Source organism: Heloderma suspectum, chromosome 4 (genome assembly GCF_057233095.1).
Source record: "Heloderma suspectum isolate Gila_16-S chromosome 4, 16-S_ref, whole genome shotgun sequence".
NCBI classification, from domain to species: domain Eukaryota; kingdom Metazoa; phylum Chordata; class Lepidosauria; order Squamata; family Helodermatidae; genus Heloderma; species Heloderma suspectum.
This window is the reverse complement of record NC_139461.1, coordinates 164,333,286-164,896,702: the sequence shown is the minus strand read 5'-3', so window position 1 is coordinate 164,896,702 and position 563,417 is coordinate 164,333,286. Positions and strand designations below refer to the sequence as shown.

The 563,417-nt window shown below is 44.9% G+C and overlaps 2 protein-coding genes and 1 long non-coding RNA gene across 15 annotated transcripts; 2 read left to right on the top strand and 1 right to left on the bottom strand.

The window, feature by feature from the left end:
• The first annotated feature begins 22,949 nt into the window (after nucleotides 1-22,949).
• Nucleotides 22,950-135,384, top strand: LMX1A (LIM homeobox transcription factor 1 alpha). Its single transcript, XM_084848173.1, has 8 exons — nucleotides 22,950-23,037; nucleotides 26,427-26,613; nucleotides 114,873-115,105; nucleotides 127,133-127,302; nucleotides 127,991-128,068; nucleotides 132,939-133,008; nucleotides 134,121-134,291; nucleotides 134,920-135,384. Exons 1-8 carry the CDS (start codon nucleotides 22,950-22,952, stop codon nucleotides 135,078-135,080), a joined length of 1,158 nt encoding a protein of 385 aa, XP_084704299.1. The 3' UTR covers nucleotides 135,081-135,384.
• Nucleotides 135,385-272,839: 137,455 nt separating this feature from the next.
• PBX1 (PBX homeobox 1) lies at nucleotides 272,840-544,862 on the bottom strand. 13 transcript variants are annotated; one of them, XM_084851050.1, is made up of 10 exons: nucleotides 390,333-391,321; nucleotides 371,534-378,891; nucleotides 337,200-342,107; nucleotides 336,854-337,030; nucleotides 327,527-327,771; nucleotides 318,422-318,612; nucleotides 316,080-316,215; nucleotides 302,404-302,563; nucleotides 292,889-293,001; nucleotides 276,073-291,677 (listed from the first exon to the last, which is right to left on the bottom strand). In XM_084851050.1, exons 4-10 carry the CDS (start codon nucleotides 336,927-336,929, stop codon nucleotides 291,456-291,458), a joined length of 1,143 nt encoding a protein of 380 aa, XP_084707176.1. In that variant the 5' UTR covers nucleotides 336,930-337,030; nucleotides 337,200-342,107; nucleotides 371,534-378,891; nucleotides 390,333-391,321; the 3' UTR covers nucleotides 276,073-291,455. The 13 variants fall into 13 exon arrangements, with proteins under 13 accessions (XP_084707168.1, XP_084707180.1, XP_084707176.1 ...); XM_084851051.1 differs by having other exon boundaries at nucleotides 371,534-371,641; XM_084851049.1 differs by having other exon boundaries at nucleotides 371,534-390,408; nucleotides 391,291-391,314.
• On the top strand, nucleotides 274,865-293,925 carry LOC146347663 (uncharacterized). The gene is made up of 2 exons (XR_014790352.1): nucleotides 274,865-275,150; nucleotides 292,807-293,925. It is a non-coding gene; the product is annotated as an uncharacterized LOC146347663 (long non-coding RNA).
• Nucleotides 544,863-563,417: the final 18,555 nt, after the last annotated feature.

The following is a 563,417-nucleotide window of genomic DNA, read 5'->3' as shown; positions in this document are numbered from 1 at the left end:
TGAAGGAAACAAACACTGGGTGTACGCATGTAACTATGCCCTGTAAGCTTTAACCACAATGTGCAACAAAATTTCTCAAGTACCTTTATGTGTCTTTGCATATCTACCAACAGAGTCAACTTGGGTTAATTTAACCCCTCTCTCAAGGGAACCTGGAAACTGCAATTCTGTGAGGAGGGATGGGGGCGGGTGCCTTGAACAGAGAGTTTGCAGTCTCATCGATTTACAGGTCCCAGAATTCTTTGTGGGAAGTCCTGCTAGTTCAAGTGGTATAAAATCCATATAGATTTCTAAGACAGGTAGGGGCTCCTAGGCACACAACGGTGAGCCATCTTTGACTCCTCCCTTTCCTTTTTCTCCCAATTTCAATAGATGCCAATTCTAAGGTTATAAAAACCTCTAGGATTCAGTATTGCTTTTTTTTTGCACCTACAGCTTGCAACTGGAAGTTCGTGGGATTTCCCTCCTCCTTCTCTCTTTCCAGCTTAGCTGCTTGGAAGCACAAGTTGCATCAGCTCCTGGGAAGCCAGTTGCCAAGAGCAACCCTAGGGACACCACAATAAGCAGCTATGCACACACAGACTGAACTGGGAAGGAGTTCAAGACTGCAGGAAGGCCCATTGGTGAATAGAAATTGAGGTCTGTAACTAAAAAGAAAAAAAAAAACCTGAGCAGGTTCAGGAATGCAGAGCTTCATTTGTTTCAAGTATCGCATCTGGATGCTCAAATGGTGGCGTTGTCTAGGAGTTTAAGAGCAGTGCCCTTTCCTGGGGAAGACCCAGAAAGGCCAAAATAATTCATGCTTTGATAGCTTCCAGCCTCTGCTACTATAATGCACTCTATATGGACTTCTCTTAAGAAGTGTCCAGAAACTTCAATTGTTCAAAATAAATACCATTTCCAAAGTCTGTTTGGGCTTGGCAGATATAACTCCATCACCTTCATTGGTTCTGGGCCCAATTAAAAGTGCTGGTGCTTATCATTAAAAGCTGGGATGGGGCACAGATGATGTTGGGCTGCAATCAGGGGCATCATTAGGGGGCACCTGGGCACAGGCCCTGGATCTTTTTTGAGCTGTGACCCAGATCTTTTGAGCTGTCCTAATTGCGTGTTTTTGTTTTTTTTTTTACATTTTCCCATTGACTTGCATTGGAAAACAGAAATGGCCATAACTTTTTTAGTTTGATAAATGATAAAATATATGACATTTGGAGACCTGGTAGCCCCCATGGTGTTGATTGAACCTGCCAAATTTGAGGCAGTTAGGTCTAGTGGCTTTTATGCTAGTCACAGGTAAATTTGCTATTTTCAAGAAAATCTGTCAAAAGTAAAGAGCTACAGTAAGGGCCAGAAATATCGGAACAAGGATAACTGTTTTGGCAGTTGGCCTCTATACACCACCACATTGAAGTTGAAAGGAAACACACCCAGATGGGAGCGAAGTCAGGACTTTCAGCTGTAATTCAAGGGGTCTGGCAAAAGTGGGGCACTAACCATTCAGGAAGTACAGCCAGTGGCATACACACACACCCATCCTTGGTGGCTCATAAGTAATGGAACGAATGGCTGACAAGCAGCTGCATGGCCAGGTGTGGCCTGTTTCCTGGGTGCCCCATGATCACTCAAGCAGATAAAAGGCCTGGAGGTGGTTCTGAGTGTTACATTTGCATTTGGCAGCTGTTCACTGGAACTCCCAACATGAGGTCCAAAGAGGTGTCCATGTGAGTGAAGGAGGCCATCATTAGGCTGAGGAAACAACATAAACCCATCAGAGAGATCGCAAAAACAGTGGGAGTGGCCAGTACAACAGTTTGGAACATCCTGAAAAAGAAGGAAGTAACTGGCAAGCTCAGCAACAGCAAAAGGCCTGGAAGACCATGGAAGACCACTAAAGTGGATGACCACAGAATTCTGCTCATGGTGAAGAGGAACCCTTTCACAACATCTAGCCAGGCCAAGAACGCTCTTGTGGAGGTAGTCATGTCATTGTCAACATCTACAGTCAAGAGACGGCTTTACAGAGGCTTCACAACAGGGTGCAAACCACTGGTAAAGCTCAAGAACAGACAGGCCAGATTAGCCTTTGCCAACAAACACCTAAAAAAGCCTGCCCAGTTCTGGAATAAGATTCTTTGGACTGATGAAACCAAGATTAACTTGTACCAGAATGATGGGAAGAGAAAAGTATGGAGAAGGAAAGGAACAGCTCATGATCCAAAGCATACCACATCATCTGTCAAACATGGTGGAGGCAGTGTTATGGCATGGGCATGTATGGCTGCCAGTGGAGCCGGGTCACTGGTGTTTATTGATGACCTGACTGCTGATAAAAGCAGCAGGATGAATTCTGAAGTGTACAGGGCTATACTTTCTGCTCAGATTCAGCTGAATGCTGCCAAACTCATAGGACGCCGCTTCATATTGCAGATGGATAATGACCCAAAACATACAGCAAAAGCTACCCAAGAGTTTCTGAAGGCAAAGAAGTGGGATGATCTTCAATGGCCAAGTCAGTCACCTGATCTCAGTCCAATAGAACATGCTTTTCACTTGCTGAAGACAAGACTGAAGGCAGAAAGACCCACAAACAAGCAGCAGCTGAAGGCAGCTGCAGTAAAGGCCTGGCAAAGCATCTCGAGGGAGGAAACTCAGCATTTGGTCATGTCCACGGGTTCCAGATTTCAGGCAGTCATTGACTGCAAAGGATTTTCATCCAGGTATTAAAGGCGATCCTTACGTTTGAAATGATGTTGGTTTGTTCCATTACTTATAAGCCATCAAGGATGGGTGTGTGTGCATGCCACTGGCTGTCCTTCCCGAATGGTTAGTGCCCCACTTTTGTCAAACCCCTTGAATTACAACTGAAAGACCTGACTTTGCTCCCATCTGGGTGTGTTTCCTTTCAACTTCGATGTGGTGGTGTACAGAGGCCAACTGCCAAAACAGTTATCCTTGTTCCAATATTTCTGGCCTTGACTGTATATATTTTTTTGTGCTTCCACATACATGCATGGAATTTGGGGACCTGGCAGCCCCTATAGAGATGGGTGAACCTGCCAAAGTTCAGACAGTGGCTTTTGTGCTAGCCATGCATAAAGTTTCCTTTTCTCAAAGACTAAAATAAAAAGTTAAAACTGTCAGGTCACCCAGGGGATTAGAGATCCTAATCAGAATGTGTTTAAGGTGACCACTATCCCTACTCTCTGGTGTAGGTTTTTTCTGTGGTGCAAAAAACCTCTCTCCCCATACATTTCTGCTCTTACATGCCCACTGTTCGGAGCTTGCTTGCAATGAAATTTGAAGAGGGAGAAGGAAGGGAAGAAAGAGCTTCATGTGAAATACTGCTATTTCATACAGCACCTGATTTTACTGCCTCAAAGTGGAAACTTTGGCTTCTGCAGAAGTTTAGTAGGTTCAGTACAGCAAAGGATCCAATTAGCCTCCACAAATTTCTTTCTCCTCCACCACTTTAATTTCTCCTAAATAGCTGTAGGACTCAAATTATTCCACAAGGACTGTTAGGACTATGTGGCGTCCTGATCAACGAACTGCTAAGGCGTCTAAACAGGTTCTACAGTTTTAAAAAAGCTAGAAAATGCCCTTTACCCCCTCACCTCATAAAGTTAATGTAAGTACATGCAATCCTTACAAATCCTCCATGGCCTCCTAAGTTCTTCTGAGGTACTGCCTCTCTGAAAGGAGCCACTTGGCTTAAGGAATTCTCTCTGCCCCACCACCCTGCATTTCCAATCACCATTCTTCTTTTCCTCTCCCCTCCCCTCCCCTCCCCTCCCCTCCCTTCCCCTCCCCTCCCCTCCCCTATCCTGTTCTTTCTTTCTTTCTTTCTTTCTTTCTTTCTTTCTTTCTCTTCTTTAATCCACCCAGAGCATATCTTGGGGAATTCTTAAAGAGAATTCTCTTCAGTGGGCAAGAGAAGTTCTGAACTGTATTTGACTTTATACAAACAAACAAGAGGGTTGGTTTTTCTCCTTCGCCTCACTCAAGACTTTGAGGAAAGTGGGTTCACATGGTTGCAGAGAAACAAACCTGGGGCTGTTTTGTTAGTAAGTTGCCATTATCCAGCAATAGGAAGGGCTGCAGCTCAGTGGCAGAGCACCTTCTTGGCATGCAGAAGGTCCCAGGTTCAATCCCCAGCATCTCCAGGTAGGGCTATGAAAGAATCCTGCCTGAAAACCTGGAGAGCCACTGCTGCCAGGCAGTGTCAACAATTCTGGGCTAGATGGACCCAGGGTCTGGCTCTGTATAAGGCAGCTTCCTGTGTTCCTATGAACAGAAAGCTTTAATTTAAAAAATAGGAGTTTTTGGTTTGTTTTTTAAGTGGAGAGGAGATAAATATTGCATAATTTATGCAATCCTATGCATGCCTACTGAGAAGTCCCATTATGTTTAATGAGGCTTACCCGCAGGAAAGTGTGCATAGGATTCCAGCATGAGTTCCTTTTGCAGGGAGGTTTGCACCTTGATGTTCTGTGTGTTTACTCAGAAATAAGTCCTGAGTTGTGAGCATGGTACTGCAGACTTAATACAGTGCCTACCCAATTCCATCTAATGAATTGACTACCCTTTCAGCCCAGTCCTATGGATGTTTTGTCATTTGTGTTTTGCTGGGTTTTTTTTATTTTGTATGCTTCAGTGGTGAGGGAAAGGCACCCAGTACATGCTCAGAGTTTCTGCATAACTTAGCCCTAGTTTTGAAAACAGACTCATTGGCTGAATCCTGGTGAAGTCTTGGCACGAATGAAGTTATAGGGAGGAAGATAGAATGAGAGCTTGTGCGCAACAAGGAGGAGATAGAGAGGAGTTACACAAAACAAGACATCTGTTTTTATGAAGAGTTGCTGGAGGATGGTAGGATGAGGAGCGATGGTTGCATAGAGGGGAATAGAATTGGTAGGTGGAGAATGTAAATGCTCAGTGATGAAAGAAAAGCATTCTGCATATGCTCAGGGGCACTCTCTATTTAAGAACATAAGAAGAGCCGTGCTGCATCAGACCAAGGTCCATCTAGTCCAGCATTCTGTTCACACAGTGACCAACCAGATGCCCATGGGAAACCCACAAGTAGGATATGAGTGCAATAGCTCCTTCCCACCCATGTTCCCCTGCTGCTAATATTGGTGAAATGTAAATAAACTCTAGTAATTCAATTCTAAATTTGCAGGCAAGTATATCCTTCAGAAACTTTGCAGGTTTCTTTCTTGCCTGGGGGACACCTCTAATGACCTCAGCATTTTCATACAAATTTACCCAAAAATTATTGGGGAAGGGGTGAAGGGAAAGCAAATCACTCCCTCCCAAATTGGAGAACTCCCCTTCCACATGAACTGCTGTACCTATCCTTCTGAAACGTTGCTGGTTTCTTACTTAGAGACAAGTCTAGGCTGTCTGCAATTTTCAGAACAATGGTCTACATGGAAAATAAGGAGAGAAGTATGTCCTCTTTTGCAGACCTCAAAATTTCAAGGCCACCCTTGCACAAAAACCCTTGTGGCTATCATTCTGAAATTTGGCAGACATGATCTCCTCTGATGGGGCAATGAATCCTGAAATTTTTATCCAATTCTTCCAAGGAATAAAAATGTTATTGGCAATTCCCTTTAAAAGAAAATCAAAATGCAAGCCCCGCACCCATTTTTCTGACATTGGGTAGGTGTAATCCCCTTCTAGGGGCTATTATGCCTGAAATTACCATCCAGTTCTGACCAAGAGAAAAAAGTTGCAGGGTTTTTTTTTATTTCCAATGGTGGTCAACAGGAAGCATAAAGACCCATTTTTCCAAACCTTGACTCAGGTTTGGTGCTGAGCTGAAATGGTCCAACTACAAATTGGCCCAAGCAGAAGCAGGATGTTTTCCAAAATGCTGAATCAGGGTCTGAGTTGAAGTGGGGTGGGAGGTCAGTGCACACTTCTTAGGTATGTATGCAATCTATACACATATACACACACACACACACACACACACACACATACACATACATACATACATACATATATATATATTAGAGGTGTGCTTAGACTCGGATTATATATGCGCAAATTTGTGTAATGGGCTTGTGCCCCATATCTTTTAAGAACCTAGCAATGCCCCTGCCTGCAACTCCCACCTTCCCTCACCATTGGCGATGGTGGCTAGAGCTGAAGGGAAGTGCAGCCCACCAATATCTGGAGGGCTAGATGGACCATCCGACATGGACTGGGACTCGAGTACCTTCAGGGCTGCCTTCTCCCCTTGGTTCTCCCTGGTGTGCTTTGCTCAACAGCGTCTCAGACTGCCAGCTGGGCCCATGGCCCAAAAATGTTGCCCGTCCCTGGTCTAATCAGAGCCTCCAATAACACCCCTCCAAATTGCACCCAACCGAAGTCTCAGCCAGCTCACCGACCTTCCCATGGATTTCCCCCTCACTATATACAAAGGAAATGTATCCTTCCCTCTGAATATGCACATCCAGTGGAAAACAGCAACAAGCTGTTCTGATTTGGAAGGATGTTGAGAAGAATTTCACTTCTGTCCTTCCCTAGAAGTTACACAGCTGATCTGATATACTATTACTAAGACCGCTTTGTGGGTCTGTTCAAAGTGACCACCACAGGAGTATGCTGGGACACACACTTTTTAATTTATTTACAGAATTTATATACTGCTCTATATTTAATAAGTTTCCCATGTGGTGAACAATAACATAAATAAATTAAAAAGAATAAAAATACAGGATTAAAATATTTAAAATCAAATTAGGCCAGGAAAGCCATGGCTGGTTAGTCAGGGAAGGCTGTTTAAAATGTCTTCAGGCCTCTCTCCAAATGGATGGCACTACAGTCTTGGCATATTAAGGTGGGCAGAGCTCTTCCCACAATCTTGGTGGTCAGAGAAGTGTGGCGTATAATGTCACTGGTTCGACCCATTTTCCCATGCCAAATTGACTTTATGAGGAAATCCAGATTTAAAAATGGGAAAGAAAATGTTATTGTGGCAGACCTGGGTGGATAAGATGATTTTTACCCTGGATCAATTATGGGGTGTCGATGATGAGTTTTGGCCATTTTCAGCTTTGTGAGGGCAATTTGATTTGCCTGCTATAGCGGAATGGCAGTATTTGCAGCTGAAACATTTGTTAGAATCTCGATCCGGTCCTGCTGCTTTCACTGCGTCAGAGCCCCCTTTACTATTGGAAACACATATTGAAGCTGATCTGGTGTATCGACTAAAGATTCATGTTTATAAATGCTTATTATCAGTGAATAAATATGATACCTGGGATCTTCATGTCCTGCTCTAGATCGAGTCTTGGCTGTTTGCAAGCAAGGACAGGAAGCGATGCAATAGAGTAGTCAAGTTGGCAGGCAAATGGTCGAGTGCACAGGTTTCAGTCCAAGGAGGTTTATGCTAAGGCAGGAGTGGTCAAAATCCAGGCAGAGGTCAGAACACTGGCAGTCGGGCAGGCAACAAGGATCAGGCAGCAGCAGGAGTAGTCAAGATAACAAGCAAGAGGTCAAACACAGTAAATCAGTCAGGTACGTTACGCAGTCCAGAAGCAGGGATGTTGAGCAGCCCAAAAGGTCAGGAAACAGAGCATCAGTCACAGGGCACGATTCAGGAGACAAGGTACACAGTAGAGGTTGGATGGACCAAGTTGTTCCAACACTGGCCGGGTTTCCAGAGACCAAAGCCAGCCAGACCCCACCCAGAGCTCAGTTGTAGCAGTCAGAGTTCCCTTTCCAGAACTACTCCTGAGGAGTCCCTTTCTCCTGAGGAGATATTTTCTGGAGGTGGGCACTCCCACGCACAGGAGCCCTGCTCTAGCCTGTTGCTTGAGGCGACGACGCTCCCGGGGGTCGGGGGTAGCTCAGCCTCTGCCTCCGAGACAGAGTCCCTTTCTCCTGACAGGGATGGCCCTGCAACCACCTCCCCTGAGGGCTCAGGCTCCTGTGGGTCTGGTGGGAGTTCCTGGTCTGGGGTATGCTGGGATTCTGGGGCCCCTAGCTCCTCCTCTGAGGAGGACTCCTCCAGATGGGGCATGCTACTTCAGCAGGAATGGAACAGGGAACTGGAATGTCCTATTTTGCCTAATCAATGGAGTGCCATTTTGGTGTCCGTATCTGATATGTCTATGGACCTCTGCTTACATGTTATTCAGCAACAACTTCTGTTTGGCGTCTATTGGACACCACGATGGCATTTGAATAAAGGTTTGTCTAACTTGGCTAATTGTTGGAAGTGTAATACAGTTAATGCTTTTATTGAAATGTTTTAGAAATGCCCAATAGTTGCCTCCTTTTGGGAGGAAGCTATCATACAGATAAACTTTGTATTGGAAAGCTCCTTAATATTTACTAATGTACATGTTCTCTTATATTATTTACTTGCTCCTTGGAATGTTAACACACAGTCAGCATAAATGGATTTTTCACACCCTCTTGACTGCTAAAAGGCTGATATTACAATACTGGAAGGATTGAAGACCTAACAACACTAGCGACATCTGAAAGAGTGGTATATGGGCGCCACTTGCGAATGGACTTATATTTGAATATTTGATCTTCTTTTACTGAAGTGAATGTGCAATCTATGCCTTTTTCTTTCTTTTTTAGAATGTTGTAATATTTGAAACTGAGGCCTTTAAAGCATGTAGTTACACCTGTATTTTTGTTTGTTTTGTTTTGTTTTGTTGAAACTCATAATAAAAAATTGTTTAAAAAATGTCTTCAGCAGGCACCAAAAACAACAGCATCAGTTCCTGCCTGATGTCAACAGTCAGGGACTTCCACAGAGAGGGAGCCAATACACTGAAGGCTGTACTTGGAGTGGACTCCAAATGGACTGCAGGTCCATGCAGAACCACCAGGAGTGCTTCATCTGATGACCTCAGTGACAGGGCAGGCTGGTGAGGGAGAAGGTGCTCTATCAAATATCCTGGTCCCATGTTGTTTAGGGCTTTATGCACCAATCACAAAACCTTAAACCTGGCCCAGTAGCAAATAGGCAGCCAGTGCAGTTTCCTTAACAGAGGGACGCCTCCTGACTACAGTCGAGCTGCTGCTTTCTGCTCTAGCTGCAGCTTCCAGACCAACCTTAAGGGCAGCCCTATAGAGCATGTTGCAGTAATCCAGTCTTGAGTTACCACAGTGGCCAAGCTATCCCTGTCCAGGAAAGGCTGTAGCTGGTATACCAGTCAAAGCTGGTAGAAGGCAGTCCAAGCTGCTGTGGCCACCTGTGCCTCCAATGACAGAGATGGATCCAGGAGTACCACCAGACTATGAAACTGACCTTTCAGAGGGAGTACAGCCCCATCCAGAACATGCAATAAGCCTATCTCCTGGACTTGGGAACCATTAACCCACAGGGCAGCCATCTTGCAAGGATTCCACTTCAGTTTATTGGCCCTCATCCATCCCTTCATCTAGGCATTGATCCAGGACGTGCACAGCCTCACCTGATTCAGGTATCACAGGCAGATAGAGCTGTATGTCATCCTCATGCTGATGGCACTTTGCTCCAAGTCCCCTAATGACTGCTCCCAGTGGCTTCATATAAATCTTAAACAACATTGGGGACAAAATGGTACCCTGTGAAACCCCATAGCTCAGTTGTCAAAGAGGTGAGGAATAGTTACCCAATCGTATTCTATTAAAGAGACCCCAAAGGTAAACTGGAACCATTGTGCCTCCAATGGTCAACCCATAGAGCTGGTCCAGGAGGATACCATGGTCGATGGTATGAAAAGCCGATGATAGAGTGAACAGAATTAACAGGGCCACATTCCCCCTGGTCCTCTATTAGGGCGACCAAGGCTGATTTGAAATGGATCTAGACAAAACCAGATTGAAATGGGTGTAGATAATCAGTATCCGCCAAGAGTGCCTGCAGTTGCCCCACCACGACCTTCTCAAGTACCTTCTGCAAGAAAGGGTATTCACAACTGGGCAGTAGCTGTCAAGTACCATTGGGTCCAAAGTGGGTTTCTTCAGGATTGACCACACTGCTGCCTCCTTCAAGCAGCAGGAATGATCCTTTGTATAAAGGCGCATTTACTACTCCAACCCAGTCATCCCCACCCCACCCCCTGGCTAGCCTTTTTAGCCAGGGAGGGCAAGGATTGAGAGGGCACGTGGTCAGTTGCATTGCTGCAAGCACCCTGTCCATGTCATCAGGCCACAACAACTGAAATTGAGTTCACGTGGATAGCATACTGTAATATAGGCTTCCACAGTATTGTCTTATGCTTGTATAGGCCCTGCTTGGACTCAAAGGAACTGACAACATCCATTAGGAATGCTTCATGCGCAATGCCCATAATTTCCACACTGGAAATGGTCCTTTAAGTTGCCTTTGCTCTCACAAAGAGCGTGGCCTTCTGCATACGGCATTCCTGTCCTTTTCCTGGCTCATACAAATCTTTTCTCCGTTCTGCTGTGCCCCCTCCAAGCCTATGTAAACCGGAGACAAACACATGGATCGTGTAATTGTCAGGGTCTAGCCCTTGCCCCAGTAGTCTCCTTGGGCAAGGAGCAGCAGCAGGGGGAGCCGCTCTCCCCCTCCGCCCCGCTTCGACGGAGGGGGAAGCCTGAGTAGCCTTGTCGATCAGCGCCTCACCGAGAGCCAGAAAGAGGTGGAGTCTCCAGCTCCTGCACAGGCTGCTGTTCTGAGCCAGACCACTGCTAAAGAAGCAGCTCCTTCAGGGCTTTCTGGCTGTGTGGGAGCCTGCTGGCTGCCAGGCTGGTACCTGTGTGCCTCTCCAGAACTGGGGAAACAGACAGTAACACGCTCAGTGGAGCTGGATCCTAGTAAGTGTGTTTCAGATGGCAGCGTTACGTGCCCCAGTGCATTACAGCAGTGGCACGGGGGGAAGCTGCCTTCACATGGCAGTATCCCATGGCGCCACTGAAACATTTGAGGGCCCAGCAGCATGTGCATGGTGCCAGCTGTGTGGGTCCTTAACACATACAGTCATCACCTGACTGGGAGTGGGGACAACTGTCTGGTGGGAAAGAACCACCCGTTTGGTCCTACTGGCCATCAAACTTTGTAGCCAGTGGAAGCTTGCAAAATCAGAGCCACCAGCCTCTACTGCTTGTAGCTCTGCCGTGGGACAAAGCCACAGGAAAGGGCACTTAAAGATGTAAGTAATATGAAACAAATCATTTAAATCTGAATTTTTGAATCAAAAAGACAGAAGACAGATAATAGGACCTTACTGAAGACTTGACTTGCAAGCGGACAGTGCAAACTAATTTCCAATAGAAGTTATGGGCAAGTGTATGGTGGGAATGCTTACAAGTGCAAGATTTTTGGACTAGAGCGTTTGTAAAATGTGAGAAACCTACTGCATTCTCCAATAAATCCAGAGTTTGGCTCTTTTGCACAACTTTGAACCAAATAGTCCACTGTAGTCTCGTAAGCTTTTGCTTTGACGTTTCTAGCAGTCAAAACTGTATGGGCAAGCAAACTGAAATGCCCAGTTTCACCCTCTTACAGAGACCAGATTTAATAAGATTTGGGAATGTATAAGGATGGGCTTCACCACACCAGGCTTTTTATCCCGCAATTTACCGGACTTCTGCTTCTGCATACTTTGTGGGATTTAAATCACTTCTTTACGCAGCTGTTTTTTCTTTGACTGCATAACATTTACACTGGTGGGTGGAGCCTGGCGGGACGTTATTGGATGTCCGCAGCACTGTAGGCCCGCTGGCGTAGCCCCTCCCACCCCACCTTTCCATGTCGACTTCCTTGCCTCCCCTTTTCACCTCCGCTCCAGTCCCTACCTCACTTTCTTCGGAGTAAAGGTGGCCACTGTGGACAATAGGCCTTCCTCGGGAGTGAGCCCCTTGCACTCAGCGAGACTTACTTCCGATCGAAGAGCTGCTAAGGCTGCTCGGCAGTCTCACAGCTATTTGGACAGAGAGCCCATTGAATTCAGTGGTGCCCCTTTCCTGCCGCTGCCTGTTTGCCCAGAAGCCAGCCTTGATCAGATCAGCAAGGGCTGCAGCCGAAGGGCTCCCCCCCAACCCCACGCGTGCAAGTCAGTATTGCCCTTGTAAAAGCAAGCAGTAACACTTTTCTCGTTTGAGTATACACTGGGAGAGGGGACTGAGTGGAAAGGGCTTGCACGCGCTCACGTTTGCCTATATCATGTAGGGCCCGCTGCTGCTCATCTTCTTAGCCATCCGTGAGGCGGGGAGCTGAGCACAGCTTGGCTTCACTTCACTTCACTCCTGTCCTGTCCCTCACATGCTGCCAGTTTGCTCGCTTGCTCCCGCCTTCCTGCCTTCCACCCCCCCAGCCGATTCCCCTGGAAGCCTGTAAGCAGCAACTGCAGAGCGGAGCAGAGTGAAGCCCCGGCTCCGACCCCATTATCAAGCACTGCTGGGCCCCCAAGGCAAGCGGTGGTGGAGGTGGGAGCAGGCGAGGAAGAGGGATGGGGGAAGGGGAGGCAATGCCACTCTAGCACACTTGGGGACTCCCGCCATGTTGTGCTCTGCAGGCAACCAATAGCAGAATGGCAAAGAGGCGCGGTGACGCTCCGGCCCCATTGCTGTCACTGCGTCGTCGTCATAACCACACCCTCAGCCCACAGCAGCGGGCTGTGCCACAGCAGAAGTACACAGGCAGGCAGGCGGCGGCAGTTTGATGGCGTGACCTGAAAAGGGTATTGCATTTTCCTCATACCTAAATATCACGGAATTTCATGGGGAAAACAGGGGGAAGGTGCAGGACAGCTGCTGCAGGACAATGACATCGCATATCGCACATGGGAAATACCATGAATGGAGAATGACAATCGCACAAAAAATGCCCGTGTGGAGAAGCCCTACGTCTAAATTCACTTCTAAAAATTAATGAAAATGGAAGTCTTCAGGATTCAGATAACTTTCTCACTATCTGGTTCTCACTTTCCCCCCAGTCTGGAGACAAACACCCAAAGAGTGAGAAATTAAGCTGGTGCAGTATGAATTTATCTTTTGTTTTCGATTTTGGCAAATATTTTGATTATATTTTTTCTTTTTTGTTTCATGTGGATATGTTATTTTGTTGTTTTTATTCTTGCACTATTTTCAATAAATGGTGGGTTGGATTCAGCTTTAGTCATACTTAGAGCAGACCCATTGAATCAGTAGGGCTTAAAGTAGTCATGACTAACTTAAGTCACACTGATTTCAATGGGTTTACTCCAAGTATAACGAAGTGTGGATCCAACCCATAGACCTAGTTTGCACAATCATGTAAAATAAGCCACCGTGGCTTGTTGCAGCTGCTGTGCGTGCCAGCTGGATTCCTTAATTACCTTCATTGGTGCAGCTTGCCATGTCTTCCAACCCCAGGCGGCATGGCTTGTTTGAAGTGGGCAGCAACCCTCAAATAATCAATGGACTGTTGTTATTTGAGGGTTGCTGCTGTCCCCCACTCCCCAAACAAGCCATGCTGCCCAGGTTCAGACAACACCACAAGCCGCTCCAGCGAGGGTAATTAGGGAAATTCAGCCAGTATGCAACCAGCCCATGTGGTGGCTGCAACAAGCCACAGCAGCCTGTTTCAGCTGCTGTCAGGGGCGTTATACACACACACACACGAGTCTAAGCACATGTTTAATATATATATATATGTGTGTGTGTGTGTATAGATTATATACATACATATATACATACGAAGTGTGCACTGACCCCCCGCCCAATTCAACTCAGACCCCAATTCACTGGATCTCTCACTGGAGACTTACAGTGTTTTGTAATAAGTACAAATATACAAGGTGAGCATACGTGGAGGCAGGGGTGTTGCTAGGGTCTTGAAAGATCCGGGGCACAGGCCCATAGCACAAATTTGCATACACATACACACACACATGAGTCTAAGCGCAAGTCTAATATGTGTGTGTGTGTGTGTGTGGTGCGTGCATGCAGTGTGCTTGCATGTGTGTATAGATTACATACATACATACATACATAAGAAGTGTGCACTCACCCCCCACCCCACTTCAACTCAAACCCTGATTCAGCATTTTACAGTTGTCCCTAAGTAAGAAACCTACAAAGTTTTTGAAGGATATACATGCATTCTAATTTAGAATTACTAGAATTTATTTACATTTCACCAATGTTAGCAGCAGGGGAACATGGGTGGGAATCTGCTATTGCACTCATGTCCTGCTTGTGGGTTTCCTATGGGCATCTGGTTGGCCACTGTGTGAACAGAATGCTGGACTAGATAGACCTTGGTCCGATGCAGCACGGCTCTTCTTATGTTATTAAATAGAGAGTGCCTCTGAGCATGTGCAGAATTTTTTCTTTCACCACTGAGCACTTACATTCTCCACCTACCAATTCTATTCCCCTCTATGCAACCATCGCTCCTCATCCTACCATCCTCCAGCAACTCTTCATAAAAACAGATGTCTTACTTCGTGCAACTCCTCTCTACCTCCTCCTTGTTATGCACAAGCTCCCACTGTATCTTCCTCCACATAACTTCATTTGTGCCAAGACTTCACCAGGATTCAGCCAATGAGTCTGTTTTCAAAACTAGGGCTAAGTTATTTTATTTATTTATTTATTTATTTAATTAATTAATTTCATTTCTATACTGCCCAATAGCCAAAGCTCTCTGGGTGGTTCACAAAAATAAAGTTATGCTCTAACTCTAAGAAATGTACTAAGTCAGAAACTCTAAGCGTGTACTAAGTGCTACAGTCCATGCAAAACAACAACAACCCCAAACCCACAAATGACAAAACATGCATAGGACTTAGCTGAAAGAGTAGTCAATTCATTAGATGGAATTGGGTAGGCACTGTATTAAGCCTGCAGTACCATGCTGACAACTCAGGACTTACTTCTGAGTAAACATGCAGAACATCAGGGGGCAAACCTCCCTGCAAAAGGAACTTGTGCTGGAATCCTATGCACACTTTCCTGCGGGTAAGCCTCATTAAATATAATGGGACTTCTCAGTAGGCATATATAAGATTGCATAAATTAGCAATATTCATCTCCCCTCCACTTAAAAAACCCCAAAACTCCTATTTTTTAAATTAAAGCTTTCTGTTCAGAGGAACATAGGTAGCTGCCTTATACTGAGTCAGACCCTGGGTCCAACTAGCCCAGAATTGTTGACACTGGCTGGCAGCAGCAGCTCTCCAAGGTTTCAGGCAGGATTCTTTCATAGCCCTACCCGGGGATGCTGGGGATTGAACCTGGGACCTGGCATGCCAACCATGTGCTCTACCACTGAGCTACAGCCCTTCCTATTGCTGGATAATGGCAACTGACTAACAAAACAGTCCCAGGTTTGTTTCTCTGCAACCATGTGCACCCACTCATCTCAAAGACTTGAGTGAGGAGAAGGAGAAAAACCAACCCCCTTGTTTGTTTGTATAAAGTCAAATACAGTTCAGAATGTCTCTTGCCTGCCAAAGAGAATTCTCTTTAAGAATTCCCCAAGATATGCTTGGGCTGGAATAAAGAAGAGAAAGAAAGAAAGAACAGGATAGGGGAGGGAAGAGGAAAAGAAGAATGGTGATTGGAAGTGTGGGTGTGGGTGGGGGGCAGAGAGAATTCCCTAAGCCAAGTGGCTCCTTTCAGAGAGGCAGTACCTCGGAAGAACTTAGGAGGCTGTGGAGGGTTTGTAGGGATTGTACGTACTTAAATGAACTTTATGAGGTGAGGTGGCTGAGGGCTTTTTCTAGCTTTTTTAAAACTGTAGAACATATTTAAAAGCCCCAGCATTTTCTCGATCATGACACCACATAGTCCTAACCCTCCCTTTGGGATTATTTCAGTCCTACAGCTATTTGGGAGAAATTAAAGTGGAGGGGGAGAAAGAAGTTTGTGGAGGCTGATTGGATCCTTTGCTGTACTGAAGCTACTAAACTTCTGCAGAAGCCAAAGGTTCCACTTCGGGGCAGTAAAATCAGGTGCTGTGTGAAATACCAGTATTTCACATGGAGCTCTTTCTCCCCTTCCTTCTCCCTCTTCAAAATTTCATTGCAGGCAAGCTCCCAACAGTGGGCATGTAAGAGCAGAAAAGAAAAGTAGGGGGAGAGAGGTTTTTTGCACCTAAAAAAACCCCGCTACACCAGATAGTAGGGATAGTGACCTCCTAATGGTCACCTTAAACACCTTCTGATTACGATCTCTAATCCCCTGGGTGACTTGACAGTTTTTACTTTTTTAGACTTTGAGAAAAGGAAAATTTACACATGGCTAGCCCAAAAGCCACTGGACCTAACTGTCTGAACTTTGGCAGGCTCAGTCATCTCTATAGGGGCTTCCAGGTCCCCAAATTCCATGCACATATGTGGAAGCACAGAAAAAATATAGCTCTTTGCTTTGACACATTTTCTTGAAAATAGCAAACTTTCCTTTGACTAGCACAAAAGCCACGGGTCCTAACTGCCTGAAATTGGGCAGGTTCCCTCAGCTCCATGGGGGCTGCCAGTTTTCCAAATTCCATACACTTATGTGGAAGAACAAAGAAATTATAGCTCTTCGTTTTGACACATTTTCTTGGAAAAAGCGAATTTTACCTGTGGCTAGCACAAAAGCCACAAGGCCCAACTGTCTGAAATTTGGCAGGCTCAGTCATCTCTATGGGGGCTGGCAAGTCCCCTAATTCCATGCATGTATGTGGAAGCACAAAAAAATATATAGCCTTTGTTTGACAGATTTTCTTGAAAACAGCAAATTTTACCTGTGACTAGCACAAAAGCCACTGGACCTAACTATCTGAAATCTGGCAGATTCGATCAGTTCCATGGAGGCTACCACGCCTCCAAATTGCATGTATTTATCATACAAACTAAAAAGGTTATGGCCATTTCTGTTTTCCACTGCAAGCCAATGGGAAAATGTTTTTAAAAAATGGCAATTAGGACAGCTCAAAAGATCCGGGACACAGCTCAGAAAAGATCCAGGGCCCGTGCTCAGGTGGACCCTCTATCAAGGATGCCCCTGGCTGCTGTATTGTGGGAACGGGCCATAATCTTTTTTAAAAAGTGGCTCTTACTGATGGTGTAATGTATAGATCGGCTCCTTCAGCTCCCACAAGGGGGCACCCAATGGCATGGCTTTCCCCAGGACTCCTGAGTCAGCAACAGTGGGCGTGCCTCAGGAGGCTGGCTGGCTGAGGAAACTGAAGCAGCAGCTGCTGCAACAATTCTGTAAAAATGACAGCCACCCCGCCAGGCTCAGGATGCAGCCTCTAAAACAGGAACGGGGAATGTGTGGCCCTCCCAACATTGGACTACAGCTGCCATCATCCCTTGTCACTGGCTGTGCTGGCCAAGCCTGGCGGGATTTGCAGTCCACCAACATCCACGCATCCCCCACCCTGCTCTAAAGCTGCCCATGGCAACAGAAGGTTGTGCATATGAAGCTGCCTTCCCTTGTACCAGATCATTGGTCCATCTAGCCCAGCACTGACTGGAAAGGCTGGCAGAGGATCTCTAAGATCTCAGAAAAGACCTCTGCCTAGCCTGGCTGCCTGAGATGCTTTAACCCCACGTGCCAAAGACCGGCTCAGGGACCCTTTGCATGCAAAGCCTGTGCTCTGCTACTGAGTGATGGCTTTTCCCCAGATCCTTGCCTGCTGCCCTGAACGCAACCATGGTTTGGTCAGAGCACACATGGTGATGAGGGAGTTTTTTTCACAGCAGTTTTGTCCCTCTGCTGTGAAAATGGCATCACTTGGTTGTGCCTCATGTGCAGTGCGTCTTACCAGCATGGGAGTGTAACGGAGGAACAGAGGGGAAGCCTGCACAACACGGCTGTTGTGTTTGGGAGCTTCTACTTCTATATCCATGTTTATCTATTTTTATTCATTTACATTTCTACACCACCCATCAACAAAACGTTATCCAAGTGGTTCAGAAATAAAAGTTAAAAACCATGCAGTATAAAAATACAGACACAAAACCCTAAACAGTTAAAACAGCATCTGAATAAATCCAGGAAACAGCAATTATGCAAACAACTTTGAAAGCACTAAAGCTAAAAAGCCTCAGGAAATAAAAACGTGTGTGTGCGCGCGTGTACACCCCCCCCCCCATGCTTTGGAGCAGGTGGGCTGCAAGCAACTTTGTTATGCAAAATGTGGGGCTGACTGCTGCAGAAACTGGCAGCTTCCCCCGCCCTCTGTAACATGTAGTATCACTTACCAGTGTGTTTTTACATCACTACGGTGTGCGCATCTCTGCCACTGGCAACAGCAACCAATGATGTGCAGCAGAAGCACACAACAGGATGCTGTTAGGAAGGCTCAGGCAAAGGGGCTTTTTGTCTTTCTACATTATAGAGGAGGCAAAGTCAACCTAGGCATGTCATTCCTCATGCCATCTGGTTCCATCTAAAGAAACAAAACAGCACAATCTACCACGTCTACTTGAGTTCAACCAGACTTACTCCAGATTAATGGGGACAAGACTGCAGCCACAGGTGTTTTGTGTGCGTGATGGAAGGAGGAGAGGGTGAACTCCACCAGCTCCATCCTGCAATTCTTCTTCCTTTGGAACCCTCCTCACCCAACAGCCCCCATGTGGCCCTTCCATACGACAAGGTTCATGGCATCTTTCGGGGTGGCACACCAGGAACCAGACAGTTGGGTTTGCTGGAAATGTGATACCTTATGACATGCAATGCAGAATACACTCAAGTGACATACTAATGCAGCTTTATTTTAACCATAAACACCAGTAATAGGTCAAGTTCTGTGTATTTCAGTTCTTGGTCTAAATATTTATCAGTCATAAGTCTGCAAAAGTGAGTTGTGACCAAGTCCCATTGAAGAGGATCTGGAATTGGTTATGAATGACTAACATTTGCAGGGTTGTGTTGTGCCTAAAATCTCCAGTGGCCAGAACATCAGACTATTTCTTGACTTCCTGAAACTCCTCTTTCCTGGCAAAACAGAGTGCATTTAAAATAAATTATGGCTGGTTTAAAATACAGCCAACATTCTAACTATTTCTCTTTCTCACTGGCAATAGTTACTATTTCTATGATGTGAACATAATGTAACATATGTTGTCATCTAGTGTATGACGTTTTGGAATATAAATAGATATCATGTTTGTAACAGTTGTATTTTCCACGTTTCAAAATAATAAAACAAACGAACCAGTTAGGTATTTTAAGCCCAACTATTTTACTTGGAAAGATTTAATCATGTTCTTAACTTCCCCACTGAAATCACCAGGATTTGAAAGAGCTTAAGGACGACTGGCTCTTGCCGGAAATAATCCTGCTGGGCGCTCCACGACGGAAAAGGGCGACTCCCCCAAACGGACCCCTCTCCGTCGCTCGTGTATCCCACCCGTTCAAACCTGCAGTTTAAGCATCCTACTCAGATCAGTTTTGGATTCATTTGAGGTTTGTCATCCAGGGCAGCGCAAGCAAACGGAAAAAGGTGGCGAACGAGGGAGCTGAAGTAATGCTGCTCAGACGAATCCCCATCTCTTTCACGTGTGCAGCCAGTTCATACGAACAGCGCGGGGTGGAGAGCGGAGTCGCTCCCCCCAGCCAACAAAGCGTGTCATTACAGCCGCATTCAGGGCGCCTGCAATCAGAACTACGGAAAGGGAGCCTGTCGCGCTTCCTTTCCCAGGTCTTTCGGGAAAAGGAAGCGCGAAGCCCGCCCTTGCACGCCTCCCAAGAACCACAGGGCCTCGCTTCCAGCGCCGCTCTGGCCCCGACTTGGTCAAAGCTCCCAGCAAACCAGGGATCTTTGCGCCGAAAGACTGAAGGCAAAAGGAGAAGGGGGCGGCAGAGGAGGGGACGGCTAGATAGCATCACCGATGCAATGGATATGGACTTGAGCGCGCAGGACAGGAAGGCCCGGCGTGCTGTGGCCCAGGGGGTCACGAAGAGTCGGGCACGACTGCACGACCGAACCACCACCCCACCCCTCTCCGCCCCGCCCCCCGCCGCCATAATCCTGGGCCAGCCCGACCCGCTCACAACGAGCGGAAGAACGGGAGGCCGCAATCCCCGCTGGCCCGCCCCCGCCATCCCAGCGGGCCATGGTCCCGCGCAAGCTGCGCTGAAATGAGCGGAGCTGCGAGGCCGCTATTCATCCATCCCTCGAGGGTGCCGCCAGGTGGGTCGGGGCCTCCACCTTTCCGCTCTGAAGAGGCTTCTGCCGCAGCAAGCGGACAACGTCGAGCCGCCAGGTTGAACGGGAGGAAAGCCGTGTCAGCTGACCGTCTCCCCCGAAGAATAAGCACCGCGCAGTGGAGGCCGGCGGGTCCGACTTCCGTGGGGGTGATTCCTTCCTGGGTTTCAGCCAGAACTCTGCGGAGCTGTCCAAGGTGCAGAACCCTACCCCGCAAATAGGTTCAGCGCCTTGGAGAGCTCCCTTAGAGTTCTGGCTGGTTCTAACTGAAACGCAGAGTGGATTTGCAGCCCCACCAAATCGGGCCCACCCGCCTCCCCCGGCACCGCTTCATCAACATAGGCTGTGCCAATGAAGAACACGCGCCGGTCCGGGCCTGAATGCAGGCCACGAATTGCCGGGCCGCGGCTGGGCGGGGGGCGGTACTGGCAGTATTTCGAACCGCTTGTCTGTCTTGGGATACCCCGGGGATGGCCTGAAGACTGGCTCCCGCGCGCGCACGCACCTTCGACGACTGCCGCTCACTTGGCCGTGCGAGTGAGCCGTCCTGGAACCTGACCCCACAGAGTTTCCTGCGCGGCGTCCCGGTGAAGCCTGGGCTGCCAGTCACGCCTTTCGGGGCGACGCCCTGCACGAGGAGACCGTCTCCCTGCCCCCGACGGCGCTTCCTCCCAGGCAAGTGTGCGCAGGCTTGCAGCCTTTCTGCTGCCAGGAGGCCCGCGAGCGACGCGAATTCAAGGGTGTCAGTGCTGCGGCGCTGTCCCGAACGTCCCGCCAAACCCAAGAGCTGCGGCTCCCAAACAAACCGCTTGGTCGCAGTGACCCCAACCGAACCATCGGAATAAGTCCATGAATGCAGCTACCCTATCATAAATGGCGGTCCCAGAAAGAAAATATTGGGGAAGGCGCAAAGGGGGCCGCGGGCATTCTTGTCCGCTTGCCAAGTGTCACGGGAGCGGGCGACCTGCGGAAAGTACTTTCCCTTCAAGTGCCCACCCGACTGCTGGCCTTGGAGCGCGCGGTAGGGCGGGGGAGCGTCCCCCCGCTCTGGCGCACCGTATGTTTGCAACTGTGCCGGGAAGCAACTTCGCTGGGATCATTGGGAATGACTCTTAAGTAAAAGGATCTGGAGTTCACCGTAGGAACTGGGTTGTTAGATTAGGGGTGATCATAGGCCAGGCGAGGTACTAGTAAACTCCAGTATATTCGAGCTGCTTTAGGCTTTAAAGCTTGTATATGCCTCGGGGCAGGGACCCGTCTCTTGCTTAAGGGCGCAATCGTATGCATGTTCAGACGATTGCGCCCTGAGTTACGCAGCTCCGTGTCCTAGATGGGCAGGTTTCCAAGACCGCGGTTCAGGCTGCACCTCTGCGTGTGTGCCAATGAGTGCGTTTAGCTGGGTGTCTGGTGTGGAGATAGTCGCAAACCGACGCCCTCCGGGCGGCACAAACACGTTCGTATTGCAGTCGACCTCGGCGTTGGCTTAACTGGGCTACGGATCGCAACCCAGGATAGGCTACGGCTGCTAGCTGATGCACACTTCTCCTGCAACCAGCTGGACTCACGAGTGAACACGCGGAGGATCAGGCTGTGGCGGTCGTAAAGCACTTTGCACCGCGAGCAGCAGAGTGGGGAACACCGGAGCGTTTCCTCCGCGCGTGGCTCCTGCCCTGCCCTGCCCTGCCCTGCCCTGCCCTGCCCGCCGCCGCGGTCGGATGCGTCAAGCTGGGGTGCGGGCAGCGGAAGGCCGGAGGCGGCGGCGGGGACGCCTCTCTGCCGGGCGCACCGGGAAACGGCGGCAACGGGCAGAAGTGCCCGGTGGCAACCCCGACCCGGCGAAGCCGCGCTGCTCCGCGTGGCCTCCCAGACGATCCGCCCCGCCGCGCGTGCGAAGGCCTTTCGGGCGAGGCAGGCTGCAGGCAGGACTGCCGCCTCCGCCTCCGCGGCCCGGCTCAGCGCGGGGCCTCGGTCTGCGGCCCTTCTGTCGCCGGCCGAGGTCCGCCGCTGGCCTGGCGCGCGGGCGCGCTCCCCCCGCCCCGCCCCGCCCCGCCCTCGCGCAGCTCGGGGTCGCCGGCGGGCGGGCGGGCGGGGCCTCGCGCGCGGGGAGGGAGCCGCGTCCTCGGCAGAGGGGCTCGCCCGGCGGGGGCGGAGGGCGGGGCAGAGCCGCGCAGCCCGGCCGGCTTTCCGGACATCCGCGCTGCTGGCCCGGCGTCGGGGAGCCCAGGATGGGGCGGCCGCCTCGCAGGGGCCGGCTGCCGCGCCGCGCGGGGCGCCCGGGGCAGCCGGCTGGCCCGCGCGCCTGACGCCGCCTCCCGGCTCCGCGCGCGGCCGAGGCTCCCGGCGGCTTTCGGGTCGGGGCGCCCAGTAGTCCTCGGCCGGCTCCAGCGACCAGGTGAGTGCCGCCCGAGCGGGGCTCGGGTCTGCGCCGGTCCGTCTTTTTTCCCCGGCGCCGTCGCCCGTGCGCCAGCCACGTGTTCGGATCCGACCGGAGCGGCGTGCGCCCTGGGCGCGCGGGGGAGGCAGGGAGCCGGGCTTCGCGAGGCGGGCAGCTCTCGCCCGGTGGCTTTTCGCCGGGTCCCGTCCCTCGCCCCCACGGCCCGGGCTTTGGCCGCGGGATCTCTGGACCAGGACTGGTGAGTTCCGAGAGGGCCCCGCTGGGCGGTAACTTGCGCCTGTTTTGGGAGCGGTAACAAGTGGGGCGGAGGGCGGCGGCTGACACTGCTTCGGGGGGTCCCGGCCGTGGGCGCCGGCTGACACCCCCGCTGGCATCCCTCTCTTTCCGCTCTTTCTAAGCTGTGCCTCAGCGCACCACCCCACCCACCCTCGGGCCATGTTGGACGGACCGAAAACGGAGGAGACCCTGCAGAACGCGCTGGAGCCCTCACCGCCGCGTCCGGCCTCCTTCTCCGCCCTGCTGGGTAAGTGCCAAAGGGCGCCGCGCTCAGCCCCTTCCCCGAGGGGGTCTCGCACCCCGGAGGTCCGACCCCGACGGCTGCGTGCGGCTTCTCAGCCGAGTCCCTGGAGCAGCCGGAGATTCCCTGCCGATCCCTCCGCCCGCCCTCGCTCTTACGCGAGCTGCTCGTTTGATCCCGGCGCGCAAGAGGAAAGTGCGCACTGTCAGCCCCTGGCCGCCCTTCCCGAACCCGAGACGCTTCAAAAACCGGGTCCTGAATAAGTCTCCGATGGGAGGGACCGACACCTTAGCAGAAAAACACAATGGAACCATTTTCTCTGGAATCGCCGAAGGAAATGAGTGTCCCAAACGCCTTGGCAAGGGAGGAAAAGGGAAAAAGAAAAGGCTGCGTGCGCGCGCGCCCCTGTGTGTGTGAGAGAGAGGTGGCGGTTGTTGTTGTTACAACAATAGTTAAGAAAGAAAATGTCAATATTTCACTGAAATCAGTATTTGTATATAAATAGATACGTGAGTCTGTTTACCTATCCAAGCCTACACATACATACGATACAGTAATAATTAGGAGGCAATATATATAGTACATACTAGTATCTATATAATGCATAGATCTGGATCGAATAATAATCGTTCTAGTAATAACATTTTTTGAAACAATGGCAGAAAAGTTATTTTCATTTCTTATACATGCCCACATTCTGTACTGTAATTATTACTATACCAGTATCTAAATATTTTATGAACTTAAAAAACAACACAGTTAAACAAAAGTTTATTGCACTGAAATTAATTAAAATAGTTTAAATCAAAGTATTTAAACATCAAAGTTTATACTGAGTTTTGGGCAAATCTACAATATAATTATGGCAGATAATGTAAGGCCCCAATCCAGATCTGCTTTGGCAAAGTACCACTTGCTGGATTGTAGTGGAATGCAGTTGTTTGTTATCAGTACCGCTGTGGTTTTCCATTAGAAACGCATGCCCTTCTGAATTCACATACCCTTCCTGGCACAAATGGCCACACCCCGGTAATTAGGCATAGGTACCTGCAGAAAATGGGTAGTACAAATGTCCTCTTTGGTGATTGTAATATGACCACAAAATCTAGCTAGGTATGAAAGATATATTCGGTATTTAAGAAAATGTCCAGATTTTTTGAAATATTTTCTTCCCTTCTGGCATGGAAAATCGTGGTTCTGTCCCACCCCCAACAATATTTCACCATAATTTTGGGAGATTTTGATAGTTTATTAGAAAGTCACCAAATTACCACGATCCTTGAACTTTAAATTTATTTCAAAGTGAAAACAAGGATAAAGACAAATGCTTTAAAAAAAGAGAAAAATGTTTCGTTTTGATCCCAAAGTGTTTCGTTTTTTGCTTCATTTTGCCACTAGTTGCTGCCTTTCACGCAAGCCCCCCCACACACACATTGCCCCCCACACACTGAATCCGGCTTTTCCTCAGGCGCAAAGGGGTTTTACCTTCACCAAAAGAACCGTGTTCATGGTTGTCTCAAATCCAAGCCCCTTTTTTAAACCCCTCGTTTGGTGACACTGCTACGAGATTGGTGGGTGAAACAAACAGACCCCTCTAAATCAAAAACATACTTTTACAACGGAACAATTGTAGACATGATGATGATGATATTCGAAAGCAGAGATCTCAGAAACAAACCATCCCGGTTTCAAGAAAACGGGATAAAATTGGGAAAGGCAAGAAAACGAGATTAAGATCTTGTGTTGTTGTAGGAAGAGGAGGGGAAGGGGAGTGGGAAGACGCCAGGTTGCAAGTATATGTTGGATGGGCAGATTCACACGTCAGTCTAGCAAACAAACCTTAACTGAAAGCATGCTCAACAGCACTCACACGACAGTACCACCAATTATTATTGCTATGATTAAGAGCTTGTCTGGTGCCATCGGTGCAGCCGGGGTGTTCAAGTTAGCAACTTGACACGTGGGAGGCCCCCGAAGAACGAAACAGGAGAGGCGACAGCAGCAGGGGTAAGGTGGGGAAGAGCGCGCCCCATCCGTGACAGGCCCTCGGGCTCGGTTACAGAAGTAGATGGCAGACGAGGGCGAGGCGGGCTCGTCGCGTTGCTAAGCCGAAGCCCTCGGGTGGCCATTTCCCCACCGTGGTGGTTCCTTGGAAGTAAGTCCCACGGATTCCGGCGTGGACCTCACTCCCAAAGGAAAGCCCGATCCGTTGCATATTTCCTCGCAAGGAGTTCCTCCCGCTGAGTGACAAGGAAGCTCCACCGAAGACCGCGGGGCTTCTTCCCGAGAGAACGTGCGTAGGTTCAGGCCGGGGGCCGCCACGTGCCCTTCAAGGAGTCGCAGGCGCATCGCTCGGGTCGAAACGAACAGATCTCGGAGGGCTGAGGGGCCTCGAACCAAGATCGCCTCGCGCGGGGGCGGGGGCTGCGTGCCTCGACCCGCCCGCCCCACTCGCGCTCCCGCTGCCCCGGTTGCGCCGACAGGTCTGAGCGGGGAGAGGCCCCGTGACACAGGGCTGGGGAGCGCGGGGCCCCTACAGACGCTGGACTCGGTGCAGGCCTGCGGCTCCGATTTCGGTGGAGCAGGAAATCCAGTCTGGGGCTCAGTCAGAACCAGCCAGAACTCTAAAGGACCTAAGTTGCCGAACCCTATCCCCCACATAGGTCCATTCTGGGTTTCAGTCAGGACGAGCCAGAATTCTAGAGGCGCTATCTAAGGTGCTGAACCCATTTGGGGGATAGGATTCAGCACTTTGGATGACTCCTTTAGAGGTCTGGCTGGTGCCCAAAATGGATTTATAGCCCCACCGAAATCGGAGCCACCAGCCCCCACTTGTTGGACTGCAACTCCCAGCATCCCTGGCTGTGCTGAAGAGGGCTGATGGGAGTTCTAGTGCAACCACACCTGGAGGCCCTGAAAACAGGCGGCTTTCTTCCCTGCGCTGGGGAGCCGGGCAAGGAAATGCTGCTCCAGGGTGGCTCAGTGATATCAGCGACGCCGCCAAGGTGCCGCGCCCGCAGGGCGCTTCGTAGAGTCCCGTAAGCAAAAGGGGGGGGGGGTCTGACGGACCGGGACGGGAGTCAGGACTCACTCCTCCGCGCCGACTCCGTCCCTCCACCGGAGATGTGCTTCCAAGCCCGGGAGCGCCGTCCGCGGGAAGCCCCCTGGCCGCGCAGAGCCCCGCTGAAATGACGCGCAGTTTGGGGCTGGGGGTGCCCGGCGGGTTGGGGCGAAAAGGGGCCCCCTTAACTGAAGCCGGCGGACACCGCGGGCCAGGCCCCCGGGGGAGCGCGCAGAGCGGGCTGCCGGCTTCCCCCGGGCGCCGCCGGCCGGGGCAGGAGGGCGGGCAGGGCCTGCTGCTGGCGGCCCTCTCACGCTCCTTGCCGCCCTTGCAGGGGGAGCGGCCCGGCCGCGCTCGGTGTGCGAAGGCTGCCGGGGCGTCATCGCGGAGCGCTTCCTGCTGCGCCTCAACGACCGCCTGTGGCACGAGCGCTGCGTGCGATGCGCCTCCTGCCAGGAAGCCCTGGAGAGCAGCTGCTTCTTCCGCGACCAGAAGCTCTACTGCCGCCGCCACTACGAGAAGTAAGTGAGGCGCGCGCCGCGCCGCGCCGCGCCGCGTTCGGGCTGGGCCAGCGCCGGGCGGGGCTGCGGCTCTCAAGCGGGGCCCGGAGCAAAGGCGAGGGTCCCGTGGAACGCCTGCCTCAGGGAGACTGCAGCCCTAAGCGCGCGTAGGCCGGCTGAGCAGAGTAGGGCCACGTTCGAGTCAACAAGCATCGGCTCGGGTAAGGCAGGCTCCAACCCTCGATTTACTCTCAGGGCAGTAATTGTAGGCACACCTGGGGGGCCAGAGCCCTTCAGGCAGTGTGATTAATTCCGAAGAAATATGCATAGGGTTGGCCGGCCGGCCAGTGTGCGTAGGGATGCAGCCTTAGACTTCAAGCGCTGCTTGCTAAGCAAGAAAATTCCTCACACACCCAAACAACTTCCAGTTGAACATGATAAAGTCCTGGGGAATCGTTGATTTAAGAGAAGAACAGGGTTTCTAGCTGTCATGGTTGGAGAGCCCCCATCCCATCTTGCTACTGAGACTGAAAATGGGGGTGGGGGTAACAACCCCCCAGGAGTGTGCATGCATGTGAGTCTGAATGAACCGCTTAATTAAGAGAGAAAGAGGAGGACTTCATTTTCACAGGAATGCAGTTGAGAATACAGGTATCACACTTGGTGGTCAGGCAGTTGTGGATGGCAGGGACCCCTGCCCCATGTGCAGACAGCAAACAGGCGTTTGCTTTTGTTGCATGTTACAGTCCACAAGCAGCTTCCCATTTCTATGTAGATGTGATAGGAAGCAACCCACACAGCTTTAGACAAGGGTGCAACCCTCAAAGGAAGGGGAAAGTTAAGAGGCTGCTACCCCTTAAGTTTTCCCAGCAGCTGAGGTACACTGCCTCTGACACTGGAGGTTCCATTTTCCTATCGTGGCCAATAGCTTATCATGGCTAATAGACAAATTATATATATTTGTCTAATCTCCTTTAAAGCCATCTGAGCTGGTGGCCGCCACCACATCTTGTGGCAACCAATTCTGTAAGGTGATTATGTACTGTGTGAACCCATGTGTGGTCACAGGGTTATTCTATGGAGTTAAGAAAGCCAGACTCTGGGACAAGATGGGACTTATTTTAACCTTAGGAAGAGAGATCTTCTGCCACTCCTGAATGGAGCCTTTTTGTCAGTCTGATCAAGCTTGATGAGGAGGAATTCAATCTCAGCCTGAAAGCAGGAATCCAGAGTGTAACTCCCAAAGACCCCAAAGTCACGTGGTTTCCAAACAGTTTGTCAGAGTTGCACCAATAACTGCCATCACCACCAGAAGGCATGCAAAGCCACACATTCCAGACACAGTACACCCCCACCATTGCACTCAGAGACAGAAGGATCAAGAAGTTATATGTCTACACTCTACACTGAAGTTAACAATTGCACCTTCTCCCCAGGAAACCCTGGGAAATATAGGGATCTCTAGCAGAAAATGCACTGTATTAACATCCTGCTGGTCGGTATGATTTTATGTGTATTTGCCATAGTTTTATACAATTTACATACTTGAAAGGGCTGCATGCTTTGTGAATTGACATTTATCTACCTACCTACCTGGTGTAAAATATTTGTGTCTATAAGCAACGCTATGTGTGCAGCAGAGGATTTAGCATCATTTGACTTGTTAAGGAATTCTGTGTAACTGAAAAGCTGGCATGCTCTTGGACCAAAAGATGTTGGATCAATAAAAGCTGATTATTTTGTGTCTGTCAACACGAGCTCATCTGCAGTGCCAGATTGCACAGAGACCTTGAGCAGGTGCTGGGAAATGTGGAGAGGGTTAAGAGCGCAGGGAAAGTTCACTCGTTTGAATGGCTGGCGTCTGTAACAGACAAGCACAATTGTTACCCAGGGACACTCTCTGGCCATGATATGTCCTTCAAATGCTGCATGGCAGATATAGACATTTCTGGCTGTGATAGCAGAAAGTGTGTGGGAAGAAGAAAGTTGGTGTGAATTTTGCATAATCAGACAAACCAAATAACTAGACATAATGACAATGTTGGTGAGCGTAATTACAACTTATTACAACACTATTATTCTTTTTGTCTGTTTTCCTTTGACTACAAGTTGCACTTTTACATTGACTGCAGTGCACACTTCCTGTGTTGTATGAGCAAAATGACTTCCCCCCCCCTCTTCGCATGCTTTTGGCAAAAGTGGTTCTCACTTTGTACTTTTTGGTTATTTTTTTTAGAATGATGACAAACTACGACTACTAGCCACAGTATAAACCTTCATATTTGCAATTATACCACTCTGCACCATTTGGCTGGCCCAAGACATTTTGGGGCTGGAGTAGAAAATTGACAGGGCTGGGGCACAGGCTGCTACCAGGAGGCTCTCCCGTAGGAGCTGAATGGTCACAAGCAAGAACACTACCCTTTCTGTGGGGCTTGTGCAGAAGAACTTCCTGGTGGGCTGTGCCTGACATTGGGACAAGTTGATAACAACAACTGCAACAACAATCTATTTGTTTTTAGTTAGGAAAATGGAAAGGGAATAATGTATAGTCTATATCTTTTTCTTATATATTCCACTTTAAGAAACAATCTAGTTCCTTATTAAACCCCATGCCGCAACAGACAGAAAGTTAGTTCCCAATGCACAGTTAATCCCCAACTATACAAAACATGTCCATCTGGACGGTAGAATACACTTTCAACAAATGCATGGCTGTGGCTGTGAAACAGTTATGGGGCCTCTTATCTTGGGTTGTTCTTTACCACTTGTAGAGAGGAGGGAGTGTGGGGGGTGATAAGAATGATAAGAATTCCATGCAAACCAGCAATAATCTGATTGACAAGGTTTATCCTGACTGAAGCTCCAGATCCCCATGGCACACAAAGAACTAGCTCTGAGACAACTGGCTCCAGAGGGTGGTCAGGGTGGGCATTTGCCAGGGCCCCTGCTGCTTCAGGAGGGCCACCATTTTTACTAGGCCTGGAGCAGCCAAAAGGGGCAGTGCAGCAGAGGTGTCTCCCAGTTTGTATGCCTCGCCTCTTCTGGGCAAAAAGGGATCATGGAGGGTGCCTGCTCAAGGGTCCCCCAAATCCAGACTGCGTGCCTTCATTGGTTTAAAATTGCTATATTAATCAGCTAGGGCTTTCATTGTGTAATTTTAATAAACAAGGGCACATTTTAATTAGTGAACTTGTTTATGTTTTGAGGCAAATTTGGTTTTGGCTTGTTACTGTAATAGGAAATGAAAAAGAAAATATGAAATAAGATGTACACACCCTTTAGCCATGAGTGGTAGCTTTTGTTTGTTAAATCTTAAATTACCTTATATTTCACTCAATATCTCAAATATTGAAACTTTGGTTATATGCTCAGGACTGTTCTTGTCAATGGAGGATCAGTTGGAAGGGGAAATTATAAGATGGATGGCGGTGTTCTGTTCCCTGGTAGAGAAAGGCAGACACCATCCAGAATATACAACTGAAACACCTTTTTTGGTGCACTGGATAAGTGCTAGGTTTTTTTTAATTAATCGAGTTTTTTAAACATATATTGGGCACAATCCAGAGAAAATTAAGCACACAGCAAGCACTTCAGTCCAGTTGATTTCAGTTCTGTGTGGGTAGCCATGCTAGTCTTCTGCAGCAAAAATAACAGTCTTGTGGCACCTTCAAAGATTTATTATGACATGAGCTTGCATAGGCAAGAGTCCACTTGTCAGATGCATGAAGTGTTATGTTCAATGAGTAGAATCTGTCTGTCTGTCTGTCTACAGACATAGAGAGAGGGAGAGAGAGAGAGAAATACAAGAGAGATCAGTAAGTCTGTAATATCTCCCCGCAGAGCTTGAATGTATGGATAGGGTGGCCCATCTGGTGAAGTAGACTCTGGTCCACAAGGCTGATACTACAAGAAATCTGTTAAGGTGCCAGAAGGCTCTGCTGTTTTTGTGGATTTCAGTGAGTCAGGGGCACTGTTCCCAGCTTATCTTCCATGTGTAAGCTGAGCTTGTGGGGCAGGGCAGGGGATTGCACTAGCTGGCCTCACCCCAACCTGTGCACATCAAGCCAAAGGTGAGAACAGGATCTATGGGCTATGTTTGCATTTGGGAACTGTGGTCATGCCAGGGTCCCCAAAACGAAGAGCAGGCCCAACACACATACACTTGTATGCATGGAGAGAAAGAGACACACAATACTGTGTGTCTCTTTCTCCCCATGCATACAAGTGTATGTGTTGGGCCTGCTCTTCGTTTTGGGGACCCTGGCATGACCACAGTTCCCAAATGGTATTTTAAATGGTGTTTTAGTGATGTGTTGAGGCTCGGCAGAAAACTACAGAATGAGATTTAATAGGGATCAATGCCAAGTTTTGCACCTACGAAAAAGAAACCAGATGCACAGTTACGAGATGGGGAATACTTGGCTCAACAATACTACAAGTGAGAAGGATCTTGGAATTGTTGTTGATCACAAGCGGAATATGAGCCAACAATGTGATGTGGCTGCAAAAAAAGGCAAATGCTATTTTGGGCTGCATTAATTGAAGTATAGCTTCCAAATCACGTGAAGTACTAGTTCCCCTCTACTCAGCTTCATCTTGAGTACTGTGTCCAGTTCTGGGTGCCACACTTTAAGAAGGATGCAGACAAACTGGAGGAGGTTCAGAGGAGGGCAACGAAGATGATCAGGGGACTGGAAACAAAGCCCTATGAAGAGAGACTGAAAGAACTGGGCATCTTTAGCCTTGAGAAGAGAAGACTGAGGGGAGATATGATAGTGCTCTTCAAGTACTTGTAAGATTGTCACAGAGAGGAAGGCCAGGATTTCTTCTTGATCATCCCAGAGTGCAGGACACGGAATAATGGGCTCAAGTTACAGGAAGCCAGAGTCCGGCTGAACATCAGGAAAAACTTCCTGACTGTTAGAGCAATATGACAATGGAACCCATTCCCTAGGGAGGTGGTGGGCTCTCCCACACTGGAGGCATTCAAGGTGAGGCTGGACAGCCACCTGTCAGGGATGCTCTGACTTGGATTCCTGCACTGAGCAGGGGGTTGGACTCAATGGTCTTATAGGCCCCTTCCAACCCTACTGTTCTATGATTCTATGTGTCTCCCATGGCAGGATGAAATTCTCCGAAACAGACCAAGAAGCAAACATTCTGGAGTCAAATGTTTCACTGCATGGTCACCTTCCCACCTGCAAAACATTTTTGTTAAGTTCAGCCCAATCCTTTGCTCGGACATAAGACCTTAGCACTGAGTTCAGTGGGAGTTACGCCCAGTAACTATGCACAAGATCGTGGCCAACTCAGTAGAACTTACTTCCAAGTAAACAAGAATAGGATTGGGTTGCACCACTGCCTGTCCATATCTCTGCATTCCAGTTTGGAAGTATATTTGTAATTAGGCAGACCAGTAATGTACTTAAATGTGCTGCTGTGATGTGATAACTCAGGCTTCAAACGACATGGGACATTAAGCATGTGTATCTTTGCACCTGACATTGTCTGTCTGTCTGTCTATCTGTCTGTCTGTCTGTCTTTCCTTCCCCTAAAGCATCCACCACAGCTGCAGACTCCAAAGGGAATCTGATGCTGGGGTGCAGATTAACTTTTTCTTCTCTGCTGGTTTTCTACTATCAAATTTATTTATTATTTATTCGTTTGATAGATTTATATACCACTTACCATATTACCAAATCTCTAAGTGATTTACAAAGAAAGATTTAAAAATTGCCTCTCACCTTATACTGCTCCTTGCACTGAAGATGGAAAGATATGGGTCTGGTACCCATTTCCTTTCCTCCATAGGGCCAAAAGCCATGTGTGTGCATGCATGTGCATGTGTGATTTGGAGGTGAAAAACCAGCAGAATAGGAGGTGTTAAGGTGCCCCTGCACTCCCGCATTAGTTTTGCATTGGAAATTGCACCCTGTGTGGCTGCTTTAGGCTTAAAAACAAAATGTCAGGGGGAGGGAAACTATACATGATTAACATCATGTGTAGTTTGAGTTTCTGGGCATTGGAAACCAGATGAAGCACAAGGAATGCTGATTTATGTCAGCTTTGCTTTTAATAATTGACACAGTTATATGGTTTAAATAACTTCACAGCAACTTGTTTCCACATTACTTTTTGCTTATAGGTTTGTTTTGTTCCATGAACCAGATTTGGTGGCAATTGCTTCAATGATAGGGGGCTATATTAAACTGTCTCCCCTGCCCACACAGAAACAGTACAAAGGTAAAGTGGGATAGCAGCTTCATTAGCACAAGAGAGATAGAGGAAGAATACCAGTAGGATTGAGATAAACAATTTATTATGAGTTGAAATTAATTTTACAGACCCACAGAATTAAATATTAAAGCAACTATTTCAGCACTAAGTATTAACTATTACAAATCCAGCCAAAATTAAGCTCTTTTCAGTCCCACTGATTTGCTTAACTGTCATATATATTGACTGAACAAAGATACTGGAAAATATTTAGAGTTGAGAATTGTGTGTGTGGCTGATCATTTATGCACCTGAAGACTGCAGAGATTCAGTAGCAGAAATTCTTTCTCTTCTTCATTTATTTTATATCCTGCCTTTCCACCAAAAATGGTGCTCAAAGTGGCTAACAATAATAAAATGCAGGTTAAAAACAAGATATTAATTAAAACATAACATAAAAACACAAAAATACAGCAGCAGAAGAAATAAGCAGAACCCAGTGAGTTAAAAAAAAAAACCCTTCAGCAACAGACCAGCTTACTCACGTATCAAAAGCCTGACTGAATAAAAATGTCTTTGCTTCTTCCTCCTTTCCTCTTCCTCCTCTTCTTCCACCTCTTCTCCAGACAAGGCTCTGCAGGCAATTGAAATTAGAGACATTAGGGAAATTGTAAGGATCACACACACTGCGATCTAGGGTATCAGCTCCCTCTGAGAAATTTGAGTTAAATCTCTCCTCACTTTGCTTGAGAGAGGCATATAAAATGTGTGAAGGAAGCCCGAATGGGACGTAGCATGGTTATTCATCCTCTGCTATTAAGAAACTAACTTTCAAAATTTCAGTAAATGAAAACTAAGGAAGAGGATATTGTAGAGTGAAATTTTGCAGACATTTGGCAAAGTATCAGAAATGTGAGTTTGAATTCTTGAACAAGTTTTGCCCTCCAAAAAATCCTTCTGAGTCACTATTGAGGGATAGTTCTAAAACTAAATTTTTTAATAAAATGACATTAAACATCATTTTGCAACATTTATACATGGTCTTTTCTCTGAAGCCCCTAAATTCCATAATTGGGAACATCAAAAAAGCATTTGAATAAACAGAACCAATTTTTTGAACATTTTCTTAAAACTCAGGTTAGTTGAATTTTCTCGAGTGTTTACTTCAAAAAATTGCTTCAGCTCTAGAATTTTTCCAAAAGAGTGGTGAAGTGGTAAGGGGGCCAGCCCAATACATTCTTGTACCTGAAAAAGCAGTTCAAATGTTACCATCCCCAAAGTGGGGGAAAACATGTGTGGGTACATGGCTTTTGGATTATGCTAGCTAGTGGTGAGCAAGTAGAACTGTACTTCCTCTCTATCCTACTTATAGTTCCTGTCATCTTCATAGTTCTACACCACCAGCTTTTTTTGATGAAGACTTTGGGCATTTTTGGAAGAGGGAATTCATTGCTTTCTTGATGTGATGAAATAGAAGTGTAGAGCAGTCACTGAACTGAATGGAAAGTTGGTTTTGTGGCTGGGTTGATTGCCTAGACTGCTATGAACCCTTTGGATCATTACTTTGGCGGGGAGTGACATTTTACCACCCTTTAACTGCACTCACAATTGTCACTTGAAACAGCTAACTCTTTGCCTGTTGGTAGGATTGCCACTGCATGCAATTCTTGCATCAAATACCTTGGCGAAACTGCTGTTCTACAGTCTTCAATGGGAAAACTGCCAAAGAAGTGGTTTGGGAAATGTAATCTGTTGTTTCATGATAGATTAATGATTCCATAACAGTGCCGTGACTTTGCCAGCATTGTTCTTTCAAACATCTATTTGCAACTCTTATGTTTTGCAGCATAAGAAATGAAGATGAGCAGGTCTGTGTTTCATCACTGTCAGTTTTTGTGTGACTGTGGATGAAGCTAGGTACCACCTTGGAGATCAAAATGACAGCTGTGGCTGCTTTTCCAAGAGCTGCATTTTACAAACCCACTCAAGATTCCATATCATACTGAAAAAAATAAAATAAAAACACAATAATAACATTCAGTAAGTAGCCATTTGCAGCTAAGGTTCCAAATGAAACACTCTGTTTCCAGAACCCTTGGAATATATATATATGTATGTATGTATGTATGTACTATATGTATGGGTGGATGCTGCCTCTCGAGATCTAGGTTCCAGTTTAGTCCACTACTGATTCAGTGTGGATTACCTTCTAAATTCTTTTATTCAGGCTGACAGACTTGAAAAGGAGAAACACAAGGAAGACATCAGTGACCAGCATTGACTGGACTGAAAGGAGGTAGCTTAAAGAGGTGTGTGTGTGTGTGTGGGGGGGAGATGGTAGATCAGGATCTATTAGTAGATCTTTGGGTGATTTGCCATAGACCCACAAGGGCAGCCCCTTCATGGATCACTGCCTTGCTGTGGCGAAGGGGCTTGCGTAACTCAGTGAAGCCATAAGCTATGCCGTGCAGGGCCACCCAAGACGGACAGGTCATGGCAGAGAGTGCTGACAAAATGTGGTCCACTGGAGAAGGAAATGGCAACCCACTCCAATATTCTTGCCAAGAAAACCCCATGGAACGTATCACATGGCTAAAAGAGATGACGCTGGAAGATGAGCCCCTCAGGTCGGAAGGTGTCCAATATACTACTGGGGAAGAGCAGAGGGAATTTCCAAGTAGCGCCAGAAAGAGTGAAGCGGCTGGGCCAAAGCCGAAAGGACACTCAGCTGTGGATGTGTCTGGTGGTGAAAAGAAAATCCGATGCTGTAAAGAACGATATTGTTTAGGAACCTGGAATGTCAGATCAATGAATCAAGGTAAGCTGGAGGTGGTCAAACATGAGATGGCAAGATTGAACATCGCCATCTTGGGAATCAGTGAACTCAAATGGACAGGCATGGGCAAATTTAATTCAGGTGACCATCATATCTACTATTGTGGGCAAGAATCCCTTAGAAGAAATGGAGTAGCACTCATAGTCAACAAAAGGGTGGGAAAAGCAGTACTGGGGTACAATCTCAAAAACGATAGAATGATCTCAGTACGAATCCAAGGCAAACCCTTCAACATCACAGTAATTCAAGTCTATGCCCCAACCACTGATGCCGAAGAAGCTGAGGTTGATCGGTTCTATGAAGACCTACAACACCTTCAAGAACTAACACCAAAAAAAGATGTCCTCTTCATCATAGGGGATTGGAATGCTAAAGTAGGAAGTCAAGAAATCACCGGGATAACAGGCAAGCATGGCCTTGGTGTACAAAATGAAGCAGGACAAAAGCTAATAGAGTTTTGCCAAGAGAACATGCTGATCATAGCAAACACTCTTTTCCAACAGCACAAGAGGCGACTCTACACATGGACATCACCAGATGGTCAATATCGAAATCAGATTGATTATGTCCTTTGCAGCCAAAGATGGAGAAGCTCTATACAGTCAGTCAAAACAAGACCTGGAGCTGACTGCGGCTCAGATCATGAGCTGCTTCTTGCAAAATTTCGGCTTAAATTGAAGAACGTAGGGAAAACCACTAAACCATTCAGGTATGACCTAAATCATATCCCTGATGAATATACAGTGGAGGTGAGGAATAGATTTCAGGGATTAGACCTGATAGACAGAGTGCCTGAGGAACTATGGACGGAGGTCCGTAACATTGTTCAGGAGGCAGCAACTCCATCCCAAAGAAAAAGAAATGCAAGAAAGCCAAGTGGCTGTCTGAGGAGCCTTTACAAGTAGCTGAGGAAAGAAGGGAAGCGAAAAGCAAGGGAGAAAGGGGAAGATATATCCAACTGAATGCAGAGTTCCAGAGAATAGCAAAGAGAGACAAGAAGGCCTTCTTAAATGAACAATGCAAAGAAATTGAGGAGACAACAGAATGGGAAAGACTAGAGATCTCTTCAAGAAAATCGGAGATCTCAAGGGAACGTTTTGTGCAAAGACGGGCATGATAAAGGACAAAGAAGGCAGGGACCTAACAGAAGCAGAGGAGATTAAGAAGAGGTGGCAAGAATACACAGAAGAACTATACAGGAAAGATCTGAATGTCCCTGATAGCCATGAGAGTGCGGTCACTGAACTTGAGCCGGACATCCTCGAGAGTGAAGTCAAGTGGGCCTTAGGAAGCATTAGTAACAACAAAGCTAGCGGAGATGACAGTATTCCAGCTGAGCTATTTAAAATCCTAAAAGATGATGCTGTTGAAGTGCTGCTCAATATGCCAACAAATTTGGAACACTCAACAACGGCCGCAAGACTGGAAAAGGTCAGTTTACATTCCAATTCCAAAGAAGGGCAATGCCAAAGAGTGTTCAAACTACCGCACAATTGCGCTCATTTCACATGCCAGCAAGGTGATGTTCAAAATCCTACAAGCTAGGCTTCAGCAGTATGTGAACCGAGAACTACCAGAAGTACAAGCTGGGTTTCGAAGAGGCAGAGGAACTAGAGATCAAATTGCCAGCATTTGCTGGATCATGGAGAAAGCAAGAGAATTCCAGAAAAACGTCTATTTCTGCTTCATTGACTACGCTAAAGCCTTTGATTGTGTGGATCACAAGAAACTGTGGCAAATTCTTAAAGTGATGGGAATACCAGACCACCTTACCTGTCTCCTGAGAAACCTGTACGAGGGTCAAGAAGCAACAGTAAGAACCAGACATGGAACAACGGATTGGTTCAAAATTGGGAAAGGAGTACAACAAGGCTGCATATTGTCGCCCTGCTTATTTAACTTGTATGCAGAGTACATCATGAGAAACGCCGGGTTGGATGAATCACAGATCGGAATTAAGATTGCCGGGAGAATTATCAACAACCTCCGATATGCAGATGATACCACCCTAATGGCAGAAAGCGAAGAGGATCTAAAGAGCCTCTTGCTGAGGGTGAAAGAGGAGAGTGCAAAAGCTGGTTTGAAACTCAACATTAAAAAAACTAAGATCGTGGCATCTGGCCCCATCACTTCCTGGCGTATAGAAGGGGAAGAAATGGAAGCTGTGACAGATTTTATTTTCTTGGGCTCCAAGATCACTGCAGACGGTGACTGTAGCCATGAAATTAAAAGACGCTTGCTCCTTGGGAGGAAAGCTATGGCCAACCTACACAGCATGGTAAGAAGCAGAGACATCACCTTGCCGACAAAGGTCCGTCTAATCAAAGCTATGTTTTTCCCAGTAGTAATGTATGGCTGTGAGAGCTGGACTATAAGGAAGGCTGAGCGCCGAAGAATTGATGCTTTCGAACTGTGGTGCTGGAGAAGACTCTTACGAGTCCCCTGGACTGCAAGGAGGTCAAATCAGTCAATCCTAAAGGAAATCAACCCTGAGTGCTCATTGGAAGGACAGATACTGAAGCAGAAGCTCAAATATTTTGGCCACCTAATGCGAAGAGAAAACTCTCTGGAAAAGACCCTGATGCTGGGAAAGACTGAAGTCAAAAGGAGAAGGGGACGGCAGAGGATGAGATGGCTAGATAGCATCACGGATGCAATGAATATGAACTTGAGCACGCTCCGGGAGAGAGCACAGGACAGGAAGGCCTGGCGTGCTATGGTCCATGGGGTCACGAAGAGTCGGACACGACTGAACAACAACACAAGGGCAGGGGTGTTGTTGAGAGGGCCCACCTGGGAACGGGCCCTGGATCTTCTTTGAGCTGTGCCCTGGATCTTATGAGCTGTCCTAACTAGGGATGTACGAATCCCTTACCTGGCTCCACGCAGGGGCATCCGTGGTCGGGGGGAGGTGCTCCGTCCCTCCCCCCGGAATCCTCCCTGGCTGGCTCCGCTCCACGGCAGCTCCATGGAGCCGCTGGGCAGGGCTGTCCGCAGCCGGAGTTCTGGCCGCAGCCAGGCTGCTGTGGCCACAAATGGCGGCCGTCATAGAGGCTGCCATTTGCATCCTGCCAGGCTGCCGTGATAGGCTACATAAGTATTTACGTAGCCTATCACGGTAAAGGCAGCCACGCAAATGCATTTGCGTGGCTGCCTTAACCGTGATAGGCTACGTAAATACTTACGTAAATACTTACGTAGCCTATCATGGAAAGAGCAGGGGCGCAAACAGCATAACGGCCGCCGTTTGCCTCCCTGCTCTTTGCCGTGATAGGCTACGTAAATACTTATGTAGCCTATCACGGCAGCCTGGCAGGACGCAAATGGCGGCCGCTACAACGGCTGCCATTTGCGGCTGCAGCAGCCGGCCAAGAGACCAGCCGCTGCTGGAGCCGCCACCAGAGCCCCAGGTAAGCTTCGTCCCGGGGGGATTCCGCGGGGTGGCGGGGGGGTGGGAGGCCGTTCTGCCATGGGTTTCGGGGGGCTGAATGCCAGTGCATTCGGCCTCACTGAAATCTGTGGAGGAATTCTCCACCATCCCTAGTCCTAACTGCCTTTTTTATTTACATTTTCCCATTGACTTGCATTGGAAAACAAAAACGGCCATAACTTTTTTAGTTTGTATGATAAGTACATGACATATGGAGGTTTGGAAGCCCCAATGAAGCTGATTGAACCTACCAAGTTCCAGGAGGTTAGGACCAGTGGCTTTTGTGAAAGTCCAGGTAAAATTTGCTATTTTCAAGTAAATCTGTCAAAGCAAAGAGCTATAATTTCTTTGTTCTTCCTAGGGATGTACGAATCCTCCTTACCTTTGTTTCACCAGGGTTTGGTCGGGGGGAGGAGGCAATCCATTCCGCCCCCCCCCCCCGGAATCCTCTTCAGCCAGCTCCTCTCCGCAGCAATTCCACGGAGCCGCCAGCCAGCTCCAAAGCCCCAGCAATATGGCCGCCATGACCATATCGCTGGGGTAGGTAGGGTGAGTCTCCGGATGCAAATGGCATCCGGGATGCCATTTGCAGCCATAAAGGCCTTAGTTTAAGGTTAATGCAGCCGTAAATGGCTGCATTTGCCTTAAACTAAGGCCTTTACGGTCGCAAATGGCGTCCTGGACACCATTTGCGTCCGTGGTTCTCATTAACATGATAGGCTACGCAAATATTTGTGTAGCCTATCACGTAAAAGCAGGGACATCTGCTCATGTTTCATTAACATGATAGGCTATGCAAATATTTGCATAGCCTATTACGTTAATGAAAACCACGGACACAAATGGCATCGAGGACACCATTTGCGTCTGTAAAGGCCTTAGTTTAAGGCAAATGCAGCCATTTACAGCAAATGGCATCCTCAGTCAATCTGCGCAGCCAGCAATACGGCCATGGTGGCCGTATCGCTGGGGCTTCGGAGCCGGCGGCAGGGAGGATCCACCAGCAAGGACTTCGCCCTGCAGGAGAAGGTAGGAGATCCGATCCTCCACGGACATCGGGGGATTCTTTCTGTTGAATCTGGCCTCATTGGGGTCCATGGAGGATTTCTCCAACATCCCTAGTTCATCCACATAAGTGTATGGAATTTGGAAACCTGGCAGCCCCCATGGAGTGGATGGAACCTGCCAAATTTGAGGCAGTTAGGTCCAGTGACTTTTGTGCTTGTCATAGGTAAAGTTAGCTTTTTTCAATAAAATGTGTCAAAGCAAAGAGGTATATATTTTTTTGTGCTTCCACATACGTGCATGGGATTTGGGGACCTGGTAACCCCTACAGAGATGACTGAACCTGCCAAAGTTCAGACAGTTAGGTCCAGTGGCTTTTGTACTAGCCATGCATAAAGTTTTTTTTCTTCAAAGTCTGAAACAAAAAGTAAAAACTGTCAAGCCACCCAAGGGATTAGAAATCCTAATCAGAAGGTGTTTAAGGCGACTGTTAGGAGGCCACTACCCCTAATCTCTGGTGTAGGGTTTTTTTGAAGTGCAAAAAACCTCTCTCCCCCTACTTTTCTTTCTGCTCTTACATGCCAACTGTTGGGAGCTTGCCTGCAATGAAATTTGAAGAGGGAGAAGGAAGGGAAGAAAGAGCTTCATGTGAAATACTGGTATTTCACACAGTACCTGATTTTACTGCCCCAAAGTGGAACCATTGGCTTCTGCAGAAGTTTAGTAGAGAATGTAAGTGCTCAGTGGTGAAAGAAAACATTCTGCACATGCTCAGAGGCACTCTATATGTAAGAACATAAGAAGAGCCATGCTGCATCAGACCAAGGTCTATCTAGTCCAGAATTCTTTTCACACAGTGGCCAACCAGATGCCTATAGAAAACCCACAAGCAGGGCATGAGTGCAATAGCACCTTCCCACCCATGTTCCCCTGCTGCTAACATTGGTGATATGTAAATAAATTCTAGTAATTCTAAATTAGAATGCATGTATATCCTTCAGAAACTTTGCAGGTTTTTTGCCTGGGGGACACCTCTAATGACCTCTACATTTTCATACAAATTTACCCAAAAACTATTGGGGAAGGGGTGAATGGAAGGGAAAGCAAATCGCTCCCTCCCCCAAATTGGAGAACCCCCCTTCCACATTAACTGCTGGACCTATCCTTCTGAAACTTTGCAGGTTTCTTACTTAGGGACACCTCTAGGCAGTCTGTAATTTTCAGAACAATGGTCCACAAGGAACATAGGGAGATAAGTATGTCCTCTTTTGGAGACCTCAAAATTTCAAGGCTACCCTTGCACAAAAGCCTTGTGGCTAGCATTCTGAAATTTGGCAGACATGATCTCCTCTGACGGGGCAATGAATCCTGAAATGTTTATCCAATTCTTCCAAGGAGTAAAAATGCTATTGGCAGTTCCCTTTAAAAGAAAATCAAAATATAAACCATGCACCTATTTTTCTGACATTGGGGAGGTGTAATCCCCTCTCAGAGGCTACTATGCCTGAAATTATCATCCAGTTCTGACCAAGAGAAAATAGTTACAGTTTTTTTCTAAGTTCCCATGGTAGTCAACAGGATGCATAAAGACCCATTTTTCCAAACCTTGACTCAGGTTTGGTGCTGAGCTGAAGTGATCTGACTACAAATTGGCCCGAGCAGAAGCGGGATGTTTTCCAAAATGCTGAATCGGGGTCTGCGTTGGGGTGGGGGGTCAATGCACACTTCTTATGTATGTATGTATGTATGTAATCTATACACACATGCAAGCACACTGCATGCGCGCGTGCACACACACACAGACGTGCACTTAGTATGTATGTAATCTATACACACGTGCAAGCGCACTGCATGCGCGCGCACATGCACACACACACACATATATGCTTATATATATGGGCTTGTGCCCCAGGTCTTTTAAGAACCTAGCAACGCCCCTGCACAAGGGGTTCTGGCTCTCCATTATTTTAACAACAATCACTACATTAAAATGACTTTCCCCACCTGAATTAGGTTGCTGAAGTGAAGAAAGCTTGAGGTAACCAGGAGTGGATTTTTGCATGGAAAAACTATGACTTCAGTTATGTTCCAGTACTAAAAACAAACTCCAAGGCTCAGAATATACTCAGAGGCACCCTGCTCTTTAATTTTAAGCGTACGCCTGGTTTGTGGGTCTGGGGTTCTAGTAAAAACAACAACCACCACCCAAGGTAGATCCGACAACCCTGAAGTCTGCCCACCTGTGGCTTAGGGAGCAATCCTGTCTAGATAGGTGGCCGCCTCTGAACTCGCCTGTCCAAAGCAGGGCAGGAGAAGCATGGAGGGGATCATTCCCTCTGTGCTTCTCCTGCCCTGCTTTTTCAGCTAGACAGCCGATTGTAGCTGTCTCGCCGCAGAAGGACGGAGTGAGGAAGGAGGCTGCTGTACAACACATAGGATGTGCCGTACAGGCAGTTACGCTCGCCCTGCCTGGGAATGCCCCCAGCCACGCCCCTCTCTGGCCGCTCCGTGCTCCTCTTGTAAGCACTGAGGACAGGGCTGTTCCATTTGACCAGAATCTGAAAGAAAATATATTTGCTGAAAATATATTTCAGTTATTTGGACTTCTAGTTTGTTTTATTTATTTGCAAATTTATACAGATTTAATCAAATAATAAATCCATTAATAAATTTCAAAAACATGATTGACCAAGATTTCTTTAATTGGGTGATGTTCTAACCACCCCCCCAATTAAAGTGAATGAAACAAATCAAACAGAATATTGAAGGCTGTCCTTTCCCAATACATCCAGCAACCTGATCATCCTAAGGGATTTGCTGAAGGATGCAGCTGCTCATCAGAAATAAGACCTTTTCCCTGTTGGGAGATGGGGTGGGGCCTCAGGAGGAAATTGGCGGACTGGATAGAGAACCTCTGTGGGGCGTATCTGGTTTGTGGGGTGGAAGACCTCTATGGGAAGCATAATCCCTCAGAGTACTGATAATAGGACATTGTTTTGCCTGCTGGCTGAAAAAGATTTGCTAATTCATATAATAGCAGAAATAACTAATTAACAAAAATAACCATCAAGATCAACTATACTACTGGATATGGATCAGCCTAACCAATTGTAAGAGATTCCACAAATAATATTTTCCATAATTATGGAAATGAAGGGCAAGGAAACAATCTTGAACCATATCTCTGTAACAGGGAACTCTATATTTTTAAGAAAATGAAAGAATTTGAAAGAAAGATCACCAAATGATGCACCATAAACCTTTTGTTTTTATTTAGGAATATGGCTTTGATCTATATCAATTAGTTCCTAGTTTAAAGCCTTCCTACAAACTTGGTCATTCAACACCTAGTAATGACCAAAGGTCCGGTCTGATACAGGAATGACTGAGTGAGATTCCTGGGCTAATCTTATATAGGAGGCTGTAGTTTCCCATTTCAGCCACAGTCCTATCTTTTTAGCCAATGGCTAGAGGACACCCCTGGAGATGTAAAATTCCCACAATTTTTGAAACCATAGGGGAAAATGTGCTGATCTTTTGTTGTTGGGAAATACATATAGCGTTTCCCCATAGTATGAGCATTTCTTAACAGTCTTTGTCTTACTGTATCACTGGGCCTCTGGTTCCATAGGCCATATGGGTGGGACTTTACCTGAAATGGGATGTTATAACCTCCAATATATGACTGGCCCAGAAATTTCTCTCAATCATTCAATCATTCCTATGTCAAGATTTGTGGAGAAAAAATGAAATAAATACAGTACTTATAGTGCAATCCTATCTGTGCCTATTCAGAAATATGCCCCATTGAGTTCAATGGGGCTTACTCCAGGTAAGTATGTATAGAATTGCAGTCATAGTTTCTTATAAGGCTTTAAATTTGCTTTACTACTTTAAGAATAGAATGTACCATGTCTAACTTAGAACATAGTATTGTACTGTTTGGTGTATTTCTGATAAATGCCTTTATATTAAAACGTATTTATTATTTAACATTTATGAAGTGCTTAAAATTTCAAAGTGCTGTAAAGGTATTAAAACTAATCCCGATCCAGCTAGGGGGCCCATTGAACATGGAGAAGTGGCTTCTGTACAAGTATCCCTTCCAACCTGAAAGTGGAACCACACACAAAATGAATGCTGAATTCATGGGGTTGTATCCAATGTTAGTCTAATTTAAGTCCTCTTCATTTCAGTGGGTCTACTCTAAGTAAGACTAACATTAAGAACATAAGAAGAGCCCTTCTGGATCAGACCAAGGGTCCATCTAGTCCAGCATTCTGTTCACACAGTGGCCAACTGGCTGTCAACCAGGAACCCACAAGCAGGGCATGAGCGCAACAGCACCCTCCCACTCATGCTCCCTAGCATCTGGTGTGCATAGGCTCACTGCCCCTGGTACTGGAGTTAGCACATAGCCATCAAGACTAGTAGCCATTGATAGCCTCTTCCTCCAGGAATTTGTCTAACCCCATTTTAAAGCCATCCAAATTGGTGGCCATCACTACATCTTGAGGTAGCGTATTCCATAGTTTACAAAGCCCTTCCTTTTACCTGTCCTGAATCTCCCACCAATCAGCTTCATAGGATAACCCTGGGTTCTAGTATTTTGAGAGAGGGAGAAAAAATGTCTCCACATTCTCCACACCATGCATAATTTTGTAGACCTCTATCATGTCTCCCCACACCCTCAACATTGGATATATTGTTCCTTCCTAGCCCAATCTGGCAACTAGGGCTGCATAAAGAACTACTGTGAAGGAAGGTCATGGGCTGGATTTAGTCCCCAATTCCCTCCTTTCTCCAAATAGAGGTTTGGTGCTGTTGCTGATTGCTTGATCAGGGTGATGTGTGCACATGCAGCTGGACTGAGGCAATGAAACTTTGTAATCCATTATTATAGATTCTATAAGGATTTCTTTTAGCATACAATTAATATTCCAGAGCTATCTGTGGAGGTTAGAAGTGGTAAGACGAACAAAACAAATGAAGATGCTTTATAGTCTGCAAGTTTTGAAAGTACTTTTCTAACATCAAGTCCTAAATGTGTTGTTTGGTAATCTTGACAAATGCCATGGCAATGCAACCATCATTAATATTACCTTTGAATATTGGATCTAATAACTTTGTAGCAATGTGAATTGGCTGGAACAATGTTATTTTAAAACACTGCTTTAAAAGTATTTTATTCATCATTTAAGTTATTGTGAAATAAAGAGATTTTGAAAGAGAAAATATTGCATACAAGTTGTTTTGGTTTTCAGTCCATGAATTTATTTGTAAGTTCCTTGGGAAAAAAGCAACCCCCACCCCACCCCAGTTTTCCGTTTTCTCCTCAAGTCTTCTCATCTCTAGATACCACTTGAATGGGAAATAGTTTCCAAAAATAAACAAATTCTCCTTTAATTCACTGCCCCAGTAAAATGTCCCTTCATTGATTATCAGGGCAATCCTGTGCATGTCTATGCAGAAACAAGTCCCACTGAATTCAAGGAGACTTACACCCAGGTAAGTGTGCACATGATTGCATCTCTAAGCAGAATGCTGTGGCCAGACTGTTGACTGGCACGTGTTAGGGGGAGCATGTGACTCCTTTGTTACAACAGCTTCACTGGCTTCCAGTCTATTTCCAGGGAGAATTCAAAATGCTGGTTATGACCTATGAAGCCCTCTACCAGGTGTCCTGAACATTTTTTGACCCATGGGCACTTTTGAGAATTTGATAAACTATTGTGAGCACCACCACAAAATGGTTCCCATGGTGGATGTGGCTAGTCACATAATAGCTGCCATGGGGTCCTGGCTAGTCAAAAGAAAGTAATTCACCCAAGAAACTGAGTACAAACAGAGGGAAGTCTGAACTCCAAAGCCAATACACATATTTGACCCCACAGAAGCACAATAAAATACCCATTTAGGTTGCAATCCTATGCATGCTTACATGGAGCTCAGTGGGAATTACTTCTGAGTAGACCTTCATGGGATTGCTCTGCTCATCCTATCCACACACATCCACACACACACACCCCTTTCCCCAGCTCCAAAAGGAAAGAAAATGTTTTCTCTACCTGGACCCCAGGCTGCCACTCCTCTTCTGCCATCAGTGTCCCTGCCTGGGAAGGTGCTGTTTGTGTGAATATGTGTGTAAAGACTGAGAGAAGGGGCTGGAAGGAAAAGAGTAAGGCTAGGGGCTGGGAGGGGGGGGGAAAGAGTGAGGCTAGGTGTGGGGTGGGGAAGAGCGAGGCAGACAGGTGGGGGAGAAAAACAGTGCGGCTGGAGAGCACGAAGGGGAAAGGTTTGTGTGGGCGGAAGAAGATTGGGCGGGGCCAGGATACAACTCTTTCCTTCTCTGCCTGTCCACTGAACAGCTGCTCAGCAGCAGGTTTGGGAAAAGGGTGGAGAATCAGGTGCCCTAAGTTTTAATGGAAAATAATTTTTTTGAAGGGGGCAGGGAGCGGAAAGCTTTGTTGGTGTCATTGGAGGTACCCACAGGTGCCACATTAGGGACCCCTGTCCTATCCTGCTTGGGACCAGGGTACCTGAAAGACCATCTTAGCAACATAGGAACATAGGAAGCTGCTTCGTATTGAATCAGACCCTGGGTTCATCTCGTCCAGTATCGTCGACACTGACTGGCAGCAGCGGCCCTCCAGGGTTTCAGGCAGGATTCTTTCCTAGCACTACCTGGAGGTGGCGAGGATTGAACCTGGGACCTTCTGAAGGCCAAGCAGGTGCTCTGCCACTGAGCTACGGCCCCTTCCTGAGCCATGCCTTCTCCCATACAAGCCTGCCCAGGTTTTAAGACGAGGGGAGGCCCTTGTCTCATTGCCACGGCCATCACAGCTATGTTTGGTGGGGATGCGAAAGGGGAGCTTTTTGGTGACTGTTGCCAGGCTTTGGACCTCTCTACCGAGGGAGGTTCGGCTGGCTCCCTATCTGTTGTTCTTGTGCTGACAGGCAAAGGCCTCTTTATTCAAGCAGTCCTTTGGTATGTAAGCTGGCCTGTTGGGTTCGGTGCTGTTTTTATTCTTTTATTGTATGTTTAAATTGTGTTTCTAAAATATTGTTCTGTGATTGTTTCAATTATGCTTTTATTTTAAATATTGTCTTAATTGTTACTAGCCACCTTGAGTGCCAGTTCCTGGTAGAAAAGTGGGGTATAAAATAAATAGATAAACAAATAGGGGCGCATTATAGGAGCTGTGTATTTCTGGCTGCTCCATGAATGATGCTCCATTCACAATTCAAAGGTGAATTAGCTTATTTTCTAGACTCTCTTGCTTGTTAGATGGGCTTACCACACATGGTAGCATGATAATAGAGAAACTGATGCCGGTGATGGTATAAATTACACTAGGAATGTGAATGAAACAGTGGGTGGATAATACATGAACAAAACAGAAAGCTATATGTGTGGAGATTGCTGAAGAAGTGGGATCTGGTGGAATTGGGCAGGCGGGGCGGCGGGGGAGGAACGAACCTAAATTTAATTCGAGACTGTCTAGCCAGCACAATCATATCCCACCATGCTAGAGTAATATTTAGCCAGACTGTTGTATTGCAATCAGATCCTAATGGGAAAAATAAGGCTGCAGTTCTATACACACGTATATGGGAGTAAGTCTCACTGAGCTCAGTGGCACTTACTTCTGGGGAGACATGCATATAATTGCTCTGTAAAAATGCAGTATAGGAGACAAGACACTTTGGTGTTTTGTTTCAATACATAGAAATGAGACTGCATTTCTAATTGTGTGCATATGTGGATTTAATCTATTCATGTTGTCTGGTTTGGATGTGTACATTTTTTGTTTTTATATACTTTTTAAAACCAAAGGTTATGAACTGTCCACACATTTGTATTGTTTTTCTTTGACAATTGGGAATTGTCATATTGGACAAGACTTGAATTTAATCTAGAGGCAGAAAGGCAAAGGGGGAAGAGGATCCAAAGAGAGGTGTGGTTAGAAAAAGAAGGGAAGGGTCAAATAGGGAGGGGTCAAAGAGAGAAAGGATATAGTTAGTGGAGGAAAGAGAGATGCCAATTGGGTGGTACCAGTGAGGGGGCACTGTTGTTCAAGGTCCCACAAAAACTTGGAGCTGGCCCTCTTTGGAGATGTGTGCTTCTAAATCCTACAGTTGAAGGGAACGTGAAATGGCTGTTCCTGCCCATGCTAAGGACTCTATTTTGGCAAGAGCAAATAATAGACTTGGCTCCTTGCCACGTACTTCACCTCAATTAGATTTGTCTAGCAATTATCATTTTATAGGAAAAAGCAGACGTGATGGATGTTTGGCAGCTTTAGAGTTGGGCTTTCTCCCATGGATGATCTGAGTAAGCCTTACTGAGGTAGACAAGCCAAATATACACATCAACTGTCCCTTGTTGCTAGGTGCAGAGCTCATCTTGGGGCAGGACATGACTGTCCAGTAGAGGCTGGCTCTCGATGTTATGGCAGTGAAATGCTGAGCACATGAAATGCTGAGCTAGAGTTAGCTTGAGGAAAGATGATCGAATTTTAAATTTATTTTTTTATTTTTTTGCAGTGTTGGAGGAGGTATGATAAAGGCATTGTTGCCTGGGATATGTGTGCACTCATCTCTGTATTGACTCAGGTCAAACAGCTTTTGTGGTGGGTTTTTTTGTGGGGGCGGGGGGTGTAGTGCTTCAGAGATTTGCAAAATGTTTTTAACTGGAGGCAAAAGGAATTTTGTATACCATGAGCAATGATGACTCTATTATACTACCTTCAATGCTCTGAAAAATTGTTGTCAGTTTAAGATTTTTATTGATTCAAACTTCTGCTATTGCTGACTTGCTCTGAAGACAGTTCAGCACAATTTTCTGTGCTTGCTGCAGTTCATCAGCATTATTTATTATTGGTAAAAGTGCCTGAAAAATATATGTATCATGGTAGTTAAAGTCCTGGTTCACAGATCAGTCATACCTGTAGTTCAAAGCCTGCCTCTCCCATGAACTCACTAAGTAGTCTTAGGCAAACCACTTATTCTGTCTCAGCTTCTTCATCTGCAATATGGGTATAATGTTACTGACCAGCCTTATGGGCTTGTTGTTAGGGTTACTGCGATAATGCTTGTGAACACTTGAATACACTACATAAGTGCTAAGTATTGTTTTGCACTTGCCCCATTTCCCCAGTGGCAGCATTATAGAGTTTAGTTTTAATTGGATGAGAGAGTGCACAAGAGATTTATAGTGTCTTTGTAATACTTCTGTGAAGGTTTGAGGCATACAGAGGCAAGGGGGGAAATGGACAGGCTTAGAATCATAGAATCATAGAATAGTAGGGTTGGAAGGGGCCTACAAGGCTATCGAGTCCCCGCCTGCTCAGTGCAGGAATCCAAGTCAGAGCATCCCTGACAGATGGCTGTCCAGCCTCATCTTGAAGGCCTCCAGTGTGGGAGAGCCCACCACCTCCCTAGGGAATGGGTTCCATTGTTGTATTGCTCTTTCAGTCAGGAAGTTTTTCCTGATGTTCAGCCGGAATCTGGCTTCCTGTAACTTGAGCCCATTATTCCATGTCCTGCACTCTGGGGTGATCAAGAAGAGATCCTGGCCTTCTTCTCTGTGACAACCTCTCAATTACTTGAAGAGTGCTATCCTATCTCCCCTCAGTCTTCTCTTCTCAAGGCTAAACATGCCCAGTTCTTTCAGTCTCTCTTCATAGGGCTTTGTTTCCAGTCCCCTGATCATCTTTGTTGCTGTCCTCTGAACCCTCTCCAGTTTGTCTGCATCCTTCTTAAAATGTGGTGCCCAGAACTGGACACAGTACTCCAAATGAGGCCTACCCAGTGCTGAGTAGAGGGGAACGAGTACTTCCCGGGATTTGGAAGCTATGCTTCTATTAATGCAGCCCAAAAGAGCATTTGCCTTTTTTGCAGCCACATCACATTGTTGGCTCATCTTCAGCTTGTGATCGACAACAATTCCAAGATCCTTCTCGCTTGTAGTGTGGTTAAGCCAAGTATCCCCCATCGTATAACTGTGCATTTGGTTTCTTTTTCCTAGGTGCAGAACTTGGCATTTATCCCTATTAAATGTCAGTCTGTTGTTTTCTGCCCAGCGCTCCAGTCTGTCCAGATCACTTTGAATTTTGTTTCTGTCTTCCAAAGTATTAGCTATCCCACCCAATTTTGTGTCATCTGCAAATTTGATCAACATTCCCTGCACCTCCTCCTCCAAGTCATTAATAAAAATGTTGAAGAGCACTGGGCCCAGGACTGAACCCTGCGGTACCCCACTCATTACCACTCCCCAGTTTGAGAAGGTCCCACTGATAAACACTCTTTGAGTCCAATTCTGTAGCCAACTGTGGATCCACCGGCTCGTTGTTTCATCTAGCCCACTTTGAGCTAGTTTGCTCATCAGGATATCATGGGGCACTTTGTCAAAAGCTTTGCTGAAGTCGAGGTATATGATGTCCACAGCATTCCCACGGTCCACAAGGGAGGTTACTTGATCAAAAAATGAGATCAGATTTGTCTGGCAGGACTTGTTTTTGACAAATCCATGTTGGCTTCAAGTAATCACGGTATTGTTTTCAAGGTGCTTCCAGATGGATTGCTTTATCATCTGCTCCAGAATTTTCCCAGGGATTGATGTCAGAATGACTGCTCTGTAGTTCCCAGGTTCCTCCTTTTTACCCTTTTTGAAGAGAGGGACAACATTAGCCCTCCTCCAGTCATCTGGCACTTCCCCCGTCCTCCATGATTTCTCAAAGAGAATAGACAGCGGTTCTGAGAGTTCTTCTGCCAGTTCTTAGAGGCTTGGAGGCCTGGAGTTTTCTGTTGGGAGGGGATAACCCTGAGAGGAGTCGTTTCATTTCTCCAGTTAAGTGTCAGTTTCATTTTTCCACTTAAGCTTCTTTTCTTCAGATTTGAAGCAGTACTTCTGGTTTTGAGGGAGGAGGGTACATAAAGAGTGTGAGAGAGCCAGTAAGAGCAGAGACAACCAGAGCCTGAAGTGAGAGCACAGTCTGAAGAGTGAGCAGGAAGAAGCAGCCTAGAAAAGTTTAAGGACAATTAGGGTAAAGAAACTTGCGTTATGCAACCTTTATTTTCTTTTAATGCCTTTTGTATTACTCAGCTCTATTGTGTGAATATCTTTAGTTGTGATTTGTGCAAGGGAGCTTCCAAGTGCACTGTATCCTATGTTATTCCAGTTTATCATACACACCCTTCCTGTCTGTGCTTTTGATCATGAGCAGCAACAGAATTTTGCAGAGCTGAACAGATGCCAGCCATCCTATAACCGTGGGCATCTTCTTGGGCAAGATTTTTTGTGCTTTGTGGATTATCTCATTGTTGTGGGAAAAACTGATATTGGCCTTTCTATAATATTGTATGAATACTTGTGATCTTTCAAGGTACTTCTTTATTAGTTTGAACTGTGATACCTACAGTTGAGTTCATCAAGCAGGTGCTAGGCCCTTGTCCCTTCACATTACAACCAACAGGCCAGTGAGCAGGAGAGGAAGAGGAAGTAAACTGTCACCATCACCATCTCTTCAAATAGGCTTTTAAAACACATTTGAAATTATATATATCCTCCTCTCTCCGTGTCTTTTATTCCTTGTGTGCCATGTCTTAAATTTAGCTTGAAAGCCTGAAAGAAGGGCCTGTCACGCTACTTAAATTTGTAAGCCATCCTGGGATCCTTTTCGGCTAAAGGGCGGGGTTTAAATAAAGAAACAAATTGTATGATGTGTCTGACAAAAGTGGGATCTGTATGTTGCTGGGCATTAATTCTCAGTTCAACACACCTACCTGTACTGAATTAAGCAATATTATTTTAGACCAGAAGGATCTCCTCAAATATAATGGAATTGTTGAATAATGTTTCAGTGACTATGGAAAAACAAACTAAAGGTGCAATGCTATGCACGTTTAGATAGAAAAAAGGCCTTCAACTCCCAGCATGCCCCAGTCAGCCATGTTGGCTGGGGCATGCTGGGAGTTGTAGGCCTTTTTTTTCTGGCTAAACATGCATAGGATTGTGCTCTAAGCTGATTTCACACTTCACTTAATAGATCAATCAATTAATGGATTACATTAAAATCACCATGCATAGTACTGAATCCTCAATATAGCTGCTATTTTGAGATATTGAAGCAAATGTGAGGCACATTTAATTAAATAATTTCTTGACTGACTTTCAGGGCAGAAGAAACCCTCCGAACAACAAGGTGCCACAACAGTAAAACAGATAATAAAAACCAATGTGGTAATAAGAAGAGTAAAACACAGTATAAATAGTAAAAACACAATAAAAACAGCACCAGCAGCAAGCATTCTAAAAAACAAGTGCCAGCATAAAATAAAACTTACAACAGGCAACTGCAGCTAGAATCCAGTCCAATAAAACATAATCAGCTGAAGGCCAGTGTAAAGTAGTACATTTTCAGGGCTTTCTTAAAAAGTCTGCAATGATGGCTTGGCGGACCGCCAATGGCAACTTATTCCAGAGGTATGGGGCCACTGCGGAAAAGGTCCTGTCTCATGTGGTCGCCTGCCTAAAGGGCAAATGAGATGGGCAAATGAGAAGGGCTTCTCTTGCTGATGTTAAAGAGCAGGCAGGCTGATATGGGTGAAGTCCTTCAAGTAATTTGGTTCCACACTGTTTAAGGCTTTAAAGGTCAAAAACAGCACTTTAAATTGGGCTCGGAAACACACCATTACCCAATGCAGCTGGTGCGATATCGGTGTTATATGAGCTAATCACTTTGTTCCCAACCAACACTTCGGTGGCCACATTCTTCACCAGTTGAAGTTTCTGGACTGTCTTCAAAGGCAGCCCCACATGCAGTGCATTACAGTAGTCCAGCTTGGACATCACTAGTGTATGAATAACATTTAACAAACAAAAGCTGGCACTCGTTGTTAAAAGGAAAGATCACTGTTATTTTTTTCTTTTTGATTCACTGTTGGCAGCAGCACACTGGAGCCAAAAAGCTGCACAATTAACAAGTGTGCCCATAATTTATAAACCTGCTAATTAAAATTTGACCTCAATTAAACTTGACTCCTGTCATTTAAACAACAAACACTTCAGTTTATTAATCCAGCAAGTAAAAGAATTAAAGCTTGCAGACTTATTAAAATGAGTTCATTTCTTCCTTTAAATTTTGAGAGATTCAAATAACTGTTGGTTATTATGTTTTCATAGAAATTCCTTCATTATTTCATCATTATTTGCTTTGGTGCAGCCTGAGATATTTTTGCAGTAGGCACAATCTAACCAAATCAATTCTGTAAAATTCCTGCTCTGTTCAGTCTGAAGATCATTGCAAACTGGTACTTCCATCATGCTCAGAAACAAAGTATCCTCTCCACTCCCCTCGCTCTTTTTTTGTTTTGCTTAGATCTCACCCTAAAGAAGAAATGTGGTGAGCGTGAAAGCTGGCACACTACTTTGTGAGTTTAAGTTGGTCAGTTCAACTTTTATTATAATATAAGAGGCTGATATTAAATCTTAAATGACAGGACTTAAAGCAGTGTTATGGTTGAATAGCAGGTTTCTTCACTTTGTTTTGGAGTTGAAAGAGCAGATTGCTAGATTGATGAGGAAAGAACGTTGCTCAGTATGCTAACCAATCCCTTGTCATGCTCTTCTGAGTGATATTTGGTGGGATCTGCTGTCTCATGTCAGCACACTGCTTTAAGACACAAATTCCTAGTCCTAGATGAGCATAACGTGTGTGCAGCTTGTCCCCAAGACACTCATTGTGCTCTCTTAGCCCTTCAACGCTTTGTATTGATTCTGCCCAGCTGCTGCCCTGTCATGGTTGGCGATGCAGTGTCTGCCCCACTCTTCCCCTGTGGGCTCTATTTCCTAATGCTGTTCTTAGGGAGATCTCTCTCTCTTGTTGACAGCGGAACAAATCCCTTTGAACAGAGCCATCATTCCTGTTCCCACTGGCCTCTCCCTCCTTCCTTCTCCATCACCCCCACTGATACCATGAAAATCTTCCCTGTATGTCTGTCCCCCTGGCATGGGCACACCCAGACTTACAGAAGAAGTGGGGTGATAAATCTTTTCAGTGGAGCAAAACTGGCTTCCAAAAGCAGTCAAGCCACTCTGGCCAAAGCTAGTCACTACTGCCTAATCAACAGAGGCATTCTAGGTATCACTTTTATTGTAATGTCTCTCCCTTGCTTTGGATAATTTTGAAGAAACGCATTTCCATGAGTTTTCTTTGTCATGAAAGAAAGCCAGGGTGCTTATTTTATGGCTGACGATTCACCGGCCATTAGAGCCAGACATGAGAGCTTGGACAGGGCTGGCCCAAGACATTTTGCTGCCTGAGACAGAGCAGCAAATGGTACCCCCCATCAACATGCACAGAACTGACTTTAAAGGAACGTCTTATTGCAGATCAGTAGACAGGGTGAACATAATCCACGTTACTGTGTCGCCTGCTTGGTCTTCCCATAGGGCCAAAGATATGAGTCCCCTAAACCCAAACTACTAAGGTGGGGCCAGGGAAGAATATTTGCTATAAGGTACAGTATATCCTTATACTCCCCCCAGCTTTGCTGCAGTTATCTATGAGGAATTGCTTGTGCAGCCTGATCCAGTCCATGGGGGTGGGGGGTCAGGTGGAATAGTGGTGGAAGGGCTGCTGCTATCATCACTCCCCCAGCATCCACCACCTGAGGTAGCTGCCTCACTTTGCCTAATGGTAGGGCTGGCACTGCTCTTGGAGCTGCGAGGTCTGGGTGGTTATCTGTTTATTGTGCACAGTCTCTAGACAGCGTTCCATTATGTGCTTCTGGTGCAGGGATATCCCGTTTTCCTAGCAATTAATATGGCATAGTTGGTACCTGGGAAAATGTGGTTCTTAAAGAGTATAATGGGTGCCAGTTAATATTACCCATGACAGTAGTGGAGACAGGCAACAGAACACCCAGGCCTGTGCCATTTTCTGATTTGTATTTTAATTTTTTGAAAGATGCTTTAGGGGCAGAGTGCTCTGCAACTGAACCACTTCAGTATGGGACCGTTTGCCATGATCTACGCAGGCAGAAGAATGTAGGCCAAAGTACATGTTACATGGGAGATCCATGATTAGGGTGGAAGAAAGGCATAATCAAAAAGAGGACAAAAGAGGGCACCAGTTTGCATGAATTTGCATATGCTAATTTATATGCACTGGTGCAATTTTAGAAATTATTATTATACTTTAAATAGAATTGCAGTACATCTCCCCCATAGTTGGGAAGATAGTGCCCAGGTGACCTGTGGGCCAGGTGCTGCTACTGTTGATGGGCACCTTCAAGGCCCAGCTCTTTCTTCTGATGGTTCTTTACCTTTAAACCAGACTTGGACCGGAGAGCCCTTCAAATAGAGGATGCCTTCCAAATAGAGGAAAGTTCTCCTGCAACTCTTTAAATAGAGGACTGCCCCTTTTAAAGTAGGACACATGGCCGCACTATGATTGTATATCTTTTTTCTTTTTCTTTTTTTTAAGAAGTAGGGCCTGGTGTGGAGGGATCAAGCTCCAAGAAAGTTGGGTGGTGATGGCAACATTTGCCAAGGATAGCAAAAGTCCTCCAACTGGGTCTGGCGGTAGAAATCCATTGGTAATAAAGAGATGGTAATAATATTTTTAAAAATACCAGTGGTATCAAGATTGGGGAAGCTGAAAAATTGAATCTGGGATGTAGAGGTAAGGAAACTGGAGAATGGGAATGCTGGGGTAATCAAGTTAGTAGCATTGATGACCTTGGGTATGATGGCGGCAGCAGATGGTTTAAAATATGGTATCCTTTGTGCCATGCAAAACCACACATAAAATTCAGCATATCATCAAGAGGTATATTAGCGCTGAGCTTGCTTTCTTTGCTTCTTTTTCTCTTGCATCTTCTTAAACTGACAACAAAGTGTATTTCATCATCACGTGCCCTGGAACTTCACACAGCCCCCTTAACTTTGCTAGAACTTTGCACTGATTTGCGTGACTGCAAAGCTACCGGACACCTCACTGATGTAACTTACTTTCTGGGTTTTTATTTTTATGGGGTGGGGGTGTTAGTCCACAATGCAGACCTGCTACAGTGACAGGGATCTAAGAGTATTCATCACTTGGAGGAAAAGTGAAAAGATTTAATTATTTATATCTTTTGACTTCTCCGCTGACAGTTAAAGAGCTAGGGGGTGGGATGTGAAATGTATGCATCCTTTTAAACAGCAACATGGACGTGGTGCATTGGTATGAAAACCATTAGAGGGTAAATCTAAGTAGATTTACTTAAGACAAGCTCAGGTAAATGATTTCTCCCTCCTCCCTTCATCCACAATAATTAGAAGCTTACGGGATGATCTCAATGGACCAGCTTAAAATTTTAATGACACTTAAAACGTTTATAGCTTTGACTATTAGAACCAGGCTTGTTTCACATCTGGCCCTGAGAATGTTAGTTAACCAGAAAAAAACAAAGAAAGTTTTTCTCAGACATGTGCACGCTATCTGCAGGGAAGTCAGAAATGCTTACTTGATTAGGGTTTGCATTATAAGGTCAGATAGTTCAACAAAGTAATGGGAGAGAAATTGGTCATCATAGTCCAGGAGATCTTAAGAATGCCCAATTCATTTCTGTGACACATAAGACGGATTTCTTCAAGTAGCACATTTGGGTCTAATGATATTCCCTTCTGTTTCATTTTTGTGGTAGTGATAGCATTTCTTCCAACATCTCAGAGATGAACATGGGGTGCTTGTATAATTGTGGCACCCCTATTCTCATTTCAAGGGCTAGCTCATGCATGTTGACTAATTCTGTTAATTGTAGATGGAGACGTGCATTCAAATAGGCACATCCTACTGAAAATAATACAGTGTTGACAGACACCTGTACTCGGGGGCACATTCCAGTGTGCATGCAGCCTCTGTTTCTCCTCCTCTGCCCTGTTTGCACATCTAGTTGTTGATTGTGCTCCCCCCCCCCCCCCGCACTCCAAGGTAACTTCAGATAAGCCAGATTCAGGATAACTGACAACAGCATCGACACCAGAAATCAAACCTGGTGGAGGATCATGGCATTCCTAGTTGCCAGTAACATGAGTCCCCCCAAATGTGGGCAAGGGCGACCCATAGAGCACAGCAGCAGCATGCCTAAAAGCACCTGGAACTCTGCCTGTCCTGCCTATTTTCCCTGTGGAGAATAGTGTGTAGAGAGAGACTGAGAGAGAGAGAGAGAGAGAGATTGGAATGGCAGCTGGCTGGGAATGGGGAGTTTAACCCTTTCCTCCCTCCTGCAGTCCTGATGAAAATCGCTCACCCTAAGCTGCTCTTTGTATGGGAGAAACACTTCTATTGGCACAGGTGGGGGATTGGCTAGCTTGGCCCTGAGAGGAAGAAAGGGGGGCAGGTAGTGACTGCTTACACGTTGAGCTGAGAAACAGTTGGAGGGGAACATCAACTCCTTCCCTGTTGCTTTTTCACCCATGGTGGGAAAGATACAGGGACTCCATATCTCCATAATTTTGAGCTGGAAAAGAACAAACAGGAAAAGGGTTAAGCAGCACACCCTTCTTCCACTCAGACCTGCAGCCTGTCCCAGGTTGCTTTGGGTTAAAGACAGCAGCAACTGGCTGGTGAGCATTAGCCTTCTTCTTCTCCACTGTGGCCCATGCTGTGGATTTCATAGCTCTGGGCAGCTCTCTGCATCCTTTTTTTCTTAAAGGTGGAGCAAGTACCGCATGCCTGTCTGAGTCCTGCAGAGCATTAGGCCCTGGGCCGCAGTCAGGTCCTGGACAGGAAATAGGTCCTGGGCAACTCTCTGCATCTTAAAAAAAAAAAAAGGTAGAGCAACTACCTCTCTGAGTTCAGCAGAGCATCAGGGCTTGCCACCCTAACCCAGGGTGGACCTCAGAGACTGCGGCAGAGCCAGCAGTGCTGGAGCAAGCACCCTTTGTATGCAGGCTTGGCTGAGAGGGAGCATGTTCTTACTCCTGAACTATGTAGATACTAAAGAAGTGCTACATGGAAGCCTTGCAGGCAAATTCTCATGGCTTTCTAACAACGGGGTGTACGTAAAAACCTCAAGTGGGCTTATAACATTTTTAATCTGCGACCTTCTTAGGGTTATCAGCATTGGCCTCCTACATATCACTCTCACACAAACAAGTAGAGACCATTGCTGTGGACAAATGCACAGATTAGACTTCTAAAACTCAGCTGGAACCTGGCTAGCATTCCCAAAGCTTGCAAAAACTACCCCCCCCCCGCGCGCAATTACTAAGACAAGGAGTGGGAAGAGCTCAGCTGTCTGTGTGAAGGAAATGGAGAAATCTGGATTTGTAGAGATAATCCCACTGGAATGTGACTGAGTGGGTGAAATTATTGGCAACTAAAACAACCCACCTTATCACCTCCCCTGTGCTCCTGTGGAGAGCCCTGGGTCTGTGTTAATAGCATAAAAAAGAGCAGGGCACAGCTTGCACCTGTAGTGGCCAAGAATTGCAGACATGGACTACAATAACACTTCTTCTTGCAGGGCACCAACACCGGGGCTCTTCCGTAGAGATTCTGCACACAAGATTACTGCCGTCAGTGAAGCAGAGAAGGGAGATAGGAAAGGGAGAAAGGAAAGGGAGGGAAACATTTCTGGGCTAATAATACTGAGCCTAATAATGCCTGCCTATTTGCATATTTTATTAAGTGAGGCTTATTTTGGTTTGTTATTCCCAGTGTCTATGGAGAACAAGGACAGAGGGTGATATGATGATAGGGAAGCACTATTCATTGGATAATGATGGCTATTAGCTTGCTAGGAGCTTACAACAGTGGGCATTTTTACTCCAGACACCACATCATGGACAGACTGCAGGGGCCTTAGGACTAAATGGCACACTATAATAAATGTGTTATTACATTTAACGTGACTGGTTTGGGGGCGGGGGCAGGGGCGGGGGGGTGTCACCAAGAATATTGTGTGTGGGGTGGGTGGGTAAAGAGTTAAACTCTTTCCTGTCTGCCATAGTCCCAATCCAGGTAGCGTGGCCCTTAGTATGGGAAACAAATAGAACAAATTTGAACTCTTAATACAGGAGGGAAATTATGACTTGATAGGTAACTGAAACTTGGTGGGATGACTCCCATGACTGGAATACAGCAATTGAAGGATATAACTTGTTCAAAAAGAACAGGAGGAACAGAAAGGGAGGTGGGGTTGCACTATATGTTAAAAATACATATCTCTGCACAGAAATACAGGAGGATGAGCTTGGTAGCCCCATCGACAGCATCTGGGTTAAAATAAATGGAACAAAGAATAAAAGGAACCTGGTGGTGGTCGGAGTCTACTACCAGCCACCCAACCAAGGAGAAGACGAGGATGAAACTTTTGAAAAGCAAATAGCCAATGTTTCAAGGAAGCATGATGTAGTAGTAATGGGGGGCTTCAATTTCTCCGATATTTGTTGGGAGACAAATTCTGCAAAACATGGCCCCTCCAAGAGATTCCTGACTTGTGTTGCTGATAATTTCCTCCTACAGAAAGTGGAGGAAGGAACTAGAGGATCGGCTATCCTTGACTTGATCCTAACCAACAGAGATGACTTAGTGGATAAAGTAGCCGTTATGGGAACTCTGGGGGAAAGTGACCATGTTATACTTGAGTTCATGGTTCTAAACGAAGCAAAAGCAGAGTGTAGCCAAACCTGTACCCTGGATTTTAGGAAATCTGATTTTAATAAACAATGATAACTAAGGTCCCATGGTAAGCGACTCTAACAAGGAAAGGAGTCCAAGATGGGTGGGAGTTTTTCAAAAAGGAAATTCTAAAGACACAATTACAAACAATTCCAACAAGAAAAAAAGGTGGAAGACAACAGAAGCAGCCAATGTGGCTTCACAAAAAGCTTAGCGATGACCTGAAAACAAAAAATACACATACAGGAAGTGGAAGGAAGGCCAAGCTACAAAGCAAAAGTACAGGCAGGTAGCACAGAATTACAGGGATGGCGTCAGGAAGGCTAAATCTGAGAACGAGCTGAAGTGAGGGATGGCGGAGAATTCCGCCACGGACCCCAATGAGGCCAGATTCTAAAGAATCCGCCCCGCTGCAGTCCGTGGCAAAACAGAGCACTTACCTCCGCCTCCCTCCGGAATCCTCTTCAGCTGGATCCTCCAAATATTTGCGTAGCTTATCGCGTGAAAAAGCAGGGACTCAAATGGCGTCCACTAGGCCATTTGTGGCCGTAAAAGTCTTAGTTTAAGCTAAATGCAACCATTTACGGCTGCATTTACCTTAAACTAAGATCTTTATGTCCACAAATGGCATACTGGATGTCATTTGCGTCCGCAGTCAATGCCCCTCAGCCAGCGATACAGCAATGGAGGCCGTATCGCTGGCGCTTCGGAGCAGGCCGGCGGCTTTGCAGAATCGCTGCAGAGCGGAGCTGGCTGGCCAGGATTCCGGGGGGAGGAATGGATTGCCTCCCCCCCACAGGCGGATTCCCTCTGGAGCAGCAGATAGGGAATCCGCCCATCCCTAGCTGAGGTTAGTGAGGGATGCTAAAAGCAATAAAAAGGCTTTCTTCAGATGTGTGCATAGTAAAACACAGAGGAAAGAAATGGTGGTTCAGCTATTAAATACGGATGGCAAAATGATAACAGATGACAAAGAAAAGGCAGAAGTGCTCAATCACTACTTTGGCTCAGTCTTCTCCCAAAAGAGGGTCTATGACCCCCCTGGCAAAGGCAAAGTACAGGCTGAAGGGGCAGGATTGCAGCTTGAGATCGATACACTATGGTCAAGGAACACCTAATTAGTTTGAATGAGTTCAGATCTCCAGGGCCAGATGAACTGCATCCTAAAGTAATAAAGGAACTGGCAGAAGAACTCTCAGAAGCACTGCCTATTATCTTTGAGCAATCATGGAGGACGTGTGAAGTGCCAGATGACTGGAGGAGGGCTAATGTTGTCCCTCTCTTCAAAAAGGGTAAAAAGGAGGAATCTGGGAACTACAGAGAAGTCAGTCTGACATCAATCCCTGGGGAAATTCTGGAGCAGATGATAAAGCAATCCATCTGGAAGCACCTTGAAAACAATGCAGTGATAACTCGAAGCCAAGATGGATTTGTCAAGAACAAATCCTGCCAGATGAATCTGATCTCATTTTCTGATCAAGTAACCTCCCTTGTGGACCGTGGGAATGCTGTGGACATAATATACCTAACCTTCAGCAAAGCTTTTGACAAAGTGCCCGATGATATCCTGATGAGCAAACTAGCTCAAAGTGAGCTAGATGAAACAATGATCCGGTGGATCCACAGTTGGCTACAGAATCGTACTCAAAGAGTGCTTATCAATGGGACCTTCGCAAACTGGGGAGAGGTAACGAGCGGGGTACCGCAGGGCTCAGTCCTGGGCCCAGTGCTCTTCAACATTTGTATTAATGATTTGGAGGAGGAGGTGCAGGGAATGCATATCAGATTTGCAGACACAAAATTGGGTGGGATAGCTAATACCCTGGAAGACAGAAACAAAATTCAAAGTGATCTTGATAGACTGGAGTGCTGGGCAGAAAACAACAGAATGACATTTAATAGGGATAAATGCCAAGTTCTGCACCTAGGAAAAGAAACCAAATGCACAGTTACAAGATGGGGGATACTTGGCTCAACAATCCTACAAGTGAGAAGGATCTTGGAATTGTTGTCAATCACAAGCTGAATATGAGCCAACAATGTGATGTGGCTGCCAAAAAGGCAAATGCTCTTTTGGGCTGCATTAATAGAAGTATAGCTTCCAAATCCTGGGAAGTACTAGTTCTCTACTCAGCACTGGTTAGGCCTCATCTGGAGTACTGTGTCCAGTTCTGGGCACCACACTTTAAGAAGGATGCAGACATACTGGAGAGGGTTCAGAGGGGGGCAACAAAGATGATCAGGGGATTGGAAACAAAGCCCTATGAAGAGAGACTGAAAGAACTGGGCATGTTTAGCCTTGAGAAGAGAAGACTGGGGGGAGATATCGTAGCGCTCTTCAAGTACTTGAAAGGTTGTCAGAGAGAGGAAGGCCAGGATCTCTTTTTGATCATCCCAGAGAATAATGGGCTCAAGTTACAGGAAGCCAGATTCTGGCTGAACATCAGGAAAAACATGACTGTCACAGCAATACGAGAATGGAACCAATTCCCTAGGGAGGTGGTGGGCTCTCCCACACTGGAGGCATTCAAGACGAGGCTGGACAGCCATCTGCCAGGGATGCTTTGACTTGGATTTCACATTGAGCAGGGGGTTGGGCTCGATGGTCTTACAGGCCCCCTCCAACCCTACTATTCTATGATTCTAGTTTCATCTATACATTTGGGGAGTGAGGCCCAATGGGATGATAACGGTCACAGAAGATTGGGGGAGGTGTGCAGAATGGAATAGGTGTGGAGGAGCTATGCAAGCGGGTAGGAAGAAGCACAGGCTGTAAAGGAGCCAGCTCCACTCCCGCTTTGCAGTAAAGTGCAGATCCAGGAACATGGAAGCCCCAGAATGGTGATGGCCTTTGAATCCTGAGAAATTGAGCATCATTAGGAAATGAGCCCCAGGCTGATGCAGATGCAGTAGGAGGCACAAGTCCTCTGCCTTTACAAGTTGGACAGAGCAGAGAATTTTTGTGATGCCACTTTTCTCACCGTACAATACTGTGACATGATAGATTGTGCCTGCTGGAGTTCTTCACCATGCCTAAAAAACATAGGAGTCCGTCCCTCCATTGTGTCTGATCTGCAGCCCTCATGGTTGTTGAGATACAGCCAAAAAGACAAAAGAGAGAAACAGACAGTTTAGGGGGAAATGTAGCGCAAATTTACTTTACTTTTTGAACTCATAAATATTAAGATTTCTTTCAAGGAACTAACATTTTTCACATTGGAGATCATTTCTTAATACGAACATCATATAACAATTGCAACATTCCCTTCAATTATAGTCTGGCATTTTCTGTGCTTATGAAAGTAAAATCCAAATTCTATTATTAATGTGCATATTAGTTGTGACAGTTCAGCTGGTGATATATTTCCAGTGTGATTCACATTGCTCAAAGAGCTGCTTATGGCTGGAACAGTATGCTGGATGTAGCCCTAAGAAGGCCTGCATTCAAGTCCTCCCCATAGACTCATAGTCTGGTGAGGTCTCGCCTCGGACAAGGTGATGTCACATCCTCTCAGTTTTTTATCTGTTAAATTGGAACAATATTAACTGATGTCAGTAACTGATGATGTGTAATGACCAGTGAGATAAGAAGGTACCATATTCTTCCTCACACTTCAGAAACACCAGCTTGTTTATAAATCTAGCTGTGCACCTACTTGGAGTAATTATCATTGAGTTCAGTGGAACTGAGTGAAGATACATGGACTGGATAATAAATAATGCCACTTTTTAGGACAAATATTTTCGGAATCTCCCTGCTGTCTTTGTTGATATTAACTCTACGACCAAAGTGATGCATTGCTGCCCTCCCTCCACTTCTCATTCTGGAGGTGCATGTTGTCTTTGTGGCAAGTATTAATTGCTTCCTGAATGTAAAATACATGAATAAAATAGTTTGTTTGGGAACAGGTTAGCCAGTTGCTGAATGCTTTGCTGCTGTTAATGCATTGTTGACCCTGAACCTTGTGAATGCAACAGAGCTCTCTCAACAAATTTACCAGAAGCCGTTTCAGCAAGAGGTGCCCACTGTAAATCCTTAAGTAATAATATGATGTATGGAAGTGGATTACATAATAGTTTTCTGTAAACCTTCTGGGCATGAATCCTTTCTGAGAACCTTTCAACTGCTATAAATGTGGCATTGTGCCCTTTTTGCCCTTGGTGGGCCCCAGAAACTCACAGTTCCTTTTATGCGCCAAATGGTTAGACTATGATTACTTTTAAATAGTGCAGTAACAACCTCAGAGCATTTTCAGAATATTTGAAACAAAGGCAGTATCTCTGCACTTTTCAAGCAGATAGTTAATTACTATTCCTCAAAATTATATCAATCCTGCAGTTATATCAATGCCTCCCCTCCCCACCCACCCCATTCTTTCCCACATTGCTTTTGTGGAAAATTCACTATAAGGAAATTTACATGGTGAGTTTGGTCAGATCAGATCAGAGTGAAGCTTTGACTACTACTGGCATTTGCTCTACCCTGATACAGTAAATACCAGATCTTACCACATGCAATTATATTATAGAACTCGAATGAATGTGCTCCCAAAAATTCTTCTCAGAATTCCCCTCTGAAAATGTTGGTGCCACATAGTCCCCAGATATTTTCCAAATGCTTAATTTTGGTAGCTATTCTCCAAATATATGACATATTAATTTAACATCTAATGATACTCAGTTTCAATACTTCAATAGTATTTGACATGTAATGGTTGTATATAACTGATAGTATATAATAGCAGACATGCAATTATATATTAGGGTGTGCATCAGATTCAGATATCCCAAGCTGAATCGGGCAGATACAGACAGATTTGTCCAAAGTGAAACAGAAGTCCTCCAAATTGCTCCAAACTGAAGAGGGGTCCTTCTGAAGCTTCATGAGCAATTCCAGCATAGGGGGAGATACACAGACACAGACAGTGTGTCTCCGAAAATGGGTGCATTCCCCCTTCCCAAGCTCTTCAAATAAGGAAAACACCAGGGTGGGGAGAGGATGGGGGAGGTATAGTTTTTATGACTGACAGCTTTCGCTTCTAACCAGGGAATACTTTTACCAGGGCTCCCCTTTTCACTTCCAACCACAGTTTCTTTTTGGAGGGATATAGAAGGAACTTATCACACATGGCTCCTGTGTTTTCACTGCATGTTGTGATGATGGCAGCAGAGGCAGCAACAGTGCTCAGGGCTTCCAGGAAGGGCTTTAGAGAGCCAGTGTGGTGCAGTGGCTGGAGTGCTGGACTGGGAGTCGGGAGATCCGGGTTCTAGTCCCCACTCGGCCATGGAAGCTCACTGGGTGACTTTGGGCCAGTCACAGACTCTCAGCCCAACCTACCTCACAGGGTTGTTGTTGTGAGGATAAAATGGAGGAAGGAGGAGGATCATGTACGCTGCCTTGAGTTCCTTGGAGGAAAAAAGGCAGGATATAAATGCAATAAATAAATAAATAAATAAATAAAATTTACTCCAGAGCCAGCACCCACTTGAGATTGATGTACCCACTGTTGCTGTTGGGTGGTGGCTGCTGGTGCTGGCACCAACTCCCCAGTCAGTTATGTGGAGTTCCCTCAGGTCCCCATAACATGAACAAGCACCTCCAGCACTTTTCCTTTAGCTTACAGAGAGGGGAGGGCACTACTTTCCTGCCAAAGCTGATGCTTGCCTGCAACTTATTAAAGGAGGCCATGAGCTCAAGGAGCATAGCTATGGGTCTTTGGGGGTGGGGGGCCTGGTCTTGCCACCTCTGCTGCCTCCTCTCCTACTGCTTAATATAAAGCCCAGTGATGAGGTAGCTTCTTGCTCTGAAACAAAGATCAAGAAGGACACACGCTCGCTGCCTGCAAAAATAAAGAGGGAGGGGGTGCTCTGATGGTTTTACAGGCAAGTAGGCTCTTATGGTTGCACCAAGCACTACTCAAACATTGTGTGCGTGTGTAAGGTCCAGTATATTTAAATAACATTTTCAAAATGCAAATGGCATGGTAAAATCACTTGCGGATGATTTGTGTATCGGACCTTAGGATTTGAACCTTATATGAATGAGATCTGAATGGATCCAAACATTGAAATACCTGGGCTGTTTTTGTTGGTTCATGCTTTGAAGAAGGTGAAAGGCAGTAGCATGGGTTAGAGGTTATTGGGGGTTTGCATAAGTTGTGATTTAATAAGCCAAATGTAGTCCACTGTCACCAGCCATGCATTATGGCCAGCCAGGTGGTTGGCAAAGCTCTTGTTCTTATGGTTCCTGGCAGCAAAAATAGGAAACTTATCATTGTCCTAGTGGACCGTGGTGGGCTGTGGTCAGCTCAGGGCAGGCCTTTAGCTAAAAGTGGTCACACAGTTGAGTGAGCTATGGCTTTTCAGCTGCATGCATTTTTGGATGAAACAGATGCTCTTGGTCCATCTTAATCTGGTTTCTAGATGGGTTTTAGGATGGATACTGCTTTGGTCCCCTTGATGTATAACCTGTACTGGAATAGAGATAGGGTGATTCTCTTGGTTCTCCTAGCACCTTTTGGTATCGTTGACTAGAGCTGAGCTGAACATTCAGGTTTTTGAACTTTTGGCTTAAAAATAGGGCAAAACGGGGAGCAGAAACCAGAGAGGGAGACGATTCCATGGTAGGGATTAAAACTGGAGAAACGTTCAAGGGAGCTCACTGGTGAGTGGTGGCATTTCTCCCTCTCTTTCTGCCTCCTCTTTATCAGCAGTAGTCAGCATGCTCTAGAATGATGCTATGTCCAAAGCCTATTTAGAAGTTCACTTTTAAAATTGTGTAGAGGGAGCTGGAGGATACGCAGCAGGGTTCCCAATTGTGTGGAGCTTTGTGATCTTGAATATGGTCATATATTTTCCTCTGCAAACCTTCCCCATCAACATGGGGAGGTTAGAAATGAAAGGGGTGCAAGTGGAGCATGCACCCTCAGCTTCTGCTGCAGTCTTAAAACTGAACATCTGAATAGGGCTCCTGAGAGGGAAAAGTGCAGCCACTGGATGCCATGAGGAGCGATGCTACAGTACCGGTGAGTTTGCTCTCTGAAAAGTTTCGCCCGCCCCGAATCACTGAAATGCCCCTCACGCTTCTTTCATGGCCCAGCAGCACTGCTAGCAGTTATGGTATCATTCTGGACAGCACTGGAGTGCAGCATGGTGGGGCACAGTGTGCAGTGGTTCTTCTGTTCCTGCCTGGCTGGTAGGTTCCAGAATGTGTTGTTGGATGACTAATGCTCTTTGTCATACAGGTTCTGTGAGGTTCCATTTTGTATCCCAATCTCTTTATCATCTAGATGAAACCACTGGCTGAGATCATCCAGTATTCCAAATATTCGTTTTCTTCTTTCCTTCAACACTGGGTGTAGTGTTGGGAATGCTTGCTTGCTTGAGGTCCATAATGGTCTGGATGAGAGGAATAAACTGAAGCTCAGTCTAGACAAGGAGATGCTGATGAGGGGGAGTCCTATCAACCTGAGGCACTCCTCTTTAGTTCACAGTTCGGGAGAGCTCCTCGATCTGGCACTACTGCAAGATGTGGGCATCTCTAGGGGCATCTCTACACCAGCCTAAAATCCTGCATTTAAAATGGGGCTTTTTGCCTCCTTTTTAAATGCAGGATCACAATGACTCCCTTTTTCATGTGCTTCCTTCCCCCTTCCATTCTCTTTCATTGATCTCGCTCCTCTTCTTGCCACTTTTCCTCTTTTCACGGAGGGAAAGGGGAACACAACAGGGTAATTTGATAGCTCATTATCTGTGATCTATTTAAAAACAGAACAAAGGGCATTTGCTGCAGGAGATACCCTGGAGGGTCACGGCATCATGTAAAGAGCCCGCAAACTTCCGTGAAGGAGCAATCTCAATTTCAGGATAAAAGCTCCATGTGAAGAAAGCCTAGGTGTTGTCGTGAGGATTTTTTTTACCAGTTCCAATGGTGTGCCAGCTGTGCCACTTTCTGTTGACAAGGGACCTGCCCAGATTCATGTGCATGTTGGTAATCTCTTGTCTATGATAATGTATTTAACATGGAGCTGTCCTCGGTGACAATTCAGAATTTTCAGCTAGTCTAGAATGTGACAAGATATGTTTTGTGAGTTCATGGCTAGCCTCAGAGATAATCTAAAGCCCATCTTCTGTGAACTTTGTTGATTACTAGCTTGCTTCCAGACTAAATTCAAGATGCTGGTTTTGAACTTTAGTGCCACAATCCTATGCATACTTTCCTGGGAGTAGCCTCATTGAGCATAATGGGACATTTCTGAGAAAAAATGTGCATAGGATTGGTCCAGGACATTTAAGAGAATACTTGATCCCATCTACATAACCCCCTTGAGTTATGATATTCTAGGAAAACTCTGGTTTGGGTGTCGCCACCATCTGAAGTAAGCATAACCTCTGCTAAAAACAGAGCTGCTGCTGGTGGCGGCGGCGGCGGCAGCACCACCTCTGCTGTGGAATTCCCTCCACAGGGGAAATTCACCAAGCCCAATTCATTGTGATTTCGAGGAGTTCTGTAAAGATGTTTTTATGCCACTAGAGTTTCTGAAAACTGAGTTTGTGTCTTATTTTAATAGCAGGAGAACTGCTGCTGTAGATTGGTGGTGAGTTTATGAATTGTTTTATGATGATTTTATTGTAAGCCACTTTGAGGACTCAAGGGCTGAAAAGCAGTCTAAGGGCGCAATCCTATGCATGTTTAGACCAAAAAAAGTCCTACAACTTCCAGCCTGCCGCAGCCAGCATGAGAGTTAGATTAAGTTAGATTCTGCCTTAGGGCTGTGGATTGGCCATCTGATAGCTTCTAGTCCTGTGATTTGAACATGGGACAGATCTATTTTTGCTCTACGCTGTCTTTTGACATCTTTTCGTTAACAAAATCCTTGGCAAGCCTGAAATATGTGCTAGCATTTCATCTCTGTCTTTGATACCCACTACGAGCACTACGAAGCTATTTCACAGAGGGGTGTTGCGTGTGGAGACATTTGCAGCCAGCAGAAAATACCTTGTGTTTGTTCACCAACTCTGATAGGTTGCTGCTGCTCTTTTTCTCTTTCTGGCTCAAAGAGCTGCTACAGAGCCCCTGCTGTCTGCACACTCCTGATGATGCTCTTCAGTTCTGGCTATTCCATACCAAACTGAGTGGATTGGATATGTGATGCAACAATGGTTATTAGGACAGGGAAGCTGTTAACATGTCCAAAAATGGAGATGAAAATTAGCGACCTGATAGAACAGGAATGTTCTTATGTTAGGGACAGCAGAATAGGATGCATCCAACATGTCCTTGAGAATGACTTGGTTTTTTCCTACCAGCATTTAGGTTTCCCAGGGGAACTCCTCCATTGCTTCTTCACCCTAGCATGCCTTTGTGGGTGCTTTCAAATGGAGAACTCCTTGCACTAACAATCAAAAGGCACTGTGTAGCTATTCCATCTTTTCTTCCTTAACAGATTATTTTCTGGTAAGAAAGAAGATGGAAGAAGCAATGGAATAACACGTGATAGCTACAAATTAAATATATTTTTGTCTGGAACCTGCTGTCTCCTCCCTGCCAATTATGTGAATGAGGCAGTGTGATTGCACAATAGAAGACTCATCTGGAAGTACCTGTGTAACCTGGGAGGCTGTGACATAGAAACACTCTAACCTAATTTAATTTGCTATAGGTCTGCAAATTTCAGCTGGTGAAATAGATTAATAGATTAATCAGCTAAATTTCAACTGATGAGAGTAAATTTTAATTGACAAAAAAAAATGTTGATCGGTGGGTCTGGGGGTTGTTTACTATTTGAAGCTATTTTGGCTATGGTATGTTAAGTGTACTACTGCAATGAAAAAGAAAACATTAAGCACAGCCTTGCCTTCTGACAATGATTAGTAGGTTAAAGGCACAATCCTATGCATGTTTAGACAGAAAAAAAGTCCTACAACTCCCAGTATACCCCAGCCAGCTATATTGGTTGGGGCATGCTGGGAGTTGTAGAACTTTTTTTTGTCTTAGGGATTGTGTCCTTAGTTCAGTAAATTATCTCACACTTTTTTTCAGTAGCTACAAAACACACTTATATTGAGATGTTTACAATATGCAGCTAAGCAAATTTAACATTAACCAATTACTGAGTTAAAATCCCACTAGACTTTCTGAAAAGTAAGAGCATCTCTACACCAGCCTAAAATCCTGCATTTAAAATGGGGCTTTCTGCTTCTGTTTTAAATGCAGGATCACAACGACTCCCTTTTTCACATGCTTCCTTTCCTCCCGCCCCCTTCCCCCTCCTTCTCCGATATGAACACTACAGGGTAATTTGATAGCTCATTATCTGTGATCTATTAAAAATGAAACAAAGGGCATTTAGTGCAGGAGACACCCTGGAGGGTCATGGCATCATGTAAAGGGCCCGCAAACTTCCGTGAAGGAGCAATCTCAATCGCAGGATAAAAGCTCCATGTGAAGAAAGCCCATGTTTGTTTCTTATTGATTCATCAATTAAAACATGTTTACTCAGTTGACAGCCTACAAATATCTCCCATTCCACTCTCTTAAGACTGAATATCTACAAAGACAAACAAGAGAACACAACAGAAATGCATTTCTTGCTCTTTTACTACATTTAAGGTGCAGTCATGTGCATGTTTAGACAGAAAAATTACTTTTCCTGTCTAAACATGCATTGGATTAGTGCTCTTAGGCTGCAGTCCTATCCCTACTTACATGGGAGTAAGCCTCATTTAACTGAATGGGCCTTACTTTAGCGTAGTTATTATATGGTTATACTATTAATTGTTTATATTTTCTGAGTGTTATATTTTCTTTTATATTTCTGAGCTAACCTTTGATCATATTTGTTTTCCCCCCTGCAAATTTGCAAAACTGGTTGTTGTTGATTTACATAGAGGCTGCTTCCAGCAGAGACTTCTGTTGTGCAATTGCCCTGCCTCATTCACTCTATTTTACCCAGGGTCCAGATATTGTTGTCTTCCATTTGTAGACCACCACCCCTCATTTTCCCCTTCATGGATCACTGCCTTGTTGTGGCGAAGGGGCTTGCATAACTCAGTGAAGCCATAAGCTATGCCGTGCAGGGCCACCCAAGACGGACAGGTCATGGCAGAGAGTTCTGACAAAATATGGTCCACTGGAGAAGGAAATGGCAACCCACTCCAGTATTCTTGCCAAGAAAACCCCATGGAACGTATCACAAGGCTAAAAGAGATGACGCCGGAAGATGAGCCCCTCGGGTCGGAAGGTGTCCAATATACTACTGGGGAAGAGCAGAGGGTATTTCCAAGTAGCGCCAGAAAGAGTGAAGCGGCTGGGCCAAAGCCGAAAGGACTCTCAGCTGTGGATGTGTCTGGTGGTGAAAAGAAAATCCAATGCTGTAAAGAACAATATTGTTTAGGAACCTGGAATGTCAGATCAATGAATCAAGGTAAGCTGAAGGTGGTCAAACATGAGATGGCAAGATTGAACATCGCCATCTTGGGAATCAGTGAACTCAAATGGACAGGCATGGGCAAATTTAATTCAGGTGACCATCATATCTACTATTGTGGGCAAGAATCCCTTAGAAGAAATGGAGTAGCACTCATAGTCAACAAAAGGGTGGGAAAAGCAGTACTGGGGTACAATCTCAAAAACGATAGAATGATCTCAGTACGAATCCAAGGCAAACCCTTCAACATCACAGTAATTCAAGTCTATGCCCCAACCACTGATGCCGAAGAAGCTGAGGTTGATCGGTTCTATGAAGACCTACAACACCTTCAAGAACTAACACCAAAAAAAGATGTCCTCTTCATCATAGGGGATTGGAATGCTAAAGTAGGAAGTCAAGAAATCACCGGGATAACAGGCAAGCATGGCCTTGGTGTACAAAATGAAGCAGGACAAAAGCTAATAGAGTTTTGCCAAGAGAACATGCTGATCATAGCAAACACTCTTTTCCAACAGCACAAGAGGCGACTCTACACATGGACATCACCAGATGGTCAATATCGAAATCAGATTGATTATGTCCTTTGCAGCCAAAGATGGAGAAGCTCTATACAGTCAGTCAAAACAAGACCTGGAGCTGACTGCGGCTCAGATCATGAGCTGCTTCTTGCAAAATTTCGGCTTAAATTGAAGAACGTAGGGAAAACCACTAAACCATTCAGGTATGACCTAAATCATATCCCTGATGAATATACAGTGGAGGTGAGGAATAGATTTCAGGGATTAGACCTGATAGACAGAGTGCCTGAGGAACTATGGACGGAGGTCCGTAACATTGTTCAGGAGGCAGCAACTCCATCCATCCCAAAGAAAAAGAAATGCAAGAAAGCCAAGTGGCTGTCTGATGAGGCTTTACAAGTAGCTGAGGAAAGAATGGAAGCGAAAAGCAAGGGAGAAAGGGGAAGATATATCCAACTGAATGCAGAGTTCCAGAGAATAGCAAGGAGAGACAAGAAGGCCTTCTTAAATTAACAATGCAAGGAAATCGAGGAAAACAACAGAATGGGAAAGACTAGAGATCTCTTCAAGAAAATTGGAGATCTCAAGGGAATGTTTTGTGCAAAGACGGGCATGATAAAGGACAAAGAAGGCAGGGACCTAACAGAAGCAGATGAGATTAAGAAGAGGTGGCAAGAATACACAGAAGAACTATACAGGAAAGATCTGAATGTCCCTGATAGCCATGAGAGTGCGGTCACTGAACTTGAGCCGGACATCCTCGAGAGTGAAGTCAAGTGGGCCTTAGGAAGCATTAGTAACAACAAAGCTAGTGGAGATGACAGTATTCCAGCTGAGCTATTTAAAATCCTAAAAGATGATGCTGTTAAAGTGCTGCATTCAATATGCCAACAAATTTGGAACACTCAACAACGGCCACAAGACTGGAAAAGGTCAGTTTACATTCCAATTCCAAAGAAGGGCAACGCCAAAGAGTGTTCAAACTACTGCACAATTGCGCTCATTTCACATGCCAGCAAGGTGATGTTCAAAATCCTACAAGCTAGGCTTCAGCAGTATGCGAACCGAGAACTACAGGAAGTACAAGGTGGGTTTCGAAGAGACAGAGGAACTAGAGATCAAATCGCCAGCATTTGCTGGATCATGGAGAAAGCAAGAGAATTCCAGAAAAACGTCTATTTCTGCTTCATTGACTACGCTAAAGCCTTTGATTGTGTGGATCACAACAAACTGTGGCAAATTCTTAAAGTGATGGAAGTACCAGACCACCTTACCTGTCTCCTGAGAAACCTGTACGAGGGTCAAGAAGCAACAGTAAGAACCAGACATGGAACAACCGAGTGGTTCAAAATTGGGAAAGGAGTACGACAAGGCTGCATATTGTCACCCTGCTTATTTAACTTATATGCAGAGTACATCATGAGAAATGCTGGGTTGGATGAATCAGAGGTCGGAATTAAGATTGCTGGGAGAATTATCAACAACCTCCGATATGCAGACGATACCACCCTAATGGCAGAAAGTGAAGAGGATCTAAAGAGCCTCTTGTTGAGGGTGAAAGAGGAGAGTGCAAAAGCTGGTTTGAAAGTCAGCATTAAAAAAACTAAGATCATGGCATCTGGCCCTTTCACTTCCTGGCATATAGAAGGGGAAGAAATGGAAGCAGTGACAGATTTTACTTTCTTGGGCTCCAAGATCACCGCAGATGGTGACTGTAGCCATGAAATTAAAAGACGCTTGCTCCTTGGGAGGAAAGCTATGGCCAACCTACACAGCATAGTAAGAAGCAGAGACATCACCTTGCCGACAAAGGTCCGTCTAATCAAAGCTATGGTTTTCCCAGTAATAATGTATAGGGGTGGATGAAACTCACTTACCTGTCCTCGAAGCTTTTCGCGGTGGGGGGGAGGCGCTTCGCTGCTCCCCCCGCGAAGTTCAGGCCGGGGGGGGAGGCTTCCTGCCTCGCCCGGCCGAAATTCAGGCCGGGGAGAAAGCACCTCGCCTGGCTGCGAACTCAAAAGTTTTTGTTTTTGTTTTTAAACGCCCCCGTGATAGGCTACATGACGATTAACGTAGCCTATCATGGCTAGATCTGCAAAGTCAGCCGTGATAGGCTACGTTAATCGTCACGTAGCCTATCACGGGTGACTTAAAAAAAAAAAAAAGCGCGTACGCAAATGGCGGCCCCCATAGGGAGCCGCCATTCCCGTTCCTTATTTGGTCGCTGTAGTCTACGTAAATCTTTACGTAGACTACAGCGACCAAATAAGGAACGGGAATGGCGGCTCCCTATGGGGGCCGCCATTATCCGTACGCGCTTTTTTTTTTTTTATGTATGGATGGAAATAGCATGTCCTGACAGTTAGAATGATATCTACTTTTCTGTGTTGAGGGCAGGGGTTGAGAAAAGCTTTGTCATGTGATCCCCCACCTGCATTCTGAAGTGGCACAGCCCAGACACGTCTGTCTGTCTGTCTATCTCTCTCTCTCTCTCTCTCTCTTTATTACATTTATATCCCACCTTTCTTCCATCATGAAACTCAAGGTGGCTACATGTGGTTCCCAGGTTGTCTCCCCTCCAAGCACTGACCAGACCCAAACCTGCTTAACTTCAGCAAGGTGACTGCCTCATGTGCCTTCAGACTATGCCATAGCTTTAGCAACTATGTCCCCAGGACTCCAGTGAGTCCACCTTTCTGGATGTGTCTGCATGAGTTATGGCAGAGACAAACCCCATTATGGTGTCTCAAATCATAGTTGAATATCTCACTTCCAAGTTAGTTGAAATCAGGGGACAACTTGTCCCACTGTGCTAGGCCATTTCAGAATGACTTGGTAGAAGATGTTGATATTCACAGGGACAGTGGAAGAAAGGCAGCAAATGGGACTCGTGCATAGCCTGTCAAATCACAAGGAGCTGAGAACATTTACATGAAGGTGTGTAGAGTTACAAGGGCTTTTGGTTTTTCTTTTGGAAAAGCTACTTGGCAGGTACTTATGAGTTCCAAATCTGGCTAAGATCAGCACGGTATGTTCCCAGCCAGTTATAGGGACCCACAGTTTGGAAAGAAATAGAGAATTTCAGAGTGGCTGCTCTGTAGCCACTGCTCCAACATTGCTTGCCTTAAAATCATGATCTGAATATTTTTGTGGCGTGGGCATGCATGCAATTTGTTAATGACGGGAGAATGAACAGCATCAACTCTGTCAATATCTGTGTGTATATACACACTTCCACTTTTGCATCAAGAAAGGTATTTTGTATTATGGAAACCAAACTTACCAGCCTTGGTCTTGAATAATGCACCTGTTTCTTCATCTATTTCAACAATAGCTCAGTTTCTACAACAGCATTTTTGAAATGTGTGCATTTTTCTTTGCACAATATTCAAGTGTGCACATTTCATCAGATACGTTTTTCTGTTCTGCAAAATGTATGTCAAGTCCAGAAATGTGTGGATTTCCAAACGTAAAATGCCTTCGGTCTACAGCCATTTACTGGAGAAATCTGTTTTTAAAGGCTCATCAGGTATTCTTCAATGAGAAGTTCAGTGATGGCAGACAGGATTTCCCCTGGATCTGCAGGAGAGTGTTGGGTGTGTTTTAGGGCACACTCGGTTCACTCAGGTCAACTCAGGTCCATTGGGCGTAGCCAGTGCCTTACATGGGCTGAGCGTGCACCCTAGAAGAACATTCCCCAGAATCCAGTGCAATGTGCTGAGTTGTCACAAAGATGCAAGGGTACCTCAACAGTTGTGTGGATTTGGAAAGTGTTCCCTGATGGTAGAATGTTTGGAAATGACTGGTCTACAGCAACGAATAGCCTGGTTTTTATAAACGTCCATCTTGACTCTAATACATATCTTGACTTTGTTATCCTGCTCCACAGGATGGATGACAACACTGTACTTTATTTTCATAGCTGCTCCCCCCCCCTTCTAACTCCTCTCTCCGGTTTTCTTCTTCCTCTTCCCCTGCTTTGACTTCATCTTGCTGAATATGTTAGCTGGACTACAAAAACGTTCAAGAAACAACCTTGGAACTGTAAATGGGAAGAAATAACAACTATTTGGTTACAATACTATGAATTTAAATTCTGTGCCAGATTTCCCATGTGTGTGGAATTGCCGAATACAGCAGGAAAAATGGAAACAGAACTATTGCAAAAGCAAGGGTTGTGTGGATGTGTGTTTTGCTTTATGTTCACTATTCATTATCCAGATCATATTCTTTCTGTCAGTCTTTAGTTATGTTATCTTAGCACTAATCATTTCCAAATGGTTCCATTGCTCCTAGAAATCTGAGCAAGTGCTAAATTTGGCCTGGTTGCTTAATAGTTAGAAAACCTACATTTGGGAATGTAGTATACAGGATTTGGGAATAGTATACAGGATATCAGGGAGCATCAGTTAATGTCACTTAAAAATAACAACCATACTTAATGAAGTTACAGATGAAAGGTGATTACCATACAGGACGAACAACAGCATGAAACAGTTGCCTTGGCATCTCTTCTCTTTCCTTGTTCCTTTTGCTTCTTGTTTATTTTTATTACTCCAAAAATAATACAGAATCAAGTATAACACTTAGTCAGCTTGAGCGCCATTTTTTGGTAGAAAGCAGGGTAGAAATAAAATAAATAAATAACACTAGAAAAAATAATATAAAAATAGTATCATGTTCTTGTTTGTTTTAGACTAGTGGAATATCCATCATTATAGGGGGTGTGCTAAGTGTGGAGAGAGAGCATATATATTGCACCGGCACTTGGGGATGCATTATAAAACACACACACACACACACACACACACCATGCGGTACATATCAGTGGAGACAGGGCCACTCACTGGTTGCATTCATATGTCGCAGTTTCTATCCTCCAGATTGGTATGGGTTTGTGTACTCCCTCCTCCTGCTCCCTTTTCTACTCCCCATGAACACTTGGCTTACTGGAATACTTCCTAGTTTGATCAAACCACTTTTTGCTGTTATGTCGAAGCAAGCCTCCCAAAATTGGGAGTGTAAACCAGGATGAAACCATGGTTTGCAATTCTGGTTTGGAGGGGTCACTCAAACAACAGCTTTCAAGTTCACTAGTAATGGTAATCTGTGTTAGGATTCCCTTTGCCCCTGCTGAAAACTTCAAAAGCCACATCAAAACACAGACAAAAAGGCTGCAATCCATGGCTCTTTAATCCACTTACTTCATTGGGTCATACAGATGCAAATTGTCAGTGACCCACAGTCTACAAAGGAAATGCCGTCAGGGAGTTCAAAGGAAAGCTACAAAAGTTGCCCACCGTTTGAAGAAAAGGCGGGCTACTATCCTAACTTGGGGTGGGGGGATCTCCCTCTCTCTTGTGAGGCCTCTAAGCGCAGCTGTTCTCGTTGGGCCAATCAGGCAGACCATCTAAAGCTCCGCCCCTGCCATCTCTCTCTTGGCTCTGCATCTGTGCCTAGTGTCTAAGAATTCAGGCTCTCCAAGCCCCACCTCTCCCTGTTCACTATCTCTCACAGGGGTGTGTGAAGAGAGGCCCTCTCCGTCCAGCTGGGCCTTTGAAGCCTGAGGAGTCTGTGTCTCCATCTCTGGACAAGCCTGGGAAACTTCCTCCCCCACACCTTGCAATTCTTCTTCAGAATCTGAGCTACTGTGCCACTCCCTGTGCTCACAGGCAACCCTGACAATCTGTAAACCAGAAGTATTCTATTAATACTTCCAATTTGAGGGGATGAAGAAAGGGAAGGGGAGAGGAGGGAATACATAAGCACAGGGCTTGTTTCTGAACTGCCAACCCATGGTTTGGACTGCAGGACTGGAAATGGGATGTTTGAATATAGCCTCTTCATAGGTAATGTGTTGGTTTTGCCTTCCATTGCTAAAAAGTAACCAGTTGCTTTCCTTGGTACGGTCAACTCATATAGAACATCTGCACAGGTTGGCTTCTGGCAGGCATTGTGTGGGTAGAGAGGGAGACCACCTACTCGACTTCTTGTTGTAAATTGGCCAGTTGTCATTTTCCTGACTAAGTCTGGGGGAAGTACTTTCCATTTACCTAGTGGCAGCTGCAACAATATTTAGAATGTTGCTTTTACCTCCTCTACCTCTAGAGACAAATTTAGTCATAGGGCTTTTTAACCTCCCAAGTACACCTTTGAATTATGCTGTGAGGTTTGACACTACTTGTACATATTTAGCAGTGTATTCCTATTCTTTCTTTTCTTTTTTTCAGTGACACGACTTTGGGGGTGTGCAATCAAAAGATGCTGTCACATTTCTCTCAGTGGGTACAGATAATTTCAAAACTGGCATATTTTATGGCTCATAACAGCCTGGAATATCCCTTCTATAAGTATAAAGTCATTTCATATTGCTGGTGCGCTGGCAATTTAGTTTGAACAAGGCTGTAGCAACACGTAGGTCTGATAGGTGATGCCAAATGCAATGGTAAAATCCGCAGATTCATTGCTCAATCTGTCTTGGCCCCTGTCACGGCTGCCTTATATTGAAACAGCCCATGGGTCCATCCAGCCCAGGACGGTCGGTTTGGCAGTGGCAGTGAGGTTTTTGGGCAGGGGCCTTTGCGTGAGATTGGACTTGGGACCTTATGCATGCAGAGTGTGTGCTCTGCTACCAAAGTATAATCCCAAAAGCTTTCGTGCTGCATTCCATAGTAATCTTGAGAAGAAATGATGGGTTTGATAATGCAAGGAAGATTCAGAAGTTGGTATCTTAGGGGCATTATACGACATATTTTAATCCTGAGATTAACTAAATCCATGTCTTAGGTTTGCTGTTTATCTTGAGTCCTTTGCAGATCACTGCATGGGCAGTGGGAAGTTTACCCAGCCTATATAACAGCCCTGCTGTTATGTATGTGATAACTTATTCCAGGGCAAAAAGCAGATTCTGACCTCCTCAGGAGGAGCTGCTGACTTTCTTTCAGTTTGATTGAATATGTAAACAGATCAAAGGCTGAATTTGAGTTCAGGAGTGGTTGCTCCAGGATAGCACACTCATGTAAACTGGCTCTGAGAATATCTTCTTGAGTGTATCGTTTACATGTGAAATGTGTATCATGAGGGCACATAGAAAAGCATACTTGGAGTTTGCTCCACTTTTATGGAACTCCCTTTGCTGAAAAATGTTCCGTCGCAAGCTGCTTTCATGTAAGGGTGTCTCAAGCACTCAGTCAGGGCGCTCTCAAATAAACACCCATACCCAGGGCTCGTGATGTTATGAGTGCAGTGTGCATGCACAACCTTCACCTCCCTTAAATTGGGGGCCATTTTGGCTGTGTTTCTGCATTTGTTTGTTTATTGTGTTTTTAAAAATGCTACCCTTTCTTCAAGGAACTCTGTGCAGCAGTGTGCTTGTTCCTGCCTTCTTTAGTCCTCATAGAAATCCTGTAAGAGAGAATGACTGAATTCACGTGTCACAGCAAGCCACTGCGCTTTACTCAACCCTCAGGGCCGTTGCGGTGTGTGCCAGCTGCCATTCTGAATCTGCAAGCCATGGCCAGTGGTTGCTGTGGCTTGTTGTGTCACGTGAATCTGGGTGGCGGGGTTGTGCGAGCATTAAACAACCCTTGCACAACCCATGGTCTGTTCAACCCTCACATAACCCCTGCTGCCCAGGTTTGCACAACGTGAGAAGCCGCAACAAACACCAGCTGGGGCTTACATATTCAGAATGGTGCCCACCATGTGCTGCAGTGCCCTGAGGGTTAATTAACTTATGGTGACTTGTTGTGACGTGTACACCGACCCATTTGCCTGCCTCATGTCATCCAGTTTTGCTTCCACATCCACGTGCAGACATGGAAGGATCATTTTTATTACTAGGTCACTTTTAAAAAATTATCTTTGCTTTCATTCCTGGGTTGCCTATTCATAGAAACCACAAATGTGTTTTCCACAAGCTGCAGTGAGGAATCAATTGTGTGCTTGCTTGCCTTGCTTTTTGTTCTGCTTTTTACTGCAAACCTTCCTCTAGCACTTGACTGCCTTTTCCAGCTTGGGCTAAGAGACTGGGAGGGGGCATTTCAGCTTCATTTAACACACTTTCAGTCACCAAGGTTCTCTTCACACCTGGCATTTTATTCTACTACAGAGTGTTCCTTTTGATTCCTGGTCCTTTCCAGGATTTAGACTGGTCCTGTATACAGGCATCTCTCATAGTGCGTCCCTCCGTTGTAGGGATGTACTAAAGTCACTTACCTTTTTGAAGGGTGACATTCATGGTGGGGGGGAGGCGCTCCGTCCCTACCCCCGAAATTCTGGCCGGGGGGGAGGTGCTCCGTCCCTCCCCCCCAAAATTATGGCCAGGGGGAGGCGCTCTGTCCCTCCCCCCCGAATCCTGGCCGGCCAGCTCCGCAAATGGCGGCGGCCGTAGCCACCGCCATTTGCGTCCCTGCAGTCAGCCGTGATAGGCTACGTAAATGTTTACGTAGCCTATCACGGCTGATTTAAAAGAAAGAAAAAAATGTGTACGCAAATGGCGGCGCCTATGGGCACCACCATTTGCATATGCGCTTTTAAAAAAAACAAACTAAAAACTTTAAAAAAATCTAAAGCTCCCGTGAAAACCAGTGATTAAAGAAGAACAATCCTGCTTAAAACAAATAGGGATGGGCAGATTCTCTACCTGCTGCTCTGGGGGGAATCTGCCCGCGGCGGGGAGGCAATCCGTTCCTCCCCCCAGAATCCTGGCCAGCTGGCTCCACTCTGCGGCAATTCCGTGGAGCTGCCGGCCGGCTCCGAAGCACCAGCGATACAGCCACCATTGCCGTATCGGTGGCTGAGGGGGACTGTCTCTGGATACAAATGGTGTCCAGTACGCCATTTGCAGCTGTAAAGGTCTTAGTTTAAGGTAAATGCATCCGTAAATGGCTGCATTTAGCTTAAACGAAGACCTTTACGGCCGCAAATGGCGTACTGGAGAAAGAAGTCTTGTTGTTTCTGGAAAGGGTGTAAGGAAAGAAGACTGTAGGGCCTGTCTGACACCTACAGAGTAGGAGACCCCTATCCCAACAACTTCTGGGTTGACCAACAACTTCTCAGTCAACCATAAAAGGTTTCTTTTCCAGCCCCCATTCCTGAAACTGGCTGATTCACTGGCTGGGGTACACAAACAACCACCACCAGGTGCACTAGGTATGCTTGTATGTGATCAACAGGAATTCTGTTTATTTAGTTGGAGGGCTGGATTTCATTCCCACTCCTGGATCTAGATCAGGAATGACAAACTGATGCTGAAAGTAGATGTAACATTTTACAGGTGAAGTCAGACATAATGCTTTAATTTTGGTGGAAGTCTTTTGAACGTACATTTGCTGCCCTGAAAACAAATGTCACAGAATGTAGTGAAAGTAGGGTTGGCGGAGAATTCCACCACGGATTTCCGTGAGGCTGAATGCACTGGCATTCGGCCCCCCGAAATCCGTGGCGGAACGGCCTGCCCCCCCGCCCCCCAATGATTCCCCCCGGGATGAAGCTTACCTGGGGCGGATGTTCCGGACGGTGGCAGCTCCGGCGGCGGCGGCAATGGCAATGGCTGGTCTTTCGACCGGCTGCCGCAGCCGCCATTTGCATTCTGGTCTTTGCCATGATAGGCTATGTATTTACGTAGCCTATCACGGCAAGCCAAGAAAAAGAAAAAAAAAACGGCATATGCAAATGGCAGCGGCTACAGCGGCTGCCATTTGCGTTCTCTATTTTTCACCGTTTTATCCTACATAAATATTTACATAGGCAATTACGGCTAAAAAAAAGGGAACCGCAAATAGCGTAGTGGGCGCTATTTGCGTTCTTTTCCCCCCCACCATTTTATCCTACGTAAATATTTACGTAGGCTTTTACGACAGAAAAAAAAAGAAACGCAAATAGCGCCCACTACGCTATATGCGGTTCCCTTTTTTTTCGCTGTAATTGCCTACATAAATACTTACGAGGGATAAAATGGCAAAAAATAGGGAACGCAAATGGCGGCCGCCGTAACCGCCGCCATTTGCGTACGCCATTTTGGGGGGGCATGCCGTGATAGGCTACGTAAATACTTACATAGCCTATCACGGCAGCCTGGAAGGATGCAAATGGCGGCCGCTGTAGCGGCCGCCATTTGTGTCCACAGCAGCCCGTCCGCGGCCAGAAGTCCTGCTGCAGACGGCCCTGGCTGGCTGCTCCGCGGAGCCACCACGGAGCAGAGCCGGCCGGGCAGGATTCCGGGGGGGGGGGACCGGATCACCTCCCCCCCCATCGAGGATTCCGGGGGGAGGGACGGAGCAACTCCTCCCCCCAGCGGATGCCCCGACCGGAACCAGGTAAGGGATTCATACATCCCTAAGTGAAAGGAAGTTCAAAGCACTTCCACCACACAGAGGGAGCAATCCTATGGCCGCTGGTCAGTGGCTAGACGGCCATAGGATACATTGGTTTCCGGGAACCGACCTCAGAGCCTGCGCTACGAGGTCGGTTCCCAGAGAACTGAACTTCCCCCAATCCTGTGCTGCCTCTCAGGCAGCTTGGAACGGCCCTATGCTCCACACTTGGAAGAGGAGCGCAGAGGGGTGAAAACGGGGCGTTCTGGGGGGCCGTTCCAGGGCGGGGAAGGTGGACATGCCAGTACGACACATCCTATGTGTCGTCCGGCAGCCACTTCCCCCACTCCGCCTTCCTGCGGCTAGATAGCCAAAATCAGCTGTCTAGCTGCAAATGCAGGGTCGCTGAAGTGCAGAGGGGACAATCCCCTCCGTGCTTCTCCTGCCCTGCATTGGATAGGCGGTTGCCTCCGAGTTCGGAGGAGGCTGCCTATCCCCATAGGATTGCGCCCTTAAAATGTTACATCTGTCTTCGCTGAGGCAATATTAACTGGCCGCTGTTAGCCTTCCCAAATCTTATTCAAGAGATAGTAAAAAGGTTCAGAAGGAAAAGAAAAATGATTTCAAGTTGTAGTAAATGTAATAAATGTAAAAATGTGAAAATTTATAAACGATGGGCTGCATCCAGATTTAGTCATACTTACTGAATCAATGGGATGTAAGTTAGTCATGATTTAATGGATCAATACTTAGAGTCAATGGGTTGACTCTAAGTATAACTAAGAGCCAAACTAAAGATTTGTCCAGTCACACATAGCAGAGGTATGCATGATAGGATTATTTAGATCGGCACCATGGCTCTCCAGGAGGAAGGATTTAACCTTTTCCCTGTCCCAATTCCATCACAACTTGCCACCCCCCCATGGGGGGGGGGTTAAAACCCCATGGGGGGTGAAAAAAGAAAAACCTTAATTGCAATCAATAGAGGCATTTTTTCCTTCTTTAACCCCCACAGGGTGTGTGTGGAATTTTGGGGTGAACATGGTTTGGCAGGGGGATCTTGAATCCCTCCTCCTGGAGCACCATGTCCAAATTGGGGTTACACACACTTATACTAAAGGTAATAATCCAATCATGCATACCTCTATGTGTGATTGGACAAATATTTAGTTTGGCCCTAAGTCTGAATACAGCCCAATATCCCTGTACACGTGTTCCACAATTCAGAAGCACTTCCTGTAAGATGGTGCTAACTTCATAATGGTGCGATGACCACCAGTGAGGTGTTGATATTCCCAGCCCTGGGCCCCTTGACTAGAAACAGTGGCCCCTGAGAATGCAGAAGTTGCCATCTCTGAACTAGATAATGCTCCTCTTCTTTTAAAAAATGTAGTCAAGAGAAGTACAGTAGGTCCAGTTATTTCCCTACATAAAGTTACGCGAACTAAGTAAAACAAGATATTTGCATTTGTGAAGGGACCATAAGATGAGCACTCAACATCTTTGATGTTGTCCAGGAAGAGGTTGCTAGGCAACTGCCAATGGCATCTTTTCTAGCCTTCTTCAGTTGAACTGAGTTGCCTTTGCCTTCATGCTGGATGTGTTTGTGAGCCTACTTTTCAGTGGCTTGCTCAAAGTTCATATTGCCATTCATACAGAACAGAAGACATTAAACAACTTTAGATTATTTAGCTAGCAGTTAATTGGTATGATCAATATTTGCCTTGCAAGTGCAATTGGGGGAAAGAAAGATTTAAGACACCCAGAAATTAGAGTGGTCTGTTGTGACAGATACTATGGAAAGCAAACCCTTTCTTTGCTGAGCAAATATTTAGAAAGCAGAAGCAATAAAATGAATAGGTATAGAGGCAATATCCCCTCTCTGTGTGCCAGTGAGAATAGCCTCTACATCTCATACAACAATAAATGGAAAAGATTGGATTTTCTGTAAGTATAAACTTGGGCAAACTCAGGTTGTGCTGCTGTGGCTTTGGTTATAAAATAAGGCTGCTAATACTCTGTGTGTGCATGCACGCACACACACACACACTTTTCAATAAAAATATTTTTACTGATCAATAAAAGTTGTGCCAGTGTTACTATCATACATAAGCAATGTTACTATCATCTCTCTCTCTCTCTCTCTCTCTCTCTCTCTCTCTCTCTTGTATGCTTTATTCTGAGCCTATTATTTGAGGCTTTCCAGAATTCTGGGTTTTAGGGCAAACAGCAGAGTGCTGACAGGGATAGAAATATGGATAAGTGACAATGCATGTAAGGAGGAAAGTGGATGAAGGAAGGAAAGATGGACGGACAGCTGTTTGGCATGGAAGCAATACTTCCTGAGCTTTTTGTAGAAATTGCCAATCTGGTCTCAGAAGCATCACAGCCACAAAAGCTGGAGAATTGCCTGCCTGCCTGCCTGCCTGCCTGCTTTGGTGTATTTCTGGCCTTTTGAATTTGGAGGCATAAACTATTATATTACAGATTTTTGTCATGATGTTTGCTTATAAACTACAGAGAACGTTTTTGATTGTGTCTCAGCAAAGGAGTGGAAACAGAAAAGGAAGTCTGCCAGGGTCAGGAAAGGCAGGTGCTACTGGGAACCAAGAGGAAAGCAAGGAGCCCATGAGAGGCACAGTGGGCTTTTGCTAAGGCAAGAGGCTGTTGCTGCCTGAAAAGTAGATAGCAGTTGTGCAGGAGACAGAGAACCAGTCCTGGCACAGGAGGTAGAGCTGGGTGGAGTTCTGCTACCAGGGAAAGAGTGCCTTCTGCTGATACCATGGATACGCCTGGGTAGCTCCTGGGGGATATTTGTTTATTTAAAACTTTTTATACCATCCTTGAATTAAACATTTTGAGGGTGGTTTACAATATGTCATGAAACCTTCTTCAGAAGCCCTCCTAAAGTGCCCCTAGCATCTGAGGTGAGGCAGGTGGCAACTAAGGTAAGGCACTTGGTGGTTGGGGCACCTCACTTATGGTGCTCTCCCTGGAGGCTTGCCTAGTTGCTGAAGAGGTTATTTTATTTTATTTCCGCCAAGATTGCTTTTAGGACTACGGCCTGTGGTTGTGTTATTGATTTATTGTTGTGTTACTGTTTTATGACATTGTAAACCACCCTCAAAATGTTTAATTCAAGGATGGTATAAAAAGTTTTAAATAAATACATATCATAGAATCTGATCTTTTGAGCCACCACTGCTACTACTGTTTCCCCCTTCCCTTGCCCCAAGACACCCGAAAAACTTACCTTGGAGCATGAGAAGATGGAAAGCAACAATGGTGGAGGCAGCTTGGGGTACTCTGGGACACTGGTAGAGCATCTTTTTCACTCTGTGGGCCTTTTCCTCAGCAGGAATTACAAACAGGGCATCATTTTCCCATTGAAGATGCTGGGCCATGTAGTCCCACAATCCCTGGTGGGGAGAGATGTTCTGCTGAGGGAGCACCCAAAGCTGCCACTGCCTCCACCACCTCTCTCCCCCTGCCTCCGTGCAAGTTTCTGGGCTTTGGGGCAGGGGGAAGTTTTGGGGCAGGCAGCAGGCACTTTGCAAACATTCACACTGAATGCTCACAAAGCTCTTGGAGAAAAACCTATGAGCTTTTTCTTGGAATGCTCACAAAAGCTTGGCTGTTTTCAGGGTGAGCAGAAGGATGCTCATGCATCCCTGGCAGCCAGGCTATTTCTACCTAGGAGGGGGCTCAGTTGGCATGCCAGTCATAATGGCTAGAAAGCATTCCAGGCCACCCAGGCCACTTGGGCCTCTAGTGAAAGAGATAAACCAATGAGCACCTCCAGAGCGTGACCCTGATCTTGTAGGAAAGCGGAACATCATCCAGAATACGCTGAACACTACTGCCCTTGACAGGTGAACCACCCACCATCCGTACCTCCATCTTGTTGAGACTGATCTTTAGTTTGTTAGTTCAGTAAGTGCCGTTATTGCTTCCAGGCAATGATTCAGCACTTCTGCTGTCTCACCTGAATCCAATGTAAAGGAGAGACAGAGCTGAGTATCAACTGCGTATTGATGACACCCAACAGCTCAGTGGTTTCATGCAGATGTTAATCACCATGGGGAGACAATGGACTGCATAGATGCCATGAGGTCAAGCAGAAGTCCCCCAGCACCACCTTCTGAAATTAGCCTTCCAAAGAGTAGCAGAACCATCAAAACAGCATCCCCTCACTCCCAAACTAGAGACCCTGTTCAGAAGGATACCATGGTTGGTGGTAATGAAAGCTACTGTGAGGTCCAGGAAAATGTGCGGGGTTGCAGTTGCCTTGTCTCTTTGTCAGTGCAGGGCACCCATCAGGGCACATCCTTTTCTGAAACCAGGTCTGAAACTCAGTTGAAATGGATCCAGATCCTGACTATCACTTTCATCCAAAAAATGCCTGTAGTAGCACAGCAACCACCCGCCCGAGCATCTTGCCCAAGACAGGGGTATTTGTGATTGGCCGATGGTTATTACAGTCCTCAGGGCCCAAGGAGAGTTTCTTCAGGAGTGGCATCTCAATCACCTCTTTCAAGGCAGTTGAAACTGCTCCCTCTCATAAAGAGGCATTGATCACTTTCTGGTCCCAGCTGGTCAGCTGTCTTCTGCTAGATGTCATAAGCCAAGGGGGGCAAGGGCTGAGAAAGTACATGATAGGGCACACACCTCCAAACATCTTGTCTTCCTCCTCAACCTGCTATAATTAACATTTATCCCATAACCCAGGACTGGACAGTGGTCTAGACCAGAATGCTGGACTAGCTGGACCCTTGGTCTCATCCAGCATGGCTCTTCTTATGTTCTTACCAGGAGTGGAGAGAAGGTAGATCTCCAGATGTTTTGGACTTCCAACTCCCAGAAGCCCCTGCCAGCATTGCCAATGGTCAGGAATGCTGTGAGTTGAAGTCCAAAACACTTTCTGCCCACCCCTGCTCTAGACATATCCATAGACACCAGTTCAGCGGCAGACTGACACTGGCATGTACACAATGCTGAGCCATATCATGCCCTTTTGGAGGGCTTCTCCTGAATGTCTAGTCTGCTGCTAATTCTGTCAGTAAAGAAGTTGCATGCATGCATATCCTAACAGAAAGACGACGGCATCCCTTTGTCAATGGAACACGTAAAAGCCATGTGTTTGCCACTCACAACTCCTTTCTGCTCTTATTCTCACTTCTGAACTCCAGACAGCATGCACTGCTAGCAACTCTTGCATCATTTATCACATAGAATATATTTATATGTGCAATAGATTTGTGATTGGAGAACTGTCTGTTTTCTTTGGATGAAAATCTACACAAAGTAAACACTAAAATAACACAGATAACAGAAAAAAGAAACACTGTATGGGTTGAAAAAAATATTCCTCTGTAACTAAGCACCACCCGAAGCATTCTTACTCAGAAGTGAGTTCAGTTGGACTTGCTTTTTAGTCAGTATGCATAGGATTACAGGAAGTTTCTGTTTTGCAGAACATTTTCCAGTCATTGTAGAGGATGTTTCTTTGACAATTGTTCTGCTGCTGAGCTGGACCATAAAGGGCATGTACGTATAGATCAGAGAGCACATGGTTGTATGAACGAAGAATGCTGCTATTAAGACACGCAGATCCACTGTCTAGTTGGGGTTCAGGAGATTCTCATCTGGCTTGTAACTGATACCACAACAGCTGTTTTTCATTCTATAAATGAGATTTTGAAAAGCAGTGGACTGCACGTTTCAGCTATTGTGTGTGTATGTTTTTAATGGAAGGATCAACAAAAATAATTTCCCACCTGCCACAGGGGATGAGCTGATAAATGAAAAGATGAAAGATTAGATCATGAAGTCAGAGTCTAACTGGAAATGGATAACTCCATTTGACAATCCCAGGCCTACTCCTGCAATTGTAAATCTGTCATAGTTAGCCTAAACAGCTGGTTTGCGCATTGACCTTATAGTTTACTCTGATTTCATGTTATATTACCTATCAATGGTATGGGAGCCAGTTCCTCCAGAAATTAACATAGCATGCCTTGTGCTAAATGGATATTGCCTTTGAGCTACTTATAATTATCTATGATAGGAGGCTATAGTTCAAAGAACCTGCGCCTTAAATTTTAAATACCTGTGAGTTTATTTATTTGCACACCTGTACAAAGAATGAGCATCTGCAAACATCCATGCAGAAGTATGGACAGCCTTTCTTTGCCCCACCCCAGGATACTGGTTTTCTGTTGTAATGATGAGAAATGTGGGTACTTGATTGAACCTGAGGAGGCAACATACAGTGTTGATCTGTCCTTATTTGCTGTTCCTTTGCTGATGTGGAGGATCAAGGATTGATACGCCCCGATACATCTATTTCCTACCAACCACTTTACCAATATATTTCAATTTAGTCATATATATCACACATATATTGGCCATGCTGGCTAGGGGATGATGGGAGTTATAGTCCAACACATCTGGAGGGTACCAGGTTGAGGACAGCTACTCTGTTGTGTTCTCATAGAATCATAGAATAGTAGGGTTGGAAGGGTCCTATAAGACCATTGAGTCCAACCCCCTGCTCAATGCAGGAATCCTAGTCAGAACATCCCTGACAAGTGGCTGTCCAACTTCATCTTGCCTCCAGTGTGGGAGAGCCCACTACCTCCCTAGGTAATTGGTTCCATTGTCAATTTGCTCTAACAGTCAGGAAGTTTCTCCTGATGTTCTGCCAGAATCTGGCTTCCTGCTGAACATCAGGAGAAACTTCTAAAGACTGCCTTCAGCAAGCAGCAGTAAAGGAGAAGTTGTTCCCTGAGACTTCCTGCCCTATCTTCCTGTTCCCTTTCCCAGCTTCTTTCCCCAGTGGAATCTCTACATCAATTCTGATACTCATGATACAGCCAAAGCAAATTTTACCATATGTTTCATAATAATAAGTTGATGATTATCAGACAGCAAAAAGCACAGTTTTGTCCATAGGAGACACATATGGATTATTTAAATAACCCAAGAAAAACTGTACCCTAAATCTTTCATGCAACGGACACTCTAAAAGATAGGTGAATTAGCAACAGACACAGATACACAAATGCAGTTGATTTTCTCAGTTGATGAGAAAAATCAGTCACATATGATTTCGGGGGGGGGGGAGCCAACACTTTTAGGAGAGAGCAGAAATGAATTAAAAGGGGGGGGAATACAGATGAGGCTGTTATCCTCCAAACATCCTGTTGTTGTTGTTCTTTTTTAACCTGCCATGTTTCCCCACCGCTTCGTCCATCTTTTTTCTTACCGGAAAGCAATCCCTTAAGGAGGAAAAGACAGAATAAGTGCACAAGGCCTTCAGAGTGTTAGCACTAGGGGTCCTCCATCTGGAAGCACCCATACGTACACTTTGTGGGAAGCATATTTGTCAGGAAAGGGTGGGTAGGCAGAATACGCTTGGTCTCCCGTGGCCTCACCTTTGGAGGAAAGAGGGTGTGTACATCACCTGGAATCCTTCTCCTTTGTCCCTGGCCACTCAGCAATGGCTAAAAAGGCATTGGGTAGTGAGTCTAATCGGCCATCTCATTCCTCCCTCTAAAGAAAGTAGAGCAAGCCGCAGAAGCATATAGAGCAGGGGTCCCCAACCCCTGGGCCGTGGACCAGTACCGGTCCGTGGCCTGTTAGGAACCGGGCCATGGGGGTCTGTGGGGGGGGGGCATCCCCCCCTCCCCCCCTGGAATCCTCACCGGCCCCAGCCGGCTCTGCTCTGCAGCGAGTCTGCAGAGCTGCCAGCCGGCTCTGGCCGCTGGCGGACTTCCGGCCGCTGGGACGCCATTTGAGTCCCTGTTCGTCAAGTAATAGGCTATGTAAATCTTTACGTAGCCTATTACTGCAAAGAACAGAGACGTAAATGGCGTAGTGGGCACCATTTGCGTCTGTGTTCTTTGCAGTAATAAGCTACGTAAAGATTTACGTAGTATATTACTTGAAGAACAGGGACACAAATGGCGTCGGCTATGCTGGATGCCATTTGCGTCCGCAGTCCAGGCGCAGCTACCCCCCCTGCCACCCCCCGAAATCCCTCTGGGACAGACCCGAACCAGCCCCTGCCAGGTAGGTTCCGTCCCGGGGGGATTTTGTGGGGTGGCGGGGGGGCAGTCCACAAAACCGGTCCCTGGTGCTAAAAAGGTTGGGGACCACTGATTTAGAGGACTCTTAGCCTTTTATGAAACATGCAGGACTGCTGGAGCCATGAATTATGGCCCTATTGCCATGACAACATTGCCAGTAACATTGCTGTGGCCCTCCCTGCTGCAGCCAGATGCCCCTGGCAGCCATTGCTCACTTCCTTGGAGTTCGGTGCAAAATTGCCAATGCACCCACTGTTCCCATCATCTGAGGGCTCTACCCCCAGAGAATATTTTTGTTTAGACAGTTTTTATGTAAACCTTTCATTTATTTATTACATTTTTAACCCATGCATCCTGAGAAGAGTTTGGGGCTGTGTGCAAAGTTGTCTGCTTTGTACATTTTCCTCAGAAACATGTGAGGCAGATTAGGCTGAGAGTTATCATCCTAAAGTCAGTCAGTGAACTTTATGTTTGGATGGACTTTTGAACCTAGGTCTCCTTTGGTGACATCCAACATACTAGCTACTTCACCACAGCAAACATTTCAGTTTTGAAGAATGAAGTTCTTTCAACCTCAGAGGTGAACTTTAAAATAGTGAAAACAAGAAAGAGTCCTGTGTCACCTTAAAGACTAACAAATATATTATGGCTTTTGTGAACTACAGTCCACTTCATCAGATGCATGGAGTCTTATGCTGAGTTGCGAGCATTTCATTTCCTTTGACCTCATAGAATCATAGAATTGTAGGGTTGGAAGGGGCCTATAAGACCATCGAGTCCCCCCTGCTCAGTGCAGGAATCCAAGTCAGAGCATCCCCAACAGACGGCTGTCCAGCCTCATCTTGAATGCCTCCAGTGTGGGAGAGCACACCACCTCCCTAGGTAATTGGTTCCATTGTCGTATTACTCTAACAGTCAGGAAGTTTTTCCTGATGTTCAGCCGGAATCTGGCTTCCTGTGACTTGAGCCTGTTATTCCATGTCCTGCCTCTGGGATGATGGAGAAGAGATCCTGGCCTTCTTCTCTGTGACAACCTTTCAAGTGCTTGAAGAGCGCTATCATATCTCCCCTCAGTCTTCTCAAGGTTATACATGCCCACTTCTTTCCGTCTCTGTTCATAGGGCTTTGTTTCCAGTCCCCTGATCATCTTCATTGCCCTCCTTTGAACATTTTCCAGTTTGTCTACATCCTTCTTAAAGTGTGGTGCCCAGAACTGGACACAGTACTCAAGATGAAGCCTACCCAGTGCTGAGTAGAGGGGAACTAGTACTTCCCAGGATTTGGAAGCTATGCTTCTATTAACGCAGCCCAAAATAGCATTTGCCTTTTTTGCAGCCACATCACATTGTTGGCTCATATTCAGCTTGTGATCGACAACAATTCCAAGATCCTTCTTCCTAGTAAATATTGTTGAGCCACGTATCGCCCATCTTGTAACTGTGCATTTGGTTTCTTTTTCCTAGGTGCAGAACTTGGCATTTATCCCTATTAAATTTCATTCTGTTTATGATTTCCCTTTGCACACACCCACCATTTGTATATACACATGTAACTCAGGGTAACACTTCAAGCATCTGATGAAGTGGAATGTAGTCCACAAAAGTTTATGCATAATAAATGTATTAGTCTTGAAGGTGTCACAAGACTCTGTGTTGTTTTTTGCTGAAACAGCCTAACACAGCTACCCCTCTGGATGTTTTTTTTTAAAGAGTGGTTCTCAATTCAAAGCACTTTTACTCAACTTTTCCCCAAGGGTGTGTTTCCAATTATTTTTAATGATATGTTTTTAATTTGTTAAAGCCATAGGATCTGGGCCAGACTGGCCATACAAACCCAGGTCTGGGTATAATTCCTGTCCAACTTCTTTTTCAAAACTGTCTAATCCAGATAATGGCACTGAAGGGTCCTTCATCCTCCTAAGTGGGCAACTTGTAAGATAGGTTCCCTCTAATCATAAAAGTTCCATTTAATCATAAATCTCAGCAGAAACAAAAGCTCAGAAGAAGAGCATTTCAAAGCTCTTGGGGATATGTTTACATCAGGACTTACTAAAAATGTATGTTGGACCCCCTCTGTAAGCTCTTGGTCCCCCCTCCCCAGGAGAGGGCATGTTTATGCTGTGCTGCATCTTGTTTGGGTGTCATTCTGACCTCTAGCTTCTTCCCTCTCCTTTCTGATATTAAATTGAACTGGTAATGCTATATTTTTTCAATTACATTTGTTTTCTTGGGGGCAGGCTTTCTTTTATTAAATTAAACTGGTGTGAAACTTGCTTCCTGATATGTGGAGCTGCATTAGGTAGGAAAAACACTGTTTGGATACAGTTTAGGGCCAGGTCAGCTCTTCAGTCTGAATTAAATGAGAAACGCTTTAGTGTGGTGAATGGAAATGAAGGGTATAATCCTTCCAGGAACTTCTCCTGCATGTCTCATTGAAATGAATGGGTCCGGTCTGTGCTTGCTTAACTCCAGCTTTTTTGAGTTTGGGCTTACATAAGAGAAGTTCACAGTGCATTGTGTCCACAATGGTGTACATCAAATAGTTCAATAAAATTAACAGACAGAGGCTAGAGACAGATAATAGCTTTTCAGAGAATTGTAGGTGATGTATGCACTCATTTCTTCACTCCCACAATCATTCTGGTAGGTTCTGTTTGACCATACATGCTAGTGAAACTGCCAAAATGAGTGTGTATACCACAGGCAATGATATAATAACACTGTCATCTCTCTTAAAAATCTATTGTCTGTCTTCAGCCAGTATGAGTGTGTATGTGTTTGTGTGTTGGGGGGCTTATAAATGTCAAGGTGTGTGTGTGTGTGTGTACCTAATAGTGGTAGTAGTGTCAATTTTTGTTTGTTACATTTTCTATATGCATTATTTCAAATCATAAGCAGGAAAATGTAATGTCAGATGAAGGGCTTAATTTTTATTGGGGCATTATCCATTGTCTTTTTCTGCATTGTGTCCATGCCAGTTCTACAGGGCATTTGGGCTAAGGGCTGAAATTATTGGAAATTGTGTTGCATTAATGGAGATTGTGCGTGCATGTGTAGTTCTTGCCCTAGGTTAAACTTGCCAGAGCATTGCACTCTGTTGGCAGAAATGGGCATGAATTTAGCCCAGGGAAGGACGCAGAAAAAAAGGGAGCAGGGAGCCACAGAATTCTCCAGTAAACCTGATTCTGCTGATAATACATTTTACAAAACATGCAGCGAAGTTGGCTCCTTTTGTCAAGGGGTTTGTTAAGCATTAGCTAAAGAATGCCATGGTCCAGCCTGCACGGTATGAAACCTAATTCTTCTCCTTTCTGGAGCCATGGCATGGGGTGTTTAATTTTTCTCTCTCGGTAGGGCTTCAGGCCCTCCGGTACTCCAGCTAAAAAACACTCATATTTTAGCAGGCTTAGCCCCAGCCCGGTTGCCAGGCAGTAAAGTGGACCCTTGTCCACCCTGAGGCCGGGGGGGGGGGGGGATGCAGAGGGAGAAAAGTGTTGTGCTAACAACTCCAAAATGGTCCCTCTTCAAACTGCTTGGTTGACAATGGTGATATTTTATTTACAGAAAGAAAACAACACAAAGATTTAAAGGATTGACCATGTCAAGCCTCAGAAATCTAAATATCAATTTTTTCTGTTGAAGAATGGATCAAACTTGAAACTATTTGCCCCATGAACTTGCTTAGAGAGGTTAAAAAGAGACCATTCTTTCATTCAGTAAAAATGACTAAACCTTACCAGCAATTCCACAGCCCCTCAGTCCATCTTGGCTCCACCAATTCTTAAATGAACACAGCCCCTTCAAAGGTCTGAAGTGTGTACAGTTAACATGTGCAAGTGGGGAAAGCAGGATTGTGGTGGGAGATTGTGGTTCTCCAACCTATGTGCATTCACTAGGCTGCCTGCACAGACCCAATGTGCATACAAACTGTATATCTGTAAGCTCTGTACACGTGGCCTGGGTCTCTGCAAAAAGTTTATTGCAGGTTCTTAACAATGCGTACAGAGCCTAGACACATCAGTACCATCAGTATACACATAGGCTATGAACATTTGCAGAGACTGTGCAATCTAGTGAAAGTGTGTAGGTTGGTGGCGAGGCCTGATGCTATGACCGTGCTCCCCACATACATTTAAAAAAATTATTTAATCCATGTATAGATCGCTTAACCATCTCTAAAAAAAGACATATTCAAGTGGTTTACAACATAATTAAAATACAAAAACTATTAAAGCATTTAAAATCACAAATACAGCACATCGCAGTTAACACATTTAAAACAAAACAAAAAATATACCACATCCTCAGTTAAAACATTTAAAATCAGAGAACTAACAATCAACAAACTGGGCAGCACAATCAGACAGGGGGAAGGCCCGGGTGAAAAGATAACGTTTTTAACTGCTGCCTGAAACATGCCACCGGTGGCACTGCGCAAATACCAGGGGGAGGGCATTCCACAACATGGGTGCCACCAGAGAGAAAGCCCGCTTCCAGGTTGCTGCCAGATGGCAGTCTGCAGGTACAACCTGCAAGGCCTCCTTCAGTGATCTCAGTGAACATACGGGTCTGTATCAGGGAAGGTAATCCACCAGGTAACGTGGTCCCAAGTTGTTCAGAGCTTTATATATCAGCAACAAAACCTTGTACTTGGCTTGGTAGCTAATAGGTAGCCGGTGCAGTTGCTTCGACACCAATGTACTTCCTGCACAGCCAGGCACCCCACTCCGCATTCTGGCCACTGTATTCTGCACCAGCTGCAGCTTCCAAACCAAGTGCAAGCGCAGCCTCATGTGGCTGGGGTGGGGCATGCTGGGAGCTGTAGGCCTTTTTTCTGTCTAAACGTGCATAGGATTGTGCATTAAGTAATCTAAATGTGAGATTGCCAGTGCATGGAGTACAGCAGCCAGGCTACATGGCCGTGTTGTATGCACTTTGAATATCTGAAGAGGGGTCTCTCCACTGCTAGCTTTCCACCCTTTACCCTGGCAGCTAGTTTTGAACTGGTGATGTAGAGCTCTTTCAGTAAGCCACCTGTCTAGTTTTATATGGGGCCGTGGTGGCTTAGTGGTTAAGACGCTGAACTTCAGACCTGAAGGTCGGCAGGACAGCAGTTCGAGACCCGAATGCTGCGTGACGGAGTGAGCTCCCGTCTTCAGTCCCAGCTTCTGCCAACCTAGCAGTTCGAAAGCAAGAATTGCAAGTAGATAAATAGGTACCGCTTCGGCGGGAAAGGTAACAGCGTTCCGTGCACCTCGGTGTTCAGTCATGCCGGCCACATGACCACGGAAGCGTCTTCGGACAGTGTGCATCAGGGCTATGGCATAGGAAGAAGGGGTCAGCCTTTTCCCCCTGGACTGATTTCCTATGCAAATCCTCCCCACCCCCACTGCTGCTATGTAGGGGGAAACATAGAGGCACTAGGGATGTTGTGGGCACCCGACTGGGTCCGGGAATTCATCGGGCTCCCCCTGCCCGTGACCCCTGCACTGCACCTGCTGAGACGCTGTCCTTGCTCACCCCCCACTCGCGCCCGCTCACACTCTCCAGGACTCACTGCAATCCCATTCGGTGTGCGCCCGCCATTTTTGCGCCATTGATTGCTACGTAAAACAGGAAGTCAAAAACATGTGCATGTTTAAATATGCACAGTTTGGAGCTGGGAAAGCTAAATAAGCACAATATTAGAGGGATTATACCTCTAATACTGCGCTTATTTAGCTTTCCCAGCTCCAAACTGCGCATATTTAAACATGCGCGTGTTTTTGATTTCCTATTTTACGTAGCAATCATAGGTGCGAAAATGGTGGGCGCTCACTGAACGGAATCGTGGTGAGCCCAGGGAACTCAACAAGCTCGTAGGTAGCCCAAGCGCGGGTTGGGGGGGTGCGAGTGGGGATGCCACTTCGGCGAGCGCCCGGAGAAACCGAGCTAGGGTGAGTTCTTACATCCCTAAGAGGCACACGTTGTGCCTGTATGTTTTCCTCTCAGCACCTAATATTTTGGGCAATTTGAATTGGGGAAGTGGTGTGGGTGCCAAGGGCTAAATACCTGCTCCTCCTGCATCATGGCCATAATCCAAACTAGGCCACCCTTTGTCTGCTTTTAGCCCCCAGAAATACACCAAAAATGTTTGGGAGATGCATTTGCACATCCCCAGTGTCACATCTATTTTGGACCTGGATGTGTATATTTTAAAGGAGGAATATATGGTACAGGGTTACAACATTATAGAGGATGTGGAAAAACTGGGAAAAGAGTTAACTTTATCTCTGTCTTTCATAATATTAGAACTTTCATTTGGCAATCATCAAATGAAATTGATTAGTGGTAGATTCAGGATGGACAAAAGAAAGTGCCTCTTCACACAGTGCACTTTTAACTTATGGAATTATTTGTCACAAGATGTGGTGATGGCCCAGGCTTAGATGGCTTTAAGAGAGGGTTAGACAGATTCATGGAGGAGGATAGGTCTATCACTGGCTCATAATAGTCATAATAACTCAATGGAACCTCCATGTTCAGGGGCAGTGTGCCACTGAATAACATTTGCTGGGATCACACAGCATGGGGAATCTGCTGCTCCTGCTTTCATATACTGCCTGTCTGGCTGCAAGCAGGGTGCTGGGGGGTTTCTCCATGAGCAATGTACTCTGAGCTGGGTGCATGTTGAGGCCGTTAGGGATACATGATGTCGTGGGCATCTAGCAGCCATCCTGGAGCTTATCATGGAAAAACTGGATTTTCTGAGCCTGCTTAAAGTCCGACTATTTTCCTTAAGTCAGGTTCTTGGCGGTATAGTTGTTGTGTGCCCCAACCCTGCATTGACTTTGGGTATGCTAGCCCTGCTCAGGGGTGTGCCTTTCACTGTGACCCCGGTCAAGGGTTGTTTGCTGTCCCTGTGTTTCCCAGCACAAACCAGTTAGTGTCTCCTCAGAAGTAACTCCCATTGTGGTCAATGAGGCTTGTCCTGTGAATGCGCACTTCAGAATTTACAGAGATCCCCCTCAATTGAAATGGCACAGTTTAAAGCGCAAATTCCCTAAATACTGTAAAGCATGATCTCAAGGCTCCGATTCTCTGTTGTTTGGTTTATTGCCTTAGGAAGTAACTATTTCACACCGTCATTATAGGGATCCTGCACAGAATCGGGTTAGAAAGGGGGCTGGTTTCCCATCCCTGTGTACTGTCCTCCCCACCGGTCTTTCCCAGCACAAGAATATGTGTGTCTACTCAGAAGTAATTTCCACTGTGCTGACTGAGGCTTGTCCCGAAAATGCACACTCCAGGGAGTCACTGAAATTCCCGTGAATTGAAATAATGCATCAATGCTGAAGCTTCGATTGATCCAGCACAGCAGCTAGAACACTGTGTTCCTCCTTTACTGATTGTTTAACGAAGTAAGTAATGCATGGGAGGGAAGAGAGAGGGAGAGAAGGAGATTGTTCGGCAGGGAGAACATTCTGTTATTTTAATGACTGTGGCTTTAAGAAAGTACTTAATGCAGGTGCAGGGAGGGGGGAGAGAGAGAAGGAGTGATTTTTATCGAGACAAAGGATGTTTCCTGTTTCCCTGTACAAACATATGTGTGTCTACTCAGAAGTAACTCCCATTGTAGTCAGTGAGGCTTGTTCCTGAAATGCAGGTACATCTGGAGCTTCAGGGGAAAGGAGAAGGGGGGGGGAGTCTGGGCGGGAGGGAAGCCTCTCTTATTGGTTGAGCAGCCTCTGCCAGTCAGATGACATTCACTCCAACTCCCATCCCCACCAGGAAGTATGTTCTGTAAAGTGATTTTTACTGGTGCAGAGCACTCTCTCGTGGAGCCCTGCAGGGACCAAAGTGTAGGAAAACTGATTCCTTTTAAAAAAAATCCAGTACTCCTCCATTTGCTTCTCCTTCCGTTGCCATGGAAACACCCCCTGGACTAGAAGGACCTTCTGCTGGGCTCTTCTTTTATATGAACAGGTGTCTGAGGTGTTGAGCAAGGTGTTGTGAAAATGCTGTCTGTAGTACTGGGTCTACGATGGCTCAGGCTGGATCTACATGTGGGAAAATGAGATAGGAATGAGGTGGCAGAATGCAGGGAATGGTAGAATGGACTGTACCACTTCAGACTACAGGAAGGGGACTCAAATTTGAATGCCCTTTCACATTAAAAAGAAACAAACAACTCCCTGCAAATAGACAACTAGCACATCCGTGATAGAATAATTGCTAATCAGTATCCTCATTGACAAGTTGTTCCACCTAAATGTATAGTTAAAAAAGAGGTCAGTATGAGAACGTTTAGGGATGTATGAAACACCTACCTGGCTCCACGCCAGGCAATCCACGGCGGGGGGGAGGCGCTCCATCCCTCCCCCTGGAATCCTCGACAGGGGGGGAGGCGCTCCATCCCTCCCCCCGGAATCCTGCCCGACCGGCTCCGCTCCATGGCCAAGCCACGGAGCCGCCGGCCGGCTCCAGCCACCCGCAGCCAGACATCTGGCCGCTGGGCAGTCGTGCAGGGATGCAAATGGCGGCTGTCGTAGCCGCCGCCATTTGCGTCCCTGTATTGAGCCGTGATAGGCTACGTAAATATTTACATAGCGACTGCCATTTGCGTATGCTGGGTCCCCCCCCCTTGCCGTGATAGGCTACGTAAGTATTTACGTAGCCTATCACGGCTATGAAGAGGAGGAAGCGAATGGCGGCCACAGGATGGCCGCCATTCGCACAGCAGCGCGGACGGGAGCAGGTAAGTGCTCTATTTCGCGCGCCTTTCGTGGGGTGGGGGCGGCAGGGACTTGGTCCCGCACGCCTTTCGTGGGGTGGGGGGGCGGGGGATTCGTTCTGCGACGGATTTCGGGGGGCCAAATGCACTGGCATTCGGCCTCACCGAGATCCGTCGCGGAATTCTCTGACATCCCTAGGAACGTTAAGTGTATAGATGCAGAGCTGCAAACCCAGCTGCCTCTGGAATATGATATAGTGAGACACAAATCTGATCGTGTGACCTCAAATCACTGGCTGAGCTATTGAGCAGTAACTACACCAGAAATAGTACTTCTTCCCCCCGCCCACCGGAATTAAAAAAGATACTATTACCCCAGGATAGGTTTCCACCAATAGCAAGGATGGAAGTGGGTTTTTTTTAGACAAGACTGGGTATTCAGAAATGTGGCTTCCCCACTCTGGAGTCCATTCTACCACTCAGGATTCTGTCACCTCCTGCTTTATGTTCACACATGTAACTCATCCCCAGTGGCTTGCCCAGGCTTGCCTCTTTGTAATGTGTGAAACGGCTCCTATGGACAGGGAGAGCCCAAGGCAGAGGAACCATCTCTTCTTAATCCCTGCACCCTGCAGGTGTATGTGTGTGTGTGTAGGGGGTGTGTATTGCAGCTCCCCCCTTTTTTGTATATGTTCATCCTTTTTCAAAATGTATCCCGTTGGTTTCAACTGAAATGAAAACAACAGAATTAACCAAAGGCAACAAAAGGCACAAAATATTCCTTAACAAAAAGCTATTAAACCAGAAGCTTAAGCCCTAGACAAATATTTGCCTGATCTCGTGTAGGGCAAAAGTGTGGACAGGGACTTGGGGGCACACCTAAGCCCCACCCCCAATGTCATCGCGCTCCTGGCTGGCGTTGAGCATGTCCTTGAATTGCGTGATTGAGAACCCTGCCTTACCTTAGTCTGTCTGATCATGGAATCTCCAGAACGCCCTTACAGAGCTTTATACAGACGTTCGTGCATCTAACTGACAGCCAGGAGCGTGGCAGCATTGTGTGTGTGTGTGTGTGGGGGGGGGAAATGCCCACTCACATCCCCCTCCACACTTTCACCCTGCACACGAGCAGGTGAGTGCCTGCATAAGGATAGAGTTAAGGAAAAACAAATAAATTAACATTAATATTTCACAGTATTAAGGCTATTAGGATTTGTATTAGTTGTGTGGTATTATTTGTAACTATTATATTACTTAAAGTAATATAGGATCCTGTACAGTGTTCTTTATTTGTTTTTCCTTAACTCTGTTTCTGGTTTATTAGGAAAATAACAACATCAGCTCCTGGGCTGGTGTAATTTTTCTTCCTTGTCAGGTGCATGGAGGGCTTTGGATCCTGCAGGTCCCAGGCTTCCCACCATCTGCCCCCACAGACCCCTTTTCACCCCATACCACCATTGGAGCAGTGATGGAGAAGAGTGAGGGCAGAGGAGTGTCCTGCCACTGCAATGAGGAGACCTCTGTCACTGGACCTGCCTCAGTCTTTGTGGGTGGAGACAGAGTTCCACAACAGCCCCTTGACAGCCTTCTCCAAGAGTTTAGGATTGTTCATTTAGGCCCAAAGTTCACATTACTTTAAAAGCATGGGCTAGCAGCTACATATTTTTTCTCTTTATTCTAGAGTAAGCGGAGGGGCCCCAATCCAGATTAGGACCCCAGTTTGCATAAGGTGTCCCCAGGAATTTTTCCAGGGCCAGACAAAGCTACACAGCAATTTAATTCGCATGCATGGTGCATACCACTACAACATACCAGTGCTCTTTCCTTGTGTGCGCTCTTTCTTGCTTAGCATCACATTCTATGACATTTAGAAGCCTACACAGAGTAGTAGAAGATCCTGGGAACTGAACAGCATACTACAGAAGAGTGTTATATCATAGAAGCATCATGGATGCCAACAAAACTTTATTTGGAGTGAGAGATAAAAACAACAACATTGTTATATATCCTGGTGGGGCAGGTACTGTGAGTTAGTTATTGTTTTGAACCCTTGGCAGCTCCTGTAGACTTCGGAGTAGCAGCAGTGGGTGGAGCTTCTGCTAACTTCTTCACTTCTGTGTGTGCTGAATAAAGAACAGTTGTGTTTGAGGACTGCTGATTCCTGCAGTCATTCCTACTACCAACACAACGCTTTGTGGCAATGAGGATGGGATCTTGAGAGCTATAGAGGCAGCACGTACTGTGAATCCATTCACACAGCTAACTGGTGAGCAGTCAGCTATACCCTCTTAAGAACTTGAACAACTCCTGGGGGGGTGGGGAAATCAAATTTAAAATGGCTGCTTTTGGACATATTGAAGAGTTCGATGTGGGTCAACCTGCTTCCTGGGATTCTCAGGGCTTCTTCACATGTCCCTGAAACATGGCAGGTTTTATCCTGCTATGTCCCTGAAACATGGCAGGTTTTATCCTGCTATTGAGATTGCTCACTCATGGAAGTTTGCAGGTCCTTTTCATGACATTGCCAACCTCCAGGGCACATCCAGAGGTATTTCCTGGTTATTCCATGTTAAATTAACAGAAGTATAGCTTCCAAATCACATGAAGTACTAGTTCCCCTCTACTCAACACTGATTAGGACTCATCTGGAGTACTGTGTCCAGTTCTGGGCACCACACTTTAAGAAGGATGCAGACAAACTGGAGAGGGTTCAGAGGAAGGCAACAAAGATGATCAAGGGACTGGAAACAAAGCCCTATGAAGAGAGACGGAAAGAACTGGGCATGTTTAGCCTTGAGAAGAGAAGACTGAGGGGAGATAGGATAGCGCTCTTCGAGTACTTGAGAGGTTGTCACAGAGAGGAAGGCCAGCATCTCTTCTCGATCATCCCAGAGAATAATGGGCTCAAGTTACAGGAAGCCAGATTCTGTCTGAACATCAGGAAAAACTTCCTGACTGTTAGAGCAATACGACAATGGAACCAATTACCTAGGGAGGTAGCGGGCTCTCCCACACTGGAGGCATTCAAGACGAGGCTAGACAGCCATCTGTCAGGGATGCTTTGACTTAGATTCCTGCATTGAGCAGGGGGTGGGACTCAATGGTCTTGTAGGCCCCTTCCAACCCTACTATTCTATGATTCTATGAATTGATCCAGAAATAATGAAGTATTAAAATACATCAGATTGTTCCACTATTAAAACAGCCACTAGATGGCGCAGTTTCATTGAGTTCTTGGAACCTTGAAAATTAAAAACTTCCCCTCTAAGCAATCATGTGATCACCATCTGGGAGCCCACTGTAAACGTGGAAAGGCTCCACAACAATGGGACTGCATATTTTTTCTTTAATGTAAAGGCAGCCTTTTGCAGAATGGCTTTCATTTTATCTTGAAGCAAATAAGATAGCTAATCATGAACAAAAGCAAGCTGAGCTGTTTGTGGGCCACAGACATTTGCCATAATAAGATCCCTCACTGCTCCTGCCTCACCCAAAACTAAGACATTTGATGAACTTTTAGGATTACTGAAGATACATTTCTCATCAAGTCCTTCAGTTATTGTGCAGAGATTTAAATTTCACAAATGAATGCAGCAACCTGTAATCTTTGGGGATTTTCTGGAGGATATGTCGAGGGATCGCTAGGGATATACAAATTGTGTACCTTCCGTGCCGCTTCACTTCCGCAGTTTGGGGCCAGTGCTCCGTTCCACCATTCACAAGCCCCCGGAATCCTCTTTTTTTTCTCCACTTCATTAATACACAATTGTGCTTTAAATCCTCATTTCGGGGGCAAGAAGAAAGGTTTAAAGCGGGGAGGGGGGGATGCTCCAGACACAGTGCTTTGATTTTTCGCTTCTTCTCTAAAGCAAAACAAAAGGGCTGGAAAGGCAAGGAGGAGACTGGCCAGAGTGGGAAACTTCAGCGGGGCAGAGGGGGCGAGGGAGTGGGGAATCGGAAACAGGAGGAGGTGGGAAAACAGACAGGATAAGCAGATCCAACCCACTCCAAAAAGGCTTCACCCAGCCATCAAGAGAGTAATGCGATTAGGGCTCCGTAGAAACAGTGCAGCCCGCCAGGGTACAATGATGATAGATCAGGTCCTTTAGGGACATGGAAACACGCATGAGAGAAAATAAGCTTGGGGAAACAGCACAACAAAGTTGGAAAAGAAGTGAAGGCGATAGTGTGGAAACACGCCCCGTGTTGTTATTCCAGATAAGGGTCATCAAACCATCTTGACCATGCTGCATCCAGCTCATCCAGGGATCGTTTTTCTGAAAGCATTGGCCAGAAGCTATGTCTGGTGGTCTGGTATTGATTCGGATATTGAAAAAACTGTAAATGTGCGTAGTACTTGTCAAGCCAGTAGGCACAATCCACCAAGGGCATCTATCCTTCCATGGGAAGTGACCAAGAACCCTTGGTCAAGAATCCATATTGATTTTGCAGCACCATTTCAAGGAAGAAACTTCTTGGTTGTGGTAGATTCTTATTCGAATTAGCTTGAATTAGCCTTAGTACCATCACAAACAGCCGCTGCAACAATCACAGCACTGTGCCACTTATTTGCAACCTATGGCTTGCCTGATACTGTAGTCTCAGACAATGGGACCGCTTTTACATCTGCTGAATTTAAATCATTTGCGGACAAGAACCTTATTCGGGCTGTCACCATTGCACCTCATCATCGCCAAGCAAATGACCAAGCTGAACGGATGGTGTAGACAACAAAAGATGCTCTGATGCGCATAGGGTGGGGAGGATGGGGGCCCTAACACACACACTGGCCAGAGAAAGCAGAAGGGGCGGAATAAGCCGAGAATGGGAGGGAGGGAACAGGCTCTCTAAATGATGATGGGGATGAGACTCCACCCAGTAGCCACCCAAATAATTTGCAGAAAACTGCGTTCAACCTGCCCAGAGCCCCAGGCCAGCTTTGGGATAATGCACATGTCCTCAGATGGAGCTGATTCGATTCCAGTAAAAAACTGCAGCAGAGTGGAGAGCGAACTAAGCCTATCACTGTGGATTCCCCCCAGGTCTGCCATTTCTGGTGACTGAGCAGACAAGGCCTGGGCACCAGGTCTACTAAGATAGGTAGATCCAGCCTCTGAGAAATTTGTATACCAGGTCTACCCCTCTGTTGTTTCTCAGTGGGTAGACCTCGGGTCCAGACAATGTCCTTCCACCCACAGCTGAAACCCTCAGTTCTTTCCATGATTCCCTTCACTCCTATAATGACCAAAGGCCATTACAGGGTTGAAGTGCATAGTTAATAGAGGGTGGGGGTGACCTGCTCAGCTTGCAGCCAACTGCTAGGTTCTGCGCTACAGGCAGTGCACAATGCATTCAGGTACCTTCACAAGAGGATTCTTTATCTCTACAATACATGAGAAAACACGGTGGAGCTGCATGGCACACAGTCTTGGCTCCAAGGCCAACACTAAGAGAGAGATGGGGAGAGGTGCTGCTTGGGCCTCCTGCAAGAGCTAACCTGTTCCAACCCATAATAAATGCCACCGCTGCTACAATCAATTTCACAGCCCCATCTGCAATTCCTTAAAACACCAACAGCACTGGACTACACTGCAGAATTGTCATACACTAACACCGCCCCCCCCGCCCCCACAAAATGAGAATAACAACACTGGACTATTTTGCAGGACTTGTGTAACCCACACTTTCTCAGCCACCACCCAGCCTCCTGCAATATGGGTATAATAATGATAAACTTTATCTGCACACGTTGTCAAGGTAATTTTTAAAATGTTTATAAGCTCAGAAAAAAATTATTAATGAGACGTGAGTTAGATCATGAACTCCTGTCTTTGTTGTTACCTTTTGTTTTTTGGTAGACACACTGCTGCCTAAACTCAGCCCACTAAACTCCTAGATTTCTAAATTGTTTTTTAGGAGGCTGCAATTACTTCCTAACAGGGAAAACCCCCAAAAGGCTTAACACACCCAGACAGTGGGTGAGTTAACCATTGCTGTGACTTCATTTGTTACCTAAAAATGCTAAAAGATGGGAGCTGGACAGTTTCTCACAAAAAAATGAATTGGCAGAATAGTGGCTGCACATTTTGCCTCATATCTTGGGTTCTACAAGGGCTAGAGACTTGCTTTTGTTTAAATGGAAGCTGGCAATCTGGGGATTATGGCTCACCCCCAAGGGGTTAATTGCCCCTCCTTGCCCCTTCCTGCAGATGCCCATGAATATGGATAACATTTAAATAGCTATCCTCACTGTGTGACAGCTAGCCATCTCTCCTTTTCCCTTATGTTCTCTTTCAGCATTTCCTCAGCCTTTGTGGTTTTAAGGAGCTTTTACATAGCAACATTAACAGTCCAATCCTATGCATGCTTACGGAGTGGGTGGGGTGGGGAATCCACAAAAAGCCAGTGTACGTAAGACGTGCATCTTCCCTTGTGATTCTGGGACTGCCAGGGATTGCCCTTACAAGCAACTCCCCCCACTTCCCAGATGGATGATGTTCCTGTGTTCTCCCCACACCTCCACTCATCTCATCTCATCTGTGGGCTGGAATACCACTTTAAATTAAAATGAACTTAGCCAGGGGCCCACACCAGGTGGAACAGGACAAGAAGTCACCAATTTGCACAATCATACTACTGCCTGTATGTAGTTAAAGCAGAGCCTTGCTGGACTGCAGCATGGGGAGCTTAAATGGAGGGAGAAGGATTTACAGCTGTGTTTCTGTAATGTTTCATGCTGTAAGGAAGTAATTAATGGGTGGGGGGAGAGAGAAAGAGAGTGCTTTTGTTGAGACACAGGAGGAAACCTCCCAGGATTTTATAGAAGGAGAAAGGCAGGGGGGAGGAGCCTGGATTGGGGGGGGGGCTCTCTTACTGGCTGAGCAGCCCCTGCCAGTCAGATGCCGTTCACTCCAACCCCCCACCCCCACCCAGAAGTATGTTCTATGAAGCGACTTATGCTGGTGCAGTGCACTCACTTGAGTCCTGTGTGGACCAAAGCACACCAAAGTTGATTCCTAGGAAAATCCGGATAATCCTTCATTCGCTTCTCCTTCTGTGTTGTGGAGAAACCCCCTAGGTCTACATTCTACCATTTGCATTGCAGCATTCTCGACTGAGCTTGGTGGAATCCGACCCTGCTTCCCCTGGGTTTAATTTCCTGGCCTCCCCTGGCTGGGCCTCACCTGTCCAGGTTGCAGGAACTGGAGAGTAGAGATAGACTGGGCAGGTGTGCACATAATGAGGTGCTGTTGCTGCTCTCAGAATGGAGCTGTTTTGGCACAGAGGAGCCTGTTGTGCTACTGCCTGCTGCTACCTCTCTGCCTTACGAGGAGGTGCTCCCACAATGCAGGTTAAACTTGAGGGCATCCCCCCCTCCCCTGTTTGATTCCCTGTCCTGTCCTATCCTGAGCCTTGCCTGTGAGGCTAGAAACTAAAAGCAGAGATAGATGGGGCAGGCGCAGCACAGCAGCCGCTGTTGCCGCTCTCGGAACGATGTCATGACTGGAAGCACGGGGGGGGGGGGCTAATTTCCATGACTAAACTGGTTAAACTCCCTTCTGTTCCTGAAGCTCATATCTTTTAATGGAATTTTAATTCTTTTAAAATACATTTTTTGACTTCAGAGGTTGAATATTGTCTGCTGAACCTTCCATTCTTCTTTCAAAGGAGGAAAAAAGAAACTCTGGCAAACACCAGGGGGCTGTCCTCACGAGCGATTTAGTGCGAAGTTAGAGCAGCTACAATTCCTTCACGGCAGATGGCGTTATCGCCAATCTGCTGCCAACCAGCTGTTTACCTCTTGAAAAGCCGCATTTCTGAAACTCCTTTAACTTAGACTTTTTTTAATGAAAGTGGCTCCCTAGCAGTTTTACCACAGTGTGCCATGTCCCCCCCCCACATTAAATCCTGGGTGTGCCTCTGTTACCTGGCAGTGACATGGTCAAGGGGGTGGTATGCCTCATTCCCTCTTGTTTCTCCAATTGAAGTAGTTTTTCTCATTGAGAAAATCCTCAGGAGCACAGCAGCGACCTCTCACATTACCGCAGTAGTGGGGACACTCAATCACCTTAGTAGCCTGCTTTTAATCTTTAACATATCCCCCCTTCTGTGCATGTTTACTCACAAGTAAGACATAAATCTTGCTCCCCTGCAGTGAAAGAGTTAAAGGCTAACTTTAGTAACTCACCCTAAAGTGCTTTTTCACTTCTCCGTTACTCGCTACTGCAAAGTTGTACTTCTTTGATGTTCTGTAGTTTCTCTGATGTAAAGTCATTTCTCCATTGTTATGTAAAGTGCCTTCTCTGTGTAAAGTGCCTTCTCCGCTTTATCGAAGTAATGATCTTGAGTTTTTCAGGAGCTTCTCATTGCATGCAGGGAGAAGGAGAAAGGGGGGGTTGGAAGCAATAGGCAAAAGTGCACACATGGGGGAAAATGGTGTGGGATGGGGAGCTCTCAGGATCCTTTAGATGCTACATTGGAGACCTGGGGATTTTGGGTTTCTTTAGGGAAATCTGCACACACGGGGAAAATTAGTAGCTCTCCATTCATAATGTAGTAGCAGCGGGGAGCCTGAACAGGGGCAGGAAAGAAGCCTCTCTCATTGGTTGAGCAGTCCCTGCCAGTTTGATGATGTTCAGTTCTACTCCCCCACCCATCCTGGAAGTATGTTCTTTTCAAGCACTGAAAACCAGATTTTAAAAGTACGGTGTACTTGGCTTATCTTGCTTTGTGTATTCCTGACAGACCAAAGCTGATTCCATGAAAATTCGGGTAATACTCCAATTCACTTCTCATTCCATTGTCATGAAGATTTTCTCCCCCCACTCCCTGGCTCTCCCCACTCCAATCTGGTGCCATCTCTACCCCTGCCTTTTAATTTAGTGGCTATGGAGCTGATGATATATCCTTTCAAAGGAGATCAAACAGACCAACCTCCAGTGACTTTTAGGTTGCGTGTCTGTGCATGTTCATCCCCCTGCAGCAAGACAAAAACTCCCATCTGTTGAATGCAGGACAGGCTATTGCTCAACTACTAGCAAATTTTGAAGTCAGATTCTAAGGCCAACATCTGAATTTTGTAACGTCAACATATTAAAACTTTTCATTTCAGCTTTGGTGGATAACAATCATAGTAAAGATATGTTTAGTACTAGTAAAGGTAGCAAGCACAGATGTGTTTCTATCTGCATCTAAAAACCCTCCTGCCCCCACTATGGGGATTGTTAAAGTATGTGAATATGGTATACACACATGTCCCACATTTTGTTGTGTGTGTGGCTCGTTCTCACAAATCCCTGGCTCCCACTGCTAATCTTTCCCACAACCCAAACCCAGGATTGTTGAAATGTATAAGGAGAAGTTCCACACCCTGTATTTTATTGGAGGTGTGGCTTAGCTCACAAGTCACTGGAGTCTTTGGTTGCTACTGGGAGGTAAATTTTGGATAAGAGGCATACCAGTGTCCAGCATTCAGACTCTTCTGTTCATAGCATGTCTTTGAACCACATCTATATCACATTGCAGCTGCCCAGTTGTTTATTTATCCCACTCAATTCCAGAACTCTGAGCTGACGACAGTAAATGTAAACGTCTATAATAGAAACCAAAATGAAATGGAACAGATTCCACCTTTCACCTCATCCATTTTTCTGCCTTTCCCCCATCCCTACCTATCCACGTCTGCCCTCATGTAGTCTCAGGGTCTGACAAGAAATTTCATGGCTTTCTCAGGATCTCTAGGGGAGGAGTAAAAACTCAGGGGCCACAATCAAAGAGTAGAAGTCAGGCTGTTTTCATCTTGATGTGATCTGCAATTGCGGCTTGGGACTAGGCTACCCGAAAGACCACTTCTCCCATGAGCCTGCCTGGGTTTTGAGGTCTTTGGGAGAGGCCCTTTTGGTACTTCAGAGGCACATTTTGTGGTGACACAAGAGAGGGCCTTCTCAGTGGCTGCTCCCAGGCTGTGGAACTCCCTGCCAAGGGAGAATAGGTTCGCTCCCTCTCTGTTGTCCTTCTGCTGGCAGGCAAAGGCATTTTTATTCAAGTAGGCCTGTGGTGAGTAAGAGGGCCTCTTAGGTCCAGTGCTGTTTTTATTCTGTTATTGTTGTATTTTTAGTTGTGTTATTTGTGTTATTAGTGTTTTAAGCAAGTTTTTATTTATCTATGATTGTAAGCTACTTTGAGTTCCATTTTCTTGGTAGAAAGATGAGGTACAAATCAAATCCATCCATCCATCGATAAATACCCACTTCTGAGATCTCTGTTCTGTAGAAACACCGTACCCTCTAAGCATCCTGATCTTTTCAGAATGCGGTTTGTCTCTGCCTCCCTCCCCCCTTTCCCCCTTCTTTTAAATTCAAAAAATGCATTATACATGTTTATGGCAAATAAAGCTATGGTATATGGAGATCATGGGGATCTCCCCCCCCCTCCCCAGTTTTGTCCATCCAGTGCTTATCACAGAACCCTTGCCTCCATGGCCTGTACAAGAGAGTTATGGGTCATTATTCAACTGTACACACAAATATCATGGTAACAGACAACAGTCTAGAAGCCCCTGCCAATCACACTCTCTCCTATTCTGTCATGTCAGAAAAATGTTCATTGTGAGAGCCAGTTCCACAAATCCCTTCTATTCTTTCAGTGCCATCTTTGCTGTGATCGCTTCATAAGAAATGCTCTGTGCAAAGGAAAGCCCATTAAGGAAGCCAAATTAACAACAGGTCTATTGTAATACCCTCAGTTGCTCAAGAAACCTTTATATTAGGTGTTAGGTTTGGTCACCTGTGGTCCCTGTCCTGTCAAATAGGTCATCTTTGTGAAGTCATTATTAATAAAGATTTTGCACTTATCCATGGGTAAGGGAGGGGAAAGAAATGCACTTTGAGTGGATGCAGTGCTTGGAGTGTTGATCTTTGTCTCCAGTGTTGCAAGGCCCTGGCTGCATGAAAGAGCATACATGTTTGGCTTGGTGCTCTCACTGCTCTCGTTGCTGGATCTCAATAGACGGTTGAAAAATAGGGCTCTTGGTAACAGCAGCAAGTGTTTGCAATTAGCTTCACCATATGGTGGATTTTGTTTTCTGCATCTTCTAGGCAGAATAAGAGCCAAATATCTGGCATAGCACAATATCCAGTGTGGTGTTAGCTCATCTTACAGAAACCACAGGCTTGTCAGAGTTAAGTGGTGATTCAGAAAGTCAGCAAAGGAATCTCCCATCCATCAGTGGGTCAAGATCCTTCTAATGTCTCCTGTTACTAGGCAGTGTCTATCACAGGATCTGACCTCCTCCCACTATCCCTGGCCAGAACTGCAAGATTATCTTTTCTTCCTCCCTGGCTGTATGTGGGATATGATGCGGTGTGCAGTGCCTGGAGGCTGTCTGCATTTTCACTGCTCCTTCACTCCTCCAACAACCTCTGGTGGTCCATTTCTCAGGGACAAGAAGCTTCCTTTCCCATAAACTTGGTTCCCTGTTGTTTTTTAATCAGTAATTTGTTAAGGATTTTACTTATCTATAACAATAAATAATAGAAACAAAGGACTAGAACAAAAACCTAATTTGGAAAAACAGATATACCATCTCTTGGGTGGTGCAGGCCTTGTCATCAGTTACTGGGAGTTGGGTGGAAATGCCCCCCAAATATTAGAATAACCTTTGGCAGCTTGTAGAATTCTAATACTTTGGGGTGTGGGGTACTATTATTGATGAGGCAACTGGGTTTTTTAAAAAAAATTCTCCCCACAAGAAAAATGTCATCATGTAACATCATTTCCATTGGGGCATTCTATTTAAAATTAAGAAAGAATACAGCTGTGTATCTCTGCCACTGCATGGAGTGGCAGCAAAGCATTTTTATTGTGGGGAAAAATTAAAGGGCCGATCAACATTAACCCGTGATCGCAATGAATTCAGTGTCCTGTCGGGTTAAATGCTCTCGCATTAAAACGTGATTATCCACATTCACTCACTTTCCCCGTTGCAGTGCTTCATTGAATGCACGAGTTCAGTTCACACTCGAGTGCTGTGCTGTTTTCCTGCTCTTAAAGACAGAGGCTCTCATTGGGGGATCAGAAACTCTTCCTGTTTCTGCTGATTCCACGCCCACCACGCTCACAGCTCTCGACGGCCCCATGTCATCTTCTGGCTACCGATCACATAGCTTCCTCAGCACTCAGTGTTTCCTCAGCAACAAGCAAAGGGCTGGATGTGCATGCGCTTGTCTGATCTCGGAAACTAAGCAGGGTCGGCCCCGGTCAGTAGTTAGATGGGCGACCGCCTGGGAATCAGGCTTCCTGCATTGAGCAGGGGGTTGTTCTATCCCTTCACATGAGACTAAGTTTTACCCCTCCTGTCTCCTGCTTCGGATTTTTTTTTTTTAATTAAGGCGTTATCTTCGAAGAATCGTGGCTTCTTGTTGCTTGTTGCTGAGGAAACATCGAGTGCTGAGGAAGCTATGTGATCAGTAGCTGGAAGACAACATGGGGCCGTCAAGAGCTGTGACTGGACAGGAGGGAAATACAAACACCGCCATATATGGACAGGCAGGGGAGGGGACTACAACCAGATACGGTAGCGAAGGCGGAAAATCAGAGCACATTAAGGGGAAATACCGGGATATCAGGGTATTGAAAGTGGGAGCACGGAAGCAGGAAATTCCGGTTCCAATTCGAGGCGGGTACTGCGTAGTGTGAAAGACGGGCGGTGAAACCTCATTGGAAGCAAAAAAACCCGTAAGTGTAGATCAGCCCAAAGAAATTCTCAATCACCTCAACAATAGTGGTAAGCCTCCTAAAAAGTATTAAGGTTGTAAAGGCCCTCCTGAGAGTTGCTGGAAATCTCCCCAGTTTTGCAGGATCAAATGGCCCCATGAACATGGTGTATGTCTGTGTGTGTGATTTTAGCTCCACGCTAATAATTATCAGGGAGAAAAGGGGCATCTAATAATTAAATGAAATTATTTCCCCTTTATTATAATTTGTGGATGTACTACAGATTTGGTCTTCCATTTTCAATCAGATAAATAGATGGATAACAAACACAATAGGAAAAAGTGGAAACGAGAATGGTGGGGATGGGGTAGGTTTCTTTGAGCAAGGAGCCAGATAAGTAAGTCACAGCAATTGTTAATTTGGGGCAATATTGTTGTATAGTCAAAGCACTCCAGAAAGGCATCCCATCTGCCATTAAAGTTGTCTAAGGTACTCCCTGTTCCTTCTTTCCTGATAGTGCAGCCACTGGGGAATAGTCTACCAACCTAGTTGTAAATCTGATCCTGAATGTACACTGTGTTGTTTTAGCCTGGTGTTTAGAGGCAGAGAGACAGGAATTGGAGCCATTAGACCTTAGATATGAGGTATATAGCTGTTGATGTTTAACAAAGCTATCCTAATTTTCACAAGAGCTGAGATCTTCTTTTCTGATCTAGAAGGTCCTGCAAGGGCTAGCAACCTACAGAATTAACCTATGATAAAGCTGTGATTTCTGTGACTAAGCAAGTCTAGCTCTTGCATAGCTTTGCCAGAAAGGTCGTTTATTAAATCTCAATAGAGGTTCAACTGACCAGGATGGAGGCAAACTTGGATGATACTGGAGAGATAAAATAGCTTAAAATGGCTGATTTTAACTAGTGGGACACTCATTAGCTGTCTTTTGGAGGAGAAACCCTAGCATTAGGCCTAGTTTACCCAAACGGCAAATGAGGTGTTTTTCTGTCTCTGTCATAATACTAGAACCTTGGGGTCATCCAATGAAGATGAATGGTGTGAGATTCAAGACAGAGAAAAGGAAGTACTTCTTTGCACAATGCATAGTAAAGCTATGAAATTTGCTGCCACAAAATGTAAAAACATGTTTAAAAGGCCCTCGACTGGGGCACTTTAAAGGGCTTAGAGAGATTAATGGAGAATGAGGCTATCAATAGCTACTAGTCATGATGGCTCTATATTACCTCCAATATGAGAAGCAGTATGTCTCTGATTACCCGGTGCTGGTAACGCAAGCGGGAAGGTGCTATTGCATTCATGTCCTGCTGTGGGCTTCCCATAGGCATCTGGTTGGTCATAGCATGAATGGAATGTTGTAGGGATGTACGAAATTGACTCACCGTTTTGTCCGGGGTCATTCACAGTGGCGGGGAGGCACTCTGTTGCTCCCTCCAAAATTCTCCCTGGCCGGCTCTGTGCCTCCCTGGCCGGGGCCACCCGCAGCCAGTCATCCAGCTGCTGGGCTGCGCAGGGACGCAAAGGACGGCTGCCGTAGCCGCCACTATTTGCATCCCTGTCTTTTGCCGTGATAGGCTACGTAAATATATACGTAGCCTATCACGGCAATAGGCAGGAACACAAATGGTGGCGGCTACAGCGGCCGCCATTTGCGTTCCTGTCTATTGCCATGATAGGCTACGTATAGATTTATGTAGCCTATCACAGCCTCCGCAGGGAGACGCAAATGGCGTTCCTGCGTTAGCCGTGATAGGCTACGTAAATACATAGCCTATCACGGCCATTCGAAAGGAGGCAAATGGTGGCCGCAGATGCGGCCGCCATTCAAGGAGCTCTGGAACGGCCGACAAAGGTAGGCTCCGTTCCGGGCCCATTTTGTGGGGTGGTGGGGCGGGCGGCTTCGTTCCGCCATGGATTCCGGGAGGCCGAATGTGCTGGCATTCGGCCTCCCTGGAATCTGTGGCGAAATTCTCCAACATCCCTAGAATGTTGGACTAGATGGGCCTTTGGTCTGATCCAGCAAGGCTGTTCTTAAGTTTTTACGTGGTAAAAAACTTCCAGAATAACTATAGCACTTCAGAGTTCAATGGGAATATTCCACGATTGAATGCAATCTCTGCACATACAAAATAGAACAGAAAAATGTCTGTACATACCTAAAATAGCATACTAGGAAAAGGTTGCAAATTGACTACGAAAAAAAAAAACCCTGGCTCAGGCAGGTGTGTGGTGGTGTTTTTAAAGCTCTGGGCCAATTGCCAGAACTTTTAGTGTAATAAACAGATATTTGGCCTGATTGCCAATAAATTATTTTGAGTAAAGGCAGGATATTTTGAGCAAAAGTCACCAGCATCAATACAACTTGATGTGCATGCTTAAACTGCGTGTTGAAGGCCTGCACGCTAAGGAATCAGGTTGCTGAGTTCACTCGCAGTTCACTATTTCACACGCTTCTGCATGTGAGCCTGAGGGTGCACGTGCGCGATTCCTCCTTGGGTGCCCCTGACAGCAGGTTTTGTGGGGCTAAGGGGGGCAGCAGGCAGGGTGCATGGGGCCAGAGCTGCCTGGTGGCATGGCAGCAGGCACTATTGGGGTGCCTCTCAGATGTCCTCCCCTGTGTGGCCCCAAGCCCTGACCTGTCTCATGCCCAGCGCAAATGCCAAACTTTTTGAAATAAAAGTTGGCAGTAGCAATAGTGTATCAGGAAGAGGACAAGCCATGCACTCTTCGCTGTGGCACACTTGTTTTGTATGTCCAAACAGTGTGTGGGAATATGCAGAAGCATTCAGTCACGTGATTCTCCTACCTGCAGTCTGAAGTGGTACAGTAAAGGCAACGTTTTACCACGTAGTTGTATGAACTATGCTTTACCTGAGGCCAGTGCAGGGCTGTGCCGGCTTGCAGCTTCCATATCTACTATAGGGTCCAAGAACCTCATCTGTTGGTAACCCACCCCACCCCATTACCACACTAAAGGCTGGTGGGGGTTTGACTGGGTGGGTCACATGTTGTGCAGGCCTGGGCTAGACTGAGGTCTTCCCGGGAAAGGTGGCTGGAATCCCAGCTGTACTGGACTGTAATTCAAGGACACAAAAACCAAGTAAAAAGAACATTCAAGCATTAAATTGGGGCAGTTTCAGTGACCCCAGTCCAGGGAACATCAAGCAGTGGCTGCTTTCCTTTGCCAGCACAAGATAGCCTTAACTCTGTGGTGTTAAAGCTAAAAGGAACAGAGGGAAGTCCCATAAACACTTGCTTGACGGAAGACCACAGTTCACGTTCCAACTTAACGCTTCTGCGTTGGGCCTTTTGCATGGCAGGCTCTTTGCAGTGAAGTGCAGCAACTGCTTTGAAGCAATTGCCCCCAGCGAGTTCGTCATGCGGGCCCAGAGAAGTGTGTACCACGTGGGCTGCTTCTGCTGTTGTGTCTGTGAGAAACCGCTTCAGAAGGGAGATGAATTTGTCCTGAAGGAGGGCCAGCTGCTGTGCAAGAGTGACTATGAGAAGGAGCGTGAACTGCTCAGCCTAGCAAGCCCAGCTGCATCTGATTCTGGTAAGGTAGTACAAAATGTTCGGTGTGCCACTGAAGAGGTGGCTGGTGGGTCTCTTGCTACTACCATGACATTTGAGGGTCAAGGTATAAATATTTCCCACCGATATCTTCCATAGCTAGATATTAGCTTTATGATAAAAAGCCTCCTTGGACTGCAAACATATGTATTATTAAGATTTTAAATTCATGCCATCCCAATGGTATGGGGGATGTAGTAACACTTAAAAAGCAATAGAACTAATAGAATAAAATACCCGTAACTTTTAAAAAATCTGTATCTGATTAAGATAACTCTGTATCTGATTAATCCATCAATTGTCCCAAACATTCCAGAAAATGTTCCAGCTTTGCCATAGTTCTCAACAGTAGTAAACTGATTGTATCACTGTAGACTGCAGAACTTGCATGACTGAATGCTCCTCCATTAAAAAAAACCCAGTACATAGAAAACTAGTATGTAAGGGAGAAGGGTCTTAGCTTACCCTCCTCCCTGACATTCTAGTTTTCGGTGTGCAGGGAATTGCTTTGTATGTGGGGAGCATTCAGTATTGTGAGCCCATATCTGCAGTCTGAAGTGAGACAGCCCAGAAACAGACTTATCACCTCAGTGAGAATTAGACCTCAAGTCTCTGTCCAATCTCCTCAGTTGAAGGGCAGTTACTCAGAGTACCTTACTGCACCCTAGATGCATAGCCCTGAATTACACAAAATGTAACTGAGGTTCAATTCACATATTCATTTTTGAGGTGGTAAAACCTACATATAGTTTAAAAACAGAGTTGCCCAGATACCAGGATATCTGGGCAACTTCTCCCTAGACCCTTGAAATGTTCACAAGGAGCCAGGTACTGTTCCACACCGGCTTCCTTCTTACAGTTGTTTCCTCCAGATACTGTTTGTTAATGCACATTTCAAGTTCACATTTGGACTGGCAGCAGTAGATCCCAGGTGCTTGGAGAGCAGAGTCATCACAGGATCAGCTCGTCCACAGATCTGGATCACATTGAAGACTGGTGTTTTGAAGACGCAAGAACAATATAAATGGTGTATATTGCAGGGTGAGCTCTGAATGGACTGATCTTTCTTCTGCATTAGAGACATCACAATAGTGTTTGGCTGTTCCTTGGATTATTGAATGGTCATATTCTTATGTTTTGCACAGGTTTGCACTGAAGGTGCTCCTTCTGTGAAGCAGCCTGCACAATATACAGCTTCATTAAGGCAAAGAAGGATAAGGTTTCTCTGAATGTTTCAGCATTTTCAAACCACTATGTTGCATAATTTTATGTGAAGATCAGTGATTTCGCATTTGAAATTGAGTGGATGCCATCTGGACCTGATGACTTAATTTGCCAATAAACCTTAACACTTAATCTTGTTACCTCAATTTGACTCAGCTATTCAGATATCCTCTGTGAAAAACTAGGTTAAGGAATAGGAATCTGTCCTAGATCTTCCACAATGAACACAGATGCAAATAATTCATTTAACTTCTCTACAATTTCTTTATCTTCTTTTAGTTTACCTTTCACTGGCTTGTCATCTAATGGTCTATCTGCCTCTAGGGCTAGTTTCCCACTTTGAATGTTTTTAAAGATATTTTAATTGATTGGCTGAATGTTTTTAGCAATAAACTCCTCAAATTCTTCTTCTTTTTTTGCTTGCCTTATTGGCAGTTTATTTACATGTGTTTAGTTAAAGTTTGTGCTCCTTTTTGTTCTCATTGGGGCAAGACTTCAGTTTTCTGATGGAAGCCTTCTTGCCTTTATATGACTTCATTGACTCCAGAAATCATGCGTCTTTGTCATGAACTAAACATGCTTTTAGAGTGGTGGGCGGCAGTATTGCAACCGAAACTCTCCCCACGACCTGAGTTCGATCCCAGCAGAAGCCGGGTCTCGGGTAGCCGGCTCAGGTTGACTCAGCCTTCCATCCTTCCGAGGTCAGTAAAATGAGTACCCAGCTTGCTGGGGGAAAAGTAGTCACGACTGGGGAAGGCAGTGGCAAACACCCTGCTAAAGTCTGCCAGGAAAATGCCAGCGCAAGCAGTGTTCCTCTAGGGGTCAGTAATGGCCCGGTGCTTGCACAGGAGGAACCTTTCCTTTCCTTTTGTTAAATCCATTCCATCTGTGTTTCATGGATTGTCAAGTGTCTTTCATTCTGTCATCTGCTCATTGACAGAACTGGATTTTTTTAACCAGTATTCTGTTCTATTTGCGCTAATTCACAGTAGTGATAATTCACACTTGTGGAAATGTGCAAATTAGTGCAAATCCTGCCCCCCAAGTGAAAAACCAGTCTGCAAATCCACGGAATCTGTGTGTCTCAGGAAAAGCTGGTCGGCTGCAGATTCCCCCAGACATCCCGATGGAAGGGTAGCTGAAGACAACAATTATTAGAACATCTCCTTTTGCTTCTCTGTGATTTCTTTCTCTATATCAAACTCACCCTCAGAATTTTTGCTCAGGGAGGACAGCAAAATCAAGAAATGGTCAAGGACTGCATGTCCAATTCAAGAGCCAGTGTGGTGTAGTGTCTAGAGCGTTGGGCTGGGAGTCGGGAGATCTGGGTTCTAATCCCCACTTAGCCATGGAAGCCCTCTGGGTGACTTGGGGACAGTGACAGTCTCTCAGCCCAACCTACCTCACAGGGTTGTTGTTGCGAGGATAAAATGGAGGAGAAGGAGGATTATGTACGCCGCCTTGGGTTCCTTAAGGAGGGAAAAAAAAGGTGGGATATAAATGTAAGGAAAAGATAAATAATAAAATAACCATTGAACAGAAAAGAAAAGGGAATTTCTAGTTAGCAAATGGTCCTTTAGTACCCTGGACAGATCACAGGGAACAGACTACTTATTTTGACAGGTTCTTAGATCCAGCTGAGCTCTTACATCCCTCTTTGGCCTCACTAACGTGCTCCCTTCCTGAGAAGTAGGCCTCTGGTCTGAAGCTTCTGGTCTGGAGCCTAGCACTCCACCATCTGTTTCCTGCCTAGTGCATTGTCTAGTGAGCATCGAGGAGCTCAAAGCCCTTGATGTTGAGGGTGCCAGGTCCTTGGGATAATCAGGCTCAGGGGTCCTGTCTCCATGGGTCTCTGGCTTGAGGAGCTTCTGGCTGTCAGATCTGGTGTCAGGGGCTAACTAGGTCCAGCTTACCTAGTCCACAAGGGCCCTCCTGGCTTTGTTGGCTCCACCCGCTCTGTGTCAGAGTCCTGGCTGCTATGGTTGTGGTTATGTGAAGTGAGAGAAGGAAAACAGGAATGAATCATAGAATAGTAGGGTTGGAAGGGGCCTACAAGACCATCGAGTCCAACCCCCTGCTCAATGAAGGAATTCAAGCCACAGCATCCCTGACAGATCCCAGCCTCGTCTTGAAGGCCTCCAGTGTGGGAAAGCCCACCACCTCCCCAGGTAATTGGTTCCATTATCGTATTGCTCTTACAGTCAGGAGGTTTTTCCTGATGTTCAGCCGGAATCTGGCTTCCTGTAACTTGAGCCCATTATTCCGTGTCCTGCACTCTGGGATGATCGAGAAGAGATCCTGGCCTTCCTCTCTGTGACAACCTTTCAAGTACTTGAAGAGTGCTATCCTATCTCCCCTCAGTCTTCTCTTCTCAAGATTAAACATGCCCAGTTCTTTCAGTCTCTCTTCATAGGGCTTTGTTTCAAGTCCCCTGATCATCTTTGTTGCCCTCCTCTGAACCCTCTCCAGCTATTCTGCATCCTTCTTAAAGTGCGGTGCCCAGAATTGGACACAATACTCCAGATGAGGCCTAACCAGTGCTGAGTAGAGGGGAACTAGAACTTCCCAGGATTTGGAAGTTATGCTTCTATTAATGCAGCCCAAAAGAGCATTTGCCTTTTTTGCAGCCACATCACATTGTTGGCTCATATTCAGCTTGTGATTGACAACAATTCCAAGATCCTTCTTGCTTGTAGTGTTGTTGAGCCACGTATCCCCCATCTTGCAACTGTGCATTTGGTTTCTTTTTCCTAGGTGCAGAACTTGGCATTTATCTCTATTAAATTTCATTCTGTTGTTTTCAGCCCAGCGCTCCAGTCTATCCAGATCACTTTGAATTTTGTTTCTGTCTTTCAAAGTATTATGTATCCTGCCCAATTCTGTGTCATCTGCAAATTTGGTCAGCATTCCCTGCACCTCCTCCCCCAAGTCATTAATAAAAATATTGAAGAGCACTGGGCCCAAGACTGAGCCCTGCGGTACCCTGTTCGTTACCTGTTCTGCTGTCAGACTGACTGGTCTGTAGTTCCCAGATTCCTCCTTTTTACCCTTTTTGAAGATAGGGACAACATTAGCCCTCCTCCAGTCATCTGGCACTTCACCCATCCTCCATGATTTCTGAAGCATAACAGACAGTGGTTCTGAGAGCTCTTCTGCCAGTTCCTTTATTACTCTAGGATGCAGTTCATCTGGCCCTGGAGATTTGAACTCATTCGAACTAATTAAGTGTTCCTTGACCATATGCCTATCAATCTCAAGCTGCAATCCTGCCCCTTCAGTCTGTACTTCGCCTTTGCCAGGGGGCTCATAGACCCTCTTTTGGGAGAAGACTGAGCCAAAGTAGGAATTGAGCACTTCTGCCTTTTCTGTCATCTGTTATCATTTTGCCATCCTTGTTTAATAGTTGAACCACCATTTCTTTCCGCTGTCTTTTACTATGCATGTATCTGAAGAAAGCCTTTTTGTTGCTTTTAGCATCCCTAGGGATGTACGAAAGTCACTTACCTTTCCACGGATTATGTTGATGGGGGGGGAGGCGTTCCGTCCCTCCCCCCGGAATCCTCGGGGGGGGGAGGCGATCTGTTCCTCCCCCCTGGAATCCTCCATGGCTGGCTGTGCTCCGCAGCAGTTCTGCGGAGCAGCCGGCCAGGCCCAGCCCAGCCCAGAGCCTTCCACAGCCGGATTTCCAGCCGCGGAGGGCTCGGGGAGGGGAATTGCGTACGCAAATGGCGGTGGCTACGGCCGCCACCATTTGCATTCCTTATTTTTGGCCGTCTTAGTCTACGTAAATATTTACGTAGACTATGACAGCGAAAATAAAGGGGAATGCAAATAGCGTAGCGGGCGCTATTTGCGTCCCTTTTTGATTCGCCATTTTAGCCTACGTAAATATTTATGTAGACTAAGACAGCCAAAAATAAGGAATGCAAATGGTGGTGGCTGTAGCCGCCATTTGCATACGCGGTTTTTTTGTTTTTTTTTTAAACCCAGCCATGATAGGCTACGTAAATCTTTACTTAGCCTATCACGTCATGTTTTTTTTTTTTTTACAAGGCAAGACTGCAAGTGGCGGCGGCGGCAGCCAGTCAGAAGACCAGGTACAGCCGCTGCTGCCCGGAAGATCTGCCCCAGGTAAGTCTCGTCCCCGGGGGGATCCGCAGGGGGTGGGGGGGCGGCGGGCCATTCCGCCACGGAGTTCGGGGGGCCGAATGCACTGGCATTCGGCCTCACCGAGATCCATGGCGGAATTCTCTGCCATCCCTAAGCATCCCTCTCTAACCTAAAGCTCATTCGCAGCTTAGGCTTCCTGATGCCATGCTTGCAATTCTGTGCTACTTGCCTGTACCCTTCCGTTGTTGCTTGGCCTTCCTTCCATTTCCTATATGTGTCCTTTTTTGTTTTCAGGTAATTTCTAAGCTTTTTGTGAAGCCACATTGGCTTCTTCTGTTGTCTTCCACCTTTTCTTCTTGTTGGAATTGTTTGTGATTGTGCCTTGAGAATTTCCTTTTTGAAAATCTCCCACCCATCTTGGACTCCTTTCATCGTTAGCGTCGCTTGCCATGGGACCTTACTGATCATTGTTCTGAGTTTATTAAAATCAGCTTTCCTAAAATCCAGGGTACGCGTTTGACTACACTCGGCTTTTGCTTCCTTTAGAACCAAGTACTCAAGTACAACATGGTCGCTTTCCCCCAGAGTTCCTGTAACTGCTACTTTACCTGCTAAGTCATCTCTATTGGTTAGGATCAAGTCAAGGATAGCTGATCCTCTAGTTCTTTCCTCTCCTTTCTGCAGTAGGAAGTTATCTGCCACACAAGTCAGGAATTTCCTGGAGGGGCCATGTTTTGCAGAATTTGTCTCCCAACAAATATCAGGGAAATTGAAGTCCCCCATTACTACTACAGCATGCTTCCTTGAAACACTGGCAATTTGCTTTTCAAAAGTTTCATCCTCGTCTTCTCCTTGGTTGGGTGGCCGGTAGTAGACTCCGGCCACCAGGTTCCTTTTATTCTTTGCTCCATTTATTTTGATCCAGATGCTCTCGATGGGGCTACCAAGCTCCTCCTCCTGTATTTCTGTGCAGAGATATATATTTTTCACATACAGTGCAACCCCACCTCCCTTCCTGTTCCTCCTGTTCTTTTTGAATGAGTTATATCCTTCAATTGCTGTATTCCAGTCATGAGAGTCATCCCACCAATAAAAATGTACATGTGCAGTAGCGGTTTGCGTCCTTCCTTTTTCTCTTTTGCCAGCTGCAAATTAAAGAGTGAGGCTCACAACCAACAAACCAAAAAGGAAGTTTGGCGATGTTGAAGCCATTTTCAAGGAAAGAGAGGATGTAGGAAGAACTTGACTCTCCGTTTCCCACCTTACAGCACGATTCTAGCTTTGGCAACGTCAATTTTGAGAGGGAGGTGATGGGAGAAAGTATTACCTACCAAAAACAAAATCAACAAAATGCTGCCATCTACTGGCAAATAGGTGGTTTTGTGACTGTCACAATAAAGTAATTGCATACGCAAAGGGGAAAGAACCATGTTTGAGGGAAGGAACACAGTTCTTTGCCCAGATAATTTTCCAGAAGTGGAAGCAGCAGCAGCATGTTCTTTGTGAATGAGACTAGGCTGTGTTCCATGTGGTGGCATAAAAGACCAAGACTGCATGTCCTTGCCTGTTTGAGCCTCAGGCTCCTTCTACTATTAGTAGCTTAATTGCATGTTTCTTCTATTGATTATTCGGGATATCACATTCACAACAAAGGTCCTTGAAACAATTCTGCCTAAAATTGTCTTGCCAGTTACCCCACATCTGCCATTTCATACAGTATGTATCCAGATCTGAGTATCCTGCCTGCAGGTTGTCAGTGTCTCAGAATCCATGGCTTCCATAACAGCTGGGCATGGGACCTCTATGACATATGTTCAGATGAAGGATTGCTATTATCCTTAGATGCTTGTAGAAAACAACAGAGGATGCCTGTCTCCATCATGCCCTGCTTCATGGAGGCCCACTGTTGGAGGCCAAATACTGGACTAGATAGAACTTTGGTCTGGTGCCACAGAATAATTCTTATGTTTCCAGGTAATATACTTTGGATTTTTGAAATAAGTCATGTAGTTCAAACTTGTTATCTTTACTCAGAAATGTTTCAGTGTGTTCGATGGAGTTTACTCAGAAGGAAGCTTGCAAAGAAGTGGGCTATTAAGCTCTCACATATCAAAGTACTGCGGTTCTAAACTAAAAGCACCACTTCCTTTTCAACATTGCAGTATAACCCCCAACATCTGATGGGGTGGCCCCCATTTGTTTTAAGCTGTCTTGAGAACTTATTTGACTAAATAGCAGATGAGTTTTAAAACAAAATAAATAAGGAGTCATCCATGTCTGCAAGGATGACCAGACCCTCCCCCATGACTTTTGATCTATTTTCCTGGGATGTGAGATTATTACATGTTCTTGGCCAGTTGGCATGTATTTTTAAAGCCCCCTTCAGAAATATGAGGGAGCAAGGAGCACAATACAAACTTAGGGCCACTTTATGAGAAAATGAAGATAAAGAGCAAAGCACTGGAAGCCATATGTTGCCTGTAATCTGCAAAGCCCTCAGTTCAATGACTCCCTCCCCTGAGCCCCAGTGGCCAAGCCTAAGTAAACAGGCGCCTGTGAAAGAGGAGACTTCTTTCCAATTAAAAGTGTACTAACATTTCTCCTTTCCCTAATTCCCTCAAACTAAAGAATTTCTTCATCTTCATGCATGAAACCAGTTCTTCATTGCTTTCCCCCTGTTGTGCCTTGGGGTTGCACAGAGGTCACTGCAGACAATATACACCGCCTGTAGTCCTTTCCCATGTGACATCAGGAGGAGTCTTAAAGATTAATTAATTCCTACCCTGTTCATGGAAGGCTTGAAAGGCAGAGTTAATTAAAAGCACTGCCACGTTAAAGCAGAATCAACTTTCGATCATTTGGAGGGATTTGGTGAGCAGGTGTTTGGGGTGGCGGGGCACTCTGCCACTTCCCTTTCATGGGATGGGATTCCCTCAGCCTCCTCTGAATTATTTCCCCCCTCCCTCAATCATTTCAAAGCTTTTCCTATTTCATTCTCCTATATAATCAGATACGGGAAATATTTCATCACCCAGATTCTCTGTGAAAGAGAAACAGGAACTCCTTGCAGTAATAAAATGCCATTTAGGGGCAAACACAGGATCAGGGAGGTGTTTGATTGCTCCAGCTAATAATCTGGCAGCACTATAGGTAATGAACTAGCAATAAGACTAGACCAAGCTCCAGAGTGGCACATGCAGCCAATGCTGAGCTCTGAACTCGCATAAGTACCCAACTGACTGGCCCCAAAGCACAACCTGGCAAATAGGCAAATGACAGTCTAGCCAAACTAACAGATGTTGATGTTGTCAGTATCTCAAAATTCAAATCAGGTATCAGGATTTGAAAACATCAATGGACTTCAACTTTTTAAAAATCAGAAATCCATTGCAACTTTAGCTCTTGATAGACCTGTTCTCCATAAGCACTTCAGAGTGGCTATAAAATGCTGAAAGGCTCAGAAAAATCTTAACTGTCTAAGAGTGGCTAGCCACTATGCAGCACTCAGGTTTCTTCATGGTACTCCAGTGTTATATTGATGTTTCCTGCAGAATAATGTTTAATTGACAGATGCATGTCCTTAAAAACCAATGTGCACATGCCTAGGAGTTCTGGCTGGACTGCTATTCCCTGTACCCATGCACACAGGTATTTAAGATCATACATCTGTCATTCACACTTTGAATATGGGTATCATTTATTAGATCTGTATCTGCTTTTTGACAGCAGTCCCCAAATTAGCTCACTACATTAAGAAAGTTCAGCAGCCCCATTAAGAACCTTGCACTTAAAACATTAATGTTTCCATGAGGAAATATACGGAGGAGTGGGGAGGGAAAGGAAAGGGGAACAGATTGGTATAAAGAAAAGAAGAAGAACAACAAACCTTCTCTACATGGAGAATGTTTTGTTTCTCTGAACATGGGGGAGGAGACCAGCACAAGAGGTAAAATAGTAAAAACCTATTTTACTTATTTCCTTGTTTCTGAATAACACGCATCCTATTTTCCAACTCTGAGCAATACAAACGATGAGAGCTAAGAACCTAACCGCTGTGCTGGGGGAGCAGTCCAGCTGATCTGGGCTCAGGCATGCGATGGCGGGAAACACTGGGAAGTTCGGTGGGAAACATTGGTGTACCTGTACCAAGCGTTATGGCCATATAAAGTGTGGTGATACTCTCACAACGCCATCCTGTACATTTCTACTCAGAGGTAAATTCCATTGAATTTGAATGGGGCTTACCACAGGTAAGTTGGTATAGGATTGCATCCTAAAGCTGCATTGAACTCAGAGGGACTTCCTTTGAGTAGACATGCCCAGGATTGCACGGTTAGTGAGGCCAAGTCTGAGCAGAAACTGTGTACCAGAATGTTAGGAATGTAGGAAGCTGCCTTAGATCAGATCAGACTATTGTCCATCTAACCCTGCATCGTCTGTTCTAATTGGCAGCAGCTCAGGCAAGGGTCTTTCATGTCACCTGCTAGTACTACCTGCTACTTTTAACTGGAGTTGCCAAGGATTGAACCAGAGACTTTCTGAATGCAGCGCATGTACCCTGCCACGGAGCTATGGCCCATCACCTTACACAGTCTTTTACAGATGAAACATAGGCATAGCCATTTAGACCTCATGTTACCTATAATTTACAAATGAATTATCTTGTCATATTCTGCACAATTGTAAGGTGTGTAGACAGGGTTACCAGGTCTCCAGTGTCCGAAAGCCTGTAATACAGAGGCAACATCTAGCCATGTCACAAGACTATCAACTCTTGAAAGACAAAAATCTGATACTGAGACAATCTAGTGGTAAAGGGGCAGAGCCAGACATAAAAAGGGCCGGGAAAACAATTGGGCAGGGAGAGGGACAAGCAAAACCCCAGCATTTTTTCTTCCCCTAAAGACCCTGGGAGAGGGGTGGAAGCTAAATCATGAAGACTGACAACAGCTCTAGCAACTTATGCTAACAAAATGTTAACAAGACATTCCCCAGTGGCATAGGCAGTGATGTGCCAGGCTGCTGGGACTACAAAAAGAGAGATTGCTGAGCTGTATTAGCGAAGGTGTCTGCAACAACATGTGGGGCTAGCTAGCCTTGCCCCCTCAAAGACCACTTGTATGCTGGCCATCCTTCCTGGCTGATGCACAAACATCTGAGTTTGAAGGGAGCCATTTTCTACAAGTGTAGGGTTTCTGACATCGGCACGGGAACCTTGGTGAGCCCCTCCTCATGTTCCAACTTGCCCCTTCATGTGTTCAAACTGAACACCCGAAAAGGGCTTTGGAGTTTATGCTAAATAGGCAACACACTTGGGGCGTGGTTGGAAAAGTACTTTCAGTTTAAAGTTGCAGGGTATATCTTTAGAACTAGGTCCAAACTAGGAGTCTGACAAATATTTTGTTCCTGCAACATGGAGCTGTTAATCTTGGGGAGCAATAAAAAATGGCATTTCCTACGTGCAGCCTGAACTGAGGCAGTTACTTCTATCACCTCAGGATTCTACCCCCTTAATTCTGCTTCATGCGCAGATCAGGCCTCTATTGCGTGTGTGCGCATGTGCATATACACATGTTAATGTAGAACATTTTACTAGAATGCTAACCTTGTCAAATTAGGATTATGTCATTTCAGATGTTCATTCATTTTTTTAGGTATTTATACCCTGCTTTTCAAGACGAAGGGTCTAGTCATAGTCATCGAGGCCCATCACGATAAGAGCTTCCACATCTCCCAAGTAGAATATCCTGGCCATTTGCACATTAGCATATGTTAATTCAATTATACGCATGCCAGTTGAAAATGCTCATTAATTGCTCATCAATAGGGATCTGGCTGCCATGATACCTGCTTTGATGACCTTGAGGTTAATTACTGAAATGCATTCTACATGGGCTGCTTTTGACCAGGTGTTTGTCCAGCTTTGCTGACCAGTTTTAGAGAGTTGTGATCTCTGGTACTCAGAAGTAGATTGGTATGTATGCCAGTGTGGGGAGTGCAATAGATAAATAATTCCACCCCCTAAGCCATGTTTTGTGTCTGGCTCTGTTTGGTAAACCTCAGTGTTCTATTAAAAAACAAAATAGATCCTGTTAAAGACATCATATAAAATGTACACATAATGACCAGCATTTGGTAACCAGTTGGTTTCTGAGCCCAATTCAGAGTGCTGGTGTTGACTTCTAAAGCTCTGAATAGTCTGGATCCAGGGTACCTAAAGGCCCTGCTTTGAGTGCTGACCCCCATCTGAGGTTCAGTAGGTGGAAACTAGGTCCATCCTTCGGAAATATGTCTGGCCATCTTGCTTCTGACTGTCAGGAGACCAGTCCCATTTAGGAAAGCATTTGTGCCATCGGGAGAAGATGGGTATAAATTTGTTTTAACTGGGTTTGATTTGAGCTTATAGACCCCCTGTTGACTGTTTTATTATGACTGAAATGGTTAGAGGTTTATGCCATTTCACTGTAAAAGTAAGAGCTCAGGTCTCCCTGCCTTTCTTCACTGTCATGGTTTCTCTCATCTAGACACTTCCACATACTTTCTGGTCCCATTTGTGTAAATTCTAAGGGGGGGGGAACAATTAAGCAGCTTCCTCTGAGTCAGAAGCTTTTACATACCTTTTAAGCAAAGGCTGCTTTGTAAATCACACTGCATGGGATTGTTTTCATCTTTTAAGGTAGAAGTGATGATGAAGAGAGCCTGCGCAAAATTGGAGAAAGCACTGGGAAAATGTCTGAGGAGATCAAGGATCACAAGCGGCCCAAGCGGCCTCGGACAATCCTTACGACGCAGCAGCGCCGGGCGTTCAAGGCATCATTTGAAGTGTCTTCTAAGCCATGCAGGAAGGTACAGTTTAACAGTCAGAAGAGACTGGAATCATGGATTTTAGAATTGTCCGAGGTGACCAGTTTATACCAGCTAAAATCTCATCGTATCACTTGGCCACACAGGGAATCCTGTTTTCATAATTCATGGCTATTGTGATCTGAAAGCTTTATAGATCTGGGCCTGCACTACTTTTAATCCACCAAGAGGAATGAAGCCTACCAGCCATGAACTATGGCTGCCTAGATGCTTAACCAGCAGTCCTAAACAGGCAGCAAAAAGAGGAGGTTTACTGAACCCTCAGTGGACCACTGTAGATGGTGATCCATATTTGTTGGTGGGCTGCAAATCGTGTAGGTTTGTCTGGTACTTCACCTACAAAGAAAATCTAAGGCATTGTGGGCTGTTTAGTTTAGAAAAAAAAGACAACTAAGATAAGCAGGGGCATGATAGAGATTTATAAAACCATGCTGCCTTTTATATTTTGAGATAAGTGCTTGAAATTTGAATGCTGAAGTTCAAAAGTATCCAGTTCTTAACATTTTGAATGTGGTGAGAAACCCAAGAATCAAGTGCAGAGTTTGAGATTTTGTGGCAGATGACAATATTGAATTTTGCTTCGTGGTTGAACCCTACACCTTTAGGATTTTGTTGATAATTTTTCCTCTGATTAAAGTAATAATTACATCTGTTCTGACATTTCACAAAGGTAAGAGAAACATTGGCAGCTGAGACAGGGCTCAGTGTCCGAGTTGTACAGGTCTGGTTCCAGAATCAAAGAGCTAAGGTAACAGCATTTCTCATTAAGTAACTTACTACTAACTTACTCAGTGACCTGGTTTGCACGACACGACAACTCACTGTGGCTTAATTTACATTCAGCAGGAGACAGCCCTCAAAGAACTCATGGCTTGTTTTAGGGGTATTTGAAGGTTGCCTAACCCTTAAACAACCCCTGCCTCCTGGGTTCACACGACACAAAATCAAATGACACCCGGAGGCACCCGGCACAACGAGACAGCCCCCACGGGTAAATTAACCCAGGGTGGGCTGTTGTGTCGTGAGAACCAGATCATTGTTAGACAGGAGGAGTAGCTATCTAAATAGCAATGTGGTTTTTTTCTAATTAAGCGCTTCCAATCTACACTTCTAATCTGAAAGAAATGTTAAACACTTTGTTTCATGTCATTTCATGGGTAGTAATGGGCAGTCATGCTTAAATAAATACACACTCAGCACAAAATAAATTATTGATTGCTTGTTAGATTTTGGGGGGGTGTTTTTTTTTGTTTCCAAATGGTGTCTCAGATGAATTAGACCTGTCCTTGCCCACCCATACAGCTGTGTTATGTCCACTGGTTGAAATGGAACATAGGATGAGTAATGCAATATCCTTGATTGTATGGAAACTCACTTGCAACTCTACTTGCAGCTTACAGCTGAAGACCAATGATTTATTAGTGTTAGGAGCCACCTGTCTGGAACCAGCTCAGGTCATTGTTTCAACTCACGTGGTTCTGTTTAACACATCATGCTGGAGTAATGTGGGATCCAGCCACAAGGAAGCAGGTGCCACCTTGTTCCAGTAACACTGCAATTCCTGTCCTAACATCCCTGACATGTGTTAGATGGGAAGGTGTCTTCTTAGGGGAGGGGGCACATTTAGAATTTTGGGAAATACTGGAAAGAACAGAAGATGCAAATCACAGCACATGTATTTATGCACAAAAATGTTTACAGATTTGTGAGTACTTGGAAATTATTAATGTTTATTTATTTAGAATATTTTTGGATTGCCTCTCCCCTCAATGAGCGCTTGAGGTGATGTACAATAAAAATACAATACAAAAACCTAAAACATATTTTAAAACTGAGGATTTATTATAAAAACAGAGAGCACCATTAAGTATTAAAAGCTCAGCAGAACAATATCATCTTCGTCAGCCGTCTAAATGATACTAGGGAGGAGGCTAGCCTAACCTCCCGGGAGATGGTGTTCCACAACTGAGTGCTGCTACACAAAAGGCCCTATTATGAGTGCCTGTCATCTCCAACTATCTAGGAGGTGGGATATGCAACAAGGCTTCAGATGATGAGTGCACATTTCTGGCATGCTCATAAGGGAGGAGGTGGTCTTTCAGATACCCTGGCCCCAAGCTGTTTAGGACTTTACAGGTAAGAGCCAACACCTTAAGATTGAACTTGGAAACTAATTAGAAACCAGTGCAGCTGTTTCAAGTCCAAAGTTATATGGGCCATTAAATGCATACCAGCCACTATGCTTTGCACTAGTTGAAGTTTCTGGACACTGCAAGGGCAGTCCCATGTAAAGTGCATTCCAGTAATCTAAATGTGAGGTGATTAAGGCATGGATCACTGTGGCCAGATCTACCTTCCCCAGGAAGGGATGCAGCTGGCACACAAACTGAAGGTGGGCAAAGGCACTTCTGGCCACCATCACCACCTGACCATCCAGGGGCCACACTGGATCCAAGAGCACTCCAAGCTGTGTACATGATCCTTCAGCATGCGTGGTAGCCCATCCAGAGCAGGTTGTACTCCCAATCCCAGGTTGACCTGTCTACTGACCAACAGGACCTCCATTATGTCTGGATTAAGTCTTTTTTTGTTCAATTCCACCCAGTTCAGCACTTTCACAGTCACCTTGGTATCAGTGGGAAAGGAGAGAGAGAGAGAGCTGGTGATACTGATGATCAGTATAGTGATGACATCCAGCCCCAAAACTGCAGATGACTTCTCCCAGCAGCTTCATGTATGTGTTAAATGGAATGGGAAACAAAATAGGGTCCTCAGAAACGCCACAGGCAAACCTGGCAAGGGGATGAGGAATTGTCCCCCAGCACCACCTTCTGCGAACACTCAGACAAGTGGGACTGGAACCATTACAACACAGTGCCTCCATATCCCATATCAACCAAGAGTCCCAGAAAGCTACCATGATTAATGGTATCAGATGCCTCTGAGAGGTCCAGCAGAACTAACAGGGATGCAATCCTGCTGTCTAGCTCCCAGGGTAGACCATCAACCAAAGCGACCAAGCTGGATGGAAAAGAATTCAGACAATCTGTTTCATTCACGAGAGCTTAAAGTTGTGAGACCACCACCCACTCCCAAGACCTTACTGTCAGGAAGTTGCCCCTGCCGCCTTCTGAAATCCTCAGGTAGCCAGAATCAACACGCAGACAATAGGGCTCTTTTCCAAGGCTTTATTCCCATTCAACCTAATGACGCTTACAGATGCTAATTGTTTGATCTTATGAATGAGACTTAAGAGAGCTGCCTACTTGGGGGTTCTAACCTTAGGAATCAGTTGATTTCCGTTTGGAGGGGAAGGCGGGAAACCTCTGTACTTATGGGCTAGGAGGAGAAAGTCCACCCTTTTCCCATGGGGCATCGGGGCGCCGCTGTTGCCGTCGCGCCAAGCGGGCTGAGCGCCTCCTCTCAGCGCCCGCCATCTCCCGCTTGATGCTGTGACGGCGCCTAGTGTCCAGAAACTGCTGTTGCACCTCCCATTCCCTGCCAGAGTCACTATCAGGGTCACTATCACTCTCAGGAATATGTACCAGGAGGGGCTTTCCCCCTGGCTGCTCCTCTGAACAGCGTGCGGGTTCTTCCATGGTTTCTATCTCTTCCTCAGAATAAGAACTGCTTTGGGGCTCTCTGGGCTCCGATCCAACCCTGACACTTACTCAAAAAAGGGAGATTTGAAACTGGCCGTTCATTGTTAAGATTGGTGGGAGCTAGTGAAGGCTTCTTCAATAGAAGTCTTATGAAAAATCTTTCAAGGAGGCATTAACAGTTTCCACCACCCAACTGGCCATCCCCCACCCCAGCAGCTCTTATAAGCCAGGATAGACATGGGTCTTTGAAGCATGTAGTTGGTCTTACCCCTCCAACCAGCTTGTCCATCTTCTCAGCTGAACAAACTTAATCTCATCCATCAAAATTGGACAAGGAGTTGCCTTATTAATCTCATTAGGGTCTGTATTCAATGTGGACTCCAAGCTGGCATGAATCTGAGCAAATTTGTTAGCAACATGTTTCACAAACGTGTCACAGCAGGCTTCCCACCCTGGGGAAGTAGTAGCCCTTAAACCACCAGAACTAACCCACTGGACAACATTGTGCTGACACAGTAGAGGCAGAGAAGAAGGACCTCTCTGCTGCCCTCACTGCCACAGAATAGGTTCTAAAATAGGCTCTAACCCTTGTTTAATCAGGTTTGGCCCACGTTTTTCTCCACCATAGCTCTAGTCTACCCACCCAGACTTCATTGCCGTAAGCTCCTCGGAAGACCCAAGAGCCGGGGCTCTCCATCCTGGGAGAGGACACTTGGGCATGATTGTGTGAATGGCCCTAGCCATCTCCTTACCCCACAGATCAGCCAGAGCTTTGACAGAATCACCAGCTCTAATGTCAGGAAACTCCTCCAGAGCATTTGGGAATTCCTCAGGATCCATTAGTCTCTGAGGGCAGACCAATTTAATAGGTCCCCCACCCTTAAGAGTCCCTGTGAATCTGAACCCTACCAGGAAGTGATCTGTCAGTGACAATGGGTTTTTTTGTTTTTCTCAAAAACACCTACCCACAGTTCACTTTCATCCTGACCAGCAAAAAGAAGATAATGTATGTGTCCTGCCACATGAGTAGGGCCAGATATTAATTGAGTCAGGCCCATAGTCGCCATGGAAACCATGGAATCCTGAGCTACTCTTAACAAGCGAGACTCTAAATAAAAAACCTCTGAGTGAGACTCAGCATGAATGGTGACGTCCCCCAGCACAATCAGCTTGGGGGACACCAGCACCACATCCAAGATGCTCAGGCATGGAGATGGTTGAGCAGTACACCAACAAAACCCCTTTCCTGTCTCACTGCCCTATCACCAGATCAAGCCACTCAAATCTCAGAGATTTCCAGACAGTTTACCTCAACGGGGGTAGACTCAATAATAGATCACTGTGACTCCACCCATCAGATCCATCATTCACCCACCCAGGTTTCAGTCACACATGCCAGATCAGCTTGTTCATCCAGGATTAAATCCTGAATTGCAACGCTCTTCCCATTAACTGACCTGGCATTAAGCAGCAGCACTTTATAACCTGATGGATCTCCTCTACAGCAGTCAGGAATGTGAAGGTTGCATGGGGAACTAGTAGGAGGAACAGCCACAAGACGTCTCCTCTCCCTCCCTCCTCCTCCACTGGCCTGTTGACCACCACCATACCTTCCTCTACCCAAAACAACCACAGTAAGCAGCACCCTTATTGCCACCTCCACCCCGACACATGCAGCTCTTTGGTGTGCTTGTAGCTGTGCTTTTAGCATTAGCTGTTCTTGTAGCATTAGAGGCAATTGTGGGTAGAGCAAAAGCTAAAATATCTGGAAAGAGGCGAAGTATCACTTTGATTTTGAAACTCCAAATCTGCACGTGGAGGGCTACATCTTAAGAAAACACTGAAATTTAGAAATCAGATTTAAACACTTCATACTAATAGTTCATTTTATCAGAATCACAAGAAATTGCTAAATTAGGCTTTGTTAATCTTCTGTGACATCATTCCCACCATTTAAACCCCCCACCAAGGAGAGGAATTGGCTTGTTCTAACCCTTTTCCCCCTTTTGGTAACAGATGAAGAAACTAGCAAGACGACAACAGCAGCAACAGCAAGATCAGCAAGGCACACAGAGGCTCTCTTCTGGTAGGTTTTGCCCCCAGCTCTCTTCTGTCATGGAAATGGTCCTTCACTCTCTCCTCTGAAATTCCTCCATCTTCAGCCAGGATTCTGAAAGTGGGAGGTGGGTTCTCTTCCAGGGGAGCCACCAGTAGTTGCTAGGCCAGAGGACTGAATGCATCCCTCACTCCCTTTCTTTCAAATTCTGCCTTGGGCTCCTTGCAAGAGGAAAAAAAGACAAGATGTAATAATAATAAGAAAATTCAAGTCTGATATATCCTTTATTGGGTCAGAAGGCATAATGTGGAAAGGAGGAGAAGGGAGCAGGACACATCAGGGCAATACTAGCAGCTGTTGGCCAGTGAAACAGTTCTCTTGCCATTTTTCTGTTTGCTTCCTTGGAATGCACTTAAAAATACACAATGAATCAGTGTGGCCCTCCTTCTCCGTCTTGTTAGTGATCTGAATTATCCCATGTCTCACTCAAGGCTCAGTTCTTGAGTGAGACGCTGAAGGTACTTATAGAATCATAGATCATAGAATAGTAGGGTTGGAAGGGGCCTACAAGGCCATCGAGTCCAACCCCCTGCTCAATGCAAGAGTCCAAGTAAGAGCATCCCTGACAGATGGCTGTCCAGCCTCACCTTGAATGCCTCCAGTGTGGGAGAGCCCACCCAATGGAATAATTGATCCCATTGCCATAGTGCTCTAATAGTCAGGAAGTTTTTCCTGATGTTCAGCTGGAATCTGGCTTCCTGTAACATGAGCCCATTGTTCCATGTCCTGTACTCTGGGACTTGTAATTGTTATGCTTGGAAAACAATAATTTCTTGACTTGGGGAGGCTGTCACAAGATCTAAGGACCATAATATTTCATTCACTTTACCTTTACACCAAGGGCCTCTCAGCTGCTATGTTGTACCTGAGAGGGCATATATCGATGTAGGACTGGGTGGGCGTGTCTGTCTTGAACTTGGAAGTAGGGGAGCTGGGAGAGCTCACAATGCATGGAACTGGATGTTCAAGAATGCGGGGGGGGGGGCATCAATAGAGAAGACAGAGAAGAACCCGTATGATGGTTCAGTTCCCAGGAAAGTGATCTTATGAATTCATGCTTTTGACTCTCCCATGTCTTCCAGCTCAGGCAAACAATGTCAACAACACTGGGCTTGAGGGAATCATGAGCTCATACGCCACCTTGCAACCACCCCAACAAATGTTGGTTATCGATCAAAGTGTCTACAGCTCAGATCCCTTCCGGCAAGGGCTCACTCCACCACAGATGCCAGGGGACCACATGCACCCTTATGGTAAGGACTGAAGATATGCATGTTGCATAATCTGAGAGAGCCAGAAATCGAGTCAAATTTTTAATCTCCCTTTCCCCTAAAAAACTATCTTTCTGTATGCCCCATTGAAGTGTTTGTGAACCACCCAGAGAGCTTCAGCTATGGGCAGTAGAGAAGTATAAGAAATGAAATGAAATGACTCAGTTGGACCAAGAAGAACACCTTAACAGTACCAACTTAGGATGGCAAGAACCCATGGAGAAGTACTCCTGGGAGTTTGCCCCAAACTGCTTGGAATTTCCTTTCTCTAAGGAGAGGAATTTTCAGAAGTCCCCTTAAGACAATATTTATGCTGGGATTGGGCAACCAGGCTTAACCTAGTGGACTGTGGGATTCTAAATATGTGTTATGGTTTCTCTGTTTCATTGATTCAAATTTTATGTGTGTTCATCCACTTTGGACCCCTGGGAGTGGCATGGTAGATGGCATAAATCAGAAGGAAGTGCTCATGTGCAAGCCACATTGAAATTGCACAGGAACACTACTGTGTACTTGAGCAGCTTCCATTCATTTCTGGGGTGCTTATATGTGAAAACTTCTACTGGACTGTGCCTCAGTTTGACTTTTTTTTTCTTCATCTGCCCTGAAGGTTCTGAGCCCCTTTTCTGTGAGATGGATAGTGATGACACCTCCCTCAGCAACCTGGGTGATTGTTTCTTAGCAACTGCAGAATCTGGGCCCTTACAACCAAGAATGGGAAACCCAATTGACCACCTGTACTCAATGCAGAGCTCCTACTTCACATCTTGAGGCATTTGAGGTCCTGAGCAGACCCAGTGTTGGGCTCATTGCAGATTTCAGCTAGAGAAAAGAAGAGGGAAGAAGACTACAATTAAATGTGATTGTTTGTTTCACCAGGAATCATAGTATAGCATGTGAAACCAGGAACTGACAATCATTTTATGTATTTGGAAATTGCTAACTTCATTTTCCATTTGGAAAGTCTATTGAAAACCAGGAACATTTGCGAGGAATATTTCAAAACTCTGTTCTCCATTTGTTAACCAATTTATAGAACGGATTAATAAATTTGAGTTTAACATTTTGAAATGTCAAAGAATGGAAAGAAAACCAAGACACATTTTTGTTGTGTTTTATCTGAAACTCTGTAATGCAAGTTGCAAGAAGTAATACTTTCGGTTTAGACTAGAACTGCAATAAATATTCCCCACTTTCAATTTTTGGTTTGAACTAGCAATTGTGAGTGAGTTGGAAATGTCTCCCGAAAAATATACTTTTCAAATATTCATCTTTTTTGCAGTCCTTTTTGGCACCATGGTTTCTCTTGGATGCTGCTTTGGTATTATTTTTCCCTTGGTTGCTGCTTCTTTCTCCTTCCTGGATTAGTCACATCAGTGAACCCATCAATCAGGGATCACATGGTGAATGGGATGACATCAGAATGTTATGAAGTCTATCAGACACAACGATGCCATTGAGGGCAAGTGAGAGTAACAGCAATTCAAACAAATAAGTGAGCATTTTTGCAAGGAGTGAGAAAAAAAATTGAAAATGGGAGGCATTTTTGACATTGCTGAAAATGTTTGCAAAGAAAATATGAATAGTTTGTTCATGCAGATGTAGAAAACTGGGAGCTCTTTAATTCTCCCACTTTAATGTATGAGATGACTGGCAAGAAGCAAGAATGGTTGTGTAGCAAAGTGTATGATTGAGTGAATGTACGTCGTGCATATAGGGTGTGTGCACTTGTAGAAACACACCCAGTATTGCACCAGGTTTATCCCTAATGACAGAAAAGTAATGTACAGCACAAAGAACTTTATTTTCTGTGTGAATCATATTTAAGGAATTGCTCGATGCACTTAAGTTATAGAATGAAAGAACTTGACTTGTTTTTATAAAATATCACATTTAGTTTGCAAAGACTGAGCAGCAGAGAGTAGTAGCAATCTCAGCTTTCAATTTTTGATGCTTTCAGTTTCCTCATTCAATTTCAAATGGAAATCCATGTCTGGAAATGTCAGGGTAACCAATGATTCCTTATGCATGCAATCAAGCTCTATTAAAGTTACGAACGCTGCCACTGAGTTCAGTGGGATTTTGGTTGCGCCCGCTCTATGGGAGAGAATTACCAGCAAGAGAAAGAGAGTGGGGTTTTATCATATACCATCAGCAAAAAAGTAGTTGGCCTTATAAATGCAGAAGAAATCATTCTTCTAAATGAATGCATATTTCAAAGGAATGGAAAGTCTGCCTTTAAAGTTTCTAATCTGACTTCAGAGCACATAGACTGTGTGAATTTCATGGCCTGTGAAGAGCTTAAGAAAGAATCCTGCTATTAGCAGTCACAAAGGGCTACATCTGACCCTGGACCACTATTCACCTAAAAAGGTTGACTCCTTCCAGATGCCAGAACTTCCATTATTGCTGGTGATTATACAATTTAAAAAAGAGGATGGATGGATTTGCAAAAGCCAAGCAGAATGTGAAAACCTGACCAAAAACACCTATGTATGTATCCAGTCCACAGTTCAAGAAAAGACTTCCAGTGGACTCCATAGGCCATGTGGACCATATGAAGACAGAAGATGCACCTCCAGGTGAGCTAGCCTAGCTCACTTTTCTGCCTCCTGAATAATGGAGTTTGCCAGTGTAACCAAGAACGCTACTATTTATCTGACCAGAGTGAAGGACACAACATATTTCTCTTTAGTGCTCTGAGACTGCCATCTCTCATCTGGCCCAAAGTATCTGAACACCTTAAAGGGATTGACTATGTGGGGACTGGGGAGTAGCCAGGCAGGTTCCTCTGACATAGAGCTGCAGTATTGCAGCCGACTGCCTTTCCTTTCTTGGACACCATGGCAGACAGAGGAGGGCTGACAGCTAGACTGAGAAGCTGAACCCATGTCCCCCTCTGTACTATGAGGCACAGAATTATTCTCCTCCATCTTACCCCCAAAACATGGTCATCCATGTGGGTCTAAAGCTGGAGATAGACAATATTTCAGAGTTGAAGACAGACTGAAAGCAGGATCACTACTTATGGTGTGTTGCACTCATTCCACTCTTTCCTCTGCTAAAACAGTTTTTGCAGGCTTATGTGTTCCCTTGGACTTTTTTGTCCAAAGTCAACAATGGGATGAAAGAAATACTGTAGGAAGTGAAGCCTCTCTTAGACTACTTTCAACTCTTAAAATCCAGTCTCCAGTCTCAAAGAAAGTACTTCACGACCTGCCATGGGTCGCTACGATAGCAATTTGTATAAATGGCTTTTTAACCAGGGCTGGGTGAATAACGCAGAGACAGGATTATCAGTGGCACTTACACACTGGGCTCTAGCAAGAGGAGGTGGAGGTCTCCATCATGTTCTGCTTATGAGCCTGAAGCCCTCATCAGTAGGCAGGTAGTCCACTGGCATGGCCAAGAATGGCAGAGTAATATAGGGGCCTCCGGGATGGTGGAGAGGTAGCAACTCTGTTACGCTTTGAACACATCAGGCCTATTAAAGGAAGTGGAGACAGCATGGATTCACACAACCATGTATTTCAACTGCAAGCTCTTGCATGATAGCCAGGCTATTCTGAAAATGACTATCTTTGATTGATCCTATTTATTGTTTGCAAGCTTTACCAGTCAAGAGACTGGGGACACTTGCATGCGATAAACTTATCATGTGGCAGCCACTGCATATATTCATCCTTACCATATTACATATAAATGTTTTGGGGTGAAATCCTGCTGACCCTGCATGTATAGAACAGTACATGGAGCTACCATATAAAAGGTGATGTAGCCCTTTCCTTCCCCACCAGATTCCTCTGAATTAGGCCACCACGGTGCCAGGCAAGCAGCATCTCAACAAGCCTGTACCAAGGTGAGGCCTTCCAAACTTCCCCTGGAAGCATCCAGCAGCTTTCCTTAAAAACAGGCAACGCCCAAAAGCAGCAGTAGAGCCCCACATGGGGCCATAAAGAAGAATGGCCAGCCGGATGCTCCCAAGGGGGGCATAAAAGGCCTCGCCAGGGCATGTACGTGGTTGGGCACAATGCCACAGGCCCAGCAGGACGAGTGTGACCTGGTCACTTGTATGGGGTGGCTCACTGTTCTACCCTTGTAGGGCCAGCAGAATTATGCCCTCAATGGGGGGGAAATCACTGTGAACAGTGTGAAAGCATACTGCTCTCACAAAAAGATCTCTTGTTCAGTAGTGGCATTTTTTGGAACCCTATAGAACGAGTTTGCAAACTTTTGTCCATGTAAAGACATATTTCCATGAATACTCTCTTCCCCTGCCATTTTTTTTTAATTCTTCTGGACAATTTTCTTCCCTTTAAAGCCTCTGCTGAGTTTCGCACAGACACAGTCTCATCATCCCTATTATAGTTTGTGTTGTATATTAATATTATGCTCTTTACTCATAAATTATGTAAAGAAAAAATGTTGAATGAAAAGTAGCTGTAATGCTTTAGGCTTGGGCTGTGTTAGATTATACACTGAATGTAAGAGAATGTGATAAATTTTTGGAACTGCCACATAGATGGAAGTGAGATTATGAGATTAAACGGGAAAAAAGATCGACCTACAGAATGACTGATCCATTGTGAGAATTTGTTGAAGAGGTGATGTGGAATAGTGGCTAAGAGTATAAGCCAAGGCGTCCTCAATTCAAATCTCACATAAGCCAGGAATTCTCTGCATGGATTTTAGCACCAAACTATGCATCACATCAACTGCATTATAGTACCTAATGACAGTGTAGCGTTAAGCAAAAATCGGGGGGGGGGGGGAGCAGCGGAGGCTTGGTGGCTCCAATGTCAGTGGGGCAGTGGATCTGCTCTGGGTTTCAATCAGACCCAGTCAGAGGTCTAAAAGAGCTATCCAAGGTGTGGCCACAATTTACATATAACTAAGTACTTCACTGCCACAATTTGTGTAAAATATGCTAATTAAGGCCGTAATTTGCCCAAGATAAGTAAATTGCCTATGAAATATATGTATCTCGCCATTTTTAAAGGGAAAATGTATGCCAAAATCCACAAGCTGGGCCGAGGGCTCTGGGAAAATCCATTGACCCCCAAGAGGGCTGGATTTCCCCACAACTGACATCCCCTGGAATGGACAAAGGCGGATTTCACACATCCGTAGTTGGTAAAAAAAACAACAACCCATTTTTGGTGCAGTGTAAGCATTCCTCCATTTTAGTCAGTCCACCCCTCACAACTCCACAGAGGAGGAGCATCAAGGGAAGGGAAGCAAATGGTTTGTTTCATGTGTGGGTAAACCCTCACTTTTCTGTGAAAATGCAAAGTCCCACATTTATCCAGTAGTGTATGTGGTGACGCCCCATAAGGGGAACCTGCATATTACATTTCATTGCATTTCTGCAAACTTTCAAGGAGTTAGAACCCTGCCTTTTTCTTTTTGTTAGACATGGGTGGAGAAAGGGGACCCGGCTGAGGACTGAAAATCCTCAGACGAAGCTGGGATGCCTGCCTGGCTATGCAGGAGGACTACTGGGGGGCGGGGGGATTACGTTGTGTAATTTGTCAGGTCATGTGATGGGGGGCAGTAGGCTATTTGCGAAATAACCTACTGTGCGTAGCTTCTAAGGCAGATGGGTTAATGTGATGTGTGAACAGGCTCAAAGGCATTTTACAGCTTGGCCAAAGTTACACTTTTTTTCTACTGTCAAGGAAAACTATTGGTTGATGCTGATACAGGAAACAAATCTTGATACTGGAAATGATTTCTGGAGCTGAATCCCACCTTATTTAGAGTTCTTGGTTGAAGAACTGAGAGCTGGAGAAACAGACAGGGAACTGATGAGGCCTGGAAACTAAGCCAGGAAGGGGAAGACCCACTTCCCTTCGAATTACCATAGTTTGAAATGCATCCCCCACCCCATCAGAAATCTTCTGAGCCTGCAGAACTCAAGATTCAGTCACCCTAAAGACCAATGAGGTTCCCATTCCCTCTGGTAGTTCACAAATGAGAACGGGGGCATACTTAAATACCTCTATCCTTATAGCACAGGTTGCTCCCATTACATGGTGCTGAGGGATGGATCTACTATCTGCAGTACTGATGTACTATACTTGTACAGAGTGAGAGTCTATTTAGAGTATAGCTTTTGGTTTACCCATGTTTTAGCTCATATGGAAAAGCTTATATAACAGTTTCATAACGTAACTTTACCATAAAATCTAATCACTATACTAATAACATAGAATTAGGAGTAGCAACAGAAGAAACTTACATGCTGCCATAACTCTCAACATATCAGTAGCAGATACAACTACAATAAGCAGTATTTTATACCACATCATTTCAAACACTTCTTGAATCCACTTGCCCTGTCAGCACTTTTCTTTCTGCCGTGGCCTCCCAGAGTTTGTACTCTGCAATTCGCTGAGACCATTTCAGGTCTGTTCAGAAAGCAAAAGAAACTCCCAAATCAGCTCCCAAATCCCAAAAGATCTTGCCCTGATGTAGAGGCTGGGCTATGCTGATTAAGCTAACAGGGAATGCTTTCTTGGAAGTGGTCTAGTCTCTGTACTAAGACCCCAAGGGCCAATTCCCCAGGTTTTTGAACAGCAGAGCCCACAGGAAGAGAAATAATATTTTTGGGAAAGCTCTGTATCCTCCACATGTTCTTTGTGAAGCTGAAAATATGGCCCCTTAAATAGTTGCCATGTAACAAGAGCGAAGCTCTTGAAAATCTGGCACTTCTTTCTCTGATGAACTTCATCTGCTGCTGCTTTCCCTGCAAAGGGGTGTCTTGCCTGTGTCTGTAAGGCTAGTGGTGTCTCCCTGCAGACACCTAGACATCACCTGTTGTGCTACCCCAGCCAAAGACAGGGAAGGGGAGGAGGGGGGTTTGACCCTGTCTCAGCTGTAACATTGAATAAACAAAGCCCCCATTATTCCTAGAAGCTGGGTAATAGCCAACAGGAGATCAGCTGAGATTACCTTTCAGGTAAGGATGCTGATTAGATGCTATTGAGAGGAAGGAACAAGCTTGCTCTGACCGATATTATGTTAATTAAGTTGCTTCCAGTAGAAGAGATTATGCAGCAACTTGGCAAGAGGTAGATGGAGATGAACCTGGAAACAGACTGGGCCAAAATCAACTGTTAAGATGGGTTGCCATTAGGATAGTTAATCATGAAACCGAAAGAGAGGAATGGTATGAAGAAGGGCTTCCCATTACATACCAAGTTAGCATGGGCAGAGCTAAACCAGAGGCCTTTCTGCTTACCTCGGGTCCATTCACTGAAAATGCCAGAGATCTTAACAGGTTAGCAGCAAAGCCTGAAAATGATGACATTATATACATATATTAAAGCTGTGTGATTTAAACCAAACCTTGTATTCCAGTTTGCAGAGCAGTAGCTATATTAGTCTGTTACAGCAAAAGCAAACAGAGAGACTGGTGGCACCTTAAAGGCTAACAAGTTTATTGTGGCCCAAGCTTTCATGGACACAGGCTGCTATCTTGCATCTGATGAAGGGGAACAGTGTCTATAAAAGCTTATGCCAGAATCATCTTGGAGAGTCTTGAGGTGCCTCAAGACTCTTTGTTGCTTTTATTTCAAGCCTCCACTTAGAAGTTCAAAACCTCAGAAATAGAACCTTAGCAGGACCATATCCTACATCCCACCCTGGTCAGGAGCTCTTCAGATTTCCTGCATGCTAACTCTACATTGTCACTGGCTGGCCTTTCTTGATCCTTTCACGTACATGTGTAGTATAAAAGACAGTCAAAGGCAAACAGCCATGTTCTTCACCCACACTGGGTCAGGCCTCCACTTTGGGACTCTGGTGCAGAAATTGTTTCGTTTGAGACATCTAGCTGATCTTAGCAGTACCCACTTCATAGTCACTCCAGCTGATTGTAGCTTTGCACGCTACAACATGAAGCATGTGAATTGGGCTAATCTGTCTAGGATTACTCATTTCTTGTTAACATACTGGTGACAAGAGATGATGTTCTAGACCTTACTATAAACAAATCACCAGATCCATATGGTAACCATTGGAGAGTTCTTAAGAAAAGTAAAATATGAAAATGCTGATCTTTTAGCAAAAGTATGTAACGTGTTCCAAGTAAATTGGTGAAAAATATTGTTAAAGATAAAATTATCTTTAAGTACATAAAAGTACATAAAAAGACAAGTTTTGCTGAAGGAGGATCAGCATGTAACTCCTGTCTCGCTAACCTTGTAGAGTTCTTTGAGATGTCAACAAGCATATGGATAAGGGTGATCTGGCAAATCTGTTTTCTTGGACTTCCAAAAGGCTTTTGACAAAGTCCCTCACCAAAGACTCCTGAGCAAACTTAGCAGTCATGGGATAAGAGGCCAGGCCCTCTTATGGCTCAGTAACTGGTTAAAGAACAGAATGAATAGGAATAAATGGACTGCTCTCTCCGTTGAGAAGTGTAAACAGTCCCCTAAGGATCTGCACTGGGACTTTTCAATGCGCTTTTTAACATGTTCATAAATGATCTGAAGTTGGGGGTGAGCAATGAGGTGGGCAAGCTTGTGGATGACACCAAATTATGTAAGGAGGTTAAAACAAAAAGGGAGAGCAAAGAGCTCCAAAAGGATTTCTCCAAATTGGGGGAATGGGCATTAAAATGGCAAATGCGGTTCAGCGTAAGCAATTGTATTGTTGGGGAACATGAGCAAGAGGGAGCAATTGTCCTCCTGGCCTGCTTGTGGGCTTCCTATAGACATCTGGTTGGCCACTATGGGAACAGAATGCTGGACTAGACAGGCCTTTGATCTGATCTAGCATGGTCCTGATTAAATTTAGATTAGATTTAGATTACTGTAGCATGCGCTATGTGAGGCTGCCTTTAAAGTGTGTTTAGAAGCTGCAACTGGTCCAGAACGGCCACCAGGGAGTTAACAGGGCTGAGCTACTCAGAGCATAGTACTCCACTTTTGCAGCAATGTTTATCTGATAATTTCTGGGACCAACTCAAGGTACTCGTCTTGATCTTTAAAGCCTTAAACTTTCCTGGGTGACCAGTATGAGAAAGTAGTTCTGGGTGACTTCTGTTCCACTCCATCCTATGACCCATGTTTTTCTGTAGCTACATTAATAAGGCACTCATGGGTGCCATGACACCCACGGGCACTTCCAACAGAGCCTGCAAAGCAGTCCCCAACATGGTGCCAGTGGGCACCTGGATTTTTTAAAGTTATTTTTCTTGTATTTTAAAATATCTTTACTGTACATGGATTTGTATGAAATGCATACAGTGTTCTAGCAATTATACATAGGCTTCAACAAAAGCAGACCAAATATCCAAATAAGTATCCATTTGAAGGTGGCATCTATATGCCACCCATTCAAATATTGAAAGCGCTGTAAGGTCCTCCATCCATTGCATTATAGGAGGTGTTTATCCTTCCTATGCTGTAATATCCATCTTTCAGCTGTCAAAAGGGCTCAGAGAATCCATTTGTGCTGACCATTTCTTAATTTCCATGAAGCAGGTAAATAAAAAGACTGTGTACATCAGTGAAAATTAAAGACTGTTCCAGTACAAAATCTACATGAAGCTGCTAGGGCAGCTCATCCAGAGGTTAAAACTGCAGTGTCACCAATGTGCAGGTGACATGCTGCTTTACCTCTCTTTTCCACCTAGAGTCCCAGGGAGGTGATGGACCTCCTGAATAAGTGTTTGAATGTGTTACTGGAGTGTATGAGGGAGAAGAAGCTGAAACTTAACCCAGGCAAAACAGGAGTTCTATGGGTTGAGCAATCAGCTAATCTAACTAGTGGTGTAGAATAGGTGTTCCTGACCTTTCTGGACCTGTGTGAACATTTGGAATTTGAGAAATTGCTATGGGCACCACCACAAAATGCCTGTCTACCTGTCACATCTATGAGTCTTAGGCTGCATCTTATTCAGCAAAAACATTTGTTTCCTGTCTATTGGACATTGCAACTTCTCTTTAATAAGGGGTTGTCTAATTGAGCTAATTGCTGGCTATGCAATACAAGTAAAACATTAATCATATGTTTTTGACAATGTCCAGTAGTTGCTTGTTTGGGGGAGGAAGGTTATTACACAGATTAATGTTGTATTGGAACAGTCTTTAATGTTCACTGATGTACACACTCTTTTAAATTTTTTACCTGCTTCATGGAAATTAACAAATGGTCATTGTAAATGGATTCTCTGCACCCTTTCGACAGCTAGAAGGCTGATATTACAACACTGGAAGGATAAACACTCACCTCCTATACTGCAGTGGATTGAGGACCTTACAACGCTTTCAATATTTGAGCGGGTGGCATATAGATACCACCTTCAAAAGGTACTTATTTGGATATTTGGTCCACTCTTGTTGAAGCCTATGTATAATTGCTAGAAGGTTATATGCATTTAGTACAAATCCATGTACATATGTTTAACAAATGTGAAAAAATTAAAATAACTACAACTTCCCGGCACCACGTTGGGGACCCCTTCGCAGGCACCACATTGGGGCCCCTGGGTGTAGAACCTCTCCTGAATGGGGTTGCAGTCCCCCCTGAAGTATCAAGTGTGCACCTTGGGGGTGCTTCTGGACCCATCACTATCTGGAGCAGCCCAGATGGGAGCAGTAGCTGGGAGTGCTTTTATCAGACTAGGCTTGTTTACCAGTTGCGGCCCTTTCTAGAGGGATTTCTGCAAAATGTGGCTGCCTTTTATTTCCATTCAAACCCCTTAACAGTTTAGGACCAGGTTAGATAAAGGACCACCTTCAGCCATATGGCCCTATTCGCATGATGAGATGTGCTTCAGAGACCCTGCTTATATGCCCACCTGTAAGTTACTCTATCGTGCACATAGGACAGGGCCTTTTCTATGGTGACTCCTCTGCACTGTACGCAAGAGAGTATTGTCAAGAGCCTGGCAGGATACAATAGTGGCCTGCCATGTTCTTGGCTATCAAGGGCTACTAGTCCTGATGGCTATATATTATCTCCAGTATCAGAGGCAGCATGCCTATGTACATCAGTTGCTGGGGAACATGACCAGGAGGATGCTATTGCACTAATGTCCTGGGCTTCCCACAGGCAGCTGTTTGGCCACTGTGTGAATAGAATGATGGACTAGTTGAACCCTTGGTCTGATCCGGCAGGGCTCTTCTTATGTCCTGATGTTCTTAACACCTTCCCTATGGAATTGAGCCTCTCCTCCAGTAGGCAACTTGCTTTGCTCGCCTCATCCACCTGAGAGTGCATACCCTGCTACTGCTGCTGTTCTACTCACTTGTCACTCACAAAATGTACTCTGTGCTGAGGGACAAGAAATCACCACCAATTTCCTGCTCCACTGAGCCTGCCCAGAAAGACATTTTAAAAAATAAAATACTGTGATTGGCTGGGAGTATCTCATTTCCTGCCCATTTCTTCCTCTGCTCTGGGGTGACCTGATACATTGTGGGGCACCCAATTTATGGCTATATGTGGCACCCAGGCAGATCAGCATTAGCAAATGAGCTGCCTGCCTGGTGCCTGTTTGTGCATCATTTTCTTCTGTTGTGCCTGTGTTAGCAGTACCTATTCTGCACACAGGAAAGTGCAGTGCCAGGCAGAGTGCCTTATCAGTAACTTCCGATCTCTAAGAGCTCTCCCCAGCCAGCAACTGTGCAGAGAAGCTCCTCACCTTATGCAAGCTCTCCCCTGAGCAGGGGCTGGTTCGGGAGAGAGATCAGAAATTACTAGTAAGGTACTCTGGCCAGCGCTGGGCAGCGCTGAACACACAGAAAGAGCGGAGGAAGGAGAAATGCTTTTAATGGGGGGGGGGCACACAAGCAGGGCTCTGCCCTCCCTGCCCATATTATACAATGACTCATGCTCATAACCAGGTCCCGCTCCGGGTCTAGTCACCAGATTGTGCCCTCTGTAGCTTTCCTATTGCTCATAGGTATTTTTCTCCCCTGACTATATTCCAATGTTGTATGACACTCTTTTTGTATTAATGTTTTGTATGCCAGCTTGGACCATTTTTATTGGAAAAACAACTAAAAACCCCCAATAAATAATATAACATCATACGTGATACTCATAGCTCAGCCGGGCCAATGTTTTTAGCTGACATTTTTCAGAGCACTATATCCTAGCCTTTCACCACACTGAACAATTACCATCAATCAAGTAATTATCACTTATTCCAGAATGCTTTTAAATGCAAACAGGCCTATTAAAGGAGATGGAGCTATCACTTAATTAATTGCTCCTGCAGTTTCACATCTGTTTCTTTGGATTCCTCTTCTTGAGTACCAGCTATCATACGGCCCCACTCACCTCAGGCCAGTACTCACAAGGAGCTGACACATGTTTATTGTGATGCCTGATTGATGTGGGATGGGTTTTTGTTGTTCAGTCGTTCACGACTCTTCGTGACCCCATGGACCATAGCACGCCAGGCCTTCCTCTCCTCCGCTCTCTCCCGGAGCGTGCTCAAGTTCATATTCATTGCATCGGTGATGCTATCTAGCCATCTCATCCTCTGCCGTCCCCTTCTCCTTTTGCCTTCAGTCTTTCCCAGCATCAGGGTCTTTTCCAGGGAGTTTTCTCTTCGCATTAGGTGGCCAAAATATTGGAGCTTCAGCTTCAGTATCTGTCCTTCCAATGAGCACTCAGGGTTGATTTCCTTTAGGATTGACTGATTTGACCTCCTTGCAGTCCAGGGGACTCGCAAGAGTCTTCTCCAGCACCACAGTTCGAAAGCATCAATTCTTCGGCGCTCAGCCTTCCTTATAGTCCAGCTCTCACAGCCATACATTACTACTGGGAAAACCATAGCTTTGATTAGACGGACCTTTGTCGGCAAGGTGATGTCTCTGCTTCTTACTATGCTGTCTAGGTTTGCCATAGCTTTCCTCCCAAGGAGCAAGCGTCTTTTAATTTCATGGCTACAGTCACCGTCTGCGGTGATCTTGGAGCCCAAGAAAGTAAAATCTGTCACTGCTTCCATTTCTTCCCCTTCTATATGCCAGGAAGTGATAGGGCCAGATGCCATGATCTTAGTTTTTTTTAATGTTGAGTTTCAAACCAGCTTTTGCACTCTCCTCTTTCACCCTCAACAAGAGGCTCTTTAGATCCTCTTCGCTTTCTGCCATTAGGGTGGTATCGTCTGCATATCGGAGGTTGTTGATTAGCCTTGTGATACGTTCCATGGGGTTTTCTTGGCAAGAATACTGGAGTGGGTTGCCATTTCCTTCTCCAGTGGACCATATTTTGTCAGAACTCTCTGCCATGACCTGTCCGTCTTGGGTGGCCCTACACGGCATAGCTTATGGCTTCACTGAGTTACACAAGCCCCTTCGCCACAACAAGGCAGTGATCCATGAAGTGGTGGGATGGGTAGTTGGATGCAAAGGCTACATATAGGTAGAGACAGAGGCGCCAGGATGTATCTAAACCAAATGGGCTCCCCAAGCAAGCAGTGTCTCTGGCACACCCTTGTTTAACTTTTGAATATTTTAATTTGTACTGCATTTGTAGTCTATTTCACAACTTTGAGTCATGACTTGCATGCATAGATTTGCACACATGGATCTGATCATAATCATGCACACACACATGCACTGTTTGTTGAATGGGCACCGATGTTAATTTTCCTGTGAATAATAATCTTTAAATTAGCTTTAAAACACTGCTGGCCATGTAAGTCAGTGTTACCAGCTTTACAAGTGAAGATTAACTGATTGTACTATTTGTTTCAGCTGTTGAATGGATAGTTGACCTGTGACAAGTGCCCCCCCCCCCGAATCCAGCACCCCAGTCCCCAGGTGGTCACCTGGGTCACCCACGCCTAAATCTAGTCCTGCAGAGGCTTGGTTCAGATATAATGGTAAACCATAATTTCCCATTAAGAAAATGTGCCACAGCAGGGCTCAGGTGTCCTCACCTGTTCTGCCTTCCTTTCCATTTTCATTTGCACACAAGGAGAGGACGCTTAAAGTTTTGCTTGAAATTTGGAACAAACCACACTTTTCTATTGCATCCAAATATGGGAAACAGTGGTAGTTAACAAACTAGGATCTGACATTATGGTTTGATAGTAATTTGTTGTAACTAACTCAACTGATGGGAAACAAGAGCCCTGCTCAGGCATTATGCCTAAGCAGGGAAGAGCAATGTGGGTACGGGGCATGGGGCCACGTGCACCAATCCTACCCCCAACATCCCCATCCTTGCTTGCTCCACCTTGATCTTGAGGTATTGAGCAGGAAAGTCTAAAGGGGGATTCTACATACATTAGTGTGAATGTGAGTAGAAGCTTCCACGTGATCAGAAACGGTATTATCAGGGTGTATTTGAGCAATGATTGTCTGTCTGTCTGTCTGTCTGTCTGTCTGTCTGTCTCTCTCTCTCTCTCACACACACACACACACCCATCAACATAAATACACACCTATCTTCTCTCAGGAGAGCTGGCAACTCTAAACGCCAACAATGCACAACCAAAAATGTGTTTGGCTCCCAAAAGGCCTCACAAAGCCCAGTGCGTGTTTAGACTGGGGACCAGGAGTCTCATTTCAGCCTGTCAGCCTTGGCCACCCCAGCTTAGCGGCTGCCTGACTGTGTGCACTAGCCAAACTTGCTCTGATAACATCATCCCAAATACAGGAGGAGCATTGTATGTTCGCAAGGATCCTGTTTCTTGGGAAAAGGTCAGTGGAGGCAGAGTGCAAAATGGCAAGAACAAAGCAACGGGTAAGTAAAGACAGCATTGGAAGAGAATGGGCTTGAAACTCTATATACCTCTTTTGTCACTTGTCCTTAAGGTGCTTCCTAACCATCTTGACCAATACCTAAGCATCAAAGTGATTTCAGAGAACGCTTTCTGGGTGGTTTCAGACTTCTGTTTGCAATAGGTTGATGCAACAGGCATGAAAGTTTGCTCATTTCTCTTAAGTGTACTCCCTCAATCTTTGGCTAGATTAGGTTTAGCACAAGGATAAGGGGATTGCTGTTAGCCTAAATATTATACAGAGTAGGGCCCAACCAAACTGGGGGATTTACTTTAGAGGATTATCCATGGCCTGATAATATTTAATAACTATGTTAAGGTTTAAGATTCGATCAAAGCAATAGAAGGTGGCCTTCCTTCATCATTTTTGAATGGTAGCCTTGCATCTGAATGCACCATTAGGGGGTAAGATTTCATAATTACTAGGGCTATCAACACATTTTGATCATCTGCATTTTAACTAATAAATCCAATAAATTCAATTAAATGTGCACATTATCAAAGAGTGGAAATCTGTGGCCATCTTGATGTTGTTGCACTCCAGCTTCCATCAGCCCCAGCCAGCCAGTGTTCACAAATGGAGCCCATCTAGCTGGATTGTGCTGCCAGGGCTGGGGCCAGGTCTTGAGTGTCATGGCCCAGGACTGTGAGCCCTCAGAGACTGAAGCCTCCAGGGACAGTGACTCTGGGGAGGCATCAGAACCAGTTCCTGGTCCTTCTGAAGTGGGCCCCACTGCCTTGGACTCCATGTCTTGTCCATGCCACCCCAGGAGGTGCCGCTGCCCTCTGGCTCTGAGGAGTGGACTTTGGACACCGCTAGTGAACAGGGAGACCCTGAAGAGCAATCGCCAGCTGGCTCTCCCCTCCTCCAAACTTCATTCCCCCAGAGAAGCCGATGACTGCAGGAAAAGGCTGCTGACGCCTTTAGCAGGCAGATGCAGCACCTGAGCAGGTGGCGTTTCCAGAAAGATTCTCCTGGCCTGACTATAAAAGCCCACCAGTTGCTCCCAGACTCTGCTGGAGTGACTCATTAGTTCTCTAGCTCAAGGACTGCTGATGAAGGTACCGAAACCCAACCGTAGTTCCAGAGGTGACCCAGTCATCTTGACCACATCACGCCTCCTTGCTTGAGCTGTCGCCCAGGACAAATTACAGATTTCCTGGTGGAGCATGACAGTGAGAGGCATTTGGATCTGGTGGACCTGTGGCATCTCCCTGCCTCTCCCTGACCCACCCATAGGCATACCCCCTCCCTCCCTCTTTGTTCTTGTCAGAGGTTGCAACAGTGACCTCGGAAGAGGAGCTGCAGTGGAGTTTTCCGCAGTGCCGAGGAGGAGAAGGGGGGTGAAAACTGAAACGTAGCCACCCTCTGAAGCTCTGAAACAGGTCTCAGGCTTAGGGGACAATATGCTGTGCTTCAGACTGCTTTGGGCAAGTGCTGCTTCACTTTGGAGGCGGTCCACATACCTGTAAGGTGGATTGCTTCACTTTGATATTTGGACCATCTGAAGCAGATATGCACCCTTGCCAAAGAGTGCTCTTACTACAAATACAAGTAGGAAGGATTAATGTTGAATGTGGCTCATCGTGTGTTTTGGTTTTTAATAGGAAATCCACCTATCTAAATATAGTAGACATGTTTGGACTATAGAAACATGTAGAGGACAGGTGTCTATGGGAACTCACTGGCAAAATTCAAATCATTGTACAGAAGAGCAAGAAAAAATTCCCCCGTCAGAGCCAAATCACCTGTTGTCTTTCATCACTGGTGGACTACTATTTGAAAATGTAGAACATTTTTGACTCTGCTCAAATGAACACAGGTGCCCTGGATTGGTTCCCCCCACAAATTCCCATCCACCTGCTGCGAAAGACTGACAGGCAGGCAGACAGATGCACTATTATACTGCCTGAACCAGCATTTCAAATGTATATTATTTATCAAAGGCATGGTTGTGTCACAAATGTTTGTGTAAAAAGTCAGTGTTCACATGAGAATTCAGAACTCTGGATTCCATTTTCTCTGGACAAAACACTTTTACATGGCCAAATCAATTTTACATGGCCAAATCAACCCCTTCTTGTTCGAAGGGGTTGGACAAATTGATGGAGGATAAGGCTATCGATGGCTACTAGTCATGGCGGCTATATTCTACCCCTGGTATCAGCGGTAGGCTGTAGCATGCCTCTGAATACCAGTCACTTGGGACCAACAGTGGGAGAGAGCTGTTGCCCTCAAGTCCTGCTTGTTGATTTCCCAAGAGGCATCTGGTTGGCCACTGGAGGAAACAGGATGAGGAATCAGGCCTTTAGATAGGTCCAAACCACCCTTGTACGCATGGGGCTCTTCAGAGCCTGCATACAAACATGTATTAGATTTTTTAAAAATGGATGTACAGCACCATCCTATATTTTATAAACAAATAAAATAAATTGTATAAAAAGTTATAATAAATATAATGCGTGAATAAATATAAGAAAGTCCCATTGAGTTCAGTGGGGCTTATTCCCAGGAAAGTGTGCATAGACTCTCAGCTTTAATTGAAAAAATATTTTTCTAATTTTTTAGTTTGTACTTTTTAAACACTAGGGAATCACAGGGTTAGATCTGAGCCTATTTATCCTTAGAGTATCCCCACTGAAATCAATTACTCACTGGTCCAATTGATTTCAATGGGTTTACAGTACGCATGACTAAGACTGGATCCAACCTATACTATATATATATACATCTTATAAGGATTTCTTTAAAAGGATTATGTATATTGAATTTCTGCCAGGACATTCACTTTATGGCTTCAGTTTCCTTCAGTTTCTATATGTACTCTAGGTGGGAAAAGAAACCTTGTAGGAATTAATGAAAATAACGTTTCAGATTAATTATCCAATATATAAGGCACCAGGGTTGGATCATGTGCATCTCAAACCAGGGTCTCTGACAACCAGGCCTTTGTGTCCTGCGTCATCAGCGCTCTGGTTCCTTGGCACATTATGGGTCTGTCATTCACACACATCATTTAGGCTGCTGCAGGACTGCCATGTATGAACATTATTAGCTGACCCCACAGGCCAGTCCTAGTTCACCAAGCCCTACTCCGAGCTTGCTACTCCGTCTGAGCAACTCTGAGTGTGAGGACAACACATACACATAATGTCACAAATCCCTTGGCCCCCTCTATCCTTAAGCACTCACACACACACAGATAGAGAGGCTTCAGTCTCACGCCTTTAATTCATTATTCATAGGTTCATTACAGATGCAAATCCTCGAAGACTCTCTGGCTACAAAGGAATGCCTCCAGGGGATTCAAATGGGATCACCGAAAGTTGCCCGCAGTTTGAAAGGGAGGCTATCTGGCTAGGCTAACGTAGGGAGGGAGGTCCCGCCCCTCGCGTGATGCTTCCCTGCATAGCATGCATCGCTAAGTGGGCTGACCATCTGAGCTCTGCCTCTGACGTTTCCCTCTGAGCTCTGCGTCTCCGCCTCACATCTCTTAGGTCACAGTCCTCAAGCCCCTCCTCCTCCTGCTCACTACTTCTCACAGAGGGGGGTAAGGAGGAAGCTTCATGCCCCGTCATCTGGAGTTGGTAACCTGAGAAGCATGCCTACCCAGATCTGAACTGGCTTGTGAAAATGCCTCCCCCAGTTCTGTTTGCTCCTCTTCTGAATCTGAGCTGCTAACTATCTCCCTGCTCTCAGAATCCTGACACGTAACTGCTCTCTTTTCCTATCTGCTACTTCAGTGTGACTCCAGCCTGACCTGATGTCCTGGCTCCTGCTGTCTTCTGGCCCGGTTTTGCTGCTTCACATCTTAGCCTCTGCTGGATCAGTTACGCTCCTGCTTCTCTGACCCTTCGGGTCCTGATCTGCCTTCTGTGTGAGTTGACTTGCCTGTTTTGGACCATGGCTTAGTTTCTGCCCCCACCCCCAACTGAAAGCCAGCTTCCTTGAGTTGTGGAACCCAACAGGCTGGAACAGGCCCTTTCTGAGTTGGGCATCCAGTTGCCTCTAATTCCTTTGACTGTAGATTATATCTGTTTTCCCACTTCGCTTATTGCCACAGGTCATATGCTGATCTGGAAACTCCTGCTGCTCATAGGAACATAGGAAGCTGCTTCGTATTGAATCAGGCCGTTGGTTCATCTCGTCCAGTATCGTTGACACTGACTGGCAGCAGCGGCTCTCCAGGGTTTCAGGCAGGATTCTTTCCTAGTCCTACCTGGAGATGCTGGGGGTTGAAGCTAGGACCTTCTGCAGGCAAAGCAGGTGCTCTACCCCTGACCTGTGGCACCTCCCTTCAAAAGGAATCCCTCAAATCACCTCTTCTGGCTAGGGCAGAGTGGGAATCGGCAAGACAAAATTCTGGAAAAGAGGGGCATCCACCTGTAAAGTGAAGAACTGAGTTCAAATCAAGAACAAAAAACCCGACAGAGCAACAGGCATATCCTTGATGTAGCTTGGCTATGTGACTTCTGACACCTTCCATTTTAATCCTTGTGGTGATCACAAGGCCACAATTAATATGACAGTGGGGACATAATTACAAAGATATGTGGAAGGGAACCCAGGCAAAGTAGCAGGCATCACTCCTTTTTGCCCTTTCCTTCTTGTGGCCTTTTCCAGTCCCTCCGCCCCCCTCTGGTTGCCTCTACTAAATTTATTTATTTATTTATTATAAATAAATAATAAATTAAAGCTCTCTGGGCGGTTCACAAAAACTAAAACCAAACAACACACAATAAAACAATTTAAAATATATAGAACATTAAAACCACAATATAACAATACAACCACAATAAAACCTAGCAGCAGTACAGGTGTTTAAAATACAGATTTAAAACAGCAAAGATAAAAATTTAGAAAGCTAAAATGCCTGGGAAAATAAAAAGGTCTTCACCTGGCGCCGAAAGGAGTACAATGTAGGCGCCAGGCGAACCTCACTAGGGAGCTCATTCCAGAGCCGGGGTGCCACAACAGAAAAAGCCCTCCTCCTAGTAGCCACCCGCCTCACTTCCTTTGGCAGGGGCTCACGGAGAAAGGCCACTGATGATGATCTTAAGGTCCGGGCAGGCACATATGGGAGGAGACGATCCTTCAGGTAACCTAGCCCCAAGCCGTTAAGGTCTTTGAATGTTAACACCAGCACTTTGAATCGGGCCCGGAAATGGACTGGCAGCCAGTGCAGCTGGAAAAGTACTGGCGTAATATGAGCTCGCAGGCCAGTCCCTGTTAACAATCTTGCTGCCCTATTTTGGACCAGCTGAAGTTTCCGGACCGTTTTCAAAGGCAGCCCCACGTATAACGCATTGCAGTAATCCAGACGAGAAGTTATCAGAGCATGGATAACTGTAGCTAGGCTATCTCTGTCCAGATAAGGGCATAGTTGGTATACCAACCTAAGCTGATAAAAAGTGCTCCGTGCCACTGAGTTCACCTGTGCCTCAAGTGACAGTTCTGGATCCAAGAGCACCCCCAAACTACGAACCTGATCCTTTAGGGGGAGTGCAACCCCCTCCAGAACAGGTTGAATATCACCTAGCCGGGCAGACGAACCACCCACTAACAGTACCTCCGTCTTGTCTGGATTGAGTTTCAGTTTATTAGCCCTCATCCAGTCCATTACCGTGCCCAGGCACTGGTTCAGAACAGCCACTGCCTCACCTGGTTTTGATGAAAAAGAGAGGTAGAGCTGGGTGTCATCCGCATATTGATGGCACCTCAGCCCACACCTCCGGATAACCTCCCCCAGCAGTTTCATGTAGATGTTAAACAGCATGGGGGATAAAATAGAGCCCTGTGGAACCCCATGGCACAATTGCCGTGGCACAGAGCAATAATCCCCCAGCACCACCTTCTGGAATCGGCCATCCAAGTAGGAGCGGAACCACTGTAGTGCAGTGCCTCCAACTCCCAACCCAGACAACCTATCCAGAAGGATACCATGGTCGATGGTATCGAAAGCCGCTGAGAGGTCCAGGAGAATCAACAGGGTCGCACTCCCCCTGTCCCTCTCCCGGCAGAGGTCATCCCACAGGGCGACCAAGGCAGTTTCCGTTCCAAAACCAGGCCTGAAGCCCAATTGAAATGGATCTAGATAATCCGTTTCATTCAAGAGTGCCTGGAGCTGTCCTACAACCACCTGCTCAAGCACCTTGCCCAGGAAGGGGATGTTGGCCACTGGCCTATAATTGTTAACATCCTCTGGGTCCAGGTTAGGCTTTTTCAGGAGTGGTCTAATTACTGCCTCTTTTAAAGCAGCAGGCACCACTCCCTCTCTCAAGGAGTACTAAACCAGCCTTAAACCTCCTTTTATCTCAAGTAACAACTTTTAGGTAGTGTGGAGGTTGCCTGTTAGATGTGGGGTGGGTATCTCAATAAGAAAAGAGACCACAACATTTAAAATAACAAAGTTTAAAGTTTCCTGAAGAAATTATTAATAGGAAAACATTTTTATCTCTAAATGAATAGACTCATAACACCACACACACAAATCATAAAATAGCCAGGGATATATGCATCCAGCTAACCTAACTAGACTGAATCCCTATTTTATCCAAGTCCCTTCCCAGCAACAATCTGGTTGAACCATTAGGCTGCTGGAGTTTGTTCTGGTTGCTACACTCCAAGTAAGATGGCAACACAGAGGAAACTGAGAAGGCCAACACCCCTAATAAATCACATCAATAAATAAATTGTGAAATTAACACTATCAAGGGTCTGGAAAAATCAAAAAGCAGAAAGACTAAAAGAATATGGTTTGCTAAGCTTAGAAAAGCAAGCTAAGAGGGAAAGATAGCAGGTTTCTGATCTCTAAATGGGTTCATGAAGAGGAAAAGAAATAAGCTGTTTTACAGAGCCACTGAAGGAGGGACAAAAAGCAATGGGTTCAAGCTGCAGTAGTTTTAGCATGGAGCTCAGGAACCTCTTTTCCACACTATAAGGCAGAAGGGCAAAGAAAGAAGGAGCCCAGAGAAGTCGTGGCACTTCCTTTTCCAGAGGTTTTCATGTAGCAACCACAATTCACTAGAATCTACAATGCAGTTATTTATTTTACTAATTTATGTCCTTTCTTTTCTGCCTTACTGCCTCAAGTGCCCAATGAAATGCCTGGTGAATGGCTGCAGCAGGAGATGTTTGTACAGAAAGGGAAGCAAAATCCATGGCTTCTTTGTGAAACTGCCTCAGAATCTCTTTCTTGCTTACTGCCATGAAGCTGCTTTGCCTGAACTGGGTTAGCCCGCCCTGATACATTTAAAAATATTTGATTTTATTGAACAGCAAAATGCTTTTGAAAAGCTTTGCTATTATCTTCCAACTTAAAAAAAAATCAAGTGCCTTTGAAGTGAGCTACCTGAATGAAACCTATGACCTCAGAGAGATGGCAGATAGACAGCAGAAACAAGCCTGCCTTTCAAAACCTGCCCACCAGGCCATCCAGGACACCCTTTACATGCCACCAATATAAGTCTGAGATGAAAGACATTCTGGGCAGCCTGCCTGACCCCACTGCCTCTGCTATCTTCACTTGATTGCACAGTGTTTTGCTTTGAACAATCCTTCACTGTCTGCCCCACGCAGGTGGATCTCTTGCCTTGGCACAGGGTGGGGAATACCATGCATAGTCAAAGTGCCTTGCTGTGGACTCCTGCCCTCTGGCAGCTCAGGCTAAGTCATACCTCACATTTTTCTGCAGCACATAAGGGAAGAGAGCTGGGCATGTACTGAAAGGATATAACTTGTTCAAAAAGAGCAGGAGGAACAGAAAGGGAGGTGGGGTTGCACTATATGTGAAAAATACATATCTCTGCACAGAAATACAGGAGGAGGATCTTGGTAGCCCCATCGAGAGCATCTGGGTCAAAATAAATGGAGCAAAGAATAAAAGGAACCTGGTGGTCGGAGTCTACTGCTGGCCACCCAATCAAGGAGAAGAGGATGAAACTTTTGAAAAGCAAATAGCCAATGTTTCAAGGAAGCATGATGTGACAGTAATGGCAGACTTCAATTTCCCTGATATTTGTTGGGAGGCAAATTCTGCAAAACATGGCCCCTCCAGGAAATTCCTGACTTGTGTGGCGGATCACTTCCTCCTACAGAAAGTAGAAGAAGGAACTAGAGGATCGGCTATCCTTGACTTGATCCTAACCAACACAGATGACTTAATGGGTAAAGCAGCAGTTACAGGAACTCTGGGGGAAAGTGACCATCTTATACTTGAGTTCATGGTTCTAAACGAAGCAAAAGCAGAGTCTAGCCAAACCTGTACCCTGGATTTTAGGAAATCTGATTTTAATAAACAGTGATAAGTAAGGTCCCATGGCAAGCGACTCTAACAAGAAAAGGAGTCTATTATCTTTGAGAAATCATGGAGGATGGGTGCAGTGCCAGATGACTGGAAGAGGGCTAATGTTGTCCCTCTCTTCAAAAAGGGTAAAAAGGAGGAACCTGGGAACTACAGACCAGTCAGTCTGACATCAATCCCTGGGGAAATTCTGGAGCAGATTATAAAGCAATCCATCTGTAAGCACCTTGAAAACAATGCAGTGATGACTCGAAGCCAAGATGGATTTGTCAAGAACAAATCCTGCCAGATGAATCTGTTCTCATTTTTTGATCAGGTCACCTCCCTTGTGGACTGTGGGAATGCTATGGACATAATATACCTCGACTTCAGCAAAGCTTTCAACGGGCCGATCTACATTGCGCCCGCCATCGCACTGAATTTGGTGTCCCGTCAGGTTAAATGCTCTCTCATTAAAACGTGATTATTCACACTCACCCATTTTCCCTGTTGTGAAGTTGTGAAGCTTCACAACTTCGAAGCTTCGAAGATCATGCCTGAATTAGAAAAAAAAACATCGCGGAGAAGCCCCGATTCTGCGAGGATAATGCCTTAATTTTTTAAAAAAACATCCGAAGCGGGGGATAGGAGGGGGTAAAACTTAGTCTCATATGAAGGGATACAACAACCCCCTGCTCAATGCAGGAAGCCTGATTCCCAGGCGGTCTCCCATCCAAGCACTGACCGGGACCAACCCTGCTTAGCTTCTGAGATCAGACAAGCACACAAACATCCAGCCCTTTGCTTGTTGCTGAGGAAACAGCGGCTGCTGAGGAAGCTATGCAATCGGTAGCCGGAAGAAGACATGGGGCCATCGAGAGCTGTGATTGGACAGGAGGGAAATACAAACACCGCCACATACGGACAGGCGGGGGAGGGGACTACGACTGGATATGGTAGCGAAAATGGAAAATCAAAGCACCTTAAGGGGAAATACTGGGATATTAGGGTATTGAAAGCGGGAGCACGGAAGTGGGAAGTTCCGGTTCCAAATTGAGGCGGCTACTGCATAGTGTGAAAGGCGGGCGGTAAAACCTCATTGGAAGCAAAAAAAGGCGGTAAGTATAGATCCAGCCAATAAAGTGCCCCATGATATCCTGATGAGCAAACTAGCTCAAAGTGGGCTAGATGAAACAATGATCTGGTGGAGTCACAGTTGGCTACAGAATCGGACTCAAAGAGTGTTTATCAATGGGATCTTCTCCAACTGGGGAGAGGTAACGAGTGGGGTACTGCAGGGCTCAGTCCTGGGCCCAGTGCTCTTCAACATTTTTATGAATGACTTGGAGGAGGAGGTGCAGGGAATGCTTCTCAGATTTGCAGATGACACAAAATTGGGTGGGATAGCTAATACTTTGGAAGACAGAAACAAAATTCAAAGTGATCTTGATAGACTGGAGAGCTGGGCAGAAAACAACACAATGACATTTAATAGCGATAAATGCCAAGTTCAGCACCTAGGAAAAAGAAACCAGATGCACAGTTACAAGATGGGCAATACGTGGCTCAACAACACTACAAGCGAGAAGGATCTTGGAATTGTTGTAGATCATAAGCTGAATATAAGCCAACAATGTGATCTGGCTGCAAAAAAGGCAAATGCTCTTTTGGGCTGCATTAATAGAAGCATAGCTTCCAAATCCCGGGAAGTACTAGTTCCCCTCTATTCTGCACTGGTTAGGCCTCATCTGGAGTAATGTGTCCAGTTCTGGGCACTGCACTTTAAGAAGGATGCAGACAAGCTGGAGAGGGTTCAGAGGAGGGCAACAAAGATGATCAGAGGACTGGAAACAAAGCCCTATGAAGAGAGACTGAAAGAACTGGGCATGTTTAGCCTTGAGAAGGGAAGACTGAGGGGAGATATGATAGTGCTCTTCAAGGACGTGAAAAGTTGTCACAGAGAGGAAGGCCAGGATCTCTTTTCAATCATCCCAGAGTGGAGGACACGGAATAATTGGCTCAAGTTACAGGAAGCCAGATTCTGGCTGAACATCAGGAAAAACATTGTGACTGTCACAGTAATACAACAATGGAACCCATTCCCTAGGGAGGTGATGGGCTCTCCCACACTGGAGGCATTCACGATGAGGCTGGACAGCCACCTGTCAGGGATGCTCTGACTTGGATTCCTGCATTGAGCAGGGGGTTGGACTCGATGGCCTTGTAGGCCCCTTCCAGGCCTACTATTCTATGATTCTATGAAAGGAACAGATAATTCTGGACAGGGAAGCTCAGTGAGAGGGACTTGTGAGAATCACAAAGCGGAGAGAAGCCTTGTCTATAGGAGGAATTTACTGTACACCAATACCAATCTGTAAGGAGCACTGGCTGCTCGACGGTTCTGCAGCACAAGCCTCATTAAAATGAACAGGTGACGCGTAAGACTATTTGAATGGATCAGGCTGCTCCCCCGATGTTTCACACATGAAAATAGTGACCGTCTTGTGTATTTGTGCTGTATTACTTTCCGCAATAAGGATAACTGCTTGAGCACCCACTCAGGCACCACTCCTGCACACACTTGTCCTATAATGTCTTATCTACAGTTCAAAGTGAACACTTACTATGGAATGTCAAATAGCAAGTTGCCTTAGTGTTCATGCATTTTCACTAATATACATGTGCACTAGAGAGGAGATGAATCCATCTCTCATTGAGAGATGTAGCTTTTAGAGGCCGGGTAGATGGGAACCCAATAAAGGTAATTCTAATAACCCAAACCAACAAACAGTCTGAGGTACTCCCATGTGCAAAGAGCATCTGTTCATACTCTTCTGAGGTGTTGCTATGACTTGGTTTTGGACATCTTCTACTAACCTGCATGTTTTTCATCAGATTCCACTAAGTAGGAGAGAGAACTAAAGGGCAAATTTCAAGAACTAATTCGTCACAGTTTTTCATTTCTGTAGGTATTGCGTGGAGCTCTCTGAGGGCATAGTCCTGTGGGGATGGGCATAAGCCTCCGAACTTGGGAGGCTCATTGCCATCCAATGCAGAGCGGGAGGAGCAGTGGAGGCAATCTTCGCCTCCGCATTCCCCCTGCTCTGCATTTTAGCTGGACAGGAGGTGGGGAGAAGGAGGCTGGGGAATGCTGGGACTGGATCATATCCCCATTTACTCAGTCCCCTCCCTGCCCATGGGAATGCCCCCTTTCTATCCTCTTCACCTTTGTGACCTTGGAGAGGCAGCCAGAGCTGTTCTCTCTGCGCTGGCTGCAAGGGGGGAAGGGGGTGGGGAGCTCGGACTCCTGGGTCTGAGGCTGAAGCACTGTCTCCAACCTCAGATCCAGGAATCCAAAGTATCCTATGCCCCCCCCCAGACACTGTCTAGGGGCTATAGGATCACTCTCTGAGAGAAAAAAGGAAACTATACTATACTACAGACTTAAACTATTTTAATAGTAATTCCTTCTTTCCAGGGATTTATTATTTTTTTTTTATTCATTTCATTTCATTTCATTTATTATTTTATTTATTTGATTCTTTATCTATTTTCTTTATTACATTTTTATACTGCCCAATAGCTGAAGTAATTTGGAATTGTAGTTCTGTGAGGGGTGCTTGGAATTTTCAGTATCCTCACCATACTATTATCCTCACTAGGGATGTCAGAGAATTCCGCCACGGATCTTGGTGAAGCTGAATGCCAGTGCATTCGGGGCCCCGAACTCCATGGCGGAACGGCATGCCCCCCCGCCCCCCACGGATCCCCCTGGGACGAGACTTACCTGGGGTGGATCTTCCGGGCGGCGGCGGCTCTGGCGGCGGCTTCGGCGGCGGCGACAGTGGCTGGTCTTCCAACCGGCTGCCACCGCCATTTGCATTCCTTCTTTTTGGCCGTCTGAATCTACGTAAATATTTACATAGACTATGACGGCAAAAATAAAGGGAAATGCAAATAGCGTAGTGGGCACTATTTGCGTCCCTTTTTGATTCGCCATTTTAGCCAACGTAAAGATTTACGTAGGCTAAAACGGCAAATCAAAAAGGGACGCAAATAGCGCCCGCTATGCTATTTGCGTTCCCCTTTATTTTCGCCATCATAGTCTACGTAAATATTTACGTAGATTCAGACGGCCAAAAATAAGGAATGCAAATGGCGGCGGCCGTAGCCGCCGCCATTTGCATATGCGTTTCCCCCCCCCCCGAGCCCTCTGCAGCCGGAAATCCAGCTGCGGACGGCTCTGGGCTGAGCTGGGCCTGGCCGGCTGCTCCACAGAGCTGCCGCGGAGCACAGCCAGCCATTGAGGATTCCGGGGGGGGGGAATGGATCGCCTCCCCCCCGTCCAGGATTCTGGGGGGAGGGACGGAATGCCTCCCCCCCACCATCAACATAATCCGCGAAAGGTAAGTCACTTTCGTACATCCCTAATCCTCACAATAGTAGAAGTTCAGCTAGAATATATACTGCAGGTCAGGAAAGGTAGCACCAAATCCAAGAGGCCACCGGCATGGTTAACAAGCAGCATCAAGGAAGCTATTAGAGAAAAGAAGGCTTCCTTCAGAAAATGGATGTCTTGCCCAAATGAGGAAAACAAAAGGGAGCACAAGCTTGCACAATGGAGATGCAAGCTGACAATAAGGGATGCAAAAAGGAAAAAAAAGAAAAATGTATTTTGAAGAGCATGTCAGTAATAACATCAAGGCCAACAGTAAAGAATGATTTAAATACATCAGAAGCAGAAAACCAGCTAGGGAAGCAGAGACAGTACGATTGTTGGATGACAACAGAGTTAAAGGTGTACTAAAGGAGGATAAGGAGGTTGCAGAGAAGCTGAATGGATTCCTTTCATCTATCTTCATTGCAGAAGATGTCGGGCAGATACCTGTGCTTGAACTGATGTTTTCAGGAAGGGTGTCTGAGGAACTGAGGCAAATAGTGGTGACGAGAGATGAAGTTCTTGACCTTATTGAAAACTCGAAAGCTAAGAAATCACCAGGTCCAGATGGCATCCATTCTAGAATTGTTAAAGAACTCAAATGTGAAATAGCTGATCTTCTAGCAAAAAAATGTGATGTGACCCTAAGGTCAGACTCTGTATGAGAGTGATCGACAGTGGCCAATGTAACACCAATTTTTGTTTGTTAAAGGGATCCAGCAAGCATGGGGAGAGTGTGGAATACAGGAAATCTGTTCCTGGTAAACTGGTGGAAAACATTATTACAGATAAAATCACCAGACACAGAACAGAGGTACAAAACGTGCGACCCAGCAGGCCACTACTAGGGCGGTTAAAACAAAAAGGGATTGCAAAGAGCTCCAGAAGGATCTCTCCAAACTGAAAGAAGGAAAGGAAAAGTTCCTCCTATGCAAGCACTGGGCCATTACTGACCCCTAGAGGGACACCGCTTGCGCTTGCATTTTCCTGGCAGACTGTAGCGGGGTGGCTTGCCATTGCCTTCTCCATGTGACTGCCTTTCCCCCAGCAAGCTGGGTGCTCATTTTACCAACCTCAGAAGGATGGAAGGCTGAGTCGACCTGAACCGGCTACCTGAGACCCGGCCTCCGCTGGGATCGAACTCAGGTCGTGGGGAGAGTTTCGGTTGCAATACTGCCGCCCACCACTCTGCGCCACACGAGGCTCAAACTGAAAGAAGAGGCATTAAAATGACAAATACAGTTCAGTGTAAGCAAGTGTAAAGTGATGCACATAGAGGCAAAAAATCCTAACTTCACATATATGCTGATGGGATCCAAGCTGGTGATGACTGACAAAGAAAGAGATCTTTGGGTCATGATGGACACCTCAGTGAAAATGTCGACCTGGTGCTGTGAAAAAGGCAAGTTCCATATTGGGCATAATTAGAAAAGGAACTGCCAATCGCATTCTGCCCTTATACAAGTTTATGGTGCAACCACACTTGGAATACTGTGAACTGCACATAAAAAAGGATATTGTAGAGCTGGGGACGGTACAGAAAAGGGCAACCACAGTGACTAAGGTGCTGCAGCAACTCTCCTATGAGGGAAGGTTACAACAGCTACAACTGTTTAGCTTAGAGAAAAGGTGAGCAAGGGGAGACATGATAGAGGTGTATGCACACTGTGGAGGAAGTGGATAGGGAGACATTTTTCCTCCTTCTGTCATAATACTAGAACATGCAGAATCAAATGAAGCTGAATGGTGGAAGATTCAGGACAGATAAAGGAGGCACTTCTTTATACAGCACATAGTTTGCCTATGGAATTCACTACTACAAGTTGTAGCAATGGCCATTAGCAGCTTTAAAAGGGGCTTAGACAAATTCATGGAGGGGAAGGCTATCAGTGGCTAGCAGTCCTCCTGGCTATATGCTATCCCCAGTATCAGAGGCAGTGAGAGGGTGCTGTTGCACTCATGTCCTACTTGTGGGCTTCCCACAAGCAACTGGCCACTGTGTGACCAGGTAGGCCTTTGGTCTGATTCAGAAGGATTCTCCTTATGTTCTTAGTTATAACCCCCCAGGATACTTTGCATCTGGCCATCCAACATGACAGCTGAACAGATCTAAAAATAATTTAAGTTTGTAATGTGGATGGGGCTTGAGAGTGAGCTCCCCTTTTGTGTCTGTAGCCAGAGGTGAGGTGCTGAGGTCTAGGATTAGGTTATCCTGTTTTTGCTGCAGAAATGAGATCACAGACAGATGTACAAGTTAGAGCTCCTTCACATGGAGCTTTTATCCTGCTATTGAGATTGCTCACTCATGGAAATTTGCAGGTCCTTTTCATGACGTCGTTAACCTCCAGGATACATCCAGAGTAGGGGTGTACGAAACACTTACCTTGTTCTGCTGGGGCCATCCACGGGGGGGGGGGAGGCACTCCGCCCCCCCCCAAGAATCCTCCCTGGCTGGCTCTGCTCTGCGGCGACTCCATGGAGCCACTGGCCGGGGCCGCCTGCAGCCAGACCTCCATCCGCTGCTGGGCTGCGGCCACCATTTGTGTCCCTGAGGTAGCCGTGATATGCTATGTATATATTTACGTAGCCTATCACGGCAAAAGGCAGGAACGCAAATGGTGGCTGCTACGCCATTTGTGTCCCTGCGTTAGCCGTGATAGGCGACGTATATATTTACATAGCCTATCACGGCAAAAGACAGGGACGCAAATGGCATCCCTGCGTTAGCCATGATAGGCTACATAGATACTTACGTAGCCTATCACGGCTTGGCAGGGACGCAAATGGCAGCTGGCGTAGCAGCTGCCATTTGTGGCTGCAGCCCGGCAGCGGTCAGAAGACGACCCGGAGCCACTGCTGCTGCTGCCGATGCCAGGTAGGCTCCGTCCCAGGGGGATTCTGTGGGGTGGCAGGGGGGGGGGTTGCCCTGTTCCGTCACAGACTCTGGGCGGCTGGATTCTAAAGAATCCAGCCTCACTGGAGTCCGTGACAGAATTCTCCAACATCCCTAATCCAGAGATATTTCCTGGTTATTTTGCTCCAAAAAGATCCGGAACTAATGAACCATTTTTTATAGTTGGAATGAAACGCAATTGAAACAGCCACTGGGTGGCGCTGTTTTATTGTGTTCTATGGAACCTTGAAAATTGAAAGCTTCCCCTCTCAGCAATCACATGGTCACTGTCTGGGAGCCCGCGATAAATGCAGAAAGGCTACAGAACGGTAGGACTGCGGGGGGTTTCTTTTGTGTAAAGGCAGCCGTAGAATGGATATGGGGTTTCCAAAGGAAGGAAGTATGAAAGAAACCACTTCCCTTGTGCATTAGGTAGCTTTTGAAAGGACATTACTTAGAGGAACTACAACTACTGCCTAACTTTGTTTTCTCTCAGTTCAGTTCTTCTCAACTCAACTAAGCACAGTCTAACCAGTTTTGGGCGTCTCCTTCCTACCACCCCGGAGCAAATACTAGACTATCCATGTCCAATCATTGGCTTCCATTAGTATCAAGAACATAACATGCTCTTTCTGTCACAACCCTCATCTCCACACACACACACACACACCCTTTTCCTTGCCAAGAAAAGTTTTGGTTTTCTCCCCTGCAATTAACAAAGAGGTGGCTGTTACACAGAACCTGCAATGAGACATTCTGGCTGGGTATATTCACGGCACATGAACAGATGATGGTACGGCAGGCAGTCCAGCCCTTTCAAGGGAATATGCTGTGGATTCCTTTAACACAATGTGACAACTAATATCTGACTGAACAATTTTAATTACTAAAGCAACACACACACACAGCCACATAGACACTCACATATAAAACAGTGTTAAACATGAGAACTGCCCAACACACACACACATTCATATAAAGATAGGACATATGCTCTCATACGTTCCTTTTCTTTAAAGAAATCTACTCTCCTTTGTCACATCCTAAGCCTCCAGCTACGGTTTGTTTTTAAAGTAAAGCTCTGTTCCTTACACCTTATCCTTCAAAGCCCATTAGGTCAATTAATTCTGCTGACTTCTCCTCCTTGGGAGGCTGCAACATAAACAGGAAATGTGCTCCATGATTTGTAGGTGTTTCCACAAGCACATTAGCACACTGCTAAATAGAACAATTATCATGAAGTCTTCCCATGGATATAGTGGATACTAACTTGGAGGATCCACAAATCACTCGATTTTCATCATGCCAAAGGGCAGCTGATTGCTCTCCTTGCTTGAGAAAACTGAGACAAATACTATTGCCAGCTTCCTAGGAGGAAAAATGGTATAGGATGCATTAACCGCTGGAAAGGAGGACTTCAGCCATGTGTCTTAGATACATGTCCACTCTATGGAAAGGACTCTTGGTGTGTCACCATGGGATTATGGCCTTTGTAGCTTGTTAGTTTACTTACTGACAAGAAGGGCCTCTCAGTGTTCTGTGTGGGTCAGGGGTTCCAATGAGGCGCCCACAGGCACCAGGCACCTGCGGGGACTCCCAACAGCCCCGTGAAGCTTTCTACTCCCTGTCCCCTTCAAAATTTTATTTTTAATTTTAAAAAAACCTTGAAAAACATTAGGGCACCAGGTTCTCTTTCCTGCTCCTGAAGCTGCCACTAATCAGCTGTTCAGCGGGCGGGAAGAGAAGAGTCGCCTCCTGGCCTCCCCAATCTTCTTCTGCCCACACAAACCATTCCCCTTTGCTGTCCCTCTAATTCTCCACTCACAGCCTCTAGCCTGGCTCTTTCTCTCCACCCGACCCCTTCCCTCGTTATTTCTCTCCCTCCCCTGTCCTTAGCTTTCTTCTTTCTCTCCCTTCCTAGCTCCTAGCCTTGCTCTTTCTCTCCCACTCACGCCTGTTTCTTTGCACTACCAGTCTCTAGCCTTGCTATTTCTCTCCCACCCCACTCTTTGCCTTGCTATTTCCTGATCCCTCCCAGCATCTAGCCTCGCGATTTCTCTCCCCACCTCTTTACCTTGCTGTTTCTCCGCCATCCCAGCCTTTAGTCTTGCTCTTTCTCTTCTCTCTACTCCTTTGCCTTGCTATTTCCCCCTTCCTCCCTGCCTCTAGCCGCGCTATTACCCCCTTCCTATTTAGCTCACTTTGGACTAGCCAGGTCCCCATGGCAGCCATTATGTGACTAGCCTCACCCTCCATGGGAGCCATTTTGTGGTGGTTCCCATGGTTATTCCTCAAATTTCCAAATGTGCTGATGAGTCCAAAAAAGCTGGGGATCCCTGATGCAGGCAAGGCAATACTAGTAATGGAGGAGAATGTAGTTTGGTACTCATTTTTAGGTAAATTGACCTAATTCACCCTTCCCAGACTAATATGAAGATTGAAACAGAGTTATCTTAGACTGCATGCTTCTTTGAATTTTGCAGTGCAGTTCTTGGCTCAAAGATTGCATACAAAAATGATATTTTTTAAAAATACATTTTTGCAAAAATGCAAATATGAAGGATTATTGTGTACACAAATGGGTATTTTAGGGAAAGTTGCATACAAAACTGTATATAAAATTAATGCAACTTTTAGTGCAGACTGATGTGGAAATTGTATGGAATGGACTTATGATACGAAACTAACACAGACTGGAAATAGCCTGATTCATCCATCCCTAGGCAATGTATCTTTCTTGACATTCCATCAATGCCCATTCATCATGTTTGTGTGGGAAGGAGACACCATCTGCACTTTAGTAAAACACGACACAAGGAGAATCGTACATACAATCACATCTAGTTTGCCTTTTTGTAGTGTTTTATCAATGGTCACATGTGCACTTGGTAATGTAAAGGGGGGAAATGTTGAAATAACTGAAAACTGTGGCAAATGTATGCACAATGCTGTATATAAAATGTGGGAATAAAAACCCCCCAGAACAATGGAGGATTCCTAATACACCAGTTTTACTTTGGAAATATGGCTAGGTAATTCTGAACTCCAAAATCCAGGAAGAAATCCATATGAGGAGAATTCTGGAGGCCTATCTAGATTTCACCAACTCTTTCTGTGGTTATAAATGTGTGGAATTTGTGGTCTGATTTATTTATTTATTTATTGCATTTATACCCCGCCTTTCTCCCTCTCGCAAGGAACTCAAGGCGGCTTACATTATCCTCCTCCTCACTGTTGTATCCTCACAACAACAACCCTGTGAGGTAGGTTGGGCTGAGAGTCTGTGACTGGCCCAAAGTCACCCAGTGAGCTTCCATGGCCAAGTGGGGACTAGAACCCAGATCTCCCGGCTCCCAGTCCGTCACTCTCACCACTACACTACACTGGCTCTCTGCATGATGATCTGCATTAGTGATTGTGAGTAATAAATCCTGAGACAGACTTTATTCGATATGGAGAGGAAAAGGGAGTGTGATGTTATGTATGCATCCTGCTCAGAGAAAAAGTCTAGGACACGTTCAAAACCAGGACTGCTATTCTCATTGTCCCACAGTCCAAAGAGTTTGTGATGCCAGGTGACATTTCTATATAGCTCTGTCCATGATGTAACTTGGGGGAGGAGGCTTTATTGAGGGAGAAACATGGTTAGTTGAATCCCTCTCTGATTCTTCTTGGGTTAATGGATCTTGATTTAATTTTCTCTATAGTTATATTTTGGAAATAATGGACAATCACTCAAAGTAGAAGCCTGCAACTAAATAACTGCCTGATTAGTTCAAAGAAATTTGGGAATCCAGCTCCCTCTCACATTGCGTCTTGGCTGTCCCTCTGCCTTCAGAATGCCAAGTCACAATACTGCAGTGACAAAGAGAAGGCACAGCTGACAGAACTACCCTTCAGTGGTTAGCTTTAACAACCACTTCACTTAACATCTGTTCTGGCTAAACTGGGGCCCATGTGCATGGGAGGTTTTCAACGATGGTGCTGTGGCTTAAAGTCATTAGGGACACATGATGTCATGGCCACTGTGCAGCCACCTGGAGTTTACCTGTGGGGAAGCTGCATTTTTGCAGAGTACTTTTACTCCATTGTTTTTATTTCGGCTCTCCTGCGGTTCAGCTGCTGTGTGCCCATCCCTCTGCTTCAATTTCAGTATGATTGGGGCATTCCTAGAGGTGTGTCTTTCACCCAGCCATGCCCTCAGTAACCTAGGCAACTAGAGTAACTTACCTGCCTTTCCAACATATCAAAGCCCTAAAGTGCTCTTTCCAGTCTTCAGAATTGCCCTGCACTTCCTTTTCGCTAGTGGGAGCAGTCTTAGTCATTTTGCACTTCTCTGATGTTTATTACTTCGCTTCGCCAATGTGTTAAATTGCTCCCTGATGCTGTGTAGCATTTAGCATTCCAGTTTTTAGCTCTGCTGTCTTAAATCTACTATTGAGTTTTAAATATCTACACAGCTGCTAGGTTTTACTCTGGTTGTATTTTTATTCTGTAGTTTTAATCTGTTATATTTTATATTGTATTTTTGTTGTGTTTTTAATTTTGTGAACCACTCAGAGAGCTGTGGCTATTGGGCAATATAAAAATAAATAAATAAATAAATAAATAAAGTTGCTTCTCTCAAGTTGTGTAAGAGCTTTATCTCAGTAGAGATCTGGAGAGGTCTTGGGATCACAGGAGCCTGTCATGTCAAGCAGGGAGAAAGTGCCCAAAGGAGAAAGGGGTGGTGGTGGAGGCTATAACTCTGAGCACTGGGGAAAAGGGGAGGAGAGGAATAACTTTGTGATAGTTTGCTGGAATGTGGTGAAATTGGGATGAGTGGGCTGCTCTTAGGGGGAGCCTTCAGATGTTGTACTGGAGAATCGAGGATTTTGGCTTCTTCATGCAAAAGGGCGGAGCCTGGACAGGGGTGGGAAACAAGCCTCTCTCATTGGTTGAGCAGCCCATGCCAGGTTGATGACGTTCAATTCTACTCCCCTTACCAGACCTGGAAGTATGTTCCTTTCAAGAGCTGTATGATCCATGAAAACCGGATTTTAAAGGTATGGTACACTCGGCTTTTCTTCCTCTGTGTGTCCCTGGTGGATCAAAGCTGATTCCATAAAAATCTGGATAATACTCCAAAGTGCTTCTCATTCCGTTGTCATGAAGATTCCCTCCTTGGTTAAAAGATACAATTATCAAGTGTATAGTCTCACAGAAGAAGAATCAGTATGGCTTCTGCAAGGGGAAGTCCTGCTTCACTAACTTCTTAGAGTTGTTTGAGAGTGTCACCAAGTGTGTGGATAGGAGTGATCTGGTAATTACAGTTTACTTGGACTCTGAAAAAACCTTTGACATAAAATATTCATCCAAGTCATTCATCAAATGCTGCTGAGTAGACCTAGCATATATGGGATAAGCAGACAACTCTTCTAAGGGATTGGTAACTGGTTAAAGAATACCAAGTAGAGGGTAGGAATAAGTAGAATGTTATCGAATGTCCTCATTCACACATCCACAAACTCACATGTATACACACGTGCCCAACAAACTCTGGTGTACATACAGCAGATCATGCCACTTTAACAAAATGGGTACATTAGCTCATGGACAAAGATTGTGAGGAAATAACAGAGTTTTATAAATATTTACAGAAAAGAGGTTAGATTAATATACCAACCCTGTAGCTCTAAACTATTTCTAGTAATAGAGAGAGAAAAAGATCCAATTAGAGTCCACCAATAAGGAGTGGGGTCGGTGCTTGGGAAATGGCATGATAGGGCTTGGGAAGGTATATGCAGCAAGGATTTCTTCAGGTTTTGATGGCATAAGGTGAGCTACCCAAGGGGCAGCTTGGATATGTTTCAAGAGATTTTAGGAGAAAGAGGAGCCAAATAAATTTCGCCTAGTGCATAGTATGGTTCCCTGCATATTGGTGGGGGTTAAGTAGGTGGCTCATGTGACACCAATATTGCACCAGCTGCACTTACTGCCAGTGTATTTATGAGCCCAGTTTAAAGTGCTGGTTTTAACCTTTAAAGCCTTAAATGGTTTGGGCCCAGGTTACTTGAAGGATCACCTTCTGAGGTCATCAACAGAGGCCCTTCTCACCTGCCCACCACCAAGGGTGGTTAGGCTGATGAGTACAAGGGAGGCAGCCTTCTCAGTGATGGCCCCACACTTCTGGAATCAGCTTCCATCAGGGGTTCATCAGGCCCCTTCTTTGCAGGTCTTCAGAAAAACTCTGAAGTCTTACCTGTTTTTGCTGGCCTATCTGTAGTTCTTGGGCTGATGGTTTTATTGGCAACTTGTGTTTTTATTGAATTTTGATTGTAAACCTTTTTTATTGAATTTTTTGAATATGTATTTATCGAATTTTATTTTATCTGTTTTGTATGGTTTTTATCTTGCATGCCACCTTGAGAGGGTTCTACCCTTAAAGACGGCCTAAAAACAATAATAAATAAATAAATAAATAAGAAATAGACCCAAAGAGGGTATATTTACCTTGTTTCCAAACAAGGGGGACCTCACTTCCTAGTTGGTCACAGATACTTGGAAACTCACAGTGGTACAGGGTATGCTCTGGTCTACAGGCTTTGGTAACAAATTCAAAATGTGGCAGACACCCACCCAGGTCTGATCCTATTAGGCCCTTGGTTTGCTAGCCTGTAGGTGAGCTGCATAAAGCAAATGGGAAGTAGTATGATAGGCTCCTTCGCTGTGAGGATTCAAATAGCTGACTTTCCATTCTGTTCCACCAGGCATGGGCCCCCGGCTGAGTTCGCTTTAATTTAAAGTGAACTAATTAGTGGTTTTCCAGCCCAAGGTGAAGCAAGGTAGAGGGAGAACACAGGAACATCACCCGTTTGGGAGGGGAGTGTTGCTTTGTAAGGACGATCCCTGCCGGTCCCAGAATCAACCATACACAAAACATACAGTTCAAGGAGAAATGTGCAATTCCAAAAGAAAATTGCTGTAGTTCAGAATTCAAGCCATGCAAAGGTGGTATTGTTAGCTGATGTAAAAAGTGGCTGATAACAATGTGAGAAGTAAAGTGAGTAGTGCAGGCTCCTCTAGAACCCTAAAACCTGGTCAAGCAGACTCATTTCTCCTCCCACTGCTAAAGGCACTCCTCACAGACTCCACTGCTACTCTCTAGAGTTACCTTCCCCAACCTGGTGCCCTTCAGATGTTTGGGACTTCAACTCCCATCAGCCCCAGCCAGCATAGCCAATGGCCCAGGATGCTGGGTTTGCAGTCCGAAACATCTGGGAGGCACCAGGTTGGAGAAGGCTGTTCTAAAGAATGTTCACAAATGCTTCCAAGATGAAGGAAATCATTCTAGGATGAGTCCTGTGAAGTTGTCAAAATTATGATAAGGGCAGTGATGTCATAAAATATACAATATGATATTCTCGGGACAGATGCTTTTAAATTCATAAATGATCTGGAGCTGTGAGATGGCTACTTTTGCAATCCAAAGCAGATTGTGAAGTGCTCCAAATGGATCTCTCCAAACAGGGTGAATGGGCAGCAAAATGGGAAGTTATTCTACAATCGTAAGCTAATTTCAGAACTGGTTTTTAACTAAGAGCACAAACCTATGCATGTTGAAACAGAAAAACATCCTACAACTCCCAGCATGCCCTGGCCAGCACTGGAGTTGTAGGATGTTTTTTCTGTCTAAACATGCAGCTCTAGGAACTGCAGTTTTGCAAAGGGTCTGGGAATGCCTAATAAAGGATTCTTGGTTCTTTCACCAAACTCTCACAATTACAAGGATTTTGAGAGAAGTCATGACATTTAAATCAGATTTAAATCTGTATTGTAGTAAATCCTAAATGCATTAACATGCAAGACTAAACACGTTCTCTCTCCCCATGTCCCAAACGTTTCCCACTCTACAGGTAACCTAGTTGTGGTACTGGCTTAAACTTCAGCTGAATATAGACGTGTGCATGTCTTTGACCAGGGAAGGGGAAAATTCTCCCCGAGGAATTGTGGCAGGCCAGGTGCAACAGAGGAATTCCTGCTTTGAGTTCAAAACAGAAAGTGAAAATTGATTACATGGCTGCTGCTGAAGAATTTCCAAATGTGGTGGTCTCAGCCATGTGGGGAGCTGGTCATTTGTAAGCTCCAGCCACATGATGAATGTATGGTTATGTATACTGAGCCAAATAAGGCTTGTTGCCACCTGCTTATAATTTTCATAGACTGGTCATATTTTAGGAGCTCTGTCCATGAGTTCAAAATAGGGAAAACTTCTTATCTAGTCTGAAGAACCGAAATGGCAATGTTGGAAAATAAGTGGCAATGAGTGACTGGTTTTCCAGGTCAACCCTGAATAATTAAAGTGACATCACAAGATACCCATTATTATTCTGTGGTTGCAATACACCCTGATAATGTCCTTCCTATTTTGCCCCACTGATGTACGGAAAGACTGGACTGTGCTTAATTTGTTGGATTCAAGGTGGCAACTGCACACTCTCTCACACTTGCGTGAATGTCTTGCTGCTCAGCTCACCCAGTGCCTATAGACCATCAGCTCTCCAAACAGCTAGAATCACCACATGGATTGTTTCTAGGCAAAGGTTATATAGTAAGTTGGTGGCTGGTTTTGCCTGCAGTAGCACCAAGCTGTTGCTCGTGTGATAGTACAGAAGAGACACATTAAACTGAGGTTCACCTGCTGGTATGTTTGACCAAAACTCCACTCTACGTGAGGGGGTGAGGCAGGCGGGGCTGGGATGGACAAGGGCTCAGCATGCCCCCCTTCTCCCCTGCCCATGTGGCACAGCAGCGGGGAGCTAATGAGAAGCAAGGTGTGAAGCAGGAGCCGCTCTTGCAATTACAGGCTCTGCAAACTGCCAAGCAGCAGAGTGTGGTCAGCAGAAGGGCTGCTGAGCTGGCAGCCCTGGCCTCTCTGAGGTAATAATGAGGTTATTACTGCCCTGCTGTTTGATGGCCCACATCAGCCTCTGCTTGCTCAGTTTTCTCAGTTCCTTCCAATATAGAGATGGGGTGACAGCAGCTCTCCCAGGAAGTTTGCAACTCCTCTTGACTTTGGCAGGAAACACCATCAATAGGTATGGTTACATGCTCCCTGCTTCCGAGTGGTGAGATATTTCAGGGGTGACGCTGCACTTTACCACGTGAGATGAGTTGTTATTATCATCCTCATCCAACACTTATAAAGTGCCTAACATTTTGTAAGCACAATACAGACCTTAAAAGAAATAGGCAGTCCTTGCCCACGGGCTCACCATCTAATAGATATGACACAAAAAGGAAAAAGGGGCCATGTTAGTTGTGCTGTGACATCACAGATATGACATCTTTCCTTGAGGCCAGGTCAGTGAGCAAGGAGAGTGAAGTTTCCTGTAGTAATATGACTGAAAACAACTGTGATTTTGCAAAATCCAGAAGGCACAAAGGTGTATACCGAAGGTGTATAGTACCACTGTGCAAGAGCTCAACAAAATGTACACCAGACAAAATATTTGTGTGTGTTTCTGCCAGCCATGCACTTGGTGAGAGTCTTTGACCCTCTGCCCTTGACAAGGAATTCAGGGGTTTCAACAGAAATCTCTACCAACCTGGAGAGCTCAGGGGCTGAACTTGTGACTTTATGCACATAAAATGTGTGACAGGCCCTCCCACAAACAGAAGCACTTGAGGCTGTCATCTTATGCCCATTTACGGGGGGTTAGACCCATTGAGCACAGTGAAACTTAGTTCAAAATAAACATGCATAAGGTTTTGCTATAACTTAAACAAAATCAGGCTGACTGGAAAAGTGACTAATTCCTGAAGTGGTGACTATATTTGTATAGATATAAACACTGCTCTCCAAGTGCATTGCTCCTGTGGTGTCCAGTGCTCCAAAGAGGTATTTTAAATTAATATAGTTGACTTTGTGATGTCTGCCAAATCTATGCTGCAGCCTTATACATACATACTTACCTGGGACTAAGCTCCACTGAAAACAAGAAGACTTACTTCTGACTAGACATGCATAGGATCATACCGTAAGGGTCTTTCTGCCCTAGTTCACTACCTATTCAGGAAATCTATAATGTGCATACGACTCACACCTGATCTATAATATCTGATCTGGCAACATATGGGAAATTAGCATACTTATGGCATACCATAATGGCAGTGTGCTGTCAATTGTACCAGTTCAAAGATGGGCAAATATCGACAGATCTATTTGTGGAGAAAAAAACCCATGCAAACAGACCAAACACCTGGCATGTTTGACTGGCACTTTGTGTATAGTATTGCCTCAGCTGGGCCTTCAGACTCTCACTGCATGTGTTTCAACCAGAAAATAATACACACCTGCAAGGTTTTACAATAAGTTATTTTGCATGTAAGAAATCAGAATTTGGGTGAACAAGCAGAAGTATACAACGCAGAGGAGTGGCTCCGCACTTTGAGTCTCAGGCAGGGCCTTCTCAGCTGTCTGATGGAGCCCCCTCAAGTTACCAGCACAGAACGTTCGCTAACTTGTTTAAAGGCTGAGATTGTCACTTTTCTTTTTCACAATAACAGCAAATAAAACTCCAGACCAGAAATGAGCAAGTTATGCCATATAGTCAGTACAGATTTACTGAGGCACTAATAACATCCATCTGGTCATATTCACCAAACTGCAGGTATTCATGGCCTTCATCACAATAATAAATGAAATTCCAAAATTTGCCCCCAAGTATATACAAATTCTTCACCCAGAAAATTCAGCTTATGCTCTGAGGTAAAAATTATTATGCAAATTTGCTCATGTTACATAAGCTTATTCAATCCGCATGCTTTGGAATGTATTTATTTTATTTTTTTTAGCAAGGAAGAATAGATCATTCAAGGCTGCAGTCTTAAATGCCCCATATTCCATTCCATGGAGTATGTTCCCGTATGTTCCATTTGATCTTTCAGGACTTGCTGGGCTGATGGCAATATCTTCTGTCCATATTTTGGCATGGCCCCATCCTCCCCACTTTGGAACAGTTTTGGGGACGGGAGGGTGCATCTCTGAACAGCTGGTCTATGTGTCACAGCTGATTAGAGTGGCAAGGAAGAGAGTGGGAAGGGATGACACTTCACTTATTGAGCCCTGCTGTCATGGGGCAGATGTGGAGTCCGACACATGTTCCCAAACCCTACGATGCCTCTAATTAATCACCTCAGCCACAAAGTCATGACAATCTCTCACCTAAAGTGAGAAGCGTCACAAAGCAGAGGAGCAGAAGGCAAGTCAGAGACTTGGACAGGAAAGTTGATCCAGGCTGGCTTTTGTCTCTCTCAACATGGAGCATTGTCCCTCCATCTGCCTGTGAGCTGAAGGAGGCTTAGCTTCATCAAGTCATTGCCACTCTCTCTTGTTTGTCTGTCTATCGAACTAGCTAAGCTGAGGCAGCAGTCAGGGCCTGCTCTGAAATGGCTATGGTGGTCTGGGGGCAAGATGGTTCCAACTTAGGGCAAATCACAACTAGAGAACCATGACAGGTCTAAAACCATGTGCCATAAAAAAGAAGAAAAAGAGCAAGGTGATAGAGTACAGTGCAAGGCTGAAGTCTTTCTTAGCAGCAAACCATTTTTCATTTTTCTGATCAGAGTTTCATATAATCTAGAGCCTGGGATTTAGTAGTGGTGATTCCTTCAGCACCAGTTGGCTGGCCTATTGTGATGTCATCGGATGAACATTGAGTTGAAGAGCATGAACATGTTAGCAACATACAAATGGTGTCTTTCTCATGTATACACATGTGCATACACCTTGTATATCTCTCATGCCCCTATACTACCAGCTACACATGCATCTCTCCCCTCACCCCCAGGCAGCATGACACAATTCATAGCAGCTTTGTACATGCTGATAAAACACTGCATATCATATCTCACAGAATGTCAATTATTAGCTTTGTGTGATTAGGTTATTTTCTCTGTACTGGTTTTGGCTTCGGTATATTTGGTTTTTAGTGTATGTTGTGATTATATTTTATGTTTTCTATGTTTTAATTGTTTTAAATGTGTGTGTCACCCAGAGAACCAAAGTTATTGGACAACTTGCAAATATAACAAAGAATTAAATAAATACCAGGTGAACACATATACTCTGCATATTCTTTGACACTGAAAGTTTGAGAATGACACAGAAATAACCTGGGGGAAGGAGGGTGTTCTCCATAGCCCCCCCCCCACCCAGCCCCAATGCTGATGTCTCCAAGAGATTCTGTTCACTATTTTCAGCCCCACAAGCCCTTCCCTGCCACTCCTCCAACATTAAAGTCTGGCAAATGAGCTAAAAATATAGCCTTCTGTCTAGCTCCTTTATGTAAGAAAGCAAAAACTCCATTTTATGATTTGTTCATTATCTTCCCTCCCAGATCTATCCCTCATCCACCCTTGTTTAAAACTGAAAGTAGCCTGCAAGTTTCAGCAGATGACCAGGAAGATGGAAGGGATCTGTTTAACCATTTCCCTTCTGTTTCCATTTACATGGTTGTAGGGGTTTCACCTGTGGGAGAAAAGATTCAGATACTCATATCTTTTCCTACATTTGCTGAAAAGCATTGCCCCTGCCATTCACCACTGAAACTTGGAAGTGTCAGAAACTGTTTTGTTAAAAAAAAAAGAACACAAATGTGAACAGTGAAAGGAGGCTGTGTGTACATATAGTTGGACCATCTGTGATAGGATTTCCCTGAATTTGTTTGTGAAATGTCAAATATGAATATTTCACAGGGGGCAGGGGGCATTTTAAAAAAATTTCCAGTGGCCAGGGGCAAGAGATTTCAGTGAGGGACAAGATTCACGGCAATGTTCAGAGAGATGCTCATGGGTGTATTTAACTTCAAACTGAGGGAAAGCAGTGTCGTTTAAGAGGGGGGTTCTATACTAATAAAAACTATAGCAAATACGTCCTGCACTCAGATTCAGGTGGCCGTAGCTCAGTGGCAGAGCCCCTGCTTGGCCTGTGGAAGGTCCCAGGTTCAATCCCCAGCATCTCCAGATGGAGCTGGGAAGGAATCCTGCCTGAAACCCTGGAGAGCCGCTGCTGCCAGTCAGTGTCGACAGTACCCGCCTAGATGGACCCAGGGTTTGACTCAGTGTAAGGCAATTTCCCATGTTCTTATGTCAGACAAGCACCTTGGGCAAAAGACAACAGGTGTAAGGGAGACAGGCTGAAGGTCTGTAGTCTGGTGTGCAGAGGGATGAGCTGATGGCCTCCCTCAACCAGTTGCCCAGAAGACAGCAGGTCTGAGAGTCTCTCTATCAGCAAGATGCGCTGGATTTGCCTTCTGGTGCCAGCTGATTTCTAGTTTTGCCTGCTCCCAAACTTAAAATTTCTGGTACCTGGGTAGAGCCTGGAGCAGAGCTCAGAATGGTTCTGGAGCTTGACCCAGGGACCAGAGAAACTAAGCAGTTTGGGGCCAGTTATTTCCATGGTTTTCCTCTGACTCTACCAGGGGTGGCCCAAGACATTTTTCTGCCTGAGGCAAAGGACAAGGCCCAATCTACACAGCCAATTTAGTGCAGAGCAAGAGCACATTGGGGTTGTTTGTGACAGATGATGCTGTTGCCAATCCCTAGCAACCTCTTCCCTTCCCTCTGGAAACTGCATTTTTGCAAAGTAGTTTTAGTGGGTTGTTTCCCTTAAACACGGCTCCCATGCGGTGCTGCTGCAGTGTGCCCCGTCCCCTTGCATTAAATCCTGGGCATGCCTAGAAGTGTTTCTGTGACCTAGTTGGGACCTGACAGTGACAACTACCCCTCCCCTGTCCCTCTTTTTCCCCATTTGCAGTAGGGCACTTTTGGACACAGGCTTCCTTTCCATACTAATTTGCAGTAGCGCTGTTTTAACCATTCACAATATCGCAGTAGCACTCTTTTAGCCTGTCACAATATCCCAACGGTGGATGAGAGGGGATAGGTGTGGGGTAAACTACAGTGCTTCCATTAAACTTCCCTGCCTGAAGTGGCTGCCTCCCTCTGCCTAATGTTAGGGCCAGCCCTGGACTCTCCCTTTGAAGTTGGTGTCCAGGATTTCTAGGAAATGCCACTGATATTATGAGAATCTGACAGGCAGATGGAATCTGCTTTCAGGAAAATAGGGGAAGTTCCAACCAAATACATTACTCTTGGACTACAGGGAAAGAATTGACAGCTGCGCATGTGTCCTTTACTGCTACTGAGCTGGACACAAGGAGAGTGTTTCCCAATAATAAGACTGAGTCACCTCCATAAGCAATAAATACCCTCCCCTCCTGGTTTCAATGGAGAAGCCTCCATCTTGTGGTCAATACATAAACAGCAGGTCCAATATCCAGAGTCTATTCTAAATGTGAAAATAGGTTGATTAATTATAAATATAGGCCACAGATATCAAATGGTGGATCAAGATAAGGCTCAAAGCCTGAGGTAGACGTATCTACAAATACAGCACATTTTCATGCTTCACAATGACAAAGTTTACTCTAAACCAGTCCGGAACTGAAATGTCACAAATATTTTAAGCAATGTCCCCTTCTGGACATTTTTGTCTCCCTTTGTAAACATGTTCACTCCTCCTCCTCTTCCTCCTCCTTTTTTGACTAAGCCTTCAATTACCCATATCATAGTCCTCAGCAATGTCATCACAAAGCAGAATCTGATTGGCTATGCAGCATCTTTACAACATGAACCCTGACTGGGGAGGCTCACCAGCGTGACTCACCCAAGCAGGAGAAAGATGGAACAGGCAGGGAAAACAGTGGGATTGAACAGAATCAAGAAAAGGTTAATTGCAATAGCTGTTTTGTTTGGGGCAGCGTGTGTGTGTGTGTGTGTGTGTGTGCGTGTGTGTGCGTGTGTGTGCGTGTGTGTGCGTGCGTGTGTGTGTGTGTGCGTGTGTGAATGCTGTCCTCCCACCAGCACTGAAATAAGATTCAACTGCTGGTCCAGTAGGCTTCTCTACATGGACTGAAGCAGGCATGATGTGGCATCTTGGGCCAGCCTGTTTTTCGCAATTGCTTCACTTGAATTAACGAAGCACCTGAGAGAGCAGGCTTGCGCTCTCCTCAGAAGGAAACGTTTGATCTTGGAGGCTTCCATGTATCCAGCGCCCTGCCGGGCCGCTACAGCAGGGCAAGAAGAGCAGTGGAAGCAATTTCCACCTCTCTGTCCCCCTTTACCAGTTTTTCCTCCAGACAGGCCTTTGGAGCCATCTAGAGAAGGCACGCTGCCGGGGGCTGGGCCAGGGTTGGAGGGGCCATAGGATTTCTCGTACCCCAGTGCCTCCTTTCTCTTCCTCTCCATGCCCACCAGGACCCCCCCTTTTCCCTCCCTCTGAGGCTGCATTTGCAACCTCAGGAAGCAGCTGGCATGCTTCTTTCTGCAGCAGCTGGCGGGGGCAGGGGATCAGAACTCAGAGTCCCCCTTCCGAGGTCACAGCAGTGTCTATGGCCTCAGGAGAGGGATTCCGAACAGTCCTATGTTCCCTGGTGGGCTGTCCTCACAGGGGATTTCCTCCAAATTGAGAGCATTTCAAGGTTATTGGTGGCAGATTTCGTTGCGGCCAATCTGCAGCCACCCTGGAGATTCCCAGTGGAAAAGCTGGATTTTCTGAGACTACTTTTACTCAGGTTCTCCATACTTCTAGTGCTGTGTGCCCCTATCCTCCACATTTACTTCAACAGGATAGCCCCACCCAGGGGTATGTCTTTCACCTGGCCATGACCTTGCTGAGCCTTTCCAGCCTTCAGAATCACTCTGCACTCCCATTTCGCCAGTAATTAGTCTCCGTGGTGATGCACTTCTCTGATGTTTGCATTACTTTGCTTCTCCATTGCTGTGTTAAATTGCATCTCTGATATTGTGTAAAGTCACTTCTTTGATGCTATGTAAAGTGGCTTCTCCGATCTGGCAAGGTCTTGGGAGCCTGTCATTGCAAGCAGGGAGAAAGTGCCCAGACAAGGATAAGGGGTGTGTGTGGAAGCAATAATTCCATGACAGTTTGCTGGAGCCTTCAAATGATGCACTGGAGAATCGGGGATTTGGGCTTCTTCATTGGAAAGTGTGCATATTGGGGAGGGGGCAATAACTCTGTGACAGTTTGCTGGAATGGGGCAAAATGGGGGGGAGATGCTCTCATAGGGAGCCTTCAGATGCTGCACTGGAGAACTGGGGATTTTGGCTTCTTTGGGGAAGTCTGCGCACATTGGGAAAAATGGGGTGAGAGCAATAATTCCATGACAGTTTGCTGGAAAATGGGTGAAATTGGGATGGTGGGGTGCTGTCATAGGGAGCCTTCAGATGTTGTACTGGAAGATCAGGGATTTTGGCTTCTTCATGCAAAAGGGGGGAGCCTGGACAGGGGCAGGAAACAAGCCTCTCTCATTGGTTGAGCAGCCCCTGCCAGGTTGATGACGTTCAGTTCAACACCCCACCCCACCCCACCCAGAAGTATGTTCCTTGAAAGTGCTGTGTGTCTCCTGAAAACCAGATTTTGAAGATATGGTACACTCATCTTATCTTGCTTCATGTGTCCCTGATGGACCAAAGCCAATTCCATGAAAATCCAGATAATACCCTGGATGAGAACGCACTTCTCATTCCGTTGTCATGAAGATCCCCCTGGGATGTAGGGATGTCAGAGAATTCCGCCATGGACTCCAGTGAGGCCGGATTGTTTGGAATTCGGCCCCCTGGAATCCGTGGTGGAACGGCCTCCCCCCCGCCGCCACCCCGCGGAATCCCCCCGGGATGGAGCCTACCTGGTGGCGGATCTGGTGGCAGATGCAGAAGAGGATGCGGCGGCGGCTCCAGCTGGTCTTCCGGCCGCTGCTGGACTGCTGCGGCCGCCATTTGCATGGCTGCCCTTCTTTGTGATAGGCTACGTAAATACTTAAATGCCACTATGCCATTTGCGCCCCTGCTCTTTGCCGTAATAGGCTATGTAAGTATTTACGTAGCCTATCAAGGCTTGGCAGCCACACAAATGGCAGCCAGCGTAGCAGCTGCCATTTGCGGCTGCAGCAGCCCGGCAGCAGCCAGAATTCCGGCTGCAGCTGGCCCCAGCCGGTGGCTCCACAGAGTTGCCATGGAGCGGAGCCGACCAGGGAGGATTCCGGGGGGAGGGATGGAGCACCTCCCCCCCCCACCGCGGATGCCCCGGAACGGAGCCAGGTAAGCATTTTGTACATCCCTATCGGGATGCTTTCCTAGGGACCATAGGATTGCTGTCTGAATGCTTTAAGCTCTCTTTTGTAGATGCAGCAAGACAGTTAAAAGAGTATTCCATTATCCTTCATTCAATAATTTTATTTGTTATGTTTCTCTTTACTTCTGACAGATCTAGGTAACAGCTTTCATGAATTCAGAAATGGGAGCCAGCCAGGATTTCTTTGTCCCAGAATTCTAGATGTAACCTAATACTGCTGCACCTAATAGTGGCTAATTTAAGCTCCGTCTTGAGACTGGGTCTAAGAGGTGGACCACATGGCTGCAACATCTGGCTTAGTTTTTGTAATTCTTTGTTTTGCCCCTCCCACTCTTCATCCTCTGCTTTTTGCATCACCTAGGCTGATGAAGAGTTCTGGAGAACTCGGAAACTTACACACTGTTTCGTGACATTTTTGTTGCTCAGCTATGGGTGTTGGAGGGTTGTTTTTTTTATCATGGACTAATACAGGCATCTGCTTCTTGAAATGTTATTTGGTCACTCAGTTTACATTTTTTATGTCTGATGAATTGGTATCTTGTGAATAGCTGAAGAGAACTGTGTGAGTAAGTGTTATACAAATTAAGGAGATGTCATACATACATACACACACACACACACACACACACAAACCTCTTTGACACCCTCTTGTGTGACCAAGAGTTATTTTAGTTATTTAAAACACTTTGAACTGGAAATAGACCTCTGGGCAGGATTGTGGGGCAAGCTCTGAAATTTATTATCTCTGGCAGCCACTGGATTCTATGGGCCATGGTTCTCTCCTCAAGAAGATCACCTGTGAACCAGCACAAGACCTTTTGCCTGCCCTGGCAGCAAGCACTACAGGGTTCCAGTGGCCCTGTACTGTTAGTCGCCGGGCTTCCAGTTTGCATGTTATACTTGCAGCCACATTAGCATTACCTTTGGATGCAGCTGGTGAGAGCTGTTTGTGAGGCTGTGAGCAGCTGAGGATAAGCAGTGATCAGTGTCTAAAGTCACTGCATGTTTCTGGGCACCCTCACCATGCCATAGCCATTATCCTTCCACAATTAGTGTTTACCATGTCATCCAATTTTCTGTTTACCTAGATATGAGACAGCGGTGGTCACTTTGCATCTGCCTCATTAAGAAGTGTGTCCAGGAAGGTTATGCTTAATGACTGTGCTGATGCTGGGCTGGCGTGTCGTGAAGGAGATCACTCACACACGCCTTGGCCATGAGAAGAGAGGTCCAGAGAGTGCCAGTGAACATCACACCACTTGTGGAGAGGTGAAGGGTACAGAGAAGGTGGAATCTGCTTGGGTAATGGTGAGGATCCGAAGAAGAAGCAAGGTGGCTGACAAAGATATTGTGTGGAGAAGTGCAAGATCTGACAAGGGGGATAATACACAAAGCTTCGCTGAGGTAGCTGCTATTCTCTCTGCAGCAGAAACAAGTTCTGAATTGCCAGAAAAATTGAGAGAAGATATATTTCACATCCTAGGCATCTTAAGAAGCTGAAGTACTCTGAAGGAACAGACTGAAAAAGTGGAGTTGGCTCTGGATGGGACGGACACTAAGGACTGTTTCACACATTACGTTTCAAACTGATCATCTAAATTTGAGGCCAAACTAGATGTAATGCAGAAAACATGTTGTTGTTTAATTGTCATTGCAAGAGGCTCTACATTTGATTGGAGTAATGGCAGGGGATAGGGTGCTTACTCCCAGTCAAGTGTGCATACGTTTGTAGCTCATTCTCTCACTCTGTGTTTGGTTGAAGGAAAATAATGAATTTGTACTTTTGTATTTTGTATACCTACCCCTGGTTGGCTCAATATGGGCTGCAAGGGTCAGGATACAGAGGCAGCTTTCACAGATTTTTCTAACCAATATAGAAGACAAAACCTGAACTAGTTCCTTGGTTAAATGGGAATTTGGAAGCAGGAGAAAGAGAAAAGGAGAAATTTGTGGAGGGCTTCAGCATCCAAGTCCATCAGTGTCTTCAGTCTGAGGAACACAATGACTGTCACCAGCCACCAGGTGATGTGCATGGATTAGTTCCGATTTCTCTGTCTCAGGGCCATCATAACGCAGTCAACAACTCAGCACAAGACATCATTGTGGCTGAGGTAGAAAACCCAAATGATTCACTTCTCTGTGATAGAAACTTTTGTACCTTTGTCACTATGGTACAAATTGCCACTCCTTAATGGAGTCCTAGACCTACTGCAGCCTCCCCCAACCTGTTGCCCTCCAGCTGGCTGGGGATGCTGGGAGTTGCAGTCCAACACACCTAGAGGGCAACAGGTTGGGGAAGGCTGATCTAGAGCCAGCTCTGCTTCCTAAATTTAACTCAGCTCTAATTCATACCACTGGATTTGAATTCTGTCTGTCTACTGGTCTTAGAAGTTTGGTATGTTGCACAAAGGCAAGAGACTTTTACAAGTTGTGTGATGCATTTCCTGCTATTTTATTTGGCACGTCTAAATTCTGTGACCCAGGAATCAGAAAGATAAGATACAGCTTAAATTCAAATCAAATTGAACATCTTACATGTTTGGGGGGCTGTAATACTAATTTTACCTGATGAAGAGTTCTGTTGAACATGAAAATTTGCATGCTATTTTACACTAATAGTTCCGTCTTATGTTGATCTCATGCCTTTAATGCTGTGATTAAAACGTGTGTAAAAGCACCCCCATGTGGCAAAACCATTGATTGCGGGGAATGACTTCAAAATAGGAATTCTCAACTTTAGCTGTTTGTACTTTGAAATTGGGGGGTGGGGGGTGGGGTTTGCTGTTCATATTTAAGGGCTGAGATGTATGCTTCTAAGGCTGTAGTCCTATGTATCAGAAATAGAACAAACCAACAAACATTGCTTGGCGAGAGACATGCCTAAAGTGGATTACTCATTTGGCTTGCTTCTATTGCATATCTGCTTTTGCTTAAATGTACCTATTTCCTTCTGTCAAAGGTTGGAAATTATGGGCATTTGTATTCCTGAGATGATCAGTTTGTTCCTGGGAGAAATGGTATCAAGCCCTGACTGCAATTTTTTCGGCCATGTGATGGTCATGGAGGAAGCTCTTGCAGGCTAATTTGCTGAAAACGTGTGCCTGTCCTGTGAAAAAGACCTATTTACACAAACACCATGCTGGGCCAGTGAAGCGGGGGGGGGGGATACAAAACCGAGAAGTTAGACAAATCTACATCTGTAACCTTTCCTCCTAGAGCAAATACTGTAGAGAAATAGAACTAGCAGCAGACCAGAAGAAGGTTTGATATCTGCACTACCTCCAAGCAGAGCAAAGTGACTGCCTAGTTTGGACATTGAGCAGAAAAGCTGTTCGTTTTCATGGGGAACTTCCAGATAGCATCTTCCCCAGCAACGGCAACACCCAAACACAAAGTGCAGCAGATTGTACTTCAAAGAACACAGCACCTGTGAACACAGGAGGTTGGCATTACTGACTTAGCACCATGATGGTTGTGTCCCCCATGCTGATCTGGCTGGACCATTGGGAGCAACTGCAACCAGTCTGGGAATCAAATCATAACACTTGCAGACATCTCCATCCGGAAGCACTCACAGCCTTATTCAGAATATCCCAGGTTTGTCAAAGATTCGGAGATAGTATAATAGAACTGTGTCAATGCTGCACACAGGCCACTAGAGGGAGCAAGAATTACATCCAAATACATTATAGAATGAATCATAGAATCATAGAATAGTAGGGTTGAAAGGGGCGTACAAGGCCATCGAGTCCAACCCCCCGCTCAATGCAGGAATCCAAGTCAGAGTATCCCTGACGGATGGCTGTCCAGCCTCGTCTTGAACGCCTCCAGTGTGGGAGAGCCCACCACCTCCCTAGGTAATTGGTTCAGCCAGAATCTGGCCTCCTGTAACTTGAGCCCATTATTCCGTGTCTTGCACTCCAGATGATGCCTAACCAGGGCTGAGTAGAGGGGAACTAGCACTTCCTGGGATTTGGAAGCTGTGCTTCTATTAATGCAGCCCAAAATAGCATTTGCTTACTTCTATTACCCTTAGAATTCTGTGCCCCCAAATCTGAACCGGAACCTGTGATCATCCTGCTATTAAAGGCAGCCACACAGTGCAAGACAGTATTCATTCATAGCTCATCTGCTCTTTTGTTTATTCACTTCTTTTGGAAATGTGCACATACTTGTGAGTACCTTGGACTACATCTTGTGTGTATTATATAACAAAACTATGTGCTTGAAGGTATGGCTCCTCTGCTATAAACCTGAGAATTATAAAAAGGCATTAATTCTCTTGCCATTTCCCATTTTTGGAGTGTTTTGCTGGGTGGGGGTGGGGAAGCAAATTAAAAATTAAATCTAGGAAAAGTAACAAACTTGGCTCTACAGGGGGAGGGTGTTTTTTCTCTCTGGATGTTACAAAACCTGGAATATCAGAGGCTGAAGAATGATTTGTGATTTTCTTGATTTTTTTTCCTCTTTTCCTGTGTGTGTTCATTTTGAGGAGCCTTCAGAAACTAGGCACATTTTTGGTTGCCTTCTGCTGATCCGACCTGTCAAGGCAGCATTGATTTAGGCAATCAGGTTCAGTGTTGGGATGGACAGTCTATTTCTGGCCCATGTCACTTTTGCATGTGTTCACCCATAAATCCATTCCATCCCGTGTTCACATTAATTTGTAATGTTTAATTATCCAAATGAACATTTGCATATATATATTGAACATATTGTCTCTCTTTTCTCAGTCTAGTTTATCTCAAAATAGGTATTTTTCAACATATTTTCAATCAAATATTGGAGCCATGAATAGCATCACAACACTGGAAGAAGTACATAATCTGATGGATAGCTATGTTTTGATCTACACATTAGTCCAGGAGGTACAATTCAGGCCAGTTTGTGCTGGAAAGACTGAATTCCTCAAGCACCCCTAGTTCAGTGCTGTGAATATTCCTTCAACGTGCTATGCACTAGGTCAGGGGAGAGCAACCTCCAGCCTTTGGGTCTAATCCGGCTGGAAGAGCCTTGGGCTCCCCTGTGGGTTCCTCCCCTCCTTTCCCCCCAAAGCCCTGGACCCTTGTCAAGCGCCACACCCTGGCCTGGAGGCTACTAGGGGCAGAGCTTGGTGAGGGGGCAGGGGGAGAGGAATCCACTTGTTATCTCCAGTCTGTGATTGGAGATAACAAGGGGATTCCTCTGCTTGCTTCTCCCCCTCCCAATCCGGGGCAAGCGGGGATGCAGGGGAATCAGATTGAGGGAGCGGCGGCTTTGCCTACCCTGCATCCCCTCTCCAATGGGAGAAGATGTGGGGCAGGCAAACCTAGTGTCAGGAGGCTGATCCTTCCCATGCGGCTGCCTAGAAGCAAAGGCTTTGCCTGCCGTGGGTCCTCTTCCCAGCAGAAGAAGGAGAGGGGCAGGGGAAGCTGGTTCCCAGTGGCTGCATTGGGAAGGTGGTTGTTCTCACACAGCTGCTAGGAAACAACTGACATGGGGAAGGGGGGGTATCCACACCCCTGATGGGGGGGCATGCTCCATGATGTCACACAGTGTGCAAAGGGATGGGTGGGTGGGTGGTCATTTCACTTTGCTGAGAGTGGTTAGTCACACTATGCCCATATTCGACTTTGAAATTAACTTTTATCTCTTCATAACAAAAGTCAGAGTGTAGAAATATGCCATCTACTCTTCTGGGTTATGCCCCTGTGCCTAAACTCACCATTCTCAGGAGATGCTCCGCGCTCCCTGTTGAGAGCAGCGGCCTATAAGGAGGAGTGTCGGAGGCTGTCGCCTGCTCGCGTCCTTTGAGTCAGCGGCCCTTCTTCTCCTCTGAAACTATGAAGCCACTTCCAGGTGCAGGGGTGCCATCCCACTATCAGTCGCACACACGTCTGTCTCACCGCATGAATGATGTCACGTGTGAATGGAGTGTTTTGGCATACCACATTTGGTATGCCAAAACATACACATATACAAATAATACGTATAATATCTGTCATTCCTCCCACCCTTTTGGTTTGGGGAGGAGAAAGGAGCATGATAATCAGACAGATGGCACATACGTGATTCTGCTGACACATCTGGCTCATACGTGATGTCATTTGCATGGCAGTGGGCATACCTAACGCACATGAAAGCCCAGGCACTTGTATGCACGTGTATGTGTGTATGAGCAGACAGATAGACTGGCGGAAAGTTGGTCAGACAGACAGACACGAACACATATGGTGCATTATACAACGGCTAAAGCCACAATTGCACGTGACAAGTGCTGTGCAGGTGAAGGATCCCTTGGCATGCAAGACACTCGTCCATGTAGATGTCTGCAGGTGATCACTCTGGGCACTACTGGCTGATTATTAATTAAGAGTGGTCACTGGTAGTTTACAGCTAGGTCACAGCTGCCCTAAAAATACACGACTTGCCGCAAAACCAGGAAGGAAGAGAGGTTGGGGAAGAGGGGCGGAGAAGCACTCCAAGCCAGCGGAAGGCGGGGCGTCACGAGCACTTGCCGGTGCTACAGTTTGCTACAAGCACAGCGAAGTCCCTGGCTACAGTGACGAGTGCTGCTCTCAGAAAGAAGCTCCTGCCCTCTCAAAGGGGCTATAGTGTGGTACCGGGCCTTTTCCGCTGTGAAATACTCTCCGCTTGAGGCCTACCTGGTCAGATTTGTTCTTGCCCTTAGAAGACAAGGCCTTTTTGCTCTGCTAGGGTTTTAGAGGTTAAAGGGTTATCATCGGTGCCGCTGTTGCTGTTCTGTTAGTACCATTGTGGTGATAGTTGTATGTTTTTAATGTGTTCATGAATTATCTTTGTACTTTATAGTTGTTAGCAGCCAGGTTAGTATAAAATGTTATAAATAAATCTAGTAGTAGGAAAGTGGCCTGTGGCGATGGTGGGAGACGGGGATGAATTTGAAACAGGTCACACCTGCTCTGTGCCTCGCAAACCGTTAGTGCGACTGAAGTGTGGTGCTGTTGTCAGGGTGAAATCAACCTTCTCAGCCCCAGAACCGCTTTCCAATGCCAGGCCTAAATCTGTGAAATGTGGAGAAGTTGTGATGAGTGAAGAATTTGGCCCAGATTCCAGCTGTAGTCAAAGGCAACAATTCCTTATTTCAACTGGAAGCCCTAGAAATGGATGTGAAGCCATCCTAACTTTATTTTCTCTGAAGTTAAGCCCTTTTGATTCTGATGAAATTAAGTAAGCATGGCTAGGACTGAAGCCTTATTTTAATTTGAGATGTATGATTCAGTTAAAGTCCATAGGTGGACAATGCCTTTCCTTCAGCAAACCACAGGGGACCAACTGTCGGTGGAACTACTTGTGAGGGGTGTGTGTGTGTGTGTGTTTGCCTCCCTGTACTCCCCACTGGCAATGCCAGTGGTGTAGTGGAGCCAGTGCTTACAGGACACTTTTTTTTTAATTAACAGACATCATCGGCCACCCGCCTCAGAATTCCCACTAAGCTTAGTTGTAGCTGGGGGGAAATGGGTTTTCCTACCTACAACATATTGTTGTGAGCTATCCCTATTGTCCTGTAGAGTATGTGGGGGTGGGTTTGTCTTGAATGTCCGATTAAGATCCATTGGCTTTGCAAAAGGCCTGCTCCTGGTGGAGGTGAAAACTGCTAGAACTGGTTTGTTAATTTGGATCGACACAGCTGCCTGCATTTTTAGACTCTCCTTGGGGGGGGGGTGTCTATGGGGAATGTCATGATGAGGGCCTGCACTTCAAAATGTACCACTGCAGCACTGGACGATGCAGACAGGGATCCACACCCAGATGTTCATCTGCATTGGCAGCACACTTGGAAGGCTACTTATGTGCATGGATCTCCCTTGCGGTTTCAAGCTGAGAGCCTCTGAACATGTGCAGAGTTCCTGTCTTTCACTCTGGAATAGTTACAACTAGCCTCCACCCATCTTGGATCACTGGTGGGGGCTACCAACCAAGACTGGGACCCAAGATTACTAATTTCCAAAGTAAGCCCTCAACAAACTCCTTAGCAATGCTTTCTGGAATGTGGGTAGGATGTCTGGAAGGAAGCTGTGCTGATAAACACTATTTTCTTTTGAGAAACTGGCATTGGTGAAGAAGGAGGAAGCTTTTTTAAAACATCAGCTGGAGAGAAGATTCTGATGGACTTTCTGCACCCAGTGAGATGCAGTAGAATCCAACACAGGAAAGAACATTTATACAGAAAATTAGCTGTAATGCATCAGAGATGTGCTAGTGGTGAAAGGGTGCATGTGTTTATCTGTAAGTGTGCCAAGGGGGTCTGAGACAACTGGTTTCCAACCCATTTGTTTGTATCTTGTCAGACCCTAGAAACTGAAGCATATCTTTGACAGGCCTCAAACCATGTTGATGCCTGTGCTGAAGACGTCCTATTCAGACATCAGTAATCTCTTCAAAACAGGCCCCTCAAGGGAAGTGGAAGGGACTTCCAGGTCTAACTAAATAGAAGACATAAATGACAGTTCTCTCAGTGGGTGCAAACATCCAAGAATAAATCCGCTAAACCGAGGCCTGTGCTTGTAGTGGGTAATGCGGCCCTCAATCTGTCTTTCTATTTCCTAAGTCAGAGTCTGCATGTGGACTCTTGAGAGTGGAAAATTGTGGGAGAATATGGTAGGAGCACTGTATTTACAGAGGACAGTCCTGTATCTGAGGGGCTGCCAGAGGACCATCCTCTGTTTGAAGGACTGTCCAGTCTAATTCTGGTTTAAAGAAAAAGAACCGTAAGAACTGTTACCCATCAACAGCACCTGGGCAACAGATTGAACAGGCAGGCACACCTGATCACAGTTTCCCACACTATAGTGAGATATACTGTATTTCTATTTAAATTATAATAACAACAATGTCTAAATTTGCATATATATATATATATATATATATATGCCTATGCAAATGTTATGGAAATCACTGCCCTCTTTTTTGGTGATTCACAGGTGGCCACCCTACAATCCATGCAGCTCCCTCAAGTCCTCCAGCAGGCAGTTGCTGGGCATGCACACATTCACGCTGCTGGGGAACATCAACAGCAGCAGAGGGCAGCATGCAGTTGTAATATAGTTATTTCATTTTACTCTACTCTTTATCCACTGCGCTCTGGGGGCCTAGGGCTGGGCCAAAATTTCTCAGGAAATAGTTTTTTGATACATTGTATGTGAGTTTTCTTCTTCTTGGGGGCTCCCCATTAGAGAATTTCAGCACCCCAACTATTTGGCAAAATACCCCCCCCCCCAACACACACACACATTTTCACCACCTGTGAATAGGGTGGAGAATTTCAGGTGCCAATTCAGTGGATCCAGTTTTAATATTGTTTAATATTATTTGAATATTATGAAAGGAAGCCATGGGCTGGGCCCCTGCTCCTTTCAGCTCCCCCCACTTTTAGCCCATTGCTTTCCTTATCCACCAATCAGAACTAGCAATACGATTTCATTCGGTATTGAACCCCCACACACAAACACACACACCACCACCATTCTCCATCTACTAATAAATTAAAGAATTTGTGAGGGGCATTTTCAGTCAGCTTTACAACTAGGACAGTTTACATGGTTCTTCCCTTTCCCATTTTATCATTGCAATAACTCTGTGAAATAGGTTAGACTGAGAGACAGCATTTGCCTCAATGTGAGCTCTACGGCTCAGTGAGGATTTGAACATGGATCCCTGTAGTCCTGGGGTCAAATTGCACATTATCGTTAACATGTAGGATGCAGTTACGTTAGTTCTTTTTTTTTCTACTCAAAAGTAAGCATTGGCTCCATAGTCCCAACTGAGAACCCAGTGTGGGGTGTTTGTTGTGGTGGGGGGTAGGGGACTTTAACTCTCTGCCCCCTGTTGTAATCCCAGTAGAGATTAGGGTCCCTGTACCCACAATTTGCACAGGAAAAAAGCTTCAATTGAACCAATGTAGCTGCATGCTATGTGTTAAAGGCAATGTGTGATTTGACCCCTAGTTTGACACTCTAATCATTAGTCACAGTGACTCACCAACCCTCACTTACTGGGACGTGGAAGCAGTTTTGAGGGGAGAAGGAATTATGAACCAAATTCTCTGCCAAAGATCCTCTCTGCTTGCTTGCTCCCCTGCTGCAGCCACCCCCCCCCCCCCGTGATGGCTGCCTTTGCTCTGCTTGGCTGGCCGGCCTTCGCAAGTGGCACTGGAAGCACCGGCAAGCCGCCCTCTCGTGTGCTGGGTGGGTGTGGGGCTGGCCTGGAGCAGGGGGTGCCCTTCTGTGGGACTTGTGCAGCAGCTCCATTTCTGTTGCTGGGAGGCGGGGACAACCTCTCGCAGGAATCCTGCGGCTGGGGCACAAGGCGAGAGCGGCTGAGCAGGCAGGAGCAAGCAGGCAGCCGGGCTGCTGGCTGATTGAGCAAGTGAGAGAGGCCGAGTGAGCAAGTGGGCAGGTGATGGCTGTGGCTGTGGCCACGGCAGCGGGGAGGCAGCGGCAGGCCCTCCTGATGGGGGCCAGGAAGAGCAATGCAATTTGGAGCTCTGCACGCTCTGCTGCCTGATGAGGGCGAATGACCCTGAGTAGGGCCGGGTCTGCCATGGGCCACAGGTCTCCAAATGGTGTGGTCAGTATCATCTGGAAGGAATAAATGCAGTAGGCTTTTTCTGATAGCCCATGACCCTAGTGAAATTACTAGTCATGATAGCCATTATTAATGCGTAGGTTTCACCAGAAGAACATACACCTTAGCTGTGTAAACAAATAACCAAAAGTACACAAAATTCAGTTTGGGGCTATATGTTTAATCTATTTTGCCCAGACAGGGTGCAAAGGGGGTTCAAATTGACCAGAAAAGATCCACAACGTATTGAAATATTTTGGGGGGCCATCACTGGAGTAGGATGCAAAATCTGTAAATCTTAAGTGGGAAAAGATCATTTTTTAGATTTGACATATGGATATAATCATTCATAGAGGCCAAGGTTTGCTCTCTCTTCTGCATATTATACATCAATTTTTCCTCATTTAGAGATCAATCCTATGGCCCCTAGACATTGTCTGAGGGGCCATAGGATAGTGGGGATCCCCCCCAAGGTTAGAGACAGCACTCCAACTGTCAGGATTGGGCCCAGACTCCCTGCAGGGACGTGGAGGTGGTTTCAGAGTCAGAGGGGAGGATCCTGAGCATCAAGGAGACAGAGAAGGGAAGAATCTTCCCAAGGGCCATCTAATCAGCTGGATCACAGCCCAAGCGTAACTTCTTCTATGTGAACTCAGCAGGGGTAAAGTAAAGAGGGGAGGGGCAGTGCAAGGAAGTTAGGCAGTCTACCAGGTTAGCCCATCGCCAGAGGTCTCCAGGGGAAGACCCTCCCTGAGGGTGGGACTGAGAAAGCCTTTCATGGTCTGTGTTGTAGATTAGTGTCAGACCTGCAACAACGGTCTCTCCTACTATAAAAAGGTAAAGGTGTCCCCAGCCAGTCGTGTCCGACTCTAGGGTGTGGTGCTCATCCCCGTTTCTAAGCCAAAGAGCCAGCGCTGTCCGAAGACGCTTCCGTGGTCATGTGGCCGGCATGACTGAACACCGAGGTGCATGGAACGCTGTTACCTTTCCCGCCAAGGCGGTACCTATTTATCTACTTGCAATTTCTTGCTTTCGAACTGCTAGGTTGGCAGGAGCTGGGACTGAAGACGGGAGCTCACTCCGTCACACGGCACTCGGGTCTCGAACTGCTGTCCTGCCGACCTTCCAGTCTGCAGTTCAGCGTCTTAACCACTAAGCCACCGCGGCCCCTTATCTCTCCTACTATAGTGCAGCCCTAAAATGGGCCTTTAGATAAGCTATTAAAATTGTGTCAGCATAATCAGGGATTTTCGCCTTGGGTTGTCACAAGACAACCTAGTCTGTAACCTGAATTGCTGATGGACTGATTGCTTAGCATAATAAAGCCTATTTATGTGGGGATCAACTTCTTTGTCTGACCACACACACGCTGGGAGGGCTCAGACCTGACACCTACCTCAAAGGGGGAGTCAGAGATCTGACCCCCCTCCCTGCAGCTGGTGCAGAAAGAACTGCGCCTGCTGGCCTCCAAGGTCAGAAAATCGACCTTGGAGAGAAGGAAAAGTGGGGATTCTAGTGGGCAGGGAGGGGAGGAGACCAGAGCGGCTGGATATGAGCTATCCTGAGCCTCTTCCAGCCTCCTTCCTACCCCCTCCAAAGCATTGTCACTAGATGGGCAAAAAAAACCATCTAGTGAAAAACCCAGGGGAGGCAAAGATTGTCTCCACTGCTCCTCCCACTCTGCTGGCTTCAGCCTGGCAGGGAATTGGATACATGGAACCTCCAAGTTCAGCGGCTTCCGTCTCATGAGGATGCAGCCCATAGGATTTTGCTCTTACTATTATGTGACAATGATCAGAGATCAATTATACTGCTATTGATTTAACCTTCCTCCCTTCAGTTTCTTCCAGGTATGTGGGCCTTTAGATGGGGTGGTTGTCAGTACCATCTTGATTAAACTGGGTACTTAATTTTTTCAAAGTCTATGACCCTAGTAAAATTATTAGCCAAAAAATGTAATACTTAAATATGAGTAGGAGGTGACAAAACCTGACAAATATAACATTCTATATCAGAAAAAAATCAGAGAGTTGGAAATGAAAGAGAAATTAATTCCATGACAATAGTTTTTATTGTGCCAGTAAGTTACTACGAACCCACAAAACACCAAAGTTGAAGTACAAAAGTTTTTTTCAAAAATATGTTAACTTTGGGGTGCCCAATGCAGTGCCTGCAGACTCCCCTGTGCTCCCAGATGCCTCCCTTGGTGCCCACAAACCCCTTGCCCCTCTTGATTGCTCAAAAACGTTTTACTTTTTCACATTTTCTTTTACCTTGGGTAGTGGCTGGGCTTGCTGGAACCAGAAGTGCATGCCTCCAGCCACCCCACCCTCTTCGCTCCTTTTCTCCAGGATGCCTGTGGGCCCCTTGGGAAGGAAAGGGAAGGAAAAGTGTGAGGTGGCTGGGTGCTTTGCTTTCCAGCTGCCTACCTACTCAAATAGCCTGGGCAGAGAGGAAGAGAAAAAAGAAAAGGACCCTATTGCTGCCAGGACAGCGGGGGCAGCTGGGTAGGGCAGCAGGTAGGGACTTGTGGGGTGGGCCTTCACTGGGATTTTGTGTGTGTTTGGGATGTGAGTTTTGCCTGGCTGTGGAGGGGTTATGTATCTTGTCTGGTCTTTCGTGAGTTGTTTTGGGCGGGTGTGCCTAGTTTTGTGTGCATCTTTGTGTTTTGCTTGGGGGGTTGTTTTCTGTTTTGGGGGGTGTATCTGTGCATGTTGCCTGGGCCTGTGTGTCTGTGGCCCGGAGTTTGGGGGTGTAGCCTTTATTTTGTTTTTGTGAGGGGGTATTTTGCCAGGGATGTTGTGTATTGGGGGCATGTTACCTTGTCTTTTTTTTTTTTTTTTGCTGGTTGTGTTACCTGGGGGAGGGGTTGTTTGTGTGTTTAGGTGTGTGTGAGACCTGGTGTTTTTTTGTGGGGGGGGGTTGGGGAGGGGGTGGCGCCTGGTATATTTTAGTTCATGGTTTATTTGGTGGGGTGTTGACTGGTGTTTGTGTTTTGGGGTGTGTTGCCTGCAATGTTTTTGTGTGTTTTGTGAGTAGGGAGGTTGCCTGGGGGGGTTGTGTTTTCTGTGGTGGGTAGGTGTGTTTATCTGAGCACAGCCATTTTTCCCCCATGGGAAATAGGTAGTTTGTGCTATGTGGGGTCAAATCTGTAATTTGTCATATGGAGCTCAGACCCTATCATTGGCTTGTAGTATGTTTCTTGAGGAAGTCACCTGTCTTTTTTTGGCAGCCATTTTTTGGTGGTGTCCAGTGAGAAAAACATAGAGCACATGGCAACATGAGCAGGGTCTTGGGACTCCTCATGGGAGAGGAACAAAATGTGAGGACAGACTGAAGAAATTGCAGCTGCCCTTTATTCCTGCAGTACCCCAAATCGGAAAAGTATACAGATGTGACAGGCAGCAATAACACAGAAGGCAAACGATCTACACTGAAGATACTTGGAGAGGATAGTGTGAGTTTCACTCCTCCAAATTGTACCTCTGAAGAGGGTCTGGGGGGAAGGAGACAACCTTTGCGTAACGAAGTCAGTGGCACGGTCCCTCTGGCCTTTGGGTTCCGGCAAGCTGTGTGCTTTGTTACACATTGGCCATATCATGCATTCCTGGTCATCACTTAGCTGAGCTAGTCTTGTCAGTCTTTCCTTATGCCAGCCCCACCAGCCCTGCATCAGGGCTGGATTCCTCAGGAGAGCATGTCATGCTGAGAGGGACAATATGACAGGCCCAGCTCCTTTAAAAAGCCCTCTAGGAATTTGTCATGGAATGTATCAAGAGGCAGAAGCTGTTGGGATGATCACAGGAGTGATCCTGTGATCATCCCAACAGGAGTGATCCTGTGAGCTGGCAGGAGTTTGAGTGGGCAATGGAGAACATGTCTGCAGGTAAGAGTTAGGTACTTGGACAGCAGCAAAACACTGGCCATCAACATCCCACCTCATATGCTCTTCCAGCCATGCCCTGGCTAGGTGCTTCTTACAGATGACGGCTTCCATATAGTTTTTTTTGTGCAGGGATAGAGAGACAGTTTTGCTATCTTCATAACCACAGTGAAGTAAGAAAACTCCAATATAGGCACTTTTCCCCATTTTGATCCCCAACCAAGTATTTTCAATCCAAAATATTACGGATTTTTTAAAGTTCTCTCCAGCTTCTCTCCCTTCTTCCCCCCAATCTTTTGTGAGCTGAGAAAAAGGGTTTATTTATAATCATTTAGTTGCTTCCCTTTACATAATTGAAATCATTAACCTTCTCAATTAATGAAAAACATGACTTCAGGGCTTTGGCACTGAAAAGAAGCCACAAGGGCATTGGAGAGAAAGAGGCTGGTTGACAAAAGCTGCTGGGGCCTGAAGCTGCAGATACTGTAAAATTCTACAAGCCAGAGCAAAAATGCCTGGGCTTCATGGAACGTTATTTGAATATAGCCACTGGGGGAGAGGGCTAAAAATCTAACAACTACTACTGCTGCAGCTGAGTGTCATGCTTTTCTGGGGAGATGGGTATGGTTTCCTTCACCCTGCGGGAAGCAAGGGGGGTTAGTTGTGCCATTTCGTCTTGAGAGAGAAGTCAGCCACTATGACTGTCCAGAGGATTCTGCCCGCCAGCCCTACTTCTCTTACTATATTTAGGCCATTATGAATATGTAATAGCATTGAAAATGATTCACACAGACGTGAGGATGTCCAGCTTCATAACATCAAAGTCATTAAGGGGAATGGGGAAGTTCACTCTGACAGCAGGCTGAGAATTGCGACCCTCTTTCCCCCTTCTCTGCCTGTCCACATGAATAGCCTCAGCACAGACCCAAGAGTGTGGCATGAGCCTCGGCAGCCGGTGCCTTCTCAGCGGCTAAACATGCTTTTGTGCAGAAGTGGCTGAATCGGTGAAGAATGGGAACCTTTTGTGAGGCTTTGTAGGAGGCCTGAGCAAAATGTTCGCCCATAAACATTTTTGTGGGAAAGTGCTTTTTCACAGGGCCCAAAATGTCCCCCGAAAACCCCTTTATGTCACCTTCTTCATACTTTAGTGCTTGGTTGCTTGCTGCAGCACCATTTTTCTTAATTCTCCACAGAGGACAAAAATTGCTAGTAGCCATGCTGTTCTTTTGGAAAAAGTCCAAAATTAGGAATAGGATAATACCTTCATTTGCACCAATTACAAGGTCACAAAACAGTGAGCAAAGTTTCAAGTTCATAACAACTCTTCATAAAGCTGTATGTTAAGCACAAAAAAGAGTGGGGAGGGCCCTGTAACATCCTCCCACCTCTTCCTTTGTTTTTATATTTCATATTTTGCCTGATGAAAAGTTTTGATGAACCTGAAGGCTTGCTCACTGTTGCGAGATGTTGTTATTGGTTCTATTAAATGTATTACCTTACTGCCATTTATTTTTTAGTATATTTTATTTTGCTTTACAGTCTTCCTGGGAACAGTGATATAATCACATAGCAAATCAGACTTGGTTACATGATGACATCACTGTGAACAACAGGACCATTTCAGATGAGGATAGCACTTCCTGATTCTTCTTGACCTCACTCTGTACCAATTGGGGATCACACTCTGAACATGCTGATGTCCCAATGCTATGTAGCCAGTCAGGGTTTGCTACTGGATAATAGCCCTGAGAACAAAGGTAGCATTTTTGAGTGAGACAAATGCTTCCTGCATATCACATCACCCTCACTCTGAATGAGCAAACGCTTCCATGCCTTTTAAAAGCCAACTAAAAAACTGGCAAAAATGGGATCTTGGACAATGCTGAGGTCTGCCAGGAGAACAGACGGGGCTTCCTTTTATTACAGCCTGATCTTACGTAGAGTTAAGTGCACTTTGAAATCAATGGGCTTAAAAGAGTCTGGGTCTGCATTTGATCAGGCTGCTGGTTACACCGAGAAGCTGTTAATCTGGATCAGAGGATCATTCACAGTCACACATCCAATTTCAAGATCATATGGTCCTCATGTAATGTCTTCACAATCTGGGGTTGCCAACTAGCCAGATTTTTTATGATCTCATGTTGGAGTGGTGAACATTGGCTGTCTGTTGGAGTGTTTTAAGCTGTGCCTCCACCTGTGCTCAGCCTGTACATTTGTAAATAAACATTAATATTACAAAGCATTTTCTTCTAAAGAAAAGCAAACCTGGGTATGGAACTTCTCACCAGTCAGAGAAGTGGGGGCCAGATCTACATGGCAACCGAACGTGAAGCCCTTACATGTTTAATGCAGATTTTCATGAAATCCTCTTTGGTCTGTCAGAGACACAAAGCAAAAAATGCACAGTAAACACCATCTTAAAACCCACTTTTCATAGGTCAAACTGGACTTTAATCCTCCTTACTTTGTGGTTGAATGGGTGGAGTCCTGCTAGTAGAAGTGAACGTCATCAACCCCATAGATGCCACTCAGCCAGTGAGAGAGGCTTGCTCCATGCTCCACTGCTCAGGGAAGTTCAATGGAAGAGATGAGTAATGTTGGATAGTTTACCCTACACCTCTCCCCTCGCATCCACTGACAGTGAACCAGCAATATTTAAGCCTGGGGACAGACTGACTAGTAGGCAGACAGGAGGTGCCTAGGTCCTGCACAGAGGGAAAGGGCTGGAATTGCCTCCCTCTGCTAGTGTTCTGTAGTGAGCAGCAGCAGCAACTGCTGCTCCTGCCTCTGCTTCCCCAACCAGAACTAAGCCTTCTCCTCCTCCTCCTCCTCACAAACACACAGGAAAGTCACACACACGGGACTATTCTGAAGGGGAGACATGTGAATGAATCAGAATCAGAGAATAATTTGTGAATGGAAAAGGAAGCTTCTGCATTACTCTGAAGGGGTGACCCAGCGCAATTCCGTGATTCGGGAGGCTTGTTCCCAGCCCTGTCCATGTTCCCTTGCTGTACTGGCTGCCCTTTCTCCTTCATCTCTGTGCAGCCCTTAGTTGTAGGTGTATCACGCGACTGCGAAGTTGTAAATGTATCGCAGTAACGTGACCGAAATAGCAGCTGCAGACTCCTGCTACTGGCTGCCCTTTCTCCTTCCACTCTGTGTATTCTTTATTGTGCACTACATATAAACTGGCTACTACACTGCTGTGAATGAAACAGGGCTACTGATATTATGAATGGGAAAAGGAGGCTACTTATTGTGAACAGAGCCCTACTGCAAATGGGGAAAAAGAGGGAAGCGGGGGCAGGCCCACCTCACTGGCAGGCCACAGAGGCAAGCCCAGGATTTAATGGAGGGTGACGGAGCACACTGCAGTGGAACCACTCCAGAGCCGCATTTAAGAAAAACAGCAGAGTAAAAGGACTTTCAAAAATGCAGCTTTTCAAGAGGGAAGCTGCTGGTTGGCTGCGGACTGGCAACAATGTCATGTGTTGCGAAGGACCTCAAACGGCTCTCCCTCCGCACTACATTGCTCATGTAGATTGGCTTGGGGTGAACTTAACAGTATAACAAGAGAGAAACATGTCTGCATGTGAGAGAGAAGCTCTGTATGTGCAATTGGAACCCTGCCCCCACCAGGCTCTGCCTCTAGGACTACACAAAGGTATCAGAATTTTGTCTTCTTGGAGTTAACAACTCTATAACCACCTTGTTTTCATATGGTGAGTCACTGGTATAAAAAAGTACTCTTGTTATAACTGAAGTTACCACAGCAGAGAAGTATATTCTGTGTGTGTGTGTGTATGTGGCTTGAGTTTTTCCCATGGGGGTGCAAAGATTTCCTCCCTTAAAAATTAGGTGGTAAAACCACAAGGTAATATAGCTTCTGGTGGGGTTTACCATCTCAAAACACTTGAATATGCAGAAGTTTACTAGGCCAAAGTGTAGTAGCCCTGGATTTGGATACAACATAATGCAGCCTTCCCCGACGTGGTGCTATCCAGATGTGTTGCACTACACCTCCCACCATCCATAGCCAGCACAGCAAATTGTGCTGGCTGAGAATGATGGGAGCTGTTCACTGGGCACCGCACTTTAAGAAGGATGCAGACAAGCTGGAGAGGGTTCAGAGGAGGGCAACAAAGATGATCAGGGGACTGGAAACAAAGCCCTATGAAGAGAGACTGAAAGAACTGGGCATGTTTAGCCTTGAGAAGACTGAGGGGAGATAGGATAGCGCTCTTCGAGTACTTGAGAGGTTGTCACAGAGAGGAAGGCCAGGGTCTCTTCTCCATCATCCCAGAGTGCAGGACACGGAATAATGGGCTCAAGTGACAGGAAGCCAGATTCTGGCTGAACATCAGGAAAAAAATCCTGACTGTTAGAGCAATACGACAATGGAACCAATTCCCTAGGGAGGTGGTGGGCTGTCCCACACTGGAGGCCTTCAAGATGAGGCTGGACAGCCACCTGTCAGGGATGCTCTGACTTGGATTCCTGCATTGAGCAGGCGGTTGGACTCGATGGCCTTATAGGCCCCTTCCAACCCTACTATTCTATGATTCTATGAGAGCTAACATAGCAGTTTGCCTTTACACAGTAACCACAGAGTGATCATGAACAAATGCCTGGGGCATGTGTGGGGCCACTAAGACTTTCATTTCACCAAAGTTGTTTGACTATGCATGTAAAAATGTGCGAAGTGGCCTTGGATGTTTTGCCCTCCAGACCTTCCTTCCATTGCCTCCCAGGTCCAAATGCATGTAACAGGGTGGAATTCACCTTAATTTGGCAAAGGGTGTTCCCCCCACCCACATCTGCCAAGGTCATGTGTCTGCTACATGGACAAATGCTGCCCAGAGAGCATTTTTGGGGGAGAATCGGTGGGTGGGACAGAGTGGTGCTTGCTTATCCTCCTCCTACACCCACCAGTTCTTCTCTGCAGAGGCCTCCAAGCCATTTTCTCTTCAGCCATGAGACATTGATTCAGAGCCTTCCTGGGGATAAAAAGATTTAAAATGGCCTGGGATCATGTGTGAGGGAGAACTGGCTGTTGGGAAAAGGTTTAAGCACCCCTCCTGCCCACCAATTCTCCCCTGCAAATGAAGAATTCGTTGCCTTGCAAAGAAAACATGGGGATGGCAGCCGTGGGTTTTCCTCATAATGTGTCCCTGAGTCCCTGAAGAAATTCCTCCGTCAGTGATTTTCTCCATCTGAAATCATTAATTATCCACTACTCCCAATCCCCTTCACTTAGTCTGGCATCCTACACCACTCTTCCCCATCCATGCCACACCCAGAACCTAGAACCAGCCCCGCAGCTTTCCTTTTCCTCTTTATTCCCAAGAGACATTCTTAAGAGAGAGACTGAGCCAAAAACTGCAGTTCTTTCAGTAGCCTTCAGGCATTGCAGAAAAGAGGGAGAACAGCTTTGTTCAAGCCGTTAATGAAATGTCATTTGCAATTGTTATCATATGCAGGCGGGGGCAGGGGGTGCTATTGTCTATCTGACGTTTGGGTTTGATGCATCCAATTTCTGGAGCTGCTTTATTCAAAATGCAGCAGCCTCTTTCTTGGACTAGTGATTCTGTGATTGTCCCCTTTTTCTGAAAAAAGGTGTGTGTGCACGCGCGCGCGCGCCCTATGTTACAACTGTCCCTATATAGCAGCCATCTCCAACCCAGTGCCCTCCAGATGTATTTCTGGCTGTGCTGGCTGAGATTTCAGGGGGTTGCAGTCCAAGGAGAGTCCCTATTTTCTGGTTCCTGTTCCTGGTAAAACAAAAAACAAAAAAGCCACCTGCCCCTATTTTTCCTTTTAGGGACATTTGGGAGCGGCCTTTAAAAAAAAGTTTAATGTGCACACGCTAATACTACAGAGCACTGGTTTCCCTTCCATCCCCATCCTTCTCATAGCCATCTATCCAGAAAGCAAATACTACTGAACGTGTTTGAGTTGCAGCTATTCCATAATAAGGGGAACCAGATCTATTGTGAGATTAAGTAAATGCTGGTAAATGCTCCTACCTGGTGTGCTTGCCTGGGAGCCTCCTTCAACTAGTTACCCCTCCCTCCACCTCACAACAGTAAGCAGGTGTTTGTTTTATGTATTTATTGTTTAATAAATTAAACACTTCCTAGAATAGACTTCTCTAGACCTTGTACAATACACTTTAAAACATAAGACAATAAAACAATACTACAGCATAAGAACAATAGACATACTGACACAGTATATATAATACACATGTAGTTTTTTTTATTGTGAAGGAGGAGCCCTCGCAGGGAGAGAGCGATCTAAAATTGTGACCCATTTCAAGGAGTGATTTTGTCATAATTGGAAACTATAGAGTTAAATATTGTATTATGGGTTGGAGTTTAGACTCCAGCCCTTTAGCTTGTGCTTACTTTCATTTTCCTGTTTAGTTCAGTGTTAGCCTGTTCCTCGATAAACAGCCTCTTGTTGTTTGGGCCTACAAGTGAGCACTCTGTTTTGTTTATATTACATAAAGGAGATCATGTCACCCTATGGAAAAATAGAGGGATTTAATCCAGAAAAAGAAGAATCGCAACACTATGTGGAAAGACTAGGCCACTTTTTTCTTGCTAATGAAATCAATGCAGGGGACAAACAAAAGGCAATATTCCTCAATATTTGTGGCAGTAAAACTTACTCCATTTTAAGAAGTTTGGTGCAACCACAAAAGCCAGGGGATAAACGTTTCTCACAGTTACAAAATATCTTGTCTCATGACTATCTTCCAAGGCCAAGCATAAGTATGGAATGTTTCAAATTCCATAAAAGGAGGAGGAAGGGGAATCTATATCTGAGTATATAGCTGATCTCAAAAAGCTTATGGAACACTGTTCTTTTGGGAATGTTCTGGAGGAGAGCTGAGAGATAGATCTGTGTGTGGAGTTATGATATTAAAATTCAAAAGCAGTTACTGACTGATGGGAAGCTCACCTGGGGTAAAGCTGTAAAAGTAGCCACAGCCATGGAAGCAGCAGTAAAAAATGTACAGGATTTGCATCTTGAAAATAAAGACACTCAACATGAATCTATAAACCAGGCGTACAGCCCGCAACAGAGGCCTGGATATCTGGAGAAGTGTTTTCATTGTGGAGGAATGCATTCATCCTCTGTTTGCAGGCACAGAACGCCCCGATGCTATAAATGCAGAAAAACTGGGCATTTAACAAGAAGGTGCAAAGAGAGTTGTCAGGCTGCACAACCAAGTCAGGCTAAGGGACAGAAAAGAAAACAAAAAGCTTACCATGTACAAGAGGAGAGGGGAGAGCAAGCAGATGAAGAGGTCCACACTCTTTACTGTGTAATGGAAAAAAATGGAGCCTTACAAAGTAACTGTACAGTTCAATAAGCATCCAGTAAGCATGGAAATAGATACTGGTGCATCTGTTACAGTAGTCAATGAAAAGATTTAACAACGTAAAGGAGGTCTGAGTCCATTGGCCAAGACAAGAGAGAAATTAAGGACTTATACTGGGGAAAATACCCCAGTCCTAGGATCAGTAAGCATTCCAGTCACATTCAAAGGTCACCATAAAATCTTAGGGGCCTTAGTAGTAAAGGCAAAAAGGCCAAACTTGTTTGGTAGAACATGGCTGAAGGTACTGAGACCAACCAAATCTGCAAGGTTGAGGAACAGAAATTGGTCAGACCAGGGGCCTGGACGAAGACCATGGGACTTTGCTTACAGCCAGGTCTCGGCAAGGTTCCTCCAACTCCCAGCCTACCGCTGTGGGGCAGGCAGCTGGAAGAGCCTGAGATGCTGTCGTGAGCGGCGTGGGCGCTGCTGCTGCTACAGCAGCTACTCTCCACAAAGCTGCAGGCATGGGGCAGGAAGAATGGCGAATTCCCCCCTCCCCTGGCCTGAGAGGCCACCTGGGCAAGGCAGCCTCGCCTGGCAAAGGTTTACTTTACCTTCTCTTGCAGCCCGCCTTCTCTCGCTGGGAGAGGGAGAGATGGAGGAGCTGCCCCCACGTCAGCGCCTGAGACTGCGCCGTCGCATAAATCGCTTGCTGGGGATGCTGGTCGTGATCATCAATCCCGTGCCCCCAGCAAGCTCAGCCAGAGCAGCGGTGGCAACGCAGCACGCAGACACCACAAGGCGTCAGACTTAGATAGGTCAGCTCAGTCAGTTTGTTGGGGGGGGGAGGGGGGCAGTGGCAGCCAAAAAAGGCAGCGGGGTGGGGCGTGGGGGGCAGGAAGAAGAAGGAGGAAGTTATGTGAGTTAAAAATAAATGAAATTTTAAAAATTAAAAGGATAAGAAATACCAGGGAATAAACCCAATTGAAATCTATATGGTTACTTCTGAGAAGACAGCGGCCGCCTCGCCTGCCTCCACACAGCTCTGGGCAGGGGCCGCAGAACTTCTCTCACCCAGCCTTTCCCAACTTTGTGCCCTCCAGATGTGTTGGGCTGCAAATCCTATCATCTCCCCTCCCAGCCAGCATAGCCAACATGCTGCCTGGAGCTGATGGGAGTTGTCCAGCAAACCTGGAGGGCGCCAGGTGGGGGAAGGGCGGCTGCAGCCTGCTGCATTCCTTCTTGGCTGTAGTGCACATGGTCAGCAACCCTGATGGCCTTTAAATACATTTGTTAAGAAAGCAGCTTTTCTCTTGTTCTCCCTCCATACACACACACACACACACACACACACTCATTTCCTCCATATATTTGTTTTGTGCTTACTTGAGAGTAAGCCCCCATACCTGAGAGTAAGCCTCATGGCCTTGAGACTTTATTCTATCCATATGATAGGGTTACTATTTTATCTGAGGTAGAAAAAAATATATAATCACTGTTGCCCATATATGATGTATTATTTATTTAATTAATTGATTGGCTGTATAGTCCTACTTCATCCCAAAGGCTCAGGGCTGGTAACAATATGCTAATCAATCTACTTTATCTTTCCCTGTTGCTGGTCACCAAAAGACAGTTTGAATAAAACGTGTCTTCAGCTGCTTCCAGAAGATGCACAGACTTTGATGTTTACAATATATGTGGTACTTTACAGAGAATCATAAGCAAAAAAGTCAGGTCTCTGCCCCTAGAAGCTTATAATCTAAATTTAAAATTAATTTGTAATCTATCGTTACATAGCTGTTTGAAACTTAATTTTTTATTATACAAGCTATTATTATCATCATTATTGTTTTTGTTGTTTATTCAGTCAGTCACTTTTGAATCTTCGTGACTTCATGGACCTGCCCACGCCAGAGCTTCCTGTTGGCCGTCACCACCCCCAGCTCCCCCAAGGTCGAGTCTGTCACCTCCAGAATATCATCCATCCATCTTGCCCTTGGTCGGCCCCTCTTCCTTTTGCCTTCCACTTTCCCTAGCATCAGCATCTTCTCCTGGGTATCCTGTCTTCTCATGATGTGCTCAAAGTACTTCAGTTTTGCCTTTAATATCATTCCCTCAAGTGAGCAGTCTGGCTTTATTTCCTGGAGTATGGACTGGTTTGATCTTCTGGCAGTCCAAGGCACTCTCAGAATTTTCCTCCAGCACCACAGTTCAAAAGCATCTATCTTCCTTCACTCAGCCTTCCTTATGGTCCAGCTCTTGCAGCCATAGGTTACTACGGGAATACCATTGCTTTAACTATGCGGACCTTTGTTGTCAGTGTGATGTCTCTGCTCTTCACTATTTTATCAAGATTTGTCATTGCTGTCCTCCCAAGAAGTAAACGTCTTCTGATTTCCTGGCTGTAGTCAGCGTCTGCAGTAATCTTTGCGCCTAGAAAAACAAAGTCTGTCACTGCCTCCACGTTTTCTCCCTCTATTTGCCAGTTATCAATCAAGCTGGTTGCCATAATCTTGGTTTTTTTGAGGTTTAACTGCAACCCAGCTTTTGCACTTTCTTCTTTCACCTTCGTCATGAGGTTCCTCAGCTCCTCCTCGCTTTCAGCCATCAAAGTGGTATCATCTGCATATCTGAGATTGTTAATGTTTCTTCCAGCGATTTTAACTCCAGCCTTGGCTTCATCAAGCCCAGCACGTCGCATGATGTGTTCTGCGTACAGGTTGAATAGGTAGGGTGAGAGTATACAACCCTGCCGTACTCCTTTCCCAATCTTAAACCAGTCCGTTGTTCCGTGGTCTGTTCTTACCGTTGCCACTTGGTCGCTATACAGATTCCTCAGGAGGCAGACAAGATGACTTGGTATCCCCAGCCCACCAAGAACTTGCCACAATTTGTGATGATCCACACAGTCAAAGGCTTTAGAATAGTCAATAAAACAGAAATAGATGTTTTTCTGAAACTCCCTGGCTTTCTCCATTATCCAGCGGATATTGGCAATTTGGTCTCTAGTTCCTCTGCCTTTGTTAAACCCAGCTTGTACATCTGGCAATTCTCGTTCCATGAATTGCTGGAGTCTACCTTGCAAGATCTTGAGCATCACCGTACTGGCATGTGAAATAAGTGCCACTGTTCGATAGCTGGAACATTCTTTGGTGCTTCCCTTTTTTTGGTATGGGGATATAAGTTGATTTTTTCCAATCTGTTGGCCATTCTTGTGTTTTCCAAATTTGCTGGCATATGGCATGCATCACCTTGACAGCATCATCTTGCAAGATTTTAAACAGTTCAGCTGGGATACCGTCATCTCCTGCTGCCTTGTTATTCGCAATGCTTCTTAAGGCCCATTCAACCTCACTCTTCAGGATGTCTGGCTCTAGCTCACTGACCACACCGTCAAATCTATCCCCGATATTATTATCCTTCCCATACAGATCTTCCGTATATTCTTGCCACCTTTTCTTGATCTCTTCTGCTTCTGTGAGGTCCTTGCCATCTTTGTTTTTGATCATACCCATTTTTGCCTGGAATTTACCTCCGATGTTTCTAATTTTCTGGAAGAAGTCTCTTGTCCTTCCTATTCTATTATCTTCTTCCACTTCCACACATTGCTTGTTTAAAAATAATTCCTTATCTCTTCTGGCTAACCTCTGGAATTTTGCATTTAGTTGGGCATATCTCCCGCTATCACTGTTGCCTTTTGCTTTCCTTCTTTCTTGGGCTGCTTCCAGTGTCTCAGCAGACAGCCATCTTGCCTTCTTGGTTTTCTTTTTCTTTGGGACGTCTTTTGTCGCCGCCTCCTGAACAATGTTGCGAACTTCTGTCCATAGTTCTTCCGGGACCCTATCTACTAAACAACAAAATTGAGCAGCTTTGGATTATGAAATATTTTCTTTTAGAATTTAAGACAGATTATTTATATATTGTTACCCAGCCTTTACTCCCCCCAAAATGATTTCTAAAAACTATGTAATAAGAAGACTTTTATAGATAGACTAGAGATGTAAAATGTCTGGAACTAATGAAGTCATGGGGAATTTTTTTAATCCTCTCTGTAAGATTCCCAGCATAGTTAATTCTTTCATTCCTTATTATAATTATTGATCTAAAGTATTTTACTGAAAGACATTTATGCTCAGTTTCCCAACATGTGAATAGAGCCACCGTTGTGCATTCATAAAGTGCATTCTTGACAGCATGGGTTTTTGTTCTATAAAGTCCTGTGTTTCTGATGCTGTAGCAGTTATTTAATGTAGTTCTAATCTATTCAAACAATACTTAAAAATTTACTAACTGATTTACTTTTAAAAGTTTTAAAATATAATGATAATTTTTTGAATGAAGTTATACATAAAATAACTTCAGGAACAGGGAGGCTGCTTTATGTTCCTAAAGCAGCCCTCCCCAGCCTGGTTCCCCTGGATGTTTTGGATCACAGTGCCCAGCATTCCTGACCATTGACCATGCTGCCTGAGGCTGATGGGAGCTGAAGTCCAAAATACATGGAAGGTGCCAGGTTGGGGACAGCTATCCTAAAGCAACAAAGTGACTTTAGATCTGTAAAGAGTGCTAAAAAAAACCCCAAAGTATTGCTTATTTTTCAATTATTCCAACATTTCCAGTTTTTCCATATACTTACCCGAAAAATATATTGTTTTTCACCATGGCCTCAAAATTTCAAGATATTTTACATCTCTAGTGCCTAGCTTGCGTTAGTTTTTTTAAAAAAACCCTGTGGAGGAAAGAATCACAGCACTGCATTTAACGCGTAGTTTGAGCCTCAGTGTGACAGAATCTTTTCTCTGTGCCTTCCCACATCTTTTCTTCCTTCCCTAGTTTCTGAATGATCCCAGGCAGCCACTAGCAGATTTCACAAATCTTTCTGTCAGTGGGTACTTTATGGAAATTGAAAACTAATTAAGGTTTATCTTGGCAGCTAATCGCATAAAATCCATTGCATTCTCATCCCGGCTCTAGAAATAATGACTGGACGCAAGCAGGAAGTGGGGAGAGCTTGATAAAGGCTGACAGTGCGCAAGGAAGCTATACCAAGGCAGAGAGGGTAGAGGGTAGATCTCAGTCTGCCCTGAAAATAGATATGGCAGGAGTCTGGAAAAATGGTGTCTCCTGGAGGAGCCCTCCCCTGCCCAACATCACAGACACGGGAGCATTATTTCACCTCTCCCTGCATCAGTGTCTCCCCCTTACACACACACACACATACACACGCACAAACATACACATCAACAAAGGCCTTGATTTGAGCCATTTCTTACCAGAGATTAGGTACCTGTTTTCAGTGACAGGAATCAACTCTTGAACATGTAAAATGGTAATGAAGAAAAAGAGTACCATTTAGCATATACAGACCGACTTTCCCTCAATGCTGACTAACCATAGCGATACCCACATATCTAGTATTACAAGGGATTTATATACTACAGGGGGCAGTTTAAGGGAAGGCAATGAGACTTAAAAGTACTTCTTATTTTAGAAATTAAGCGTGTGTGAATCGATTAACAAATCCCCCTTCTTGCTTTCAGCAGATCCCACAAACCATACTGATGTGCATGAAGGCTCCAGAAAGATGTGAACAACCTGTCACAGGCTCTGTAAATTTCACCATCTTCCGTTTCTAAACCTCCTCTTTGCCAAAGCAAGAGGTTTGTTAACTGTGGAATGAAGTTCTTTGATTAAAAGTCTGGGCTGTTTTTCCATCAACAACTCAAAGTTCCAGTTTCAGATGTCATGGAGAACAGGGCATTCCTGGGTTGTTTAACAAATCAGAAGGAGGCAAGCAGGGGGAGCCAGCTCGCTCATTCCTGCACACTCCTGCACACTTAACAAACCATGGGTTGTTTAACTGTGTGAACTGGGACGTTTCACCTTCATTCAGCAGTACTAGTAGCAAAAGTGGCAGGCTACTCCAGAAAAGCTGCTCTGTCTGACTTGCAAGATAATATAATAATGGAGAAGTAGGTAATGAGGTAAAATGGACTGATAAAATGTGTAGAACCTGGTCATTGTGTCTGCAATAAAGGGATATCCTGTTTACAGCAAGAATGGCTTCTCTCAATGTAAGGATAGCCTTGAGCTGTATTTTATATTGTTGTCGACCCAATTACGTATATATTTTTCTATATTGCACTCATTGTATTACACTGAAAATGTGAGATGTGGAAGTAGGAAGCAATGAAAAGTAGGAAGGAATGGTGGACCCTCCAAAAATTTTCAAATGAAAAGAGGCACGTTTGGAGAGATTTTTTTCCAGATTAATTGATTAGAGGTATGGCAGACTAACTGGTTTGCTATGGCAAAAGCTTTCATAGGCAACAAGTTACTTCATCAGATGCATATAAACCTATGAAAAATCTTGTCACATTAAATTAGATAGGGCCAGTCTACACATTAACTGTGACTGTCCAGTGCAATTTGCCACATCGATCCTCTTGATCACATGGAGAGTTTCCACACCACCAGCAGGTTATGCTGGAGGTGTCTTTCACTAGAGCAGATTTAGTTTCTGTCATTGGGCACTGACCTTTGCAGGCCTTTGTGGTGGGAACAAAGTGGAATTAGGATATATGCGAAGGGGTTTAATGCATGCTGGCTTTTCCAACCAAAACTCAGGGCTGGCCCTATGAGGCAGGATGAATTCCCTGCCTTGGGCAACGTACTGGGAGGAACAGCAAATTGTGTGCTTCCCCACCTCCACCAGGAGGGCTCCCCCTTTGCCATGTCATTGGAGTGAAGTGGTGGTGTTAGTGGGTGCTCTGGCGAGTCTGGCCGGTCCTGCTTGCAGGGCCTGCTTGCAGCAGGGTAGCTGGCAGGGCTCTCTGGAGCAGTTGACAGCCCTCTGTTTCACTTTGAGAGGTCCCTCAGAGTGGGACAGAGGACAGGTGGCTGCTCCAGAGGAGCTGCCTGCCCTGTGGCTCACTCTAAGAGCCATCTCAGGGTGAGCCAGAGAGTGGAGAGCTGCCCAGACTCAAATGCCTGGCTCTGAGGGGGTCCTTCCTCAGAGGCATGCATTGCCTGGCTGGAGAGTTTTCCCTCTGATGGAACCCCTCACAGCCAGGCACTTCAGATGGGGTGACTCTCTGAAGAGCCATGCTGGCTGCTTTCACTGGCTGCTTTTGCCAGCTGACAGCGCTTCAGAGAGCCTGCCCTCGCCCTACTCAGGGTGGGTGGGGGTTCTGGCCACAGCGGTGGCTGCGGCAGCTGGAGGGAGTTGTGGTGGCCACAGCTTTTCTCCTGTCTCAGGCACCATAAGAGCTTGTGCCACCGCTGCCAATGCTCATTGGACAAGGTCCGATTTCATGTGAACTGTAGAGTCAGGCATGTCCTGTATCTCTTTGGACTGCTTACCTCTGCTTGATTCATATCACACAAAAATAGATTTTGCAAAATAACTGCATACTTGTTTACTTTATTTCCATAAGGTATTCCAGCCCTAAAATGTAGGTTTTGTGAATAGAAATATTTGGAATTATTTGATGGAGAATATACAGAGCTGAAGCATAAGAGCATTTTGTGCTTTGGGGAACAGAAGTGTCTGAGGCCTGGCAAGACATTCACAAAAGTAAAATGTATGTGAAGGCATTGGAGTCATCAACAAAGTTGAGGTGACCAAGGCTGAACATCAAACTCTCCTGGGGCAGGCTGCAAAGGGAGAAGGGAGGGGGCAAAGGGCAGAGCCTTGGAGCTCTCCACAGCAGAGTGGGCAAGGGCACCAGACCATCACAGAGTGCCCTTTGAGCAAGTGCTTGTGAACATCATACAGATGAAATCCAGCAAAAGAAATGAGCATGCGTTTACCCTCAGCAAAAGCTCCATACCATTTCACTACATGAAATTTTTATCTCCAGCATCCACTTCCAGGGTCTAATCTCTGTCAGTAACCACAGTGGGCAGAAGTACATATTTTCAAAAGTGGGCCAACCCCCAAACAGAAGTGTAAGTGTGTGTGTGTGTGTGTGTGTGTGTGTGTGTGTGTGTGATTTCTGGCAGAGAAGCAGCAAGTCCTGCCAACACTGCTTTGACTCCCACAATCCCTCCCCCAGCCACTTCTCTCCCAGTCAGGCTTTGAGACTGGAAATGGAGCTGCCTGGCTGGGGGAAAAACAGCCTGGCCCAGGAGCTAAGAGAAAAGCACAGGATGAAAAGTTTCAGCACCCCCACTTGTACCTGTTGCTTCTCTGCCCCTATTCTGCCACTTTACTGCAATTTGGAAGCAACCTGCATTCAAAGACATGGGCCTGTCATGTGTAGTTTTGGCCCTTCTGTGAAACGTGCAAACCATTTATTCATGAACATCTGTTCTTGGGCCTTTTTGTACACTGGCTAATAATGCTAATAAGATTCCGAACTATTTATTTCCATTCTCTGTGACAATTCAGTATTTATTCTTTATGAAAGTTCATTGTTATTGGGGGCAAATAGTATTTGTATAACCTATTGCCCATGATAGCTATGATGACTAGATTTGCCACCAAATTCTGCCTAAAATGGGATTTGGTGTGGGTGGAATTTCTGATATTTCATATATGTAAAAGCTACAATTTGAACAGCAACTTTAGAGCCATGGTGAACTGTGATTGTGATGGAAGCATGTCTGTGCCCTATAAAACATTCAACATGGGAACTATGGAATCTGCCATGTCAGATAGATTTTTCTTTAGAATTACTTAGCTCTGGTCAAGAAAATCACCTTTAAGAAGGAATGCTGTCCGGGACTTTTGAACACACACAGTTGTGATTAGACCTGAGCTGAGTGATATCTACCAAACATTTTCAGCATGGGAAAAGAGATTTAGGGGTGACCCAAAATGTTTCCAGAAAGACTGCCCAAAGTTTACTTTTCTTGCACCAATTCACTGCTATTCACAGTTCTGATTGGCTGAAATTTTGATATCAATTTTCGTTTGAAAAACAGGCCTTCCTCCTAGTAACAGTGATGCCATCACACAGTCACACGGCCAATCAAAGTTGGCTGGAATTATGTGATATCACTAAGGGCAAAACATTATCAAAAGATAAAGAAATAAAATAAAAGATAAGAAATGAGCACATTTCATAGGTGGAGAAAATGTTCATGGAGTGCACCTTCTGCATTTTGACATAACCCTAGTTGTGACATCATTCCATCTTCGGAGACCTCCCCCCTCCCCCCGGTTATGTAGGCAAGAATAGTTGCCTAAGCACCAGTATTTCATTAGGTTCTGCTGCTTTGGCATGGGAATGGATGGATAAGAGACTACATCAACATTTCCCAGCTTAGTGCCCCCAAGGTATTTTGGACCGACTCCCATTAACCCTAGCCAGCATGGCCAATGATCAGCAATGCTGGGAGTTGTAGTTCAGAATATCTGGAGGACACCAGGTTGGGGAAGGCTGGGCTACATCCATATTCAGGTACTCCCATTTTTAGGAAGGGAGATGGCGGTAGAAGAGGAAAATGGAACATATTTCTCACTCAAAGGCCCAGTGGCACTTAGAAATATGATGGCTCAGAAAAAAAACCAGGCAAAATTCAGAAAAAAATGTTTCAGCAAGTAGTCCTTGAAACATCTGAATCATCCTAGAGGCCAGAAGAATCAGGACAAACTGGAGGCAAAGGAAGACAAGTCCAGAAATACAGGACTCTGTAGAACAAAACCTAAACGGTCAAGAATGTACATTTTCTTCCATATTATGGTGACTGTATTCACATGTTGGGAAACTTGAGTATGACTTGGAGCACCGCTCTACTGCTTCTCAGGTCCTGCCCTGGACTAGGCTAGGCTGCTGCACAGAGTAGGCCCAAAGGCGTCGGTTCACCCGCCAGATGCGCTAGTAACACCCACCACCTACAGAGGCTGGCTGAGCACGATAGGGGAGGGGGAGACGGTCTATAGTGCATAACAATACTGTCCTTCCCACCTTTCCTTCCTCCCGTAGCAAACTCCCACCCATCAAGATTTGTGTTCACTTCACACCTATTCATCTCAATGGGCCAAATTAATTCCAGTATTATGTCTTCATTTCCTGCTGTCTTTCTGTAGTAATGTTCCAGTTTGTTTTTCTGCCCCAACTTTGGGTGCATGGATTAATCTTATTTCTCTGAACATACATATTCCTACTTCATTTACAGTTACTTACATGTAATTCTCATTGTACTGTGTTGTAACTAAAGACCATCTCATCCAGACACCAATTATTTGCTGTGTTTGCATTCCCTTGGTAACTTTGCCATGCCACCTCTCTTTGAATGCCTAAACTGTAAAAGCTCAACTGAAGTTTTAAGTTACTGCAATGCTAGAAATTTGGGGACTGAAGGAAAATTTCATGGGGGGGGGAATGCCCGCGCTCCCCCCCCGCCCCACGGTCGCTATACCCCTGGGTATACTCCGCCATTGACAGCCATCCGACTCCCAAAGTAGTGGCAAAGCTGGAACTAACCACAGCACAGGATATCATATCATATGCATATTGCCTAAAAAACATGTCTGTTAAGGGTGTGGCCCTTAGCGTCAGTAATTGCCTGGCATTTTGGAAATTGGAACATGGAAATCCCTTAAGACAACATGTAAAACTGACATGGTGTTTTGTTTTTTGTTAATTGAATGTGTATTTGGTCATTGTTGTTGGTTACTGCGTGCTTGTATGGAAAGATACTTTCGAAGTGAATGGGTCTCCAGCACATTCTGCATACCCTAGCTGGTCTTTTGCATCTCAAACTGTAAACCCTTTGTGGTATGTGCAGTTAACATTACATTCTTGGATACTCCTTAATTCCTGACCTGCTGAAAAAGCATAAAGGGTTAGCCAATTTTCACCATCCAAAAATTCAGCCCCAAAGTTGTTATTGGAGAACTTGAGGCCCAGCTTTGAACCCTAGAGAGATCCATCAAGCCACTTCTTGGTTTTCTTTCCACCAACTTGTGGAAATTATTTTATATACAAGAAGTTTAGTCATACATTTTAATGGTCATATTATATTTTATGGAGTTTTAATCTGATTTTTATTTGATGTTGTAAGTAGCTTTGAGAGCTTATTTTAGCTGAGAACTGATTGATAAGTTTACAAAATAAATTCTACCAATAGTGAAATACTAAAAGGGGGAAAACGGGCCTTAACTGAACATGCTGATGTTTCATGACAACAAAATAAGGATACTGAAAGGTGGCCTTACTTGAGGCAGTCATCTCAAACACCAGGTTTGGGGTATCATTAATAATGGCAGAGTAGACGATTGGCAGATCAAGCCAATATGGCGCATCTACCAGAACCTGCTCTTGCATGGCTCCAATTCATTTCTATAAGGCCCTTACAGGAGAATATCCTGATATCCAGTGCTAATTGGGACCGGGGATTTTGTTTTTGTTTTGTCCCAGACACCAAATACCTTGAGCCAGTCCTGAGGGTGATGGACAGAGCTAAATTTATGGTGGGCTGACATAGAACAGCGAAATAAATAAATAAATAAATAAATAAATGAGTGCTTAGATTCAAAGCCAATTAAGTTGGTATTGTATGAGAGGGAAAGTGCTGGTTAAGGGCATGCTAACAGCTGAACTGTAAATCAACTTCTTTAAATACATTTTCCTTTGATAGCTGAGTATATGCATATCATTAGCTTGTAAATGCCTCTAATAAGCCTGTCTACACTAATATGCCAAAAAGAGTCTAATTAACTCCCCCACACACACCCCTTTGCAAGATGAGATGGTGAGGATTTGATATTAGGTCTTTCTCACTATAGCATCAGCTAAGTTCCACTGCAGTGAAGCAGCTCATAAAAAGCTAGTCTATTTATGACAACCCTGTCTGTCAGCTTTGATGGGTTGTTGATGGAGCACATATAAAGAAGCTCACAAGGGGGTGGGGCTTTGTACCTTTCTGCTTTAAGTTATCAGCTCAGCCCCACCCATAGCTCCCATCATGAGACGATAGCTGCAGCCCACATGAAGAGCAAGGAGGCAAAACTCTCTCCTTCCACCCCAGTAAGCAGACTTTCAGCTAAGCCACTGGCTGCCTTTATAGTAAAGAAAAATTGCGCAGTCCTCCTGTTGTGGAGCTTTTCCATGTTTACAGCGGGCTCCCAGATGGTAACCATGTGATTGCTGTGAAGGGACATTTTTAATTTTCAAGGTTCCATAGAACTCAATGAAACAGCGCCATCTTGTGGCTGTTTTACTAGCGCAATGATCCCACGTATTTTAATACTTCATTATTTCTGGATCTATTTAACATGGAATAACAAGGAAATACCTCTGGATGTGCCCTGGAGGATGGTGATGGCATGAAAAGGACCCACAAACTTCCATGAGCGAGCAAACATTTTATTTTATTTTTATAATTAAGAAAATTTTCTATTTAAAATATTGGGCTTATCAGGCTTACCTTATATTACCATTTTTCTGCAAAGATTAATCTGTTAGCATGTTGAGTGAAATGCTTGTTAAGGCAAGGCATTAAAATATTGATTTAGCTGCTCTTTACTACCTCAACATTTATTATTATGTATTGGGAGTAACTGTAATTTCTGGATAAGGAGATCCAGGATGCATGGGAATCCCCCCTACCCCCACACATATGACACTAATCATTGGATTCCTTACGGCCACAGCACTGACATGGCTCATTTGCACTTCACTGGAGGAGTGGGCAGCTCTGAACATGCAAAGTAAGGAATCCAAATGTGAAGTTACTTTCCCCATTAAAATGAATAGACTGCCCAGTGCAGTACTTTACACAATTTCTTGTATTATGTGGATCACTGTGTAATTTTCTCTCACTTCCCATGTCTCTCCTTCAGATAGCACTACAGTCCCACGCCAAGTCAGTCCACATTGCACAGTAACATTGAAATACATAACTGAGAAGAACACATGCAATTATGCAAACCTACGTTTAAACAAAAGCAAACTAGAATACATTTTACTAATAAAAAAATAGATTTTGCTACAGAATTTCAATTTCCCCAAATTACTGTCTTTAAAAGATGTATTTTCCCAAAATGTATAATTGCAGGAGAATAGTATTTGTATTTATTTTTATTCCAAAATGCAAAACAGCATAGGGAAAACACACATTTCATCTGAAAAGTGACTATTAGTAGCAGCTACCAGCAAAGTTGTGGGGCAGGGAGAGGGAAGGATAATGGAGAAAAGCTGTCTTTTTGCCTAACTTACCTAACAGAGATGTTGTGAAGATCAAATGGAACCTTGTCTGCCATCTTGAGCTCATGGGAGAAGAGGCAGGAGATAAATGCAATAAAGAAGAAAACAAAGCTGTGCCTGCTGAAATTCTCGCCTCCATATAACTAATAAAGAAACAGCATCCTTGCTCTCCTTTGCATCTGGCTGGCTGGCTGGCTGGCTGGCTGGCTTTCTTTCTTTCTTTCTTTCTTATTGATTGCATTCATATCCCACCCTTTTTCCTCCAAGGAACCCAAGGTGGCATTACCTGCACTTCCTTCCTGGGACTGGACCACTTCAGAATGCAGGTGAGGAATACTAAACCATCCCTAGCAGAAGCTAGCATCCTTGATGGACTCGAAAATCATACACCTGATCATTATGAAACTTTTAGGATTTATTCTACCTCTATCTGGGATGGTTTTAGGCATAGTGAAAATTTCATCCACCATCTTGAAAGAAAATGGCGGCCAATCAACATTTTTAAAGATTTACAGCTGCAGTACCATTTGATTGATTTCAACCAAACTTGGCATGGTGATTCAGCACTGCAGCAAGCAAAATTTTACCATAAATTTTAACCATATTATTACCTATAATCATAAAAGAGGATGTGTCTTTGTCCGTCTGTCTGTCTGTCTGTCATCGCCATAGCTCCAAGACCGTGAAAGCTAGACACCTGAAATCTGGCACATTTACTAAGTGGACCCCAGGAATGTGCACTTCTGGGTTATTTTGTTTTTAAAACACGTTGATTTTAATTAAATGTGGCCATGCGGTTGAAGCCTGCAGTTAGATCTTCAGGCACTAGGGCCACACTTCGCTAGCTAGGACATAGCTTTGCACTCCATACAGTTTGAAGCTGCAACAGATTAGTAGGTCGAGGGATACAGTTATGCGCCTGACCCTCCCCCTGCTGTGGGGCAGCCACCCTCAGGGACAGAGCCCTCCCTCAGGGGGCTATGGGGTGCACGATGGCAGGGTCTGTGCCTATGGGCGTCGGTGAGCATGGCTTCACTCGGATGGGGTGGGCACAATGGGTCTGACTCGGACAGCTCTGTAAGTCTGCTTCAAGGCTTCAGTAGATCAGCGTAAGGGTTATTCCCACCCATGGGTCCATTTGCTAGTCTTCTCTGTGCAGGGAATTCATTTACATGTGGTACCCCACTTGTATCCATTCTGAAACGGCTGATTGCAGGGCTCTGCTCTTGCCCCAAATACGTAGATCAGCTCCCTGATGTCAAAATATTGGAGAGAAGCAGTTGCCCAGATACATATTATCAACCTTTTCTTCTCCACGCAAGGGCTAAAACTTGCGTTTTAAAAAAACCCAGAGCAGAGTGTATCAGGATTCTGCTCAGGCTGCTAGATCCCATAGTCGTGGCTGTACGATTCACTAACTGATGGTGCAGTCGAGACTGTTTGGATTTTCACATTCTCTGACCATGGGAAAGACTAGGAATAATGTCCATGGATCTTGCATGTGCCTTTGATTTAGAAAACAGCACATGATCAGAGAAACTATCATGCTAGCTGAGTTCACACATTCACATGACATGATGAGCCACACAGCGTTACCATATTGCCACTTAGCAAGGGGATTCCCAGGATTTAAAGGGATGCCCTGACCCTTGGGGGTGCCTTTGTCCTAGCCCAGCCTTCCTCGAGTTGGCAGCAACTGGCTTTCAAAGAAAAGTGCAAGCCACTCACTTTTTTGCTTTCAATCGCAGTAACTGTGTCTAGTTTGGCAGCTGTCAAACTACATGCAGTTACTGTGTTTGGGAGCGAAAAAGGGGGTGGTGTGCACTTTTCTATGAAAAACTGTTGCTGGGGACTCAGGTCGGTGGGGTTTCGAAGCAGGACACTCCCAAGGTTCAGGGCAACCCTTTGAAACTTGTGGATCCCCTTGCTAAGGGAGTGATCTACACCCCATTTTCTCAGCTGTCAACTGTCAAAGGCTGTCAAACCAGTGTATATACTTTGTAGCTTTCACTATTACCTTGTATATTTGACAGCTCAGACATACATGGCTCCAGGCAAGCCAAGCCAGTATATTGGACAGTCAGAGTTGCGCAAGTACACAACTGCAAAAACTCACTAGTTCTTAAAAAGGGGGGGGGACATTTGCGCACATTCCCTGGGGCTGGAAAATGTGACAAAAATTCCAGCCCCATTTTTGTGCAAAAAAAAAGATGATTTTTTAAAAAGGTTCCGACTGCAAACGGGGTCACAATTGAAGAGGACAGGGGGCTTGGTGGGAGCCAGGGGAGCCAGTGACACTCCCTCCAAAGTGCCATTTGGGCACAGTTGGAGGGGATGTCACTGGCAAGGGGTACTGGAAGTGGCTTGGACATCATCGCGAAGAGCAGTAATGGTTTCTGCCACTCTTGCCGAGTAGCTCGCTGGCCGATGCCTGCTACCCATGATGGGTTGGCAGTGCTGGCCCTGGATGACATGCCAACCCATCATAGGTAAAACAACCCTAGAACAAGCCATGGGTTGTTAAGGTGGCTTGTTGCCCATGCAAAAGCCACCCTGCAGGAATTGGTCTGGGTTGGGACAACATGACAACCCATTGTGGCTTGTCACCCATGATGGGTTGTGTCATGTGAACCCAGTCACTGAGTGTAATCTGTGCAAGACAAAACCAGAGCAGTCAAAGGTTAGATGATCTGCAGGTCTTCAGGACACAGCACACTAATGCTCAGATTTAGCAGCTCCCATTTATGTGGTGTTCCAGTTATTAATAACATATAGTAATGATGGAGTCACGCTGAGGTCCTTGGGACTATCAGTGGAGCCATCAGGTCAGAAGATTTGGCATCTGTGTGATACTGAGCAGAATCTGTCCATATTGCTCTACTAAACATGGCTATTAATCTTGCCCATCATCTCCTCCACAGTATCTATTTGGTGCAATCTATTAGGAATCTCTCCTGGGCAAGTATTTCATGGTTTTAATTGTGAACTGCCCAGAGAGCTTTGGCTGTTGGACGATATAGAAATCTAATAAATAAAACCATCCCCATGGAACGAAGGAATGTCTGGGAACTGCTGCACGGGTGTGTGCATTGTGTTCTTGTGCAACTTCCATTCATGTCAATGGGGCTGGTGGTACAGGTGACACTCCTGTTAGTTCACACTCTACCAATAGCAAAATTCATCGCATCTGCCAGCTCTGTGCAGAGGATAAACAGATGTGTCTCCACAATAAAGAAAGGTTAAACATTTTAATGCATATTAGACATATAGTGAAAAGTACATGAGGGCCTTTCTCTTTCCCCCCTTTATGCAAATATGTAGGAAGCTCATTAACAAGGTGAGAGGCTGAAGCTTAATTAGAAAGGAAGAGAAGGCAGGGACAGTTTGATTTAGCCTCGTCAGCAAACGAACGGGCTAATTGGCCTTTGGCAGCATCAAAGGCCTTTATTAATTGAGCACCCTGTATTCATTCATTACAGTCTTTATACCATCCTTCCTTTTTGTGGGCTGGGAAATGTTAATCATTCTATTCCTCTTTCAGCAAAACCTGTATGTCCCAAGCACTTGCCACTTCCTTATTAAGGTCTGTAGCTTTGAATGCTTGCATTTGAGAAAGGGCATTGCTGACAAAAATGGGGAGAAGAACCTGAACTGCACGAGATTAAAGGACATTGATGGGTGGTGGTGGCGGTGGCTTGGCTTGCCAGGATACTCTTCTTCTTTCCAGATCTCCTTCTAGGGCAGGATGAGCTTGAGGCACCACCTCAGAAGGAATATGGGTGGCTCATGGGGTGGAGAGAGACAGTGACCCACTATCTTACCATGTAGAGATCTGTGGGCAGGTATGGTATCAACATACTACCATAAGGAAAGAGCTTTAAACGTTGTCAAAATGCTGCCAGAGGTGCTGAGGCTCAGGCCTGTGTGGTAGCCCATGCAGCTTCTGTAGAAGTGAGCCTAGCTCCTTACATATGTGAGGGCAGGCTACAATTGCTCAGTAGTGAGTGAAGGAACACTGTGCCTGGTCAGAGGTACTTAATTTTATAATATAACCATGTCTCTGTTTCATTCAAGATGGGAAGGGATTATGTTAAAAGGGAAATTATGATCAAAGGAAGGAATTAGGGCTACAAGGGAAAACTCAACAATACCTTGCAATTTCCCCCCTACTTATACCATCAACAGTACACCAGTGAAATGAATCCTCCCATCATTTACTGCCCTGGATTTAGAGTACTGGGTGTGGAACATTACAGAGATAGGAGAGAGACCATATCTTACCAACTCACTTCACAGCAGCCTGGCAGGATATGGCCTCCCATTGTTGGCCACACTCATTCTGAGGACGGGCAGAACCCAACAAGTCACTACAAAACCTGGTGATGTGTGGCCTTTCCCCCTTCCTTCCTTGCCATGCCCTACCTAGACCAGCGGTGGACTAGCATTAGCACGTCATTGCTCAGGGGGTTGCCAAAGGTCACATCCCTACTTCTGCTGTTCACAACTTTCTGAAAGATTTAGGTGGTCTTATGTATTATATGAAGCTTCATCTTCAATTGCTTCATACTAGGAGGATCACACAACCTCTTTCCCACCTTTACATTTATTGCTTGTAGTAGCTTGGATTAATTTCATTACAACATCAGGCTCAAGTTTTCTCTTCAGATTTTGTTTCTACTTACTTTCGTAATAAAAGACTTTTGTATGGTGGTATTGCCCTTAAGGTTCACACCTTGGATGCTCAGGTGTCAGAAGGGCTTAGTCCCTTCCTTGGAGAAGGTGGTCATTCATGAGTTAGTAACCTCCATGCTGGACTAGTGCAATGTGCCCTATAGAGGATTGCCCTTGAAAAGTATCACAGACTTCAAACAACAATAAGCAAAAAACAAACCCAAAATTTCCTGAAGCAGCAGACTACAAGAAGGTGGAAGGTAGACATTAAAACAGGTAGATGTCCTCCAGCAATAAAAACAATTCAGTTCACCTCTACTCCTTGAGCCTCAGGGCCTTTGGAGACCTGGCAACCCTACTTGCTGGTCCTTGCTTTGAACAGTGGTTTAGCAAACATCTTCTTAACATGAAGATATGAAAAACGGAGGAGCCTTCTTGGGTTCATGAACTGGCCACCCCTGTCAACACCATGCTTGTGAGGACAGTATGGATTCCAGTCCTATGTTATTTCCTTACATTTGTTTTCTGCTTGCGATATCTGAGCTCAGGATGGGTAACACATTTAAAACAGGGTGCAGATATCCAAAATCCTTTCTCCTTTCCATCCCCACCAAGAGGGCTTTTGAAAAATTCTTATTCTTCTCCTCTGGGTGTCCCCCCCCCCCACTTTCGCTTTATTCCATGTATTGCCTAGGACCTGAGAATCCATTGCCTCGTTATTCAGATTATTATTTTAACAAGATGTCTTGTTCTCTCTGAGGCAGCAAATGTACAGAAGGGCCCATCAATTTTCATAGAAAGCCATTAAAGTTCTTTCTCATTAGCCATAATTAAAAGGTGCTGCCTGTACTCCCAATAGATCACATTGCAAGGTAGGGTCGCTGGAAAGATACATCCTCCTTGGCACTTTAGATTATGTGCAAAGCAAGGCAGCAAGACCGTTGGAGGGTCAGGGGGCTTTCAGGGTCTAGAAGCAGAAAGGGAAAGCTTAATTTCTTCATACAGGAAAACATTTTTCAGATCAGCAAAAATAAAAAGCTGAAACATTTTAAATCCAGAATATAGGCCACCCAATATCAGGGTTGCTGGATAGGTTCCTGCCATACTTGCATAGAGAAAAAATAATATATTGCACAGATATATTCAATTACAAAGTCTTAAATCCTGGAGATAATTAATCTCAAGTGTTATCCCCAAGTACAAAAATATATAGATGCTCCTGCTGTGTATGATTGGGGGATGGGTGGCTGGGGGAGACAAATGCCCCATGAAGTGTCTGATGGCTATCAACTGCTGTGGGTGAGCCGTTAGGGGACTGCTCTGGGATGTTTGTGGACTGCATTCATGTCCCAAGAGCCCCTGGCATGCAAATGGTGAGTGGGGGCATGTTGCTCCCTTCCGCTTGGAGGGGCTTGAACTCCCAGCCCTTGCTTCCCAGCCCTTGCTTCCTAGCCCATTTGGCCAGATGCTGGAGGCAGCTGCCGCTGTGTCTGTGGGCGCACTTGTGATGTGTCCTGGTCCTTTTCATTGGCTGCTTGGCAAAGGAGCCTCCCACTTCTGGGGTGAGTCTTGAATGCTTTCTCTAGGAAGGCCGTGCGTGCCTTCTCCTTCCTCCCCATTGTGTGTGTTGTGCTTATGAGACAGTGGTTGTGAGGAGCATAAGGGGGTTCCAACCCCTGCCTGGGGACTGTCAGTCTTTGCAACTGGGGCAGCTGAGTAGGAGTGTGTGGAAACTGAAGGCGGGTGCTGGGGGTATGTCTCTCTGTGTGTGGGCAGCGTGTGGGTGTCATTGTTGGCACAGTCCCTGAATGGTGGGCACTGGCAGGGTTTCTAGGGCTGCTGGGGGCGTGTTTGCCATTTTTATGCCATGTTTGTATTTTCTACTTGTGCGTTTTTTTCCTCTTTCCTCCCGTCTGAGTACACATTGGATATGCAAGTCACTCCACCAGCTTTACAGTGGTGTATCTCTGGTCCTGGTATAACGGTAATACAGGATTGCTCTGGAGACAAATAAATTGTTACCTGCTGGCAAAAGGCTAACTGGGGGTGGGGGGATAGTGTTAAAAGTAAACCTTGGTGGTTCTCTTGGACCATTTTGTCTGCCAAGTCAGGCACGAGCACTGCAGGGGTGGGGAGGAATCCTGTCTCATGTGGAGGACAGCATAAAATATTTTACCACAAAGCAGAATTACTCTGAAGACTGATGGATTCACTCATGAGACCCACTCGCATTTATGGAGGTCGTAAGTTATATACTCCTGGTGAACTAGGGGAAACATAACAATTGCCTTTTATGGGTAAAACTTCATACAATATATTAAGCTCACCAGGGAACAGACAAGAGTTTACAGCAAACTATAACTTTAATGTTTCCAAACCACTGCATTACTTTCAGAGGGATGATTATTAACCAAGGTAGGGTTCTGAATACTTTCCTGTCCCTGTTCACATGAAATGTTCTGCCTACATTTAAGGGAGTCAGGCACGAGTACCTAGGACTCAGATATGCAGACTGTACGTCATAACCTTCTGAGATGTCACAATAGGGCATGGGTGATCTGGGGGTCCTGGATGACAAGCTGTACCAGGAGTTTCTCTCTTTTTCTTCCTACTCTGCAAGCAGGAACTGGATGAAGAGCTGCCCAGTTCCTGTCGTTTGGGTCAGTGCGAGCACCAAGTCGAAACTGTTAATCAAGAGAGTGGGAGTGACAAGGGTGAACAGGCCTACCCAGAGTGGGGGGCAAAGGGGGCAGTTTGTCCTGGGCTCCATACATTGGGGGGGGGGGGCTGGGAAAGCATTATTTTAATAAAATGCAAGCCATTCACATGAGCCAAGGCAAGGAGAGGAGTTTTTTAAAAAAATTCAAAGAACATCCTCACACATGGTCAGACTGTTCCTGCTGCTCTAGAGCCTTTCCCTGGACCAGAAAGGCTTTGGAGTCTGCCTGGTGCCCAGCACCAGGCAGTGCTAGCCCCCTAATTAAGAGGGGAAGCACCACAAAAAATAGGATCAACGCAGGCTGTTAGCCTGAGCTGGCCAGTCAAAGATGACCCCTCTGCAAAGGTGGGGTACTTTGGGGTGATGGGGGGGGTGTCAGACAGAGGAAGGAGGCTGGCAGATTGACTGGCCAGAAAATGGAGTAGGTGGCTGGCTGGCTAGTCAGTGGCCAATCATAGAATCATAGAATAGTAGGGTTGGAAGGGGCCTACAAGACGATCGAGCAATTGAAGGACAATATATATCCTTCAATTGCTGTATTCCAGTCCAGAGAGTCATCCCACCAAGTCTCAGTTACACCTATCAAGTCATAATTTCCCTCTTGTATTAAGAGTTCAAGTTCGTTCTGTTTGTTTCCCATACTCTGGGCATTAGTATATAGACATCGAAGACCATGTGCTTCATGGTCTGGCTTTCTTCCAACTTTCTGAAGACTGTTATTGGGTGCTATTAGAGCTGTTCTCTCCATTGCGGTGCATGAGCCTTCGTCCACTGTTACCCCCAACTTTACGTCTCCCTCCCCCATAGGATTCAGTTTAAAGCCCTCCTGATGAAGTCTTCATGCTGTGGCCAAACACATTCTTCCCAGCCTTTGTGATGTGCAACCCATCCCTTGCCAACAGCCCATCTTCCAGGAAGTTTAACTCGTGGTCCCAGAATCCAAATCTCTCTCGTCGGCACCACCTCCATAGCCAGTCAGAGCCGCTTGTGGGTGTGTTGGGCAGCCCAAGTCCAGTGGAGTGACTGAGGCACAGTGTCTGCCTTATTTCTATTCTACCCTTCTTCACGTGTAGAAGGGGTGGGGGGAGAAAGAGAGAGCAGAGCAGACCATCACTGTTTATCTTTTCATTTTTATACTGGTATGTTCTTCATTTAAAAATCTTTCCAGTCTCTGTTTTGGGTGTCAGGAGAAATTCATAGGTGGCACAGAGTTGTAAAATGCAACAAAAATCTTTGTTCCCTTCTTGTTTACACCACCCCCCCACCCCCATCACTGGGAAAAAAATCATTACATGGCCTCTGCTAGAAATTGCTTTCTCTGTGTTGCTATTCTGGATAAATTGAGGTGGGGATGGGCTGGGGTGGTCTGAACTGGTTTTAAATTGGGGCCTTTTTTGTATTCCATTATATTTGCCTTAAGTCATTAATGGGCCTCCATTTTCTGGTGCTGTACAATGCTTTTCAGTCTGTTTTTACCCTTTCCCTTCTTTTGGTGGTGCAAAGTAATGCCTTAGAATATATAGTTCCAGCTAAATTTCTCCTGTTTTGTATTTGTTGTATTTGCTGTTTTAAAAAAATATTATTTTAAACCCTATGATCATGTAACTTGAACTCAGCATTGACTTCAATTGCCTGCTGCCTCAGTTTTCCTGTGTGTGAAATGGGTTCCCCCTCTCCTCCCCTGCTTCCAATCATTGATAAGTGGCCTCTGACATAAATTGCTTTCTCTATGCTGCTATTCTGGCTAAACTGGGGTGGGGTGGGGTGGGGTGGGGTGGGGCGGGGCGGGGTCTGAACTGCTTTTAAATTGGAGGTGTCTTTGTCCTCCCTTATGCTTGCCTCAAGTAATGAATTGAGGCCCATGCCTGGCCTCCATTTTGTGGTGCTATATAATGCTTCTCAGTCTGTTTTTTTTTTAACCCTTTCCTTTGTTTGGTGGTAGAAAATAACAGCTTAGAACACACATTTCTGGCTAAATTCCTCCTGTTTTCTATTTGCTGGTTAAAATTATTGTTTTAAACCTTGTGATTATGTAGCCCATACCCAGCATTGACTTCAATTGCCTGCTGCCTCGGTTTTCCTGTGTGTGAAATGGGTCCCCCTCTTCTTCCAATCATTGATAAGCTGCCTTAGACACATATTCCTGACTAAATTCCTCCTTTTTCTGCTTGCTGGGCCACACTTAAAAAAAAAAAAAGCCTGTGATAATCTATACCAAATATTTAAGGGCAACTTTTCAATCACTTCTTCCTATAAAGGTCACCCATTATAACAAAACTTCTGGTCATAATCCTTACTCCCCATTGGCTGGTTATGTGGTGTACCTCGTATGCATTTTCACTCTGAAGTCACAATTAGTGTAATGGCTCTTGCATTCTTGACTGTGTATAGCATTACAGTGCTACAGGGCATAGTATTTTATTTTTTGTTTTGTACAGAATTATTGTATTCTGTTCCAGGCTTCTGACAAAAACAAATTGAACTTGATTCTGGAATACTTCCTGGCAGTGGTTACTTACTAGGCCTCTGAAAGCCCTGTGTGCATAGTTCTTCTAGGAGTAGTGAATGGAGGATAGGGGTGGCCGAAAGGGGAGGAGGAGGAGGCCATACACCTTTTTCCCCAGCAATTTTAACTAAATGAAAAATAGTACATTTTTAACAATTTTTTTCACCAAAATTTCCTTTAAAAATTTGTCAATTTGCAAGAGATAAACAACATATATTATTGTTATATATTATATAACATATAATACTCAGCCCAGCAACGGGGGGGATGCTGCTCTCCAACCCCCCTTTAACATTAGGTCTGAAAGAGTTTAATTACCTATTGAAGAAAGATTAAAGGTACTAATAATTAGTTATTAGGTGAAAATATTTTGATATTTACTTTTTAATTATGTAGGTATTATGTAGGTATTTATACGTATACTATAGTTATTCGAGAAGCTGGGACTTTTTAATGGGATTTATGGTCTTTATATACTTTCAAAATAATTGTAATGTTTGTGTGTGACAGGGCCCCCCTGAAAATTCCATTGCCCCAGGCCCCCAGATTCCTCTGGGCAGCCCTGGGGGTGAAGGAAAGGGGGAAGCATCCATCCTAAAATAATCTTTAATGAGGTTCACAGATTTTTCACACACAGCAATTTAGCTGGCATGAGGCATTGAGGCCCTAGAAGGTAGAATAGGTTTAGAAGTGGGAGCAGGGAGTTGAAATAGTTCAAGGAAGAACTACAACACTGGCCATTTGGAAGGCTACAGGAGTTTGGGAAGAAAAATGTCTTCTGCCTCTAGAAAAAAGAACAATGAACTAGAGGTAGAGCCTCTTATTCTTATTAGGATTTAGCAATCAAAGAGAAAGGAGGTCATGAGGAACCAAGGAAGGCTGCAAGGTTTAGTTGATTAATCAGCTACATTAATCAAAAACCCTCTCTTCTTCAGGCTGGATGTTATGTTAAAAATAGTCATCCCTCTCCCCCAAAAAGAGGGGGGTAAGGAAATTGGGGTATGGCAGGAAAGCCCCTGTGTAGGCCATTTCTGAAATGTAGAAAAGTACTTTCGGAATGAAAATAGAAACTTCATTCATGACTCATCTGATTGTATGTATAGGATGGGTTTGTGGCATACACTCTCTCCCTATTGTGCATATAAAGACTCATCAAAATTAGCTCAGCACTTTTCATTCACATTCTGCTGTTTAAATATGAATGGCAAGCACAGAGCATTGCAGAGATAGATGGAAAGTCACTGTGGTACGTATACTGAACACTGGTCAAATTCAAGACTTCCTGAATGTTCTTCCCCTATCGTAAAAAATGCATGCTCAAAATAACCAGGATTTCAGTGACCCGATGGAAAGCTGAGCAACACAAGAAACACAGCTGAAGTGAAATGCGTGCCTCTAGCAAGTTGCTTCTGGCAGGCACCTTAAAACATATAAAATTGTAGGAGTCCATTTGAGTGACCTTGAGTCATGGTCTTGGTTTCACTTTCAACAGTTTTGTGATTCTACAGGAAAAAAGGGGATTGTGTGGGATCTGTGATATGAACATCAATCTGCATCCTTTCAGTGATCCCCTTGTGATCACTGAAATTCAGTGATCCCCACTTCATGAATGATATACAGTTTTTGTTACATATAAATTATGTAAAGAACTGAAACATGACCAGCAAGCCTAAGAAAATGTTAAAAAGAGGAACTGGCTTTGGTACTCTCGCTATTTCTGAAAACAACAGTTTCGCCATCAGAGGTCCCCAGCACTTCACAGACTACAAGGTAAAGAAACAGCAACCGGGGAAAGAGCTGTTTTCTCTGAAGATTGCCAAAATGCAGCCGTCTTCTGTCTTTTGCTTAGAGTTCATTAGAGGTGCTGTGAATATCCATGCTTTCCCACTCCTGATGCAAAAATCGTGTATTTGCTGTTGTGGATAATTATCTGTTGAGAGGACTGCCTGTTGGGAGCAGGTTTGAGATGATCAGTGGATCTACACACGCAAAGAGTGACGGAATACACAGGATAATGCACAATTAAGCCATTTGTTCACCTTGAGTTGTATCCAGTGTTAATTCTACATAGAGTAGACCCATTCAAATGAATGGGACTTAAATTAGACTAACATTGGATACTTCCCAGTGATTCTGCATTAGGCCTGTGCATTAGAATGGACAGTATGCAAGGATGGAACTATAAAGTACAGTGTAGTATAAACTACATCTCATGGTCAGCTGCAGGTTTCATGGGCCCTTGAGTACAGGTACCCATAGACCTTTCCTTTCTTCTCCCCCTCCCCTCCCCAAATCATGGCTCCCTTACACTCTCTTCTCTCCCCAACCCACCATTGGGTCTCCCATTCACAGACCTGCACACTTCCCATTGGAGCTCTGTTACAAAAAGAGTTTACTCCCTCCATATCAGGGCTGTCTACACTGTGTGCAGACAGCTGCTCCCTGGCCTTCACCCCCCAGCCCAAACGGGAGCTCTATTAGAGGGGGTGGTTAATGAAAGAATTGCTGCTCATCTCCTTTCAAGCAACATCAACATGTCATCACAAGGACTCTGAGCCATTTTCCATTAGGAGGGACAGGCTCCTTTTAGCTTAGCTGGTGCTGATGAGGATAAAAAGCCAGTGAAAGAGTTGTGGCTTTGCCTTTTCCAGGTGTTTCTTCCAGCAGGATATGTGAGCTTGCTGTCTTGCAGAGTTCTCAGAGACAAGGGTCCCATTTCCCCTTGGCTGAGATACTTGGAGGCCATCGAGAAGAACTTCTCTTGGGCTTCTTGGAGCATGAGGGGGTTGCTGCTCCAGTCCCGCCAGATGTCTCAAGCTAGAAAATCTTCAATCACTCCAGAGGTTCCTGGGGTATCACATGAGCTTCTGGGGAAATTGCCCATTTCCCAATTTGAGGGAGCTTCCAAGAACCCCTCAGAGCTGAAAGAAACTCATTACCCTCCAGTGCTCCTCCCAACAGGAAATAGCCCTCCACTGCAAAGGCTCATGCAGTTGTTGCAGAGGCTTCTGGGGTGAGCTCTCATTTCTTGATGGGAGCGTGGTTGGAGGAGTCAGCAGAACGTGAGTTCCCTTGCGCCCTGTTTATTTTGCTGCTGTCAGGAACTTCTCCCGTGGAGAAATGGGAAACTGGCCCAGTATCTTGGGACAGCAAAGGCCCCTCTGTGGGTCATCAGTAGGTACGCAACCTTGCTGACCCTTGACGCTGGCCTTGCTTCACCTGTTAATCTTAGTCTGCATCCAAATTCTTATTTCTAAGAGTTTCAGGCCTCTAAATATGACTACCGCCTTTAGCTTTTAAATTATTTGTAAGCTGAAATAAATGAATACTGAAATTATTTTACAGATTACACAGCTGGTTTACTGGTTTATGAATTGCTATTGTGCTGGCTTGAACTGTGTTTAGTATATTAACTGTAGGAACTGTTGGTTGTTTCTTAAATCTTTCATATTGGTCACTTGTGATTTTCAATTCTGGCGTACTATTGAAATCGTGATTTTATGGTTCATATTTGTTCCTGGCCACCTTGGAAAGACTCTGTCTGGAAAGTGGCCAAACATGCTTTAAATAAATAAATATGCTAGTATGTTGCCCTGATAATTAGGTTGAAGGGCAGGGTATAAATACTAACAATAAACAAATAATTGTTAATGAACCCTGATGATCAGTTATTTCTAGAGCTAGTTTAAAATGGGTTGGTTTTTTTTTATGACTAGGAGATTTTCTTTAGTGATCATTGATGGCTGGTGGCTACTAAATGAGGACACGCCCCGCTAATCTGGATGGGTGCTGAAGAAACTGCTGGGAGATGCAGTGCAGCCAGCGAAGAGACCAAGGTCTCAGTTTTGCACTGGCTGGAAGAAGGATCCTTTGTGTCAGGCTCCAGGCCAGTGCAGTTGGCTTTTTGTGGAACTGTCTGAGCTTGGCACATTTTTATTTCCTGATTTAAACTTGAGCATTTGCCAAATACTGTAGACCTTCATGAAAAAGGCAAGGACTAAAAATGAAGTTCTGGCTGATGCTTGTGCTGGTGCTTTCTTCAGGGGCCCTTCACTTGCAGCTCTAAGCAGCTCTAAGCAGCTCTGAGCCACATATTGACAACTCATGAGCAATTACGTCGCTCTCTTCTCTGTCCTGACACAGTGGAAGCTGCCAACACCTGAATGTGAGTGGATGAAGCCGACAGCAGCAAGAGCCTTTCGGGGGAAAAGTCCACAGCAAGGTGATGGAGATGACAAAGCACTCAGCTCAAATGAGTATGCCCTCTCCAACATGAATGCCCCAACTATGAGACAAGATCACAATGTCAGGCTCATCTTTGCTGCCTCAACAAAGACTTAGATTTCACTGCAGTGCTTTCTTCTCCGTACTTTTGTCTTCTATTAGTATTGTTTTGAATTTATTTCCTATCATATTCAAGAGAAAATAGTGAAATAACCTTTGCACAAACAACGTCCAGTTGCTAGATCAGTGCCTGCATACTGTATTATTTACTGGATGTAACATAACAAACAATGTTATCTTGCACTGCTTCTGGGAAATGCTCAGGCTCAGCAGACATCCAGTGGAAGGAGCTTCTAAGCTGGGAATCAGCCACTGAGATGCCCTCCCAACATGCTATCTTCACCAATCACGCCCAGCTCTCTCATAATACTAGAACTTGGGGTCATTGCATGACGCTGATTGGTGGGAGATTCAGGACAGAGAAAAGGAAGTACTTCTTCACACAGCGCATAGTTAAACTATGGCATTAACTTCAACAAGATATTGTGATAGCCACCACTTTGAATGGCTTTAAAAGGGGATAGGACAAATTCATGGAGGATGAGGCTATCAATGGCTACTAGTCCCGATAGCTGTATGCTGCCTCCAGTATACCTCTGTACACCACTTGCTGTTGTACACATGTCCTGCTTGAGGGTTTCCTGTGGGCAGCTAGTTGGCCACTGAGTGAACAGAATGCTGGACTAAATGGACCCCTGGTCTGATCCGGCATGGCTCTTCTTAAGTTCTTAACACAGAGATGGCAGAAATAACTGATGAGTAAAGAGAGCGACTGACACTGTTAGGGGATCCCAGCAAAGGCTGAGCTGAAAGTTCTCAAGCAAGAACTTTCACCTTGAAATTGGGGAGCAATATTGAAATGTAAACTGGGCTTACTATTGGTGTTGCAATGGTTTCCCCTCTTCAGTTTTGCTCAATTTTTTTCATTAATCCCTAGCTGGTCAGTTATTGTCAATGTGACCAATATACATACGATTCTCCTCACTGTAATAGGCTTCACCTGCCCTCGGTGACACCAGCGCATAGCTAAATCTGATTTGCTACATAGCAGACATGAGAGTGCTGCAAGTGTGATATCATCAAATGCAGTACATAGTACATCTCCCTGATAGACTGGTTCAATTGAACCAGCAACAAAGGTGGGGAAAACAGTGAGAACATGTGGGAAGGCTGTGGACATCATATACCTCGACTTCAGCAAAGCTTTCGACAAAGTGCCCCATGATATCCTGATGAGCAAACTAGCTCAAAGTGGGCTAGATGAAACAACGATCCGGTGGATCCACAGTTGGCTACAGACTCAGACTCAGAGTGATTATCAATGGGATCTTCTCCAACTGGGAAGAGGTAACGAGCGGGGTACCGTACTGCAGGGCTCAGTCCTGGGCCCAGTGCTCTTCAACATTTTTATTAATGACTTGGAGGAGGAGGTACAGGGAATGCTGATCAGATTTGCAGATGACACAAAATTGGACGGGATAGATAATACTTTGGAAGACAGAAACAAAATTCAAAGTGATCTTGATAGACTGGAGTGCTGGGCAGAAAACAACAGAATGACATTTAATAGGGATAAATGCCAAGTTCTGCACTTAGGAAAAAGAAACCAAATGCACACTTACAAGATGGGTGATACATGGCTCAACAACACTACAGCGAGAAGGATCTTGGAATTGTTGTCGATCACAAGCTGAATATGAGCCAACAATGTGGTGTGGCTGCAAAAAAGGCAAATTCCATTTTGGGCTGCATTAATAGAAGCATAGCTTTCAAATCTCGGGAAGTACTAGTTCCCCTCTACTCAGCACTGGTTAGGCCTCATCTGGAGTACTGTGTCCAGTTCTGGGCACCGCACTTTAAGAAGGATGCAGACAAACTGGAGAGGGTTCAGAGGAGGGCAACAAAGATGATCAGGGGACTGGAAACAAAGCCCTATGAAGAGAGGGCTTTCTCAAACAAAGCCCTATGAAGAGAGTACTGAAAGAACTGGGCATGTTTAGCCTTGAGAAGAGAAGACTGAGGGGAGACATGATAGCGCCCTTCAAGTACTTGAAAGGCTGTCACAGAGAGGAAGGCCAGGATCTTTTCTCGATCATCCCAGGATGCAGGACACGGAATAATGGCCTCAAGTGACAGGAAGCCAGATTCCGGCTGAACATCAGGAGAAACTTCCTGACTGTTAGAGCAATATGACAATGGAACCAATTCCCTAGGGAGGTGGTGGGCTCTCCCACACTGGAGGCATTCAAGATGAGGCTGGAGTGGACAGCCATCTGTCAGGGATGCTCTGATTTGGATTCCTGCATTGAGCAGGGGGTTGGCCTCAATGGCCTTGTAGGCCCCTTCCAACCCTACTATTCTATGATTCTATGAAAAGTGACTGCAAATAATCCCAAACAGCAACAAAAACGGCAGAATTGTGGGTTTTTTAAGCTGACAAGACAACCACTAATTCAAGGCAAAAACTGAACTTGGAGAACATTTATTTTTAAAATATTGGCCCAGGAGTAGTTCACATACTTGTAGCTCTCTCACAGAGGAATTTCTGCTGCTACTAAATGTTTTCCATGATGCTTTATAAATCCTGTTCGTTTATACATTTGGGGGGATTGGTGTGGATGTCTTTATGGGGTCCCTTCTAAGGCAGTGGCCCAGCTTGCATGGAACAAGAAGCTACCATAGGTAAATTTCCCCGTGGAGGTTCTCATTGCAGCAGTGGTCATCATTTTGGCTATTTGGGGCGTGCAGCAGGGGCACTCCATAGCTTCTTGTTACATGCAAACCCAGTGAGGGCGGCTTGTTGGGGTGGTTGACAAGCCACTTGCAACCCTAAAACAGTCCATGGGTTCTGGGTGGCTTGTCAACCACCCAACAGCTCGCCCTTGCTGGGTTCTTGGGGAACAAGAAGCTGTGGCAGCAGGGGCTCGGATTGCCAACCTGGTCCCTACAGCCCTCTGTGGCTAGTAAGCCATGGTGGGCTGCAGTGATCATGCCAACCTGGTCAGGGATTCTTGACTCTGTGTGGGTTTGGATGATTGCGAGGGGAAAAGAAGCCATTGTGGCTTCTCCCCCTGCCCTCACATGTGCTATGCCCATTGTTTGCTCAATTTCCTGCAGAGTTGGTGTGTTATCCAAACCTGGTGCGTGGCAGGGGTGGCTTTGTACCCACCCTACAACCCCTACTGGAAGTTGTGGGTTGTAGGGTGGGTACAAAGCCATCCCTGCCATGCCACGTGCTGGGTTTGGATGACATACCAACCCACATTGCAGTGCAGGTAATTATGTAAACAGCGGGGGGGGGGGAGCCCCTCCCATGACTGTCCAAACCCAGACTCAGATTTCTGTGAACTGATTTCCTACCAGTGTAGGTTGCTTGAGGGCTTCCTGGTCAGTGCCTTGGACTTGCTAGTAGCAAAATGCCCAGTGCTGTCCTTTTGTTCTGGAGAGTAGCCTGATGGCCTCCATCCCTGGCCTTTGGGATTACTGTGGTTTACCTTCTCCCATTCCAGCTGTGGAATGTGCTAATACAGCAGTCTGTATCTAACCAGGAAGCCAAAGGTCAGGGCAGTGGATTTTTTTGGAGTGAGACTGGAAGAGACACACAGGTTGGTTCGCAGAATCACAGAGGGGAGTAAGCCATGGTGGCTTATTTTCCCTCCCTGCACGCGAACCGCCTAATTAGCATAATTACTTTCGCTGGGCACTGGTTGTTGTGATGTCCAAACCCGAAGAGATTGAGTGGCCGGGGTATTTTACAAACCAACCCCAGAACAAGCCATGGATTTCAGGGTGGTTTGTAAACCATACCTGCTAGCCACACTTGCCGGCTTTGGATGTCATGACAACCTGCACCAGGCGATGGTAATTATGCTAATTAGGTGGCTCTCAACTGGCATGTGCAGGGAGGGGAAATAAGCCACTGTGGCTTATTTTCCCTCTGTGATTATGTGAACCTGGTCACAGAAAACTGAGTTGCTGTTTGCAAGATTCCCATGGCCCAGGAAATCTGATGGGAGAGCAGCATCTGTTGGAGTGGTTTAAGCTATGAATCTCCCGTCTGTGCTCAACCCAGATATTTGCAAATAAACTAAATACTGAGAAACACCAGTAAGTTTCTAGTTACCTCATTCAAAACCCTGGGTACCACTTGCATCTTTGGTGTTCTCATTGCTTGGAGATCTGGGGTGCAAGCATGTAACGATGTCATCAGATATTTCCACAGGGATTACACAAGGGGACAACAACTACGGATTGGGTCTTTCTTCACACGGAGCTTTTATCCTACGATTGAGATGACTCTCTCAGGGAAGTTTGTGGGCTCTTTACATGACACCGTGACCCTCCAAGGCGTCTCCTGAACTAAATGCCCTTTGTTCCGTTTGTAAATAGAGTGCAGATAATGAGCTATCAAATTACCCTGTTGTGTTCCGCTTCAGTTTCCTCTGTGAAAAGAGTTAAAGCAGGAAGAAGAGGAGCAAGATCAAATCTGATCTTATTTTTTGATCAAGTAACCTCCCTTGTAGACTGTGGGAATCCTGTAGACATCATATACCTCGACTTCAGCAAAGCTTTCAACAAAGTGCCCCATGATCTCCTGATGAGCAAACTAGCTCAAAGTGGGCTAGATGAAACAACGATCCGGTGGATCCACAGTTGGCTACAGAATCGGACTCAAAGAGTGCTTCTCAATGGGACCTTCTCAAACTGGGGAGAGGTAATGAGTGGGGTACCGCAGGGCTCAGTCCTGGGCCCAGTGCTCTTCAACATTTTTATGAATGACTTGGAGGAGGAGTGCAGGGAATGCTGATCAGATTTGCAGATGACACAAAATTGGGTGGGATAGATAATACTTTGGAAGACAGAAACAACATTCAAAGTGATCTGGATAGACTGGAGCACTGGGCAGAAAACAACAGAATGACATTTAATAGGGATCAATGACAAGTTCTGCACCTAGGAAAAAGAAACCAAATGCACAGTTACAAGATGGGGGATACGTGGCTCAACAACGCTACAAGCGAGAAAGATCTTGGAATTGTTGTCGATCACAAGCTGAAGATGAGCCAACAATGTGATGTGGCTGCAAAAAAGGCAAATGCTATTTTGGGCTGCATTCATAGAAGCATAGCTTCCAAATCCTGGGAAGTACTAGTTCCCCTCTACTCAGCACGGTTTAGGCCTCATCTGGAGTACTGTGTCCAGTTCTGGGCACCACACTTTTAAGAAAGATGCAGACAAACTGGAGAGGGTTCAGAGGAGGGCAACAAAGATGATCAGGGGACTGGAAACAAAGCCCTATGAAGAGAGACTGAAAGAACTGGGCATGTTTAGCCTTGAGAAGAGAAGACTGAGGGGAGATATGATAGCGCTCTTCAAGTACTTGAAAGGTTGTCACAGAGAAGAAGGCCAGGATCTCTTCTTGATCATCCTAGAGTGCAGGACACGGAATAATGGGCTCAAGTTACAGGAAGCCAGATTCCGGCTGAACATCAGGAAAAACTTCCTGACTGTTAGAGCAATACGACCATGGAACCAATTACCTAGGGAGGTGGTGGGCTCTCCCACACTGGAGGCCTTCAAGATGAGGCTGGACAGCCACCTGTCAGGGATGCTCTGACTTGGATTCCTGCATTGAGCAGGGGGTTGGACTCGATGGCCTTGTAGGCCCCTTCCAACCACACTATTCTATGATTCTATAAGATCAATGAAAGATAATGGAAGACTCAGATATAGGGGGGGGAGGGGAGGGGAGGGGAGGGGGGAAGGAAGCGCGTGTAAAGGGAGTCGTGATCCTGCATTTAAAACGGAAGCAGAAAGCCTCGTTTTGAGTGCAGGATTTTAGGCTGGTGTAGAGATGCCCTGGTTCGCATTGCCAAATTCCTCTGTAAAGTTGTGTATGTGGGCACACAATAGTATGGAGAAAGGCTTGTGTGAACTTTGCTATGCATGCAAGAAGCTAGCAGTCATTTCCTTGAATGTGGCTGAACGTTTCCCAGCAGCCACAATCACAGAAATGACTGCTGGAATTTCCTGGCAGCTGGTTCTTCACACAATGTGAACCCACATGCATTGAGGAACATGGCATTATGAACTAGCCCATATTCATGCATACATAGAAGTAAATCCCAGTCAGTTCAATAAGTGTGCATGGGAAAGCAGTCCTGGCATTTATATGGCATTTTCCTACGTGGTCAGAACCTTTCATATAATTATCTCAATCTTATCAATGACTCTGTAAGGCAGGTTGCTCTTTTTAATCTCAGATTCAAATGGGAAGGTGAGGTAGCTTGCCTAGGGTCACCCAGTGAGTTCATGAATGAAATGGGAGACTTCCTATAGTGTTTCTCCTCTCAAGTGCTACAATACTATACTAGCTCTCTTTGCTGGTGGCCTGCATCCCTCACTCAGCAGTTGTGATTTGATCTCTGCCTTGCATCACATTAAACAAGAGAATAAGGCCGAATCTACAGATAGTAGTTTTACCGTTATCATACTGCAGTGATAAATATTGGTGCCTATTGGGTTCATGTGCACCAGTAGTTATCATTGCAGTATGATAACGGTAAAACTGCTATCTGTAGATTCATCCTAAATGTAAAGAAGGGCAAACTGTTTGCATAAGATTTTGAAGCCACACCCACACACCTGCTCATTGGCAGTTGGAGACGTCTTGCCAGCCTGCTGTCTGAGACGGTAGCAGGCACGTCCGGTCAGATAATTCCACGCCAGACAACCGTGTCGTTGGACTTCTGCTGCATTTCCTTGATGTGGGTCAGCTTTGGGTCCAAGTCTGACACCAGATCATTAGGCAGGATTTTGTGCCTGGCACATACCTGGCTCCGAAAGGCAGGGTTTTGCTGAGGCAGCTTTTGCAGGGGCTCTAGCTAGCCATCCTAGATGCAGGAGAAAGAACGAGCAGGCCAGCTGGATCCCCCTGGTTTGGCATCCCCTCTTTGACACCTTCTGTGGCAATTTGCCCATGGATAGAGAAGGGAGGGTGTCACAACCTGAATGCCGATCATTTGGAATGCAAATAATCACGCCGTGATTCTAAAAGGGAACAGGTTTGAAAGGTCACAATGTGTGAAGGAATCTATGTGCACTGCATGTAAACAGACACGCTCATCAGGGTGACAGCCAAGGAACCCGGCTGCCAGTACAGCTCAGCAAAGTTTCTGAAGATGTTGATATCATGCCCAAGATTCAGAGGGGACAGTCGGCTCAGAAGTTCTTCTGCACAAGCTCCACTGGAACAAATGGGCACTGTACAAGAGTACCAGCTCTCATTCGTTTCAGTGTGGCCTGCACACTGAACTTCCTGGTGGGTTGCACTCAGAACGTGCAGTAGTTAAAACAAAGGGAATAGGGCAACAGGGAGAATGAGGAGACAGAGGCAGAATGGGGAGACAGAGAGAGAGGCAGAGAATGGGATGATAGGGCAAGGGGGGCGAGGGCAAGCTGGCACGATCATTTTCAGCCACAGTGGCTTAAATATACCACTATGGCTTGCAGCACATGCCATATGGATTGCTTGTTGCCATGGTTAACAAGCCACCCAGAACCCATGGGCTGTTTTAGGGTGGTTGGTGGTTTGTTAAGCATGCCAGCAGCCAACCCTCTCCGGCTTCTGATGACATGACAACCTACAAGCGGAGGATGGGTTATGGAACTGGTGCCTGGCCATGCCACACATCACAGTGGCTTAAATAATCATGCGAACCAGGGCTCAGAGTGGTGATGGCAAAAGGGGTGATAGGGTGACAGAGAGAATGGGGCGAATGGGGTGGCAGAGTGACAGAAAGAAGTGGGCAGTTCAGGCTCTTCTAGAAGCCCAAGCCCTGATCACACATGCCCATTTTTGCTCCCCCTACCAAAGACACCCCACACAGATTCCACTGCTACTCAGTAGTGTTTGCCACTCTTTCCAAGATGAAAGAAATAATTCTAGGACAAAGTGATCCCTTTCCTGCAAGTCATATGAAGTTGTCAAAGTTATGATAATGGTTGTGATGCTAGAAAATGTCAAATATGACATCTCTAAGTCTGCTTGCCTGTGTTTGTGCATTTGGCTTTCCCCCCTCTTGTTCTTAGTTTTGTTGGGAGTTCATGATGCCCCTTGCGTGAAGCCTGAATGTAACGCTCTTGTGCAGATGACACAAAATTGAGTGGGATAGCTAATTCCTTGGAAGACAGAAACAAAATTCGAAGTGATCTTGATAGGCTGGAGCGCTGGGCAGAAAACAACAGAATGACATTTAATAGGGATAAATGCCAAGTTCTGCACCTAGGAAAACAAACCAAATGCACAGTTACAAGATGGGGGATACTTGGCTCAACAATCCTACAAGCAAGAAGGATCTTGGAATTGTTGTCGATCACAAGCTGAAGATGAGCCAACAATGTGGTGTGGCTGCAAAAAAGGCAAATGCTATTTTGGGCTGCATTTCTAGAAGCATAGCTTCCAAATCCCATGAAGTACTCGTTCCCCTCTACTCAGCACTGGTTAGGCCTCATCTGGAGTACTGTGTCCAGTTCTGGGCACCACACTTTACGAAGGACGCAGACAAACTGGAAAAGGTTCAGAGGAGGGCAACAAAGATGATCAGGAGACTGGAAACAAAGCCCTATGAAGAGAGACTGAAAGAACTGGGCATGTTTAGCCTTGAGAAGAGAAGACTGAGGGGAGATAGGATAGCGCTCTTCAAGTACTTGAAAGGTTGTTACAGAGAAGAAGGCCAGCATCTCTTCTCCATCATCCCAGAGTGCAGGACACAGAATAATGTCCTCGTGACAGGAAGCCAGATTCCAGCTGAACGTCAGGAAAAACCTCTTGACTATTACAGCAATACGGCAATGGAACCAATCACCTAGTGTGGGGCTCTCCCACACTGGAGGCATTCAAGATGAGGCTGGACAGCCACCTGTCAGGGATGCTTTGACTTGGATTCATGCACTGAGCAGGGGTTTGGACTCGATGACCTTATAGGTCCTTTCCAACCCTACTATTCCATGATTCTATGACTAGTGATGTTAAATTACCAGGGGCCCATCTACACCCGGCTTTTACTCCGGGGCGGGTGCAAGTCGAGGTCCCTTGTGATAGATGACGTAGTCGCATCTTCGCAGCCATCTGTGGTTTTTCCACATTTGCCCGGAAAATGTGGAGTTCCAAGGAGTCATTTTGCTGCAATGTTTTTTGGGTTTCCCTGCGTTTGTGAGCCATCTGTCCCTCCCGCAAAGTGACTTTGCATTTTGCAGTGGGTGTGTTGTGGGTGTGGGTAATGCCTGTGTCACTCTGTGACACCCCTTTACCTCCCCCATCTCTTCGCAGCTGTGCAGTTACAGAGGCACAGAGGGGCGTTTTCATCTATTTAATCACACTTCCGCACAGTTTTGCAGGTTCGTATCTTCGCAACAGTTTCTTTTGGACTCAGTACCCAAGGGCTGGGGGGAGGGGTCATGGGGGAGGACCAACGTTGCTCTGGCCACCATTTCGGAGCGATGGGCAGGCAGATGCCACTCACGTTTGTGAGTGCGAACCATTGCAAGAATCTCAGGCTGGGGAACTGACAAACTGATGGTGTGGAAATGAAGGAGCACAAAACACCCACTTTTTACCTAAAAAGGGATGGAAAGACACAGCAGAGCCCCTCAAATACAAAACAGCCACTGAAGTGTTACGCCCCCACATTCAAAGGACTGCACAGCTGCGCATTTCAGTATAATAGCAAAAAAAAAAGGGCACAGCGAGTCTGTTAGGAAAGAGTGCAGTACATCGCGAGTGTATCGCAGGGCATGCTGATTCGAAGCTGCGTTGCTGCGCACGGAGTGGGGGGGGTGTCAAAGCGGTGCCATATAGATGGGGCCTGGGGTGTTCTACCACTCTGGGTATGGTACTAAACATCATGGAATGTGGCGCTAACCGAGCAGCCCCACCCCTTCCTGACTTGCCATTAGAGCCCTGATATAGCGCATGCTTCCTTCTCATGAGCAGGGCTCAGGGGTGCTTGACCTGCTGCCTGGCTTTGGGCCTCCATCGGGACATGCTGCTGCCTCTGTTCCTGGGGACCAAGTCGAGGTCCATTCCTGGGCAAGGTCCTTGAGTGGATGGTTGCAAGCCAGCTCCAGACCCTCTTGGATGAGACCAATTATCTGGATCAATTTCAGTTGGGTGCAGGCTGAGTTTTGGCATGGAAACAGCCTGTATGATGACCTATGTCAGGAGAAAGACAGGGGATTGTGACCCTGTTGATTCTCCTTGATCTCTCAGCAGCTTTCGATACAATCGACTGTGGTGTCTTTCTGGGATGGCTCTATGAGCTGGGAGTGGGAGGCACTGCACTGCAGTGGTTTCACTCCTACTTGGAAGGTCAGCTCCAGATAGTGGTGCTTGGGGGAGACTGCTCGGCCCCGTGGATTCTCCAGTATGGGGCGCCGCATGGGTCAGTTTTGTTCCCCATCCTGTTCAACATCTACATGAGTGCAGTCATCTGGAGTTTTGGAGTGCACTGTCATCAGTACGCTGATGACACGCAGCCCTATTTCTCCTTTTCACCTTTTTCAAGTGAGGCTGTGGATGTGCTGAATCAGTGCCTGGCTGTGACAGTGGACTGGATGAGGGCTAATAAACTGCAGCTCAATCCAGACAAGACTGAGATGCTGTTGGTGGGTGGTTCTGCTGACCGGATGGCGGTTGTTCAACCCGTTCTGGATGGGGTTTAACTCCCCCTGAAGTAGCAGGTCTGTAGCTTGGGGGGTCCTCCTGGAACCATTTTTGTCACTTGAGGCTCAGGTGGCCTCACTTGCATGGAGCGCTTTCTATAAGCTTCAGTTGGTGGCCCAGCTCTGCTCCTATGTGGACAGGATAACCTGGCTTCAGTTGTCTATGCTCTCGTAACCTCCAAGTTAGATTACTGCAATGTCCTCTATGTGGGGCTGCCTTTGAAGATGGTTCAGAAACTGCATCTTGTGCAAAATACAGCAGGCAGATTGCTAACAAATGTTTTAAAATGCTGTTTTAATGTTTTAATATAATTTTAATCATATTGTTGTTTAATTTATATTTTAACTTTTATATATTTTCATATGTTTTAATTGTATATGTTTTAATTTTTGTAAGCCACCTTGTGTCCCAGTACTGGGAAAAAGGCGGGGTATAAATAAATATTCGATGTTCAGTCATGCTGGCCACATGACCACGGAAGCGTCTTCGGACAGCGCTGGCTCTTCGGCTTAGAAACGGGGATGAGCATCGCACCCTAGAGTCGGACACGACTGGTTGGGGACACCTTTACCTTTTTATCTTTTTATAAATAAATATAACAACAACAACAACGACTCTGGCCCGCTTGCATTGGCTGCCTATATGCTTCCAAGCTCAATTCAAGGTACTGGTTTTAACCTATAAAACCCTACATGGTTTGGGACCGCAATATCTGATGGCACATCTCTCCTGAAATGAATCTATCCATACTCCACATTCAGCATCTAAGGTCCTCCTCTGGGTGCCTCCTCCAAGGGAAGCACAGAAGGTGGCAATGAGGGAGAGAGCCTTCTCAGTGCTGGCCCCCCATCTGTGGAAGGAGCTCTTCAATGAGGTCCGCCTGGAGCCATCATTGTTATCTTTTTGGCCCCAGGTTAAGACCAATCTCTTTTCCCAGGCATTCGGCAGCACATGATGAATTTTAATCGGATGTGTCTTTAGTTATGACTGACTGTTCAAAGTTGTTTTTAGCAACATGTTTGTGTATACTGCCTGTGGGGTTTTATGTAAATGGCTTTTAAACTCTGTATATTGTATTTTAATGTTTTAACTTCTGTAAACCTCCCAGAGGGCTTCGGCTATGGGGTAGAATAGAAATGCAATAAATAATAATTATGGGCAAATGGTTCTGTTTATATATCTCCTACACTGAAATGGGAGCCTCCCAGCCAAAATCACACCTTTAATTTCTATGCCTCGACTGACCCCTCACCCAGGGTTTCCTTCCTTTCTTTCATTTCTTCCTGGAAATGCAGTCAGGGTTTATTCAGTTAGGCATGCCAAACAGCAGCTAGTTTAATCAAGTTTAGTTCCAATAGCCATTGCAAAATTGATAATCATGTTAATCTGAGTCCAATTAATGAGCGCAGCTTGGAAGAGTGATGGGAAGAGTTGCCTGGGGCAACTGTACCTTTTTGATAGGTACAAGTTCTGCATTGTCACTATAGGCCAGTTTATATGGTCTCTATGCTCCCACTGGAGGTGTGGAGTCGGGAGCAGGACTGGCCCCACCTCTGGTGTTCACGTGCTCAGCAGAAGATCTAAATAAAGCCTAGGCCCGATCGGCCTGGCCTCTTGTGGCACGAGCCTGCACATGTGCAACCTTTATGCACAGCACTTGTTTCACACCTTTGGCTGAATGCGTGGCGGTCGGGAGCTGCGAGCACAGTGGGAGCACTCTCAGTGCCGCTGCCCCTGAATAATCTTCTCAATGTGTAAATACAGCTTATGTATAAGCCAGGGCCTGCGGGAGAGGCCACCACCACCACCGGGGAAGAGGCGCGCCTGCTGCTGCTGGGCCTGCTGCTGCCGCTGCCGCCGCCGCCACCACCAGGCCTTCCCTGGAGACTTCTGCCTGGCAGACCGCCAGTCCCTGCAGGACCAGGCCCCCTGGTACCGAGCCAGCTGTGCTGCTCCACCTGCCCTCCCTGGAGGGGCTACATAAGCTGGCTGGCTGAGGTGGCCTGGGAGAGCCAGGGCCTGCAGGAGAGGCCACCACCACCACCGGGGAAGAGGCGGGCCTGCTGCTGCTGGGCCTGCTGCTGCTGCTGCTGCCACCGCGGCCACCACCACCACCAGGCCTTCCCTGTGGACTCCGGCCTGGCATTATTTTTAAGGGGATTTTAATTGTTTTGTGTGTGTTTTCTTTTTCCTGGGGGATTTTGTTGTGGTTTTAGGGGTGGGTAGCCTGCCTGATAGGCGGGAGTGAGGGGGCATGTGTCCACCTGATGGAGGCAGTGGGGGAAGTGTTGGGGGCCAGAAGATACCGAGGCTGGGTGGCAGGCGCTGGCGGAGCGCTAGGGGCAGGCCATGCCAGGTAAGGAGAACGAGAGATGTGTAGTATCTGTCCCCTGCTCCGGGCCTGTCCAGAGCCAAAGGATGGCTGGGGGAGGCATGACCCCATCTTCTGGCCTTCGTTTGCTGCTCTGCAATGCCAGGTCTGTTACCCAGAAAACCTCCCTCATCCATGACATGATCCTGGATGAGGGTGCAGACCTGGCATGTATTATGGAGACTTGGCTGGCCGAGGCTGCTGCTCCAACCCTTGCAGCCATGTGTCCAGCTGGATTTTCATATGCACAGCAGCCGAGGGCTGGGGATCGGGGAGGGGGAGTGGCTGTTATCTACCGAGAGTCCTTGGTCTTCACCAGACCCCCTCTCCGGGAGACCAAGGTTGCTGAGTGCATGTACTGGAGGTTGGGCCCGAAGGGCAGTCTGGGGATTCTGCTCGTGTACCATCCACCCCGCTGCACGACTGACTCCCTGGCCGAGGTGCTTGAGGTGGTCTCCGATGTGCGTGTACAGTCCCCTAACTTACTGGTGTTGGGGGACTTCAACGTACATTCGGAGGCCATCCTCACAGGAGCACCTCGGGACTTCATGGAGACCATGGCCTCCTGGGAGCTGCACCATATTCTAACTGGGCTCACCCATGTAGTTGGTCATGCACTAGACCTTGTGTTTGTTTCTGGAGAAGTGGGGAGTGATCTGGAAGTCGGGGGTATATCCACCATCCCCTTGTCATGGTCAGATCACTATCTGGTGATGTTGGACTTCTCGGTTCCACAACCCCTCCACAGGGGTGGAGGACCCATTAAAATGGTCCGCCCCAGGCGTCTTACGGATCCAAATGGATTCCTGAACGCACTTGGGGATTCTCTGGGGCACGCCAACGGCCACTTGGTCGAGACCCTGGTGGGTGGCTGGAATGCCACAATCACTGGGGCATTAGATCAGGTGGCTCCAAAACGCCCTCTCCCCCTGAACAGGGCTCGGACTGCACCATGGTTCAATCCGCGGTTACGAACTCTGAAACAGGAGGTGAGACGGCTAGAGCGCCGGTGGCGGAAGTCTCGCTCCAAAGACGATCAGACACGGGCTAGAGCTGTATCTTCAGCCTATCACGTGGCGGTGAAGGCAGCAAAAAAGGAATATTATGCTGCCTCCATCGTGTCTGCAGGGTGCTATCCCAGGAGGCTGTTCCAAGTGGTCTGGAGCCTGGTCGGTCCTGTGGCTCCGGAACCACTGGAGCATTCTAAGGCCTCCTGTGAGGCCTTGGCAAGGCACTTTGCAGATAAAATTGATCAGATTAGGTGTGTTACTCTGCACGCTGTGGATACAGTTAGTGAGCAAGAGGCAGCCTGTGGCAAACCGGTTTTGTCTGATCAGTTCCAGCTTCTTCCTCCTGATGAAGTGGACAAGGTGCTTTCATTTGTACAGCTGACCACCTGCTTACTTGATCCTTGCCCATCTTGGCTCATTATGAGCTGCAGAGAGAGACTGGGGTGAGGGGATCAAGGCGGTGGTGAACGCCTCCCTTGAGGAGGGAGTGATGCCATCAGCCCTCAAGGAGGCAGTGATAAGACCGCTCTTAAAGAAGCCCTCCTTGGATCCTCAAGTTTTGAACAACTTTCGCCCAGTCTCAAATCTGCCATTTTTGGGCAAGGTGATTGAGCGGGTGGTGGCGGTGCAGTTGAAGGCACACTTGGAAGAAACTGATTATCTAGACCCATTTCAGTCGGGCTTCAGGCTTGGGCATGGGACAGAAATGGCCTTGGTCGCCTTGGTAGATGATATGAGGAGGGCTCTGGATAGGGGTGAATGCTCCTTCCTTGTTCTCCTTGACCTCTCAGCGGCTTTCGATACCATTGACCACGGTATCCTCCTGGACCGCCTGGAGGGGTTGGGCACTGGGGCCACCGTATTGCGGTGGTTCCGGTCCTTCCTCTCTGGCAGGTACCAGAGGGTAGCACTGGGAGAGGAGGTTTCAGACCCGTGGCCGCTTACTTGTGGGGTGCCACAGGGTTCCATCCTCTCCCCGATGCTATTTAACATCTATGTGAAGCCGCTGGGGGCTATTATCAGGAGGTTTGGGGTGCAGTGTCATCAATATGCGGATGACACGCAGCTCTATCTCTCGTTTAAATCTTCACCAAGGTTGGCCGTAGAATCCCTGTCCAAATGTCTGGAGACGGCGAGTAGATGGGGAGGAATCCTGGATGGGGAGGAATAGGCTGAAGCTGAACCCTGACAAGACTGAGGTACTTTTGGTGGGAGACAAGAGGAGGCTGGGGGATGTTGACCTGGTGTTGAATGGGGTACGGCTACCCTTGAAAGACCAGGTCTGCAGCCTGGGGGTCATTTTGGACTCCCAGCTGTCCATGGAGGCTCAGGTGTCAGCTGTGAGCCAGACAGCGCTGTATCAACTCCATCTGATACGGCAGCTGCGCCCCTTCCTTCCCGACCATCTGCTCCCATCGGTAGTACATGCCCTGGTCTCCTCTCGTTTAGACTACTGTAATGCGCTCTATGTGGGGTTACCCTTAAAGACGGTTCGGAAACTGCAGCTGGTACAGAACGCGGCGGCTCGCCTGATTAAAGGCAGCCGCCGGCGAGATCACATCACTCCAGTGCTGAAGGAGTTGCACTGGTTACCAGTTGTTTTCCGGGCCAAATTCAAGGTGTTGGTTTTGACCTTTAAAACCCTATATGGTTCCGGCCCAGCCTATCTTAAGGAGCGCCTCCAGCAGCACCAGACAGGTTAGCCTCGGATGGCCTTCTCTCTGTCCCATCAGCCAGGACAGCTAGACTGGTGGGGACGAGGGAGAGGGCCTTTTCCGTGGTGGCCCCCACTCTGTGGAACTCCCTCCCTAGGGAACTCCGTCATGCCCCCTCTTTAATGAGCTTCCGTCATGCATTAAAAACGTGGCTGTTCAGGCAGGCATTTGAGGTGGGTTAGGGTATTTTAGAAAATGTTTTATCGTAGAATTTTATTATTTTAAACTGTTTTTATTGTATGTTGTACATCACCCAGAGTGGCTGGGTGACCACCCAGATGGGCGATTAATAAATTTAATAATAATAATAATAATAATGTATATAAACTTGTTGCTGTTGGGTAGGTAACTGTTACGATCTTATATCTGAAAGATTGGCTCCTCCTGCATGAGGCTTGCCACTCACTCAGGTAATTGATGGAGGGTCTTTTCTGCCCCCTGCCATGTATGAATGTATTTATTTATTACATTTACATCCCCTTTTTCCTCTTGCAAAGGACCCAAGGTGGCTTACATGGTCCTCCTCCTCTCCATTTCATCCTCACAACAACCCTGTGAGGTGGGTAGGGCTGAGAGTCTGGGGCCCAAAGTCACCCAGTGAGCTTCATGGCCGAATGGGGATTAGAACCCAGATCTCCCAAATCCTGGTCCAGCACTCCAGCTGCTACATCACACTTGGTTTCAGATTTGTCACAGGTTTCGTTGGGGGGTATGCAGGTGAGGGCCTTCTCTGAAGTAGTGCTCAGACTTTGGAGTCCCCATACTGGGACACCTGTTTTGACCCCTTCCTGGTGGTGTTTTATTATGAAAACTAATGTTTCAACACGTTTTGGGGTTCAGTTGATTTCTATTCTGCAGTGGGAAGATACAAGTGCTTTAATCAATGACTGCCTTTAAAAAAATGTAATGGCATTTTATTTTAGTTTGAAATAAGGTTAAAAATACAGGCAACAAAAAAGATTGCATGTAACGATACAACCAGATCACTAAAGAAACTCATTGATTATAATCCTTATAAGCTTGTTTGAAAACTAAAGTAAGAAGCTCACAGTCTAATCAAATAATGGATATATAAATTGTATATATTGTGAGTAACATATATACCATGGTCAGAAAAAAAAATAAGCATCTGCCTGTGATTGGAATTTGTTTGATCAGAAGCTTGAAGGGCTTCTGCATAGGAAATGAGCAGGAGCCAAGGTGCCATGACATCTTTTTTAACATTAGGACTCCTTGGTTGCTGCACTTTACGGAGGAAATTTGCACATAAACATTGTCTCGCAAACGTTATCAATCCACTGCTGTTTAGACGGTTGCTTTGGAATGAGATGTCCAGTTTTGTGCTATACATGTTTTGCCACTGTATGCAATTGCTTAAGAAGGTCCCCCTCTCATTTTCAAAGCAACAGTTGCCACAACACCATAGGATAGGCAGGTGCAAAATGTTAGATGTGTTATACATGTTTCTCCCTGCTGACTGACACCAGTCTGCCTCCTTCCATCACAGAGCTCTCATTGTTTACTGACCGCCCTGTCTGGCTGGCCTGCTCGGGAGCGCGGCTTCTTGGCCTTCCACTTGCGCCTCCCTCAGGGGGATCAGGTGCTCTGAATGTCGCCTCTTGTTCTGAGAACGGGCAGCAAAGCCAAGCCAGGCCCTTGGGATTTGGTGATTGACAAAGAAATTTGGATACCTGCACTTAGAAAAAAAAGGTGCCTTTCCTGTTGGTGCCACTGCTCCTGCATAAGCAGTGGTAAGAGAAGAGAATGGGAGGGAAAGGACAGGGAAGGAGGGAATGTGCAGCAGGGATAGTTTTGTGGATGGGAGGGTAGGGGTGTACGGACTGCGCAAAATCCACCCTGCCTGTGTTTCGTGGTTGGGTGCCTTTTGTTCCATTGTCCATTCACAGATGGATTCGATTTTTTTCGGTGTGTGGAAAAACACACAAATAATTCTGTAAGAGGATTCCCAACAATTTACATAATTTACCGTAGTATGTAACATTTCCCCTTCATGGATCACTGCCTTGTTGTGGCGAAGGGGCTTGCGTAACTCAGTGAAGCCATAAGCTATGCCGTGCAGGGCCACCCAAGACGGACAGGTCATGGCAGAGAGTTCTGACAAAATGTGGTCCACTGGAGAAGGAAATGGCAACCCACTCCAGTATTCTTGCCAAGAAAACCCCATGGAACGTATCACAAGGCTAAAAGATATGACGCCGGAAGATGAGCCCCTCAGGTCGGAAGGTGTCCAATATGCTACTGGGGAAGAGCAGAGGGTATTTCCAAGTAGCGCCAGAAAGAGTGAAGCGGCTGGGCCAAACCCGAAAGGACACTCAGCTGTGGATGTGTCTGGTGGTGAAAAGAAAATCCGATGCTGTAAAGAACAATATTGTTTAGGAACCTGGAATGTCAGATCAATGAATCAAGGTAAGCTGGAGGTGGTCAAACATGAGATGGCAAGATTGAACATCGACATCTTGGGAATCAGCGAACTAAAATGGACAGGCATGGGCGAATTTAATTCAGGTGACCATCGTATCTACTATTGTGGGCAAGAATCCCTTAGAAGAAATGGAGTAGCACTCATAGTCAACAAAAGGGTGGGAAAAGCAGTACTGGGGTACAATCTTAAAAATGATAGAATGATCTCAGTACGAATCCAAGGCAAACCATTCAACATCACAGTAATTCAAGTCTATGCCCCAACCACTGAGGCCGAAGAAGCTGAGGTTGATCGGTTCTATGAAGACCTACAACACCTTCTAGAACTAACACCAAACAAAGATGTCCTCTTCATCATAGGGGATTGGAATGCTAAAGTAGGAAGTCAAGAAATCACCGGGATAACAGGCAGGCATGGCCTTGGTGTACAAAATGAAGCAGGACAAAAGCTAATAGAGTTTTGCCAAGAGAACATGCTGATCATAGCAAACACTCTTTTCCAACAGCACAAGAGGCGACTCTACACATGGACGTCACCAGATGGTCAATATCGAAATCAGATTGATTATGTCCTTTGCAGCCAAAGATGGAGAAGCTCCATACAGTCAGTAAAAACAAGACCTGGAGCTGACTGTGGCTCAGATCATGAGCTGCTTCTTGCAAAATTTCGGCTTAAATTGAAGAACGTCGGGAAAACCACTAAACCGTTCAGGTATGACCTAAATCATATCCCTCATGAATATACAGTGGAGGTGAGGAATAGATTTCAGGGATTAGACCTGATAGACAGAGTGCCTGAGGAACTATGGACGGAGGTCCGTAACATTGTTCAGGAGGCAGCAACGAAATCCATCCCAAAGAAAAAGAAATGCAAGAAAGCCAAGTGGCTGTCTGATGAGGCTTTACAAGTAGCTGAGGAAAGAAGGGAAGCGAAAAGCAAGGGAGAAAGGGGAAGATATCTCCAACTGAATGCAGAGTTCCAGAGAATAGCAAGGAGAGACAAGAAGGCCTTCTTAAATGAACAATGCAAAGAAATCGAGGAAAACAACAGAATGGGAAAGACGAGAGATCTCTTCAAGAAAATTGGAGATCTCAAGGGAACGTTTTGTGCAAAGACGGGCATGATAAAGGACAAAGAAGGCAGGGACCTAACAGAAGCAGATGAGATTAAGAAGAGGTGGCAAGAATACACAGAAGAACTATACAGGAAAGATCTGAATGTCCCTGATAGCCATGAGAGTGCGGTCACTGAACTTGAGCTGGACATCCTAGAGAGTGAAGTCAAGTGGGCCTTAGGAAGCATTAGTAACAACAAAGCTAGCAGAGATGACAGTATTCCAGCCGAGCTATTTAAAATCCTAAAAGATGATGCTGTTAAAGTGCTGCATTCAATATGCCAACAAATCTGGAACACTCAACAGTGGCCACAAGACTGGAAAAGGTCAGTTTACATTCCAATTCCAAAGAAGGGCAATGCAAAAGAGTGTTCAAACTACCGCACAATTGCGCTCATTTCACATGCCAGCAAGGTGATGCTCAAAATCCTACAAGCTAGGCTTCAGCAGTATGCGAACCGAGAACTACCGGAAGTACAAGCGGGGTTTCGAAGAGGCAGAGGAACTAGAGATCAAATCGCCAACATTCGCTGCATCATGGAGAAAGCAAGAGAATTCCAGAAAAATGTCTATTTCTGCTTCATTGACTAGGCTAAAGCCTTTGATTGTGTGGATCACAACAAACTGTGGCAAATTCTTAAAGTGATGGGAGTACCAGACCACCTTACCTGTCTCCTGAGAAACCTGTACGAGGGTCAAGAAGCAACAGTAAGAACCAGACATGGAACAACCGATTGGTTCAAAATTGGGAAAGGAGTACGACAAGGCTGCATATTGTCACCCTGCTTATTCAACTTATATGCAGAGTACATCATGAGAAATGCCGGGTTGGATGAATCAGAGGTCGGAATTAAGATTGCTGGGAGAATTATCAACAACCTCCGATATGCAGACGATACCACCCTAATGGCAGAAAGCGAAGAGGATCTCAAGAGTCTCTTGTTGAGGGTGAAAGAGGAGAGTGCAAAAGCTGGTTTGAAACTCAACATTAAAAAAACGAAGATCATGGCATCTGGCCCCATCACTTCCTGGCATATAGAAGGGGAAGAAATGGAAGCAGTGACAGATTTTACTTTCTTGGGCTCCAAGATCACCGCAGACGGTGACTGTAGCCATGAAATTAAAAGACGCTTGCTCCTTGGGAGGAAAGCTATGGCAAACCTAGACAGCATAGTAAGAAGCAGAGACATCACCTTGCCAACCAAGGTCCGTCTAATCAAAGCTATGGTTTTCCCAGTAGTAATGTATGGCTGTGAGAGCTGGACTATAAGGAAGGCTGAGCGCCGAAGAATTGATGCTTTCGTACTGTGGTGCTGGAGAGGACTCTTACGAGTCCCCTGGACTGCAAGGAGGTCAAATCAGTCCATCCGAAAGGAAATCAACCCTGAGTGCTCATTGGAAGGACAGATACTGAAGCTGAAGCTGAAATATTTTGGCCACCTAATGCGAAGAGAAAACTCTCTGGAAAAGACCCTGATGCTGGGAAAGACTGAAGGCAAAAGGAGAAGGGGACGGCAGAGGATGAGATGGCTAGATAGCATCACGGATGCAATGAATATGAACTTGAGCACGCTCCGGGAGAGAGCGCAGGAAAGGAAGGCCTGGCGTGCTATGGTCCATGGGGTCACGAAGAGTCGGACACGACTGAACGACTGAACAACAACAACAATGTAACATTTAGCATGTTGTCCCCCATTCCATTCACTTTTCCCCATATATATTTACCAGTCTCAGCAGAAACGTGCGTTATTTTCCTACAAATAAATTTGCGTAAATTTTGGGAAAGTAAAAAAAAAAACAAACCCAAAAGTCCATGAACTCTGCGTGGCCTGAGGTCAGTCTGCAGTGGATTCCACAGGTCAGATTCTTGGAAATCCGAGCTCATTGTAGTCTGTCTCGAATTTCTCCAGCATCCCTATGGTCAAGGAAGGCAGCTGAGAGAGATGGGAACCTCACAATCCAAGCCAAAGAGGAACTGGGGGCTTGTGAAGCTCACCTTTGATGAACCCCCAAGTTTGTTTCTGGGCCTGGCTTTGGAGCACTTTTCTGGCATCTCTATTCCAAAGCAGTGTGTCCCTAAATACCAGTTCCTCGGGAGTGACGGTGGGAGAGGGCCATTGCCTTTATGCCCTGTTTGTGCGCTTCTCTGGTTGGTCACTGTGTGAAGCAGAATGCTGGAGGGGATGGACCTTTGGTCTGAGCCAGCAGGGACCTTCTTATGTCCTTCTGGTTATAGAGCAGCTACAATTAAGCCTGCTGGGTATGTGCAGAAACCAGTGTTTACAGTTGAGTGTCTGGCTGTGAGTGGAAAGCCAGTGCCCACATTCTTGTGGCTCCCACATACCCAGTGGTTGTCTGAAGGGGTGCTTACATGGCAACGGAATCTCACAGCATTGCTGGGCTTTATAGTCCAGAGACACATGGGTGTTGCTATCCATACAATCTCCTTTAGGAAGAACATAAAGTCAATGTGGGAGCCCCAATCAGAAATGCACGAAGGCTTTCAGATCTTCCTTTTCCTGAGAATTGATCTCTTGATCAATTGATCATTGATATACTGGCTCTTTCATGGGAGAAAGTGAGCTTTTTTTCATGTGCAGCATGAATATTGTGTTATAATTATATTACAATACAAATTTGGAATACAATATTTAAATTAGGTAGGTTTGCATTAAAGTTTTCAGTTTTTATACTTAACACACATTACTTTATTTTGCAGAGTTTAGAATTCTGTGCTCAATTATTTATTACAGTGACTGGGAAAATAGGTTGGGAGCTGGATTCAGAAAAGTGCGGTGGGAGAAGAAATACCAAAGGTGCTGGGAATTGACACCAAACGGATGCAGTTTTCTCTGCAGTCATATAGACAAGAGTTGTGTGAAAGACAGTCTTTTGTGTGTGGATCTTTTCATCTTCATGAATACTGGTGATGCTTCCTTGGAACTTATCAACAAAAGCAGATATGCAATTTTTGTGTTGCTAAAACATTAGTAATTCTGCATAATGTTGTGTATCACGCACACAACTGACCTTATTGCACCTCTTCTTGCTCACGAAGTTGCTTTTTTTCTTTTTAGCAGGTCCAAAAGACCTCTTCACAATCCTGTTGCTTGTTCAGGACACTCACCCGCAACAGCAAAAAGCAATTCTAACTTATTGACCTGGCTCACATGTAACAGCAGCAAATTGTGGGTTAATTAACCCACAATTTCGTGCAACGTGTGCTGCAGCCATTTTGAATATTGAACCACTGATTGGGCTGATTGGGGGTTGCTATGTAATGTCCAAAGCCAGACACTGTAGGTTAATTGTGGGTTAAACAACCCACAGTTAACCTACAGTTATTAGTTAGGAATGCACCTGGCACCATGACAAATCATGCATTAATTAAACCATGATTTGCCACCATTACATCCGCACAGCCCCAATGAGTGGAAAGTCTGGGTATATTGATTGCATCCCACATAGATTAAAAACTGAATTTTGCAGTGGAACCTATATTCTGCATTTGCTGCTGCCCAGAGGCCATGGTAATCACCATCTTCTATGCCCACTCTAAAAGCTCCTTTACAGTATATGCTCTCTTTCTCCGATTCTCATTCTCTCTCTCTCTCTCTCTCACGCACACCACTGTTTCCTTGAATAGGAACCCAGCACTTGGTGCCAGCAGCTGCTGTTTTCCTTTTTATTTCCCCCCTTCTGCCTGCAGACTAGCTCAAACCCCACCTGAGACCTAACATTTGTCTGTTTGGAGAATAGATGAGTATTTATTAGAATTAAACAGCTGGGAGCGCAGTGATATTTAGACGAACATTAGAAGGGCTGCAGAAGGAGGAGATAATTCCTGGAGCAGCTTAGAAAAACTGGCTGAGCTCAGTTCCCACCGGGGTTTCACAGGTCTCCTGTGAGCAGCTGATACAGTTAATTTTGTGCTGGAGCTGCAGGCTGGGCCACACTGATATTGCCATGTTATTTAGAATCGAAAGGTCAAGCTGGAAATTGAATAATCATTGACAAGGAATCCATCAGGGATGCTAAGAGCACAGCGAGCAGCCGCTCAGACCACACTGAAGGCTGATGGGGGAGCCTGGCTGCAGAATTGTTGGGGCATGGGCGGGTAGTTGGCTCCATTCCACCCATTGGCCAAAGCTGCAAGCGTATTTATACATTCAGCAAGAGTGGTGGAGCACTTAACAGGCAGCCCTGTCGATTTACTCCCCTATGAGTTTGGGTCATGTCCCATCATAAAGGGTAGGAGGCAGGGAGCTGCAAGGGGCTTTATTCTATCTATTCCTATTTATGGCTCCTTAGGGATGTTCAACTCCTCATACTTGGGACATTGGTGAGCCACCTGTGACAGGGGTGTCGTGCTGAGAAGAACGCAGATCTCCAGTTGTTTTGGATTTCAAGTCCCAGTATTGCCGACCACTGGCCATGCTGGCAGGGGCTTCTGGGAGTTGAAGTGTAAGACATCTGGAGATCTACCTTCTGCCCACCCCGATCTATGATACCTCACCATGTGTGCTTATGTGTGTGAATGCATAGGTGTGTGTGGGCACAAAACATCTGGAAGGCACCAAGTTGGGGAACATATCAGTGGTGAAAGGGACAGTGACTGTCCCTGCTATCACCATATTCAGCATAATGTCTGCAGCAGGGAGCTTCCTGTACTTGTGATTATGCAGGAAGCTGAATCACACAGGAGCCTCCAGGAGTACATCCCCCACCCCCACCCCCCGCCACCACCTCATAAGTTATGATGAACATGGTGACATTGGGAAGGAGAGGGGAGGGCTAAAGCACAGCCTCACTGTGCTTTTCAGCATGGGCTACAGTCTGCAACCACTGCAAGGCAGAATAAGCAATTAAAAGGGTAAATTCCTGTCCTTGCATATTAAGATCTTAACAGCTTACCCAAGGCCCAAACCACAACAAGACACTCCTTTCATACTGATACAAAATGTCTTTGTTGATGACTTCCAACTAAGGTAAGCTATAGGATGGTTATTCCTTATCTTGCAATGATACAGCTCCCAACCTGAAGATTAATGCATCAGTGGCTATGTATTCATCATATTCTGGAGCTTTTAATATTGACATAGTCATTCACATTGGTTCACGTTTCGCTCTCCATACTACTTTGTCTAGCTTTGTCTTCTTTGTAAGCTCATGCAAACAAATTGCTATATTCTCAAATTGTGGAATGACCTGTGGTAATAACCTGCCTTGTGATACATTCCAGAGGAACTAGAGATCAAATCGCCAACATTCGCTGGATCATAGAGAAAGCAAGAGAATTCCAGAAAAACGTCTATTTGTGCTTCATTGAAGCACAAAGCCTTTGATTGTGTGCATCACAACAAACTCTGGCAAATTCTGAAAGAGATGGGGGTACCAGTCCACCTTACCTGTCTCCTGAGAAACCTGTACGAGGGTCAAGAAGCAACAGTAAGAACCAGACATGGAACAACCAATTGGTTCAAAATTGGGAAAGGAGTACGACAAGGCTGCATATTGTCACCCTGCTTATTTAACTTATATGCAGAGTACATCATGAGAAACGCCGGGTTGGATGAATCAGAGGTCGGAATTAAGATTGCCGGGAGGATTATCAATAACCTCCGATATGCAGACGATACCACCCTAATGGCAGAAAGCGAAGAGGATCTCAAGAGCCTCTTGTTGAGGGTGAAAGAGGAGAGTGCAAAAGCTGGTTTGAAACTCAACATTAAAAAAACGAAGATCATGGCATCTGGCCCTATCACTTCCTGGCATATAGAAGGGGAAGAAAGGGAAGCAGTGACAGATTTTATTTTCTTGAGCTCCAAGATCACCACAGACGGTGACTGTAGCCATGAAATTAAAAGACGCTTGCTCCTTGGGAGAAAAGCTATGGCAAACCTAGACAGCATAGTAAGAAGCAGGGACATCACCTTGCCGACAAAGGTCCGTCTAATCAAAGCTATGGTTTTCCCAGTAGTAACGTATGGCTGTGAGAGCTGGACTATAAGGAAGCCTGAGTGCCGAAGAATTGATGCTTTCGAACTGTGGTGCTGGAGAGGACTCTTACAAGTCCCCTGGACTGCAAGGTGGTCAAATCAGTCAATCCTAAAGGAAGTCAACCCTGACTGCTCATTGGAAGGACTGATAATGAAACTGAAGCTCAAATATTTTAGCCACCTAATGTGAAGAGAAAACGCACTGGAAAAGACCTTGATGCTGGGAAAGACTGAAGGCAAAAGGAGAAGGGGACAGCAGAGGATGAGATGGCTAGATAGCATCACCGATGCAATGACTATGAACTTGAGCACACTCTGGGAGAGAGCGGAGGACAGGAAGGCCTGGCGTGCTATGGTCCATGGGGTCACGAAGAGTCGGACACGACTTAACGACTGAACAATAACAATAACCTGCCATCCTCAAGAAACATCTTTCTTGTTTCTTTGGCCCCCACATGTTGTGAGGAATTTACGGGGAATGTGGCTGGGTGGGAAGATTTAACCCCTCTACCCATGGGACCCCACGCAATTACACTAAAATAAAAAAGTTAGGACTAGCTACACACTATGCATTTAACGTAACATGCAGCGTAGTCTTCAGAGCACTTGTATCTTAAGGTATATTCCATTCTACACACAAGGGATGTTCCTGACTCGTCACCTGTAGGCCTTGCATCCCAGCTTCTCCTTGGTTTATCCTTGTCCCTGACCCTCTGAACGGTCACTCGGCAAATGTCTATCCTCATGAGGAATTCTCTCCCAAACACTCTATGTATTCCAGCACAAATCTGAGCATCTGCACTCAACACATACATCCCCAACAATATATAGCTCTTCAACTACAGCCACTTCATTGATGCTTTTCCAACTCCTTGCTACTGCCTACTGGAACATCAAATGAGGCTCCACTCAGTCCTTCAATCCATGTTTTTTCCTGCAATTATGACCTGTGGTGACACCAAAGAGGTATGGCATTTCTTATAAGAGATACCATAGCACCCATATTCAAAATTCCCCAAACCAAACGATCCTCTACCAACACAGGCTCCTGAAAACCTGTTTGGTTACTTGTACATTGTCTAATTGTACTACAGATGGTTAATTCTAAACCTATTAACAACTGAGGGTTGTTGTTGTTTTTTTAGTCTTATCAATTACTGCACTTTGTATCTTTGGCAACTATTCCTAAAGTGACCCACCTGACCACAGTCGTAACAGGGCCCCGTTTCTCCCTGGAAGAGAATTCACCATACTAGTATTTATTTTCAGGTGGTACAAGTTTCCATCTTTGGGACAGAATTTCTCCTCCTCAAACCCTGCACCTTCATTTCTTCTTTCAAACTTGGGAGATTTCGGTATAATATATTCCCAATTTAATATACTAGATATGCAACAATATATTCAATTTTCCTTTGAAATCACAGTAACAGCTTGCATCATTCTCACAAAGCCAAGTATATACTGAAACCAGGACAGACCAAGATGTCTCCCCAAGTCCCCAGCCTCCAACTGTCCTGTCTCTCTCTCCAACCTCCCTTCAACCGTCTTAACAGTTTACAGAATCCCACTGTCCAGTCTTGTTTCAGGAAAGAAGTAGGGATGTACGAAAATTCCGCCACAGATCTCGGGGAGGCCGAATGCCAGCGCATTCGGCCCCCCGAAATTGGTGGCGGAATGGCCCCCCCCCCCCGGGACGAGACTTACCTTGGGTGGATATTCCTGGTGGCGGCAGCTGCGGCAGCGGTTGCTGGTCTTCTGACCGGCCGCCGCTGCCGCCATTTCCAGTTTTAAAAAAACAAAAAAACCTGATAGGCTACGTAAAGATTTAGGCTACGTAAAGATTTACGTAGCCTATCACGGCTAGGTTTTAAAAAAACATGTGATAGGCTACATAAATGTTTACCTAGCCTATCACGGCTGACTTAAAAACACACACACAAAAAAACGCACGTACGCAAATGGTGGCGGCCATGGCCGCCGCCATTTGCATTCCTTATTTTGGCACGTCTTAGTCTACGTAAACATTTACGTAGACTAAGACGGCAAAAATAAGGGGAACGCAAATAGCATAGATGCTATGCTATTTGCGTTCCCCTTATTTTCGCCGTCTTAGTCTATGTAAATGTTTACGTAGACTAAGACGTGCCAAAATAAGGAACGCAAATGGCGGCGGCCATGGCCGCCGCCATTTGCGTACACGCATTTTTTTGTTTTTTTAAGTCAGCCGTGATAGGCTACGTAAACATTTACATAGCCTATCATGGCTGACTGCAGGGACGCAAACGGCGGCAGCTATGGCCGCCGCCATTTGTGTCCCTGCTAGCCAGCGGCCGGATGTCCGGCTGCTGGCGGAGCCGGCCAGCGGCTCCGCAGAATCGCTGCGGAGCACAGCCAGCCGGCCAGGATTCCGGGGGGGGGAACGGAGCGCCCCCCCCAGCGAGGATTCCGGGGGGAGGGACAGAACACTTCCCCCCCAACCATAAACATAATTCGCAAAAGGTAAGTACCTTTCATACATCCCTAGAAAGAAGCCCAATCACAGTGACGTCTAGCATCACCACCACAGCCAATCAAAACAGTGTATTTGCCTCCCTTCTTCTTTCGTAACAGTCAATGTATCACTTACATTTCTCAATATATATCCCCCAAATCCTCCATTTTGCCACAGTGGCCACATACTCTAACCCAGGGGTACAGAACCTACGGCCAGTGGGCCTAATTTGGCCCATGGGGAACCCCAATCTGGCCTTGGTTCCTCCAAGCCATGTCTCTGGATGAATCCCCTCAGAGCCCCCCATCACTGCTGTCTCCAGCCTGAGATTAGAGATAAAAGCAGGTGTGGGGGGTGTCAGGCGTTGGGACTCGCCATGAAAGGGACTTACTTCTGAGTAAAGATGAACGCAGCTCAGGGGGGATATTACCCGGATTTTCATGGAATCGGCTTTGGTCCGTCAGGGACACAAGAAGCAAAATAAGATGAGTGTTTTCAGGGGTCACGCAGTGCTTGAAAGGAAAATACTTCTGGGTGGGGTGCCGGGAGTAGAACTGAATATCATCAAACTGGCAGGGGCTGCTCAACCAATGAGAGAGCCTTCTCTCCCCCCAGCCCTGGTCCAGGCTCCCCGTTGCTACTACATTATTATGAATGGAGAACAACTAATTTTCCCCGTGTGTGCAGATTTCCCTGAAGAAACCAAAATCCCCAGTTCTCCAGTGCAGCATCTGAAGGCTCCTGAGATTTCCCCCCACACTCCAGTTTCACCACATCCTAGCAATCTGCTGTGGAGTTATTGCCCCCACCCCACTTTTCCCCATGTGTGCGCTTTTGCCTATTGCTTCCAACCCTCCCTTCCACCACCCCCTCTCCTTCTCCCTGTGTGCAATAAGAAGCTCCCAAAGAAACGGAAACAGCATTACTGTGATAAAGGAGAGGAGGGACTTTACATAATAACAGAGAAATGCCTTTACATCAGTGAAACTACAGAACATCAAAGAAACACAACATCTATATAGCGATTTAAGAGAGCGGAGAAGCGAAAGAGCACTTTGGGGCAAGTTAACAAAGTTAGCCTTTAACTCTTTCACTGCAGGGGAGGGGAGTGAGATTTATGTCTTACTTCTGAGTATACATGCACAGAAGGGGGGATATGTTAAAAGATTAAAAGCAGGCTACCTAAGGTGATTGGGTGTCCCCACTACTGTGGTAATGTAAGGGGTCGCTGCTGCACTCCTGGGGATTTTCTCAATGGGAAAAACAACTTCAATTGGGGAAACAAGAGGGAATGGGCCGCCCCACCCCCTTGACCATGTCACTGCCAGGTCACTGAGGCACGCCCAGGATTTAATGCAAGGGGGAACATGGCACACTGTGGTAAACCTGCCAGGAAGCTGCTTTCAGTAAAAAAAAGTTGGAGTAAAAGGAGTTTCAGCCAATTAGGCTTTTCAAGAGGAAAGTGGTGGATTGGTGATGATGTCATCTGTCATGATGGAATCCATGAAGGCGGCCCCTAGGTCTTTGAAGCATGTTTCTTCCTATGTCCACAATATGGAATGCATGTTTGCCATTTTATTATTTTAACAGTGTTGGCCATTCCCCTGATAGGATGGAATGGGGGAAGGAAAGGCAAGAAAATGACAAAAATAGAAGTAAAAAATGATGAAGGTGTTTCTTCTCCCAAAAGGGTGGGGGGGGGCGCTAAACTTTGTTGCCATTTCTGAAGAACGTCAAGCGGAGGTCCCCCAGAGAAAACAGTTAATGCAAAGGGGGGGGGGATTTGAGCAGCAGGGCTTGGGGGAGAACGCTGACTTCTTCCAAAAAGTGGCTGCTGTTTTTAATTACAACAGCCTTTTTTCAAGAAATAGGGGTGGGGGGAGGCAGGAGGAAGGGCGCGCAACAAAGGAGCGAAGGGCTACGAATCAACTGAGGTTCGGGAGGATCAGGCTTGTGGAGAGTGGAGGACACATTGCAAGGAGATATACAAGAGAGGTGCTAGCCAGGGTCAAACAAAAAAATGACCCCTGCCTGAGCTAGGCTGCCTGCCTGCCTGCCTCTCTCGCCCCCTGTCCCAGCCCCGAAGGCAACCACTGCCAGGCCAGCCCGCTGCCCTCCGAGAAGGCGGCCGCTCCGGCGCAGAAGCAGCCCTCGGCCCGCCCGCAAGGCCTCCAGCGCCAATTGGCGCAACAGCCTGTTCAGCGGCCTCGCGCCTCACGGCTGCCCAGTGCCGCCCCCCGGGGGGAGAGGCGTCGCTTTCACCGGGCTGGGAACTGAGCTGAGGAGCTGCGGGGAGGGCGCGAGCCCGCCGGGAAGCCTCGCAGAGGGGCCGCGGGGCGCTTCTCCGGACGAAGCTGCGGGCCAGGCGTTCCTGCCTTGTCCTCCCGGTCTGCAGCTGGCAGTCGAGCAGTGGCGGCCGCAGCCGCCAGCACAGTGTTGCTACGCTGCCATTTGCGAGGAAAGCAGGGGTGGGGGAGGGATGGGCGAGTGCGGCCTTCCCCACCCTGCGCTCTGATTCCCACCGCCCCTGCTCGCGGGCTGCAGCTGTAGGGGCTGTGACTGCAGCGCCACGAGTTCCCGGGCGTGCAGACCGCAGGCTGCGCCCAGTTGTAGGGTGGGGAGGAGGGTGAGTAACGGGAATATTTGACCACTCGGGCTGGAACCACACCTGTTACGCGCTGCCTCGCTGCTCCGGGTCTTCTGGAGAGGGCAGCTATAGTTCTTTGGCTTAGCTTGAGAAGGCTGCAGGCAGGCCGACTGGAATTGCAAAGTGACGTCTGCTGCTTTGCTGGTGACTGGTGCTGAGCTTAAAGGAAGCTGGGTTTCCTTAGGTCTTTGCTATCCCCAGACCAGCCTTTTTCCAGTGTCAAAATCAGAGCAACCACCCACACCCTGGACACCTGAGCTCTGCTGTGCAGAGTTAAAATATTCAGGTATGCGGATTGCATAGCGTATGCTAGAAGCTTCTGTTTGACTCTTTGCCTTGGCACCATTAGTTATGAAAGCACAGCAGGAAAGCATGGCAGGAATCCCTGCACTTCTCTCTGTTCTCAGTTTAGTGCTTTGGATGAGGTGTTTGTTTATTTGCAATGGTTTAAACATAACTTTGTTGTTTTATCTGTATTTTATTGTTAGCCATCTCACTATTTTTAGTGGAAAGGCAGGGCATACAATAAACAAACCTAGAAGTGTAAGATTTAGAGCCTTTCTTCCCAATGCAGCGAGAAGATATTACCAATTTGAAGGTGATTTGTGAGATCCTCACTATATATAGCTTGTATCACTAATTTTTTAACGGAATGTTCTTAAATCTCTGTTTTATATGTGGGAATTGGCATCCCAGAATCCAAGGCTGCAACGCAACCCAGAGTTGTATACGTCAACCTAGCTGAAATAAATGGGCCTATGGGGATGAATGGTGGCCCAAATATCATGGGGATGGATAGTGGCTTATCTCTGGGGATTTCTGAAGAGGGGATCCTGCAAAGTGCTAACAAGGCAGAGAGAATTAAGGGAAGCTTTAATTCCAAATGAGGATCATTTTGACAGAATTCAAAGTCCCAGAGCCTTTTGCATTCCCTTGAAATAGCATTCTAACATCCAAAGCGCCTTGCAAAGTAAATTTCATATTAACAAGCAGAGAATCAATTTTAAATAACCATTAAAGTAATACGATTTCAAGCTTTAGGCAGTGGGGTTTGATACACTCTTGGCAGGCAGTGTAGTCCACAAAACTCAGGGGACTCTTAAAATTGTGGTGCTTGAAGCGGAGAACAAATAACTTCCTCCCCCACATGTTTATCTTGTATTAGGAGGTAACAAGAAAATTGAAACGTGAAACACAAAACTCCCTTTGCTTGGATAATATTGCAGATTTCAACTATGGGGCTGTGTCCTTGCTTCTTCCTACGCTTTCCAGACTTTGAGGCCAGGCTACAGACTGAAAGGGGGCTATCTTCAACCCCCCCCCCCCAAGGGCACATAGGTGGATTAAAATGAATCACCAGTCAAAGACCTAAAAGCCCTTTGGAGAATGCTGTCATTTTCTCACAAGAGAGAAACAGCAGGAAGCCGAGAACATTATTCTGTTTCTACAATAACAGTAATTCTGCTGGCACCAATAATAACCTTTAAGATTGCCAGATTGCAACATGGGGCTGCTACCCCTTTGGGGGTTGGTGGGCACACCTTGAGTTTTGAGTGTCATAGACACTCTCACAGAATGGCTGCCATGGGGAAGGCTTGCCATTAGTAAAATGGCTGCCATGGTGGGTATGTACTGTCACAGAACGTTCATTTCTCAGAAGCCAAACGTGAGACTAAAAGAGAAGTAACTTGCCCAAGTACATAAGTACAAGGCAAAGATGGAATTTGAGCTCCAAGATACAAAACCACGCTTTTGAACCCAAATAAAGATAGTACTGAGGGCCCCACTTCCCTTTGCAGCATGTCAGCCTCCCAATTATTATTATTTATTAAATTTTAAGAAATCAAATAAAAATTAGGAAGGGCAGGGAGCCTGGCAGGTGCCAAGAGAGGTGCTCTTAAGTTCTAAGACTGCAGCTGGTGGGCATTCTTTCATCCACATTCCTCCTTTACCTAGTGCAGCAAATGTTGGCCTATTGTGGGCTGGGAAAAGGGTGAGATTGCAATCTGGCAATCCTAATTAATATTCCCCCTCCCCTTTTGTGTCAGGTTTGGAAGCTGCTACTTGTCAGCCTTCCAAAAGTTAAGTATGTTTTGAAAAGTTACTGAAAACATGCTACACTGAAAAGCTGGTATTCGATATCCTGTTATAATGGTAATTGCTCAGTCTCCTTGCATGATATTTGTCATTGTTAAAGACCATTCTGGTATCATTTATTGGTGTCAATGCTTAACATGCAGATAAGTTCTTATCTAAAGCACAGAATATAAAAACACCACAGCATTGTTACCAATGTCTCCACTGTAGTACCAAGAGAGGGATGTGTGAATGTCGCCATGGTTGCCTTGGCTTCAGGGCTCGCATTCCAGTTAGCTCTGAAGCTAACAGTCCTGTGGCATTTGCTCTCTTCTTTGCCTTTGAGCAAACACACAACATATTTGTCTTTGAGAGGACAATTCTTTGCTTGCCTGGTGTTAGTTAAGTACTGGGTAGCTGACGTTTAGCCGTATCTCAGGTTTTATTGAATGACAGGTTGCTCAGTTTTGAAACCCCTGGTTCTTAGAAACCTCTGAGGTGCCACTTGAAAACACTTGCAGAGGGAGAAGTTGTCGCTAGGAAGGGTTTCCTGATAGGAAGCTATCTAGGTAATCTCTTCCTTGTGTCTCCATAGTATCCACTTCCTCTTCCCTGAGAAGGGAGCTTCATGGGATAGAAAGATAGGGGAGGGTAAAAGATGAACTTTTAACATACAGTTCTTCTGGCCAAATGAGCTGTGGAAGATGTTTGCCAAGAAAATGTCAAGAGAGCCATTTCATGGAAGCAACTACTATAGCAAGAACCAGACTCTTTGTAAGTGCGGTCCAGGTGCTAAGGGAAATGGTAACGATCTTGAAGGGACTGGATAGAGGAAATGTAGACTGAAAGTGGCATGATCTTGCCCAAAGAGAGACTAGTATGTTTTCCAAATAAAGAAGCATAATTCTTTGAACTGCAGCTGCCAAGTCACAACCCAGAAATCCCCATATTTTTAAATGGAATCAGGCAACAAGACAGCCATGACCTTCTCCCACTCATTTTCATAGATCTCTTTGTCCTTACCCTTCTTCTGTGCAACACACTGGGCGTCCTGGACACGACAACAGAGGAAGGTACAACTAGGGCCAAAATGAGCAATATGTAGCGGCCTCATCTTCTGATTCAGCTGTGACTCTAAAGGTAGGTGTGTGTGTGTGTGTGTGTGTGTCTGGTTTTAGCCTGGGACAACTTTGATTATGTAAACCAGACAAGTTTTGTAACAGAGTATTGGGGAAATGCACAGTGCTGGGAAGGGACAAAAATCAATTATGTTCCCTGTAGGTTTAATTCTTCCAGCACCTGCTGACAGCTTCTCAGAAACTCACAGATGAAAGTGACTATACTGCTCAAATACCCTGTTTGGGGCCACCTACAGCCCTTTCTCTGAATGTTCCATAAAACCTTTCCTTTGCTATGTATTCCAAAAGCCCATGTTTAAAGCAGCCAGCTGACTGGCTGTAGCTCCAGCAGTAATGTACAGCCCACCACTGAATTTAACCCTTCGTTCGCTGGAGATTCAGGCATATGGTGGGTGGGTTCAACCTGTGTTTGCTTCATAAAGTGAGGGCATTGGGAAGACCTAGTGATGGGATGTGGGGGGGGGAGATTGGGGGCAGCAATACCAGCTGAGGTGTATGTTAATTGTGTGAAGAATGAAAGAAGACATTGCTAAGCTGGTAGGAAGTTGCCTTGGAATGGGGAACTGGGAAGGCTGGGAAGCCAAAGCTGCTGGGTCAATATGCTTGGGGTAGGGTTCCTAAAATTCTCTGCCCTTAATAGCTGCAAGCAGGCAGGAATTTAATAGGCACAGCTTGCCTTATATCTCCAGGCCAAAGGAAGCTCTACCTGTTAAATTCCTGACTACCATGACATTGTTAGTCAGAGACTTTCTCCAAAGAACAAGTTGGCACCGAAGGAGGCATGGAATAAGTGGGGTGGGGTGGAGGATAGAGGTTTGAGTGTCTTATTTTCAAAACACATTTTTCTGGCACCATTGTGAATGTTTGCAAAAAATGCATCTGTGTGACACGAGACATGATTGAATTTAAAACATGTATTCTTAGTTGTAATGCACATTGCAGAGTTGGGCTTCACAGTCCTCTGTTTTGAAGGCTGCTGGGTTTGCTGGGGGATGGGATGTGGAAGTTGGGAGTCATGTTTTCAATGAGAACCATGTACTGACTGATCTTCAGGGAGACTTGTTCTTCTTGTGTTCATCATTGCTCTGACTACCTAAGACCCAAAGTTTAGCTGCTCATTGGTAATCCTGCCGCTGAGTTCTTTCCTGGGCATTATGTGACTTGGTGATGTTAGAGAGATCTTAAACACAGCATGAGTTTTAAGCCATTGTGCAACCTTCTTTCATTTCAATGGAAGTTGCCCAGGAAATGTTTCCCAGAGGACTGTGCCCTTGGAAAGGAACCTGGAAAATTCTAGGCTGCTTATGAGATGAGGTAGAAGATAGTTCATTTTAGGTTACCCTATCCTGAAAGTTCAAAGTATATTGCAACTGTGATCAACCCTTAAATTGTATTTACTTTTAAATGGGATTATCTTCTTAGAACTGAAACCTATTTAGTGGCCTTAAAATGTGGACAGTGCAATCCTATACATGTCTACTTAGAATTAAGTCCAGTTGTTTTCGATGGAGCTTACTGTGTATAGGACTGCTGCCTAAATGACTGTGCAGACCTGATTGCTTATAGACGCAAAGGTCTCCAGGTGGTCACCAAAGAGTCATCTAGACCCAATGATAACCATGCATTTTACAATTAATATTTGCCCAGATTTTTTACCTTATTAATTAATGCCCATACTAAGCTAACTTCCATATAGCTGGAAACAGCTGTCACCCTCCTGGTAACTATGCTCAAGGTGGGGTCCCCAATTTGTTTTTCATCATTATTCTACAGCCCAACAGATAATCTAGCTCTGGGGTAGAAAGGAGGAGCACAGGAGATGCCTGTCTCCTACCTGCTACACAATTACTAAATTGTGTTAAGAATTTAGGGTGAAAAAATGGTTTCTGTGCAAGAAATACACCAATTTTTGCAACAAAAAAAACTATTTATTTGGAATATGCATTAGCAGTACAAATCAGGAAACTGTAAAACCTACACCTTGTTAGTATTATTATAGAACAGAAAGTTTCAGTGGGAATCAAAAAGACACAGGCCTCTGTCTTTAAAGGATCCAAAAAACGTGATGTAAGTCAAAGCAAAGACCTCCTAGGGTTTATATTGGGAAGCTATTGGAAACAAAAGAAATAAGACAAAGCAATTCAGAACAAAGCAGGATGTCTTTACAAGAAACAAAAGGGTTTGCGATTAAGAACAAACAATGCATTTTGTAATACATCTTTAATAATAACAATAGTAATCATATTTTAAAGAAGCTTTATGCAAACGAAGTTGCATGGTAAAAAGAAGGGACTGATACAAAGAGTGATGTGAAAACTTCACAATAACTTGCAAATAAAGAGGGGACACAGCTTCATTTATTTCACAGTACCAATTTTTGTGGTGTTGGATTGGGCATCCAGCTGCTTTCCCTAAATGAGCCTGGTTCTGCAAATCCCTGCCCGTGTCTAGCTTAAGGGCATCTCTACACCACCCTAAAATCCTGCATTTAAAACAGGGCTTTCTGCTTCCATTTTAAATGCAGGATCACAACTGAGTCCCTTTACATGTGCTTCCTCCCCCCCGCCCCCTTTTGAGTGTTCCATTATCTGTCATTGATCTTGTTCCTCTTCTTCCCCGCTTTAACTCTTTTGACAGAGGAAACTGAAGCGGAACACAACGGGGTAATTTGATAGCTCATTATCTGCGATCTATTTAAAAACGGAACAAAGGGCATTTAGTGTATGAGGGACGCTGCGTCATGAAAGAGCCCGCAAACTTCCGTGAAGGAGCAATCTCAATCGCAGGATAAAAGCCCAGTGTGAAGGAGCCCTAAAGCATGATGCCAGCAAGAAAAAGTCTTGGTTCTTCCTCACTGTCAGAGAAAGTAAGATCGGGTTCCACCTAAACCATGCTTGAATGCTTTGACCCCCTGATCCCATCCCCCAAAGAAATGGGTCCCAGCATCACTCAGAGAGATACCGCCACTTTAAACAAAGGAGATTTAGCCTGGATTGGACACTACTTTCTCCTTGTGATGTGCATGAGACAGATTTACCAGATTGAGATTTCTCCCTGGTAAAATATATGCAGAGTCCCACAGTGTGCAGTAATCCTGAATTGGGGTTACCTTATATCTGCAAGTAAGTGAGACTTGAACTGCCATAGTTCAAATTACTGTATAATTTGCCTTCCAAAAGTAAACCCAGTTCTATAAATCTGCTATATCAGCACAGCTAAGACTGTGGATTTCTCCTTTTAGTTAGAAGATGCTTGCTAGCACCTGTATGACAGAGCGCATGCATGTCTGGCTATGTTTGCTTTTAACTACAAAGTCAAAATAACCTCCTAATAATGTGGAATAGACAGACATGCCAGGTTTGCATCATTGTCTGTGGGGATCGGTTCGCTCACTCACACTCACAATTGTTTCTGAAGCAGTCTGACATTTCGTTTTGAAGCCAGAGCTTAAATCATTTGTCTATAAACCTGTGCTGGAAGGCGGGGGTGGGGTGGGAGGAGGACACATGCTTTGGAGAGGGGCAAAAGGAAATCTGAAACTTCCTTCTTTCCATTTCTTTTTAATTCCCCCCCCCCCCATTTGCAGACATTACTCACCCAATATGCACCTGTTTGGAGCCCCAATAGGGGGTTCTCTTACTCCTTCACAATAATCCTGCTAGGGCTCAGCCGAAATTCTCTTAGAGGGGTTTTTCTATGAAAAGCAATGGGGAGCTGAGGAGAAGGGTAGGAAAGAAATATCAAAATTTTCAGGAGCGGGGGACTTACTGGGAAAGCAGCAACTGCATTATCTTCTTTTTTTAAAAAAAGTCTTTTTTACACTTACTCGCACCACCAGCATCAGCGGAGCACCATTTCTCCCCAGAAAGGGCCATCGGAAAGATGCTACATCAGGGGTCGGCAACGTGGTGCCCATGGGCACCAATTCACCCTGGATGCTTTTCTTGGTGCCTACCAAGGTGCCCTACTCCTCCTAGTTTGTTTGTTTTTAAATAACACATTTTCTTACCAGCAGCTGGGATTGCTGTGAAATAGGTTTCTGTTGGTGCTGAAAACTGTGGGTTCAAAGGAGTTGTTTAATGTGTTGGGGCTCGGACCTTACGTCTACATTGTACTCAAGTCTTTTGGGCAGGTTACAGCTATTTTGTGGTGGTGCCAGGACAATTTCTCAAATTGCCAAATGTGTTCATGGCCAAAAATGTTACCTACCTTTGCACTACATCATGACATAGCATCATTCCAGTAAAGTATTGTGGGGGAAAATGGAGGCCCATTTGCTGATAGTTACAGGTTCGTTGCCATAAAGTGGCGACAGAACAAAGGGTGGGGGGTAGATCCCTGCTTTCTCAGTAAGTTCCCCATCCGCTGAAAATTCCTAGAATTTCTCCCAACCAGAGAATTGCTGAAATCCCCCACCCCCTTTCACCACCTGAGAATGGGACTGCGAAATTGGGGAGACATTTTTTACTCCATCTTAGGTCTTAGCCAATCAGGGATCACATTGTGGATGTGATGGCATTACTTAGCCAATCCGATTTGACTACATTATGATGTCCGTGAGAACAAATAAAGCCAATTGCTTTGCTCTCACTCTGAAGAGGGGGGAGGGGAGGAACACTTAGGCAACCTGGTCAATAATTCCTGTATTGTTGTGCTATGGCAATTTAAGTGCAGTATAACAAAACAGGAAGCATCAGTCTGGTTGCTTTGACAATGTTAACATTTATGCATTCTTTTCAGCCCACAAAATTCCCTGGGGGCTCAGGGGCTGTGCTTTTTGAGAAGCCTAAGAATCTCTCACATCTTTTCCAGCTCAGTCTTACTTTTAAATCTTATCTGCTGCTTTGTAATTATAGTGGCCATTGCCATCTATTTTCCACAAAGTGTTCATTTCTTCACCACTGATTCCTAAACAATGTTGCTGGCAATTAAGATAAGCAAGATAAACTTGTAAGTCTTGTGCTGCTGGGTCACACCAAACCAGAGTACATTTATTTTGACCCTAGAAAGAGCCTGTCCTTGAATTAAGATTGACTAGTACCTCCAACCAAGTCATTAAGATCAGCTCTTACAAAGAAGGTAGGATGAAACAGAATATGAAATCCGCTATTTAATCTTTAAAAATTGAGAAAATATATGGGATCTTTTAAAATATATGAGCTACTGTAATTCTGTGAGCATTTCAACCTTGGATAGGTGGTGTGGCCTAGACTCAGTGTTTTGATGGCACAAGGGAACTCCAATGGATCAAAGTAAAGATGTTTTGGTTGCCTAGCAACTGCTGACATGCTTGCCTACCACCTCAACCCTCACAGGGTAAATATGGACAGGGTGGCTATATGGTGCTGTTGGCAGCCCAGCGACTTTGGTTAATGTCTAAAATGAGGTACTGGGGTTCATGTTTGCTTAGAAACCCCTGACCTAGAGTGTCCTGCCCCCTAATCCCAGATGAGGTTACTCAGAGGTGAGGGAAAGGCACATATAGAGGCACTGCAGTCACTGTTAATTATTACATATATATTCCAGAGCTGGGCCCTTCCATGAGATAGCTAAAGGGGCTCAGTTGAGCTGAGCCCAGTCTCAAATTATCCCATGGTGGCCAAGAAGATGGAACATGGTGAAAAGTGGACCCTAAATCTATGGAATGTTTAAAGTTGTCAAGTATAAATAGAAAAGTATTAGCACTTTCACCCAGCCCTACCACAGCAGGAAGAATTAAGTAGCATTTGAGAGGACGTCTGACATCTTGCCAGGAGGCAATCACAAAATGTCTGCCCCCTCCCCGCAAGCACAAATGGCTATGTGACCCTCCCATGTTGCAATTTCCATCATGGCAGTGACTTGCAGTTGCACTATCAAGTGAAAATAGTCACTTGGACAGAGCAGTCCAGAAGTTCCATTTTACATTGGCAGTTCAGAACAGATTAGGGGTGAGCAGCTGGAGGAACTCTGGCTAGAACTGTCCTTACCCTATTGCTAATAACTTGATGAAAGTGTTATCTGGGGCAACTCATTTTACAGGGTAAAGGGTTGAGGTGCTGGCCCAACAACGCTCACTTGCTTTATCTTCAAGAAAGCCAGCTGTTGACCAGGGGGTTAGATTTTCCAAGGCTACAGAATTTCATCCCAATTTAGTAGTTTTATGCAGCAATCCTAAAAGAGCTTACTTTACCGTTACCTAATAGCAAATCCTACTTCCAGGGCTTAGTCCTAAGTGAATTTCAGGCACATACTCAATGTTTTGCTACTGTCCCACATTTAAAATTCCATGCTCAGCTCTGTAGTTCTTGTCTTTAGCCTCAGCTTAAGCAATCTTCTGATGGGTAATAATAGTAATGTTTTGTTAAATGAATAAACCCATGCAAATACAGGGAGAAAGAATGTTGTAAACATTTTTTTTCTTTTTGCTAATGAAGCTTTTCACATCACTATGAAGACAGTAAACAGGTTTAAGGAGTGAGGAGGTTGGGAAGGGATTTTTTTAAGGCCATAGTCTGATAAAGATAAAACAAGGGTCTAGTCTCCTACATAAGCCCCACTGAATCAATTGGAGCTTCACAGGAGATTCTCTTGCACAGCTCCATTAGTTTCAGTGAAGGCTTACACTGGAGAACTTCCCAGTGAATTGGGCCCTAAAATAAAAGCCCCTTTCAAAGAATTCAAAACATGAAATAAAATGTAACTTCTGGCTTTCAGAGTTAGTAAACATAAAGTATTAGGTGTACCTATTATGCTCACTATTCCAACCATTTTTAAAAGTCTTACAAAATGAATTACTGTCACTTTTTTAAAAACATTATGTAACAGGAAATGAAGGTGCACAACTCTACACTTTTCTACCATTCTTGAACTAATTCACAAATGCATGAAAAAAATGGAAACAAAAGAAAAGGTGAATGTAGGTAGTTTGGTGTTAAAAACTATACAGGTATGAAGCGCTTTTTGCCACAGAAAGGACAGGATGGGGACAGCCTGCCCTTTGATGCGTGCTATGAGGGTAACGTTTTATTTTTTTTATTATAAACACTATTAAATTCAGACTGCTTTTTTGGTTTTTTTTCCTTTATCTGAATATACAAGAACATTCATTATCAAATGTTCATTATCATCAATACTACAAAGAACGAGACACAAATCGCAAGAAACAATGGAAAATGTTAATAAAGCTGAAAGAATTGAATTTTTTAATTTTTTTTTAATTTTTTTGTTTTTTTTAAGTTTCTGCAGTTTTTAATTTTTTTTGTTTTTGGTATCGAAGTTGGTTTTTTCTGGGCAGAAAATAAAGAAAGCAAAAGTGTATGAGAAAAGGCAGCTCACAGGTAATCAAAATAATCAATATTAATAATAATATTATAATAAAAATAGTAAATCTGGATATGCAAAGAACCACTACCAGTGTATGTACCATTAAGGAGTTAGTACCATACCATGACGGACTGTAAGGGGAAAGGTACATTGTTACAGACAGATAAATGCAACTCCATCTATCTTTTACCAAAAAATTGTGGTCTGCCATGCAAATTGTACAATTCAGATATTTGTCTGAAATGAAGTCAAAGTAATGAACAATACTGCACAACCCTATCCACCCACACATCTAAATGAGGCTTGAGTAAAATTTCCTTTCCAATGGATTATGCTTCATGTTCACACATTTGAATTGAGGATACAATGGTCCATATGTGAATGCTGCTTAGAGAAATATCAGGTAATGAGCATGTTATTAATTGTAACTAATTGGGTTGTGTCCAATGCTGCCCATCCGCTGGTGGAACAGAAGTCATTGGCAGAACAGATTCCCCCTCCCCCTGCAGGCCCCGTTCACCCACCTGCTCTCAGGAAGAGATTTGGGAGGCATGCAGGTAGGTGCAGGGAGGAGAACATGGGGAAATCCTGTTACGTGAGCAGAAGTCCACATGTAGCATTGGATGTAGCCTATTACATTTAATTACATTTTAAAATTAAATGCTTTCAAAAGCATTCATGGATCCCAAGAGTTACCAGCCATCTTGTATGAACAAAACTGAAGGTAGAGGATTTTCTGTCACCAGAAGCTGGGAATAAAACTGTCACCTTTATTCTTTGAGGGTATATTTCCTCCAACCACTTGGTAATGCCACCCAATTTGGCTACTTTTTTTTTTTTTTTAACCTTGTGCACCACCTAAAGTTAATCTCCACCTTTGCTAACATAAAACCTGTCATGTTTCTCTTCTCTACCTAACAAGAAACCTCTGTTTTTCACTTTAGGCTGGAGACAGATCCTGGTAAGTTCAATTTTAAATTTTCAAAAATGAGGAATCAGCCATTCTGTGCGTGTGTCTTTTGTCCCAGAATCTCTAGATATAACCTGAAACCTGGGGACTTTGGAGAGGTCTGAAAGCAGGTATTCCGGTGGGAGGGGAGAGGAGAGGCCAGAATATGATGTTTCCTATAGCCTCTCCAGCTCCTCCAGCTCCCCCCCCCCCCGCCCCGGCAGCATGATTACTCTAGACAGGCTCGCAGGCCTGTCTAGAAGAAAATTTACAAAAAGGAGGATGGAGAGATGAAAATTGTTTCTGTCACTCCTCCTGCCATGCTGGCAGCAGTCCAGCTGGGCATAGGGTACTCGGAAGCCTCCGAGAGAAGAGGCTTCCATCTAACGAGCATGCAACCCATACAATTGCGCCCTGAGACTGTAACCTCTTTCCCCACTCTTTTAAGACTGTGACCAATGCAGCTCCTATGGCTTTAGCAAGAAGCTAGCTTTTGTTTCTCCTATCCCTCTCTGCTTTGCTTCCAGCCTGATGAAGAGTTCCAGAGATCTCAAAAGCACGCTTAGTATTTTATGACTTTTTGGTAGATCCTATAAAGGTATTGCCCTACTGTGGATTTTGGACTTTTTCTTATGGACCAATTTGGCTGCCTTTTTGCTTTTGCTCTGGACTCATTTGGCTTTACTTTCAGGTGCATCCAGGTGATCAGGAAGATATGGGTCAGATGAAGCCATAGTCTGACTCTGTGCTAGGGTCCTATGTGCATAATAAGTTGTAGGATCCTAGCACTGATACAGAAGCAGCTGTCCCCAATGGCTACATAGCACTGATACGATGGAGTCCTCTCTGCCCCTGTTGGCCCCTCTGCATTGATCAGTGCAGGCTATTTACCTCCCTGATGTTTTGTACTCAAAATTATCACTAACATAGACTGGAATCCCGCCTTTTTTTTGAAAGAGTGGGAAAATAATCTGCCTTGAGTGTCTTGCGTACGCGTCCCCTAGAAACCCTCAGAACCTGCCTCCTTAGTAAGAAGCTCCATCAGAAGGCAATGGATATTGGACTAGTGTATGTGGTTCTTGATGCCTCCAACTTCTCTGTGTTGTCACTAATAAAGAGGCCATAGCACAGCCCAAAGCTGGGATTATTTTGTATCTCTTCATCCCTCCAGAGATGTCAAAGATCACCTGGGACATATTTTCACAACCTCCTTACTATCAGAGGCCCAAGACACTTGAGTGCCTGAGACAGTACATCCAAATGGCAAAATGGCAGCCTCTCTTGCTTATTGGGGTACAATCCACTGGGAAATTCTCCTGAGCAAGCCTCATTGAAATGTGATCTATCTCCCCCTCTTACACCTGTAGCAACCACCTCACCTTGCTTTGTGGGAGGGCTGCGTCTGAGCACAGGCAATAATTTAAAATCACCATGAAAGCATATTTATTTCCAGTGATCAAAGAGCTATATTTTTAGGTCTTAAGACTTACTGTGGATCCAGTATGCAGGCCAGAACAATTCCTCATCCCCCATCATTTCCTTATTAATTTTTTTCCCACCAGGAAAACATGTCTTCTCCAAAGTGCTGAGTCAAAGTGTAATTTTCTTTTTCAAGATCAAGGTTAACAATCACAATTTCAGCAAGGTTCTTTACACACATTTTTAAGTAAAGCTGTAAGTAATGTGCAAAGCCACACATGCACACTCAATCACTTACTAGTTATGTGCACTGGTAAAATGCAATGTGCACTTCCTAGCAGCTTGGTGTTAATTATTTCCCAGGAGTTGGGCTCTGATTTTCCCCTCTCTATTGATGTAACAGATATTGGTAAGTTAAGAATGTAATAAGGACTGTGGTATTTTGCCATTCCTAGTTTCAGTGTGCAAGTGCAGGATTGGACAGCTTGCCCAGAATCTGATATTTTGAGAAGTTCTGCTTTCATTTTAAAAACCAAAACCACATTTCTAAGCACAGTCACTTGGAAACAAGCCCACAATGCCTGGATAAAGCTTGGAAATCAGAAGCTGAAACAACGAAGGCTCTCCACCCCTCTGCTGTTATGTAGTTCACCTTTCCCTTGATATCACCAGCTTTCCTACAGAAATTCCAAACACCCTTCCAGACCTTGAAACATCGAAACCAGAAGAAATTATGCAAAGGTAAATTTACTATCCAAATTCACTGCTTGTAGATTACTTTATTCTAAGCATCAACTGTGCATTTCCTTCATGCAAAAGTATGCACAGGCCAAATTACAGTTCTATGGGGGAGTGTGGAACAGCAGCAATGAGAAATGGCAGGAGACATGGCTGGGCTTTGATACAAGGCACAACGGGATGGTAAGGAGTTGATTTCTGATCATTCTCCTGGTCTTCTTGGTAACAATATGACATGTTGCAGACATACCTTGGAGCACCAGGACTGCATTTATCCAACCTGTAACAGGGAACATCTTGGCAGGCAACTCACCAAGGGTCCTAGAGGAACAGACTATTGTTCTTACGTGGAGGAGGAACGGTGCCCAAAGGCCAGGGGAAGGGCCTCCTGCAAAGAGGTAGTGAGAACACCAAAGAAACAGAAGGAGGCGGGTGCCTGGTAGATGGGAGGCAGTGAAAGATTGACTCCTCAAAAGAACAAGAAAAAAACAACATGAAAATATACAAATACTTTTAGAAGCGGTTTTGTTTTTTCTTCAGATTGAAAAATATTTTGCTGTGAGAGGGTGGGCAGTTGGTGGTGGTGGTGGTGGTGAAAGGAGAGGTGGCTTCTACCCAGAAAAGAAAGGGAAGAGTATAAAGAAGTGTCCAGATTGGCTGAGAAAGCATCCCAAATGAGAGAAGTAGACTCCTGTTGTGTTTGCCCATCGGCTCTGGATCCAGCCTGACGGTGTCAACAGGAGAGAAATCCCCTCCCCTCTCAGCCCCCACGTCTGCCTGGTGCAGGGTGGGGAACAGCCAGGGATGCCAGAGTGCCGGGAGATCAGTTGGAGGTATCGGAGTGAACGCTGCCAGGGCCTTCTGTGGGGGAGGTCACTGACGAAGGAGTTGTAGCATCTTGCCAACCTCCATTAGCCTAGGAGGAACAAAGGGAAACCTGTCAGTCACATTCACAACGAGGGGCTGGAGCCCCAAAGGGTTCCCAGCAGGGGCTCCCCTCGCCCACTCCCTTAGATGACAGCTGTTGCTAAGGGCCATGGTGCTTGTGCCGGGTCAGCCACATTCGTCTTAGGTGACAAATATTGGAAGGCTGACAGTTACTTAAAGGTTGATTCGAGTGAGAATAACCAATTTTAGTAGCGCATATGCTTTTGTTATTGCAGTCTACTTCTTCAGATTCCAGAAGTGGAACTGGCAAGCAACATAAGACCATTAACAGAACGTTGGCTCTAAATAATCCTCCTTTATTTTTAAAGGGACAGTAGTGTGTAGTACAAATTGCATGTGACAGCATGGGATACATAAGGATAACTCTGTTATGTGGGTTACATGAAATCCACACAAGCCTAGTTTTGCTGCATTAAAATTAGTCTCAGGTTTTAGAAGATTTTACTCATGGGAATGCTCTGCTCATACAGCGAGTGCAGAATTGGAGCTGGCAGCTCTCAGATCTCCACTTCAGCAATGCCCATGCTCCCCACGGCTTCAAAATATACTTCAGGAGTCATGACTGGTTCTGGTACAGCTGGGACCCATGGCTCACACACGACATAGAATCACAGAGGGTCTTATAGGCCATCTAGTCCCACCCACTCCCTGATGCAAGCAATGCAGAGCTAGAACACCCCCAACAGATGGCTGTCCAGCCTCTGTTTGAAGACCTCCAGTGAGGGACAGCCCACTCTCCTCTATATAATGGATGCCATTGTTGAACTGCTCTCACTATCAAGACATTTCTCCTAATGTTCAACTGAAATCTGCCCTCCTGTAACTTAAGCCTATTAGATCAAGTCCTGCCCTCTAGGGCAGCAGAGGACAAGCCTTTGTCCTCTTCTGTGTGAGAGCCCTTCAGGTATTTGAACAGTGCTATCATGTCTCCCCTCAATATTCTCTTCTTCAGGCTAACCAAAGCCAGTTCCTTTAACCTTTCCTCACAAGACTTGTTTTCCATAACCCTGACCCTTTTACTTTCTCTCCTCTGAAATTGTTCCAACATCTCTACTTTCTTCTTCACATGTAGCAACCAGAATTGGAACACAGTACCCCAGATGAGCTCTGACTAGTGCAGATTAAGTGGAACAATTACTTCTCATGACTTGGAAATAGTGACTCTATTAATGCAGTCTAAAATCACATTAGCCTTTTTTGCAGCTGCATCACACCGACTCATGTTCAGCTTGGGATCAACTACAATCCCAAGATTCTTTTCACATGTGCTGCTGCTAAGTCAGGTATCCCCCATCCTATACCTGTGCATTTGAGTGTGTGTACGTGGAATGCAGAACATACATTTGTCTCCGCTGAATTTTATTACTTTCAGCCCAACTGTCCATTCTGTCAATATCATTCTGAATTTTATTCCTTTCTTCTGAGGCGTTAGTGATTCCTTCCAGTTTTGTGTCATGCAAATTTGATAACTATTCCCTTCACCTCTTTGAGGCGTTAGTGATTCCTTCCAGTTTTGTGTCATGCAAATTTGATAACTATTCCCTTCACCTCTTTATGTAAGTCAGGGGTGAACAAGGGCATGCAGCCCTTGGAGGCCACCTATGTGGCCCTGACGTGGGTGCCTGCTCCCAACTCCCACCACACTGCACTGATGCTTCCTGCCACCAGCCAATTCTGGTGGGAAACGGTGTGTGGGGTTGGCTGTCCTCATGTGCCCTCTTTCCCAGCAGCAATCCTGATCAAGATCCCTGGGGACGAGGTGGAGAGGCTTTTGCCTCCCCTCTCCCCAGTGATCCTGATCAAACTATCTTCATCATGGGGTGGACGGGGGGCACATCCGAGGTTAAAGACCCCTCCCCCCGCAATCTTCCGTGTTTGTGAGATTGGGTGTGTATGTGTGGTGTGGTCACAGTCTACCTGGGAACCACATGTAGCCACCTTGAGTTCCATGACGGAAGAAAGGTGGGATATAAATGTAATAAATAAATAAATAGTCCCACACACCATCCTGTATTTCCCAAGTGTCCTAGCTTGCAATTCATCTGGCCTGAACTCAGTAAAGGTAGCTAGGTATTTTCTGACCAACTCCTTATCAGTCTTGAACTGCAATCCAGACTCCTCTCCAGCCATGCTACTTATGCAAGGTTGTACACACTTCCCATTCTGGGAAAAGATTGAAGGCAAAATAGGAGTTTGGCACTTCTGCCTTCTCTTTGCCACCTGTTAATATTTCACTATCATTACTAAGCAGTCTGTATGGTTGCTTCCTCTTTCTTCAAACATACCTGAAAAAATTCTTTTTGTTGCTCTTAGCATCCCTTGCCAGCCTCAGCTCATTCTGAGCTTCAGCTTTTCTGACACTGTCCCTGCAAGTCTGGGCTAATTGTCTTTGCTCATCCTTGGTTACATGTCCTTTGTTCCATTTCTTCTATATGACTTACTTCATTTTCAGCTCATCAATAACCTTTTTGTACAGCCACATTGGCTTTTATAGATGTCTCCCATTTTTCTTGCATTTGTTTGTGAATGCATCTTTAGTAATGCTTTCTTCAGGAACTTCCACCTATCAGATGAGGTTTTGATGGTGCTATTACCCTGCACATTTTAGAGAGAGTCCAGGTAATGCCTTCAGTTCATAACTGTCCCCCCCGCCCAAACCCATGTATATCCGATGCTGCTTCCATCTTTTCTCTTACCACAAAAAATCCACTAAGAAAGAAAAGACTGAATAGCTGCACAGTGTCTTTTTATTGGTAGTGCTATGAGCTGCCCTCTGTCAGGAAGCATCCTTTTCTGGTTGGTACATCTAGCCATCGAAGGAATTCCACTGCATGGTAGTTTTTACCCAAAGCTTCCATCTCACTGATCAACTCTTCCTATTAGTTAAGATGAAGTCAAGGATAGCTGATCCCCTTGTTCCTTCCTCCTCCTTCTGAAAGAGGAAGTTGTCAGCAAGGCATGTCAGAAATTTGTTGGGAATTCTGTGGGGATTCCAGGATATCAGGGTAGCTGAACTTCCTCATTACTTCTGACTCTTGTTTTTGTGGGACTCTCACATAATCTGGCCTAGGAAGATTCACTGTCCAGCAGAGGTAAGGTGGAGGGGAACTGGGGCGATAAAACTGAGAACACCTCAGAAGCCCTTGCACTGTCACTCCAGAGTGCTATTTCTTAGGACATGAGCACCTCCAAGACAGTGTGCACTGCTTCCAATTTGACATCATCTGGCCCCAAGTGTCAACCAAGATGACAGTCATAATATGTGGACTTCGGCAACTGCCCAATCCTGATAACCTTTGGCACTGACCATGGTGACAAGAGGTAGTATCCAACTTTAGTTCTACTTAGAGTGGACCCACTGAAATGAAGTCATTTCAATGGGTCTGCTCTAAGTAGAACTAAGGTTGGATACTACCCAAGGTCCCTAGGTCAAACGTTGTCCCAACTGTCTACAAGCCATGCCTAAATGTCTTTCTGGAGATGGAGCAGCCAAGGCTGTGGGTGAAATAAGATTACATGTGTCCTTGCAAATATGACTAAGAACTGATAAACTCATATATGATCTTTATGTGATGACTGCAGCATTAGGTGGTAACTTGCATGTGGGAATGAGGGCCAAACTGGCCATGATGAGGGCAGTCACAATTGTTAGTTCATGTGTCTGCTCTGTTCACATTTAAAGTGGGGAATGGTGTAGGGCCTTATTTTCACCCGAGAAGGGACGAACGCTCTCCTTCACTTTCCTTTCAGGTGCTTCTGCACTTCAGATACTTTTCTCCTAGCTCAACTCACTTCTGTTTTCAGAGCCAGGCTGGATGAACAGTGTCTGTGGTGATGAATTACAGGGAAGTAAGGTGTACCTTGGGACATAAAAAACAGGTCATCTTCCTTTGTATATGGCTGAGGCAGATACATGTTTAAACAAACATAGTTGCTCTCATTACATCTAGATCAGAAGCATATTCTGGATTTGGGCCCAGTGGCTGCTTCCAGTAAGTGCTAGATGCATACTGTGCAGGTAGGGATGTACGGACCATGTAAAATCTGCTCCATCTGTGTTTTGCGGATTGTCAGGTGCCTTTCGTTCCTTCATCTGCCCACAGATGGATGCGAATTTTTTTTTCGTCATGCAGAAAAATACGGAAATAATTACGGAAATAATTACGGAAATATTTACGTAAGTATGTACGTAATTTACCCCAGTATGTAACGTTTAGTGTATTGTCCCCTATTCCATTCTATATTTCCTCAGCAGAAACTTGCATATTTTTCCATGGATTTATATGCGTAAATTTCGGGAAAGTAAAAAAATCATCCGAAAGTCCACGGACTCCGCAGGGCCTGAGGGGGTCGCTCCACAGCAGATTCCGCAGGTTGGATTCTTAGAAAGCTGAGCTCATTTTAATCCGTCTTGAATTTCTCCAGCATCCCTACGTGCAGGTAACTGTCTGAGTAGGTAACTCTCCTGCATGGCATGTTACTATTGATGCACAATCTGGAGGGAGGAATACTTGGCCCACCATAGGATCCAAGACTGCCCTGATGAATTGAATTCTCTGCGTTGGCTTCAAGTGGGATTTCTCTATTTTCAGTTAGAGACCGAGGTCCTGCAGAAGGTGACATGTCAGGGAAGCAGCCCACAAGATCCCCTCTCTTGTGGACACCACCAACAGCCAGTTATCGATATAGGAATACACCACCACCCCTTGGACGCGGTGAGCCCCCACCATAGCCATGCACTTGGTGAAGACTCTTGGTGCGGTGGTGAGCCCAAAGCGCAACACCCCAAACAGATAACCATTGGGCCTGATGGCGAACCAGAGGAAGTGTTGATATTTCTGATTGATGGCAATATGGAAATATGCATGCTTCACATCCACAGGTACGAACCAGGCCCCTTTCCATAGAAGCAAGAGAATGGATGCCAGCATGACCATCAAGAAACAGTTGGGGTGATAAAAGCATTCATGTCCCTGAGATCCAGGATCGGTTGAAACCCTCCATCTTTCTTTGGAATGGTCAAGAATCAAGAGTAGAAACCATTGTGAAGCTGATGTGCCAGAACTTGCTTTATGACATTCTTTGCTAGGAGGGTCTCCACTTCCATCCATAATGCCAGTGAAGAGACCATGACTTTGATGGAATCGACAGGAAGAAGGGTGTTGAACTTGATCCTGTAATCCTCCTATGTTATGGAAGGGACCCACAAGTCTAACATGAGACATGCCCAAGCTGGTAGAAAGGGAGCAGGACAAGTTTGGAAAGTGGGGTGACAGACAGAAAGCTGAAGGAGGAGGTGAGAGTAGTCAAAAACAGCATTTACCATTGCCATCTTGCTTCCTGTGAGGGCCGCAGAACATGGAAGGTAGGTACTGCCACTTTGGTATTGAAGTTGATGGACTGACCAGCTGGGGACCATGACTGGTGACAGGATGGTTGGTGGAACCACCTATGCTGTTTGTAGGAAGCAGGTTGTTGTCTCAACACCATGCACCAGGCAGTATTTTTCGCTTTCTGGATGGAATCCATGGCTTCATCCATTTTGGAGTCAAACATACCCTCCTTATTCATGGGGGAAGAGCGAACCCTTTGTGACTTCCCCTGAGAAGCCTCCACTATGATAGAGTTAGGAGGTGGGTGCGTGAACAGAAAGCCAACATCCTTCTCTTGCACCTGATGATATTCTCCAGTCTTTTTGATGTTGGAGCCTTAGAGGAGGGAGTCTTCCAGGATTGCTGGATAGTTTGCAGCAAGGTTGGTAATAGCAGGATCGCAACAGGAGTCGACATGTATCATATCGAATGCAGTGTCTTTCACTCTCACAACTAGTTGCTGCACTTCCAGGCCAAGGGGCTGCGCCATATGGAGTACCTGCCTTCGGAGGCCCATATCCTCCAAAGGGGAAGCTGGGTCCCAATTGCCCACTACCGCATCCAGTGATGAAGCGGAAGGTGCCAGGGAAAACAAGGACATTGAGTCCGATTGATAATCATCTGTCCCCAACTGTAGCCCTGCACACGACCTGTAATGTACATTGGTGGGTTGTGCAACTGAACCTTAAGCAACTGAACCAACAGGGTGGTCAGAGTGGTGGCCAAGCACGAACTCAGGAGTAGCGTGCAGTGCAGCTGAATGGATGACACCAAAGCCCGTGTTTGCTGTGGTGGCAGCATGGACAATGGCAGCACAGACATTATTGCCCATGGGACCAATGCTGGTATCTGCTGATGTGTTGATGGTACCATGGTATGCATCAGCCACAGCAGCAGGACCAGAGAAGCCAGGAATGAAACCTAGTCTGGTGGAGGCTGAGAAACTATAGCTGATATCAATCAGGGGAGGTAGCAAGGAGGATCTTGGTAACATCTATCCAGTGTCTGCCCTCCATACCCTGAATGCAACTTGTCCCAATGGTAGTTGCGTCATGGGAGCAGATGATAGCTCAAACACCTGTCCCAGTCTGAAAGTGGTGACCGGGATCTGAATTGGGACCCTGGTATAACCTAGAGGTATGGTGTCTCCAACTCAAGGAGCAGTAGCCTGAGAACACGGAATCCAGAGATCCTCTCCAGTTGGGAGATCGGTGACCTGAGTGACAGGGGCATCTGCCCCATCAATCGTCCTGTGAGTCAATGTTGGAAGCGGCAGTGCCTCCCTAATCTTGCCTTCTGATATAGACATTATCCGTCCAGGATCCTGCACAGCATCAGTCCCTAGAGCCTGTTCCATAAGTTGAGCTCGAAGCAGTATCAGTGAATTGAGCATTGCTGGAGGGGCTGATATGAATGACAGTACAACTAGTACAAAGATGGGCAATTACAGCATCAGGTTCATGGCTGACCTGACCACTGCCTTCTTTGCTTTCTTTTTCTTTGGCTTCGAAAAGGACTGTTGCACTCTGCCTTTTTCGATAGTTTCTTTGTTACTGTAAACTTCAGCAATCACCCAGGTGTGGGTGATACAGCCCTAATTCAGGGCTCGATCACTCTCCGAAACACCCAAAGGCTGAGGGGAGCAGGAAAGGGTCTCTTGATGCCCCAAGGCTTTGACACCTGTGCCATAGAGGCCTCATCTGCCAATGGTTCCACCACTTCAAGGGCTTTCTTCCACAAAACAGCTCGCAGCCTGTCAGCGCGATTATGTCTCGCCTGTTTTGTAAAGGCTTGACAATGAGTGCAGGCTTCCACTTTGTGCCCTTCTCCCAGGCAGAAAAGACACAGGGAGTGCCCGTCAGTAGGAGGCAGTTTACTGCCACAGCAGATACACTTTCAAAATGGGGACCTCATGGCCATACGCCTATAGGCGATTGCGGAGGTCGCAAACACAAAAGAGACAAAACTGAAAACAGTAGCACGAAGAAAAAATGAGAGCACTGAATGACAAGGTAGAAGAAAAACAACAGCTCAGCAGTTGTGCTATGAACAACAAGAGAACTTTCCCTATGAGGCTACCGCAATGACGGTCGAAAGAGAACTGAGGGAATAGGTGGGAACCTGCCAAGGACATGCACGCTGGGATGGTGGACGAGGGTTCCTGCCCAACATTCCTCAGCTACAGAGGTTTCCCAAATGGGGCTGTGCGCAGGGCCCATATGTGTGATGCACAGAGACCACAAAGAAGAGAAGCCCGTTTTAAGTTTCTTTTTAACACATTTTGCACAATGAAGTGACAGTCATGTCTGAGTGGCATGAAAAAAACAAGAGCACTTGGGCAGTCTCCAGTGCTGGCAATCTGCTAGTACTGAGCATGTTGAGCTAGTGGGAACCACTGCTACTACAACAGGAAGCTAGTCTGGCCAGCACAGTGGGAAACCAGTTGAAACTACCACCTCTGGCATGGGCCACATCAGAGAAGCCTCCTTACACGGGCTCTGCTAACCTACTCCGGAAACAGTAGTTTTGGCTAGTTTAGTTCCCCCTGGTACAGCAGCAGCATTAGATATTGCCCCTTGCTTGCGCTCCATGCAAATTTTAATTAAAAATTGAGGCAATTAATCGCAAATCTAAGTTGACTGCAGCCCAATCCACAGCTAGCCTGTTTGTAGGTCTGAGTGGCCATGCTTCCACTGTCTAAGTGTTCTGCACGTACACATACTCCTAGCTAAGCAGAGCTCCTCAAAGATCAACTATTGTCACACTAGACTTTAAAATACACAGATATCAGCATACGGCTTGTACTGCACATCTGCACACGCTGCTCCTGCTCGCGCGCACACATTGCTTACAGACACACCCGTCTTTTTACTGCGTCCCAGAAAATGCAGCCAGCTCATGTGCTTCCATATTCTGACCACTGCAAGAGGCAACAATTACCACAGATTATCAGCCCGACCATGACAAGCCACGTAAAGAGAGACACTGAGCCAACTCTGCTGCGTGGAGACTGGCATATTCAAGTACACTCAGGACATTAGTAGCAATTTACGTGCCATCACTGAGGGAACGCCATAATGGCCCCGTTGGCAGCCTCTTATTTTGAAGCCTGTTATTTGTGGGAGTTACAAGCTATAATCACAACAGAAACTTTCAAAACCCTTATCTTTGGTGACACACCAAATCTATTTCAGAACTGTAATTGCTATGTCACTGGAGAGTTTGCTGCTTAATGCACTCAAATGACATTTAGTGTTTGCAGGGTCATTATAGGGAACAGAAAATGTGAAGGAGGAAAAGAGGGGAGGGGAGGTGCTCCTATTGTGCACTCAGCTTATTTTTAGAAGCGGCTTTATTTCAGATGCCCAATTAAATGAGAGAGATAGAGATGATCTTTATACAACACAGACATTCTTACTACCCCCCCCCCCGATTTCTAAAAAGATGATCTGGAAATCTGGGACACCTCCACTTCACTCGTGGTTGGCAATGCTATTTCCTAGGATAGAGAAGAAGCCTATCCAGTGCTGAGCAGATCAGGTGCTGGTTCTGAGTGACCTCCAACATTGCTGGATCTTACCCAGAATCCTCCTTCCTGTGTTGGAAAAGCACTGGAGCCCGAGACTGAGGGCTAGATCCCAGAGGCTGTAGGATTACACATGGCTGTAGTGGAATATGGATGCTACTATGACTGGTTCAGAGCAAACCCAACGATCTGGGACTTGATTTCTTTCTTGTATTTTTGTACACACAAGACCATATTTGCTTACCAGTATGTGGTGACTTTGAAACATGGGAATGAATGGCAGTGAAATACTGTGTGTTCAGATACACATGTTAAAAAGTAGATGGGAGATGTATGAAGGGACACACACACACAAAATATACAATGATGCAATTGTTTCCATGTTACTGAGTACATAGGGTTGTACCCAATGTTAGTCTAACTTAAATCCCATTCATTTCAATGGATCCACTCTAAGTAGGACCAATATTAGCTACAACACATATATTCCAGTACCAGTGTGGACCTGCATGTATGAAAATATAATGCTGCAATTTAAACTGGAGCATTGAGAATTACAAAGAAAGTTCTATCCCTTGTAGCCACAGAAAAAACAAAGACGGTCCCTGCCCCCAATTAGAAATGTACAGGCAGATTCCTGCTAAACACCTGTTCCTGGTGAGTGCCCCATTAGTTAGGAGGAAGCATTGTTTCCCTCAGCATATGCCATTGTGCACTTATATAGATCCTCGGCCTTGTACTCAGGATGCTGCCATGGCCCCTAGACCATGACTTTTACACATCTGTTGCTGTCTAAGGCAAGGCAGATCCACTCTGTCTATGCTATCAGGCAATAGAATTAATTTCACATAATTGGGTACAGGATTGTAGGCCAAATAAATACAACAAGATATATTACAATAAATGGTTTATAATGGGATCTTGGTGCTGATTGAAGCATCACTGCTGCTCATCCAGACAAAGTGGAAAACCACATGGCTGCTTTACAGATACTAAATAATGGGAACATTTCTGGTAGAGGTAACAGATGACTTACAAACTGTACTAAGGTAGGATCCTGGGCAAATCCCTCCCTGCATGTCATAGTAGTGTCATAGAGACTTGACAATCCACTGAGGCTGCAATCATAAGCATACTTCCCTGGGAGTAAGTCCCGTTGAAGTTAATGGGGCTTGCTTCTGATTAGATGTGTATAGGATTGTTTTGTGAGAAAGGCATTGAGATGAGATGAGACCATTTTTGGTAGGCCACTATAAGCAGTGAAAAGCAGAGTAGATTACACTGAAAGGTCCTGTCCTTCAACATGGTTGAAGCATGGTGCAGATCTAATGAGTGCAAGGCTCAGGATCAAACTACACATTACTTTTTTTTCCTTATTCAAAATTAAGCAAGAAGGATCTGATCCAGGCTGGGACCCTTGCATGGGTGAATATAGGGGGGTTTAATCCTTTGATTTCCACTGCAGTCCTGATCTGTATTCTCCCCCACCCCTCAGCCATGCCTGCAATTCAGATTGCCAAAAATCATCCATTAAAATGAATGGGTCATTTTTCAGCAATGCAAATTGCAGAGGTGGGCCCCTAATCAGATCAGGACCACAGTGGGTGGGGGCAAAGGGTTAAGTCCTCCTCACCCCCATGCTATGGTCCCAATCTAGATCAGGTCCACATACTTTCGAGTAAAGAGATGCAATTTCCCCTAAAATACACATTTTGTACACAACTTTCCCGAATAAATGAATTTTTCTACTCAACTTTCCTTGATATATACATTTTTGCATGCAATTTTTGTGCCAAGAACTGCACTGCAGAATTAGGAGAAATGCAAGACCTGAAGGGTAACTGTGATCCAACCTGCATATTAGTCTGGGAAGTGCAAATCAGGTCAGTTTGCTTAAAAATGTGGACCAAATGGAACTGTCCCCCCGCCCTAGGGTGCCTGGAGCAGAGGAGGCTCCTAGTCTTCCAGAAGATCTTGCCTGTGTTCTGTGCAAGCAGTCCCGTATGTGGGGCTGTATAGAACCCATGAAGATGGACAGTGCTACTTTAATCAGGACTACAAAGTCCTTCGCTAGAACAGTTAGGAGAGACAGTACTGACCCAGATAGACCAGCGGTCTGATCTATGATAGAACAGCTTCATAAATCCATAAAAACTAGGGGTGTGCTTTGGATTTGGCCAAATCCCAAACTGCATTGGGCTAATTCAGAACGATCTGGGAGATGTCCAAATCAAAGTGGGGTTTGTGATGGGTATGCTGACTGCCGGGCGGGAAAGTGACAAATGTCATGTGCTCTGTAGACAGGTTGGAAGATAGTGTGGGGGAGAATCCAGTGGGTGTAGTACATACCAGCACCAATGTGAGGTTCTGAATTTAGCTTCAAGGTAGCATTATCAGGAAGGGAACAGGGTCAGCTAAACCGGTGGAGCTGAGGGGTTGCACTCTGTGTATGAGATGATGGTGCTGGGAGGAAAGATTTAGATTTGTTATGTCCTGGCAAATATTTTGGGACAAGCTGAGCCAATGGAATCAGTCTGCTAGTGCTTAATATCAAAAAAAGGCACAGAGCAGCTTTTAAATTGACCTCTGGGAGAAAGCCAACAAGAATTGGGGAGCATCTGGTTAAAAATGAGTCACCCTCAGAGGATCATGGAGACAGTTAGGAATGGGCGAACATCCCCTTGTTTGCCTCAAAAGATGTCTGGGTTTTGCAGTCATTCCATATGCATACTCACAAAATTTGAGGGAGCCACTATGCCTGCCTGCATCTGTGTGTGGGAGCTGAGGTTTCCCTCCCAATGCTGGTTTTTCTCACCAAAAGTAAGGAAGTGCTTGTGAATAGAGGAAGACAACTGGAAAGTGAGGGGAAGGTGTTTGTAACCCCTTTAAAGGACTGATCCAGACATGGTCTGAATCAGCTGAAAATTAATTGCATTTTTTAAAAATTAAAATGAGCAAGGTAGAGGTTCATATTTCAAACCGTCCCAATTTGAATATGTGCCCCAAAACTTAACTTAAACATTCTAGGTCATTTAAATAGAGATAGGATAGAATTTGGCAAGGGCCATACAGAAGGACAGGAGAGCTGTTTCAAGAGAGCTACATTTCAAGAGAGCTACATTCAACACTGAGCTACGTGAATCATTTGCATGATCCAGCACAGCTTGTTTGATATGCTTAAATACAGAACCATATAAATGGGGGAGATCCATCAGGTCATCTAGCTTAACTAAAGGATATAATTTACCATGACTGGTGCCCTTTCAGTCTCCCTTTGGAAACTTACAAGGAAGGAGATTCCACAGCCTCCCTTGGCAACTCATTCCACTGCCAACACTGCATTATGTTAGGTTACATGTATCTTCCCATAGTTTAAACTCTGCTTCATGTGGTATGATGATGGATTGTTCTCCCCCTTCCTGAAGCCATTCCCTTTAAGCCAGCACCCCGCCACCCTTCCAAAATAACTAGGCAACCCTGGCCTGAAGATAATGCCAACCGCACCATGTCCCTTTCAGTGTTAGAGCAGATTCCCATTTTGCAGTTTCTCTTCATTAATGATTGCCAAATTAGCTTCACTTCTGCACTGGGGGTGCATGCAGTGTGGCGGCATCCGGATCCATCCTGGTTTTCATCTCCTATCCCCAGCTCTTTTCTTTAGCAGAAAATCCCCTGGTGTTTTAGTTAGCCTTGAAATCTACTATTTTCAAATATATATTCAGTTGCAGTGAGCTGGGCCTCTTCTTGGGGGGTGTATCATATCACGATCAGGCTCTGATTCATTTACTCCTCTCTATTAAAGAGCCAGAATGGAAATGAATTCAGCTAACATAGAGTTTAATGCGGAACGATAGGCTCTTTCACGTGGCATTTTCAAGCCCAGTTTTTGCAACGGGCTTATATAATCAGACATAATTGTCTGCACATGTTCAGTTGCATTTACTTCAGAATGCTCTACTGTCCTTGCCTGGTGATGTCAGGGCTCAGTGCTAACGTGGGAGGCTGAGATGCCTGTGCTGAATTCAGATGAAGACAGCTCAGGATTTGAACAACAAAGCCACAGACCATGCATGTGACTTCCCTACCCTTTCACTTTGCCCATCAGTGTCCTCAAGGGAGCGTTCCCCCTATTCCTAAGTATGAAAAGCATACCAATAATAAAGTTTCCTCATGCTTTGCTTTGGAAAAAGAACACATAAATATTGATGAGATGTTGCACTAACCTAGTAATTGGAAGACTTTCCCTATGGCTCAGGGGCTGGGGCTGGTAGGGTTTAAGACCTTTGTGCTGTATCACCCCTTTGACTTGCTACATTAATGAGGGCAGATCTATATATTAAACAGAATGAGGTAGTAGAATTGTGGACCATACCACTGCACAATGCGGGGGAGGGCCATATTTTTTAATGCTCCCCTATCTCAAAAGCTTTCTGCGTACAGTAAACTAACACATCAGCAAATGGACTACGCTAAACTATTCTCTCTGATGTGCTAGTTTTCTGCATAACGGGACTGAATTAAAATATGGGAGAGCATTCAAAAATCCCCTCCTGTGGCCTGATGTGGTACAGACCAGAATCCTTCCACCTCAGGGCCAAAGGGGATGTGACATGGGCAGCCATATTTGATGTTCTTGTCAATGCCTCATTGAAGCATTGTGGAGCATTCCTCCATAATGTGGAGGAAGGGGTGTCCAATTTTCATATCAAATAAACCTTCCCCTTCTCCCCACCTTAACTCCTCTCACTCTGTCAGTTCAAGTACTTTTCTCCCAGTCTGACATCAGAATTTGGCTGGGAGAAAAGCACCTGGGGAGATAGAGGTGCAGGATGAAGGCAAGGTCAGACATGACGGAGTAGCCATGTTTGTTGTTCACCTGTCTGCCTTATTCACATATAAATATAGGAGGTAAGGGGAATCTAATTTTAATATTTAAAAATGCATGGTTGAGGGGAGTTGTACCCTCCCCACCTTATTTCTATCACTCCAGGCGCTTTTCTCCCAACCTAATTCCGAGAGCAGAAGTGAGCCAATCTGGGCAAAAAGTTCCTGAAGTGGCTGAGTGTGAGGAGGCACGGTGGATTTACTTGATGTTAGAGTTACATTCCTCACCTCCTACTTTATATATGAATAAGGCAGACACGTGAACAAATGTAGTTCCCCCCATCATGTCCGACTTGGCCTTCAATCCATCACCTTATCTTGCACAATGTGTACACTGGCTCTGAGTTGACCTGTCTAGCACAGAATGATCCCTTTAGCAGCATCCCACCTCCAAAACAAAAGTCGTACACCTTCCATATGAACAATTCTTACCCAACCTGCATACCAGTGAGCATTGACCTAACTTGTGCATAAAAACAACTGGCTTTACTGCCTATAATTTTGTACTCTAACAAAATGGAGAGAGAGAATGAGAGAGCTATGGTCTTGGCAAGCAGTTTTAATGTTTACCCTCACATCACATCTTATACTTCGTGCTTTTATTGCAAATTGACATAAGTTCATGGAGAATGCCTAGGAGAATGCCAATGGCGGCTGAACAATTCCCACCAAGAAAGGACTTGCTTTGCTCAGCACTGTTGTGAGTAATACAGGCAGTAGCAATCCTAAAAGTTATCTAGGGTAGGTGGGAGGGAAGCTTCTCAACCTGCACTGCCCCCCCCCCCGACTGGCACTCCCCATGTCCAAGGCAGGTATGTAAAAGAAGCCAAAGCTTCAGAACCATGTTTCATCCTTCCAGTATTTTCAAGTCAATCCTGGAGCGCAGCTATCCCTCTGACCTCTAAAAGGGGCATAGAGAAGCCCCCGACACTGTGTACAGCAGCCTCCTTTTCCAGGCTGCCCTCTTGTCCCAGCTTGCTGTCACCGCCACTGAGATGGCGGATGATTGATCTGAGAAATGAAGTTGGATTGCTGTCCCGAATCTACACTTGGTTCTCCTTGTGTCTGTCTGATCGATTTCACTCTGTACGACACAGCTTGTCGCTATGAGTTTTCATGCTAGTCAGGAGCCGCCAGCACAACCTAGAACAAGTCTAAGATGTTCCTCTCCACCCCCACCCCTGTTTTCATCTTCTTTCATTTTGGGGGGTATTATTATTATTATTAGCATCATCATCATCATTATTAATCTATTAATCACCCATTGTTTGATGCTGATTGGAATGGGAGAGGGGCCTAACCTATTTTTTCTTGGCACACCCAGCTGCAATGGGATCCAGCCCTTCTTGTTGGAGATGTCTAGGTCCTGGTTTGTGGTGACATCCCCTACTGCCATTGCACAAGGTGTCACCTGTTTAGCAGCTCCTCTCAGCAGAATGCAAGTGGCCGCAGGTGCCGTATGAATGCTGATTGTGTCTGACAGTCCGAGACGCCAGCTGCCTGCACAAGCCCTGCCCAATCACCACTTTTTTGCAGATAGAACTCTGCCGTTGGCATGACCGATACAGAAGCAATAAACTAGGTGACCATAAAGCTAAGACAAGTCCTACTTAGTGGCATTCTGAGCCCTATGGCTCTGAAATAATTGGGAGCGAGAGAACAAAAAAAAAGGGGGGGAGGGAAAGCAAAAAGGAAGCCTAGTTTTCTTACACTGATGCCCTGCGGACTATACATCTGACTCGCTGCGAGCCCGTCACTGTATCCTCCTGTCTGGCTGATAACATGGCGAAGGGTATCCACCTAAACAGACCAACAACAACAAAGAGAGAATTAGGAACACAGATATTCAGAGGTAAGGCTAATTGTTTTGGTCATTAAAACATGAGTATATGACCATAGGTCAAGATTTTCCAATGTTCACTCCAAAGAGCAAGAAGTGAAGCTGCCTCCCGCATCCCCACCCACAGCCACAGTCTCTGATAGCAGCAGCAGCAGCAGTCCATGCTGGATTCATAGTCTTGCACCAGATGGTGGGGAGGAAAATATACCATGGGGCAGGCAAGTTGGTTGGAGGTTCTTGGTTGAGTTAGCTATTAAATGGAAGCAAGCAATCTCTTCCTAATCTCTTACTCCTGCTATCCAACCATCAATAATTCAACCCAAGGTGTCTCAATACCACCTGCAACTGAAGAGAATTGACTTGATATAAGTGAGCAAATATGAGTGTCAACACCTTGCATCTCAAGACCATTCATCCTTCTTGACCATTCTAGGCTACCTGTCATCTAGCATGCAGTCTTCTCTGCATTCAGGGTAGCAATGTAACCTGAATTGGTTTTAAAGGGGCATTGTCAAATATTGGAAATGCCTGGGTGGTTGGCGACATTACTTAGAATCCCAATGGGATGGAGCAGGTGTAGAAGACAACTCCAGAAAAAGTCATGAATATCTAAGAGGCTGGAATGGCAACACCTACTGTCATAACCCTTGCATCAAAAAGCAGCGGTTGATGCACCCAAGATGATTTCCTACACTCTTCCCATTCACATCAGCTTCTAGGACAGAGTGGCTAGAGCTGGTTTGACACTGAAATGAGAGAGGGGTACTTCTGTGGTTCGACACTACTCTCTTGTCATTAAACTAAGCTGAATATGGAAGTCTTGAAAAATAAGCCCTAAGTACAAATGTCTGGTCCCTTCTCCCAGAAAATCCACTAAACAAGTTGCACCTTGCATGGTACTCTTTCCGTTCAAAATCTTGATTTTCCTCTTAGTGTAGCTATCAAGCCAGAGCCAAATGCATTCACAAAGTGTGGGCAAGATTCCAGAAGACCATTTTTAATTTTGTTGTTGTTGCTCATTTGGGGTTTTTGTTTTTGTTTTGACTGGTTTAGGTTGGTTACAAAGTTTTGATTCCTCTCTTGGGACAGGAATGGGGAAAGCCAATAGGATCAAAGGCTCTTCATTCTGACACTGATGCATTCACTGGCAGTACATCCGATGGATCCCTACCTGTGACTGCACGTTGGCTCCAACCTGGGCCCCTTGGTAAGAATCCCCATTGAGTGACTGCACGCTCATGAACAAATCTCCAGAGTTTGACATGTTAAAAGAACTGGAAGAACCTGGAAAGGAAAGAGTGAGGCACCTGAATCATAGAAAGGAAGAAGATCAACCACACGCCTGTCAGCCAAGAAGGAGGAATGACATGCAAAGCAACCCCAAACAGGAAACAAAACAGTCAGGTTAGTAGCACGGAGGACACAGCAAGCAAAATTAAAATTAAAAAATAGAGAGAAAGGGTGCACTGTAAGAGCTGTAAACAATGTATCTCAAAAAAAGCTTGCCCTCTAACAACTTTTCAACACAAAGGAGTCTTTCAGAACTTGCTGTTTACTTGATGTGTAGATGTGTTGCACATAATTCCAGTTTTGGGAGTGGGAGGTTGGCTTTGTTGTTGTGGACAGCATTCTAATGCCTTAAAAAGCTGTGATGTCTGGAAGGCAAAGTTATTATTCTAGGAAGAAAACTCCCACAAAAATAGATGCATAGAAAATGTGTGTGGAGCATGCCATGCTTAGAGTCTTCCAATTTCAGAAGGGTACAGGTGGCAGCCCACAGTGACCTCGTTTGTATGCTCGCTGCAGCCCTCCTTTTGTTTAAGTCACGGTGGGCTGCAGTGCATGCCACATGGTTTGAATATTCAAGCCACGGCTTGTTGTGTTGTCCAAACCTGGGCAGTGGGGGGTTGTGCATGTGCCACAGCCCACCATGGCTTAAATAAGTCACAATGGCTTATTTGATTATGTGAATGTATCATGACCAGTTTCGCTGGGTAGCAAAATGTGGCATGGAAACAAAGGCCACAAATTTCTACTATGACCCCTGGCATCCTGCACATCCAGAGAGGTGCATAATGTGTCATTTGGTGGGCAGAGGAGATAATGGGCCACAAGAATAGGATATGGCTCTCTTGATCCTTTCCATGTTATCTTGGCATCTTAGCAAGACCTGAAACTCACTGCATGCACATGTTATCTCTGATGCCACTTGGGGCTGAAAAAGGTTATTCCAGACACCATTTTTCCTCATGTGTCCCCCCTCTCACCTATACCTTTAAAACAGCAACCTAACTGGAATGCATGAGATAGATTGGAAGGGATTATTTTGAAACTCTCGTGCAGCTCAACATGTTAAGTATGAGAAAGCTCAACGTGCAAGGTTTAGTTTTAAACATGAAATTAGGCTTGAAGGGAGAGACTCCAGGGGCCCAGGTCAGCTCCACGGCACTATTGCAATGCCAGGCTGCTCAATGTTTCACCATGGAAGATGCACAACTGCTATGTTCTTTGTGGAGCTGCCCAGCAGCGATATACAGACAGAAGCTCTGTGAACCTTTGGCTGCAGTTTGGCTTCACAAACATTTTTGGTTAAACCCGCAGTTCTAAAGCAAAGTGGGGAGCCTTGTCTGAAGTACTCACATCTGGAGAAATAGTACAGTGGTGGGTTCCCCCGCCCTGCCTAGTACTCACAAAAGTACTGCACTCCCTGAAAGACAGATTCTAGAACGTCACAGTAATCAGCAAGGGCTAAGAAGTTCTTCAAAGTCTCCTTAACTAATGGAAAGATCCCCATTGCCCTCACCAGGCTTTGGAACGGTCCCTGAAATGGCTAGGAAACATGTAAGTAAATGTTACATTTGGCTATAGACATGGATTGACGATAAATGTTGACAGCTTTACAAGGGGTAATCCAAGGAACCTACTGGAAATTATCTTGATCACTTTTCAAGATCTCCCATTCTTGTGCTGCACCTTGAGTACTGATTTTTAGGATGCAAAAAATGCCACAATTATTTTAATATTTTGCCTTGTGTGACACCTATCTTCTGAGCATACAGAGCCCTTACCAACTTTAATTACCTCACTCTCACAGGAATGTCATGGGAGTGAGAGAAGTATGGTGTTCTCCCCTTAACAGATGGCCTCAATAAATGAACTAGATTTTTAGGCTCATGCAGCAAGCCTATGATATCATATGACAAGACCCTGGGAATCCCTTGTTCCTCCTTGCCTTTTTCTGCCAACCACATAAATAGCTTTTGAACTTGTTTTTCATTTGCTTGAACAGAAAAGCTGTTTTACTCCAACCTCTCTTAAAATATTCCCAAATAAATATATATGGTTCCCACTTAACAGATGTTGCGTTGAAAGTTAACTGGCCAATTTTGAGTGTGGGGTGGGGTGGAGAGATGGACAGCCACAAGCTGTCATTCCAAACAACAGTATGAAACTTGCAGTATATATGTTGCTACTGACATAGAAAACACACTCCATCAGGATGTTCTCCTGTGAGTCTCCCGGAAATGAATAGGAGCTGCACAAGAGCATGACCATGTTATTGCACAGCTCCCATTCATTTCCATGGGGCTTGTGCATGACAACGGCCCACTGGATCATGCCCAGAGTCTTCCTAAAATCCATGTGCCTATTTAAGTAGTAAACGTGTCATGCTGTCTCTGCTGAAGACACAGAACAGGTGCACACCACTGGTATGCACATTGTAAGTACAGGAGTATTTGTGACAGCCCTTGGTGTGACGTGTGGTGCTGCTTCAGCATCAGTGCAAAGTCTTGGGGGTGGGTGGAAGAGATTGCGAGGGATGCACGATCATGGCTAAGCAGCTCCAAGGGCTAATGCAATGGTGTGCAGGAACAAGGAATATCAAAACAAAGACTACCCCATAACCTAATCAAGGCACCTCATTTTGCACAACACCTAGGAAAGAAGGTGATTCCCTGTGCTTACTTGGGTACTGGTCTAGAGGACAACACCATTCCCAGCTTTCCCCGGTGCCATCCATGAACTGAAATGCAATTTCATTTATTTATACTGTATTTCTTGCCCCGCTAGTAGCAAAATGGTCATGAACAAAATTATTGACAGTTTGTTATCTTGTAATGGTAACCCAAAATCTGCTTCCTGAGTGGGGCACCTCACCCACCCTATGGAAGGGCCAGCTCTGAGCATAGCTTGATTAACAAGCAGTATTAATATGGGTCAATATGTATAAAATCTCCAGGTATTCTGCCACTGTGTTACTGTCTAAATTCTACCACAGTAGATGCTGATGCTGCTTGTCCTCACTACAGCTTTTTGTACTGCAAAACAGCACTTTAAACTCAAAACATGCGAGACTCCACCCCCCAAATCCATTCATTTTTTCTACAGTTTGAGTAAGTGATGTCACATAATGTAGTGGGGAGTGGCGGAGAACTTACAGACAAGGACATGGTGGGACAAGTTTAAAAAACTATCACCATGATATCTGAAAATGCTCCAGGCTGCATCCCTATGCACTCTTCCATGAGTGTAAGCCCCAATGAACTCAGTGGGGCTTACTTCAGAGTAGACATACATAGGATTGCACTATCTAGCCCTTCTCCTACCAATGGCTCAGAAACTGAACTTGATGTGTGACTAAGAGCTCACAGCATTTGGAGATGTATCATTTTGGCTGCCCATCCTTCTCCCTCATGGTTCCTGCTCCAGGGTACCACTTGATGAAGCCATATATCAACTTCCCCTTTCTCTTGTATTATCCCACCGTTGCCAACAATTCCATATTGGGGAAGGATCTCACATTTGCCATCAAATTAAATTATATAAATTAACAACGTTTAGGACATTGACTCTACATTCTGGTTTAATACATTCTAGTTCCAGAATCCGGAGGGTATAGTTCATTCAGCTGAGCTTTGAAAGCAGATACATTCCTCAGCAATTTTCCATTTCCTTTTCAGCTGAGTTTCACTTTAGTTTACCAATACTTACACCTTTAAGAAATGTGTAGGAAAAAGTGTCTTTGTCATGCTGGAATGGTCAGATCCAAGCCAAGTTCCCTCACTTGTAAGCCATTGTATCTGAACATTCTCCCTACTCCTCTGTCTGGAACCGGAAGAATGGGAAAGTAACAGTTGATTTTTCCCTGAATTATTCTGTTGTGATAGCCACAAGCATAAATATCTTCATTAAAAGTTTATGTTAAACGTTGGAAGATAAACCCATTAGTGGCTACTGGTCATAACAGCCAAAAGCCCACACTATGTTCAGTGACAGTATGTCTCTGACCTTTGGACACTTGGCTTGTGAACTTTTCTGTGATATCCATGATGGTACCAACACTTCATTTAAGACAGATCTCAATAAAGCACTAATAAAAATGTTTTGAGCATGTGCAGAGTGCTTTTCTCTCAACATTGAGTAACCATAGCCAACCCCTGATGTACCTGGGATCACGGAACAGAGTTTACAGGTAAGAGGGTTTGATTTCCACATCTATTTTAGCTATCAATCACAGTTCCTTATAATTTCAGCTAATGGAACCAAAGGTCTAAGATTGCAAGGCATTTTTGTGTTAATCTGCAACAATGCATATTGATAAGGATATTATTTCCATCTATGAGTAATACATAAAACAACAAGCATTATGTTAAGGTCAATATTTAATTATATCCATGTTTTAGAGTGTCAATATATAACAAAGAGGGCTAAAACAGAGAGGAAACATTTTGATGATTTTCTTTTTACCAGTATGGAAACATTTATATCTACTCCACATTTGCTATGCCTTCTTTTTACTATAACTCCACCCGCTCCCACTACCTATACATTGGAACCTAAGCTATGTTCTTTAGAGAAAAATTGTGGGAGTTAAAAAGAAACACCACCACCACCAAAACTGTTTTGTGTGGAGAAAAGAGATCCTCATTTCAAGAAATTAATACAGACCCAGTTAAATTTAGAGCAAGTTAAATAAAGAGGCCTAGTTCTGCCTTACTCTTGTTTAAATTACTGATAAATTAACAATTTAGTTGTTTTCAGGTCTGTAAGGAAGATGCTGTCTTAAGTGCACCTGGATTAGGAGAAAGCAGCAGTTTGCCAAGACTGATTGATTCACACTGCAGGGGAGAAGGAAAAGATCAGGGCAGATACAGAACAGCAGGACAAGAGTCTGAGATGGTGTCAGAGCTGGAGAGACAAGGAGGCGGTTTTTGGAAGTGAGGAAGGGATAACTTAAAATGTGCAGTCAGAAGAACAAGAAAATGATGTGTTAAAGCAATGGACAGGAAAGGACTCTGGCCAGATCAACAGGGTTTGACTTACATAAGCCGAGCCAGGCCAGGCAACAAAGCAGATGGGGGCACAAGGAGAGCCATCAGCCAGGAGGCTAATAGGTTCAATTCATTCTATTAACCATCATGACTCACAACAAGGCTGAGGGTGTCACACAGCTTCCATGATAATTAGCAGCAGCTTTTCAGTATGAGCAGAGAACAAGAAATTGCCATACACCTGCCTGACTCAGCAGTTTTAAAGGTTCTGGAGGTGCTAAGATCAACAATATGAAGGGGTACTAATATTGGGTTAAGGTAAGTTAAGGGTGTCCCCAACCAGTCGTGTCCGACTCTAGGGTGTGGTGCTCATCTCCATTTCTAAGCCAAAGAGCCAGCGCTGTCCGAAGACGCTTCCGTGGTCATGTGGCCGGCATGACTGAACACCGAGGTGCACGGAACGCTGTTACCTTTCCCGCCGAAGCGGTACCTATTTATCTACTTGCAATTTCTTGCTTTCGAACTGCTAGGTTGGCAGAAGCTGGGACTGAAGACGGGAGCTCACTTCGTCACGCAGCACTCGGGTCTCGAACTGCTGTCCTGCCGACCTTCCGGTCTGCAATTCAGCGTCTTAACTACTAAGCCACTGCGGCCCCTAATATTGGGTTAGTGAGGTAGTAATATCTATGAAGGGCATGATACATTGCCCAGACATAGGCTGGTGCTATTTGGCCAGTTCCACAAATAGGATGGTCATTTTTATTAGCTACCTATGATAAAACAAAAAACAGAGTCAACATTTCTTAGGATCTAAGAAATGTAGTTGATAATTTTGGGGGGTGGGGGGGCGTTATTTTCGTTTGACATATACATATTTGCCAGATGCTTCTGCCCACCCTTAATTACCCCTTCCTTTTGCTCAGAAGAGTGTCATTTCACACATTACACAGCAACAAACACAGGTTGCCTCTGAATGGATATGTCAACAGGGAGCCACAGGCACTCTGGTTCTCTGACAAGAGTACCTCGAACATGCTTGTAAACATATGCTTGTTGTATACACACTTCACATGTTTAGGTGTACAGTTAACACATCTCAGATGTACATCAGCCATAAATGTTTCAACCATTCTGGGCTACTATGAAGTTAGGATAAGGAAAACTACTTATCTTGGCCACCAAGCAGATGCTCCAAAGAACCACTCCTTCTCCTACAACATGGAATTGTTTGTGATCATCCCATGATGAAACCCCCATGAAGTGTGGTCTTCTGAAGGGTTAGCATACATTAGGCTCCTTGCCAAGCCCAGTTTTTATGACTACAGGGCAGGGAGCAACACTGCCAAACACTGCACCGACACTGCCAAACCACAGACATTGAGCCACAAAGTAAATGATAAACCAATATGGCAAAACATACCATTTTCAAAAGCAGTGGGGAAAAATGGTTATTTGTGATGGGTTATCTGTCTAATGTTATTTGTGAGGTGTGACTTCTCCATTTTTGCAAGCTGGGGTAAGCACAGAAACAATGGAGCTCATGTCAACCTCATCTGCAAGCCCTGTGGCTCCTGCTGCCATGACAACCTACCTTAGGCAAGTCAAACTGTGACTCCCTCACTCTAAGAGGCCAAAGGGACCACCTGTGAAAACTTCTCTTGCCCTCTGGCAAATGCAGAGCCAGGGTTACTGAACAGAACAAACGTCAGGCATAGGGGATGGGGACGGAAGGAACCTGACATCTCCTGGAGCGAGGCCTGGTGCTGCTAGTGGTTCCGAGCTTATCCCCACAACACAGCAGGCAGTGTCAGCTGTCCAGGGAATGGAGATCATTCTGGTTAATGTTTCTTTGAGGGAGGCTCCACTGCTGGTCACTGAGAGGAGCTTCTCCCTCATCTAAATGAAGACCAAACAGGACTCAACCTGTGCCGCCACTGCTCAGCTCTCAGTTAATATCTCGGTCACCCTTCTCATTGCCAAGATGATTGGGGGACTTACTGGGCTCCATTATCCATGGGTTTGGCCTCATGGCCACACTGTCCTAAACTCTGGACTAGAATAAAGACTGGAATGATTCAGAACAAGAGTTCACCATGGACAAAGACTCCTTTGGGAGAGATACTTGATTTCAATGCTTAATTATTTCAGAGTTTAAATAATTGAGAGAAGGGGCCATACCATGTTTTCCAGCAACATGCAGATTCTCTTGGATGCCCATGATATCCTGATGAGCAAACTAGCTCAAAGTGGGCTAGATGAAACAACGATCTGGTGGATCCACAGCTGGCTACAGAATTGGACTCAAAGAGTGCTTATCAATGGGATCTTCTCCAACTGGGGAGAGGTAATGAGCAGGGTACCGCAGGGCTCAGTCCTGGGCCCAGTGCTCTTCAACATTTGTATTAACGTCTTGGAGGAGGAGGTGCAGGGAATGCTGATCAAATCTGCAGATGAACCAAAATTGGGTGGGATAGCTAATACTTTGGAAGACAGAAACAAAAATCAAATTCAAAATTCAAAGTCATCTTGATAGACTGGAGCGCTGGGCAGAAAACAACAGAATGAAATTTAACAGGATAAATGTCAAGTTCTGCACATAGGAAAAAGAAACCAAATGCACAGTTACAAGATGGGGGATACGTGGCTCAACAACACTATAAGCAAGAAGGATCTTGGAATTGTTGTCGATCACAAGCTGAATATGAGCCGCCAATGTGATGTGGCTGCAAAAAAGGCAAATGCTATTTTGGGCTGCATTAGTAGAAGCATCGCTTCCAAACCACGGGAAGTACTAGTTCCCCTCTACTCAGCACTGGTTAGGCCTCATTTGGAGTACTGTGTCCAGTTCTGGGCACCACACTTTAAAAAGGATGCAGACAAGCAGGAGAGGGTTCACAGGGGGGCAACAAAGATGATCAGGGGACTGGAAACAAAGCCCTATGAAGAGAGACTGAAGGAACTGGGCATGTTTAGCCTTGAGAAGAGAAGACTGAGGGGAGATAGGATAGCACTCTTTTCAAGTACTTGAAAGGTTGTCACAGAGAGGAAGGCCAGGATCTCTTCTCGATCATCCCAGACTGCAGCACACGGAATAATGGGCTCAAGTTACAGGAAGCCAGATTCCGGCTGAACATCAGGAGAAACTTCCTGACTGTTAAGAGCAATACGACAATGGAACCAATTACCCAGGGAGGCAGTGGGCTCTCCCACACTGGAGGCATTTAAGATGAGGCTGGACAGCCATCTGTCGGGGATGCCCTGTCTTGGATTCCCACACTAAGCAGGGGGTTGGATGCAATGGTCTTGTAGGCCCCTTCCAACCCTACTATTCTATGATTCTTCGTTGTTCAGGACTTTTTGGCAGCTTAACATAAATGCCTTTTACTCAGCTGTACCCCATAACATTTTGGAACCTGGAAAAAGGGTAGCAATATCACAACCCAGTGTATTTGACATTGTCCCCTCTTTTTTAAACACACCAGTCCTCAACCTGACCCTTTTTCCGAAATAGCAGCCCAAATTTTACATGGCCCAGGAAGTTACTGTGAACAATCTGTCATAAACAATGAATTGTCTACTATGCTGCAAACATGAAACAGTGAACTTTACCACTTGGGTATCAAATTAAGGATCAGATAAATTATTTATCTGGTTGATTTATTTCTAAAATTTCTACCCTGCCTTTCTAAACAGTACTCAAGGCAGCTCCAATGAATTTGTCCCTTGAACAAATAACATGGGAACTACAAGACCACATATTGGAAAGGTAGAGGAACAAACCATATTTAAATTTCCATAGAGTAAAAAGCCCTCACGCAATTCTGACATCAAAGAAAAATGGAATTACACAAAACAGGACAAACGTATAGAGGAGCCATAGGTAATGAAGTGAGCAAGCAATAATCCAGGGATAAACTCCACACAATACAGACTCAGATAGCATGACCGGAGATACCCTGAGCAAAAGCTCCATTGAAATCTATGTGTGAATGTGTACCTGCCATTCATTTCAATGTGGCTTGCATGGGAGATAGTCCTGATGAACTATGCTCCCTGAATGTGCTGGGTTATTTATCAGGGACACTCGGTGATAAATGCCGCTCCCCTGTTGAAACATACAAAATGTGCATGGATGACCTTCCTCCTGAGAGAACCAGCAACTCAGGCAAACCGCTACCCATGCAAAAATACTTAACACAATACTTTGAATTACACAGCAAGACTACATTGCCTTCAGAAACGGAAAAACAGACAGGAGCAAAATATCCTAAATGAATACATTGCCCAAAAAGTGAACAAACCAAAAAGTAAACCAAATTAAAAATAAACAAGAAACATACATTGATACTCAAAGAAAACAAAACCCCACGGAAAAAAAAGAACAATAACAACCCAAAAGAAAAAAAAAACTAACCAGCTGAATTGGGAGTTGAGGGTGAGTTAGCTTGGCTTCCATGGGCTGACACATTTGTAGCAGTGACAGCCGTTTTGGCAGCATAAATATTGGCTTCCTCTTGAAATTTACCTATGTTCTTCTTGTACCGGATTCGCTTATTTCCAAACCAGTTTGATACCTAGAGCAAGTTTGAAAAAAAAAAGACAAAAAAGCTGTTAATAAGAAGTCAAAGATATGACCAGAGTGGAAAGCTGAGGGGAAGGGAGGAGAGAATGGGAATACAGTTAAAGCATGCTGATTAATAGTTTGAAATAAATCCCTCTCTGAATTCACAAGACAGGCCCATAAAACTATCAAATTTTATGCTTAATATATCACATATATATTTAAATTATAGTACTGTGGATTCTTGTTTATATTTTCTGGTGCTTGAGCCTTTAGACCACATACTAAAACTGTATTTTCAAACAATTCTTTCCAGTCATAAGGCTGGAAACTTCCTTTTCCCGATTTGATTTATAGAATCACAGAGCCTTCAAGTCCAACCTCTTGTCCTAAGGCATCATTTCTTCCACAAATCAGCCCCACCCCAAAGAGACAAACCTACCTAACTGTTCCCCTACAAACAGAGGGGAAGAGTAAACAAGATATGCCATGCCTCTAAACAGTTCTAAAACTCTGACATTCGCAGGGGACTTGCAGTTGTTATAATTCAGAAACAACCACATTTGCAGATATATTAACGGAACTGTCCATACAATTCTTGAATGTTTGCAAACAAAATATTTGCACATAAAAGGCAGACTGGGCTTTGGACTAATATAAGCTCCAGGCAGACATTTGTTCAGAGTAAAGGTGAATGTGTTGGCGAATAGGTGAAATTGTGCCTGCCCACCCCATCCCTGATCTCCATGCATTAAAGATCCTGTCTGTCCAGGGGGCTATGTGCGTGTGCTGCAACACTCATAGAAACTGTATGCAGCAAAAATCAGCAGTGTAGTGTTATTAGCAGGGATGATGTCATCTACCACACACCCCTCAGAATTCCTTGTTCCCCCTGAGCTTAGCAGCAATCCTCATAGTAGCTGGTGGGCTGGGTGTGGGGGAGATAGATTTTCACAGCAATAATACGTTGTTCCCTCTTGTAATGCAAAATATTTTCGGGTGGCTTGGTCTTGAGTGGGCTATTAAGGCCCACTGCCCATTAGCTTTGCAAAAGAGCTGCTCCTGGTGGAAATAAAGCTGCTAGAACTGTTTTGCTGATATGGATCAATGCAGCTGCCTGAATTTTTGGATTCTCCTTGGGGGCATGGCTATGAGGACAATCATGATGATACCCTGCACCTCAAAAGCTCAGATAATCCGAGCTCACTTGTGCTGGTGTGTATGAACATAGGTGTGCAGATGGGACCTTGAATGCATGGAAATTGGGGACAGAACCTGCATACTGTACACTGAGCAAATGTCTGCATAATGATTTAGATGACTTTTTAAAAGGATCAGACAAATTTGTGGAGGGCAGTCCTAACAATGGCTGCTAGATAAGAATGGAACCTCCTTATTCAGTGGCAGTATATCTGTAGATACTAGATGCTGGAGACAAACTACCGGGGAAGGCTACGCCATGCTTGTGAGCACCTAGAGACATGTGGCTTGCTGCTACTGGAGACAGAATACTTTACGAACGTGACCAACTTCTGTTTTAGACTTTGAACTGTTTATACCACACAGATAAGAACTTTACTTGCTGTCCATCACGGTGGCTTCGTTTCTGACAGTATATTCCTGAAACTTCATAGTAGCATATACATTTGGTGATGCAGCAAACAGAACACATAATTGGGAAGACTATCTCACTTTGACTGAGGCAACATGCAAATACTTTCACACTGATGATCAAGATTTATGTGAGGTGAGTGCTACGTTATGTGGCAGATATGCTAGAACTATATGCTGTAGATTGTGTAACACGGCACTTCCTGAAAGATGGACATTTTGTCCTCACAAAATATTATGTGTCCTTTCACAATTGAACCAGAAAAGACCTGTGTCCAGTTCTGGTTTGGTTGAGCCCATGGAAGTGTTGAGAGGAAGCCGGTCCCACAACAGGTCCTAAATCGAGGAGTAGCCAATAAGCAGGAAGTGGCTGCATGCAGTCCAAGATCATGAATTATGGACTGGAGAACAAGGGCCAGTGACAAGTCCTTCAGTAACTTAAAAAGATCCCATGGAACAGGCAACTTGTTCCAACAGGTTTCTAGGTTCAATGGAACCCTTATGTCTTCCCTGCACCTGACTACCTTTCCCAAACTGCACCCCTTCATGAAGAATAAAGTGCCTTAAACAGCCAGTTCTCTGGCCAGGAACCCTGCACTCTCCACTTCCTGCTATTCATTTGTTTGTTTATTCATTTTTATACCGCCCAATAGCTGAAGCTCTCTGGGCGATTCACAAAAGTTTAAACCAAAAAGCACACAGTAAAATAATATAAAATATAAAAAACATTAAAACCACACTATAACAATACAAGCAGAATAAAACCAGAGTAAAACCTAGCATCAATGCAGAGATTTAAAATACAGATTTAAAACAGCAAAGCTAAAAGTCTAGAAAGCTAAAATGCAAGGAAAATGAAAAGGTGGCACTGGAAGGAATACAATGTAGGTGCCAGGAGAACCTCACTAGGGAGCTCATTCCACAGCCAGGGTGCCACAGCAGAAAAGGCCCTCCTCCTAGTAACCACCTGCCTCACTTCCTTTGGAAGGGGCTCATGGAGGAGGGCCACTGCGGATGATCTTAAGGTCCAGGGAGGCACATATGGGAGGAGGCGAGCTTTCAGATAACCTGGTCCCAAGCCATTAAGGGCTTTGAATGTTCATATCAGCACTTTGAATCGGGCCCAGAAATGGACTGGCAGCTAGTGCAGCTGAAAAAGTACTGACGTAATATGAGCTCATTGGCCAGTCCCTGTTAACAATCTTGCTGCCCTATTTTGGACCAGCTGAAGTTTCCGGACCATTTTCAAAGGCAGCCCCATGTATAACGCATTGCAGCAATCCAGACGAGAAGTTATCAGAGTATGGATAACGGTAGCTAGACTCTGTCTGTCCAGATAAGGGCGTAGTTGGTATACCAGCCTAAGCTGACAAAAAAGTGCTCCGTGCCACTGGGTCCACCTGTGCCTTAAGTGATAGTTCTGGGTCCAAGAGCACCCCCAAACTACGAACCTGATCCTTTAGGGGGAGTGCAGTCCCCTCCAGAACAGGATGAACATCACCTAGCTGGGCAGACGAACCACCCACTAACAGTGCCTCCGTCTTGTCTGGACTGAGTTTCAGTTTATTGGCTCTCATCCAGTCCATTACCGTGCCCAGGTACTGATTCAGAACACCTGATGGCACCTCAGCCCACACCTCCGGATAACCTCCCCCAGCGGTTTCATGTAGATGTTAAACAGCATGGGGGATAAAATGGAGCCCTGTGGAGCCCCATGGCATAATTGCCATGGCACAGAGCAATAATCCCCCAGCACCACCTTCTGGAATCGCCAGCCAAGTAGGAGCGGAACCACTGCAGTGCAGTGCCTCCAACTCCCAATCCAGACAACCTATCCAGAAGGATACCATGGTCGATGGTATCAAAAGCTGCTGAGAGGTCCAGGAGAATCAACAGGATCGCACTCTCCCTGTCCCTCTCCCAGCAGAGGTCATCCCACAGGGCGACCAAGGCAGTTTCCTTTCCAAAACCAGGCCTGAAGCCTGACTGAAATGGATCTAGATAATACGTTTCATTCAAGAGTGCCTGGAGCTGTCCTGCAACCACCTGCCCAAGCACCTTGCCCAGGAAGGGGATGTTGGCCACTGGCCTATAATTATTAACATCCTCTGGGTCCAGGTTAGGCTTTTTCAGGAGTGGTCTGATTACCACCTCTTTTAAACAGGCTGGCACCACTCCCTCTCTCAAGGAGGAATTTACAACCTCCTGGACCCAGCCAGACATCCCCTCCTTGTTAGATGTAATAAGCACACAAGTGGTTGATTGGACTTGGCCAAGCACCTTGTCCACATCCTCAGGCCTCAGTAACTGAAACTCATCCAATAAAACTGGACCAGACAGTGCTCTGAATGCCTCTACCAATGGAACTTCATTAATCGTGTTGTCCAATTCGTGACGAATCTGAGCAACTTCATCTTCAAAGTGCCGTGCAAACTCGTCACAGCGTGCAACCGAGGGTTCCATACTCTCTCCCTGGCCCAGAATGGAACAGGCTGTGAACCACTTGGAAAAGCTCTGCTGGACGACACTGAGAAGATGCAATGCTGGTGGAAAAGAACTGTCTCTTTGCCACCCTCACCGCCACAGAGTAGGGTTGATAATGAGCTCTAACCTGTGTTCGGTCAGACTCAGCACGAGTTTTCCCCCCCCTGCCTTCTAGCCATCCCCCCTCTTGCTTCATTGCCCTCAGCTCAGGAGTATACCAAGGAGCTGGCTGGGCTCTGCTCAGAGAGAGAGGGCACTTGGGCGCGATCGTGTCAACTGCCCAAGTCATCTCTGCATTCCACAGAGCGACCTGGGCTTCGACAGGAGCACCAGCCATACCAGCAGGAAAATCCCCCAGAGCCCTCTGGAATCCATCAGAATCCATTAGCCTCCAGGGGCGGACCATTTTAATAGGCCCCCCACCCTTGGGGAAAAGCTGCTGAGAGTCAAAACCTCAGCAGGAAGTGATCTGACCATGACAAAGGGACAGATGTTAATTCCTCCACTTTCAGATCACCATCTCCTGCCCAGTCGAGAAAACCAGATCAAGAATCTGTCCTTTTACATGTGTTGGGCCGATGACATGTTGGGACAGCCCCATGGTTGTCATGGCAGCCATGAAGTCCTGAGCCGCCCTGGATGCAGCAGCCTTGGCATGGAAGTTGAGATCCCCCAGGGCCATCATCCTAGGGGTCCTCAACACCAAGTCCAGGACCACCTCTGTCAGCTCAGGCAGGGAGTCTGGTGGGCAGTTCCTGCTAGGCTTGTTGTCTGTGTTGGTGAGCTGGCACAAGGTCCTTGGTAGTGAGTATATGAGCCCACTCGGGAAACTGGCTCAAAGTTTGCTGACTCTAAGGTCTCTCTTAGTAAGTCTCAGAACCTACATCTAGTGCTTCCATGGCTTGTGTCACTCTCCCATTTGACCTGGCTGGCCCCTCCCTCTGTGTCAGTGTCCATGTTGTTACTTGAGGTTGATAGCTACAGAGTGAGAAGCTCTATACAGTCAGTAAAAACAAGACCTGGAGCTGACTGTGGCTCAGATCATGAGCTGCTTCTTGCAAAATTTCGGCTTAAATTGAAGAACGTAGGGAAAACCACTAAACCATTCAGGTATGACCTAAATCATATCCCCTATGAATACACAGTGGAGGTGAGGAATAGATTTCAGGGATTAGACCTGATAGACAGAGTGCCTGAGGAACTATGGACAGAGGTCCGTAACATTGTTCAGGAGGCAGCAACTCAATCCATCCCAAAGAAAAAGAAATGCAAGAAAGCCAAATGGCTGTCTGATGAGGCTTTACAAGTAGCTGAGGAAAGAAGGGAAGCGAAAAGCAAGGGAGAAAGGGGGAGATATATCGAACTGAATGCAGAGTTCCAGAGAACAGCAAGGAGAGAGAAGAAGGCCTTCTTAAATGAACAAAGCAAAGAAATCGAGGAAAACAACAGAATGGGAAAGACGAGAGATCTCTTCAAGAAAATCGGAGATCTCAAGGGAACGTTTTGTGCAAAGACGGGCATGATAAAGGACAAAGAAGGCAGGGACCTAACAGAAGCAGATGAGATTAAGAAGAGGTGGCAAGAATACACAGAAGAACTATACAGGAAAGATCTGAATGTCCCTGATAGCCATGATAGTGCGGTCACTGAACTTGAGCCGGACATCCTAGAGAGTGAAGTCAAGTGGGCCTTAGGAAGCATTAGTAACAACAAAGCTAGCGGAGATGACAGTCTTCCAGCTGAGCTATTTAAAATCCTAAAAGATGATGCTGTTAAAGTGCTGCATTCAATATGCCAACAAATTTGGAACACTCAACAATGGCCGCAAGACTGGAAAAGATCAGTTTACATTCCAATTCCAAAGAAGGGCAACGCAAAAGAGTGTTCAAACTACCGCACGATTGCGCTCATTTCACATGCCAGCAAGGTGATGCTCAAAATCCTACAAGCTAGGTTTCAGCAGTATGTGAACCGAGAACTACCGGAAGTACAAGCTGGGTTTCGAAGAGGCAGAGGAACTAGAGATCAAATCGCCAACTTTCGCTGGATCATGGAGAAAGCAAGAGAATTCCAGAAAAACGTCTATTTCTGCTTCATTGACTACGCTAAAGCCTTTGATTGTGTGGATCACAACAAACTGTGGCAAATTCTTAAGGTGATGGGAATACCAGACCACCTTACCTGTTTCCTGAGAAACCTGTACGAGGGTCAAGAAGCAACAGTAAGAACCAGACATGGAACAACCAATTGGTTCAAAATTGGGAAAGGAGTACGACAAGACTGCATATTGTCACCCTGCTTATTTAACTTATATGCAGAGTACATCATGAGAAACGCCGGGTTGGATGAATCACAGGTCGGAATTAAGATTGCTGGGAGAATTATCAACAACCTCCGATATGCAGACGATACCACCCTAATGGCAGAAAGTGAAGAAGATCTCAAGAGCCTCTTGTTGAGGGTGAAAGAGGAGAGTGCAAAAGCTGGTTTGAAACTCAACATTAAAAAAACTAAGATCATGGCATCTGGCCCCATCACTTCCTGGCATATAGAAGGGGAAGAAATGGAAGCAGTGACAGATTTTACTTTCCTGGGCTCCAAGATCACCGCAGATGGTGACTGTAGCCATGAAATTAAAAGACGCTTGCTCCTTGGGAGGAAAGCTATGGCAAACCTAGACAGCATAGTAAGAAGCAGAGACATCACCTTGCCGACAAAGGTCCGTCTAATCAAAGCTATGGTTTTCCCAGTAGTAATGGATGGCTGTGAGAGCTGGACTATAAGGAAGGCTGGGCGCCGAAGAACTGATGCTTTCGAACTGTGATGCTGGAGAAGGCTCTTACGAGTCCCCTGGACTGCAAGGAGGTCAAATCAGTCCATCCTAAAGGAAATCAACCCTGAGTGCTCATTGGAAGGACAGATACTGAAGCTGAAGCTCCAATATTTTGGCCACCTAATGCGAAGAGAAAACTCTCTGGAAAAGACCCTGATGCTGGGAAAGACTGAAGGCAAAAGGAGAAGGGGACGGCAGAGGATGAGATAGCTAGATAGTATCACTGATGCAATGAATATGAACTTGAGCACACTCCAGGAGACAGCGCAGGACAGGAAGGCCTGGTGTGCTATGGTCCATGGGGTCACAAAGAGTCGGACATGACTGAACGACTGAACAACAACAAGTGAATATAAGAAAACGAAAGGGAAGGGGGGCTTACATTTGCAAGGGAGTTTTATCAGCATCACAGGTCAGGAACACTTGCTGGAAAAATATTTTATCAGTGCTCCAATTTTGTTACAAGTTTTAAGAACAGAGGAATCGGGGGAGGGGGGAGCCCAATAGATGCTCTGCCATAAACTGACATCTAGGAAAGGAGGTAAAATCATGCAGGACTATTGCCAAGCAAGAAAATTCATGCTCAGAGGATAGTTTCCTTAATATATAATCCAGTTTAAATTGAAATGATTTTGGGATAGCTGCTTTTGAAAAGTCCATCAATAAAAGAATAAACACAAGCAGGACTAACTTTTGCAATACACAGAAGAAAAACAAATGTTCATACTTTAAAGGCACACCTGCAAAGACTCAAGTGAAAACATCAAAAGAATGCTCACAGCAATGTGCAGACAGGAAACAACTGCTCTCCTAGTTTCTTGTGGTTACCAAGAGCCATCCAGAGCTGGAACTTCACAAAATTGTGGGGAATCACAAGTTCAGTGTAACCCCATCATCTACCTTCAATGTTGATAATTCCTTATCATGCTTAATGGAAAGTCTACTACTGTTTCCCTGGTTAAAATATTTCCCAGCAACTGGTAGTGGCACAATTACCAGTACGAATAAAGTAGAATTTATCAGAAGATTTGTGAAAACACATGAATTGTGCTGGTTGATGCCATATGCCTTATTCAAATGATGATAAAAACTCTTGAAATTGATGCAAATCATTTTTCTTCAAATGTTCTTAGTATGCTTGATAAATTATGCAGAGGCTGTGATGTAGTGCCAGCGCTTTTTGACCAGTCAAGGAGGCAACCCTTGCCAGGAAAACCGACAAGATAAAGTCAGTGTATAGAATAGATAAATCCAGTGAAAGACTTTGTGGGTAATGTGAAATCCAGAGCGTTTGGGTAAGAAAGTCATCTGCCATTTCTGTAAGAGTTAACAGCAGATATTGGTTGTTTACTATGCTGTCACGTCAATGGCCTCTACTTTCAGAAATTGTCAATATCAATGAGATGGAAAGGTGTTATTCACACCTTAGAAAGAGGGTATCAGTTTATCTTTTTCAGTACAGTTGATGTCAGTCAGAAGGATTCCGACATGAAACTCTTTCAATACTGATGTGTTTGCTCTGTATGTTGAGCACTGTTCTCTTTTACCGAAGTCAGCCATCCTGCTCTGAAAGCAAGGATGGGAGAAGTTTCCATAATGAATGCTGTCTGAAGCTGGGATCAGTGAAGCTTTCCCTGGATGGTATGGATTTAAGGACAAATAATATTGCATCTTTTGCAATGAAAGGGATGGCAAGTCAGTTTAAAACTTTCATGGAATCAACTGATGAAATACTTCATCCATTCCATCTATTTGGAGGGTTAAAAAAATATGCCTGATAACATCTTACCTGCTGTGAAAAAGAACACATCTTGTATACAACAGGTGGTGCTACTGCATCAGTTGGATGCTCTCCCTTAGATTTAGGAAGGAAGGTTGTCAACTGCCACCAACTTCATGTGAGCTTATTACATGGCACTCATTTGGAAAAGTACAGTGACACCAATGTCATCTATTTCACCAGCAACTCACAGTACAGTTGGCAGATTGTGTACTGATGCCAATATATTTCATGAATTATCTGGCTCCAAAAGTCCTATTAGAATTGTGAAAGTATAACTGAAAACTGGTTGCAGCATACAATCATACAGGCGTAAATACAATGATCTGCACTGCACTGATCTGTGCGGACATGGAGACAGTTGCGGTAACAGCAGCTTCAAAATCCTGTTTGATCTTGGTTCACATTCAGAAAAATACATGGAAATTTGAGATTCTTGGGATTCACTGAAAATAAGTATAGGGAACAACTTTACATTGAGATTATGAGCTGTTCTTTTGTGCCTTTGTACTGAAAACTGCCTTTGAAATAAAGTACATACACACACAAGTAAAATGTGCCATTTTCTTATGTTTCCACTTGAATGGGATAATTGTATGAATTTGTGTGGACCAATGGGACATACATGAAATATCTCTTTTATACTTGGACAACAACTCAAATTTGATTTCATAGGGTGTCCTGAAGACAGTAAGAGTGAGAAGCTGAAGTTGGCCAAATTTACGAAGTAATTGATGACTACTGCCCTCTAACATGAATAGCATATATCTGTGCCATTCAACACTTCAGTGTCTAACAGTACCTGAATAACTGTCCTTTGTATTTTAGGGCTTACCTGGCACTGAACAATAGTGAGGTTCAGCAACAGGTAGCACATTGAACCTGTAAACCTCAAATCACATTAGACAGGTGGGCAGGTACAAGTGCACAGTACACAGTCTGGCAATATGCAGGGAAGAGAAAGGATACACCCTGTCAGCTCAAGCAATTAGCAAACCCAAGATTTCCATCATCCAAGAATACAAGATTAGCATAAGAAGAGATTCAGATTTGAAATATAAAAAAGAAATATCAAGCCCACTCATAATTCCATGGTAAGATCAGAGCTCGTGGAACATGCTGTGGCAGCTTCTACTTTGTCATGCCTAGGGAAAGCAGCAGATCCTCTGGTCCTGGAATCTAGCCGCAAATAGGAATGTGTATGATGGGGATGGGGACAGAATTATCCCATCTTGTTAGATTACTGTTAACAGAACACCTTGCATGCAACACTCCCGAAGTTTGGGATGGGCAATCCTCACAGAGAAACACATTCAGAGCAAGAAATTTTAAGGGAAATTATTATTACACATTGATTAATAAATAACTTCAAAGAGAATATAAAAAACAGTGAGGGATAAATGCTACTTAATATAATTCAGTATCTGGTAAGTTACTATGGCAAACACAAATGAATCTAAATGTCAGAAGCAGAATGCTATATAATAGTCTTGGTGTGGGCAGAAGGTAGATTGGGATCTACTGGAAGATCTGAGAGATTTCCAGTGGATTGGCAAGAGCTTCTGATCCCCAATTGTCTAACAATAGCAACAACTAAAATGTTCTCCCCTCTCCCCCAAACTAGGTTGCTGAGAAAGACAGCTGGGGGTGTAAACCAGGAATGGGGGTTTATGTGAAAGGACAAAAACTGATCACAAATTCCTGGGCTCAGCATGTGCTCAGGGGTACGCTGCCCCTCAATTCTTGGTGTATGTTGGGCAGCCTGAGCCACTATTTTGCACCTAACTCTGGTTGGGTCTGGTGGATCTCAGGGTTTCAATAAAAACAAAGCAGTTCTCACAAACCTGAAGTCTGCACAGCCCAGTAATAGTCTGTATGATTTTGTCAGGAGCAATTCATGCCTAAGCAAATTTTTATTACATGTTGACATTCTCCAGCAAGTAAATAAAATGTAGGCAATGTCATGAATTTTAGGCACTATCAGGAAGTTCTTCCCATTCATTTCAAAAGGGTTAGCTCAGGAGAACCCAAACCCTTGACTTTACTAAAGCATTTCCTAGCCCTACATGGCATATTCTTAAGCAAGGAAAGGAACATAGGGCAGATAGAAGCATTATTAGGTAAGATAAATGAAAGTACTATCTGGAGGAAACCTGTTAGGTTGAAAATTCACACTATATATTTTAACTTGTAAGAGACAGGTAGAAAAAACAAATGCAGTTTCAAATATATGCCCTAACTCTATTCTGACAACACTACAAGAGAGAAGGATCTTGGAATTGTTGTAGATCACAAGCTGAATATGAGCCAACAATGTGATGTGGCTGCAAAAAAGGCCAACGCCATTTTGGGCTGCATTAATAGAAGCACAGCTTCCAAATCCCGGGAAGTACTGCTTCCCCTCTACTCTGCACTGGTTAGGCCTCATCTGGAGTACTGTGTCCAGTTCTGGGCACCACACTTTAAAAAGGATGCAGACAAGCTGGAGAGGGTTCAGAGGAGGGCAACAAAGATGATCAGAGGACTGGAAACAAAGCCCTATGAAGAGAGATGGAAAGAACTGGGCATGTTTAGCCTTGAGAAGAGAAGACTGAGGGGGAGATAGGATAGCACTCTTCAAGTACTTGAAAGGTTGTCACAGAGAGGAAGGCCAGCATCTCTTCTCCATCATCCCAGAGTGCAGGACACGGAATAATGGGCTCAAGTTACAGGAAGACAGATTCTGGCTGAACAACAGGAAAAGCTTCCTGACTGTTAGAGCAATAGAGCAATACTAGGGAATGGAACCAATTCCCTAGGGAGGTAGTGGGCTCTCCCACACTGGAGGCATTCAAGACGAGGCTGGACAGCCACCTGTCAGGGATGCTCTGACTTGGATTCCTGCATTGAGCAGGGGGTTGGACTTGATGGTCTTGTAGGCCCCTTCCAACCCTACTATTCTATGATTCTGTTCTATGACTCAAAAGTTCTACACTCAAAAACATAGCTCGATACTCTCAAAAATGTTTGGGGTAAAGAAGCAGAGTGTATACTTATCAAATGGTAAAAGACAAAAAGACGGAGGAGTTGGTAATCTTTGGGAAGATAAGATTAGAATTAAAATATGTGAACTGAAGAAAGGGCCCCAAATGTCATGACCCTCAAACCTGGTCCCCTGCACTGCCCCAAGGAAGACCCAGATAAGGAAGGGATACAGGCTACTGCATTCGTGGGGGGGGGGGGGAGACTTCAGCATCTCCTCTCAGCCGAAGGATGTAGCTCTCTGCCTTCTTTGGATTCCGAGGTGTCTCCTGCTCCTTTGCCTCATAGAAGCCAGCAGTTACAGAACCACACAAGGGCCCTTTAAAAATCACAGCCAGCACTTCCTTTAGGGAAGCAGAACAGGCTTTGTCAGCCTTCAGCTCTTTGCTGTGGCAAAAGCCCTCCATCACCTACAGTAATGGGGGAAAGCTACAGCCAGCTGCTCACTGGGAGTTCTCTGTGGTCCTGATAGGCCCAAGCCTGGATGTGTCTTGCCAAAGCAAGCTATGTTCTCCTAAATCTGACTTTACTTGATGTGACCCTGACGTAACCTTACTGAAAGTCTGGAAGAGACTTTACCTAAGTAAATAGCTACTACTTCCCCTCTGAGCTTCAAGCCCCAGTGGAACAGGATAACACAGCAGTACGACAACATTCAATGACGACTAGCGTGAATGTGACTTCCTTATTGGCTTCAATCTCCAGGAAGATTCTGTTACCTCCAGCAAAGTGACACCGGAAAGCAGTTGTCAGGCATTGCTTCCTTTTTAATTTTAGGGTGTCACCTAGATCATGAAATGTTTATTAGCTGAATACCAAAAAGCTTGAAGACAGGACATGTATTGGCAGCAATATAAAATGTACACTAAACTGGCCAATAGTATTTGGGAGGCATTAGCACACTGGAACAGATCAAATTCCTACAGGATCCAGTTCTGTGGGTCTTGATCTTTCGGGTCACACAATGAGCGCCTTCGTTACTAACCCACATAATGTAGGTAAAGTCTTTGTGTTCTTTATTATGCAAATCTGATCAGCTTGAGTCTGTTTTCCTATCAAGGAAGGCTTTGTTAAGAGTTTGGAAAGGTTGGGAGCAGTGTCTTTCAAACTTTCTGCCTTCAGGGAAACCTTCCCACACAGAGGCATCTGCCTTGGAACCCCTGTGCATTATGGACGAACCTTGGGCACTTTCTAGGATGAGCTCTCAGATCACATGCAGCCCTTGCCTACTGGGCCTCATTGCTGTCCCACACTATACAAACGCACTCCCAACGGTCCCGTGTGCCTGCGCATTGGAAATGAAGACAGTGGTTGCAAGCCGTCTTTTAGGGAAGTTTGTCTGCCTTTACTGAGATTCTGGAATTCCAGCTAAGCTTCCAAGGAACCCAAGGATAGCCCAGAACACAGTTTGAAAACATGGTCCTGATTCAAGCAACACACGCTCTGTTCTTGCTTTCGCCCTATATAATCCATAGCGTGAAAATGATGCCCCTTATTTGTTGCTGTACCCACTTATTATACACTATTTACTGGTGGCTGGTAAGAGTCACTTTCCAAATACAACACCTTTAGACAACTTCTACATTCCTCATTTATCAAATCACTGCTCCTTGCTCCTGTCCTCAGAATTCTATTGCTTATTTTTTTTAATGACTCAGCCCAACATGAGGGTACTCTGTTTTTAAACAAACACTTTTTGTAGCCTTTTAGTAACTCTTTCCTCCCCCATGTATAGATGGGTTGGTGGATGGATGGACAAATAGATGTCATCAGTGCAGATCAAGCACCTGGGTTCCTTACCTGTGAGACTGTGATGCCACATTTCTTGGCTAGTTCCTCTTTGGCTTCCTCACTGGGGTAAGGGTTGCTGAGGTGGGAATAGAAATACTCATTGAGGATTTCTGTAGCCTGCTTGTTGAAATTTCTTCTCTTCCGCCTGGGCAAGAAGAAATGAAGGATAATCAGCATCAATGACCCAGGAGCAATCTTTTTAAAAGGAGATCCCACAGTCACCAGACACATACCAGACTGAATACTGATCTGCATATCAATATTCAGTAAACTGAATTGCACTCAAGAAAATAAAATACTTCACTACCCTCTTTAGACTTTCCCAAATGGTCAAGCTAGATGTTACATGGGGATTCATGCAACATTCTCCCAAAAGTTCTTCTTAAAAGAAAAGCTCTGTGTGTGTGTGTGTGTGTGTGTGTGTGCGTGCACGCGTGCGCGTGTGTGTGTGAGAGAGAGAGAGAGAGAGAATTTGATTGGAAAAGTAGCAGGTAGGGATGTGGAATTTAACCCTTTCCTCATGGGCCACTTTTCTGATTAAAATTGCCTTCCTTGTGCTGCTTTTCATAAGCTTGGTAGGCAATTTTGAGTGGGAAAGCAGCTATCAAGGGAAGGCTCAAGTGCCCTCACCTGTACTGCTGTGTTGTCACTCCCAAGAGCAACCTTCAAAGGCTTCTTCGATTAAAGAAGGGAAGAATGCTACCTGCATTTGCCTGTAATGTTTAGGTCTGTGCCAAATTAAACATGATGATGGGATATCTCCAATTGGATCTTCCACAGGTTTTGAATGGCTAAATATTACTGAGCTGCAGCATTCAGAGAAGGGGGATGAAAAGAGTAGACCATTTCTACTCTTTTCACCAAATTTCACTCACATTCACACAGAGCTGTTACTTGCCCCACTAGGCTAAAAATACAGAAATAATTTGGCAACCTTGGAGAAAAAACAGCTCTGGAGGGGTGTTTTGGATTGTTGAAACAACATGGTGGGGAAAGCATTAACCCCCACCCTCAGAACCATGGCCTTGATCTTGCAGGGGTGGAGGTGGCACAGTGGCTGCCATTTAGAAAACTGTGGGAGATCTGATTGTGGACCTTCTGTCACCTTGTCTAGTTGCATCCTCTCTCTCACTTTTTGTGGCTTGTAGGGCAAATGAGACCCTGAACACACTAAATATTGATTATCTTGTTGGTCATACCACAAACATAATCTGCTGACTTCTAATATCTTTCTCTTGCAAATCTCTTCCATCTGCTCTTTCCAAGTGACCTTTATAATCCCAAGCAAGTTGAAAGACCATGTGGCCTTGGCCACAAGCTGAAAGGTAGGCAAACTGTGTGGGAAAGCTAACTAGTGTTCCTCTCTGTAAAAGGTTAAAAAAAACTCTGCAAATGGAAAATTAACATAACAATGAGAGGGCTAGCCTAGAGCCTGATGTGTTCTACCTGATGTGCTAGTTTTCTACTTGCATGGAATTTTTACATGGGTGTTTAAACATGTTATCTCCTCCCTACAGTCTGAAGGGATGAAGTCTACTTTACAACAATCTCTCTCTGCTGTGTGTATAAATCAGGCCTGAGATGTAGTTTGTTCTCTTTCAAGTCTTTGACCATCCTGCTATTCTTAACCTTTTCTTTAATTATTTTTCCCCTCTGGCTAGAATCCATATGTAATACAAAAGTAGAGTGTGTCTGTTCCTTCCTGTATATGAATCACACAGAGACTCCCAAATGCCGATAATTTATAAGTAAAGTCCATTTCTTCTAGAATGTATTCAGAGTAATAAGCCATGCCCTGCCTTATCCAAATTGGACCAAATGCATTCACTTAGTCATATAGAGCATACTCTAAACTTTCCTAACCCAGTCTATTAAAGAAGGAGCATCACAGTTCTTCCACTTCTTTGCTTTTCAATCTTAGCTTTGGTGATTATATTAGTTGTACATTCCTCATTTAGTTTGGTATTAGCTTGTGCTGAAAAATAATCCTGTAGCTCACCTATCCCCTTCTCCAGAAAGTATTAGCAACAATTTCCTTTAGGTTAAAAATATAAATGGTTCGATGCTGCCCAGTTTTTTTCTAGGGAGAAATAGCCATCTCAATCTTGAAAATAAGTTTACAAAAAGTCTAAAGCAAGTCTAGCCCATAAAAACTTTTACTAGCCCACCTTCTCAAACATACCTATGCTAGTCATTTGTGGCACCAACATCCTGGAAGGGGAAGAAAGAAAAAGAACTGGCTCTATTCCAATTTTCTTAAAAAAACGTTCCTTCCTGATCACCTGGAAGTGATTCTACTCACCACAGGCAACTAGGCAAATGGCTATTTATACAGCTGGGATAAAGCTCACCGTGCATCGAGAAATCGGGAGCGCAAGATCATGACGGCTTCGCACGTGCTCTGTTTGAGCTGCATCTGGATGGAGCTGAACTTGCGGTGGATGATGCTGACCATCCGTTCTATTTCTTTGGGGGAGATGGGCCGGGTCCTGCTCTGCTCCCGTAGCAGATTCATCACGTGAGTAGTGAACTCATTACATGCCTGGGACAACAAGAGAAAGAGCGAGGAGAACCCTCAGGACCAGAGGAGTCACTGGATGTTGTACAGGATGCTGCAGCACTAGGGATGCATGAAACCAGCCCTTTCTGCTCTTCTGCCTCATAGTCTTGGATGACTGTTGAAACTCTACAGAATGTCTCAGAAAAACCCAGTGCAAATTGAATGCATGCTGGAATGTGTATCCAAATGCAAGTCCCATTTCTCTGTTCCATTACTTGTCCTAGGATATAGGATATAGGATATGGTCTGAAGATACTAAATATAGCGACCTTGCTGGTGTAGATCTGGTTGGTGCCTGGATGAGAGACCACCTAGGAACCTTATGTATACCACCTTGGATTCCTTCATGGAAGGAAGGTGGGATATCAATACACTAAATAAATACATAAATGGCTTTTCACAAGATATACATTTAAATGCTTATTTAAATGTGCAAATTCAAATATTGTCTTTCTATTCCATTGCTTTCAAGGGGATCCATATTTGGATGTGTACCTGAATGCACATTCCAAAAAGATTTTTCAGCCTCCAGTGAACTTGTACAGGAGTTTCTGCATTCACCCACCATTTTCCACCTCCAGCTACTTCGTACAAGAATACAAATATTCTGGATATTATCAGACATACGTGAGTCTAGGATAATTATTTGTACCACAAGAGCTAAAATATCAAGCCAAAAATCAAACCTGTTGGATTACTATGGCCTCTGTTCAGCATCCATTATGGACAAGATCATTCAGCACTATTTTATGGACAAGTCATATGAACCCATATGTGTAAGCGTACAGATGTGCATGTGCACGCGCACGCACACGTGCACACTTATCTGTGACAGAGCTGAGCCAATGGCCTTATTTATTTTATGTATGCTTATTTTAAGTATTTGTATGCAGGCTTTCTTTATAAATAAACTCAAGGCAGTCTTGTCTCCAGTCGCCATAGGCTAGAATGACCATCTCTCCAAATAAGTGACTGCAATACACCTCCAAAACCAAGTATCAGTATCAAGAGAAGCACCACAGGTTGTAAGAGAAACAATTTATAGACAGAGGAGACAAAAACATTGGGGGTGTTCAGACGACCACATGGGTAAAAGAAGCCATCATGGCTTCTCCATCCGCATGGCCGCGATTTGTATAATTACCCACGATGCAGTGCAGGGTTTTTATTTATTTGTTTGTTTGTTTGTTTGTTTATTGCATTGATATCCCGCTTTTTTTCCTCTTGCAAGGAACCCCAGGTGGCTTACATTATCCTCTCCATTTTATCCTCACAACAACCCCATGACGTAGGCTGGGCTGAGAGTCTGTGACTGGCCCAAAGCCACCCAGTGAGCTTCCATGGCCGAGTGGGGACCAGAAACTGGATCTCCCAGCTCCCAGTCCAACACTCTCACCGCTACACCGGCTCTCGGTGTTGCTGTGTTGTCTGAACCCGGCATGGTACGCGCGTGGGGGGCCCTTCTTACTCATGCTATAACCTCTATTACAAGCCATGGGTTGTGGCGTAGGTAAGACGCCACTCCTGCCACTCTCCAGACGACACGGCAACTCATGCTGTATCACAAATAATTCTGCATCACGTGATAATCTGAACTCAGCCACTGACTGGAGATTGCAAAATGCTTTTCTTACTTAATGAGTGGATATTGAAGAGCAAGAGGTGATATACAAATGCCTTTGTTCTGAGCGTAAGGCTGTAAGATTGACTGTCCCTGTAACTCTGGTTTGAATCAGACAGAAAGAGACAGAAAAATACACAATTTGCACACATGATAAGGTATTTTTCTGCTGTCAGCCATACTGAATCAAACTAGTCCAGTTCTAAATTAAGAGCCTGCCTCTGGCTCTTACCAATCCAGTTTCAGTCACACTAACAACCTCTCTAGCTTGCTAATAATCTTCAATAGTGCAAGCAGCCAACACTGCAGAAAACTATTCACCATGTAATGCATCCCAAGCAGATGTATATATGCAAGCCTGTGTATCATGTATCATTCTTATACAGCACAGGCTGTTAGTTGCTTAAAGGGGTCTGGCTTTATTGTACTGTTGGATGGTTGATGCATTTCCTAAAGCCGGAGTGGGGAATTCATAGCCTGCAGGCTGCATGTGGCCCTCGGCCCAATGGGATGGCATCAGGAAGGCTAAAGCTGAGAACAAGCTGAAGTTAGCGAGGGATGCTAAAAGCAACAAAAAGGCTTTCTTCAGCTACGTGCATAGTAAAAGACAGAGGAAAGAAATGGTGGTTCAGCTATTAAATAAGGATGGCAAAACGATGACAAAGAAAAGGCAGAAGTGCTCAATTCCTGCTCAGTCTTCTCCCAAAAGAGGGTCTATGACACCCTGCCCCCCCGGCAAAGGCAAAGTACAGGCTGAAGGGGCAGGACTGCAGCTTGAGATCAGTAGGCATATGGTCAAGGAACACCTAATTACTTTGAATGAGTTCAAATCTCCAGGCCAGATGAAATGCATCCTAGAATAATAAAGGAACTGGCAGAAGAACTCTCAGAACCACTGTCTATTATCTTTGAGAAATCATGGAGGACGAGTGAAGTGCCAGATGACTGGAGGAGGGCTAATGTTGTCCCTCTCTTCAAAAAGGGCAAAAAGGAGGAACCTGGGAACTACAGACCAGTCAGTCTGACATCAATCCATGGGAAAATTCTGGAACAGATTATAAAGCAATCCATCTGTAAGCACCTTGACAACAATGCCGTGATTACTCGAAGCCAACATGGATTTGTCAAGAACAAATCCTGTCAGACGAATCTGATCTCATTTTTTGATCAAGCAACCTCCCTTGTGGACTGTGGGAATGCTGTGGACATAATATACCTTGAATTCAGCAAAGTTTTCAACAAAGTACCCTATGATATCTGCAAATTTGCAGATGACACAAAATTGGGTGGGATAGCTAATACTTTGGAAGACAGAAACAAAATTCAAAGTGATCTTGATAGATTGGAGTGCTGGGCAGAAAACAACACAATGACATTTAATAGGGATAAATGCCAAGTTCAGCACATAGGAAAAAGAAACCAAATGCACAGTTACAAGATGGGGCATATGTGGCTCAACAACACTATAAGCAAGAAGGATCTTGGAATTGTTGTCCATCACAACCTGAATATGAGCCAACAATGTGATGTGGCTGCAAAAAAGGCAAATTCCATTTTGCGCTGCATTAATAGAAGCATCGCTTCCAAATCCCGGGAAGTACTCATTCCCCTCTACTCAGCAATGGTTAGGCCTCATCTGGAGTAATGTGTCCAGTTCAGGGCACCACACTTTAAGAAGGATGCAGACAAGCTGGAGAAGGTTCCGAGGAGGGCAACAAAGATGATCAGGGGACTGGAAACAAAGCCCGATGAGGAGAGACCGAAAGAACTGGGCATGTTTAGCTTTGAGAAGAGAAGACTGAGGGGAGATAGGATAGTGCTCTTCAAGTACTTGAAAGGTTGTCACAGAGAGGAAGGCCAGGATCTCTTCTCGATCATCCCAGAATGCAGGACACAGAATAATGGGCTCAAGTTACAGAAAGCCAGATTCTGGCTGAACAACAGGAAAATCATCCTGACTGCTAGAGTAATACGAGAATGGAACCAATTACCTAGGGAGGTAGTGGGTTCTCCCATACTGGAGGCATTCAAGATGAGGCTGGACAGCCATCTGTTGGGGATGCTCTGACTTGGAGTCCTGCACTGAGCAAGGGGTTGGACTCGATGGTCTTGTAGGCCCCTTCCAACCCTACTATTCTATGATTCTATGACCACAATTCAAAAATAGTATCCCCTACACTGGCAACCTGACATGGTGCTGTTCACTCTATCATCTATGGATTCTACCACCTTATCCTGCTGCATGTATACAGCAGGCCTTAATCCCAGACACTGCCTTGCCTACAGAGGCAACTGAACTGATTCACAGATCAGTGATCTTTCAAAAGCCAATAAAAGAAGACAGCTGTGTTGCCTGGCTGTGAACAATGGGCATTGTGAGTGATGCAGTGTAGTGGGTTAAATGATTCGACTTCCAGGACAAGTGTTGGAGCGGACAGATGGGCACCTACCAAACAGTGGTGGCTTACGAAACAAGATGCAGCAAATGGTCACTGCCTCTAAGCAGTGGCCAGGAAGGAGGGGAGCTCTCACCTGGATTACCTCCAATGTACACCCATCACGAAGGGTGCAGAGCTTCTTTCTTTTGCCTGCTGCTCAACAGCTTTGGCCATTTCTTGCTTTCCACTCTACCTCACTGGCCACCTCTGTTAGCAAAGGCCAGATTCAATTGCTACCCCCAGTCAAAAGTTCTGCAGCCAATGACTTGAGCAGAGTAGAGTGGATTAGCTAGCAAAGGTTTCAGGACGACACAAATCAATGTGTTCCAGCAAAACATTCAGCAAGTTTTTCACATGTCTCAAACAATAATAATTAAAGCCATAGAGACGTAGAGTGCATCAAGATCTCCGATATGAAAGGGCAAAAAGGTAATAACTGAAATTAGGTGTGCTGAAGACATCATGCTTCCAGAAGCTCCTGCATTCAGTTTTTGGAGCCCCTGCTCTTGATGACTGGCCACAGCACTAATCTGACAGAGGATTCTTAATGGAAATTTCGTCACCTGCCACATTGAACAGTCTTTCCTTTCAGTCAGCCTGGGAGGCATACTGCACCAGGAGGCAGGTGATGCAAACATAAATTGCCTAAAGGCAAAAACTAACAAATGGAAAGTGAAGAGATCCTTGTTTTTCATGTCTTACAAAGCTCTAGCTAGATTAGCCTCCTGCACAAGCCAGCCTAACTGGTTGGTCTGCTCTCCTCATGCATTTCTAGGACCATGAGACAAAAGGAGGGAGCTCATCACCTGCAATAACATCACTTTCTATTTTTGCTTCAGGCAGCTGTGGGTTGGGTATCTCCATCGTTAGGTTAGTGCATCATGAGAACTCTCTGGAGACACCGTAGTAGCAATGATAACTGTTGTACAGGGGTGAGAGGAACCCTGGCTGGGTGAGGCTGTCAGGGAAAGACCTGTCATGGGGGAAAGGGCTGATAAACCTCTCTCATTTATATGCCTCTCCTTTGTTAGGAGGATGGAAATTACATGAGTACCATACAGCATTTTTAAGAAGAGAAATCAATGCATCACCCTTTCCTTATTAGAGATGCAACTCAGGGGCCTGATCAGGAATCTTACAGAGACAAATAGAATCATAGAACAGTAGGGTTGGAAGGGGCCTACATTCCATACATTTTTTTTCTTCATTATTGCTAATAGAATAACAAACTTTTCCTGTCTCTATTGTTCCCAAATTGTTTTTTCCCAGATTTGTCAAGTTTAAAGGCTGTAAAGGTAGGCCTGACTAGGCCTTGTAAGTAGTTTGGTTCAGGGAAAGTGCCTGATGGGATTGAGACACATACAATGGGATTGTATGTGTCTGACCATAAGAAGGTAATTGTAACTTTCTCATTATAAGCAGGAAATTCCTATCCATCAAAGTAGCTCATCCCTGAAGATAAGCAGGCAGCTGTGTTGATAAGACTGTTGCTGAGCTAAATTACCTCTTGAGTATAGGGGTGTACGAACCCCACTTACCTGGGTCCACTGGGAGGTCGGCAATCCGGTCTTCCCCCTGGAATCCTCCCTGGCCAGCTCTGCTCTGCGGCGAGTCCGCAGAGCCGCCGGCTGGGGCTGGCGACAGCCGGACTTCCGGCCGCAGTCGGTCTTCATCCACATATGGGGGCCGGCGTAGTGGACACCATTTGCATCCCTGCTCTTTACTGTGACAGGCCATGTAAATCTTTACGTAGCCTATCATGTTAAAGAGGAGGGACGCAAATGGCGTAGCGGATGCCATTTGCATCCGCAGTCCAGCGATATGGCCATGGTGGCCGTATTGCTGGGTCTTCAGAGCCAGCAGCAGGGAGGATCCGCCGGCGAGGACTTCACGCTGGAAGACAAGGAGGAGATCCGATCCTCCACCGACTTCGGGGGGGCCAGATTCAGTAGAAGCTGGCCTCACTGGGGTCTGTGGAGGATTTCTCCAACATCCCTACTTGAGTATGCGTAGTGTATTTTCTTTGTTATCCAACTTTCAGTCTGTAGAATTGCATCCTGTTTCTTTTTGGGGGGTGAGACACAGTTTTGACTGTCTCTCCCACAGCTGTGATGTGCTTTAATAGATTTCTGACTGTTCAACCTAATCTGCCTTGGATATTTCCTTAACAAGGGCAACCCTAGGTAGATTTTACAGCATATGGCCGAGAAAGACTTACATGAGTCATTCTGGGGGAGTTGCTCACCAAACACATGTGAATGATCTGAGAATCTCAGGCAAGCCAATTCTGCAGGCATTCAATATAATTCTGTTATGGCACAAAAGAGATCTACTGCACCTGTGCCCCCTAATTTCCAAGCACTTCAGTGAAGGCTAAATAGCAATGAAAGAAGTTAAGTCTAGGGCAGGGGTGGGCACCTCGTGGCCCTGTAGATGTTTTGGCCTACAACTCCCATCATCCCATACTACTGGCTATGCTGGCTAGGGCCGATGGGTGCTGTATGCTGAAACATCTACAGGGCCAGAAGTTGCCCACCCCTGGTCTAGCAGATTTGAAGCATATAATTAGCAGCTGTTTATAAAGGGAGAAAGTTGGAAATCATTTTTATTGAATATCTCATAATTACAGGAAAATGGAAAAACACAGAAACCAGTTTTCAATGCAGGAAGGAGTTTCATCAGTTGAGCCAATTCATTAGCTTTTTCCTTTTAACATTGTAAAGTGACAACAGGTTGACTTTGGGGCAATGGGCTGAATGGGAGCTAATAAACTGTGCTTAGGCAGAATAATGGACTGAATGAGGGCCAATAAACTAAGATGGAGATACTTGTTGTGGGTGGTTCATCTGTCTAGTTAAGTGGTGTTCAGACCATTCTGGAGGGGGCTGCTCTCCCCCTAAAGGAGCAGGTTCGTGTTTGGGGATGCTCTTAGATCCACCATTGTCTAAGCTTAAGCTGATATACCAACTAGGACCCTACCTGGACAGAGATAGCCTTGTGACAGGCTATCTGGTTATTGGGTGGCCTATATGTGTAAGAGATGAATGAAGGAACAAATTGAATAAAGAAAGTATTTTTGGTGTGGTGAACAGGTATTGTAAATGCTCCATCCCATCTTGAGAAGCCTTTAAAAACCAGCTGAGAGTAGAAAAGATGAAACCAGCTTGAGGGTGGCCTTTGGAGGAAAAAATGGAAGATCGTTGCTCCAGTTCAGAGCTTATGCACCAATACATGGGTGCATCTTGTGCACATAGGTTTGCCATTGAGTTCTAGCAGAGGTGAATGCTGACATGTGCTATATAACTTAACACTAAACTGGCCATGTTACAGAACACTGTTGTTGTTATTATTATTATTATATCATCACCACCACCACCATCTTGGGGTCAATGGGATATGAAACTTTCATTTTTATCCCACTTTTCCTCCATGGAGCTCAAGGTGACGTCTATGACATATATATAGTTTTCTCTACACAACAGCCCTATGAGAGTTGTTTGGCTGAAGAGATAGTGACTGATTTCTGACAGCCAATGTGGTTTAGTGGCTGGAGTGTTGGACTGGGAGGCAGAAGATCCGGGTTCTACTCCCCACAGCCATGGAAGCTCACTGGGTGACTCTGGGCCAGTCACAGACTCTCAGCCCAAGCTACCTCACAGGGTTGTTGTTGTGAGGATAAAAAGGAGAGGAGGATTATGTGTGCCACCTTGGGTTCCTTAAGGAGGAAAAAAGGCGGGATATAAATGAAATAAATAAACAAACAAATCTAAGCTCACCCAGTGAAAGTCATAAATGAGCTAGGATTTGGACCTGAATCTCCATTTCACCACACCATAAGAACATAAGAAGAGCCCTGCTGGATCAGACCAAGGGTCCATCTAGTCCAGCATTCTGCTCACACAGTGGCCAACCAGCTGTTGACCAGGAATCCACAAGCACGACATGAGTGCAACAGCTCCCTCCCACCCATGTTCCCCAGCAACTGGTGCACATAGGCATACTGCCTCATACCCATCAGGACTAGTAGATATTGATAGCCTTCTCCATGAATTTGTCTAACCCCCCTTTAAAGCCATCCAAGTTGATGGCCATCACTACATCTTGTGGTAGCAAATTCCATAGTTTGACCATGCGCTGTATGAAGAACTACTTCCTTTTATCTGTCCTGAATCTCCCACCAATCAGCTTCATAGGATGATCCTGGGTTCTAGTATTATGAGAGAGGGAGAAAAAAGTCTCCCTATTCACATTCTCCACACCATGCATAATTTTGTACACCTCCATCATGTCTCCCCTTACTCGCCTTTTCCCAAGCTAAACAATCCCAGCTGCTATAACCTTTCTTCATAGGGGAGATGTTCCAGCTCCTTGATCATTTTAGTTGCCCTCTTCCATACCAATTATGATTTTACAGATACGATGCAGTATCTTGGCCACAAACACCCAATGCCCAGTTTACATGATAAGCAGATTCACATGGTAGAGCTTTTCCTGGAATACATCACTTGAGGCTCCAGGCATGGAGGGGAGGCTGCCTACAGGAATGCTTTCCATGAACAAAACTCACCACATGTTGAAAAAGGTTGCATCCTAGCCCTTCGACCCAACATGCTATTTTTCTATATTCAGGAAAACCCTGTGGGGAGCATTCAAACATGTAACCCCCTTCTACCTTCAGTCTGAAGTTGCACAGTCCAGGACAAGATTTACCACTTGATTCCGCTGCATGTATAAATCCAGTCCATGAGACCACAGAGGAAGTGGGATTAGAATCACAGCACCATGCTAGTTTAGCCTCTACTGTGGCACAGGAAACTGCCACACAAAAGACTGGTACCTGCTCATATTTCTCCAACTCAGTGTGGTAGATCTGTCGAATCTGAGAGAGTTTTGCTCTGTAGTCAGAATGCTCCACAGAATTGTCTGAGCCGGCACCCCCAGATGCTGCTGCTGCTGCTGCCGCTGCCGCTGAACCCCCTCCTTTCTCAGGTCCTGCTACCCCTTCCGCTAAGAGCATGTTGTCCAGTCGCATTAGCTGTGGGTCTGTTGGTTCTTCCTCCTGAGCCCCTCGAATACTCAACACTGTGAGAAGATACAAAAGTGAAATACGCAGATTAAAGCATGGACTGATAGCAAAAGTATCTAGGGTTTGCAGTACAAATATATAGTCAGCAACAAATACATTTTAACAGATAAAAACAGAGATACTTGTATAGTTGAAACACTCATAGGCCTATATGAAGGACCACCATCTGAGCTGTCTCCTCCACATACCCTATTGCTACATAGTATTGCTTTATCTTGCAATTATCTTTCTTAAGCTGGTTTCTGTAGCAGACTATGTAAGTGTCAGGGCTGGCTGGCCCCTTAGTATCCACGCACAGGCATACAGGCATGTTATGCACTAAAGTCAAGGTGCATCCACTAACCACTCAAATATTTAACTTTTAGAGACTTGGGAAGGGGGATGAAATTCAAAGGATGACAACTCTAGTGCACAAAAGACCACCAAAACTCTGCCCACAGGAATTGAAGCACACACAATTTTCAGAAATTTCAGTTTGTTTCCATTTATTTCCATCTCTTCACCCCCCTCAGGTTTTTTCCATTTATTTCCATCTCTTCACCTATCCCCATGTTATTAATGTGCATGTGTGCACTGATTAAAAAAACTGCACAAAAGCAATCTTGATGTGATGTGCATCAATATGCTTTTTGTATGGTGTTTTACTAATGTATATGTATATGCCCCTTCTGCACATCAACGTACTGCTGCACAAATATAACCTTTATACAACTGTACATATAATCACATCAAGACTGGTATGTGTGTGTGTTTAATCAATGCGTACCAGTAATGTAGAGGGGAGAAAAAGACATAAAGGAACAGAAAGATGCAGCAAACTGTGCATGCACAGTACTCTGAACAAAATTTAGAAATCAAATGCACTGTTTCCAGTTTATAAAGACAACCAGGTAATAGAGAATTCCAAAATCAGGGGAGAAATCTGGCCAAGAATTTTGGAAGTATTCCTAGTTGCATCTCTAATTTACATTGCTTCAAGTGCATTTGCTTGGTGTGGGCTGCTGCTTTCACAGCTCTCATATCTAATGCACACTGTACTTCCCAGGGGTTTACATAGGGCAGGTTATGGCAGGGGAAGATGGACAGGTGTAATCTAACTACAAACAGAAGCAAATTCTCACTCACTACCTGCAAAGTGTATCCTGGTATTCAGCTCTTTTAAAAAATTACATTTTATTTTTGGAACTTGAAAAAGCAGACACAATTACATTTAAGAACATCCATTCATGATACACTGCTCATGAAGAAAGACAAGGAAAAAGAAAAACTCCTTCATTCAACTGACCCAAAGAAACAGCTAAAAATATGGCACAGAAAAAGTTTGTTTTACCCCCACCCTGACAAGAAGTAGTAACACTACAGAGACCAACCTATTTTCTAATACCTCAGGAGCTTTATTTTATTTATTTTAATGAAAGTGATTTTAATAAGATGAATTTATTTTAAACAATAGAATAAATATTCTCAAAAGGAAGGACAGCAAGAGGTAGGAGGTTATATGAACAGACAAAATAAAAGTTGGAGGAAAAGCACAGGAATGGAGATACATAACAGGAGAACATAGAGTGGTGGTTCAGGGAAAGGAGTGTGTGGCAGGCTCAAACCTAACGTATGGTACTTTTTTCAAATTCTTATATTCTGGGCTCATATGAAGATACAGGCCCGTATATTTGAAGGACTGTCTTTTCCATATGAACCTGCCCAAGTATGAAGATAATCACAGAAGGCCTTCTCTGTGTCCCCCCCCCCAAACCTTTGGAAATAAGGTGTGTGATGACTAGGGAGAGGGCCTTTTTGATGGTGGCACCACAGGTTTGGAATTTTCACCCCAGGGAGACTCACCTGGCCCCAAGTCTGCTTCCCCCCCCTTTTTTTTTCAGATGAAGAACTTGGTATTTGCCCAGTCCTTTTACATCTGAGGACATTCCTGTTTTAGCATGCTTTTATTATTTGAATTTACTCTTCCAGATTGCTGCATGCTTTTAAATTCCTGCTGGTTACTTAACAGTTTGCTCTTATTGTTGTATTATGTATAGTTTGTAAGGTGTTTTTATTTTGTTATATTGTATACTTTTAAAACTGTGAAAGTTGCTGCTTTGGCTGGTCTGCTGGTTTTAACAATATTTACTGATTTTATTGTTTACAGGTGTTTTTAATTGTTGTAAGATGTTCGGAAGTCTTTGAACTGAAGAGCAGGATGCCAAATAATTGTAATAATCTTCCTTTATAAATATATCTGTAGTTTAATATTTAGGCACAACAAACAATACATTATATTATTTTGTTGTTTCCCAAGGTAGGAAGGTCCGCAACTGGAAGCCTCTGAGTAACATTTGGCCATCTGAGGGAGGCCACCAGCAGAAAAAGGTGGTGGCAACTTTTGAAACAGAATTTGCTGCAAGATCACTTTAGTGGGTGCTGGCCCACCCCCTTCACTTGTTTCTCAAAGAGGACTTCAGAAAAGTTAGTTGCTGACCACAGCCCTATGGCAATGTTTGCTTTGGCTTCAAATGTGAGTGTGTGATGCCAGTTGAACAAGTAGCTGTCAGGAGCGCCCTAGCTGCCTCTTGCAGTCCCCTCCAATAGCCAACTCAGGACACAGATGACAAGGCTTTCTTCCTTTATGACTCTTTCAGATACTAATCACTAGCCACTAAGCAAAGAACAGCACTGGGGAAAGATAGCAGAGTAGCCTAAGCTCCAGGTAAGGCAGTTGGTCCCCGTTTGAAGGAGAACCACAGGAAGACTCTGAAAGCTGTCTTCGAGTGATGTACACACGGGAAGCTGTGTACATCACTCGAATGCATCAAATTGGGCCTAGCCTTTCCTTTACATAAGGTGCTGTATTCTGAAATATATGTGGGAACATAACCTAACTTGAACACCTCTGACTGTGAAGAAACACTTGAAATAATGATCTATAAAATCCTTAAAATAAAAAAGCAAACAGCTGTAAAGTAATTAACAATTAAACTGAGAGGGCATGAGAGAAGACGATATGGGACACTTGGAATGTGGCAATGTCATGTAGAGGGTAGGGAAGGGAGCTACTCCTCTCCTCATGCCTGCCCACAGGTCAATATGCCTCAACTAAAATGCTAAAATGGAAGATCCTGCAGTAACCATAATGTTAGGGCAAGTGAAACCATCCACAACTGGCACAACAAGAGTTAAGCTGCAGCCACTGCAGTCAAATAAGTCAGGAAAGAGTTAAAATGCCAGGACCTTTGTGAACCCCGTAGGCTGTTGCCAATTCCAGTTGCATCCTCAGCTTTTGCAGGTCAGCCACATGAAGCTGTGACAGGGAAGGTGGATGTGAGGCCGATTTGAGGGGACATCAAGTTATTGGGGGCATCATGTTCTCCACATGATAAGACCAGACAGAAGATTGTTTACACATGCTCCATGTTTTCAGTGAAGAAGGGTCAGCTTATATTCTTGTAATATGCACCTTACTTTTAAAATGATCATAAATAATTCTAGATAAAAAGTAGTATTTTATATTTAGATTTCCAAGAGTTGCATAAGCTTGAGGTAACCTTGAGGAGTAAATGAATCTCAACCCTCAAGTCTCTGCATTCATTTTCTCTCTTTCCCCTCTCTCATAATACTAGAACTTCATTAATCCAATGAAGCTAAATTCAGGACAGACCAAAGGAACTACTTCTTCCCACAGCACATGTGGGAAACTATGGAATTCATTTCCACAAGATGGCTGCTGGCTTGTTCAGCTTTAAATGGGAATTCATGGAAGGTAAGGCTACCAACGTCTACTAGTCATGATTTATTTATTTTATTTACAACATGTATATACCGCTCTACATCTAAGCAGATTCCGGAGTGGCGAACAATAAAAAGATAAAAGGAGTAAAACACCATATTAAAATTATTCTTTTAAAAAACAGAGTGCCAATAAAAACCGTGGCTGATCAGTCAAGGAAGCCTTCCTGTTAATAGATCCATTTTCAGGAGGCACCAGAAACACCCCAGTTTTGGCACCTGCCTGACCTCCACAAGCAGGGAGTTCCATAGAAAGGGAGACACCACACTGAAGGCTCTTCTCCGGGTGGATTCCAGTCGGGCCATGGGTCCATGTGGAACCACCAGGAGCATGTCCTCTGATGACCTCAGTGACTGGGCAGGTTGGTAAGGGAGAAGGAGCTTTCTCAGGTATCCTGGTCCCAAGTTGTTTAGGGCTTTGTACACTAGTAGCAAAACCTTAAACCTGGCCCGATAGTGAATAGGCAGCCAGTGCAGTTCCCTCAGGAAAGGAGTTGCATGCTGAAAAGGGACAGCTCCCGATAACAGCCAAGCTGCTGCATTCTGCACTAGCTCCAACTTCTGGACCAGCCTTAAGGGCAGCCCCACGTACAGTACATTGCAGTAATCCAGTCTTGAGGTTACTAGCACCTGTACCATTGTGGCTAAGCTATCCCTGTCCAGGGGGGTGTCTCCACCAGTGATTTACTCTGAGCCGGCTGGTGTGGAGGTCGTTAGGGATACATGACATTGTGGCCATCCAGCAGCCACCCCGGAGCTTATTGGGGGAGAAACTGGATTTCCTGAGACTGCTTAAAGTCCGATTCTTTTCCTCAAGTTGGGTTCTCCCTGGTATAGTTGCTGTGTGCCCCAACCCCCGCACTGACCTTGGGTATGTTAGCCCTGCCCAGGGGTGTGCCTTTCCCCCTGACCCTGGTCAAGGGGTGTTTCCTGTGTGTTTGCCATCCCTGCACAAAGCAGTTAGTGTCTACTCAGACGTAACTCCCATTGTGGTCAATAAGTACTCAAATGAGTAGTTTATTGCCTTAAGAAGGCAATAAACTACTTTGACTCTTTGTTATAGAGATCCTGTGGGTTAAAACGGGGACTGGTTTCTGTCTTTGTATCTACTGCTCTCTTTCCCACCACAAACCCATTAGTGTCTCCTCAGAAGTAACTCCCATTGTGCTGAATGAGGCTTGCCCTCTGAATGCCCACATCAGAAGTTACAGAGATCCCCCTCAATTGCAATGGCACAGTTTAAAGCCCAATTACCGAAGTTAAGCACAATCTCAGGGCTCCGAGTCTCTGTTGTTTGCTTTATTGCCTTAGGAAGTAACTACTTCACAGCTTCATTATAGAGATCCTGCGCAGTATCGGTTTGGTTAGAAAGGCGGCTAATTTTCCATGCCTGTGTTCTCCCTCCCCTCTTTCCAGCACAAGCATGTGTGTGTCTACTCGGAAGTAACTCCCATTGTGCTCAAGCTGGCTTGCCCTCTGAATGCTCACATCAGAATTTACAGAGGTCCCCTTGAATTGAAGTTTAAAGCCTATAAAAGGCTTCACCAAACCTGAGATTCCCCATGGCTTGGTTTATTGCCTTAGGCAGTAACTATTTCACACCTTCCTTATAGAGATATTGCAGTTAGAAAGGGGGCTGGTTTCCCATCCCTGCATCATCGTCCCCTTTCCCAGTACAAGCATATGTGTGTCTACTCAGAAGTAACTCCCATTGTGCTCAATGAGGCTTCCTCCTGAAATGCAGGTGCATCTGGAGCTTCAGGGGAAATGGGGGGAGAGGTGGGGAAGCCTCTCTTATTGGTTGAGCATCCCCCGCCAGTCAGATGAAGTTCACTCCAACCCCTACCCCCACCAGAAAGCATGTTCTGTGAAGTGATTTTTACTGTGCAAAGCGCTCCCTCATGGGAGCCCTGCACGGACCAAATCGCAGCAAAGCTGATTCCTTAAAAAAAATATCCAGTACTCCTCCATTCGCTTCTCCTTCCGTTGTTGTGGAGACATGGTCCAAGAGAGGCTGTAGCTGGTGAACCTGCTAAAGTTGGTAAAAGACCACCATGGCAACTTGGGCCTCCAGAGACAGTGATGGATCTAGGAGTACCCCCAAACTACGAGCCAGATCTTTCAGAGGGAGTGCAACCCCATCCAGAACAGGCAATTATCTTATCTCCTAGACCCGAGATCCACTCACCCACAGGGCTTCTATCTTGCCAGGATTCAGTTTCAGTTTATTGGCCTCATCCAGCCCATTACTGAGTTCAGGCACTGATCCAGGACTTGCATAGCCTCTCCTGATTCAGATGTCACAGGGAGATAGAGTGATGTGTCATCAGCATACTGATGGCACTTAGTTCCAAATCCACTAATGACCACACCCAGCAGCTCCATATAACTGTTAAACAACATTGGGGGCAAAATGGTACACTGTGGAACCCCATAGCTCAATTGCCAAGGGGCTGAGGAATGGTCACCCAGTGTTACCATCTGAAATCAGCCCTGCAGGTAGGACTGGAACCACTGTAATATAGTATACTAATGCCCATCCCACAGAGTCAATCCAGGAGGATACTGTGGTCGATGGTATCAAATGAAAGATTGAGCAGAATTAGCAAGGTTGAACTCCCCCTGTCCCTCTCTCGATAAAGGTCATCCATCAGGGTGACCAGGGCTGATTCAGTCCTGTAACCAGGTCAAAGCCCTGATTGGAATGGGTCTAGATAATCGGTATCCTCCAAGATTACCTGCAGTTGTTCCGCCATGACTCTCCACTACCTTCCACAGGAAAGGGGTATTTGCAGCTGGACGGTAGTTGTCCAATACCACTGGGTCCAGAGTGAGCTTCTGCAGGAGTGGTCACACTACTGCCTCTTTAAGGACATCAGAAACCACCCCTTCCCATAGAGAAGCATTCACCATACCCTAGACCCACCCGGTTATACCCCCTTGGCTAGCTTTTATTAGCCAGGAGGAGCAGGGATCAAGAGGGCATGTGGTTGGTCACATTGCTGCAAGCACCTTGTCCAGGTCATCAGGCTGCAGCAACTGAAACTGATCCCACAAAATCAGACACCTCAACTGGAACGGCGCTAACAACAGTGTCATTTGCTGTGGAGACAAGCAATTTTGTCCCCAAAGTGTGATGCAAAAAGGTCACAGCAGGCTATATAATACTTCTAGTATGATGGCTATATAATACTTCTAATATCAGAGGCAGTATGCCTCTATATGCCCATTGCTGGGGAACATGAACAGGAGGCTGCTATTGCCCTCATCTCTTGCTTGTGGACTTCCCAGAAGGCATCTAGCTGGGCCACTGTGGGAACAGAATGCTGGACTAGAAAGACTTTTACTCTGATGCAGCATAGTTTATTTATTTATTTGATTTATATCCCACCTTTCTACCCAAAAATGGCACTCAAGGCAGCTTATGTTCTTCTTATGTTCCTATCTAACAGTATCAGATGCACACAAAGGTCCATTGACAAAGGGAAGTAAAAATAAATCAGTCATCCCTCTCCTTCCCATATCTGAGACCACACCACACAATCTGAGATGCAGGCCGGCAGGGAGGTATTGTAGAGTGAATTACAGAAACCATTTTGGATTCTATACATCTGCAAAGAAATACAAGGGAGTAACACAGAGGAATGTTTGCTGGTAAATAATAGAACTAAAATAGAAACAAAGTTTAATTGCTAAATGTCAAACACAGCAATCCTGTACACCAGTTATACTGGGGATGGAGATATTCCACTGCTACTTTGGCGGTGTGGCTACCATACGCAACACTTGCTCAGCCCAAGAGGGAAGGGGGGAAACACACAGGTAGAAAATACATAAATTGCATAAGAACTGCAGACATGACCCCAGAATCCCTGAAAGCACCACTGAACTGGAGACAATGCACAATACTGCCCACACAATGACAAGGATGCAAACTTCTGCATCACGACGTACACAACATGGACAATGACAGCGTTGCACCCCCAATCCACCTGGCCCAGGAGCTCAGCCAGCAACCGCCCTGCCCTGTCAGTCCCCAAGCATCCCTACAGGCAGAGGTTCAAATCTGCTTATGCTCCTCACAAGCTGTTTTAGGAGCACAACACACACAAAAGGGGAAGGAGAAGATACACAAAGTATCACCCACATAGCTCCCTTAACAGGATGCCTGCAGAGAGCACACACAACTGTCCTTGAGACAAGGGTTCAAGACGTACCCAGGGAGGGAAAGACTTGCCAAGCAGACAAAAGTGGGGGCCAGGGTAGGTAAGACATACTGACAATAGCAGTCTCCAGTGGCTCACTGCATACAGCAGGGGGTTGGGAAGCAGGAGACAGGAGTTCCAGGAACGGTGGGAGATGTCCCCGCTCATGCTCTGCTTGCCTGGCAAAACCCCCCATCATGTCAGGAACAAAAGAGAGGGAGTTCCTGAGACTCAAACCCACAGAGCAGTTGCCTAACCACTGATCCATAGCAGCAGGCAGGCAGCAGGCACATCATGAGGTACTTCTCTTCTCCCCTCTGCTCTGCCCAAGACAGTCATAGATACCTGGAGAAGAGGGGATGCGAGAGGAGTCCTAACTGGATGAAACAGGTGACATTTTATATGGGGGGGGGGTGTCCCAGGTTCAAATCCAAGGTATGTCCCTACACTAGAAAATAAGGAGAAGGGCTGCAGCCCCCAGGCACGCTTGAGCCAATCAAGAGGAATGCTGAATGGACTCATAGCCTGGGCCCTGCATAGGCCAATATCAGCCCTTTGGCCCACCCCGCCCTGGCAAACCACGTGATCAATTATGTTGCCTCATAGGCCAGCCCTGCCAGGCCTCGTTGCCCCTCCCCTCCCTCCCTCCCCCCCTCCCTCCCTCCCTTTCCCTGCACCCCCAGCTGACTGCCTCATACATCCTGTCAGCAGCACTGTCCCACTTGCGCACTCAGATAGGCTGCTGCCTCCCTTGAGTGAGCAGAGCGAGGAGAGGTCACTGGCCCCGAGACCATCGGGCACCCTGCCTGACCCCTCATAGTCCCGTCCTGAGGCCAGCTGAAGCCACTAGGGCATGCGGAAGGGATCCTTCTCTACCATCCTAACAACAGAGACGCAATGCATGTTGCAATGTCAATGCCTTTATTGAACATCGTCTGGAATGGAGTGGATCCTGAAAAGGAAAGACGCATGTGTGCGGTTGCTCACCTGTCACCCCAGCAGGGTCCTGTGCCTTGGACAGTGCTCAGCAGACAGCAGGGGAGCAGGTGCAACATCCCTCATGGCACCCACTCCATGCCAGGAACACCCTCACCTGTTGTATAACTGTCTGTCATGGAGCATGAAAGGGTGGAGGAGCCTGCCACAAGCAAGCAGGTTGCCAACGCCATGGAGGGACAGCTGGTCACTGCTGCTGGTCATGGGGTGGGTCATTCTCCTGGTCTGTTCAGAACAGTGTGTGGGGTGGATCCTGTACCTATGGATGAGCAGCCTGTGGAGAGCAAGGGAAGACGCAAACAGAGAGCAATGAGTTGCTGAAGCATATACTCCCAAAGCCTGCATGCCCAGTAGGTGTTTCAGGGACTGCAGGAGAAGAAGGAATTGCCACCTGAGTGCCCAGAGGGGAAGGGGGAAACTGCAGAGACTGTGACTATACATACCCCTTTCTCCTTCAGGGTTGGAGGGGGACAGCTTGTCCTGTTCCATGCATCTTGGTTAAGATCCTGCAAAGCAAAAGTTCTCATGACAATGTGGCCAGCAGTTGCAGTGGTTGAAGCATATAACAAAGTGGGGTGGGGAGAGACATGGGAGACATTTGCAGCCATTTATACTTTGTACCATGTGTTCCCCCCTCCACTGCTTACCTCTATGGGGCGTTCTGTCCTGGCAACCCCAGTTGTTAGACTGGAGTTTGATGTTGGATGCTTGTGTCCCGAGGTGAAGTATCTGTTAGGGTTCTAGGAGGAGAAGTGTTAACAATGTGCTCAAGTTCCTAGGTGTGTTGTGGAGATAGGCTCTTTGAAGAGCCCCTTCTCCCTGTTTCCCATTGCCAAAGTTCCCCCTTGTCATGCACATTTGGAGCTCACATGCAAGCAGAGAGATGTATCCCCATGCCATATGCTTTATCATCAGCATTATGTGCCAGACCTAGGGTTGGTGTAAAGCCGCATTGGTGACAGGGATGTGGTTGTGGTCTGTGGGAGTACAGGATACACCAGCCTTCCACAGCATGATGATCTCTGGATGCTTTGGACTATAACTCCCATCACCCCCAACCAATGGCCATGCTAGCTGGGGCTCATAGGAGTTACAGTCCAAAACATTTGAAGGCACCATTTTGAGGCAATCTGGGATACACCATCAGCGACCAACCGACCGACCGACCGACCGAGCTATCTGTCTGTCTGTCTGTCTATTATTTCATTTCATTTCTATACCACCCAATAACTGAAGCTCTCTTCCCTGTGCCATCTATGTCCTGCCCACAACTCACCCTGTTTTGGCTGTTCCACCAACATATCTGGGCAGTTCCGCCAGTGATGTATCTCAGGTTCCGTTGGTACAGCAGAGCTTCTGCCAAATCTTATATCCCCCTCAGCGAGCAGAACAGGATTGTGCCATAAAGTACTGCATTTTTGAGGAAGTGTAATGAAGCACAAGTAGGAAGATTTATAGGGGAATGGGTTTTATTTGTTAAGTTTTGGAAAAACAAATGACAATAATTTGTACAATCTTTTGTGTGTGTGTTTTCTCAGTCTTGCAGTATATTTTGTATGTAGAGAGTTCTTGATTTGTTACTTTTCAAAAAGAAAGGTTTTGCTGATTTGTCATACAAAGTCATTATCAACCTAGGAATGTCATAGTAATCCAGCAGGCTCAATTTCTGATGTGGGCATTTTCATGCCGGTGTAGATGACTTGAACCCACCTTTTATCTGTTTCCATCCATTTTACTTTCCAAAGGGGAAAATATTCAGTATCCAGATGCTCAAAGGCTTGCACAAATTGGTCAAAGATGAAGAATGGGTATGTACATCTAAATGTGTACCCCATTTTTATCAAAAGACTGCACTTGATCTAGATGTGAATTTCTTTATTTAAAAGAGTTATAAGTTCCCGAGGCAGCATGCAAAAACACTTAAAACCATAAAAACAAAACATAAAAATGATAAAATCAAAATCAAAAGGTGTGTGTGTGTGGGGGGGGGTGGAACAAATGGAAAGTAGGATATGGGGTGGAGGCTATGGGTGCCGAGCTGTTAACCCCTGTACTGCTGGCTTTCCCTCAGCTGTTTTCACTCAGGCCTGAGTGGGGAACTGACTTGGCATGCATAATATCTCAGGCTGTTGACTGGTAGGTCCCAGAGCCCTGTGGTTCAACAACCACATGAGAATCCCAATGGGCTTCTGCCCTTCGTCACTCGCCACATGCATGCTGGTCCCCTTGCCCAAGGCACGTTGTGGTTTGAAAGGGGGCTGGCATTATGGTGGGAAAAATGATCTCCCAGCTTTTGTGTTTTCTGTTCAACCATAACTCACAAACCACTGTAGGCTTTGCCACTGGTATCACAAGTTTTGTTAGGAAGCGGGTGGAGACTCCGGTGTTTATCGACATGGGAGTTGTAAGAGAAGCTTTCCCCACGTTTAGAACATGGGGATACACCCCCCACCCCCACACACAATGGGTTTGTTCAGAAGAATACCATGATCACAATACATCCCCCCCTCCAAGGTATAGTTCATGCTGGGGGTGGGTGCCTAGGGGTGAGGGCTCCAGGCTGGGGACAGCCATTTGGGGAGGAGCTCATGCCTGGGCCTGCTGGGTGGGGGCTCGTGCTAGGGATGGATGTTGGGGTCAGGGCTCATGCCAGGGATGGGTATCAGGGGTGGGGGCTCATGATGGAGGTGGGGGGTCTGTGGGTTTGGGGGGGTTATACCTAGGTCTCTACAGTGGAAGCTCATGGGCAATCAACTGGTGGGGCAGAAAGGGGGGGTCACTGGAAGAGGAGCCAAGGGGGTCACTAGGGGAGGAGCCAAGGGCACCTATTTTGCTATACACAAGCTTTTTGCTACACAGTTCAGCCCACCAATCAGACATTTCTCCACAATAACAACACGGAGAAAGCAGTTTGTGGCAGAGCCCACTTATTGAAAGCAACAGGGCAGAGGGGCACGGTGGAAGAAGAAACCCATTTCACACATAGGCAAACTAAGGCAGCATAAAGTCAATGACTGCGAGAGAGAGAGAGAGAGAGTTTGGGTTACATAATTACAGCATACTAAGTTCACAGAACCAACAGAAAGCAGGCTTTTTTTTAAAGTGGCTTAAAAAAGACACCCCAATTTATCCAGAATATGTCAAAACACAGAGAAAGGCATTTGCAGACAAGCCTACTTCTCCAAGATTTAGATTAAAGGGAGATGGGAGACCAGGAAACCCATTTCACACATAGGTGAAATGAGGTGTCGTGTCCGGCTCTTCATGACCCCATGGACCATAGCACGCCAGGCCTTCCTGTCCTGCGCTCTCTCCCACAGCGTGCTCAAGTCCAAATTCATTGCATCAGTGATGCTATCTAGCCATCTCATCCTCTGCCATCCCCTTCTCCTTTTGCCTTCAGTCTTTCCCAGCATCAGGGTCTTTTCCAGAGAGTCTTCTCTTCGCATTAGGTGGCCAAAATATTTGAGCTTCAGCTTCAGTATCTGTCCTTCCAATGAGCGCTCAGGGTTGATTTCCTTTAGGATTGACTGATTTGACCTCCTTGCAGTCCAGGGGACTCGATGCTGGTCATTGACAGTAACAATAAATGACTGATCGATAAGAGTCAATAACTGTAAGTGAGAGAGGTTGGGTTATGTAATCCCAGGGTTGTTGTTTTTTAAGTGTGGCCCAACAAACATTAGACAGGAGGAATTTAGCCAGGAAGTAATTGGCATTACCAAAAGGAATCATCTGCATCATCCAAAACTGCCTAGAATTGAGAAGCCATCACATGCTCCAATGTCTTGCCCAAGAATGGAAGATTAGGCACTGAGAGGTAATTATCCTACGTTTAATTTCTTTGATAAAGATCTCACTGCTGGCAGCCGGGACCATACAAGTCCTCAAAGAGGCATTAACCTCAGCCAAGGTCAGTATCCCCAGCTCAGCCCTGCCAGATTTCAATAGCTTGGACAGGCAAGGATCAAGGGAACATGTTGTAGGCCTAGAGATGTGAACACGGGGGCAGGGGGGGAGGAAAACTCCAATCCCCTTGAGATCACGCACTTCTGTTGGGGGAGGGCAGGAAATTTCCCACCCCATTTCAAGAACAACAGCAATTTCATGGAGGGTTGGTTTAACTCTTAAATATCTTAAATTGCTTCAAAATAATAATGGTCAAGCCACAAATCCTTTGGTGCTTAAGCTCCTCCCACCCCTGCATTTGAATGTCACTTATAAAAGGCAAAAGAGTCAAAACTGACACAGGAAATGTAATTTAAAAATTAAAATAATAATAAATCACAATAAAGCAAGAGTAATATTTCCATGCATGTATATAACAGAAATTAGCCCAGCTGACCACATTTAGATCCAGAGACAAGTGTCAGAAATCTGACTAATCCAAGCTGCTGAAATCCAGGGTTATGGTTCATGTCTCATCTTGATTATTAGTGCCAGTCCTCATCTGTGTGATGGAGCATCTCAGTTTGTAAAGCCAGAACAGGTATTTTAGAGCCCAGTAGGAAACAAAGCAAAACATACAACAGACAAGGTAAAAATGGAATGGCATCTTGGTCATATGTAGTAAGATTATTAGTAATACATTCACAGTATACAGTGGCCAGATTGAAAGACTCATGAAACTAGTTCCATGAGCCCTAGGATGTTTTAGACTTGTTTACTTCATGAGCAGTGCTCATGACTGGAGGAGGGCTAATGTTGTCCCTATCTTCAAAAAGGGTAAAAAGGAGGAACCTGGGAACTACAGACCAGTCAGTCTGACATCAATCCCTGGGAAAATTCTGGAGCAGATGATAAAGCAATCCACCTGTAAGCACCTTGAAAACAATACTCAAAGCCAAGATGGATTTGTCAAGAACAAATCCTGCCAGATGAATCTGATCTCATTTTTTGATCAGGTCACCTCCCTTGTGGACTGTGGGAATGCTGTGGACATAATATACCTCAGCTTCAGCAAAGCTTTCAACAAAGTGCCCCATGATCTCCTGATGAGCAAACTAGCTCAAAGTGGGCTAGATGAAACAACGATCAGGTGGATCCACAGTTGGCTACAGAATCGGACTCAAAGAGTGCTTCTCAATGGGATCTTCTCCAACTGGGGAGAGGTAACGAGCAGGGTACCACAGGGCTCAGTCCTGGGCCCAGTTCTCTTCAACATTTTTATTAATGACTTGGAGGAGGAGGTGCAGGGAATGCTGATCAGATTTGCAGATGACACAAAATTGGGCGGGATAGCTAATACCTTGGAAGACAAGAACAAAATTCAAAGTGATCTTGATAGACTGGAGTGCTGGGCAGAAAACAACAGAATGAAATTTAACAGGGATCAATGCCAAGTTCTGCACCTAGGAAAAAGAAACGAAATGCACAGTTACAAGATGGGGCATACGTGGCTCAACAACACTACAAGCGAGAAGGATCTTGGAATTGTTGTAGATCATAAGCTGAATATAAGCCAACAATGTGATGTGGCTGCAAAAAAGGCAAATGCTATTTTGTGCTGCATTAATAGAAGCATCGCTTCCAAATCCCAAGAAGTACTAGTTCCCCTCTACTCAGCACTGGTTAGGCCTCATCTGGAGTACTTTCTCCAGTTCTGGGCACCGCACTTTAAGAAGGATGCAGACAAGCTGGAGAGGGTTCAGAAGAGGGCAACAAAGATGATCAGGGGACTGGAAACAAAGCCCTGTGAAGAGAGACTGAAAGAACTGGGCATGTTTAGCCTTGAGAAGAGAAGACTGAGGGGAGATAGGATAGTGCTCTTCAAGTACTTGAGAGGTTGTCACAGAGAGGAAGGTCAGGATCTCTTCTCCATCATCCCAGAGTGCAGGACACGGAATAATGGGCTCAAGTTACAGGAAGCCAGATTCCGGCTGAACATCAAGAAAAGCTTCCTGACTGTTAGAGCAATACGATAATGGAACCAATTCCCTAGGGAGGTGGTGGGCTCTCCCACACTGGAGGCCTTCAAGACGAGGCTGGACAGCCATCTGTCAGGGGTGCTCTGACTTGGATTCCTGCATTGAGCAGGGGGTTGGTCTCAATGGCCTTGTAGGCCCCTTCCAACCCTACTATTCTATGATTCTATGCCTTCTTTTTGTACAGCAAGCTGCTTTTGAAACTCAGGGAAGCCTCAAAATCAGCTTGGGATATGGCACGGGTCCTGCTGTTTAAAGGGAAAATGCTTAAATTCCACTGAGTCAGCATAAGCCACTTTTGTGAAGTGTTGCAAGCAGTTCTTTCAATCCTGACTCCTTTTTATAAAACTGGTAAAATGACTTGGATCCCATTCTGAAATCTAGAAGAGGTGCACTTGCAATTAAGTGGGTAGGATATAGCACCCCAAACACTAGGACCTTGTGTACTTTCAGATTCCATCTCTTCTATAGAACATTCACTCTTAGGTTGCATCACCATTATAACCAAGTCCAAACAACATAACATGGCCTTTAATCACATTCAATTGCCCCCCGCTTCCCTCTGTTGTCTCCCCCAACCAATACATAAGAAAAATAATAATGGACAAAACTTCTCAGAACGAGCCTGAGAAGGCTCAGGTTCAAAACACCACTTAAGCATGAAGCACAGTGGGTGACCTTGGGCCAGTCATTCTCTCTCACCTAGCCTATCTTACAGGGTTGTTACGAGGATAAAATGTGTGCTGGGGGAGCCACCTTGAGCTTGGAGTAAAGACAGGATATAAAAGTAATAACTAAATAAATAACATCATGGTAGTTTTGCAATGATCTACTGTGGAGTGGCAGCAACCAACATTATGAGGATAAGTCAGGTAGATATGATTCTGGTGCATATATTTAGGATCTGGGTGCCAGAATGAAAGTTCTGCCTGGGCTGGGACCGTGGACATTCCTGGTCCTAAGGAGATGTTGAGGAGTAATAATGATGGGAAAGATTACTGTCTCCACTACACATGTACACAAACTCTCTCTTTCTCACGCATGTGCGCATGCACACACAACACACACACATGGGCTGTTCGCATGACATGCCGTGGCTTGTCATGGCTTATTTAAGCTATGATGAGCCGTGGGGTGCCATGCTGAATATTCAACCCCCAACTGTGGGTTGTCCTGCCGTATGAACCCAACCAATGGGGGCTATGTGAGGGGGTTAAACAACCCTTGCATAACCCTAGAACAGGCCATGGGATAACCCTCACATAACCCCCACCAGCTGGGTTTGCATGACATGACAATCCATGGTCGGGGGTTGAATATTCAGGATGGGACCTGTAGTCACCACGGCTCATCATGGCTTAAATAAGCCACGTCAAGCCATGTCATGTCATGTGAACCCAGAATCACAAACCTTTGGAAAAATGGGGAAAGCAAAAGGGGAAGTGAGACTATAGATTAAAACAAGAGTGAGATCAGATGCCAGTTTGTCTCACAAATAGTATGCACAGAAAAAGAACAAAGGGGTGGGAGTAGACTTGAGAAAGGGAGATAGCATCCATATAAAAACCCTAAAAATCCAGTGCCTAAACTACCGTGTACATGTACAAACACAGGATTAATTTATTTTTATAGAACATTTCAAGAGGAGACATTATAACATTTTAGTACCATTATTGAGCAATATCCCTTGCACCCATGCAAAACAAACACTTACTGGACACATTTGGGTCGTCTCCTATAGATGCTCTCTGCACAGATGAATTCTGCATATCCTACATTATTATTTTTATCATCATCATCATCATTATTGGTATTCACCAAGCCAGAATTTAGGCACTGCAGATTGAATGGAATCTCTCTCACTAGCTATGCAGGTAGAACAGTGGAAATAAATAAATTGGTCAAGGTGTCCAAGTATTTATTGATGGAAGTCTGCACTCTAGCAAGCTGAAGACAAAATGAATATGTAAAAGCTCTTATTTCTCTCTCTTAATATGTTCTGCTCTGCCAACAACACCAGAGATGTGAACACTCAAATTCTGTGATGCATTTCCTAATGCAAAAACAACTGAGGTCCCTGTTGTACTGAGCAGACCCACATCTGCCTCCTACGCCCAGTCCTCTCCTCACTCCATCTGAATTGGACCATGTTTCTTACAAGGATAGGGCAGGAATGCACCGCTGACAGCCTGGAGAGACACAGCCTGGGAGACTTCAGGGAGGCATAGACCACCACACAGGGAATGACAGTTGGGAAAATAACAGAAGTCTTTACACACTCTCATAGAGAAAATGCTATTATGCCATGCTATTAGGTACGCATTCAGATGGAACAGCATTATGATAATCTAGTTTGAGTTTGTTAATATATAGTTTTATACATATATAATAGCAGGGCATAATAACACACATTTTGTAGAAACAGGAGGCAATTTAGAAAAGCACAGAACTGATAATTTGGAGGATGTTTCACTTAGGTGGCTGGATCTGCAGCTAGTACAAACTGGTGTAAATTCAGCAAAACTGCAAGTTCCTATTACATGTATACTTCTGATGCACAGAATTTGAGTTGGTGCATCTTTGGTGCACAGAACAGCTTCACAATCTGAATCTACTAAAATATGTCTCCTAAACCCCAGTAGTAGAAGCTTAGAAGACACTTACACTGATCGGCACCTAGCTATGAGAAAGGGCCAATCGGGCCATTGAAAAGAAGAGGCTACAAATGCGTAAGTGACTCTGTCTTGTGGTGCCATGCTTGAAGAGGCAGATTAGCAACCTGTGGATGATTAAGTCTTTCATCTCTGAGTCTAGAGGCCCTGCATCCAATGAATGTCCAAATTTGATAAGGCCAAAATGACAGCTTCCTTTTGAAAGAGTTCAGCGGTGCATTTTATGCACTTCTGAATCTTGTGGTGAGCATGTGTGGCGTTTACACTTGGCAGTCCATCCCATGGGGGAGGGGTGTCCCTTTCTGCATTTGGCAGTCCATCCCATGGAATGGGGCCCACTATGTATCAGCTTTCCAGTTCCAACGTAAGTAAAAGTGCTCTGGGGGGACTCTCCCTGTGCTTTCAGATTAGCACAGCTTGAATGTGACAGTCCAGAAAGCTGTAGTGCTGATGTGACCTATGAGTAATTTCTTCACAGAACACAGCATCCTAGGTGGAAGCGGCCAGGATACAACACAGCTTTCCTCCAAAGAGCAATGCACATGGGGTCAGTGAGCTCAGGCTGAGCAGGACTTTCTCCTATCGAAACACAGTACTCTAGCCACCGCATGGCACTCCCCCGCCCCCTGCACACAGCAGGATATCATACTTTTCTTCATCATGCTCCCCATCTATAGCACCTGAAAGCATCTATTTGGCATGTTAAAATAAAGAGATTAAAAATAATGTTATTGTTTCATGTCATTTTCAGTCCGCTGGCAACATTACAAAAGGTGTTGTAAATATGCTAAAACATTTTACTCTGTCTCTTCTTGCCTCAAGGTGACTCTGCAGACCCTCTGTTTATTACCCAATATTTAAGAGGCTGGGGGAGAGAGAAGAAAAAATACGAATTAAAGAATCAAGAAGGAATAGCTTCTCGCTGCCTGCTCGGAAAACCTGCTGGTCACTCAAACACCCACTAGAGGGTACTCTTTCCTCACAAAGGAGTGGCACACCTCCAAGAGCAAATAATTGGAACAATTATCATAAAAAACATTTAAAAAGAGCACACACCTTGTTCATGCATACAAACATGCAACTGCTCCTCTTGTCTCCCGACACTCCAGGTGTCATGAAAATATGGAAGCCCAAGTCACTTTCCTTAGCGTGTATGAATTGGGCCAGCATTCATCACCCATTCTGCCCAGGGACAAAGAGCAGCCTGATGTGACCCTCTTTAAGCAGCTATAGGTTCATGTCACCAGATGCACACTGCTGTTGCACAACCTCTGTTCGTCTGTGAGAGCATCGGCAGCCAAGTGGCCTTGGTGTACTGTTCTTTCTCAAGGCTGAGTGAGGAATCCTAGCATAGCACCAGATTCCTTTACACACATCTGTGTGACAAAGCTCAGCCCCTCAATGACTCCAATCGTATCAGGCAGGGCTGAGTATATTGGAGGCTGAAGGGTACCCGAAGCACCCTCTCTGAGCTACCTTTGACCATTCCATTGGGCTGCCTTTCCGGAAAGTTTGCTGGATTCCACTTCAGGCATTACAAGGGGGAGGGAGGAAAACACCGGCATCATTGCAGTGGAAGAAGGCCAGCATTCCCAGGTGGGCACCCTGGTTGGAGCATGCGTCTCTCTTTATCCTCCTGCTCCGCCGCCCCCCAGGTCTGTGTAGTCCTTGACCTCTGGCCCTGATCTGTGGGGAAGAGGGTTTAAGTACAGGGTTCTCAGCTTGCAGATGCTCTGGTGAGCAGGTTCTGTATATTGTGGGGTACAAGAGCAACTCTCAGGCTTACATGCCCCTCTTCTCGGTAAAATGGCAAGTGATCCAGGAAAAAGGGGTGGGTGGTAGAACATACACCTGTGTACCTCAGGTCACCTATGACATTTTATATGTAGTGGGAACCATGAATGAGCCCAAGATTCCTTCCCATGAACTACTGATGCCACCAAAATGTGTACTTACTGGCTTGGAAATATGAATCTTGGTGGATTTGTAATTCTTGCCTCAGTATGAAGCACGGGTTAGGAATGTCAGAGAATTCCGCGATGGATCTCGGTGAGGCCGAATGCCAGTGCATTCGGCCCCCCGAAATCCATCATGGAATGGCCTGCCACCCCCCCCCCCCGCGGATCCCCCCTGGGACAAGACTTACCTGTTCCGGACAGCGGCGGCTCCAGCAGTGGCTTCGGCGGTGGCTGGTCTTCCGACCGGCTGCCACCACCACCATTTGCAGTCTGTGTTTTTTTCTTTTTTCCCCCCATAGATGTGATAGGCTACGTAAAGCCTTACGTAGCCTATCACGTCTGTTTTTTTTAAAAAAAACGCATATGCAAATGGTGGCAGCTACGGCCGCTGCCATTTGTGTTCCTTATTTTTCGCCGTCTTAGTCTACGTCAATATTTACATAGACTAAGATGAAGAAAAGAAAGGGGAATGCAAATAGTGCCCACTACGCTATTTGCATTCCCCTTTCTTTTCTTCGTCTTAGTCTACGTAAATATTGATGTAGACTAAGATGGCGAAAAATAAGGAAGGCAAATGGTGGCCGTAGCCGCCGCCATTTGCATACGCGCTTTTTTGTGTTTTTTTTTACCCAGAGCCCTCCGCGGCCAGAAATCCGGCTGCGGACGGCCCTGGCCTGGGCCTGGCCGGCTGCTCCGTGGAGCCGCCGCGGATCACAGCCGGCCGTCGAGGATTCTGGGGGGGGAGGACTGGATCACCTCCCCCCCTGTCGAGGATTCCGGGGGGAGGGACGGAACGCCTCCCCCCCCATGAACAGAATCCGCGAAAAGGTAAGTCACTTTCGTACATCCCTAGCAGGGGTGTTGTTAGGTTCTTAAAATATCTGGGGCACAGGCCCATAACACAAATTTGCATGTGCGTCCAATTCTAAGTGCACCTCTAATATATATATAAGAAGTGTGCACTGACTCCCCTCCCCCTTCAACTCAGATCCCATTTCAGCATTTTGGAAAACATCCTGCTTTTGCTTGGGCCAATTTGTAGTCGGTCTTCTTCAGCTCAGCACCAAACCTGAGTCAAGTTTGGAAAAAATGAGGCTTTATGCTTCCTGTTGACTACCATGGGAAATTAGAAAAAAAACACACCTGTAACTTTTTTCTCTTAGTTAGAACTGGGTGATAATTTCAGGCATAGTAGCCCCCTAGAAGGGGATTACACCTGCCCAATGTCAGAAAAATAGGTGCAGGGTTTATATTTTGATTTTCCTTTAAAGGGAACTGTCAATAACATTTTTATTCCTTGGAAGAATTGGGTAAAAATTTCAGGATTCATTGCCCCATCAGAGGAGATCATGTCTCCAAATTTCATAACGATAGCCACAAGGGTTTTTGTGCAAGGGTAGCCTTGACATTTTGAGGTCTCCAAAAGAGGACATACTTCTCTCCCTATGTTCCTTGTGCACTGTTGTTCTGAAAATTACAGACAACCTAGAGGTGTCCCTACGTAAGAACCTAGCAAAGTTTCAGAAGAATAGATGCAGTGGTTAATGTGGAAGGTGAGTTCTCCAATTTAGGGGAGGGAGTGATTTGCTCCCCCCCCCCACACACACACACTAGTTTCTGGGTAAATTGGTTTGAAAATGCACAGGTCATTAGAGGTGTCCCCCAGGCAAGAAACCTGCAAAGTTTCTTGCCCCCCAGGCAAGAAACCTGCAAGGATATACATGCATGCAAATTTAGAATTACTAGAATTTATTTACATTTCACCAATGTTAGCAGCAGGGAAACATGGGCGGGAAGGTGCTGTTGCACTCATGTCCTGTTTGTGGGTTTCCCATAGGCATCTGGTTGGCCACTGTGTGAACAGAATGCTGGACTAGATGACTTTGCTCCCATCTGGGTGTGTTTCCTTTCAACTTCAATGTGTTGGTGTACAGAGGCCAACTGCCAAAACAGTTATCCTTGTTCCAATATTTCTGGCCCTGACTGTAAAATTATATGGAATAGTGAAAGTGGAGCAGTGCAATAAATAAAATTCAGTGTGACTTTCCCCCCAGGTAATGTGTATTGCAGCCAAAGAGATGTTTAACTTCTTTCTTCCCTTAATGAGGAGCCTCAGTCATCCAGTGAAGCTGAATAGTGGCAGATTCAGGACAGACAGAAGGAAAGTACTATTTGCACTTCAGAAAAACCAACACCTCCTAATGGTCACCTTAAACAACTTCTGATTAGGATATCTAATCCTCTGGGTGGCTTGACAGTTTTTACTTTTTGTTTTAGTCTTTGAGAAAAGGAAACTATGCATGGCTACCATAAAATCCACTGGACTTAACTGTCTGAAATTTGGCAGGTTCAGTCAGCTCCATAGGGGCTGCCAGGTCTCCAAATTCCATGCATCTATGTGTAAGCACACACAAAAATAGCTCTTTGCTTTGACAGATTTTCTTGATAAATTTTTACCTGTGGCTAGCACAAAAGCCACTGGATCTAACTATATGAAATTCAGCAGGTGGAATCACCTCCATGAGGGCTGCCAGCTCCCCAACATTCATGTATTTATCATGAAAACTGAAAAAGTTATGGTCTGTTTCTGTTTTCCAATGCAAGTCAATGGGAAAATGTAAAAAAAAAAAAAAAAAGGCAATTAGGACCACTCAAAAGATTCAGGGCACAGTTCAGAAGATCTGGGGCCCATGTCCAGGTATGAAGCAAGCATTACGATACTTTGTCAAATTAAAATCTAAACTGCCGATTACCTTAAATCTCCTTCCTGGCCTCCATTCCTCCCATCCTCCACTTAACTTTGTTGCTGTTCCAGCAGCAATGGAAGGGGGAACATAGGAAGCTGCCTTATACTGAGTCCATCTAGCCCAGTATTGTTGACACGGACTGGCAGTGGCTCTTGAGGACTTCAGGCAGGATTCTTTACTTGCCCTACCTGGAGAAGCTGGGGATTAACCTGGGACTGCCTGCATACAAAGCGTGTGCTCCATGACACTGAGCTATCTATGGCCCCTCCTGAGATCTCTCTTCCCCTTCCCTCTGTCACCTGGCACACTGCTGCAGGTAGGAGGAGGCTGGAGGAGGGATCGGACTTTGATGACATTATCATATTCAGCCCATACTGGGTTCAGCATTAGGTTTGGAAGGAATCAAACTATTTCCCACATTTTGGCAAATAGTCTGGCTATTTTCAAACTATTGGGGGCTTCTGGGCACGTCTCCCCATTATTATTGAGAACTGGCTCCTACAAGCCCACAACTCTGGATTAATATCCATCATGTCTATTGGATGGGACCCAGTCCTAGGAAGCCTGCTAATGGAAGCCATTGCTTCTAGTACATTAGGCAGCAAGGGAGAACTGCATGGCCGCCTTCCTGACTTTATGTTCATGATAAACACTTTGCAGTCCCATGCCTTTGTCTCCAAGGAATAAAGTGGTTGGAAATTTGTAATACTGTAAAGTTTAATTCAATGGTTAGCCTCATGTCCCCTCCCAAAGGGATCCAGGCCCATATTTGAATGGTACTTTGACAATGCTGAGTCTTGTAGGAACCACTACAGAAGCCAGCCATGAAGGGTGAAAATCCAAGACAAAGATTCAGATGAATGCCTGCTTGCTAACTCAGGCAAGGGTTTGAAATTCATCATTTGAAATCTGTCAGCAGAAATCCAGGCCTGACCCAGTGAATTAGAATCCCTGATAGGAGGATATAGGCAGGTCTCCAGAGCGGGTGGAGTCCGCCAATGAATGTATTAGTATCCCACCTGCCAGCTGGCTCCGAGACCTGTTGTGTGTCAAGCCAAGGGAATGAACAAGCAGGACATAATGTCCACCTGTCCCAAGGCAGACCAGAAGAAGAGAAAGGGCTGCTGAGTTTGAGCAGTTACTATCAAGTCTTTAGTGTCTATATAAACCAAAGCAAAGGAAGAGAATTGCGAAGGCCTTTGTTCACAGAGCTTTATTACAGAAATGATTGAAATTAATTAATTAATAGTTTATAATAATGTGCCACACCTCATAAATCTGTTTGTCTGACTTCTCCTTCTGAGCAGGTTTGCAGTTCAGAAGGAGGGAAAGGTAACCACGGACTGTGGTTGGAGAAACCTGAGGTTTTTGCCCTTGGAGAGCCCTCAAATGCCCATTCTCCAAAAGAACCATAATGGGAAATGTTACTGCTTCCTTCTGCTTAAAAGGGACTTACAGGCTTTTGTGACATCTTCAGCCCTTATACCAAACCCCATCCTCATCTCAGGCCTATCTGTACACTTACATTGCCCAGCAACCAACAGAGCTTTCAACAAGGAAAAGGGCAAAGACTACAATGCTTTCTGGAAGTAAAGGCCAAAAATAAACATGGGCATTCAGAGATGAGCAGCAACAGGCACAGCTATTTGATAAACATGCCCACAATTGTTAGCATTCTGTTTGTAATCAGTAATTGAGCTGGAGGTAAGGATGCAGCTATAACAGAAACAGGAGGCAACAAGGATACATGATGCAGATAGTGTTGCTTGGTCCATTGATTATGGACAATCTGTTATGTGAGGGACTGTTAATAGGTGCATGGGAACAGAAAGACTATGGGAACTGAAGTGATAGAACAGTAAGGCATCTATTGTCAAGGTGCAATAAATTAGGATCTACTCACTGCATGGTTGATTGTTCAGGTCACTACATAGAATTTGGGCTTCTTGTTCATATTTATGAATATCATGTTATATCTACACTACAAATGCATATTAGCTTTATATCAGTTTACTTGTCATGGCTTTGACTCCAAAGAATCCCGTCAGGACTCCAAAGAGTCCTGGAAATTGATCTTTAGATCTAAAAAATATCAGTCCTTGGAAACAATTTCCATGGGTCTGAATTGGGGTGGGGGGAGATAAAAAGTACTGACTTTGTATACCCAGAAGCAGAGAAAATAAAATAAAATATCCATTGTGAAACTTCTCCTTCCTTGGAATGTTTGAGTTTGATTTTGGAATTCAGAGTAGCAGATTTCTCAGATATCTCCAAATGAGGAATCTATTCCTTGGCAGGTCTTTTCTATTTCCAGCTCCTAGAACTATTTGCTCTGAGAGAGTATCTCCGACTGGAACTTTGTCACTCTCCCCCCCGTGCCCACCACTCCACTCAGATGAAATGAATTTGCACCCAGAACAAACATGATGCCTGAATTCCAAATGCAATCTGTGCTGAGAGGGTTCTCTTCTCAACTTGTGGTATAGATTAGATTTTCTTTTTCTTTTTTTCCAGGGGGATATTTAAACAGGTAGGAGTTTTTCAAGAAAATGATTGCAAGTTATCGAAAATAATGTGCTACTTAGTTTCTGAGGAGAGAATCCTGGCAGGCAGCTCCAAGAAGCAGCACGGGAGCAGATGGGAGTGATTAGTCTGTGATTTTCAAAAGGGCTTTTTCCTGCCTCCACTGTGCTTAAAATGTGCTGGAAAAAACCAGACACCCCAGAGGAAGAAGAGATGCTACCGCTGCAATCAGAGTGACATGTTCTTTCTGCCTTCTGCAATGGCCTCCCAAATGAAACTGGGGAGGTCTCCTGCAGGAGGACAGTCAGCATGAGAAACCTGTAGAGCTGGGTGGGAACTGAAGATCATCAAATCCTCTGGGCAGTTTCACTGATGGTGAAGATTGTCACATGTCCTAAATGTGCTGGAAGTGATTTGAACATCCTTGCTCTGCCATGAAAACAAATGCCTCAGAATGCAGTGAATATCTAGCCCCAGCTTCAGAAGTTCTCGGTCAAGACCCAATTTGAGGAAGAGCTTGTGCATGCACAGTTGTACACCTGTATGGCTCTGTTTAGACCATCCATTGAACATGCAAAACTCAGGGCTGGCGACAGCAAAGACAATTTCCCTCCCACCCCACACACAGAGCCTACACAATTTTGAAGGTGTGAAGGGGGTTCATATCCTTACTCTTAAGGTTAACTACTGACTACTGGCTGATACAAGAAACCTCAGACCACTGGAGGAACAAGGTGCTAGCTCTGTGCATTTAAATAGTGTGACATTCATTCTGGGTTACTGTTGGATTGGCCAGGTTTTTTGGGTTTTGATCAATTGTAGGGGAGAAAGGAAATATATTTAATCATAGAACTGGAAGGTACTTTAGAGATCATCTAGTCCAACCCCCCGCTCAATGCAGAATCTACAATGCAGGAAGCCACTATAACATGCCTGACTGATGGCTGTCAAGCCTCTGCTTAAATTCTTCCAGCCAGAGAGAGCCCACCGCCTCCTAAGGCAATCTGTTTCACTATCAAACAGCTCTTATTATTAGGGCTTTCTCTTAAAGTTTAGCCCAAATCATATTCCCTGCAATTTCCATCCACTCCACTTTATATTTGCTATGCAGTACAGCTAGGAAGGACTGCTGCATCTAGGGAGGGTGGAGAGGAGGATAAAAATGCCACTCACTTATTAGTACGGATTTCATTTCAAGATATTTAGCTTTATAAATGCCCCATTTACCAGCTTTTTAGGAAAAAAAAAACAGCCAGGAAGGGAAGGAAAACTGCTCAGAGGCAAATACTACAACTAGGTTGATGGCAACCTCCCTCTCCATCTCCCACCTCTCAATATAATTAAACAAGCAACTAAACCTTGGAAACTTAATTACCCTACAATATTACTTTGTTGCTGATCTTTGACCCAGCTGCCAAACTCCTGGGAACCAAGAGGTTGAAACTGTCAGGATCCTATTATCTTGTCAACTTCTTTTCCCCTTGAAGAAACTAAAACAAATATTTAAGGGCCTTCTTATGTGGTTGCGGTGGAGGTTCCCCTTTAGTTGTCCCTGACCTGACCCCAGACATCCACGCTTGAAGCCTCAGGGCTGTTTTGACACCACTGACCTTTTGGCAAGTTTACTCAAGGAAGGGGAGGATGGAATCCAACCAGACTAATTCCAAATGCAAACAGAACTCTTGCTCAGCATGGAGCACACACCAGGTTGTAATCCGCTTATCTAATGAAAAAGTTCCCTAACCAGAGGGGGATTAGCAGGCTGGAGCGGCAGCAATGAAGTGTAATCAATCCTCTGTCTCTATATGTAAGGCAAGGCCACCCTGTGCTACAGAGCAAATTGGCTTGTGGGCCTCACCCCACTGCACCTTAGATAATGTACTAGTCTTCTACACACATTCTCAGGTGGACAGCGGGGAAAAAAGGAAGAACAACCTCACAAGAACTCCCCTGAAGCTTCCCTCCCCCACCTCAGAGCACCAGAGTCTGACTGTACAGTGTATTTTAGCTGAACCGTTACTTGCCGGCTTGGTTCACCACACCTGAATAAGCATTAAATGCTTGTGACTGAAACTGTACCTCAAGGAGGTAGAAGTGGGAACAGGAGTAAACCAAAGCCATGATGTTTCTCTTCAACAAGAGGAACAGCTTTAAGTAAGGTGCATGAATATGTGCAAGTGTTGGTCCCCTGAAGTCCCAAATTCTGCAGTCAAGACATCACATTCTGTAATTGTATAGTGAGTTATGTCAATATGAATAGTTGCATAAATGTACTTAAATGAGTATGGTTTATTGTGCTATATCTGTTACTATTTATCATTGTTACATTAAGCTTCCCTCCTTTGGGGAGAGGTGTGTTTTAATTACTTTCCTTATCCTTTGGAAAATGTGCATGTTAGATTTTAAAAAACAACAACTATCTAGAATAAAGAGGAGGCTTGCGATGTAGGGGGGTTTGCCTATCCAAAGATTCACTGAAGGGAGGCAAAAATATTTTCCTGCCAAATTTGATAAAGTATTTTTTTAAAAGATCTGTAGGAGACACAAGAGGCTCTGGAGATCTCCCACAGGGAATGCAACACTGTGATTTGTCCTTTTTAAAATTCCAAACAACAAACAGAAGCAGAAGTGGCTAGGCCAGGGCCTATTTTTCACTGAGATGGTAAATCTGAGTCTGGGCTGCATCACTTCAGACCACAGACTCACACAACAGAATGTTCCTCCATACATTTTTTAAAAAATCCTTCATATAGAAAACTAGGTTATGAGGGAGAAGGGTTCTAACCTAGCCTTCTCCCTGACTTCTTAGTTTTCTATGTGCAGGGATTAAAAAAACCCAATTCTTTTAATATGAAGGAGCATTTAACCATAAGAGCTCCCACCTGCAGTCTGAAGTAGTACATTGTGGACACAAGTTTACCAACGTAGTGACAACTAGGCTGCAGGCAGACAAGGGAACTTTAATCAAACTTTAATCAAGCATGCTACTATATCTGTCTGGTGGGTCGCAAGGTATTGTAGGTCTGGCCTAAATGTTAGTAAACAAACAAGCAAGTTCAACCAAAGCCAAAAACTGTCACCAACTTTTTTTTTTCATTTAAAAATCAATCATAGTCATGTCTATTCATTTTCTTTGCTCACGAATACTTTGGTTTCCATGCTCTGTTCTCTGTGGGGTGGAAGGGTGGACTTTATTTGTTCAAGGAGGGGGTGTGGTCACAGGAGGGAGAGGTATGAATGGGGGCAGTGGGAAAGGAACAGGGGACTGGAAGGCATACAGGGCAGGATGCAGGAGAGGAGTCACCCTCTGGACACCATCACCCTGTGCAGACCCCAGGATCCTCTGTCAGTGCCAGACTGTCCAGCCAGCACAGGAAGAAAAGGGTTATTCATTTGGGCTGATAAAATATAAAGGTCAAACGCCTGCCTGAAATATAGGTGGCAATTTCATCAGCTTTCCTTTTGAATGTTTGAGATGAGAAAAGATGGCCATCGCTGTGCAGACACAAACATTCACATGCCACCTGGGATGCGGCGGGGGGCAACCAGGCAGAGGGACTTCCCTGTTGCAGCAGCCAGCTTGTGGAACTCTCTCTCCACCCAGGGAGGCTCACCTGGTGCCTACTTTAATGTCTTTTGGTGCCAAGCAGACCTTTTTATTTCCCCAGGCTTTTAGATCTGCAGGATTTTTTATTATGGATTTTTTACTGCTACTTTCTTCTTGAAGATAGAGTAAAAATACTCTATCTACAATTTTTGTAAACTGCCCCGATAATTTTATACTGAAGGGTGGTACAAAAATAGGATAAGTAGATAGAGAATATTTAGACATGCAGTACACACAGGGAAACGTCAGTATGCAAAAGGCTTGTAGCCTTCTCTTCAGTCTATAACAGTCTTCCCTAATCTGGTACCCACTGGATGTTTTGGACATAAAATCCTATCATCCCCAGCCAGTATGACCAATGGTCAGAAATGATTAGAGTTGTAGTCCAAAACATCTGGAGGGCTTCAGATTAGAGATGGCTGGTCTATAACACCCAGAGGAATGTAAGAAAGCAAATATTCTGGCTGCAGAAGTCCCTGGGGCACAGTTCTGTGAACAACCACTCTCCTCTTCTGCAGTTGGATGCTTTGCATATGACACCCCCCACCCACCGACCCACCGCCTGCCAAGTGAAAATAAACAGGCCTCTGAAGAAACTGCATCTATTAATGGCAGTTGAGGCTCCAGCCGGATACAAGCCCGACACTCCCTCTATAGGCTATACCATGAAATTAAAAAGAAAAACATATGGGCTTCCAAGAAAAGAGGAAATGGCCCACTAGAACCAGCTCTCTCCCCACCCCCACGGCGCATGGCCTGAGAGCTGTTACTACAAAGCATGGGTTGGAAAGCTAGAGTTTAGGAACTGGTTGTGTTCCCCTACTTTTCAGGCTATCTACTCTAGGAGCAGCACATTGCAGGTTTCCTCCCTTGCAAAAAAACTGATCTCACAAGCATAGGGAAATAAATGCCCGAAACACTCATGCAACCACAATCAAATCCAAAGCACACGAACTGCCTCAGTAAGGTCCAAACTAGAATGACACCATGCACACAATTATCAATGGCATTAATGTTTTTTTTAGAGTAAATAGCAGGTGTAGGACCCCCAGTCCAGGGTGGAGCAATGGGTTATATAGCTCCCCTACCCCCATCACTACTTACTGCGTGAATGAGGTCACATCTAGAATGGTAGTGTATGGGGTGGAGGGGTGGGTTGCATTTCCTGATGACAAATTGTTGATATTAAGAGCTGGGGAAATGCAGTTCTCTTGTAACAGAAGCACCTCTTTGAGGGAAGATGTCTAGAATCCCTTGAACAGCTCAGTAATACATACGTTTATATTTCAAAGGATGATTTTCCAGGATGATCTTTAGGTTCAGAAGCAGGAAGTAACTTGGGGCACAAACCAGTGGAAAATCTCTCCTGGGCAAATCCCACTGAAACAAATGGAAGCTGTGCAAGAATAAGTAGTACTCTTCAACAGCTTCCATTCATTGCATTCAAATCCTGAGCAGAAGTACTTTCTGCTGGATTGTGCCCTTAACAGCAACAACAGTTGTTCATTAAGGAAGCACATCCAAATTGGGATATCTTGTTATGGGGAATGTGGCATCAGAGCTGTGACTTTTGAGGTGACAGAAGCTGCAAAATATTGAATTAGATCTTCAGAGGCTGCAAGTTTCAAAGTTTTGTTTTGTTTTTTAACCTTTTTTCAGAGAGGCCATGGTTCATTTTGTTAACGGGTCACTGAGGGACATGGTGAAGGCTAACAGTATCCCATTTTTAAAGCATGGTTAGACACATTGATAGAGAATAAGTCCACTGTTGGTTATTAGCCAACATGGTCCAAAGATGCAACCTCAGCCGTGTCCACAAAGATCTGGGTTCTAAATGCTGATGGGAAATGGCAGGGCAGAGAACACAAGCTTTTCTGTACCCCATTACCTATGCATGTATTATTAGCACGCCAGGAATCCACAGACTGGGTGTGCGCTGCACTGGCATGCTAATGCTGCTTCTGAGGTGCCAGTGATCTGGTTTAAATATAGAGCTGGCTGTATGGAATACCACACAAGTAAGGCTGTAGAAAAAAGAACATACTTGACATAAGTGGGCCTCTCTGAGAACTTGTGGCTTCTACACAGTCAGGGACATTCAAGTTCAGAGACACACCTGACTTCCACATCTCTACATACCTGAACAAAAGATTCTGGTATTGTTGGCTTGGTCATTTAAATAGAGATGAAACAGGAGGATAATGAGATCCTAATTGTCTGGGGCTCTTCGCTTCATTTCAAGTGACACTGACCTTTCATTAACCTCTGGATTGTGTTTTTAAAAGGGAAAGGGGACTGAAACAAGTTTAAGAGTTATCCCAGGATAACTGACTATACAGACACAGCCTATAACATCTGGTGTGGGCCAGGCTATGTGACAGTACATGGCAGGATGGTAGTTCTTATATACTTTACCTCTTATTTTTACGATGACAACCTTATGTTGAGCAAAGCCTACAACATCAGCAGGCAGGAACCTAAAAAGGGAGGAGAAAACTCCTGCTGTGTACCAGATCAAAATCATCCCATGTAAACCATCAGGTCCTTGTAAATGTAAAATAAGATTAAAACTACACCAGAGCCTTGTCCTTCCTCCAGGTGAAAGTATGTTTGCTTCTCAAAGGGGAGAGGAAATGAAGTGTATGCAATTTGTTTTTTGTGCACTGTATGTTATTTCAAAGGCCTTGGTCTTACCCACCAAAGGTACCCTCCTTCCTTCATTTAAGGATGTAATAATAGCACCGCCATGTTATCAAGAACTCTTTTGTCAGTTCAGCACTGATTATAAATCATAACTCCTATATAATTATTATAATAGTGCTATATATAATTATGATATGTTATAATATATTATTACATTTACGTCCCACCTTTCCTTCAGGGAGCTCAAGCTGGTATGAACTGGGTTCCCAGCTGATCTCTCACCCAGGCACCAAACAGGCCAGAACCACATCACTTCAGCAGGGCTGCTGCAGCTAGTGCCTTCACGCCATGGCTGAGAACACAGTTCTTGTGTGGAGCATTTCTGCTTCTTCATTTGTTTTTTTTAAAAAAAACATTTGCCCAGTGAGTAACAGCCCAATGAGGTGGGTCATTATCCTTCCCATTTCACAAATGTGGGAACTGATGCTGAGAGTGACTCACTCAAGGTCACTCTCCAACCACTCCAAGGCTGAAGCAGCTAAGTAAACTCAAGCCTCCCAGGCCCACATGATGTCCAGCAGCCTATCCACATGGAGCGGGATAGTGTGCAAGGAGTAAGGCAGGGGCTGGGGCTTGTAAGTGACTGAGCATGAACAATGGGCCATCTGACATCCACAGCCAGATTTTAAATATTTTCACTGTCATATCTTTCAATCAAATTGTAGGTTTGTGACTGCGTCAAAACTTCTCTGCTCCCTTGCAGAACTAAAATTCCCTTGGATTCTTTCTTGGAGACAAATCCAAGAGAGCTAAACAAGTCTACATTTATTGCATGATCAAACTTTAAGGGCTAACAAAGTATTTGCCCCTGAATATACAATGACAATCTGAATATGCATACAAAGGAAATCACAGGGAAAAAAAACCCCTATCTTAAAAAAAGCCCTCCCCTCAGATAATTTTGCCCCAATCCAGTTTTCAAAAATCATGAACAACTCAGTGGACGGCCCTTTCAACCACTGAAAAATGTTGTCCCACACCCAGAGAATCGTAGAACAGTTCAGCACCATTCTCCACACTTCTTCCATGACAAACTGCACTGTGATGCCACTACAAAAGCTGAGTAGGCTGTGTTAGAGGTCAGTGTTCAGACTGTCTGTATGCACTGAGCCCTACTCATTACATATAACCTCCTTAGAACATGGGAACAACCATTCTTACGTATCTACAACCAACATAGAGTTAACTACACCAACATAATTAACACCTCTCATTAGGTCAATTACTGTCAGTGTGTCAGTGGGAATAATTACAAACAAGGTGCATGCATGGCCAAATAATATAACACCAGTGGTGTTCAATTACGTTGGTATTATTCAGTTGTGTGACTGAGGGCCTTATAGTTAGGAAGCATTTCCTGATATCTGACTTGTATCAGCTCTGCTGCAGTGTGAATCTGGTGCTAACCGCCTTGCCCTTAGTTCCCCTAGTAAACCATTCTCTGTGTCTAGAACTTGCCTGTCTCTGTGTTAATAGAGAAGTGAGTTTCCACATGTGTGAGCTTAACCTATCCAATCTATCCCGAACCACCAAAACAAAGCTTCCCCGTTTTTGTATCTCCCCCTCTCCTCTTTTACCTTCCCTCAGATCCCAGCACAATTCCGGTCACTATGTTAGCCCTTGGGAGAAAATTCCAGATTTTTAGAAAATTTTAGACAGAATGCTTAACAAATTGTGGAACAAACGAAGAAATTCCACTTGCTCTAGATGAAGGATAATTTTTATGTATGTGTTTTAGACAAATATCCCACCCTACCTCAGGAGCTCAGTGCAAAATTCTGCTATAGCAGAACAGAGAAGGAAAGAAACATATTCTAGCCTGGGAAATGAGAAAACATTTTGAGAGACCTAAGGGGAAAGGACATGTATGTATTTGTCAAACAAAATAAAGAAGTACTAAAGAGGGATTTTTTAACATTTGTTGTTTTCTCTAGAGAAAATCTGTGTGTAAAATTATCCCTGCATAGATGAATGAGGCCTGCCCACCCTGGCAAGGAGAGAGTTAAGTGAGAAAAGATCTTGGCAAGGGGGGGGGTGCGGAGTTCCTACCCATCAAGCTTTATTGTGTTATTCCAACTAAGCAGAGACAAAAAGACAAGTCTAAGCTCCCCACTTTCATTTATAATTGAACCCAGTCCAGAAGGATGGAGCAAGCACCATCTGTAAGGCAGAGCGCGCTAGCAGCCGGCGGAATGAAATATTCAAATTACTGTAGGCTACCTCGCATTTTAATGACAGGGTTACAAAAAACTGACTTGTAAGTGAGGATTGCACTGGAAGAAAAGAAAGTTGGGTTTTCTGCTGCATGAATTAACAGAACAAAAAGCCACTTTCAACTAAAAGGGCATGGATGTGTGGGTTTGCAACATATCCCGAATAATTTACAAGACAAAAGAATTGTTCCACTTCGCCCTCTTAATTGATCAACAGTCCTGGGAGAAGTTTTAACCAAAGAAGCAAATCCATACATTAGGGTGCAATCTTATGCATATTTAGACAGAAATAAGTCCTACAATTCCCAGCATTCCCCACCCAGCAGTGCTGGCTGGGGAATGCTGGGAGCTGCAGGGCTTTTTTCTGTCTAAACATGCATAGGATTCTACCTTTAATTTGTTTATGGAGGCAATACTGCTGTCACTTAAGTGCTTTGTCTCACTTGTATATGTGAAGAAAGAGGTGACTTCTTGCGCTGTACTCAACCTTGGTCTATCATATCAAGATAGGTGAGAAAGCTGCTGAAATTGTCTGTGATTATCATATATATAGTTCAAAAGGCGCAATAGAGAAGATCGGTTAATTTTTAGAGGATTCTAGTCTAGAGCTTTGGTGAACCTCTAGCTATCCAGGGGGATGTTCTCAAGGATGATTTGCTGAGAACTGGGAGCATTTGGAGGTCGTTGGTGGCAGATGACGTTGTGGCAAAACCAAAGCCATCCCAGGCTTTGTGGTGGAAAATCCGTATTTTCTGAGACTACTTATACTCTGGTTTTTTCAGGTTCTCCGTGCTTCTCGTGCTGTGGGCTCCTATCCTCTGCACCTACTTTGGCATGATAGCCCTGCCCAGGGGTGTGTCAAGGGGTGGTTCATCTGTCTGTATTTCTCTAAGGTTTCCACCATTTTGCAGCTGGGCACTCTGGAGTTCCAGTATTTATTTCTCCTCACTTCACTTTGCCAGTCATTGCAGTTGCTTATCTTTATCAGCCACCCTGCATACCTAGGTGACCCCTGTTTAGGACCCCCCCATTTATTTATTTTTTAATAAACCTATTGTGCATTTGGCTGGGCTCAGCCAGCATTAAGCGCTAGCTAGTGCTGCTTTTAGCAGTAGGAACCCATGATTGGCTGAACCCGGCTGCAGAGAAAGGAAACAAGAGCAACCCTGCCCCCTTCTGTGCATGTTTACTCAGAAGTAAGAAATAAATCGCACTCCCTTGCAGTGAATCTTTAACAGATCTCAATGTATACGGAGCCACAGTATATAACCCTCGTTAAAGGGTTTAAAGGGTTAAAGGCTGACTTTAGTAACTCACCCTAAAGCGCTCTTTGGCTTCTCCGTGAAATCTTAGCACTCATTCAAGATCACAGGAGCTTCTCATCTCACTGAGCAGGGAGAAGGAGAAAGCGGGGTTGGAAGCAATAATTCCCTGGCAGAGTGCTGGAATGGGACAGAATGGGGCAAAATTGAGAGGCTGGGCTGCTTTCATGGGAAGCCTTTAGATGGGAAGCCTTTTGCCTTCTCAAGGCAAAAGTGCACACACTGGGGAAAAGGGAGAGATAGTATAGTAGCAGAAGGGAGCCTTCAGGTTTGTGAATTAGTTGCTCTCCATTCATAATAACGTAGTAGCTGTGGGTAGCCTGGACAGGGGAGCAAATAAGCCTCATTGGCTGAGCAACCCCTGCCAGTCTGATGACGTTCAGTTCTACTCCCTCCATCCCACCCAGAAGTATGTTCCTTTCAAGTGCTGTGTGACCCTTGAAAACCGGATTTTAATGATGATGTGTACCCTCAGCTTTTCTTGCTTCATGTGTCCCTGACAGACCAAAGCCAATTCCATGAAAATCTGGGTAATACTCCAACGCGCTTCGCATTCCGTTCTCATGAAGATTCCCCCCCCCCCCGATCTGTTGGACTGATTGTGGTTACTTTGAAGGAGGAGGCACTTTGTCCATGCTCAAAGGAGGCACTTTGTCCATGCTCAAAGGCAATCTCTCTTAAGTAATATTATTTTATATGCTTAAAGCTAGGGTTGCAATCCTAAACACACTTGCTAGAGAGTAAGGCCCACTGAACATAGGAGAGAACAAGAAACGTGACTGATTGAACTGTGGGAGCTGTATGTGAGACCCACATCAGAAATAAGGAGAAGAGATCCATGGGAGGCCACCCAATATTTTCCTGTGGTCCAAAACTAGAGGGAAATGTAGAATTCAGGTAGAGGGGGAGCAAACAAGTGATTTTATTTCTGGATGAATTATTTAAGAATTTCTGGAAAAATGGTGTTTAAGGCAGCCCCTCAACATGCTATATAAATAAAAATTAAAATGATCACACTTTGTATGGAAATTACAATTTGCACTTGCTACTCCAAGAACCAAGGTGTATATTCAGTGGTAAGTGCAGCTTTTCTTCTTGCGTAGTGCACTATAAATGTTGTCTGTACTGGACGTTTTAGGCCAAATATAAAGCACTTACCCATGTAAATGATCAGGTCACTCCTGTCCCATTTAAATGTGCTTACGATGTGTGCCAGGCCAGCCAATATACACTGCAGTGTTCATACCAACGGCACATCCCTCTGCTGTCTGAGCCAGCACATGCAGAAAATACATTTAAACAAGACAACAACTATGTGCAAAACTTACATAGGTAAATGACTCCTTTGCACCTGACCTGTGACAGATTTAAACTGGGCCTCCTTCATTTGAGATGATACTGCAGGACAATCCAAGCCTATCAAATTGTCTCCCTTCCTTCACTGACAAAATGCTGGCCTGGTTCATATAATCACTGTGGCTTAAACAAGCCACGGTGGCTTGTTTAAGCCGCAGTGTGTGCCAGGCGCCATTTGCCTAATTACCTACCCAGGCGCGGCTTGTCGTGTCATCCGAACCTGGGCAGCATGGCTTGTCTGAGGTGGAAAAAACCCTCAAATAACCCAACAACAATCAAGTAATTAGGCAAATGGCACCTGGCATGCTCTGGCACATGCCTCAGCTTAAACAAGCCATTGTTGTTTGTTTAAACTGTGGTGACTGTGCGAACTGGGTCACTCTGTTCTCTATAATGGAATTGCCAACTGGAAGCCAAGCTAATTTTTAGTTCCATTAGACCAGACATTCCCTTGGTCTTAACCAATGAACTCTTGCATGAACAAAATGCAATTGGGATGCGACATACAGGAGGAAGAAATTCCAGCACTCTGTTCAATACTGGTTTAGGCCTCAGGTGGACTCCCATGGCTCGTTTCTCTTACCACAGAGGTTAGGAATAAAAACAATTAAGGTTTTAGAACATGTGGCATGAAGGAATGGAGACAAATTTTAACTTGCAAATGACAAGTTAACTTGCGAATGACAACTTGCAAATTACAAGCCTACCAGGGGAAGGGAATGTTCTTAGAAAAGATGAGGGGAGCCAGGAGATCTGCTGAATGCCTGGTGTAATTCTAAAGCCTGCTTTTCATTACTGACTGTCTGCTGCTTGGCTATTGGAAGCTGTGTTTATGGTGCCCGTTACAGAAGAAGAAAGCTGCTCTGAGCCCCAAGCACCAGGAAGTCACCTTCCCTCGGTCTTTGGCAGAAACCATTAGGCAATGACCCCTACTTCATATGCTCTCTAATATCCTCCATTCAGTGGAGTACAGGTCAATCCACAGCATCGGGCAGAGCTAAAGCCTGGATCTTTGGGGAGCGCCTGCAGCCTTCCATGCTGTTTTTTACCAAGTCAGGTTATAGTCGCTCAGTGCGGAAGTTTCATTAGCCCTGAGCCATGACACAGTAGTGCAATGATATATTTAAGCAATAATGAACAGCAAGCCAGCAGTGCCTGTGTTTAAAGTAATACTGCAGAACGGGGTAAACACAAACAAGAGGGATCCTTGGGAAATAGTGTCCCTGGCTTTCAACAGCATTGGTCTCACCCATCTATGATCCAGCCGCAGGCTCCAATTTACATGGGTGAAACAAGAGTGGATTGCCCCTGGGCAATCAACACAACAAAAGCATGTGGCAGTTTAACAAGCATCCCACATAGTGTTGGAATAATCCAAATATCCCTGAAGATCATTATTATTTCTATAGGTCTTTATTCTGGCCTCTGCTTTGGCAGGCCTGCTCACCAGCGGCACATTTATAGTATGCTTATATTCTTCATCAGAATGCTTCCAATTATTGCCTCCCAGAACTGTGCGATTAAAACACATTATTGAAAATGAACATTATTGCATAAAATCCATCTATTTGTAAAGTAGACCTAAATGGAATGGAAAGGGGGCAAAGCACTGAACCATAGATAAGAGAACCCCTGCCTATCAGAACCCCCACCTCCTTCCATGGCTTGAATGGAGTCATTATTGAACTCATCTAGTTAATTTGTAGGCAATGTGGATTTGGAGTACCTCTACACCAGCCTAAAATCCCACATTTAAATCCCACATTGCCACATTTAAAATGGGGCTTTCTGCTTCCACTTTAAATGCAGGATCACAACAGATTCCCTTTACATGCACTTCCTCCCCACCTTTCCCCCCTTATCTGAGTCTTCCATATGTTTCCAAATGCAGCCTCTAGATGGCACTATGGTCTAGCTCCTCTTATTGTGGCTTTTTCGCTTTTCCAAAGGGAAGTCAAATGGAACTCAAGGGCTGTAATTTCATAGAGTTATCTCTGATCTTTTAAAAAATGGAATAAGGATCATTTAGTGTGGGATACACCCTGGAGTTTAACAACATCATCTAAAGGGCCCACAAACTTCTGTGAGTAACCAATCTCAATAGATGGATAAAAGCTCCATTGGAAGAAGCCCCTGGGACTTCCTGGTTCTTAGCTTATACCCTTAGGCCAGGGGTCCTCAACAAGGGTCCCCCAACCTCCCCGCAAAAACAAGTAACTACTGGACATTGCCAAAACTTATGATTAAAAGAAACATTAGCTGTATTGAATAATCAGCAATTAGCTCAATTAGACAATCTCTTATCAGAGAGATGCTCTGGTGTCCAATAGACATGAAGCAAAAAAAAACTGCTGGATAAGATGCAGCCTAAGATCCATAGATGTAAACAGGTAGACACCAAAGCGGCAATCCACTGATTAGGCATTTTGTGGTAGTGCCCACAGCAGTTCCACAAATTCCCAAATGTGCCCATGGGTCCAAAATGGTTGGGGACCCCTACCATAGGAAGTACATCACACCAGCTAGATTTCCTCAGCATTCTTGCATTATTTGGTATGAAACTTTGGAATTTGGCAAATGTCTGCCAAAGAGTAGTATAGTGCCAGCTAGGGGAGTGACAGTGACAACTGAGGACCAGCTGGGTCAGTTTGGGTCATATCCAAAAAACAGCTTCCTGGGCTTGTGGTTTGGTGCTGTAGCACTTCATTGGGCAGAGTTTAGGTGTATGGAATCTACTCTGTTTTTCACTAGAAACCCATGGCCCACCCAGTCATCATGAGATTGACCCTATGAGGTTGGAGTAGGGATGTTAGAGAAATCCGCTGCGGATTCAAATGAGGCTGGATTCTTTGGAATCCAGCCTCCAGAATCCGTGGTGGGACGGCCCCACTTACCTCCACTCCAGGAGGATTCCACACAGAATGGCTCTCGGCTGCTTGCTTAACCGCAGCCATTCGCCTCCGCACCAATAGCCATTAAAAAAAAAAAAAAAGGTGATCGGCAGGATGTGCCCATAGACTTATATGCAAAATAGAGCCAAGGATCTTGCGTATAAATCTATAGACACATAGACTTATATGCAAGATTCACAGCTCTATTTTGCACATAAGTCTATGGGCACATCCTGCCGATTGCCATATTGCTTAAAAAAATGGCGATCGGCAGGATGTTCCCATAGACCTATATGCAAAATAGAGCCGTGAATCTTGCGTATAAGTCTGTCTGTCCATAGACTTATAAGTCTATGTGTCAATAGACTTATATGCAAGATTCACGGCTCTATTTTGCATATAAGTCTATGGGCACATCCTGCTGATCACCATTTTTTTAAGCAACATGGTGATTGGTATGGAGGCGAACAGGTCCAGGACGGACCAGGTAAGCGGCCCTCAAGCTGGGCAGCTCTGCAGAATCCTCGCAGAGTGGAGCCGCTCCGGAGGATTCTGGGGGGGGGGGGGAGGAACAGATCGCCCCCAGCCCCCAAGCGGATTCCCCACTGGAACGGACAGTGAAGAATCCGGACATCCCTAGGTCAGAGCTGGTGTTGTCTTTTCAGGCTGCCACGACCCTCCACAACAGACTATTGGCCATGTGGTGACAATAAAAAGTGGACACAGATATTGGATGAAATGCAACATACAACACCGTGACAGATGAAAACAGGGTAGGTAAAGGAAGGAGAATTTTGGCTACTGGGCAGTTTAAAAGTACAGAAAGTACGTAAGTAAATAAGTAAATAAATGAGGAGGGTGCTGATCCCTACTCTCTGCCCCCAAGGGACTGGCCTGGCTTTCCGTGCCACATGTGTCCCGGTGCCATGTTCATGCTTGAGCCTGTAGTAAATCCTTGAGCATCCCTGCTACCCTGTCCACAAGCTGAGTACAGATGACTACAGCCACCTGGGGGAATCCCTCCTGTTCCTTGGTTACTAGGACAGGAAATTGTGAGATTTGGGCTGGGAATTGAGGTGATGTTATAAAAGAACTTAACATGGAACAACTGTCCAGCCTTAGTTGGGGGTTTGGCCTCACTCCACTCTCCCCCAAAGCCATTACCTGACCACATGGCCTGCCAACCTGTGCCTGAGGCCAGAAAATCTGGGACAAGGCCCCAATTTCTGGCTGAAATCTTGCAATAGAGCCAGATTCTCAGCCCTTGCAAAATTTTCATTTATTCTTATTTTCCAGTCTTGCAATGGCGTGGTGCACCTGGCCATCACAAAACTAGCCTTGCAAGGCTGGAAGCCAGCATAGCCTCTTTGGGCCACCATAATCCACCCCCCTCCCCGATTATGACTTATACAGCACAAGGGGGCCATTTGTTAAACCACTGGGAGTCAGAAATCCTTGCTGACCTACTGTAAATCACCCAGAGATCTACCAGTAATTCCTGATTAACCTTCTGCCCACTGTAGCTCATAACTTGAAGTACAAAAGCAGGTATAATTGTTCCGCAGGGCCATCCCCATAGTGAGCTTGGGAAACCAGACAAGTAGTTTGTAGAACCCACATTGGTCCCATATTATTCTTTATCAACAGTTGGTAGAGACCAGCCAACGTGCCTAGACCTAAAAGTGAAAATGGTCTGATTGAACCCTTAGCACAATCAACAACCTGAGGTTTTATGCTGCCTCTGGTATTATCTTTTCTGAGTGTCACTGCTGGTGATGCTGTCTGGCTCACACATTCAGCTGGGAGCAGAACGCCAATAGTATGACAGGACAGTAGTGTGAATTCTCCCCTCCACCACATGTATGGACAGCAACCTGAACTAAGCCCCCAGTTGTATAGTCTGGACTGTCTGGTCTTCTTCCATTTTTTTTTTCCAGAGGAGAAAATCATGTGAACTAGGCTTCTGCAGGATCACCCATTCTCCCAGAGACCCTAGTTCAGGCTGCAGCTGAGTGGCCAGGCATCAGCCAGCCCCAGATTACTTTTTCTGATCTCAGCTGGCTACAACTTCCTTCCTTTCAGTCCCTGCTTCCTATCTTTCTCCATCCTTTGGGGCCCTCACTTCTGTCAGTTGCCTCATCTGAATCCTTGTGCAAATCCCTTTCTCTCTCCTCTTTTTCCTTCAGTCCTTCATTCACTATACTATTGTGACATCAGCAGCCTTTTACACCAATCCCCACTGTTGCATCAGACAACTTTTCTGTCCTTTTCATTTACAGTGTTGGTTACTAGGCATGCAAAAAGTTCCGAGTCAAAGTACTGCCTTTTCCATAAAGCAGGAGAAAACTATCCCTGTGCAGTTCCTGGGGGAAGACATTTGGAGGTCTCTTTTGCAAGTAAAAGGTCACTGGCTGAAGGGTGGAACAAGGTATTATGAACAAAACATGGGGTTCTAAACTAATACTCCAAATATTTTCCCACCCATCTATTTTCCCCTACAAAGGCCCCCACAGGCATTTAAATATCTTTCCCTCCCTGCCCCAACTTGGCTCTTAAACTGGAAGTGAGGCTTGTTGAGGGGTAATGACCATGTGTGTGTGGATTTGAAGAGAGAACTGCATAAGCAGGCGATGATGGAAAGTGCTCCCTCACCCACCTACCCTGCATTCAAGTATCTCAGCAAATCCAGGGGTAGGGCCACACATTGGCTGAGTCAGACTGTTGGCCCATCTAATCCAGCACGATCTGCAACTGGCACCGCTCACCAAGGTCTCAGGTCTTTTCCAATCCTGCTTCCTGAGACCCTTTAACTGGAGATGTCATGGATTTAACCTGGGATCTGGTTTATGCAAAGCTTGTGTTCACCACTTAGCTACAGCCCTTCCCCTAAGACAAACTTCCTTTCCCTCTCACCTTTCAGATGGTTACCTCTCCTTCTTATGCTTGTGAAACAATTAGGTAAAGGGTGGACAGACCCACAGGTGCTTGCAGACATCTTGAGCATTATCATATAGTTGCCTTTATCTCATACTGAGTACAAGTTGGCTGCGTGGGCTTGTCGGAGCCTCTTAACTAATTCTCCAGTACTGTCTTGGATTTGACTACCATGCAAGTCATATGGGGTACCTGATCCTGCTTCATTTCCTACCCTGAACCTGATCCTGCCTTCACAACTCTTCAGCTGGATCACTGTTCTTCAGGAAGAGACCTGTTCTGTGGGTTTAACCAGTTCCATAGCAAAACACCGTGGACTGTTAATGATGCTAGAGGGTGAGTATGGGGTTAGCATTGGTCTGGAAGACCCCACAGTTCCTTGCCTGCCATAATGACTCTGAAGTAGCAGCCTGTGTTTTTTTTTAAATCAGTATAACTTTCTAAGGTAAAACAAAGCTTCCACGTTAAATTGTAAAATTTCTATGCTCCTGCTACTTTTACAGTCCAAAGTGGAGATGACAGAAAGCTAAAAATCCCATGCTATTTCTGTTAGATTTTCTCATAGTATTAATTAAATGTTGTTTGAAACACAGAACTCCCCACCCCTTCTTATTGGCTAAAAGTGGTATGGTTTCTGCAACCACACACTCTGCTTTTTCCCATTGCGGCCATGTGAACACAGGAAGGCAGAATTGGGGCCGATGCATGGATTTCCTCTACTCTCTATGACTAACCCTAATTGAGTTACTTCAATTCCTAATGGCCTCCCCTGGCACAACACACACCATTGTAATGGCAATACATGTTGAAACAAACCAGTCACTCTTTCTCCTGCTAAGCCATTAAATTAGAGAGTATTCAATTAATAACAGCTGAATATTCTGTCACATTTAGGAAGATGTATGGTAAGACAAGCGAGTTGTGATGTCTCTGACAGAAATGATAAAAGTTCTCCTGACACAGCCTGGCAGATACTTGGCTCCTGCTGCAGCTCCCTCTTCATGTTCTCAAACGTCAGCACAGACACAAGATCCAGGTCTGGCTTCAAAGGAGGAGGGCTCCAAAGAAAACAGGGGAACCTTTGCCAAAGATCTGAAGGCAGCTCCTCCCAGCTCCCTTCTGGGAGCCATTTGAATGTACACAGGCTCACTCGCAAAACCACACACACACACACACACTCACTCACACACACACACACACACACACACTGCAATAATGCAAATGTACAGAGGCAGTCCTAGAATATATCAGTGGAATAGCACTCCCTCATTTTAAATTCATCAATATAATACAAAGCAGAAGAGAAAAAAAGTTATCAGGTGCCTGAACAAAATAGTTTATTCTGCTTGATGAAATACCACCATAAAACATTGTTAACATTTTATAATACTCCTAAGAAACTAAACACGTATAAAAAAGGAGTTAATTAATGTTGTCCACTGAAACCACATTTTGTAACATTTATACAACATGTATCATTAAAAGAAATCATTATGTTTAAACTATTGTTTAAACTCTAAGTTGCATCCACCTACTGGTCTGTGAAAATATACCAAAATGTTCAGTTAGCAAAGCTTTCTTTTCGTAGAACTACTTGTAAAACTGTCTGATATAAAACTAATAGATTCTTGCAAAACATTATTAATGGCTTAAAGCACTCCTAAAATCTGTAAATTATCTACAAAGTTACAACAAATACTATTCTGAAATGCACCAACAATTTGCAACATTACTAAGACACAGCCATTGAAAAAGATTTTCTGCTTTGGATTATGATAGATAAAAGTTCTAATTCATTATCTGTACCTACTAAAATATATGTAAATGAGCTGCTCAATTTAACATCAGATCTTTACAGCCATATTAGCACATTCCTCTACAAAAACATTTTTTTCCTGTATTTGTAACTCCCTACTCACCCGCTTACCTTTCTTTAGATATATAAAGGAGTCCTTCGAGTCCTTCCTGTGTATCTTCTATCTTGAAATGTCAAAAAGCATGGAGGACTCACCCGGATTCTATAGTTATGAATTGGCTGCAGGTGAAGCGAAAGATTACAGTTTCGAAACGGGGAGATTTCTTGTTGCACCTCTACTCATGAGTAAACTAAGAAGGTTCTTTCCAAATTTACAGTAATGGTAAGTATTCTAGGTCTTCATCCAGACCTTTTGGGACAAGACTGTCAAGCTGCAGAATCCAGAACATCTCTCTTCTAAGAAGTTTGGCATTGAGTTCATGTAAGTTTTCAATCACCCAAGAAGTTAATTCTTCAACAGAATGGTTCTGATGTAAAAAATGGTTTACTAAGGGGGCACCAGATCTTTCATTATGTATATTGCTAAAATGTTCCCTCATGCATTTCTTGAGTGGTCTCTGGGTCTGGCCAACATATATTTTCTCACATGTACATTTGATTGCATATACCACATGTGTACTGCTGCAGGTGGAAAAATGCTGAATATTGTAAATTCTATTATCTACTGTATCGGTAAAATTATGACTTTTTTGGTATATTTACAGTATATGCAACATAAAATTAATCACTGTACACTCTTCTGTATCTACAAGGTACACAGTGCACCAGGAAGTTCTCATGTCCAAACCGCACTGAAATAAATAGGAGTTGAGCACGAACACTTACGTGCATAGCACCTGCTCATTTCAATGGGGCTCCCACAGGAGACCTTCCTGGTGGATTGTGCTGATCAGGGGCCTAGAATCTATTTTTAGGGCCAGGGCTCCACCCAGCAAAATAATAAGGCAGAAGGAGCCAGTGACAACAGCGATCTGATTTGCAGGCAAGCTAAGGTTTGCCAGCTTCAGACAAAAGGGCAAATAATGGTTTACCAAAAACCAGAGACATGAGTTTCTAATCTCCTCCTTGCACACAAAGGAGGGAACAGGGCAGAAAGGACTGCACAAGCCCAAAGATGCTGGCTGGCTCTCATAATGTCTGAAAGCAGCCCATGCCTCTGAACATACACTGGTTTTCTTTCCTCACACACTCCTGCTTGAACTCAGGCAAAGTCATGGCAAATAAGTCCTGCTTGAACAAGGCTAGCTTGAACTCAGATCTCTCGTTTTAGATTTTTAAAGTTATTTATAGGGGTTTTAAAAAATAAAAAATATAGACACATTAGTCTGTGGTATGCTGGCATCATTAACAAATTTACAACTTTACAAATTTACACAAAATTTCAAATCAGATTTAAAAACACACTATACGACTAGGCTCCTTCATTTACAGTCTTAAACTCTGCAAACCGCCCCACCACCCAACCCCCTCCCTTAGACAAACCCAAACCCAAATAAACTTTTGGTCACAAAAAAACATTTTAAATTGAGCTACCTTAACCAGAAATTACCTTCCCTCAGCTAGTAAACAAACATGGATAGCTTTACAGTTATGAAAACTAATACGTTTAAAGAGGAATTGCTAGTTGGAACCTTTGTCATATTACAAAACAGACATTTAACATTAAGATCTTTGTGCTTTCTCATTTTAGGCAAAGGGGGACAGAGAAAAGCTGGAGTTCCCTTGAAAGCCAGTCTGGAATCCCTGTTTAATTCTAGAAATTCACCTTACATTAGTGTTTAAACTGCTCAGTCCAAAGAACTGTGAATAAAAAAAACATTTAAATGGACACTTTTAAAGGACCTGATATCCCCCAAACACTCAGGAGCAAGTAGATGTGTATGCCTAAGAGCAATATTAAAACTGGGTGTATTACCCTTGGCAATCCATATATGGTCAGTGGCAAAATAGTCTCCATTTCCTCTGCTCTCCCCTGGCCATGTGCACATTCCTTTTAAAAGGCTGCATACTTACCTTTCCCTGCTTTAAGGAATGCAACACAGAATGCTGGAAAGCCTGCTGTATTTTCTTCGTATTTACATGTAAATACAGCAATATGTGTGCATTATTAGTTTCAACACACGATTTGCATTTTTTACAACATTTGGTTCTAATACTTGATCCTCACGGCAAAAACTTTTTAAAAAATTGTAGCGTAAGTGCAGCATGCCCCCAAAGACTGTTTGGCAAAAACTCTGATTATCAAGACAATGTACAAATAAGACAGTGTTGTAATTTTTTTAATTGCTCCTGTGTTTTTGAGAGCAGTAGCACAGGGCCAAAACAGAAACTACTTTAAATCTGTGTCTAGCAACTATGTCCCCCTCCACCATTATTATTCTAGAGTAGGCATAGGAGCTCCAATCTGGATTGGGATCATAGCATTGGGAGTAGAGGGGTATTTAAGATCTGAATCAGACCCCTGCACCTACTCTAAAGTAAAAATGAAAAAAAAAAGACATAGCTGCTAGATACAGATTTAAAGTAATGTCTGTTTTGGCCCCAGAGAACAGAAATTAAGCAGATATAGTTTTTCCCAGGACTTCTCTCCATGGCAGAAAAAAGCAGTCCTACTTCCATTTTTGTACATCGCTTCTTGTTAAAAACACAAGAGTGGAGCTAATAAAAACAAGTGGTAACCTTGACGTTAGATTGCCTATCTGTAGTCAGACTGTGCAAATGAAACATGGTTTTAGGATTCTTCAAACATTTGTGACTACAGATAATCTATACCTGCCCTGAAACGATATAAATCAATAACACAGGTCAAGCTCCCAATTTTTAGAATTTTTGAGAATTGTAGAACTATAAATGTGACAGTCCTTTGAAATGTTGCGTATCTTATATTTGTGAGTACAAGGGGCCATTTTAAAAAAATCATCAGAGGACATAATTCCACACAAAATGCACCTCAGCCCATAGATCTTAATAGGCAAAGGTTGCAATGCCATACACACTTACCTGGGAGTAAATCCTACTGAATTCAATGGGGCCTATGTCTAAGCAGACAATGTATAGGATTGCACTGTTTTTCTGTGTTGGGCTGAGGTGTAAACCAGGATCAATTTTTAAACAGTAAGAACAGCCAGTTTTACAGACAGGTGTTGCTACAATCATCCCAGGAAATATGAAATATTTTATTATAATCTCTGTTGGTTTAAGAATAGACATAGTTTGCGTTTCACGGCTTTCTAATGAGGCAAAAGGAAAATTGCCCCATTTCACCTGGAGCTGCCACATTTTTCAGAGCACTGGCATGGGGAAAAGCCTACCTTCCAAACAACCCTCTTTTCCTGAACACCAAGTTTACCTCTTCCACTGCATTCTTTTCTTTAGCATGCCAATGGCCTTTAAAGGTGAAGCCCGTCACAAACAAGCAAACTAACCAAGTTATTTATATAGGTCTGAATTTTTCAAACCCCTACTAGCTATGGTGATGCCAACATGATAATTGTAGATTTCATAAGAAAAGATGGAAAGACATGGACCTAAAATATATTCTTTTAAATGCATTTGCTGATCCCTCCCCACAACCTCCCCACAAGAACTTTCCTCATAAAAGCCTTCAGAGTTAAATGCAGAGTAGCAACTGAAGTCTGAAGGGGGAATATGGGCGAAGAAAGTGCTTTCTTCAGACTTTTCCTCCATCCCCTTAATTTATTGATAAAACATCAAGTTGAGCATTAGAAGATTTAAAGTACCTTCTTGCATTATGTTGGCTATATTGTATTATATATTATTATTTGGGGAACTGACTGGAATGAGAGGGGAAAGGGATCCAGGAATGGTTTTTTAAAACTATTGTTTTGTGGAGGGGAACAATGATCAATTCAGCCCTTACACTGAAAATCCTACCTAAGTGTGTGCTCAGATGCAATCTGCTTGTGGATGTGAAGTGTGGGGAGAAGGGGGGAGGTTGCAATTGCTCAATGGTGAGGGGAAAGCACTCTGCCAATGCTCAGAGGCATTATCTGTAATGTTAATTAACTGTTATTTCAACTTAAGAATTATGGGTTGGATCCAATATTGGACATCCATGGGCAGAACAGAAACTGCTAGTGGAACATTGCACTCTTCTCCACTGCAGGCCCCTGAGCACCCCCCAGTTCTGCTCCAGAAGGTTGGGGGACCGCTGAAGCAGACTGGGGTGTGCACAGGGGGCTGCAGTGGGGAGGAGAAGACGGGAAAATCCAGTTGCACAAACAGATGTCCACTTGCGCAGCATTGGATCCAACTCCCTGTGCTATTAGTTTACTGACTGAATTTGGATTATTTACTTCATGCTGTGCCACAGTGTACCTCAGCTGTCAGTTGGGACTGATATGTCCCCTAAATGACATAAATGCAAATATAGTACATATGGGAGTAGTTTATATGTTTAGCTGTGTAGTAGTAAAGTACCTCATTATTTTTGTCATCTGGAGCCATCCGCTTGCATACACTTTTAGTTCCACTTTCTAGCACATTTGAGTGCCAGAGGTAGCCACCATTGTCTACATGCTACCTCATCCTCTTCACAGTGGCTCTCTAAGGTAGAAAAGCAAATTAGGAACATCAGTTTGGGAAAGTTAAGGGATAGGATTTAATCCCATTGAATAGCTAAGTTTTTCAGCTCTAAGGGACAAACTAGATGATATAAGGAGAGATCTATGAGTGGATACCGTTAATTATAATAAATTAGAATTTATAAAATAATGTTAGTGCATAATAATACCATGCATTTCTCACTAATCCTCACAACAGCCTTGTAAATTTGCTTCAGTCAATGGCTACTAGTCTTGATGGCTATGTATTATCTGTATCAGAGGAATATGCCCCTTGATAACATATGGGGGGACATGAGTGGGAGCGTGCTGTTGCACTCATCTCCTACTTGTGGGTTTCCCACAGGCAGCTAGTTGACCACTGTGGGAACAGAATGCCAGACTAGACAGGCCTTTGGTCTGATCCAGCGGGGCTCTTATTGTCCAGAAGGCCATGTTACTGGGCTGCCAGACCCACACGCACACTCATGCATAGGAGCATCTCTGTTTTCATCCTGTGACATGTTGGGAGGCAATGATATGAGGTGGATATTTTTCCAGTGCTTTCTTTTTCTGCAGAAAAATTCCATTTCGTAAGTTCATAAGAAACGAATGGATGCCAACTGCAAATACAATACTGGGCAAGTCTGGCAGTTTCAAAGTTTCAATCATGTTCTTTAGGTGGTTATCATTAGCAAGTATGAGAGAGAATGCATATATGTCATTGAAATGCATATGACTCAGTGTGAAATGGAACTAATAAGTAGTGACAGTAGAACTGAAGGTGCCCCAACAATCTCAGTGGAAGACACTTGATCTCTTGTTGAAGTGCATGAGTGGTTGTAGCATATCATGCACAGTTCTTTGGGTTGCTAAAATTCATTACTGAACCTTTCCTCAACCTGGTGTCGCCTAGATGTGTCGGACTACAACTCCCAGCACCCCCAGCCAGTCCCACTGACTGGGGATGCTGGGAGTTGTACTCCAACACATCTGCAGGGCACCATGTTGAGGAAGTCTGAATGAGTGTGCAAGCTGTTTTTAATACCACTGGTGTTTTTTTTCTTGGATTTGTACCATGTGAGGAAAGTACAAGCTATTGTCTTTACATTTTTACAAGTATTCCAATGAAAATTTCTACATAACAGAACATTTAAATCATGTTAAGTGTGTTTAATCCCCCCCCCCCCACACACAAATATTTCAGCTCAAATACTTGTGATGTACTGGGACAAAAAATTAACTTAAGGTACTTTTTTTTAGCGTTGTGGTTTATTAAATACAAGTCAAATAAACTTGCCAAATTAGATCACTCTCTAGGGTTTCAGAAACATTTCTGATGCAACCTGAACATTTTCCAATGCCAATGACCCTAAGCAAATTAGCCTATTAGTTGTTTTTTCCAGAATTTTTTCCACTTCAAAATTTTCCAGAAAATCCACATCACTGGTTGGAGGGTATGAAGACAGCTCGATAACAACAACAACAACCCTGACATTATTTGCATAGTAATCTTGATCTATACATTGTGGGAAAACAGCTAGGCTGCCATTATTGTCCAAGTGATTCATATAATCAAGAAACTTGTATGTGCTCATACAACCGGATGAGGAAAGAATAGCACCACTCATGTCCAAAATCAGAAGCCTATGTACTTCAAACTTCTTAGCTCTGAAACGTACACCTCTACTCAATTTTACTTTCATTTAAAGGACACAATGTTGGATCTAAAAGAATTGGTCAAATACAATTTCTGCCATGAAGTTGCTAAGGGCACATTCCTATGCATGTTGAAACAGAATAAAGTCCTATAACTCCATGCATTCCCCAGCTAACACAGCTGGCTGGGGAATACTGGGAGTTGTAGGACTTCTTCCTGTCTAAACAGAAATGTTTAGAAATTGCCTTGGGCAAATCACTGTCTCTTAACCTCTGTTCATCATTAGTTCAATGAGAACAGCAATGACCTAGCAGATAATGTGTTTGTGAGAATGAATGAGATTAGGAAATTCTGATTGCCTTGAGCCTTATGCATATGGTGGGCTATTAATCTAAATAAATAATATATAACACACCAAGGTAAGCAGGCATGTTTTAAAGATTTATGCCTCCAAACCTTCATGCTAAACTTCTAAGGCTCACCAAGAGTTAAATCATCCTTGCCCAGGAGGTTAAGTCCGTCTCCTGCAATCCATTCCAAGGAGGATATGCTGGCCAGTTACCACAAGCTGCTTTTCATGCTGTTGATGTTTTTTTTTTTTAAAGGTTGTTCTTCAATGGCCTTGTTTGAGGATACATTTTAGTTGCTAAGAAACTAGTTTCTCTTTGTAGGCTCCAAGCACGAAGACAAAGAGACTGTCAAAGTAACATGCTATTTTGACAACAGCCGTAACATAATCATAAAATGATACAGTATTTCTGAATCTCCCTTTTTAACATTTGCTAATGTGGTTTAAATACCATATTCATGCATATGACATATATACAAATATATACACACAGCAGCTATACAATGTGCACTCTTAAATATACACAGTAGTTAGAAAAGCTATAGAACAACACACATGCGCACGCGCACACAAAAACACACACAGTCAGTCTCTGTTTGTGTGTGTGTGTGTGTGTGTGTGTGTGAGAGAGAGAGAGAGAGAGAGAGAGAGAGAGAGAGACTCTCTCGTGCACACACACAGAGAAAATTTTTAAAGGAACACAAAGTGAAGCTATCGTGCTAGTGATTCGTGATCCACAAGTCTTGTTGCTTTTCTATAATATAGGAGATACAGTAACAAATATTTAATCAGAAGGGAGAGGATATATTCATAACCAATCCTCTCCTCCACTTCCAGTGTTTTTCCTACTATACCACTTCAAGAGGATCTTGCTCTACAGACAGTTGTAGACTTTGCTCTGTATAGGGGGAAGAAGTGAAAAAAAATTGCTTATCATTCCCAACTGTAGGCAGTTTAGGACTACTTAAAATGTGACAAAATTGTTATCCCAAAATATGTCCATAAATTTGCATACACATTTAGCATGTAATCAATGTGTTTGATTATTCTACATGTATATATATATATTGCAGAAAAATACTAACAGGTAAGACAATAAACCATAATGCAAAAAGTGGGCACAGCAACAATGAGGATCTCCCGCATAAATCCTGTTGAAATGAATATGACTTTTGCAAGAGGACAGCTGTATGTTCATGCACAACTACAACCTATTTATTGTGAGTACCCACAGATTCAAGAGACTCTGAGCAACAAAATTCACTTAACTTGTTAATATATTGGCTCCAACACTGATGGCACAGATAGTGCCTTACAGCAGACCTCTGTAAATAAGTGGGGCCTGTCAACTGCAGTGATACGCAGAATTAAGCTTAAGAGTTCAGCACAATTGTGCAGAAGAACCACAACTGCCCAATTGTGTTCTATTTCTGGTGATGAACCCAGAGCCCAACTAGAGTAAGGGTGGGAAATCTGATCCTGCGCTGATGACACATACCAGTACACGTATGTATGTTTTCCCCCATGGGGGTAATAGCAGGTGGGGACGGGAGATTTTATTCTGGAAAATGGCATGGAGGGAAACTCTCTGCCAGTCCCACAGACCTGTTCCAATCCAACAACAACCACGCACGCACACTTTTAACGTCTAAAAGTTAAAACACAGGAGATCCATTCATTGATCTCCCACTGTGTCGTCCAGTTTGTCCCTGAGAGCTGAACAATTTACCTATTCTATGGGATTAAACAAGGCGCATGAACCCCACCCCTTAATTTCCCCAAACACTTGCTTTTCTACCTTAGAGAGCCACTACGAAGAGGATGAATGAGCTTATATTTTTCCTAATAGTTCTGGGTAGATGGCAGCAATGACAGCAAAACACACACGAATGCCCAAGCAGGCACCAAGGCACCAAACGAGCATGTGATGTGAGCAGAATCTACTTATCCAGAAAGCCTCAGCTGTCTTGGGAAGCGACCTCTGTATGGAGACAGGGGCCTTCTGCTCCTCTAAAGTACTGAGCTTTTGGAGCAATGGTGTGGAAAAGCTATGCCTGGTTTAGAAACACGAATGCAAGAGCAATGGCTCCTTTTCCTCTATGTGCCCTGATGTACTACAGTACATTTGCTCAGTTTTATTTACTCACCATCCAGAAAATGTAAATAAAATTCTCTTGTGACCAACCTGGTATGCAGGCAGGCACACAATGGAACTGAATAATGCTCTTTGGAAAGCCATTCAATGCTATTGTGCTGTCAAACAAACAGGAAATGTGGGGCCAATAACCTAGGCTACCAGCACAGCATGGGGTGCAACATTGCCCTGGACTGACACTTGTTGAAGCCAGCCCCCGCAGGAAACCCACTAAGCCTTCTGCCTGAAACAGCCATCTTTTTATTGGCAGGCTGTGGTGGCGTTTCCCCTAGGGATGGCAGAGAATTCCACCACGGATCTCGGTGAGGCCGAATGCCAGTGCATTCAGCCCCCCGAAATCTGTGGTGGAACGGCCTACCACCCCCCCGCCCCCCCGCGGATCCCCCCTGGGATGAGACTTACCTGGGGCGGATCTTCCGGGCAGTGGCAGTGGCAGCTAGTCTTCCAACCGGCTGCCGCTGCCACCATTTGCAGTGGTTTTTTTTTTAACAGAGACGTGATAGGCTACGTAAGTTTTTACGTAGCCTAAAATGTCTGGGTAAAAAAAAAAAAAAGAAAAGGCGTATGCAAATGGCAGCAGCTATGGCCGCCGCCATTTGCGTTCCTTATTTTGGGCCGTCTTAGTCTACGTAAATAATAAGGGGAACGCAAATAGCATCCGCTACGCTATTTGCGTTCCCCTTATTTTCGCCATCTTAGTCTACATAAATATTTACGTAGATTCAGATGGCAAAAATGAGGAATGCAAATGGCAGCGGCTGTAGCTGCCGCCATTTGCGTACACGGTTTATTTTTATTTTTTTTCCCCAGAGCCCTCCGCAGCTGGAAATCCGGCTGCGGATGGCTCTGGCCTGGCCGGCTGCTCCGCAGAGCTGCCGCAGAGCACAGCCGGCCGTGGAGGATTCCGGCGGGGAGGAACGGATCGCCTCCCCCCCGTCCAGGATTCCGGGGGGAGGGACGGAATGCCTCCCCCCCACCATCAACATAATCCGCAAAAGGTAAGTGACTTTCATACATCCCTAGTTTCCCCATTCCTACATCAATATCTCTCTTCATTGCCCTCACTGTACATTATTCAACAGCCTCATGTTTTAAGCTGGGCCAGAGTCAGGGACTGTAAGGCTTAAACAGGCTCCTCAGGGTCTGAGGCTGGGACCAGGCCTAGTGACCAACAAGGGACTGACTAGCATGGGCTCAAGCCTTACAGGTCTCTTCAGGCACAGAAAAGGCTAAGGATACTGTATGAAATCCCTAGATTGGCTGATTTGCTATGTATGCTTAGAGCCTGTCCTCCTGCATTGCTCTTCTGCAAGCTCTTCTGCTTGCTGCACTTCAGGCTGCAGTTTCCAAATCAAACTACTGATCTCAGGGATACTAAGCTGGAAAAGATCCCTCTGAGGCTAAAATTGGCCTCAGGCCAACATGGTCCTCAGCCAGTCACTGAAACTAGAATAAGGGTTGAGGAATTTCATAGTCTGCCCGGCTGTAACAGCTCTTATTGGATAGCATGTGTCCATCACACAATGGAATACTCTGGAAGTAACATCTAAGCCTATCATACCACTGTAGAAGTTGGAATAGTGGCCAGGAAGGAAGGCGAGATGGGACTGTGGAGCCATTAGTGAGGCATAGGCAAGTGAGAGTAATCCATCAAGTGGAATATGGAGGGGTGCAGAGTTAGGAAATCCCATCTCTCAACTCGGCAACACCGTGTCTTCTGAGCCATTAGTGGACATTAGATTTTGAAGGTAAAAAGCATTCTTATAACTGTCCAAATAGAATACTTACTCAAATTATGCAACCAAATGTCAGATTCTAAAGTCATGGTACTATATGACAGTCCAAACGTAGTGCTGAACTGAAATGGGGTGAGGGGTGGGGCAGTTTTGGCAGCAATTCCATCAGAATCAAAAGCTTCCCCCTCCCTTGACTAATTTCAGGAATTACTGCAAAGAACCAAGACCTGCTGTGATTTCTAATTGGCTATGGGACAAGTACAGGAAGTGTCTTCACTCATGCCTCTAGTGAAGTCAGTACATATAAAGATATGAAGGCTTAGGAAAAACTGGGGGGAAACCAGAAAACGTCAGCAACCCCCCCCCCAAATTTCCAAAAATCTCTGGAAAAAATAGGGGGGGGGGTTGTCCAGGTTCTCTCCCCCTCCATTTTTTCTTGTTTTTTTCCCCCAGGCCTTCACATCTCCACATACATACCTAAATCATTTGATAAGGATTACATGGCCAGCACGTAATCCTTATTGGCTGGGATCACTCAGAAAAAAATGAAACAAAAATAGCTGCAGAAGCTGGGGTGGAAGCAACAGCTGCAAACCACTGCAAACTGCCACAAAACAATGTAGGCTTAAGTGCATTTTCAGCAAGAAGTGTGCCCTCCCAAATCACTACTTAAAGATACATGTCAAGAACACAAGAAAAAAACAATGGACCAAATAAACAAATAAACCAAAAAAACAAAACACAAATAAGGTGGATAACCCAGTGTATAGGTACATAGCTGTAAAAAACAGAGGCATTAATCTCTCTTAATCACCACCCACTACTCCAGAGCCTTCTCAACACAGGACACATTTACACCAACTTGTTAAGATCCATATTGAGGAAGTCTTCCCCTCCCTCTTTTTCTGTGTGGCTTTCACATGGAATTGGAAACTTGCTTCTCCAGGCTGCTTTCCTGCTCTCACATGACTTTCCTATCCATCAAATGGCACCTAAACTCCTACTGCTGACAGCGATGATGTCAGCATTGATGGCCTCCTTTTAGCAAGGATCCAAGATTACATGATGCTGTGAGTGACACAAATGGCAGCAACCATGTGATCAGAAAGAAGCAGAGTCTTATCTCTTAGAGAAGCAAATCTTAGATACACTGACAATAAAATGGTCAACTTGAGAAAACAGCCAGTGTCACTATAACAAATGGGACACTGCACCGTTTTCCCATTGTGAGGTAGGGCAGGCTGAAATACATCCTATTGCCTATTTAGGGGTATTCACCCATGAGATTATTAAGTCTAAGCCTGGAAATTTTGGCAGCTCAGACTCATGATTTCTGCTGATCTCCATAGGGGAAGCCCCCCTTTCAGAGTGTCTTTTAATTTCCTTGACGCTGTAGCGGAGTGCACAAAGTGCTCTAGTTGGGCTGGGTAGGACCAAGGTTCCAATGGAGTGTATTTATTTAAGAACCAAGCAGAAAGAAGTTCAGAAATGATCAGTTGCTTTTAAAAAGGGAAATAAAACATTTCTCAATCAAAGGTACTTATATGGAGGGTGGGAACTTCACAGAGGGGTTCAAAATTCCAACTGACCAATCAATAGCCAGAGGTGCTCTGATCATGCATTCTCTAGGGCAGGGGTTCCCAACCCCGGGCCACGGACCGGTACCGTGTAGAGTAGGATATATGACTCCCCAGAGTATCTGTTTAAAGAACAACACTTGGAGATGAGCAACTATGTTTTTTCTTCATGGGTTCTGTGCAGTCCCACACATGGGAGAATAGCAAGCTCATTCACTGGTGAAGAAGATAAACAATTGTGTGAAGAGCCCATCCAGGACAGGTATCCTGAAGGCTGTTTCATATTTGCAGATCCAGGGTGTAGGTTTGACTAGTTAAAGCTGTAGACCAGATTGCTGCATTGCTAATCTCAGTGGCTGCTAGGCCTCCACTACTGTAAAGTTGCCATATAGTTAGTGGAATGCACAAAGGGCAGTGCAGGACAATCAACTTTCTGCTTCCCATGATAGTTTAAAATTGCCTTGACAATCCAATGAGACACATACTGAGCAGATATGGAATATCCTTTTGGAAGGTCCCCCATAGGCCACAGAAAACCAGATGTACAAAGTGTTAATGCTGTCCAACATAGACAGTCAGAGCATGACAGGGTTATTGACACAGTTGCTCCTAGACGTCCTCTCCTACCTGCTTCCAAACAAGCTCCATGGTTTACAGAAGAACTGAGGGAGCTGAAGTGGCAAGGACGACAACTAGAGTGCCGATGGCAGAAAACTCAACTTGAATCTGATAAGACACGTCATAGAGATCATTTGAAGACCTATGAGGTGGCGATATGTGCAGTGAAGAGAGTTTTCTACTCTGCATGTATCGCATCCGCAAATTCGTGCCCAGCTAAGCTGTTCAGTGTGGTTAGGGAGCTGAGTCAGCCCCCCCACACACACACGCACACACTGAATCCAATCTTAGTGGCTTCAGTAGCTCGCTGTGACGCCTTAAATGAGTTTTTTGTGGATAAAATCTCTTGGATACAAGAGAATTTTGTTTCTGTCTTCCAAGGTATTAGCTATCCCACCCAATTTTGTGTCATCTGCAGATTTGATCAGCATTCCCTGAATTTCCTCCTCCAAGTCATTAATAAAAATGTTGAAGAGCACTGGGCCCAGGACTGAGCCCTGCAGTACCCTGCTCGTTACCTCTCCCCAGTTGGAGAAGACCCCATTGAGAAGCAGTCTTTCAGTCCAATTCTGTAGCCAACTGAGGATACACCTGATCGTTGTTTCATCTAGCCCACTTTGAGCTAGTTTGCTCATCAGGAGATCATGGGGCACTTTGTCAAAAGCTTTGCTGAAGCTGAGGTATATTATGTCCACAGCATTCCCACAGTCCACAAGGGAGGTGACCTGATCAAAAAATGAGATCAGATTCATCTGGCAGGATTTGTTCTTGACAAATCCATGTTGGCTTCGAGTAATCACTGCATTGTTTTCAAGGTGCTTACAGATGGATTGCTTTATCATCTGCTCCAGAATCTTCCCAGGGATTGATGTCAGACTGACTGGTCTGTAGTTCCCAGGTTCCTCCTTTTTACCAATAGGCACAACATTAGCCCTCCTCCAGTCATCTGGCACTTCACCCGTCCTCCATGATTTCTCAAAGATAATAGACAGTGGTTCTGGGAGTTCTTCTGTCAGTTCCTTTATTATTCTAGGATGCAGTTCATCTGGCCCTGGAGATTTGAACTCATTCAAAGTAATTAGGTGTTCCTTGACCATATGACTATCTCCAGCTGCAATCCTGCCCCTTCAGCCTTTGCCACGGGGCTCATAGACCCTCTTTTGGGAGAAGACTGAGCCAAAGTAGGAATTGAGCACTTCTGCCTTTTCTTTGTCATCTGTTATCATTTTGTCATCCTTATTTAATAGCTGAACCACCATTTCTTTCCTCTGCCTTTTACTATGCACGTAGCTGAAGAAAGCCTTTTTGTTGCTTTTAGCATCCCTCGCTAACCTCAGCTCGTTCTCAGCTTTAGCCTTCCTGATGCCATCCCTGCAATTCTGTACTACCTGCCTGTACTCTTCCTTTGTTGCTTGGCCTTCTTTCCACTTCCTGTATGTGTACTTTTTTGTTTTCAGGTCATCTAAGCTGTTTGTGAAGCCACATTGGCTGCTTCTGTTGTCTTCCGCCTTTTTTTCTTGTTGGAATTGTTTGTAATTGTGCCTTGAGAATTTCCTTTTTTAAAAGCTCCCACCCATATTGGACTCCTTTTCTGATTAGAGCCACTTGCCATGGGACCCTATTTATCATTGTTCTGAGTTTATTAAAATCAGCTTTCCTAAAATCCAGAGTATGCGTCTGGCTATGCTCGTCTTTTCCTTCCTTTAGAACCAAGAACTCAAGTATAACATGGTCGCTTTCCCCCAGAGTTCCTGTAACTGCTACTTTACCCACTAACTAAGTCATCTCTGTTGGTTAGGATCAAGTTAAGGATAGCCCATCCTCTAGTTCCTTCCTCTACTTTCTGTAGGAGGAAGTTATCCGCCACACAAGTCAGGAATTTCCTGGAGGGGCCATGTTTTGCAGAATTTGTCTCCCAACAAGTATCAGGGAAATTGAAGTTCCCCATTACTACTACAACGTGTTTCCTTGAAACACTAGCAATTTGCTTTTCAAAAGTTTCATCCTTGTCTTCTCCTTGATTGGGTGGTCAGTAGTAGACTCCAACCACCAGGTTCCTTTTATTCTTTGCTCCATTTATTTTAACCCAGATGCTGTAAATGGGGCTGCCAAGCTCATCCTCCTGTAGTTCTGTGCAGAGATATGTATTTTCACATATAGTGCAACCCCACCTCCCTTTCTGTTTCTCCTGTTCTTTTTGAATGAGTTATATCCTCAATTGCTGTATTCCAGTCATGAGAGTCATCCCACCAAGTCTCAGTTATACCTATCAAGTCATAATTTCCCTCCTGTATTAAGAGTTCAAGTTTGTTCTGTTTGTTTCTCATACTCTGGGCATTAGTATATAGACATCGAAGATCATGTGCTTCATGGTCTGGCTTTCTTCCTACATGTTTCTGAAGACTGTTATTGGGCGCTATTAGAGCTGTTCTCTCCATTGCGGTGCATGAGCCTTTGTTACCCCCAACTTTACGTCTCCCTCCCCCATAGGATTCAGTTTAAAGCCCTCCTGATGAAGTTCTTCATGCTGTGGCCAAACACATTCTTCCCAGCCTTTGTGTGGTGCAAGCCATCCCTAGCCAACAGTCCATCTTCCAGGAAGTATAACCCATGGTCCCAGAAACCAAATCTCTCGTGCCGGCACCACCTTCGTAGCCAGTCATTCACCCAGAGTATTTTTCGTTCCCTTTCTATCCCTCTTCTAACTACTGGAAAGATGGATGAGAAAACTATCTGAGCCCCAAAGTTCTTGAGTTTCCTTCCCAAAGCTTCAAAGTCCGATGTGATTTCTTTGGGGAAAGCTTCTTGAAATAAAGATGTCTTCAGCAGGTGCCAAAAATAACACAATATTGGCACCTGCCTGACCTCCGGAGGCAGGAAGTTCCACAGAAAGGGAGCCACCACACTGAAGGCTCTACTCCAGATGGAATCCATTCGGGCCATAGGTCCATGCAAAACCACCAGGAGCACCCCATCTGATGACCCCAGTGACCAGGCAGGTTGATAAAGGAGAGGGCGCTCTGTCAAGTATCCTGGTCCCAACTTGTTTAGGGCTTTGTACACTATTAAAACCTGAAACCTGGCCCAGTAGCAGATAGGCAGACAGTGTAGTTCCCTCAGCAAAGGAGTCACATGCTGAAAAGGGACAGCTCCTGATAACTCCCGAGCTGCTGCATTCTGCACTAGCTCCAGCTTCCAGATCAGCCTTAAGAGCAGCCCCACATAGAGTGTATTGCAGTATTCCGGTCTTGAGATTACTAATGCCTGTACCACTTTACATGAAAGTGGCCAATAATGTAATAAATAAGTACAACTGCCATTGAATGCCTATGCCCCTAGCCTTTTAAAAAAAATCCTCCTCCCATTCCATGGAAAAATTGTGTATTCCTATAATATTAAAGTTCCCTCTTGGGTATCATCTGGGAACGCAATGTAGCCAGCAACTGTCACCGGCAGGACAAGGAGAAAGTACGTTTGCATCTGGAGTATCAATGGATGAACCTGTCTATTTCGCCTCCATATTTCTTTCACATATTTTACCCATCATTCTTTCCCCATAAATCTGAGAACTGAAAAAAATCCCCTCAAAATTACAGTTTAGACTGTTGCACCAAGTGTGCCTGGTGTGGTCAAACTTGGCCACAATCCTACATGCGTAAGTTACATCTCAACTTAGCTACTGCAATGCACTCTGTGTGGGGCTGCCCTTGAAAACTACCCAACAGTTCAACTCTATTGTGGAAGGCTCTAACCCCAAGATTGAGGACCAAGTTACTTGAAGGACAGCCTCCTTCCAAGTGAAGCAGCCTATCCTTTAAGATCAGCTATTGTGGCCCAATGCATCTCCCATGGCTTTCTGAGGCATGGTTGGCAGCAATGCACAAGAGGGCTAGCTCTGTGGTACTGCTCTGTGTGTGGAACTCCCTGCCCCAAGAGGTTAAGTCATCTTCCATCCTATCTGTGTCCCACTGGCAGTTGGAGACACTTCTTTTTAAATAAGCCTCTGATTCTGTTGCTCTTTGATTTATTTATTGTTAGCTCTGGCTCTCTGGGCCGCCGTTTACTTAATGCTGCTTTTAGTCCTGGGTTGTTTTTGGCAATTGTTTTAATGATGAGAATAGTGTTATTTTTTACCTTTGTCTTTGTTTTTATACTTCGTTAGCTGCTTTCAGTGACTCCTAAACATGTATTTAAATGCATATCTTCTCTCAAATGACAAGCTGAATTTTCTTTCAAAACACACATTCAAATCATATTTTGATAATCTGAACTCCCAAGAAGTGCAGCACCACACCTGGAGCGATGTGAAATCTGGTGGATAGCTAAGTTCCAACCTGCACATTCGTCCAAGGAGTGTGGATCAGATCATTTCCCATAGGAACTCAGAAAGGTCGAATTCCTCAATATGCTATGGATCCCAGGATGAAAGACAGCTAGTTCACAAATTTATGTTCAATAGTTGATGAATGCACCATTAAGTGATGACTTGTTTGTGTGAATGGACATTAGGTGACATTCAATGCTGTGCGAACAGACTCCTGCTTGCGCAGGACTTCCGTTTTTTCTCCTGTCCCCCCCCCAAATCTCCTCCAGAGTGTCCCCCAACCCTCCAGAGCAGATTTGTGGGGGGCTGCAGGGGAAGGGAGAATCCATTCCGCCAGTGGTGTGTATTCCATTGGTGGACTGGCCCAGTTGGATCATTTTTCAGTTTAGTTGGTTCATATATCCACCTACTGCTCATCAAAACTCTGTGCAGACATCATTTCAATGCACTGGGAAAGCAGGATTGTGCCTGCCCAACCTTCTCATGTTCATTATAACATCAGAAAGAGCCCATTCATGAAAAAGCAGGGTTCCCACATGTATGGGGGGAACCCCCTGCGTGTACAAATTCATGCACGGGGGCTCTTCTAGATCTTACAATTAACACGAGAGGCATGCACATTATTTAAATACATGCCTCCCCCATGTATTTAAATAAAGGGCTCCGGCATACAGCAATTATGTGTAGAGAAAGGACAAACGTGTGGAACCATCCCAGAAAGTTAACTCAAAAGCCCCTAAGAATGCCAACTCTAGCCCTCTGCATGCAGTCATTGAGTGTATAAATGAACATGTGGAGGGAGAATTGGGATTGTGCCCAATGGTCCCACCTACAACCTCAGATCCCAAAGCATACAAGGTCCCACTTCCACGCTTGTCTGTGAATCCAGGGTATGAGCTGTTTCTTCACTTTTGCATGATGCTTCTGACCTATGCGCCTCCCTGTGCACATGGGACTTTGCACATGTGAAGGTTAGCAGGTGCAACCCCAGTCCTCCATCTCACACATTCTTTCTATATGCAGTGACCATCTGCAAAGAATTTCAACTCTCTTAAACCTCTGATTTACCCCTTGAATATATGTAAGCTGAGCAGAGCTTGAAATGAGTTCAGAGGTTCAGAGGTTGCTATCCCAGCGTAACTGTAAATAGGTTGGCTCTCTACAGGAGACATTATGAGGTCTTCTGTTAAAAAAAGGCCCAACTCAGCACTGATAAGAAGAACACAGTATCGTGTTAGGGCCAATCTATGTAACAGCTCTCCTTTCACCACTGACACTTGCTGTTGGGCCCCAGCATGGATCAGCTTGAACTTAGTTGAGCTACAGGCTCAAGGGTACACCTGAAGATACTACACATAATATTGTCTAAGACTCTGTGCATGCCCTTTAGACCAAATCTTTAAAAGTCCACAGTCCCTATGGGCAAGTGCACTGCAAATACCACACTAAGCTTGGGGAGAACAGAATATTCCTTTTTTTTTTTTTTAATGCTCACTGAAAATTTTAACAGCAGCAATTGAAACAAATTGCTATATCTACTTATGAGAGGGGAAGGGAGAACACTACTTTCTTTTGAGGGAGAATTGAGCAGGTCAATGGCTGTGACTATTCTCTCAATAACCACTAACAAAAGACCAGTTTTGGTGGTTAGGGAATAGCGGGTATTCATTGAATCTCAGAGTAATTACACTTATCCCAAGCTGTGCTGAGAGAATCAAGCGATATGGCCTGCTAGGTAACACGTCTCAACTGGGGGGGGGGGGGGGACAGACAAAAAACAAGCCATTCCGTGCATGCTTATTTATCTGAAGGCAGGGGGTCCTGATGCATTACCTCTTTGCCACCAAGGAGGCAGAAATAAAATGCCACCAGCAGCTGATTAGATATACCCTTGATCTGCAGACCACTCTGTGTACGTTAGGCACTCACCATAGCTCCAGTTATACTGTAAACACACAGACATACTTTTCCACATGGTGAAGAGATCAGACCATACTTTACAAATCTGGAAAGCAAGCAAGCAAGAAATGAAGTAAGCAAATTAAAGAAATGTATTAGGAGTCCGTCCACTTTGGATGTTTTTATTCCAATTAGAGAATTTGGGTATTATGGCCAGAATGTTGTGATTAATTTTACAGCACAGATTTCCAGATATCCTGAGCAAGAGGTTAAATAGTCCAGGTAAATAATGGTCAACTCATTCACAAAATCATTTACTTCAATATGCTGTTCAAACAGATACCCAATGCGTTGACCATCTGGACTACAAATTGTTGTAATAACATAGATATTAATTTGAAACCAGAGAGTGACTTTCATTTTCATTCTACCAAGTTAGTATTCTGTGAAATCTGAAAGATCACGTTCTTCAAGATCTGCAGAAGTTGATCCAATTATTAATTTTCCTCACCTATTGTTCTCTGGGACCAACAAGGTAACAAATGCAATGTGTGTATCAAATAAAATATGGAGGCAGACTGCTTATTAAAGAGGCTGAACAGAGGCGTTTGTGACACTGGGGAGGCTACAGATGGAGTCCTCACCCTGGCTTTCAGAGCACTCCAGCTTTGGCCCTTTCAATTTATTTATGTATTTTAAGTATCAATGAGTCACTTTCCCAATTTTAGTCCTAGCGAGATGTGTGAAAACAGGCACACATGCCAGTGGTCTGAACCAGATTAAGTTTCTGAAAAGTCTACAAAGACAGCCCCATATACAATGCATTAGGTAGTCTAACTCTGGTTAAAGGCACCTCATGCCACAAATGCTATCTGAGCACCCAAAGAAAGTGCTCTAACAGCACAGCAGCTGAGTGCTGCTCACATGCAGTTTAGGGGGAAGTGAATCCCTGTCAAGAATCACCTCCTGAAATAGTTGAACCACTTACCTACAGAACCTTCATTTTGCCTGGATTGAGCTTCACTTTATTCACCCTCATGAAATCCATTACTTATTCCAGGCGCCTGTTCAGCACACAAAGGAACTCTGTTCTTTATTGTTTCTACGTATGTTCCATGTCTAAATTGTGGAAATTAAAAAAAACAAGTTCTATAGGGCCAAGCCTTAGTGAGCTCCTGTACAAATCACTCCTTGAGGAAAACCTGAGAGAACTGCAGAGCCAAATCTGACATAAGCCTGCAAAACGGAGCTTTTTTCCGGTTTTGCTCTGTCCTTTATTAATGTGCCATTTCCTGGCTGTTGCTTTATTGCTGTGCTTTTATTTTGAAGATAACAATGACTGTGCCCTTGCTGATCCTTCAGGGGCATAGATTCTCCAGTTAACTCCCCTACCTCTGAATGCTTCTTTGAGGAACCGGAGGAGGGATTTTCTACCAAAAAGGGAGGTGGGGATGGAGAAAGCAAGTGAAAGCAAACGAGGCTGAGATATGTGTAGAAGCACAGAGCACAAGACAAAGGTGTCAATTAAAAAAATGAAGCCCACTGCATTCGGAGCCTGACAGTTGGGGTGAGCTGAGCTGACAGCCGTTGCATCAGCCAGCTTTGGTGGCTCCTTCATCTCTCATGGTCCCCTGAGCTGGAAACCCGTGACAGTGGCTTGAACAGACCCTCGCACATTTCATTTGGTGTCGCAATGGTTTTCCTGCAGCTACTTCTAATAATGGTGATTATAATGATTTGAGGCTTAAGAAGTCCAAATTGAGCCTGGAGGCAGACTGTAATGAAGCAGTCAGGATACAGAGGGGGTGAATGCCTGGGAAGGGCCTCTCTGTTTCTCCCCTAGGAGAGCAGAGAAACCGAGAAATTGAAAAAGTGGCCTACATTTTGAAGAAAGCGGATCACCAATGGGCACAGCAGCACAGCCAACATGGCACCAGGAAAGCTGTCCATGAAATATTTTGTGTGAAATAGCAGCCTGATGCAGCTCTTCTGTTGAATGAGGTGAGTATCATGAATGGCCACACCACTACCAACTACCCTCTCTCAAGCAGTAACTAACTATCCATCTGTCTGTCCATCTATGGATCTCATATTCCTTCTAATATGGGAGCTCACAGATGGTTATAATAAATAGGTTAAACAAAAACAAAAACCCCAAATAATAAAACACCATAGAACCAGCATCATAAAAAAACAAATATCATACATAGCCGTATACAGAACTGGAGAAGTTGAATGTTGACACAGAACACATGCAGACCCAAACAGGACAGTCTCTATCTGAAAATATTACAGACATGAGGTAATTTAAAATAGCCTTGCATATACGATTCTGCCTTAAACTGAATCATTCTCTTGTACTGTCTGCCCAGTATTGTCTACTGTAGCTGACAGTGGAACTCTGAAGTCTCAAGCAGACATCTTTCACAGCCCTGCTCCCCAAGATCTGCAAAAAAAAGAAGAAGAAAGAGAAAGATTCCCCTGAGCTACAGCCTCTCCCCATGTGAATTTTCCCATTTTCAGACTTGCATTCCTGGCTGCCACTGAAAAATGTCACTCCCACAAACCAAGGCTGATATGGAGCTCCCCCAACCCAATATTCTATCCTGTTCGTGCCTGGTCCTGCTATGTGCTGGAGTGCTGGCTTCTGCTATGTGGCAGACCATTCCAGTAATCAAAGGGTCTTGTGGACTAAATTTCAGCTTTCCATTTGTTACAGAAGTAACTTAAGAATATGGATAGGCCCCCCACACACACACACACGTGGCATCGGCCTTGTGAAAATTAATCATGCAATAAACCAGTTAATCACAAATACAAAGTGCACAGCACTCTTTCTCTTCTTGTTTACACTGTGAGGCCCTGGGCACAATCTCATTGCCACTGATAAACATCTCTACAGTTCCAAACCTAGGAGAAAGATAGGCAGGCAGTGCAGCAAACATGTTCTGTTCTCAGTATGTTAATGGTTGTGTGGTCCATGTCACTGCTGAAATGGCCTTAGGGGACGACTTGGTGGGCCTCCCAAGACATCAACATCTTTCATACCCTCCCTGTTCCCCTGTTTTCCCAGTGCACTGCCCTTATTAAAGCCATTTGTTCTGAAGGCTAAATCTTCACATGCTAAGGAACACTTGCAAAGAAAATGGAGACCTCACAGAACATTCCTAATTTTATCACTGCTTTTCCTGCCTCGTCTCTCTCTTTGTACATCTGATTCTCCCCATCAAAGGAAGACATATAAACTGTGGGTTTTCTTAACTATGAATAGTGAAAACAAGCCAACTTCATAAACTATGGTTTGAAGTGGGCTTGTTTACATTAGCCATAGTTAAAATGAATTACAGTGTGTTCAGGTATGGACAATACAGCAAAGAGTGGTTAGTCTAAAATGGAAGCAAAAGCTTTTGAAGTCCTCACGATTATGCCGGGGGGGGGGGGGCGTGCACAAGCTCAGCGGAAGACTAGGCTCATTCTCCTAACACTAAACTAAAGATTAGTGTGACATCCTTCCCAGTCCATATTTTTCATCTGTCCGAAAGAGACAGCAGGACACTGAATTTGTGTCTCCTGTGTAGCTAGGCATATATACACAGAAAATTGCATATACAAATTGTTTCAGCACATTTGTAGAAGCAGCAATTCAGTCTTGTGTGCTATGCCCAGACAACAGGCAACCTCATGCAAGTGTTGTTGTGTCAGCAGAACAGAAAGCCATTGCCAAGAGCAAGAGCCTCATCAGAAGCTACAGAGATCCTTTTCTCTCCCTCTTAAGTTATTAAAAAGCATCTGGGCTACTCTGCTGACATCCTCCTCCCACTGCCATAATGCCATGAAGAGGCAAAGAGAGCAAACAGAGGATGCACCTACCACATGTCCTAACTCACTGTTTCACAGAGAAAAAGAATTGGATCTTACTTGAGCTGGCTCCTACTGTTGTCTTAGCGACCAGTCCTCCATGCCCACCCCCTGGCTTGTTAAAAACACAGGGCCCAACCCATATGTGTTATTTTTATATTGGAAACACGTATTAATGCCAACAAAAAATGAGAGATTAAGGGAAGCGAAATCAGGCCTAGCCCCACTGAAGGCCAGGGCACCCCCCCCCCCCACACACGTGACATATCTGCAAGCCTCTCTACAGGATGTATCTATGAAAATAATGCATATTATGTATGAGAGATAATCATCTGAGAGCCCATTTTGTGCTTTTTCTAACACCCATGGCTACTGTCCCTTTATATGTCCTTCTTTGTTTGTTTTTGAGGAAAGCAGTACTAAGGCAATGTACTTATCATTTGGGAAGGAGAGAATGAATTTGGAGGTGATCTCACGCATATCACTGTTTAGCAGCCTGCCATCTCCTCACCACAGTATAAATTGCAAGAAAAAAATTCATGGCAATGAAGAGGAAATGTGAAAACAACAAAGAGCCAATGAAGAAATAAACAAGAGGCCAGAACCAACCAAATGGTTCATTTGTTAGACTGCTAAAATGCGTCTTTGTAATTACAGGCACTGTCTCCTTGCAAAAATGTTTGCCCAAGAGCCCCTGCCTTTTTTTTAAGGTATACGCTTAAGAATATAGGTGACAGATAATAAAGCTTTTATTGTTTCAACCAATGGTTACAACAAGCATTAAAAAAAACGTAAGATGGATAAAAATCAGATAAAACTTAAGAATTTACTATCTCAACGTGACAAATATAACTTTCAAAACAGATGTATCCTATAGGCACCTTCCTCAAAGCGCTGGCTTTGCTGAGGATCACTGTTAGTGTAACACTCACTTGGTGGCAACCCCAGATTTGTTGCTTTGCAATATGCCCCAGGCCCAAGTGTCTCCTACTGAGCTCCTTGGCTGTGTGTTTAGAGTCTTCTGTGCCTGGCCAATGTGTGTTTCTATTTGCCTAGCATAGCTGCAAAAAAATAATTCTGGGACTGGGTTCTAAAAGTCTGCCACTTCTTTTGCCGTTTGGATTTCTGCCAGGGCTGTTCTCCTGCCACCACATTGCTTTTGTCTGTGTGTGTGTGTGTGCGCGCGCGCACGCGCACGCTTAAATGCTGAGGTAGGAGGGTTGACGCGTTCATTTCCGCAGCCCCTGAAACACAAGGTAATGGCAGGCAAGCAGTGGCACACCACAGCCATCCAGGCAAATAAAGAGCAACCTGCCAGGCCCACCCAGCCTGGCGCGCTTGTGTTCACTTATGTGGCAGGCTTCATAAGGCTCCGCTCTTTGACTGGCGTTGAGTTTATGTGAAAGTAATTAACAGTAATTAATCCTTAATTACAGTAATTAGCCAAGTCGCAGTAAATTAAACCACATCTGGAGCAGATGAGGGCTTCCGAAAGGGAGCCTAACACAGGCGACAATCGGGGAGATGCTGAATTCATCTGACAGCATCTGATTAAGTCTACCTGTTGCTGGCAGCCTCATTTGCATGTTGTTTTTGTTTGCTTTTCTTGGTAACCCTTTTCACAGCATTCAGACCACTGTCCCCTCTCCCTTACATTTAAAGAAAAAATAAAATTGCCCTAGAATGGCATCAACTCCCTCCCAGAAAGACACTAGATGAGAAAAGGAAAGAAAGATTAGAGCTGTGGACAAGATAATCCTGCTTCAAGAGTTGGAGGTAGTTTGAAAGGCTGCTTATTGTGTGTGTGCTCATCCTACTTTCACTTCTGAGAATCAGGTTTTGCAGGTTTTTCTGGGTTATGTCTTATTTCCATCTATGAATTTTTCTACGCAGTAATGGCATGGTCTGAAGGCGCATGACTCAGCCACCTTGCTGAAGCTTAGCCGGTTTGAGGCCAGCCAGTGCCTGGATGGGTGACCACCTGGGAATCCCACGTACGCCACCTTGAATTCCATGATGGAAGAAAAGTAGAGTATAACTGTCTTAAATAAATACAATCAAATAAAATTCAAGTAAGAAACTGCTACAATTTAAATGATGTCACTGTGACACCCAGTTTATATAAACCTACAAGGATTATTAGATTCCCCAGTTCAATGCAGACAACACAGACCGGATGCTCATTACAAGCTTCTCATGTACTCTACAAACACCTCATGCAGACAATGCTGAAGTTGACTGGGCTTAGATCCAACATACCTTCTAACAAAAGCTGTTAATCAAATTAAAACTGTTTAAAATTACTTAACTGTCTGGCTTTCAACAGATTAAATAGAAGTAAATAAATGTATGCAAATGCAAATTAAATAACTCTACATACTGCAAACTAGTGAAGATTATTTTCTTAGGTTTCTGAAGGTCAAGATAAATTTCAGTTTAATAAATAAATTGTTAGGAGGAGAGTCCATCTCTAATATTTTCCCTTTAATCAATCCAGTTATATTGAGTATTATAATAGCATAACAGGGTCAAAATACTGAAGGCAATCTGGGTTTAAGAAGTGTTGTTCATCTTGATCTTCAGCTCAGCAACATCAGCTTTAATTGCCCATGGCTCTTTCTGTTTAAAGGAAAGCCCAGCATTCATCCTGAAAGGAAAACTCTCTGCTAAGCTTTGTATGCAAATGGGGGCAAAGGCATCATCTGGAATCAGGTGGGAGAAACTGGCACATATCTGTGTGACTTACACCTTCCTCTAACTTGAACCTATTTAATAGTCACATAACCTCATTTCTTCCTGTGTGTCCCACTTCCTGGCCCGTACTGAATTTGTGTCTAATAACAGAGCACAGCCTCACAATGGGTCTGCTTGCTTTTTCAAATACTGCTCTGCTGTGGTACTAGTGGACTGAAAAACTAGACAAATATAGATATTTGTGGTATCTAAATGTAAAAACAAGGAATGGTTTTTAATATACAGCAAGGGAAAATGCATGCTATAATTAAGGCTTTCAAACTCACGTCAGAATGGGGAGTGTCAGATGTGGAACCATACAGAGCAGCCTCCCCAACCTAGTGCCCTCCAGCTGCATTGAACTACAATGCCCATAAGTCCCCAGCCAGGGCTTATGGGACTGGGGGCTTATGGGAGTTGTATTCCAGGTTGGGGAAGGCTGACAAAAGAAACTAGCAGGGCCTGCGGCGAGTGCACATGCTTTGCATGCAAAAGGTTCCAGTATCTCTGGAATCTCCACTGAAAAATGAGCTCAAGCAGCAGGGCCCCAAAAGCCTACACCTTAGAAAGCTGCTGCTAGTCAAAGTGGATAGTGCTGGGCTGGACTGACCAATGATATGGTCCATGCTCCAGTTATGGGGGAAAGGGCTTTTAATGAAATCCACAAGCCCCATTTCCTGAATCTGCTTCCCCTACCACACACACCACAGTTTTAGCCAAAACATGGCTAGCCATTTGAAAACAGTCACTAAGGAGGCTGTTAAAAAAGGAAAGTCCCCTCCCCCCATACTTTGAGCCCCGGGTCTGATTTATTATCAAGCAGTTTCATATGTTTGTATGAAAGATTTTCTGTCACTTAACATAAAATGACAGCACCTATTTTCATCTGGCAAATATGGAGGCACAAGTACTCCAATTTAACTAGCTTGCACTTTGGGCTACCATAACTGTAGCAGGAATGTTTTGTGTACATTAAGTAGGATCCAGACAAAGTTAAGGACTTGTAAGTCCCATCCATTCCAGTAGAAAAGGTGCAAACTAAGCACATAGTTAAATCTCCCACATAAATTAGCAGCAATTAAAAGTTGCTTAATTTGACTGGATCATGACCTTTATGACCTTTCACAATATTTCTGTGTCAAATTAAACCAAACAAGATGAGTACCTATCATTGCAGTTATCATTTTCACAGATTTAACGATCTAGCACTATATTGGTTGAGCACTTTTTTTCTTGTTTCAGAATTCCTACCCCCATCCTTTTCTAAAATAAAAATTGTGAAGTATAGTTTTCTTGCAAGCAGAAAGCCAAAATGGGGAGGAAGGGTGTTTGCACAAATTCACATAGGCTTCACACATTTCTTATAGAAATGTAGTAGGCTAACCCATGTAGGCTTAAAGATAAGCAGCTAAAAATCAGTGAGTGAGATCAGAAATGCTTACAGCAGCTTAAACTTCTAGCCATTGCTGCTGCAGCAGCACCTGATATTAATACACACTCACATTCTCTCTCTTTCTCTCTCAGTACATAACATAAGCTCCTTTCAAGCTGAAGGCTTGAGCCCTCTCCTCATCTGCACAGCTCGAATTAATTATACACTTTAATTTCATGAATTATTAATTTGATTCTGACTCGGCAGCTTAGCATTATCCAGGGCTACAGACTATACAATTCCAGCTTCATTAAAACATCACCAGCTGCCTGGGAGACAGACATTAAATAGGGAAGGGTAATAAAAAAATTAAGTTCTCTGTGCATAGCAACAGAGTTTTCTCCAGTTGCACTCCAGTCCCTCACAAGGCCAGCTCAGTAACTAGATGATGGTAATGGAGATTAGCTCATTTCTGACACCTTGGCTTTCTCCGGGCACATTTGCCTTGCCTGGGAAGGGATGTCTTGCCATCTTCCACACTCCTGGCCTCTATTAAATCAGATAAAGCATCCCAGCATGCATCAGTGAGGAGCCTGACTTTCCCATTCAAAGCCTGCATGGCCCATTCTCAAAGTACACAGCCTCAGGGGTGCTAAGAATGCAGCACGCAGAGGGCTAAACCCCAGATGTGTTCCAAACATTGTGGAAAGATGGGAGATTATTGGTTTATTGAACTTTAATGGTTGGCTAGAAGCTGTGTAATGGTGACAGGGTCTCTGTCTGTCCAGTGACCTTGCAATCTAAGGATGCAATCCTCTACATGCGTTATTGGAAGAAAACCCTACTGCTCTCAGTAAGACTTTATTCTTAAGCAAGAAAATAGTGTCTCCTGGCTATATTTTGTGTGAGTGTGCTTGCATTACTTACAACATTTGGATTTCTGTCTGCTTAACTGCAACGGCCAATCCTTGGAGGACAGACCTCTGTGTGGAGACATTTGCCTGTGCTGTAAAGTAAAGGAGCATACTTTAATCACTCCCTTCAGAAGCTGACAATTTTTTGGTGTGGCAGCAAAGTGTGCCCAATGCAGATGGTACAGGAGAGATGTGGATTAAGTTCACATCAAACCAAGACTAAGGAGTACAGAATACGCCATGTAAGCACAACCAAGAGGGAGGGAAGGAATGGGTGTTTGTTTAAGGAGTTAGCAAGGGGGTCGGGGGAGAAGCAAGCTAGCTAGCAGCAGATAAACTCTGGCCTCCTTTTAAATCTTTGCTGTTCTTCAGCCAATAGTGGTGCAAAAGGCCATGTCCACTTGCTCTGCTCCAGCCACGTGCCAGTCTCCCACCTGGCAAGGACACAAAATCAGCCCTCTTCGTCATAATGTACTCTCCAAATAAATAATGGTGAAGTGTTGCCTCCCAGCAACTCCCCAGCCATATAATTTATAGAAAGAAAATGCTGGAATTTAGACATTCTATTTAAACAGCTTCAGAAATCTAAGGACCCCAAACCTGGCGGGATTTGAAAATCGATGGAATTAACTAAGGGAGATGTCCACTAAGTAATCAGCAGGTACAGCAGACCTGAAATTCTATAAAGAAAAATGGAAAGAAATGACATTGAGGGAGGCAGTGGGGATTAAAAAATGAGCATCCGAGTAGTAAAGGCGCACATCCATTGATCGCTGCATTAGGGATTAAGGCTTCACTGAGCAGTCAGAAGATTCTGTAGCAGAAAATGGTTACAGAGGATGAGCATGAACACAGCAGAGATATATAACCTCTGACAGCCAAGCACGACTTAGACAGAGGACAGCTCTCTAGTGAACCTTGGAGCAAAAACTGTGTGTGTGTGTGTGTGTGTGTGTGCACACGTGCACGTACATGTGTGTGTCTGCATGCATAAACCGTTATGGTCTGGCTAGATTTTCCCTTATCTCTATACTCCATACAAGCAAGAGCCAACTACACAATGTTCTACTTCCATGGGATAGTTGCTAGAATAATCCAGTGGATCACATGAAAACACATGGAAGTGTTTTGCTGGAATGTGTCACCCATCAGAACTTCTCTGACCAAGCTGCAGGGACATTCTCACAAAACAAAACTCAAATGTTTGTACTCTTTGGAAGCATGAAGTAAAACTTTACATCACACCTGCACCCAGCTCCACCACATGGCTTTGCCTTTCTTAATTTGTCAGACATGCTATATTTTAGTTGAGCCAATCTTGAAGTTCAGGTACATGCTACAGACCAGGTCTGGCCCAATATATTATGCTGCCTGGGGCAGAGGAGCAAATCCACCCCCTCCCAGTCATGGTCCATAGTTCCCAAGGCCAGCCAGGCTGTTTTGGCATCTGAGGCAGGAAACCCAACAAATACCTCTCCTCCTCCCCGACAGTAAAAATACAATAATAGCAAACTACATAGGTAACAATTTGCTGCCCTTTCGTGACACCCAAAACCTGCTTCCTGAGGCAGCTGCCTCATTCTGCCAAGCATATGATAGGGCCACCCCTGCTACAACTTTGTGAATTCCCTTCTCCCTTCCTCTCTTCTTCATTCACTTTCCCAATCCTTTCAGGGTTTGCTGTAACCACAGTTTATGATTTCATCTGCACTGTGGCTGACTAGTTCTGACCTGCATTGGATTTGCAAATTGTAGTTTTGGCAAATCATGGTTAACACTAATCATGCTTAAGCCATGCATATGGTTGGCATCAGCTCCTATGGCTGACAGGCAGGATAAAGCTCCAGGATGGGTCAGCCTAATATAAATATCTTTTACATTTTTATTGTGTTATTCCTTCTGTAAACCACCCTGAGAATAAGACTGAAGGGTGGTATAAAAATACAATAACTAACTGTTCCTGCCCTGATCCCCACAGCCCACATAACTTGGGGCTTCACCATATACAGGTCCTTTCCCTGTCCACTCAAGCTGTGAGGGCTGGCTCTTGCTGCTGGCATGTAACTAGCCATGGCACTTTAGTCTGATCTCAAGTCACATTGCTCAAGGAATGTCAGCAACTCTCCTTAGCCACCTCTGAAGGTGCTGGGGTCTGTTCTCCTCTTTAGTGAGACAAGAAGGCAAGGCCTTCTGCACCCATTTAAGAAATGTGCAGAGCTAGTTAAAATTCATGCAAAATTGAGCTGCCAGATCAAATGTTTTTTAAAAGCATCAAGTTGTAGATACATGCTTGAAAAGGTATAGATAGTGTCTGAAAAAGTATCCGGGTTTAAAAGTCAGTCCTTTTGTTCCATATATGGTCCTTCCAGCTGTTTCCCTCTTACGCTCATGGAGTGTTGTGCTGGAAAGCCATTGACCGTTCAGGGTTAGATGGACTATTGCTTTGACTAGAGTATAAGGAGGCACTTTGTATCTTGATGTGGAATTTGGTTTTATTTATCTAGGGTGCAGAATAAAGAGCATCTGGCAACTTGAAACATAAATAGACTGTACACATGTAAGCTCTTTGGAGCATCACTCAGCTTCTTTTAGGAAAAGTGTGTGCACACCAACAAACTCATTACCAAGTGTTAAATTTCCTGCATCCGGAAGCACATAGTCACTCTTGCCAAAGTTCCCCATCTTCAGAGCCATGCGCTATCATCAGATGGCCTGCTGCTTAGGGGTACTACCTCCTACTTTAAAAAAAAAAAATTAAAAGGCTCTAAGGAGTAAGCCATAAAAATGAGGGTACAACAACCCTGGCCAGGCCAGTTAAGAACAAACTTCCATGCAAATCCTACTGCTTTTCCATCAGCAAATTATCTATAGTTTGTCAAATGCTTGCAATTTAAAACTGACACCCAGAATCACAGGACAAGCAGTCATGTGTAGCAGTTGTAACACATGGCAGCAGTAAAAGAAGACTGAGTGCTGGGTGATCACTTTGCTTCCTAAAAACTGAACAAAGCTGGGCTGAGGGAGAGGAGAACCCAATCACACTGGAAATTCTGCAGATGTATTCCCAGCTTTATGCAAGTCTTAGTGTTAGCGATATCGGCAGTATCAAGAAAGCCCTTCTCAGAAGGTTTTGTGATCATGCTGAGGGACCCCTCCTTGCTGACAGAATAAAATAGCAATGCCTGGAATGTTTTAGTGAGAAGCCTCTGTTACCCATAAGCCAGCCACATCCCTGGTTCAATGTTTCAGGAGGTCACAGGTCCAAGTCAAGTAAATCCCCAGCGAGCCTCCTACTCTTCATAAATATGCATTGTTCCAAGTCACTGCAAGCAAAATGTCAGCTGTGCCAGAAGGGCTTTTAAACCGACACACACTCCAGACATAATGCCTCAACATAGATCTGATTGGACATTCACTTCATATGACAAAAGCAGGCACTTTAGCACAGGCTGATGGAGAAATCTACGTGTTGCTTCCCCCACCCTCACTCCCATCTCTTCCCCCCCTTCCCATTAGCAATTAACATTCCAAATAATTGAATACAGATGCAGCCTTAGGGCTTTTCAAATTCTGACTTCCATCTCCCTGATTCAACACAAACCTTAGTTCACAACCATGATCCCTGAAGGAAATAGCCCATGGAAAAATAGCTTCCCTTGCAACACCACCACGGTCAGTCCAAGAAGCTGGAATTACAAAATATATGCAGTTCCTGTGCCAGTTTGGGCCCCATCTACATGAGCCGTTTACTCTGGGGCTACTGCGATCCGAGGGCCTTCAGGATATACGACACAGTTGCCACTTCGCAGTCAAACCGTGGTTTTCACAGGTAAAATGCAGATTTCCGCAGAGGAGTTTTGCTACGATTTTTTAGCTTGCTGCGGGTTTACTGCAGTTGCTGAGCTGTTTGTCCCTCCCTCGAACTGTCTTTGCAGTTTGCGGTGGGTGTGGGGTAGGCATGCTTAGTGATTGTGTCCCTCTGTGACGCCTTTACACTCCTCCCCATTCCTCCCTGTTCCTTTGCAGCTGTGCAGTAACAGAGAGGTACACTTGAAGCTCAGAGAGATCCATTTTGAAATGATGGGTAGGCACGTACTTCTCACATGGGCATGCCCCTTCCCATAAGTGAACCATCACGAGAGTGTGGGGTTGGAGGACTGCTGGTGTGATTATGTACAAACAGCTGGCATGGTAATGAATGGGCAGACTACCCACATCTTACCAAAGAGGGGCAGACACAAAAGAACCCCTAAAATAAAAAACAGCCACTAAAAACCCAAAGTGTCGCACCCCATCATGTGGCTGTGCAGCTGCGTGTTTAAATATAATGGTAAAAAAAGAGAGCAGTGAGACTGCCACAGTTTACCTTGCTTTAACGGCCATGTGTCAGGGCACAGCAGCTTTTTCCGTTGGAGAGGTCCTCAGTAAATTGCACGTGTACTGCAGCAGAAACTAATTTGCAGCTGCAATGCTGTGCAGTTACAATGGAGTGAATGTTGAAAGCGGTGCTTTCACACACAACGACCTGGTTCGCACAGTCATTTTCAGCCATGGTGGCTTATTTAAATTATTTAAATAAGCCACCGTGGTTTGCACGTCCATTCCGTAACCCAACCTCCGCTTGTTGGTTGTTGTGTCATCTGAACCTGACGAGGGTGAGGTTTTGGTGTGGTTAACAAACCACCCAGAAACCATGGGCTGTTTTAGGGTTGTGGGTGGTTTGTTAACCAGGCCAACAACCTACCCTTGCTAGGTTCAGACAACATATCAACCTACGAGTGGGGGTTGGGTTATGGAACGGGTGTGTGTGGGCACCTGGCATGTGCTACAAACCAAGATGGCTTACTTAAGCCACCATGGCTGAAAATGGTTACGTGAACTTGCCCACGGAAAGGTCAGGGTTTGTGCCTTATGAACACTGAAACTGAGCCTTCAGAATTAGACCTAGAACAAAAGGATAGGCAGCCTAAACTCCTGGGGTCAAGAGCCACTTCTGGGCTACTCTGTTTCACGCTGCCTCGATTTGCCCATCACTAAGAGGATGTATCTGAGAATCAGTGTAATGTAGCACAGGAGTGGGCAAAAACTAGATTTCCAAATGTTTTGGACTAAAACTCTCAGGCAGCATTCCTGACCACTGGTCATGCTGGCAGAAGTTTCTGGAAACTGAAATCCAAAACACCTTCTGCCCACCCTGGTGAAGCAAACAGTATCTTTAGGGTAGCAATGGACATGTAGATGGGGTGATCCGGTAGATCTACTTGGAAGTCTACTTGGACTTCCAAATGGCTTTTGACAAAGTCCCTCACCAAAGACTCCTAAGCAAACTAGCATTCATGGAATAAGAGAACAGGTCCTCTTATGGATCAGTAACTGGTTAAAGAACAGAAGGCAGAGAATGGGAATAAACTGTAAATTGTCCCAATGGAGGGAAGTAAATAGTGGGGTCCCACAGGGATCTGTATTAGGACCAATGCTTTTCAACCTGTTCATAAATGATCTGGAATTAGGAGTGAGCAATGAAGTGGCCAAGTTTGCCACATGACACCCAAAATGGGGTTGTGAGGAGCTCCAAAAGGATCTCTCCAAACTGGAAGAATGGGCATCCAAATGGTAACTGCAGTACAATGTAGTAGGGATGTTGGAGAATTCCACCACGGACCCCAATGAGGCCAGATTTCAAGAATCCAGGCCCCCTGGGGCCCGTGGCGGAACGGAGCACTCACCCCTAACTCCCACGGAATCCGTCCAGGTCAGCTTCCTCCACATGTCGACACTGCGCAGCTGGCCGTCGGGTCCGCATTGCTGGCGATACGGCCGGCTGCCATTGCCGTGCCGTATCACTTCAATGGCCTAACTAACTCCGGATGCAAATGGCATCCACTATGCCATTTGCGTCCCTGTTTTTTCACACGATAGGCTACACAAACGGAGCGGAGCTGGCCTGGAGGAATTCCGGGGGGAGGGACGGATTGCCTCCCCCACACCTGCGGACCCACCCGGACTGGAAAGGTAGGGGTTCTGTACACCCCTACAATGTAGGCAAGTGTAAAGCGATGCATTTGGGGCAAAAAATCACAACTTCAAGTATAACCTGATGAATCTGAGCTAGCGGTAATCAACCAAGAAAGAGATCTTGGGGTTGTGGTGGACAGCTCGATGAGAATGTCAACCCAGTGTGCGGTCACTATAAAAAAAGGCAAACTCTATGTTAGGCATAATTACGAAAGTAATTGAGAATAAAACTGGCAATATCATACTGCCTTTGTGCAAATATGTGGTGTGACCACACCTGGAATACTGTGTACAATCCTGGTCACAACACCTAAAAAAGGATACTGTAGTGCTGGAAAAAGTGCAGAGGAGGGCAACTAAAATGATCAAGGTGCTAGACCATCTCCCATATGAAGGAAGGTTACAACAGCTGGGATTGTTTAGCTTGGAAAAAACGAGGGTAAGGGGAGACATGAGAGAAGTCTACATACATGGTGTGGAGAATGTGGATAGGGAGACATTTTTCTCCCTCTCGCAAAATACCAGAACCTGAGGTCATCCTATGAAGCTGATTGGTGGGAGATTCAGGACAGATAAAAGGAAATATTTCTTCACACAGCACATAGTTGAACTATACACAAGATGTAGTGATGGCCACCAATTGGGATGGCTTTAAAAGGGGGTTAGACAAATTTCTGGAGGAAAAGGCTATCAGTGGCTACTAGGCTTGGGGGCTATTTGCTACCTTCAGTATCAGAGGCTGTGAGCCTATGTACACCAGATGCTGGGGAACATGGGTGGGAGGGTGCTGTTGCGCTCAGGCCCTGCTTGTGGATTCCCGGTTGACAGCCGGTTGGCCACTGTGTGAACAGAATGCTGGACTAGATGGACCCTTGGTCTGACCCAGCAGGGCTCATATGTTCTTATGTCTTTAACTTAGAATGTGGATTTGTGGAATCAAACCTGCTCACCCATAAACCTTATTGGGCAGCTCTGGACAAGTCTCTTTTTTTCAGCGTGACCCACCTCATAGAGTTGTTGTGAGGATAATAAGACAGATCAAACCCATTTATGCCAGCCCAAGTTCTTTGGGGAAAGGTACGATACAAATATGATTAATGAACATGCAAGTAATATTATGAGGATGAAACACTCATTATACTACTGGCAATGTTCTGGTAGAAGTGACACTTATTTATTTATTTATTTATTTATTTATTTATTTATTTATTGCATTTATATCTCACCGTTTTTCCTCCAAGGAATCCAAGGCAGAATACATAATGCTCCTCCTCTCCATTTTATCCTCACAACAACCACCCTGTGAGGTGGGTTGGGCTGAGAGACTGTGACTGGCCCAAAGTCACCCAGTGAGCTTTCATGGCCAAGTGGGGACTAGAATCCGGATCTGCCGGCTCCCAGTCCAACACTCGAACCACTACACCACACTGGCTCTCAAAGAATTAGCCATGGAATTAGCCCAGTCAAACAATTTGAGCATTTTAGTGCTTAATCTGCACAACCCTCACCATAACATAACAAGAAATAATCAGAAAAGGGATCTGCACTACAACACAGTTTACGGGTCACTGATCTAGTACAATTCTCTGTTTCTTAGTCTTAGTTCTCCATTTGAAAAATATGAACAATATTAACTCACCTCACAAGATTGGGACTCAGGATACACATAGTATAGACTGTAAAACTGTTCAAAGGTGCTAATTAGACAACGATTATAGGTAGCTAATGCGAAATATTCAAGTTTCAGTTTCACATGATCAGTAGCAGACATCTGTGAAAGAAAGTGGCAGTTGACATACCTGCCTAAATGCTACTTCACACATTACAATTTTCTTACAGAGGGACAAGCTGTGAAGTGTAAAGAGAGCTGAAACAGTCTTTCGTCGCATTTGCACCTTTTATTACTGGCCTGGTTCAGACATCATCATAAGCAAGAGCCTTCTGTTGGTGCTTGCAGTCCGTTTGCTCCTCCTTTGGTGGCATAAGCTGATAAGCCAGGAAGTCTCTGATTAACTGAAGTTCCCCATTTTGTTTGAACGGTGAGGTTTACCAACTTCAGAACAAACTAGGATCTTAAACAGTAAGACTATTGTCCTCGTGACTGGCATGTGGGCTTCCCACAGGCATCTGCCTGGCCAAATTGGGAAACCGGCTGCTGGACTAGATAGACCTTTGGTCTGATCCAACTATGGCTGAACAAAGACGCCCCTCCCTCTCTCGCAGTCCCATTGGAACTCCTGCAACTAGCAGACCACCGTGTTCCTTCATGAGGTCTCTGGAACGATACCACTGCATGACGTAGAACAGTTCTGGCGTAAACATTGTGAGGGAACATGGGGGATCACTTGCCCACAGGTTGCAGGGGTTACACTTGAAGGTGTAACACTTGCAGGGGTTACACTTGCCCACAAGTTGCAGGGGTTACACTTGAAGTAGCAGGAAGAGTTTGTTTTTAAATGAAAATGGGAGGGCAGGAGGAGGAGATGCTGCTACCTTTGCTTTTATCAGGAAACCCTGCCCCCCAAAGCTTCATGATTTCCCCCAGCCCTTCCCAAACAACCTCTGTTTTCTCCTCCCCTTCATCCATCCCCCTTCCACCCTGCTGAATTCACCGGGAAAGTTCCCAATGAAACCTTTGAACCACAAAGCTCTACTTACATTTTTTTTTGTACTTATTTACAATATTTTTATACTGCTCCATATCTAAAACAGATTTCGGAGCAGTGAACACAAAAGATAAAACAGTAAAATAATAAAAATATTAAAACACCACCTTAAACTCATGCTTTTTAAAAAACAATGCCAACAGAAACTGCAACTGGTCAATTCAGGAATGCCTCCTGGAACAGTGCTGTTTTCAGGACATGCTCGAAAAAACACAGTGTGCGTGCTTGCCTGACCTCCAGGGGCAGGGAGTTCCAAAGAAAGGGGGCCACCACACTGAAGGCTCTTCTCCGGGTGCACTCCAGTCAGGCCATAGGTCCATGTGGAACCGCCAGGAGCAAACCCTCTGATAACCTCAGTGACTGGGCAGGTTGGTAAGGAAGAAGGCGGTCTCTCAGGTATCCTGGCCCCAAGTTGTTTACAGCTTTGTACACTATTAAAACCTTAAACCTGGACCGGTAGCAGATAGGCAGCCAGTGCAGTTCCCTCAGCAAAGGAGTTACCTGCTGAAAAGGGGCAGCTCCTGACAACAGCCAAGCTGCTGCGTCTGCACTAACTCCAGCTTCTGGACCAGCCTGAAGGGCAGCCCCACATAGAGCACATTGCAGTAATCCAGTCTTGAGGTTACTAGTGCCTGTACCACTGCGGCCAAGCAATCCCTGTCCAGGAGAGGCCATAGTTGGCGAACCACCCAAAGCTGGCAAAGGGCATTCGGAGCCACCATGGCCACTTGGGCCTCCAGCGACAGTGATGGATCTAGGAGTACCCCCAAACTATGGACATGATCTTTCAGAGGGAGGTGCAACCCCATCCAGTACAGGTAATGAGCTCATCTCATTACCTGGCACCAGTCCAGGACTTGCACAGCCTCTCCTGATTCAGATGTCAGAAGGAAATAGAGCTGTGTGTCATCAGTATTTTGATGGCACTTGGCTCCAAATCCCCTAAAGACCGCTCCCAGTGGCTTCATATAGATACTAAATAACATTGAGGACAAGATGGTACCCTGAGGCACCCCACAGCTCAATTGCAAAGGGCAGAGGAATGTTCACCCAATGTTACTCCCCAAAATTGGCCCTGCAAGTAGGACTGGAACCACTGGAACACAGTGCCTCCAATACCCATCCCATGGAGCCAATCCAGGAGGATACCATCGTCAATGGTAACAAAAGCCAATGAGAGATAGAGCAGAATTAACAAGGTTGCACTCCTCCGTCCCTCTCTCAATAAAGATCATCCATCAGGGCAACCAAGGCTGATTCAGTTCCGGAACCACGACAAAACCCAGTTTGGAATGGGTCTAGATAATTGGTATCCTCCAAGATTGCCTGCAGTTGTTCCACCACTACCCTTTCCAGAACCGTCCCTAAGAAAGGGGTATTTGAAACTGGGTGGTAGTTGTCTAATACAATTGGGTCCAGAGTGGGCTTCTTCAGGAGACATTGTACTACTGCCTCCTTAAGGACAGCAGGGACCATCCCTTCCCACAGAGGAGCATTCACCTTACTCTGGACCCACCCAGTCATACCCCCTCAGCTAGCTTTTATTAGCGAGGAGGGGCAAGGATGGAGAGAGCACCTGACTGGGTGAACTGGTGCAAGTACCTTGTCCACGTTATCCAGCCACGGCAACTGATACTGATCCCAGAGAATTGGGCAGATGGTGGTATCAGACACCTCAACTCGAACTGTGATAACAACAGCATTAAGTTCGTTACGGAGACAAGGACTTTTGTTCCCAAAGTGTGAAGCAAAAAGGTCACAGCGGGCCCTTGAGGGGAGCAGGGCCCGATCACTACTTGAGGACGCAAAGGAGGCAGCAAAATAAGCATTCTTTGCTGCCTGCACTGCCACACAATAGGTATGATTATGTGCTCTAGAGTATGCTCGGTCATCTTCGCTTCAAGACTTGTGCATTTGCACTCTAGCCGACATCCAGCCTGTTTTATTGACAGCAGTATACCAAGGAGTGGAGCAGGCTCTACAGTACTGGAGAGGACACTCACATGCAATCAAGTCGATGGCCCTCTGCATCTCACTGCTCCACAGTGAGGCTAGGGCCTTGGCTGGATCACCAACTCTCTCCACAGGAAAATCCCCAAGAACATTCAGAAATCCATTGGATTCCATTAGTCTCCTGGGGCGGATCATCCGAATGGGTCCCCCACCCCTGCAGGAGGGAAGTAATACCATGAGTTCAAATCTCACCAGAAAATGATCTGACCATGACAATGGGGTTACTTGGAACGCCCACCCCCACCCCCATTTTCAGGTTACTACTAACGCAGGTGCAACCGCTCAAGGACTGCTCCAAGGTGGCATGGTTTCCTAGTAATGGAGATGGAGGTTCTATGAACCACAGCGACTCCCCCCCCCCTGCACCCTCCAACCTATGTTGGTGCTGCACTGAGTACCCAGGTGGGCAGACCTGAGTCAGGTCAACCCCACCCAGCTCACCCGCCCAGGTCTCAGTAAGACACACCAGATTGGCTTTCTCATCCATGATTAGGTCATGGATGGGAGCAGTCTTATTGTGGACTGACCTCGTATTAAATAGCAGCACCGCAAGACAGGAGGGCACAGTGGATGAGCTACCAGGTGCATGAGGGCTAGAGGAGGGGGTAGAAGGGGAACAGTGTATAAACCTCTGTGACCCATTCTACTTTGAGTCCATTAAAAGCTTGCAATTAATTACCCAATTCATCTATGAAATATTGCTACCTTCCTTGTTTTCTATGTCTAGAAAAGTTTTTGCTTTGTTTTGTTTTTAAATGGGGTGCAATCAGTCATCTGCACCTCCACCTGCAATCTGAAATCCTACAGCCCAGACACAGATTTGGTGCCTCAGTAAGAACTAGGTTTAGTTTAGCAGACAAACTGCTGGAAAGTCAAAGCTGGTACAAATCTGGAGCAATTACAAGGGGAGTAATTATAGGTGGACAGAAAACAAAACAAAACACAGGTGTTAACCTAGAAGCTTCTATAGAAGTAGCAGGCAAGGAAAAAAGATAAAACTCAAAAGTCTCGCTTAGCAAGTCCTAGGAGAGGTTGGCATGGATCGCACAGAGCTGAATTGCATCCCCCTGCATTCCCCTTGCCAAGAGAGATCTCGGAGTTCGATCTTGGAGCAGTCACTTTGTATTCAGCTCAAAGGTGTCTCAGAAATATATAATAATAATAATAAGAGTAATGATAATAAATAATAGAGTGCATTTCCCCAAGGGGCAAACATTAACGGTACAACTGGAAATGTTCAATTTGATTATAATGCTTTACGAAAAGGTCATCAAGAGACTTCAGAAGCTTACCTTGGGGATGTTCAATTCTCCTTTCTGGATGAAACAGAAAGCGTCAGCTTGCAGCACCCACATTATTTTCACATTTCTAGGGCCAACAGTGGCCATACAGTTCATTAAAGTAATACATGGAAGATTGGATGTGTCCAAGCATGCATGCATGCATCTCAGACTGTTTCCAGCCAACAAACATGTCAGCTGGAGAACCACAACTAACTTACATATTTTAGATGCATACATGCATTTGATGTATTTTGCATCCCACTTTTGGTCCAGTGCAACAAAGCAACATTTTAGGCCCAACTGGACATTTAGAATAAAAGCTGGAAAATGGAGGGTAGGTTAATTTTATAGCTCTAATAAACATACTCTCAAAAATCTAGCTTGTGGAAAAGCCACCATATTGGAAAATGGCAGATTTCTCTTGGTTTAGCTAAAAACAGCCATGCCTTTGAAACTAATGAGACATATCTGAAACTAACAACCTGAACTGTACATTCTTGCACTCAAAATGGTAAGACGATCTTGGAGAACCTTTCGGATAGGATTGAAAACCCTAGAATATTTTGGGACTTTCCATATGTTTATCACAGCTATCAAAGGGACATGTCCTGTAATTCTCAGTTTTTGATTCTCAATGTCAGAGTCAAATGCTAATTTCACAGACTATTTGTAAATTTACTAGATGTCCAATTACAGCAAATGGACATATTGTACTTAGCATATTTGTCGTCATATTTTGAAATATAAACCCTGCAACTGTATGGACTAAACACTCCTCCAGATTTTCCCCTTAGTGTTACAACTGCTAATTCCCAATGCAACATCAGTAGCACACTACCCTTTCCCCATGTCATGGACAAGGGAGGAGCCATTTGGTGTTTTTCAGCTTTTCTTTAAATGGAGCTGCATGGGTGCCCTAATGTTGGCTATCCGCTGCAAGGGAATAGATAGCCAGCAAAGAAATTCCTGGAGATGTTCCTGTAATAATAAAATGTAGTAATACCTACTAATATTTGAATGTTCAAAGTGGGTCACATGTGCACATTATTATTGTTAGGATTTATCTCATTGTCTCAGAAATCCTTGCAATAACCCTGTATAGTAGTCCAATATTATCATCCCTGTACTGAAGATGGTGGTGGAGGGCTGAGGCTTGCCTAGGTCACCTGAGAAGTTTGCAGATGTGTGCTCTGATCTGTGATTTTCTGGTTCACAGCTCAGGTTTGATGTACACATTCAGCTGAATGAGGTATGAAAAACCGATGTAGTAGTTTGTTTTTATTGCAGGAATTTTTTTGTTGTTCATTTAAAAAATATATCATAAGAAGAGCTCTGTTGAAGCACTCTTAAGTCCTTCCTAGTTCCTCACAGATGCTCCGGGAAAGTCCAGAAGAAGGAGCTGAGGGCAATTTCTCTCTCCCATTCTTGTTCTCCGGCAAATTGTATTCAGAGGCATAACTGCCTGTCACCCTAGAAGTAGCATATAGCCACCGTGGCAGCATTTGAAAATGGTATCCAATTCCTGCAGTATAACAGGGTACAATCCACTCTAGACCTTGTCTGGTGCTCCAGAAAGCCATGCTGGCCATTATCCTACTGTGGAATGAGCAACTGGCACAGCTTTCTGGAGCGCCACCTCCCTGATGCCTCGCTTTGAGGACACCTCAGAGCATGGCAATGGATGAGTAGAATCATAGAATCATAGTAGGGTTGGAAGGGGTCCTACAAGACCATCGAATCCAACCCCCTGGGTAGACTTCTTGGGAAGCCCTACCAGCCATTCAGAAGAGAGAGAGGCCCAGCCCAAATGCCTCACTGCAAGGGGTCCTTCCTCAGAGCGAGGCATTGGCAGGGAGGTAGCCCTGGAGACTGCCTGTACTGCTGTGGCACCGATGGTCTCTGGGGCTGCCTCCCCGCCAGTGCCTCATTCTGAGGAAGGACCCTTGCACTGAGGCATCAAGGGAGGACAGAGGGGGCGGTGGTGGTCGCTGCACCATCAAGACAGGGGGTGGCAGCGACCAGTGACGGCCACCGCGATTGGGCAAGGGCAAGAGAAGAGAGTGCAGAGGGGGGAGGGGTGCTGGGCTCGAAGAGACAGAAGAGAGGGCAGCAGCGCAACCTTCCACCTTGGGCGGTGGGGAGGTCTTGCGCCAGCCCTTTGTTACACAACATATTGCATTTTTTACTTCCCATTTAACTAACAAGATGGCTGTTAAAATGCACACTGAAGACGTTGAGAAAATGATTAAATAAAAGCTCACAAGAAAGACACAGATACAAGTGGATAATTGTGTCACTCATCCGGGGATGTATGAGCATCACACTGCTCACCCTGAAAGGGGCCAAACCAAAGCCCTATGAGGAGAGATTGAAAGAACTGGGCATGTTTAGTCTTGAGAAGAGAAGACTGAAGGGAGATGTGCCCTCACCCCACGCCCGGCTTGCCTGGATGTGTGTGTGGGGGGGGCCTGTTGCGGTTGGGGGAGGAAGGGAGAGACAAGGACGAAGGCCATTGGCCTTAGCTGTCAGCATCACTGGTGGGGCGGGGCGAGCCGGCCGCTATTTAGGCCACGCTGCCCCCCTTTCCCCCTTCATTCCTGCTTTCGAGCTGGAATATAAGGAGGAAAGCTTACCTCAGCGTCCTCAGCAGCAGCAGCGGTGGCAGCGGCAGTGTCCTTGTCGAGGAGGAAGCGACAGCGGCGGTGGTGGCTCCAGCACAAGCTGCGGAAGAGGCCCCTTTGGTCGCCGGTGGCGGCTGCAGCACTGGTTTGCCAAAAGGTTTGGGCGAAGGGGTTTCCCTCCCCCCCACGCCACGGCTTCACTCGCCCCAGATCTGGAGGCCAGCGGCTGTGCACCTGCCGCCCCAACAGGGCAAAAGGGTTCTTCGTTTTGTGGGAAGGGGAATTACGGGGTTCCTGTGCGGCCTGTAGGGCTCGCTCCAGCAGTAGATGGTCGGGGCTTTTCCCGCATCATGGTGCGCCCTGCGTTTCCTGCCCCTGGTGCTGCCAGCAGGCCGTCCCATCCCTCTAGAGCCGCAGATCACGGCAGCTGTCAGTGGCGTTTCCCGGCCGACCGGGTAAGCCCTTGCTGTATTTTCCGTGTGAGGGGGGAATCTCCTATTTCTCCTCAGGGCCGTGGATTGCTGCAGTGGCCCACTCGGGCCCTCGCCGCCCATTGGGGGGGGTCCTGCACCCCAGCCCAGCCCCTGGGCCACAGACCACAGTGGTTGTCAGTGGTGTTGCCTGGCCAACCAGGCAAGAGAAGGGGGACTTCCGCCTTGACGCCTTAGGGGAGTGTGTGCAGAGTTTCTCCCGCGCTTCCAAGCGCCGCCCCCCCTCCCAGCACTCCCAGGGACCTCTTAGCTGCTTTGGCGGCTTGAAGCTGTGAGGCCTTTCTGGCCCAGCGGGAGCTAGGCCTAACGAAGCCCCCTTGCAGCCTGTAGTATCTTTTGATTATATATATATTTTATAATATGTATTGTATTTTTAAAAAATCGGAGATGGCCTGTAGTGCTTTCTTGGTCCCCGGAGGCCAATTTTAGCAAAGGAAAAAGAAAGTATAAAGGGACATATATAAAATAAAATTATATATATATAATAAACAATAAATAATAATAATAATAAATAAATGAGAGAGAGAGAGAGAGAGAGAGAGAGAGCGCGCGCAAAAGCGAGCAGCATCCCTCACACACAGTGATGCCTCCTAAAAAGGGTCTGGGGGTAAAAAAAGCAAGGGCAAAGCCATTTGCCCCCTGGCTAAGCACCATTTTCATAGAGCCGATTCTTCCTCATCCGAAGATGAGGATCCTGACATGGCCCTCATCCTGGCTAGGCTTGAGGCTGCTGAGAAAGACATGGGGATCCCCACACTGGCCACCCCTGCCAGGTGGGTTCCCCAGAATGCAGGTTCAAGGGTGACTAGAGGGCAAGTTCGCAAAGATGTTGTTGTTATCCATTTCAGAGAGGCTGGAAGCCATCGAGGCTTCTCAACAGGTCACCTGTGGGCGAGCAGCATCCGCAATGGCCACAGTTTCTGGGTGTTCACTGGCGGAGCAGCCCCCTCCTGCACGGGCGTCACCGGCCTCCACACCAGCTCTGGCAGTCCTCGACTGCAGCCAGATTCCTGACGCTGCAACCAATTCTGGCTCAGGTGAGGTTTCAGAACCTGGGAGGATTGCACCGCTGGCCAGTTGGAGCCAGTTCCTGCCATGCGGGTGGTCCCCCTTTATGGCAGGGATGAGTTGGCCATTCCACACCCCCGCGGGGGTATTTCAGGGTTCCCTATGCCAGGTGTACCGCCACACGGTTTCAGCCTGGGATCCATGCACCCAGCCCAAAGCTATGCGGCACCACTGGGGGCTGCTCGGGTGGCTGGTGTCCCTGGGTCAACCCAACCTCTCGGTGCCCTGGGTCCTGCTCCGGACTCCGCCGGCAGGGAAACGCCCACAACCCCTCTGGCTTCTGAGCCTTGCATGGCCAGTGACAGGGATGCCCCTCTACATGCCTCACCTGCCATAGCCACTTGCGCCGCCATGTGGTGCAGCCCTGTAGGCAAAGGCTCTACTGAGCTCGGGGCAAGCAGCAGGGGGCAATCCCGACCGGGGGAACATCCACCCCCTGGGCTACCACCTATTGCCAGCAACCAGGGAAAAAATACCAAAGGGAGAATTTGTGGATGTCTTTTCCCTGTTATTCCGAGAGCTGGAAAGAAAGGAGGGGGAGAAATCTGGTGACCGGGATCAGGAGAGGGTCAGGCACTGGAAGGTGTCCCGCACTTGGGCCAATTGGCTGCCCAGTTTCTTAATTTATATGGGTGTCATACAGCAGAAGCACCCAGAGCATGGTTGTGTCCTCACCAAGTATTTAGACACCATATATAGGGCCTACACTGAATATGAGGGTGGAGCTTGGCTGGCCTACGACGAATCTTTTCACATGTGGGCCGCATTCAACCCCACATTGTGCTGGGATGCCAAGGACCAGGATCTTTGGCTGCAGTTTATGACACCTGCCAGGCCGGGTTTCGGAGATAGTTCTGACAGTGGACACATTATATCTAAGCAGGCTCTCACCTCAGCTCCCAAGGCTGGGGCAGGGCAGGCGGTTCAACACAGCACACTCTGCAGGGAGTTCAGCTCCAAGGGTGTCTGCTACAAGAATCCATGCAGATTTCACCATGCATGCTCCATTTGTGGGGGACGACATGCCTTCACTGGCTGCTCAAAGGCCAAAGGTCTGCAGGGCTCAAATCAGGAATGGCAGGGTGGCAGAAAGTCAGGCGGTGGCCCACAACTTCCACCAAAAGGGGCCCAGTCCAATTAAGTTGGGGCCTTTGAGGAACCTCTTGAAGTGATACCCGCCCCAGGATGATGCCTGTTATTTGGAGGAGGGATTTTCTCGGGGCTTCAGGATTCCATTCTTGGCCAGCACTGGGCCCAAATTTCCCGGAATCAAAAATCTATTGCAGGTTTTGAACAGTTAGTCAGAGAAAAGATCAATAAGGAGGTGGCCGCGGGGAGGGTCATTGGCCCATTCGACTCCCCCCCTTTCCCCGACCTCAGGGTGTCTCCTTTGGGCATAGTGTCAAAGAAGGCAGTGGGTAAATACAGGCTGATCCACAACCTATCCTTCCCCAAGGGGGGATCGGTGAACAACGCCATCCCTGAGCACCTATGCTCGGTTCACTACACGTCCTTTGACACAGCAGTATCCATGGTGAAGGCGCTGGGCCCCGGGGCCTTCATGGGGAAATGCGATATTAAATCCGCATTTTGCCTCCTGCCGATTTGCCCTGACGACTTCGACCTTCTGGGATTTAGTTTTTTACGACAATTCTGCGTTGACAGGGCCCTACCCATGGGATGTTCAGCGCTACATTCAAAAAGTTCAGTTCTTTCTTGGAATGGGCCTTGATTGATAGAGTCAGTACCTATAGTGTCGTGCACTACCTTGATGACTTCCTATTTGCGGGCCCACCCAGCGCCCCCCAGTGCGCACAACTAATGCGGGAATTTTCTGCCCTTGCTGATGAGCTGGGTGTACCTTTGGCAGAGGAAAAGACCGAGGGCCCTTCCCCCACCATGATGTTTTGGGGCATTGAACTGGACTCTGTAAAGCAGCTTTGTAGGCTCCCGGCTGACAAACTACAGGCCCTAAAAGATAGGATCCTGAGCATACTGCATTCTAAGAAGGTCACATTGCTTGCCCTGCAGGAAGTAGTTGGTCATCTTAACTTTGCCTTCCTTAGATGCCTTTGTAATGCTATGCGGGGCCTGCGTTTACCACACGGGTCTCGTCCGCCATGAAGGATGATCTCTCGGTTTGGCTGCAATTCCTCAACACTTTAAATGGCATTTCCTTCTGGAGGTGTGAGTTATTATTGGAAGCGGAAATGCAGATACACTCTGATGCATCTGGGGCTCTGGGCTTTGGGCTTGTGTTTCGGGACCACTGGTGTTATGAACGGTGGCTGGCTGAGTGGCTAGATCAGGGTGTGGGAAAGTACCCTTACCTTTTTAGAACTCTTCCCAATATATGTCGTTGCGCTTCTGCGGGCAGCCCAGCTCTCTAATTCCATCATGCATTTCTGGTGCAACAATCAGGCCACCGTTCAGGTCGTTAATTCTTTGTCATCTCGCAGCAATAGAGTCATGGCTTTAGTCATGTTGCATTCATGAAGTCATGAAGGCATTCATGTTGCAGTGCCTTCGGTGTAATATTTTATTCCGTGCATGACACATTCCCGGCCTGGACAATGCCATGGCTGACGCATTGTCACGTAACCAGGTGCAGCGCTTCTGAGAACTGTCCCCCTGGGACACCATGCTGGACACCATGCCAGCCGCTCTTTGGGAGGTTGGCTGGAAGAGGCAGAACAGGCTATCCTGCAGTCCTTAGCTCCTAGCACGAGAGCTTCTTACGCCAGAGCAAGTAGGGAGTTCTTTAACTCCCGGGTGGCAGCTCATCTGCCACAGTTCTGGCCAATTCCAGTTGATCACCTACTTCAGTTTTGTGTTGATGCGCACAGTAAGTGTCTCTCTGCTCAGACCATCGGGGGCAGGCTTGTCGCACTTGCCTTCTGGTCTAAAATGAAGGGTGTAGCTGACAACACTGCTGACTACTGGGACAGGAGGGTGCTCCAGGGTTGGTCTAGGGGGTCCCTGGCACCACCCGACCCCAGACGCCCTCTGTCCCCAGATATATTGGTGGGTTTACGGGGCCTGTGGCCTTCTTTGTGTAACTCACCACACAAGGCCACTTTGTTTCATGCCGTGGCATCTGGGGCATTCTTCGGAGCTTTTAGGATTTCCAAATTGGTGGTGACCTGTTGGGACAGGCCTTGCAGTTTGGTGACTTGCAGTTTTCTCAGCAGGTGGTCCTTATTCAGCTAAGGAAGTCTAAGACTGACCAGGCCAGGAGGGGTTTTAGTGTGTCGCTGTTTCCAGCCCCTGTGCCGGACCTTTGTCTGGTCACTGCCTTGGGGCCTTTTCTCAAGGTTTGGGGGAGTCTCCCTGGTCCCCTTTTCTGCCATAGCGACTCCTCTCCCCTGACCAAATATCAATTTTGCGTAGTCACACAGCAGGCCTTAAGGACGTTGGGTTTGGGTGCACTTCATTTTGGCACGCATTCCTTCAGGACTGGGGCCACTTCCACAGCTGCATCCTTGGGGTTCACATCTGACAATGTGCAATCTGTCGGCAGGTGGTGCTCCAAGGTGTATCAGGCCTACGTGAGGCCTTTAAGGGTGTGAGGACACTGGTGTTCACATGCTTGTCTCTTGTTCTTCTAGATGGCCGGAGTGTGAGTGAACCAGTGCGGGTGCTCATCTGTGGGCACAGCATGGTTTTCTGGGCTGGTCGGAGAGCCTCCTCAAGTTGTGGATCCCAGCTGGGGATCAGCCGGTATGCCACCATTCAGTGGTTGGGCAGATGCGGCATGCATTGGGAGCACCTCCTTCCCACGTTGTTCCAGCAAGGGCTGGTGAAGGTTCCCCTGCAGATTCTGGTTCTGCACGTTGGGGGGGGGGGCGATTTGGGCCTGCTGAAGGGCAAGGCCCTGATTCTTCAAGCCTGGGAGGATCTGCGGCTGATTCAGCATCGCTGGCCTGGAATTGCCATCATTTGGTCCTACCTGCTACCTAGAGTGGCATGGAGGGATGGCTTGGATCCTCATGCCATGGATAGGGCCCATAAGAAGGTCAACAGGGAAATCAGGAACTTTCTAATCAAACAGGGTGATCGGACTATCATCCACCCCGACATTTCTCCTGCTCGGGGGACGCTCTACAGAGCAGACAGTATTCATCTCACCAACCAAGGCAATGATGTCTTTTTGGCTGATTTGCGAAGGGGCATTCTGGAGTGTTTACTGCGCAGGTGGGGGGAGGGCGAATAAGCAGAGGCTTTTCGCCCTCCTGTGGCGGCTCCGGGCAGGCACTCCACTGGGGGAGAGGACAGGTGAGCATTTGTAGGCACCATTTCAGGTGACTGGTAAGGCCAGAGGCTTTTGGTTCTGGGTTTTGTGGCCCCAGTCGGGAGATACGACTTACCTCTGAGGCTGACCCTCCTCACCCACTCGGGTTCTGTGGCTTGGGGGGGGGGGTGACAGGTCTCCTAGCCCAGAATTGGGTATGTCTGATGGGGGGCAATGGTGGACACCTCGCCCCAGACAACGAATGCCTCACTTGATACCTGTTGAGATTGTCTCATTGGCTGCGTGCCCACCGGTGCTTCCTTCGCAGATTGTAATATATCAATAAATGTGGCCCTGTTTTATCCCAAATCTATTTGTGTTGTCTCGTCATTTCTCCCCCTATCCACCCACAAATGATAGTGCTCTTCAAGTACTTGAAAGGTTGTCACAGAGAGGAAGGCCAGGATCTCTTCTCCATCATCCCAGAGTGCAGGACATGGAATAATGGGCTCAAGTTACAGGAGGCCAGATTCTGGCTGAACATCAGGAAAAACTTCCTGACTGTTAGAGCAATACGGCAATGGAACCAATTCCCTAGGGAGGTGGTATGCTCTCCCACACTGAAGGCATTCAAGATGAAGTTGGACAGCCATTTGTCAGGGATGCTTTGACTTAGATTCCTGCATTGAGCAGGGGGTTGGACTCAATGGTCTTATAGGCCCCTTCCAACCCTACTATTCTATGATTGTGAACACTCCAACTGAATGCTCACAAGAGCTTGAGGGCTTTGTGAGTGTTAAGTGCAAATGCTCACAAAGGCCTGACAGAATTTGCAAAGCATCTGCTTCCACTACTGCTTCCCATTTTCCCTGCCCCAGGACCCAGAAATTTACTTTGGGACAGGGGGAGGTGGCAACTGTACTCCTGGGCCTTGGTGGAGCATTTTTTTCATGCTGAAAACTTGGACTATTGATTTTATTTATTTTAGAAGATTTATATACCGCTTCCCATTTTTAAAATCCCGAAACAGCTCTACAGCTCTCAAAGTCACCTTGGGGCAGGAAAGGTGTGTGTGTGTGTGTGTGTGTGTGTGTGTGGCAGCTTGCAGGATCAAATCCTTCACAAATGCTCTCAACACTCTTACACTCATCACTTGTAATGTCATGGACATGAGGCATATGATCCAACAGGTGCCTTTGACACTCATGGAGCATAACCACCAGAGGACCTCTGGATGCAAACAAGGAGATCTTATCTGAAGATGTCTGCAAATGAGCACTGAGTGCAGAGACTTCACCACATCACTTCCTTTAAACACACACATGCGCAGACACACACCTCAGTGCCAACTGTAAAGCATAAAGCACAGAGAAGCAATGCTTCTTTCTCAAGCTTGAACTGATGGAATAAATACTGCAGTTCGGTCCTCATTCAGAGACAAGCCCATGAGGCAGTGCCAACCTTGTGCCTGGAGTGTGTTGTTCTACCTTTCGAAACACTCACACACGCACACCTGCCCATAGAAGCAGGATGAGACATTCTTGCCACTCTGGTGCTGCTGAGAACAATTCTCAGTTGCTGCCAGAAGGTATTTTTAGCTGCATTATTTATTTGAACACCTGCCTGCTGCTCAGAGACAGAGCATGGAGGGTCTGTGTAGGGAAATCTGGACCTTTTCCATAGATTCAAGTGTGCAAATCCAAGCACAGTACACTAGGCACCTGCTCTTTTTTTTCCTACCATAGAAAGGGGAACTGAGAGACTGCCACACTAAAGAGCATCACCACAAAGGCAAGGGCCGACTCCAGCTTGTCTACCTCTACTCAGCAGCAATCTCTTTTCCCACTCTGCTGGCATTCTCCTCCTGATGACATAGGTATCCAGAAAAATACTTATCTGATGGTTGGGAATTCTCCTGGATGGTATTTGGCTATGCACCCACTGAATAGGACACGTGCGCTGGGATGTCCAAAGATACAGCCTCAGCTTCTCAGTGCAATTTCCACTATCCCCCCACCACAATTGTTTAGTCACCACTATCATGAGAATAGATTCCACGTAGCTGTGAACTGCATGAGTCATGCATTATGTTCGGCAGGCACATGCATCTCTGGTGGCAATAGGGACATGTGGCAAGAGAAAGATTTTGAATGTCTGTAGTGGCCCCAAGGAACACTGAAATATTTGTACTTACTGCCACTTGTTGGTATTTATCAGTTTTTTCTCAATAATTTGTTGGGGTGTTAGTGATAAAGAATATAGCAGATGCAGCACAAAATGGATCAATTGCATTTATAAATGGATGGGATCCAAAATGGTTCGGGTTTCATATGTTTTACCAGTAATATAGGGTAAACAACCACTGACCCCTTCCACACTACGGCTCTTTAGGACTGTTCTTCCTCAATCAACATCCTGACTGTTAGAGCAATACGACAATGGAACCAATTACCTAGGGAGGTGGTGGGCTTTCCCACGCTGGAGGCATTCAAGATGGACAGCCACTTGTCAGGGATGCTTTGACTTGGATTCCACATTGAGCAGGGGGCTGGACTGGATGGTCTTATAGGTCCCTTCCAACCCTACTATTCTATGATTCTATGAACTGGAAATAGAGTAAAAATGGTGGTTCTGCATAGCACTTAATATAATGCTATGTTCCCCATTACAATCCCACAATGCCCATCCCCACCACATGGTCAAAAGTGGGCAGTGCATCACTGGGTCAACTGTAGCAATCCCAGCCCCCCGAAGTTTAAACATTTGCTTATTGTTTTTGTTTTTTATTAATGCATTTTGACCAAATATATCTTGTTACACAGTTCTTCCCTGGTTGCTCTTTTGAGTCCTTTACGATTAATCTACTCCAGGGCACCACTAAATCAATTACTGAGCAAGTGGCTAAGTGTTTGAATCTGGCTATTCTCACTAAACCACTCATGATCGCTGATTTTTCTTTTAAATTTATTGATTAGTATTTTCACAGATTTTCACAGATTAGTATCATTCCATTTCTACTAATATGTATTTTTATTAATATGGGTGTATTTAGCATGATGTACTTACTAATGGCCTGCTGACTATAAATAAAGATTGGATTGAATTGAAATATTAGTGCATTTCCATTTTAGCACAAAAATGAAAACATAAAAAGAAAAAGGCAGTTGTTGGCTACTGAAAATGAATGGGGTAAGGGATCATGCTGCACAGCATGTGGTGATAAAACTGCAAGCAGCTGATTTAATTTTTAAAATTTCTGCGCTTGTGATTGTGCAAAAACAAACTGAAAGGATTTTTTAAAATGCAGACACTGGCGTTGAAATGTAATGGGGGAGGGGCTGTGATATGATGCAGGACATGCAATGGCAGAAGTGCAAACAACCAACATAGGTTAAAATCCTGCTCTTCAGCTGTTTGGAGGGGACAGGGAGCTGTCTGGACAGCCAATCTGTGGAATTTTAGCCTTTCTGAAAGGGCTCCATGGGCCCAGGGAAGGTAATGGTGCCACACCAACTGGAAAATGCAGGATGTCTGCAGAAATGCAAGGATTCAGCCAACCACATGACCAACTGCCACTCTTCTGCATAAGGCAAGTCAATAGTGCTTTGTCAATCTACATGAATTGCTGACAGTGATGTTACAATTGCTTTGAAAATCAGAAAAAGCAGCCTAAAGGATGGGACAACAGGAAAAAGCCTGGGAGGCAGCTGCTTGGTGAGTGACATCAGCTGGATTTGCCAGAAAAATCCATTAGCCAATTTCAGCAAAAAGGTGTAGTGTTTGAAGTTACACAGAACACTTCTTCGGGTCTGTCATCTGAGCCATCTGGGGTCTTTCTCTGAGGATAACACAGAAACCACTCTTCTAACCCAAGATCTGTGGTTGGGCAAATCTTTATGAGCAAACCAAAATGAGCAAGCTTCCAAGTTCTTCAAAACTTTTCATCAAACTGGATGTTAAGCAAAGTGGAAGGTGGAGGAGAAAAAGCTGTCTTGATGTTGATCTACAAAATCTGCATCTAGTCTTAAAATGGAGTATAGGAGGAGATTGAACTTAATTGAATTAGGCTCTAGATAAAAAAGTTAATAGAAGCATTACCTAGTAGTTGGAGGGAATGTAACACTCAAAAAGTAAAGTTGTATTTTCATGTGGTAGAAAATGATCTAATAAATCTTCCTAACCTTAAACTTTCCCTTCCCTGCTGTTTCAAAGTTGTGCCTTATAGAATCAGACACTCTGCTTTATAAACAAACTTTTAAGTTTTGTTAAAACAAAGCCTTTTCTACAGAGCTCTCCTTAGGCCAGAAGCAGTGAGTGTTGCCCTTAACTATTTCCTGGGTCTTCCCAGAAAGCACAACCCATTCCATCTGAATCTAATAGTTCTTTCATACTGTTACACCTGCGATCTCTCCCCTCACCTTGTTCCTCAGCTGATCATTGGAAAAACAACTGAGTAGTGGGATAGAAGGACTCCGTAGCCCTCAGCTGAGCAATATGGGGATGGAAGATTGAACCTTACCCTCTCTGTGATCTTCCCCTGTACACACTAGAAAACAGCAGAGCATTTGGGAAAAGGAGGCTATGGGGGAGATCACACGAAATGTGAGGTTCAGATCTCAAAATCCCTGGGATCTCTCCCCCACCCCACAAGGGATCTGATGTTCAGCTGATGTGCATCTGAGACTGACACAATGTTTGTTTTTGTTTGTTTTTTTAAGTTAAAAGGACTTTCTTTTTACTTAAAATAATGACGAAGACAACGTTTTGCCGGTCTCAGGCACTCTTTGGCTCCATATGCGTGCGTACGTGTGTGTGAGGAGCCTGCCTGGTTTTGCCCCTGGCTCCGCCTACCCTTAGCTTTGCCCATTACTGCTTGCTCTGCTGCCCTGCCCTGCCCTCCCCTCCATCAGCCACAATGGACAGCAGCCACCACTGCACTACTTTGTTTTCCTTAAGGAGTAAAGAAAGGAAGGCTGGTGCCCATCTTTACTTACTTACTTAAAATATCCTTATAATGTCTGTTATGTAAAACATCTTTCCCAAAGGAGGGACATCCCCTCAAGAGCTCTTGTGGTTCTGAGCAAGGTAACAATTTTTTCCTTTTTGAGGCCGAAGAAAAATTAGCAATGACCGTAAAATGCAATATTAGCAACTGGAATGAATTTGGCAACTGGAATGTAATTTTGAAACTTGCTTGTTTTTCATGCAGTGCATAATTTGCAGATTTGTGGTGGGTGCATTTGTTTTGTTGTTGTTTTTAAAGGAAGTGGAATGTTATACTTTTAATATCAGTTTGTGTGAGCAGAACCATACAGGGAGCAGCCTTTGAGAGGCACAGACTGGGCAGAGAAGGGCAAAAACTGGCTTTCTAGAGCTTCAAGCTGAGCACCTCTGGAGTTATTCTGGCAGTAGTGTTGGGAAGATGGCAGCCATGGAAATCTCCAGTGCTTTCTTTCCTTTGATTCTGTTCTGCAGCTCCATCTCCTCTCTTTTTTTATTTAAGCTATATGTGAATGAAACACCCAGACATACATCATCCCCTTTGTTGATTAATCCTCCCCTGTGTGCCTTCAATTCTCTCTGAAATCAGCCAGGGAAAAGGCATCTCGAAAGAAAGGCCGGGCCAGAGTGTGCACTGCTAGGTTGGGCTCCTGTGCTCACAGATCTGCTTATTTTGGCCTATCTCTCCCCAGTGATAAGGCTGCTAACAGCCTGTTATCAGGCAGTCTGTGAAAATGTGCTCCAGCCTGATTAGGCCTCAGTCTTTGCCAAGGTTATAAACAGCCGTTATCGTTTTCCCGAACAGAATAATCCGGACAGTATCAGCTCAGAAACATATGGGCCACACAGCGAAGATAGCCGCTGACGGACACTTCATTTTAATTGTAACGAGTGGGTAGCAGCAGCCGGCAGACAACAGACACAACTGCCCAGTTGGCAGCTGTTCTTCCTCCCTCCCTCCCTCCCTCTCTCTCTCTCTCTCTCTCTCTCTCAATTCTTTGCCTTTGGATACTAAAATACACATATTGGCTCTAACTAATACAACTCTAATATCAAGACGAGTCCAATTGTGAGCAGAAAAACGCCGTTCCCCACTTCCAGATTCCACTTTATTAAAGCAGATTGAGAAATCTATTACAACCCCCAAAATATCACCGAATAAACCAGGTACCCCTAGTTCTTCTCTCCCCTGCCACCCATGCTAAAAAATGGTCTGTCCAATTCTAAATTGCAAAGGAATCAGAAGACCATATGAAGAACTCCAGCACTCCAAAAGGCAAAATTCCTTCAAGTACCAGACCTTGTACTCACCCCCATTAATTCACAGGAGCGAACAAGATGTATCACACCAAGATGCCTATAGAACGGATAGCCTCCAATGACAAGAACAAGTAAGCCAAACCACAGTCTACAAGGGAACACACACATACCCGTATCTCAGGTCATAAGCCAATTAGACTAGATGGAAATTCTCATTGTCCCCAAATAGAATGATCAGGTCTGTTAATCAATCTAGCTAGTCTCTCTACCATCCAGCTTCCAGATATGGTAGTGCATCTCAGGAGACCCTACTCTGAGGCAAACTGAGGTGGTCACCTCACGTGGTTGATTTGGGCCACCATTAAAGGGCGCAACCAGACTGGAGAATGACAGGTCTCTTCCAAAGGGAACTGTCCTGCAGGAAATTTGCAGACATACTAATCCCTTCTGAACAGATGAAACCCATTTGAGATGAATAGGTGCAGGGTATTCTCCAGCCCACCCAGTGTCAGGGGAGAACCACAAGCTGGGTTTGCCCACACCACAGTTTTGTCCCAAAGTGCCATATTCTACTTTTCCACATAGAAATTAACGACAGCCAGTCACTTATATGAGAAAAAGCAAAGACGTGCACCTTGATATGCCACCTTTACAGGGACAAACCTGCACCTTTTTGAGAGAGAGGTTTCACATCCCAGGAGGTTTCACATCCCAGCAGATTCAGTGGGTCAAGATAACTGCCCATCAAAATTCCTCCATCATTATCAATGAGGTGTATGTGTCCCTGGTTCAAATTTCTCACTGTATGAACTCCTAAAATGCACTATAATCTGGGGTTGGCAACATGGCACCCATGGGCACCACAGCACCCACAGACATTCCCCTAGGCAACCACTGAGGCCCCCTGCCCCACCCAATTTTTACATTATTAAAAAACATTGTAAAATATTTTCTTTTTACATCGTGTGGCTAAAAGCCAAAGCACCAGCCGCCTTGAACATCCTTCAGAAATGATGGGGGGGGGGGAGCTAGGGGCCAGTGCTATGCTTTCTTGCATGCCAAAGCAGCCAGTGAGCTGAAAGTGTTTTTAGTTTTAAAGGAAAGAGACCTTGCCACTGCCTGGTACATTTGGAGAGCTGGGTGGAGCAGAAAACAGTTTGCTGTGCTGGCAGCTGGGGTGGGAGGAGGGGGCAGCGACCTGGGGGGGGGGGGTTGTGGCTTTATGTTTATTATTGGGGGTGGGGATAATTTTGGTTGTGTGCTTGTTTGGGCGGGGGTCTCTGACCATCACCGGTTTTGCCTTCTTTAAATTGTTGTGGTGTGTGTGTGTGGGGGGGGGGGGTGGCGGCAGCAAATAAGTGATTTGATATTTGGGACTCAAACTCAGCCTCTCATACTCAGTTTCTTGGGCAAGTGACTTGTCTCTGAGTTTCATCAGTCTCTGAGTTTCATCAGTTTGCCTTCTCAGTTTTTGTTCTAGGAAATGGGTATTTGTTGTGCTGTACAGAGCAAAATATGTGGTTTAGTATTTGGGGCTCAAACCCAACCACTGCCTTGTACTAGGTTTCTTGGGGAAGTTACTTGTCCTTTGTGACTAGGCTTGTGATGAAACCTACCACAATTCCTCAGATATTCGGATGTGCCCATGGCTCAAAAGGAGTTGGAGGTCTTTGCATTATGTAAATGCTAAGTACTATATTATTTAATTAATTAATTTTTATGCTGATACAAATTCTTAGAAAACATAGCAGAAGTGCCTCCTTGCTTGAACAGTTTTATTTACACAAACAAGATACAGGGGCTGTTTTCACGTAACGGTGGCATTTGGTGGCCCATGGTTTGGTTCTTAGGATAACTTTGGGTTATTTAACCCATGAATAAACCAAAGGGTCCTGATTTGGAAGTCACACCAACAACCTACAAATGGAGCATTTGTAGGTCATTGCTGCAACCCAGAAGTGGCTTGCACGCCATGTGCATCCCCGCAAATCATGGGTTAATTAATGCTGCCATTATGTGAGAACCAGGTCATGCGAAGAGTTGGTTTTAGAGGTTGCTTGCGATCCCAAAGTATTGTAGCCCCAAGCCCTTGCTCCTCCTCAGAGAGCAAACAAACTACATGCAAATGATGCCTTGATGGGTCTGTGTTTTATTAAGAAAACCAATTTTGTGAAGCTGTGATTTTGAATGATGGAGTGGCTAGGGGAGAGGGTGCTTAACAAGACATTCTAATCTTATGACCATGCTATTGTTGGCAATGACCTAATGATGAAACAGAGGCAAGGCAAGAGCCCCTCATTATCTAGGGGCCCTTTCCCTAGCTTTTGTTCCTCTCACCCTGATTAATCCAATGATTGAATAAACCAGTGAGAGGCAGGTAGGATTTGGGGATTGTTATCTGAACAATAACCATAAATCGGATAAATAGCTACATCACACATAATCTCGGGCTGTGGGTCTCCTTTTCAGTCTGTTGCTGGTAAAATATTTGCTCTCACACACAATCTATAAAGCCCACACACACACACCACCACTGCTACCACCAGCAGCACACTGCCCAGATCTGCTAGTTATCTCCGTAAGAGCACCAGTTCAGCTGTAATGAAGGATGGTTCGCTGAGGTGTAAACCTTCATTTGCATTCCCTCAGTGTCCCTTTTTATGTCAAGCTTCCCCCCCTTCCCAAAAGGGGAGGCTTAGTTGAGAGATTCTTAACCGCATTTGCATTCCTGAGACAAGCACTTTGGCATTAATTCATCTCAGCACAAGGGTCTCCTTCCATCTATTTTCCCCTCTTCAAGAGACCTGAAATGAATTCAGCAAGAGCCTTTTGCTCTTTCAATGCTGCAGCGCTGTGCCACGCAGGATTACAAGGGATTGGGGGGCTTTCCTTTTCTTTTACTCCCAGCTTTCAGCAGCTCTGCCTTGTTTTGCTATTAAAAATACAGCAAGATAATGTTCTTAGCTCCATTAGCTGCAGTAATGGTCCTGCCACTTCTGTCTCCAAATGTACCCAGCTCCTGCAGATGCACCCAGCCCTAGTTGCTCACCAGCCTGCAAGGAAACTGCAAGATAAAACAACAACCTAATATTCATACAGCTAGGAGAGTTAAGGACCTTGGGAAGGTTTAGGCCTGGGCTCTGATTCACAGATGCTCCCTTTCCATAATCTGTATTCTGAGCTCAGCACCAGCAGAGCTGTGATCAGAATAACCAAGGTCTCATCAAAAATTCAGGCCTTATTGACTTCCCTGCATTCACAGCCGTTGCATGCTGCTCAAAAGCCTAAAAAGAGAGACTTTCACAGGCACAAACATTGAGGAAATGTAGCAGCCTAGAAGAGATTCCTACCTTCCCATCCTGTATCTGCCATATTGAGATTAGAGGAATGTTTCTTTTGTAAGGTCAAGCAATCCTCTTCTAAGGAAAAATGGATTCTACTCAGCTAAGCAAGGAAAGAATCTAGAACCTGCATCACAGGTTTGTTATATGCTGTACCAAGCAGGACACCTGTGACACGAGCACAATCAAAACTTCTTGCAACAAGATATATGCCTGTATGACAGTTGCGCTTCTAATGGCACAAAGCAATTGGTTGAAAATAGATATAATCTGGAAAAATTAGTGAAGACTGTCCAGTTTCCTTGGGTGAACCAGTGTCTGGAAAAGCCCATGATATCAGGAAATGAGGTAGGTCACAATCCACCTGGACATTCTCCTTCATAAACTCCATTGACGAATAAAAAAGCCCTAGTCTCTGAAAATATACAAGATACTCATAAACATATGAGTACAAACATATAAATCTGTATAATTTCTTATCTTTCTCATCATATAGGCACCAGTGTTGAGAATTATATATATCAATATATCAGTGGTGAGAAAAATAGGTTAACAGCGTGGTGTTCAATGAGGTTCTGCACCGTAACAAAAATATACCCACTGTTCACTGGGACTGGCTACAGGGAGCACAGGACTCCCCTGTTACAGCAGCTTCACCAGCTACCCTTCTGTTTCTGGGCAGAATTCAAAGTGCAAACCTATAAAGCCCTATATGGCTTGGGGCCAGGCTACATGAAAGATTGTTTTCCCCAATATGAGCCTACCCAGTTCTTAAGATCTTCTGGAGGGGCCCTCTTCCAAGACCACACCTTCAGAGGTGCGTTTGGTGGCGACGCAAGAGAGGGCCGTTTTGGTGGCTCCTCCCAAACTATGGAACTCCCTCCCAAGGGAGGCTAGATTTGCTCCCTCCATGCTATCCTTCTGCGGGCAGGCAAAGGCTGCTTGGTTGGGTGCTGCTTTTATTCTATACCTGATGTGTTTTTATTGCACTTTAATTAATTGTTTTATTGTTTTAACACATTTTAATTTTCTCTGTAAACTGCCTTGAGCGCCATTTTTTGGTAGAAAGGTCGACACAAAACAAACAAACAAATAAGTAAGAGCAGGCATAGGCAACCTGGTACGCTCCAGATGTTTTCTACTACAACCCTTATAATCCCTGACCATTGGCCATGCAAGCTGGGGCTGATGGAAGGTGTAGTCCAATGAAATCAGTCAGTCTTTCTTGCAAGTAACTCTGCAATATACAGGAGATAAATATATGCACAAAGACAGCATCCCACAATTCCACTGGCTATCATCTCCATGGCTAGTATTCCTTTGTCCTTTTGGTGAGGGTGAAGAGGAGCCTCACCTTCCTTTCTAACTTGCAATTACTATAACTAGAGAAAAGATCCCTACCCGCTCTCCAACGCAAAGTTGCAGAGGAATACCAGGGCTTGCCTTTTGACACTCGGTGGCAGAGGTACTTGAAATGTCTCTGTCACCCACTACCAAAACAAGTCCTCCTCGTTTCCCCTGGCAAGCTTGAAGAAGAGAAGGGGGCAGGCCTTGTCCCCACAGTTGTGATGGTCTTTTGAAGCCCTCTGAAACCCAGCAAAACTGTGGGAACCCTCAGATTTAGAGCTCTGGGAGGAAAGTAGGGGATTGTCCCAGTCCTCATGTAAAGGGACAACACAAGGACAGGGATCAACAGCCCCATCCTATGCTTGTCTACTTGGAAGGAAGTCCCACTGACTTTGATGGGATGCATAAGATTGCAGGAATAAGATATGGCCTATAAAGAGGAGGTGGATCCTGGCAACCACAATTTTGGCTTGGCTACTACAGCCAACCAAAATGTATGGATCCCTGCACAAAGTGAAAGTACGATGCAACGATAATCAAGCATCTCTAAGTCCCATTGATTTCTGTGAGGTGAACCCAATTACATGCACTGAATGCAATTACATTGCACTGAAACAATGTGAGATAAAAGTACTTAACTTTGGCTGAGTTATACTCAAATATGTAATAAAACAGACTTTGGTTGCAATCCACAATCCAGTTTAGTTAAAATGCTTGGATTTATGCCCCATTTATATAATTAGACTGTTGATGAGACTACTTCCGATTAATGTCTCAAAGACTTTGATGGGATGTTTAGTTCCTGTACACAAAGAAGCTAAAATATGAATTCAAGCTGAACATCATCCCACTGACTGCTACTCAAGCACTCCAACTTGACTGGTCTATGAAGTGGGTTATACTGGCTTGTAACCCATCAGGTTTAAGTAAAATGGCTTCACTGGTTTGTGGCTCAGGCTGTGTGCCACACAAAAAACCACAGCACTTTCATACTCACTATCCTTATACCTCTGTGCCGTGACAGCTTTGACTTCGAGTAATGTAATAATATTATTTTTGAGATCAGTTAAGGTATAAAATGTGCGCACCCTCAGTCTTTAATATTAATAAGTCTTGTAACTAGTGGTTTCTCGTAGCTCCGAATTCTTGAGCACAACTAGAAAGGGCACTTATCCTGAAAAATCTAATAAATTTACAGTTTTATATACTTCCTTCAATTGTAAAAGTCTTGTTCAATAAACTTTAAAATGCCACTATAGAGCAATAACACAGACGGTATAAAGCCAGCCCAGGGAAAGCTGTGCAACTAGAAATTGTTCCCCTTTCTGCTAGAGCAATAAAGTTTTATATGTTTGAACTGACTGTAAAAAGGTTTGAATGTTGGCAACTGGGGAATAATCTGTCTTCTTTATAGTTATTATCATATTTCCCACAAGACCCCTTGGTCTGTGTCAATCCTTCTTGTATATGACACCTTTGTACTGTCAGCGAAAGCTAGAATATTTTACTTGTTGGGGTTTTTTTTGTTTTTGTTTTGTTTTTATCCTATAGGTCTTGTGTCTGTATTCCTTCAGATTACAGCTAGCAGGAATAAATTACTTGTGACAAGCTTCAATTGCACATTTTACCAAATAACGCTAAGACTGAGCTGCCTTTTCGTGGAGAAAAAAATTAATAAATGATTATATTTACTCGTCACTTGATCTAAATGTGATTCGGGGACATTATGATGCAGAAGACGCTCATAAAAAGGGATTTGAGAGAATGTCTCCAAAGGGTGCAAGTGGGGCTGGTTTGTTGGGGCAGCAAACACAACCTTGGGGGGCAGGTCTTTCTGCCATACCCTCCGGTATTGCAGCCCCCTCCTGAGCGGGAAGAAGCATAATGCCACAGGAAACTCTGAAGTTGTGGCTAATGAGTCAACAGAGTTAAACTAGATCTGACCTTGTGGATACATGTCAGAGCCCTTTTGAAAAAAGGACATTTGAAAAATATTTCTCAAGTTTTTGGATTCCTGCTGTGCATACATGACCTTATAAACTGGTCCCAGATTTTTGAGGTTTTTGTCAGAGTCTGGAAAACTAAGACACTGATTTCAGCAAGTGGAAAAAAAATTATGATGGCTACTTTGCGCCATTCACAGAAGCAATGTTACTTTACAAAGCATTTCACAATGTTTGTTGTGGTGGCCCTCACAACAACAGCTTTGTGAGGATTATTATAATTATTCTCATTTTCCAGATGGAAACTGGGGGGAAGAGAGAGTGACCTGGACAGGGCCACACAATCACTCCGTGACTGTGTGTGGGGGTGCACATGAACTCAAGCTTCTCAAATACAAGTCCCACTCTTATACACCAGACCATACAACACCCGCCTCTGATTATTATGTACATTTACTGCATTAATTGGTCTTCTAGTATGGATTTGAAAACACCCACTGTGGACCTGAAAATCTCTGCTTTCATTTATGAAACTATTTAGCCATTATGATTACAGGGAAAAGGCTCAGAGATCAGATTTGGGTGTATGGGGGGGGGGGTGTCAGCAGATCACATAAGAATGGGAGAATAAGTTCAATGTGTCTCTCTGTGTTAACCATCCAAGGGTCAGAAAATGATAAGATAAAATGGGCCTAGGAACTGAAGGCAAGTCTTGGAGAATATGGGCACAATCCAGCAAGAGGTTCTCAGGCAGAAGCCTCAGTGAAATGAATGAGAACTGTGCAAGATGTTTACATGGAAGAATGTCCCTCTGACTTGTGCTCGTAGCATTCAGGATGTTTCTGCAGTGGCCCTACGGAAGATTTCAGATTATATGTGCACATTTGAATTTGTCCAGAGACTAACACAGAAATTGGTACAGTAATTGTGCATGCAGTAGAGTTAGCACCATCCCAAAGCCTCAGAGTTGCAATGCAGGGCCTGATGATGTCACATGGTTACCAACTCTTGAAAGACAGGCATACCGGGTGGAGCCCAGCACTAAAAGGGCTGAGCCCAGCATTGCAAAGGTAAAGGAAAATGGGGGGAGGGGTTGTCAAAGCGAAAATGGAAATTTAGAGGGGAACTGAAAAATCACACTATTTCTTTTTCAAAATGAGTGACATTATTTTAAACCAGTGTTTTAAAATAACTTTTTCACAGCCAATTCAGTGTCAGCCAGTGTGGTGTAGTGGTGAGAATGCTGAGCTGGGAGATCTGGGTTCTAGTCCCCACTTGGCCATGAAACTCACTGGGTGACTTTGGGCCCGTCACAGACTCTCAGCCCAGCCTACCTCACAGGGTTGTTGTTGTGAGGATAAAATGGAGAGGAGGATAATGTAAGCTGCCTTGAGTTCCTTGCAAGAGGAAAGAAGATGGGATATAAATGCAATAAATAAATACTTAAAAATAAATGCACATTGCTGCAAAACTCCTAGATCCAAGATTTGAAGGTAGTGATGTCAGTGATGACAGCATTGTTGTTGCATTTGTCTGGATGACTAAACAGCAACTACCCAACATTTCACAAATGAGGAAAGGGACACGCTTGCAACTCCCCAGTTCCAGAATGAAGGATCACTCACTGCTCAACCTCCCCTCCCCCCACTTGCCAAATCCACACACATAGAACCCACTATAACACATTGCTTAAAGCTGCATTGCATCTACCGTATTGGTTACACTGCAATAGCTTGACCCATACTGATTTAAATTTAAGAAGATTTGTTCTTTTGGCTAACTATATACTTGAACAATGTGTTATCAAAAAGTTCAAAATTAGCCTCACCGATATGTGAAATGGCAGGCTGTACACTGCATAGTGTTCAGGTGCATGCATTTACATGCACTGGAACAAGATGTATTAAGTTATGCTAGTATTTTCAAAGATTACTATTTACTGAGCTGGAGCAGGATAGAAATAAAATGAATAAATATGGATTCAGGGTAGCTTTAATCTCTGCAGCAGCCTTTCCTGGCCTGGTGCCCTCCAGAGTTAGCTGAGCGATTCTGGGAGTTGTGGTTCAACACATCTGGAGGGAACCAGGTTGGGGAAGGCTACTCCACAGTTACTTTCACAGCCTCCTCCTATGCATGTTTACTCAAAAGTAAGTCCCGCTGAATTCAATGGTTTGTGGTACCTTCTTTCACCTTTTGGAAACATTTAAAAATAGAAAAAATCACTGACTTTAGGAATATATACTTGCTCATCAACATGCACAAATATTGCACCATCATTTTAAGTGTTTACAAGGTACAGAGGATGCATAATTTCATCACAAATGGTATTGCAGAACCCAGCAGTAAAGGGGCAGTTAATCCAAGGTATGAAACTACTGCATACGCTTACCAATGTCCTGTCAACAAGCTGTACACACATTCTAGCTGGCCAATATAAATCAATATAATACAGTTCAGACTCTGTGTCAGAGAGCATAAAGCAAGTTTTAAAAGTACATGACTCAAACAGGTGAGCACAGCTACAAAACTATCAGTGAATCCATGAAGTGGTCTCAAAACCCTTCAGTAGATCACTCATGGATGTTAGCCAAGCCACACAGTTCATATCAAATGAATTGTGAAGAGAACACAAAAATCTATTCAAAGCAGATCACTCAAGAAAGCCCACACTTTAAGATCAGAAAGAGAGGACCTTCTCATTTGCCCACCTGTGAAAGCAGTCAGGTGGGTGATCACACGTGAGAGGGCCTTCTCTGCAGTGGCCCCACATCTCTGGAACGAGCTATCATTGGAGGTCCACCATGCTCCATCACTGCAGACTTTTAAGAAGGCCTTGAAAACGTATTATTTTACCTTGGCTTTCTCTTGATATGACTGCTATTGTTGTTGTTATTTCTGTTAACACTGTTGCTGGTTTTATTGTGGCTTTTATTGTTTTTATGTTTTTATCACTTTTAATATTTTAACTGTTTATGGTTTATGTATTGTATTGATTGCTGTAAGCGGCCTTGGGAGGGCTTCTGCCCTGAAAGGCAGCCAAGAAATGTTGAAAGAAAGAAAGAAAGAAAGAAAGAAAGAAAGAAAGAAAGAAAGAAAGGTCGGTCAACCAAGTCACATATTTCAGTTCAAGTGAATCATAGGAAACCACAAAATCCAAGAGATGGCAACTTCCCTAAGACTCCCTAGTGAGACTATGGTTGATCTGAGATTTGAACTAGAAACTTCTCAGCTCGCACAGTTAGTTAGCCACTGAGTTACTCCAGCTCTAAGTCTGCAATCTGCCCAGCTCCATGATCATCATGATCTGCTGAAGTTCATGGCCATCATGATCTTCAGATCTTTATTTGACTAAATCTCCTGTTAAACATTCCAAATTTTGTAATGCCTACAAGCAACTAAGTAATATACAAATGTGCCCAGGCAATTATTACAGAATGTGCACTTACTGGTGACAGAATTTAGAATTCTTTAGCAAGGACCTAGTGGGGTATTTAGATCACAGATTGTGATTCACCCTCTGCCATCCCCACCACAACTATTGTTTACAATATGCACATCTTTGGAACTTACACATGGATACCTAGAAGCATCCTCAAAGGGATGAACACTATGACTGAAATGTGAGCAAGCTCTCTAAGGGCCAAAACAGATGTGACATCATACACAAAATTACTGAATGTGTAATTTTTAAAAAGTAAATAGCAACCACAGCAAGGGATCTGGACTAGAACCATGGCATGGAGGGAAGTGGCAGCATATATATTCCAATCACACTCCTATGTAATCAAGAACCCAGGCATGGGTTCTCACCAGACTGCGAGACACTGTCTGGTGTGGGACTAAGCTGTTTCTCACTCCAGACACTGGGATCACCAGGGGGCAAGAGGAATGTTTAGCCCTAGCCCCACTGCTGTTTCTGACTGCATCCTTCTACTTTCTTCTATAAAACTAAACAGCTGCCATTCACTCCCATAGGATATAATGCTGCACTTTGGGACAACACTATGTTGAACAATTTATCCAGCTCTCCTAGTACTAGATGGTCGAAAACAGGAATCCAGTAAGGGTAAAAAGGATGCCTGTGCACAGAGCACTGAAAGACATGTTGTTCCCCCCACCCCGCTGCCCCCTGTCTGGCTGCCTGAAATATAAAGGATCCCCCACACATCCTCTTACACACACACACACACTGCCCATCCCAATGATGGGCATTTTGCTAGTAATCATAGTAAAAATATGGCATCAAATAAACGCACACAAAACTCCGGTCCCACCAAATGTGCTGGGGGGAATGAGGAGTAAAGCAAGGGTTAAGTCCATCCTGTAATAAGCATTTCTGTTCTGGCGCGTTGCAAGAGCCCATTACCTCCCGCCACATTACCTCATTCATTTCTTATATGCGGATGGTTTATTTTCCCATGAGCACCCTGGTGCTCAGACATGGCTAGTATAAAGTCCCCTCCCTCTCTTCTATTTCTCTATCCATCACATTTAACACTCTGACAGTAACAGTCTATAATGTTTCTATTCTACAAAACCGCTCTGTCAACTCCGGGCTTCCAGAGCAGCAACTGAGGAAAATAAATAACATCAACGCTGTGGACGACAGCATCACAGCTTGCTTTCTGCTGGGGGTTTTACGTACGTGTGTGTGTGTGTGTGTGTGTATACACACACACACACACACACACACACAATGGGGGAAAGTAAAAAAGGTGCATGCATAGCGGGAGGAGCAGGATCTTAGCCACATGACAGATGCAAAGGAATTTGGGAAGCACTTCCATGGCAGATAAAGGGATGCTGTGTCCCCTGTATCACACTTCTTTCTGCCATTCTCTGCTCTTCACCCCACCCCACCCCCAGTCAATAAGGTGACTTGCAGGGAATTCAGTATTTCCTCTTATACACTTTTCCAGGAACCAAGGAAACCACCCCTCAGCCAAACAATAACTGCGACTTCTGTTAGAATCATCTTTGGTGTTATTTCTTTAGCCGTTGGTGGCAAACCCCCGCCCCCATGTACTTTCAAATTTTTTTACGAGTATGAGCCTACCCTGCATTTTACCTTAACTAAAGGGTGCTGTGTGTGTTTTTTGCAGTTCAGTATTGTATTAAGATGGTGATGATGTAGGAAATGGCCAACCAACAATCAAAAGACATTGTGCAGCTATTCTGTTTTTTCTTCCTTGACTGATTTTTGTGGGGAGTGGGGGAGGGGACAGAAGACGTTGTGGAGGGGAAAACAGGAGGGTTAAAAGCTGAAGACAGCATTGTCTCAATACCACCACCACCTCTACAATTCCATGTAAGGCAAGGCAATTGCATGATAAACACCTTCTCTGGAAGCACCCTCAAGGGAGTTCAAAAGGCTGATCTGTGCCACATCCAATGTATGCATCAGCATGTCCATGCTTGTCTTATCCAAGGATGATGGGGAATGATGCAGTTCGAATCTTCTATCTGCCATGTGCTGAAATGGTTGCGAGAATCGGTCCTTTAAGGCAGTCACACAGATAAGAAGGAAATTAAGTTGTTTGTGGTGGGGGGATCCTTTTGCTTCATGGTCTTTTGCCTATACATAGCCCAGGGCAAATGCGTAAGTGGTAGACAAAGTTTCCTTCCCAGAATACAGTATGTGTGGTGTGTGTTTACACGGGACCAAAGGCAAGGTTTTGCTTAAGACAAACTGTTAAAATTCCAAATGTTTTCATCCCATGCATCAGTATGGCCTGTAACACCTAAATTCACCTTGCCCTCTGATTTTTTTTTCATTTTCAAAAGGTGAATCAGAAGTTGAAATACGTTGAAAGCAAATCTCCAACACTTAGCAAGATCAACTTGGCAAGATCACCTTTTCTCTTTCATTGCTATGAGTGTATGTGTGTGTCTGTATGGAAAGGGAATGAAGGTATATTATGTTCACACTTTTTTGCACCAAAAGGGCCTAGTAATTCATTTCATAATTCATGTTAGGAAGAGGAGGTGATGTGGTAAGGTTTGTGAAAATACACGTTCATTCCCTTGTTACACAGGCCACATACATATACACACACTCACTCTAATGGAAAATGAAAGCTGATCATTCTAGGGGTTGGTATGTTACTGAGGGCCAAACTATGTGTTATGTTAGGCACACAGTTTTAAAAGCATACATAGCGCTGGCCACTGTTTCCTAGACAAAAAGCAGCTGCACAGGGCATCAAGCTGATTTGGGTCCATGGCATGCTGGGAGGGTGTTTAACCCTTGCATCTCTGCTGCCACCAAAAATACACACACACCCCAGTGCTCTTTGCCCCTGAATGTTTCATGCGCAGTAAATAGCAAAAAAGCGGTGGGTGGTGGGTGGGTGGGAGTACACGGCAAGCTCAGAGTTGTGCTGGTGTCGTATGTGGAACAGGGAGTAAGTGATGAAAGAAGGAGAGACAAGTAGATGCTTCCTCCTGGCCATGCTCACTCGCAGTCCTTTGACAATGTGGCCAGGATGTTAGCAGCTAAGAACACTCATGGTCTTCCATTACTGCAAGATCAGCTGACACCACAGCAGCAAGCCCAAAGAATGGATTGGGAGGCATGCAATCATAAGGGTTATCTAATGCTAGCTTCATTCTAATTGAGTTGGTACCATATGTCACCCAGCAATAACATCTCAAGCAGTGTGCAACTGAATACATATTTAATTCACATAATGGGTACAACAGTAGAAGTAATCAAGGCAGTTTGCCATAAGCCATAAAGAAATGTAGCTTGTTTCCTATCAAGAAACATTCAGCACTGGGGGGGGGGGGGGTGAGAATGTATCACCAGAAAGAGAGAAAGAGAGAATCACATCACTGCAAGAGCTAAAAACACCCAGCAGAGATTGAAGCCAGGGCCCTGATCTGGCATGAATGAAAATCAATGGGAGAATATTGTTGACAAATCGTTAGCTCTCTCAATATAATTAACAGTAATGGATTTATTGGCAGGATCTTAACGATTTTCATGTTAAATAGAAGCCCAGATTTTTCCTCGTCTGGTCACTCCACAGGGTCATCCTGAAGTAGCCTTTCCCCCTGCCCCTTTCTTTACACAACCCAGCCAGCTCCACTTGGCAGTGCTGGACCTGGAGTGGCAGCTGACATAAAGCCAGTGGCTCCTCCCCTTTCATTTCCTTCTGCAATGGGATGATTAATATGATTGTGGAATGCTCATCAATATCTCTGGACAGATCAACTGGCATTTCCATTAAAGTCCTATTAATGTGTGAGAGTCACAGCTGTGGACAGGTTCATGTAAAACAAAGTTCCAGAATGAAGCCATGGGACAGCACTCTGGCCTGGAACAGATACAACCCGGTCCTTCCTCTCATTACGGCTTCCTCCACCAACACATTTTGATGTATATTTCATGAGGATAAACAAACATTCATTTCACTTTAGTGAGGTGGTTTGCTGTAACGTATCATCAGCCCAGCCAGCAATGAGGGGACATTAATTTCAATTCTGGTGTTTAAACACTTTGGCGAGGCCAATCACTCATTCCTGGCTTAGTCCTCCAAAGCCCCCAGGAGAAACCAGGGCTGCCCCCTCCTCCTGCCAGAATCAGCCTATTCCAACCCGGGAGGAGGGGAATTGCCATTCAAACTAGGCAGAAGACAAGAGACAGACATCTCTGGGGCAGGGAGAGGAGGTTCAAAAAAGAAAAAGAAGAGCCAGGTGTTTCATTTCCTTTTGGCATATTCTAATTTGAACAGAATATTGAAATGGACAGCGGTGATCTGCACAAGTCTATGCCAAGGGCCAGGAAGGATAGGTAGACAGGCAAAACAGAGATCTGAGTCTTGGAAGCCAAGCCGGCTGCAGTCTTACACTGGGGCTTGGAGACTCAGTTCCACAGAAATCAATAGGACTTGCTTCCAAATATTGGATATGCCAGATGCACACCCTACTGTGTGCATGTAAAAGCACACTGGAGCATGACCTACACAGATGTTTAATCCCAAAGCATGCACAACCACGCTGTCCTATATAAGGGCCAGCCTCATTTGTTAAGCAGCGGTCTGCACTCAGGCCCCTAAAGGAAGCCAGAATGAAATCAGGAGCAAAGTGTGCATTTGCTCACATTTAATTTCTTGTGTCTGGAAGGGTCTATTTGATAACAAGACTCTAGGGCTTAAGTCTATCAATTCAAGTCTAAGTATCTGAGACCTTGTGCTTAAACCACCACAAGACCTCTGCTGTCCCCTATATCAGCCTCTCTGGGACTGACAATGTATTGGTATCCTTAGATTATGATGCAATTGCATTCTGGCTAGGTTTTACTATTGCTAAGAAGGACCTGGCAGTGGATCATGATGAGCTGAATATGCATCCACAAAACAATCAAATGTCATGTTAAATTGCTTGCACAAAAGCATCAGAAGCAAAACTTGGGAAATAGGAGCAATCCTCCATCCAGCATTCAGACAGTAGAATCTCAGGCTATTGATGGTGCTGAAGTTTGGGATTGGAAGGCTCATAACAATAAACTTGAGTGCGCCCCTGAGCTTTTTACGAGTTCAGCCATGAAAGTTCATGACCTACTCCATGCCATTTCAAGCCCCAGTTCATAAAAAGGCCACCCCAATACCATCACTTCTCACCATCACAGCAACCACCTTCCCTTTCCCTCAAAACTCCCTGGCTGCAGGGAGGCTCTCAGCAAGGCTGGAGCCTCAGGCAATGGGAGCCCTGGGTGATGGAGTTTCCAGGGTGCCTGATGCCCATACTAAATAATTGGGCACCCTGAAAAACTACATTTCCCAGGGCCCCTGGAGCAATGCTTTTCAGTGCTTAGGGACTCCTGAGAGAAGGGGCTCATCGGAGGAGTGGTTCAGGTCACATCACATTCCCAATGATGCAATTGGATTTGAACAGAATGTGGGCTGAACAGAAAAAAATGAGCTATTTTCTGATTATTTTTGTGTGTGGAAAATAACAAGTATTATTTGAGCCCGTTCCTATTCAAGCTGAGGAGAGGTTGCCCATCTCTAATCTTGGCTCCTGCCTGCTGAAGTCTGCATTACATCCACCAACTCCTTTGATTAGAATCGGCCTTATAATTTTAAGGTCTTTTGAAAGGTCTGTATCAAGGCAGATAACACAACCAGAGTTTACTAGACACTAGTCACCATAACAAGGTGCACTTGACCAGCTATGTCAACTAGTAGTTCATTTGTTTTTTAATTAAATTATGGAATGTCACCAGTTTTACCAAAAAGGTTCTCTCAAAACACATCAGATGTTCTCAGCAAATAAAAAGCTTCAAGATTGCATTGAAACTTCAACTTCATTTTTTGTGTGTGAACCTCAGTATTAAATTGGGAATGAGTTGAATCATCTGGGAAATGTTGCTAGTTTTGTCAAAAACTCTTGGAATCTATGGCTGTTTCACACAAAGATCTTCCTTGAAATTTCACTTTAGGCAAAATTGGAAGGCAGATCTAAAACGGGCCACTCAGGAGACCTGGCACAAGAACTTTTAGTACCCCAACTGGCTGCCTTGCACAACCAAAGCAGAGAGTGACAAAGATGCTGGGGTGCAAGTAGGGATGGATGGACTGTGTAAAATCCGCTCCTCTTTGTTTCATGGATTCTCAGCTGCCTTTTGTTCCATTGTTCGCTCACAGACAGATGCATTTTTTTTGTCATGTGGAAAAATACGCAAATAATTATGTAAGAAGTTTCATAACAATTTATATAATTAACCTTAGTATGTACAATTTAGCGTATCATCCCTCATTTCAGTCAACTGTTCGTTCTTCAGCAGAAACGTGCGTATTTTCCTACAAATAAATATGCATTAATTTTGGGAAAGTTAAAAAAAAATTACTGACTCTGGGCAGCCTGAAGGGGGTGCTCTGCAGCTGATTCCATAGGTTGGATTCTTAGAAATTCAAGCTCATTTTTGTCCGTCCCGAATTTCTCCAGCATCCCTAGGTGCAAGCAACTCTCAGGTCATGTCTATTTGTGCCTCAATATCCTCCGCAACATTTGCATGAGATTCTGGTGCTCTCTTTGACTGCATGCTGCTCCATTGCACTGAATCAGGTGGATCAGACCTTTGGCACAAAAAGTCATGCTGGGATCTGGTTTCCAACAGCCATATTCCACACTGCAAGCAAATCACTTCATATCATATTCTCAACTACTGGTCATAGTGTAGCAGCCCTATCCATTCTGACCCACCTCTCATCTCTTTGCAGACAGGGGTCCAATGATTATCTACACTTCTCATGATGAAACTAATTCCCCCCTCTGGTGAGCATGATGACCCCATCCTCTCAGTTACACTATGCTTTGGAGTGTCCAAGCAGCCTGGAAGCATGGTGCAACAGGGGGTTATACTTCACCTCTTGCTACACTTCAGAAGCCCAGTGTGACGCAAGGCCTCAAGAGGGTCATAGTGACACACTATTAAGTGGCTATTAACAGAAGACAAAAATATTGGTCCTCTTCTGCAGATATAAGCAAGATTCCTAGAGACTCTTGCATGCATGTGTTCTGATCATGGGAATCCCAACTATGCCCAGCTGCTCTAGACATGTCATGGATACACAGGAGCCTCTGGGGCCTGAGAACCTGTGGTGGCTTTCAGCCAATGAACAGAGCTGTTATTGATGCCTCCAGAAGTAACACAGAACGGGGAACAGGAAGGACAGCCTCATTTGCATCCTGAAGGCCACTGCAGAGTCTCCAACTTCTGTAATTCCAGTCCAGATTACGTTCCTGGACATAAAGAGGATGTCCAGCCAGGAAATTAATCTCCTTACTCCGGATTTAATCCAGAGCAAATGAGAAGGGGTAGGGGTCTGTCCATCACGAATTACCCCATTTGGACTTGGTGATCTACTTTCAAATTCTTTGCCCTCCTTTGTCTTTATTCTCTTTTTCAACCCCAACTATGCAAAAAATTCTAATTCTTAAAAACACACACAAAGCTGAGTGAAATTATGCAAAGTAAATAGATGTGAGTTTACATCCTTATGATGTATCTTGAATGCCAAATACAGGTTTCCTTAGCAGAACACCTGCTTATATTTCACATTGTACATCAAGTATACATGTAAAGAAGAAGAGATGCATTTTCATATTTACCTGTCAACCAAGGCACATCATCTGAGGTCTACATATGTGTGTGTGTGAGGAGAGAGAGATTTCCTCCCATGATGTGCCTGCAAATATCTTGACGTTGTTTTTAAGAGTAAATCAGGAAAACCTAAAAAGAATGCACCATGGTTGAGCCAGTGCTGATGGAAAGAGGAAAAAATTTAAAACCCATAACGCACACATAAACAACGAACATGTCTAAAGATATAGGATGTATCAAAAGGTAGTGATAGCAGGCAGACAAAAATCTGGTGGAAAGCATTAATACTCTAGGAATCTCCAGAAGGGAGCCTGACTGCAGACACTTAAGCTTTCAGCTCTGCCATTAAAGCTGGAGCCTAAATTATTGATCCCTTGCCTTGATCAGCATAACAGTCACGTCCCCAGAATCGAGATCTAAGTACACTGCGGTCCCTGTGCTGCAGCCACTGAAATAATTAGGAGAAATTCTCATTAAAGGAGAGTGAAAGGTTCAGAGATGGAGACAGAGTAAGGGGTCTGGGCGGGTGTTTAATGTGTTCCAACAGGGTCGAGGGACTGCTCAGATCAAATCCCTGTACAGGGCTTGTGGGCGGGGGCGGGAGTGGAGATGTCAGTTTATCAAAACGAAAAGTACAAACAGCATTCTTCCCTCCAATGTGTGTGTGTGCATGTGTGTCTACACACACACATCTAGACAGAAAGACAGAAAGCTATTGAATTCGCACCTAAATATAGTCACATAGAACGGGAAAGAGACAAAGGGGGGAGGGGAAGGGACTAAAAATAAATAAAAAGAAAATTAATAATGGAAAATCCATCATGTACTCCTTTGAGTCTAATTTATTCATCCTTTAGAACTGCGAGAGATTGGGGGTGGGGGTGGAAGAAAACATAAAGCATATGGGCTGAGATCCCCATACAACTGGGAATTCAGATCTCTCAAACCTTCGTAGAATGTAGAAAGGCAGAAATGCAAGGAGGATGGGTGGGTGGGTGGGTGGGTGGGTGGATATTGCTTGCCAGTTTGTACGACCATGGTCTCCCTACTGATATGAGGCAGAGTTCATAGAACTGCCCTCCTCCCACTGGGAAACATGCAGGCCTGCAATCCAAGATCTCTTCAGCAATACAGAAAACACACACACACACACACACACACCCCTGGAGGTGTGAGGAGGAGGAGGGGGAGGGGGAGAGGAAGGGCAGGAAAGATGAAGCAAGTGATGAAGAACAAAAGGAATAAGACGATAAATGTGAAACACATCCCCACCCATCTACCTCCTCACCTTCAAAGTTTCCCCATATGTATAATGTCAACACACTGTAATTTAAAAAGAAAAATTAAATCTCACACAGCTAATTGGCATGATTAGGGAAGCCATTGACTCAAAGCACCAGGAACATTTGAAATGGATTATTCTGTACTTCAGGCACAATCCTACGCTGAACGTCTGCAGCTCACAAGCTTTAGGATTCAACAGAAGCCCTGCTACACTGGTAGCACGCCAGATATTCCAACACCATGAGATGCTTTGGCAGAGCGCCACATGTATGCCACTGTCATGACAGATATGCCAGGAGAACTCTGGCTGTTCCACCAGGCTCCTCCTGCAGCCTCTGGCATCTATGGCTGGGTCTTCTTGGCTGCGGTGGGTGGGGAGACCAATGCCACGGGTTCGCACGTCATGCTAAGCCACCCTGCGATATGCCAGTATGGGTCAGTTGTTTGCTGAACTACCCACGGTACTCCCAACAGACAATCGGGCTTGCTGCAGCTTGTTCTCCCCCTCATTCTCCCTCAGCACTCCTGCCGGATCCAGCATGAATCCCAGGCACCTATGCGGCAGAACTCGTCTGGTCTCCTTGTCCCAGCCCCTCCTCACTCCTATTGTCACCCCTTTTCAGAGCATTTACTTCATTTGCCAACTTAACAAAATTTAGTGCTTTGGGAGTACATAAATGTACTCCCAAAGCTGTTTTTTTAAAATTTCCCTGGTATTTCACAAATGTGCAAGAGCACAGATTCAGCTGTCCAATATGTGTAGTCTTTCCTTGTCAATTTTAATCCAGGGTAACTGCATGCAGTCCCAGATCGGGAACAGTGTACTCAAGGAGGGAAGGATCAACGGTTTCCCCACATTTCCCCCAAAATCACACATGCACGCACGCGCACACAGATGAGGTGGGTGGAGGGTTAAAAAAAGGGAAGAATCATCTGTATTGACTCCAATGGAGACCTTTTTTCTTTACTGTGGAATTTCAGGGGGGAGGTTTAATCCTTCCCTCCCTGAGTGCAAACTAGATCCAAATCAGGACTGTGTGTAGTTATATTGGAGTAAAAAAAAAAATAAATCAGCCTCAATTACACCAATATGATTAGCAGAACATGTAGTTTGACCCTGAGGAAACTTCTCTGGGGAGCTGGGGGTCGGGGGGTTGGGTTCTAGGGGTTATTGACATGACTGGGTGTTGTTGTTTTTTCCCTAGGTATGCAAATGTTGAGTGGGGCATAGAGATGTAAAATTTCCAGAAATGTTGAAGCTATGGGGGGAAAGGGTTTTTTTCAGGGTTTTGTTGTTGTTTTTGAAGGGGGACAGAAATTTTTGGGGAAATAGAAAATACACAATACTTGTTTTTGTTAAGTGCTCTGTACAAATTTAAGCCACTTTGTTACTTTAGGACAGTCTTTTCCAACCTGGTGTCCTCCAGATGTTTTGGACTTCAGCTCCCATCGGCCCCAGTCAGCATGGCCAATGCTCAGGAATTCTGGGGGTTATAGTTCAAAACTTCTGGAAAGGACCCAGTTGGGGAAGGCTGCTGTAGCAGCATAAAATGTATTATGTATAACTTGATTTGCTCATAAAATTATTGTCAAAATAAAAACCATTTAAAAGTAAACTCAGTTAGTAAATGTGTAACTATTGTCTGAATAAACTATACTACACTTAATATACCAAACATGATATTTTTATGAGCAAACCAAGTTGCACATAATACAGTTTAGGCTACTATTTTATGTCTTGACCAGAGGGTACTTCAGCAAGTAGTCCCTGAAATATCTGAATCATCCTAAGAGCCAGGAGAAGCAGGAAGAACTGGAGGCAGAGGAAAAGTGGGGTATAGCATCTGTTCCTGTTTGTGAGGAAGTTTAGGGAACTTCCAAAACCTATTCCTGTTTGTGGGGTGGAGTTTAGGGAAATCTGATGTGAATAAGATGCTATTGAGATCTCATTTAGCTGGGAAAGACTCCCTTACGTATTAGGGATGGTAATCAAGCAAGCATATTTTGAGGAACCTTGAAGCAATTTCAACTTATTATTTGAAGACTGACATTTTGGTAAAGAATTCCCCTTAATGAACATCTTATTTTTTGAGCATTTTGAAAGGATGTTCCTACTGGGGGTGTCAGTCACATACCTACACCATAGTAATGAGGCTACTGATTCTTTTAGGTAGAGATGGTTTGTTCTGGTGGAAGTGGTTGAAGGTTTTATAGTTGAGTTAGCATTCCCTAGTAATGAGGTCTAATTTGAGAACTTCATTAAAATGTGGCAATGAGTTCCATAGATCCAAGCTTCAAAGTCATTTTAAAAAAAGACGCACAGGTGGGCTAACCCACATGCTGTTCCGTCACATCTGGTGGCACTGGCGGGACAACCTACAGTGTTTCTCTCATATGTGGGTTTTAGATTAAAATTACATTAATTGACTGCTACAGCATCTAACCAGAACAAGCCCAGAAACACAGGACTATATACAATAAAACCTACACTGTCAAAAATGCACATTTCCTTCACATATTATGACATGGTGACTCTGGTCATTATGGTAGGAATCTTACAGAGAGGATTACCACTACCACCCATTGGCTTCAGTATTTCCAGAAATTTTACATCTCTAGTCTTTCTATACAAGTCTTCCTATCACAAAGTTTTTTAGAAATCATTTGGGGGGAGTAAAAGCTGAGTAGCAATATATAAGCACCTTATCTTAAACATTTTATTCATCATTCTTCATAACGCTTCATAATCCAAAACTGTTCAATTTTTTCAATTTTTCCAAAAGCAAAGAAGGCCCTTGGGAAAAAAGGAAAAACCTGTCCGTCCGTCCCCACAAATCTTCACATCTCTCGTGGAACCATGTGGTCCCCTTCCCCCTGGTTAGGTTCACATTCACATTCCTGCTTTCCAACCCTGTGCCATATGCGGTGAGGCACTGGAGGCTGCTGTTATCAGTGTTTGTCTGCAGCTGCGCTTATTGTGTGTCCTGCTTGGCAAAAGCTTCTTTGCCTCCCTGGGTGGGTCTTGAAACCTTGTCTCAGGGAGGGCTGTGTGTGCCCTGTGCAGGCCCCCTGTCCAGGAGCTATGTGGGTACTGTGCCGTATGTCTTCTCCTTCCTTCCCTTTGTGTGTTGTGTTCCAAAGGAACATAAGGAGATGCCTGGCAGTAGTGGGATCATTGTTGGCTGTGCCACTGGAACTGATGGAGTAGGGGCGCTGTTGCTCCACCTTGCGTATTGTGTATGTGGTGACACAGTGTGTGTGTTGGGGACACAAGGCCGCTTTATCATGAGGTCATTAGCTGCCTCCATGTGTGGGCAACATGTAGGTGATGTCACCAGGGCAGTCCCTGATTTGGAGGGCACTGGTGGAGTGTCTATGGACACTGTGGGCGAGTCTTATCATATTTTACATTTTGGGGGAGGGGGATGGATGAACTGACAGGTTTTCCCTTTTTTCCCAAGGGTCTTCTTTGCGGTGTGTGTGTGTGTGTGTGTGTGTGTGTGTAAAAATTGAACAGTTTTGGATTTTGAAGTATTTTCTTTTAGAATGATGAATAAAGTGTTTAAGACAAGGTGCTTTTATATTTTCTACTTGTATGTTTTCCCCCTCCCCTCCTGGGATAAGTACACATTGGATATGGCAGGATGTTCCACCAATGTAGTGGCAAAGTATCTCTAGTCCTGGTGTGATGTGATTGTTCTGTTGGTTAAGAAATCCTTCAGCGGCTAAAACTGCATGGTGGGTATATTTGGGTAAGGGTGGGGAGGGAATGGAATAGGGGTGCAATGTTGGGCAACAGTTGCGTGAGAAATACAGCTAACTTCACCATCTTTGGGGTGAAGGGAATAAAGCGGGGATGGATAAAACAGGCCCTGCTATCTCTCCCTCCCATTTTGTGAAGCTAGAAACACTTAGCATGGACATCACATCCCATAAAAAGCACCACATCATTAAATGTCTTGGCCTGGTGCAGCAGGGAAGAGGAATGCTGAATGTCACCAGCTGATAGGAGAGAAAACTCTGAGGTTATTTATTAGGAGACACTTCCCACAAATGGCCCTTTTGCTATTTGTATTAGATATGCTCCTGCTAGCTAGCTTAGTGATAGGGAAGCCGTAACAGCAGAGATGCTCTAACATCTCAGCTTTGCCCTGACTCCCCCAACCCAAATACTTTTAAAACCTTCCTCAGCACTACGACCATTTGATTGAGCCACACCTCTGACCTTTCCCACCAAGCTCAGCAACTTGGGAGAATGTCCATTTCATGTGTCCATTCAACCATGCTTCCAAGATCAACTTCTAATATGAAGCTAGGATTCCAAAATAACTGGAATGCTTCTGGGCTGTTAAGATTTTTCACCTGCTGTCCAGAAAACCCCATTCTGGATTACAATATCTCATTTATTTTTAAGAGATATCTTTAGCTAACTCTGCTTGCAAATCCAGCTATCTTCAACTCCTGCACTGGTCTTGGAAAGGCCATAGGAATAAACTCATGTCTTCACTGCCCTTCCCTCTGGAAATACATCTGGTTGAATAACACGGGATTTATACATGTGTATATTAATTTTTAATTGGCATGCCTGGATCCTTGTTCTTGTCCTGTTTTTCTGTAGTTTTATTATATTACTTCACAAATGTGTCTGTTTGAAAAATTACTTTGTCACATATGTAGAGACACACGGTACATAGATGGGCATAAATAATAAAAAAATAATGGGTGAAGTCCCCATGCTCACTTCATATCGGCCTGGAAACAAGATGAATTTTTTAAAAAAAACCCACAGAGAAATAGTTCGGCTTATTTTTCTCAGGATTATCAAAATCCTCCCTTCCTCCTAAGACCTGGTCACCTACTCTAATGGCAGCAGCCCCTGGAAAACTACAACACTCGCATGTTTTTTGGCCTGGGGTGTCAGCAGCATGCTGAAAGGACAGGAGAGGAAGAGCACCTCTTTTCCTCCTCTTATCTCGTGGCTGGCGTGCTTCTGATGCTGCTGGCCCAATAAGTTGAGCTTTTAAAGGGATGGGGGCAGGGGAGATTGATTTAGAAAATGAAAGGAAGAAGGAGGGTGTTGGAAGGCGGTGAGATCAAACCAGGAATTCTTCTCTGGCTTGGCGGAGAGCCCCCAAAGTTCATTCCCAGGCATGAGCCCAATGAGTTGCAGTGGCATCTCTAGTAAAGACAGATATAATCTACAACTTGAGCACACAGCAGGTCCTTTATCCATGATGCTAGGTTGGCTTCCTCCTGGCTTTGTAACTGAAATGGCAGAGATGCATATCAGCAATGTTGGCTGGAGGGAAGAGAGGCAGAGTGATCTTTGGTGTGAGAATACAGGTGTTACAAATTGTCTAGAGTGTCCCCATTTTCATTCATTAAATATTAGAAGCTATGTTTTCTTAAAGCACAAAACTGCTCTACAGACTGCAAGGGTGGTTTCTGTCTCTCTTTTTATTAATATATAAAAAATAAATTATATTAGCAAATTTAGGAAACCACCCCTTCTTTCTTTTTTCTTGATTGGACAGCAGCCTATCAGCAGGCTTTCTACATGAGGCATTAATTGTGTGCTTGTCGTTCCCTACTCACAGTTGCTTACAGATACTTTAGATGACAACGTGACCCTCCAGTTTCGCTTCTGTGTCTAACCAGCACTTTCAGCTCCTTTTTTTTATAACAGGGAAAATGCAGCATTTAATCGTGAAAGTGAAAGAAAGCACTGCTTCCTCTTTTGTATTTGCACTATTCCACTATTTCTACCACCTAGAGGTTATGTAATGGAAAAGCACTACATGCTCCTCATGTAGTGCTCGGATCTCAATTCTGCGACAAAACCTAAAGTACATACAGTGGATTAACAGCCAATTAACAGCCTCGTGCAGAAAAGCTCAATGTCATGTACAGCTGGCTTCCGCTGTGAACTTACAGGATCATTTTTCCCAGAGCTCATATTGGTAAGAAACTAGTTACGTTTGTACTGAATGCATTTCTGGAGAGGCTCCAAAGCTGTAAAAATGTTATGTCCCTTCACTTAGAATCATTTTATGCACATAGGAAGTCCTTTGAGCAAGAAGTGTGTCACTAATACACTTGGAACAGTGCCTAGAGCACTGTTAGAGCCAAAGGAATGTTAAAAAGTAATAGTAGAATGTTGACACAGCAAGCTAGGACTCCTTTATGGATCAGATGTGCAAGATTTCTCATACCTGTGCAAGAATTCAAGTCCTCAGTTCAAGTTCTCAGTATGAGACCATTTGCCTTCTCACACCCTTTTGTATGAGAATTTGATCCAACTCACCATTCATCAGCGGGCTTGTTTACCCTCTCTCTCACTCACTCACAGCGCTCCACTCAGAGCGCTGTTCAGGAAGGCCTGGGAGGGAAGTTTTCTAGGTGCCCTGAAGCTCAGACCTTGAGACACAGGGGCAGAGCCTGGGAGCTAAGGGGTGGTGTCCCATTGATCAGGAGGTGGAACCTGGTAGGCTGGGATAGAACCTAGTGGAGCCTGGCAATGTGAGCTGTGTGTCAGCCCACTCGCAATACCTAAGAGTACTGGGCGATTCAGACAAGCAAGTGAAACATTTCAATGGTGAGTGAACCATTTTGTTATTTGTTACTAGCTTACACTTCTTAAGTCCTTAAAGCACTGCACAATCTTGCAGGGTTGTTGTAAGGATTACTGAGAGAATCCAGTATTATACTCGGAGGGGCAGGGCAGGTGCTGAGGCTTGTCTAAACAAGTTCATGGCTAGGGTAACATTTGAACCTCAGACTTCTCTGTATTCAATATAAAAGGCTACCCTTGAATATAATTTGGAAACCACAGCTGGTCCAGAATGGACTTGCCCTGCTATTGAGTGGAGTTAGTTGCATGGGACACATTACATCAGAGTACTGAAGAAGTTCCCAGATTACGCGCAGGCTACTACTACTCATGAAGGCCATAAGCAGACCCCTGCCCACCCATACCACCAATGCCCTCTCTGCAACCATCTCCTCCCCCTTCACCTGCCCCTTCTCAGAGTCCTCCCAACTTACCCAGGGAAGGAGAAGAGGGACTCAGCAACTGCTCCAGCTTCCAAGTGGAGGTTCCTTTCTGTTCAAGAAGCACATTGGGACAACACATCCAAGGATCCCCAGTAGGAAAGTGATGTTATTCACCTCAGTTTCCAGGCAGGGGGCCTCCATTGGTAGAAAGTAACATGAATAGCGTCAATATTCTGCCAGAGACACTGGGACATGCAGTCCCAGCACAGTCAAGAGTGGGAAAGGAAGCTCCACCAAAGAGCAGGAGCCACTGCTGCATCCCCCTTCTCCTGCCCTAAGCAAGTTCCAAAAGGGGGTGGTGGTGTGTTTTGCATGCACTCATTTGGTGAACACACAGGATCAAGGCCCTTTGGGGGTGAACACACAGGGAGGCTTGTGTATCCCTATGGGAAAGAACCACGAAGCTCTGAAGACCTTAGGAAAGGAGAGCTGGTCGAGGAAGGTTCTCTCTGCTTCATGATACGTACAGAGGTTGCACAGCTCCATCCCTTGCAAGGCCCCAAACCTTCACTGGGTTCCCTGGTGCCTTAAAAAACCCCACATGCTCTGAAAGTATTTGGAAGCAGTGGTTAGTCTCTTGAGCTTGGACAAAAAAAATACAGTAACAATTCTCTTTAGAAGGATAAGGTACAGCCATCATTACGATTTAATTTGGAACTCCCCAAAATGATCTATTTGGGGGCAATCTCCAATAATACTCATAATTGCTTACCCAATGTTGAATCAAACTGAGGGGAATTCATCCATGGCTTCTTCAATTTCTATGACCATTGGAGCTTAGATTTGTTTATTCTTGTAGCAGCACCTTGTCTATGGTGGCCCTTTCCCAATGGACCATCTTCTCGGGCTCACTTCATCAAAGCCTTTAGGAAACTAGTTAAGCCACACCTTTCACACCAGGCTTTTGGGGATTCCCGAGTTAGCTGCCATTCCTTATCCCAGTGGACTGGGGCTTGGGGTGGGGGGGTTGCTCCTATTTTCAGAATTGCGTTTTAGAATCATTCTCATTTATCAAGATATTTGTATTGGTCATACTTACTGTTTTATGGAAATTATATTTTAGTTTGTAAGCTGTCTTGAGAGCTCACAGAACTGAAATGGCAAGATAGAAATTTCAAATGTAATACAATAAAAGTACACATATGATTGGCATTATGGGTACCTTTGATTTCACCAACTGATTTCTGTAACTGTGTCTGTCTACTATCTAACTCACTCAAAGATGACTGAGGCTGCGTAGCCAACTGAGTAATGAGCGAAAGAACATGGAAGAGAGGGTGCTGGATGTGAAAACTGGCAATCTATCATGTAAAAAGAGGGAATATGAATGCATATCCAACTAGAAATTTAAACACTGCAGTTTCTCTTATGTGTAACAAATTGTACACTGCTTCGTTCTGAGCTGTGATCCTATGCACATTAATTTGGGAGCAACTCCCACTCAACACAGTCGGGCCTACTTCTGAGTAAACATGCACAAGATATGGCTGCTAAAGCACTACCTTTCTTGCTTGACACCAGCTTTAACATCTCTGCTGGTGTTCACTGAATATGATCACTGTAATTATAACTTGATAACATAAATGTGAGAAACTGGTAGCATTAGCCAATGTGTGATTAGCTCAACACTCAATATGGAGTGTTATTACTTATTTATTTTGTATTTGCTCCACAGCAATGATCTCTGAGCACTCCACAATGGAGTAAACTATCAAGTACAAAAAGCGACTTAGGGCGCAATCCTATGCAGATAGGAGGCCACCTCCAAACTCGGAGGCAACCATGTATCCAATGCAGGGCAGGAGAAGCACGGAGGGGATCGTTCCCTCCGTGCTTCCCCTGCCCTGCATTTGCGGCTAGACAGCCAATTGCGGCCGCCTACCCACGAGAGAGCTGAGCAGGGGAGGTGGCTGCCGTATGACACATAGAGTGTGTCGTACTGGCATTTCTGCCCTCCCCGCCCCGGAACGGCCCCAGAATGCCCCATTTTGGCCACTCCATGCTCCTCCTGCGAGCGCGGAGCACGGGGCTGTTCCGCACTGCCTGCGAGGCAGCAGGGGAGGGGGGTCAGTTCCCGAAAAACCAGATATCCTATGGTTGTCTAGCCGCTGACTAGCAGGCATAGGATTGCTCCCTCCTTAAATCAACTTTTATATCCACATAATCTGAGAAGGAAAGAAGAATGAAAGAATGAATTACACCAGATGGAGGGAGCAATCCTATGGCTGCTAGTAAGTATTGACCTGGGAATTGACCTTCCCCCCCTTCCACACTGCCTCACAGGGAGCACAGAACAGCCCCATGCTCCACGCTCGCAAGAGGAGAGCAGTCAAAACAAGGCGTTCCAGGGAGTGTTCCCGGGCGGGGAGGGCGGAAACGCCAGTACAACACATCCTATGTGCTGTTCGGCAGCCTCCTCCCCTGCTCGCCGCAAATGCAGGGCAAGAGAAGCACGAAGGGAACAATCCCCTCCATGCTTCTCCTGCCCTGCATTAGGTAGGTGGTTGCCTCCGAGTTCAGAGGTGGCCGCCTATCTGCATAGGATTGCACCCTAAAACTTCTATCAACTTCATATAAAAGTTATTTGAAAAAAAGTTGTCTTAACCTGCTTGCTGAAAGCTGGTAAGAATTGTTTAAGTTCCACCTCTGCATGTTACCCCAAAATTATGGAAGCCCAAGTGCAGATCACGTTTTGCTGCTTCTATGAAGATGCAAAATGGCTCTCCATTTCCCTCTGAACAAACACTTAAAATGTGGGTGAATCTGAAGCGCATATCCTGTAGAAATTTATTAGGATCTCCACTTATGCGGTGTGTGTGTGTGTGTGTGGGGGGGGGGAATCCATTCATTCTCCTCTTCTTCAAAGTAAATGGCATAACCCCGGCTGTGACCATCCAGTCCCATGCTCTCTCTCTCCTTCAACCTCTCCTATTCTCCAAACCAAGCTGAAGCTTTGGGCTGGCATCACCACCCCATGCATTGCAGGAAACTGTGTGGAGCCATTATTGGCCCCTGTCACTTTTGAAACCACCGACCCTTTGAACCTATGGGAACCGGTGTGTCTCATGAGCCTCTGGTTTGAGAACAAAATAGCCTAATGGGGGAAAGGGTGAGCTAGCTGAGACCCTTACTGAAGCCAAGGCAGTCCCGTCCTTGGTCAAGCTCCCATATTTTCCTCGGTTAACAAGAACTGCTTAGTACTAGAGAGTATGCCCTCTGGCTGTAATTTGTAGGGTCACTTCAAGGTGCTCAGTTCTAGATTGATATAACTCTATAAAAAAGGCTGCATGTTATGCTCCTGGAGTTCCTCCCCGCCACCCAAAAAAGGACCACAGACAAACATAGCATCTGCTGTTTTTACAAGGTTACAGGAAGACTGCACAGATAATGAATTGGGCACCTTGGAGTTGGAGCTGCACATTTCAGAGGGCACACTTCGTCCCATACCAAATGGTTACTCCTTTGTAGTTAGTTGACCTAGCGCAGGAGGGGTGAGCACAGCACTTGAACCAAAGCAGGATGTGCACCGAGGGTCCTAGAGGTGAACGGACGGAGCTGTTACTCCTTGCGGAGTGTCTGACACTGTACATCTTTGTACTGTTTGGCCTCAGCAGTGCCAGGGCCAGTTGCCGTGTGCCAGCATGGCAGCAGCCAAGGCCCTCAGCTTGTTAGACTGAAAGAATGTGCCGTTTTAATTAATGATATGTAAATATCCTTGAATGGGCCACATTTGCATATTAAGAGAGATTTGCGGAATCTGCGGAGTAATATATTTTAATTAAGGATTAATTAAAAATAATGGGAATTTCATTTCGCCTGGCAGAATCCGTTTAGATCTTAGCACACGTCTGCTCAGGAGTCTGGTCCGACAGCTTAGCATCCCACGGCCTGCAGCTGAGTCCACCCCCCACCCCCACCCCGTGTTTATCCTCCACCACTCGGGTCTCAAACAACAAAATGGCATCAAAAGGGGGGCAAGCAGCCAAAGCATCCTCCCTGCACACCTCCTTGGTGTGATTTTCAGGCTGGTTTTGGTAGGGGTTTTTTTTATCGTAAAGTAACTAAATGGCTCTGAGACACGGAACACTAGTTGTGTTGGCAATTATGTTAATGGGATGCTATTAGGCTATGATTCTATATGAGCAATTGGGGAGAAGAAATGCCTTACTGAGAGAGAATGATACAACAGACGTCTGTCTTATTGATATAGCTCCAGTGGAGCTTTCTGCATAATTACACTGGGCCACTTTCCATGGGTGGGGAAAAGGCCCTAACCATGGAGTGGTAGATGGGAGATGGGACTCCAGAACGAAAGCCAAACTTCAGCTCTGACATTAATGCCACATACATGTCAAATGCATGGCCACCATTGCTAAAACCAGCCAGGAAACCAGCTGGCCACCCCCTTTGGTGGTAATCCCAGAAAGGTGATGAAGGGCTGTAATTAGTCAGTGGAAAGAGAAATGAACTCTTTCCATGCTCAGAAACATTTCATATGTTCCCAGGATTCTGGGCTCAGTACTGGCTCAACTTATTTTAAGGGTTTCTATGATGCATTTCAGAACTAAAAAGTTCTCTTGAGCTGGCTTATGAACCACAAAAGAACCAACAACCCTAATCTATTGCCATAAAACATCACATTAATCCCATATTAAAATTCCATAAAATCTAGTAAGTAGAAGAGCAGTATAATACAAGAAAACATAGCCTAAACAGTCACAGAGTATGTCAAAATGTAACTGAGACCAGTAACTAAACCCCACCTAAACCTAACGCTGGAGAAGGAAATGGCAACCCGCTCTAGTATTCTTGCCAAGAAAACCCCATGGAACTTATCACAAGGCTAAAAGATGAGCACACTCCAGGAAAGAGCGGAGGACAGGAAGGCCTGGCGTGCTATGGTCTATGGGGTCACGAAGAGATGGACACGACTTAACGACTTAACGACTGAACAACAACAACAACAAAACCCAAGGCAAACTGAAATAAAATTGTTTTCAGAGCCCATCTAAAAATCAACAAAGGGGCCAAATGTATCTCTCTAGGGAGAGAGTTCTACACATGGGGAGTCACCACCAAAAAGGCCCTGCCTCATGTTGTCAACCTGATTGTACCTACTGACAGGTTCACAAGCAGTGCCTCTGAAGTGTATTGTATGGCGTGGGCAGGCTCATATGTGTGCAAGTGGTCCATCAAGTAACATGGCCCCAGACCATGTAGAACTTTAAAGGTTAAAACAGCACTCTGAATTGATCTCAGAAATGAATGGGCAACTGATATAGCATTGGAGTACCATGCTTATCCAAGATAGCGTTAGAATTGGTGTATCAGCCTAAGCTGACAAAAGGGAGTTCTAGCTACTGCCACCACCTATGTTACACAGAGGCTAGGAGCCCCCCCGCCCCCACTGCAAACTTGGTCCTTCAGGGGGAGTCCAACCCCATCCAGAACCAGTTGAACACTTCGATCCTGGTTCATCAGTCCCCCACCATCACCATCTTCCACAGCACCTCCGTCTTGTCTGGATTAAGCTTCAGCTGGTTTGTCCTCCTCCATCCCCCAATTGCTTCCACACACCTGTTCAGAAGTTCCACAGCCTCCCTGGGATCAGTAGATGGAAACAAAAGCAGAGCTGTGTGCCATCCACATACTGCTGATCCTGTCATCCAAACCTCCTGATGACTTAAAGCCTTGCCATCACTATCAAGGCTTGTAAAAACATTGCATGCTTAGATGCATCTTCTCTGTTCCTTCTTTCATTTATTTAAACTTCTAGGCCACTGATTCCAAAAGCTCAGAAGAGCAAACAATAGTTTTAAAACGAATATTACATGTCAAGCTATGTCCATTAAATCCAGATAAAATCCTGAGGAGAAACACCCTGCTCTACTGAATGTGCAATGGTGCCTTGCACTGAGTCAGGTCATCGGTCCACACAGCCCTGTATGGCTTACTCTGGACTGGCAGCAACTTCCCAGAATTTCAGAGCCGAAGTCTTCCCCAGCTACCTTTGACACTGGGGAGTGAACCTGGAACCAGGGGCTCGGGCAACACATGTGCTTTCTCAGGGAGCTATGGCCCCTCCTCCCCGTGGCCTAGCCTTGACCACCATGAGCCAGCTAGGCCGAGGAAAGATCTTGCAATACGTATTTACAACATGTCAGCCAAGAAAACAGGAGCCTGTGAATGGTCTTAAGTGAAGAAGCCTCATTGGCAGGCAGGCCTGCTGTAACAGGACTGGAAAAAGCTTTCATTATCCTAAAATCCAGCAGTAAACCTTTAGGCACAAGCCCTGTTTAGAACTGAAAAATGTTATGGATAGCTCAAAAAGTTCAACAACCCCAGCTTTTTGCTAGTCCTGCCAAGATTTTCTGGTTGGTTATACAAAAAATAAAACCCAAACCCTTCCCCAGAATACAAGGGGAAATCTGCTCACCTGAATGCTGGGAGGAATGAGTGCAGCTTTCTGGTACTTGGTTTTTATAAAACCCTGAAAGCACAACATTGGGAGATTTTCATGTCTTGGAAATGGGCTTCCAGACCAAAATATGTTAGCAAGTTCTGTAGCTCTGTAAGATCTACACCTCTGAAACGCTCCCTCATGTTCACCCAGGCAGATACGGAATATCTGGAGAAGCTGAATCCAGGCAATTGTAGTTTCAGGGGCTCAAGGCTCTGACTGGAAACAAAAGATGCACTTTCAGAGAAGAGGGTCAAGACAGCTCAAACTAGCAGGCAACAAGGAGACACAAAAAAACCAATGGGAATTTTCCCCTAAGCATTTTAGCTGCTTGGGACAGAGACTAGTGATGTACAAGTATTTCATTTCACAATTCACTTGAAAATGTCCCATTCGCAACCCCAAATGTGAACGCGAACAGGAGCACATGTTCTCAAAAATGTTCACAAATCCTTGAACTTTGCTTTCATATTCACAAAATGTGCATGTTAAAAATGCACAACTTAGAAATTCACAACTTTGAAAATTCATAACTTTTTAAAATTGTGTATTTTTAAGGTTATGTATTTTTAAAAATTCATGTTTTCACACTTTAGTCAGTGGGAGAAAACTGTGCACTTTTGAAAAATGTGCACTTTTCCCATTCAAACAAACTGGCAAAACAGGTCGCAAACGAGAATGGGAGCATTCCGAACCAAGTTTGGAAGTAAAGTTTGGAGAATTTCAGCGAGCTTCGGCCCCCCTGGTTCTCCCATCCCTGGCAGGGACTAATTTTGGTTCCAACTATGCCAAGGAGGGAAGATATAACCCTCCCCTCCCCACACATTGGATTGCTGATAAGGATCATACATCTGTAATGTATTAAGGAAAGACAAGGTACGTAGCTGTTTGCTATGCATCAAGCAAAGAGCTAGTTTGGCCCAGAGTGAAGCTCTCCTGAAGAGTGACTGTAAAGAGGAGAGCTTGAGAAGCCAGCAACCTTAGACAATGTCCAGGCTAATAATCATGGGCACTCTCCAGATCTGAGCCAAACAAACCAGTTATCACTTGTTAGCAACCCAGAGCTTAAAGCTGCCTTTTATCATCCCTTTTGGACCATATGTGTGCTTGCTGCCCCCAGCAAAGTATTACTGACAAGCCACTGCACTGAAATCCCCTGAGTATCTCATATGCATACCATGCATACCAGGAAGGGCAACTGCAGACACATGTCCACATCCAGCATTCTAGCCATACACACAGCCTCAGGGGTGATGGTATCTTGCTTAGAGCTGATGGGTAAGGATACCAGGCCTGCCTCTTGCATGGACTCATCGTGTGGCCATAGGCCAGTCACTCACGCTCTGCCTCAGCAGCAACATGAGCAGCAACCTGCCTCCGGGGGATCAAAAGCAGCCAAGGTAAGGAGGATATTGGCTGCTACAAGGTGTGAATGCTACGCCCAGAGGACTAGCCGCCCTTAAAGAGTCAGTGTGGGCCAGGACTATGCTAAGCAGGAACTAAAGCAGTTTGCATCAAACCCTTGTTCAGTCCCAGTTCCCCCATTTGTAAAACAGAAATAGTAGCAACTAGGTTGTTTTAAAGAGGGATGTGAGAAGATATATGGTTATACGGAGGCCTATAAACCCAAATAAGCAATTTTGGCATTACTCTTCAGCACTTGGCAAGTTTCCAAGTTCTGTGACCTACATTTAGTAAAGAGGTTAAAGAAAAAGAAAGAAAAAACATAGATTTCCATGGGGGCTTTTGGATTTTTCACCATCCAATTAATCTGATAATTAGCTTATTATTATCAACAGGTAATACCACAGAGGTGCCTCTTGGGAATCGTGAGCTTTGTCCAATCTTAGGTGTGATTTAAATGGGACAAAAAACCTTTATCCATACAGCAATCCATGCACAGTACTAAACTGCATCACCTTGCTTGCACTGTACAGCATTAGTATGCCAGAGATCCTTGGCCCAGGTGGGCATTACACTGGTGTGCTAATGCTGCAAAAATTGCAGCTGAACACCCATTTTGTAAGTGAGGATGGGCAAGTGAGTAAATTTTTGTGCACAGCTTGAATCTAGTTTATTGTATTTTTATTTTTTATTTTATTTAAAATATTTCTAGACCGCCTTTCAGGGCAGAAGCCCCCCCCCCCCCCAAGGCAGCTTACAGCAATAAAAAAAACATTAAAACAGTTAAAATATTAAAAGTGATAAAAACATAAAAAGCCAACAATAAAACCAGCAACAATATTAACAGCACTAACAGCAAAAACATCAGTCATATCATGAGAAGGCCAAGGTAAAATAATATGTTTTCAACGCCTTCTTAAAAGTCTGCAATGACAGAGCATGGCGGACCTCCGATGGCAGCTTGTTCCAAAGATGTGGGGCCACTGCGGAGAAGGCCCTCTCACGTGTAATCACCCACCTGACTGCTCTCACAGGTGGGCAAATGAGAAGGCCTCTCGTTCGTATCTTAAAGTGCGGGCAAGCTGATATGGGTGAAGGCAGTCCTTCAAATAACTTGCTCCCAAACAGTTTAAGGCTTTAAAGGTCAAAACCAGCACTTTGAATTGCGCTCAGAAATGTACTGGTAACCACTGCAGCTGGCGCAGTATAGGCGTTATGTGATCAAATCACCTTGCCCCCACCAATACTTGGGCAGCCGCATTCTGCACAAGCTGAAGTCTCTGAACCGTCTTCAAAGGCAGCCCCATGTATAGCACATTACAGTAGTCCAGCCTGGACATGACTAGTGGAGAGGGTTCAGAGGAGGGCAACAAAGATGATCAGGGGACTGGAAACAAAGCCCTGTGAAGAGAGACTGAAGGAACTGGGCATGTTTAGCCTTGAGAAGAGAAGACTGAGGGGATATTGATAGCGCTCTTCAAGTGCTTGAGAGGTTGTCACAGAGAGGAAGGCCAGGATCTCTTCTCCATCATCCCAGAGTGCAGGACACGGAATAATGGGCTCAACTTACAGGAAGCCAGATTCCGGCTGAACATCAGGAAAAACGTCCTGACTGTTAGAGCAATACGACAATGGAACCCATTACCTAGGGAGGTGATGGGCTCTCCCACACTGGAGGCGTTCAAGACGAGGCTGGACAGCCACCTGTGAAGGATGCTCTGACTTGGATTCCTGCATTAAGCAGGGGGTTGGACTTGATGGCCTTATAGGCCCCTTCCAACCCTACTACTATTCTATGATTCTAGTGTGTGGATAACTGAGGCAAGTTCTGTCCTCTCCAGATAGGCTGATACGTCAACTGCGGCCCTAAGCTGGTCAAAAGCACTCCTGGACACCGCAGCCACCTGGGCTTCCCCAGTTAGCTCAGAGTCCCAAGGAACTCCCAGACTGCGCACTTGGTCTTTCAGGGGGAGCACAACCCCATCTAAGTCTAGTTGTAAACCTCCATCTGAAGTAGTTGGTTTCCCAACCCACAGTACCTCCGTCTTGTCTGGAGTAGATTTCAGCTTGTTCACCCTCATCCATCCCAAAACAGCCTCCATACAAGAGTTCCACAGCCTCCCTTGGATGTGCAGATGGAAATGAGAGGTAGAGCTGAGTATCATTCACATACTGATGACATTTCAGCCCAAACCTCCTGATGACTTCCCCCAGCGGTTTCATGTAGATGATAAAAAGTATGGGGAACAAGACAGAACCTTGCGGCACCCCACAGGCTAATGGCCATGGGGTGGAACTGAAGTCCCCCAGCACCACCTTCTGAGACCGCTCCTCCAGAAAGGACTGAAATTACTTTAAAACTGTGGTTCCCAAGCCCAATCCAGATAGATGATCCAGAAGGATACCATGGTCAATGTTATCAAAAGCCGCTGAGAGGTCCAGAAGAACAGGGTTGCACTCTCTCCATCCATTCCCCTGAGCAAGTCATCAACCTGTTTCTGTCCTACAACCAGGCCTAAAACCTATTTGGGATGGATCTCAATAATCAGTTGCATCCAAAATGGCTTGGAGTTGAGAGGCTACCACACGCTCCGGCACCTTGCCCAAGAATGGCAAATTTGACACAGGGCGGTAATTATCTGGAACCATAGGATCTAAATTTGGTTTCTTCAGCAAGGCCTCACCACAGCTTCTTTCAAAGCTGTAGGGACCTCGCTGTCCCTCAAGAAGGCATTTACCACCTCAGAGGTCGATATCCAGCTCAACTCTGGCAGATTTCACAAGCCAGGATGGGCAAGGATTTAAAGGGCAAATAGTAGGCCTCAGTCCTCCAAACAGTTTGTCCACATCCTCAGGTTGCACAAGCTGAAAGGTATCCACAACATGACTAGATGGTGCACCAGCCCCATCCATATTAGACTCTGTCAAACCAACAGCATCCAAGTCAGCACGAATATGAGCGATTTTATCTGCAAAGTGTCATGCAAATTGTTCACAGCGGGCCTTTGAGGGTTCAAGTTCTTGTGTTCTAAGGCCTATGCCCAAGAAGCCTTTAACCACACGAAAGAGCTCTGCTGGACGACACTGAGCAGATCCAATGGTGGCGGAGAAATAGGATTTCTTCGCCGCCATCACCACCACAGAACCAGATCACAAGTGGATTCTTACCTGTGTTCAATCATATCCATTCTGAGTCTTCCACCATTTGTGCTCTAATCGTCAAGGCAGTCATCTCATCACCTTCAGCTCCTCAGAATACCAAGGAGCTGGCAGGGTTCTATGACTAGGTCGAGGACGTCTGGGAGTGATCATATCAATAGGCTGGGTAATCTCCTCATTCCAAGCAGTGACCAAGACCTCGGCAGGACTGCTGGCTAAGCCTGCAGAAAAATCCCCAAGAGACCGCAAAAATCCATCCGGATTCATCATTCTCTGGGGGCAGACCATCAAATTTGGTCCCCCATCCCTGTGGAGCTTACAGGTGGCCTGAAGGTCAAAACTGATCAGACAATGATCTGTCCATGCCAAAGGAGTCACTCCTGGCTCCCCCACCCACAGATAATTTTCTCCCAATCCACCACAGAAAACCAGGTCCAAAGTGTGTTCTGCCACATGTGTTGGGCAAGATATTATTTGTGATAGGCCCATGGTTGACATGGTGGCCATGAAATCCTGAGCCACTCCTGACAAAGTAGCCTCAGCATAAATATTAAAGTCCCCCAAGACCATAACAGAATCCCGATCCTGTCTCGGATGTTCAACACCAGGTACAGACACTCAAAACTGGCTGATTGTTGGATAGGGAATCTCTGCCCAGGGGATAGAATCCCTATGGACCAAGGCTACCCCTGCCTCCCCACCCCTCTAGACTGGCTTGGTGCTGCACAAGAAATCCTGGTGGACACATTTGGGAGAGACTGACTCCTCCCCATTCATCCAAACAGGTTTCGGTAACATAGGCCAGGTCGGCATGTTCTTTGGCTATAAGCTCAGAAATGATACTACCTTTTTGAGTAGCAACCTGGCATTCATCAGCAGCACCTTCAGGCTAGAGAGAACTGCAGGCAAGCCCCCAGAATTAATGAAGTTGGAAGGTGGACTGGAAGGGGATAGAGCACACAAGTGTCTCAATCGCCTTCCCCTCTCCCAGTGTCATCGCCTCCCACCGCCATAACACCCTCAGCCCAGCACCACATCTATAGTGGTCCCAACTTCCTCCACCGGTAAACACATTTCAGGCCCAGTAAAACCACATTCCAGGTTATGGTTAGCTGATGGCGCTCTCCCGTATTACAGATTGGCACACTGGAGGAGGTTAGGTGGTAATACCTCCACCCAGGAGTAGGTGTTCCTGCTGCCATTTTCGCTGTTGTACCTACGTCTTCCAAGGCGGAGAGGGGATTCTGCTGTGCACTCCTGCGTGCGTCTCCAAGTGCGATGCTAAGTGCGCACTTAGCAACACACCTTGTGTGACACCGAGGCGTGCGCAGAGGCGCTGCCTTTGCGTGCCATGCCCTATATATACCTGCAGGAGGCAGCAGAGGGTGGACTTAGTTTGACTGCTAGGCTGGGAAGCCAGCAAGATGTCTCAAACAACCAAACTCCCTGCCTCCTTCTCTTCCTCCTCCAGGCCTCTGTCTTTGCTTGTGGCACTTTACCTTGATGATGCGGTTTACCTGCAGGAGGACAAGGTGTAAACTGGATAATCCTGCTTTAGGGCAAGTGGCTAGTTGACGACCTTCTAACGCCACCCAACTAAAGATGCTTACAAAATGTTCCCCATCCAAATGTCATCCCAGATTTTTTTATTCCTTTCGGCGCTAGGTGAAGACCTTTTTATCTTCCCAGGCATTTTAGCATTTTAGCTTTCTAGACTTTTAGCTTTGCTGTTTTAAATCTGTATTTTAAATTCCTGCACTGCTGCTAGCTTTTATTGTGCTTGTATTGTTATATTGTGGTTTTAATGTTCTATATATTTTATATTGTTTTATTGTGTGCCGTTTGGTTTTAATTTTTGTGAACCACCCAGACAGCTTCAGCTACTGGGCGGTATAGAAATGAAATAAATAAATAAATATACATTTATTCTGTGTCACTTTTATTTCCAGAGCGCACTAATGCCACAGCAGTCTTCATTTCTTCTGTTTTTGATATCTGGACTTTGTTCAGACTAGGGTATATATGAAGTGTGCTTCAGTTTTCAGTTCAGGCATCTTTTTTTCTTATAGGTTACTAATCCACACCAGTGCATATGATCACTGATTAAATTGCAGTGCAAAAAGGAATCTTACAAGAATAGACCAGAGCGGGGAAAATCCACTCATTACTAAATCCAACCCTATCATTATTTTGGAGTTGTTCTTACAATATGCTCGTTTGATCAAAATTATGTTTGCTTCCCACAAAAGTCCTCAGAAGCTTCACCTGAAATTTCACTTCAAATAACATTCAGTGGAAACTCTCCTTCAGATGCTGGCTTTAAAAAAGAGAGAGCGCGCAGTAGCTCTCCAACACCCCTTTGAGGTTGAGAGGCATGTTAGTACTGCAGAACCTCAGAGAAAGTGAAATGGTGATAAAGCAAATTGCTTGTAAATACAAACTTGGCATAACACTGAAAGTTCTGAACCCTGAGCATCAATGAGTTTATTACAAAATGGCGAGGACTACAGAAGAACACAATCATTTGCACCTCAGAATCCTACCCTCTAGCCTGTTTCACCCATCCGTGAAACAGACTCACAAGATTGAGATTACACTGCAGGAAGATATGAGAAAGGAGAGGGAGGGGTGGAGGGCCCCATTACCAGAAATAAAGAGAGGAAATCTTAGAGGTGCACAGGAATCAGTTAATTTCTTAAGGACCACCATGCTTGGAGTCAAGAGCCTCTTCTTCAGGGGCAACTAAACCAGATTCTTCAAGGGAGTTTCTTAAGCAGTTTTACAAATTATCTGATACAGTATGGAAGAAGTATGAAGTATGTGAATATTTATTAGAAGATGTCTAACACTGCTTAAGCAGTTTCTCTTGAAGGAACTGGTTTAATTACCTCTGAGGAAGGGTCTCTTTTTCTGAAACATGTTGGACTTTAGCAGTTAACTGATTCCTGATGCCTCTGAGGTTTCGTCTTGTCTTTGGGAGGTTGAGGCTTTGCATGTGTGAGATACCTTAGTTCAAGGCTGCATTTGACCACTGCTTGGAGGTCACTGGCCCTGGAACCTCTGAAAATGTAAGGGAAGTGGACACAGCTCGGCACCAGAGTACATGCTTTGTATGCAGAAAGGTCCCAGGCTCAATCGCTGGCATCTCCAGATACAGCTGGAAAAGGCTCCCATTTGAAACCCCAGAGAGTAGCTGCCAGTCAGTGCAGACCATACTGAGCCAGATGGATGAAGAGTCCCCTATGTCCTTGCTGTGTTCTTAAGTGCAAGCGAGTGGTATTTTTGCAATTCCCTGGTCTCCTGTGGAGCAGCTAACCACTCAGTTCAGGTCTGACCCTCCTTCCAGATCCCCTCTACATCTCACCACCTCCATCTTTCCCTTTCCCATGACTGCTTTATAGTTCCTATTAGCGGGATGATCCCAATGATGCTGTAATATTATTTAAAGCTAGGCAGGTTTGAGCATGGACAGTGCCTGGATGGTACACTGGCTGAAAGACCCACAAAAGGTGTTCTTTTTCCAAAGAGCAGAGGAGCGTTCCAAAAAGCAGGGAGAAAGTGTGTGTGGGTGGGGGGGAGAATGTAATAAATAAATGATACACCATGTGTGAATGATCTGGACAATCCCTTGAACAATAACCTAAGTCTTAACAAAACTTCATACTTTTATAGCACTTTAGAACATTCAAAGCACTACACTTACATTATCTTTTAACTCTGGCATGTTAGTGCATGGCTGAGATGAGAGTTGAACCAGGTTTTTTTTTCATAGTTCATAGCTCAATCTCTTAGCTACTATACCACACTAGCGCAACTTAGAATATAGGGATGCCATTTTTTACTTCTGGGGAGAATGTTTCCTATGCTTGATCCACTTGTCTGCACATTTCATCTGGACAAATGGGGAAGTTCGGTAGCGCACCAGCAACAGTAGGACCCTTGCTGAGTTTGACAACAAGGGGATGTTTCCTTGACTAGCCATTTTGCATCTCTGGTTTTGTACTTCTGATACTACAGAGGCAGATAAACCAGCTCAGCAGTGAAGGCCACACATGCACTTGACAGCCGAGACAATAAAGGAGGAAGCCACAATGCCAGCCTCCTGCCCCCAGGCATTAATTAGCTGTTAGGTTTCAGTGAACAAGGCAGTATCACTAAGGACAATCCTCACAGCTTAACTCACTGTTTAGAAGCTCACCACAGAAACCACCATTTTGTCCCAGAAGGCACAATCGTGGAAATATCACCCTTTTATCTTAGTCAGTAGATCCAAGTTCTCAGCTAGAATGAGTCAAAGATCTTATCAGAGTTCAAATTATGCCACATTTTCTAGGAAGAAATATTAGTTGTGGGTCACCCAGAAATTATCTATACTTCAAAGACCTACTCATCATATGTTACACTTGCATCCTAGGGACGAATGGACAGGAAGGCCCCCAAAGATTATCTAAATTCAATCCCGTTCCCCAAGGCGGTGTCCTTCACAAAATATGAGAGTATTCAGCAGACAAAGACAATAAGGTGCACTAGTCATTTAATAAATAATTCCTAGTGCAGTTTGCTGATTTTCATCAGGGGAATTTGTTCAGCAGTTGGCTAGACACATCTTACATCTCCTTTTGATAAGAGGAGCTGTATCTACAACTATGATATGGCCAGTAACATTACCCAGAATCACAATAACATTTTTCCATCTGCTGTGATTATAAGAATTGTTGCCAGTGATGCCTATGATCATTTAGTTAACATGTTGTATTTTTTCTCATGTGCAGGTATACCTATAGCACAAGGGAGAGACTGCTGATATGGGCAGAGAATATCTGAACTGGATCTACAGCCATCTACTGAAACTTCTCACCTCAACTGCTAAAACTTCCGCTCAGCTGAAAACTCCATTAGAGAAAAATTGGTAGCAGAGTTGAAATAAATTTGCTCACATTTTGCATATGAAGATTTGCTACATTTTTATTGCAATATTTGCATTTCAAAGTACATGTTTTTATCATGTAACCTGGAAATAAGTTTGGAAGGGAAAGGCTGAGCTTTCTTATGCATTAAAATTCAGACTTGCCTATGAAATTTACATCTTGACTATTTGGGGATTTAGAACACCACAGCATGATCTTGTACATTTTTATTCAGAAGTAAGCTCTACTGAATTCAACGGGACTTATTTCTTAGTAAATGTTTAGGATTGCAGGCTTAGCTAGTTGTAAACATGAATATTTGTTTTAGCAGAGCCTGCATCAATTTGAATTTTAACAAAAACAACAACAACAACAACAACAACCTGAAGGATTACAGCAACATATGAGAAATCTCTGTTATACTGACATAAGACCAGATTTAAGTTTTTAAAAAGCAGAGAAAGACAACTAGAAAGGCTGATCCACATGTTTGACTAGCTGGAGAGCTGGGCTGTGATCAGACAGAACCTTAATTCAAAACCTAGCTCAGTCATAGCCTCGCTGGGTGACCTTGGCCAAATTACTGTCTCTCAGTCTGATCCTAAGTCCACTTTCTCAGAAACGATGAGCAGCGAGGTCTGACAAGGGAGAATGGTGGGTTACATAGCACCTTTTCTCCCCCCTCCCAATTCCAGTCTTTTGTTTGTTTACTGCCAAGCCCAGAGCAGAGCCCCTCACACAGCCGAAGCCTAAAGCAAGGCAGCTCTTCCTTTGACTCGACTGCGAGGCCCCCTGCTCTGCTCTCTCCTCATGGAGGGCACTTTGACAGATCGTGCACTGGCAGCCCAGACACCAGTGCTGCAGAAAACACACAGGGAAGTGTCTCATACTGAGCCTCACAGCTGTGTCCTTCTGCCACTGGACGGAGACAGGGACTCATCACAGGGCAGTAGTACCACAGAATGGCAGGTGCCCCAGGGCTGTTCACAGCTTACAGGACAAAACCATCCATCACCTCTTTTCCTTCCCACCTCAGAAAGGGACAGTAACGAATGACAAGAAAGACTAGCAAAAAACCAGGCTGAGAACAAGCATGACAATTCTATCCAGAGACAGCTGCCAAGTGAAAATCAAAACCCAAGTATGGATATGTTCTCGGATATTATCACAAATTATGCAAGTGATGGCCTTAGCCCTGCTGATCTTTGCAAGGTACCACAAATATGTGCCACTAACTGGGGTAAAGGAGTGGCATCCTCTTCCCTGTTGAAACACAGGGCTAATAACAATGAAGTACTGAAAAGCCTAGAGCAGAATGGACCAGAAGCCTCCAGGGCATGACACAGCAACTATGCTAAAGTCTAAGCTGGGTCAGTATCTGGATAGGAGACCACCTGGCCACCCCATGAATAACCTGCTTTGAGTTTCATAATGGAAGAAAAATGGGATATAAATGTGATAAAATTTCTGTCATTGAGTGGCTCCACAGTGGCTTCTACATCAGTCTCAGTATGTGCACGAACCTTCACCCATATGAGTGCCTCTGACCTGTAAGCACACAAGTGGTATCCAGCCCCTTGTGAGGATAAAACATCTGTGATTTCTCCTAAACATGATCATAGGCATCCACATGGGCAGAAGACTTTACACGGACCTGTACCAGCATGGAGCAACCATGGAGGAGAGCACCAACCATAGTTTTTTGTAGAACTGTGCTGGGAAGCCTTATCACAACAGAGACAAGATGATTGGTTATATATAACCCCAGGGCTGAAAAAGAAGGGGTCAGGCAAGACCATAATCAAAAACCAAGGTGGCACTCAAGGCTGAAATGACATCTGTGGTGGAAGGAAAGCAGGTAGAGATGGGGGGGGGCTGAACAAAGAGGAGTGAAGACAGTAGCAGTGAGATGCAAGGAGGCTGGAGGTGCTACCTGCAGGCAGGACTGGATGGCTAAACCGAGTCCAAAGTAAGCAAGACCAAGGTAGATTCTACACAAATCACTGGTTGCAAACTTGTTTCACAGATAATGAGACCTTGGTGGGTACCCATTATTTAAGCAGGAAATGCCAACTGAAGAGACGCTTGCTGATGCTCAGCCCTCCACATGGCATTGCTTAGCCCTAGACAAAGAGTAGGGAGAGAGGCAGAGAGCAGATCAAAGGTGTCTGGGGAAGTTACTGCCTTGAGCCTAAGCTCTTCAGAGGAAAGGAAGGGTACAAATGATAATTACTACCTTACAAGACAAGTTGGGCTGAGAGACAGTAACATGCCCAAGGTCACCGAGCCTTGAAGTATCATTGTAATTGGAATAAAACTTATAAAAGAAAAGAGAGTAAATATTAAGAATCATCAGCGACCTATAAGCTACCAACAATATAGAGGAACCCGAGTCGTAGTGGTAGCAAGTACGGGTGTACGGAACTCACCTTTCCGAGTCCGCGGGGGGGTCCATGGGGCGGGGAGGCGATCCGTTCCTCCCCCCAGAATCCTCCCCGGCTGGCTCCACTCCGCGGCGAGTCCGCGGAGCCACCGGCCACATCTGTCCGCTGCCAGACTGCCGGTCTTTGGACGCAAATGGCATCCAGCGTAGCGGATGCCATTTCCGTCCCTGCCTTTTGCCGTGATAGGCTACGTAAAGATTTTGACTATCACGGCAAAGAGTAAGGACGCAAATAGCATCCGCTATGCCATTTGCGTCCCTGCTCTTTGCCATGATAGGCTACATAAAGATTTATGTAGCCTATCATGGCAAAAGGCAGGGATGAAAATGGCATCCGCTATGCCCAACGCCATTTGCATCTGAAGACAGGCAGCAGCGGATGGGACAGGTGGCAGCGGACTGCAGCAGGCGGACGGTGGCAGGTAGGATCCAGCCGGCGCGGATTCCCCCAGGTGGCGGAGGTGAGTCTTTCGTTCCGCCGCAGCCTCCGTGGCGGAATTTTCCATGGTGGAATTCTCCGTCATCCCTGGTAGCAAGCACTACATACACATGTCTATTCAGAAGTAAGCCCCACTGAGTTGAATGTGACACAGTCCCAGGTAAGACTACAGCCTGGTCTCATGTAGTCCTGAAACAGGATTCTCTAGATAGCCCAAATTATCTCCCATCAATGCTCATCCAAATTCTCCCAAACCTCCAGTTAACGCTTTTACAATCACCGTGAGCAAGTTGTTCCTGTTCTCACTTAGGAAGCATTGTCTGATGTCCAGCCTCATGCTCTGCTTTACGGCAAACGGAACCCTATTGATCCTTGTCCTTCCTTGAGGGCCTTTCTGTACTGCAGTCCTTTATAATTTGAGAATATTTTGTCCTTTCTCCTTCTCTTCCATCTTCTTGTCTCAGAAAGAAACATGTCCCAACCCCTTTCAGCCTTTGTTGTTGGTCTACTTGAAATTAGCTGCTAGGCTTTAACCAAATAACAGATTAAATTGATATTAATTTATCAATTTAATAATTGATAAATTATTAAATTTATCTACATTTTAAATAAAATATGTAAATTAAATTAAATTTAATTTACATATTTTATTTAAAATGTAGATATAACAAAACCTCAATAAAAGTATGTTTCAGAGGATCCAGAAAGAAGCAGACAGTTTATCTTCATTTCCTATTAGCAGTTAACACAGCAGAGTCTAAATGGCTTCAAAAAAGAATCCAGTAAAAGGCCCATCAGTGTTGTGTAAGATCCAGGTCTAAAAGATGTATTGACACTGATTTCATTTGAGCACTGTCAGCTTCAGTTGCCTGTGGGTCTTGTATAGCTAAAGGAAAAGGCACAGCAGCTCCACCCTGAAAGGCAAACTGACGGCTAGCTTTCGACACAAACAGGAAGGAAAATAGATCTTTCTAACAGTGAGGTTTAGAGTGGTGGTCATCCAATTTGGTGAACAAGCATATCTGTGCAGTCTATACAACTCTTTAAATCAGAGTTTCTGCTTACTTATTCAATCAGGGAACAAAATTAAAAACTACAATAAAGGTATTTTTGTACTAGTCAATTAATGACACTGATAATAAAATAAAGCGTGCTGTCCTTATTTTTATTCTCCTTTAAAGATGGTGTCTGAAACAGGAGTCTGGTAGTATTGCTTGTTTCCCCCTCTTGCTCCTGTTACTCAGCAGACTCAGCGATGAAAGAAGAAAAAGGGTATGCAAGAAAAGCCAGATATTCAAGAGGGATGGGTGAATCCGCCTACTTCCAGTGTCTGTCACTTGCACATTTTTTACCCACAATTCTGTTCCATTTCTGTATTAATGGAACAATGTTAATGGAATTAATGGAATGTATTAATGGAATAATGTACTACAATGTTAAAAAAAACCCTCTCAAAATACATATTTCAATGTATTTAAGTGATTTTCCTCTCTCGCAAAATATGTATTTAAATGCATATTTTGATGGGTTTACACTGCCACGAATGACATCACACCATTTGGAGAAGTCTGAAATTTAGTGGGTAGCTACGTTCCAATTGGCACATTAGTCCAAAAAGTGTAGATCAGGTTGTTTTATACAGGAATTCACAAAGATCAAATTCCGCAAGCATTCCTACTGTTCAACAGACATTTCTCTTCCACAGGTATGCTGGACAAAGCATAACCAACTGCACAATGCTGGAAGGGTAAAATACAATTAGAAGGCCTCAGGACCTTCGCTAGATTTCACATCACAAATTCACAACTGACTTTTCCAACATCATAAATATGTGCAGCTTTGGTAGCGTTAGAATGAATTTGCTCCAAAAATCAAAATTCTCCTTTAAGAATTAAGTTGAATATTTTCTAGAGATTCCCTGATTATGGAATCTTTTCAGATTATCTGGTATCTGTCTTTGATATCCAGTGGTATTTGATTTCAATATTTCATGTCTAGCAGTTGATATTTTACACTATTTGATAGGATGCAGCACTTGGTGGTACTTTTATGCAATGGTATATATATCACAGTGGCTTTCAAACTTCCTACCATCAGAGTACACTTCACTTCATCATCTGGCAAAGGACTCCATATGCATTGCCGAGGATTTGGGGGCATGATCTAGAATGAAACCAAGTTTATGTGGGACACTGACGGGCCTCACCATCACAAACTGTAAAGTGAGAGTGTGCCCTAGAAAACAAGCAATATTCCTCTGTGGCTGCACATTGCACACTTCTTTTGAAGAAACCTGAATATGCACATCTTCTCATTGAAAACAACTCTGATAAGCTTCCAAAGAACTCAGGTTTCCCTGGAAGACATTTCAAAACTGCTGGCATATCATATGTGATAGTACTTGACAACTGGCATGCTAGTATTTACTATTTAACTATACTTGACAGTTGAAATGTAATGGTTAGTCTTATAGCATTTGATAGATAACATGCAATGGTAATTGGCATTTGACAGCTGACAGCTTATAGAGTTTCGTGTTTGGAAACTGCCAAAATCAACACAATCAAGAAGATACCAACAGAATTTGAATTTCTAATTGAGATATACAAATTTCACATTCAAAATGCAGGTTTGAATTTGGAATTTCTAATTCAGAATTAGAATGGTGCAACTGCAAAACGGTTGTATTGCAAACATTTGCAAATATATGTTTCAACCTTAGTCTTTGGACTTTTTTGGAGCACCTTCCTACACATTTTTTAAAAACATGAATGGAGAAATGTACCATTAGGAGTGGCCCATATGAAAAAATAGGGGAGCATATCTATCTCACAGAGTTAGATATAGTACAGCAGAACCTACAAAACATAATCATTCTGCCTACAGTTTACAGCCAGAAGTCTCAGCTGAGGAACTTTCTGATAAGTTTAACTTCTGAAATATAAATCTTGGGCAACTCAAGAAAATTCTATGTGACTGAAGGAAGATACATGGAGTGTCAGTCTCAGGCTAATGTCAACAAGAGATCTGTCAGTAATGTAAAAGAATGGTTAAATCAAGATTTTAGTAACTGAGACCTAGGAGCCAAAAATATAATTTATTGCAGCCAACATTTAAAACACACACATACCAAACAAACCATGGTACAGGCAAGTAAAATCTATCAATTTAGATACAGTGGCAGGGGATAACATGTTGGTGCAACTGGCTTGGGTTTCTCACCTGCCACTTTTGATTTACAGCCTACACTGTACGGAGTTCACATATAATTAACTTCTAAAAATCACAAAGATAAAAAATTGGCTCACTGACAAATCTCAAAACATAGTAGCAAAGCTGGAAACAAACTTTTGGGCAGAGCTGTTTCTCGCTGTACCCTACAGCTATGTATTCAATTCTAATAACAACAAAAGCCACAGTACAGTAATACTTTGTGGTTATTGTATTCCGTTCAAAGTCCTTTGGGATATTCTGAAGTCAAAGAGACCTATTTTTGTTCTTGTGTACAATATGAGCACCCACCTAGTGGCAGAATAGTGAAGTGCAGGGTGGCACTACAATCTGATATTAAACACAACCACTTCTGGGTCCTGCTCTTGATTGCTTAGCATACCGTAGTTCAAGTAAATCAACTTTCAGTATGTTTGATGTTCTTCTTCAGGCTTTGACCCTTTAACTTTACACCCTTTAAATGTGGTTTATAAATTCCAGCATTGCTGTTGTTTTTAAAAAGTTGGAAGTAACTGCAAAATTTCAAGAACTCTCAATTTCTTTAGTAACCTTACAAAACATGTTAGTTCATTAGAAGACCGGGGGGGGGGGGGAGTCACAGTATGGTTATGCCTTTATTAGGACACCCAAAATGTCACAATCATAAGCAAGCTTTTGGGTTCTCCATAACTCTTCATCAGGCTGGATGATGAACAAAACAGTGAGGGAGGGGGAGAAAAAACCGGGTATGATATTGTTGCCCCTAAGATGGAGTGGGAGAGGAAAATGCAGACACAATTACATTAGTTTTACTAGGTGTTGGAATGTATTTCATCATCATCATCATCAAATAATCTCAGTAGTTGCTCAATTCTCTCTCTGACACTCATCGGAACATACAAGATCCTTGTGAGACACAAAACAGGGGAAGTTATTAGGTTGGTCCTAACAAAGGTATTACCATACTGTGGCTTTTGTAGAGAGGGTGTTTGGTTTGGTTTTGATTGAAATCTTGTACCCAATTACCTAGGAGTAAGCCCCACTCAACTCAATGGGACTTATTTTTGAGAAGACATTGCGTTGTTGGTATCTGACAACCTGTCACAGAATTTAAAAAACACACACACAATATGATGGAACACAATCTCCATTACAATGAAACCCCTCAATAAACTTATATTCTCACTTGTTTCCCTTTCTTTATATTTCTTCCCCCACCCCTGCCTTTAACATTTTATTCTCTGTCCCAGGGTGAGCCAAGCTGGGATTGCGATGTTTTCCTGGCAAAAAACTGATCCTCCAATCTTCCTCATTTTTAGGACACAAGTACATCCCCCGCACCCCCGGCCCTCTTTTGGCACGATGAATGCCTCTGGCATCTAGAGCTGGAGTCCTGGGTCTGCATCACAAAAAAATATGCCTTCTAAACTTTCATGTACACCTTATAAAACCCTTTTAGTTATGATGATGCCAGAATTATAATTGTTAGTCAAAGTCAAGCAAAGAAACTGGCATAAAATATATTCTTTTATGTGCCTTTGCTGACTTTCTTCCCTCTAAACTTTCCTCTCCAAAGCCTTTAGTGTTAGATGGATTAGATGCTTCTACTAGTCGCTTGCTGTCTCTGCTTCCGTCAGTCCACTGAAATTGTTGGAGCTGCAATAGAAGTTTGTAAGGCTGGGGACTGAGGCAGGAGGAATGTGAACAAGGAAATTAGAATCATAGAATAGTAGGGTTGGAACGGGCCTACAAGGCCATCGAGTCCAACCCCCTGCTCAATGCAGGAATCCAAGTCAGAGCATCCCTGACAGATGGCTGTCCAGCCTCGTCTTGAATGCCTCCAGTGTGTGAGAGCACACCACCTCCCTAGGGAATTGGTTCCATTGTCATATTGCTCTAACAGTCAGGACGTTTTTCCTGATGTTCAGCCGGAATCTGGCTTCCTGTAACTTGAGCCCATTATTCCGTGTCCTGAACTCCGGGATGATCGAGAAGAGGTCCTGGCCTTCCTCTCTGCGACAACCTCTCAAGTACTTGAAGAGCGCTATCATATATCCCCTCAGTCTTCTCTTCTCAAGGCTAATCATGCCCAGTTCTTTCAGTTTCTCTTCATAGGGCTTTGCTTCCAGTCCCCTGATCATCTTTGCTGCCCTCCTCTGAACCCTCTACAGCTTGTCTGCATCCTTCTTAAAGTGTGGTGCCCAGAACTGGACACAGTACTCCAGATGAGGCCTAACCAGTGCTGAGTAGAGGGGAACAAGTACTTCCTGGGATTTGGAAGTGATGCTTCTATTAATGCAGCCTGAAAGAGCGTTGGCCTTTTTTGCAGCCACATCACATTGTTGGCTCATATTCAGCTTGTGAACTACAACAATTCCAAGATCCTTCTCGCTTGTAGTGTTGTTGAGCCACGTATCCCCCATCTTGTAACGGTGCCTTTGGTTTCTTTTTCCTAGGTGCAGAACTTGGCATTTATCCCTATGAAATGTCATTCTGTTGTTTTCTGCCCAGTGCTCCAGTCTATCAAGATCACTTTGAATTTTGTTTCTGTCTTCCAAGGTATTAGCGATCCCACCCAATTTTGTGTCATCTGAAAATCTGATCAGCATTCCCTGCACCTCCTCCTCCAAGTCATTAATAACAATGCTGAAGATCACTGGGCTCAGGACTGAGCCCTGCGGTACACCACTCCTTACCTCTCCTCAGTTGGAGAAGATCCCATTGATAAGCACTCTTTGAGTTCGATTCTGTAGCCAACTGTGGATCTACTGGATTGTTGTTTCATCTAGCCCACTTTGAGCTAGTTTGCTCATCAGGATATCATGGGGCACTTTGTCGAAAGCTTAGCTGAAGTCGAGGTATATGATGTCCACAGCATTCCCACAGTCCGCAAGGGAGGTGACCTGATCAAAAAATGAGATCAGATTCATCTGGCAGGATTTGTTCTTGACAAATCCATGTTGGCTTCGAGTAATCACGGCATTGTTGTCAAGGTGCTTACAGACTGATTGCTTTATCATCTGCTCCAGAATTTTCCCAGGGATTGATGTCAGACTGACTGGTCTGTAGTTCCCAGGTTCCTCCTTTTTACGTTTTTTGAAGACAGGGACAACATTAACCTCCTCCAGTCATCTGGCACTTCATCTGTCCTCCATGATTTCTCAAAGAGAATAGACAGTGGTTTTGAGAGTTCTTCTGCCAGTTCCTTTATTACTCTAGGGTGCAGTTCATCTGGCCCTGGAGATTTGAACTCATTCAAAGTAATTAGGTGTTCCTTGACCATATGCCTATTGATCTCAAGCTACAATCCTGCCCCTTCAGCCTGTACTTTGCCTTTGCAAGGGGGGTCACAGACGCTCTTCTGGGAGAAGACTGAGCCAAATTCTATCTATTTATTTATTTATTTATTTATTTATTTCATTTCTATACCGCCCAATAGCCGATGCTCTCTGGGCGGTTCACAAAAATTAAAAACAAACAACACACAATAAAACAATTTAAAATATATAGAACATTAAAACCACAATATAACAATACAACCACAATAAAACCTAGCAGCAGTACAGGAGTTTAAAATACAGATTTACTTTTCCTTTCACCTCCTCACTTAACTTATTGATAAGCCATCAAGATGAACATTTAAAAATAAAAAGTGCCTTCTTCCACTGTTCTGATAAGTTTTTTTAAAACACGCTGCTGGAATAAGGGAGTGGGGGAGGACTAGAGATGGCTTTTTGTGTATGGAGAGAAAGGATTGTTGATTCAGCACTTACACTGAAAATCCTGCATAAGCATGTGCTGCTCCTGAATTCTAAGTGTATGGGAAGGCAGCAGTTATTCAATGGTGAATAAAAGGCACTTTGCACATACTCAGAGATACTTTTCTTCCCATTCCAGGTTCAGCTGGAGAATGGCAAAAAAAACCTCTCAGACTATACCCTGGTGAGTTCTTAGCATGAATTATGTTGGGGGAGAAAGCTTTCCAATAACAAGAAAAACAGGGGAGCATGAAAAAAGCATTTGTTGCAGAGTTGCTCGAAAGAGTTGGGAAGATGAAGAGTCAATTGTACAGGAAAGCAGAATGCATGTGGTCTCTTGGATGCAGTTTGCTGGCAATGGAAGGCTCACTGCTTAATTTTTAAAGAGACAGTGCATGGCACGTTCGTCTATGTGGAAGATATGTCATCGTCTGTAAATATGTGAGGAGTGGGGAAGTGATAAGGGAAAGGTATTATGTGTATGCTCAGAGGCACTCTATTATTCTTTTTGTATATTAATTCTGCATCATAGGTTCCCTGATGAATCTTGGGCTACTCTTTCATTGCTGTGCCTCAGTGTTTCCCTGATGTAAAATGGGACCAATGCGCTTTCAGTGATATGTACGTGTATTATATGTATTTGACTTGCCACACATGTATGGCTTCCCTCAATGTTTTGTCATCTGAAACCATTTGTTTCCATGCACTTTTGGTTCCTACTTAATACAGGTGGCACATTTAAGTATGGGTTGTGTTGGCTACGCCATTGTCTACCAAGCTACTTTGAGCTTCCAGATTCCCCCCTCAAGCCCCACCCACACATGCACAAGAGTGTCCCATTTTAATCTCTGAAAAAATGTTATGGCATGTTTACACTTGTGTTTTAAGATTTCAAGCCTGTGGGCAGAGTCCTTTGTCTTTTTCATTTATTTTGTGATTGCAGATGCCTAAAAAATAATAAATATGTTATGCAATATTGACACTGATGTTGAATAATCTCTCCTAAAAAAAATTGCTGTTAATCTTTTCCAAAATTGTTCAGGGCCTATGCCACCAGGTGTTAATCTATCCCTGTCTGCTTGTCAGCAGAATAATCTAAGAAAGTCTCACTACGGGGTTCTTCACACGGAGCTTTTATCCTGCTATTGAGATTGCTCACTCACGGAAGTTTCTGGGCCCTTAAGATGACGTTGTCAGCCTCCAGGGCATCTCCTGCACTAAATGACCTGTATTCCATTTTTTAAAAGATCAGAGATAATGAGGTATGGAGGGAGCAATCATATGGCCACTAGGCAGCAGCTATATGACCAAAGGATATGCCATTTTCCGGGAACCAACCTCAAAGCCCACGCTCCGAGGTCGGTTCCCAGAAAACCGACCTCCCCACACTTCCGCACTGCCTCAGAGGCAGCGTGGAACAATCCTGTCCTCTGCTCTCGCAAGAGGAGCGCAGAGGGGCCGAAAAGGGGCGTGGCTGGGGGCGTTCTAGAGCGGGGAGAGCATAGCTGTGTATACAACACATCCAATGTGTTCTACAGCAGCCTCCTCTTCTGCTCTGTGCTCCTGTGGCTAGACAGCCGCAATCGAGTTCGGAGGGGGCCACCTATCCCGATAGGATTGCGCCCTAAATTACCCTGCTTGTGTTCTGCTTGAGTCCCCTCTGTGAAAAAGGAAAAGCTGCAAGAAGAGGAGCTTGACTAATGAAACATATGGAAAACTCAGATAAGGGGGAGAAGGAGAGGGAAAGGGGAGGGGGAAAAGGAAGCGTGTGTAAAGGGAGTCCATCGTGGTCCTGCATTTAAAATGGAAGCAGAAAGCCCCCTTTTAAATGCAGGGTTTTAGAGTGTAGAGATGCCCTATGTATCCACTGGGCTATCTTCTGAGGGTGGTGCTCTCTGGAGAAGTGCAGCTACTTTCCATTTTCTGTAGCTAAGACCACTCTGTCATCAGGCAATGCTATTTTAAAGCAAACAACATATATTATATATCACTGGCATTTTAAATTCTTGGATGCTGGTCCTCTGTTCAGATGCTTCCTGCCATTCCTGTATTATCTAGAGTAGCCTTCCCCCATCTGGTGCATTGGACTATAGCTCCCCATTGACCAGGGATGATGGGAACTTAGCCTAACACACCTGAAGAGCAGTAGTTTGGGGAAGACTGATCTAGAACAACCTAAATAGTAGGCATCCTAAACAGCAAGTGCTGTAGCAACAGCTGTCACTCAGGTTCAATGAAGCACAGCAGCAAACTCAGCCTTTGTTATTCAACAACCTCCATCTAAACAGGCATAACACCAAAGGAGGATGTGAAAATCCCATGAGGAAACACAAAGCACAGGGGACACCTGGTGATGGTGGGGAAGGGCTCCAGCCGCTATGCCAGATCCATGGTGGTAGTAAGCGCCTGGCATTTGAAGAGCTCCTCTGTTCCAGAGCTTCTGACGCCCCCTGCTTTTCCCCTTGTCTTCCCACCCCCACCCCACGCTTCCCCCGACTTTCTCTTTCCTTTTCCAGGCTGGGTTTAATTTGACACCTTGAGCCTCGGTAACGAGGTGGGGAGCAAGAACAGCCACAGTGGATTTCATTAGGCTCGGCACTGCAGGCCCCACTCTCTGTGCGTTAATGACATCCGAGGATAGGGAAACGAGACAGCCATCGCACGACATGAAATAAACATGAGGGCTGTCAGCAGTGACAGCTGAAGCAAAGGGGACAAAATAAGCCAGGTAGAGACCTTCCCCATTCTGCACAATGCAAAGCGACACCTTGGAAAGGCCTTTCATGGTGATCCTCTTTACCTGGGAAACAGGGGTGGGGTGAGGGGCAGAGGAGATGAAGGAAAGGAAATGCAATTAAATTAGCAGCATTTTACCATACAAATTACATTTATCAGTTTAAATGTCAGCGGGAACCAGATCCATTCTCCTCCCTTAGGGAAACATTATTTGTGAGGGGAACAGGAGTTCTTTTGCAAATAACAGTGTAGCTTCTCCTGGGGTTAGCTTTACAAATCCAACAGAATTGCAATGCCTCTCATGAAGGGGGCAAATAAACACACAAACAAGGCATTTCACCCTTTCCCAGCCCAGCCAGCAGCAGCGAAAGAGCTGCAGAAGGGGGAGAAAGGCTCCGACGGGAAAGGTGAAGGCATGCTCCATTAGCCCTGCCCGATTCCTCTTTGCAGCAGAGCAAGCTGGAAAGTGTTGGTGAGGAGGGAGTGGTCCTTCACACAGAGGACATGTGTCACAACAGTGCGTAAACATGCCGATGAGGAACACAGACACCCCAACGCCAGCACTTGCGAGGAACAAATCTGCACAGGTGCACAAGCACAGTGATATGTCCAGCCAAGGGATGGAGATGAGCAAACCACACAAACACGTAAGTGAGATGACTCCTTAGAGCACTCTGTAAAGTTTGAATATATGAAGCTGTTTTATTCTGAGTCAGGCCGTTGGTCCCTCTCAGCCAGTACGGCACACTGCAGTGGCTCTCCAAACCTTCAGTCTTTCCCAGCCCTGCCAGATAGCCCTTTTTAACTGGAGATATCAGGGATTAAACCTGTGATCTTTTGCATACAAAACATGCACTCCACTACTGAGCTAGTGTGTGAAGACCACCACTGGAAGTGCAAGAGGCCATGTGCCACAGAGAGGCTCTACCCCTTACACAACCTTGGGTGCTCTCTGAATAGACATCTCACTGAACAAACAGCAAGCATGAGGGCTGGAAGTATGGATTGCTTCTTCCACCCCTCCAACCATGAACCTCCCCCCCACCGATTTTCCTCCCCCATTACATAACCTAAATACAGTCTTCTCACACACAATGCAGGGTGTGTACGTGCATTCATATATTCCTTTAAAAACACTGCTTGGCCAAGGAAGGTGGGAAAATCTGTGCATGCCAGGAACCGACTGTGCCGGAGCCTTCAGGAACGTACAATACCCATAGGGGTTTCAACAAAGAAATCTGAGGGTTCTGAAAGATAGGAACCAAGAATGGTGTGGGCATTTTGACTGGAAAGACCTTATGGCTGAGCAGGACAGAAAGTCAGAATGCAAGGATTCACGAAGGAAAAAAAGCCTAACTGCTTTTTGTAGGCAGTCATGAAAGAGCTGCACCAGTATTGCCTCCCCATCAGGCCCAGACCAGGGTCATGGGTGACTATACCCAAGAGTAGATCCAGAGGGTGTATTCTCCATCTCAGGGTCCATAATTTCAGTTCCTAGAGCTGGGGATTGAAGTGCAACAAGTGGAAAATACTGCTTTGTTGACCAGACAAGAGCAGAAGGCCACCCTTCAAGTATTTATAGTAGGCCTGATCAATCTAGGAGCTTCCTACTGCCTGCCCATTAGAGGGCCTAACGTAGTACACCCCATCTCTTTCTGTGTGGAGAGAACTGACTGAGGCATGAGCACAGACCAAAGCAGGGTCTCAGCCTCAGGTCACTAACACTACCCTGGCCAGAACCTTCCAGAACCCTAAACCTATTCATAGAATCATAGAATAGTAGGGTTGGAAGGGGCCTACAAGGCCATCGAGTCCAACCCCCTGCTCAATGCAGGAATCCAAGTCAGAGCATCCCTGACAAATGGCTGTCCAGCCTCGTCTTAAAGGCCTCCAGTGTGGGAGAGCCCACCACCTCCCCAGGTAATTGGTTCCATTGCCGTATTGCTCTGACACTCAGGAAGTTTTTCCTGATGTTCAGCCGGAATCTGGCTTCCTGTAACTTGAGCCCATTATTCCGTGTCCTGCACTCTGGGATGATCGAGAAGAGATCCTGGCCTTCTTCTCTGTGACAACCTTTCAAGTACTTGAAGAGTACTTCAAGAGTATTCCATCAAGCTGATTAGCACATCCTGTGCTGGAAGTCAAACTATGAGTTGAGGGAGTCTCTCTTGCTCTCTAGCTGTTGAGAGTCTGAAAAGCCACTTCATATATTACCTTAACATTTATGTTTAGAGATGACAGTAGCTATGGTCTACAAACCCAATTTATTTATTTAAATTTAAAAAATAAAAGGGAAGCCATAAAAATGAATCCAGATATGGGATGGCTCTCACAATCGAGGTTATATTAGATGGCAAGACAATCTTCTTATCACAGGCATGCTGGAAGAGCCAAAAGTGTCAGATTGGTGCCTTTAAAGACAGGGAAGTGGCCTTGATTTTAATTTTTCTTTCTTCACATATTTCAAGTCATTTCTCTTGTGGAGAACCCTGTACAAGTACGTGAAAAAATGAGCTAAAAGACCTACAATGTTTCAAGGAGAACTTGAGATGTGGTGGGCAAGTGAGCAGAGAGAGGCTGCTGCATGACCAGCATGGATCTTGGATCAGCTAGCCAGCCTTTCCCAACCTGGTGCCCTCCAGATGTGTTGGACTACAACTCCCATCACCCCAGCCCACATAGTGATTGGCCATACTAGTTGGAGATAATGGAAGGTGCAGTCCAACATATCTGGAGGGCGCCAGGTTGGGGAAGGCGAAACTAGCCCTTCAAGCACTAGTAGGAAGGACTAACAAGTCAGTCTTTTCGAATCTTGTCTACTGAGTGACTACTGGGCACACTACGTGGATAGCTGCATGTTTTTTGGTGTCTTCTGTATATGCACACTGAATAGAAAATTATCCTATACACTAATAGCAAACTCATTCCCTGAGTGTGGATCCATATGTAGCCTAAATGGCACCATCCACACACAAGAGGGAGCAATGAACAAATTTGGGGGAACCCCAAGTTTGCCTAAGTACAACAAAAACTGAGGGGAAAACACCCCCACACAGCTCAGTGACAACCAAGGATGTTTAATAGCCATGGAAAACTGACTGACGGGGGAGCGGGGCATGGGTGCACACAGGGGAGGGGGGCATGGGTGCTGGGGGGGATTTGCACATTTCTGCAAGTGCAAATTTGTGAATTTGCGCAAATTCAGAAAATTTGAAAAAATCCAATTTCACCAATGAGTGGATGATAAAAAGAAAGACAAAATGCAGGCAGAACGGATTTTACAAAATCCACACATCCCTAATTGCTGGGGCTGTGCTAAGAGAAAGTAGCTTATGGGGGCCCTGCAATGTAGTCCTGTAGTCCACTGTTAATATGGCAGATTGGAGTGGGGCTGATGTTGGTTTGGATTCCCAGTATAAAAAAAAAATAAATCCCAGGGCCTCTTAGGTTTTAGCAAAGATCCATCTACTTAAATGCACCCTCAGAACTCCTTGTAGGCCGAATGTAGTGCTCAGGTGTATGGCAAGGCCTCTCACTGTATTGACTTGCATGCAGATAGGCTGCACTTTTACATGTCCCAAAACATTTTTAAATATACTAATAGCAAACCCATTTTCCAAGTGTCAATCCTTACGAAGCTGAACAGCACCATCCATGCACAAGAAAGAGATATCAGATTGCTTCAGGAAACTCCAGTATTTGCAGAAATAAATTTTAAAAGCTTTAAGAAAAAAAGCCTAAGGTGAGGGTAGGGGAGGAAATCTCAAACAGTTCAATGAAGACTGATCATGTTCAGAGGCCAGAGAACACTGAGCATATGTTGGGGGGTGAGGAACACCACCGGAAAGAGGAGTATCTTGGAAAAGAGCATGACTGGCTGTCTGAAACGCCAAACAGGGCACTTCACACAACATTTTGTTGTAGTTCCCACCTGTGCATGTTCTAATAACAATCTGCGGTACTGAGTTACGATGTCTATACAGCCAAAACAGCCATACTGAGAAACAAGAGGGAGAGATCAGCATGCTCAGGAGAACTTCATTATCTGTCTAAAAGCAGATAGTGATGAGCACCACCACTGAGAAGGCCCTCTCCCAGGTTGTCACCTGCCATTCCTCCAACAAGAACAGAAACCCAAAGGAGAAACTGGAATGGATGGTGTTCTCAGGCAGATTCTGTGAGGTGTGGCAATTTCTAGGATATTATGGGCCCAGACTTCCTAGGGCTTTAAAAGGTCAACGCCAGCACCTTGAACCAAGCCAGGAAACAACTAGTCACCATTGCAGCAAGTGAAAGATTTGTGTAATCCGATCCAGTCAAGCAGCTCCTGGCAGCCACTTTCTGAACCAACTGAGACTTCCAAACCGACTTCAAGGGCCAACTCTCTACACACAACATCATTATTCCCATACTGCAAATGGAGGGCTGAGGCAGTAGGAATATCGACTTACTTAGGTGACCTTAGGCAAGCCACCCCACTCTGCAACTCGGGGGCTTTTAAAAAAATGGGGGCTTAAAAAAAACAATGAAGCTATGAATGAAAAAGACAACTGAGATGTTTTAGGAACTGAAATCTCACTTCCTCACTACAGGCCAGTTTTAGCCCAAGTGAAGAAGAAGCAAGAGAGCTGAAGCAGAGAGAGGTGGGTGGGAATATCCATCAGATGCATCCGATTGAACTGAGGTGGGTTATTCTAGACTGAATATGACCATTTCCCTCATAAGATCTCTGTATCTTCTGCTCTTGTTTCTAGAATTTTTTTCTAATACTCACCCTAACTCTTTCATTTCTGCAGTTCAAATCCAGCTTCTCTTGTACACTGAACAATTGTCTTTCATCTATTTTGGCAGCATTTTACTTGTTCATAAGCTTTGATCACTATCTGGTTTCCCCTACTCCAGCCTTCTTTTCTGTAGAACTGAACACACCCAGCTCCTTGCTTAAACCTTGTCTCTTTGGCCTGGTGTTCTAAGCACTTCATCTTTGAGGCTTTCTTCTGAAATTATTCCAGGATGTCAATATCTTGCTCAAAGTTTAATGGCCAAAATGTGTATGATATTTCAGCAGAGATGAAGCATAGGGTCTATCCAGGCAATAAGTTTATCAAACAACAAATACACAGTTGTTCACTTGTTGAGTAGGATCCGGATGTCTTTCTCTGCTTCCAATTTTAGCAGTGCTCAAACTAGAACATATCGTTACTGGGAAATTGTGCCCCCCCCCCCGCTATCTATTCCATGTCAAATGGATGTCACAAACACTAATTGGATAGTACTGGTGACATACCCAACTATGAGTGTGGATCCATCCATCAGCCTGCGGTGAGGCTGCCCCTCATTCATTATGGGTGAAGAGGATATTTGCTATTGTAGCTGGATCTGAACTAATCTGAATATAGCACTAATGAAGTCCAGGATTTCTAGTTGAGAGGAATAAGCCCTTACTAATATGCCAGAAACTAAAGATAAGCCTAGATTTTCACACCTCTCTTTTCAGTGGGAATTCAGGTGTCCCTTCAAAATTTCATCTGGCTAAATCTTGTGGGTGCTAGAAGGAAGTATGGGGAAGCAAAGGCTGATTTTTAAGGCTCCAGAGAACTGTGCAGCCCCTAGAATAGCCTATGGCAAAGAGATAAGGGAAATCCAAGGCAAGAGTAAAGAAGCAATGTAATCTCTGAGCTTGTCTGATGAAGTTCAGGGAATCTCCCAGACCAGGCTGAGTTAACGCTCAGGCCAAGCCCCTTCTACTCTCTGCCCAAGTGTGTGTGTGCGCGTGCGTGCGTGTGCGCATGCATACATGCGCACCCACACGTGTGTCCAACTTCACAGTCTGCAAACAAGGCTTCGAAATTGGGGGGAGCTGTTTGACCTCAGCCCTGAATTTGGGGACTGCACAATTCCATGAAATCTTAAAAAGAGCATATGGAGGCTTCTGCACAGCTTTTGGTGAGCTATAATTCATTTTTAGGACTTTGACAAAAAGTAGAGAAACACCTTTGATTTTTTTCGTACAATTTGCTTAGCTATTTGATTAAAGATTCTCCCTCATCAGAGATCCAAATTTCAACACAAAAGTTGAAGCTCACACATACAAAAATGGTCCAGACTGAGCTCTAGTTTCTCTTTGTCGATGGAAACTACTGAATCTGGATAGGTATGGGGATACACACTGAGATCAGATGTACCCTTCAAGTACCGTGGGGAGCAGATGAGCATCTAAATCCAGTAACCCACCTGTCCTGTTACCTCTTCCCAATTTCACGTTAATACTTCTCTGTCAGATTGGGAGCAAGTAATGGGACAGTTCTGTTATCGGATGGAGATGCTCATCTGTTCCACACTAAACTTGATAGATGCATCAATCCTCATCTACATTCACCAGTCACTGCCAACCTATTCTTTGTCAATTATCATTTCCAACCAAAAGGTATCTACCTAACTGGAAATATGTGTAGCCTGAGAAAGCATGGACCTCCTACTGCCACCCTGCAATGAAATTTCACTAGGTGTATTGATACCTTTTTGGTTTCCTTTGAATTTCCTCCAATGTTTCACCTGGAGAATTTGCTATGAATTTCACATTCTTGAAATGTTGGGGAAACTCTTATCTAGGTGACATGTCCTTGCTTGCTTACAAGTGTGTCAGATGGAATGGTGTACAAACTCTATTAAAATAGCCACTAGAAACAATTCACTGAAAAATTCACCTGTGCAAGTCTCGTTCAAATGAACTGGAGCTATGCTACCCATAGGGATAACTTCATCACTTCTAGCAAATGACCGAAGCTCAGACTCTAGAAGGAGGGAGTTCAAAATTCATGGATCCCTTTCTCTGGACATTAGTATCTCCCATGCACAACCTAGATGGTACCAGCATGGAACTTTCCAAGGGGTCAATAGTACCAAGTGCCACTCGAAATTATCACTGGACCTCCAAGTCCACATTTTAGATTCCAAGTACATTTGAATACACACTGTTTTCTAGTGTTCCATGCCCCAGCCTACTTGCTATTCTGAAATTGCCCCCCAGAGTGAAAGACACATTGATTCCCACACTAAACTGGGGCAGTAATTAGCATCACCTTGTCATAGGGGTACACAGAGTGGCTGCAACGGCCCATTTAACCAGCTTGCGCTCCTAGCCATGGGCCTCATTAGCATATTTCAACTACAACAAGATGGATGAAGATAGATGGAGGAACATCATCCTTGGTGAAAATACTGTTTTATCAAGGTTAGATCATTATCGTAGATGACACCTCCCCATATTTGCTCATTTCTGGCTACAGGGTTACTGCACATCTGCTGCTTGCCAGGCTTTTAAAAAGTTTGTTCATGGATAAGTAGGACAATCTATGGGGGAGCAGCACCGTGGCTTAGTGGTTAAGACGCTGAACTGCAGACTGGAAGGTCAGCAGGACAGCAGTTCGAGACCCGAGTGCTGCGAGACGGAGTGAGCTCCTGTCTTCAGTCCCAGCTTCTGCCAACCTAGCAGTTAGAAAGCAAGAAATTGGCGGGAAAGGTAACAGCGATCCGTGCACCTCGGTGTTCAGTCATGCCAGCCACATGACCACGGAAGTGTCTTCGGACAGCGCTGGCTCTTCGGCTTAGTAATGGAGATGAGCACCACACCCTAGAGTCAGAAACAACTGGTTGGGGACACCTTTACCTTTTTTTTTTTTTTACTTCTCCTGCAGTGTTACCACTGATCAGTAGTCGGGCAAGGTGGGGGTGGGGGGCATATCACTTTAAGCATTAGGCAATAACAGTGCTATGTCCAAAGCACACAAGTGTGGTTCTTTCAGGTTCCACCTGGATCCACTTCATCCATCAGACAAGAATGCACATGCAATTACTCCGCGACAAGTGAAAGAGCAGACCCTTCCAAAATGGAGGTGCAAGTGAATAAGTGGGCTTTTTGCTATTCATTCCTTACAGCTGTTTGATTCCTCTTTTTGTGTCAGATAACACTGGCCTACCTTAAGAACATAATACCTTAAGGCCTTGCTGGATCACACCTAAGGACTAACTAGTCCAACATCCTGTTTCCCACAGTGGTCAACCAGATGCCCCAATGGGAAGACCACAAGCGGGGCATGAGGACAATAGCACCCACCCACTGTTGTTCCTTAGCAACTGGTATTCAGAGGCATGCTGCCCCTGATGTTGTAGGTAGTATATAGCCCTCATGGCTAGTATCCATTGACAGAAACCAACTTACAAGGATGTTATAAGGATTAGTGAAATATACATGCACTAACATTTTATTATTTATTTTATCAATTCTAATTTATTATAATTAATTATGTATTAAATAACACTGCTTGCAACTGATGCTTGTAAGTTTGGGCTTATAGCACATAGTGTCTCCAAGAGAGATTTCCAACCCCCAGCCAAACCACTTCCCTAAGGTCCATTAATTATTGCATAAAGACCTCAGAAAGAAATGTAGGGTGCTTCCACATGCATGAAAAATAGAAAATCAGCAAGATCACTAGTGTCTTCATGCTCTTTCTTTACAAATTATGAGCATGATCCAGCTCGCAGGAGCCACTTTTAAGTACCATTTATTTTAATAGAGCAGATTTACACATGTGCTTAATTCAGATTAATAGGAAATAAAAGAGCTTAAGGCTACAATCCTATACACACTCACCTGGGAGTAAGCCCCACTGAACTCAGTGGACCTTACTTCTAAGTAGACATGCATTGGATTGCACAGTAAATTTGACTGGATCATGTCCTTTCTTAAACTTTGCAGCCAACATGAACAATATTACTTTCAACTGGTTTCTAATGGCAGTAGAAGTGCATATATTGTTGAAGGAAAGCATTCTGCACTTGGCCAAGAGCACTCACTCTTTCATATAACCCCAGAATGAAAGCCTACAGATGTGATGTGGGAGACCTATGATTTTGTTAATTAGTAGCCCCATGAGGCTGCTTTCAATACTGGGCATGTGAAGCCCCAAATGTACCCCCCCACACACATTTGCTATTAGCTCCTTGGTGGGGGAGAAACAGGCACCAATGTCATACCCCCCCCCCCGCCCCGACATAATAGCTTTGGGGTGGCATGGATGGGGGAGATGAGCATCAGGCAAAGGACATGAGAGAAAAAGCACACCCTGCTGAAACACTACATTCCTGAAGTTCAAGCTTTAAGCTTTTATATTTTATATGGTTTTATGCTGCACTTTGTGGTTTTAATTTCTGTGAACTGCCCAGAGAGCTTCAGCTATTGGGCTGTATAGAAATAAAAATAATAATAAAAAAATAACAAGTTCAAACAGCCTGGCTTGCATTTGCAAGAGAGTTGCAAACAAGCTCTCCCTTCCTCCCTTCTTGGCCTCCTCTTGCAAAATCTTCCTTTTGCTCTTTTTTACCAGCAGGGAAAAACGTCACTGATATGCAGCTTAGCAGCCAACTGACCCTGGCAACTACTGACCCAGTGAGAAGGTCGCTTATTGAATCCTGTTGTGATATGTGCTACCTATGATGTAATTTGGTCCTCAGCTGGGAAGGAAGAGAGAGAGACAGATGAGAGATAAAAAGACTTTTTCCAAGCCTAGCAACTGTGTGGCAAGAAGAGTATTAAAAAGGACCAGGATGCTAGAATTACCCTTCTATGTACAGGCTCTTTAATCATTTCTGGTTTGTATTTCCAACAGCAACATTTAGAAACTCTCAGACCACAGCAACCCTGGGGCAAGAGGCACATCCCATGCAATATCTTAGCTCTGATCACTTCCACCATCAGCTGCTTCCAGAGGAGGTACGGGAAAACCCTCCAGTACATGAGAATTCAGAAGCTTGCTCTAGGGTGTGTCCTTCTTACTACTTCCTCCCTTTCCCTAATAACTGGTGTATATATAGGTCCTCAACAACAGAAACCTTCAGTTGTTCTAACATGCTCTCTCTTCAGATGTACTAAAACCAGACTAGCATTTGAAGCATCCTTACTCTGGCTGCCATATACCCTAGAAAAGGAGAAGCGTTTTAAACTGTGGCTATGAAGACAAATTTTGGGTGGGTCACAGCCAAGAACAAAAGTTTATTCTCCCTCTTCCTCTTCCTGGCCCAACCTCCCTTGAGAACCTCCAAGGACAGACATTTCACAGCCTATCAAGGCAACATGGCCCATTGATTAAATGCTTGTGTAGCTGGGAAATATCAGATGTTTTATCTGAATCCATTTTCCTGGTTCCCCCACTTGCCTCCAGTACTTTCCCATTAACTTAGGAACTCAGGAGGAGGCATAGATGTTGGGATCTATGTCTGTGTGTCTCTGAAAAGCTTCACATAAAGTCATTAAGGGCTTTTAGCTGGCCCTTGTGTACAAGTTTGAATCTTACTCCAGTAATGGTTGGTGGTACATACTCAGCAATGGCATTCAGAAGTCTGTCTTGGTCTGCCCGGAGTGTGGGATGTTTGTTAAAGAATGTAGAATTGTAAGGGACCTATTTTTCCCTCCTCCATTGTTTCTGAGGATTAAAGACTGCCCCCCTTTTTTCTATGGATGGAGGGTTAGAGTAAGAAGAGGTCCAGAGATCAAGAAGGTAAAGTGGGGTACATAGACAGCTTTCCTGAATATGCTAACCCTTTCCTCCATTCTCTCTTCTCTTCTCTAGGCTAAACCTGGCCAGTAATTCCTACCTTTCTTTAAGTGGTGAGAAGTTCCACAGATTCACTACCCAGATTTCCTTTCCTTTGGAGGAGGGGCAACTGGAGATATAGGATATCTTTGTAGTATTTGCTTTACTTAGAAATATACAGCTACAGCATATGTATAAATGGGACTGATGAGGGCTAATAAACTGATGCACAATCCAGACAAGACTGATATGCCTGTAATAGGTGGTTCTGACCAGATGGAGGGTGCTCAACCTGTTCTGGATGGGGCTGCAATCCCCTTGAAGGAGCAGGTTCATAGTCATAGCTTGGGGGTTCTCCTGGAACCATCTCTATCACTAGAGGATCAGGTGGCCTCAGTGGCACAAAGTGCCTTCTACCAGCTTCAGCTGGTGGCCCAGCTGCACCCCTACCTGGACAGGGATAACCCAGTTTCAGTAATCGATGCTCTGGTAATCTCCAAGTTAGATTACTGCAATGCACTCTACGTGGGGCTGCCCTTGAAGACTGTTCAGAAACTTGTGCAAGATTAATAACTGGGATCAGAAGGTCTGAACAAGTAAGACCAATTCTGGCCAGCTTGCATTAGCTGCTGCCTGTATCTTTCCGGGCAAAAGCCAAGGTGCTGGTTTGAACCTATAAAGCCTTACATGGCTCGGGACCACAATACCTGATGGAACGCTTCTCCCGACATGAACCTACCCAGACACTACAATCAACATCTGGGGCCTTCCTCCAAGTGCCTCCTCCAAGGGAGGCTTGGAGGGTAGCAACAAAGGAGGGGGCCTTCTCAGTGGTGGCCCACCGACTATGTAATATGCTCCCTACTGAGGCCTGCCTGGCACAAACACTATCATCTTTTCGGCGCCAGGTTAAGACTGCCCTCTACTCCCAGGCATTTCATGGCATATGATGGGGCACTTATGACAGCTGTCCTGAATAGGCCTGTTATTGAAATTGTGTACTGAAATTGGTTTTAACTCATTAATAGTTTTATATTTTGTACCTTAAATGTTTTTAGACCATGTTTTATTATAATGCTGTTGTATAATTTTTATAATGTTGTAGTTTTGAATTTTTTTGTGAATTGTGAACCGCCCAGAGAGCCTCAGCTATTAGACGGTATATAAATGAAATAAATAAAGTAATCAACAAAACAAAGCAGCAAATCTACTTTACATCAGACCCTCAGAGAGAGGCACCTCTGCATTTCAAGGAGGCTTCAACTCACACATACTCTTGCTTACTTTCTGACTTTTCCAAAACTCTCAAAACAAACACACAAGGTGCAATAGACCTAATAGAATTGCACTAGACCAGTAAGATAATTTTATAAGTGTTTATAAATGAAGCACTTGATAGCACACAGGCAATCATACCAATTAATTTTATACAATGTTTATAAATAAACCCCTTGATGGTACACAATCATACCAATGTCATAACCACCATATCAGTCATATCAGTCTATGGAACCCCAGTATATTCCTGTTTCAACTATACATTGTCTTCATCAGGAACTCCTATAGACAATTCTCAAGGTACGTAACACTCTAATAACAAATTCTAACTTATATCATTGGAAGATCATTTCACTTCTGGAATAATTTTTTCAGTGGTGTACTGATCAATAAAGCAAAATAGGCAATTATGTTTATAGGTAGTGAGTGAGATAATCCTTCTAGGAAAAAACTCCAACCTATGGGTTGCACCCTAAATTAAATTCTTTTGTCAAATCCCACACACTGACCAGTTATCACTTTAAGGCAAAGACATAGATAGGTATGGATGAATCTATCTTGTTTCACTTTCTATAACACTAGCATTTTTTCAAGCTCAGATTTGTTCCATCTCGCTTCTACATCAGTTTAGGATTTTTTTAAAAAAATCCACACAAAAATTCTTAGCTATTTTCAAAGTTTGTATGCGTTCTGGTACACATTTCCCTTAATAAATACATTTTGCAAGCACTTTCCCCTAATATGAGACTTTTGGTATACCATTTCCCCTAACATATGCATTTTGCTATGCAAATTTTCCTAATGTATGCATTTTAAAAAAATTGGATAACTGCTGTGCAAAATTCAGAGGACAGCAATACCTAGAATCATAGAATAGTAGGGTTGGAAGCGGCCTACAAGGCCATCGAGTCCAACCCCCTGCTCAATCCCTGAAGAATACTTGCATTCTGGTTTGTGTATTAATTAGTTCAGGAAGTGCAAAACAGGTCAATTCATATTAAAATGCAAACCATACAAATTCCTTCCCCATCCCTAGCCGCAGGACCCATTCACGGTCATATAGCAAACCTACAACCCTAGCCCCCTCTCAAAGTAGTTCTGGTCCTCAGACTGTTTTTAAAGGGCTTATAGCTTTCCCTTTTAGAAAGCAGTGACTCCCATTCACAAACAGCAATGTTTAGTCTCTAAACAAACTCAGAGGTATATATCTTTATAGTTTTTTTCTTATTTCTATAAGGCCTAAGCAGGGGGATGAGCAGACCCACTCTCAATTAATGCAGATGCACCACCTTTTGTTCAAATAGGTGCCACTGAAGGGCTCCCTTACACAGGTGAACCAATTGGTTCTATTACTAAGCTTTCTGACTCAGGTTCTGGTTCCTGGACTACTGAAATTCAGTGGAGCCAGTCATGTGAGCTAGAAATGGGCCCTTTAAAAAAATGGAAACAGACATTCTCAAGCAACTGAGAAGCATTTTGGATCTGGTAACTAGATTCTATGATTCCAAGTTCTGCTAAGTAACAGTATTGTAAACCAATGTCTCCCATTTTATTTTTTTATGAGAGTAGCTTGCAGATGCTCCAGTGCTTTGCAATATCTCTCTTACATCCACTGGAATGTGCTGGCTCCAACAAAGGCGGAAACACGGCCAATGTATCGGAGGGGCAGGAATGTTAGTCTTTTCCATCTCCCACCTGCACCTCCCTTCCTCTCAAGGGAGTATTTCCCATCATTAAAATTAATGAGGCCAACTTCCAGGACATGGTTAATATACATCATCTCCTATTAGTGGAAGTATAATTTTCTTTATAAAAAGAAAAAAGTGTTATAGTCCTGTAAGTTCAAAGTTATACTAAGCATCATTTACTTTAATGCCGAATAGGAAATGTACATGGAAGCTCCCAGCAGTCTTCCAAACAGGCTATAAACTTTCCTGAAAGAAAACCACATACGTACATACACAGATACAAACACACACACACACACACACACACACACACACGTGGGGATGTATTACTTCAGGGTATTGCAGGAAGCCCCTGATGAAGGAGGTATTCTTCAAAACATTGGGCAAATTAGCACAAAATAAACTGGCACCTGTGTAATCTTGTATCACTTTTGTTGCTTTTTGGTATTGTTGTAGGAACAGATACACTCTGCCAGAGAGGGAGATGAAGGGCAGAATTTAATGGGAAGTTCTCCTGCCCAGGAAATGAATGGGAGCTGCATAAAAAGTACTGTTGTGATCTTCCACAAATTCAATTCATTTCAATGGGATGTTTGCAGAAGACCCGTGCTGGCCTGTGCCCCAAGACTGCACTAAATTCAATGTGCTCAGACTGAGCAATGCTTCAAAGGAGATTCTGCTCCATGTACCATTGATACATGAGGTGAGATGAGCCAATGCACAGGGCAGGACCTTCTGTGACATGGTACCCATTGTCACATTCCTCTGTCCTCTTCCTTTCCAATCAACGCACTCCAGGAAACAAAGCTCCAGGCTAACACTTTATTGGTTAATGACTAGGAAAGGTTCCTCCTGTGCAAGCACCGGGTCATTACTGACCCCTAGAGGGACGCTGCTTTCGCTGGTGTTTTCATGGCAGACTGTAGCAGGGTGGCTTGCCATTGCCTTCTCCACGTGACTACCTTTCCCCCAGCAAGCTGGGTACTCATTTTACTGACCTTGCCGGCTACCCGAGACCCAGCTTCTGCTGGGATTGAATTCAGGTCTAATGACTAGCTTCATTACAAATGCAAATTCTAGGAAACTCTCAGACTGCAATGAACCAGCTAATCCACACATCTAGGAATCTCAATAGAGGATACAACGTGGAAGTTAGGAAAGTTGCCAGCAGTCTGGGCAAGAACTTCACAGCCAGACTAGCTTCACAGGGATGCCCCTCCCTTAGGGTGGATCCCTCCCACGTTGGTTATCACAAGTGTCTAACCTTGCAGAGCGTCTTAGCTCTTCCCCCATCTTTTCCTGCTTTGTTCTGCGATGGACTCTCACATCCCCCAAGTCATGCCCTTGCCCCCCCCTCAACTTGCGTTCTCATGGTGGAGGAATGGGGGAGCCATTGCCATCTGTGTGTCAAGGTCCTGGGAAGAAAGTCTCTCCATATCAGGGTTTACTGGGGAGGTTGCCTCCCCCTGTGCTGGCTGTTCCCATTCTGAATCTGAGCTGCCAGACATCTCCACATGCTCAGATTCATTCCTGACACCCATTTTCATGAAACTGGCTCTCAGTGAATGGCCATCTTATGCCACTGTATACACTCCAGCAGCTATCTGAAAACAAACCATATACAGCAGCAGCCAAGGTGTGCTTACTTGAGTTTAGCAGACAAAAATGAATGGAAGTAGGTAAAAAAGGAGCTTTGTCTACCCCCTCCCCACCCAAATGCACACACATTCTTACACTCATATTAGATGCTAAACCCTACTGGTTGAAAAAAATCAATCCAATTTCTAAAAGGTTACACTGTACTGGGTGAGCTATCTATCAAAATAAATAAATATGGTGATGAAGCAAATTATGGACTTGCACCACACAGATCTTTGAAATTAATCCCTATTAATAGGTGCTCTTGTGCATCTCACATTTCTGTCAGTAGGGCCTTGCACAAGTAAGGTTCCAGTGCATTGTGCCCATTGTTCCTTTAATAAGGCAGCACAAGCACAACATCCAGTTTCGCAAAAAAAAAGCACAGTCCAAACACTCCTGTATGAGGAGCACCAAAGCATCGTCATTCACCATGCAAGGAAGAGAGCGAAAGAGACTGAGAAAGCACAAGGGAGCAAGTGAGAGAGAGAGACTATTTGAAAGCACGTTCTAACCAGCCCTAATAAGTTAATGCAGAAATCCTCCCATTGAGGCTGTCTATAGGAGACACTAGTCTCCCCTGAATCAAGAACTGTTATGTTGTAATATAATAGATGTAAATTAAAACAGAAAATCTATCATGCCTCTAATGTTGTCTGATAGCTGAGTGTGTGGATCCGTACAAGGAGAGGCACAACGAGAAAGGGTGATATATGGCAAAGCTGGATAGAGGGTGAAAAGCGTGGCGAGACAAGCGGGAGAATGCCGCAGCCCGCTCTCGCTCCTCGGACCCAAGGGCAAGAGAGGAATAAATGTTGATTAGTGTTGATTTTGTCCGACGCGTGCTTGCCGAGTGACAGTTGGACTAAGCAGCTCTGATAGAGAACCATTAATCTTGGTCTGGTTTAAGTAGAGTATATTAATTTGTGTCATTTTTACTAAGTCGTACTGAGAAAGGCCTCTTACTGCTTTGCATTTGACTGCTTTGGTGGTTTAGCCTCCTTTCTCTCCCCCCCTCCCCCCCTTAAAACAGATACTGCAGCAGCAGCAGCACCATATTCAAATGACACAGCAGGAGGCCAAGAGACTGGGAGCTCCTCACTTGGATTAAGAAAATAAACTCCCAGGGTGTTGGCATAGCAACAGCATTTCAGATGAACTGCTATATAGGCAATGATTAATAAATTAACATTTTTATAGAGTTGTTCCTCTTTTTTTCGTCCCCTCTTTTGGAAGACAGAAAGAGAAAGCATGCTTGAAACAGGAGGAAACAATGGACCGCCGGGGGGGGGGGGTGCGCCGTTAAACCTGGCTGCTGGGGTGACAGAGAGGGCTTGAGTTGGCTGGAGGTGGTGCTACCTAAAATCACATTTAGCAGAGTTCTTCTATAGGGTTTGCTGATGTGTTACACTGCAGTCTGTGGTTGAATACTAATTGGTATATATGGGGAGATATTAAAACTACCCACTTGCAAAGTTCACATGTTACAAGAACCAGAGGGGGGTCCCTCCCACACTGAAGGATTCTAACAACAAACACCACAATATGTCTGAGACATAAATTTAACCAAATCCACCACAAATACAAGATGAGATCAGAATAAGCAACAGGGGAAACAGCCAATTGTTTCTGACCATAATTGCACTTATCTCCATGATGAATATAACATGTGCATATCTACACAATCAAGATCCCACTCTCAGGATTGTTAGCCCTAGTGGCACAAGCAAAAAACAAATCTCTGATACTGTTGGTCTTGTAGTCTGACTGTACCCATCTTTAGGTATCTCGCTAATACAGTGAAGGAGCAAAGCTGCCAAACAGTGCCAACACATCTCCTTTTAAAGATGCAGTAGTGCACCCAGCTCCCTTAATACCGAGCACATTATCTAAAATAAAAATTCAAAAATTTAGAAGGGTATAAATTATGGTGAGACTCCTGTACCATTCCTTAACTATTCACTGCTTCAGATCTGATGTAAAAATTAACTTTCACTGCTGGTTAATTAAAGATGGGGTTAATGTTGAAGTTTACCATCTCTGTCTACATGAACAATTAATCCAACTGTGTTTTCAACCATACCAGTATGACTACATTTAACATCCACATGACAGCTCTCTAAGAAACTGGAAGGTTATTCAAAACATTTATATATTGCCTTTATCACATTTTTTCAAGGTGTCTTACAAAAATTAAATAAAGTAGAATAAATACACTCAAAATAACCAGCAGATAATTGCACAATTAAAAGTCAGAGTGTACTTGGTTCTCCAAATATTCAGGGCTTTAAACATAAGCACCAGCACCTTGAATTGGGCACAGATGTGAACAGGCGAACAGTGACTTTATTTAAGTATGGCAAGAAAGGGTGTGAGCAGGGATGGGCAAACGAGCAATGTCCAAGGTCACCAGGATTCTCCAAACACTGGCTTGCCATTTGTTTCACATCTGATTCCTCTTCACATTTGCAATCGCTGCTCGCTCTGTGCAAACAGGAAAATTATCCCGCAGCAACTGAATGGGAAATTTGCACAAATTTCCTAATTTGCACGAATGTTCCTCCATAAACTAAAATAGGGCTGATTCAGTTTACAGGGGAACTTTGCGCAAATCGAACAGGGAAAGTTGCACAAATCAAACGTGTGCACATGTCAGCAAGTTACATACCTTTTCAGCACATGCGTGCTCACAGTCGCATTCGGAGTTGTTGAACAGGGCATGCTTTGCGAGCGAAACTGGAATGTATTTATTTATTTCATTTCTGCCACCCAATATGAAGCTGTCTGGGCAGCTCACAAAAATTAAAACCACAAGGTACAGCATAAAATATAAAATATGAAAGCTTAAGAATACCATATAAAAGTACAACCAGAATAAAACCTAGCAGCAATACAGAGATTTAAAATACAGATTTAAAACATCAGAGCTAAAAGTCTAGAATGCTAAAATGCTGACAATATAAAAAGGTACCACAAAAGGAGTACCACATAGGTGCCAGGTGAACCTCTCCAGGTAGCTCATTCCATGACTGGGGTGCCACAGCAGAAAAAGGCCCTCTTCTTGGTATTGCTCATATCATACATCCGCTGGTATGAGCGATCAGTACCAATCAAAACTCTGGCCCTACATCTTCTACAGGTAACAGCCCTGCTCTTGTTTGCAGAACAACTAGAGCCACACAGAGAAAAAATATTCACCTTGAAACCCACCTTGCTGGCCCAGATAAAAGTCTGCCTCCACTCAGAACCTTAGACTGACATAATGGTTCACCTTGGATCTGAGGTGGAGGATCATCTTAATTTCCTAAGCCTCTGATCAATCTTTTCCATTTACTATATATTTTCTATGAAATTTGGAAGCATAGTAGCCCCTTCTGAAGGGATGAAGCCTGACAAATATCAGACAAATATGTGCAGGGTTTTTTTTTATGCTGGGCACCCTTAAATTCTGAGGCTTTAAAAAAAAAAGACTATCTACATTCTCTGTGGTTTTGTGAGCAATGTAATGACCTGGAACAAAGTCGTCCCCTAGGTAAGTTCCCTAACACCCCCACCATGAAGACAGGTGAATGGAATAAGGAGTTACGAATCAAAGACAATAACAACAAGCAAAACAAATGAACACAGAGACAGGTGCAAAATCTGATAGATATACTATACTAATGCTATACTCACAGCCACAGTCACAAAGAGACCTGGAAATAATACTGAAATTAAATCACATGATACTAGGGCTGGGATGGGGGACTGGGAGTGGTGGTGAAGGAAAGCAATTTACCTAATAACTAAACAACACAGATTAGATTCAATACCAACAAAAACATCAACAGTAAAGGGGAAAAAATAAAATGCCAAGGAATTGGATTTTAGAAAAGGATTGGAAGAAGAAAAGGTCACACAAGCAAAAACACCACCACTATTCCACAAACTCTTCCTCGCTACTACAGGCCCTAAGAGATAACAGACACACATCTTGCAAAGAGCAGAAAATTCAGTGAAACAACTTCTGATATATTCCTTCAACATGCCTCCCCAAAGCACTGTGATTGAAGAACACTGCTAAACGTATTCCTTGACTGGAAACTAGAGCTCTCAGTCACAAAACCATACCCACTCCTCTGCCAACCCCTTTCCCATTTTCCATTTATGAACAACTTGCAGAGCTTGGAGGAGGGTCAAACAAAAAAAATCAATTTGGGACACAAAAGAACCCTTCAGAGCTCCAAGGTGGTTCTGAAACCTTGCAACCAGCCTGTTTCACCTCAGACCCACCTCACCTCATATTCAGAGGTGGTCCAAATACCTCTGAAGTGGGGATGTTCACCTCAGATTCATGCCTCATCTGAGGCATTTGTACAGCTGTAACAATTGCCAGAATGAAAGACACCTGGGTCAGAAGAGCCCCTGCTCTTGCCAGAGTTTGTTTATTTTACTTTAAACTCAGATTCACCCACTTGAACTGTGGTGGGCTGAGGCACAGTAACTTGCTTGAGGGCACCCTGTGGATTCATGGTTGAGGAGGGATTTGTAACACAGTTCAAAAAACAAAACAGCACAGAACTTAGATATAATACTGGCGTCAAGTGGATCTGGTGAATGCTGGCCTGTGAGAAAATGGGAGACGCTCACTGTAAAAAACACGTAAGGCACGTGTTAAGTTTACTCTTCAGAGCTGGAAGCTATTCTGTTCGGGTTCCTTCCCTGACACTTATTTTTTTATTTTGCCTCTGCATGGCAAAAACGCAGCCTCTCCATGCAGCTTTGCCATCTTAAAAATGAGTGCTATATCTGCTTCCATTCAGAGATAGTTCTTTGGTGTCTGCAAAACACTTTGGGATCTTGAGTTGGAAGGTTTTAGTGGCTATAAATTGCAAATGTGTGCAAAGTGCAAAGTAGTAAAGGTGTTCAAAGTTGCTTGAAATTGCACAATAGCAGCCACAGCCTTATCCCTTTTCGTCATCACGCTGTGATGTCACTGAAGTGCATAATAGGGGTGGTGTTCAGAATCACCAAATTTGACAAAAATCCTGTCACAGTGTGGTATGAGTAAGATGGTTTGAAGGAAAATGGGTTGGAGTTATGACCTGCTTGGTAAAGCATAAAATTAAAGAGCTTCTTGGGACACGACCATCTGTGTGCTTCTGACGCCTATTGTGAAGGCGGCTCAGAAGAACATCTGGAAGTATCATCCAGATGTTATGTTCCCATTCTCTGTAGCTATTTACAACCAGTTGCATAGTGGTAAATTTTGAAGTGCAGGTGCTCATCATGACAGTCCTCATCGCCACGACCCAAGGAGATTCCAAAACTTCAGGCAACTCTACTAATCCCGCCCTAGCAGTTTTCATCTTCACCAGGAGCTGGTCTTGTAAAGCTGATGGGTCTTAATTGTCCATTCAAGACCAGGCCACTCCCAAAATACTTTGCATTACAAAAGGGAACAATATACTATCACTGGGAAAATGTTTCCCCCCAGATTCTGTGAGGATTGTAGGTAAACTCAGAAGGAACAGGGATTTCCATAGGGAATGCTAGATGATGCCAATGCCCCTGCTAATAAAAAAGTGGCAGTACAACATGACAACCCACTGTGGGTTATTAAAGGTGATGCTCAGGGCATGTGCAGCCACCATTTTGAATATGCAACCCCCGCTTGAGGGTTGTTGTTCGTGAAAACCTGGGAAGCACAGGTTATGTGTGGGTTAAACAACCCTCACATAACCCATGCAGCAGGGTCCTAAGAGATCTGTGAGGATGTTTCCCTTCAACCTCAACATTTCCCTACCTCCAGCATTAAACACAAACAGTAAAGTATAAGAATCTTTACACTCTGTGATTTTATACCATGGATCAAAGATCAAAGCAGAGCACAGTGACCATAAAAATAACTGCTTTTTCAATTTTACAATGCTTTCAGTGGTAAAGAATCAAATAAATTTAATATTAATTAAACACTTAGCTTTTAACCTCCTTCTGCATCTACATTTGGCTGCCTGTTGGAGAAAAAATTAATTGGGCATCTTAAATCTTGTGTTACTAAATGCTTTGACAGAGGTTTCAAAAGCACTTATAACTTAAAGCTAAAGGCAATGGGACCATTTGTCCTTGCACTCACTTAATTGAAAAGTCTGGGATTGGAGAGTGGGGGGAGAAAAAGGGAGAAAAAAGTGCCATTTTATGGTTGAGTTTCTTCAAAAAAGCATAACTTATAGTTCCAGTATTATGGCCTCTGCTTTAATTCCATCTCTGTAAGTGACACCTTGCGGAATGGAAACGATTGATCTTCTATTACATGTGCCCTATTGATCTTGCACTATGTTGGAATTTGGAAGAAATGTGTTTTTTGTAGTTTTATGTGATAACATTTAATGCTTGTTTCTAGTATTATTCAGAGGTGCTTCATAGACCTGGATATGGACATAGAACATAAAATTTGTGTGAACTATCGCTGTTATTTTTCAGTCATCATCTTTGTATTTTAGACACTTTACAAATTCTTAATGTGAAATGTTGAACATTCATTTGAAAAGCAGTTTTTAGATTAAGGTGGAGCAGATCTCCAGCTGCAACCAATATCAGCACACAGCAGATTAAGACAAAAACATGAAGAGGAATGGAGTTTTGCACAACAGAAAGGTGGGTAATTTACCTTTTTAAAAAAATAATAAAGGGGTGGGGAGACAGAAGAGTTGCAAACGTATTTAGAGAAGTGAAAGGTACTGAAAAATCAACTGGGTTGCTAATTTTTGTTTTCTGAAATATTGGCACCTTGAACTGGAAAGCATTCTGAGTACAGGAAGATCTCCCCCCCGCCATTGGTTTTTTAAACAGCCATACTTGAGCACATGTGCAGAGTGTCTTTCCTTTGAGAAGGAAAGGTTCCATTGCTTCTCCTGAGACTGTCTGGGTATGGTATGGAAGCAGGAACATCGGTCTCAACGTTATGAGAAGACAGCAGGCAATTACTTGGCTAAGCAGAAGAGGGTTGGGCTATGCTCTGGATGTGATGGCTTGCTTGAGATCAGCACACACAATTCACCTATCCCTGCAACACTGTATTAAGGGGCAGATCTCCAAATGACAGCACAGTATGCACATATTTGCATTCACAATGCACAGCCTTCTCATAGCTTGTACAGTACAGTACCAATGCAGCCATGTCCTGATAAAATGCCTTATTGTACATATGAGCACCTTTACAGAAAATGCCAACAGCATACTCAATGGGACTGTTCCAGGCTTTATACCTCTAATACTAACAGCTGGGCCAGAGGACCAGAATGGTGTAGTGGACAGAGTGGTGGAGTTCGTAGTGGAGACACTGGGGTTGCAATCCCAGCTCACACACCTGCTTACCGGATGATCCTGGATCAGTTACTATGTCTCTGCCTAACCTACCTCATGGGGTTGTTGTGAGGATCAAATGGAATAATTCCCATGTATACTACCCTGAGCTTCTTGGAAAAAGGATAGGATACAAATGTGAATAATAGGATAGAAATCTGACCAGCTGGCAACCCTAATTAAATCAGCATAGTGAAAGGGATCTAGAAGCTTTGCTATAGACTTTCTTTTGCATTGCATTATGGATTCCAGTAAACTTTTCTTCATAGTTTCAGGCTAAAACTGTTTACTATTTATTGTTTTATGCTGTTTTATTAGCATTTCATGTTTTATGATGGTTGTTTCAGGGCCCATTAGGGACAAAAAGGCAGGACAGGAACATGTTAATAAATAAATATAAATAAATCTGTAATGCCATTGTGTATTCAAATGTACCTATGAAACAGAGATATAAAGTTACTCTTTTAAAGGCACCATCCTATACACACTTATCTGGGAGTAAATCCCATTGACCACATTGGGACCTACTTTCAAGTAAACATAGTAAGTTTGTATTACACCAAACTGGTATCTCTGCCTCAAATAAGAGTGACTTGGTTTGAGAAAAGTGCCTTGCGATAAGGCACATTTTGTGGATCTCTGTGTGGCTTGTCCTGGAAACGTTACTAGCACCAAATACTGGAAATGTGTATGGAAATGCAGAGGGCTGCAATTTGACCCCTGAAATTATGTGGGGGCAGAGGGAGCTTGTCATGGTGACAATGGGGCTCCCTCTCTCTTTTCTTTTCTTTTCTTTTCTTTTCAACAGTTTAAAAGCCGCCTGCTCTTCCACTGGTGTTGGTGGCGTGGCGGTTGGAGCAGGGTTTGGCCACTGTCACTACCATCCTTCCTGATCATAAGTCACAGTGAGTCACAGAGGATTCCGTTCGGTTACCTTGAGGCATAGGTTGCAAGAGGCCTCGTTCTACTTAGAAGAGCTCTACTATGCTAGACAACATTGTGTGGACATCGGGCTGCAAAAAAGTATTATTTATTTGCTGTCATCACTGCCATAGGCTAAGCCTAATCATTAACTCTTGGCTATGTTCAGTTGGATTCACTCGGCCACTTTTGCTTGCATTAGGTGGATTGGATGGGTTGGAATTGCCCCTGCACTGGCAGAGACCAGCTTTTGCTGGTGGAGGGGAACACATCCACCACAGAGACCCCTGGTATACCTACAGAAAGTTCTTCAAGGGGAGATCTACTGCTAGAGGTGTTTCTACCTTCCTCTCTAATAGCTCCCAAAACAGCTGTTCAAGGGGCCCAGGTCATTCCCTGACAGGACTTAACAATTGGACCCCTCAACTACACCCTCTTGGAGCAGGTGTAGTTAATCCCCCCAACCACTGAAACAAATGGAGGGGGGATGAAGAATTGCCAAGGAAATCAAAGGAAAATTGCCCCACTGCCTCCCTCCCTGGCTGGTATGAGCCAGCAGAGCCTTAGAAGTAGCAGGCCATCTGCCTATCATTCTCTATTAGGGATGTGTGGATTTTGCATCATCCCTTATTGATGGAATTAGATTTTTTGTACAAGAATTTCATTTGTTTGCAAATGTGCATTTCATAGAATAGTAGGGTTGGAAGGGGCCTATAAGACCATCAAGTCCAACCCCCACAAGTAGGGATTAGTTAATGTGCACTGGTGCTAATGTGTGCTAGCACTAATGTGCACTTGTGCAAATGTGCATTTGCAAATGAACAAAATTGTGCAAATCCCCTGATAAAGTTCTTTTTAAAAAGCAGTCCGTGAATATGTGGAAGAGAGCTTCGGCTATTGGGCGGTATAGAAATTAAATAAATAAATAAATAAATAAATAAAAATCCAAACGACCCAGAAAAAGCCAATGCACTGTAGTATGAGCAGGTGAGATTCACAGAAATCTGATGTCACTTAAATCCATTGCAGATTTCTCCGACATCCCAACTCTCTGCTCCACCTGACTCACTCAGGATTGCTCTCTGGTAATTGAATTAGCAGAGTGAAATAGGAAAATACAATAGGAAAAAAAATAAAAATGAAGTTAAAAACAATTCAATTACAACAATCAGATGGCAGCAATTAAAACCTTAATGTAACAGCAGTACAAGGCTGTACCTACACATAGCAGTTACACCATTATCATACTATTATCATAACTATTGGTGCCCATTGGTGTCATGTGTACCAATAGTTATGATAACAGTATGATAATGGTATAACTGCTATGTGTAGATTCAGCCCAAAACTAAATGCCAGCAGATAAAATTAAATGTCTAAAAACAGCAGATCATACATTAAAATCTGACCGGAATATTTTTAAAAGAGTCTTTAGATGTTTTGTAAAGCTGGTCAAAGAAGAAGCCTGGTGGAAGTTTCGCCGTCTGAGCACCACCATGAAGAAGGCCCTATCTTTTGTATGTCATGAACAGATAGGACAGAATGTAGGGCCTCTCAAACCAATTGTAGAGGCTGGGTAGATTCATATGGGAGCTGGCGGTTTCTTTTCCTAAAGTGCACTCCTACATTCACTTACCTAGTGGTCCCATTGAACTCAATGGGAGTTACTTCTGAGCAGACATGTCTAGGATTGCACTGTCAGGCTTTTAAAGATCAACTTCAACACTTTGAGCCCAGTGCAGATGGAATAAGATTGGGGTTCCATGTTCAGTCATTCCACAGCCAGATATCACCTGGCAGCTGCATTTTTCACTGACTGGAGTTTCCTGGCCATTTTTAAAGGCAGCCCTAGGCAACAAGCATTGCAGTAATGTAGTCTGGAGGTAAGCCAGGCATGAATAACTGATTCCATCTTCTCCAGAAAAGGTCACAGGTGACAAAGGACTCTCCTTGCCACCGCCTGTATATCCAAGGAAAGTGCTGGAGCAAGAAGTACCCCCAAGCTCTGTACCTCCTGCTTCAACAGGAACCAAAAGTCGAGGTATATTTTAAGTAGTTGAACCCTGTCCTTCAGGTTACAGTTGTTGGAGTTGTCACAACACTCCTTTTCTCAGCCATTCTCACAATCTGTAAGGCAGGTTTATTCTTATGCCCATTTTACATATGGGGAAACTGATACATTAGTGACTTGTCTAACACTTTCCTGTAAAGCAGTGCCCCATATGGGGCTGGAACCTATGCCTGCTGAATACAAATCCAGTGTTTTTTTTTCATTACTACTTAAACAAAGGTTCACTGGAGACCAGATATTAACAGTCTCTACACTGTAAAGATGCACTCTGTTTTATGCAGATGCTTGCAAGTATGAGGGATAAAGACTGAAAATTATTAGTATATGTGCAAAAAAGAACGCCATCAGAAGTTACATCATAATGTACAGTTAGGTGAAAGCAACTCCACTGAAATCACTGGAACTTACTTCCCCACAGAACACGACTGGAACATCAAAAGGAAAAGCTGATTGACGTGCTGAAATAGGTTTCACATGTAGTGCATGTACACACACACACAATAAATATATCTCCCCCAACCCAATCCCTTCCTGTTAATCCATTTTCAGCAAGTGTTTATCTGAGGCCACATCCAACCGGATTTGTCAAGCCCCCTCTTAACAACTTGTTGTCACAGTCCATTACCAAATTGCATATAGTTATATATTCCACTAATTAGGCTTCTAAAATATCATTAACATGTCTCTTGATCATTAGCATAACGTATGAGGCGTCCTCGTTAGGCACGACTCAAGTTTGTTAACGTGATAATGAAAGGCACGGGGCTGGCATTATGGGAGCTATGCTGATAGGAGGCTGGGAACATCAAGAGCAATGAAGCTAAACAAAAATGGAGCGGGGCAAGGGGATAAAAGAAGAATTCTCAAAAAAGAAGCAGAGTAGGAGCAAGCAGCCTTAGGATGTGAGGTGTGTTCCAGTTTGTGGATCAGAGGGGAAATACACACATGGGAATTAAAAGCATTGCTCTCCTCCACTCTTTGTTTGGTTCACGGTTTTACCTTTCAACCCTATGAGACACAAACCACCAGGAGGTTCTCCATGCCAATCTTATTGAAATAGAGCTGCACAAGAAATGCTCTTGCACAGCTCCCATTCATTCCAATGGGGTTTGCTCAGAAGTGCTTCCAGGTGGATTGGGCCTGTAGCTTTGATTGCAAAACCTACATCATACAAACAAACATGAATTCAAGCAGCCCAGGTACATTTCAAGAAAGCACAGATTTAGAAGATACCTTGGAGGTCATTTGTAACAACCCCCCGGCTCAAGGCAAAGTTGCATCTTTGCAACTTTGGATGCAGAGAAGAGCCATTTCCAGAACTGGAGCTTTAAACTGGAGCTATAAAAAGGTTGCAGTGAATTTGCATAGTTAAGGGTTCTCAGATTATTTGTTTTCAATGCTGGGAACCAAAGCATTAGAAACCATTATAGGAAAAATTGACAGATTTGAATTACTAAAACAAAAGGGCGGCAAAGGGAGGAAGGAATTTCTTCCTCCGTCTCACAATCTAAACAAGATATACTAACAGACAGAAAGGGGAATCTAAGAGGAATGCAGCCTCAGCCTTCTTTCCCCTCATCACCATTCCTACCCTCATAAAGAGGCTATTAAGACCCTCCTCTGAGGCCCTTTTGTGGGACTTGCACCATCTATGGCAAGGAAAGGTGTGACCCAGGAGAGGGCTTTTTCTGTTCTGATGCCTCTAGAACGCCTCCCCAGGGAAGCTCACCTGGTGCTGTCTCAGTTATCTTTTCAGCACCAGGTGATTTTTTTTTTTAATTCACTCAAGCTATTCAGGGTGTTTCATTTGCTGCAATTATAATGTCCAGTTCTCACAACATGAGGGTGGTTAATAAGCCATGGCAGCTTGTTAACCACCCCTGCGTGTGCCAGTCACATCCTAGTTCATTTCCCTAATTACCCTCACTGGGTGCAGGATATCATGATGGCCAATCCTGGTAAGGGTGGGTGGCTGCGGTGGTTAAACCCCCCCCCCCCCGCAGAACCCCTGGCCTGTTGTAGGGTTATGGGGTGGTTTGTTAACCACTGCAACTACCCACCCTCCCTGGGCTCAGATGACAAGAGAAGCCATGGTGGGGGTGGCATGAATTGGCAACTTGGCACCTGTGGGCTCCTCAGCCCACCATGGCTGAAATAAGTGGGCTGTGGTGATCATGCGAAACAGGTCATTGCCCTATATTGTTTAAATGTTTATTAAAACTACTTTGGGAGACTGTAGACTGGACGAGCAGTATATAAATGCTAATCATCATCATCAGGAGGAAGGAGAATGTGAGGCCCTGGTACCTCTATTTGTTAGGCTACTATTGCATGATCTATATTTACCCTACATTCTGGTTTAGACCACAGGTGAGCAACCTGCTACTCTCCAGTTTTTTTAACTACAACTCCTTTCAGCTCCAGCCAGCATGGCCAATTGTCATGGAGAATGGGAGTTATAGTCTAAAACACCAAGAAGGCACTTGGTTTAGACACTTCAGCTGGTGCCGAATGCCTCTGACCAGTAACGGAGCACCAGAAGCCCATAATGGTACGTTCCAGCAGAATGGTAAAATTACTGGGGCGGAGAGAAGGGGGCCCTTAATGAAATCCACAAGCCTCACTCCTTGACAGCCCCCCCATTTTAGCCAAATTGCAGCTCCCCTATAGCCTTCTAAAAACAGTAGCTAAGGGAGCCATCACAAAAGTAAGAAAGCCAGGCCCCCTCTTCCCCACCACCCCGGTAATTCAAATATTGCTCCAGCATCTCCATTGGCTCTGTATTTCCTTCCTGGCACAACTCAAGGTTCAAGGTTGACTTGGGGCCAACATACTGCCTTCTTCATATTTCAGTCTCACAGATCCATACAGGATTCTGCTTTGTATCCCACATTAACACCAGCAAGTGCTTGCCCACTCTGGAACTTCCTGCCCCTGGAGATTTGACAAAGCTAGTTCATCTTTTGGAAAACCATTTTAAGACCTTCTTCCTAGGGCTGGCATCTAATTGTGACACTAAACTACGGAAGGGAGGAAGATGCGAGAGCTAGTCTGGGACAAGCTTTAAAAGCCGACATTGGGAAGTCAGGCAGGCGGATCCATGGTGTCGTTCTACCTCCAATCTCACTCCTGCTTCCTGAATCTTCTGCACCTCATGCAAGAAAAAAGAACTGACAAGTCACAGCTTATCAAATTTCTTTATCAAATGCCAATGCAAACAAACTTCAAAATGAAAACGGTAAAGGAAAGGGGTAGACTAGACGTATATAGCATGTTAGAGAACTCCAAGAAAGAGTTACAGGGGAGCCAAACGGATAATTTTGGTGGGATTCTAACATACAGGTTGGTTTATTTTCAGTGGAAGTTAAAATGAAAACCACAAGGGACAGGGGAGGGGAAAGCCTACTGAACATCAGCAAGGGACCTGTGTATTGCCTCCAAGGTTATTAAACTATAAAGCTTGCTCTCGCTCTTGCTTTCTGTCTTCTCCAAATAGGCTTTCAATAGGAAACAGATGTGATGGCTGATTAACAAAACACAGGGCATAAAATGGGTTTCCTCACTTATATGCTGCAGATGCAATACTTCTAGTTTGAGAAAGGAGAGAGTGAGACTGGCCCCCTCCACACACAACTGTAACTTGTGGAGGAGTCCCAGCCAGGGCAGGCTGAGTGCCTACCATTCCAAATGCTCTTTCCCCCAAGGCCCAGCCAGCTTGGAGTCTGGAGCTTGACATAAATTTTGCTGACCTCGAGTGAAAAATTGCCTCGTTTCTGTGCTGAAAAAAAAACATTACATCATGTCACCCGTGTCAGATTCTCTAAATGCCCCCCTCCACAACTCCAACCCACAACGGAGGGTGGGGGATGTAACATAAAACTATCAAAACACCAGCAACAGGGAAGAAAGGGAGCCATTGTTGTGGGTTGCCAGCTCTTTTTGCTAGCTTGAAGCAGAGATCTTTAGAAGTGGGGGCGGGAGGGGGTTAAGACTGGAGACAGAAACTCGAAATGAATGTATCCTACCTGATCCCCTATGTTGGATTTTCAAGCCTCCCCAAACTAATCCACACCTCTTTCTTTCCTAAAAGAAACACACCCAGTTCAGGGTCCTTTATTCATAATAAACAGAAATAATGAAAAACGATTCACTCCTTTGCTGTTACTCAGCTGCAAAATTCCAGCAAGCCCAAAGCAGTCTAAGAACAACATGACAAAGTCAAAGCAATTGATAGGGATCTGGTGACATTTGGGGAAGGCATCTTATGTACATTAAGAGCCAGACCCTCCTTGTGTGTAAGTTAAAGCCGCTCACTTGATGCTATGCAGAATTATATTAGAGAATATCTGTCCTGTATTTTTAAAAAATCAATCCTGATCCTCCAGGATTCTGAGAAAAGGAAAAATGCTCAATGAATGGTACGTACTGACAACAGTTTTTAAATCTGCATCAGAAATAGACAAAAGAACAGTGGAGACCAGCAGTGTAGTAGGGCAGGAATGCACTTTTCCAGCTGATCCTTATAAATTGGATATTATGATGTATACTGCTGGTCGGGGGGGGGGGTATGATCAACATAGCTGCTCAGGGTTTTGGATTGTCCTTGGGGATAAAGCTATGAGGCTGTTATGATGAGCTACTGCATTTCAAAATTCACCACTATACCACTGGTGGAGATGGAGGCTGTCTAAGTTGGAAAGAATAAAATGAGAAGTTAAGGCAACAACTGCTAAACAAGCCATGAAAAGGCAAAAAAGAAACAAGCAAATGAAAGGACTTCTGAGTTTTGTGAGGAGCTGGAGATAGGAGAACAGAAATAATTGTATTTTGGAGACAGTGTTCTGGAAATAAACAAACACAGAATTAGCAAAGACACAGAATGTTGGCAGGACAAGAAGAAAAAGAAGGAACTCCAAATTTATTGCTAGTGAAGTTTCAACAAAGAAAGGAAACATAAATGGGAGCCTAGCTGAGCAGCAACAGGCTGGCTGTGACGCCAAAACCAACTTTGCATGTTCCATTTTTAATTCAAATGCACCTACTCCTTTCCAAAGAAAGGCCAGAGCTGGCACTAGAACAATTCAAACATGTGCCAAGTACTTGGATGACACCCACCATGAACCCAGGAATCCCCCAACTGTGATGCAGGCTAAGCAGAGGCCAGAAGTGGCCCTACTGTGAGTCGAGGTGAGACAAAATGATGGGTGCCGTTATGGAGAGCAGAGTGGATGAGAGATCTGATACATGGGGTACAACGCACAAGGAGGTTCTCAGGCACAACCCTCACCGGAATGAATGGCGGCTGTGCAAGAGCCATGCTGGGGGCAAACAGACTGTCTGAATCGTTCAACATCAGCACTAACCACAATGTTGTACTCGCCTTCATAGAAAACTTTCCAGCTTAACAATGGCCTGTAAATTAATAACAATGAAGAACAATAAAAATAGTAGTTATTAATAGTTGTTAATAATTAATAGTAGAAAGTGACTATGATGATATGAATTTTTAATTCACAGGATAGTTTATCCACTCAAAGCTACCGTATATCAAGTCAGGCTATTGGGTCTATTTAGCCGAGTATTCTGTATTCCAACTGGCAGCAGATGTTCAAGGTCTCAGCCAGAAGCTTTTCCCAGACCTTTGCTAACTGAAGATGCACAGACCTGAACTTGGAGGCTTCCGTATACAGAGCATGTGGTTTTACCATTGAGCTACAGCCCACACCTCACACATTGTGTATTGTGCAAACTGTCCACAAGCTGCAGGCATGATTAAAGCAAGTATTTTATGGATTATTCCCGTGTTCATTGTTGTAGCCCTTTAAAACCTTCAAGGAAGGTGATCTATGGGCACCGTCTTTGTCCCAAAAGATGGGCTCTCACCTGTATTATGCCTGCGGTCACATCTCTCAGAGCTTCAAGTCTTCAGTTTATTAGGAAAGGTCAGTCATTTGCAGCCTCCCTCTGAGGAGAGCCTCTTATTTACGCCACTTGTGCCATATTAAGCATGATAGCAATAGGACATAAGCTCCTGTTCTCTAGGAGAGTGTGAGGAACAAGTTGGGGAAACTTCATGCACAAGGCTTTGGAGGTGGTTTAGCTTAGCAGCAGTTAAGGAGCGCTATCCCACTGAGGCAGGCACATGTACTTTCTGAAAGTTCCTTGTAATAAAATGGAAAGAGCCATGTTCAAAATACCAGACAGAAATGTATGGGGAAGGGAATTATTTATATTGCACTTTATGTCTTGGTATAATCCTTACAAGAATCTGTCATGTAGGTCAGAATTATTATTCCCATATTGCAGATGGCATTGTGGGTGAGGCAGAGTGACTTCGCTAGTAAATATATGGCAGGGGTGAGATTCAAACCCAAGGTTTTCCTAACTTGTAGCTCAGTCTCTTAGTTACTACAACATACCAACAAGTTCTGCAAATGGTAATTATTCTCAGACTTTCTAAATCATGATCTTCCACTCAAATAATTTTGGTAATACCTCATGCTATTTTAAGCAATTGATCTGGGAATTTGCTATCTTATCAGGACTACAAACTGCTAGTTAAGATGAATCACAACAGATTCTTAAATTTTTCTAAAGAAATGTGCAATAAAACCTGAGAGTTCACAACACTGTTTAGCAAATGATTTATTTTCAGACCAGATTATTCTTGAATGACTACAGAAGATTAGTCTTTAATAGAGATGCCTTTATATCTGAAACACTCACATTCATTTCTGGAATTATGTGCTCAAACTCAAGACATGCTGGGAGATAGCCCGAGTGAAATATTTCTCATGCTGAAAGGCAAAGGAGCCTCACCTAGTTTTGAAATCTATGAAGTACTGGGTAGTAAGTGTTTTCTCCATGCAATCCCAAGAAGCATCATGCTGAAAGCCACTGAGCTATGGTCAATTAAAAAAAAATTAAGAATAAAGTAAGAACTCTGATTATCTCTTTCCACGTATGAGACAGAATGCCAGAGAGAAAGTTGTCAGTCTCATTCACGGACAGTAAAAGCCCTACAATGCAACAAGTGACAAAACATTGGCTTTGGAGCCACACCTGGCCTGAGAAGGAAGTGGTGAGAACACCCAGCATGCCTTACACCTTTTCTTCTGAAATGTACACTCTCATTAACATGTAATAGGGTTTTATTGTTTGAAACAACGTCTGGTTTAGATCAGTGCCTTCATCCCAGACACTGCAGCCCTGGAAGCTGGAGAGCAGATGGTTTATATTGTAGAAGACTTCTCTACCTCTCATTCCCCACCAACATCATTCCCCTACCCCCCATTATAATTCCTTACAAATTCTTGAAATGCTTACACTTAACATAAAATTAGGCCCGAGGAAAGAAGAATGAGTTGGTCATGGAAAGATTGTGGATTATATGGACTTGACTGTAACTCTTCACAATCGCCTCCTTTTGCTTGTTCTACAGCAGTTTGATAACAATACTTACTGGTTATAGAGTGCACATGATTGTGGCGTGTTGTGCGTGTTGCAAACTCTTGGGTGAAAGTGATTGCAAGTATCCCCCCCTCCCCAGATTGCCATCCTGCCAGCAGAGGACAACTAGAGCAGGAAAGACCTCTGCTATCCACTCTACTTACATGGTTGCATTATTTGGAAGTGTGGGATTGTACAGCAAGGAAGTAGCTTCCACACGGCTGAAAGCTGAGTGTTAAGTGCATCTAAGGTAACTAAGCTCTTCTCTCAACCTCCCCTTCCCACCCTGGATAACTGGAGATATCCTCTTCTGTCACTTGAAACAAGGTGACCCATAGTCACTTCAGACACGTTGGCAGGTTTGCAGTGCCATAAATGGAGCAGTCCATATGAGAAGGAGGAGGCCCAATGAAGACTTGGGCAAAACAAAAGACCCTGGACTCAGGGCCAGTGTAGGTGTGTGTCAAGATCAGGTTGCCACCAAATCCTAACAAGGCAGAGTGGGAATTTAAAGCAGAGCATTGGGAGTGGGGCAACTGCCCCCTTTCTTCTCTGCCCCAATGCTTTTCCTCCTGAAACTGCTTTTTTCCTCTGTTTCTCTCCAGGGGGGAGAGATAACTTCTGCTGAGACAAAACTAAACAAGTGTTTTGGGAGAGAAAACCATAGGCAGGGAAAGTGTTCAGCTGCCCTGCCCCCTCCTTCCCACCCATTCCGCACTTTAAAATAGTGCCCCTTTGGGGCTCAGCAGAACCCAGGCTGGGTCATGCTCTATTATATCAAATTTGCAGTTGCACTTCCCCTGGTAATAAGTCATACCAACCAGCCCTACCACTATAAGAAAGAATCCTTAGAAGAAATAGAAAGGAAGGGCTCTCCATCATCATTAAATGTTATTTACTAAAACGGGGAAGAACAAACACATTGCAAATCTCCTTGATAACTGTAGGATCGAACCCATTTTATTATTAAGTCCTTGTGCTGGAAAAATGTAACCATCTGTTCAGCCGTGTAACAACCTAACATGGGTCCAACTGCAGCCACCTCTGGGAAGAAGCAAGCCAGCTGTTTAACTATGTGTAACACTGCTAGAACAATTGGAGGACCACCTGAAAGCTGCAGCGGGAATTTACCAGAGCAAAATGGGGAGACTGAAGTTGGCATTTGGCCAAGATCTCAGCCACATTTTTGCAGAACTGCCATCCTTTTCGTTAATGTTTCAGAGCAGAAGCATACTCTCAAACCATTATCCCAGACAGTGATGGCCAGGTTCATACTTTGGTACTACTAACTGATGGAGATTGTAAGTGTTTTATGAAGTGAAGTCCACTTTTCAGCAAAAACTATGCAAGATGCAGCCAGGATGGTACTGTGTGGCCTGACCAAGGCAACCCGATGATAATGGTGCAGTTGGAGCCACTGCACAATTAATACAGTTTGTAAGGTTCAGATTTTCAAAGGACTAAGATAATATAAGGAAGAAAGGGAATGAAGACTGCGGCCGGCTGGATTGCAACAGCAGAATCACAGAAGAGTAGGCATGAGGAAACATCAGGGACCTGTCTAGACAAAGTGCTGTAAGCCCTGAATACTAGAAGCTCTTCCCAAGTCATTGACATTTTCAAGCAGCCGTAAGGACAAGCCAATGTTTAAAAAATAAGAAATGTAATTTTCTTAGGATGTTGAAATTTGTGAGAAACTCAAGATTTCACATCTACAGAATACATGCAGACTAAAAGAGATACCTTTTATTGGAACAATTGTCTACAAGCTTTCCATCATGTCACTTAAGATTGCTAGGTCCTCATCTGGAGATAGTCCCCCTATGCTTTTAAATGCTCCAAAGCACGGAGATAAGATTTAGAGTGCTATGCCTCCCCTCCCTTTCTGGCTGCTGTGAGACAATATTAGAATTCTACTGAGCACAGCAGGTGGGGTGAAGGGTGAGTCAAAGGACCAGTGAAAGAATGAGGAGGAAGGCACAGGGCCTGCAGTTTTGTTCAATATTTCAGTTCATGTAAAGATATAAGCATGGTCTCTAGGTAAAGACCCGGCAATCCTAGTGCACAAACCTGTATTGGTGAAAAAAAAGGGCAAGATTTCTATTAAATAATACTTTTAAAGAAGCACAGCCTTATTCACTGTGTGTCTCTCTTCTTCATCACATTCCAGAATCACAACAAGAATAAAGTGGAGCCATGTGGTTGCAATAGATGAAAGCAACGCTTAGCTTTTCAAGGTCATCTGGAAGTCACATCTCTCTACCTAGAAGCCCAGATACAAGGACAGTGATCAATGTTTTTTAATAGAGAGGGAAAACCACTCTGCACATGCTTAAATGGTACTCTGGGAAGAGACAGATATGCTGTAATCTCAGTAGAAAAAAATAGTGTATGGAAAGGTGGGATGGTAAGAAGGTTACAGAAGTAATGCATTGAAAATGTCCTAGATTAATGGGTAGGGTACAACAGGGAGAAGGGAGCTGGCATTAAGGGAACTGAAATTCTCTCTGTTCTACTTAGTGTGTGTGTTTTAATTTCTGTGATGCTTTTTCAAATGCCTTTATGAGTTCAGAGAGAATTCATATCTATGTATGTATGGGCTCTATACAAATCAACTCCGTTACATGAAGCATTCCAGGACTTACCTTGATGAGTTGAACATCACTCATAAACAGAGAAACTGACAACATCTTTGCCTCCTCTAGAGTAACTGAGTTATTAATCATTCTTTTTAACAGATGCGCATAATGGTTTTAACAAAGTGTACAGTTCTACGTTGTGAATTTTGTTGTTTCAATATATTAAGAACAACCCATTTCCTTATTATTCATTCTTTTGTTAACTTCATTTGATTTCACTGGGGAGTGGGGAGGGAGAGGCCTGGCTTGAGGCATTTTTTTCAGTAACAAAAGCCAGCTTCACATTGCTCCCTTCAAATTGGTTGGAGTCCTGCTGCAGGCTTGGCTTTGGTTCCTCCAAGAAATCCAGAACAAGCCAGCTGAAATTCGACACCTTGAAAGACCAAACGGCAACCGACTTCTTTTACCGGAGCGACCAACCTTTACGTGCCATCCTGGGAACTCATAATGGTTCCACACACAGAACTTCATTAACTTTTTATACACTCAGCCACTAATTTATAATCATTAGTAGACAAGAGGCGACAATTACCCAAGCACTGAACAAGAAAGAGAGTATGAAGGAGAAGGGCTGAGAGGCCTGAGACCTGGCCTAAAGACCCAACAGGATGCTCTGCCTGTCTGGTGTAGCATTCTTGAAAGCAGAATGTGAAGCACACCACCGATCTGGGGGCCAAGAAAGCGCTGGCAATGAGGGGGTACAATTTGCAGGCAGAATGTTTTCCAAGCCATTCCAAAGGCAGGTTCAAGCAAACAAGATGCTGAAATACACTGGCGAGATCAAAGAGCGAGCAAACAATCATCTATTGCTCTGAAGGAGTAGATTTTTAAAAGGAGAAAATAAATCCATGTGGCAACTCATTCTGCATCTTCTTTTTAAAAACTGAAACTTTGTTTCCACTAACAAAAGTATAACAGCAAAGTTATTTTCACAGGATCTTTAAGCGTGTATACAGACATACTGAGAGTGAGTCACTTTGGTTTTATCTGCTGTGGAGTTAACTTGTCTTCTCTCTGACTTCCGTCCTCAATATGATGTGTACTTGCTTGGACTCCAATACTATGTCTTTCCCAACCAGCAATGCTTCAGATCAACTATCCACCATTTTTTGTTCAAGGGCCCTCCTTGCAGGTTTATGAGATTAAATTCTTGTTTAGTCTTCTTTTTTTTAATCAATACATTTTGCTAAATTTGAAAAATTGCTCAGGAGAATGGGGTGATTTCAAGATGTCACAAGTGCCAGTCAATCAATGCTGTGGACGGCCAGCTTCCAGTGCAAAGTAGCAAAACTAGTTCCTCTTGGGCTTGACCCTGCAAGGGAAAAATATGTCTAACCAAAAGGGGTAAATATTTTTCCACAGCAGTTGGAATTGCGAACTCTAGTTCTGTGTACCTGTATGCATTCTATTAAGATAAGGTTAGAAGATTGCTGATCTTCTAACCAAAATATATAATGCGTCCCTAAGATCAGCCTCTGTACCAGAGGAGTGGAAGATGGCCAATGTAACAGCAAATTTTAAAAAGGGTTCCAAGGGGGATCTGGGAAATTACATGCCGGTTAGCTTAACATCCATTCCAGGTAAAATGGTTGAAAGTATTATTAAAGATAAAATTAGTAAGCATATAGAAGGACAAGCCCGGCTGAAAAAGAATCAACACAGCTTCTGCAAGGGTAAGTCCTGTCTCACTAACCTTTTAGAGTTCTTTGAGAGTGTCAAAAGACACACAGAGAGGGGTGATCTGGTAGACATTGTTTACTTGGACTTCCAAAAGGCTTTTGACAAAGTCCCTCACCAACAACTTCCAAGCAAACTCAGCAATCATAAGAACAGAAAGCAGAGAGAAAGAATAAATGGTAAATTCTCCCAATGGAGGGAAGTAAATAGTAGGGTCCCTCAGGGATCTGTATTGGGACCAATGCTTTTCAACTTGTTCATGAATGATCTGGAATTTGGAGTTAGCAGTAAAGTTGCCAAGTTTACTGGTGACACCAAATTATTTAGGGTGGTTAAAGCAAAAAGGGATTGTGAGGAGCTCCAAAAGGAGCTCCAAACTGGGGGAATGGGCAGTAAAATGGCAAATGCGGTTCAGTGTAAGCAAGTGTAAAGTAATGCATGTTGGGGCAAAAAATCCCAACTTCCAAGTATAGCCTGATGGGATCTGAGCTAGTGGTGACCGACCAAGAAAGCAATCTTGGAGTTGTGGTGGACAGCTAGATGAAAATGTCAACCCAGTGTGCAGCCGCTGTAAACAAAAGCAAACTCCATGTTAGGCATGACTAGGAAAGGAATTGAGAATAAAACTGGCAATATCATATTGCCCTTATACAAATATATGGTGTGACCACAGTTGGAATACTGTGTACAATACACCTAAAAAGGGATACTGTAGAGCTGGAAAAAGTGCAGAAGAGGGCAGCTAAAATAATCGAGGGATAGAGCATCTCCCCTATGAGAGAAGGTTACAACAGCTGGGATTGTTTAGCTTGGAAAAAATGAGCGTAAGGGCAGCCATGACAGAGGTCTACAAAATTATGCATGGTGTGGAGAATGTGGAGAGCGAGACATTTTTCTCCCTCTCTCATAATACTAGAACCCAGTGGGGTCATCCTATGAAGCTGATTGGTGGGAGATTCAGGACAGATAACAGGAAGTCCTTCTTCACACAGCGCATAGTTAAACTATGGAATTTGCTATCACAAGATGTACCACCAATTTGGATGGCCTTAAAGGGGAGTTAGACAAATTCTTCGAGGAGAAGGCTATCAATGGCTACTAGGCTTGATGGCTATGTACTACCTCTGATACCAGAGGCAGTATGCCAGTGTAATCCAATTGCTGGGGAACATGAGCAGGAGGGTGCTGTTGCATTCGTGTCCTGCTTGTGGTTTTCTGGTCAACAGCTGGTTGGCTGCTGTGTGAACAGAATCCTGGACTAGATGGACCCTTGGTCTGATCCAGCATGGCTCTTCTTATGTTCTTAACAACTTAATAATGCCTATCTTGATTACTTTAGGCTGCAATCCTATGCATATTTAGAAAGAAAAAGTCCTATAACTCCCAGCATTCCCCAGGCGGCATGGCTGGCTAGGGCATGCTGGGAGTTGTAGGACTTTTTCTGTTTAAACTTGCATAGGATTGCACCCTTAACCTGTTTTTTAGACCCAAAATGTAAGATTTCTCATCCTCCAGAATAGAGATGCAAAATTTCCGGAAATTTTAAAGCCATAGGATAAAAACATTTTCTTCCTGTGTTTTTTTTCAGAAGAAAACAGAAACTGAAAAATAAACAATACTTATTTTTTGCACAACTTACATATATAAAGTTACTTTGTTGCTTTAGGACAGCCTTCCCCAACTTGGTGCCCTCCATATATTTTGGACTTCAGCCTCAGGCAAGCATGGCTAATGAACAGTCAAGAATGCTGGGCACTGTATCCTAAAACATCTGGAGGGCTAGGTTGGGGAAAGCAGCCTCTATGTTCCTAAAGTTACATTATGTATAACTTGGTTTGCTCATAAAATTATCATATTTAAAAACATTTAAAGGTAAACTCAGTAAATTTGTAATTGTCTGAATAAGCTAACTTTTAAATTTAATATACCAAACATGATAGTTTATGAGCAAACCAATTATATGTAACATATTTTGGATTCCATTTTTATGTCTGAGCAGAGAGAACTTCAGCAAGTAGTCCATGAAACATCTGCATCATCCTAGAAGCCAGAAGAAGCAGGAAGAATTGGAGGCAGAGGAAGAATGGTGTACGGCATCTGTTCCTGTTTGTAAGGAAGTTTAGGGAAATTCCTAAACCTATTCCTGCGGTACAGCTTAGGGAAATCTGATCTGAAGGAAAATCTATTGAGATTTTATTTAGCTGGGAAAGACCCCGCTTAGGAATGGTAAGAAACCACATTTAATTTAAGAACCTATAAGAAATCTCAGCCTCTTATTTGAAGAGTGACATTTTATTCACTTTTGTAAAGAATTTCCGTTAATGAATATGTTATTTTTTGTTCATTTTGAAAGGTTGTCTCTAGCAGTAGTATCGATTCCATGCTTACACCATAGGAACCAGGCTACAGATGGAGCAATCCTATAGACAGCTTCTGTGGGACACAGGATTTTTGGGTTTCTGGGCTCCAAGGTGAAAACCAGGACTCCATCCTCAGAGCATTCCTTGCCCCCTCACTCTTGAGCCAGCACCAGCTATGTCTCCAAGCTCAGAAATGGAGTGCAGAGACAGGGAAAAGGGGGCAGTCCCAGGGGCAGGGAGGGGAAGAGACTGTGGAAGCTGCATTATGCAGCTTCCTATGCACTGAGCGGCCTCCCCCATTTCCCCTACTCTGAAGCTCCCTAGTTAGACAGGTGAAATCACCTGTCTAGCCAAAAATACAGGGCGGCCAGAGCACAGAGGCAAGGATCTCCTCCATGCTCCAGCCGCCATGCACTGGATAGTCATCAGCTTCAGAGGCTGAGGACTATCTCCATAGGATTACGCCCTAAGTTTCTTTTCGATAGAGTGGTTTTATTCTAGTGGCAGCAGTTAAAGAGTTTTATAGCTGAGGCAACATTTCTTAGTGGTGAGGTCTAACTGAAACCTTTATTAAAAACTGTGGCAGTGAGTTCTATAGACCCAAGCTTGAAAAGTTAATTTAAAAGAAGGAAACATAGGTGGGATAAACCACATACTGTTCCACCACATCTGGTGACAGTGGCAGGTTAACCTACAATGTTTTTTTTTCACATGTGGGTTTTAGATGAAGATAACATTAATTGACTGCTACAACATCTACCGAGAACAAGCCCAGTAACACAGAACTCTGTAGAACAAAACCCAAACTGTAAACACTGTACATTTTCTTCCATATTATGATATGGCAACTCTACTCACATGTTGAGAAACAGAGCATGACTTGGAGCATCCCTAAATATCTATCAGTAAAAGATACATTAGACCAATTATTGTAATAAGGAATTGAAGGAATAACTATGCTGGGAATCTTACAGTGAGGATTAAAAAAAAAAACATTTTTCCACATGGTTTCATTATTTCCAGACATTTTACATTTCTGAAGTCTTCCTATAAATGTCTTATCATTTTTAGAAATTGGGGGGAGTAAAGGCTGGGTAACAATATATAAACACCTTGCCTTAAATTCTACAAGAAAATTATTTAATGATCCAAAGCTGTTCCATTGTTCCAGTTTGGGGGCGGGGGGGGGGGGAGACAAGAACAGTCTTGGGAAAAACCTGGTTTCCCCCCTAAATATTTTTGTGGGTTTTTTCGGGCCTTCATTTCTCTACCCTACCCTAAAGGTTTTGTTTCTCCTGTTTGCCCTACTCCCCCAAACTACCATGGGCCTAGATGCCAGAACAATCTCGCAGCAGGCTACTTTTGTACAACTTCAACCCCAAAGAAAAATGATGAGTTTGAACTATTAACCCACCCCAAGAAAGACTCAAAATTAAAGGAGTTTATGAATAAGCCTGCAGATGGGAATATTGTAATAACAGCAGCCTACAGTGCAAGGATAGGAAAAATGGGGACAAACCAGCCTGAATCGGGGAGCAATGCTACAAAGAAAGAATTCAGAAACTTAGAAGAAACAATGGATAAATGTTGCAGCAAAGATAGGGGATACCAGAAATACATTTTAAAAAATTCTGCAATGCACTTGGGTTCTATGGCAGACATCAGTGTGGAAAGAGTTCCCTGAAAATAGAATGATTTAAAGCTGGTCCATAGTTTCTTGTGGCGACTATTGATTTCTGACATAGATTTCTACAGACATAAAGCGAAATCTTGTCCAGTTTCAGAGACAAGAGGGTTTAAGGGAAAGGAGTGGCAGCAAAATTACATCATTACTACTGAACTTGGCACTAAATCAGATCTATCTAACCTTTCTGAAGTTATATTGACAAGTGTAGGCCAAAGTATTGGAAGTGACCTTTAATTCAGTGTTTCTGGACACCCCAAGATCACCAAGACCTGTGTATCACAAAGCCATTTTCATGATCATCTATGATACAGCATCCGATAGTTGACTTTAATTCCCCAAAAGCCCAGTATAGCTCCTCTTCGTAGGGTGGGAGGGGGAGGCAGGACACTGTTCTGTCATGATGTCCAAGAACATTCAAGAGCAGCCTCTTTGACTAAACCCTTATAAAAACAAGAGTGGTACATGGAAAAGCACTCTAGGGTCCACAAGTAGGGAACATATTTCTCTTGGGAAACTGCTGCCTTGTAAGAAAAGTCATTTATCTCTTAACGTAAGACTTGATGCTGAGAGAAGCCACCCAAACCTAAGAAGGTGAGATTCAACCATAAGATTTCCACCTTGCCCACTGCTCTCGATATAGAACTGGAACACCAAAGTGAAAGGTCCACAGAATACTGCGATGCCCAAAGCCTCTGGAGATGGTACAATTCAACGTTTAGCTTTTAGACCATTCAAAGTTATTCACATTCGGAAGCAGATGCCATAGTTTAGGAGCCCCCATAGAAATTGCATTCTTCACATATATTATATCAATAATCCTTACAACAGCTCTACAATGTAGTCAATATTATTCTCTCCATATTGCAGATGTATGTGGGGGGAGCCTGAGGCTAAAACAAGAAAACAGTGACTTGCCTAAGGCCACCAAGTAAGAGGCAAGATTCCAACCAGGAGCATCCGAGTCTCTGAGCAACTTTGTACGTGTATTTGCAGAGTGATGAAAATATCCCGCCTCTAGTTGCTCTACCAACACATGGAGAACATTGCCCTTCTGAAACTCCTTCCAAAGCAGAGTTTTATTACTGCAAAAGAAGCAGAATTAAAATAAGGTTCATACGCATAAAGAGCAAGTCACATTCATGTTGCTTTGCTTTGCTTCATTTTTATGAAGGGCATACCAATTATTTAAATTATGCCACGAGTTCTTAATTCTTATTCTGAAAGGCTGTCTTAATTCAAGGGATAACTTTTTTGGGCCTATCTAGGCTTGAGGGGGAAAAAGATCCTAAGATTGAGAAAATGTAGCATCTATTTATTGTACAAAGTGGGAAGGGAGTCATTTGACATTCCTCTGTGAGGAGAACCATTTCAGGTTTCAGTGGGAATGCAATTTCTATGGGGGTTCCTAAACTATGGCTTCAGCTTCCAAATGGACAAATGGGAAACCTTGGTTTAGAGCCACCTGTCAGCTTGAGTTTTCCATCTGCTCAGCAAGCATCACCATAAATTCATTCCCATTTTCATGGTACAGCAGCCTCTGGAGGCAAAGTGACAGCCATAACAATGGTACGTCAATTCAGGCATGACATCAAACCATAGTTAAGCTTATGCTGAGCCATGGTTAAGGAAGCTTAACTACAGTTTGATGCAATGTCTGAACCGAGTCTGATAATGTAGCCAAGTTAGGGTAGGCTGTCTTATATCCCCTAGGTGTATATCATTCATCAGGTAAAACTCCCCAAATATCAAGATCCAAAAAAGACAGAATGAGTTCCAGGAAGCAATGCTTTAGTTTCTATTTGCAACCAGAGAATTATTTAAAACAATCCAGTGAGTCTATTCCAGATCTCTCCATGCTGTTGTCCCATAACTGTGGCAGGTGGGAAAGCAGTTGATATCTAGCTTCAAGGCACTCAGTATTACAGTCAGCAAGTTATCCAACAGAGGTACAATGATGGCAGAAAGTACATCTCCTGCTTGAAAGCAGCATATGTATGAGTGTGCTCTATAGAGAATAAGAAGATTAAGGCAGATTTATGGGTGGAAAACAAAACACATTACCACTTATTTGACCCTCATTTAAAATGAGAGAGAATCTAAGGGTGATGTAAATGGACCAGTCTGAGAGACAAGTCAGCCAATACATTCCTGTGAGCTCATCTGGTAGTGGGATGGTTTCCCTAAAGCAACCTTCCCCAACCGGATGCCCTCCAGATGATTTGGACTGCAATTTCCACCACCCCTGACTACTGGTTATGCTGGCTAGTGCCAATAGGAGTAGTAACCCAAAACATCTCGAGGGCACAAGATTGGAGAAGGCTGCCCTAAAAAAACACCCACTGCAGCATTGAGAAGGGTGAGGGAAGCAGGGGGAGAAGAGGGGGAATAGCATGCACACAATCCAGTTTACTGTGAAGACTCTGAACCATCTTTGTGCAATTGTAGGAATACAGGGAGCTGCCTGAAATGAAGCCAGGCCACTGGTCCATCTAACCTACCACTGTTGGCTCTGATTGGCAGCAGTTCTCCAGGGTTTCAGACAGGGGTTTTTCCAGCCCTACCTGGAGATACCATGGGACTGACCCTGGGACCTTCTGCATACAAGGCACGTGCTCTACCACTGAGCTACGGTGCTGATTAAAGGGCAGTCACAATGTTAATTATTGTACACTTCCAGAATAGCATTTAAAAATGGTGAAGGAGCAATTATAATCTGCTAGTGACTATGAGAACAGTTCAGAATAATGAGTTCATACGAAACAATTGGAGTTCTCCCATCCATTGGTATATACGGTGCTTTAAACAGCCTGATTGTACAAATCTAAAACCATGCTGAGGCACAGCAAATCTTCAAAATGCAACCTAAATTGTAGTGTGGAAAGTCTATCGATTCCTACAATACCCCACCCATCCGCGAACAAGCTTAGGGTGGCAAACATGGTTGTGCCTATGCCCCCGCCCCCATTTTATTCAAACATCCTCATGAGGTACGTGAGATTGAGAAAAGATGCCAGTTCCATATTTGGGAGGATCCCATTTGCACGCCTCTCTTTCTAGGCCCAGTTGGCACTGTCTCCCTGAGACACAGAGGACAGGGGTGTAGGGAGGGCTCTGCTTACCGCTTACTCATGTTGAGAGGCTATTGAACATAGGGTAAGGGCTAAGAATCTGAAACGCAAAGACAACCCCCCAAAGAAAATAAACAACCCCTTTATTTTCAGCAGATGCTATATACCATGAGCAGGATCCCAGATTGGCTGCACCATAGGTAAACGCTCAGAATTTTAAAGCACATGGGCAACCATGTTAGCTGAATTAAGCATAGCCCAGATTCTAGTATAATACCAAACAGAAACATTGCCTGACACTTTTCATATGGTTACTGTTTGCTTTTCCAAGGGCTGTGGTAAGGAAAGCCATCATTCAGACTGTGCAAGGCAACAAGTGTGTCCCTACCATGAACTGCCAACACTATGCCTACCTACGATATTCATCATGCTTTTCTGCACTCAAATCATTTACCTCATTAAAAGGGAGGTAAATCAAGAGTCTCTTAATTTTCCAGGGGCTCTTTTCCCCGTTTCAATAATCTCAGCATTTTTAACCCCAACCATATAAACCAGGGGTGAGCAACATGCAGCCCACAGACCATATGCAGCCCCAAATGCTTTTTTAAAAATTTAGCAAACAAAATGTGGTCTGTAGTGCTAAAAGGGACTAAAATTTAAAATTTTAGCATGGAGTGCTAAAAGGGTCAAACTGAGCTTGCAAATAAGCTAACTTTAACCCTTTTAGTGCTACTTACTGAGAGCTGTGGAACAGTTTGCTGCTGAATTTCAGTGGCAAACTGGCTATTTGTATTTATTTCCTGGTGCAGCGGGGGGGGGGGGGGAGGAAAAATGCCCCCCGGACCTCCCACAGTTGCCACCCCCGATATAAACAAATCAAATGCAGAAACACCTTACATTTTTGTTAGTTTTCTTCAGGGTAAGTAATGATATAAACTAACTTTGTCACCAACTAGAATTCCCAAACTGGCTTCAGTTCCTGCTCTAATTCTAAAATCCTTTCCATTGTCTCATTTTTAAAAGCTGAAGGCCATCCCCCCTCCCTCCCACACTACACTTTCAAAATGAGAGTGCTCTTGTGGGGCTATCAGTATTTATTTTATTTCTAAAGGTGTCCCTCTCATTTTAGTAGGACGTGTGTTTTTTACACTAGAGCTACCATGCCTCCTCTGCCAGCCCCTGGTGGTGAGGGATTCTTGCCTTAAATGGAGTGATGAGGACAAAGGGTGAGAAGTCAGGAAAAGGTCTAAGCCACTTTGTTCATTGGTTGGAGACGAACTTTCAGTGAACTCCGCTGAGAAGGAAGGAGAACAGGGTGAAACACACCAGGCACAGCTCTCCAAAAGAGAAACAGAAAGATCAGGAGGGGAGGGGTCCTTCTCCTTCCCCTTCAGTACAACAACAGCCCCTGGAAGCACCAAGATTCAAGCTGCCTTCCCACACGGCACATTCAGTAAGGGAGGATGCCAGCTCAGCTCCTTTCTCAAAGAAATCAGAAAGGGGGGCCAGCCAGAAGGGTTTGTCATTTGTAAAAACCAAATAGGAATTCCTTTTCTTTTTAAAGTCACGGCGGAGTTTGCAAGGCAAACAGGAGCCTCAGGGAGGACAAGATGGTGTTCCACCCCCCAGAAACATACTAGGAAGGACGGAAAGTACAGAGAGAAGCCCCACTGAGAAAATTTTGCAAATAAGGAACACATTTTGCAGCCCCACACATCTGGCATCTCATGTTCCTGACTAGTTAGGGGCATCAGAAAATCGGCCTGTGATGGCTTTTCATTATTAATTCCCAATGCAGAAACTGCAAAGGACTGAACTTGGTTGATGCCTATCATGTTTTTTCCAGAAGCTTATCATAAGCCATGGACAATTCCTCCTCCTCGACAGAAGACCACATTGGTGTACATGATGAAAAAAGGCTCATACACTGATCACTGGTCACATGGCTTTTCAGAGGGAAATTAGCAACTCCTAGAGCAGGGGTGTTGAATCTCAGGCCTGCAGGCCAAATCTGGCTCACCTGGGGTCCCTTACAGATAAAAGCAGAGAAACAGATAAAAGCAGCAGCAAACAACCAGCATGTCTAACACATCAATAAAATACTGAGCAAAACCTTAATATTATAAGGTTTGTTTAACAGCAGATATAGATTTGGCTAGAATACTTCCTTAGAGAGAGAATTCTAGAAATGTGGGGCTACCACTGAAAAGGCCCTGTCTCTAGCCCCGCTCAGGCATTTGCCTGAACACACAAGGGCTAAAACTGGGGAGGGAGACTGGGGTGCACATGCATGCCCCACCCCCAAAATCCCAGATGCCCACTACTCTTCCCTTCTTGGAAGTTGACAGAACCCTTCCTTCCCACCCTGCAGCTACAGGCTATGCCTGAGATCTAGCCCAACAGAAGCAACATTTTTAGCCTTATTGGTGTCAGCACACTTTCACTTTTCATACAAACTGGTTGACATTCATATGGATCTGCATGTAATCCCTACCTTTATGCTTTCTAGATACAAATGCTAGCCCACATCCATCCACACACCATTTCTGCAGTGAGGCCTAGAATTTCACACAGCCATTATTCATGCTGCAAAGCATGGAGTAAGACCTCTTATACTGTTAACTCCCACAAATGTTTTGAGCCTGTGAGGGGTTTCATTTTTAAAACAGTCGAAGATCTGGAAATCTGAGAGGATCACAGTCAGGCTTCCAGCAGGCAAAGAGTGTGGAACTTAAAAAAAACACACTAAGACCTGGGCCACTTCCTTCCATTGCTACCCCTCTTTATTTATTTGCCCTCCTACAGACATAAACACACACACACACACAGAGCCCACCTTCCTTTCCCAATCCACAGTATGCCCCCCCACACACACACACACACAATAGGTAAAATATCCTGATTACAGTATGCATTTTAGTAAATCAATTCTTCTGATTTTTATGCCTTCCAATTATAAAGTGAAAGGTTTGGATTTACAGAATTCAGGAATAGGAGAGATTAGGTTACTGCTTTACCTCAGAACCTCTGCATTCTGTAAACAGAGAGGCAAGGGCTGAGGGCAAGTCTCATATGTGGGCAAAACACATACACTCATTCCTTAACTGAAGTGACCAGCAGTGCGTCTCTTGCAGGAGAGAATGACAGAATGAGGATGTTATCAAGTGTTCAAGCCCCAGACCAGGAAATCCTCAATGAAAAATAATTCCCCCTCTCCCTCAAATTCTCATGTCTATCAAGCAGTGAGGTTACTTTGTGCAGCCCTGTGTGTGCACAAAAAATATTGACGTAAAACAGGTAATAAATTATCTCAACATAATCCAACCCTCCAAAAGTCCTGGTTCAGCCAGAGAGCCGTGTTTTCCAGTCCCAAAGAAAGTACCACCCTCCTGCCACCCCAATTTTAAAGTAGCCGCTCTCGGTTATTCTGTTGGAGTGAAAGGATTATGGGCTCTGCCTCTTTACTGAACGCTCTGCCTCAGTGCATGTTCTGAGGCAACCTTGACTTCTAAGTGTAGAGGAAGCCAGGAAGCTACAGCTCTTCAACCTACATATGTTCAGATACATGTCTTTCTACATTCCAGGACTAGGAAGTCCTGGAAGCAACATAGATGCTAGGCGGGGGGTGGGGGGGATAAGGGGGTGTTAAATTGGGGAAATGACGTACTGAGAAAGGATTCAACTCCACTCCCTCCTCACCCGCAATGCAATTCTGGAGGCTGCTTTTAAAATCTGAGCTCTAATTACTTAACTGTTATTTCTGCTTAAGAATTCTCTGCCATGGATTCACTGTTTGACCTTGGGCTGGGCACTCATTGCTATGCCTTGGAGTGTTTCAGCTGTAAAAAAAAATTTCCTTTCTACAGAAGTATCCCTCCCTCAAAGTTGATCTCAAAGGAGAATCACTTTGGCCTTTTGCACATCCTCGTATCTTTTTGAAGCTTTAACATCTTCAGTCAGACTTGAACAAATTAGGCTGAAAGTTGGCCATACAGTTTCTTCTGCATATTTGATCCCCCCCGCCCCACGAAAAAAACTGGGGGAGGAGAAAGCTAGGAACTTGAAGAGCAATAAGAGAGCTTTAGTCAGACAGGAGGAGGAGGAGGAGGAAGAGGAATGATCAGAAAGAAAAAAAGAGGCAAAACGTACAAGGTCAATATGACAGGAGAGAACAGTAACCTGAATCTCGGGGCAGGCAATTCTGGGAGAATAGCTTGTTGCTTTTGGAGGCAGAGCTGTTTTGAAAACTGTACAAAAAAAGGCAGCAAGAAGACAAGGGAGGAGAGACGGCCAAAAGCTGTGATAAACGTTTGTATGTATTGTTGCATAAGATCTGAGAAAGGGCTCAATTACAGCCATTGCAGGTTCTCCCCCACAGCAAACTTCCCCCTTCCAGTGAGAGGTTGTCTAGCTCTTTTCTTACAGCCAGATTCTCTTTGTCTTTATATGGTTCTCATTTGTTCTTTCTTAGTTTCCCCTCCCTCCTCCCACAGCTCAAAGGTGGTGGGGGGGGGAGCAACCATGTTCAATTTGAGGAGCAAGGGAAGGTGGTTCTTAATTGCCTGGAATCTCCTCCTTCCAGAGGAGTCTGGCAAATCTGCATGACTGGGTTCAAGATAAGGCAAAGGACATCTCTCTCCCACATAATGCCAGGAGCCTTTGTTCTGGATATGCAAGCGGTCCCTTTTTCAGAGCGGAGAATGCAGACTGTTGGATGGCAGGCATTGGGAGACTGTATTAGGAATCACAGCAGGTTGTGATCACAGTGCCCCAAAGCACCCAACAACAGTGATCACAGAGGAGGTTCAGAGCCAGAACCTCTAAATATTCCTGCTCTGACGGATGATCTCAAACTCCAGTACTGGAAATATGTAAAAGCAGTTCATTAATACTGCAAATTCAGAACTAAAATCTGATCTGAGCATCTCAGATCACCTTCATTCATGTGGTACACTCTGAATTTGAGACTGGATGTTTCTGCAGGTTATATGTGTATGGAGAGTTTAAAATCTCCTTACTGAAGCCTAGAGTAGGCCAGAGGCAGGAAAGAGGCCCCCTATTCTCTCTGAGTGTAAAGCAGTGTTTTTGGCTATAGCAAGATATATTCAGCTAGTCGCAAATGGGTCTTGGCAGATTCAAAAGCTGCTTGGCTTGGTGTTTCCTTGTGCATTCTCAATGGAGAGCTACTGCTAAACATATATGGCACAATATAGTTTACACTTGGCTAGTTATTCTTCCTGTTTTAAAACCAGCCTCAATAGGCAGTCAGCACATTTAGATTTGCCTACATGGACAGCTTGGGATAAACACTCATTGCCAAGTTGGTCCCAGGAAATAAAGGTTTGCATCTGGGGGAAACTGCATGTGCGGGTGACTTCACTGCATTTCGTCTCTGCAGCAGACATGGCAAAGGTGATTAGGCTTGCACTGACCAGCCCCTCACTGGTCTGGATAATCTGCCTGGCTGGCTTCCCAGGGAGCATGAAGAGATCTCAGGAGGAAGGGTACCAAGCCTAGTCCACGGACATTCCATGCTCCCAGCTGTGCAGTAACCTACAGTGCCAAAGTGAGAATACAGAACACTGCACTGTGGGTATGGATTCTAAAAGATAAAAACAGGGCCAGCCCTAGGATAAATAGCGCCCCGGGCAAGGAGACCCTTTGGTGCTCCACCCCACCCTGCTGTGGTCAGCTTTGCAGGGCAGGGCTATTTGGCATAAGCCTGCCTGACCAATGTTCTGGGTGGACATCCTCCCTGGAAGATGTGTAGAAACTAGAAATGCAATTCTTCGATGTTATGCAGAACATCAACATGCTTTGAAATCCCTTTGCACTGAGCTCAGCTTGGCGCCCTAAGGCCAGCCCTGGATAAAAAGTAAGTAAGATGATGTCCATTGAGTAGAAGAAAATGTTATCAAGTGCCATAAGCCCAAAATGTGTTTGCAGTGGGTATCCAGAGCCAATCCATGCCAAGTTCGGAAGGAAATCCCTTTGCTCCCAATAAAAACTGCGCGCGCACACACACACACACACACACACACACACACACAATCCATGACAGAAGATGCCAAACTGATACATCTATCTAGTCAACCTCCTGCCCACGAACAGAATATTCTGCACTCAATTCCATCTTCATCTCCAATGCAGGCCTTCTCAAATCTTTCTTGTAGTTTTTAGTTCAAGAAGGAGGTTTTACAGTCTACAACGGTCCATAGTTGCACAAGGAATTCAGCTTGCTCCTCCCATCATGACACCCAAGGTGAGGAGGTGGAAGAAAGCTGTGGGGCTCCATTTTGTTGTCCTGTGTGTAAAGCTTAAGGCACTCCAGGTGTGCAAATGTTAGAGAATGGCCCAAACAGGCAGAAAGCAAATTCCAGCCACCTCGGGAAATGTTGAGTAAAATCAGAACAGAGGCTCTGCAAATAGCAAGGAGCAGCTAGGGTAGGAAGGGGAGAAAGCTTTGGTGGATACACCCTTTCTTAATCCTCCCTGGATGTCTCAGGAGGGGTATTTGCTCAAGAACTCACAGAATGAGAAAGAAGACAGACAAGAAATTAGCAGAAGTCAAATGTCAGCTTCGGAGCTGGATCCAAACCAATCCTGTCAGAACAAAAAGCACAAGACATTCACTTGCACACATCCCTATGCCAATAAAGGCCTAGATAGCAGCATCTCCCCCCCCCCGCCCACCTTTCTCTCCCTCCCTCTTTCTCTCTCTCTCTCTCTCTCTCTCTCTCTCTCACACACACACACACACACACAGAGACAATTTCATTCTCTTTCTTTTTTAATAGATAGTACTGAGCCAACACAAAGGTGATAATAAACCCAATGCAAATGCTGTCTACAGGAAAACAATTTCTCAAACATGCCCACTCCTGAGATGATCCTCACTTTGCATTACTCCCCCCCCCCAATAATTCACATTTTCCACCAATTCAACACCTGCTAATTGGCCAAACAGTCACGCTGAAAATAATGTATTTCCAAAATATCCCTGCAGTGACTTATTCTCTTGTAGTTCATTTCAAGGAGGGTTGTGCAGAAAGTCCCAGTCGATTATGCCCCACGCATGGGTCAGAGATCACTGCCTCCAACTCTACTGCTATAAATGGCATCCAACATCCACCACTTGAGATGGCCATGTCACACGAACTCATAGTAAGGCTACCGTTGAATGCTGTTGCAATTTCTCAAATGCTTCTTGTAGGGGTTGCAGATGGATGACTGCCTAGAAACTGCAAAGGATTCCACTATCTCTGGGCCTGCTCATTATTTTATAATCCTAAACTATGTGAGCAGCCGCAAGTAAATATGGCACACGCTTGTTCACACACATGCCCATGATTATATGGAAGTGTGACCGGGGCTATTTGCATCCTGCAACCATATCCATCCTTTGGAACTGCCCTGGTCATGGGAATTTATATGGCTGTAACCATGTACAGCCTGGTTCAGGCTCCTGTTTCTCCATGCGATCACTTGCACACATGTGACTAAGAACAGGCTATTTGCATGGAGAAGCAAATAACTGTGCAAACTGGCCCTTGGTATGTAATTCTTCTTGTCGTCTGTTCCTTTGGGAGTATCTGATTAGGGCTATATTTTAAGATCCGACTAATAATGTGAAAGGCAGACTGTCTAACCAAGCCTTATTCCACATAGTGATTTTGTACCCAGTCTCTCACTAAATGCCTTACGGAGTTAAATAATTCGAGACAGCAGGCAGTATAAGGTATAAATTACAGAAAGCAGTGAAGTAAAGAGACTGTACGCTGAATAAATTAAAGCTTTCAGTTGTGAGACCAGTAATGGGTGGGGAGAGGAATTAGGAGCCATGGAGGCAATGAGACAATGGAGGCATTTTTTCCTCTGATGGGGAACTGACGGAGATTTTTGAAGTTTATTTGCTGATTATTTATGAATTTGTAATTTCAGTTAAAATGGTATGAATTCAATATACTGGCACAACTTGGCTCTGACTTTAACTCTCAAAGTCCTCCTCCCCTTCCAAGTCCCCAGAATAACCAACGGAAATCTCCTGTACAAGCAAGAAAAACTAGAGCTGAACCCCAAGCGGAGAACTGCACAATCAACAGGCAAAGACTGCAGGCTCAAATAGATCTTGCGGGGGGGGGGGGGGGGCAGGAGCTGTGGCATCCCAGACACAAAGGCTCCCAGCCAGGATGTCTAGAACTAAAAGTAAGCTGTTGCTGGAAAACAGTATCAAGCTGTTTGGCCAATGGACCAACAGTAGTTAGATTTGGGGTAGAACCACACCTGGGATAAGCAGCCAGGTGTTCTCCAGTTATTTTGGACTCCAACTCCCATAATCCCTGACCATTGATCATGCTGGCTAAGGGTGTGGGAATTCTAGTCCAAAACATCCCCAGGTTGCCTACCCCTGGAATACACATTTCATGCAAACGCATGTATCAACCCTCTAACATAAATGGCTATAGGGGAATATCTATATCTATTCAAGCAAACAATAAACTTCTCCCTTGTGTAAAATCTGCATCTGTTTATTGGACAGGTAAGTGAGCTCAGATTCTTGGCCTAATCTTGGAAAGATTTTGCCAGGACTCTATAAATTTGCTCACCCGTGGGAAACACCCTTCTGCCTAGTTCTCAGTGAACCACAGAGAAAGTCAGAGAGAGGAGAAGGGTGAAACTGTAGGAAAGAGTAGAGTTGCTTCTACCTTCTGGAAAAGCACCATGTAAAATGAAACAAGATCAAGCCCCTCCATCCACTGATACACAGACAGAACTCAGGGACCAGTGGCAACCACAAAGAAATAAGGCTGGCTAGTAAGCAAAGCCAAAGTCGGCCCCTGGACTTGATTTTCCCTTAGATCCTGAACCAGTGATACTTGGGAGACTCAGACAGACAATGTCTGAGAAGTCCACTGTTGTTAACACCTTGAATTAATTGCAAAAGAACCCCATGGGCGCTAACATACACCCTTTGGGTTTTTTGACCAACGTACCAAACCCTCCCTCCCTACCCATGCCCAGCAAAGTATTAAACCAGCCGGGCCTAAGACAGGGAAAGGAGAGAGAGATAGCTACTGTCCAAATGGAAGGCTCTTATCACATCAAGGTAGCTGCTATTTAGAAAAGAAGTCGGATCTCATTGATTCAGTTCCTTTGAGAAAACATGGAGTAGGAGGCAGCGAGGGTTAGCCAGGGTAAGAATTCCTGAACCATCGTTGTTCCTTTCAAGTTTACTCAGCATCAGGACTGGAAAAAGGGGAAAAAAGGAAGCGTCTTTCCTTCCCAAAGTCTTCTCAATGGCACTTCAGAGTCAATGGCACAAGCAGAACAAATGCATCTGAACAAAAAACAAGTGTATGGTGTGTATGTTTCGTATCTTCACTGTGATACCCTAGGGGCAGGAAGCCTGCCCCTTTACACCTCTCTTCCCTCCCAAGAGGTCAGCTCCCAATAAAGCAAGTAGGCTTACTTATCCGAAGAAGCACATGCCACAGGGAGAGAAGGAACAGGAGCCAAACCCCATGAAGACTCATTGTACAACTTACTATTGGTTCACACAACTCAGCAGGAGGGGTGGGATTGAGGACCAGCATATCTGAGCTTGCAGTGTCTCTGTAAAGCAACCGTTTCCCCATGAACACAAGTCTCAACTCAATCCATACTTACTGTTCCTCTACCTCCTCTTTGTGGCATGGTAATGTGGATGTGAGTAAAAGCTGAAGTGGTGCTCTCTGTGAGTAATCACACTATCCCTTCATAACTCAGACTGAATATTCTCAAGCTACACTATCACAATACAAATTTGGTTGTGCCTGTTCAGTCATATTGCCATACTCAGTGAATACACTCCAAAAACTAAGTAATCGTCCAGAAATTATGCTGAAGCCTAATTTTGGATTGGATCACTCGATGCTGCTGTCACTCATTGCCACTAATTCAAAGTTTATCACCCATGCCAGCATTTTCCCATTTTCAAAGCAAAACAAAAACATCCAGTCCAGTGGAATAATTAATTAAACATGTCTGTTTTTATTTTATTTTACTTTACCTGATTTAAAACATTTCTATATCACCCTTCATCAAAACAGATTCCAGGGTGCTGTACAACCATGACAATAACAACTTATTTAAAACCTAATACAATACAGTAATAAAAGACAGATAAAATTACAGGGCAGACAGGGATTATACAAATTAAGATGCCTGGGTAAATAAAAAGGTCTCAACCTGACACTAAGGAGATTGCGAAGAAAGTGCCAGGCATAGCTCTTTACAGAGGGTATGCTAAAGCCTGGCACGACCACTGAGAAAGCCCTTTCCTTTAAGACTGCATAACGCACTTCCAGCAAGGAAGGCACTTAGAGTAGTATGGCCTCAGCAGAAGATGTTATGGCTACCAAGTCCCATTTTCATACAAGGTGTATTTGACTTCTCATCTTTACCCACTTTGTTTCTGTGTTGCCTAATTTCAGTGCTGGACATTTTTGCACTTGAAGTAAAAATGACACAAACATCCCCCTTCAGTACATTTTTAATGGCACTCATATGAGTTGGAGGCAGGAAATCTGGGATTTGCTGCCTGAAGTGACTCTTTCAAATTGTTTTATGATAAGGCCAAGCCCTGACTAATTTAATCAAGTGATACCTGGCAAAACTTGGAGCCCTGAACGAAAACAGGCCTAGAAGGACAGAAAGTGTAGCCACTCTGATCCCGAACATTTGCATCAGAATATTTCTCTGCAAACCAGATTAACTTCATGGTTTTGGATGCTGCTCCATTATAGTGGTCAAAATGACCTATCATAAATGTTTGGCTGTAGGGCTGCAAGTCTTGGACACCTTTCCTCCTTTTTAAAGTAAGCTGTAATCAAAAAAAGGTTAGAGGTACTGATCAAAGAACCAGATAGATACAGCTCCTACTGCAGAGAATTCTTAAATACTTTCTAGGCTACAACAGTACAAGTCCTTGCTGTTTGCAGAATTGTTTCCACAGCTCCTATAGAAATACAGTGAGACTTTGATGCTCAACTTCAGCTAGTTATAAAAATAAGCAGAGGCCACCACTTTATTTAAACAGAATATAAACACCACTGAAGTTCAAAAATCTGCCAGGCCCAAGACTGGACATCAGAGACAGAGAGAGTGTACCCAGGAAGCATTTGGTTCCCTACACAACATCTAGACTTGTAACACATTAAAAAAAAAATGAAAATGTAATTATTGTTTTTTAAGTGACAGCAGAAATAACAAGAGAGGTGTTGGAAGTTAAATCCATTCTGAGGTATTTAAAGAAAAACAAAAATGATGTTATAAGGTAGGGTGCTAAGAGAAAAAGACAGACAATATTAAAAACAAGCAAAACCCCTCCTTCTCCAAAAATCTCGGTTAGTTTTGCAGCAGATATAAAGGCATTAATATGTACTAATATCTGAAAAATAAACTATTTCTTAAGTTAAAGAACTGGGCAGTGCTGCCTATAAACATTATATTTAGTCCATTTTACTGTGCTGTATAGGAGAAGAGTATTTTAATACTGGAAACTTGCATACATTTCATACAACTGAACCGTTCAAATTGGGGCAGAGGTGAATTAAGTGAATTTGGTCTGTCCCCCAACCCCATCACTCAAAAAAGGGGCAGATTTGTAGATGCATTCAGGATTTCAAAACTCAAGTTTATCTTCAGAGCTCCTGAAGTTGTAAACTCAAAACTCAATGCCTCAAAAGTCAAAACTTTACATTTGTTTTCCTTTGGTTAATATAACTTTGCACTGCAACAATTCAGTTCTAATTGTCTTCCTTTTGGAAGTTTTAGACAGATTTTACACACATACACAGCAAAATGGAATCATAGAAAGTGTTCACTAGAAGAAATGAAGGCTAATGATCCTGTGTTTGCCAGCTTTCTCTCTACTCAAAAGGAAAAGCTCCTGCTGAAAGATAGAAGGTACCTTTGATCTGCAGATATTTTCCAATTTGCCATCAGAGGACACCAACTCTCCTTCCTATTTAAAAAGTCTGCTGGCCATGCAGACAAGGGTAGTTCACTTTAAAGCATATCACACAGACACACACACACACACACCATGCTCCCCAAAGCAACTCCTGTGTTAAAATTCTAATAATTGTGAAAACTATCAGATTTATTTTCTTATTCAGTAGTAAAATACTAAATAGTCAATTAATCACAATTCCCTCTCCACCCAAGAAGTATAAGTTCAATCCAGACAAACAAGATGGAGCAATGAAATTCCTGTAAATAAAATTTGCTCTCAAAATTAAGGCTTGCTGTTTATGTTTTTTTTTTAAATAAACAGGTTTAGATGTCAAACAACTACATCCATGATCTCCAACACCCAAGTCGACATAAAACGTATCCATAAATCCTTTAAAATAAATTGAAATGTCAGCAGACAAGGAGAAACTCCTTGGCCAGTAAAGACAACCCCTTTTTCTTAAAACTTTATAGACACTTTGGGTTTGTTCCAGCAATGTTAACACAGTGAAATATTAGCCACACTGTTGCAAAGGATGGTGGTAAAGTCTCCAGCAGACTCTGGAGTCACTTAAATCATATAGTGGAAAAGTGAATGCCTATTTCAGAACACTAGGAGTGAGAAGAGATAAACACACACACCACACGCCTCAAACCATTTCAGCAGAGTGAAATTTTGATCTGTGTTATATCTTCCTTTCGTCTTTGTCGGAAGAAGGTTCTGATGGAATCAGTTGTGCTGTTCTTTTGCATTACATGTTCCTTTCTGACCAGCAGCTCATGGAATTTCTGTCCCCAAATAAATCATATTCACCTATTTAACCTGACAGTTTGGATTTAAAGTACAAATGGTAACCCATAACCAGAACGGCACACTGAAAGGGAATTATAATTCCATGCCGAAAATAATTTTAATAAACTAAAATTTTAAGTGGCCAGGTACCTGTCAATCAATTCAATGCTCTTGCACTGGGTAGAACACTGGAAGCCAGGAGAAGGTATACTTTTAATTAAGTGATTGAGTAGGATAGATCCTGCATCTAAATAAAACATTAACCTAAAATATTCCTGAGAATATGTTCAAAGTGCTGCAGAACCCAGTAAATCTTACCTTAACTGTTAGAGCTTTGGAAACAGGTGTGTGTATGCACATTTGTGAGCATATGGGTGATAGGAGTAAGCCTGGTTAAAACATACACACACACACATATACAGTACAGCCATGAGCATAAATGAAAACAAAATATGGCCTTGCTTTTTGTATGCAGACTCCCACTCAGCCTACTGGGATAGCACACGGGTGGGCACTTACAATGTACAATCAGTCTGCAGCCCTGCCCTCCAATATGTCTGTACAGCATACTTATAATCCTGAAAATTAAAGATCCCGCCCAGCCCAAGCTTCCCATTCCCATTTCAGATATTGAAAAGATGGCAAAAATGCAAAAGTATCAGGAACAGGCAGAGAGAAAGATCAGTCTCATTTTTCACCACGTAAGATTCCCAAGAGTAATAGCATCTCACTATTTTGCAATAACCCATTCATGTTTTCCCCATCTGCAGAGGCAAAAATGTCTCAGAACAAGTGTAAGATGCATATCAACTGTAGGAGCGGTTCTGTTGTGTTCAAATTATATGGAGGTTATAACAATAACATGCAAATAATATGCAAATTAGTTGAACCCCTCCAGCTGACGATATTTCTAATGTGGCCCTCAGTGCTGAACAAGCTGCTCACTGACCATGCTAATAATACAACTGGAATTTGCCACCTGGTAGGACAAGTCAGTTTTTCTCACCTCCTTCCACATACCAGCCTCTCCAAATATTAGACTGGGGGGGGGGGGTTCTAAAGAGGTTGTATTTTCACTAACCATCTGCTACAACTTCATAACCATTTTCATTTCAAATCAGGCCAGAAATCAATTAAAGACTGTTCCATACAAGAAACAAAAATCCCCAACAAATTAAACAGAGTTTAAAAATAGAAGACAAGGTGAGGTTTTGTTGGGGGGGGGGTGTTCGGAGAGGAGGGAGATGTGGAGGGAGTAACAGAAAAATAAAACCTGAGAAGATTCAGATGTTCTTATTATTAAACTTACATATCCAAGCTGCATTACATCACACTATAGGAAGACCATAGAGACCCCTTTACTTATATTATAGGAGACACATAATGAATGGCTTCTAAAGAAGGTCAGCATTCGGCTCTGCAGCCTTAAGGGCTTTAGAGGCTTGAATGCCAATGCTAGGTGCTTTGTCTAGGTTACAAGCTGCACAAACAAGATTTAACAAAGGACCTTCTTAGTCATCGCATATAGATTGCTGGAGTCAAATAATCCCATTTCACTCAGCTGTTCACACGATGAAGCATATTCACACAGGGTTTAAAGGCACAGAGGTTCAGGTTTTCTGAAAGCCACTCTCCCCTTTCATGCATCACTTTTCAATGTAGATCAAGTGAGTTTGCAATCATATCTGTTGTCAGTTGCATTCATGTCATATCCCTTACTTATATGATTGAGATATGAATTACTGACTGTTACAGCCTTGCTGGAAAAAAAAGAGTGGGGGGTGGTAGATAGTTTGCAATGCACTACAACTGAGCATCCAACTCGCTAGCTCAAACTCGGCAGTGGCCTACGCTACTGCCTTTTCCTGTAAGCTAAGTGTTAGCTGCAAAAGCATAAGCCAGGATTTCCCCCTCTCATTAAAAAAAAAAAAATTGGAAGTGAAAATAAATAAGTGCCGAATGTCACCGAACACTCTTCTCAGAGCATCTGCTGTTTAAGATCACCCTTGATTGATGACAGCTATTTTTAATTGTTGCTTTTAAATTTTAAATGCCCCCCTGAGACATTTTATAAGTGTATTAGCACATGGCAGGAGGCCTGCGAGGTGGGAAACACAGAATGAGTATTCTCATGTCATTAGCACCTTTGGAACCAAGAAACACCATTTGATATAGGGTAACAGGCCCCTAAAATTGCCAACAATATACATGCACATATTTGTAGCTGGGCTCAATTATGGACTTTCAAAGTGTTTTCCACATAGAAACTATGCATTTAGAATGGTTTTTAAAACCTTAGTAAAAAAAACTTTCTAATAAGTTTTTAAAAATTATAATTATAAAAAGCCATTTCTGGATTCTTTTAAATTAAGGTAATATTTAAAACAGTAATAAGGCATACAGTACATTAAAACAAACATGCCCTGCATTACATGCCCACACATACACACACAAATGATGAATATTTCACTGTGCCATTTAGAGACTTATACATTAGTACAATGTAATGCTGAAAGCATAAAACAATTGCTTCCTTTTCCTTTAAATAGAATACTGGAATAAAATCAGTCTCTGAGAAACACATGAAAGGGAGCCAAAGAGGGAAAGGGTGTAAGACAATTAGAATTTCTCCTTACCTGTTTTTTCTTTGATTTCACACAAGACATTAAAAAGTGCTGGTTTCATTCTGTGACAGTTTAAAGCATGCTTTCTGCAAGGAAACCAAAAAGGATTATATTTAGTGTATGCTGCAGAACTGCGAGAGAACTTTAATATTTTTTTTAAGGATGGGATGCTTTAGGCAGGAAAAATAATAAAGCTTAAACCGTTACTGAAAATGATGCACAAGTGAAAAACAGTTTACACTTTTATATTGAATAGGATACCAGTTTGATGATTGCCTAACACATGGCAATGCAAATATCACCAGTGCAGAGAACTGTTTCACAGCAGTATTTCAGCAGCATTCACAAACCATGCTTGCCAGCCAAGCTATTAACAGGTCAATACTAGGAGTATGTATAAGCCATTCGTAAGTCTAATGATGAACTTATTCATCCATGTAAGGAACTTCAGTGTTCCTCTCTCCCACCTCTTTTATTCACCCATGTGTTCCAATTCATTGTGCAGATGCCGCTGTATTAAGAAGGTTTGAAAAGCCCTTCAATAAGAAAAGCCGAGGTATAGAATTTCAGCCCTTGAGTTAAAGAATATAGAAATGCAGAGATGCACTGCTAGGGAAAATCACACATGTAATGCGGGGGGGGGGGGGATTAATTTTATGCTTCTATTACTCCAATTGCTTATTTGAAGGTCTTAAAATCAGAGTGCTTAAAAAAAACAGAAACATGAATAAGAATTACAAAAATATCTTGCTATTTATTATCCAGCTAGAATTTATATGGATCTTTCCCTGTGCCCCTGTCCTCAGCTTTCTTGGAGATTCCAAAAAGGGGGTGAGGGGTTGTTTCTTTCTTTCCCTGAATGGGCACATGAAACTAATCAACCAAATAAACAACACACATACACACACATATATATATATATATATATATATAAATTTCTTAGACAAGCAGTCACTTGTGTTGCACACAAGTTCTAATCTCATCAAGTATCTGTTGAAGAATGGGTTTTTCGACCAAAATTACATGTCATGAGGCCATGAACATTTTGGTGCCTTGGGCAGAAAATTTTAGGAAACCCTTCATTCCACTGATTAACATGGATAACAGGCCCACTAGAGAGTTCTCCTTCACAAGGCTCAGGAAGACTTTGGACAGCTCCCAACCGTTCCAATGGGGCTTGCGCAGGAGAACATCCCATTGGGCTGTGCATTGTGTATCAAATCTGTCAGCCTCGCACTCTGCTGACCTTAATGGCACCCAAAACTCACTGTCTGAGCTGACTGCCTGTCCTTGCCTCACAGCTGGGCTGCCTCAGTGTGAGCATCTGGTGCCCACACACAAACCTACTTCTGTCTCCAAAATATTTCTGGCCATGTATAAAAATGAGTGCACGACAAAAACTGAGGGATTGCAGCCACATCATCACAGCCTCACTCTGACATCTAACATCCTTTATTAAAATTTGTGGGACTGAATATGATAGAAAAAGCTGAAATGCACGTGAAGCTTTTTTTTCTTTTTAAAAAGCTGAATTGCTAAAAAAAAAAAAAATACAACAACCAACTGTTAGCACTGCAACTAAAGGAGTGTGTAAATAGTAACTGGCTATAGAAAGCATCCTCACATTTGTATTCATTTTTAATTTAATTAGTAGACTTAATAGTGACTTTGCATGGTGGAAAAAAACATTTCACCAAACAAACTCTTAAACTTTCAGAGGCAGCATCTTCCCTATGCATTGTCTTGTGGCAGTACTTGGAAGCACCATCCAACAAAAGCTATCCTTGATCATGTCCAAGTGTTTTATGAAAAGTGTTTTTGAAACCGGCATTTCTCAGTCTAACCACGCTAGGTTTTAAGGCTCCACTGTTACCTGGGGGTAAGTCCCATTGAAATCAATAGGGCTTACTTCTGTGTAGACATGTATAGGATTGCATTGCCTTTTGAATTCAATACTATCCCTAAGAAAGTTAGTTGTTGCAAAGCTAGTGAGATGTGTAGTTTCCCAGTAACACATAGACTCTGGCATAGTCTACTCCAGCTTATAACAGAAATGCCAGTGGAAACTGTAAGACACAAAATGCAGGTGAAATGCTAAAAGCTTTTCTTCAGGTAATAAAATCCTAATGGACATTGGGCAAACTTTTTTCTTTTATTATTTTCCCTTCTTCTCTTCTGTAAATCCATGCCTTCACGTTTCAACTTTTGGTAATGGTTTTGTACATTTATACCGAGTGCGTTATGCAGAGTCCTGCTTGCTTTAGTGATCAGATTCTGTTTACTGGCTTGATTCTTTTAAGAAACATTTTTAAAATGGACACATGTGCACACAATGTTAACACTACCATTAAATCATCCAAATTGAAAATATAATCTTAGATACGTCTTTTGAATCTAGCATATAACAGTGATAATTGAAAAAATACATTTCCCTTCCAAGAAATTCAGTGAGCTACAAACTGGCATGGTGACTTGTGCGATAAAGTGAACAATTGCAAAATAATTGCTAGGGATAACACAAAATCTTTGTATAGATTGTCACATGTTCCTTTGTGCATGATTATATATATATTACAATCTACACATGGGTCTCATGCTGTTTCCTACATGAAAGCACATTCTGCATTGCAAATCTGTGTGTGAAGTGACATTTAGTGGCTGGATTCTACTAGGCTCTGTGCTTAATTAATATGCTCAACATTATTTTAGCAATAACAAAAAAAGGGTTGTTTGTATCTTCACATGCACGCAAATGGGCACATGGTTCTAAATACAGCAGCAACATTAACCAATACAACCAATACGAGTGGAATGGAAAAATGTGTTCTTTTTCACAAAAGGGACACAATCCAACAAGCATTAAATACATTGAATGTTAACACCAGCACTTTGAATCCCACCAATTCAATGGGATTAAGTGCACTTAACTTTCTGGGACTGTGGCTACATAGCTGCAGTAGCAATGAACCTGGAGTAACCAGGTTTCCAAAAGAGCAAACAAGATCTTTAATGGATTTCTTTTTCCTGTTTCTAAAATAGTAATCAGGCCACCAGCATGTCTCACAGCTAGCCTAATTTTAAAAAAGTTTAAAGCCACTCAACATATATTTTTTGGAATAACTGCTGATAAAGTAACCTGTTTTATTCAATTAGACAGTAGATGGGTGCAGAGGGCACTTGTATCTAAAACACAATACTTCAAGTATTCCAATGGTCAGCTAGAAGAAGAATGACAGGATTTCAGTCTTTTGATCCAACAAATGTAAGCAGGTATTTGAGCTTTTCAGCTCTTGAGCTGCCACAAACGCACATGGGAAGGCGCAGCTCCAAAAGCAAACAAACCAGCCAACTTAGCCATTCCGCCCTACCTAACTTGGCAAAAGGAGATTACAAGAGCATCGGCTATTTCTCTCCAGCAATTTCTCCCTCCCCACTCTCTCCATACACAGAGACAAATGCACAAACATACATACACTTAAAAATGCTATTCTATTCTATTCTACTAATATAGAAGACATCCAGTCAGGATATTATTTTCTTTAGAGCTTTCTTTCTTGCATATTAATGGAACCACAGAAAATACAACGGTGAGCCAGGGGTTTATTGGATCAGGATCTTGCAGTTAAAGGAAGAAACACACAAGTGTTATCATCATCTCCATAGCGCAGGAAGGAGGAAGGGCTCACCTGGCCTGCGCCTCGTCTAAACTCTGATCGGTGATAGTCATGATCTGCTGTAAAATGTCCCCAATGTCTTGTTTCCGTCCCCCCTCGCCTTCTGTGCCCCCGGCTCCGTCCTGCATGTGTTGGGACAGGCCGGGGTGCCCGGCCATCCCCACCCCGGCGTGGGAATGCATCAGCCTGGGCTGATCATCCATCGGCAAGGCTGGGCGCGGAGGGCTGCCCCTTCCTTCCCCCTTCGCTTGCTCTTTCGGGGGCGCGCTTCTTGGGGACGAGGAACCAACTGCCTTGTTTGGCTTCCCTCCTTTTCTTTCTTCTCCGGATTTTAAAAAATAATATTATCCTTTGACGATGCAAAAAAAAAAAAAAAACCTTCCGGGTGGTGGGGGAAGAGGAAACACCCTCGGAATTCTTGCAAGGAGGCTCCCGGCTCCCGAAGGCAAGGAAAACCCGCTTCCCCTGGGCGCACTCGGCCAGGATCAAGGCGAGGAGCCGGATCGGGCTCGCTCCCGCGCCGCCCCAGCCAGGGTCTCGCCTCTCGCTTTTGTCGTGGCCCCCAGAGCCGCGCTGGGGGCGACCGGCGTCGGGAGCGCTGCCGCTTGATCCTCCTTTCTGTGGCACAAGTCTGCCTCGGTCGAGAGGGAAGGCGGAGAGGGGCGAGCCAAGCAAACTTTCCCTCAGCCCGCCCGGCCGCCCCTCTCGCTGGCTGGCCGGCTGCTGTCCGAAGAGGGCTCCGCGCCGCGCGAGGCGACGGCGCAGCCCAGCTCCGCGTCTCCCGGCCGAGCCAGGCAGCCGCCCCTCCGCGCTGCGCCTCGGCGAACTCCGGCGACCCCCTCCCAGCCTCCCGCTTTTGTCTCCGGCTCAGGCTCAGGACTCCTGAAACTGACACAGAAAAGGCTCAGCCAGGAAGGAGGCGGCGGGGAGGGGCGCCGAGGAGAGCGCCGAGCGGGCGCCCCGCCGCCCTGATTGGCCGCCGCCGGCCCCTCCTCCCCCGCTCCAGCATCGCCCCCGCCCGGGCGGCTGCCTGTCACTCTCCGGGTTCAGAGGTGGGCAGCGCGGGAGGCGCCGGGTCTTAAAGAGGCAAGCCGGGCTGGGGGGAGCGGCGCCTGCTCGCCCCCGGCCCCGTGGGCAGCTGCGGGACGAGGGCAGCCGGGCACGCCGCGCAACACCCGCAAGGCGAATGCCCCAGTCGTGTGGCCCGATCCCGCGCGTGCTCCGTCATGGGTGATCCGCTATTTCTGAAGCACCTAAAATATGCGCGGAGCTGAACAAAAAGGAAATCGAAGACACCCACTGACTGCAAGTGTTGTTGTGATCTTAAACACGCTGAGTTGGGAATAAGCCCTAGTCAAGTTCGTGGAGCTTACTTTTCTGTTAGCATGCACAGGACTGGACGGCACATCCCAATGGGGTCTCTCCCCAATAATTGTGCACAGGTGACAGATCGTTTCATCTGTGGCTACAATCCTGTGTGCCCTTAGCTGGGACCAGCTTCCAATCCATTGAATTCAGTAAGACTTATTTCTTACAGCCTCAGGCTGCAGAGTGTTTAATATGCTGCAAAAGAGCTCTCCACTCAAACAGTAATTTTCCTCAGGTTGCAAGTTCGGGGGGGGGGGGAACAGGTGCCCCAGTTCTAGGTCAGGATGTTGTAACTATTATTGTGAACCACTTAGATATTTTACTATATTAAGCAGTATAAACATTTTATAGTAAAATAAATGAATAATATGGATTTCTGTGTAAGGAATACAGGTCTAGCACTGCAGACCTCCCTCCCCTTCTATTCTACTCCCACCCCACCCTCCTGCCACCAGAAAATTCCTATGTGACTGAAAAACTGGCTTCCAGCATTTTATTTATTTATTTTATCTATTTACAATATTTATATACCACTCCACATCAAAGACTTCAGAGCAGTGAACAGCAAGATAAAAGAATAAAACCCAATCATTAAAACAATTAAAACTTTTTAAAAGAACAGATTCTGAACATAATAAACTGCAGCTGGTCACTTAGGGAAACCCGCCTGACCCCCAGAGGGAGGGAATTCCACAGGAAGGGGGCCACTATGGTGAAGGTTCTCTTCCTGGCAGACTCCAACCAGGCCATAGGTCCACGTGGAACCACCAGGAGCAAGCCCTCTGATGACCTCAGTGACCGGGCAGGTTGGTAAGGAAGGAGGCGCTCTCTCAGGTATCCTGGCCCCAAGTTGTTTAGGGCTTTGTACACTATTACTAATACCTTGAACCTGGCCCAGTAGCGAATAGGCAGCCAGTGCAGCTCCCCCAGCAAAAGAGTTACATGCTGAAAAGGGTCAGCTCCCAACAACCGCAGAGCTGCTGCGTTCTGCACTAGCTTCCGGACCAGCCTCAAGTGCAGCCCCACATGGAGCGCATTGCAGTAATCCAGTCTTGAGGTTACTAGTGCCCATACCACTGTGACCAAGCTATCCCTGTCCAGGAGAGGCCGTAACTGGCAAACCAGCTGAAGCTGGTAAAAGACACTCTGAGCCACAGCGGTCACTTGGGCATCCAGCGACACCGATGGATCTAGGAGTACCCCCAAAGTACGAACCTGATCTTTCAGAGGCAGTGCCGCCCCATCCAGAACAGGCAATGAGCCTATCTCCTGGGCCCGGGAACCACTCACCCACAGGGCTTCCATCTTGCCAGGATTCAGCTTCAGTTTATTGGCCCGCATCCAGCCCATCACTGAGTTTAGACACTGATCCAGGACTTGCATAGCCTCTCCTGATTCAGATGCCACAGGGAGATAAAGCTGCATGTCATCAGCATACAGATGGTATTTAGCTCCAACTCCCCTAATGACTGCTCCCAGCGGTTTCATATGGATGTTAAGCAACATTGGGGACAAGATGGTACCTTGTGACACCCCATAGCTCAGTTGCCAAGGGGCTGAGGAATAGTTACCCAATGTTACTCCCTGAAATCAGCCCCGTAGGTAGGACCGGAACCACTGTAGCACAGTACCTCCGATACCCATCCCACAGAGTCAATCCAGGAGGACACCGTGGTTGATGGCATCAAAAGCCAATGAGAGATTGAGCAGAATTAACAGGGTTGCACTCCCCCTGTCCCTCTCTCAATAAAAGTCATCCCCCAGGGTGACCAAGGCTGATTCAGTCCTGTAACCACAATGAAACCCCGTTTGGAATAAGTCTAGATAATCGGTATCCTCCAAGAGTGCCTGCAGTTGCTCCACCGCATCCCTCTCAAGTACCTTCCATAGGAAAGGGGTATTTGTGATTCGGCGGTAGTTGTCTAACAGCGTTGGGTCCAGAGTGGGCTTCTTCAGGAGTGGCACACTACTGCCTCCTTAAGGACAGCAGGGACCACTCCTTCCCACAGGGAAGCATTTATCACTCCCTGGACGCACCCAGTCGTACCCTCTCAGCTAGCTTTTATTAGCCAGGAGGGGCAGGGATCGAGAGGGCATGTGGTCGGTCACATTGCTGCAAGCACCTTGTCCTCATCATCAGGCCGCAGGAACTGGAACGGATCCCACAAAATTGGGCAGATGGTAGCATCAGACACCTCAACTGGAACTGTGATAACAGCATCAAGTTCACTGCGGAGACAAGCAATTTTGTCCTCAAAGTGCGATGCGATAAGGTCACAGAGAGTCCTTGACGGGGACGGGGACCCATTTGCTGGGGAGGGTATTAACAACCCCTGGACCACCCGGAAGAGTTCCACTGGATGGCTACTTAAGGATACAATGGAGGCAGCAAAATAAGCCTTCTTTGTTGCCCGCACTGCCATGCAATAGGCACGATTATGTGCTCTAGAGTGTGCTAGGTCATCTTTGCTTTGAGTCTTATGCCATTTGTGCTCTAGCCAACGTCCAGCCTGTTTCATTGACCTCAGCTCCCCAGTAGACCAAGGAGCAGAGTGGGCTCTACAGTGCTGGAGAGGGCACTCAGGTGCCATCAAGTCGATGACCCTCCGCATCTCACTGTTCCACAGTGAGGCTAGGGCCTTGGCTGAATCACCAGCTGTCTCCACTGGAAAATCCCCAAGAACATTCAGAAATCCATTGGATTCCATCAGTCTCCTGGGGCGGACCATCCGAATGGGTCCCCTACCCCTGCGGGAGGGAAGTAACACCATGAGTTCAAACCTCACCAGGAAATGGTCTGACCATGACATTAAACATTTTGGTTCAATAAAAGTATTCCCTTATATTATTTTAATAATAATTGAGATAATAGTTTGATATTTTATAGGGCTATGTATTGCTGCAACCCAATGTGCATTTACTGAGTAGTAAGCATCATCGAACACAGTGGAACTTACTTCCAAGCAAACCAGATAGGACCAAGTTGTGTAATGCTTTGCAATCTTCTAGTGCAATCCACATTTTATTGAGATTAATGGCAATATTCTACTGATTGTAATAGAGCTGGGTTGCACCAGATATTATTGTTACACTCATCCAATTTCAAGCAGTGAGAAGTTGCAGGGGTGCAGTGCTTGCCCAGGTTTGATTTCTTTGAAAGAGGTCACTGGAGGCTTATGGCATTTCGTAGTCTTTGAGTTTGCTTACAAAGGTACAGGTTGAACACAGGTAGAGGCAATTCCAAAAGACAGCCAGATTCACTGCCCCATATAAGATGCCCAGAGAGAGGCAGCCCTCAAAATGCTTACGGGTCCCAAAACTCAGCTCTCTGCATCTTGCACTGTATCCCATTTGAAAACTGAGGCCTGTCCCGTTTCCTTTCACAGGCATAGATTACATCATCCTCAGCTGAGGGGTGGAAGTATGTCCCCCTTCAGAAGATCCACAGCAAAGAGTCAGGAATCTCCCTAACAAAGATTACCTGGGGCTTTGCTACCCACAATTAAGGGAGTGTCCAGCAGTACTTCTGTTTCCATTAACCCTTTCCAAACCCTTCCCAATCTTACATTATTCCCATGTGGTCCAATGCTCTGACCATTTAGTTCACAGCAATCAATGAAAGTATAATTGAGTGAAAGAATAACATTAAAAACTACAAAAGCGGCTGGCTTTTTAATTCACATAGTTTCACAGTAAAATCAACGACACTTTCATTGAGAATACATTGACTTTGTGCACCTGGTCTGTTGAACATTGACTGCACATGCACAGAATCTTAACATTCCAATGTGGAGAACTGCTAGGGTGGGGGTGGGGGTGAGGGAATGATGATTACGTAACACAGCCAAGCATTAAAAGTGGACCAAATTTGTATACCAAACCAGGTAATTATTAATTATTTCATTGCTGGTCTGAACAGTATGGTCCAAGATAGATCCAATGGTTTTCTGTCTACTTTGGGGGAGTTCCTTGCCACCTCCATTGGTGATTCTGTTGAAGTCCTGGTCAATCTCTGTGACACAGAAATGCCATGAGAAGTTAACACACAATTGCTCCTGAGTGTCCTCTCCCTGTTGATGAAGTCAGGCGGACTCCCTGGTTTTCCAGGGAGCTCAGAGCAATCAATCAGCAGGGATGATGACTAGATAATTGTTGTGAACTGCGCCCAGACAGCTTCAGCTGTTGGGCGGTATAGAAATGTAATAAATAAATAAATAAATAAAGCAATGGTGGAGGAAAACTCAGGACAAATCTGATTGGACACAAGCTAGAGCCCATATTAAGGCCTATGCTGTGGCGATGATGGTGGCAAAGAAATTGTACTTTTCTGCTGCCATTGCATCTGCATAGAGTCGTCCAGTGGATCTATTCCAAGTTGTGAAAGGCCTGTTACATCAAGGACCTGTGAAGGTTGAGGAAGATGACTGAGTCAGTTGACCACCATCATATTTTTTCTAGACACTTTACTCTGACTTGGATTTCATGATTTGACCAGATCCTAATGACATGTATTTGGTGCTTGCTTGTCTCGTTGAATTGGATACATTTCGATTTATACAGCCAGAGTTTGTGGACAAGATCCTTGGTAGCATGAGATCAACCATGTGTGTCCTTGCCCTTCCTGGCTGACTAAGGTAGCCAAGGGAAGTCTGGTGAAGTGGGCACAGGGAGTGGTAAATTATCTTTGGGGGAAGGAATGATGAAATGCAGTCTTAAGGTCCCCTTCATGGATCACTGCCTTGTTGTGGCGAAGGGGCTTGCGTAACTCAGTGAAGCCATAAGCTATGCCGTGCAGGGCCACCCAAGACGGACAGGTCATGGCAGAGAGTTCTGACAAAATGTGGTCCACTGGAGAAGGAAATGGCAACCCACTCCAGTATTCTTGCCAAGAAAACCCCATGGAATGTATCACAAGGCTAAAAGATATGACGCCGGAAGATGAGACCCTCAGGTCGGAAGGTGTCCAATATACTACTGGGGAAGAGCAAAGGGTATTTCCAAGTAGCGCCAGAAAGAGTGAAGCGGCTGGGCCAAAGCCGAAAGGACACTCAGCTGTGGATGTGTCTGGTGGTGAAAAGAAAATCCGATGCTGTAAAGAACAATATTGTTTAGGAACCTGGAATGTCAGATCAATGAATCAAGGTAAGCTGGAGGTGGTCAAACATGAGATGGCGAGACTGAACATTGACATCTTGGGAATCAGCGAACTAAAATGGACAGGCATGGGTGAATTTAATTCAGGTGACCATCGTATCTACTACTGTGGGCAAGAATCCCTTAGAAGAAATGGAGTAGCACTCATAGTCAACAAAAGGGTGGGAAAAGCAGTACTGGGGTACAATCTTAAAAACGACAGAATGATCTCAGTACGAATCCAAGGCAAACCATTCAAAATCACAATAATTCAAGTCTATGCCCCAACCACTGATGCTGAAGAAGCTGAGGTTGATCGGTTCTATGAAGACCTACAACACCTTCTAGAACTAACACCAAGAAAAGATGTCCTCTTCATCATAGGGGATTGGAATGCTAAAGTAGGAAGTCAAGAAATCACCGGGATAACAGGCAGGCATGGCCTTGGTGTACAAAATGAAGCAGGACAAAAGCTAACAGAGTTTTGCCAAGAGAACACGCTGATCATAGCAAACACTCTTTTCCAACAGCACAAGAGGCGACTCTACACATGGACATCACCAGATGGTCAATATCGAAATCAGATTGATTATGTACTTTGCAGCCAAAGATGGAGAAGCTCTATACAGTCAGTAAAAACAAGACCTGGAGCTGACTGTGGCTCAGATCATGAGCTGCTTCTTGCAAAATTTCGGCTTAAATTGAAGAACGTCGGGAAAACCACTAAACCATTCGGGTATGACCTAAATCATATCCCTTATGAATATACAATGGAGGTGAGGAATAGATTTCAGGGATTAGACCTGATAGACAGAGTGCCTGAGGAACTATGGACGGAGGTCCGTAACATTGTTCAGGAGGCAGCAACGAAATCCATCCCAAAGAAAAAGAAATGCAAGAAAGCCAAGTGGCTGTCTGATGAGGCTTTACCAGTAGCTGAGGAAAGAAGGGAAGCGAAAAGCAAGGGAGAAAGGGGAAGATATATCCAACTGAATGCAGAGTTCCAGAGAATAGCAAGGAGAGACAAGAAGGCCTTCTTAAATGAACAATGCAAGGAAATCGAGGAAAACAACAGAATGGGAAAGACTAGAGATCTCTTCAAGAAAATTGGAGATCTCAAGGGAACGTTTTGTGCAAAGACGGGCATGATAAAGGACAAAGAAGGCAGGGACCTAACAGAAGCAGATGAGATTAAGAAGAGGTGGCAAGAATACACAGAAGAACTCTACAGGAAAGATCTGAATGTCCCTGATAGCCATGATAGTGCGGTCACTGAACTTGAGCCGGACATCCTCAAGAGTGAAGTCAAGTGGGCCCTAGGAAGCATTAGTAACAACAAAGCTAGCGGAGATGACAGTATTCCAGCTGAGCTATTTAAAATCCTAAAAGATGATGCTGTTAAAGTGCTGCATTCAATATGCCAACAAATTTGGAACACTCAACAATGGCCGCAAGACTGGAAAAGGTCAGTTTACATTCCAGTTCCAAAGAAGGGCAATGCCAAAGAGTGTTCAAACTACCGCACAATTGCGCTCATTTCACATGCCAGCAAGGTGATGCTCAAAATCCTACAAGCTAGGCTTCAGCAGTATGCGAACCGAGAACTACCGGAAGTACAAGCTGGGTTTGGAAGAGGCAGAGGAACTAGAGATCAAATCGCCAGCATTCGCTGGATCATGGAGAAAGCAAGAGAATTCCAGAAAAACGTCTATTTCTGCTTCATTGACTACGCTAAAGCCTTTGATGGTGTGGATCACAACAAACTCTGGCAAATTCTTAAAGTGATGGGAGTACCAGACCACCTTACCTGTCTCCTGAGAAACCTGTACGAGGGTCAAGAAGCAACAGTAAGAACCAGACATGGAACAACCGAGTGGTTCAAAATTGGGAAAGGAGTATGACAAGGCTGCATATTGTCACCCTGCTTATTTAACTTATATGCAGAGTACATCATGAGAAACGCCGGGTTGGATGAATCACAGGTCGGAATTAAGATTGCCGGGAGAATTATCAACAACCTCAGATATGCAGACGATACCACCCTAATGGCAGAAAGCGGAGAGGATCTCAAGAGCCTCTTGTTGAGGGTGAAAGAGGAGAGTGCAAAAGCTGGTTTGAAACTCAACATTAAGAAAATGAAGATCATGGCATCTGGCCCCATCACTTCCTGGCATATAGAAGGGGAAGAAATGGAAGCAGTGACAGATTTTACTTTCTTGGGCTCCAAGATCACCGCAGACGGTGACTGTAGCCATGAAATTAAAAGACGCTTGCTCCTTGGGAGGAAAGCTATGGCAAACCTAGACAGCATAGTAAGAAGCAGAGACATCACCTTGCCGACAAAGGTCCGTCTAATCAAAGCTATGGTTTTCCCAGTAGTAATGTATGGCTGTGAGAGCTGGACTATAAGGAAGGCTGAGCGCCGAAGAATTGATGCTTTCGAACTGTGGTGCTGGAGAAGACTCTTACGAGTCCCCTGGACTACAAGGAGGTCAAATCAGTCAATCCTAAAGGAAATCAACCCTGAGTGCTCATTGGAAGGACAGATACTGAAGCTGAAGCTCCAATATTTTGGCCACCTAATGCGAAGAGAAAACTCTCTGGAAAAGACCCTGATGCTGGGAAAGACTGAAGGCAAAAGGAGAAGGGGACGACAGAGGATGAGATGGCTAGATAGCATCACCAATGCAATGAATATGAACTTGAGCACACTCCGGGAGAGAGCGCAGGACAGGAAGGCCTGGCGTGCTGTGGTCCATGGGGTCACGAAGAGTCGGACACGACTGAACGAGTGAACAACAACAACAAGTCTTAAGGTGGCTGTTGTGAAACCTTTAAGCAAGAAGCCCTCTCTGGATCCCACCCTGCTAGATAATTTCCAACCAGTTTACCATTTGGGGGCAAGCTACTTGAGTGTGTGGTGACACCTCAGCTCATCTTTGATGATTTTTTAAATTATTTTGATATAGAATCATAGAATAGTAAGGTTGGAAGGGGCCTACAAGACCATTGAGTCCAACCCCCTGCTCAATGCAAGAATCCAAGTCAGAGCATCCCCGACAGATGGCTGTCCAGCCTCATTTTGAATGCCTCCAGTGTGGGAGAGCCCACTACCTCCCTAGGGAACTGGTTCCACTGTCGTATTGCTCTAACAGTCAGGAAGTTTTTCCTGATGTTCAGCCGGAATCTGGCTTCCTGTAACTTGAGCCCATTATTCCATGTCCTGCACTCCGGGATGATCGAGAAGAGATGCTGGCCTTCCTCTCTGTGACAACCTTTAAAGTACTTGAAGAGCGCTATCCTATCTCCCCTCAGTCTTCTCTTCTCAAGGCTAAACATGCCCAGTTCTTTCAGTCTCTCCTCATAGGGCTTTGGTTTGGCCCCTTTCAGGGTGAGCAGTGTGATGCTCATACATCCCCGGATGAGTGACACAATTATCCACTTGTATCTGTGTCTTTCTTGTGAGCTTTTATTTAATCATTTTTTTTCAAAGTCTTCAGTGTGCATTTTAATAGCCATCTTGTTAGTTAAATGGGAAGTTAAAAATGCAATATCTTTGTGTAACAAAGGGCATTGGTTCAGAACTTGCATAGCCTCTCCTGACTCTCCTGACCCAGAAACAGAGCTGAGTGACATTAGTGTACTGATGATACCCAATATCTAGATCTGGGATGGGCAACATGTGGATTGTATCCTGTTCTCCATCCTCTGGGGCAGCCCCCGCCTCTGCCTTACTACTGAAATTCATGGCACCAGCAAAAGAGCTGGCAGCTTGCCACTAAATTTAAAAAGGAGAAACGTAGCTTGTTTTCAAACTAAATTTGCCCTTTTTAACTCTCCATAATGATTTGCTGCTGAAATTCAGCAGAAAACTGCTGGGGGTTTTGCCGCTGCTACACTGCTGAATTTTGCAATGCAGTGGTGGCAGGAATGTGGACGGGGGGGGGTGGCCCCTGGACCCCCCAAAGTTGTCCACACTGACCTAGACCCATTTCAGTCTTGTTTCCGGTCTGGTTTGGGACTGAGACAGCTTTGGTCACCCTGGCACACAGTCAACACTCGGAACCAGGCAGGGGGAGTACATCCCTGTTTGTTCTGCTGGACCCCTCAGCTGAGTTTAATACCATTGTCCAAGGTATCCTTCAGGGCCATCTGGTGGGGATGAGCTTAGGAGGTTCCATCTTAACAATGGTTCCAGGCCTTCCTCAAGAGTTGGTTGCAGAAGGCAATGTTGGGGAACTCTTGGTGGATACCTTGGCCATTGGTGTATGGCTTTCCCCTTCCTGGGCTATGTATGTCCCAGCCATGGGCAGCTAAGGTTTGGAGGTGCTGAGATAATGATAAGCCAGACCCAGGTTTGCTTACAAGGAGCCTTTACTGAGTACTTACAGCACACAGGCGTACCCAATGGTTGGATCAGACAGCTCCTCTGAACCCAGAGCCATGGGGATATAAAACCCATTTTACCCCATGGCTCTGGGTTCAGAGGAGCTGTCTGATCCAACCATTGGGTATGCCTGTGTGCTGTAAGTACTCAGTAAAGGCTCATTGTAAGCAAACCTGGGTCTGGCTTATCATTATCTCGGCACCTCCAAACCTTAGCAGCCCACAGCTGGGGCTAACATCCCCTTCCTGGGCAAGGTGCTTGAGCAGGTGGTCACAGGACAACTCCAGGCATACTTGAATGAAACAAATTATCTAGATCCATTTCAATTGGGTTTCAGGCCTGGTTTTGGAATGGAAACTGCCTTGGTCACCCTGTGGGATGACCTTTGCCAGGAGAGGGACAGGGGGAATATAACCCTGTTGATTCTCTTGGACCTCTCAGCAGCTTTTGATACCATTGACAATGGTATCCTTCTGGATAGGTTGTCTGGATGGGAGTTGGAGGCACTACTCTGCAGTGATTCCACTCCTACTTGGAAGGATGATTCCAGAAGGTGGTGCTTGGGGATTATTGCTCTGTGCCTTGGCCACTATGCCATGGGGTTCCACAGGGCTCTATTGTATCCCCTATGCAGTTCAACATCTACACTAAACTGCTGGGGGAGGTTATCCGGAGGTGTGGGCTGAGGTGCCATCAATATACGGATGACACCCAGCTCTACCTCTCTTTTTCGTCAAATCCAGGTGAGGCAGTGGCTGTTCTGAATCAGTGCATGGGCACGGTAATTAACTGGATGAGATCCAGTAAACTGAGACTCAATCCAAACAAGACAGAGGTATTGTTAGTGAGTGGTTTGTCTTCCCAGCTAGGTGATGTTCAAACTGTTCTGGAGGAGATTGCGGGTTTCTAGTTTGAGGGTGCTCCTCAACCCAGAACTGTCACTTAAGGCACAGGTGGAATCAATGGCATTGGAGCACCTTTTATCAGCTTAGGCTGATAAACCAACTACACCCTTCTCTGGACAGAGATAGCCTAGCTACAGTTATCCATACTCTGATAACCTGTTGTCGGGATTACTGCAATGCGTTATATATGGGGCTGCCTTTGAAAACAGTCTGGAAACATGGCACCCCAGTTGTGGAATGAGCTCCCTAGAGAGGTTCACCTGGCACCTACGTTGTACTTCTTTCAGCACCAGGTGAAGACCTTGTTATTCTCCCAGCATTTAAGCATTGTAGTCTTTTAGCTCTGCTGTTTTAAATCTGAATTTGAAATCTCTGTATTGCTGCTAGGTTTTACTCTGGTTATACTTTTATATTGTAGTTTTAAGCTTTCATATTTCATATTGTTTTATGCTGTGCCTTGTAGTTTTAATCTTTGTGAACCTCCCAGAGAACTTTAGCTATTGGGTAGTATAGAAATGAAATAAACAAGTAAGTAAGTAAGTTCCTCAGGATTTTATCTTGGCCCTCCTGTGTTATTTAACACCTACATGGAACCACTGGGAGGGATCATCCAGGAATTTGGAGTGCATTGTCACCAACATGCAGATGACACACCACTCTATTTCTCCTTTTCATGCATTACCAGGAAGCTCTTGATGTTCTCAGGCAGTGTCTGGAGGCCATAATGGGCTAGAGGAGGAAGAATAATTGAGACTTAATCCAGAGAAGTCAGAGGCGCTCCTGGTCAGAAGACAGATGGACTCTGGAACAGGAATTCGACCTGTCTTGGATAGGGTTGAATTCCAAATTATTCCCCTTGAACAATCAGGTTCACAGTTTGGGGGTGTTTCTGAACTTGGCTTTGCTCAAGTAGCCAGAAGTGCCTTTGCCCAGCTCAGGCTTGTGCATCACTCTGTCCATTCCTGACAAGGCTAGACCTAGCCTTCAATACATCTAGATTGGATTATTCCACTGTGTGGGGCTACCTTTGAAGAGACTTTGGAAATCGCACGTGGTTCAGAATGCAGCAGCAAGAATGCTGATGGGTGCTCGTTCAAAGAATTGTTCACACTGATTCTGCAAGGGCTGTACTGGTTACCAATTTGTCTCTAGTCACAATTCAAGGTTTTGGTATGGCCTTTAAAGACCAAGATGGCTTAAGTCCAGGATACCTTAGGGATCTCTTCCGCCCATACCAGCCTGCCTGTGCTCTAAGATCTGATGAAGACACCCTTCTCTGCATCCTAACTATGGTGGAGGTGTGGTTGATGGGGACAAGAGAAAGGGTGTTCTCTGTAGCTGCACTTAAATTGTGGAATTCTTTTCCCAAGGAGGCCAGGTAGGCATGGCAAATGCCTTCTTGTTTAGGCAGCCATTTGTTTTATCAGATGGGCAAGTTTTATCTTATGTCTTTATTTTATCTGATGCATCCGTCTTGTTTTTTGTGAACCACCCAGACAGCTTTGGTTATTGGGTGGTATAGAAATGTAATAATTTTTTTTTAAATAAATAAAAATATTTTTTACTTCTTTGGAGTTTTATTATTGATTTTAATTGTTGTGAGCTGTCCCAAGTGGTTTGTGAGTACCAGAAGGATGGGATATATATTTTTATATAAAATAAATAGGCCACCTGTAGATTCTACCATCCCATTTTGATGCATATATGGTCAGCAGATGAGTCCTTTTACCAGGTTCTTCTTACCAGCCCGCATCAGTTCCAAACCCTGAACTTGAGCAAGTAACCATCTACTTTCTTCCTCCCCATCAGTCCACAGTCCAGCACAGCTAACCAATGAGAGAGGAGACTTCCTGTGTATGCAGCACCCCTCAGAGTGGCAATCACTGTGACTTCTCTCTTTTTTTCCCCCATGCAGTCTGTGGCGGTCAGCATCTTACACCTTTATTACAGCCTGTTCCAAGGGGCAGCTGGTCAGATTGAAGCCCTGGAGGTTGTCAAAAAAACCTGCTGTGCTATCTGGCAGGTGGCCCAGACTGATTAAGTTATTCACCTTCTTCAACTTCCATAGTGTAACATTGGCAACAATTATACAGTATAAATGATGTCCAGGAAGGATCACCATTCTGTCAACTCTTGGATCAGCCAAACTGTGCATTCCTACTATGAAGAAATAGATCTTGGTTGGAAGCACTACTGGCAAATAGCTCTCCCTCCGGGGATGGGCTCCCTGCTGCAGGAGGGGACCTGGCCGTGGTCAGTTTGACCCAGGACAAGTGAAGCAATGCAAAAACAGCATTAGTTTATGGCGCTCCAACTATTTCACTATTAAATGTCATTATACTACATTATTCTATGTAACATTATGCAATATAGTATTCATTTTCCTTTTCCCCCACGGTGCTATAAAATAAAAAATGATGACATTTCCATTGTTTTTTCACATTTTCTCATCTAGATTTTCTAGTGTCATTTGTACAAGCTCAACTTTTGGCACCAGGGGATTATAGTCCACTTCACAAAGCCACTGCTCCAATTGTGGTGAGAACTGAATGGCCCACAGGTTCCCCATGTGCTCTGCAGAGTGCTTTTATGTGACCTGCTGGGTTTTGAGGGGAGGTTCATTGTTAGCAGCTCCCAGTCCAAGCTGTCAACCACAGGACATCTGTTTGGATTGACCTTTGACCTTTCTTGGTTCTGACACCATAAAGCACATGCTACAGAATCCTAGTCCAACGTACATACTGGGCCATGAAGCAGTATTGCCAGCAGGGCCAGCATCAAAGGTAGGCATGGTTGGGCCCACATCCCTGCAAGGGCCCCCTGTTCACTATAGCTACATGCTTGTTCATCTGCCTCTCACTCTGGCCCAGTCAAAGGTGGTGGAGAGAAGGAGGAGCAGGAGATGCCATGGCCTGCTTGCTCACTGGCTCTCTGCCTGTCAAGCAAACAAGTGTTCAAAACGACGAGAAAGAGGATGAAGAGTATGAGGAGGGAGCCCATTGCGGGTGTCTTGGCCAAGGGCCTAGCACTAATTGCCAGTACCTCAACCTCACCATATTCAGGGTAAATACAGCTAATGAGAGCAGCCATCTTTCCCCCAAGAATGCCGAGGGGCACTCTGTCCTTGGAATGTGTCTGAGCTGGGGAGAGCAGCTGAGCCACTACTTGAAGTGGCAGCAAGGGTAGGGGTGGGGGTAAAAGAAAGATCCTCAAGTAAGACTTTCCCACCCCCAAACATTCTTAGAATTTTGCCCCCCCCCCGAGCCCCCAAATATCTCCCCCCCCCTGCACTTCACAGGGGATGGATGGTCCTGTGAAAGGTGAAGAAATTTGGCCAAACTCTTGGTATTAATCAGATGGGTCACTGTGTTACATCATTGTATTTAGAAGGATAGCATGTCCACATAGCAGGCAGGTAGGCCACCACAAACATGTAACATTAGGGCCAAACTCTTGCAGAACTGTGATCAGATCCCTTAGAGCAGCTCAGCACAGATGGAGAGCAGATTTAACTGATGCATGCTCATATGTTTATCCTAACAGGGCAAACTACCAGCTCAGCCCCCATCAGTGTATATGTGTGTTAGAGGGTCTTGAGGAACGGGAACATCAAAAACCCCTTGATCCATTGTTTCCATTGGATTTGCTACAGTCAACAAGTGTTTAAGATAGATTTAATTGAGGAGGGCTGTCCTAGTTACATTCACTGGCAGTATGTTTAAACTATAACACAAAAGGGATTGGTTCTCCATAAACCAAAGCAGCACAGTCTCTGACATTCAAGGAATGGATCTTCTCCTCTCAGGAAAATAGTCCTCACCTAGCGCAATATCTGAAGATGGGATCTGCACTAAGCCTAGTGCTGCCAACTCCTTCTCAGACAACTCCCCTTGTTGCTTCTAATATGCAATCCTGCCAGAGCCTCCATCTTCTCTAGTCCTCAATAGTTGAGCTACTAGGTTGCTCAGTCAGTCTTGCCAAGTTAGGGTTAATGACAGGAGGCTGGAAAGCTTCTCTTTCTCCCAGGCAAGCAGGGTCTCCAGTGACAGCTTTGTCCTAAATGGACTGTGAATTAACTCTTCGCCCCATTTAGGTGTTGCCCTTGCCTCCGGTAAGTATACCTTTTCCTTGTCTTTCCCAAGTTCCTTCCTCCTCCGGTGTCCTTTTTCTTGAGCATTTTCTCTTCTCTCTCAGCCACCCCCTTCCTTGCTCTCCTGTCTTCCTTTTCTTCTCCCCGCTTTTCCCCTCTCCCCTTCGTCACCGCCCCCTTCAGGTGATGCTCATTCTGGCTGATGGAGCAAGCTGCAAGCAAGCAATGACTGATGACATCATGGGTTTGAGCTGTCACCATCTGTGGCCTCCCTGTCCTTGCCATCTGAGCTGGCATGAGAGCCTGGGCATGTGTAGGGAAAACCAGCAATGACATGAGTGACTCGTCAGGCACTAGGTAAGAGGTGGCAATCCCCGCCAGTCCCTCACAATGTGAAGTTAGGATTTTGTTGCCCCAATGTGCATGACATTATGCTTAATTTCATTGAACTACATTTGCTATTTTAATGTCCATTCTCCCAGTTCAGAGAGATCCTTTTGGAACTCTTCACAAACCCTTTTTGTTTTAACCACCATAAATAATTTGGTGTTGCCAGCAAACTTGGCCACCTCACTGCTCACCCCTAACTCTAGATCATTTATGAGCAAGTTAAAAGCACCAGTCTCAATTCAGATCCTTTGGGGACTCCATTTTTTACACACACACCCCTTGTGAGAACTGAACATTTATTCCTACTTTCTGCTTTTTCTTCTTTAACCAGTTAATTTATTCATAAGTGCAGTCCTCTTATCCCATAACTCTTTGGTGAGGGACTTTGCCAAAAGCCCTTTGGAAGTCCAAGTACATGGTATCTACCAGATCACCCCTATCCACATGTTTACTTACACTCTCAAATAACTCTAAAGGGTTAGTGAGACAGGACTTACCTTAGCAGAAGCCATTTGATTCTTTTCAGCAGGACCTGTCCTTCTGTATTCTTGTTAATTTTATCTTTAATAATGCTTTCGACCAATTTACTCAGAACAGACATTAAGCGAATTGCCCTGTAATGTCCTAGATACCCTCTGAGTCCCCAACCCCTTTTAAATAAAGGTATGGCATTAGCCACTTCCCAATCCTCTGGTACAGAGGCTGATCTTAGGGACATGTTACATACTTTTGTTAGAAGATCAGCAATTTCACATTTGAGTTATTTAAGAACTTTCGACTGGATACCATCTGGATCTGGTTGTTTGTTCTGAGTTTGTTAATAAGGGCTAGAACAAGCGTACAAACCCTTTTCAGCCCTGAAGGCTGCATTGAATGTCTGCTAGGGTGTCAGGGCCTGCATACGTGCTGATCCATGTGGGTAAGAACCAATTAGGGTGGAGGAGGCGTTTTTACTTGGCTTGAGAGCTTTTGCTATTTGCAATAGCAAATATAGCAATAATAGCAAATAAATATATTGCTGCTATTTGCGATAGCAGCATCAATCAGGATCCACCCCTAGGCACGGTAAGGCTCTGCCACAATTGCCACTAGAATCAGCCTTATCCAGCAGGTCCACCTCCTGATCTGCCAGGCAGCCCCCTTTATGTCACAGCAGGTCATGGGCATCTTTAAAGAGTGTCAGGAGTCTGAGGCAGGAGCGGGTGAGAAGCGAGAGGTAGTCTGAGGGGTCAAGATCAGAAGCTGGGACTGAGTCAAAATGCCAGGCAGGCGCAACCTTGCAAGAAAGCACAGGGTAGCCATTCATATTCAGCTTCCCTGGTTTGATTTTCAGGATCCGGTTTTGTTGGTGCCAGTTGGTTTTCACACTGCTTAGGGGTTTTCAGCGCTGATGTCCTTCTATGGCAAACCAGCCTGTTTTGTGAAACTAATGAGATTATCATGCTCAGACCCTGAAGAAAAGCCTAACCCATCCCCTCTTGCACTTCCTGCTCTGATTTCAAGGACAGATGGCTTCCTTCAGCTGCCCATTTGCAAGGACATTCATCAACATTTAAGTGTGAAGGGCACTGAGCATCACAAGGTGCTTTTCCTAAGCTCTGGGTGCTCTTGATGTACACAGAAACGCCAGGCCTCTTCACAGAAAGGCCGCTTTTACAGCAATCTGCTACTGCAAGACTGGCTCCCTTTATGATACAGAACACTGACAGCAGTAGAATGGCATGTTCTATGCCTGCCCAGTGAAGTGAAGTAGCCACCACTGATAAGTTCAAAAGCCCAAGCAACGAAAGACCTACGAGTTGTCTTAATGGAGACTATGTGCCTGTAAGCAATTGTACAAGCCTTGCCAGAGACTCAAAAAACAGTGACAGAGGCCTTGAACTACGTCAACACTTAAAAAGAAGGGGAGTAGTCATGATACAAATTACAATTAAAAACAATCCCAAACAAGGGCCCAAGACAACCAGTGGCCCTAATTATTCCAACATGTCCATATAATAAGCTGAAGAATTACATTGATAAGACTTTGGATGTGTTCCAGATATAAAGGTAACAGCCATGATATGCTTATACCTATGTGTAAAACTGATGATGGGGTAAAATAACTGTACTAAACAAGGAACAATTATTTTAAGTGCCCAGTGTAGTTTTGTTCCAGAGCACTGTGGGAAATGCAGCCTCCAGTAAGGCTACGTGAGGCACTTTGGGGGGGGGGAGTGTAGCCATCCAGCACAGGGGACCCATGGCAGGCATCAGCACTGCAGAGCCCTGCTGAGGCACCGGGGACAGAAGATGACCGAGGATGCTGGGTGCTAATGCCAGCCCTGGCTGTTGTCATGCCCAAGTCCGAATCCTTTCAATTGGCATTCTCCTTACGATGCTCAGATTGCCCCAAATCTCTCTAAAGATCACCTAGTCCAAATTCAACTGTAGGCACCTACTTTAGCCAGTTGAGTTATTATGGCAGGAATGGGGCAAGGAACGTCTGGATGCACCACAAGGTCAACATTGGCCAGACTCCTCTGAGGTTATCAAATTGAGGCTTTCATGCAATCACAAAAAAGTCACCTTACTGAAAGGAAATTGTACCTTCAGCATGACCCTAAATCAGTGGATTTAAAGGGAAAAATGAAGCTCTCAGCAAGCGATCTGTGATGAAATAAAGGCAAATACAGGCTTTGCCATTCTGCTGGATAAACCAGCTTCTCCTTCCTTTTTCTGGCCTATTTTTGCCAGTAAGCAGCTGGAAGGAACCAAGGTCTGATTTTTAATATATATTTCCAGGTGGTAATTCCTGAGCTGTGTCATGTGCAAAGTGAAATCAGCTGGATGGTGTATCTTTAAAAGCCAGAGAAGTGCACAGTGCAGCCGCAGCTCTTGCAGTCAATAGCAATTTCCACATGTGGATCAATACCCTCTGATGGCTGTGTAGCTGGCTGCAAAGATCATTTTACATACATTCTGGGAGGAGGGCCTGGGGAGGAAGGGGGAATTGGTTTAATGATCACAGAATTCAAAGGGCTTAATTCTTGCTGGCTTGCTTTTATAAAGAAGAAGCCAATCTTTATAATTGGGATTTTCAAGTGTCATCTTACATCATGACACCGGTTTCCCTGCAAAGAGAGGTCACAGGGACTATTTGGAAAAACAGTGGACGGCACCTCTATGAGTAAGTGTAAGTTGTGTAACCCTTTACAAGGAGGGACTGGATCTAGAAAGGAA

Excerpts from the sequence above, each read along its gene's own strand:
- LMX1A (XM_084848173.1), top strand. The coding sequence starts at position 22,950 with ATGTTGGACGGACCGAAAACGGAGGAGACCCTGCAGAACGCGCTGGAG. Across the intron at positions 23,038-26,426 it reads CTCCTTCTCCGCCCTGCTGG|GGGGAGCGGCCCGGCCGCGC; the intron begins GTAAGTGCCAAA and ends CCGCCCTTGCAG. Across the intron at positions 134,292-134,919 it reads GGACCACATGCACCCTTATG|GTTCTGAGCCCCTTTTCTGT; the intron begins GTAAGGACTGAA and ends TCTGCCCTGAAG.
- PBX1 (XM_084851041.1), bottom strand. The coding sequence starts at position 544,125 with ATGGATGATCAGCCCAGGCTGATGCATTCCCACGCCGGGGTGGGGATG. Across the intron at positions 302,564-316,079 it reads GTGGCATCACAGTCTCACAG|GTATCAAACTGGTTTGGAAA; the intron begins GTAAGGAACCCA and ends AACTTGCTCTAG. Across the intron at positions 291,678-292,888 it reads GAGCCAACGTGCAGTCACAG|GTGGATACCCTTCGCCATGT; the intron begins GTAGGGATCCAT and ends TGGTCTGTTTAG.